We start from the raw sequence: 573,871 nt of genomic DNA, 5'->3' as shown, positions 1-573,871 counted from the left end.
AGATTTTTAGTACCAAGGTTTTTATTTGCAAACCTACTCATAGATTTCATGAATGAGACCCGATGACTGTTACGACTTCAAATGACCTCAAACATCCCACAAAGCATTTGTCAACTGACTTTATAAAATGTTATGTGCTAGATTACCAGGATGCTTCAATCAGAGTTTAATGATTATTATCATCATTGTCATCTATAAAATGTCAGAAAGTTTCACAGATATCTGTAACAGGTGTCACATGTTACCAGCAAACATGACAAATGTCTTGGTCTTGTCCTTGTCTACAAGGTTACTGGACGGTTACAATTATCTTTAAACACCTCGCTGAGGCTTCAGACGTGGTGTTGACACTTCAGAAAAGGCCATTTTTGCAGTATTACTAGGTCATCAAGTAATCATAATAATAGCCTACTGGCAGTTGTCATCAGAATATATTTAATTGTTGACTTCCAAATGTAAATTGATCCTAATGATTGTCCCACTTGACTTAATGTCTTAAGTCCAAACACTGATGGAATAAGACAATGATTTACCCAGCAATATTTCCTAGACACTCCAGTAGCCCATATCGCTCTTTGTCTTTATACTGGAAAACATTGGAGGGACCGTGCAATCTTATAGTGCAAAAACACTCGGAATTATTGTAAATGAAAATGGCTCTGAAATCCTCAAGAACAATTTACTGGCGTGGGTCCTCATAAGGTTTTATTTGATGATTATGATATGTAAACAACTGCTGAATTTGCTGTGTTTAAGTGGTTTACTAATACAACATATTGTTAAAAAGCTATAAAAGCTCCTGTTGGTTTGATTGATGCTGACCATTTCAAGATACAACCACCAGTGCAGATTCAATACACTTCAGTCAGACAAACAATGAACAGTTATAACTCACCTATGAAGCATTATTATAATCCATACATCGATTATGTGCCAACATAAATGGTGCTCATACAGCCCTCATATACTCCTAAAGGTCCAGACGATCTAAATCCAGTGAAATATATAGTCCAAAAACATTATTACATCCATGAATATGCCTAAACTGCCATTGCATCTTTTCAGACGTTCCTATTTCTACACATATTATTCATAATATCTGTTTTCAGGTAAATGAGTGGACAACTTGCTGTGAAAATGGTGGCTGAATTCTGACCTTTTGGTTGACACCCCACTCAAGCTCATAGGAGCGCCCAGGCCTGCCCCATAGCCAACAAAGGCCTGTGTTGAAAGAAAGGGGATGCCTTACTTTCTAAGGTCTCAGAGTCAATCAGCAGCCAGTGACTGGCCTCAAGACTCGTAGGCCTAGTAGTTAATGACACTCCTGATCTTCAGTGGAGTTTTTAACCTGTTATTATCATCATAGGCTGTTATAGATGAACACATGGCTCCTCTGTTGTTTTAAGGGAATAAGAAAACAGCCTTTGTTAGCAATTTAGGTTTTCTAAAAGTGTATTGATTAGGGGTGTCAAGCGATGAAAAAAAAATCAAATTAATTACATGCTACAAAGCTGCAGGATTTTGGACACAATTGTCTCCCTGTCCTCTACCTCCGAAATTGGTCTGCAGGCCAGTGTAATCCATTTTGCAAGGGAGTTAGTTTGTCAGTCACAGGGAGACTTACTCAGTTTGCATCTGAATGCGTAGTCGTGTGTGGCTTGATGAGGCTGGCTGCTAGTGCTGGCATCACAGTCTGTACTAGCTTGGACCTCTGGGTTCGCTGCTAAATGCTTTGCGTTGAGGGGATATTTCAGGCTTGCAGTACTCTGATGGTACAAAAATTCCTTACCCTAGAAATGACAGAGAACAGTGCTCCTATCAACAGTTCTATCTGGGTGTTTTTTAAATGTAAATGTTCCATTCATGACGGCAGCAGTGTCATCTTGTCTGCCTCCATCATGTGACAAAGCCACTGTGGCCTTCCATAACGCACTCAGTCAAAAGGCACCACGGAACGCAATCAATCAATGTAAATTTTATGAACGCGTCATTTTTTCTGTGATCAATTAATTGAAATTAATACATCATTCTGACAGTAAGCTGCAGCAGGTGAGAACAAAAATATATTTCTTATTCTTCAGAATAAACCAAATGAAAAAGATGTGCAGTGTATGTGTAATATTTTCTCATCTAAATCACATTTATCAAGCCACAATTCATTTTATTTGAAAGTCAATGACATTAGCCGAAACTTTGACCCTGTTGTCACATTCATCACAGACGTCAGGGACTCCAGCGATATACTTTGCAGCTGGAGGATAAGGTGGCAGCCTGCATCAAGGTCGAGACACCCAAGGAGGATCCTTTTGAGGTTTTATGGGGAAGGAGCACTCTTAAATGTTTCCTAACCTGGTAACGACTGCGCAGGATGTTTTCGCTATCCCGGCATCGAGCCAGGATTCGTAATTTAAGAACAGAGAATCCAGCTTAATGTGAGTGACCATAGCCTGTAAGTGTGGGCAGGGTGTGGGCAGGTGCAGCTTTGACTTAGACGTAATGATGGGTAACAGGTCAGTTCTAGTATGCAGCTTTTCGGGTATAGGCAGCGGTGGGTTTTCAAAAATGGACTTGTGGACCTCCATACCAACTGCAGCTGAGGATAATGGGTCATTACAAATCTCTATATTTACACCATCTTCCAAACTGACAGGAAAATATGATTTCTTAAAGGTAATCTTAACTGATGGTTTGCACTGTATTGTTATTGTATGTTGAGGGACATTGAGGAGATCATTAAAAGCAAACTTTCAAATGCTAATTGACAGTGGGGGAGATATTCCCAGAAACAGCAGTTCCTCCCAATTTGCAGCTATGTTAGGATCTGCTGGCACCAGCAGCTGCCAAATATAGATGCTGGCAGCAATCATCCCAAACAAAACTATCAATATATCTGTAACTATATAGTCTATTGTAAATATATAAGTAAAAGTCACATTTTTTAAAGGAACAGTGTGTAAAACTTAGGGGGATTTAGTGGCATCTGGTGGTGAGGATTGAGAGTGCAACCAGCATAAACTCATCACCTGTAAATATATAATTATATATATATATATAATATATATATAATGTCAAAAGTCAAGTAGAAGTAGAAAAAAGCAGAAAAGTAGAAAAGATGTGTGTATAATGTGCATGAAAATGTATGTATGCATGTGTGTATATTCATGTGAGCCAGTCCACAACAATAGCGACATGTCACTGTGAGTGAAACTAATAAACATGAATACATGCACAAAAATCCACGGAGAAAAGAAATGACAAAACAGCCGTTAAATGGTATTTTAACACCCTTTTATGGAGGAACAGTTTCTTTGCCAGGTAGGAAAAGCCATTCCATAATTTGGCACCCCTAAATCTTATCGAAAATTGACCTCTGCAAGTGAGGACATTTGGATGATGAAGATCTGAGGACTGACAAGTTGGGTAAGAATGAACCTGTGAATTTTCTATTAAATACGTCTTGAAGTGCCCAGGAATATTCCCTTCACTTGAATGCATCTTATGAATAAAAACACAAATCTGAGAAATATGTATGTCATAAGTGAGAATCTGAATAGAACACTTATTGTATTATACTCAATTTCAGCCAATATATCCTGCGAAACTTTAAGACATTAAAACACCTGAAAATATAAAGTGGTATATAAAATGGTCTCACAGTGGGGTTGTTGCAGATCGACTTAGAGTGGTTGTTGTAAAAATAGTAGTGAAGCCTGGTAGGGAGCTGTGTGGGCTGCAGCTCAGTTGACCTGCTGCAGTTTTCTGTCATCATCAGCAGGCTGACCTAAAGATCCTGTTACAGGTGAAGGGGTCTCCTGCTGCTGAGTGACCCAACAGAAAACTGACCCATGAACAGCAGCAGTAACCGCTCTCCTGCTTTAGTATGTATCAAGAAAATTCAGTAAGTCACATTAGCATGTGTTCACACCTATAGTTCACTTGTCCAGAACAAAAAGATAAACGATCCACTCTTGCCTTGTGGCTCCAGTCTGTTCAGGGTTTACCAATAAACCAAGATAGACTGACACATAGACTGACAGGTAGCTCAGTCACTGGACAGTTTCAGGGATGTCATCTTGCATCATCAGTCCCACATGGACACATCATAGAAAATCCAAACAGTTTATTGTGCTGAGTCATGCTGCCTCTCTCTGAGCCGTGTGGCTTTATTTATCATCGCTGTTGGTGGTGAAGAAATAGTTGTTTACAAGCATTATTTGACATCAGCTATGTCATAATAATGATGACAAAACACTTTATTTAGAGGAACATTGGAGAGTCAGGAGGGTGTGATAATGTTTATTTTGGTTTGCTTGTTTGTTCTTTTTAAATCTAACTTTTTTTAGGAAACAAGTAAACAACTAAGAAATAAAAAAAAATGAATGAAAAAAATGCAATAATAAAGATGAGTGTGTGAAGGGGTGACCATGTAATAAAAAGAATACGAGAAACTGGAAGATTGTAAAATCAAATGGAAGATATAATATGAATGGCAAATATGCCAAATCAAAAAAGATAAATCCTAGATGTGGATGGTCGCGGCTGATGTGTATTAGTGTTAACATTCAACCCTAGTTGAGCACAGGTGCATGTATACACACCGGTGACATGTGATATGATCAACACATCCAAACCCACTGCTTTATATATTAACCCACACACTAACAGTCTCTTAGCACATCATCTCAGGTTAATGTGTGTCAGCTCATCAGGATTCACTGCTGTCCTGTTTCATGCAAAGACGCAAAGTACAAATTTATTTTGTTCAGGTGAAGACATGAAAGAGTTAAAAACAGCAGAAATGGAATTGATCATGTTGAAAAAGTAGTTTGCTGTTATTAAGTTATCACTAAATGAAAATAAAACAACATTCGTGGTGTTACGTGGTAGTAGGGCTAATTGTGAGATAAAAGTGAATTTAAATGGCACTCTAATTGAAAGAATATATAAAACAAAATTCTTAGGAGTGATTATAGATCATTAACTATGTTGGAAGCCACACATAGAACATATTAAACTGAAACTATCTAAAAATCTGTTGCTGTTGTTTATAAAAACAAGGGAGTTGTTGAACAAGAAATGTTTCAATGTCAAATTTGGGGAAATGCAAATAAAATAAATAGACACTAATGATGAATATAAAGGGCCCTTAAAATAAACATAAAGCTGGTTATCGTGAATCCACAAATCAACTTTTTACAGCATCCTGCATCTTAAAGTTTAGTTGACATTGTGTGTTTATTTATCAAACATGTAAAGTGAAAACCAATGTAAAATACAGATGTGTTTCAGTTTGGGAGTCAAATTTTGGAATGGACTTAGCGCTAAGTTGAAATTGTGTTGCCCTCTGTTGAGCTTCAAAAAAGTATTAAAATGTAAAATGAATAAACTGTAAGATAATTGAGGATTATAAATTATTTATTAATTTATGTTTTTCTTTTCTTTAGTATTGTTGATGGTCTGGGTTATCCTTTGGTTGATATAGGATAGGCAAAAATAAGCCTTGGGCTTCAGCCTGTTCCTATTTTGGTTTTGACGGTGGAAAAAAATGTGTGAAATATTCTTTGTTTCTCCAGATGTATGTAACTGAAATAAAAATTACTCAATCATTCATTCATGCATCCACTCAGCAGAAGCAACACACATACATCAGCTTCACAGGTTGACACATCCCAGCTACTTCTGTCTATATGACACATTTACACTGTAAAATCCAAAGAGTTGATCTTACTTTTGAAAAATTTTAGGTAAGCGAAAGGTAAGTAACTGTAAATATTAGTCTTAAGTTATGTACCTTATAAATAATTTTACCTAAATGTATTTACTTAATTTTTTGAAGTTGCTGCAACTTAAAAATGAGTGAATTAACTTTTCTAGTTCTAAATGTTGGTAACTTAGATAAACAAAGTTAGTCTGACTTAAGTGCACAGTTGTGTTAATTCAGTAGAATTTAGAAAACTAATCCTGTCATGACACAAAATAAATATTTTACATACATATTTACCTAAGACAGTCAATTTCAGAAATTCCAATGAGTAACCACAAATAGTCTGTGAAGTCAGACTAACTTAGTTTACCTATTTGCTAACACTTAGAAATATAAAGTTACTTTCACTTGTCACTTTTAGATTGCAACAACCTAAACTTCAAAATTAAATATATCCAACTAAATTTAATGTAAACGTAATGATTAGATATAAAGTAAACATGACTCAAGACTAATAGCTAATTTACTCACCTTCTCCAAGGCAATCATTTACATAGATTTTTTTTAAAATAATACTTAAAAAGACAACTTTTCAGATTTTTCGGGACATTCCATTGTGTTGCAGGTCATACAGGTCATCACTCCATATTAAAGCATTGACGACAACTCAAAGACTTGTATGTACAGGTGTCACACTGGGCCTTACACCTTAAAGGAGCTATAGGTGCAGGCCACATTTGTAGTTTCTGACTTTGGTTGGATCTTTCTTACTGGAATGCACCTTGAGAGTCATGGTTGGCCTCTCCTTCTTATGTTGACAGGTTTGAACCTTTGACCTTTTATCTAAGAGCCATTTAAGTAGTAAGACAGTTGTTTATCTTTTGCTCTGATGATTTCACCAGGCGAGTTTCATGTCGATCCAAACCTGTTTGTGCTCCAACTTTCTGTCATCTAAAACTATCTGTGAGAACGAGACCTAGACCGCAAGAGCCCTGGATGCCCTCTATACCAGGAACTGCTACATAATCCTTACACTGATTGGCCGGTTGCCAGGGGGAGTACTGTTTGGAGGTGGAGCTTCTACTTGGATTCTTGTCAATGTCACTGCTGTGTTTCAGCATGCAGAATGACTCTGGATAGCAATGGTTTCTGATTGGCTAAGGCAGACTTACAGCCGCTCTGTTCCTTCTTGTTGTGGCACCTGTTGAATAAAGATTGATTTCACTTCAGTGTTTTCTTCCAATTCAAGTCGCTTCTCTGCATTTCCAGGCTGCCTGCTGCTCTCCTCGTGTTTGCCGTGCCTCACCCGACACTAAATTTAGCGCTGCAGCTCTGGATCTTTCAACGTATGATATAAAAATAGCGAGGAGGGAAGTCTGCTCACCACTCAGCAGATATACAAGTCAGACTGCGTGTAAGCTAATAAAAGTTAACTGCAGAAACTGATTGAATACAGAGGGAGACAGACAGACAGAGGTAGACAGATATACAAGCAGAGAGACAGTAGCTACTTTAAAGATTACAGACCGACAGGCCCAGAGATACAGACAGACAGACAGACAGTGGATACATGCTGTAGTTCACCTTGATGTAAACTGTTATTGGTCACAGCAGGGGATGTAAACAGACAGACAGACTGTAAGAGAGAGACAGAAAATCATCAGGTAAGTCAGAATCGGTTTACTAATTTCTCCGAATTTATTTATTCAGAATATTTTTATTAAATGATTAATGTTTGGGTTTAAATGTTATATTTCAAAACAGCGCTGGAACATGTTGGAAGGAATATTTTTTCAGGTTTGGAAGATGTTAGCAATCTTTGTGCTAAGCTAATGCTAGGCTAAACTCTGAATGGATTGCTATAACGTAAAAGCTGGGGGTCATGTGACAGATGAGGGCAGCCCTGGAAAAAGCTTAAAGGGAACTCAACTGATTTTAAGCATCAAAGTGTGTTTACAGGTGCTGGGAAAGTCTACTGCTATGTGATAAAGTAGTATAAAGCCTTCAGTGTCTCCAGAGGAACCTGTGTGAAATCTGATAAATGTCCTCAAGTGATGTCACTTGGGTCACCATGGGTTGGGGCTGAAGACTACAAGTTTGAGTTAGAGTTAGAAGAAGAGTTAGTTTTACAGACCTCTGCTAACTAGTGTTGTCAAAAATATTGATTCCTCGATACAAATCGATTCTGGATATTTCAAACGCTTTCAACACTCATTTCCCACAGTATCAATACAGCAGTACCAGCTGTGTTGTCTCGCTCTTCTTGTTAATGTTTACTACAGTCATTCGGTTCTCTGCTACTAACCAAGAAAAGTCGTCATTGTCATGTTGTAACTTTGTTTTACTTATATATAAATTAAAATTTGAAATTGTACGCTCTCAATGTCCATTGTTTCATATGGTATTGTAAATGGCTGGACCACTTACCACTTACAGTTTTTTAATTGAGAAAACAAGACATGAGGAAGTGGTAGGGATGGGTATCGTAAGTATCTTACTGATGCTTATCAATCTGGTACTTAAATGGTACTCTTATTGGTTCTTCTGGGGTTTTAGGAGAAAAAAAGTGAACAAAATAAAAACAGAATTAATACTGTTTTATTGTCTATGTATGTTAATGCAGTATATTAACATTCTGCTACAGCATTATTTAGAATTTAATTTCAATTCACATTGATAAGCTGACATTTGGCAAGAGGTGGGGTACAACCTAGACAGGTAACCAGACTATCACAGGGCTGACACACAGAGACAGACAACCATTCACGCTCACATTCACTCCTACGGCCAATTTAGAGTCACAAATTAACACCTGCATGTCTTTGGACTGTGGGAGGAAGCCGGAGTACCTTGAGAAAACCCATGCTTCCACGAGGAGAACATGCAAACTCCACACAAAAGGGCTCCCCCACCCTGGTTCAAACCAGATCCCTCTTGCAGTGAGGTGACATTGCTAACCACTGCACCACTGTATTGAATCTAAGCCAGAAATTTCAATATTGTGACAACACTACCACCCACACACCAAAATCTTCATCCGAACTGTCAATCAAGTTGCATTGTGAGTAATGTAGGCACCATGTTTTGACAAAGAAGGAGAATTTTTGGAATACAAAGACATCGTAAGTTTTGTCATTTAAGCATATTAAATGCTGAAAGCCTACCCCTGTCAAACCAACACATTCTCACCACGACCTTGTCTCATATCGACATTTGGTCATGGACTTTCCATGTTAAGATATGACCTACAAGGTACTCTGGGTGCGTTGGTTGTTGACTTTCTGGGATGCTGTGTCAACTTCAGCCTGTTACATGAATTGTCTGTTTTCAAAATTCACTTCCTTTTTTACAGGAAATGTACAGATTACATGCAGTCTCTTTCAGAATAAATGCACTACATTTCTTTCCTTCAACAACAAACGCACATGGTTATGTTTTGCCAACAAAAGCACATGATTGGGTTCAGGAGAAAGAACAGGGTTTGTTGGACCCATCCACCACCCCTCCTGCCTGCCCCACTCAGACTTCCACCGCCCTAAGTTCCATTGTTGTCCTGCTGCATTTCCCCCTGACGCTATTATGGACAGTTTAATAATAACAGCGATCGGCTGCATATCTTGCTTTTTTTGTCAGTATTTCAGAAATTAAGCTTTTTGGTTGACTATTCCAGAATCTCTGCAGAGAGTGTTTGGTATAGCTTAGCACAGTTAAGGGGAAGCTACTAACCAGCTCCATCAAAAGACCAAAAAAAATCACCATCCAGCAACTCTGATTATATTTAAAAGTATATGTATCTCAAGAAAAGAGATACTTTGATCCATAACTGTAAAAAAAATACTTCAGATGCTGAGGTCACTGTTATTTGATTCTCAGCAGTTTTCATGGGGGACTTCCTTAAACCATCATGTGCAGGGGCCTGAGGCCTGAGCTCATCCCCTAACTCTGAGTCATAGTTATTTGGATAAGTCAGCCTCATTATCAACATAGACACTGCTAAGCACCAGAGTATATCTTCCAGACAGACAGGGATTAAACTCTGCAACCCCTATTTTACACAGTTCTCTGTAACACCTTTGATTCTATGGCTTGTCTATAGTACAGTAGGATAGTTGTTTTTGTATATTTCAGCACATTAACTAGAATTTTCCCCACATCTTTCATCACTTTTTACATAGATTTCCATTGGTTTCACTTCATTTCTATAACTAAATCAACTGACTTAAAACATACTGAAGACAGACAATCCATCATAGTCAGTGTTACATAATCTTTGCCTGGTATTTGAGAGCAGGAAGTGTTTTGTCAAATGAGAAACAACCAAATACACATCGCGTCAGAATAGTGTGTCAGAATATTATTTTTAAAATCATAAAGTTTGGGGCGTCAGTGGCTTAGTGGTAGAGCAGGCGACATGACAGTTCATCATTTTTCAGTCTAGAAGCAGGATGTCCATCTTTACAGACTCAGTGCGGTGGTGTTTCCTTGTTGTTGCTGACCTGTGTTTAATTATAGAGTGACGTCTGTCATGTTGTGTCACAGTTAAACCAGTCAGTCTTCAACAAGACACTGCACTGAGAGCTGGACCAAAACTGGACTATTACATTTATCTACCTCTCTCCCATTTGAGGTATGTCTGAATACAAGAGCATATGAATTCTACAAATGCATGCTTAATATTTAATATGTCGGTATATGTGTTCTTTTTATGCTGACTGGGGAAACTGGATTTGCAGCAAGAGCAGTATCATAAAATGTATTGTTATTAAAATATTTAGACCAAAGCAAATTTACTGTTTTTGTCATTATCTAGCATCTTTAAAAACAATGTCCAGGAATCATACAGATCTAGGTCGTAATTATTATACATACTGGGGGGGACACATCCCCCTGCCAATGTTCAGATATGCTTAACTTTACAAAACACCTTTATTATTACGACTATGGCTGGTTCTTGTATGACAATGTACTGCAGTGCTGCATATGGTTTGTCCAAGTGGTGTTGCTGTACCCCAGCAGAAGCCGTTTTTCGATTGCTGTGGGTAGGCACAATCATAGACATATATGTGGACGCCGCCTTGACTGTGTCAGCTCCTTGCAGCTATACGTCACCGGTCTGCAGCCTGTAAACAAATGATAGTAAACAGGGGAACTATGTTTTTTCTGGATAAAAAGCAGTGCAACATTCATATTTCAGAACCAGCTGCAAAGAGTCATTTGTAGTAGAAAAAAGTTAATTATAACCTGTTTATTTAAGCTATAATTACTGCTGGATGCTCAATAGAGGTGTGTGTCTGTGTTAGGCTTACATGAACTGAATTATTTATGGGATGAAAAAGAATTCATTATCATGAAGAATTGTAAAAACCATACAAGAACACAGCAGTATTTCTATTGAGAGTTTGAGAAGAGTGCACTGCATTATAACACAAAACATTAATAACAATAAATGCAAACATGATGTTTACTGCGATGTAGAGCTGAAATTATTAAATGATTATTCAATCGAGGCTCTGGTAACCTGTGATGGTAATATTTTCATATTTTAGTTGTTTCATAGACTAAACACATTCATAAAAAAAAACCAAAAACAACTGGCGGATTAATGAAAATAATTGTTAGTTGCAGCTCTGCTGTGATGAAGTACTTACAGATACCGGAAGTCTCCATAAGGTGATGCTTATAGTAAAAATGAACAACTGATCATCAAATGTCAAATGTCCGGAGAGCCTTCACCACACCACAAACAGCAACAGAGAGATATATGCTACACTGTAGAAATGCAACACGAGCCAAGAGTGACGTGTTTGTTGCTGTTTCTAATGTTTACTGCTTGTGTGTGTCTCTTAGGCAACAGGATGTTGTCAAAAAAAGGGGAGCAGAGGACCTTCAGCAACGGGCCACTGAGAGACCAATGGGAGAAGAAAGCTCAGAGCATTGCAGACCAGTGCAAGCAGGAGGCTGAATGGAGGGAGAAGAGTTCCTTCAAAATGTGAGGATACATGATGTTTTTTGTTGTTTTTCTATCACAATCCTGAGTTCAACAGTGAATAAAATCATACAGCATCATACAAAATTATTCTTAACATACAGTAAAGATCTTGAAAATAATGTTGAACTGTGCCTACAAACTTATGAAAAACTGGACTTTAATTGGCTGTAAGGTTTTTAGGTTTTTGCTTTACATATCAGTCCTATCAGCAGTTGATATCTAACACATTATTCAGTCACCTCCAACTGGCTCAAACTAACAAGTCCTCCAACCCATACGACCACATAGGTTGTATGCTATTCTAATAAAACTCACAAGAGCACTTCCTAAATCAGTGTACCTACTAGTGGACAACAAAATAACACATATAGACCGTTTCAAACTGGACAACATAAACATTCTAAATGGGTCCCTTTGTATTTCCTGTTTGAATGTATGTTAATGCAGAAGCTGACAGGAAGTAAACAGGGACCAAAGTTGTTGCCCTAGCAACAGAATAGCAATGAAACGGTCCATATGAGTGTTAGCTGTCGCAGTTTTAAACACATGGTTAACGTCAGCCAGTTCTCACTCCCAACTTGACAAATTCCATCGCTTTGACTGTGGATATCAGCATCAGACACCAACACACAGAGAAACCCTTTGCTGCAACATCAATTAATCAATCAATCAATCAATCAATCAATCAATCAATCAATCAATCAATCAATCAATTTTATTTATAAAGCCCAATATCACAAATCACAATTTGCCTCACAGGGCTTTACAGCATACGACATCCCTCTGTCCTTAGGACCCTCACAGCGGATAAGGAAAAACTCCCCCAAAAAAACCCTTTAACTGAGAAAAAAAAAGGTAGAAACCTCAGGAAGAGCAACTGAGGAGGGATCCCTCTTCCAGGACGGACAGACGTGCAATAGATGTTATACAATATGATATACACTGGGCGGTGGCAGTTTGTGATGCCACCTTCTAAACCTTACCACCACCACATCTTTTATTGCCTTCACCTGGAGAAATAAATCTAAAAATAAAGTGTCTTTTGTATGTTTTAAGTTTAATTTGAAAAATACTGTGCACATGTAACGAGCAGAAACTGTACATTTCCTGTGAAACTGAAGTGTATTTTGTAAATGCACAACACATGCAACAAGTGTGCATTTGCCATACCTGAACGGCAACAACAGACACAGGAGGATACCTAGCATGTCATGTTTTGATGTGTAGGTTGGCTGACGAAGTTTCAATATTTGACTTGTTAGGATGAGAATGTGTTGTTAACATTGTGAAACAGCTGTAGTTGCACAAAAACTATATGATTAGGTTTAGGCAACAAAACTCCTTGGTAAGGTTTACAAAAAAGACCATGTTTGTCTTAAACTAAGTAACCAACGTGACATACTGACATGTTTTATGTGACATACATCTCATGACATACCACCACTTACTATGTTATGTTGTTAAAACTAAATGTTGACTTCTGGTTTCACACAGGGCACAAATACCAGTCTCCCGGATGAATGTCCTGTGTTTGTTTGACCCATTCACGCCATGTCCCTCCCGCTCTAGCACTGTTTTTATACTACGTCACCCGAGTTCTTCCTTTGCTCCTGTCATAATTACTACTAGGGTTGCAGAGATATACCAGTTTCAAGGCATACCGTGATATGAAAATTGACGGTTATCATGCCCTGTACATTTGTTTATCTACATCATTGAAAATGCAGCTGGATGGAGAATCTCCCCGTTATTTTAGTTATTCTTAAAAGAGAGACTTTTTAGACAGACTTCCATTTTAAAAAATGGTTTCAAGTTTCAATTATTGTCATAAAACATTTGTTCAACCAAAAATAAGCCTTCTGTTTTTATTCCATTGAGGGACATCCTGACTGATAATAATAATAATAATAATAATAATAATAATAATAATAATAATTCTGTAACACTGCAATATTTTCTGAGACGGTTATCATACTGTGAAAACCCCATACTGTTACAACCCTAATTACTACTAAAGGTCACTGCCTAATAATAAATGTAAATACGCATTTTTTGCTCGTACAAATGACCTGGCCATTTTTTGGAGGAGAATGGTCTCAAACCAACTCATTTATGGAGCTATATGAGTGGAGGCACTACCTGTACAGATGATTTCAGGGTGAAAAAAAACATCCTGAACCAGGTTCATCATCCAAGTTAGCTAACACCACAGACCAGCAAACAACTATCTAGATTTAGACAAAAAATGTTGCTGTCCATAAATGGAAATGCCCTTTTATGTGTGCCATACTTGAATTAACATACACATACAATTATGAAAAAAGGCAAATTTGGTGGTGCTATAAAAGCACATTGCATTGACTAAGGAGGAAACAAACATAGACATTAGCTGTGTACATGATTGCTCTTTGGTTATCTAATTCACTATTCCAGATTTATCATACACACGGGTGGATCTAATACTACGTAGTAATAATGGCTCCAGTCCAATGTCAGCAGCACTTGAGAGCACAACACATAAAATTAGCTGCTGGATCTGTCTGCACCTGCCACAGCTACATTTCTTCAAGTCCACTCATTATGACAGTATATGAGTTGATCTCACTTATTTTTTCTGTTTGTGTTGTGTTTGTGAATCTGCAGAACTGTCTCAAAATGGAATTATCACTGGTCACTTGTTACCCCTGGAGAATTCCATAGGGTCACCACTGAAGCAGTTGAAGCAGAAAAAAGCAAACCGAAAATCAAATTCAAAATCGTCCCCCCTCCTCCCAAACCCAAAGTGGAAGCTGCTCCTCCTCCACCTCCTCCCAGGAAAAAAGATCCAGCCAAACCTCGTAGGCCAAAACGTAAAGTTGAAATTGATGTGTTCAGCCTGTGCTGGAAGGACTCCTGGCAAAGCCTGAAGCCTCCAAAGTACCTTTACCTGAAGGCCAAAGAGGTGAAAACCAGAATCCCAGGATTCACAACCATAGAGCTGACTAACAGTAGGGAGTACAAGTCAGAGGGGTTCGGAGCAGAGGCTGAACAGGCATCTCCTGCTGATAAATGGAGTCACTCCTGGAAACAGGTACTGAGACTGACACAAACTGATGGATTCATTTTTAAAGATACTAAACACCAGATCACTGGTTAGCTGTTGGTCAGTGTGCAAGTCCAGGCAGTGGATTGTGCTGGGAGGTTTGACTGATTTATTGCCTTGGTATTCCTTAGGTTCAGACCTTTACATATATTCAGTATTTCAAGTTTTTGAGTATGTGGTGTTTCGCATATTTTAGGTCAAAAGAGCGCAGGGAACACTAACATAAGGATAAAGATGTGAGGATAAGGGTTGGAGGTAAAGCAGTACACTCCATTATCCTCATGAAGCTGTAGGCTACATGATGCTGACAACTTATGGAATCAATAAGTGATTTATTTCAAACACACAATGAAGAGACTAAAACAGGTTCAAACAGAACAGCTGCATTTCTCAGTTACCTGGAATTTTAACATAGCTTAACATTTTCCAAGGGGACTAGATTATCAAAATTTTCTCTGCAGATTATTCCAAGTCCAGAGAGCAAAGTAGGAGAGGGCTTTTCCACCAGCTCAGTGCAAACCCTTACCTGGTATGAAAACCACAAGGTGGAATGAAGCTGACGTCTGCTGGAGGTCTGTTTCAGCAGATTACAAACATATGAGGGGGATTACCCAGCATGGCCTTGTAACAAAAGTATACAAAAGTGATGGCAGTCATCAAATCATGACGTTTACAATGATGAGTACAGGGACCAGAGTTGGTTATAAATTGTAAAGCACTGTGGTACACAAGATCTCACACCCGGGCCACACTGACTGCAAGACGGCTACCTTGCTGCATTGCTGTGGCTTGCATGTGAGCAGTGTTCACACAGACAGCGTTGCTGCTGTGGTACTGCTGCAGAGCTGCCAGCTGCAATAACTACGGTATTTCCACAATGAATAGATGATACTCCACTAATTTATGGAGCCACTATGAAGCCACTGCACTTCAACAACACTGTCCTGCAAGAATTTCACAATGAAAAGCTGTTTGTTAACAAATGAAGGGTATTTTGTCCACAGAATTAATGTCAAAAGGCTTTCATTTTAAAATGGAAACAGGAAGTGTTGAGCTAAAAATTAATATATACATTTTTTTCATGTGTATGACTTATCTAGTCACTGAAAGTGCAGTGACAGGTGATACGATGTCAATATGATTATCAAAAGACCATTTTCAGTGTCTATTTTTGTTGAAAACCACATATCACAAGAAAAAAAAAATTGCGAGACTGCTTTTTTGTAGATGCTCCGCAGCTGAGCAGCACTGCTCACGTAGGCAGTGTGGCTGCTCTAATCTGTTGACATGGGTGCTGGAAAAAAAAAAAAAAAAGTTTAGAGTAAAGCAACATGTGTGTGCACAACATTACCATAGTTCAAAATACTTAAAAGGTAGCCTGCACTAATTTATTCCTGGCTAACATGTCAGATCAAGCCTTATTCCAAAAATAAAAACATAGCCTTAATATTAGCTTCTTCACAAGATTTTCAATGTGTGTGAAAGCTTGTTATCCAACCAAATACCTAAGTACTTAAATAATGACACTTCTTGGTCCCCATTTAAAGTGTAGAAATTATTTTGCACAGAACACTACAAAAACTGCTGCTAATTTCTCATCCTGTGGATAGCATATTCATATTTTTGGGTTGCCTGTCTGCCTGTCTGTCTGTCTGTCCCATTCATGTGAATATGATATCTCAAGAATGCCTTGAGGGTATTTCCTTAAATTTGACACAAACATCTACTTGGAATCAACAATGAACTGACTAGAATTTGGTGGTTGAAAGTCACTGTGACCTCACAAAATAACATTTAAGCCATGACTCAAGAATTCATATATTAATTCTGACCAAATTTCACGCAAATGTCTAAAATGATAAAATGATGAAGTGATGATATTTTGTATCCAAAAGGTCAAAGGTCAGCTTCTTTGTGATATCATAATGTTCTGCAAAAACACTTTTTGGCCATTACTGAACATCATAACAGACATGGATGTAAACTGCAACTTGATTGGTTGTCGGAGTCATACAACTTTAAAGCAGTAATTCTAGTTTGTCCTTGATCTGTGCCTTTTTATTGACCTTCCAACCTCCAAATTAACTGGTAGATATTTTGTTTTGTTTTTTTAAGTTTTTTTTTTTGTATCTTAGTATTTTAAAGCCTTGCTGTTTTATTGTGTTGTTTTGTGTCAATACTTCTATGCCATCACTGTGGTCTAAAGGAATGACATTTCGATCTTTAATATGTCCTGTACATACGGCAGCATATTTTACAATAAGACTGATGATAAAGTTGGCTGTCAGTTTTAAAATACCCACATTTTTGCAGCTTAGAATTCTGAAAGAAAACCAGTGGCAGCCAAGTAGATTTATGTGTTTGCCCAGAGAGGAATATGAGGGATTTTTGTTGAGTGAAGAAAAGAGCTGTCATTCACCTGTTGTAAATAAATACCCATAATCTCAAGCAGATTCATCCATAACCTCCCCAGATCACAAGAGAAGAGACCACTGTGGGATAGGTGCAAAGTTACCAATAGACATTTTGCAAACTATCTTTTGTCTCCATTGTTCTTGTTTCCAGGTGAAGAGTCCTGCCCTGCTAGACTGCGCCGAGGAGAAACAGTTCCAGTGGGAGATTTCGTTTGAAAGAAAATTGATTTGCAAACCTAAGATAGGAATATATACTCTTCCTGTCTGGGCTGGCACTTGGAAGATCATGAACTTTCCCTTCAGACAGGAGAAAAGGGAGTGGGATTGCATCTGGCCTGATTATGAACAAAGCATCAGCAACAAGTTGGACAAATTACAACAGCTAGAGGAGCAGGTGGGGATCAGCATCATTACAATTATTGTTTTCTTATTGTCTTTTACGTCGCCATAAAGAAGCAAATTGAGACAGGAAATGCTGACTCATGATCACTGAGCAAACATCCATTTTTATGCCTGAGTGCATTTTCAAGTTACCTGTCCGTCCATAGGCCCTCCCGTCCACTCTTCCTGTTCATGTAAACATGATATCTTAAGAATGCTTTGAGGGAATTTCTTCAAAATTGGCACAAATGTCCACTTGGACTCAACAATGAACTGATTAGATTTTGGTGATGGTCAAGATCACTGTGACCTTAATCCGACTGACCTTGTCTGTCTCATTCTCATGAACGCAATATCTCAAGAAAGCCTTAAGGGAGGTTTCCTCAAATTTGGCACAAACTTCCACTTAGACTCAAGGTCACTGCGAGCTCACAAAACATGTTTTTGGCCATAATTCAAAATTCATATTATGACTAAATTGCTTATTGTGACATCATAATGTTCTGCAAAACACTTTTCTGGCCATTACTTCATGTCATAACTCAGGATGACGCTGGTGACGCTAATTTAGGGTGTCCACTTTGAAACTGTACTGATTTTGTAGACCATCTATGTTGTTGGGGGGGAGATGTGTGTGAAGCATCCATGATTTCACAGACATGGATGTAAACTGCCTGCCTGTAACTTGCCTGGTTTGCAGAGGCATAGACCTGCAAGGTGGTAATTCTAGTTATTATTGTTATTAACATGCATGTTGTGATCCCCAAACAGGAGGGGCCCTCAGACTGGGAGGATGCATGGCAACTGCACAGGGCTGAACTTGAACCAGAAGATACCACAGACAACGAGACATCAGCGGCAAGCTCCTCCAGCACTGAAACCACAGCCATGATAAACCACGTGTTCCTGCCTGATTGGACTGACTCCTGGCTGCTCTCTGCAGCACCTCCAGAGGAAGAAGAAGAACGTCACAAGAACTGGAGCTCCTCCTATGAATACAGGCAGCAGATGAGGTGGGTTGTGTGTCCCATGCCTAATGTTAAACATCTTTCAGGTGTGAACCCTTTATATCAATCTGACAGCACTTTAATGTGTCTGAAGCACCGAATCACATTAATGTAGAGGCTGCAGCAGGATAAGATTTAACATGTAGAGAGAGAGAGAAATCTAGGTTATTACACGCCATTTACATCATCAGCTCTGATAAGACAGTTATTTTTTCTCGTAGCCGCTCTGCTGGTGCATATCAAAGTTGTCCAATTCCACACACTGTTTAAGTCCCTGTAGCTTGTTGAAGTTAAATCATAGTGAATGTGGAAGCCATTAACTGCAACTTTTGACTTTTCCCACAACGTCAGTTGAGTTGGAGCTGACAGCTCAGCTGTCAACTGCTGTGCCTCTGCTCCACGAGGGAATTTAAACAAGTGTGATTGGTTGTCACAGTGGAAAGTTAAAGTTGAACTTTTCTCATGTTATGATTGAGCGGCTTTTGAGTTTTGAATTGCAGGTGAGATTTCAGGATTATAATGTGTGGAATAGATGGACCCAAATGCAAGAGACTACAGGCAGCATGAACTGAAATAAATATTTTTTATTCAAGGTTAGAGCAGGGATATAGCAACTCTAAAGATCACATAACCAAACCAAGGATCCAGCAAAGACTGAACTGAAAACCAGGACTTAAATACAAACTAGTCTGACGAAGGGATGAAAAAAAGAACAAAATGGAGTTCTTTGAGATAATATAATTTTTGTTAAATTTTGACAGCTTTGGGGGCATTATTTTATGGGGACAATATCCATTTTTTACTTTGCTATACTGAAAGGCTTAATAAATAGCTTACTGTATATTTAATCTATTTCATGACAGTAACTGTTTAACAAATTAAATGCAAAATGTAAATGAATGTGCCTATATTTGACCAATTTACATCTGTTATCACATGCTGTTCCTGAAATTCACCCTTCTGCTGGGATCAGGAAAGTCCTGATTCTTTTTTTTCTTTTTCTTTTTCTTTTTTTTTTTTTTTTAAATCTGATTGCATCAGATTACTTCTCAACAACAAGGATGCTATATGGTGGTTTTAATTTACAATGAATGGCAGCAGAATGGCAGAATAAGAATTTAGATGCTTCACTTACGTAAAAGAATAAAACATATAAGTTAGAGATACATAAGTATTATCCCAAAAATGTATTAAAAGTATTAAAACCCATACAGAGGGGAACCCTGTCAGTGTTATATTATTACATATTATTGATTTGTTACTTCTTATTCCATATAAGCAGCATTTTAATGTTGTAGCCGCAGATGGAGCAAATACTGACCATTATTATACAGTTTGGTAGGTCATCAACAGGAATGCATCATATTTTCTAAGAGTATCATTGTATGTATATCCCTTACCCTTCTGTTGATGTGTACCTGTTAACTTACTTAGTTATCACTAATAGTGCAAAGAGTTTTGTGAAATCACACACCTTTGTGGGTGTATAGAGGCTACAATTTGCAGTAACAATATGTGTGAAATAAATGTACTGAAGTAAAAAGTACAGTATTTCTTTTTAAAATGAAGTAGAGTAGAAGTATAAAGCAGCGTAAAATGGAAATACTCAAGTGAAGATTGTACTTAAATGCAGAACTTGAGTAAATGTGTTACTTTTCAGCACTGGTAAACATCCAGTTAAAGGATATGGCTGGTGATACTCAATATTTTTATTATTGTCAATAGAAACAATAAAAAGACCAAAACCAACAAGTTCATACCTCTGAAGGTCTCTATTTTGTCTGTGGCACTCAGTGAAGATGAAAATCTTTTAAAATGCCTAAGAAACATACAGTTTTCATTAAACAGCTGGTCACTGTAGTTTCTATGAGACGTTACTTAAACAGTAAATTGTGCATTTGCTGGGGACTATTTTCAGTGACCGATTATATCCACATTTGGTGAAGTAGTGAGTATTTGGGGCAGCAGGATGGCTTATATGGGAATGAGTTAAAATAAACTACAGCGTGCATGTGTTCATGGTAATGAAGGAAAATGTCACCTAGTGCAACAGTGTGACTCACTGACATGTTTTTTTAATAGATTTTTGGACAACAATGGAGCTCTGTGGCACAAACGAAGAAGCTTTATCTACGCTTGGATACACATACAAACACTTTCTAACAAATATTGTTGGTTAACATATGGGATTTGTTGACAATAACATGGAAAATTATAGAAAACTACAAGTGCTAATCCACCCCCCTCATGTGGCTATAGGATCTGGAGGATCAAGATAAAAACTTTAATGTTCTGATGTATTCCGTTCATCAAACTAATCTGATTAAAGTAAAACCTAAACTATCACTCTATCCACAGGTGGTGCATGGCTTCATTGGAGTACAGTCAGCGACACAGTGCCATGCTGACTAGAAGACGTAAAGCCTTAAACCTCCTCCTCACATCGAAGCTGGATGATGAGGTCACAGATAGCACAGAGTGGACGGAGGGCTGGAGGACTCCTAAACGATGGATGGAACCCGAGGAGGACGAACTAAACAAGACACAGGAGGAGGGAGAATTGGAGGAGGAGGATGAAGGAGTCGACAATGAGGAGGACATAGAGATGGATGATGAGGAGGAGGAGGATGAAGGAGTAGATGAGAAAGACGAGAATAAAGATGTCAATGAAATAGAGGAAAAAGAAGTACACAAGGAGAAGGAAGACAAAGAAATCAACAAGGAAGATGAAGAAGATAAGGAGGATGATGAAGGAGTGGATGATGATGATGAGGAGGAGGAGGAGGAGGAGGAGGAGGAGGAGGAGAAAGAGGATGTAGATGAGGAGGAGGAGGAAGAGGAGGAAGAGGAGGATGACAAAAATGTAAACAAAAAGAGAGACAAAGTAGACAGTGAGGTGAAGAATGAAGAAGCAGATGAAGAGGAAGACAGTGTAGACAAAGGGGAGGAGGATGAAGAGGTAGAAGAAGAGGAGGAGGAAGAAGAGGACAAAGATGATGGAGCAGAAGAAGACCAGGGCAAAGAAGCAGACAGCAAAGAGGTGGAGGAGGAGGAGGAGGAGGAGGAGGAGGAAGCGGAGGAGGAGGAAGAAGCAGACGAGGAAGAAACTGACAAAGAAGACACTGAAGTAGAAAAGATGACGATCAAAGCAGAGGAGAATATCAACCGTGAGGAAGTAGACAAGAAAGAGGAGGGCAACAAAGTAGTGAAGAAACGAATCAAACCCAAACTTGATGTCCCGCTCCATCTGCAGTTCCATAAACTGCACGCCTCCTTCTCCTCCTGGAAGCAGTCCTGGATGGTGGCGGTAGCTCACAGAGTAGGAGATGAAGACGATGATGATGAGTATGATAGGGTGGATGTGGAGGAGTGGCTGGCTTGGAAAGAGTCATGGAGGATTTGTCGCTGTAAGAAGCAGGATAAGGTGGTGTGTTTCTCCACTGAGCACCGGAGTCAAAGATACATGGGCCTGATGCATGAAGAAGATGGTATGCCAAAGAGTGAATGGACTCTCAGCTGGAAGATGAACCAGACTACAGCAAAGGATGTAGACACTGACGAAGAAGAGGATGAAGAAGAAGAAGAAGAAGAGGAGGAGGAGGAGGAGGAGGAGGAGGAAGAAGAAGAAGAGGAAGAGGAAAGTTGAAATTTCCTAATAGCTCAAAGATTATGAGTTATGAAGTACATTAAGAGTTTTTAATAAGTTGAAGATCAAGATAGTTAAAAGGGCTGGGTATAACACCTTAATGAACTCATGATACTGAATGTGTTAGAATGTGTCCATAGAACCAAAAGCTGGCATTGACAGTCCTGTTGTCTCACACCCTAAGCACATAGTTCCTGATTTTGATCCAAATTCTGCAACATTAAGATTATATGAAAGCAAGGTTGTTGTACCCTCTTTACCATGTTCTTTCACCTGCATTCAGACTAGAGTTGGGCAAGGTATTTAGACATCTATCACTTGATATCCCTTAGACATATTTAAAGAAGTCAGTCTGTTGGGGGATCCTGGTTTTATAGACACACAGAGATGAGTGTCATCAGCATAATGATGGAAAGAGATGTCATAATTGAATATGAATCGGCCCAGAGGCCTTGAGGTACGCCATAGTGCATAGTGGCAGCAGATGATAAGAAGTTACCAAGAGTGACTCTAAACTGTCTGGCTTCACTACTTATTCAGCAGCAAAATAAATACCGTTACAAAATACATTACTTTACTTTAGTAGCTTGGCTTCATCAAATGTGTCTTTAAACAACCTTAAATCCTCCACACCAACACTTTCATTTTTGTATTTAACATATGTAAGAAATAAAGGGCGAGACATTGTGCTTTAACAAGCAGGAAGCCCTGCACTTTGAAGGGATTTACTGACAATCCACCACCAAGCTCTGTGACTGCACACATTGCAAAAGTACCAACCTCAGCTGCATGGTATTACCTCCTGATAAAGTGGTAGCTAACTGACTGAAATGTTGGCTTGTTTACATCCTGTATGATTGTCTGACTGCTAATGTTTGCTACCCCGTTGGACCTATTTTTAGCTATGTTAAAATCTCAATTACTTGGTTGGGGTGGTGGTTAGGTCAAACAAACACAGGACTTTAACCCAGGAGACTTCTGTTTGTGTCCTGTGTGAAACCAGAAGTCAGTGTGAAGTTGTTTTAAGTTATGTATGTATGTCACGTCACGTTGTCACATCACCTTCAGGACATAATGTGATGACGGCCAGCCACTATTTTTTTCATAAACCTAACCTAACTGGTAGAGGCACTAGTTTGTAAGACACTATATGAACTGTGCTATGGGAATACGTTGAGCCAATAGCCAGAGCCACGAAAATACAATGCAAGTTGTAATAAACTATAGTTTCCCTCTAACAACTTGACAACATTGACAACTTTGGAAAATGTAAACACAGAGCTATTTACTTAGTAAATAGTAGGGATGCATGATATTGATCTTTTTGCCGGTATCCGATACGCTGATATATGACAACTCATTAGGCCGGTAACCTATATCGATATGGATATACTCATTTTATTCCCCATCTAAATTTAGTGATCTCTTCTGTAGTGGAATTTAACATCATATTATGCATGCATACTGTTATCATGATGGCCCACTAGCAGCAGATGGAGACATAAAATACAATATTTTTCGATGTATGTAATATTCCTTCATTGTAAAAATAATTCAAAATAAGAAAAAGCATGTTGGCCGATTCTAATAGCTCATTTTAAAGCCAATATTGGCTGATACTGATGAAGTATCAGAATTATCAACGTGTTGGCCAATTTCATTTTAAAGCCAATATCCGCAGATACCAATGACGTGCCGATATTATCAATAATATAAACCAAGATATCATATCAGCACTATCAATATCCAGCTCTGATGATACCAGAAAGCAGAAAACAGTTAGCATCTTTTAAAGAAATCAAGGTCACGTCAGTTTCTTTGTTAGTTTTGTCAGTTCAGCTTTGTACAAGTCAAACTCCCAACATTTTCCGTACTTATATTCCCATGTTGAAAACACAACCTCCGAAGTTCCACTTGAAGACAGTAATACTTCTAAGACGGTTTGAAGTATAAAATGACAAGCTAAGAAAAAGGATAAGAAAATAACAGCGCACAGAAAACAATATCATTCATGTCTCCATGTGGACTAGTCCATTCTGTCTCTTATGTCATTGTAGCTGATTCCCCTGTCGTCTTTCACATAATCCTATCCTCCATGGCTGCTAAGCTAATGTTTGCACTAAAGAAACACATAGTCTGCTAATGTTCAACATGACTTCAAATGTGAATAAAGGGATTCACAGGGTCAATTCACATGACCAGTGGTGGGAAGTAGTGCTGTCCAAGTGGAGCTGATTCCAATAAAATGTTCCCAAAAACCACTGAGGATGGATTGTTAGACTAATGTTTCTTACAAATAACAGCGAGCATGATAAGGGGTTAAATGCAGCAAATGCTAACATTAGGTAGTGACAGCCCGGGAATATGAAGCACTTTAGAGATGGCAGACATTAAGAAGGAATGTGTCTAAATATATAGAAAGTTTAATGTCATAAAATGTTGTGTTCAGCCATATACTGTAGATGTGAAAGACGATGCAGATATGGGTCTTACCAGTTTGTATAAAGCTGTGTATCTGTACTGCATTGTTGTAAGAAGATAATGTATAAATATTAAACTGCACTTATTAAAGTTGTGAATTTTTCAAACAAAAGTCTGGTAGCCAAATGTTTAAAGGAACAGTTCATATTTTTCCTCCTACCTGTAGTGCTGTCTATCAGGGAACTGCCAATTGTTCCATTGGTCCATTAGTCTGAAGCCCCAATGGTTCGAAAAATGTCCCATTGGACTGAAAGTCCATTTGCACAACAGCCTGTTATCCTTAAAACTATTGTTCCAATAGGCACTCTCCCAAACAGTCAGGAGCACATGGTGATTTATCATGCAGAGTGACATCATTTCACCTCCCTGGTTGGCTAGTGCATGTTCCCTTTGTTGGTTAGGTTGGTTGAATTTAGGCATTAAGAGTTAGACTAGTTAAGGTTAAGATAAATATATCAGGGTAAGCCAATCTGATGACATAATTCTGCGTAATTTTGGAGAAATGGCACTTTCAGAGCAATGGGCATTTGTTTACCTGGATAAAAATGGGACTTTTTTTGGACAATTGAGACCTTGGATTTATGGGCCATCAGAACAATGGCATGGCACCATTTATCAGTCTAGATTGTTTTGGTTTTAGTTGCTGAGTGTTGGAGATATCAGACGTAGAGATGTCTGCCTTCTCTCCAATATAATGGAAGATGGCACTCAGCCTGTGGTGCTCACATCGCCCAAAAAAAGAAAAAGAAAAAAAAAGAATAGAAAATAAAAACATTTAAAACTCAATCATAAACTGCTCACAGCAAGGTCTGTGGATTATCTTGAGTAACCAGGTCATGATTTCTGGAAAGAGACATTGAGTTTTTTCAATGTTTTTCCTTTGCACCACAAGCTGAGTGCAATCTTGTTCCATTGTATTGGATAGAAGATATCTCTACGGTGGACATTGCCAAAATTCTGTACCTCACACCAAAACTATTTAGTCTGAGAGACAGCGCTATAAGAGGGAAAATATGTATTTTTTATTTTGGGTGAACTGTCCCTTTAACAATGCATAAAGTTGTTTTAAAGAAACAGTTCAACATTTTGGATGATAGACTCTTTAACTTTCTGTCTGAGTTTGCAAGATTGATTTCAATCTCATGTCTGTGCATTAAGTATGGAGCTGCAGGCAGGTTGCGGTAAGCCTGGTTAAATGTCCCAAGATAAAAAATACACCTTCTATTTCTTGACAGACAACAGCCAAGTGCAGTGACTGTATGCAGCTTCTTGGAGTCTCCATTACTCATTTGAAAAAGTAATTTTAGGTATTATACCAGGCATGCCAGTACAGAGATCAAATACTGTGCTCACCAGCTCTATCTGGACACCAGCGCTGTAGCTGAATGCTGCACAGAAGTAGAGGGAAGATGGATACACTGTTTTTCCTTAATAAATGGTTCCAGCATGTAACTCCCCCTAAAACCACAAACTGTTTGGTGAGAATTATATAAACAAGATAAAGCATGTTGTGACAAATGTGAGAGGTGGGTAGTTGGTGCTTCATTTTGTGACTGTAACAAACACTGGAGCCCCTATGGCATGCTAGCAGGGCCCCTAATTTCTTCAAACTAAAGCTAAGAGGTTCTAAATTAAGTTATTCTATGCTGAATTATATTTGGAAACAATGGGTAAATAAAATCTAGACTGAAAATCGATGAACTGACCCTTTAACTTTTCCAGTCACACTTTGAGTGTGTTTTATGAAACCGCCACTAGATGGAGACACAGAGTCACTGTGGTTCATCTCAGCCTGCAGCTTTGTGGACATTTTCTCTCCAGTGACTATCATGTGTGACAGTGTAGTTTTGCAGATGCAACACATAAAGTGACATCACACTTTAACTACACAGACATTATTTGTAGCGAGATAAATGCATTGTTGTTTTTAATCACTTTGATGGAAGAGTTTATACAAAAATAGAGTGAAACTGCAGTTACTGTAATATAAAGCTTTTTTTTTTGCTAAACCTTTAATTACATTTAGGTAGAGCATTCAATCTAACAGGAAGATGTAAAAGTTGAATTCAAACTGTAAATTCTTATATTATCTTTCACACACACACACACACACACACACGCAATATAAAATATGTAATAAAAATAAAGTCCCACTACCAGTGCCAGACCTAGCACCTTCCACGCCCTAGACAAGCCCCCCCCTCCCCCAAACTACATTACTATCTGAGCCTATGCATTCATTACAAACAAGACTAAGAGCTACAACAAGAATAAGAGAAACTGACACAAATAACAAACCCTAAAAACAAAAGAATACTGTATGTGCAAATTTGTGAATCTCATCTTTATTTATTTTGAAATCCTCCCTGGATGGCTTTAGATTTTTTCATTTTCTCTAATGCTGTCAACATACACTCCCCTACACCACACTCATCAATACTCTAGCATGTCGTGATTGTGATGGTCACTCACTGATCGACATAAAACAAAAAAAAAATATGGTATTTTTCAATCTGGACCCTATTTTCTGGTGTACTTTGGTCAATTAAAACTTCAGAGATTTTCAATTAGAAGCGCTTGGAGCGACCACAAAAATAAGCCAGAGTGCTCTGAAAACAAAGATTCTGGGTGTAGCGTTTTTTCTATAGGCGGCTGCATTTCGATGCTGGCACTGAGAAAAAAATGATATGTTGACACAGGCCCTTAAAGGATAACTTTGGCACTTTTCAACCTGAACCCGATTTTTCTGTGTACAGTGGTCAAAGAGACTGGTGTGAGCTATAACTTTTGAAATTGATCTATAACTATTTAGCAAGAGGGCAGCAGCAGGTGGCCGCACAACGGGCTATAGAATTCAATGGCTTCATCCGCATTGTTGAACTCTGGTAAATATGTATTGATGATGTTGAAAAATCTTTTAGATAATACTAAACCAAACTACATTTTCTGTAAACTACTTTGAATACTATACTTTCTCCAGATCTCACACATGTTTCCACCATTGTCTTCCTGCAACAACTGACATCTCATGATATTTCAGAATGGGATCTTTGCTTAAAGAAGCGATAACAAACCGACCTCATCAAGTGAAAGGTAAAGAGACACTTCAGACACCTATAATGACAATAAACCTGTCTGTGTAAAAAAGTTTACTGGACATACAGTGACAATGGTCGATTGCCCCATGTGCGTCCACTGTATTTTTTTTCTGAGAGCTGGTGTGTTTTTCCAATTGTTCCCATCCATATGCAGCTGCCTAGAGCAAAAGCACTGCACCCACCTTTTTTTTCGCTCTCCCAGTGCTTCTAGTTGAAAATCTCTGAACTTTTTAGAAAGGCACTGGTGACGTCACTGCAGATTTACTGCTGTAGGGATGCACCGAATATTCGGTAACCGAATATATTCGGCCGAATATTGCAAAAAACACACACATTCGGTATTCGGTGGAATAACTTAAAAGCAAGGCCGAATAATAGTGGCATGTTTTGATAACGCAATCAAACGGCGTGCCATGACGGAAGGATTAAAATGTCGGCAGACAGAAATATTTTTGAGCAAGCAAAATAGGCTTAAATCATTCAGCACGCTGTGCGAGCAGCCTACAGATTTCAACCAGCAGCAGAGACAAAAGGCGAATCCCACCGACTGTGGGTTGAACGGGGGTCACAGACACAGACAGTAACGTTAATGTATTCCTGTCAAATACGGCGGCCATCAGCTTACCCAGCGACGGAGAAGTCGGCTCCAATAATATCCTCTTCTTGCCGTCATGACTGCCCAGAAGTACCTGAACAGCCGAGCCAGCTGAACACAGACCGTACGTGACGTGTCAGAGGAGAAACGAGCCTTTCACATTTCTCTCTTTTAGTCTTTCAGTGGCAGGTAACGGCCCACAAACCTCATCGCACTTTAGGGACTGTTCTTTACTTATGAAGGGACTGTCAGGGGAGGAGGGTGGCTGGTTGATTTTTATTTTATTTATTTATTTTATTTTGATCCCCCCTATGCTAATCACTGATTGATGCTGTTTTTGAAGTATGAATAAGTCAATAAGTAATTTATTCCACTGAAATATCATTGATGTATTATAGAAAAGTGATTTATCTTTTTATAAATGACAAAAGGCACATCTACATCATTTTCACTGTGGTATCGTGATACTACTCAGAACCATGATATTTTCATTGGTATCGTACAGTGGGTCCCAATTTTGGTACCGTGACAACACTAATCTGGAGGGGGTTCATCTGCAAAAACTAATGAAAAACTAAACAATGATATTCGGTATTCAGTACTCAGTATTCGGCCAAGCGTTTAATAATATTCGGCTTCGGCCACAAATTTTCATTTCGGTGCATCCCTATACTGCTGCTTACCTAGTGTTTGATATGTCATTCAGAAACTATCACAACAATGACAGAAAAGCATGGGAGCAAATCGGCAGTACACTGCATGTTGCTGGTGGATATGCCTTGTAAGTTTGTTGTTAACTGTGTATTAGCTCTCTGTAAATGTAGTGTTACTTTAGCTACCAAGCTAACGTTAGTGTCAAGATGTTGTTGTCACATAAACAAAACCGAGCACATCATTACAATCAAAAATCCAGGGAGTGCTTTTTCATGAATTGCTGGGATAAAGTAATCCCCAGCAACTTGCCACCACTTTTCTGCTGAAAAAAAAAATATATATATGTGTCTTAAGAGAAGACGAACTGCATTGCCATGACTACAGGTGGTGGTAGCCTACCCTTACTGCAGCACTACCGTTAGCATTAGATCTTTGGATCTTCTTTCCTTTATGTTTGATTTTTATAATGTCAACCCTCCCCCTGGGTGCTGCGGTGGCCCCTTATGTCCCCTGTAGGTAGATCCAGCACTGCCCCCCTTCACTGTACATTCTCAATCAATTTTTCAGCTGTTAAGTAAGATATGAAGACATTCCCATATCAGACTCTGGGAAATGGCTTTTATTCTAATCTAACTTAAATTTTTTTGAAGGGATCTTTCATTCAAGACTTTAATGTGTATTTCTTTGTATTTCAGCATTATCGGAAATGAAACATATTTTTTTATATATTAGAATTCATCCTTGTTTGGCCATCATATGACACTTCTCTGAAACAATTCGATTTAATTTATTTTTACAGTCAGTTAAAGATTTATATCTGAGATGTTCAGGTGCTGTATCAATGTGACTAATGTGTATTTGCTGTTCAACTACGCTTGTTAGGGTAAAATCTGTGGGCCTTAGAAGATGTTTGTTTACAGTCAGTTTTGGGGTATATGATCTACATCAGGGCCCTGACAACGTGGAAAAAACTGCCAAAAGAGCTGTTTCGATAAAGAAAAACTGATGTGACAGTCAGAGCTTTAGGGGCTGTGACCACCAGCAGGCAGGAGGGAGACTCTCAGCGTGTCTCTTTGCATCATCATATGAAGATAAAGTTGTGCTTTCTTTCATAGATCTGTGTCTTCCTCTTCCCCTCTGTGTCCTGCAGCAGTCTGACAGCTTTCACACGCAGATTTCCTGTTGTGTTCACATCAGGTTTCCCTCCTGCTGCTGACTCTCCTGCTGTGCATTAGCATGAGATCAGACTGCATTGTGATGCTGCACAGATCACAAAATACCCATTTCCACCTCTGATTGTGCCTCTGTGGTCAAAGTGGGGGCAGATTAACCGGAGCTGAATGGAGGGGGAGGGGGTCTCTCGTGGTTTTACACAAGAAAAAACAATGTTAAAGGAGCCAGATTTTTTAAAAGGAATTTTATCTTAAATAATGGAGGGGAAAAGCTCATTTTTGCTTGTTGTTCTATACTCTCCTTCAGATTTTCTGACTTTTTTGTGATAAATGGTGAATAACTTTCTAGAAAAAATAAAACTGTGACAAACAAGTGTAAGAAAGGAAGAAGACAGAGGGGGAGAAATACATGTAGGATACTCATAAAAAGCACATGGAAGTAGTAATCCATTATTCATAAACAGAACAGATTGAAAAAAATCCCCCACAGTGTTATGGATTAAAATATGTCCTCCCCTCTCTCCATTAAAACGGATGTTGCTGGGCAATGCTCATATAATTTTTCTCCAAGATAGAAAACCCACAACCTGGAAAGGATCTGGCCCTTAATAAATGCATGCAAAGACAGAAGTATCTGTATGTGCTGCGGCTTCTGTACTGATATAGGTCTACTTCTCATGTATTATTTTCAGTATGGTGCTTTTTAAAATGTCAACTGACGTGTTAATAATAAAGTTTAATGTCAGCTTAAATTCAATAAAAGCTCATGGGAAATTATTCCAAAATGAAGACCCACAAAATGAAGCATCTTCTTTTCAGCAATTCTCTGTCTGTGCTACAAGGAACAAAATTCTGCTGGAGAAGAATTGAATCCTTCAGTGATTTATTGGTGTGTTAATTTAGTTAAATTAAAATAGGGTTAGGGTTAGAAATGAAGGAATTGGCCTATGAAACACCATGTTTAAGTTTTTAACAGTATTGTAGCTATTGGTTGTAACAGGAGAGGGAAGTAAGGAAGGGTGTGAGGGACATGCAAAGAAATGTCTGTCATGTTATTAGTCATACAGTGTAAAAGATATGTGGCATTTAGTGTAGTGGGAAAATGAAAAATAATAAACTAAAGTTGTTGCTGTCTGCAGTTGAGAAGGAGGAACCACTCCTCAAAGGTGGATCCTCTTTCAGCAGCAGGGTCATTACCATGTGAAGGGGCAAGTGAGGTTACTATACATGTGTATGCAGAGAGAGAGATGGGGGACAGTGAGAGAGGGGGGAGGGAGGTGCAAGGTGAGAAAAACAGGGACAGGAGAAACAGCTGAAGGAAAGTCCATATTTACTCATAAGTCACAGAGCATGAAATGTGACGTCTCTCAAATGAGAACGATACAACAGAGCCTCTTATTCAGTTCCTTCTAAACATTACCCATCAGCCAGCCAAAAAGTTTTTTTATGTTGTTTTTATAAATGTCGCTTCACTTTCAGTCTTGTACTGAGCGGATGAGAAATACTTTTCTGACAGTAAAATCAAACTGAAGACTGGGTCTAGTGTCCATTGAAAACTCTCTCCAGATATGGTCATTCTTGAATTTATTTATTTATTTTAATTTAGTTTATCTTAAAGATAAAATAAAAATAAAATAAAATGAATTTTTTTTTAACTTATCTTATTTTTTTATTTAACCCATTTTTAACCAGGTAAGTCCTGTTGAGAGCAACAATCTCTTTTCAAGGGAGAAGACAGCCAAGACAGCAGTATATAAAGAAGTTACAGCCAAGCAACACCACAGTTAAAACATACAAAATTCACAGTAACATAAATGTTTGTGTGTGTGTTGTTGTTGTTGTTGTTGTTGTTGTTGTTGTGGACTGGCTGAAACTACTTCATTTTTCAGATAATTATTTCTTTTGCCTGGGAAGTAAATGAAATTTTCCAACTATAACGAACGTTCATCTTAAAAAAACAACAAAAAGAAAAAGAAAACAATAAAATTAAATATTCATTCAGTTTCCTTGCTAACAGAAGAAGTTGACACACGTTTATTGGAAAGGGACTATATATTATTAATGACTCTAGCTGTAATTGGCTTGGTAATTAAAACATTATTTAAACTTTCCAGTTTTTAGGTGAGTTTCCGTTATTGTTGATTCCACCTGAACACGTCAGACAGACGGAAACAGAGAGCCATCGGTAGTGGGCGGGGCTTCCGGGGCCCGCTGTATGAGAATCACCTGAGAGCAGAGAGGAGGCTCACCACACACACAGGACACTCACAGTGGTGGAAATGATTCCTGTTTCTCTTTAACTAAGCGGAGTTTGCATTTTTCTAACTGGAACTTTTTTTTTCGTCTGTTAAATGTCGTTGGCGGAATAAAGACGTGAAGTCACTCCGGACTGGAACTTTATTTATGGACACTTTTACTTTCTTCTGACTCAGACGAATCTCTGTTTTTATTGTTTCGGATATCTTACTGATACTTGAACTTATCCAGGACAGAGTTGTGTTTGAGGTCAAACAAACCCGCAACAAAACCAATTGTAGTGTTGTGGATATATTCCAGTCTCCAGTAAAATGAGGTGGACACAGCTGCTCAGGTGAGACCAAATGAAACTTGTGTGAATATTTTACGAACGAACATCTTGTTCGTTTTTAAATGTGAAGTCTTCCTGTTGATTAAGTTTTTTTATGTGGATGTTTGCAGGATTGTGCTGTGTGCAGTGAGCTGTCTCCACTGTGCTGCTGCTCTGCCTGCTGCAGGTCAGTGCAACACATCCATCATATTCACTCCTGTGTTAGTGAGGATTCATTTTATACATGAAAAACAATGAGTTTTTTTTCTGACAATGGAGCCTATTGAAACAGACAGCGAAAATATATGCAAAAACTGATTTTAAAGGATCATACCAGCGTCTCTTACTGTTTTTTCAAATGCAGGCTGCAAGGCTTTTTAGGTTTTTGGACACATTTTTCATCCCATCCCAAATGATGTGGATGGATTGCACAAGCATGGCAACACCCCCACACAAGGGGTGTAAATATAGACCAGGGGTGTCAAATTCATCTTAGCTCATGGCCACATACAACCCAATTTTATCTCAGATCAGCTGGACCAATAAAACCATTGCACAATAACCTGTAAATACCATCAGCTCCAAAGGTTTCCCTTTTTGTGTAAAGAATTACAAATACATCCTGTAGATGTTCATCCTTTTACAAAACAGATGAAGAGCTTGAGATGTCTTAAGGAAAACAAGAGCAATTTCAACAGTAGATCTCAGTATTTCCACATTCAGCCAATCTGCTTGTCACTGTCACTACATGTGCCACTACAATCCATACATTGCTACAGTCTGATACAGATACTTTTGAAGTGAAGCTGTTGATTGACAATATTTTGCACAGTGTTCAATATCTTTAAAGATGGTCACAATAAGTATTCATTGCTATATCAGAGAACTGTATTCTGGTCAGGATGGAAAAGTCCTGAAGCTGAATTTTACATGAAGTAGGCAAAGTATTGTTTAAGATGCTCCTGAACCCTGGCACCTCTTAGTCTAGTCATCTAGTGGGCTGGGGTGGACCCTTTGGCGGGCCTCTTTGGAGTGAAAGAGAGGAAGCAGCAGACATTGATCCATTCCTCACACAATGAGGGTTTTGTAGATAAAATCTGACGGTCACCTTTTTATTTTTCAGGCTGTAAGGGAGAAGATTGCAGCAGAGACCAGACCTCCAGTCCATCCCACTCTTCCTCTTCTTTATCTCCCCCTGAATCTTCTCCTGTGGTGGTGAAATCCCAGCAGCCCTCCCAGGACTTCCTGGACCAGTTTACCCAGGTGAACTCGCCAAACAGCGGGGACCGTAAACACCGTGACGCCAGCGCCGTCCTGCCCTTCATTGGCCTCACAGGCAGTAAGTTCACACTTCACCTCTGTATGCACAAAGCTCCAATATCCAGCAAAGAAAAATGTACCACAGATAGAGACAGTTTGTACTGCAAAAAAAAAATAAAAAGGAACATAGTCATTTGTCTGCTGACATGCCCAAATTCTGTTAAGTACAACAGTACAAACAGTAATCATCTTGTTTTAAGAAAGGTGGGAAGACAGAGTGTGTATGTTGATGTAAGTGAGTTTTCCTAAAAGGAGAATACAATATCTGTTGTAACATTTTTAAATTTGACATGTTTTTGTCAATTAAAAAAAAGGAAAGCAAAAATACATACATGAGTAAAAACAACAAATTAGGGAAAAAAATTACCTTAGAATTCTCTCCTGGCAGAGAAGAAAACACTGGGACATAACTCAGGGACATAAAGCAGTTTTTAAATCAATGGGGAACTTTACTAAAGGACACAAATGAATGCCAGAGGAAAACTGTAAAAATGAATAGATATTTCTACATAATTTTCAGTTCTACTCCTAACTGTTTGGAGTTAAGGGGATATTTGGACTCATGACCCCAGTGTTTGTAAAATTGTAAACCTGGTCTGTGTAAGATATGCGAGAATTAACCTAGAAAATGAAACTCAAATTTAGAAAGATACATCATAAGAAGTTGATCTACTTTGGACCCTAAAACTTAACATAAAGTAGTTCAAATTTAAAAAAAAAAAAAAAAAAAATTAAAAATAAATAAAGAAATTAAGCATACATAACCCAAAACCAGAAAAGTAACAAACAATAAATTAAACAACTGATTTTTTTTTTTTTAAAAAAAGCAAATATGTCTTTTCAAACTAAAGAAAAGTTTGAAATTGAATTAAACTTAATCTGATATAAAGTCTTAGTAATTGTTAACTTGTTTGCAATTTTCAGTCTCTTAGAACAAAAGTCCTAAAGGACAAAGTTGTGACAGATGGACAAATAGGCCGTTGTCAGTTAGTTTTTAGTGTTTTTCTGTTATTTTCAGATGTTTGTTGTGACTCTCAGTGTTTGTCTGCTGATGTGAAGCAGAGGACAGGAATGTGCTGCCAGATGGAGACTCTGGTTTATCTCACAGATACAGATACAGGCAGGGAGAGGCTCAACCTGAGGTACGAGGGCCCTTTAGTGGCCCTCAGCTGGTTTCACAGACACATTCTGAGGCCCTGGTCTACAAGTTAAATATTTAATTTACTCTGTGGCTTTCAAAACAATGTTACAAGATGCTTTTCAAGAGTCAAACCAAAATACAAAAATTAGAATAATAAAAGAAGACACAACAGTAGGTTATACTGGGAGAAGAGGAGGGTAAAAAGTAAAAATAAAATAATAATACAATTTAAAGTTATTACAGAGCTGAGAGACCCTTACATAGCCTTGTGTGACCTTTGACCTCACTATGATTGGTTGATTGTATTCTCCAAAACTCATGTCTGAAATATGGAAGCTTCCATTTGAGTTTGCAAAAGACAGCATGCCGATTTAAAACTGCAGGCTGGAGTTAAAAGAGGCAGAGGATGTTTCATGTTTTAGGTTCTGGTCCAAAAACAGTTTAGTAGTTTGTTTGAAAGAAATAGACATAGACAGTTTGTCGGCGGTTAATCTAACATCTGTCTTTTTTCCCCACAGGTGCTGAGCAGAGTCGTAGCTGCTGTAAGAACGGAGGGACATGTATCCTGGGCAGCTTCTGCGCCTGCCCTCCTTTCTTCACAGGGAGGAGCTGCGAGTACGACCAACGCATCAGGTAACGACAAGAAAACAACAAAGCACTCTAAATCTGGTGTTACTGTATTGTATGCTAGCAACTAGTTATTGTTTCCTTAGTTAAGTTATTCACATTTCTTGTGTGTATCTGTAGGAGCTGTGGTAGGATTCCTCATGGTGAGTGGGTTCAGAAAGGATGCTCCTACTGTCGCTGTGGTTACGGTGTCCTGCACTGCTTCCCCCACGTCTTCCACAAAGACTGCGGTAAGAGACACACACCAGACATGTTACTTCGGCAGTTTCTGCAGTTGCCAAAGTCATGCATCAGGTTCTTAGGTTGATTTTGTTTCTCTTTCATGCAGCCTTTGGTTTAAGTTTGCTTCTATTAAAATAAAACAGCAGAGACTTGAAACTCGAGAACAGATTTTGCCTTTTAAAACTCATCCCTGTGGTGCATTCATGCGTTCACAGACCATCTGAATAAAGACCAAGGGTGTAGACGACGCCCAACAGTCAGACCGTCTGTTTCAAAACTGTGTCGTTCACACTTCTCATCTCAAACAAAATAACGAGCCAGGCATTCAAAGTAAACTCCCACTGAGTGTAAACACACCTCTGAATGACCACATGCCCCGTCTGCTCATTTACAGTTCAGTGCTTTTATTCCAGAATGCAAAACACCCTCACACCCGTCAGCTCCAACACAAACATCCCACATTATCAGCACATTACTTTCACATTAAGCTGTCTGCGCAAATACAAGATTACATATTAGTAAGGACCAGGATTTTGTCAAGTAATGTGATTATAAGTAGGGTCAGTGCATTAGCAATAACAATTGACATATATTTGATCTCTTTTTAAGTTAGATTACTTTATCAGAATGTATTTGCTAGATTGATAGAGTTGTAGTTTTTTTAGGGATGCACGATATATATCCGGCAGATAAATGATCAGCCAATAAAGGGAAATTTATATAATTATGCATTATTGTGATGATGAAATTATAGTCAATAAAAAGAAGCCAGACTGCTTTAATTGACTTATTTTGGCAGCATCTACACACCTGATGCAGTAGGTGGCGGTACACATTTAAAGTTGGCTTGTGAGCTGCCAAAAAAGGCAAAGAAGAAGACAAAAAGCAACTGCAGCATGCACATTACAAAGCAGGTTTTTGGGTTTAACATTAATGACCTTAAAAACCATTAATACTATATACATGTGTGTATCTACTATACACTATGTGAACCATTGAAAAACAACCATAAAAGGTATTAAATACCAGAAAAAAAAGTGATTAAATTGGGAACTTAAATTAATAATGATTATTTTTTTGTCTTTCTCTACTTCCCAGATGACTCAGAGGAGGTGCGCTGGTATCGCTCGTCAGCTGTCAGGACAGTTCGGACCAGCTGCTTCCTGTATCTGATGCTGCTTCTTCCCCTGCTTCTCCTCCTCTGATATAAATATGCATATTTTTAAATGGCTGCTGGGCACAAATGGGAGGATTTATGTGGAACACTGAGCTGTGGACTATGCAAGATTTCTCAAGCTGCTTCTTCAGGACTCTGATCTGTCTCCCAACCCATTAGAGATTTTTAAGCTTTTTTAAAATATTGTATTTTGTCCAAATGCTACTGTAGTGGAGGAGTGAAATATTATTTAAACTGGAAATCAGGGTTGTTCCTTCATGAGTGAAGAGAGATTCTAAAAACAGATTGTGTGGATTTAACCTCTGCAGTTAGACTGTGATTGTTGATGGGGATGTACGGTACTTCTGCTGCACTAAACTGTGCTGTTCCAGCTCCCAACACCTTACGAATGATGACCCTGTGAAATGTTCAGGGATCTTAATGAGGACTGAAGGTTGAATGGACTCGAACATACCACTGGATCAACTTTAACATCTTCAAGAATTCAGTGAAGTTGACTGATCAGTTTCTTCAGACAGGGAAAACCATCAGCTGATGTATCTGAACTAATTCCAGTTTCCCCCAGACATCACTTCAGATTTGAACATTTTAGGATTCAATACTGAATCAAGTGTTTACAACAGATTTATAGCTCAGCAGCTTTACATACATTCATGCCAAGGCTCTTTTAAAACCTCTGAAGTGAGTCAGCAGTTTGACAGTGAAAGAAACTGCGACTGAACCACAAACGAAACAAAGAGTCTTTGATTCTTAAAACTTTTCCTTCCAGTGGAAGGTCGTCTGTATGTCTGTGGTGTCTCGAATAACAAAGTGTATGTGAAGGAAGCTGTACATAAGATTTTTATGAGATTATGTTTTTTTTGTCATGTTAGGCTCTGTAGCTTAATGTGTTTTTTTTCTTTGTAAAGAAGACAGTGTCTTCTGTCTGTTTGCACAAACTGTGAGCTGCATTTTGTCCTTGGAATACAAGCATGTATTGAATATGTGTCTATGAAATTCTGTTGCAAGAGTTTTGGGTTTGTGTTGTGAGATTTGTCTCTGCAAAAACATATTGACATCATTAAAACAAATGTGACAGTGGAAGTGAAACGGAAAGTCAACTTTTTTATATGAACACCCCTCATCCACACCCCACCATGCTTTCATCTGCAAATATGTTTCAAAGTAAATATTAAAAAATAATTTTTATTTTCCCAACAGAATCTTTCTTTCCTTAAACATCTCTGCCTCTCACTCTCTCTGTTATCTGTAGGTATTTTCAGTGTGTCTTATCTCCAGGGTTTATTGATGAGGTTGGTATTGATTATCAGCTGCTCTCTTATCTTAAACAAACACATCAGCTGTTGCTCTGCAGTCTGTCGACCTGCCAGCTGCTACAGCTCGCAGCTCTAAAATTAACTGGCAGAATTAAAGTGAAAATAAATACGCCTTAAATCCTTGGTCTTCAACAGGAGGTCTGTGACCCCCAGGGAGTCCTCAGAGATACTGTGGGGGGGGCCAAACTTAAGTTTTTTTTTCTACCAAAAATGTCTGAAAATAAATATTGTCATAAATTCATATATTTTAGAAAAGATATGTCAGCCTATTAATAAAAAATCACATTTAATTTACAGTACAAAACATAATGATTGGCTAACTGTCACCCATGAATCCTTGTGCAGTCATGTGAGCTAGCCCACGTGAAATCACTGTGCAGCACTAATCCACAACAGCGAGGTGAGCTAGTTAGCTAACATTTACAGACTATTGAAACATTTTTGCCATTTAGTTGTATTATTATTTCAAACGTACAAACATTCTTGTGAACCACAATAGATCATTTTGTAACTTTTCAAACAAGAGAACCTTTTACACTTCAAGGTGGGGACTGTTATTGCCACATCGCTGTTCTGTATAAAAGGTACAAGCATGGAATGGTGGGTGGTTGTCAATCAGTTATTTTAGGAATCAAGTATCCTACTGATAAATCCATTGATTAAGTCAGTAATTGGATACAAAAATACTTTTGCTTTATTAAGCAAAATAGCAAATATATATTAAAAAATATGATACGTTTCTTAAATGAACAACTAATAGGTTTCCTTTTTAGAAAAAAACATGCTAACTACTGAAACTGCAGCAATAATTCGGCTTCAGTTGCTACTTACCTCACTGGATGTTTTGATTTTTGGGGAATTATATGTATGCTGTGAGGGAAGTACTGGAGATGTGTGTGTTTGACTATCTTAATAGCAACATGAATGAAGCTCAGGCTTTTACAAATTGACTGCAGCATTTTATTTTCTCTGGTTATTCAGTTTACTCAAGAAAATAAATACAGTAAATAAAAAAAGCCACAGCCCCAAAGTTAGGCTCATGTGACTGCTAACCTTACTGTTACCTTGTGGCGGGTCCACTCTGTGTACTGGATGCTTTCTGTTGAAAGGCTGAAGTATTGGTGTTGTGCTGCGATGTGGTAAGCTCGTTTGGTTTTACAGTAAATGCACAGTACAGCGTTTCGTTTTGTTTCAGCTTGAATCCCAAGCTTTAGTCACTTCCTGTCATTTTCTCCAGTCCATCTTCTGTTCACCCCTCGCTATTTTCTCTCTTCTCCACTTTTTTACAATCGTCACTATCGAATTACGTCTTCTATTTTGATAATAGGTATATGATTTTGAAATGTCTTCTTCAGGTCTTGTGCATAGCTCTGTCCACAGCATGAGTGCAGTAATACTCATCTGTGTGTGAAATATGACGCACTGTATAAAGTTATATGGATCAAACAAGCTTTGATGCAGATAATTTGCATTGATGATTTTCAGTTTCAGCTCTATCCCAAGGTTCGCGCCCTTCCAAACGGTCATCAGGTAATCCTGGGAGGTATTAAGATGATAAAGGAAAGGAAAGGAACTGCTAACATCTTATACTGCTTTTACGCAGGTTTTTTAAACACCCGCTAAAAATAGGCTTTAGACCCTAACCCTTTCCCATTACAAGTAGACGAGAGCAGTTCTGCAGCAGACAAGTCTGCCTTTCTGTGTGTGGGTGTTTTTGGTGTTCCACGTTCGACATCATGAACAGCTAGAAAACAGATAAAAAGTAGAGAGTAGTGTGGAGGTCTATGACAACTTAATAGTGGTTACTTCTTTTTATGTATCTATTCTCTCTATCAACCTTGGTGCAGACCAATTTGGATTGATGTTTGAGTGCTGCTTGGGTGGAGATGGATGGTATTTTTGAAGGCTCGTCATTGCATCTCACTGGTAAAGGAGCTAAAATTAGCAGGTTCACCTGGGTTTTGTGTTCCCATCAATGCTGACCGGAGCCGGAGATGATAAATACCCGTGTCTACTGCAGAGTCATTTGACCTGGGTGTGAATGCCGATTAAAACCTTTCCCATTGCAGTAAAAAAGCCAGATGTTGTTGGGTGTTAGCAGGTATTTTGTGCAGTGAAAAAGGGGCTTTACAGACTTCTGGAAAATGGCAGTGCCCCAACTAGGCATTGCTTCTTTGTAAGGGGTCAAAACCCCAAATGTCTGGGAACCTCTGGTTTAATCTTCGTGATGTGTTGTTACATTCCACAACTGGGAGTCTGTCTAACTAGCTGTATACTGTGAGCCTGCAGTTTATTTAAGGGTGAAACAAAGCACAGGCTATGTTACTGGGGAAGAGTACAAGGAATGAGGCAGAGAAGAAGAGAAGGAAAAGTCTCTTAGTTTAATCCCACAGTAATCAGGCTGTAATCTCTTCTTTGTTATCCACCTATCCCATTTAACAGCTTGTTTACAGCCAGTGTTCTGATTGGACACTGATTAAGAATAATTGGAAAATGTGATTTTAACCTGCACAGTGCCTGTTTGTTCCTGAATGTTCTGTTTGTCAGTCTCCTCCAGAGAAGGTAAAAGGGATTGGAAGAGATTTGGGGAGCTGCAGGTAAAGCCGGAGGAGTTTCCGAAGTCTGAGCAGAGGAGGAGCAGCAGGAGATCGGAGCAGATTTAAAGGGATTAAAAGGGATTGAATGTGAGGAGAAATGTTAAATGATATTATCCCATTTTCCATGTCCCGTAGTGACATCTTCATCTTCACATGCTTCACTGCTCGACAATCATAACACTAATGAACCCAGAGAGAGAAAGAGGACCGCAGCTCACAAAGGGGAATATGTCGTAGTTCCAGTCTTAAGCAAACAAATAAACTGGGAGAGAGAGAGGTAAAGATAATGGGGAGGAAATGAGTGAGTGTGTGTTTCTTATCACTCCAGGTTCATTAAACTCCACTTGCTGACACACTGCAGGTATCTGACAGTAACCTTCAAACACAAGCCTTAACCCCACCTCTAACCTACACCTAACATTAACCTTAACTCTAAAACCTCACAAAGGCTGTAACAGAGCGCACACACGCTCTCTCGCTCACTCTCTCTCCCTCTCTCTCTCTCACACGCACACACACACACACACACACACACACACACACACACACACACACACACACACAGTTGGTTAGACTTTCTTTCCTTCAGCAGAACAGCTGTGGGCAGCTCTGCACTGACATCTACAGGCCGCACACTGAAACACCAAACTTCTGCAAACATTCCTTATGTATCAAGCCTCTCTAATTCTATTAAATATAATCAAAAAGAAGTGCCATGCATAAATGCATAAATGTTACTGAGTCAAGAATTTGTCTCAGCTCCCACATGATTTAAGAGAGTTCCACAGGTCTCTTTTTTTCTGGGCATTTTAGCCTTTAATTGATAGGACAGCTTAAGCGTGAAGAGGGGAGAGAGAGAGGGAAGAACATGCAGCAAAGGGCCACAGGCTGGAGTCGAACCCGGGCCGCTGTGGCAACAGCCTTGTACATGGGGCGCCTGCTCTCTAACACTAAGCCACCGACGCCCCATTCCATAGGTCTCTTAATACAGTTAAGAGTCACGAGCACACCACATCATTAAAGGGGAAGTTCCGTTTTTTACAACCTGGACCTTATTTCTGGCATTAAATATGGTTGTTTACTCACCCATATAAGTTTGCTGTCATTTGGAGTTCGGAAGATAATTAGATCCGCAAGAGCCGCGTACATCCATATAGTGGGAATGATCGGGGCACCGACAATGAGGCTCTAAATAACACATTATCTGCCCCGAAACTCGTTCATTTCACCAATATGTTTTTATGTATTGCTAGAGTCATCATCATCCAGGTCATTTATACTGACCTACTAACCTCTGACCTGGATGATGTCATCCAGGTGCACCGCACGCGCGCTGCCGCACACCCGCAGCACGACTCTGTTTACAGCTGGAATTTGCTACTGTCAGTTTTTTGAAACATGGCTGAATATTTGTCAGATTTTGAGGTTGACAAATATCTGACAACCTCAATCTTGGGTGATGTCGTATCCAAGTTTATTAGATTCATGTTGCACAGTGTAGCTTGCACTAAACTTGTAAGATTGCTAAAATCTCACAGTCTGTAGGAGGCTTTATGGAGACTTTCTCGCTGGTTTTAGTACAGAAGTTCCACGCAGCAATAAGAAATGCAGATGCTCAGGGTGTCCACCACTTGAGGGTGCCTCTGTGTGTCAGCGTCTGATGCTGATGGGCCACTGACCAATCGTCAGCAGGTGACTAACCCAAACCCAGTGAGACCGGGTTGCCTTTGCCTGGAAGACTAATTTATTTATTCATTCCTGTTTATTTCCTCTTTTTTTAACTACTCCCCCTCACTGTTGCATGCGCACACCCCACACCACAAGAAACACCAAACTTTTGCTTCTCCCACATTGCTGCCATTGTAGGTACTCATTTCTTGTTTCTTCCCGTCACGTTAATCTCATCACGCCACTCAGAGGATTAAATTCTGTCTTGTCTAGTCTCACCCTTTATGTTAGAGAATGTGTGTCAGCTCCACACATGCATCAGGATATGTCAGTGCATGTCACAGCTTAAGGGACAACCAACATAACAACACATAACAACTGGAGTCCATTGCCTCACAGCTCACACTCTGCCTTTTTATTTAGTTATTGTTGTTAATTGTTTCTTTATTGATCTTAAACAAAGTTACTCATATGTAGAGTACACCTACAACAACAACAACACACCTTAAAAGCTGGAGTTCATCTGCTTATAGCTCACAGTCTGCTTTTAATTTATTCCTCTACTCTATATTTATTTGTTTGTTTTCACACACACACACAGATAAAACGTGTTTATTGGTAAACATATATGAGACATATGAGATATGTATGTATATATGTATGTCTATATATGTACTGTACATATATTTTTTAGATTTTGCTCACTAATATAGTTACCTGTTCTGCTCTGTTGACTATTGTAATTTGTGTAATCAGCTGTAAATTTTATTCACTGCCTTTTAACTGTATTTGTGCGTGGCAACACATATGTCACACATACAAAACCAGTGGAACAGTCCTTTAATAACATCCTGTTTTATTAACCCGCACACACAGACATGCTCCTGTCAGCTGTTTTAATCTCTGTCGTGCTGATCAGCTGTTTGAATGGATTGAATAAAAGTCATTGGTGTGTGTGTGTGTGTGTGTGTGACATGATATCAAAGTTTTGTCATGCCTTCCATCTGACTCGCCCGTTGAAGGATTTTGTCAGCAGCCGCAAGAAGTTGCACATTAAAACGCAATTCGCACACACACACACACACACACACACACACACACATAGACACCACTAGAACACACAGTGAAGTAATACAAAAACATTTTTTTCTTTAAACATTCAAACAGCAGTAGTTTTGTGATCACAATAATGAGATAAACAGTACATTTCTATGGTGTGTAGCTAAGTTATGGATTTACAAAAATCAGCATCTTGAAATAAAATGACCTGACACAAAACAAGATATGAGATAACTGCCTCACTTTTTAAAAACATCATCATGTTGCAGTTCATCACGAATCATGTCTTGTTGTGAAGTATGTTATCGAATGTAGTGAAGCAATGCAATAATGGGATAAAATGTCATTTTTTTATGTAGTTATATATCATTTACTAATTGAAAATGTTTTCCTTTTTAATCAATGTGTTCACTGGTGTTCACAAGCTCTAAGTGTGTTTTTAACATTAACGTAACATAACAGTAACCTTAAAGATGTTTTCAGTTCATCTGCAGAAAAGTCAAAATGAGTAGGCTAAATCCAGTTACAGTTACGTAATAATTAGTTGGGTTTTTTTTAAAGTGAAGTAATTTTGACTTTTTATAAATATACTTTTTTAAGTCTTACATTTCACTCATTTGTTTTTTCTTTGTTTTCTGGGAATGGGCTTCCACAGCAGGGCATGAAAGAACATACACACACGTGGACCATATGTGCATCATGTCATTGCTATGACATTAGATTATATTGCTATTAGGGTATATTAGTAGCTCTGGGAACACACTTGGTGTGTGTCACCACTGTGACATTAACAGGCAGCTTAACTCCAGCAGCTGTGGTGTTAATGAGAGGGAGAGCAAGAGAGAGAGAGAGAGAGAGAGAGAGAGAGAGAGAGAGAGCGCTGAGCGATAACACCCACAACTAGAGACCATCTTGCGATAGGATCACTTCAGCCATGATACAGTGATCCAGGACTTAAATGTGAGCCAGGGGCCTAAAGTGGAGGGCAATGGCCCCTACCCTCCTATTTCCGGCCCCCTTGCTCGGACCACACCTGTCTTTGAACTCAGTCTTCATTGTCAGCTGCGCATCTGTAAAGTTGCGTTACTGCATCTTACACAGTTGCCATGCTATTGCATTGAAAAAAATTGTCCAAAAACAGAAATATGACCAACTGGCAAAATACTCAAAACCTCTTCTGTGGTAGTTCCTGCTACAATAGGTGCCAGCGGGACTACATTTTGCCATGATGACACACACACATGCACACACACACAAACACACACACACACACAGACTCACAAAGTGAAAACAACACTAGCCACTGAGACATTGTCGCAGCTGGTAAAAATCGAACCTCAGACCCTTTCACACATGCACTGGAAACCTAAAATAAGGAAGGTGTAAGGAGCTGTCTGTGAAACATCAAAATGAGCTGGATTTAATATTAATTGAACTTACCCTGCCAGCTCACTGGTACCAAGTCTGTGTCATTTTTGATTGAGCCCATGTGTGAATAGAGCGGATAGTTGTCCAGAGAATTCACAGTGAGTGAGTGGGCCTGTGGATGATGTTTCTACCATGTGGCTTGCATGAAAACAGAAGAACACAGGGTCCAAAGGACAGAGGGATGTTGTATGCTGTAAAGCCCTCTGAGGGAAATTGTGATTTGTGATATTGGGCTTTATATATAAAATTGATTGATTGATTGATTGATTGATCTCTGAGCTCATCTTCGAAGCTAGACCAACCACCTGTCAGCTTGATCCCCTTCCCACTACTCTCCTCAAAACCGGTTTGCCATCTGTGTCCCCCATGACACTGCAATAACCAACTCCTCCCTTACCTCTGGAACTGTACCCCCCACTCTCAAATTGGCTGCAATTACACCCACCCTCCTGACCTTAAACAAAATACTGGAGAGGGTGGTTGCTGCCCAACTTCAGCCCTACCTTGGCTCAAACAACCTCCATGAACCCTCCCAATCTTGTTTTGGCCCAACACAGCACTGAAAAAGCCCTGGTTAAAATCACCAACAACCTCCTCCAACCTCGCAGCTGACTCTGGACTGCTCACCATCCTTATCCTCCTTGATCTCAGTGCCGCGTTTCACACCATCTCCCACCCACTACTCCTGGAACATTTGGCTGATACATACATCATCGCAGATGACACACAGGCCTACATCTCCCCTAAGCCCTCCACAGCCCTTCCTCCCATCTCCCTCACCACCTGCCTTGAGGGCATCAGGAGGTGGATGAGCAGGAACTTTTTGAAAATCAATGGCAGCAGAACTGAAGTCCTGCTTATTAGCTCCAGAAACACCAGATCCAAAATCCAAAACACCCAAGTCCCACACATCACCACTGACAACTTCCCTGTTCCCTTCTCCATCCAGGTCAAGAGTCTTGGTGTCATTCTGGACAGCACTTTTATACTAACCCTACATAAAAAAAACATTACCCGCCTGCTTTCTTCCACCCCTACAACATTTCTAGACTCTGCCCATCACTGTCCCACTCCACCATGGAAGTCCTGGTCCATGCACTGATGATTGTAATGCAGTTTTAACTCCATACTTATTGCATGCACATTATTCATGTTGTGTAGTATGTTTCGTTCTGTAAATTGTTGGTTTATTCTTGTGATCAAAACTGATATGAAACTTAATTCTGAGGGTGTTCTGTAGTTTTGTAATAAACAATAAACACAGCAACTGCTATAAAAAAATGATCAAAATTCATTAAGTTCGTGATTTGTTTTTGTGATAAAAAAAATAATCGGAAGCCCAATAAATAATAAATATAGAAACTTGTGATCAACCAATACAGATTTTCAGACTTAAAATAACTACTTTGAGTTGAACCACACCCACTTCCAATTTAAGCCCTGCCTCTTCCGAGTACAGATTCGGATCAAGATAATTTAGTCAGTTGAACAGATACAGATAATAGTGTACTCGCTCATCCCTAGTGTTGTATTTAAAGGCACTGTATGTAAGAATGTGGCCAAAACGGTTACTGCACACTTCAAAATACTGCCGCGAGTCAGCCTCTCTTCTCGCCCGCTCAGCATCCAACACATGGAGTTCCTCATCTGTATGCTCCGGCTCAAACAGGTATGGCTCTGGGTCTGTGTCCGCGACAAGAAACTCTTCAAAATCGCATTCAAAGTCGTCCATTGCAGCTACTGTAGTCCGGAGATATTGCTAGGCTAAATAAACAGCTGAGCTCTGTTTACAGGCTACGCTGTCAGTCAGTGTGCAGGCTGGAGATTGGTGGAGCAGAGAGGGGAGGGGGTGCACGCTAGGTATCGTAAACGAGAACGTGTGTATGAAGTGTGTGTGTTACGCCAGAAGAGTCAGAGTTTGGGATGGAGTCTACCCGTGCTACCTGGAGTGTTACCGGAGTTTTTGGAGTGCTCAAATAAACTGGCCTTTTTCCTGAATGCTCCTCTGGTCTCCTGCTCGTGAGGGATTCATTACAATATCGTAACATGGTTTAGATTTCTAAATAAACATTCACCTTGTTGCTAGATAGACCTACTCCTGAAAAACTCATGTCTGCGCAAGGCTTTTTGTCCCTACGAGGCCACCGTCATTTACCCGACGGGAGGGGTGAGCGAGTGAGCCCTGCAATCTAGAATTTGACCACTGATGTCACTGTTTTCAGCGGTTTTCAACCCATTTTACACAGTGGCCCTTTAAATGCAAATATTCTGGCCGTACTATTGTTGTCGGTGACATCAGTATGTTATATGAACATTATTCCTTAGTCTCTGTGACATATTAGGATGATTTTATGACTATTTGCTTTAGATTTCTTATATATAGCTCCTTTAAAACATGTAGGCATCATGTCTTTGTTGGTTGTTAAAATAGAGTTGCTTTCCTCCAACTTGTGAACTTTAACTTCTTCCTGAACTTTATAGTACGTGTCTGGTATGGCTTTCTTCCGGGCCGCTCATATTGAAGGATCTAACATTTTGACCATCTGACAGAAGGCCTTTTCTCTATGGTGGGAATGAGACCATGTCTTTTGCTATGTCTCTTGCTATTGCATCCATAAAGCCATAAATCCATAGGCTGGTCTACCTTTATAATGCCCAAGACTATCACACACTTACATTCCCACACTGTTGGCTGAGGATACCAAACAAGGTGCCAACTGCTCATCAGTTCAACATCTGCAACTCGATGGCACAGCCAGGGGCTGTGCATTTAAAAGCTTTTTCACCTTGGGGACCAACATCTGTAGATTTTTGTGAGAATGCGGGCCATTTTTAATTTAGGTTTTTACACATGTATGTACACAGATAAGAAGGAAATAGCCCAAAGATTGATTTATATGTAAAAGCTGACCAATGCAAAACAATGTACAAAAACAGAGGTGGCCACTTAGCAGTACCATACAGAATACACTGATGCACAGGATTTCCACAGCCTGTGATAGAACACAAAGAACACAAAAGGTATACAGCAGGTGTATTCCACTAAAATTCAGAGGTCCAGTAAGAGCAAATTTCCTAACGCAAAGGTCCGGAACATCATAATGTCTAACTTGCGATATGATTTAGTGTGAGATGCTGAAGTAGCCCAGTAGTTGTATCAACATCTGCATGTAATCAACATCTGACTATCAAATCAAATAAAGAAAGTGCCATTCAAAAACATTTTGACAACATTAATTGTCACACAACATTGAACTACACAGATATGCATTTAAAATAGAATGGAGAAAATAAATGAAATAGTTTTTGAAAAATTGCGCATCTTAAAATAAAAGACTTAATTTTAGAAAAAATAAAATAAAGTGTAGCAACAGATTGAATTTTCCTTTTTCTTTGTTAACTGTTTAACATCTTGACTTAACACCCTCAACCAATTATACAATAAAAAGATAACAATTGAACAGTTTTACATTTTCCCACTCTCCCCACTTTCCCCACTTTTTGCTGTTCAGTGAGAGAACTGTGTTCGAGCTTGTCCTGCCAGGATTTTAAATTTGGACTGGAATGGTGGTGCCTTGAACGATATTAGTTTTTATTACGTTCATTGTGGAGAAAGCTGCCTCGCAGCTGTATGTGGAGCCAAACATGGTAAAGATGTACAGGGCTACTTTCCTCAGACCTGGGAGAGCTTCCTCTGTTTCTCTCTCCATGTCTCGCTCACTCATCTCTTCCTCCGCGTTTCTCTCTGTCCCTCGATCACTCACCTCTTCCTCCCTGTCTTCTCTCCCTGTCTCCTGCTCACTTGCCTCTCTGTCTTCTCTCCCTGTATCGCTTTCTTTCTTTTTCTATATTTCTATTTTTCTATCATCTTTCTGTTGTCACTTGCCTCTCATCTCTCTCATCTGACTAGTATATACAAAGTCGCAATGTTAGTCGCCTGGAATGCAGAGATTTGATTGGCTGGGTGGCATCATGTGGGATGGCTTAACTCACATGCAATTGGTCTGTCTGTTTCCTGATCAGCTTAACTGGTGCCATAAAAAATAGCATACAAATAGAAGCATCCCATCAAAACTTAAAATCCCTGATTAATTTACTGGTTATAGGTCCGGGTCCATATAGGATGACGCCTGGGTCCAGATTCGGGCCACGGTCTGCCTGTTAGTGACCACAGGTATTCATTATGCAATTTCTTAGGCACTGGTCAGGTGCATTCATAAAGAGCAAATTATCATAATCCAAAAAAGGTTACACAGATGCACATGGTTAGTTTTAGGCAACAAATGCACATGGTTAGTTTTAGGCCTAAGGGTTTGATAGATCATATTGTGAAAAAAATAAAATAGAACAGTGGTCAGCAATTCCCACAAGTACATGTACCTGGGGTTTTTAAGGCTTTTTTGAGAGTTTTAATGTGCTATATGCAAAACACACATGACAACATTCCAAAATAAGTTGTCAGTTACTTAAAAACAGTTTACTCTAAGTATGTAGTGACATAGAAAGGCTTTTACACAGGACAGAGGCCAGATTATTTATTTTCTTAGAGGTGAAAAACTTAAAGGTCCAGTGTGGAAGATTTAGTGGCAACTAGCAGTGATGAATGCACATTGTAACCAGCTGAAACTTCTCCAGGTTAGAATTCCTTAAGTGTTCACTGTTCATGAGGTCTGAATTATCCACAGAGGTCTCTTCCTTTCCAAAACAAACAGATCAGTTGACCAGGTCCTATCTATGGTGGCTGACACATAAGTGTGAATGGCCCTATCTAGAGCCAGTGTTTGGTTTGTCCTATCAAGGCTTCTGTAGAAACATGGCAGTACAACACGGCGATCCCGGTAGACGAGCAACCTCTGCCTATGTAAATATAAAAAGCTCTTTCTGAGGTGACAAAAACCCAACAATTCTTATTTTCAGGTGATTATACACTAAAAAACAATATATCCCCTGAAACCCCATACACTGGACCCTTTAAACAACATAAACATGCCACTGAGCCTTTTACAGTGTGTGTATGTGTGTGTTTGTGTAATGACTCATTAACTCCTGGTGTTCTACTTCGCCATCCACTGTAAGATTTTTTTTTATTTTTTTTTTAATTGAATTAATTTTTTTCTGTCAGCCATGAGTTGAGGGACACTGAGGCACAGCGAGGTATGTAACCAAATAAAATTAAGAGAAATTCTACATGCCACATGGAAAAGGGGTTCCAATCCATCAATTCTATTTGGTTCCCCTGAAAAATATTACAACATGTTTTATATGACAAGAAAACATATGGTCTGATGAGTTTAGAGTTTCAAGTTGTGATGCATTCAGATCCACCAAGTGCATCTGTAGCAATGGTTTATTTACATTCACTGGCATGACCTCTAATTTTGCTTTTTACTATCTAGATTGGGTAATATTGCTCTCCTCCCTTTATCCTATAGCTGTATTCTGAAAGAGCATCGAAGTGTACGCTTAACCTGTGTATGACCTCATACACATTAAAGGAAAAAAATGCCACCTTTTATGTAAATGTCCAATCAGTGTTGATGGTAAACATAGTTGACTGAAGCTGTAAATTCCTTAGTGCAGTTTACAACAACTGAGAGAACGGAGTTCTCTGCTCACATAGCCATGCTGGCAGCCCTACATCACTGTTAATTTTGACAACTAATTTAGATTTAGTCTTAGTCTTGAGACAAAATGCTTATTAGTTTCAGTTTTAGTTTCAGTTTCAGTTCACTCCAGCAGTGTTTGACAGGTTTAAGGGGTGATTTATGAGCACACACTTACTGATAATCATTTGAAAAGCTCAGCATCTCTCTATTTATGCTCTCAAAAACTTTGACACCACAACAAATAACTTATCTCAGACAACTAGGATTTGTACCCAGGTTCATTGGAAACTCTGATTTATCGATCTCACTGTTAAGAAGCAGAGAAATAACTTAATTGAAGCCTGAATTCTGCAACTTGGTAGTCTGGAGATTTAAACTCGTGTCCTCTCACAGAGTCGGTGATTAAAATTAAACTTTCATCTCTGTCAGACAAAATTTCAGACTGTTTACTTACAGCACAGCTACACTCACAGATAACTGAGCCTCCTACCTGCCTGGCAAACAGCATCAACCTGTAAACCTATCTCAAGTCCAGACTGAGTGAGGTCAGGTGGAGATCTGCTGTGAAGTCTGGAAGCCTGCTTGCTCAACTGCTGTTCCGCGGCTACCGAGCGGTGATAACTGCTAATGAGCAGAGCTAACTGCTAACAGCCACTGCTGCAACTAACAAACTCCACAAATCCATTCAACAGCTCCATCATCCACAGACAGACACACACTCACCTGATTATTTACTGCTAAATTATAGCTCACAACTCACACCAACAGCTGACACTGTTCCAGTGTGAGTGTTTTTGCTGGCTGGCGAAACATCTGGCGAGTTTGCCAGCCTGTTGCTTATGCAGCATTTGATGATAATTACAAGCATGGGGGCTCTCAGCTTTCAATGTCTGATAGTCCACCATGAACATTTTCATCACACCACATCTCTTCACACAATAAATTTTCGTCAGTGAAATGAACACTGCACTTGATAATAAATCATAACCTGAGTTAAATGAAATGAAGGAAACTTTTTTTTTTGACCTAGCGAGAAAACCTACAGAGTCATAGGCCACTAATATCAGCCACAGAATAACACAAAATGATAAACAAGGGGGAACAAACAATGCAGGAACCACTCTTGTACCTGTGACAATGGTAAATACAGTAAACAGGTAGTGGGGTGTGCATTTGGCATCAGAAGAGAGCTTAGAGGACATCCACCAACCTTTACAGAATGCCCTCAGAAACTGATTTGCTGGAATTGCTCTGTGATTGAGGCAGCAACATAATACCAGGCTTTTCAGGCTGATCAGGAATGCAATATATTTCTGTTCTATTTAGGGTCCTGACAAACGTCTCCAGCACTAGTGAGGAGTAACATTTTCATGAATAGTAACTGTATCTCACACTTGGCAACTCACAGTGCTCTCTCTCTCTGTTGGTGACAGCATCCAAAAAAAAAAAAAAACTTAAATTGACTGCAGCAGAATGATTCAGTTTCTGTTGGCCTTGGAGGGTACTTTTTGCAAAGGCATCACCAGTTGGTCTTGATCTCAGCATCGCAGGTTCTGGAGGTCCCTCCTGCCAGCGGGCTGCCAGCCATATCCTCTGGCACTGCAGCTGGGCCCTCACAGCCTTGACCTCTCTCCGCTGCATTTTGTCGACCATATACTCTGACCGCAATAAATACGACAGATTAATTGTGGACTGTATTACCTGCAACCCTAGCACACACACACAAACACACACACACGCTGACTGATAAAAATGTCCAGTGGGCCGAAGCTAAAAACCACACAGGGACCTTCAAAATGACCCCTGTATTTATTAGAAAGGCCCTCCCCTCTGGAGACCTAAGTTTTTTTGTCCCTATACCCAGAGGTCCCCAGTACATGACTGTGTAAACAAATTGTCCTCAAAAGTCATAAATACCATGTCCCCATAATGTAATAAATACCAGAACAAACAAACACACACACACACACACACACACATACACTGGAAGTGTAAAGACGACTAAGCTGTGGTTAAGATCCTGGTGCCATTTGGTTAAGCCATGTGACATCTGGGTCTTTATGTACAGTTATGTATGTGTGTATGTGTAATAATACTACTGTGGACAGATGAATAGCAACAGAAAAATCAAAATGTCCTTACACTCTATGACCTGAAGAAATGTTCCACTGGGCAGAAGAATGGTCTTGGTGGTGATTTGTCAAAGCTTAAGGACACATTTTTTTGAAAATATTGTAATATTAGGTCCATCATCTTACCAGCAGCTATTATTTAGAGTTTTATCTGAGAAAATGAATCTAAGACATCATCAGTAAAGGTCACATATTGGTGTGACTCTCTGAGTGAAAGAGTCAGGGCTTTTGTCTGGAGATAATATATATTTGAAACTGAGACTGAACAACTAACAGAAACTTAATTACATTTAAAGGGGTGCCTGGGAGATTCAATATGCCAAGCAAGTAATTTGGGGAATTGAAAAACACATTTAATAAAGGGGGCAAAAACTGTGCAGGGGAAGGCCAGTATCTTGCCTTTTAGTCCTTTGTATGGATCAAACTCCAAAAACATACATACATACATACATACATACATACATACATATACATGCAACTCACTGAGTTGACATCCATTATCTGGTACTGTCAAGTGCCACAACTCCAGTTTTTAATACAGGATTTTTACATAGACTGTATAAATAATGGACGTAGCCACTGTAACATCACCCATTGGTTTGTGGACACCTGTTTTAAGTCTGGCCTTGTGGCTGTTGCCATTTTGGATTTTTGGAGACAGAAGTGACCATATTTAGATGAGAGGGTGAAGCTAATCCTACCCCTATATGCCAGCTTGGTGAGCACAGTTTATTTACAGCTATGGTTAGCTGTGATAATGCTAATGCTGATGTTCACAAGCAAAAACAAGGTTAAAACTATTACAACAAAAATACTTACCAGTCAAACTGCATATTTGACTCCTTTGGGCTCCTTTATACTCCCTTTACATACAAAAATAGATATGTCCTTTTCAAACACTGTAAATGGCACTGCCCACATACCTCCATGTGTCCTTTATGATGTTGTTGTTACAGCCGATAATGGTTCTATAAAGGAAAGAGTCGAAAGTTTCTGAAAACAAACAAAGGCCACGGTGGAGGAGATTGTAATAATGTGCCTTTTAATGGAAGCAGCGTTACATATTAAACACATAGCAACATGTATATGGAGAATTCTTCTCTATATTAATGATTCATTCCTTTGCTCCATTTTTTAAATGTCTCTGTCATATATGTAGGCTATGTAACGTCGAGCATAAATGAGTCCTTAGAGGGTCTTTTAGTACAACCAAATGCTGGACAATGCTTTATTAGCTGACCACAACATCACAGTAAACTTTCATGAATTGAAAACTCATGGAAATAGCGACAGCTATGCCCATCCTCTGAAGCTGGTGTTATGCCATGGTTACATTACCTAACCAATGCTATGGTAGAGAGTTGTGACCGGACTGTAGCCACATGCCACTCAAAGCAGCCACGGGCTTAATTACACATAACTTAAAGCCTTAATAAAATATAAAGAGGTGAGTTACATTAGAATCCAGGTGTCATGAATGGGAAAAATAAGCGACAGAGACCAAAATCATTTTTGTGCCAGGCTGTAAAGATGTTTATTTCTGCTGTAAATGTGGGTATTTTAACATGGGAGTCTGTGGGGATTGACTCACTCTTTGAGCCAGCCTCAAGTGGCCAATAGAGGAACTGCAGTTTTTGTTACTTCTGTGTTGGCTTCATTTTTAAGCCCCTGCTGCCACTTGGCTGTAAATTTAGTTCCTAAGCTTTGGATGACATCACTGTGACAAAATAAGTTAGTTTTTTTGTTGTTGTTTTTTTTTTAATCAGACTTGAGTAGTACTTTCCCTAATGTATTAAGTAATTTTCACCAACATTAACTATAACAGCACATATCAAAACTATTTCTCAAGGGAAAAGTCAGGGATGAATCTGAGGAGGGTCATGTGACAAACAATCATCCTCTTCGATGCTTATTCTGATCCCACTTATCAAACCAATACTATCCCAAAGCTGAAACACAAGAGCAAAAAAAAAGAGAAGAGAAGAAGAAGAAGAAGAAGAAGAAGTAGAAGAGTAATACTTGTTTGTCAGAGAGGGACATACAGAAGATCTTAGGAGAGAAAAGCGGAGAAGAGGAGAGGAAAGAGAAAAGTTAAAGAGACAGAAAATATGGTGTTAAATAAGAAAAGAAAAGAGAAAACATAAAAGGGAAGGAAATGATTGATAGAGAGGAAGAAAACAGAGGCAAGAGGAGGAGAGAAAATAACTTGGGGGACAACAAAGCCAAAAGGTGGAAAGGAGGGGAGGAGTTAAAAGAGGAGATAAAGGAGAAAAGAACAGGGAGAAGGACAGGAACAGACAAAAGACATAACGAGATGTAAAAAAGAAAGAAAGAGGGAAAACAGAAGAGACAAGGGATTACTGATAAGTTAAATAGAGAAGGAAAGAGAGAAAAAGAGAAAGTAGAGAGAAGGAGTCCAGACGAGCTGGGAAACAGCAGTGAGTAATCAGAGCAGACTCAGTTCATCAGTGTTCCTGAGACAATTTGTTGTGGATTATTCTATTTTGAAGAATGGAGGATGTAGCGTTCTTCAGACATGTACACCTCTTTCTGCGGAGAAATCCGTCCATTTGTGACTGCAGTTTGTTTCCTGTTAGGTGATGAACGCAGCTCGGATTCATGACAAACAGAAGCTGAAGTCTTTCTGGGAGCAGAGGATCATTCAGCACAGTGAGCAGATGGACGAGGAGGAGGACCGCAGAAGGAGCAGCGCTCTGGCACGGTCAGCAGCAAAATTATGAAAAGGAGTTTGCAGTCTGACTCAAATGTATAATTTTAAATGCTCAAATCTGAAGTCCTGGTAGGAGGCCAAAAAGTGGTTAGCTTTAAGTGTCAACGGTCACAATCCCAGATGAAGTCAGGTTAAAAATGTAGTTTTTAGACATCTAGGACCCCATTTGTACTTATGCCTTATGGACTGGAGAGCAACAGATAAAAAGGAAGTTAAGTGAAAATATAACTGAGTAGCTTACAAGACAGAGTGAAATTTGAAGTGATTTAAGATATATGCTGGCTATCTCTCTATACTGTATATGTAATCTTTTCTTCTCTTAAGTGTAACTAGTAAATGGTCTGTGGAAGTAGCCCCTACAGATAACGACAGCTGAAGCCCCACTGAAATTAGCTGTGATCCTCCCTCTTTTATCAAAGCAACAGGAAAAATCCACTCCACTTTAACATACGTGAGCAGATAGATGAGCTGCCCCCCCATCATTTGAACCTCTGAGTGATCAGCTAAAGCTGTAGTGTCAGTAAAATTTATATTTCTTTGCACAAAACTTGAGAAAAATTCTACTTTCAGGTGTACTTAAAAGGAAAACAGGTCAGACGTTGGCAACTTTTACTATCAAAAGAGCCATTTTCAGAAATCAACATCCATCAACAGAAAAAAAAGGGAAAAAAAGAACATCTGAACCTTATAATGACAGTTACACAGCCTATTAACTCTAAGTTAGCCTATCAACATTACTAATAGGTCTAAGTGAGCATTCATGAGGTGGCTACTCTGCAGTGGACCATTTATGATTATTTGATACGTTAACTTTACAATTTGGCAGGGAAAGCAAAAAGATCTGTCCATGTTGTATTAAATTCTCTATTTTCCTCTCATACCTTTCTTTTTTTGGATTTGGAATCAATAGCAAGCCGCTAATCTAGCTGGGGAGACTCAAGCCTATAGTCTCCATGGAGAGGTTCAGCAAATTTTTGAACAAAAGTCACTGGGTTGTAGATATAGCTTATTACACACTTTTTAGTTGCCTAAAATGTTAAAACATTTTTTTATTATACTTTTTTATTGCTCACTCAGCTTACAACACATAACTTTTTCATTGTTGTTTTAGCATTTAACATCAATGTCATGTGAACATAGAAACACATGTACATGAGCACACATTTTACAATTTTTAAGAATATCATTGAGCTATAAAAAATGTACTGTAGTGTACTTTGGTTTCTTGAGTGTAAGAATTATGCAAAGGTGCAAAATGTCTTTTACCACAACAACCCAGTACAACCATTGTGAAATACATAAACATTAATCACTGCGTAATGGTTAAAGTGAGTGGTTAAGAAGACATTTAAACACAGTTTTCTTCGGTTTATGGCCTTAAACACATTGTCTCATGGCATGCTGGGAAACTCCACCCATTTAGCCCCAGCACACCACAATATGTTAAGTGCACAATGATAGTGTTGCTTATTGGCCTTAAACTAATATGGCTTAATACATTTTAGTCAAATTAACTCAAAACTCAAAACTTGTTGACTTTTGAAAAAAATATGTCAAGCTCACAAGGGATGAGTTTTTGTGTCAAGTGAACATAAAGTTTTATGTCATTTTGACAATTCGGGACATTTGTGTAAACTTGACATTAAAATTTTGTGTCATGGATGGATTGGCGTTTACAGTGTCAGTGTATAGGCTATACATGTTACAGATGGAGAATGTAGGAATCACTTTAGGCCTACAGCAATGTTAAAGGAAAATTAAATTGTAAACAATATTTTTATTTGTTACCATGTGATTTTTTGTTAAAGCCACAGGGAGTCACTAGAGAGAGGCTAAAGAGCTTCACGTGGCCCTGAAGCAGCCAGTTGCCTGCCCCTGGTGAATAGGCTAAAACTTTAAACTGGTATATATCACCATGAAACTTTCCCAGGTGATTACTCACATCAGGACAATTATTCTTTTTCTATTACAAATTTTCTGAAGTTTTATATTTAAATATGCAATGAGATGTTTTCTAATTAAATGTGTGCTAAATTGAGCACAAATTTAAAATTCTGATATAATGTTATTGGAGTTGATAGTCAAATGTCACAAAGTCACACAAACACACACACACACGCACACACAATGTTTTGATATAAGTATATAAGTTACACAAAAATAGCTGATTTGACAAGTCAATAAACAAAAGAAGCTTTGCAAATAACCAGTTACTTTTGCCATTTTCTTGTAGCTTAGCTTGCTACATTTCACTGGGGATAGCTTCAATGTAGTGAAACTTTATTTTGATAAAGAGTAACTGGTATCTTAGCTCACTACATTTTCCAAGTAGCTTGCTAAACACTGATGGCAAATCACCACAACCACGAGAGGTCCTTGAGCACAGTCATAAAGGTGTGCACAAAATGTTAGGCTGATTGGTCCAGTAGTTTGCAAGATTAGCTGCGGACAGACAGATAGACACAGACTCTCACACACACACACACACACACACACACACACGCACACAACTGAACGCATGATCCCCTCCAGGCTTATGCCTGGCAGCCTTGAAAATATTTTTTTTTCACCATGGTTTTAGGAATAAAATAAATATGAATGATGTATGACCAAACCCCTGCAAAAACCTTCAGATTATAGGTAGAAATAAAGTTTGGTGCATGAAAGTGCTTCTGAAGTGGACATTTCTGGCTCTGAGTATGAGAAAAAAAAATAGTTTTGAGAAAATGGTAAATTTCTAGACAAGAAAAAAGACACTACAGGTAAGTAGGGTGAAAATGTTAACTAACAGATATCACCATTGAACTTCTCCAGTTGAATCCTTATATTTAGACAATTTTTTTTTGTATTAGGTTTTCGTAAATGAGGCATTGTCTACTTAAATATGCACTTTTGCATACATTACCAGAACACAAATCTATACTATAAAATGCACCTAACTTTGTATTTTAACTTATTTTCACTCGTTTGAAAGAAGGTATGTTATGGAAGCGAAATAGTCCAAAAAATCTTACAACTAACTGACCAATATATGAAAAAACTACATTTTCATCTGGGGTGTCTGGTTATGAATGGAAGGCAGTCATGGCTAAAATACACTAATGCTGTTTGCTTGCAAGTTTTGTATGCCCGACCACCCACCTTCCCAGACCTCCATGATTTAGTGTTTGAACAAGTCAAACAATCTAATCTGGTAACTTTACCCACATGTCTAACAGTGAGATCAATAATTTGTTAATAATGCACTTTTTACGTTCAGGGGATTACAGTGTTAGAGTTTAGTAGCAGCTCATGTTCCTCCACTCTGTCTGACAGTATCACATATTCTGTATCATGTTGTTTCAGCTCTTCATTGAAGCTGTGTGATGTTAACAAAGAGTGAAATATTTAAACCCAAACCTTGATGTTTTTATGACTGCATCCTTTGATCAAAGGGAAATATTCTACACGTCTTGTTGATCATTTTAGAAACATTTCAACAAAATTCATCCAGACATATTTGGTGTCTTTGGAAACTTTGCGATCTGTACTGGAATTCAGAACCCACAAAAATTTCTGTAGGTTTGAACAAACACCATGAGTTTATAAGGTTGGATGAACTGCAGGATCAGAGGGGAAAAGAAAAGAGCATCAAAAATATGTCCTCAGCCTTTGTCCCTGTCTCTCCATCATAACTTGATTAAATTGGAAAATGCCGTGGTTATGTTTACAGCTCGTCTGTCTGTCATCACATAGTAGCCTGAGAATGTTGATTAGAGGCAGCTCGACTACATGTTTGAATCCTGGAGATCAGTGTAAATATCTGAGGACAGACTGCAGATTAACCAACACATGACGGAGCGTGCTGACAGATGAACGCTCGCTTATACAGACACAACAATATTAATCCTGTCATAGCAAACACACACACACACACACATACACACACACAATGTTCCCCTTTTTCCATAACACAATTAGCTGTGACAGCAGATCAAGTTTCACTGGATGTCTGCACGATTAATTTAAGCCTAGGAGTGATGGTGTCAGGGTAAATACTGGCCTCTGATGTTCTGACAAAACCTCCACTCATTTCTGCCTAGCAGTCAATGAATCCAGCCTACACAAAGCAAAGTCTAACCTTACTCTCATTTACAGTACATTTTTAAAAACCTGCTTTAAATACCATCCGCACTGATCAGAGTTTTGGACAGGGTGCTGTGTGAGTTCAGTAAGCACTGATTTGGTCATTAGTGAGTTAAAAGACTTCCAGTTTCCCATCAGCAACACTTTGTTGTCAAAATGCCTTTTGGATTTTCCAAAGTTGCGGATTGTATCTAGTACTTTTTTTGTACTACGTATGCCAATGCTGGACACCTCATACACTACACCATAAACTATGTACACTGTGCCATACACTTTGGTTTACACTGCATAAACTATGTCAAATAATATGAACACTAGATGGTACACTATGCCATACACTGTATTGTGCAGTATATCAAACACTATACTGTACACATACCTAAAATATGCCATATATTAAGTACACTACATTGTATGCTACGTCATTAGTACGCTATGCCGCACAATATGTATGCTACATACACTAGACCATACACTATGCTGTGCACTACATCCACTATGTACACTATGTACACTACACATCACACTACACTATATCATACACTGTGACGTGCACCACCCACGCTATGCTCTACACTACGCCATATATTATGTACACTAGACTGTACACCATGCCGTACACTTTGTATACTACGGTGTACACTGCGTAAACTGTCGTATAATATGCACGCTAGACAGTACACTATGCTGTACCGCGGTCCGCGTCGGGTGGTGGGTGGGTGGTCCCTCCTGCCCCGCCTGTCTGGGGCGTGTCTCTGGCTCTCTGGGGGTGCCGGCCATTGCCGCCCTGGGTCCCTGGGCCTGCGTGGTGTCCTGCGGCCTCTGCGGCTCCCTGGTCTTGGGGTCTGGGCGCTCCTGCGGTCTTGGGGTGCCATACCGCCCCCCTTCCCCCGCAGGGCTGGCCCTGGACCCTGGTGATGGTTTTCATAAACACATTGGGAGGGTTCAAATACACGCATGCATGTTTGATACTTCAGCTCCGTGACGCATCGCAAAGAACCGATGGGATCACTCCAAAGGGGCCCACTTGCATCTCAAACCTACCACACCGCGCTGGCAGCTCTTCTCTACAATCGGGCTTTCCCCCTCCACCAAGACTCTCACATTTTTGGTGTTCAGTATAGACTTCTCTTTTGTTTTTGTTTGTCAGTACAGTATAGTAGTAGTAGTATGGTCACCTTGCCAAAGGGCAAGTATCACAACCATGCAGGGTACCCAAACTTTTGCTTCAGGTCTTTTTTCTTTGCCACTGTACATGGTCACAGTCAGTGTCGTCCTTAACAGGATAACATTGAAAATTTCAGCAAACCTCTCAAGTAAAAAGATCCTATACATTTTCAATGTGCTACAATACTATTTGCGTTGCCTGTACAGTAATGCACAGTGAAACTACTTGTGTGAATAGTCAAGAATAGTTAGAGCATTTGGCATCTCAGCAAACCTGTTTTTGAAACTGTTTAGTCAGATTAGGACTTCTTTGCAGTTTCATTCTGTATGTAGAATGTAAGAAATGATTGCTGAGATTTATGGTCTGTCTTCGTCCTTTTTGGCATCTCCAACTACTAGTACCATAACAGCAAAAATAGATGTGCATTGATATCCAGCTGCCTTGACCAGATTTTCACAAACAATGGCTAACTTTATCGCAGTGTTTTACAGTGCTGCTCTGTCTTTTCTCTCTGTGTGCTGTACTGTCCTTTTTTCATGTTGACTTTTGTCATTATAAATTTGTTTTCTGTTGTGTGAGAGAATGGACATGTGGCATGAGAGTGAGCAGAAAGTGTCAGCTGTATCAGTGTCATGGTCAGTGCATGAGAGTTGGCAGCCCTGATTAGTATGGTGTGTGAAAAGCCCCTCATTTAATTGTTCCATGTGTTAGCCACACACCACAAGGATGCTAAATGCAACACAGTGTAATGTCAGACAGTACTGGTACCTTACTCTGTGCTCAGAAAGAGAGAGTGGAGCTGTCTATAGCAGAAAAGTGAGATAATTTAATGTGCTCAATATGTGCACTCAATAGCATGAAAACACAGAAAAATAAAGTTTCAAGCTTGGTGCGCTCCTGTAATGTGTTGCAATCCAGAGAGGCTGCCTTTTCTGTGTTGTTAATGGCAGTAAGTGCCTGTATTTGTGCCGTGTGAACATCTATCTTATTCCTTTTTCTCCCCCTTCTCCCCCTTTCTCCCTCTGTCTCCCCCTGTCACCCTCTCTGTCCAGGCTGAGGGAGCAGTGGTTAGTCAGGTTGGATCAGAGGAATCAGCACCAGAAGAGTTTCTTTGAGGAGAGAATCAGACGAGCTCAGAAAGCTCAGCAGAGCCTCAGGAAGCTTGATTCTCCTTGAATCCAGAAGGTTAAAACTCCACCACTAATCAGCTTGCAGGTGAAGAGCAGCCAACTGGTGGCAGTTTTGCAGAGCTGTGCAATTGCAATATCTAAGTTTGGAGTATTACATTTTTACATAAAAACGATATTTTGAAACTGAAGGAGAGAAACAAAAATGATGACTTTATTCACAATTAAATAAATCCACAAAAAAATCAAACAAATAGTTAAGGCTTTTGTGATGACTAGCAAGTATAGTCATATATTGGTTGTTGAAAAACAACAAGTAGGTAGAATGAATCCCTTCTGTGGTGACATTTGTTCCTGCCTGGTGCCATTGTTTTGTCATTATTGCACTGTGTAATGGGGTTTTTCCACGGGCCCAGGTTGAACAGCTTTAGCTGCGCTGTATCAAGCCATGCCGTAAAAACAAGTTTCCACTACTTCCTCACAGCAGGGCGTAGCTGCACTAAGATGCACTGCTGTGGTCAAAGTAGGGTTGCAACCATACTGTAGTTGTGCCAGTGTGGCTCACCTGCTCATGACTCTTCGGGCATGCCTCGGCTTGACTACCCCCATAATAGAAAAAAACTATATGTTGTTGTAACATGTAATTGAAATAAAAGGAAATAAAATCTACATCTTCATCTTTGCGTTTAAGTGATTTCTTTCCTGCTTGTAAAAATGACATGGAATCATTAAAATCTAAAAACCCTTTGAAGCTGGAAAATGTCACAAATGAGATGTCATCTAACTTAACGAAAAAATTTTGAAACTGAAATTTTGAAGATGCAAAGGTGACAAGTGCAATGTGACACACACAGTCGTTTCATTATATAGTGTCACATCATCATGAAGTAGCACCGAAGGTGAGACCAAGTCATCATTTTGCAAAGTAATTCTTAAGTCTTTGCACTCAATTCCCTACTCAAGTCTCATGTCAAGACAGACAAGTTCTGAATCGAGTTCCAAGTCCTAAACTTTGAGTTACGAATCCTTAACAAGTCACCAAATGTCAGGCCCTCCAGGATGTTGCTACCACAAATTAATGGAAAATTCAATCAATTTCTGTGAATTCTGCGCAACCTTAAAGTTACAATGTGTAATTTACATGGTTGTTTATTAGCAAATATCAACTATTGCCTTCATAAATATATATTTACTAAAGTGTAATGCAATTCACGTACAAATGGAAGCTTTCTCATAGGCTTAGAATGATTTCTCTATATATACACAGGCAGGGCGCGGTATGCTGGAGGCTGCCTTCTTGTGTCGCCATATTTGAATACAGTGGCCGAAAGGGATATACGCGCTTCGCCTTTCGCGTTTACCTAGAACTTGCCGTCACTGGAGACAGAGAAGGTGAAGCTCAATCTGGGGCGCTTCTGCGTGAACCTGCTTTGTACTTTTATGATTCTGTCGCACTTTAAATGGAGGACCACACATATGTTTTGCCCGGTAAGAGGGAAACCATGCCACCAAATAAAAGAAAAAGATCAGATAAGTGAGGACGGGACAAAATGCGAGTGAATATCACTGTTGCTTATTCCAGGTGGAAAGAACTCCTGTGGAAGAACACTCTGGAAACGCATATATTATAATCGTACCAACCTATATTTGCCGCACTGTGCCGTGACTATCACATAAACATGTTTATGCATTACTGTGCTAATGTTTGCTCGTGTTACCAAAACAATTAGAGATAAAACACTCCTAACATAACGTTATATCTCACAGATAACCTATATCTCACTGGTAAGCTATATAACATATTGTAGCGCCCGCCAGGACATGTGGAAAGGATGACGCAGTTATTCGGCAAACCACCATTTATTACTGAACGGTACAGGTTACTGTTGGCCGTAACTACACCAAAACAACCAACAAACAAGAACTTAGCTGTAACTCCAACTATGCACTCCTGCTCTCTCCTCCAGCTCGCTCATACACACACCAGCACGCTCACTCACACAGCTCTCATCCCTGTCAGACTCGCACCCCGCCCCCCTACCTATACTCATTCAATCCCAAACATGCCATTACACCATGGTCTGGGTGAATACTCAATTCTGATTGGCTGCAGGGTGTCCGTTAAAAGGTGTTATAGGACAGCTAAAAAGACGTTCTGGTCAAATTGCGCTGGCTCAACTGCTAGTTTGTAACCATAGCAACGGAGACTCAGAGTAGAGGCAACGGATTACCGGGCATCATGAGTGATTTTATCGTTTCATTTAATTTATTTGGTGAATTTGATAAATTTGATGACTGGGATGCAGAAGAAGAGAGAATCAAAAGAAAAGGGAGAAACGGCACAAGGAGGTGACACCGGAAGAATTAAATAATTTAGAAGATGAGACACCTGGAAACTCGTCAGATCATGACCGTCATGGGACATCGGTGTGAGAGCAGCCTGCAGGCTTACTGGGCTCTGTCAGCGCAGGAGAGACGAGGCTGGAGCAACATCTTGTCATCTCCAAATGTCCCAACAAGCAGTGCTCCATCTGTCAATCTCCGTCCTTCAAATGCCACTGTGATGGACATACCCATATCACTTTCAAATGTCACTATTAATGGTAATGTAGCATTTAATTTTAAATAGGAAACAATCGTTAATTTGTTAATGTGTTTATATGATTTAATCTCAACTACTGTATGCTTATGAATTATTTGTTATTGAACGATTTTGACTACTATTTGGATGTTGATTATTTGAAACAAATGTTCTTGGGCTTTTATGCCTAAATGAACGCCAATGAATCATGAAAGTTTTTTTTTTTTTTGCACATCATTATCAGACCATCAGAGTCTGTAACACACAAGCGGTAAGAAGTGCACTGGCTTTCTGAAATAATCATCTTCTGAATAAAAGCGTTTAGCCATCATCTCACTTCCCTTCACTGATCAGAGTCGCTATGCTCTCTACGCTGTGGCCACAGCGGGTTTCCATCGCAATGCCTGTCAACTACAGAGGTTAAATAGTCCGCTCAGCTGTGGCTTGTGAAAAACTCTTGATTCATTCATTCATCTTCTAACCGCTTCATCCTCTTGAGGGTCACGGGAGGGCTGGAGCCTATCCCAGCTGACATTGGGCGAGAGGCAGGGTACACCCTGGACAGGTCGCCAGACTATCGCAGGGCTGACACATAGAGACAGACAACCATTCACGCTCACATTCACACCTACGGACAATTTAGAGTTATCAATTAACCTAGTCCCCAATCTGCATGTCTTTGGACTATGGGAGGAAGCCGGAGTGCCCGGAGAGAACCCACGCTGACACGGGGAGAACATGCAAACTCCGCACAGAAGGGCTCCCACGCCCGGGATTGAACCGGCAACCCTCTTGCTGTGAGGCGAGAGTGCTAACCACCACACCACCGTGCCGCCCAAACTCTTGATTTTAACTGTAAAAAATAATTGATTTAATATTCATTTCTTTGGTAAGTGACCATGGTATAAGCGGGTTAATGCCCTTCGAGGTGTCCATTATCAGGAATTAATGGACTTCGCAGAAGCTTCACGTCGGATGGTTCACGCCTCCGTGTCGTTCATTAACCATCTTCTGCTTAGTTACACTGCAGCGGTAGATGTCTCTGATTTCTGCTGCATCTCTTCTAGTGTCACTGTCGCTCACTTTAGATGTCAGATGTCTGTCTTGATTTATGTTTTTAATAACTTAAAAGCAGTTCACATACACAGCCTGTTTATCAGCAGACCTGCTAATTGCTCTTCATTCCATCATCTGACTGTAGCTGTTTTTGGCTTACTGTTTGGAGGAAGTCTGGATCCAGCAGATAGTTGTGTGTGATTTTGGAGGAACAGTGTGTGCTGCAGGGATGTGACGGTCTGCTCCTGATGAGAACTGCCCACACACCCAAAGATCTGCTCGGCAACCATCCAAAACTGGAAACACATCCTACCAGCCAGCCACGCTTCACATTTCACACACAAACACAAACAAACACACACACACACACACACACACACACACGTGTTTTCAAACAGGTCTGGAGCAGAAGCTGATTTACTGAGATGGTCTCCAGTGGAATACTGTAATTTTACACAGGTACAATAATTCAGAGTTCAGGAGGCGTTTTAAACAACTCAAAACAACTTTATTTCACACTCTTAATTTGTATCTATTACAGTAAAGTATAATCTGAAAGTGCTACAAATCAAACACTATGAGAATTACTGACAATTTAAAATGAAATAGTAATTTTAAAATGCATAAACAGGGTTCAAGGAGGAAGTGTCATTACAAATTTGGAGGAGTGCTCTTCACAAACAAGAGTGGTTTGTTCATAATAGAACACTATTCACTCATGTGTGACCCTTTGGCTAATAACATGAAACCCTGACTTGAAAGAGATATGTCAGCTGTAATTATGATTTACACAGTAGAAGCAGACAGCTTTACAAACAAACCTCAAAAATCTGGGTTTTCTGTGATGAATTTCATTTATTCAAATTAGTAAATATAGAATTAATCTGTACATAAGTTTTGTGCCAATACATGTATGCCATATGTTGTTTTTGGACACTTGTTGAAACTTCTTTGGATGATAGTGTCATATTATCACACTAGATAATCCACAACACATTGAGTTCTGGCCAATAATTCTAACTATACTCAATGTATCCTCATACAATGGTTTGTAGTGATGCATGGGTCGACCCACAGTCCACGAATCAGTCCATGGAATCTGCAGGTCAACCCGCATAAAATTGCAAGTAGTCTAAAGAGACAAGGCAGAGCTTTGAGTAAGTTATAATAGCTTACAAAAACATTGTGCAATAATCCAACATCCACCTTCTTTTCCCCTGTCTCTGTCTCTGCCACAGCCAGCAGTTTTATCATCAGCTCTGCTGCGCTCAGGCTTTCTGTTATTGGGTTTTTTACCAGGAAAATCTGTTAAAGTCTGACTTATTTCACTCTCTTTAAAAAACATGTTGTATTTTCTTATATTCATTGGAAATGACATAAAATACAGCCAACAGCAAGGGGGTTGTTTTTGGCAATGGTCATTAACAGAAACTTTCAACTCCAGTTTGCAGGTTTGCTGGTCAGGTTCGTGTCATCATTAACACTTCGTTTAAAGGTTAGGCAGAATGGATTGGCTCTTATAACTGGCCGGGTTGATGCAGGTATTAAAAAACTCTGACCTGCCCCAGAATAGTGGGCCATATGGTGTTGTCACATTACATACTTAATGTTAAGTTACATACTTTACGCACAGTTTTGTAGGTTAGATTTAGCCAAGTTCAGTTACGTAGGTTAGTTTTGGGAAAAAAAACATGGTTGGGCATTGTCATGTTGCATACTTAACATAAAGTTGTTTACTTAATGTAAAGTTATGTAAGTTAGGTTTAGGAAAAGAAACATGGTTGGGGGTTTTCGAGCTGTGTACTGCACGTGAAGTTACATGCCTAACATAAAGTTATGTAGGTTATATTCAGGAAAAGAAACATTGTTGAGCATCATCACACTGCGCACTTAATGTAATGTTATGTACTTAATGTTAAGTTACGCACCTAACATGAAGTAATTTAGGTTAGGTTTAGGAAAAGAAAGATTGTAACTGTTACAACATGGCTCATAGGGTGCAACAAAGATGGGAGACCAGATGAGTGTACCTGACGTGCATACCTTAAAATAAGTCAGTGCTTACTGACAAAATAAAATGTTTACTTACGAAAGTTTTCTCTTTATACTTCCCTCTTTACTCCAGTCAGTGCATTAGTCAAGTGACTGCAGCCTTCCTGATTACGTGGGCTATATACGAATAATTGGCACATGTATTTACAAGTAAAGCACATATTCATGCACATTAGTTTTGGTAGGGATATGAACAGTGCATCAGAACAGCCTCTTCATACTTCCCTTTGTTAATGTGCACAGATTTCACACTCTCTACAGATTTATGAGGTAAATGTTGCCACAAAATCCGACATGACAGAATGACAGCATGCTGAGTAAAATCACAGCATGGATGCTGTGACGCACACCACGGATCCCACAGTGCAACACTCAACATAAATAATAGAGCCGGTTATAGCTTGAATAAAATGAATAATAAATCTTATATAGAAATTTTTACTTGCCATTGTGATGTTTCCAAGTTGGCAGCAGCTTCATTTTGATTAAAGTACACTGATGTATGTATTGCATGATTTCTTATTAGGAGAACACAATACAGTACATCTACATCTATTATCTGCCAAAATGTAGCACAGTAAACATCGGTGCATGATGTATGCTGTGAGGGCACACTGAAGATGTGCAGTCTGCAAAAAGACACTGCAGTTCTTTTCACCACCAGAGAGCAGCAACACACAGTGAAACATCAAGCCAGCAACTGGCATAATAACATGCGTAATATTCTTCTCCTTAGTGTTATTATTACATAGCCAAAGGTAAAATGGCCTTTAACCATACTTTAGTGTACTTTTGGTCTGAGTCTGTTTTTCATGGTTTGTGCTTTGCTCCATTGTTTCAATAAAGTGAAACCTTAATGCTACAGCATGCAATATTTTAGACAACACTGTTTAACCCTCTCCTGTTCCAACATGACAGTATCCCTGTGTACACATGAAGAATTTATTCCATGAAGAAATGGTTTTTCCAGCTTGATGTGACCTCAACCCCAACCAACACCTTTGGAATGAACTGGAACACTGACTGTAAGCATTACCTTATCATCCAACATCAGGGTTGGACGATGGCAGTTACAGTGGCAGATTAATGCCCATTCATGTGATTTCTCTTTATTAGTACCCTTCAAGGAAACCAATCATGCTTTCCCATATTTTGTGCCTTAAATATCCTCCATATTTAAATATGGCCAGTTTAAAATAATGAGGTAAATGTAAGTGCTGTTTCAAACATTTTCTCCTACTTTGGCCACAGTATGACATCTTTGAGTGCATTCACAAATCCAATCTGATGCTCTACACTAAAATGAAAGCCCTGTTGTTTGAAGAAACAGAGCGTTCTATTTCTACATTAATTAACAATTACACATTAACTCCGCTTGGTGCTCTGCTTCTCCGTCTCCCCAGACCATAGACTGTATATAAAGATGCACAGCTGGTTGCAGTATAGGTCATAAACTCTAACCCCTGCCATGGTAGTGGATGGGACATGCATGGGCCAAATGAAAATGACGTTACCTTTTATGTACAATGGAGGTCAGTGGAGACTTGTCGTCCATCTTTATATACAGTGTGAATCAGTACAAAATAGTGCTATATTTCCTGGGTGTGCACAAATATGTTCCAAAGCTGGCTATAGTGGGGGATATGGCATGGGAATCATGTGAGGTTCGCTGTAAGATATGTATAGTTCAGTTATGGAATCGGTTACTTGATATGGAGGAAAGTACGCTGATGAAGCAAATATTTATTTGGGATAAACAAACTATTGGTTCCTGGTCTAAAGATGTGTGTACATTATTTTATAGCTCTGGCTTTGTCAACACCTTTTTTAATAACGAAAAGCTTAACATTAATTTGTTTAAAGAATCTGTGTTTGCTAAGGAAAAAGGACAGTGGGCTGAGGATATATGGACTAAACCAAAATTGCGTACTTTTACAAGGATAAAAACTGAATATGGTAGGCCTACAGAGAATGTTGTATATAATTTGTCTAAAAAGCAGAGATCTTTATGTGCCCAGCTGAGATCTGGTATTTTACCTTTGACTGTGGAAACTGGATGGTATGTTAATTTAGAAAAGGCAGATTTGTCCAATGTGTTGTCTAAATGATAAAGAAAACGAGTTTCATTTTGTTTTCTACTGTCCTTTGTATTGTGAACTCTTTGATAAAGCTTATTCCTCTTTGATAAAGCTTATAGTTAGGGCCGGCTCAGGCTTGCCTTGTACCAGCCCCTAGTTAGGCTGACTTAGGCCTAGTCTGCCAGGGGACCTCCTATAATACACCGGGCACCTTCTCTCCTTCTCTCTCTCATGTCCTGTTACTGCCTTTTGCTAACTTGGCCATACTGCATGTCACTAACTTGGCTTCTTCTCCGGAGCCTTTGTGCTCCATTGTCTCGCAGGTTAACTTATATCGCAGCGGTGCCTGGATCGTGTAACATGGTTGTGCTGCTGCCGTGGTCCTGCCAGATGCCTCCTGCTGCTGCTGTTATCATTTGTCATACTTTCACTGTTATTATACACATATGATTATTGTCACACATGTATACTATCAGATATTAATATATACTTTAAACATATTGTACCACAATAACCAGAATTATAATTATAATATTATTATAATATCATTACTTTCATTAATGTTGTTGTAGGTTACTGTCATTACCATCTGTCCTGCATCTCTCTCTGTCTGTCTCTCTCTCTCTTTCTGTCTCATTGTGTCATACGAATTACTGTTAATTTATTATGCTGATCTGTTCTGTACGACATCTATTGCACGTCTGTCCGTCCTGGAAGAGGGATCCCTCCTCAGTTGCTCTTCCTGCGGTTTCTACTGTTTTTTTTTTTTTTTACCCCGTTAAAGGGTTTTTTGGGGGGAGTTTTTCCTTATCTGCTGTGAGGGTCATAAGGACAGAGGGATGTCGTATGCTGTAAAGCCCTGTGAGGCAAATTGTGATTTGTGATGTTGGGCTTTATAAATAAAATTAATTGATTGATTGAAATTGAACTGCATGCAACTACATGTTTTGTATGCAAGACCGGAAGATGTACGTTTTGTAAAAAGTGTATATATATGGCACGACACAGAAATAAAAAATGAATGAATGAATGAATGTAATCTTGGGGTCCTTATGTTGTTAATTTCTCCTCAATTTCGGATCAGATTCCTGCTGAAACATGTGCAATTGTGTTTAGAAGCGTTTATTGGTGATTTTTCACAGCAAAAATGCATTTGGCTATTCTTGGCTATATCTCCATTTCCCAACTGCAGTGATTGAGACTGGGCTTTTTTGGGAGGTGGCTTAAAGAGACAGGCGCTAAACTGAGCGTCTCAGGCAGAGGGTGGATACAGGTGTTCCAGCACAGACAGTATAAGGAAAAGTAAAGTGTTTGTTTGGCCATTAAAGCATGTAAACATGTTTCAGTAGAAACCCAAAATACAAGTATGAAGCTGAAAATGAGCATAATAGGCCCCCTTTAAACTTTAGAAAAACACTTTTATGATGATTATATTGATATTGACATCTCAGGACAGTGTCAGAGGCCTGAGCAATGTTTTTTTTTTTTAACTTAGTTCACATACAGATTTAAAGAATGGTCGGTAAACAGATCGGCTGATGGTCTCTGTGTCCTTCATGCTGCTAAGGACGCACTGTTAACGTTGTAGTGAGGTGTCACTGGCACGAAATGATGTCATTCTCTGTGAAAAGCTGCAGGTTTTAAAGGACTTGGTGAATAGATGGGACTGGACGTGACTTGCTAAATATAAACACTGACCTCGCCTCTGATGCAGAGAACAACCTGAGTCACAGCTGCTCCGGCTGAAAACACAGAGTGGAAAAAAAGAGAGAAATGTTCTGTGGTTAAAAGTAATGATGATGACAGCAGTGACGGTGGTGATGATGTCTTTGTCTGGCTGGCGGCGAGGCCCAAGGGTCTGTTCCACACATGACAAACTCTGAACTCTGGGTTAACCAACTCAGAGTTTTGGGTTCAAGGGCATGTTATCAGAGTTAGTTCGATCAACTCTGAGTATGTTTAGAATTACGATGATTGAAAAAAGTCATCATCATTGGAGCTCTGATAATACAATTCACCATGGCAAGGGGTCAATAAACAATACAATGTTCTGTAATTCACTCAAGTTCAATTTTCTGTTATTTTTGTTTTGTTTAACTTCCTGTTTCATTCTTACAAACACAATTAAATTAGGTACTTATTATGTGTACAACCTCAGGACATTGTCTGTTCTTGTCCTGTAATTATAGATCCAAATGAGCATCCTTGGAAATTACTGAGAAATTCTGTAATTCACTCAAGCTCAATTTTCTGTTATTTTTGTCTTGTTTAACTTCCTGTTTCATTCTTACAAACACAATTAAATTAGGTACTTATTATGTGTACAAACTCAGAACGATGTCTGTTCTTGTCCTGTAATTATAGATCCAAATGAACGTCCTTGGAAATTACTGAGAAATTGCAGGAGCTATTACAGCCACAACCATTAAACAGTCTGTGGATACTCATGATGTCCACAGGACAACTCCTTTATTTTGCTGATCCTGTAGCTTTATATTTATGTCAGAGATGTAGACTCAAGTCACATGACTTGGACCCGAGTCAGACTTGAGTCAAAAGGAAGTCAAAAACACTTGCAATTCGACTTGGACTTGAGCCTTTTGACTTGATAATACTTGATACCTTCCCTCGAGACTAAAGATTAAAAAGTATGTTATTTATAAAGTGTGGCACAAATAAGTTCATTTCCCTTCCCCTAATGCATCACATAACATTATTGCTTTTCATGCCCAAGTCAACACCCCAGATAATCCACCTTGTTTATACCAAGCCAATGGCATCCAGTCATGTTGCAGGAGAGAAGTATGAAGAACTAAGATTACATTACAGAGCGTCAATTGGAAAAAAAATTATACCAAAATGAATTTCATTCATGTACAAAAACTGTGGGTGATCAACAAACAGTGAAATGCAGTATATAACCAAACATGTGGATTGAACATTACAACAACTCTCCAAGAGCACATTGTGACTTGTTTAGGACTGGAGATGGAGAAAATGGGCACCAGCCAGTATCCTGAACCAAACTGTTTTCATAAAATTTTGATACGTTTTCCGACGAAAAGCAAGGCACCCAAATTCGTACATATCCCATGTTTTTTTCTAAAGGCCGCAATGTGACCAATGCGCTAATGGCAGTAAACAAGGAAGCTGTCCCGAGCGCCCTTAGGCAGGTTGGGGTGGTGGATGGTCACAAAAAACTTTCGCCTGTGACTTTAACCCTGGAGTTGCATATTCAGATCCGTGAGAACTTTGAGTCATTTTAAGGTATCTTCAGCGTGTTTCTTTTCCTAAACCTAATCACAGTAACTTTTATTGCCTAAATCTAACCTCTGTAACTTAACGTTAATTACATAACTAACTGTACATTTAAAAAAAAACAAAAAAAAAATGGACTGTCCCCTGGAGATGCATGTTCGGATGCATGAGAACCTTGAGTGAACTTTGAATCATTGTGAGGTATGTCCTCCCCATGTTTCTTGTCACCTAAACCTAACCTCCGTAACTTTATGTTTATTACATAACTGTATGTTAAGGATGTAACCTCATTAGTAGGGCACAAATTCGTAGGATATCATATGAACTGTTGTGCATGCATTCTTTGTAGGATGAACTGTTCTATGAGAATACGTTGCCTGAACACATGGACAAGCAGCATCCATAAAAGGCACTGTGGCAAGGGTGGAAGAATCAGACACCAGCTGGATCCCTACTGCATGGATCTTCTCTGCCAACATAGCATCCTGCGAGCCATTGTAATGGCGTCGGATAATAGACAGGACACCTCTGTGTCTGCATCAGTTTCCAACAGGATATCAGGAACTGTAAAATCCTTTGTTTGTGTGAAACCTGGCTAAATCCTGGAATTCCAGACAGTGCTATTCAACCAGCCTTTTTTTTTAATATGCTGATCTGGCAGAGCAAAGGACTCTAGTGAAAGAAGGGGAGGAGGCGTGTGCTTTATGATGAGTAAGGACTGATGTGACAGTGAGGTGCTGTCCTGTTTGGGAGGAGCGATCATGCGGCCATCTTGTTGAGGTCAAGATTTGTAAAACAAACCATGACCTCAGTGACATGAGACATGGAGCCAATCAGAGTCTGCGGCACATTCCAGGACACCACCATCGACGTCACTGATGACATCAATGAAGTCACTGAGTCTTTGGTGGATCTAATCTGTAAAATAACAGAAGCAACTGCACCTATATGTGAGAAGTTTAAAACCTTCAAAACCTCCCCCACCTCCTACAAGTTACATACATATGAAAGGTTGTCTGAAATAGGGGAGGACAACAGTGAACCCACCCCCAGAATTGAAACCAGCAGCAGCAGTGTGGGTGTTAGTCAGCAGGGGGCAGCAGTGAGCCATCTGTCAGATTCAGAGAACTGCTAAGACGAGAGCGGCTGGTTCTTCCACATTATCTGCTGGAATCTGTATCAGTGCTGAGATTAAAAGGAAACACTCCCCTCCATGATGGCTCTGTTTGCTCTGTGATTTTTAGAACTGAAGCTCCCAGCAGCTTATTATGGAGCCTGTTCACACACTAAAGCTCTCACTCAGCAAAGCTCATTTGGTTAAAGTGCTCAGCAGTGACCCTAAATCCCCTAAATTTCCCCTCCAGCACACCGTTGGTACTTAGAACCTCAACACAGTTCGCGACCGAGCTACAAAGTATCAACAGTCAGACAGTTTCTGGGATCTGTACTCTGTACAACATCCATACAATCCATACAAGACAAGCAGCTGCAAGAATGACAAAGAAAGATACAGAACAACAAACACAACACGGGTAATAACAGAGAGAGAGACAACAACAAACGCAAAGACAAAAAGACAAACCTCATGGAGGAAGACTACAATGACAGAGACAAAGAACAACAAAAAAAACCCAACAAAAACAAAGAGGTAAAACTAAACCACGACACCAAAAACATCAACAGAACCAAACAGAATGAATTTAGTCATTATGTTATCAGCTTCCTGATGGTGTTAAAGAATACATTTGGTGTTATTTCATTGTATATTATTGCCAACAAATCTCATGAGACCAAAACCAGCATTGTGTTAGTCCATCTCTCAATACTTTCTGACCTTCACAAAGCAGCTGGCCACAGCAGTTTTAGCAATCGTAATCAACCCGCAGTAAATGCAAGTGGATTTTTTTTTGGCAGTATTTTCAGCTGCAGATTAATCCACATTTGGTGCTCTAGTATGTTTTTCTGGCAGCAGGACGGTGTACGTGGGAATGAATCAAAATAAACTACAGTGTGTGTGTGTTCATGGTAGTGAAGAAGCATGTCAGCCAGTGCACCAGTGTGACTCCCTGATGTGTTTTTAATTTATTAATTATTAATTAATTTATACAACAATAGAGCTTGATGGCACAGAGGAAGAAGATATATCAGGTTTTGACACAAACAAACTTTGTCCATGCAGGATGCGTTCAGGCACAGTATAGAGTGTAGAGCATCTGCAGTTGGCAGCACTCAGAGCTGTTTTCCTGTGATGAATCATACAAATGGGGATCACAGCCAGAGGTCTTCATAGGTCCAATATGATAGACCTGAACCCTAAGTTCATTTTAGTACTCCTGGTTTCCTTGACTCAAATTCAGTGGGTTTTTTTAATGGGATTTTTTGGTTATATGCCTGAAGGTCGGAGGTTAACACGGGCTTAAGACACTTTCACGTTTTGTTCTACAACAAAAAATATGTCCGTAAATACCCCGCTGTGAATTTTGGAGCCTTTAGGCGTCTTACAAAAAGCGATTGCTTTCAATTGGCTGAATTAGACTACAGATTGTCATTATGCAGAACACATCATTACAGGCTCATTGTGGTGGTGACGTTAAGCCATGTGACCATGGTGTAGTTTGTAGGGCTGTAGACTCCTGGTCGACTGGTCGATTATTTGGTCAATATGCTCTCGTCCGACCAAATTCGGATTTTCAGAACACCCCTTTATTTACACAAAGTTGAACTCGCCCACCCTCATGCTCACGTGACGCAGACCTCCTATCAGTTTCTGTATAGCCTACTGACACCATTTCCCTCAGTGGAAACGAAGCTTGTATTTACTTGTATTTCACAGATAAGAAACAATAAATTGTGAACACAGTAAAGTCTCCACTAAAATAGCATTTTAAGTCTTGTGTGTGATTTATCCTTTAGGGAGTTATACTCTGGGATTTACCCTGGCTTCATATGAGCAGAGGAAATCTCCGCTTGTCGCTAGGCTAATTCATACAATGTAAAATGCCATAGGCTGGCGCTGATAACGTTAGCATTTTGTATTTGTTTGGAAAACGTGTTTAGTGTGACAGTTGTTTTGTTGGTGAATCTTGTGAGTTGTAACAGAGCCAAATTGAGTGCCCTTACCTTTGTTAAATGTTGCTGTTGTCCCTGGTTTTATATGAGAAGAGGGAAAGATTGCCAGTAGCTAGGCTAATTTACACAATGTAAAATGCCATACACTTGTGCTAATAACGTTAGCATGTTGTATTGGTGGGGGAAATGTGTCCAGATAAAGACAAGTGTTTGTCTGTCAGTTCTGTGATTTATAGTGAAGCCAATTTGCGTACTTGTGATTGAAATTGTCTCTATTAAGCCATATTTAATGTGTGTTTTGAATCAACTAAACTTTACACCACCGACTGGTGTTTTGGAGGTGTACCTGCAGAGTGACAGAAATTGTGATAAAAACTGTGGCATTTTTATGTGATTTGTTGCGTAAAATTGCGGCTAGTGACAAAAGGAGAAAAAAATTTGATTTTTTTTTAAACTACTACCTCCAAAAAATAAGTCATGTAATCACTTGCTATAATAATCTTACTGAATATCACAAAAATAGCTGCAAATGTTTTTTTATAGTTCTCTTCTTTAGTTTTATTCAATTAGTTTCAAAACATGGACTCCATTAATGTTGCAAAAAATCCTGAGTGAATATTGTAGCTCTCAAACCAGATAATGTGACTGTAAAACAACATGTAAGCTACATCTTCAGGAAACATAACATTTTTATAAATTCAACACATATTGTACGCATTTAAACGGTGCAAATTCTTATGTCAATACAGTGTTTCTCCATACTGCAATGCCATTAGCGCAATTTGATTACTTGTCCAATGACGTCACATGCGCGACGACTTCTGGTCAGCCGGAAAATGCAGAAAAACACGGAAAAATCACGGAACTTTTGAAAAATTGCAAGCCCCAGCAAATATTGCAGACTTTTGTTGGATTTGCGCTAATTATTGTGATCGCAAGATCGTGATTTTCTGGAGGGACTGAGTATTCAAGTATAGTTAATTCAGATTTACAGGCACAATAAAAAAGAGAGATGGAAAAAAGCGGTGACTCCCTACCTTTGAAAGGGTCCGTGTCATTGGTCCGACAGCCCATTAGTCCAACGGTCTGCGGTGCTGAACGGCTCCCGGTGGGCATATTTCTAGCTTGATGGTGCGCCGCGACCGGCTCTGGGTCAGCTGGGAAAGGCTTGAGGTGGAGCAGGCTCACAGCTTATGTGTTTGTCACTTTCTTTTTCATTTTCACCCACCCACCATGATCTTTTCCTAACCCTAACCAAGTGGTTTTTGTGCCTAAACCTAACTAGACCTTTATCACAGGGCATCATGATGATTTCGGAACAATGGGACTTCGGAACAATGGGTTTAATATGGTCGGAACAATGGGCTGTCGAACCCATGGGCTGTCGGACCAATGGGCAGTTCCCCCTTTGAAATGGTCATTAAGTCTCAATATAAGTCCATTCCTCAAATTTTTATATTCCTTTAGTCCATAAGGGTCCACTGATCAAAAGAATCAAAATGTTTTTTTTTATTAGATTAATGTGAATTATGAATATTGTTGGGCTCATATCGACCTTTCCTCTGCTTCACCTCGAATTGCTGATGCTGCTGCTTATTGTTTTTGTCACCTTACTTTCACTCTTGTATTCTGATCCTAAATCAGCCTAATCATCTCACACACACACACACACACACAAAAGGGTAATGACAGAAAGAATGAGACTAACGGCCGGGGTCCACCAGGCACGTCAGCGGCGCGACATGTCTGCAGCGCGAGTCCCCCTGTTAATCAATTACAGCAGCTCCACCGGCAATGGGAGCGGTGCGACAACCCCCGTCTGTCGCGCGACAACTCTCTATTTTACGTGGCTCTTCTATTTTTGTCACGCTACGCTCCCCTACGCGACCCTCCAGCAGATAAAAACTACATGAAATAGTGTGCTAAATGAGCACAGTGTGTTTTTAAATGAATAAACCATTATCAGAGGTGATATGTGATGATTTTTTTTCATGCATTTACCCATGTTTATCCGTGGCATTGTGTAAATGTCCGTGGCGGACATTGAAAGTGAGTTGATGACAAACAGTACAGTAAACTTGTAGATAACTCAAATATATGTAACTTAGGTGGAAAATGCTTTAACATTTTACTTGGCTCGGTAAACGGTAAACAACCCCGCTGGCTTCTCTACATGTCGCTTCCGTACGCAGTCAGTAGAGCCCAAATGAATACGCCGCGACGCTACGCTGACATGACACTTACATTTGCAGCCGGTGGAGCCCGGCCGTGAGGTTACACATGGCTTACATGAGTTGTCTCTGAAGGGTGGCTGGGCTCAGCCTTAGAGATAGGGTGTGGAGCTCAGAAATCCAGAGGAAGCTCAGAGTAAAGCCTCTGCTCCTCCATGCTGCAGGCAGGCATCTGATCAGGATGCCTCCTGGGCACTTCCCGTTAGGAGTGTTTTGGGCACGTCCAACTGGTAGGAGGCACTGGGGAAGACCCAGAACACACTGGAGCGATTATAGTTGCTATTGCTTTATTTTAAAGTACATTAAAAAAAATGAAAATATGTAATAAAAGTGTCAGTGAATTAAAAAAGAATCAAAAGACATTTAGTCTATTTCGGACACTTGCATTTTTTTTAAGTCAGTACATCAGTTTGTAAATAAATAAATCAAACGACATTGAAGCGACACTTACCTTTCTGGAAATTTTACGCTTTGATGGCACACTAAAATGTAAGTGAATTCCACCAGAGATAAAAACTCAGAATTATACCATTCTCATATGGTTCTAAGAAAACTTGATTGGCCAAGCGTACTGTCTGTCTTCCCCACGTGGAGGCCTCCGACTGATGTAACCGCTCTGCGTTTCCACTTACTACTAGTAACTTTAATGCTACTTTCTAACGTTAGGACTGTATCCTTATTCTAATACTCATCAGTTATCACTGACTCCGGTTGAGTTTTAAAACTCCAGGGTTGCTTTTGACTGTCTTGGTTGTAACATTACACTCGCTCTCCTCTTCCATGTATCTAACGTTACCTTGCCAATGCCTAGGTCTATCACATAATGAGGACGTAATGGAGGAGGGGGGAGTAGGCCGTGCTGTGTGAAATGCAGAAAAGGTAAGAGTAGCTTTAAGTCAGTTTTATTACTGCCAACAGACTTACATAAGTTAGTTTTTTTTTTAAATTAAAATATATAAATCTAACAGCAAATAAATGAAATAATAACAAAGTTAAAGCCAGTCCATGAAGTCCAAAAATGACAATATGACCCAAAACATTGAGTCCATCAGTATAGGGAACACCCACCATACTCAGTTTCCAGGCCAGAATGTTGATCAGCACACTCAATTTCAAATGCCATCTTTGTAGTCTTGTTATGTTGAAAGGCGACCACAATCACATTTTGGCCAAATGTTCCTTATTGGATCAACCAGGGCATAGATGCCTTCGTCATCATCTGTCACACCTGCATTCTGACAGGCCCCAGGCTTGACTATCTGCATCAGTGTTAATTCGAGATCAACAGCTAGAAGACTGGTTAAGACAAAGCACGCCATTACATGCATGTACATTTTTCTGGTGGTGCCAACTGCCAGACAACCTAGTCCTAATAACACATTTGCAGGAAGGAGAGGTAGGGAAACCATCGAAAGCCAAATGCAGAATTTTTTTTCCTGGGAAGCAGAGGTACTGTATGCTGAGGTTTGTCAGAGGGAAGTAGGTCTTAAAATAAATGCCCAAAGCAGTGCCAAGGACAATAGCGACCACTGTTGCAATTGTTTCCCAGTTCTTCCAGATAAATCTCCAACAGGTTTTTGCCCAGTTCGCTATTTTTATGCAGTAAAAATATCATAGGTAGATAATGTTGGTTCTGTAAGAAGATGATATTTTAGATGTGTTGAGTTGAGCTCTCAGCTTCAGTTTGTGGATTTCATCTGGCCTGGGAACGCCTCTGGATCCCCCAGGAGGAGCTGGAAAGCGTTGCTGAGGAGAGGGACATCTGGAGTACTTTGCTCAGCTTGCTGCCCCCGCAAGCCGGCCTTGGATAAGCGGCTGAAAATAGATGGATTGATATTAGAAAATATTTACAGAAAGCCTGAATTGAGCTTCAGATCATTTTTGATCACAAGAGTAAGAGATCAAACAGTTAGTCAAATAAGGGTTTTCTTTTATCACAAGTACAGATACTGACTAGTTTTACTAGGATGATGCTCCAAATACCAGATAATCCTTTCATCTGAGTATTTGGCTTTGTGGTAATAGAATGGGACCTGACCGGGACTAGACTGACCATGATAACATGTGGAACTAAACCTGTATGGGTCCTGGATAGACCTGAGTAGACCTCTTATTGAAGCTTACACTTTCAGACTCTCAGTCTCTCTTTTAGTCTCTCCTCAAGTCATTCATGGGTTGGTGGTTCAAAAAGTGAGAGTAGTTGTGTGAAGAAAGGGAAAAAAGATCTTGAGTGAAGAGTTCAAACTGAGGTATGCCAGCCAATCAGAAGCAAACCAGGATTTTCTGTTGCCATGGTAAAAAGTTACTTTACCAGAAAGACACATAAGGATGACAGCAACAAAGTAAACAAACAGCAGCAAAGTGTTTGTCAGGCTGAACAGAAAACGACAGTAGGACCTGATAGATGTACAGTTGGCCTGTTTTTGGCACAAATGGAAGCTCATACATTCAACTCCTGACAGCAGAGTCATTGATCAGTGTCGTCTGGACCTCTTTCCAGCACCCAGTCAGTCAGAGGATCCTGTCTGACAGAGAGCTGAAACCACATCAACATGTTACCTGCCCTTATCTACATTAAGGGACTGTCCCTAAATGTATGTGCAGTATTACAGATCCATCTTTACAGGTCCAAAGCATGGTAAAGCAACTCAGCAGAAAGACACGACTTGTGGTGAAGACATTCTTTAATAATCTGCAGCTGTGTTCCCGATAAACAGAGAGGATTCTGCTGTCTGTCTGGCAGCTAATTAGCATTTTTCTTTTATCAAGCAGGAAATTAATCTGACGCTCTGTCCAGATATCACATCATCACTGACACACTTTCATTGGATTTCATTCAGCCCTTTTTTTAATGACCGCAACGCTGAAACAGAACAGAGCAGCTGTTCACTTTCTGTTCACACGCCCATTAAAGTCATGAATAAACCTTCAAATTAACTTTCAAATCCCAACTTTACTTCCTGATTGCTAACAGCTGACAGGACTGTGGGCCGGTGTGTGTATAATTTGTCACAGTGACATATAGTCTATACTGTATGCTGGTTTCATGTATATTATTGTGTACCCTCTCGCTGCCTTACTTCAGCATGCTGATTTAAGAAATCTGCCTTCATGAAGGTTTTGTGAAGCTTCAAGGTTTCCAGCAGCCTTTCAGGGTTATTTAAAAAAAAAGATCCTTATGTTTTTGAAATTACACACTGAGAAAATAATTTTCTGCTAAACCACAAAATGCCACTCATGGAAAAGCTTGAATAATGTAGGGAAGACGTTTTTATCCAAAGTGTCTGCATGCCTTTCAGACTGGCTGATGCACTCTGTCTTTTAGTGACATAATTAGATAAGTTCATTTATTTGGTGTTTGGGCTTTAGTTCACTCCAAGTTGCATTGCTTCAGTTTGCTTGTCACATAAATTTGTAGGAAGAACTGCTTGATGAGATTTTCTAAGGATTGTTATATTGCACTACTAATATGTGAAACAAACATCAAAATGTTTTAACAGAGTATTTTTACTGAAATATATTTTAAGTGTATGTGCACTGGAGATCAGTCAAGTTTCCACATCACACCTGTAAGTTTCATGTTAGACGAGTAGTGATGGGCACAAATGCTATAAAAAGTATCTTGTTACAAATTACAAATATTTGCTCATTCATTGTATCAAAATAAAACACAAAATACTGGGATGAGAAAATATATTTAACAAAAATATTAGTAATTTGTAATTCAGAAATACCAAATAACATTCTGTACAAACTTATATTATCACAATTTAGGCATTTGGTTGCCTCAATATGGGTCTAAGCTTAACTTTGAAGTAGCTAATTAAGATATCTCGAAGGTGGGAGGCTGCAAATTTGCAACACACAACATACGACCTAAATAAAAAGAGTTTTCTACTGTGTGTCCCCAACATCTTTCCTAACTGGACGCAATGCAAGCAAACATCAATTTGTTTTAGTTTTACCCAATGAAGATGTCCTACTCTACTTAACGCGGCTAAGAGGCTAAGCGGCATGTTGCTTGCTTGAAAAACCTCTCGCTCTATCTTTGCGAAGCTTTGAGCACCCCCAACTGGGGCTGGGCAATATGGCTTACAAAAAATTCTGATATTTTTAGGCTATATTGCAATACACAATAGATATCTCAGTATTTTTAAATCCCCTCTAAACTACTTAAGACTACTGAAATACAAAGTTATTAAATTAAATAAACTACAGTTACAGTAAAGTTTAGAAATGTGGCTACTGTCATATAATAAAGTTAAATACAGTACTGTTATGATAAAGATAAATAAAATATTGTTATAGTTAAATAAATCAGAGCAGAACCACTGGTGCTTTTATTTTGAAGCACCCAGCTTCCGGGTGTCATGCCAATAGCTTAACAAAGTAACGCAACAATTTATACTCAGTGTTTGTGATATATTCATTTTATATATTGCATGTGGAATATGAGTATATTCTATATACTGCCCACCCCTACCTCCAAAGCTCCTGTAAAATTCAATTCAATTCACCTAAAATGCCTATCCAAGACATACCCAAAGTAAATTGAAAGCTGTTCTTGTTCCATTTTTAGTACATCTACATGCATAGTCTCATTTGAAATGTAATACTCTGAAGCTTTTCCCCAACAGTCAGAGTTACTGTAAGTGCTCCTGTTATTGAGTTCTACAAGTTTCAACACACTGAAGTAAATGGGTTTCTTTAATCTTAACCTGAATGTCTTCTTGAAAAAAAGATGCTGCAGATGACAAAAACTTGGAGGTATTAGCTGAAAAACACAAGGGAACCACAGTATAAAGTCTCACCTCATCCAAATTCAAAGTAGATAACAATATCACAGAAAATAAACATTATGCACATATTTTTCTAAGGTTTTATCCAGGAGCTTTTCTAAAAAAGAGGATAAAACAATGTACTGAACGTGTGAATATGAGTGAAAAACTAATCAACAGACACAAAGATGTCTATTTGGGAGAAGAAACACGTCTAAAAAACCTAAATTGATAAGAAAGACTGTTTTTACCCCTCAAGATAACATAATTTCTGTACATGTATGATACTCTGTAGGGCCTGTAATGAGTTCAGTTCTCCTGATGTGCTTTGTAATGTCATTGACTACAAGACCCATAAGCCACTGGGGCATGTGGGCCAATTAAATAGCTTTAAACCCCATAAATGTCAGTGATGCACATTCCTTCAGCTCAGGCCCTCACTGGTTACCAAGGCCATAGCAACAGCAATGGAAGTCTCCTGTTGGCTCAAGTTAGGTGTCAATGAAAAGGCCATGAGTTTGCCTCCATCTTGGCATACACTGGTCAATTTGTTTACATGTAGAACTTTAGAAATTATGGATAACGTGGAGAAATATGAATGTTTGAAACAATGCACGGCAGTCTGTGAATATCTATGGATGCAATAACATGTCTGGACTAAGTATTTTGCTGGATTTAGATTGTCTGGACCACTGACAGTGTGTGAGGAATACTGTCTTCATTATATGGATTTTTGGATTATGAAAACACTTCATAGGTGAGATATAACTGTTTATTTACTATTTAGTCTGACAGGAGTGTTCATTTAGCCTGCTGAGGTGGTCGTAACTTGAAATGGTCAGTATTAATGGCACTGCGAGGAGAGATGAGGAGCTGATTGTTGTTGTCACACGTAGTATGTCTGGACAATTTTTCACACTCCATCCGCCAGTTATTTTCGCTCGCTGTATGTTAAGAAGTGTCACACTGTAATCCAGTGGAACACTAATGAAATACAGCAGCTCACAATGAGCCTGTTGCTAGACTCGACAGGACATGTCCATCATTCAATTGCATTTAGCTAAAGACTGATATTAGGTTAATTGTTGTCAAGTTTTTTTTATACTGTTTAAACCTGGGGATCAAAAAATGTGTCTTACTTGAGAGTAAAATGACATATCAAAGAATGTTTTTTAAGTATTTTCAAATACACAACACACACTACAAAAAAACATATATTTTCTGTCCAGTGAAATACAAAATACTCAAAGCAATTAAGTTTCAATTTACAAATAAATTTAAACAAAATACATTTAATACAAATACTGCCCATCTCTTGACTCTTGACTAAACTCGTTGTGACTTGCTGCTGATATGTCCAGATGTTAAACTGAGTTTTAGGTGAGCACAGAAAAATGGACTGAAGGTGAAAACAAACTGCGCATTAATCATTCTGCTGAGTGAAGCTGAAACATCACAGTGGTGGAACAACAAGCAAAACACATTTTTGACTTGTTTTGTCATTTAATTGAAAGGGCTTGTTTCAATCATTGAACTGAATCAGTAGCCAATTGGAGCTCCCTTCACAGGTGACTGAAAACTGATGGCTTGTAATTTTCATTAGTATTGACAAACTTTAACATCTTAGACACAGCCCTTTAGATCTCTCTGCTCTGAGAACTCCAACTGGCAGGTAAGAGCTTAAGTTTCTCTGACTATTCCAATTCCTATTATAATAAATTTGAAATCCAATTTCCCTCAGCATTTCGCTGAATCACTGCAGGTCATTTTGGATTAGAGCATCAGCTGTGTGTGTTGTTTCCTCCCGTGCTGCAGTATGTACATGCTGTTTGCTAATCTCTCTAAAATGAGCAGGGAGTGGATCTGACAGCTCTCTGTTTGCTAACTGACAGCCAATTAGCCCAGTTTCCACACGGAAATTAAGCAGACTCTATTCTTGGATTGTGAATCGACATGACATGGTTCACTGTCGCACTGCTTAAAAAGCGCTCTATTTTATTTTAATTGCAGTGCAAAAAGAAGCAGATTTCTAATTAGAGTTTATGTGTGGACTGGGGCAGTTTCTGCTGTAACGTTTCTTAATTATTACTTCACCAGACAAAAGTAACTTACATTAGCCCTACATTAAAACAACACACAGGGCTGTGTTGGTTGGATGTTTTGCTTTAAGTAGGCCTACTGATGAGACAATGAATTTTTCTTTTTTTTTTATTTGCCAAAGACCTCTCTGTTGGCACCCCATGGCATCGCTGGACTGGCCTCAAGGTGCTCCTAATGGGGTCTTTAAAAGTTAGAATATTACCTGCTGTTGATGCTCCTCTGTTGAGCTGGGACAAAGTCATGAGGCATTTTCAGACCAAACAGTTTTGGGACTTCCTGAGAGGCATTGCCCACTGAGGAGCTTCCCCAAGAGCTGCGTACCTTCAAGGATTTTGTATTTGCGCTGCTAATGGAAACACTATAGTCATGTTTGCTGTTGGGTAAGGGTTAGGTGGTACAGCAAGTCACTTTCTCTTTCCCATCGCATATATGCTGACATATGCCCAGTTAAAAAATATTGGCATTGCACATTTCTACAACACGATTACGTTACATTTGCACGTTTGATACGTATTATTCATTCATTCATTCATCTTCTAACCGCTTCATCCTCTTGAGGGTCGCGGGGGGGCTGGAGCCCATCCCAGCTGACATCAGGCGAGAGGCAGGGTACACCCTGGACAGGTCGCCAGACTATCGCAGGGCTGACACATAGAGACAGACAACCATTCACGCTCACATTCACACCTACGGACAATTTAGAGTTACCAATTAACCTAGTCCCCAATCTGCATGTTTTTGGACTGTGGGAGGAAGCCGGAGTGCCTGGAGAGAACCCATGCTGACACGGGGAGAACATGCAAACTCCGCACAGAAGGGCTCCCACGCTCGGGATCGAACCGGCAACCCTCTTGCTGTGAGGCGAGAGTGCTAACCACCACACCGCCCGATACATATTATATTTATCAGTATTTCTAAAGTGACGTAGTGTATGAGTTGACTTTGTCATAGGGAAGTGGGGTGTTTCTTGATGCCATGTCAACTAGGTGAGACGCCTGCCAAACAGCAGACAACTGTTGGAGACCATCAAACAAAAAACAGTCATCACTGTGTTTCCAGCTGATTTTTAGCTTCCAAATGTGGGTGTTTTGTGGTGACCTGTCACTTTCTTTTCTATAGTACCAACAAAAGTAGTTGTTTTTGACAGAGACATTGCTGCTTTTTTAGCTGGGATTGTGCATCCAAAACTGGGAACTTTGAGCCAAAACATGATCTTTTTTTAACCAGTGTTGGGCTTATGTATTACTCATTACTCATTATTCTTTTCAAAAGTAATAATGTTACTTTACTTATCACTTCCAACTACAGACAGGAATTTGTAATTTTTGAACACTACTCATAATATTACATTTCCGTTACACCTCGTAAAATTGGTCATTGTGTATCTCCCAAAAATTCAAATATGTGCCTCTGTGTGAATGTCAGGGTAAGGGCAGGTAAGTGTAGCTAGGCATAGATTGCTTGCAAGTGATTTTTTTTTTTTCCTGGTTGTCCTCTGTTGCCTGTGAGTGGTATTTTACCAAAGATCTGCCTGAAAGACATAGAGTCCCTCATCAGCCAACATTTCATCCACAACATATCCAGCCACAAGCTTCATTAGTTCTTTGCAGCCTGCAGCTGTCCACAAGTCAAATCCAGTTTTAGTTGTTCAGCCAGTGTAGCACTCCAGCCAATGTTCACAGCCAAGGAGGGCTCATCTGTGATCATCGTTTTATTAGTAATTAGTTACACTTCTTGTTACTGGAAAAAGTAATACTATTACTTACACTGACTAACACTGTTTCTACCCATAACCAAGTGGGGTGTTTTTTTTTTTTTGCCTAAACCTAATTTCACGCTAACTACAGCATTGTTGAAAGTAAAAGTTTCAACATATTCACTAAGTAATAATGTACAAGTAACATATCTGTTGTTTGCAAAACCACACAAAGCCAATAGTTTGTCTGCTGATTGTATTGAAATGAAGCCTGGACTTCACTGTCGGTCCATTTGTCTGTGTTTTCTTCCATTTTTTCATTGTTGTTTGTGTTTTTTGTTGTCTGTGGTTTACATAGCAGGTTGTTAAAAATGGTGGTTGCTGGTACTGCATCGGCTTGTGTCTGAACAAGAAATGTACACTTACATCACTCATGGTTTTGGGAAAGTACCTACTCTAAAATACAAGCCAAGAATGTCCCTCAAAACAACTTTGTATGAAGCACGTAAGAAGTCTTGGCAAAGTGAAACCCCAAATAAAGATAGCTAGCCCAAAGTCAAGACCAAGTCCTCAATCTTGTTTTAATTCAAGACCAACATCTCATAGTCTCAAGTCAAGACAGGCAAATCCACAGTCAAGTTCCATGTCAAGACCAACAAATCCCGAAACAAGTCCCAAGTAAAGACCGACAAGTCCCAAGTCAAGTCCCAAGTCAAGATAAGTAAGTCTTGCCTTAGGTCTCAAGTTAAGACAGACCAGTCCCAATTTTTTTTTTAAAAAAAAAAGACCAACAAGTGTCACTGAAGTTCAAAGTCCGAGTCTGAGTCAAGTTCTAAGTACATAGCAACCCACAAGTCCCATCCATAGACTGTATGTAAAGATGGCAAACGTGTCTCCATTTACCCCACTGCACAAAAATATAGTAAAAATATCTTGCGCTGGTGATGTCACTTGGAGCCAGAGGGCTCTAGTTTCGCAGACCGGGCGAGGCGGGTCGCAGCGCACCTGCGCTTCGCCAACTGGGTGTGGCCAGGCGGATTTTGCAAGTTTGCACACCATGCGCCTGGCACAGCTACTCCTCTTTCCCACCTCCGTCCCTCCTACCTGCCCAAGTTGGAAAGAGGGAGGAGAGAAGGCGTGGAGTGGGTTTTACACACATCACACCAATCAAATGAGCCCCTCTCCTCGCCCTTAAATGCGACGCGCAAAGGCGTAATGAGAGTTTACTCAATTCGCCATGGCAGAAGAGAGCAGCAGCGTCAGACAGCTAAACTCCTCCCAGGAGGAACCTAATGTTTTGGTCCGGGGGTCCAAGCTCGCAGTGTCCGAATATATGGAACTGCAAGCAGACCTCCACGGGCTGATGATGCAAAGGTAGCCTGGGAGGAGGTCACCACAATTGTAAATCAATATATATACTATATGTATACTGAATATATACCCCCTATCTGATGCAGGGGCTGTTTGTGGTTGGCTGAGAGGGATGTGAACTCATTAGTTTGCAGCTGTGTTAATCAAATCAGGTTGGGTTTCCATTTCGCATGCCAAATGTGCCAAACAGTGCCAATCCCCTTTGATCTGACATCAGATGTGACGGGACAGTCATACAGAGATACATTTATGTGCTGATTGCAGATAGTTGCATTGAATAGTGGTTTTTGGGTATTTATTGCATTGTTAATGTGTCTGACATTTTGGAAACCTGCCTGTGAGGTTTTGGTGACGTGTGTGCACTGTTCGCCAGTCAGCCAAACTTCAGCCTATACCAGCTGCGCTCCCCCTGCGCTGACAGTAGACCTGGTTTCAGCTGGCGAGCTTTTAGCGCACCTTCAGCGAAGCCTTTCAGCACGAAACTGTCACTGCGCCAAGCTGGATCTGTCGACACCTCCCCCTGCTGTGCCACCACACCCATCTCAGCACACCTAGGTCTGCCAAACTACCAAACTGAGCGTGCCTCGGGTTGCACTGCTCGAAACTAGCTCTGCGCGGAGTTCGCCACCCTGCGCCACCCTGCGCTGTGCCGGGAAACTAGAGCCCAGCGTCTCTGCAGTAGTGATCTCTACAATATCAAGTGTCTGCCCATACACCCGCCTGACCAATTGCAAGCAGCGCCATTGATCATGAGTACACTGATTGGCCCACAGAGCTTTCAATCATGATGTCAGGTCCAGTTTGTATAGTATCAAATAACTAATTAAAACCAAACTTTTGAGCACAGCAGTGTAATAAGCGCTACTTAAAATGACAGAAATCATCTTTGGGGAAAAAAGTTATTTAATGTGTACTTTCAGTTTTTAGTTTGGCCCACATCCTATCTGCTAACATGCAGGGGGCAGGCTTTGTGACCTGTACTGCAGCTAGCCAGCAGGGCGCAATCAAGGTCTTTGGCATCACTTTTTGGGAGCTACCACGTCATCCATCTTTATATACAAATCCCTGACAGGACAGCGTGACAAAAATACTCAGTTTTTGTTTATTTGTGTGGTGTGTTCAGGTGTGCCTGGGACAAACATCCAAAGTGAGAAAGAGTTGGTCCTCTACCCATTAACCAAGTGTGTAGGTGTAGCAAGTCGGGGAGAAGTTAGCTTATTTCATCTTTCTTTTGTTTTTCTAGTTGTTGCGACAAAGACGCCACTCTTTGCATGTTGGTGTGACGGATAAACAATTGTCCTCCAATAAAAAGTCATTTCACAGCTCAATACACTGATCTAACGGGAGGTAATGTGATGTGGGTTTGTGTGTGTCATCACCTTGCAGATCTGATAACAGGTACAGACAGCTTGTAGCTGGAAAAACTTCACACTGTAAACTGCAAGTGAGGTAGCTCTTTATGTTTTACAACAAAGACAAGGGATCTGTGATGAGGTCAGGGATCTAACACATCTGCCATGTGATATATATATATTCACCTCCTGTCATATTACCCATAATTATAGCTTGACTGCACTTCAAAGAAACAGCAGGAAATATTTCAGTGTAGATGAAAAACGAGTCACAGCGAAGATGAATTTCCTGCTCCCGTCTTCATCAAATAAACCTCGAACTTAACGTCAGCAGCAAATAAAACCAGCTCATCCAAATGTTTCACGCTTATAAACCTTCATTCAGCCTTTTTGTCATCAAAATAAAACTAATGAGAGAGGAGGAAAAAGATGCAGGAAGAAAAGAGAGAAGGAAAGAGGAGAGCTGGGTAAAAAGGACAGAGAGGAGATGCAGTCGAGAAATGATGATGAGGAGGAAGCTGATATAATTTGCCTGTCAGAATTCATTAGGGCTAAACTGGTGAAACACACACATACACGCACACACACTCGATGGTTTTAATTCCAGAATCTCATTTCAGATCTGATTAATTACTCTCTCACGCTTGACGAAGGAAATCAGCAGCAAAACTGAAGGGATTAACACACACACACACACACACACACACACACACACACACAGATGGTAAATGAATTATTCATCCAGCTCGCCTGTTTTTGTTTTTGTTTTAAATTGAAAACGCAACACAACGGCAACACAATTATATCAGCAAAACAATGGGACATAAACTCTGTGTGTGTGTGTGTGTGTGTGTGTGTGTGTGTTACACTGGGCTAAGCACATACGTAGATGTTGTCAAATGAAAACAAAAGCAGTACATTTTGGCAACACTGACAAGAAAAACAACTATTTATGAAGTGAAGGTCTTTACCTTCGCTGCCATTTAATGGTTCATATCTGTGTTGCTGCGTCTTCATGAAGTCACTTGCATGAAAATCAGATGTGCTAGACATGCATCTACCACCTGGATTGCCACATCATGTCCATTACAAGGTGTGGAATTGTACAATATGGATGTAATCCCAAGGGACACTAGGCTGAGTTTAACTTTTATTCAGAATAACTATAATAACTGCGTTCAAACTCAATAGGAACTAAAGGTTGATATCATGTCCTGCTATATGCTGGATGTGCACTTCCACACAACTAAAAGCATACTCAGAATGCTACAGTGGTAATGTTCAGAGCTTTCTGTTTTTCTTTCTTTGTTTAAAGAAATGAGATGTTGGTAATTGCTAGCGTGCAGTGTTGGAGTGCAGTCTGAAAAGGTGGATTTTCAGCCTGCGGAGGAGGATGGCAGTGAATCAGTAGGGAGTTCATACCAACACTGTGGGGCCACAACAGAGCAGAGCTTCAACCGTGATCAGCCAACACAGGGTCCTCTGAGAGAAGGGGCGGCCAATTGTCCAGAGGCAAATGAGAACAATGGTTGTGTTGGAGTTTATTTTTTCTCAGTATTTAGGTGTTTTAAAGCTTTTTTTTTTTTTGCTGAGTCAGAGAGAACAGAGAAAGCATACACATACAATAAATGTCCCCAGCTTAACTTGAAGTGGGGACATTGCTGTTCATGGTGAGTGCCTTAACCTCCATCACCAGGGTGCCCCCAGAGTGTAGGGTTTGGATTGGGGGTAGGAGGGGCAGTGCCCTTTGCCACTCTGTGTGATTGCATCAGAATGTTAAACTTGAGTTGCAACAAGGATGCAGTGATTGGGAGCGGTGTGGGAAATCCAGATGCCATTTTGGACTAGCTGCAGAGACACGGTTGCTCCAGTGAAAAAGTGGTTGCAGTAGTGAAGGTGGGGGATGTGCCTGAATGAGCACCAGGGTTGCCTTCCCAGTACAATTTCCTAAAGCCCTGTTTCTACAAGCAGTCTGGTACAGTTCAGTTCAATGCACATTTTTTCTGTTTCTACTGTGAAGCTGTGGATGTCAGGGTACCCAGCACACAGATTCGATGCTAAAAGGTGGCGCTGGGAACACTGCAGTCCACTGATTGGTCAATAGCAGACAGTCACTCTTGCTCAGGGCTGAGTTGTGACTGGTTTAAAGGCTTATGTAAACACTGTTCATACCATGGCAAGTTTTTCTACATTAGTAAAGTATAAAATGAAAGGGTGTTTTGCTACCTCTCATAGCAGCTGTAGTCTGAGAAAAATTGTAGCTTAATTCACTGAGCCTACTGCTGGCGACGTTTAAGGTTTAAATGTTTACCTATATTGTTAGACGATGAATGAGCTGATGATGTGAATCCATCAACACACCTTAAATCTCAATATTACAACTTTGACCACTCCACTAGTTTTTATCGTCTCTCTTGGATGACATACAGATTTAGTTATGGGTGAATCTTCAAGAATTTGAAAATATATACATTTTAACTGGAATACATGAACTGCGTATATTCTAATTCGCACTTGGAGAAAAAAAGTGTCGCCAAACCCCTGTGCTTGCCTAAGAAGGACTTAATGCACAACCAAGCTTTTTTTTTTTTTTTAACTATCCCATCGAGAAGGACTCTCACTGCAGCGTGTTCTATTTTGTTCTGAAAATGTCGGCGTGCTATCCTGTTCTGTGGACGATAAATGAGGGACAGACTTCCCTCTGTGTCACCGGTAATGAGGAAATACAGTGAGAGCTGGATGGAGCAGTGAGTGACAACAATCCCACCCACATTTAAGAGTACTGTTTGCAGTGGAAACGCTAAAGGGACCAAGGGTCTAGGTACCATGTCTGAGGTCCCGTTTATACGACAATAATTTCAACTGAAAATGGTAAACTTTAGTTGCGTTTTGGCCGATTGTTTACACGACAGCAGCGTTTTGGGTGCCTGAAAACACAACAATTTGAAAATGGGTTCCAGAGTGCAACTTTTTGGAAACTGCAGCATCTCCGTCATATAAACTTGCAATATGCAGTTCCTCTGAAAATGGAGACTTTTCGCACATGCGCATTACGGTTACAGACACTAGGCCTGCACGAGAAAGTCGACTGTCACAACGTCAATGCTGAGCTCTGTTTGTGCTGCTCACCCTGTTGATTTGAAGTGAAGTGTAGATCTGTTACTGTAGCAACTCAACCTCGTCATCCATCCAGACAAAGTTATCTGTGCATGCTTTCCCCAGTGTGTCTTCTTTGTTGTGGTTTGTAATCACCGCGTTGTAGAGGAAGGCATTTCAGCACAGGCGCATGGCGTCATGCCGTGGTGTTGCTTTGCAAATTTACACTGCCACCCATTGGCCTGGCGTGCATACTACAGCGTTTCCAGTAGATTTTGCGGCTCCGTGTGAACGGGGATCGTTTCAATAGCGTCGTCATATAAACGCAGAAGTTTTTTAAAACGCAAAGGACAGACTTTTCCGTTTTTAGGGAAACCATTGTCGTATAAACAGGGTCTGAAAGGTCACTTTTGGTTCCAAAGGTACTACAGCGGAAGTGTTTGGTGGAACAGGGGCTTTAGAATTACATCCATATTTGACAAATGCACCAATGCAGAAGTGGTGTGAAGCATCAGACTTTCATGCAGAGGACCAGAGTTCATGTCCTGTCACAGTCCTGTAATTGAATAACCTGTTTTTATTAACTATAATACCGAAATCAGACATAACAGTAGCAAAATGCAGCCTGCAGCAAGCTGCCATGCAGTGTCTTTGGAAAGCTCTGGAAAGCTGCACCTGTTTGATTCTTCAGCAAAGAGCAGCTGAACTAAAAGTTAGGAATAGTTTAACTTGTAGCAGTGAATCGTGGCCAGAAAATACCTGCAGCTAATCAGCGGCTGTGGCTCAGAGGTAGAGTGGGTCGTCCACCAATCGAAAGATCAGCGGTTAGATCCCAGGCTCCTCCAGGCTGCATGTCGAAGTATCCTTGAGCAAGATACTGAACCCCAAACTCTCCCGATGGCTGTTCCATCGGTGTGTGAGTGAATTAAAAACTGAGTAGCAGGTGACACCTTGTATGGTAGCCTCAGCCACCAATGTATGAATGTGTATGTGAATGGGTGAATGTGACTCATAGTGTAAAAAGCGCTTTGAGTGGTCACTAGATGACTAGAAAGGCGCTATACAAATGCAGGTCCATTTACCATTTATCATTAAACAGGAGCCCTGGGACTGCTGTGACATGCTGGCCTATACTACAAAGATTTTTTTTCCTGTCTGAAACACTTGAACACACCTCCCAACTGCAGAAAAATGTAGTTATTGCGAGAAGACAAACTTTGCAGTTGCTTCATATCTTTTCGGTGTAACTACAGTTTTTCCCTTACTTAAAATGCTGTAGTTTCCCAACCCTATCCATGTCACAACCATAGTTTATTTGCGATAACAGAATCTTTCCCTGACCTCAATGAGATCATAGTTGCCATGTATAGACACTGTAAAGGGCACACATTTTTAGATTGTTGATTGTAGATTGATGCAAATAAACTGATGTACAGTATTTGACGTTCTTGTCTGGTGATATGTTGTCCTTCTCAGTTGTACAGGAGGACTCTACAGGAGCAGACTACTGCAGCCATGTTGGCTGAGAAGGTCAAGTTTGTGGTCCAAGATCACACCCAGGTTTCTCCCCTTCTTGGTATCTCAGCAGAGCTGTCAGTGGTCTGTGTCAAGAGCCTTGGTGTCATTCTGGACAGCACTCTTTCATTTGAACCACACATAAAAAATATTACTTGGATGACATTCCGCCACCTCCGCAACATTTCCAGACTCCACCCATCACTGTCCCAGTCCAGCTCTGAAGTCTTGGTCCATTTTAGTACAGCGGATAAGCTCTCAAATTATGAGGAATTGTGCACTTTTTGAAAAAAGCATGAAATTTCTACCATAGTTAGTACATACCATAAGGTTTATTTTCAGATGTGGAGGGAAGTCAGATTTGACCTCTGAGGCCCGGGAGAGGTCAAATTCAAGATGGCCACCAATAATATTCAAATATGCTTAACTTTGGAACCAAACACAATGGAAAAACATTTAAGGTGTCATTTCCAACTAAGTTTAGGGTGCCCATTCAGTTAGTGATACTCTTGAGATCAGTGGAATTCAAGAAAATGCATATAGGTCAAGGTCAAGGTAAAAATTTGCTTACAAAAAACAAAACATTTTCCCCTCTTTTTTAAATTTTTTTAAATGAACCCCAAAAATATTTCAATTACTTTTTACTCTCGTGTATTATTCAGTAATTAGTTATCATTTACTGGGATGTGTGGTTATTTTTTTCCTGCTAAGCACATCATTATCAACAGATGGCCCTCTATAGCATCAGTAGCTAATGCCAGTAGTGATGTAGTCAGTAGGCAACATGATGAGTAGGCTACAGTATGCATAAGTGACGAGACAGAGAGCACTTCTGACATAAATATCCTACCAGGTAAACTGACTGACTATGTACAGACAATGGCCGTGTTTCCCACTTAAGAGCGATCTTAAGACTTAAGAGCACAGTTAAGAACATCTTTGGTAAGAAGGGTTGCTAAGATACGAGTGTTTCCCAGATGCGTTCTTAATGCCCTTCTAAGGATTGCTCTTAAGATCGCTCTTTAAGAAGCTCTTAACAGGAGCTGTCCACTACCACGGTGCTGAAACAATCGATGTTAGGCAAATCGATCACCCACCACTTAATCAGCGCATAAGTCACACACAGCGCTGCTACCTAATGTACTAATTCCCTGCTGTATGTGTGTTCTAATAATTCTAATGAAAAACTAAGACGATAAATATTTGTTAATGACCTATTTTCATGATGAAAACAAGACTACAACTAAATAAGAAGCAGTCTTGGTAAGAGAATCATGAGGAAATGTATTATATTTAAACAAAAAAACACAGACGCCTTGCTGAGGCCGGTGCTGTCTCCCACCACGTCCAGGAAGCTCCCCACTGCGTAAAAACACAGCGCAGCCAGGCACTGCACCTCCGGGCTGAGGGCGAAATTGCACGAGGTTGCCCTCCGGCTGTGTGGAGACACTAGTTGATGAGGCGTTGTATCTCGGTACTTAATTTGGACAGCCCGGTCTGACAGCATGTCGAGTGGGCTAAGTGCTGACACACAAATGCATTTACATATACAGTTTAGCTTCGCACATGGCGACGCTATTGGTTAGCAGTGAAAATATGCTGTAAAGCAGCCATGGTATCTCACACATGTGTGATGTGGCAACGCCTTTATATAGAGTAGCGGGTGGAGCATCCATTGATGTGGTTCCAGCTGAGCTCAATTACACCTGTCAGTTGCCTGATATCTGAATGTCGCAGGTTTGGAGGGTGGGTGTGTTTCTGTTGTGCCCTGATGCATTTTTTGCATGTGGTAAACTATCTCATATGTGCATACAGATGTGGGAGGACAAATTATGATAAATGATAGTTATGATGATTCATTTTATTTGTGTGCCTGATGTGCACAGCACATACAGGACCACACTTGTTATTCCTCATACTTATTTTTCTTATTATTATTATTTTTCTTCTACCAGATTTCGGTGCGTAACTTGTGCCACAGCTTTGAGCGCACATAGGGTCTTCATAAAACATATAGATTCAAGATTCAAAGTGTTTATTGTCATATGCACAGTAAGGACATGCGTTTCCCTGCAGAATGAAATCCATTCTTTTCTGTTATCAATTAATGCTAAACAATATAAATCTGAAGTATAAAATAGATCAAAATACATACGGTACGCACTGTTTCAATATCTACGGAAGGGTATTGCATTCACTTGACAAATAAAAAAAGTCTGTTTTATTGAGTATTTTTTTCTGTTTTTCGGAGTAATTTTTTTAAGAGACCAATAGAACAACAGACGCTTTCATTCCTTTCTTGAGAGCTCGATATAATGGATGCCAACATGACCCGCTTGTTTAGTTTAATCCAGTTTCACTTTGTTTTGGGTTTGAGACACTGGGAGATACTCTTGTCTTTAAGTCATATAGATGGTGTTATCATTAGTTTGTCGACTTTACACAGACACCGGTCACTTGCAGGTGCCAGGTGGGAGCTTCTCATGAGATTTTTAAGTATCTCGTCTCCTCGTTCAGGAAAAAAAAATTACCACGAATAACAGAAAAAACTTACCACCAAAAACAGAACTCCCCCGAAAAACAGAAAAAAATTACCACAAAAAACAGGGAATAAATTACTCCGAAAAACAGAAAATATTACTCAGAAAAACAGGGAAAAAATTACTCAGACAGTAATTAGTCAGAAAGCTTAGTGTAATATTAATTTGCCTGACGCGGCCAACCTGTGAGCATTTGGTCGCTAAGAAGACTGTTAAGAGTGGGTTAGCTCAATCTTGCAACTCCTTCTTAGTGAAAGATCTTCTTAAGCTAAGAGTGATCTGGGAAATGCATTTTTCTTTCACAGGAGGCTTAAGAGCGTTCTTAAGAAGCTCTTAGCGCTAAGAGCCATTTGGGAAACGCCACCAATATAAGTATACCTGAGTAAAGCCTTAACATGCAAATACATTGAATTTGATTGTAGCTGGGAATGAGTCTGCCTAGTTAGTTAGCTATCTAGCTTCTGTGGTAAAAAAAAAAAAAAAAAAAAAAAAGGCGGGCACTGATCAAAATAATTCTGCTAGCTAAACTAGAAGACAGTCTGGAACATACATGAGCTGAAGTCAGTTGAATGATTGAACAGCGCATGTTCTAGAGATTTCAGCTTGGTCATTTGTGTGAAGTAGGACTATAGCTTAATTAATGGTTATAGCAAAGTAACCTAGTTCAATACTGTGCCACTGGTATCAAACAGGCTTGAGAACTAATAGCTGGCATGTAAATATAGACGTGTTATTACTGATTTCAAAGCAAGTTTCAGTATAAGAAGCATAGTAGGCCTACTGTAGGGTGACCATATTTTGATGTCCAAAAAAGAGGACACTCGGCCCGGCCACGACATAGCCTATTTAAATGATACTTGCAGTTTACTCAAAGATGCCTTATGATTTTAATATATTTAAAATTTATATGTATGGATAGAAAATTCAGTTATATTACAAAATAATATCTCTCAAAGACAGAAATTCAGATAGGCCCCAATAGATAGGGGACACATAAACACACTAGAGTGTGGCGGTACCCGATGGGTCGGGCGGGTTTGGTCAAAAATGTAGCTATAAATTGTATTCGGGCTCGGGTCGGATTCGGTCAGCTGTCAGTGAAAATGTAATGTAAAAACATAGACATATATACATCGATGCCGCATCAACAGCCTGACCCTGGGTGGGTCTCGCTTCACCTCCACAGTGCATTCACTTCTATTGAGGAAGGAGCTGTATGCACAAGTAAAATAGAATAACTCACTGAATTTTCAACTGATTTTCACAAGGTTTGGTTTGTTACAAATGGCACACATGTAGTTATGATACAGGATGCTTTCGTACATTAAAAATATGGGATTTCATGCTTTTATACTTTCTGCAGATAGCAACAGCATGTTATTTAGGTCACAACACAGTGCTTTTATTCACCTCAACCCCAGAGTGGATCTATCTATCTATCTATCTATCTATCTATATCTATATCTATATCTATCTATCTATCTATCTATCTATCTATATATATATATATATATACATATAGATAGATATAGATATACATATACATATATATAGATAGATAGATAGATAGATAGATAGATAGATAGATATCACACATATACTGTGCTGCTGCCGGGGTCCTGCCAGATGCCTCCTGCTGCTGCTGCCATCACGTCTGTCCGTCCTGGAAGAGGGATCCCTCCTCAGTTGCTCTTCCTGAGGTTTCTACCATTTTTTCCCCCGTTAAAGGGGTTTTTTGGGGAGTTTTTCCTTATCCGCTGTGAGGGTCCTAAGGACAGAGGGATGTTGTATGCTGTAAAGCCCTGTGAGGCAAATTGTGATTTGTGATATTGGGCTTTATAAATAAAATTGACTGAATTGATTGAGACACACACACACACACACACACACATATATATATATATATATATGCTATACTGTACTGTATAAACACAATATACACAATACAAAACATAGTATAGCATATTAATAAATGTATTAATATATTTTAATAAAGAAAAAGCTTGATTGTTGATTGAGTTTATTTCTCACACCCACTCTCTTTTATACCCACAGCCATCAGACTTAATAATTCTTTGTTAAATAGATGATCTTACAGACTTCTTTGAAATTTTCTTTTCGGGGATTAATAAAGTTCTTCTTATTCTTATTACACTGACTGCTGTGATCCCTCAAAAGTAGTCAAAAATATTTTCAGTATTTACATTTACAATTTTGGTATTGGTATTATAACTATGAAAATGGGACTGTGGTCTAGATAATTTGAAAAAAGATACAGAAGGATGAGCAACAGGGGATATTTGCAGCACAGCTGGTGGAAAAGTGAATATGTGCACAAAGGTGCGCTATACATAATACGCTACACTGTGTTTTGTATTGTGTATATTGTGTTTATACAGTATATTTATACAGTATATAAATACTGTGTGTGTGTATGTATATATATATATATATATATATATATATCTCCACTCTGGGGTTGAGGTGAATAAAATAAATGTGTTGTGACCTAAATAACATGCTGTTGCTATCTGCAGAAAGTATTAAAGCATGAAATCCCGCATTTTTAATGTACAAAAGCATCCTGTATCATAACTACATGTGTGCCATTTGTAACAAACTAAACCTCGTGAAAATCAGTTGAAAATTCAGTGAGTTATTCTATTTTACTTGTGCATACAGCTCCTTCCTCAATAGAAGTGAATGCACTGTGGAGGCGAAGCAAGACCCATCCAAGATGGCGGCCGGCGAGGACGTCGGCTCTGATAGGAAGCGGCAGTCAATGCGGCGTCTATGTATATATGTCTATGGTGTAAAAATACATAAAATCCTATTGTCTGTCCCGTCTCAAACACGGAGGTCTCCCTCTATGCTGAGCACCCACGGCACACGCCCAGCCTGTTAAATAGCCTGTAACCGTAACAACTGTGTGACACAAACTCAGTGCTTTGGTCATTAAATAATGTCAGGCTCGGTTCGGGTTTGGACAGAAATATGCGGCCCATGCCGCACTCTAACACACACACACAAACACACGGAAAACCGGACATTATCATCAGTTTATAAAAAACCCCCGGATGCCCCGGATGGGATGTGAAAAGTGGACATGTCCGGGCAAAAGAAGACGTTTGGTCAGCCTAGCCTACTGAAATATTGTAAGTAAATACATTTTTAATGATCATTATCATTACTGTTATTATGTTGGAAACTTGTAAATAAATCTTTTGCACCCTTTAGCTCACTCTGTCTGCATAATTTGACAATGACTTTGACCTATATGCATTTTCGTGAATTCTGGTGATTTCAAAAGTATCATCAACTGAATGGGCACCCTAAATTTAGTTGGAAATGACACCTTAAATGTTTTTCTACTGTGTTTGGTTCCAAAGTTAAGCATATTTGAATATTATTGGCGGCCATCTTGAATTTGACCTCTCCTGGGCCTCAGAGGTCAAATCTGACTTCCCTCCACATCTGAAAATAAACCTCATGGTACGTACTAACTATGGTAGAAAATGGTTTAAATGGTTTATCTGCTAATCCGCTGTACTATTTGGAGGAGGCACTGACTGTCATCCCAAGTGCTTCACACTGCCCCAGTGCATGCTGGAGGTCACAGTGTGATGAAGCCAACAGAACCACATCATTTACAAAAAGCAGAGATGTAATCCTGAGGTCCCCACATCGGACCCTTTCCTTCCCTTCCTTCCTTTTCATGAATATCACGAACAGGATCAGTGACAAGGGACAACCCTGGCTGAGGCCAACACCCACTGAGCTAAGCCACAAGGCAAAGCTTTTGATTTACCAGTCCATCTATGTCCCAACCCTCACCCATGGTCATGAGCTTTGGGTAGTGACTGAAAGAATGAGATTACAGATACATGCGGCTGAAATGAGTTTCCTCTGTCAGTTGGCTAGACTCAGCCTTAGAGATAGGGTGAGATGTCCGGAGGGAGCTAGGAGTAGTGCCCCTTTTCATCGAAAGGGGTCAGTTGAGGTGGTTCGGGCATCTGATTAGGATGCCTCCAGGACACCTCCCGTTAGAGGTGTTCCAGGCACATCCAATTGGAGGAGGCCAGTGGGTAGACCCAGAATACATTGGAGGGATTTTATATCTCATCTGGCCTGGGAGCGCCTCGCAGTCCCCCAGGGGGAGCTAGAAAGCATCGCTGGGGAGAGGGACATATTGAGTACTTTGCTGAACCTGCTGCCTCTGTGACCCAGCCTCAGATAAGCAGATGAAAATGGATGGATGAAAGAAATTAAAATGCAATTATTTCACAAGTGGGGATCGCCTTTAGTGTGCTTTGGGGACGCTGGCCTTTGGTGGTGTGACAGACAGCTCTACTGCCTGCTGCTGCTCTTCCCTCATTCCATCTCTTGACTTGTTGCTGCAGTGGTTTTAAAGACTTATTAAAGATGGAAGTCTATTTGAACCAGTGAAAAGAGATTTGGCTCTTTAAAGGATGTTCAGGTGTTTGTTTGCGGCGCTGGCTCCACGGTGACACTGACATGTCAATTTTCTGTGTATATCACGGTGGTCTCTCTCCCTGTCAGTCCCTTTAGTTAAACACTCAGTTACAGTCTTGACTTTCACATGTCAGCTGGAGTCTATCTGTAGGACCAATCACAATCCATTACCACGCTGGCTGTCACTAACACACCATGAAAATGAATTCTAACTGGTTTCATGCCTCATTATAAACCTGTGACCTCCAAGAGCAAAACTTTCCTCTGACAAAATCATTTTCTGCTCTGACCTACAAAAAAGGTGCACATTCAATATTATTTAATTTGGATTTCACTGCTTGGTAAATGCTTTACAAGCCCATGAGGACAAAAATGTGAAAACATAAGATGACAAAAATTGCAATTTTATACACCTATCAGCCAAAACATTAAAACGACTGACAGGTGAAGTGAACAACATTGATCATCTTGTTACAACGCAATGTTCTGTTGGGAAATCTTGGCTTCTGACATTCAAGTGGATGCCACCTGACACGTTCCACCTACCCAAACACCAGTGCAGACCAGGCACCCCCCCTCATGGCAATGGCACTCCTCAGTAACAGTGGTCGAGGAGTGAGACAAAGAGCTCAAGGCTTCATCCTGGCCCCCAAATTCCTTGGATTATGATCTGATCAAACATCTGTACCCTACCTCACAACCCATGACACTCAAAAGATCTTCAAGTAACCCCCTGATACCAGGCATGAAAGGACACCCTCTGGAGGTCCTGTGTTCATACCCTGACAGGTCAGAGCCAAGTCCAGTCCAAGGACGACCCACCATGGATTGGGGGTATCTCTGAGGTAACAGCACATTCCTCAGATGTTCGATCAGATTGGGATCTGGGGTATTTGAAGGCCAAGTTATTGCCTTGAGCTCTTTGCACAGTAACAAGATGATCAGTATTATTCACTTCACCCACCAGTGGTTTTAATGTTTTGGCTGATCGGTGTATATCATCAGAGAAATATGAACATGAGGAAAGCTAAGGTAACATATATTTAAAACTAGAATTACCACCTTATAGCTGTATGCCTCTGCAAATCATTCAAGTTGCACTTACAGTTTACATACAAGTCTGAAAAAATGGATGCTTCACACACATCTTCCCCCTGGCAGCACAGAAGATCTATTCAATCGGCACAGTTTTGAGGTGGACACCCAAGATTTGTGTTACCAATTCAGTATCCAACCATATGTCTCCCCTTCTGTCCCTGAGTTGTGACACTGAATAATGGCCGGAAAAGTGTTATGCAGAACATTATGATGTCAGTGAAGTTGAACTTTGACCTTTTGAATAGAAAATCCTATTAGACAAATGTGCGAAATGTTGTCATAATTAGTGTATGAATTCTACAGTTATGACCAAAAATGTGTTTTGTGAGGTCAAAGTGACCTTGACCTTCAACCCCCAAAGTCTTATCAGTTCACTCATGAGTCCAAGTAGTATAAGCTGAGTTTACGTTGAAGAAATTCCCTCAAGGTGTTTTTAAGAGTGGTCACACTGACCTAAACTTTTGACCTATGACTACCTATCCTTGACTTAAATTGGATGTTTGTGCCAAATTTCAAGAAATTCCCTCTTGACATATGGACCTGCACTTGTATAGCGCCTTTCTAGTCTTATGACCACTCAAAGCACTCTTTATACTTTTCATCCATTCACACACACATTCACACACTGGTGGCTGAGGCTACCATTCAAGGTGCCACTTGCTACTCAGTAACCATTCAAACGCTTCTCACTCACTGATGGAACAGCTGGAGCAATTTAGTTCAGTATGTTGTCCAAGGATACTTTGCAGGTCAAACCGCCAATCTTAAGACGACCTGCTCTTCCTCTGAGCCACAGCCACCCATATCATGTTCTTTTTTTTAAAAAAAAAAAAAAAAAGCCACAGCCACCCATATCATGTTCTTTTTTTTCAGTTGAAAATGATATGGGTGGCTGTGGCTCAGAGGAAGAGCAGGTCGTCCACCAATCTTAAGATTGGCGGTTTGACCTGCAAAGTATCCTTGGACAAGATACTGAACTAAAGTATCTTGTCCAAGGATACTTTATTAATCCCCCTGAGGGGAAATTCAATTTTTTCACTCTGTTGTCAATTACACACAGGTCCGAACACACACATGCACAAACTGGACCTATACATGCACTAAGTGGAGAGATGTCAGAGTGGGCTGCCCATGACAGGCACTCTGAGCAGTTGGGGGGTTCGGTGCCTTGCTCAGGGGCACCTTGGCAATGCCCAGGAGGTGAACTGGCACCTCTCCAGCTACCAGTCCACGCTCCATATTTTGGTCCGGACGGGGACTTGAACAGGCGACCCTCCCTGAGAATGAGATGGATGCAACATCACAGCTTGACCTTTGACCACCAAAATCTTATTAGTTCATCACTGACTCAAAGTGGATGCTTGCGTCAAAATTTAAGTTATTCCCTAAAGGCATTTTTGAGATATTGATTTCACAAGAATGAGACAGAGAGATTTCTGACCTATGGCCACCAAAACCTTATCAGTTCATCCTTGAGTCCAAGTGGACATTTGTGCCAAATTTGAAAAATTCTTGAGATTTTGCATTAATAAGAATGGGATGGGAAGACAGATGGACAACCCAAAAACATGCCTTCACCCAGGGCTATCACCGACTCAGAGGCATAACTAATAAGAAATGCAAACATGAGGAAAGCTAAGGTAACAGTAAAATTGACTCTGTGGGAGCTGCTGCATGGTGTCCTGATGATGGATAGAAAAAAAGTTTAGGGCTTCAGATTCATTTTATTTACACAAAAAGAAATGGGAATAAGAAAAGAAACTAAAACTTAGAAGAAAAACAAAACATATAGAGAGAGTGGGTGGAAAAAGAAAGCCTGCAGGGTTCAATAAAAAGAAAAACTGTTTTTCTGAGGGAAAAACCAGATGAAAAAAAAAGAATATGACAGACAGACAGGATGAAGGCAGGAAAGTAGACTGAAAAACAAAATTACAAATTTGGAGGGGACAGTGCCAGCACACAGCAAGCCAAGACTCAGCCGTCTCTCAGGGAGCAGACGACTGGAGATGAAGCTAATGTTCTCACTTTGTTCATGTAGATGTGAGCAGAATGAACTCATTCTGAATTTCAAATTGCAGGTTAAAGAAGAAATAAGAAAAGATTTATTCATCACATACACAGTTGTATATTGAAAAAATGTCTTTGTAAAGGAGCTGAAGTGAAGAAAACAGAGACAAGTATGGATTTAAGAAGAGTCCTGCATTGTCCTTGGAAATGTTATCCCCAAATTCTTATGCACACACTGTGTCTCTGTCCAAGGCCACTTTAACTGTATTCACCTGTGTGTGTTTCTGCAGAAAAGTCCTGCAGCCACAGAATCAATCGATCGACTGCTGTTTTATCCCCAAATGGTTCAAATTCTCTCAATAAAATCTAACATCACAGAGGAGACAGAAGGAAACAGTGGTGCTCTCTATGGTTCAGCTGTGAGAGAATCTCCACTGACAAATACAAATGGATTCATCATGAATAATGAACTGAATGAATCACTCAACAGCCAGCTTGATGACTAAAATGTGATGTGAATGTTTTTACTGTTGTAATGTCGGTGTTCCAGGACATAAGGCTAATTCGGTTGTTGTAAGTCATTGTGATTCAGGTTGAAAAGAATATTCAGTGAGATATAAAGCTGCAAATGATGATGAGTGAGGTCCAAGCCTGAATTGGGGGGGTGGGGCAATGAGACTAAAAGTTAATTTCTTAGTTTGAACAAGTTGAAATGTGCAATGATGGTGATGTGAAAAACAAGACATCTCTGCAACTACAGGTCAGATTGTCATAGAATTTACTGACACTATTCCTGATCCCCAGAGGATTAACTCTTAAGATTTAAATGACCCATCACCTTTGCACTAGTGCTACCCATAGGACAAACTTAAAAATGAATAAACAAACAAAAACAAACTAGAGACTGTCTTATGATACAGTGATACAGTGATCCATGACTTATAGCGAATATGGGCCAGGGAAGTAAAGTGCCTTCCCTACTTTCTACTCTGTACTTCCAGCCCCCTTGTTGGACTACACCAATTTTCGAACTTGGCCTTCATTGTGATCAAAATGTTATCAATTCATCCCCAAGTCCAAGTGGACATTCATTCCAATTTATAAAAGATTAAATTAGAAGATATCTTTTAGGCATTCTTGAAATATGATGTTTACAAGAGTGAGATGGATGCAAAGTCACAGTGACCTTTACCTCTGACCACCAAAATCCTATTAGTTCATCCTTGACAAATTTTAAGATATTCCCTAATGGCATTTTTGAGATATCACATTCACAGGAATGAGACAGGAGAGGTCGAGAGGTTGTGGGCGTGTTTGCGCTGGTATATCATTAGCGCAATATCCTTTGTGAATAGGACGTTAAGACGGAGCAAACTGTGGGTGCAAGTGAAGTGCAATTCAAGGTGCTATCAGCGGCCGCAGTTCATTCTTTGTGAATTCGGCCCTCAGAGTTTTCACTAATCCTGCTTTCTGAAATAGGGCCCAGATGGATGGACAACCCAAAAACAGGCGTAACTCTTATTCTTATTGTCTCAACTCAGGCTTCCCCACTTACTACCCTGTACTTCCAGCCCCCTTGTCAGACTACACCCATCCTTCAACTTGGCCCCCATTGTGGTCTTAACTACACATCTGTAAAGTTTTGTGACTGCATTTTGTGCAGTTTTGATGTTAACTAATTCTGTCCACAGACAGACAAACAGACATGTAATAACACCTGGCAAACTGCTTCTGTGGCAGTTCACACTACATTAGGTGCCACCAGGACTTAATTCTGCCACAATCACACACACACACGCACACACACACACACACACACACACACACACACACAGAGACTCACAAAGTGACAAAGTGAGACCAATTTGAGATGGTATCACTGCTTAAAATGAATGTGGGGCAGGGGCATAAAGTGGAGGTGGGCAATGGCTCCTTCCCTACTTCCTGATGACCAGATGATCAGACCAGACCCTTCTTCTTCTTCTTCTTCTTCTTCTCATGAGATTCTTCACAATTTCTGGGTTATATTTCTGTTGTCTACCCCAAGTGGTGACCGCCAGTATTGTGCATTTTGACGTTGTGTACGCGTACATTCAATCAAGCAGCAAGTATATTACGGCCCTTACTTCCAGCCCCAACCATACTGATCCTCAACTCTGCCTTCATTTTAATCTCAATTACACATCTGTAAAGTTTCGGGACTGCATCTTACATGGTTGTGGCACTATCTTGGAGACAAAATCTGTCCACAGACATATAAACACCTGACAAAATACTGCTCTAATAGGGCCTCAAGGACCTCATTTTACCATGACGACACAGACTGATAAAGAGAAAACAATACCAGCTGTAAACCAAACTCCTTTAATGAGCAGCACTGTTATTAAACAGTGGTTTGCTCCTCTTGTTTTAGTGATATATGCCAAATCTAAGAGGAATGCTTCAAGTGCTGCATTTAGAAAGAGTAAGAGTTAGAGATTTTTTTTTTTTTAATGGACCTAGATGCAGTCTGAACCAACAAGCTTTCAGTGGGAATTGAGGATGAAGTTTTTGCTGTCCTGATGTAAGTAGAGAGTTAGTTCTTCTATTGTAGTCTAGTGGATTTAGTTGGGCGAGAACTTGGTCTCATTCTCAGTGAGGGAGTAAAAAGCCGATTGGCGGTAGCAGAGCATAGAAGGCAGGCTGGGGTGTATGCTTTGACCATTTTGGCTGTAGGATAGGACATATCAGTAACACTCCGAATCAGCATATATAGATTCTTACTGGTATATAATATGATATACCTCCCGCTGGAGGTGTTCCGGGCACGTCCTGCTGGTAGGAGGCCCTGGGGCAGACCCAGAATACGCTGGAGGGATTACATATTTCCTCTGGTCTGGGAATGCCTTGGGGTCCCCCAGGAGGAGCTGGAAAGTGTTGCCAGGGAGAGGGATGTCTGGCATAGGCGTTTCTAGCCCATTTTTGGGGGCGCCGGTTTCGGTTCAACGCAGCAAGTTGCGCACATAATTCATGCAAGGTATTATGGGGGCTAGGAATAAGGTGGATAGGATGTAGAATTGTGGCTATCAGAACAGCCGAGTGGAGCTGGAGTGGAGCAGCGAGCAGGGCACCATTTGAACCTGAGCTGAGAGCACACTTGAACCACTGATAGGAGCACAGATACTTGAACAGCTTGAATTCAGTTGTTACATGAAATCATAAATATAATTTCAGTAAAAATAATAGCTGTCATAGGTGTTTCTAGCCCATTTTTGGGGGTGCTGAAGCACCCCTAAATTGAATCCCAGCACCCCTAAAATTTGAGAGATTTTTATTTATTTATTTATTTTTACGGTATGTCCTTTTTTAACAAGCTAGAAAAGTGTCAAAACCATACAGTACTTGGTTGAAACATAATATTTTAACAACAAAAATACAGCCACCCTCCCACCCCTCCACCCCTTGCCTCAAAAATGGTTTGATCCACCCCATTAATGTTAAAGTGTTAATATTAAATATTAAATATTGTTAATATTAAAGCCAAGGTGCTACTGACTAGCTAACTGACTGGATGCCCATTCACAGTATAACTCAATATTGTATGTGTGTGTGTGTGTGTGTCTATCTAGAATGATGTTGTAAGTTGGATCAATGTATCAGTTTATATCTCTTATTAGATATAAAACGCATTATACAACAGTTAGTTCCGGCCCTGCAATCTGATTGGTCGAGAGACAGTAAAACCGTGATGATATTGGAGTACAACATCACGGTTATTTCACTGTGTATGTATCACTCCGCCTCACAGCTGATTCATCAAATCAAAACTGACGGTGAGTGTCAGTTAGGTCAGCAGTTGCGTTGTAGGCTAATTAATTCATCCACTGTCAAACAGCCAAAAATATGGACTTATTTCCTAAAATAAGTATTATTAATAATATTTATTAATTAATAAATATTTTGAATTGAACTATGAATGGTCATCAGAGGAAGATCAGGGAGAGGAGAAACTGAATCCATCTGAGCACACATCCATGTTTGTCAGTGTTTCATCAGTGGAGCTCAATGACTTGGAGAAAAGCAACATACTGTCAGATCAGAAGGCAGAGTCGGCTGTGTCTGTGAAGTGACAGACCACCATGCAGTCACCAGAGACTTATTTCACCGGCTGCACAATTAATGGAAACGTGCAGATAAATGTGTATAAAGAGTAAGTGCCTGGCGCGCCATGTCTGCGTTACATAGCAACGGTGACAGCGAAGTCCTGAGGGAACTATTTTTGTTGGCGGAAGACAAATAAAATGCTTAAATTATCTATTTTGTCCTCATTTTTCAACATTTCTTAATCAGCCTTGCTTATTTAACTGTTGAACTGTTGTATAAAAGCAATATCACACTCGAGCTCATGATGTTATACTGTGATATCGTCACGGCTGTGGCCTCGTGCCTATGACCGAATCACAGCCGCGACGATATCACAGTACAACATCACAAGCTCGAGTGTGATGTTGCTTAATTGTTTGGTTATTTGCCTTTTGGTTGACAGTACAAAGAGAGAGGGAGGAGCAAAGAGAGGACTTTATTTATTCGTATTCTTATTAGTATTTTTGGTATTTTTGGGAATCACTATAGGGGGCTGGTTTACTCCAGAAACATACATACTGTTTATGTGTATGTTGAGGAGCTGCTGTATCAAAATGAGTTATCCTCCCCCAGAAATTAGGGTTACGATGTTTCTTTTATGATTCCAATCTATTCCTCTTTTGCTGTGGCTCAGCATTTAAATAACCTTTATCAGATTTGATGGTTTAGTCACAGACTTTCCCAAAAAGTGTTGTGCTTTTCTTTCACAAATGTGGGAATGAAATTGAGTTAAAATGTACAAAACAGTGAAATTTATCTTGCCTGGCCGGGCAGCTCTCTGGGTGCTCAGCACCCCTAAACCTCTGGTCCTAGAATCGCCCCTGATGTCTGGGGTGCTTTGCTTGGCCTGCTGCCCCCGCGACCCAGCCCCGGATGGATGGATGGATGGATGATATATAATTCCCACTATCTTAGATACCACAGACGTGTTAGCATTAATCAGTGACGACTGCCTTCATGGAGTTGTTGTACTATGCGTTCAGATAGTAAGTGTTCTGCATATGGATTGGCTGCAATTCTGTCGCCATCGCTAACAGCCATCCTACTAACAACATGTATCATGGAGCTGTTATGCTTATCGCATCATGTACCAGCACAGGGCAGGTTTTCATTTAAAGTACACCCAATGATCAATCTGTTCTTATCCCAACTCATCAAATACCACCACTTTGTCAGTGAACCTGAACATCAAAATATGACATGCTAGATACCCTCCTGTGTGAGTTTTGGACATTCACGAATGGCATCTCAATTTGTTACATGCATTTAGTCTTTTCAAAATACATTTTATTTCCACAGGATATGCACAGTTTCTGTTCAACAGATTTATACAGTCTTTTTCTAAATTAAAACTGCTTCGTAGGTCAAACACTTTTTGGGCTTATTCCCTTAAGTTAATCAAAATAAGTCCCTGGTTAAGGTTCCTACAAACATAACGTAACGTGACATACGTCATGTGATATATGTGACTACTGTAGCATGCTACAAATACTAGCACACCAGATTATTCAAGTAGCTCTATTGAATTTTGGTTTCACACAGGAAACAAACAGCAAGCTCTCAGGTGAAAGTCCAGTGTTTGTTTGACCCATCCATCTCCCCTGCCTGCCCCACAGGGTTTGTAATGATTGCCAATATGGAATGATTATAGCAACTGTAGTGATGTTTTCGCAAGTTTAGCTGATTAACATCATTAACATAGTTTATTGGCTCAGACTGGACAATCGCACTGATTTGCACTTTGACTTTGTTCTTGAAACGTTGTACCCATTGTCCTGTGCCACTGAACCAAGAGTGACATGCCATTAGTGACTTTTCGATCCTGGCATCACTTATGCTGCTAGTAAGGCTCAAAGAATAGCTAAATCATCAGTATGTTGTTTGGCCTGTCCAACTCTTTCATGCTGTGGTTGTAATGAACACTGCAGCCTCTAGGGGACACTAGGTGAACTTTAGACTGTTTCTCCACTATAGTCTCTCGCTGTTGGTTTTTCAGAGGTTGGACTAAGGATCAGAAAGCAAGGAGGTGTCACACACTCTGGAGGAAACATCTGAAAAATAAGCTTACAAGACCTTCAATATTTGATCCTTGTTTTTCCTCAAACTTTCTCAAAAAGTTTTTTTGTGACCTTACCTTTCTGACGTTAGCTACACTTTCATCACCAGTGATGCAAGGAAAGATACTCATATGAACACACACACACACACACACACACACACACACACACACACAGATATTCAGCAACATGGCTTTAAAAAGCAGGATGTTAACGAAATGATTTCATTATTGATCAGGGGACTGCAGCCTGCAGCAGTCAGTCTCATTCTGAAAGTGATGAATCATCCATTTGAGAGAGAGGAGCTGAACACAGTCACGCAAGGACACACGCTGCATAATTACACACACATATACGGACACAGTAGACACGCACACACAAAGAGAAAAAGACAGAAACCTGCACAGAAAAGTAGTAATGAAAGGATTTGTAGATTAGTCTGGGGCTGAAAGTAATGACCATTTCACCAAATTATTTATGTGAGCTAAGAAATTCAGTGATTTTGTTATAGCCCTTCTTTAAAGGTGGGAGTACAGTAGGAATAAATAATGAATGTTTAAAAATGAAGCAGCAAAGGCAGATTTATTATAAATTTTAGTGCAGGTCAAACTACTGAATCCTATATCTCCCATAATGCAAATTGGTAAAACATCTTTACAGTACTAAATTCTGTCTCTGGCTGACATTTTAATGCTCCTGGCCGACACAAATAAATAAATAAAAAACTACAGACCATCTTGCAGTGGGAGCCACAGTGCAACGATGCACAACTTAAAGAGAATGTGGACCAGGGGCATAAAGTGTGTGTGTACGGGGGGATCCTTGCTCTGACCACACTCATTTTCGGACCCAGCCTTTATTGGGATCTGAACTACACATGTGTAATGTGCCATGACTGCTTTATGCACGGTTGCGATGCTGTCGTGTTGACAAAATCAGTCCACAGACAGACGGACAGACACAGAAACACCTGGCAGACACCTGTCTTTGGTATTTCCTGCTTCAATGGGTGTCACCGGAGCCACATTTTGCCATGGTGGCACATGCACAGACTCACAAAACAATACCAGCTGTTGTGATGTTGTTAATAATCAATTAATGTTTATATTCTTTTGATAAATATTGATTATATGCTGCCATCTTTGCATGGTCTTCCTCAGAAAAAAAGGGTTACAACTCCATTGGGACTTTAAATATATTAACCGATCTGAGCACTGAGTTTCTATCACTGATGCAGAATATATAAACTGTTGTGAGGAGTCTCATCCTGCTGATGTGGCAGCAGATCAATATCATTCAATGTTGGATTGTGTTTCATTAAACTTGACAAATCTGCCAAATGAATATTTCCTGAACAGTTTCCTCAGTCAAGTTGTGAGCTCATTCATAAAACAGAGAGAGAGAGAGAGCAGCAATCAGAATTTTACATTGCAGGCCTGGCTCCCAGCATCAAAGAACCACAGTCACACATGAAACATGCATGACACAGCATCACCGAGTTTAACTGTGGAAATGAAAGAACTAAAGCATGCTGCGAGAGAGCTTCTCACCTCGCATCAGTTCACATCTCACACACATTCAGCAGGAATAATATGGGTGAAAAGCTTTTCAACTTCAACCTGAGATTATTACTCGTGGTCAAGAAGTATTTGTATGTAAGTGCTCAGCATGAGAGAGCAGCTGTTCAGCTATTTAATCAGAAGGTCAAAAAGGCTTCAGTCTCTTCAACGTTTGCTTTGAGTTCCATATAAATACCTACAATGCAACTTGATTTCTTTATATGGTCATCTGTGTCAGACACTCTCCTGCAAGTGTTTACAGTATGAAGCCTAGACTGCTACATGGAGCTACGTGCTAAGGTCAAGGAAGCCTAAAGTCTTGGTAGCAGATGTTGCTCATTTCTCCTGATTTAGGATCATATTCCTGCTGGAACATGTCTGGTTGTGTTTAGAAGCTTTTATAGGTGATTTTAAATGGGAGAAAGTGCTACTATACACAAGTGCTATTATACAACGTCATTCCCTGGCTGGCAGTAGACTGCTACATGTAGTTCCATGCTAAGGTCAGAGAAACCTGTATTCTAGGTTCTTGTAATCTTGTAATTTCGCTTTTATCGGTTCATTTTGCCACAAGTCATTCCCTGGCTGCAATGACAGTGCAAAGACAGTACGATGCGGAAGACCTAGAAGACCTGGAAACCTCAATAAGAGCAGACTGAGGGGGCTTAAAGAGATAAGCTATAAAATGGAGCATTTCAGACAGAGGGTGGATACAGCTTTTCCAGTACAGAGAGTAAGAGAAAAAAGGCAGTGTTTTTGGAACATTAAAACTTGTAAACATGTTCTGGCGGAAACCCAGACTTCAAGTATAAAACTGAAAATGAGCATAACAAGTCTCCGTTAGCTGCAGGAAAATAATAATCTGAGTAGAGGGCACTGACTTGACCAATGTATATCATTTGTTGTATCTATAATATCTATAATTAAGGTTTTCATTGTTCTGTTGAGGCCACCCAAAGTATTTGGTAAATATTTGGAAAAGATAGCGATCCTACCATAAAATCTCAATTAATAGCCCAGGCTATTATTTGCTTAAATCACAGAACTACTGTAAACAGTCTTCTATTCAGGACAGGTGTCTGTCTGGGACAGGCCTTTAATTCCTTTATACATTCAAAGAACCTGAAGTGTTTGGCAGCCAGACCAGCAGTTGAGACAGGCTTTCTGTGTCAAAATCTGTAGCTACACCAGTCTAGTAAAAGGGACTAGGCTTTTAACTGAAGTGCTACTGTATTCACCCCACTTACAAAACCATATTGTGTAACAAAGAATCCTGATATGGTAACTTGGTCAGTACCAATACCACATCCCATAGCAATACCATGCTATAACATGGTACTGTACCATCCAGCCCAATATCACAAAAAATTACTCACTTTTTGTGCACCCCACAATTAATGTCCAGTGCCAACATTCAGTGTCACTGCAGGAAACAGCAAACAAACATACCCTTTGTATAGAGATGGAAAGTAAGGGTATGGAGGTTGGAGTGGTTGATGGGAGCATGTCTGACATTTTTAGCCATAACCACAACCTTTTCTGAAACCTGATTGTTTTGGCCACTTGTGGCTCCTTTCGATTTGATACTGTGAACCTGTTAAGACAGCAGCTTATTTAAACATGCAGTTGTTACAGAGCAACATTAGTGTTCATTTGGAGCTGTGGGCTCTAGTTTCCCAGCGCAGCGCAGGTGGTGCAGGGTGGCGAACCCCGCGCAGAGCTAGTTTTGAGCAGCGCAACCCGAGGCACGCTCAGTTTGGTAGTTTGGCAGACCGAGGTGCGCTGAGATGGGTGTGGCGGCGCAGCAGGGGGAGGTGTCGACAGATCCAGCTTGGCGCAGTGACAGTTTCGTGCCAAAAGGCTTCGCCGAAGGTGCGCTAAAAGCTCGCCAGCTGAAACCAGGTCTACTGTCAGCGCAGGGGGAGCGCAGCCGGTGTAAGCCGAAGTTTGGCTGACTGGCGGACAGTGCACACACGTCACCAAAACCTCACAGGCAGGTTTCCAGAATATCAGGCACATTAACAATGCAATAAATAGCCACAAAACCACTATTCAATGCAACTATCTGAAATCAGCACATAAATGTATCTCTGTATGACTGTCCCGTCACATCTGATGTCAGATCAACGGGGATTGGCACCGTTTGGCACCTGTAATGGAAACCCAACCTGATTTGATTAACACAGCTGCAAACTAATCAGTTCACATCCCTCTCAGCCAACCACAAACAGCCACAGCATCAGATAGGGAGTATATATTCAGCATCTGTCATCTTAGAAAAGTCAAAAGAAAAGAAACAGAGTGAGACTGCGAGAGAGAAAGAGAGAGAGCGCGCACACGAGAGAAACGCAACATTGATTTACAATTGTGGTGACCTCCTCCCAGGCTACCTTTGCATCATCAGCCCGTGGAGGTCTGCTCACAGTTCTGTATTTTTGGACACTGCGAGCTTGGACCTCCCGGACCAAAACATCAGTTTCCTCCTGGGAGGAGTTTGGCCGTCTGACGCTGCTGCTCTGTTCTGCCATGGCGAATTGAGTAAACTCTCATTACGCCTTCGTGCGGTGCATTTAAGGGCGAGGAGAGGGGCTCATTTGATTCCATGCCTTCTCTCCTCCCTCTTTCCGACTTGCACCGGTAGGAAGGACGGAGGTGGGATAGAGAAGTAGCTACGCCAGGCGCACTGTGTGCCAAACTTACGAAATCCACCTGGCCACACCCAGTTGGCAAAGCGCAGGTGCGCTGCGCCCCCACCGTGCCCGGTCTGCAAAACTAGAGCCCTGTGTTTGTTATTATAAAAAGGCTAATATGCAATAGTATGAAAAGTTATACTATCACAACATAAAACCAACTGCATATGAATCAGATAAAAAGGAAGAATATTTTCACAATGCAGTACAATTCTCAAATTTTACACCAGATAAACATAGTATCATTCATAGAATGTAACACTTCCTGAACTGGAAAAATGTTTCCTCTGAACATAAATAAACTTCCTACAAAACATACTGGGCAAAACAAATTAGTAGTAAGTAGTGAGCTGCAGATTCGTTTTCTAATGCTGCAATCAAACTGTGTAGGTTTTAAGCACTCATCTCATTAAAAAGTTAAACCATGACATTTCTCCCGTTTAAACTCAGATCTGATGGCAAAAAGCCACTGTATCGACTCTCCACTCAGAGCGCTTCCTGTCTGCTCCCTGCCGCTCTGACCGCCTGCTCATTTTCTGTTCAGAGATGGCACCCTGCAGGGCATCATGGGAAAAGGTTGTGTGTGTGTGTGTGTGTGTGTGTGCGCACACGTGCATGCATGTGTGCATGCGTGTGCTTGCGTGGCTGGGTTTCATGCTGTGATATGAACTGGTGCAAATTGCCTCAGTCATGCCCTGAAGTTAGGGAGTTATTGGAGACACACACACACACACACACACACACTACATGCATTTGTGCGTGCACACACATACACTTCAAAGAACAAATCTCCCAAACACACTCAGAATTTTAGACCCAGTCTTTTTACCTTCACATTGAAACAAATGTTGGGAAGAACTCATCTAGCAAAAAAAAATAAATAAATAAATTTAAAAAATAACCCAGCAGACCGTAAAAAGCAGAAGAAGTCAAAGTACACATTGTATGTCAGGACCAGAGAAAGGAACAGAACATTCATGTCTATCAAACTGGACATCCTCTGGTCTTCAGCACACTCAGTGGACTCATGGTCCCACCAGGAGGTGTGTTTGTAACCCTTGGCCATCAAGAATTATTAATGATCATTAAAAATAATTTATATTATGTCACTTCATGGGGTACCATTTCCAAAAAAACAAAGATGATAACCAATTCATTAATTTAGCCTCATAAAATATACTTAACAATCAATTTGAAACTCTTGTTAACAGGCATGTGCATCAATAGACCCTCAGTGGTGCTCACCTGCCCTTTTGGCCTCTGATTAGATAGGTGCCCTTTTTGCAAGACATTTTTTTCTATTTCTTTTTTCTAATTTTGTCTCCCTTCAACTCTCTTGCAGCTTCAGGTTCACTGACTGCACGGTTGAAACGGAGACAGATGCTGAATTGCCTTCTCACTTCCTTGTGTCATTAAAAGCCAAGAAGTTGGCGCTAACCCTTCTTCGTTCGCCTTTGCTTTGAAAGTTGGCTGGCAAACTTTGTGTCTGGCTGCTGGTGCTCCCATGTTTACTATACACTGTAAATAAAGATAAATGACGTGTCTCCACTTTAACACACACAGCAGCGTAATGAAACTTACCTGAAATGACAGAAACCATCTTTGGGGATTTTTTTTTTCAATGTACTTTGAGTTTTTAGTCTGGCTGTTGTCCCATCCACTAACATGAAGAGGGCGGGCTTACTGACCTACACTGCAGCCAGCAAACCAGGGGGCGATTGAGATGTTTCAGCTTCACCTCTGGGGAGCTGTCAACTCATCCATCTTTATATACAGTCCATGGTGTTAACTAGGAACCTTCAGCCTGGTCCTCTGCCTGAAGAAAGGGGAATTCTGAGTTTCTGCTGCGTAAGTGGACTATGGACTTCAAAGAGTCTTTTCTACTGCTCCGGCAGCAGAGAGGTGAGAAGGAGCGCACAGCAGCTCCAGCTGCCCACCCTACCTTTGCTGGAGGTTGCATGAGAAAAAAGAAAGGAGTGGAACAAGTTTAGCTTTTATTGGCCTGATGACATCACAGGGTCACATGCCGCAGGAACCAATAGTGACTCAAGAATGGCTCCATAGGCAGCATCTCAAACACAGGTGTTAAGAACAGAGAACTTTGGGAAACTGACTTTATTTGACTGTCCTTTGTCTGAAGATCAAAGGCCACAGCTTCCATTTCTAGTGGGGAAATGCATTTAAATGTCCAGTTTAAAGTTGAATTGAAGCCAGATTGTAGAAACTGAATGTAGGAGGAATACTAAAATGTATAATGAGATCTCTCACACATTTCATTTCACTTAATATCACAGGCTAGTAATAGATCCACTTTATAAACATTAAAAGGAGCAAATCTCAAATGTAATTCTGCTCAGTATTTCATCAGTGCTCTCACACCATCACATTCCCCACCCTAAGAGTGCAGACGAGGGCCGGACTGTATGCTGCTGACACTCATGGCCAGCTGTTAAAATGCTGGATGATGCTTGCATGTTGCAGGTGATGGGTCCAGAAAAGTCTGTCTTACCTTTCCCCAACATTAAGCGTAAATAAAATCAGTCCTTTTTACCTCAACCACACCAGTTTGGCTAACTGATAAAATGATCTGTTGTAGAAATCCTTGATAACATCAAATAACACCTACAAAATGCAGAACAAAGTGTCAATAGTTTTCAGTATCTTCTGATATTGTGCATATATCACTAAGTACAGTTTTAGTTTTTATATATTTTTGTGTGTAAAATCTCTGCATTGAACATGACTCTGTTGTAAGACACACAGAACTGCCACACACACTCTGCCTTCTCCACTAGCCTCACCAGGCACATCTTCACCACCAGCACGTATGGATTGTGTAAATTAGCAAAGTATCAAAATAAAGCCAGTGACAACTCTTGTACAGTCAATACACTCATAGAATGTATAAAATAATGGACATAGGCACCGTTTGTGGACTCACAATTTGAAGCCTGGAGTATATCTGTCACCATCTTGAATTTTTTGGAGCCAGAAGTGACTGTATTTATGCATTGTCTGTTTTCAAAATACACTTACGTTTTCATAGGGAATGTACACTTTGCATACCGTCTCTTTCAAAATAAAGGCACTATGTCAGTACAACACCACTACTTAACTTGTTTTCCTTCAACAACAGACGCACATGGTTACGTTTAGCCAACGCACTCAGGAGGGTGGGTTTAGAAAAAAAAGAACAAGGTCTGGCTTTACAATCTCACAGGAAGTGAACACCGGTCTCTCGAGTGAAAGTCAGTGGTTGTTGGACCCATCCGCTACCCCTCCCAGCAGCCCTACTTGGACTTCAGCCGCCTTAACTTTTGTTGTTGTCCCTTTTGTTCCCCCTGATGTCGCTGGGTGCTGTTAAAAAATAACAATGACCAGCCGTTGACGTGAAAGGAAGGCTTTTTTGTCAGTATGTCATGCTGGAAGTCACGGACCAAGTGCCGGTTTTCACTGACTTTGGAGTGAGACTGAGTTGTTTGGTATAACCTACTGCTGAACAAGACACCTTTAGTGATAGCTAAAGCTACGCCTATATTCTGTAAATCTGAGGTTACACCATGGTTACATTACCAAACCAATGTTGTCGCCGTGGAAATGACTTATCAAGGGATGAAACCCACTTGTCTCTTAAAGCAGCCACGCCCTTAATTATGTGTAACTTTACTTCAAATGGCTACGTACTTATATTTCCTCATTTGTATTTACTCAAACATTTATTGATGCAAAGTTCTATAATGAGGCCCCTGGTTTTAAAAGAATAGTGAAAAATTTCATCATGTTCAAAGCTAGAGCCCGCGTGTGGTCAGCCTAGCTTAGCATAGAGACTTGAAGCAGAGGGAAACAGTTAGCCTGGCTGACCAAAGTTTGAAAATATACCTATCACCACCTCTAAATACAGTGTTTCTTGTTTGTTTAATTCTCACACAAACACAAATGTAAAAACCAGTTTGTGATTTGAGGGGGAGTAATGTGCAGGAACTATTTCTTGCTGTTTCCAGCTGCTGCTGCTGTGGAGAACTGTTGCCAAGCAGATGCTGCACAGAAATACTGTGCAAAATAGAACTATATTTCAAAAACTATTAGAATATGCTAACAGATTTCAGATATTTCCCCCCCCTTTTCAAAAATATACTCACTCAGGTTTAAAAAATTCAGAAGGTCCTCCCAAAGGTAGCAATACAAGAGCACACACACATTCTCATACATGATTTCAATTCCACCTCCATGAACCCAAAAGATTCACAAACACCTACACACACTCCACTGACATACACACACTGCATTTCTCTGAAGAGGCTCTTCGCCGCGTGCAGCTGCTTCTCTGCACCTTGTTAACTGCGGCTCGTCTCGTTGGTTGCCTGGAGACGGGGGACTCATGTAAACACAGTCACTCTGTATATGTGGGAGCCGTTAATTAATTTCTGTTTTGATATACAAACTCGTCCAGATTTTTTGACAGGTTCTTCTTGTCATCTTCTTCATCTCCTCCTGTCATCCATTCTGTATCACTTTCTTTTTCCCTCCCTCTCTCCTCCTGTTCTGTTTTTGACTGTCAATACAAGAAACAGGAAGATAAACACAAAAGCTAACCTGCCCTCATATTGCAAATACAAACAAGCATAAGCCAGCTCATGTTTCTTCCTTCATTACTCCTCTGCTTTCTTTTTTTGCATCTTGTTTTTCATCTTTCCATACCTCATTTAAATACACAGGTGTTGCATGGGCTTGAAATACCAAAAGGTGATTTTTTTCCTTCTGTTTAAGTAATGCCAGCCAAATTTCCAATGGCAGAGTAAAATCATAAGAGTTTTGCTGGAGATGTGGCGCGCTACTGTGATTTTATCATTTAATGTAAGGTAGTGTAACTTGAAAATATGAATGTGACATTTCAGTATGGTTCAGGAAATAACATAATTCTCAATAGATGCTGCATTTTTTTGTTTAGCTAGAATTGGTTATTGAGGCTTTATCAAATTTGACTGTCCACAAACCCAAACTTTGTTATTTGTATAAATACTATTAAAACAGGCGACTGATTGTGCTCGGCTGTTTGCTGAAACGTCAACATTTAACATTTGCAGCTTGTCCACTGCATTTGGTGTTTTTACATTGTCTTTAACAATTTACTGAACTTAATGGTGTGTTTCATAAGTGAATGTGGTATGACAAAACTAAGCTTTTGACCGTCACATATGAAAAACAAGTGTAAATGCAACAGATAGAATATGAGGACTCATTTAAGCTAAAATAAAGTGGTGATCTGTTGAACATTAAGAAAGTTGGAATGTACTTTTGTTGTTTTATGTTCAAAATAAATACAATTTGAGTAAAAAAAAAAAAAGTTGGAATGTTTTGTGTAAAAAATATGTCTGTGAGGGACATTCATCACTTCAGTGCTGACCTCAGGGTACAAAGACATCATTATTATGTACAAAACAGTGTTTAGGAAACTCATTTTTTATTTAGGAGTTTTGTTCATGTAATACTGTAAGTGAATTCAAGGTAGTTAGTCTTAAACTGAAGCAGATATTTATTTGTTTGTACTGTAATTTGAAAGGTATCCACCCTGTGAAACCAGAATGAGTGGTGCCAACAGAGAGAAGACCTCATGTATGGAGCGGCGTATTTGGTGCCATTCCTCTGGACTGTGGCGAAGGGAGATTGCATGGACAGCATCCTGAGCTCTCAAATGGGTTGTGATTATAATGCCAGAAAACCACTTCAAGTTTGGCTTCCTCTGATGAAAGGACAGACCACGTTCTACCAGTTTGTTTGTTGTTCTCTGTCCTTCATAATCAGAGATTCAGTTTCTTACCTTTGAATTCATTTCTGCTGTTGTTAGACAACTGATATAAGTAGTAACATTTAAAAAAAACTGAACCACCTACACAGGTGAAGGTCTTTCCTAATTTGACATCGAAATGGTCTTCATTAGGAAACAGCTGAAAATAGTCAAACCAGAGGTGCACCCAGGAGCAAAATGTGACTCCTGTAATAGATGTGTACTGAGTATTCTATAGTATACATATTATATTGTGTGTAATAAAGATTTGACAATTAGATTTTAATTTCAAAGCAGTTGGGTACAGTAATTCATATCGCATGTCCTTATATGTTTTTTCATTTGATCGAGAAGATGTCAGCATGGTACAGCTTATGTACATTAGTTTTATTCACAACTGCAGTTACTGTAACTGAATAAAGTGTTTAATGCCTTTGTAATTTGTGATTATAGTTTTCTGTTACTGTACTGAGTGCATTTTTCAGAAACTACAGAACACTCTTGTCTGGTTTATTTCAGATTTATTGTATGCCACTTAATGAACCTAATAGGACAGTGTCATAATAAATGTCAGAATAAAATACACCAGAAAGAGCAAAATGTAATATCGGTTGTTTTATCTTTCATTGTCAAATGTTCAAGGACAGCAACATTTGTTCTATCATTTATGTTGTTAATTAAAGCTCAAATAGAAATAGTTTTGTAATTAAGAGCAGATATGCACCATAAAAAACATCAAAAACTTTTCCCCAGATTGGCAGCAGCTTTCCACCACAGCTTTTGGGTAGTGGCAGAGAAGAAATGATCTTTGTGTCTTTAACCGAAGAACATTAATATTAACACACACTCAGTTAACACTGAACTGTAACGTTACTCTGTTTAGCTGAGAGAATACTACAGATTAATCAATAGCAATTTTTATTGTGTAACGTTACCTGAGTTAAATAAACTAAATTTCATCCGCTGGCTTTTGAGCCATAGGCGCACCAAGATGCCTAATGTTACAGTTAACACTGCAATACTGCAGTTACGCTAACTACAAACTACACACTTTAACCTACACACGGTAATAACTTGAGCTAACGCTACAATAACGTTACAAGGTTAACGTTACTCCTCTTATATGTAAAATTTGTCAAATATGGACATGTATGCAATTAGCTAACATCACTAAGATTACTTTAACACTTACCTCTAAAGTTTACCTCGAATTATAGAAGCTAACTTTGTAGGCAGTGATTTAGCGGGATGGCGACAGCCAAAATGCCAAACTCGAGGTTTCAAATGGTAGTCCACAAACCACTGGGTTACGTCATGGCGGCTAAGTCCATTATTTTTACAGTCTATGGCACATACACATTGACAGAGCTAACTGTAGCATCACACGGCTAACATGACCCAGCAGTTACTAATGGGTCGAGCCTTTATGGTTTGAGTTTGTTGGGACCGTTTAAGGATTTGGTGTTGGATGTGAGCCACTGCTGCTATGTTAGCTTGTTGTGCGAAGTCACACAGACACTGACCATTCACCAGGAGGACAGTAGCTTCGGAGACGGTCCTTCAACACTTCGTCTAACCTGTTTAATAGGAACAGGAAGTGTGTGGATCTGGTGGGGAGTCTGGAATTAGGCACTTGGTGCTATCATGTTGTCTTCCTCTGAAAGACGGCCAAACTGGCGACAACTTGTTTGGCTCTCCACTCAGCGTGCCTCTCCTACTTCTTTTTCTTCTTCTTCCTATACTTCTTCTTCTTCTCTGTGTTTATTGACAAACCAACTTTAAAGGTGTATATCACCACCTATGATGCTTCCCCTGTTAAGTCAATCAAAGCAGCTTGGCTTTAGTATTACTGGTGCTATTTATTGGCTATAATTTCATTATCAGAATAATACATGACGATAAAAATGTCTCAATATTGGCCGATAATTTATTGCCCCAATAAAAAATAGATTTACCATAGTTTTTTCAATGTATTTTTTCAATGTATTGTCATTTAAAATAAACTACTTGATTACTGTAAGCAAGTTATTGACATAGCATTTGTATGGGAATGTCCCTAGGTTTTTAATCCATATAAGCTGTTGATCACTGTTACCATCATCAGTAGTGTAGTGAAGTTCAATGACATAAACACTGCCAACAACTAAAAGCTGCGCTCTCTCCAGCACCAAACAGAAGACAGCAAACAGGTTAAGATAAGGTACACCTTTATTGATCCCACGATTGAGAAATTCCAGTGTTACAACAGTCAAGGGGCAAGAGTCAGATTAAAGATTTCAAAATTTAAAAACTTAAAAAACTAGGCATACAAAAAAAGTACAAAAAATACAAGAAACAGCAATAAATAATAATAATAATAATAATAATAATAATAATAACTAGAGCACTCGAAGAGTGCAGACCTCCGCCAAGCAGCTCGGATTTCCAGCCATTTTTTTATTTTATCCACTTCGCTTCAACCGATCACCACTAAAAAATTATCATTGTTTCTTGTCCCATTATCAACCTTTACTGAAAATTTCATCAAAATCTGTTCAGAACTTTTCGAGTTATTTTGCAGACAGACAAACGTCAGCAAAAACATAACCTCCTTGGTGAAGGTAATAATGAGCAGTGGATAAAAAGTGAGCAATGGATTATTCATTCATTCATCCATCTTCTAACCGCTTCATCCTCTTGAGGGTCGCGGGGGTGCTGGAGCCTATCCCAGCTGACATCGGGCGAGAGGCAGGTTACACCCTGGACAAGTCGCCAGACTATCGCAGGGCTGACACATAGAGACAAACAACCATTCACGCTCACACCAACAGACAATTTAATTATTATTATTTAATTTAGTTATCAGTTAACCTAGTCCCCAATCTGCATGTCTTTGGACTGTGGGAGGAAGCCGGAGTGCCCGGAGAGAACCTACGCTGATATGGGGAGAACATGCAAACTCCACACAGAAGGGATCGAACCGGCAACCCTCTTGCTGTGAGGCGACAGTGCTAACCGCCACACCACCATCCCTGAGCAATGGATTAAGTTCAAGATTCAGTTATGCTTATTATGGTGTCCCTAAAGTGTCCATGGTGCAGTTTATTGTGAGCAGTGCTGGTTATATAGCCTGACAGCAGCAGGCAGGAAGAACCTGCAATACCATTCCTTCACACCCTTTGTTGAATCAGTCTATCTCTGAAGGAGCTCTCCAGAGATTTTATCTCCTCCTGCAGGGGGTGGGAGTCTTTTTCCACCACCTGCACAGAGTCCAGAGAGCATCCCAGGACAGAGATGGCCTTCTTGATCAGCTTGTCCAGTCTCTTCCTATCTGCAGCCGAGACGCTGCTGCCCCAGCAGACCACTCCGTAGAAGATGGCTAATGCCACCACAGTGTCAAAGAAGGTCTTCAGGAGCGCCCCCTGCACTCCAAAAGACCTGAGCCGCCTCAGCAGGTAGAGTCTGCTTTGGCCTTTCCTATACAGTGCTGTTATGTAATCAGTCCAGTCCAGTTTATTGTTAAGATGAACACCCAGGTACTTATAAGATGTCATCATCTAAATGTCCTTTCCCTGGATGTTCACTGGTGTTGGGGGGAGGAGTCTGCACCTGTGGAAATCCACCACCAGCTTTTTGGTTTTTCCCGCTTTGATCTGAAGATGGTTCCTCAGGCACCAGTCCACAAAGTCCTGGTTCAGTTCTCTGTACTACCTGTCGTCCCCATCTGTGATGAGGCCGACTATGGCAGAGTCGTTGGAGAATTCTGCAAATGACAAAAGGGGATATCATATGAAAAGTCTGCAGTGTGGAGGGTGAAGAGGAACGGTGCCAGCACTGTCCACTGCGGCGCCCCCGTACTGCAGACAACCAAGTCCGATACACAATCCTGGGTCCTGACATACTGGGCTTCTCCAGGTGAGAAAGAGCTCTGTGCAGGAGGAAGATGACGGCGTTGTCCACCGCAATGCCAGGCTGGTAGGCAAACTGCAACAGGTCCATTGAAGGGCCTGCTGCAGGGCAGAGACAAGACAGGACCAGGTGCTCCAGAGTCTTCATGAGGTGCGATGCTAATGTCACTGGTCTGAAGCTGCTGAAGTCACTGGGGTACAGAGTTTTGGTAGCCATGCAGGATGTCTTCCACAACTGTGGTACTCTCCCCAGCCTCAGGCTCAGGTTGAAGATGGTTTCAACTATCCCGCACAGTTGGTCCGCGCAGGACTTCAGGAGCCTGGAGCTGATGCCGTCTGGTCCTGCAGCCCTACTTGTCTTTATCCTCCTCAGCTGATATCTCACCTGACAGGTAGTGAAGGACAAGCTGGAGCAGGGGGGCTGTGTGCTGGGGGTGGAGGCGATGTGGGGGGAGGGGTGGGGGGTGGTGGGGGGTGGGGGAATGAGTGGTGCCTCTTTGGTGTTGGCATCAAATAAATCCAGTGCTTTATTGTCTCTGGTGTGGCAGGAAACATACTGGGTGAAGGTGGGCAGGGTGGTGGATGGACAGGTGTGGTTGAAATCCCCAGAGATCAGAAGGAGGGCCTGAGGGTGCTGTGTTTGCAGCCTACTCATGACAGAGTGGAAAATGTCACAAGCAGACTCAGCCTTTGCAGACGGGGGGACATACACTGCTACCATTATGTCATGAGAAAACTCCCTGGGTAGATAATATGGTCTCATGCCAATAGCCAGCAGCTCAGTGTCCCTGCAGCAATGCTGTTCCTTGATAGTGATGTGGCCAGAGTTACACCATCTATCATTCACAAACACAGCCAGCCCCACTCCTTTCCTCTTACCGCTGTCCACTGTCCTGTCGTGTCTGATGAACTGGAATCCATTCAGCACGGCGATCGTGTCCGGTACTTCTGCGTTCAGCCATGTCTCTGTAAACACCAGCACGCTTCTCTACCGGTACTCCAGCTCGTCCATCTTGTTGGGGAGCCATCTTACGTTCCCTATAACGACAGACAGGAGGACAGGTTTGTACTGTCTCCTCCGGTATCGCCGCTGCACTCCAGCGCGACATCCCCGTCTCCTTCTCCACAGCTCGCAGGGAATATCGTGCCTGTCCTTGGGCCACACCATGGTGTGACAGTAAACCTTGAGAGGACTCCAGGGAGGTGCAAGAATGTGGACTGTGGAAAAGGAGGAGAAAGTGGTGGAGTCTGTGGAGTGAAGAGGGGTCGCTGTTTAATTCCGTGTGTATCAGATCCACCAACTAGCAATTATTTTAGTGAGGAACCTACATTTTTGAATGGTTCACCTCTCTTCCTTCCCCCTAAAATAGTGCAACTAACTAACGGAGGCTGGTAGTGAGGTCATGTGAGAAATCCAGTATGTGTGTGTGGGCTAGCCTCTGACATCAGAATGTATACTAATACTGGTACAGCAACTTTCTCAAACTCTTTTCTCCGTCTCTGCTTTGCGTTTTTCTTTTGCTTAATCAAAACTCCTCCTGTGTGTGACAGACAGAAAGGTTAAAGATAAAATCAGCTCATTTGTTAAATAAATCTGAGCTGTGGCTCTCCATCAGATAACAAGTAATCACTCAAATATTCCATTTAAGAGGGAACGTCACGTCTTCACTGTGACTGACCTGCTCTCTCTCCTTCAGTCAGCAGATGGAAGCTGACATATGTACAACTTTACTGTTCTCTTCTCCACGCTGCAGTGGATGTTTTCGAGGGTACTGATGAGTTTGATAAGATTAATTATCCTCTTTTAAATTTATGAAAAACTCAAAATTCTTACTGTCAGTTAGGAAAACCATACTGCCTTTCTTTTTCCATCTGGGATGCAAACATTTGCAGATCTGTTTCATACTGAAAATCTCCTCCTACAACAGCCACTGAATTCGTATCACAGTCAATCTTGAAACCCTTGGGCACCCGACAACAACAAGCCTCTGGGAACAAAGGCCAAGACTTCCTCCTCTTTGCACCGCTCATTGTGTATCAGTATTGGATTAGTTACTCACTCAAAAAAGTAATTTTTTTTGCTTTAACCCGACCACATGCATGTGTTGGCTAAATGTAAACAAGTGCATTTACTGTTGAAGGAAAAAAAAATTGTTGTGGTTCTGCACCGACGTAGTGTGTTTATGTTGAAAGAGACTATATGCAAACTGTACATTTTCTGTGAAAACAGAAGTGTATTTGAAAACAGACAATGCTTGTGCAATGCACCCAGGCTACCATGGAAAGCCCATGACAAAACATCAATATGTTAAGAGGTCAGAGTTAGACTGTGTTGTACTAAAAGGCCCTTTAAGGAGTCGGATGTTCCGTTTTTCTGTTTTAATGGTTTTCAGCCTGTTATTTTCTACCAACAATTAGCATTAGCGTTAGCATTATTACAGTTAACCATAGTTGCAAATGCACTGTATTAACCAAGCCAGTAGCTGGTCTTTGGCGTTAGGGTTAGCTCAAACAGTCGTCCAAATATGGTGATAAGAGTAATGCATTGCTTTACTCAGACTGATCTAAAAAATGATTTGTAGGTGGTCCGACAAAAAGCAATGCATGAAAATTCCTACATATCTCATCTATTTTGAAAGGCTGCAATCATGTCACCAATGCCCTGATTCCAGCAAACAAGGATGCTGTCCTAAACACTTGTAAGAAGGCAGGCTGAGTTGGTGAATTGGTCACAAAAAAATGAACTTTCTTCCAGGACTTTCCCCTGGAGTTGAGTGTTCAGATCTATATGAACTTTGAGTCATTTGAAATTATACCATGGTCTGGGTGAATACTCGATTCTGATTGGCTGCAGGGTGTCCGTTAAAAAGTGTTGTAGGACACCTATAAAGAAGTTCCGGTCAAATAGCCTGATTGTTCTAAATTATTGCGCTGGCTCAAACGCTAGCTGGTAACCGTGGCAACAGAAACTCAGAACATACATTAACATACATTATTTCATAGTTTATTTATCACAACAGCAAGACAGTAGACAAGACATGAGTGATTTTATAGTTTCCTTTAACCTATTTGGTGAATCTGATAATTTTGAAGACTGGGATGCAGCAGAAGAGAAAGAGAGGAGAGAATATAAGAAGAAGGAGATGCGACACAAGGAGGTGACACTGGAGGAATTGAACAATTTAGAGGATGACAAGGACGAGGTAAACACAAAGAAAACCACGAAATGGGCAGTTAAAACATTAAGAGACTTCCTGGCTCAGAAAAACATGGACATCAACTTTGAGAGCTACACTGCCACTACTCTCAATGACATTTTGCGACTGTTTTATGCGTCTGTCCAGTCGACTAAGGAAGGGGGAGAATACAGTGTTGCCAGTTTGAGTTTGAGAGCCGGCATTAATCGCCACTTAAGAGACGTCAACATCATCAGCACTGTGTTCAAGAGCAGTAATGTGGTTTTTAAGGCAATACTGAAGCGTTACAGAAAGAGTGGGAAAGACACCAGCTTCCACCATCCTCGTATCCCTGAGTCGGACCTTGAGATAATCAGATGTTCATCTGCGCTGTCTCCCGATACGCCCCTCGGCCTCGTCAGAAAGGTGTGGTTTGACATCCAACTGTGTTTGGCTCGGCGTGGCAGGGAGGGGAACCGTGAGCTGACCATGACATCTTTCAGCATCCAGAGAGACGAGGATGGCGTTGAATACGTCAGCCTAGCGCATAATCCTGACACTAAAAATCATAAAGATCCAAACGACCCACACAAGCAAAACCTAAGAGGTTTTATGTTCGCAAGGCCCGGGGATCCCCTGTGCCCAGTAAAAAGTTTCAAGAAGTACATCTCTAAATGTCCCCCAGACGCAAAATCTTTTTATCTGCACCCAAAGCGCTCCATCACCGTGGCATCTGATGTGTGGTACTCCAGGGAGCCGATGGGTGTCCACTACCTGGGAGACATGCTAAAAAAATCAGTGAAGAGGTCTGTATCTAATAATGTAGCCCTATGTATTATGCCTAACCCCTCTTCTGCCCTCATTAATAGCCTGTGTATTGTTTCTTTAAGGTGGGTCTGTCGCGGATTTACACGAACCACAGCCTCCGGAGCACGGCTGTGGGTCGACTCTCAGACGCCGGGCTGGAGACACGCCAGATCATGTCTGTGACGGGGCATCGCTGTGAAAGCAGCCTGCAGGCTTATTGGGCTCCGTCAGTCCAGGAGAGACGAGAATAGAGCAACATTTTGTCGTCCTGCAACGTCCCAACCAGCAGTGGTCAGGGTCCACAAACATTAAATCTCCGTCCTTCAAATGCCACTATGATGGACATGTCAGTATCTCTATCAAATTTCACGATCAACGGCAATGTTGCATTTAATTTTAAATAGTTCATCGCCTGTCTTTCTGTCTTGCTTACCTTACTTAGGCTACTTACTTGCTTGATACAGAGTGAATGGTGGATAATATTTATAAAAACGATTTAGGACAGACTTACTTGCTTGATACACACTTAATGACCAGAGTGAATGGTGGATAATATTTATTGCAATAAAAACGATTTAGGAAACTATCTGTGGACTTTGATTATTTGAATCAAAATTTCACATCATCCTCTGGACACACACAAGCGGTAAGAGGTGCACTTGCCCTCTGAAATGATACTTTGTATCACGTAACATAACGTTAAGCAATCATCTCACTTCCCTCCACTGATTAACAGCTGCGGCCGACCGAGCTGCAGGTTCTGTGGCCAGAGCCGGTTACCTCGGCAACGCGTCACAGCGAAAGATATTAAATAGTCCACTCAGCCGCTTCTTGTGAAAAACTTACGATTTTAAGGGTAAAAAACAACATTAACGTATTAATAATTGATTTAATATTTATTTCTTTCGTAAGTGACCATGGTATGGACTTCATACCATGCATCCATTCATTTCTGATAATGCACACCTCGTCGGGCATTATCCCTTACGTATATCCTCACCATGCTCCTTTTTCTAAACCTAACTACTATAACTTTATTGCCTAAAACTAACCTCCAGAACTTTACATTACTGATGTAACTGTATCATAAGGACATACCATCATTCGTGGGTTTACTTAATTACTTCCTGTAGAAAGTCATTTTTTACATTACTTGTACATTAGGCCTACTTTTGTGTTACTCTGCAACATTGTCTGAGATGCACTGTCATGTAATTGCAAGTTGATAATGTAACATCTTTTAACAAATTATATGCCTACATATTGGCACAAAACAGGGATCAGGAGTATCAAGACAGCACTGGCAGTGAGCTATAACTGCTTCAGAATGAAACTATATTAATATATAGAAGAGGCTGTCCTTCCTAACACTGCATAGAACAATCATTATTTACCTAAAAAAAAAAAAAAAATATATATATATATATATATATATATACATATATATATATACACATGTACACACACATACATACATATATAGGCCTAAATAAAATCATATATCCTGAAACTCTGATCAGTAGTCCAGGCTTTTATTTGCTTCAATCACTGAACTCAAACGGTGTATATTTAGGGTTGGTGTCAATATGGGACAGGCTTTTAACTCTCACAAAACTGTTGCTTAGTAAGATGTGGAAAAAATGGGAAATGTTATCAAATATTTTACTGAAACCAGTATGAATATATGAGAATATATGAAAATATGAGAGAGAGAGAGTTATGATGCTTACGGCACCGGACATATGGTCACAGCACCACTTTATCCTCTTAAAACAATACTCACATCTTGGATTCATTTTTATGAAAACTGTTTTGATTCCATGATTGGTGGACCCTTACAGAATAAAGGAAAGAAATGAGTTATTATTATTATTATTATTATTATTATTGTTTTTTATATCTCTTGTTTACCATGCCAGTAAATCAAACCTTAAATCAGTGATACCTTGGTGCTGATGATTTCAGTAAAATGGACTAAACTGCAGAGAATCCAATCAAGCTAACGATGTTTAGCATCTCCATATTGACAAAAGACTCTCCACTTTTGCACTAGACAGAATTGCTGCTGTCAGCATGTCTGTTTGTTTTTTCTATCTGTCCATTAGGGATGTTATTGAAGAATTTATGTAATGCAAGTTATGACATCAATATTTGATTAGTACTGATATGTGATTACTGAATTAAGAACATTACTGCATTACAGACAAATGTAATGTGATTTGTGGTTATGGAGTCATAACATCATGTCGTGACTTGGCTGACAGACATGACAGACTACGCGTTGATCCATGACCAATCATCACTGGATGTCATTCACAATGTGCTTGATGTCATCGGATTATTTTTGTCCTATTTATTTTTTGTTATTATTATTTCAGTCACAATGGCTGTTCACGTTCCAGCTGAGTAAGGTAAAAAATGCCATCAGATGTCAGGAGCTACATTTGAAGTACCGCATGAAAACTGTGCAGGTCCCTGAATTCTCCACAAGTTAAAGCAAATGTTCCACAATAAAAGTCTTTTTAGAAAATAAAGGGATTGTCTCCACCAGGGGTCGCGTTAACCAAATATTCTCGGTCATTGACCGGATTTTTACAACAATGACTGAAAAATCTGAAGGCCGTCGGTCATTTTGACTGGTTGCAATTACCACCCCTGCCCACTTGGCGGCAGAGTGCACAGTCAGTGGTTTAAGTGGCTGCCGTTTTCACACTGCAGAGAAAAAGTCATTCCTCTGCTTCATGTAGCGTTGTTGACATAACGCCCTGGACACACCGGACGCGGAACCAAAGCACGGTGGTCAGCAGCAGAGGCAGTTTTCAGTCAGCGCCCATGTTAATCTATCTGACTGTCCACACAGGCCGCTGAGCAGAGCGGAGCGCCCGCGGAGGCAGCGCTTCAGTTCGGCCTACAGGCATAACTACATAACACCCTAGACACCCCGGACGCATTAGTGATGCGTTAGTGCCGTCCAGTGTGTCCAGGGTGAAGCCTAATGGCACGGGTGTGTGGATGTCTGTTCATCTTCTCGTTCATGTCCTTATTAATGCACACTTTATAACTTGCTTGTTGGATTTATTAAAAAGGAACGAATGAAACTAAATGTCTTTGAATATCTTTATTATCATTTAAAAGCGAAAATTAAAATGACCGGTAAAAATAGATTATGACCGGATTTTTATGACACTGTTGGTCAAAATGACCGCCAACAAAAAAGTCTAGCACAACGTCTGGTCTCCACCAAACTGATAAGGGTTTTAATTTTAAACAGGTACAGGAAGTGTTGAGATTAAAATGACTGTGTGATACTTTAAATTTAACAGGGCAAATGGGAGCGAATTAAAAATAAAAATGGAAAAACACAGAGGGGATGAGAAATAAAGGCCTGTCTCTAATGTAGTCTGTTTCAAATGAAACTGGTACCCTCAACAGTCCCTGTAAGTAATGGCCAAGCCACTATCTGTAAACTTCATTCTTTTCATTCTTTTTTTATCCATTAATAATAATTGATATTCTTTGCCAGCTTAATGCTTGTGGTAGTATCCACTGGGTTGCTAAAGTGCTTTTGCTATTTGTGGCCAGCAGTTTTGCCTTTTCACTCTTTGCGACTTTCTCACCCTGACTATGGCATTCTGAGACCCAAATTTGTGAAGGAAAGCATGCAGGAAAATGCCATTCAGTTCAACAGTGCAGCTCAATGATGTGAATTTAATAGTTTTTGGACAACAATGGAGCTCTATAAAAGCTTGAATAAAATATACCAGACTTTGAATGCAGTCTAATTTTTTCCATTTTTTCTGTTCCATAGTCTGCTCACATTGTCTCAGTATAATAAGACTTGTTTAAAGCATACCATTAAATTTAGAATAACAGCAGGTATCTGTAAACACCAGCAGCTTAGTCTGAACAAAAGCACTGTTGTTGTAACCTTGTTGTTCCTTCTCAGTTGCTTCTTTTCATTCAGATCATTTGAAGCTCAGGTCTGAACCACTGATGATAAAATGATTATTTAAATGCTTCTGAAAATGTAACAAGATGTTTTCATAGAGTGAGTTTCAGTTTCATAGCATTTTCTGGGTCTAGACACATCCAAAGGTATTGGCTTTTTTTGTCTGGCAGTCAAAACACTTCGGTCCCCAACAACACCTTACAGGGCTATAACACAGAAAATATCAGCTGGTGCACACTGGAAAACCTGGAGCGAGAAATTGTAGAAAATGACTTGATGACTAATCAATTATGAAACTTGTTGATGTCATTGAAGCAGGGGAGGAAAGACAAAATTTACAATGGCGGTTTTAGGGGAGGGCCAGCAGGGGCCAGTGCCCTCGTAACTCGGAGTCCAGTCCCCCCCGTGGCTCCCCTGCCAAAGAGTTGGAGGAGCAACGTGGAACGTGGAACTAAATCGTCTCAACCAGTGGCGGTCGGACCACTTAAAGCGCCGCACCCACCGAAAACATCAGAAGAGAATTGTGTGGCTGTATTTAAGACAACTCTTAACCTGCACGGCAACACACAGCACCATTGAAGTAAGCTCTGAAAACTTTTTCTATCTCATTTGGCTCATGGTAGTTACATGTCACACCATGTTGATGTAGCCATGTGAAATACGATCTGGAGTTTTCATGGGTGTTTTATTGTGAAAATTGACCGGATACGCTCATCTTTTCTGCACCTGGCTTCCTGTTTGACTCATCTAGTCTGTGCAAATTGATGTGCCGTCACGCAGCGTCCATCAGAAATAGACCCAGCGCATGTTTTTAGTGGAGCGGAGCCAGTGGAGCTTACAGCTTACATGGACTTGAATGGCTGCTATTAGCTCCGGCACCCACACCTTGGCTGGATTGCGCACACAATGGATCCAGTGGGTTGCCATAAATGGGCCTGTCTCAGAGGCATTCAACTACCAAAGAGCTTTTGAAATCTTCTTTTTGAAGCCGCGTAAAATTAAATGCTCTGATTCAGGGTGCCATACTTGCAAATCATGAGGGAAGGAGGAAAGCAGTAATTTGTGTCTGTTTGTGTGAAATTCATTCTTACCTTTTGTTTTCTTTTCGTATTGCGTATTTTGTATTGTTTTGCATACTGTGTTTTTGAGTGAGAGAGTTTTAAAAGAATATTTTGTCTGCACATGTTTTAAAATGATAAAATAGCCCTCCATTAGTATGTTAGTCATTTTTCTTTTGATTACTGAAATGTTAAACCACTAATCCTTAGCCGTATTTTAAGTGTAACCCATCACCATAACATACCACTAGTGTTTTTATCAATAAAAACAGAATATTTTTCACAAATACAAAGCACAAATATGTTGAAATCTAGGCATATTCTGTAGTCATAACTTGGCTTTCAGAATTCATCAGATTGATGCCTTTAAATCAAATAGATACAAAATTTTCTCCCGGAGGACCATACCCCTGGACCCCCCTACAGGGTTGGATGTAGTATATATATATATATATATATATATATATATATAAATCTTATTGTTCAGACTTAGATATTTGACCCTACTTGTATGTGCCCCTGTATCAAAAGGACTGGCCCTAGCTTGGCTCCCCCATTGAAACTGGCCTAGAACAGCCACTGAAAATTTAGCCCATTAAACAGAATGAAAACCCTGCCACTAAACACTGTCACTTATTTTTGAAATTAGATTAATGGCCATACATAATTTCATTTCCACAATACCTATCTGGACTATTTACCATCTAAAAGCTGAATGAATTTATTTTCATTGGGCCACCTGGGTAAAACAGAACAAGCTGTAAAAACAACAATGACTTTGTAACCTTACATCACCTGAGACTGAATTTTAACAGCAAATGGGACATAAAAACACAACAATGACCTAAAGGATTTACCTCCACAAGGGATTCTTATTACATCATAAACAGTCATTTGATCCTATAATAACAAGAAAATATTGATGGGTGCATTAATTGTAAGGGCACCCAGTTTTACAATAATGTGCCACAGTGATGTAGCTTATAGCAGATTTATCTTTGCAGCTGGACTCATCCTTGGACATGTTTTTTTTGGCATCGGCCTTTGAATTTAAAACTTTATAATTCTGTGAAGGACCTGGTGTTGTAAGTAACGGATTCACTCCTCTGAGCTCTAACATAGTGCATACTACATGGACATTCACAGACTGAATCGGTGACATATCTGTATTTCAGTACATTTTATGCCCAACAGTTTGTTAATAGACTGAAATGAAAAGGAAAGGGTCAGACCTGGCAAACCTGGAGAGACGGTAGCATGGATGAGAGCAGCCAACAGTTAGAAGGAAAAAGTCCTCAATAGTGAGCTGACAAGAACTGACTGTAAGTGTGGAGCTTTTGTTCAGTGTCTGTGAATGACTGTAAAAAAATAAAATAAAAATAAAACAACGTGCTGACTTGGGTGCCATGCCAGAAGAACTGTGTAGACAGTTCAGCCTGCTAGCATCTAGCTAGCTTCTTTAGCCGCTTTTAATTAGTGTGGACTTTAGTTCGCTACCTGTTAGCTAGCTTAGCATTTGAGTTTATGTCAGTTGCCAGTCAATGGGGTCCATGTCATTGGTCCGACAGCCCATTGGTCCGACATCCCATTAGTCCGACAGTCTGCGGTGCTGAACGGCTCCTGGCGGGTGTATTTCTACCTTGATGGTGCGCTGCGACCGGCTCTGGGTCAGCTGGGAAAGGCTTGAGGCGAAGCAGGCTCACAGCTTATGTGTTTGTCACTTTCTTTTTCATTTTAAACCACACCATGATCTTTTCCTGACCCTAACCAAGTGGTTTTTGTGCCTAAACCTTAACCACAGGGCATCATGATAATTTCGGAACAACGGGACTTCGGAACAATGAGTTTAATATGGTCGGAACAATGGGATGTCGGACCCATGGGCTGTTGGACCAATGGACAGTTCCCGGTAAACGGACCCAGAGAGGTTAGATGTTACATCAAAGGAGGACAACACAGCTGTGTGGGACTCATTCTTGGACACTCATCTTGTTTTTTTTGTTTTTTGGCATTGGCCTTTGAATTTTAAACTTTATATTTCTGTGAGGGACCTGGTTTGGCAGCGACCTCTGAATCCACAGAGTACAGGACGATGCGGTGTCATAAGTAACGGATTCACTCCTCTGAACTCTAACATACACTACATAGACATTCACATACTGTAATGGTGACACACCTGTGGGCCCAACTGTTATATTGTTCAGTACATTTTATGCCCAACAGTTTGTTAATAGACGGAAATGACAAACTTACCTGGGTGCCTGGTTACTTTATGGCAACATTATCCACACTGGGGTATCAGCATTTCGTAATGTATTGTAACATAATGGCTGGGCTCCACCAGGCACGTCAGCGGCGCGACACATCTGCAGCACAAATCCTGTAGCAGCTTGCCCCCCTGTTAATCAATTACAGCAGCTCCACCGGCAACCGGAGCGGCGCGACAACTCTCTATTTTAGGCGGCTCTTCAATTTTTGTCACGCTACACTCCCCTACGCGACCGTCCAGCAGATAAAAACTACATGAAATAGTGTGCTAAACGAGCACAATGTGTTTTTAAATGAATAAACCATTATCAGAGGTGATATGTGATGACTTTTTTTTCATGCATTTACCCATGTTTATCAGTGATCCTACCATTTAAACTATGTATTTTAATACAGTTGAAACTGTTTATTGTATATTGTATTGTAAATAATAACTTAGGTGGAAAATGCTTAAACTTACCCATTTCATGCAGCCTTCATGCAGCCTCTCGGCTCAGCAAACGGTAAACAACCCCGCTGGCTTCTCTACGTGTCGCTTCCCTACGTCGTCAGTGGAGCCCAGATGAATGCTGAACATTACTAAACTTAAACATGTATTTATAATTAGATTAATGGATAAATGAATGTATTACTAATTGTGAAAAGTATAACCCTCAACCTTTTAAAATCTAAACTGTCCCACTCCCAGTCTCCCAGTCCTCTCCACTAACAGTTAATGTTTCATCTTGTCTAAAACTGTTTCCTCTTGTGCTGAACCAGCCATTGCAAATTTGTAGTTTAAAAAAAATAAATAAATAAATAAAAAATTTCTAATCACTTTGTCTGGTGTGCAGTGTCCGTCAGACTGGCAGGCAGCAGATGGAGGCTGACGTCTCCACGTGGAGAAGGGAGATGAGCTGTCAGATAGTTTATCCCACAGCCTCGTCCCCCGCTAACAACTTGCTCACCACAGGCCTCATTCATTCGCTTCGTCAGTCTGCAGACAGCAGCTGGCAGCTCATCAGTCTCCATACAGAAGAGACAGTAGAACTGAACACCAGATGTACAGTAGAACCAATCAGAGAGCAGTAGAACTACTCTCTCTGTGCTATCCTAAAGTTTAGTATGTCCACAAAGAGACCAAAAATGTTCAACACAATTTGAAAACCCATAGCAGGAAACTGTAGTCAAGTGAAAGTAGTGGTACGCTGTAAACAATTACTAAAAAAAAAAGCAAAAAGCATCTAATGAAAATGGGGTCTTGAGTATTAGTAGACCTTGCGGGCAATTGATCACTGACATTTTACGTCCACTAAAAGCGTTTGTTTTTGCCATTGGCAAAAGTGTCTGACAATTTAGGGAAAGGATCCCTACAGAAATTTAACCAGAAACAGCCCTGAAATGGCTATTTTGAAACCCAACAGACTCCATCTAAATAAACAGTAATTTTGTTCATATCATAAACACACTTCATTCAGAGTTGACAGAAACAAAATAAAAATTACAAAAGCCATGTTGGTATTGTCTCTCCACAGTTCCAATAATCATCAACTCTGGTTTGGTTGAAATAAGCCCTTAATTCACCCAGTTAGATGTGAAAATATGCTAGCTCTATACATGCTATAATTACTTCTTGTTTAAATGCATTCAGGCCTGTTTCTGGTTATACAAAAAGGATCTTAGGATCTTACAGACACACACTCACACACACACACACACACACACACACACACACACACACTTTTTTGTATCATATAGAGTTAAATTTTGTTTATTATTATGTATTATGTTTATTTATTTTTTGGTTGATTTCTCCCTACAGTGGCTAACTAAATCCTCAAATCCCACATGGGATCTTTGAAGGACCAGTTCAACATTTTGAGAAACAGTGATTTGCTTTATTTCTGAGAGAGAAATGAGAGTATTGCTGTTATGTTGATATGTTTTCAGTGCAGTCAGTCCCCTGGCAAATTAAGTGGGTCTCCAATAGAACTGTGGGTTTTTTTTGTTTGTTTGTTTTTGGACCAATTGTAGTATTAAACTTGTGTTTCTGTTATATTGTTTAATTATGTTTTTATTTATTTCATGCTAACTGTTAGTCAGTTAACCACCAATACATTTTTTGACTGGTTTCACATGTCAGTCTTTAGGTTAATTTTCTTACGCTTTAGTTTAATGTACTGGATCTGGTGGGAGACAGACAAATGGCTAGCTGTGTTAACATGCCAGCATTTTGTACCTACTGACCACTCTCTGGTCTGCACTGAGTAGCTAGCCTTGGCCGCTCTGCTCTGAGCGTGGGAGCTAGCTAATGGTGGTGCTCGTTCCACAATTACCGCTAGTGACACTGTCCTGAAAGTGGCTCGGTTCTTAGACACAAACCCCTTTTAGCACTGTTAGTAGTGTCAGTACGGCTAGCAGTGCTAACATAGTTACTCATGCTAAAGGGGTTTTGCTGCTCAAAATGAAGCTGCTTACTCACCAGGGCTACCTGAGGGGAGACCAGAGGGTGGCCAGCATGTTTCCACAGAAACATCATTCTGCCACCAGGATGGTGCTACCAGTGGTTATCACAAATGAGCTGCTCCTCTAGCTAGTTCCCACCTGACCCAGCTGGTGTGCAGTGTAGAACGGCCAAGACTAACATAAGCTAACCAGTGGAGACCGGAGGGGGGCAGTGGACACTATGTTTTCACGTTAATACAGCTAGCCAGCTATTCGTCAGCAAAGCCAACAGAAAATAAAATTAAAAGCAAGGCATTTACATCACAAAAAAATTCAATATTTCACAACCTCTAAATGTATAGCACTTTGAAATGCTGTGCTAAAGCTCACTTCAATTGTGTTTTTTTTTCTCCTTTCAATTAACAGGTTAGTTGCTGCTTAATAGGTTATTGAAAGCAAAATTTACCATAACTGACATCCCTTGTGCAGAGCACAGCACGCCACTGTTTCCATGATTTCAACACAGATTCTGCATAATGTAACGTTATGGGAGAATATAGTGTGTCCTCTGGATGCATCAGTAATTTGTTGTCAGTTTGTTGCAACCTTTAGTCCCCCTGGTGTGTTTGTAATTGTAGACTAAAGTTGCACAGAGTGTTGTAAACTTGTTATATGATTGTCTCAACAAATGTGGTAAAAGAAGCATTATGTCAGCAGATGAGGACACGACATCTACAACGTGCTCCCAACTCCCAAAAGCCTGATGAAGACTCAGCTTGTCCAACAGCAGCAAACCTTAAACGAAACTTTCCATCCTGCAAAACAGGCCTGAGGCTGGAGGCATAACCAAGGTTTAGCATTTATTATGGAGAATGCAGCTGAAACACAACTCTCTTCCTCTCTTAACTGGAAGAACTATAATTCCATCTGTATGGGAGGGCCAGACAGGTTGACAGATGATTGAACATTCACACCTGAAATAATCAGGTGATAATCAATGACTCTCAGAACAGACTTACAGCAGTCTGAAGAGTATAACTACCATGTCCTTGGTCTGTGAAGCATATGACCAAAAATAACTAAAATACACAAGGTTGATCACAGATGCCAAACAATGTGGGTGGAAAGTGCACATCCTGCCAGTGGAGACTGGCTACAGAGGATTTGTGGCTGCATCCACAGTGAGATGAAACAGTTGGGAGTCCGAGGCCAGGCGCAAGCCTTAAAAGAACTGTCAGTGGCAGCCACTGGTTATTGATGAGGAAGGGAGAGACCTCAGTTAGGTCTTATGAAAACAATTACAATGGCCAGGCATGGAGTGGAGGCATGGATGTGGCTTAAAGTGTAACTTAGGTATTTTCCAACCTGGACACTATTTCCCCATGTTTTTTTCATGTTTAAGTGACTAATGGGAAACACAATATTTGAAACTGGTCCAGTTTTTAGCGAGAGTGCTGCAGCCAGCAGTGGCAAATAAGGCTGCAATGTAATCCCTGAAGGCAATTGTACACCGCCCATTTCCGTACAATAAAAGTGGCTTTTCCTGCCACTGACTGGTGTCTGACAACAACAGAGGTTGAGGGCAGGGAGTAACTGTTGGTGTGGAACCAGGGAAAGGCTAAACCTATAGGGAAAGTCATTGTATTCAATCACAGACATCTTGGTTACAAACCAAAGGTGATTTTAGTCAAATAGCAGGTGAATGTCATTAAATGACAACTGTGGCCAATGAGCTGTGGTATTGTGCTGTGCTGTATTACAAAAACCTCATGAGAATTTCCCTGAATGTGCAGTTTGTTACATGTAGTTATCTACTCCCCAACACTGGCATTGTGTGATAAAGACACGTGAAAACTTTATATTGTGTTGTGTCTGTTGTACTAGTCATGAGAAGAGCTCAGGAGAACACACACACACACACACACACAGTCGACCAGTAGAGTAGAGAGAGAGAGCTAAGTGGCGTTTAAGTAGAGTGAGCAGGGAAGAGAGATGAAAGAGAGATGGAAGCAAATTATATGAAACCCGGTGTTGCTACAGCAGAACTGGAGAGAGGGGTAAAAAATAAATGGAGGTGGGCATGGCTTGAGGAGGAGGGCGCTGAGAGCAAACCATTTAAGACATGGTGCAGGAAGCTGAACGAGCCAGGTGCAGCATTTTGCATAGCATGTTCGAAAAAGTTGATGTATGGAAGTAGTGGCAAAAAAGTTTTCCGTCTTGCTTGCAGAAGACAAAAACGCGCTGAAGAAGTTGTCTGTGTCAAATCAGCTTGCCAGCTACCTGAACACACATGCTGTTGCCCCAGAGTTCAGACAACGGCTCTCAAAAAAGCTTCTAAAAAACATGTTTTCCATGAACATTGACGAAGCAACAAACGTCAGCATGGACAAGATGTTGAATGTCCTTGTCTGCTGTTATGATGAGGAGCTCGCTAAAGTGACAGAAAGGTACACATAGCCAATGCCACAGCCCTCATGAAACAGCTCAATGATATCATGAAGTCTAATTGTCTCAATTGGTCATCAGTCATCAGCATTCTACTGAATAACTGTGCAGTGATGAGAGGCAAGAAGGGTGGAGTGGAGACACAAGCGAGAACCAAGAATCCTAATCTGCTCGATATAAGTGGAGACATCGTTCATATGGCCAAGGCACTCATGAGCCCCTTCTCCTCAGAGGTGGAAGATTTCTCCAGTGATATTTATTATGACATAGAAAAACAGAAGGAGATATTTGAAGAGTTCCAGTCTCTTCTTCATTAACCCCAGAGAAGCTTGATCAGGCCCATCTCTAACCGCTTTCTACAAATGTTGGAGGTAGGCCAGTGTTTTTTTAACTGATAGTATACTGTGTTGGTGTTATATATGTTGTTTTCATTTATTGTTGTGTTCTAACATCATAACATGGACCATGTAGAAATAATTGGTATCGCATTGTTAACAACAAGCACTAGCATCCCAAACGGGAACGGCAGCGAATCAAGGCTGGAAGGCACGAATCTCTGTGCTCTTCTCAGAGTATGACAAGTTGACAGCCTTGATCGACATGTACAGAGGTATCTTATTAGTAGGCTAAGTCATGTGTCAACTGTAAATGTGAGAGTTGGTTACAATAGGGGCAATTTAACAGTGCTATCCAGGGTTCTTGCAGAATTCTTGAATTAGTGTTCCTTCATTCAACTGCATTACTAATTTTATTATAACATGCTTGCAGGTGTTCTTCCAACCTTTCAAGGCTTCCTGAAAAATCTGCAACATGAAAAACCCATGCTGCACTTGCTGCATGTGGAGATGTTAGCCCTGGTCAGAGAAGTGCTCAGCAAGTTCATGAAGCCGGCAGCCATCCCACTGAGTGTGAAGGAGATACTCAAGGTTTATGTCCAGTGTCGAGATCTGCCACTATCCGACAAAAGGCTGTTTGTTGGCAGGTATTGCTACTCTGCACTGAACAATGCCCATGTGGAGAAGAAGATATGGGTCGACACTGTGTACAGCTCTCTCAGAGAGGGGTACATGAAGGCTGCAGAATTTCTTCTCAAAAACCTTCCTCTGAATAATAGCATCATTACTTCACTCTCCGCTTTGACGCTGTCTTTGATTCAAGCTGAATGTGTCTGTGGGGCTTTCATCACATTAGGTAAGGCTTTGCCTAATGTAGTCAAACCAGAAGAGATTGGTCAAGTAGATGAAGAAGTAAGGGCGTACCAAACAGATGTGGACCTGGTAGCTTGTGCCCAGAATTCGACTTGATGTAGACTGGTGGAGTGGAACTGTATCCATGAAGAATCAAGAGGGAAATGTGAGATTTCCGATTCTGGGTAAGCTGGTCAAAGCACTTCTCAGCATCTTCACTGCCCCCCTTGAGGGATCCTTTAACCTGATGGATGACATCCTTGAAGCAGACAGATGCTCCATGAAAGTGGAGACTTATGAGGGCCTTGCAATTGTCAAATCTACTCTGAAAGCAAGGCAGTGGACAGCCTCGACGATGGAGATAGACCAGCTATTGAGGAGGTCGTGCCTGTTGTCATACCAAACATATCAGATGTGCCTGAATAGGAAGAAAGAGATTGATGCAGCGCAGAAGAAGAAAAAGCTGAGTGAAGCAGCAAGGACTCTGACTTCAGAGAAAGCCAATAGACTAGTGAAGCAGGCCAGAACACTCTGTTTATGCCTGGTAATTTGTTGTCTCTGTTTATCTGTAATTAATGCAGATTGTTGTGCTTTTATTAGATTCCGCTAGAGCACCTAGACCCTCCACTGCCTCTGGTGGCACCCCCCGACCCTCCACTGCATCTGCTGGGACTCTTAGACCCTCCACTGTATCTGCTGGGACCCCCAAACCCTCCACTGCATCTGCTGGGACCCCCAAACCCTCCACTGTATCTACTAGAGCACCCAGACATCTGGTTACAGGTACTGGAAACAGTTCACTTTATGTGAATTATTCTGTGTTGCCTCTGATCTGCAATTAACGTTAATGCAAACTATTGTTTTCTTTTTATCAGACTCTACTGGAGCAACCAGACCCTTCACTGCCTCTACTTGGACCCCCAGACCCTCCACTGCATCTACTGGAGCACCCAGGGGCCCCACAGTCTCTGCTGAAGCACCCAGAGCACCCTTGAAAAGGAGTGCCTTTGAGAACTTGCAGGACTTTGTTTACAAGCCCAAAAGAATGAGATAATAAGTGAAAATGGCATCACCTGTATTTTATATTTTCAAGTTTTCTCTTTGCACTCTAAATTCTTTGCACTATAGTTGTTACGTTACCAAAAATGATTAAATTGGACTGACATGAATTTTTGTGTAGCCTGTTTTTTAAACCTAAAAATCAATATCCCATTGTAATACAACTGGGTGCTGGGTGCAATACAGTAAAGAATCAGCAAAACTTAGGTAAGTGTGGGTCAATTGGTTATATGCACAGCAGCCATCTTTGACAAAATTATAGAGGTAGGACGATTGACAAAGACTGCCGCTGTGACAAAAGATGTCGTGTGGGGGAGCTGATGACGTCAATTGCAATTTTAAGAAAGTGTAAACACACTGGCTCAAACACTCACCATCTATGTCTTGTTGTTAGTGAATCTCATATGAACAGGCTGAGAACCAATATTTACATGATAATAATAAAGTCACTCCAAGAATAACACTTCATTCCTAAATGTTTGATGGTTGATTTTGCATTTAGGTTACAACAGCAGGTTGAGGACTTGAGGAAGAGGAGGGAGGAGGATGAAGACACCTTGCACCAGCAGGAGGAGGAAAGCAGGAAGCCTAAGAGTCTCTCAGTTCACATATGGAAGACGGTGGGAACATGCTGACATTTCATCTCCTGTTCATTTCATTAGAGTTTCTTCCTGTCAGTGTCATTAATGCATAGATGAGCAATTCAGAATGCAGCATGGTGGAAAGCCTCATCATTACCTGTCATTAGTAAAAAGGTTAGATTTTCCTGCTCTGACACACTCAGGTTTGGAGTGTGAACTGTGGAGGGTGTAGTCTAGCACTAAACTAAACAGGCTCTCTTCTATTCATCTGTGTACAACTTATTTTACATTCTGTGACAAAGATTATTTATAACACTGAAATATACTGTGTGTAAAGTTGATAGTGAATGAGGCAACCTTGTAGCAGGAGTGTGTCTGGCTCAAGAGAAGATCTCAGCAGCCAGCAGCCTCCACCTAAACTGCTGTAGATTTCTCATTCTGATTTTATTGCTCATCTTTGTTTTTGTGCAGGAAAAGGAAAATAAGAAGCTGACGGAGAAAAAACAGGATTTGACTGCTCAGGTCTCTGTCATATACCACAGCCAAACGCTCAAGTGTTTAATGGTTGCATACATGCCAAAGTCACTGATAGAATTGTAGAAAACCACAGCCACAACTAAAAAGAAGAGTGTTTAGCAGCTTTGGATCCCACTCTCACTGTGAGCTGTTTCTCTTTCAGCTGGAACAGCTCTCTTAGACAGAGAAACTTCCGGAACAAATACAGAACCTGAGGACAGCTGAGCAGGAATTAAAGGTAAACACTGTTCTCCACTTCAACTAATGTGATGATATACGCTCTTCCAAAGTGCTCACCTGTTCAAATAGCTCGTTCATTCAGTCAAGTTGTAGAATCACAGTTGGTAGTTGACTTGTTGTGTTTTGTAGCACAAACTGGAGCAGCTTCAGCTTCAGCTTCAGCTTCAGGAAGTCATGCGGACTAAAGATGAGGAGATACAGACAGTATTAACACCTTTATGAAATCTTCAAGATATAATTTTGTTAAGTGTCTCCGAGCTCCATTTTCCATCAGAGTTGTTGGTGAGTTGATGAAAATGTCACTTAATCTGAGTGTCTTTGTTTCTGGCAGAAATCCATGACGATGACAGAGATAAAAAATGAGATTGAGGAGCTTTTTAACACCATCGAGGCATGTACAACATACTGTATGATGTGTGTGTGTGTACGTTTACTTACACTGTGCCTTTCTGACGGTACATCTGTCTTCTGCAGGACCTCAGGCAGGATCAGCAAGCGCTTCTAGAGCAGCTCAGCAGGAGACAGGAGGAGCAGATATTGTAAGCACTGCCTTATATTTTTGCTGGTTCTGCTGGTAGGACAGTCGAACTGAAGTTCATAATTGAGCAGCATTTAGTTAAGCCAGTCTGGGTGTAGTGCATTTCAGTGGTTGATATCAATGTTGATCATCTTGTAGCTAAGCTATCTAATGAGCAGATATTTGTCTGGAGTTTTCTCACATCTGTCTGTTGTTTGGTTTGTTAGAGCTGCACAGAGGACATCGAGTGAAGAAAGACAACCACTGGGGTTTTCAGTGACGGTAAATTTAATATCCAAACACCATAATTAAACATATTCACACAACCACAACAGGACAGACACCCAAAACTAATCATAACAGCTTTATTCTACCAGCCATGGCGAGCACTTCCACTAGTTCCACACCTGGGAAGTTACACTTCTTTGCTTACTTGCTTAGCGTTATATGAGAAGTTTGCCTGTTTGATCAACGTGTAGCTGGAGGCAGCAGACAGTTAGCTTAGCTTAGCATAAAGGCTACAAGCAGGGGGGTTCCAGTCTTCATATTCTGTCTGAAGATAACAAAATCCACCTCTAAAGCTCAAAAATTGACTCGTTTGTGGTGCTTCTCAAGGTTTCATCCATTTGTTTCTGTTAAAGGGATTTTCTCTTGAGGGGGGTGCTACTTTAAAATTTGGCATGTTTATTGAGTCTCACTAACTTACCTGTTATGTCAGTGTTAAACCTTTACTAAGCTCAGCTCAGCACAGTGCTCAGGTGAGGTAGAGACTCCAAGAGGAAGCTACAAAAATCACAGACACAGCACAGAACAAATGCAAATATAGTAAAGCAGAGTGAATCTGGGGTTGACTATACTTTTGCTGATGATACTGTTAACAAACAGTAGCTGACCATTTCTGCATAGTATACCTTTAAGGATAATAAATCCTTGATTATGCACTTATTAACAGTTAAATCAGCTGTCACAGCTCCTCCATCTGTAATGTGCACGCCATGTGGCCAAGGATAATAAAATGTGAATGAAAATTACTATAAATACAAGACTGCTCTTTTGAAACTGTGTTTGTTTTACTTTTCATCACTTTGACGTAAATGGCAGCCACATGGGGCCACAAAGAAAGTGTCCTTTAAAACATAGCCTCAAACAGGTCTTTGAGATTTTTTTTTGTTACAATCATTAATACAGTTACAGTATCTTTCAACACTGAGGTAAATTAAATATTGTTAGTTATCTGAAAATGTTATATAAAACATTGCTACTGTATCAACACAAAAAGTGCAGTTGTAACTTAAAAACTGTTTAAAACAAAACTATGTTTTCATAAAACAATTCACTGATGAGAAACAACAGACTGTCTGTAGAGATATCTAGGCTGTTTTCCAATATGGCTGCCTGTAACCATTTGTAGTCACTTTAGAAATAAAGTTCTTATTTCTGTGTAGTGGTAAAACCTTGGAAAAGTATAATGCTGTTCCCTGCTACTTGTTAACAGCACCCATTAATAAAACAGCAGTTGATAACATTTCTATTCATGTTTTTCACCCCTTCTCCCCTGCGTCCTTTACACAGAGCAGCCCTAAACTGCATGTAATTTTGTTTCAATGAATTATCAGAGACGCAACATGGGAGACATAAACTTTATTTCATGTTGGACTGAACTGAAGATGTGCAGAAATGGGAAAGCACTTCCACGTCTGTCTCCACCTTTGGCAAGTATGACTGGTTCTAAACACTTTTTGTAACCAGTGTTTCAATTTGTTTGGAGGATTTTCACCCATTCTTCCTGCAAAAGTCTTCTAGTTCTGTGAGATTCTTGGTCTGTCCTACATGCACTGCTCATTTGAGGTCTATCCACAGATTTTAATGATGTTTAGGTCGGGTGACTGTGAGGGCTATGACAAAACCTTCAGCTTGCACCTCCTCTTGATGTAGTCCATTGTGGATTTTGGAGTATTTGCTGGAATTTAATTGAATCCATTCTTCCCTCTACCTGTGAAACATTCCCTGTGCCACTGGCTGCAACACAAGCTCAAAGCATGATAGATCACAGTAGAACAGTGCACCACCACTCCAGAGTCTGATAAATCTTCCTGCAGGTCTTTTGCAGTCAAGCAGGAGTTTTGTTTTGCCTTTCTAACAATCCTAACAAATTTTCTTGGTCTTCCAGGCCTCAACTTGAGCTCCACAGTTCCTGTTAACTGCCATTTATAATTACATTAAGAACTGAGGAAACAGCTACCTGAAAACACTTTGCTATCTTCTTATAGTCTGCTCCTGCTTTGTGGGCATCAATTATTTTAGTTTTCAGAGTGCTGGGCAGCTGTTTAGAGGAGCCCATGGCTGCTGATTGCTGGGAAATGGTTTCAGGAGTCAAAGTATTTATAAAGCTTTGAAATTTGCATCACCTGGCCTTTCCTAACGATGACTGTGAACAAGCCAGAGCCCTAACAAGCTAATTAAGGTCTGAGACCCTGGTAAAAGTTGTGTGAGAGCTCAAATGTCTTGGGGTGCCCAAACTTGTGCAGGGTGCTGCTTTCCTTTTTTCATTGTACAAAACAAAAATAAAACACAGATTTTTGTTAAAATGTTAAAAAGTGTGTTTCATCTTTAACTTTTGGAGATCAGTTCATCTCCTACTCACTTCACACTATTCATAGTAAACAAAATTTAGTCCATGGGTGCCCTAACTTTTGCATGCCACTGTGACTTAGTCTGGCTGTATTGAGATGTTTTAATAGTGGTTTAATTTCACAACACTGACAAATAATGCCAAGGCTTAGAGCAAACACTACAGTTACCTAGCTGTCAATGAAAGCAGAGGAGGTATGGAGCTTTATCCCTATCTTTCTTCAAGAGAGTGGTCTATCAGTTTGAGAGCACTATTTATTGATTTCACATTCAAAAACCCTGCCCTCGCACTCAAATAGCCTCTGCTTGTGCTTGGATCTAATCTGTTTCTGCTCAAACTGTGTGCTCGCACTCAGATACCATGATACTTACACAGATTTCCTGCTCGAGCTTCGGCTTTTCTCCTTGTGCTCAAAGTGTTTCTGTGCGCTCGCGGAATTTCTGCTCTCAGATTTCTGCCCTGTGCTTGGATTTTTTTGTGTAACAACCCTGTCAAAATCCCCCAACCAATAGAATGCCAGATTTACTGTTGACCAATGAAATGATCCCTGCCTCCTTGTGGGCGCGCTCGCTTTGGTATTAGAGCGTCCCGTCCAGGCGGGCACTCTTTAACCAGGTTCATCCACCTCTTCCACTGTCGGGAGTTATTTTTCAACAGTCACCGGCTCACTATACATTATCCCTATATGTATATATTTATTTATATATCTATCTATATCTATCTATCTATCTATATATGTACATATATATATATGTATATATATATGTATATAGAGATAGATGTATAGATGTATAAATACATATGGCACATATATACATATACATACAGTACAGGCCAAAAGTTTGGACACACCTTCTCATTCATGCCTTCAATTTTGAATAAATCCCCAACAGTGTCACCAGCAAAACACCCCCACACCATCACACCTCCTCCTCCATGCTTCACAGTGGGAACCAGGCATGTGGAATCCATCCGTTCACCTTTTCTGCGTCTCACAAAGACACGGTGGTTGGAACCAAAGATCTCAAATTTGGACTCATCAGACCAAAGCACAGATTTCCACTGGTCTAATGTCCATTCCTTGTGTTTCTTGGCCCAAACAAATCTCTACTGCTTGTTGCCTCTCCTTAGCAGTGGTTTCCTAGCAGCTATTTGACCATGAAGGCCTGATTCGCGCAGTCTCCTCTTAACAGTTGTTCTAGAGATGGGTCTGCTGCTAGAACTCTGTGTGGCATTCATCTGGTCTCTGATCTGAGCTGCTGTTAACTTGCGATTTCTGAGGCTGGTGACTCGGATGAACTTATCCTCAGAAGCAGAGGTGACTCTTGGTCTTCCTTTCCTGGGTCGGTCCTCATGTGTGCCAGTTTCGTTGTAGCGCTTGATGGTTTTTGCGACTCCACTTGGGGACACATTTAAAGTTTTTGCAATTTTCCGGACTGACTGACCTTCATTTCTTAAAGTAATGATGGCCACTCGTTTTTCTTTAGTTAGCTGATTGGTTCTTGCCATAATATGAATTTTAACAGTTGTCCAATAGGGCTGTCGGCTGTGTATTAACCTGACTTCTGCACAACACAACTGATGGTCCCAACCCCATTGATAAAGCAAGGAATTCCACTAATTAACCCTGATAAGGCACACCTGTGAAGTGGAAACCATTTCAGGTGACTACCTCTTGAAGCTCATGGAGAGAATGCCAAGAGTGTGCAAAGCAGTAATCAGAGCAAAGGGTGGCTATTTTGAAGAAACTAGAATATAAAACATGTTTTCAGTTATTTCACCTTTTTTGTTAAGTACATAACTCCACATGTGTTCATTCATAGTTTTGATGCCTTCAGTGAGAATCTACAATGTAAATAGTCATGAAAATAAAGAAAACGCATTGAATGAGAAGGTGTGTCCAAACTTTTGGCCTGTACTGTATATATATATATATATACTATATATGCACCATATGTATCTATACATCTAGATAGATAGATAGATATGGCGTGTGTAAATTAACAGTCCCTTTATTCCAAAAGTGGTAAAGAAAGCAAGGGAAGAACATTTAATAAATCCCTGGAGGGTGGGAGTAGATGAACCCAGTTAAAGAGTACCCGCCCGGATGCTCTAAAACTAAAGCAAGCGCGCCCACAAGGAGGCAGGGATCATTTCATTGGTCAACAGTAAATCTGGCATTCTATTGGTTGGGGGATTTTGACAGGGTTGTTACACAAAAAAATCCAAGCGCAGGGCAGAAATCTGAGAGCAGAAATTCCGCGAGAGCACAGAAACACTTTGAGCGCGAGGAGAAAAGCCGAAGCTCGAGCAGGAAATCTGTGCAAGCAACATGGTATGTGAGTGTGAGCAACATGGTATCTGAGTGCGAGCACACAGTTTGAGCAGAAACAGATTAGATCCAAGCGCAAGCAGAGGCTATTTGAGTGCGAGGGCAGGGTTTTTGAATGTAAAATCAATAAATAATGCTCTCAAACTGATAGACCACTCTCTTGAATAAAGATAGGGATAAAGCTCCATAAGGAGGGAGATGTGACGTTGCTCTGCAGGGCGCTGGATTTGCGTGTTGCTGCCACAAGGGAAGTTGAAAAGTGAGGGGCAGGGTCTTGACTCAAATTCAGATGAGAGGCACACAACACACTTTTAACTAAGAATTGATGCTGTGGGCCAAATTTAAAAACTAAAATATAAAATTATTAAAAGAAATACAAAAAATGTCTTGAAAAAAGGGCGGCACTTATCTAGACAGAGGACAAAAGGGCAGGTGCTTGAGCAACACCTGGGGTCTATCTGTGCATGTGCTTGCATTGACCCCTGTGACCCCCAGCACATGTATGTGATGCATAAATACTAACCAAACAGTGTGTTTGCTTTTGTATCAAAACTTTATTTATCAAACAAAAAGAATGCACCATTGAAATAACATTTCTATAAAAAAGGACCATGGGACTGTTCTACAGTGCATTACAAAACCAGCAATTGTATACAACATTGTGGATAGAAACTTCGCTTTACTTCATCTGAGATACATCATCATCATCATCATCCCATCATCATCATCATCTTTTCACGCCCTCACTCAAATGAACAAAATGTACACTCTTAAATATTGCAGTCACTAAGCTAATTTGGTTATAATGACTCTAGGATTGGACTTTTTTTTAAAGGGCAAAGTCAAACTGTATTTACTCAGAGATGTCCGTCTGCTGGCTCCTCTGTCGAACAATGATGTTCTGGAAATGAAGTAATTGTCTGTGTGAGAGGAGATAAGGGCCGTTTTAATTTGGCCCCTTTCACCCCGATGAGATGAGGTCCAAATCTTTTTTTTTTTTTTACTTTTTTCTACCCCCATTATTTTCTTTTACTCTTTTGTAAGCCGTCGGCCTGAAACTGTCTGTGCTCGAGCTGACAGAGTCGATTTCACACCAGTATCAGACCACTTTCAAAGTCAGCACATCCCTGACCAACTTCACTTGGTCTTTTTTGACCGTGTAATTTGTCCCTTTTTGATCCTCAATGGTTCCCACACACAGGAGTGAAGCTCTCAAAGAAAGAAGTTAATGAAGTCGAGTTTCCCTTTGAAATGTAGGAGCCAAGCCTCCCCAGTTTCCACCTTATCAGGTCTGGTTGGTGTTTCTGAGTTTCACACAGTCACCACAGGACGAGTTCACAGGGACAAGAGCCTTTACAGATAGAGGACGAGGTGTTTGAAGGACCATCCTGACGTGTCTCTGCATGTTGTAGTCCTTTAACTACAATTCACTTTTCACAAACTTGTTGACTAAAAGTAGGCTGTGATGAAAATCTATTTTAAAGAAGAGTCTACAAAAATGAACAGACCCTAGAGACGTGTCTGTTATTATATACAGGTTATAGTTAGAAAGAATAACTGCATAGATGCCATCAATCTACGTATTTTAGACTGAAAATAAACAGAACAGTGGTGGTGACTGTGTGTCCTCAGAGTGACCAACCATTGAAATGTTTCATTAAGAAATGTAAATAATCTTTCTACAATATTTTTTAAACAATACTGAAACCTTTTAAGGCAACAAACGAAAAGAAAAAACAAAACTCCGAACGGCGCTTCAGTCCTCTTTTTCGTTTTTGCTAAACTAAATTTACATTGGCAGAAATATCACATGGTTATAAATAATAGTTTTTAAAGAGCACTCAAAATAAAGTAATAATAATAATAATAATAATAATAATAATAATATATTAAATTTGATTATAAAAAGTTACTACTACTCTAGTGGAACTGTACACTGTAAAAAAGCAGCGTTCTGTAATGTAGTTCTGCTGCAGCGACGCTTTTCTCCACAGTAAAATACACATGTAGAGCCAACAAGAAAAAAACCCTAACATGTGGCTGTTAGAGGCCGGGGTCAGACTGTGGAAGGGAAGCCTTTGTATCGAGACGGAGACAAGAAGTTTGGTTAGAGATTCACTGTTTAAAGTTTAATGAAAAAAAACAACAAAACAAAACAAAAAAAAAAACATCTGTGATGAAAAAAAGTTCCTTCTAGTTCCCTTTTAGTTCCCTGTCATAAAACAACTTTGACAGAATGAAACTGGTTACACACTGTATGATGAAGTTGACTGTTTGGTAATGTTATGTTTTGGGAGGGGATTATTTTCTTTTTTGGAGTATGATCATTCTATCTCTGCTCAGTATTTTGGGATGCTTTAGTCCATTATTTATAAATCACAAACTTGCACGTTATATTTTCCAAATCATCCCATCAGTTTTTAGATGAATTCACTTCCCTTCGAGCAGCCACTGATTTCAGTCATTTCTGTAAAAGTGAACAGAGCTCATCCATCAGTCAACATGTCTGCCAGCCCAGGCTCCAGGCAAAAATGTTGGCATTGTGCGTTTCTGCAAACCATGTATATGTTATATTTGCATGTCATTGGAGGCCTGCCACTGTTTCCCTGCAGCTTCTTAGCCCCAGAACATTAATGTTTTTTTTTTTTTAGCAGTAAGGACAGTGCCACAAAAAGTGGTAGTTATTTATCAAGGCCTCACTGCCTTTCAGCTGTGATTCTGCTCCAAAAAGCTGGTATTTTTCACCAAAACATTATCCTTTCCTAACCATAACCAAGTGGTTCTTCAGCCTAAACCTAACCACACATTAACAACAGCGTTGTTGAAATGTAAAGTTTCAACATATCTGCTGTGCAAATGTTATGTATGCTGCCGACAATGCCAACACTTTCCCTACTGACGGGACTGTATCTACATTATTCTTGTTAAGGTTAGCTTGCTGTTGTGTGGTGATAGAAGGAGTAAGTTCCAACTCATTTTTACTGCACAACAGTTACACAGCCATGTAAAGCTGCAACCAAAATAATTTCATTAATAATTAATCTGTCGCTTATCATATTACTAATTGTTTGGTGTATAAAATGTCCTAAAGCCCAAAATGATGTCTTTGAATTGCTTGCCTCTTTCAACCAAAAGTTGAAAACCCAAAGATATGCAGAAACACAGGAAATGTTTTGCATTTTTGCTCAATTAATCAGTCACCACATTAGTGGCTGATGAATTTTCTGTTGATAAATTATTTGACTTATCTCTTCAGCTCTACTGCAAAGTTGATTTCCACATTAGGAATGAGTGGAAATTAGTGGCTGCATGGAAAGAAAAACTAAAACTCTGGTATGACTTTGAAAATGGTTTGCAGTAACCTAAGTTTTAGGTCAAATTTGATGAATAGACTAAATGTGCAAAAACACTTGAGTCTAAATGAGTCTGACATGTAGTGATGAACTGTCCCTCTGCTGTGGGCTAGTCTTTGTTGCTGGGGGATTGACTTGTGTTCAGTGATTTAAATAGGAACATAGAGGACGAACATGGATGTTACTTCCCTGCCACTGTCTGGCACAGAAATATCATAATCAAAAACAGCGTTCCCTGTAAGATCTGCTACGAAATCTGATCAGTGGCACAGATACAACCTCCTGCATGTCAACACAGACAAGAACAACCGATGGCAGTGGCCAATGTTTTTCTGTTGTGTCACATCAATTTTGTGCAAGCTAAAAAGCAGGGCTCAAAGCTAACAGTGTCCCGTTGTATCAGGAGCAACAGAAAATTTGGATTTTGGATGTACAGAGACTTTCCCGGGATGCCTTTGGGAAGAAAGGATGCAGTAAACTCACTATCAATGTGTTAGAGGGCGCACCCTATTGTTTCCCTGATAATGCTACATTGTGAACAACAAATACAAGGAGAGCTGGAACAAATATCCATATTCCTGCTGTTACGTTTCTGGTGGCTTTTACTGAGCAAACAAAACATGCCTCAGGTCCTAGTCATCGCTCAGCCCAGTCGCCAGATGGAAATGTTGGCATTGTACATTTCTGCAAACTACGAGGCACCTAGGCGAGACACCTGCCAACGTGCACCACTGTTAGACCACCAAAAACCAACAAACAACAAAACTGGTTGTTCTTTCGAGAGTCATCGCTGCCTTTTTTTCTACTGGGGATGGCGCCAGGAAAAGCGGTTGATTTTACCAAGACATTGATGGCTTCTCCAGCAGGAATTGTGCCTCCAAAACTGGGTGTGTGAAGCCAAAATGTGTTGTTTGCCTAAACCTAACCACATAGTTGCTGAAATATAACAAAAGTTTCCTTAAATGTACTACATAATAAAGTCAAATGTAAAGTATCCATGGTTTTCAGAAACACACAATGGCACATTGCAACATTTTTTCTGGCGAGTGGGTTGCATCACCTGTACAAGATTGGTTTACTGTCATTTTTTTGGTTAATTAGCCAAAATCTTTTTCCTGCCACTGCAACAAGTCTTACTTAACTTTATTTGTAGTCTGCCTTATTTGAAGCTCTGCACAAAAATTTCTACAAAAATCCTGAAACAAGCCAAGCAAACTGAGAATAAGTGAACATTTTACTTAACTGACGCACTGTCATCTGATGAAATATACATCCAAGAGGTTGAATCTGAGACTAAATGACTTATGAGGATGGATGTTTTTCACAGTGCGATTTTCTGAGAGAGCTGGTTGCAAATTTTGCATCTCGTTCAAAGATATTTTGATGGAAACGCTGGCCATTTTGTGGATCTGTAATGTTTCAGGTACGGGACGATCCTTGCCATCGCTGCATTTAGCGTGTCTGATGTGTCTGTTTCCTGACAGCTGCTGAAACGCTGCCTCTGTGCCACTGAAGTAAAAGAACCAGTCTTCTCTTAGTTCTCTCTGTTTAAAAGGGACACAGTGCTTTTGGGAAAAACCCTCAGCAGAGCAGAATGTCTCATCTGTTCCCCATGTGTCGGCTGTGCCGGAAGAACAAATTAACACAACATAGAGCACATTTGAACATTTCACAAAGACTTCAAATGAAGTGACTAAATACAGAGAGAGGAAATGGATGCTTCGGTGAAAAGTAAAGGCACGTAGGATGTCTCATTTATCTCGACGGCAACAAAACTTGTAAGGGCAAATGAATCCTGATAAATAAAATGTTGGACACATTGTGGTATCCACAGACTGCTAGCTCGTGTTCATGACAAGTCCAGAACAGAAAGACCATATGTATTTTAACCAGACGCTTGGATGACTGGCAGAATTAAGGTGAACAGTCAGTTAAAATCTCCATCTAGGTGATCAGAATCCTTAAAAGTAATTTTGACAACTGCGGGGAACTGGCATCCAATTTAGTGACCTCACTCAATAAGACTTTTGAACTTTCCATATTACTGATCATTTTCTAAATCTCCCATCAGTTTGAAAATTAATTTCCCGCCTTCAAACCGTTCGTTTCAGTTAATTTCTATGAGAATCAGCTTGCAAAGACTTGAAACTTGAGTGATTTCAACATGCACACTTTCAGTCCAATGCAGATAAAGAGTCACTCTGTTATCAGACATATTGACACACAGATTCACTGTAATCTAACAGAACCTTTCCAAACTCCATAGCACTCAGCTCAGTTACAAGTAACAGAGTGGACTGTATAGAACTGTGGAAAAAAAAACCTTTGCTAGTGCTTTTTAGATTTGAAATTGAACTGCTGATCAACTCTTTTGCTGGAATCCCAAAAGAAGCAAGCCTGGATGCCATGACAGTAATGATACTTTGGCCATTTCCTGCAATATTAGTTATGCAGAAGACTCTAAGATGTCAAAGCATCCTTGAACTGAGCAGTGACACAGACATCCTGTTTATTTTTGTAAGCTGAAAACCATTTCCCTCTGTGGAAATGGAGCTTTTAGCATTTTAAGTCTTGTGTATGATTTATCCTGACTTCATATGAGTAGAGGAATCCTCTGCTAGTCGCTAGGCTAATTTATACAATGTAAAATGCCATAGGCTTGTGCTAATAACATTAGCATGCTGTATTTGTGGGGGAAAATGTGTCCAGCAAAACACAGGTGTTTTGTCTGTGAATGCTGCGAGTTAAAGTGAAGCTGATTTGTGTACTTGTAATTGAAATTAACTCATGTTTAACAACTGTTTTGGGTGTGTTTTGAAAGAACTAAACTTTACAGAACTTCATAGAAACCCCACCAGTGACCAGGTGTAACTGCAGAGTGACGCAGTGTTCGGAACCGGGTGAACTCAGAGTCATTTGAAAGTACATCTTCAACATATGTCTTTTCCTTAACCTAACCACAAAAGCTTTGTTTCCCTAAACCCAACCTCTGTAACTTTACGTTAAATACATAACTTTACGTTAGGAATGTAATGTCATTCATGGGGCGCCAATTTGTAGAATGTCATATCTACTGTTGTGTGTGCATTTTTGTAGGATATCATACAAAGCGCTCCATGAGGATATGTTGAACAAAGACACTTTGAGCTAGGAGACTGCAGTTAATGTCCTGTGTGAAACCAAAGTCATTGCACTTTGTCATTCAGTTTGACATTCATGTTGGCCATTAACCAGTAGTTACTGACTGCTGAGAGCAGTTATCTAAAAGTTTATGTTGAGTTATGTTTTGTGTTCCTGTTAGTTGATCGTTTATCTTATCCATGATGGTCAAAACTTAAGTTCCAGTTCTTCCCCCCTAAAAAGCTCTGATTTGCTTCATTGAGTACCCCACCAGACCTTTTTGAATTGCTTCTTCAGAGATGTGTGTGGTGTGTCAAATTTCTGGAGCCAGGCCAGGTGTGAAGACTCTGCAAGTTTATTTTCATATAAATGAAATAAAAGAATGGCCGCCGGGAGGGAAGGAATCAATTTAAGAACTGATGGATGATTTAGAAAATGAAATATTCAATATAATTTTAATGGGTTAAAATGTGTACCAGGATGACTATTTATTTCTGATGATTATTTTCTCTACTTTCATCTTTCTTTCCCTTTCAACACTGAAAAGAAGAAATCTCTTGCGTCAACAGGCCATTTAATTTAGAATTTAATGTTAAAATCAGATTTTCTTTCTTTAAATCTAATTTCAGTCTCGCCTGGCAGCGTTGGATCATTCCATCTTGTCTGCAGCTCTGCTCTGCTTTCAAAAAGGGGAAAAGTGCGGATTGGAGAGGTATGAAAGCACTCGGCTCGGACTGGATGTATCTTCCAGAACACACTGATGAGTTTGATCCCCACACCGCCCGCTTGCCCGCGTTCCTTCACCTTTCATCCCCTCGCTCGTTCTGTAGAGACGTTACCTTTGCATCCCCTCCATCCGCGGGACTTTTCCCCGCAGCCGTAACAGCCCAGCGAGCGTGAGCTTGAATCATAATATTTGAAACGGCGTTATAATGAATTCCCGGCCTCATTCCTCCGTGCCCTCGCTCGCACATACAAACCACCTCTGAATATCAATTCACCTTCTCTGCCTCCGCTCCCTCTGTCTCCCTCAGGCTTTTTCCTTTCATCACAGAAAGATAAAGGTCTGAAAATTACAATATGGTGACTGGGGTGACACAGTCAAATATGGAGCATACTGATGGCCTGTTCTTTACCCCTCAGCTGATTAAGGAATCATTTGTCATTTTAAGCTGCTGCCTTTCTCCATTTCACTCCCAAAAAATATCCCAACCCAATAATTCTCGTGCTAATTCTCCAAATCTGATTTTTCTTTCCTGCTGTCAATACAAATCTAGTTGTTTTAAAGAACCGAAAGGCAAGTGCTCCCTGTTCTGTCATCCTGACTGACCTCAGAGGTCATCCTGAAACCACAACAATGCAGGTTTAATCCCCTCATTGCAAATATTTTCCTCATTCCTCTCTTTAAAGTATGTAAAACTAAAAATGGCATAAACGAGTCTCTCCATACCAGTTAATAACTGAATCCTGAATAAAATGTAACTCCTTTTGATGCGATCAAAGGCTGTAGGTTATCAATTGTGTTATGGTGGAATCATGGTGGCTCATGACTTTAAAAGTAGCTCTCTGTGGAAATGTGTTTAAAAAAACCTGACTTGAAAAAGCGCAGTTCTGACAGGACAGCGAATGTAAAAATATACTTTGTGGAATATGCATCATTTGTGTGTTTGTTTTTGTTACTTTTTCTTCGTATTTTTGTATAAAAACCGAACGCCCTGAAGTAAACTCAAAGTGAAGCTGGCGGTTTCGCAATTTTCCCACATGGGCGATCAAGGTCGACAGAGGTACATGTGTGTTTATCTCATGAAAAATAAATATGGATTCATCATAAAGCAGGCTAGAAACACAACACACTCACCTGCAGTCAAACACACAAACTGCACAAAATTGAAAAAATAAACAATGGTAGAGATCACTCTCATTATTATCGTCATCGGCTGCCCACTACCATCTCTAATCTCAATTATAATAATAATAACAACAATAATTCCACTAGTAATAACTTGATCTTTGATCCCATTGCTTTTACACCTCCTTCACAATGAATTCTTTCATCACAGTCATGCCAAATGTCAAACTCATTGTTTACAACAAGATGATATTTCTGTGATTTTATAATTGAGATCTTGATCTAGTGACTGCAGTTTAGTTATTTATAAGATAGCTGCTATCTTGTGGTTATGACTTCATTATCTCTTTCGCATAACAACATATTGTTTTGCTTCTTATAATGTTTTACGATTACCTTGCTTCAGTGACTGTGCCTCTTAAATGTCTTTTGTGAATGCATGAACAGGTATCCCAAAAGTCAACAACCAGCCCAGTCATCACAAGAAAATATTGGCATTGTAGATTTTTGCAAACCACAGATATATTTGTTTCATATGTAGCATATCAACGTATTCAAAGTGACCCAGTATATGAGCTGACTTTATCATCTGGAGAAAAAGGGGGAGACAGTGGATGGCATGACAACTAGACCACTGCAGATGTCTGAGGCCAACAAAACCAGTTTTTATTTTTGGCAACCCTTTGTGGCATTCCCACCGGCACCAAATCTGGTTGTTTTTTACCGAAACATCATTGTGTTTCCCAGTGGCAATTGAGCCACTGAACGTGGAGATTTTCACTAACACATTGCGGTGTTTGAGTCAGGGAATGTGGAGGTTTTTTACCGACACATTTCAGCGTTTCCCAGTGGTATTTGAGCTACCAAACATGGGTGTTTTAAGCCGAAATGTGATATTTTCCTAACCATAACAAAGTATTTTTTATGCCTAAACCTAACACCACATTCACCACAGCACTGTTGAGAAATTTAAAGTTTTAATGTATCCGCTACAAAGAATGTACAAATGTAATGTATCAGTGGTTTGCAGAAATTCCAACGTTTTTTTCCTGTTGATTGGATTGCGAGAATACAGTCTTAACTTTTCTCCATTTCACAGACTCTGATTGCTCTTTAGTACTTTAACCAGCAGGGGAATGCATTGAATGTTACATACATACACAGCAACATGACGAATTGTGAATGAGGTGTTAAGACTGAATTTGAACACTTTTCTCAAAAGGACCAATCCCCATCCAAGGCCAACCTTCATTTGTCCAGGATGTGATAGGTCCTAACAATCCAAATCCAGATTTCTTAAAACATGTGTTCCACATGGATCATCTTACTGCTTTTCACTGATGTCCAGTCTGTGGTTGGGATTGAGATAAACTTGAACAAGGAGCAAAAACAAAGAAGGTTACAATAAGTTTCCCAAGATGAGAATTTGGCAACGACACAAGTCTTTGTCGGTAAAGACTGAAGTTTGTCTGGGACAGGGAGAGTAAAGGCTTGGTCAAGAGCAGCAACAGACTGTGGGAGTCTATAGAGATTTCTATACAGTCCTGTAGGAGCAGAGTAAGCTGGATCTGATCCAGGCGTTTCAGACTGATCTGGTAGGTTCTCACACTTGTTTCTTTCTGGCCAAAATCACATTTTTAATCCCCTTTTTAAACCTCAGAATCCAGAGGTGAAGGGCTGCATGGGTTATGGGAGATGATTGGTTCAGTGAAATCATAAGGTTTTCAAGGGAGGAACAAAAAGAGAGAAATTGTGGAAAAATAGGCAAGAAATGCCAGAGATGATCACCTTGCGTCACCACAACAGGCAACCTTGGATTCAGGCAAGAAAAAATATGTTTTGGTGAAACTTTGGTGGCTGAGGATGTGTTTCTATTTGTCACTGTAGGTTCTGGTGGCATTTTCAAACCGTATACACATCCTATAAATGCACAAAGTTGGAATACCCAAACAGAAAACAAAAGACAAAAGGAATACTTCCAACGGTGATCATGAAAAATAAGTGAGGTACAGTCACAGTAACTGAGTTGTGTATAACTCAGCGGAAGAGGACGCTAATAAATACCACAAAGAAGAGAAACAGGAGGGATCTTATAACTTTGTCTTCTTTTTTTGTGATAATCCCATCATCCTGTGTCATTAAGCCGAGGCGCTAGGCATTGGGTTTTTCTAGTTTTGTGTTTGAGGTTGAAGAGTCTAAAAGGGGTTTCAGTTTGAACTCCTAAAGAAGCCCCTCCACTCTTGTCCTGTTCTTGGAGTTGATGCTGTGCTGCTGTTGTGTTTGTCCTCTGTTTGATTCCCCTCTATCCTAACCCGGTCCCAAACAGCAGACACTGGCCGAGACCAGTAGAAACCAAACAAACTCAACCCAGCACAGATGGAGGTCTGATTCCACAGAGGCGTCTTCAAACCCAGATTGACCTGTTGCCGCCCTTATCATACGGACAGCAGGTGACGTCGAGGCTTGAAGAAGGGTTCCACACTAGATCATGGCCGAGGGATGGGCTGGGATGGTGTCAGAGGTTAGAAGGCGGAACCAGTAATGGCGTTGAGCTGCTTCATCAGCCCTTCTAGACTTGCCATCTGCTCCGAAAGGTCATCCTGCTCGTAAACCTGAAAGACAAAAAAAATAGAGCAAGTTACATGACTGTGAGCTTTATAAAAACCTGCCTTTAAGTCTTTGTGGTGACAATTTATAGATCAAGAACTTAGCAGCTGGTTGATAACCATTATATGGCGAGTCTCCCTTATATAATCATATGCACAGTACTTCCTTAACACATGCATTTTCACAAAAACCATACTATTCAAATAGTCTTACTCATGCTCAATAGAATGTACGAGCAGAATTAAATGAGTGTGCCTGCCCAGGTGTGCTACTTGTAGGCTAAAGTGTTTTAAATAGTGATGTTTTTGCGAAAATGGGAAATACTGAGTGTAGGACTGGATAAATGAGACACGGATTATACTGCATGTGTTGTGTGAGAATTTGTTAATGGGTGTTTTGATGATTTCAATTCATGAAGAATCTTCTCTGTCTTTGGATTCTTCATTCACTGTGGAGGAATGCAAGAAAAGCAAAATGAATGTAGCAACTGTTAAACATGGGGGTGGACTGATCATGCTTTGGACTTGTGTTACAGCCAGTGGCAGGAGGAACATTTCATGGGTAGAGGGAAAAATGGATTCCGTTAAATTCCAGGAAATTCTGGAAGCAAACATCACACCATGTGTAAAAAAGCTGAAGATGAAGAGAGGATGGCTTCTACAACAGGACAATGATCCTAAACACACCTCCAAATACACAATGGACTTCCTCAAGAGGTGCGAGCTAAAGTTTTGCCATGGTTCTCACAGTCCCCTGACCTAAACATTATTAAAAATCTGTGGATAGGTCTCAAAAGAGCAGTGCATGCAAGACGAAACAAAAATCTTGCAGACTTAGAAGACTTTTGCAGGAAGAATGGGTGAAAATACTCCAAACAAGAACTGAAAGACTGGTTAAGAAAAAGCATTTAAAAGCCGTGTGTCCTCATTAAATACAGGAATTTAAATTCTGTCGAAACACTGGTTTTATGTAGGGCTGCCCCCTTAACATTCCTGTTTTCAAGGAGCCTCCGATATAAACCTCATGTTGTGAGAAGAAGCATCAGCCTTTTCATTTTGTTGCATCACAGAGCAATGCAAGAGAACTGCATTGGAAGCTGTAAACTCACAAACCCTATCTTGATTTATAATGACTGAACTAGCGTTAATGCAAATAGAGAAAGTGATGCAAAAGGAGCAGCAAGCACACAATCTGCTTGTTGCATCGATTCTCTTAGCTCTGATGCTAGCGGGAACAGCTCAGCTAACAACTGAACAAAACTCTGGTAGCCCTTCTTCTACTGCTGTCCAGTGTGGCTGTCAGTGCTGTCAGTAGACATGCAGGAGAGATGCTCTGCAGTGCTTTAGGGTTGACTAACTTAACTATGATGAGGATGAACACTTCTCATTTCTCAACACATGACGGTGTGCAAATCTGATGTTTTTTATATCAAAGATGATGATCAAAGGTGTTAAAACTTACAGTTAGAAAGTGAGACTTGACATATTCACCCTGAGTATGCAATGCATCTGCCCACAAAAATATTACTTGGAGAATTGTAATTCAGGCACAACCATAGATATGTATAACGATGTTTCTCACTTTCCCTTTTTAATATTCATCCTGGTCTTAACCCAGACATCTACACTACAAAAGGTCAGATCTTAAAAACAAGGGAAAAAAGCAATAAAAAGAGGGAAATCTATCTTAAAGGGGAAGTCTGGTATTTTGCACTTTGAGCCCCATCTCTGGGTTGTTTATGATGAAATAGAGTGGTTAAGACCAAAATTTTGACAATTGCTCCTTTTCGGAGAATTTGGCTTTTCCCTGCCTGGCTTAACAGTGGCCATGTGTATATCTGTCCTAAAACCACCCTAAACATTCGTTTTCAAAGCCATGAAACTCACCGAGTGGTCAGTGGTGTTCGTTGATGTTCTGACGTAAAAATCTGCAAATAGCAAACTGTGGTTTCCATCCGTGTTTTTGCTATTCATCTCGATTGTGGAACTATTTTTTCAGCTGCCTCATACCCGTGTGTAAACTTGTGCTTGATCGATTGTTTGACCCTGAAGCATTATACACTCCAGCCCACTTGATGGCGATAATGCTCCTTTACGTGGGAGTCGCCAACTGGCAGGAAACCATTGCAATGTAATGGGACACAGAAAAGAAGCAGAAGAAGAAGGCAGGCGTTGTGTTCAAAGGCATCGTACTGCGAAGGTTGTTTACAAGCGAGTAATCCATTGTGCAGTTGTTTAAATTTATTATAAAACTTTTTCGTTCGTTCTCGTTCTTCCTTCAGCACTGTTGAGCCAGCACGTTCGCTGAGCTAAAAGACTACAATGACTACAACCTTGTTGTAGTGTTATACCCCTTTCCGTTTCTGGTGGCGGATTACTACCAACGGAAAATGAGGCTTCCTATAGAAATGGATTAGACAAAATGTCAAATATATCATCACGGAAACAGTTTGCTACGATTTTTACGTCAGAACATCAACGAACACCACTGACCCTCGGTGAGTTTCATGGCTTTGAAAACGAATGTTTAGGGTGGTTTTAGGACAGATTTACACATGGCCATAGGCAGCACTGTTAAGCCAGTCAGAGAAAAGCCAAATTCTTCGAAAAGGAGCAATCGTCACAATTTTGGTCTTAACCACTCTATTTCATCTTAAACAACCCAGAGATGGGGTTCAAATTGCAAAATACCGGACTTCTCCTTTAAAATAAGCAGAAGCATCTGCCCAATGAACAGGAAAATGTCCATTCTAAACATATAGCTGTATTTCAAGATGACGGCACAAACATTTACTAAATTTAAGTACATTTTACTTTAAATTGAGAAAATAATAAGTCCTTTGTGGGGGACTTGCTTCTATTTATTTTCAACCATTTTTCATACTTGAGAAAACATGTGATGTGACAACGTGATGAGAATTTTCACGTCATGCTTCTTGCGCAAGTTTGAGTGCTAGAATATTTTGTGTTGACTCGCTTCATATGCGCCAATAACTTGCTTCACATGTTCATGAAATCACGCAAAATCGTGCTACTCGCTTAATTCACGCCTTTTAATTTGAACCGCGTAATTTGCATATTTCATGTCATTCGCGTATGTGGCATCATTCGCACCGCACCCATCGCACCTATCACACCACCTAGTGGGATTTCAGGTCTAATTACATCGTTACATTGATTTTACATGTAATTCACTTGTGCGAATTGTTTTATTCCCGCCTGGTGTGAACACAACATAACATCCCAATCACTCAAATTAGGAAAAAAAAAAAACAATATTCAAACTTTTTTTTCTTCCAGGTTTCAGGAAAATATATTGTCTTGATTGAAGGTATTTCATCATACTTAGATTTGTGTCTATGTGTCTTTTGACCAGTCACTTCATCAGTGCCACGATGCCCACAATTTCTTGTGATAGTGTAGTTTCTGCCATGGCTGGAGGAACTAATCAGTAGCGTCATTATTATCTAATATCCTTCATCTGGAGTTGTTCAGGGACGACATATTAATGATCCATTAGTGGTCAGGCCTTTCTTATTAGTTTCTCATTTGTTCTTGAGTAACTATTCACATTTCTGTTTGCTGTATTCTATTTTTGAATGTGTTTTTCCTGCATTGACTGACTCATTCCTTCATTTGAAATACAGATATCTGCAGACACCTAATCCATCTCAGTGAATGTCATGTCTGTTTTTATTTCTGTCAGAGCTCAGTCATTGTTGCCTGGCAGTGCAGTGCAGACTTTTCAATCTGCATTTATTACTGAATGAAATAAAAGTTGACTTTATGTTGACTGTGATGAATTATCTATCAGCAGCAAGTTTCAAGTCTCTGCAAATTGAACTGAACTGAAAGCAGCAGCTGCCTGAAGGAAGGAAGTCAAAATAAAAAAGTTGGAAAATGATCAAGACTGCAAAGTTCACAGGATTTGTAGCTAATGGGCTGCATCTGGTCTGCATATGTTTCAAAGGACAGGACGCACTGAAAGTGTGAACGGCTGCACTTTAATCCTGCAGAGACTCTGTGATCACTGTGTAATGGCATGTTCACTTCGATGACACAACCTGTCGCCTCTGAGTGGTTAAGTGCCTCCATCTCTGTGTGTGTGACAGTCAAGTGAACATCACTCACATACTGTACACACTCTCAGTGTTTTCTATTGAGCATGGCCTTCATGCAGAAATTGTCTTTGCAGTTGGAAAAAAAATTCAATATTCTCTTCAGTACTCCATGGAAAACCAATAAAGGCTCAGCGGAAATATTTCTCACACTTAAACTGAAAGCTTTGTGTCAGTGCACAAAACTTTCTGCATGTACTTGTTCTGTATTTGCACTGTATACAGTCAGTGTACAAGTCCTTCATTACACTGAGATGATCCTGCAGAAATATCACTGCAGAACTCCACTGAAAGAGTCATGCATTACTGAGTGCAAATGCTGTAAAACTGCTAACGGAGAATTACAGATATACACAACTGAACACATTACACTTCTGGTGGTATTTTTCTTTCCCCATGTTTAATCATCTGTGTGTGCAAATCAAACAACCTGATAACTGTTAATAATTTAATCACAACGGAAGTTAAATAACTCATACAAAGCTGTTTTATTCCTCAAACACTTATAGCTCTGTAGCTTTAACCCATAGGGATTATTTTCATAATTGATTCATCTATTGATTTATTTCTCAATCAATCAATTAATCAATGACACGCCAATACTTAAAAATGCCCATCTCATATTCCTAAAACCAAAGGTGACGCCAAAAATATCTTGTTTTGCCCAACCAAAACTGAAAAACCTAAAACTGTAGGTATTGTAACATAAAATGGAGTCGAGCACAAAATCCTAACATTTTAGGAGCTGAATATTATATTGTATCAATCATACAAATAGTTGCCAAATTCTGGCAACTATTCACATGATGAACTGATGTTAAATGTATATTAGAGAAACTGTGTGAATTAATTTTGATGAGTTTGGTTTGTACTGTGCTGTGTTCGTGTTGTTGACATTAGACAATGCCAATTATTTATCATAATATCTGTAATAATGTATGAGGCCTACAAAGGGACGACCAGTGAACAAATAAAAGCTTTAAACAATGACTCTTTGTTTGATCAGCTATGTTTTTCACACTGTATTTTTGAACACTGGCTTCCCACTGCATACCTTTATTTTGAAATTAAGCACAGTACAGTATGTTTCCCTCTGTAGAGGCCTTGACCTGCTGATCCAGATTTGAAAATATAGATATCAGTCTGTTCCACTTAAAGCTTTTAACATGACCAGAGTCATGTTGGATCAGCTTTAAACCATTTTCTGCCCCAGGACAACTTAACTTCAGTCATTTATTGATTTTTATATATTAACCCCATTTTTAACAGCAGCAGGACCCAATCAGAATCCACCAGCAGCAGTCAGGTTACCAGTTAATAACTAACAGACAGTAAAGTCATAACTCCACAGTCAAAACATATCCATTGAAAGCCTGCTAAATATATCACATATTGCTTTATGACCATGTGTTTAGAAAATCAGCCTCTGTTTTCTTTTTTTTTGGACTCAGACAGACAGAGCAAACTGGTGCCAGAATTGTTTTCTGCATCAATTTATGGTGGAAATGTCAAAATAAAAGTCGTCTGCCACTTTCATGTTTTATCCTGGGGGATGGACTGAAATATTTAAATATCACCCCTAAAATCTACCAGTGTGTCTACAGGTAATAAAAGCACTGTGAGTAAAGTAAGCAGTATATATGTGGTACCATGCAGAGGTAGGGTTTGTGTCAGAATAGAGTGAGTTAGGTGACTCTACATTTTGCTAAGTGCAAGTACAAAATGAAAACACAGTTTTAGGTTCAGATGTAGTTTTAAATTTGTGTAACATCAGAAATGTGGACTCATTTTGGCAACAAGATTAAAAAAAAAAAAAAAGTTGAAAATGTTTGTACCAGTTAAGACCTCACTAATTAAAATGTAAGACTATTTAATGACTTTTTGACTGACTGTATTTATAAAATTGAATTTGAGACATTTTAAAACTTTTAGAACCTGCAGACACCCTGCCTAGTGTATGATCGCACCATCATGGCACACAAATTGGCCTTTTCTACTGTTACTCTTGGCCGTGCTATGTCAAGCCATGCTGCACCAATTTGCGTTTCTGTTATCAGTTAACCATGCTGTGCCACGCTGAGCTGCCACAGGGAGACGGACCTTTTCCGGTGACATCTCACTGACAGCAGCCAACCCTGTTTCACCCTCTTAAACAGGCCTGTGTGTTGCAAGACTCTACTCAGCTCAAGAGACCAGAGAGAAAGGTGTTTTTAAAAGTCTCTGTGTGTTCAGCTTTCAGTACTTTTGTAGCTTCTAACTGCATGCTTGTGGTTTGGAATTTAGTTTCTCTCCTGCACCCTCTTTTTACTGTTTCGTGTTCCTTATCAGCTGTATTAGAAATTGTGCGAAGTTGCTGCTCGAAAACTTGACATTTCCTTATTTTGCTGCTTCACAATAAAAGTTTTTACATAACAAAATAATGGGGGACTTATACTGAGAAGAATCTACAGGAAACTAAATATGTTTATCACTGAATTAGCAGAATTTATTAGCAGCTTTTCTACAATAAAGACAAGTCTAGTAATACTGCAAGGTGGAAGATTAAAAACAGAAAGAGCCTCAGTGAGATGTTATGCCCAGTTCAGACCAAAGATTTGCGATGAGACAAGTTGAAACAGACAACCACTTGCAATGTGCCGTTCTGCAATGTTTTACAAACCTGTTGGTTCACACCAAGCTCATAAGCTCATAGCTCGGCTAATCAGTCAAATCGGACTTCTCGTCTTGTCTGAGTATACATGCAGAAGAGAAAATCGAATTTCTGACCAAGTACATCTGACAGCGCCTCAATAGGTGGTGCTGTGTCCTTGTTAATATAGTGTGTATTGAACTAGTTCCAGTTGACCCGAAGAGAAAGCAAACGATGAATAATAATTCCTCGTCCGTCCAGAAGTGCGTCTTCTGCTTCTTGGTCACCATGGTGTCTGTTTGTTTTTCCGGGAGTTACTGCACTGCTATATACTGAACTATTGCTATGTCATCTCCTTCTTCTTCCAGGTGAAAGCCTGCAAAAGAAAAAGTGGTGCATGCGCAGAACGCTGAGCCCGACTCCAGTTGGACTAAGTGGATACATGCAGCAACAGATTTTCAATTGAATTATCTAGGTGTGCTAGTCGAGCTACGGATAGTCCAATTTAAGTCGGACTAAACTGTTTACATGCATTTAAAAGTCCAGTTTCACTCAGACTAAGCCAATCATTCGATTTTCTCAAGCTGCATGTAAACATACTGAGTGTATTATCTCTGTACAACATCTCTGCACTTCCATTCTGATTTCCAGCTTTTCAGGCTTCTTTTGTGGCTGAATATAATTTGTATCTTATTAAAATATGAATGAGAACAGTGATAGTGAGATACAGTTGTTATTTGTAGTTGTGATGCTGACTGGCTGTAGAAACAGGAGACGCGTTTATATTATAAAACCAGCTACCGACAATTTGGACAGTGGAGTTGTAGGTGCAGCCTGCCAGACCAAACCAAACCAAACCAAACCAAGCCAAACCAAGCCAAACTAGCACATGACTGTCGAAAAGGGGTATAACACTGAACTAGATCTGGTGCAAATTCAACAACAAATGGACAATGCTAGTAGCAATATCAGAACATTAAAATTTCCAAATTTTGAGGGCATATCCTGTCTATGTCCTCCAGCTCTGTCAAATTTAGTGAAAATCCAATATGATATTTCACTTTATAATTCTCTTTGCTTCTACTATACTCTTTTGTCCTCTATGCCAATGTCACTTACTACGCAGTAGTTTATCTCGTGGCTGGTTCATCTTTCTTTTAATATAATTCACAAGTTTTCTCATGACCAATTTTTGTTCTACTTAACATGTAAGTAATTTAGAAAGTCTCTAAAAAGTGTTTTCTTTGTCCATTTCTGTATATTTAGTTTAAAACTCTCCAGGGGGGGATTTTGAACAGGTGATATACATTTCTGACTGTGGAGATTCACAGATATCAGGAAGATTTGTTACTCTTGGTGTACTTGCACAGAGATAGACATAACAGCTTAAGGGAAGGAAGGAGAAGAAAGAGGACTAACAGCACCTGTACGGTTGTCCTTTATCTGTGTAATACAGAGTGTGAGTTAACCGTTTGACCTTCCTCATTCACTCTGAATGAGGCCAGAAAAGCTCATCTAAAAGCCCCGCACTGCCCGGTATTTTCCATCTCCCACGGACAAAAAGGCTTCTGCAAAACTCATAACAGTGTATAAAAATCCAGTGACCTCCTGATCTCATTTATTGACCCGTAACAGCACAGTTTAACTGAGTCAGTAAACGTTTCATCAATGGGATAAAACGCCAGTCAATGCTCCGTGTTTCCGTCTGATATCCTGTTATCTGTCGGCCTGCTGACCTGGATTCATGCTCCTCTATAATCCGCCAGAGACTGATCCCAACACAGCATAGAGAGTAGAGCATATGTGGATTCACACAGACACAGAAAAATGACAAAACCTGCATTTACATGTCTCAAGGATTTCTGTCCACATATTCCAAATGCCTTCTTAAAGTGAACTGCCACTGAAAGCCAAAGTGATACTGCCCGATCTCATTCCCAAGGAGTCAAATATTGCAGCTTGGTCAGTGGTGATCACCATGTGAATCCAAGTACATGGCGCCCTTTAGCATCTGTACGAGACGCACCAGGCTGCAGGCAGTGAGGTAGTATAAAGTGCAAGAAAGTCAGAGTAGGGTGGAAGGGAGAGGTAATGGCCGGCTGAACAAACACAGGACTTTCAACCAAGAGACTGGTGTTTGTGTCCCATGTGGAACATTGAAGTTACATAACACATGTGGTCATCTTAACCCAAACTTAAGCTAAAACTGTAATTTCGTTGCCTAAACCTGGTAGTTTTGATGACAAAACTTATATTTCCTGTGAACAAGGAAGTTTTACTTGAAAAGATCCTATACATGTAATGTGCAGAAATTGACAAGCCATCCCTGAGCTTCCAAAACCGATGCAAAAGGGGTACCTAGAGCTACGTAGTTTAAAGCTCAGCAACACTGAACAAACGTAAATATCCCTAATTATTTATTATTATTTTCACTCTTGCCTGTTGTGTTTTGTTCTGAAAATGTCGGCGTGCAACCCTGTTCTGTAGATGATAACCAAGGTGCAGACTAGTGAGTACTGAGTGACAATAACCCCGCCCACATTTAAGAGTACTGTTTGCAGTGGAAACGCCAAATGGACCTAGGGTCTAGGTACCATGTCTGAAGGGTTACTTTTGGTTACAACAGAACTATACCGAAAGTGTTTGGTGGAAACAGGGCTTTATTGTAATACGTGTGCATTTTCCATGATGATTTTTGTGGTTCAGTGTTTTGTTTTTTTTTTCACACTGTTTGGATGTATTTATTGTTGTTTTTACTGTTTTTATACTGCAGCCACTGAAGTCCAAGGCACATTTCCCTCTGGGACAAGAAAATCTATGCAAACAGCACTTCTGTTACAGCTTGTGATACCCTGTGACTTCCTGTCTAGATAGCTGGCTGCTGTTTTTCTCCTTGCAACCGATTTAAACAGCTGAAGTCTGTACAAGCCCAGATATTCTTTAAGTTTTAATGGTGAAACTTGATTAGTAAATCACTACTTTGAAATGAGCTGGTAGTCACTATAGCACTGCCAAAGGAAATGTGTGTTTCTGCGAACCACAAATACAGTGTGTTACATCTGTACTTTTCATACATATCATGTCAACATTTCTGAAGTGATCCAGTTCAGATTACATGTATGTAAGCTGAGTTTCTCATCAGGAAGAGGAGGGGATGGTGGGTGTTGTACACTTAAAAACACAAGATAACTGTATGGAGTTATTTAATCAGCTATAATTAGCCATGTATGTCATGATCTGCCCTGATTTCCTCTTGGAGTAAGATAAGATAAACTTTATTGTCCCAAGCGGGAAATTTGTTTTGGGCACATAGTGCAACATAGCTGCAGAGCAGATACAACCATCATATACAAAAAAGACACACAGCAGACAACCATGCAGTATGCAAGGCGCAGATTTGAATAACATAACAGTGCAATTAGGACTACTGGATGGAATAAATACAACTTTATCATATCAGGTAAGGCTAAAAGAATACAAGCTCCTTACTCATTTACTGTGTGTTCCAGTACCCATACTACCACACTATATAGTATGCTTGAAAAAGATTTAATATGTCCCAATACATAGTGTGTCAAATGCAGTATGCCAAAAATACTAGGATTTTCTACTACATCTGGTGCAATTTTGCAGTATGCAAGCCAGCATGCTTTTCTGGCTATTCTGACCCTCAATCCTCTGCGCAGCAGACAGTAAGTCACATTGACTGAGCCACAAACAGATGACAGCTTGACAGCTGATTGACAGCTGTCAGAGGTTACAATGACAGATGTCAGCGCATTCAAGTAACTGATGACCTGTTGATGACCTGTAATAATAGGAATATTGATTGTTTAAGTGAACAAAATAATCATTAATACTACAAATAACAGAAGGATATAACTATAAAAACAATAATGACTGCAGATGTAATTTCACTGTCAAAAATATAATATGTTAGAATCTACAATGCATGCAGTTTGGTAAGTGGCTTTTGTTTTATCTCCATGGCAACAGATATAAAAGTGAGAGAGTCAGACTTCAGGGTGTAATGATATGAGAAAGTAATACTTTGTTTAAGACCAGTCTTCAGTCATGTTTAGTGTTTCCTGTTTTGTTACTCACATCGCCTCTCATTTCAGATCTCTTCACTTCCCACTTTGTGTTTTCCTGCCCTGCCCTCATTAGTTTCAATTTATTTGTCTCACTAGTCCTGCAGTCTACTCACCTGTTCTCACTTCCCAAATTAGTGTCTCCCTACTTATACCTGTTCCTTTGTTCTTTGTCAGTTTGTCATCGGTTTGGAGCACTGCTGCCTGTTTTCTGTGCCTGCCTGATGTATGTAGTTAAATGATTTAGGCTAATGTATATATCCTATAAAGGCTGGTTTCAGTTATTGTGGATTTGAAGCCACAAATGACTGTATATCAGCTGTGAGGATGAATGAGTGATGGTTTAAACTTTTAAATGTTTCTCTCTCTCCTCTTTTTAGAATTTTACATTTGTTTCCAATCAGACACTGACTTACTTTGCTGTTGTGAACACAGCTGCTGCTCTAAAAACAGTATTTTGTTATCTAAAAATATAAATAAATGTTATTTCTGTTCTTAATTTATTCTTTATCTTGGACAGAAATAAAACAAAAGAACCGATAAGAGCATTGCTGTGAGCAATGACTTTTCACCTTATTTGTCTCAACTGTGTTTGGGCACAGGATACGGGACCCAAATGTAGACGCACATGGAGCAGGCTGAAGAAAAGGGCATTCCCCCTAAATGGGATATGTTTTGTGGGGTTGAAGTGGGTTGTATGAGGTACGTCAGTGTATTACATACAGTAGATATCAATTGGTATGCCCTCAGTTTCTCACAAGCAGGCTGGAGTTTGACACAGAACCTAAGCAATGTACTGCTGTGGATGGGGGTCTGCAACAAAACCCTTCTGAGTCACCTAACAAAATCATTATCAGTGTTAGTGTACACTATATTGAGAGTGTTCAACTTTGTTTCACTTCATTTTTTCCCCTGGTCATCCATTCCCCACCTGCAGTGGCTCTGCAGGTGGGGAATGGAGGAGCTGCCCCACAGTTTGAGAACCACTGGATTAAAGCATCAGGATGCTTTCAAAGTGCCACCTCAATGAGTACATAATAACTAGTGTGTCCATTGACCTTCCCCACTGTCAGAGACTCTGCTCTCTCACACACTGAAGCTCTGAGTGGAAGAATGCAGAGTTGGAGGAGGCTGGTGGTGTTTAGGGTTAAAGGTCAGCCGATGCATTTTGTATGTGTGTGAACTTCTGACCTGCTGTTCAGATCAGACTGAGGACAGGAGCGAGCGCACGCACACACCCACATACACAAAGGGCACTCAAAAACAAATACAGAGCATAAAACAGGTGTTTTAAACCTTAAGTTAAAATATAAGTCTTGTGATATTCTATATTTTTCTTATTGTCATCAAATCGCATTAAAATACCAAAAGCTATGCAAATGCTGTGTTTGTATGCAAAGCCTGATACGCTAAATGTTGTTCCTCTGCCCCAGTAACAAGACATAAATTATAGCTGCTGTACAGCAGCGGGTCAGGGCTGGGCATTTTGAGGAGCAAGAAGGAGAACAATGGCTAATTATGATCCAGTTGAGCTATCTGTACTGGGTAACCTCTATGGATAAACAAACTATGTGTAAAGCCGAATAGCTCAGCTAAACATAACTATGGAGAAGTGTTCAGAAAGAGAGGATGAAAAAGAGGAAAATGAAGAAGAGGAGGAAGACAAATAACATATTATTGAGGATCCATCAGTAGAACTTTCTGGGCCAAAATATCATTAATCCTTTGATTATCTTTGAAATCTTATATCTAACCCTCACAGCACAATGTCTGAGGAGGCAAAAGCACCTTTAAACTGCACCACCTGGGACCTGAGCTTACAGCCTTCAGGCACCAATGGCAAGCTGTTATCAAGTTGAGCTACCTCACCAGTGTAGAATTTAGATGTGACTTCACACTATGATACAGCCAACCACCAGGCTGCAACATCACAGCTGTACATGTATTTACAGGCTGATTTCATATCAGTTTCAAAAATTCAGTTATCAGGACAAAAGTCTGAGACTTTGCATACTTCATCTACACAACATAGAAAGCACCTGGCATGTCTTTTTACAAAGACTGAGTGATGTATAAGTGAAAAATTATGCTTAAAGATGTTTTTTCCCCCCATGAACAGAACACATGAACACATCCCACAGGCTACAGGCTACATGATGGCAGAATTCAAAATGCTGTCAAAAATTCAGATTTTTGAGATTCAGTTCTGAAAACATTCACATTTCTTCTACCCTGACAACAAAATATTGTCTTTTCGTGAACACTGGAGCTTTATATAGTGAGAATTTGCAATAGCTATTTATTCAGATTCAGATTCAGATTCAGAATACTTTATTAATCCCCGGGGGGAAATTGTTTTTGCTCCAATGCTCCATGCAAAGTAGAAATAGAAATACAGCATGAATGGAAACAAGAGATAAAGATGAAGATATAAATAAGATACTAAAATAGACAATGAAATAAATAAAATATTAAAGTAGAAAAGTAGACATTAAAATAAAATAAAATAAAATAAAATAAAATAAAATAAAATATTAAAGTAGACATTAAAATAAAATAAATAATAAAATAGTAAAGTAGACAATCTGAAATATATACAATATACAATGAAATGGTTGTAGCGTTATAAATGAAATAAGAATGAGTAATTATATTGTGTGTTTTGTTTTATAAATAGCCAAATGAGTCCGATCATCAGAGGGAGGAGACAGTGATACATTTTTTATCTTGATATACTGGGGGCTCAATTTTTGATCATTCAAAAATCTGTGTAATCTATTTGTGTAGGACAGACTGAGAATTGCTGTGTAGCAAATTCTGTGCCAATTTATCAAAAAATGTGGGAGGAGACTGGTTCAATTAGTTTTACAGTTTTACACACTGAAATTTACAAAAGTTTTTTAACAATTGGGCCTACAGTTTAATGAAGGCTGCAAAGCTGTAGGCCATACAGGTTATTTGTTATGAATTTTCAAAGTTGTGAACTTAGTCACTGTAGCGCCACCATCAGGAATACTGGTTCGCAATTCCCATTGAGGAAGTTTGGCATGGGACTGGACCTATGTGCCAAGTTTGGTTTATTTTCATGGAAAGTCAGATTTCCTTGGCAGGAGAAGGAGAGGGAGAGCTGCCTGTCCCCTGATGGAATAAAAAAATCCTAAAAAACAACTAGTAATATTCCTCATATTTTTATCTTATTGCCAACAAATCCCAAGTGTAAACCTCAACCAAGTATTTGTGTGTATTAAAGATTAATATATTTCTTCTTCTTCTTCTTCTGTGACACAGAAGTACATTGTTGTCCAAAAACTATCAAAACACATCAGTGAGCCACACTGTTGCACTACCTAACATGTTCCTTCATTATCTTTAACACATACTGTAAATTAAACTTGACTCAATCCAAAATACACCATCCTGCTGCTACCAGATTAATCTGTTGCTAAAAACAGTCCCGAACAAATGCACAACTTTCTCTTGTTTAAGTAGGAGTAAGCCAGAACCATGAAACTCATTATGCACATGGTCTGGGATGATCCCACTTTTCCTTCCAAAGGACAAACTGATGTTTCATATTTCTGAAAGTTTTACTGGCAAGACTCATTTTTGAGGTATGAAGGTATTTTTTTTTAATCTACAGTATTTTCCTCATCTCAACATCTCAAACTTTATTGTTTATGAATTGAAATCCATCTAGTTTTGATGACCACTTCTGTGCCTGGTCTGTACTGGTGTTTAAGTGGGTGGAGCATGTCAGGTGGCATCCACATGAATGTCAGAGCCCAAGATCTCCCAACAGGACACTGCATTGTAACAAGATGACCTGTGCTGTTCACTTCACCTGTCAGTGGTTTTAATGTTTTGGGTGATCGGTATATGTTAATACTGCCACATTGGCAGAAAATCAACATATTTTTCAACTATTTTTTTTGGTTTGTAATAGTAGCCCATAGCGATGTTAGGGTTTTCTTACATCTGCACCCACCCAATCCATTATGAGAGCCAATCTCTTCCTGACATCAAAACATGTATCAACCAGCTGAACCCAACCCCTGAACTGCCAAATGTATGCATTACAGTAGAACAATTGTCAGGACTGAGAAAAGGAGAGAGACAAAGGCTGAGCAGCAGGAGACAGAGAGGGAAAGAGGAAGTGGAAAATGGACTACTGAACACAGTGTTTCTCTAAGTTATTTATAACTTACAAGGAACGCTGCTTTGTCACTTATTGACCTGCCTGCCTGGAAACTGTCATAAATGTAACATTATATTAACATACATTCACTTAACATTTAATTTATGACACCTCAAACTGCACCAATAAGAAACGAGACAGAACCATGCAGGTCTGCACTTGCAGATCCGTTTCTCAAACTGATGTTTTTATAGTTCTTTAATTATAAGGTCAATAACTGAGTTTTAATTAAACTGGAATTGAATGTTCAATGGATATCAAATTGCTTTAACTTTAATGAGATTCTTGGGAGTTAATTGTGGTCCTTGGTATTTATATGAAGGCAGGTCAGCTGTTAATATGGGCAGGGGGACAACATTTTCCAAAGAGTGGCAGGGATCAAATCACTGTGCATATCACTACATAAAATGTTATACTTCATGCAATTATAATCCAATTTATCATATAAAAAAAAGAATCATTACAGAAAAGTAAACACAAACATTGACTGAAGAAATTACTTCAGGTATTAAATCATAAGATCAAATCAAACAGAAAAGAATGCTACTTTAATCACATGCTGGTCAAATTGTGTGCAGAACAATTGGCCTTAGGCCGGGGTAATCTGCACCCTTTGACCCTCCTGGCCTGTGTAAAGGTATTACATGTACATGTACTCTTACAATGGCCCCTGCATGTGGGTGCAGATGTAACATTTTCCTTCTCGTGTTTTAATCAATATTGCGACTCTAACATTGCTTGTAAAAACAACTGATGACTGTTAATAAGAATGCAGATACAAGTTACCTACATAATTGCCCTTACCCTTAGGCTCCCCTAACATTTGCTAAAAACTACAGTGGTCACCTGTTTTAGGAAATTACTGAGATAAAATGTTTGTTAGCCATTTTTAAAGATTCACATCTTCAGTAGGAACCCTTTGGCTCGAGTGCCACAGGCAGGGCAGGGAAATCTGAAATCTTATCCAAATCACCCTCTGCTGCTGCCCTTCTTTAAAATATGTCACTGTTGTAACAACATAATATTAAAAGCAGCATCGTGTTATACTTTTTTTTTTCACTCACACTGTGTTTCACAGTCTATTAACTAGCTGTGTGTGTGTGTGTGTGTGTGTGTGTGTGTATGTGTGTGTGTGTGTCTGTGTGTGATAGATAGGCCAGAGGGCTGATGGGAAAAGACTAGATCAATTACAAAGATAGAACAGCAGATGAAGAGAAAGACCTGTTGACCTTTACCCCCCCCCAACCATCTTTCATCTCATTTTCTCCACTCCTCCTGATCAGTTTCATTGCTCCTCTCCTGATTTTCTTTGTCTCGCTGCCTCTCATCTTCTGTATCTCTCTCGCTTCCCCCTTTTTCGCCTCTCCTCTACCCTCTCATCTTCATATCTTCTTTTCTCTCTCCTCTTCCGCTTCCTCATCTGTTCTTTCTGGAGCATCCCTCTCTTCCAGGCTGCCCTCTCCTCCTGTCCTTCCACTCTTCTCATCTCATCTCTTTCCTGCTCTTTTCCTCCATCCTTCTTCCTCTTGAAGCATCCCTCTCTCTCTTCCTGTTGCTACGGCGACACCTCTTGCTCCTCTATCTTTTTCCCCTTCTTCCTCACTCATAGCTCTCCACTCCTTGTTTTGCCCCCCACACACCTCCTCCTCTCCTCCTTGTATCTTCTTTTTCTCTCCTCCTCCATTTTCTCCTCTCCTTCTTCATTTGTCCTCTTCTCTGCTCTCCTTGTTTTATCTCCTTTTCACTCCTCTCTTGCTCTCTCCTCTTCTTGTTGCCGTGGCGACGCCTCCTCCTGTCCTATTGTCATTGAGTCACATATGAATATTTAACAAGTCCCAACGTCCGGCATCCCTCCACATCATTTTCTGTCGTTTATCTCTCTGCTTGTCATCCTGTGGCTCCCCCTCCTTCCTCTCCTTTGCTTCTCTCTTCCCAATCTTGTTTTCTTTTTCATATTTCCAGTCTGCATCTTTCCTTTCTCACCATTTCCTGTGTTTTTTTTTTGTTTTCCCCTCCTATCTTTTTCTTATCCTGCCTTGTATTTGTCTCTTCTCCTCCTGTATCCCTCTTTCTTGTCCTCTAATTCCATTTCTCCTCCTCCTCTTATTTCCCTGTCCTCATCAGTTCTCCTCTTTCTGCTGTTCTTCTTCTTAACCTTTCCTCTTCTTCCCTCTTGTCTCTTCCTCCTCACTTCCCTTCCATCTAATCTTTCTGCTGTCTTCTATACCCATCCTCTTATCATCCGTGTTCCTTTCCCATCACCTTTTCTTCCTTCCTTCCTTCCCTCCTTCATTGTCCTTTACTCCCCTCCCCTCTTCTCTCTTCCTCCTTAATACTCTTACCCTGTCTTCCTTTTCTTCCCCCTCTCTTCCTCTCCACAGTCTCAGTCACTAATGAACTCGATTTTATTCTCCAGCTAAAAGGCCACCAGCACACTGAAAGGAAGGAAACAGGTGTAGTGACAAAGCTGAGCAGGTGTGTGAGGGTGGGTTTGTGTGTTTATATCTTCTTCCTCCCAACTCTCTGTACTCTCAGACTGTCTCTTCTATCCTCCACCTGCTTTCCCCCCTCTTCTTGTTTTGTATTTTCTGGGCCTGTTTACCATCTTTCCTCTTTACTGGATATTTACAGACAGTTTTACTATGAATCCTGGTACTGCATCTGACACCTGCTACACTACAGAGCTATAAATGACAGCATCCAACTCCTCAGCTGAGTCCTTCATTTCAGTTTGAAGGAGGGATCGATAAATCGACTAGGTCAATATACTCCAGGTTTAGAACAGAAATACCAAAAATATGTTTGATGTCATTTAGAAACAGTTTCTCCATAACAGTTTGTTCATTAGAGAGCACTGACAAATACATTCTTCAAATGTAATGTCCTACACTAGGGCTGCATGATATTGGAAAAAACTGACATGGCGATTTTTTTTTTTTTTTTTTTTGCAATATATATTGCAATGTTAAAAAATACAAGAATTTTCACCAGATGACTTAAAGTAAGAAAATTTAAAAAAAATAGTGGCAGGGCTTTTACTCACCACAACTGCAGAGGCTACCAGCTTCATTTGAAACAGACTACATTATAAACGGGCCGATATTTATTAATCCCTTTGTCTCTTTATATTTTTACTTTATATCCGCTCCCGTTGCCTTGATAAAGTTAATGCATCGCGCCGTCATTTCCAACTCAATACCTCTTGAATTTGTTTCAAATTAAAAGCCCCATATAACCTTGGCTGAGAGAATCCCTCCATTTTCTAAACAGGCTTTTATTGTGAAACATTTGTAGGAACTTGTTATGGAGGATTCAGTGACTTGCTTGTTTGTATACGGTACTTTATGCGTAGCTCCTGCCACCTGCTGGGGCTTTTTAGGTGATTACACGCCGTGAAAGACGACCGGGGATAATTGGTGAGTACCATTGTGTAGTGTGTCATGTCTGTCGGCCAAGTCACGGCACGATTTTAGGGCTCCACAATCGTATAATGTGACGTAGTGATTTTCATAATGGGCAGAAAAGTTGTGTAGTGTATAACAGGCATAAATCCTCCTTTCCTGTTTCTCCCTCTTGCATGTCGCTCATTTTCAGTGTGTGACTGCAGTGTGTGCATGAGAGGGGGAGGGGCTGCTGCTCAGAGAGGCGAGCGGAGCGGAGCAAAGAGCTTTCTTCAGAGCTGCTTTTCTGAAACAAAACAAAAGTTTACACGCTCTAAAAGAGAAAACATCGCATGTCCTGTGATGTGACTATCGCACATGTGCATATCATGATGGCAATGTTCAAATGATATATCGTGCAGCCCTATTCTACACTCTGCATATCTTGATAATAATTCTTGATCAGATGTGTGAAAGGGTAAAAGTATCCACTATTCCAAAGGCTCAAAACAAGAATGGATAACAACAGCAAAGAAAAGGTTGTTTGGCATTGGCAGAGAAGATTTGGCAAATTTTTCATGTGCACAACCCACATACTCAGCTCTGCTGCTCATCCCACAAATGCATGTCCCTTACAAATGTGGCACCATTTAAAGGGGGAATAAACAGGTTTTCCACTGGTATAAGATTTATTGCCAAGAAGCATTGTTACAACAAAGAAATAATCTACCAAACACAAATTTCCTTACTTTTTGTGCTTAGTTTATATCCAACAAACCCATTTCAAATGGCCGTGTGCTACAGCCGTCAGTGCACTCACTCACTTTTTTTGCTACCACACCACTCATCTGAAAGCTATGCCATCATTTTCTGCTGCTGCTGTTGCTGTTCATACAGCATATCAAAAGCCCCACCGCCATCAGCATCCACCCGCAGACTCTGACTCAACATCCCCCTAGGGGCAAAGTTATTATCATCACCTCCTACTTCCTGCTGTGCTGAGCTTGGTGTTTCCTCTTGGGAAAAGACGAGGTCAGAGCCTGGACAGCAAATATCAACACCATACATCTTTATCCATTCAGTGTGGACTGGCTCACTGAATTATTACTGCTCCAGCAGCTGCTAGTACTATACTACTATTAATACAACTGAAAATTCTATTTCTTTTACTGCAGTTATGGCTACTGCTATTGCCTTTTAATTGGTGAATTAATTAGTATGTAAAATATTCAGGTTTGCAGTAGTTAATCCTCCAGAGAGTCTAAAATGGAAAATAAAAGTCATGTTTGTGGATCACAGATATGAAAAATTTCAGGGAAAAATATGTATATAAAAACTAAAAAATGCCAGGAAAGACCTTTAACACAAAGCAGCTGTGTATCCATCTTTGCTCTAATGGCTCCTGAACATTGATTTGAGTTCCTCCAAATTCACAGCAATGACCCCATTTTTAGGGGCCATGTGAAGTTTGTACACACTCTGCATATTACTGAGGAAGCCCTGATGGATTTTAAGACAGTTTCTGTGGAACATTTTAACATTTATATGAGTAGAGAACCTTGAGAGCATCTGGTCTGTTGTTAATACAACACAAGCTCAAAGACAACTGATAAAACCAATTAGTTCTAACAGCTGTTTCTGTTTTGTGTTTTCCATGGCAACAGCTACAGTAAAAGGAAAACAATCTTTAACAAACATGATGTGCTCTGAATCATTTTGATGCTTCTACAAATGTATCACACAGTAAATACACAAGAACACACAAGGAAGAAAATTGAAATCAGTGAATTTTAACCTGTGATCCTAAAAATAATGTTAGATTTTAATTTATGTAAAAGAAATATTAGGCATCCTTTAAACAAGCTTTGGCAAGTTATATTTTGCTTGCTTCAATTTTGGAAACCTCTACAAACTGAAATAAACATTACATGTAAAACCGAATTCAACAGTGTAATGTCTGACTTGGTCCTTGTGATGTACCTGTGGTGTAAAACTAAATCAACAACAATTCCAACAACAACATGCTCTCCATGCAGACTTACACTGGCAGCTGAATCCTCTGCGGGTTTTGTTCCTCCCTCTTCTGGTAAGTCTGGCGCTGTGGGGACTGAGACAGGCAGCAGAGGGGATCGAGCCTTACCAGCCTGACCCAGAGAGGCCGTCTTTACCTGGGGCTTCGGAAGGCTTGCACCTAGGTAAGAAAAAATAAGAGTATTGATGATTTTAGACACAAAACTTGTAAGTGTAATCAATGATTTTAGAAACAGAATGTGTGAACATAATCAATCATCTTTCTTTTGGTCTTTTTTTTTTTTTTTAAATTAAAACCCTTGATTTCAAATTCCCAATTGTTACAATTGAGCGTCACCTGCCCAAAAACTGGGACTATTTATTCCTGGGTCATTTGGTCACTGTCCGTATATATTTAGATCATATTTACAATATTTAAGACTTGTTTCTAGAAAACTTCTATTTCAGTTGAAGTCCATGTGAACACTGACTGCTATATAACACATACTACTGAACTATTGAACAGGAAACATATCTGAGGCATGAGCCTCCATCCATCCATCCTGTTCCAATTCACATTGTTCATTTAGAATCCATTCATCTATTCTATCATCCATTCAACTAATCAATTTATACATGGAATGATACATTTGTCAAAATGTCCATAACTCCATTCATGCTTTCACTAAATAACTAGAACAAAAATAAAAACAAAGGATAACATGGCCAAATATCCACAAGAAAACAAATTGACGAAACACAGCGGAGAACAAACAACCAAGCAACAGAACAAACAAATGAATGAACAAGGAAATAAATCAATAAATACATTCGGCTGCTTTCTGTCCGAGTAACAAATACAATTCAGGAAGTGAAATTCAAAGATGCCTCTTTACAAAGCGAGACAGAGAGTGGAAGAGAAACAATAACTACAAGGAAAAATAGGAGACAAAAGAGGGATGTCTAGTTTTTTTTTTCTCTCTGATTCCCTGTTCAGCCTTGTGATGTCTGAACACATCCTTAGGCTTTTGCTACCCACAATCCCCTCCCTCTTTTCCTGCACTGTCCTTCATCACTTCCTGATCAATATATATCCATTCTACTCCCCGCGAAACGAAACACCTGGAACAGTCTCGAAAGCAGCCTATCACACCAGAGAACATGCATGAAACAGTAGGATTTAAACTGCCTTTTACTTCAAAAGTCTTCACAGCAACCTGTCAAAGAAAGGACAACTTCACCAACAGAACAGCATCCATTGTCCTTAAGCCCAACATAAAAGATAACATAAAACACTTGTCATAAAAAAGTCTTCGAAACATAACGGCAAAATATGGTGTTTTTCATTTCTTTTGGGAAACTTAAAAGTGTTTTCTGATCTGCCATCTCTTTGGTTTAAGGTCTGAATAAGTTTAAGAACAAGAACTACTAAAGTTAGAAAAAGATGGTGGTCATGGTGAAAATATTACAATGTTGACTGTTGGTAGGAAACAGGAAACAAACAGTGATGTCAAAACTAGAATTATTGCCTAGCGGTGGTATGCCTCTGCAGGCCAGTCAAGTTATAGTTTTCATTGATGTCTGTCCAAACTCATGTGTATCCATGACAGTAGACAGTGCTTCACATATGGATGTTGCTGCAAAGAAACTACAAATTCTTAAACATGGATGCTTTGTATATATCTTAAAGCAGACAGCACAAAAGATCTATACAATCAGTTTCAAGGTAGACACCAACAATTAGAGTCACCAACTCAGTATCTGAGCAAAGTTTCCCCCTTCTGGTCCTGACTTATGACGTCGAATAATAACCAGAAATGTGTTTTTGAAGAACATCATAATGTCACAGTAAAGCTTTTTGGATATCAAATTTCATCACTTTATCATTTTATTTTATTAAACACTGGTGTGAATTTTTGTCATAATTAGTGTATGAATTCTTGAGTTATGGCGGAAAAAAAAGCAACACAAAAAAAACCAAAACGTTTTTGGTGAGGTCACAGTAACCTTGACATTTGACCCTCAACTACCAAATAGTAATTCATTGTTGAGTGAAAGTTTGTGCCAAATGTGAGAAAATTCCCTAAAGGCCTTGTTGAGATATCACATTTGCAAGATTGGGACAGACGAAAGGTCACAGTAACCTTGATCTTTGACCTTTAACCACCAAATCCGAATCAGTTCATCCTTGAGTCTAAGTGGATGTTTCTGCCAAATTTGAGGAAATTCCCTGATGGCATTCTTGAGATATTATGTTTACAAGAGTGAGACAGGCAAGGTCACAGAGACCTTGACCTTTAGCCACCAAAATCTAATCCGTTCATCATTGAGTCCAAAGTGAGCGTTTGTACCAAATTTGAAGAAATTCCCTCTCAATAGTGTGTTCACAAGAATGGGATGGATGGACAACCTGAAAACATAATGCATCCGGCCATGGCTGTTGCCGCTGCAAAGATGCAATGAGACAGATGACAGATCCATTCAGCAAGACAACATCTTTAAGAGATTCTGTGGCACTCTAACATCATGCTACTTCTTCCTCCACTCCTGACTCAGGCAAGTTCTAATTCACATGGCTACTTGTAGTCTTTGTCTGGTAGATTGTTTAGGCATTTGAACAACTGATGCTGTCATTGTGCTCATTGGGACAGCCACGCCTCTCTGCATGTTAAAGTCTATATTGGAATTAAGTCCTAACCTTCCAAACCTTTATAGACAGGACTGTGAATCTGAATCCGAAAATTATGCTTGTGAGGTGGATTTTTGTCTGCAACTACTGATTAGTTAGGACAAAACAAATAATGCCCCATCCTAACTGGCAAACAAGAAGACAATGTCAGATGTGATGTTGACAAGTCCCGTTGGAAAATTTACTTGACACCAATATGGAACTGGTTCCATTCCAGGTCGTGCACCTCATTTAAACTGTTGGGAGCATTTCGACCCCCAAAAAACAAACAAACAAACAAACAAACAAACAAACAAAAAAACAACAACACACACACACACACACAAAAACCCCCAGAACATCGGTTCGGAACTGCAAAACTTGTATTCCTGCTGATACCAAGAAATGGACTACAAGTGCAAACCATAATGACATCATCACATCAGTGGGTGTGTCATATTCTACAGATTGGAAAAAGAAGATAGAGTTCTGCATGTAATAGTCTCTACATCTTTTTATTATTAATAGTTGGTCCATGCTTGTTTTTTTTTTTTGATAAAAACAAATATCTTTGAAAAATAACAGCTCACAAGTAATCACTGCAATCTGCCACCTTTCTACTACTGTTTACTTCCATTGTGCACTGTGCAACACCTTCTGTTGGTGACGCATCCTTGATTACAATGGTTCTACTCAAAACTGGTGGAAACGTGGCCTGGTTCGCTGGATACCACCAAGAATCCTGAACGGAACCGGCTCAAGAAACAGAAATAATTTGGTGGAAAAGGGGTATTTGGAGGTTTCTGGGTTCCTAGAAAAGTTCCTGCAGTTGGAAAAGACCAACTTTCTTTCCCCCCTTCAGTCCACTGGTAAATCCTTCCTTCAGAAAGTGAATTTGATTCCATAAGACTATAAATCAAGAGTCCTTCTTCCTAAAGCCCAAAGAAAAAAGGAGCATCTTCACTTAAGAGCATAGAGAGAGTGAAATTAGATTTCTATTTTTTACCTATAAACACTGGGCAGAGACAGTTTGCCTCTTGGGCCCCTGCTGAGAATAAAGATTTATTTCAAACTGTAGAATCATATTCTGCTTTGCCGTAAACAGCATGAAACACCTTAGGATTCCAACTGAGAACAATAAAGACAAACTCTAAAAACTTTCATTACAGCAATTCTTCTCCTACAAAGAAAAAGTCCTCATCTGCTGTGCTTTACCTGTTTTAGCTTTTGGGGTTACTTCCGCAGTATGTGGCCCACTGAATATGTGCAGTGGTGTTTCTTCCACTGCCGCCCCCCCTCCTCAAGTTCCCACTGGGCTCATAGGCTTTACATTCCGATGACACTACAGATTTTTAAATAGTTTTTCTCGGCTCTAGGAAAGTTTTACAAGTATAAGAAACTGCAATTGGCTATCGGTAAAAATTGGAAGCAAGGCTGAGCTGTGCTCCTGGGAGCCCAGTGTTAGCCTATTGTCCCTTTGAGGAGGGCCTTGTCACTAGCTTTTTAACTAAGCCCCTAGGAAGTGTGCCAAGCTTTGAAGCTGATTTTACATAGTTTACATAGTGACTGATAGACTTACATTCTGAAACAGATGTCCAGATAATATTTTTTGAGCATCACACTCCTTGTGAGATGATTCATTTCACAATCAGAATTTGATCCATACAGTCTGAACACATTTCAAAAGTTCAGAGGCACTGAATAATTAAATCATTTCATATTGTACCTGCCCTATGGGCCCCATGATAGGGAACATCTGGGTAATTTTATACCCAGGTAGTCGAACCTTTTTTGGGTTCATGTACTACTGAGCAAATTTCATAAAGAATAAACAAGGCCCCACCTCCCTGCTGTATTCAACTCAGTTCAGATTGACTGGAGGATTATATCTTAACGATCATTAACCTACACCTTGTTGTGATCTGCTCATGAGTGAACGAAGAATATGCAGGACCATGCTGGTTTGTTTTGTTTTTTCATTTTTCTCTCCAAACATTCTGGAGAGGAACATCATGACCTTAAGGGGGGCACTCGACTGGCTTCAGACTTTGAGTTTGTATCTTTCAGTCCAAGTGCTTTACTATCACAGTGATACTGACCTTGTGCGACTGAGTGTCTGTAAATGTGGTGTAGAAATTCCTGCCAGCTTCATTTCAAAATGAAGCAGAACCAAATGTGTTGGTACGACTTCTCAGTACGCTGCTGTCAGACTGAATCCAAACTGAGCTGAATCCCAGAAAAAAACATTTTGTGGAAAAACACAATGAGCTGCAGCAGTACAGAGCTGAAGCAAAGGTTACACATCCACAGTGGAGAAAGCCATAAAAGAGAGTTTCACGGTGCCTGGCTCACCCTCGGGGGGTTTGTCAGAGAGGGATGGGGGGGCTGTGGGGGGAGCGTCTGCTCAGAGAGGTGGATATATTTACCAGACAAGCAGGAGAGGAGGTGTGAAACGCCTGCCGGGGGTCACATCAGCAGTGTCTGTCTCTGTTTCTGGGTCGAAGGCAAATATGGAGAGATTTACAACGATAGGAGGTGAGGATGGAGGGGGCGGGGTTATTGATCCTGAGGAGGGATTGAAGTAAATACAGTTTAAGATGAAAAGTGTCTTTGAGGAGACATCGTGTCTCTGAGGGAGAGAGCCGACATCTCCTCAGCTTCACACGGGAGTTTGGTGTTTCTTTGTGTGCCTGTTTTATCTCCTTTTCATAGCCTGTCTGTCTGCTTGATGTCTACTTGTCTGTGCACCAGGAAGACAGGAGCGCAGACAGGCTGAATGGTTGAACTTCTGGAAAGTAGCTCTCGTTATTGTACTAAATTGTGTCTTCATCTCATTATTTGTGCAAAAACTGTGAGACATACAAAAGTTTACAGATTAAAAGTGTTTTACAGCTAATCAACATGCTGTCCTTGTTTGTTTAATGTTAATGTATGGAGGCCAATTTCTACCAGGATAAACTGGTGAAAAGTTTGGGATGATAAATATAAAATACACTAAAAATTGTGAGATAAATCAAAAATTTGACCTTTAGTGTCAAGATAATGACAATAATAATATCTGTGATATAATATAAAGGAAAATAGGAGATATTAGTATTTGAATTTTTGAATGCTTAGAAATTAAACACCACTATATCAATTGATAAAAAGACCAGTGTTATGTATTATATGTTGTGTTCTTACATTATCCCAAACGTTTCCAACGATGTTAAAACCCAGAGAAATCTGTCATTTTAATCCCAGACACAGCCTGTGTCATTTGGTCCTTGTTGCCTGACAGTGGCATCATATCCTCTTTGTGCATGCATCACGGTTGTAGTTTTCTGCAAGAGGCTGTCATAAATTGACTTTTTATTCAGTTTTAAGCCATATATTTTATTGTACACTACAAATCTTGGTTGTAAGATGTTTTAACAGAATGAAGGTCAGCAGAGGTCTGGATCTTAAATTTTCAGAGAAACAAGTTGGACAATTGTTAGTGGCAGCTAAGCTCCAGCCTCTGATATATCAAACAGCATTTGAAAAACACTGATTCTTAACTATTTTTCCCAATGTTTTTACTGGTTAAAATCACTTGGTCTGTTTGTTAAAGAGACATCTCTGGATAATTCAGCTCCAGGTAAAAATCGTAAAAAAAACAAAAAAACAAAAAAAAAAAAAACAGTGAGCACTGAATTCTTACTGGGAGAAAATGACTGCAACGACAGCATTGCTCCATCTTTTATTATTGTTTTGATTGAGACAACCCTAGCGGCACATAATTACACTCTATACATTTAGAAGTAAAATTTTTGACTGGCTCACAATTTTGCAGTAGTATGGTGTATTTCTGTTATATATCTTTGAAATAGAATAAAAATTATTTATTGTAACTAACTCCCTGTCAAACCTTTGACTTATTATGACAAATATTTGATTCAGTATCTGTGTATGTGATGTAGTATCTTATAATTTTGATTCCCTACCTCATTAAGTTTTCTCACTATCTAATAATTTTATTTTACTATTTGTCATTGCCGTTCAGTTTTTCCTTTTTTAAAAATCTTGCTGATAGAAATGTGCCTCCGTAGAAGTAGGACAAGAGCTACACTGAACTTTGTGATGTGAAAGTTGTAACAACAATACTTAAAGTCTGCAAACCGTAAAGTTTGAGTGCACATTCTGACCACTTCAAAATCTCTTTAACATTTTTGAGATTCTGTCTGATCAAACTGCAGATTGAGGACAAACTCTCTCCTTCTCCACCCCTCCACCACAGCTCCGTCTTTACTTCACAACCAAAGTTTCAAAGTCTTTGAAAAATCTTTTTCTCCTTTATCTCCCATCTCACCTTCTTGACATGAGGTGGGTATTAACAGGTCGTGTGATATGAGATCAGAGCTTTTTTTTTACCTAGATTTACCTGCTGCTCGGCTCAACATCTGCAGCACAATAACTTAATAATTACACGACTGAGTTATCTGATAATGCTGTTTTATGCTTACAGGTCATGTTGGTACTCATGTTTTATTTATTTTTGTGAGAGTTAATATATATTTGGCTATATATTCACAGTATGGGAATGGATCCTAATGATTTTGCTGACCTTCCCTGTAGTGCCACCCTCATGTCTAACTACCCTAAGGCTTTTGTATACTGTGGGGTAATGGACATTGCAGCCTCTAGAAAATTAAGCCAAGTGTATGTCACTTTAGAATGACTATAAAAATCTCCGACTCTGTTCTCCATGGCTGTCCAAATGTTAGAGATAACCATTTTTAATCCATAACCATTTTATCCTTAAGCTTTTCATTGGCAATAACGTGTGCCCTCCGAGGCGAGATGAAGGCGTACACTTGAAAACATCCATCACAGCTGGCCCAGCGTCTACCTCCAGCTGTGGCTGAAATGTCTTTTCTCAGTATCAGACATTGAGTCAGACAATCCCATTACAGCTTCCAGCATTAAGCCACACATTCAGGCCAATTTAGGTGAGTAACTGCCCACCATCATACTTTACTCTGCAGATGGGCTTTGGAGGCTCCATTTAAAAAGCGAAGAAGGTCTCAGTTTAAAAATTGATATAAAATGAGGGAGCAGGGGGTGGAAGCTTGTGCCTGTGGTTGGCGAAGGAGAAAAAAACCTTGTTGCTTAGGCTTGGAACAGAAGTTGTTGACAATATTTATTTCTAATTTCATTTTATTGCAGCAACATAACTGTGGTTTAATCTTGTTGTAGAGTTTTTGGCTCATGTTTGGATTACTATGGGATGTCACCACTCTCTCCTGTAAAATATGTTTATATTCTACATAATAGCCTAGAATATTTTCACCAGCAATGTATTTTTCCGATCCAGGAATTGTGATGCACCAGTATTACATAGTTGAATATACAACCTTAACACTTTGAGACTGGGGACAGGGGTTTAAGTCCTACATCCCAACTGGTTAGTTTTAGGCCAGGGATGTGCCTGTATCACATTTTCACGGCATGACAATTGTAGCCAAGATATTAAAAGGATAGTCAGATTTTTTTCAAGCGGGGTTATATGGGGTACTTATCCATATCCAGTATACTGTATACAGTAGAAGGCAGTCTATTGTCATACAGGGGAAATTCCACAGAGATTGGACGTGTTTTAATGCCAAAGAGCATTTTCAGCCGATTTACATAAACTTCTTTGTCATACGATTACTGTCTATATTAGTTACCGAATCCAACCATATAATAACTGTCTTCTTGCCTAAAACATAGCACCGTTCTGAACTATGTAACCAACTACCAGCAAGTGTTAGCTTGGCTTGATAAAATTTCCACACAGCAGGGTTAGTTATAACGTGGTGTTACAACAAAGCTGCCTATAGTGCTTATATTCAGTTTGAACTTAAAAGTAATGAATTACTAAGTAAAGTAATTTTTGTGTTACTTTTAAATATCTGCCTTCCTAGAGGAAAATATTCATGCTCACAATAGTCTTTTCTTTGTCTCATCAGAAATAAATCACTTTCTTATTTGGAGATGACTAAATTCTAGGGCCGTAACGGTACATGTATTTGTGTCGAACCGTTCGGTACGCGACTTTCGGTTCGGCACGAAAACGAACCGTGACTGCGAACCGTGACTTCTGTACCGAGGTACGTACTGAACCGTGATTTTTGTGTACCATTACACCCCTACTAAATTCTGATCTGTTTCTCCTAAACCCCCTTAGGAGAAATAAGGAGCAAAAGAACACATTAGCAGGAGTTCTTCTGCAGTGCTCAGAGGCTTCTCAGAGGCTTCTCAACTCTGACAGCAGATAAAATACACAGAGTTGAGACAAACTTCTGAAATTGTGCAGGCTCCTTCATAAGCCAATGAAGTTTTCTTTTGGATTGTACTATTATCTCAAGAGCTGATTATTTCAGACAAATAATGATGACTACATTTAAGGAGGACAAAGAGCATTTTCCGATCTTAAATTAGGATCAGGTTGAGACAAGAGGTAGGCTATATCTCAGGAGCTGCATTTAAGAAGTGTGAACAAAAGGTCAAAATCTCACACTGATGTTATACTGAGCACAGCTTTTTCTAAGAGAAGCAGGTTGGACAAAGAAGAGATCTTATTTTAAATTTTTTCTTTCTTCTGAGTCAATTCTATTAAGGCACACATAAATATATTGTTTTAGTGTTGCTGTGGGACAATGTGGGACAAGACATTATTGTGCCGATAACAGGAAATTATTAGGTCATTCTGATAAGTCCAATATCATGACGAATAGCCCCGATAACATATATAATTTTGTCAGCGCGGCAGTGCCCCGCTCCCACCATGAGACCTGAATGGCCTGCAGTGAATGCTGCGTTCAAGTGACGTCAGCATAATCAGAAAAACTCTTTCTGACTGGGAAGATTCAAGAATACCCCCTCATGTCGGAAAACAACTCGTTAACTCGGTCATAATTTCACACAGACGCGCAAAAGTAGTGGAATTACAGTATTAATCCCAACACTAGTCAAACCACAGATCTCCACTTTGTCATGCAGAAAATAGGCAACACAAGATGAGACAACCCTGATGATATCATTAAGGGTAATATTTTAGACACTGAAAAGTTCCCATTAGAGCAACAGAAGACATGCTTTTCTTGCGGGGAGTGACGAGGTGATGTCAAATATTCATAGTGTACATACTTTACATACACATCATTAATAATAATCAATAAATACTGGCACACCTCTAACTCAGGCGACTAAAAGACTTGGTCAAATATTTTTCCCTGAACACTCACTGAGTGTTTTGATTTACCTCAACAAAATGATAAAAACATTCATTTTAGCTTTAGCGGTTAGTTCAGTATTGGAGGAAAATTAACAAAATATATTGATAGTAATCATTTTTACTAATATGTCCAATAAACAAAAAGTACAACTGGGAAGCTTCTGGAACAGGACCCAGAAGATCTGGTTTTCTTTTTTTTTTTTTTTAAAAAAAAAAAGACTCTTTCAACACCTGATCCAACATCAGAAACCAGTGTCAGGTAAACCTCTCTCCTGTGCAGCTCTCTATCCATCTCACAAACTGGAGTATCAACCTTTCGTCTGCTCAGGTCCCTCTCGCTCTCTCTCTCTCTCTCTCTCTCTCTCTCTCTCCCTCTCCCTCTCCCTCTCTCTCCTTCTCACCACCACAATCCAATTAAACCATGAAAACATCTCATTCTTTTCACCAAGGGAGTCATTCAGGCCCGGATAAACACACAAACAAGGCCAACAATGAACATCAAACGCCATCGCTCACAAGTCGTTTTTTTCCCTCTTGATAGAGAGACAGAGGGGAGGAGGGGTATCGGTGGAGGTAGCACTGCTACTGCTCTGTGTTGGGGAAGGGGGGGCGGTGGAGGAGGGTCACAGAGAGGGGGCAGGGGGAGGTCTCTAAGAGTAGAGTCGAGCGTCGCCTCAGGCTCGCTATTTCTGAGCGAAAGGTTTCCAGGAGCTGAAAATCAATGTTAATCTGAGGCCACCTGGGCGTGTAAACAGAATCATAATGGAACTATATACACCCACACACACACACCGAGGTGATACACACCTCCAGAAAGCAGCAACACACAACAAATACACCTCCACATACACATACTGTCCAGGGATCATGTGTACTGTAGGCGAGCATTTTGTTTTCTGTTCACACTGCTGCAGGCGATCAGACAGAGAATGACAGGATGAGCCACAGAGGGAGAGGAAAGAGAGATAAAAAAGATCTAAAACGCAGACACTAAGAGAAGAATAAAGGGAAAAGAAAGACAAAAGTGAAGTAAAGAAGACAGAGAGGTAATGAGGGAATTTTTCTTGTAAGAACTGTGATCCCCTTCTGGATCCTCATGGTGGAACAACACCTGACTAACACACTTGATGTCAGGATGTATGGAAGTACAGATGACAAAAGAACTGAGTACGTGTGAAACTGATGTGAGCTCTGTTCAGTTTTCAAGTCAGCATTTGGGAGAACGGACAAATTTGGAAAAACAGAATGAGTTTTAGCTCTTTTTTTGTCTGTTTGTTTTTGCCTCCAGTTGTTTTGACAGGTTCTTGTAAATGGTAAGTGGACTTCCATGTGCATAGGGCCTTTCTAGTCTTCTCAACCACTTAAAATGCTATTACTGTACATGTCACATTCAGCCATACACTGGTACCTTGTACTATCGTAGAAGGTAACACCTGATCCTCAGTTAACCAGTCAGACGCACCCTGACACCTCTGGCAATCATCGATAACAATTTGGGGTTCATTATTTTGCCCAAGGGTACTTAGACATTCTAGACTGGAGAAGCTGGGGATCGAGCTGGCCTGACAACCTGCTATACAACCTAATCGCTCACCAACCAAGCTTCAACAAGACACTCTCCTATCTTAAGTTAAAGGAGCATGGTGAAAGGACAGAAGAAACATAGTGGAAAGCTGTTCAAGTGTAACGAAACAGACTCAAACCCAATACATCCGATGACCCTACTACCACTTAGCTCTTACCCCTTAGTATTGTGCATACACGTCTAGGGGTAGGGTGTCACGATTCTTGTGGGAATAAATGGGTAGAGGGAAGTTTTAGGCATACATGCAAGCAGCAACCTTTGGGGCTGAAAAATGAAGCCAATACGGAAGTGTCAAAAACTGCTGCTCTTTGAATGGCCACTTGAGGTTGACTCCAGAAGCGAGTCAACTCCCATAGACCCCCATGTTAAAATCACCAAAATTACGGGAGAAATAGACATGTTTACAGCCTGGTACAAAAAATGGTTTTGGCCTCCATAGCTAATTTCAACATGCATGACAACTGCATGGGGGTGAATATTCATATACCTTCACTGTTACATTTTATTAAGGCTTAAAGTTACGCAAATTAAAGGGTTGGCTGCTTTGAGAGACTGGCTGTCTGCTGATATATCCTTGGCTTCTGAGTCAGATCCTCCCCACGCTCCTCCACAGCTACAACCTCTCGCCAGAATCTGGTCACCTCTGGCTCCAAAAAACAGATTGTGACAACCAAACTGCCGAACTCGAGGTTTAAGATGGGATTACACAAACCAATAGGTGATGTCACGGTAGCCACGCCCTTTACGGTTCCATCTGGGGGTAGGGTGTCTCAACTCTTGTTGGGATAGAGGGCTAGGGCGATGTGTGAGGGCTACATGGCCCTCCACATGGAGGTTTTTCCAAAGCACACTCCAAACCCAGTGTCATGAGAAATCATTGGCAAGATGGCTGCACAAGCAAAAAAAGAAACCAAGAAATTTTTTTTCTTTGTTAATAACGATTTTAAAATGACCATCCCATTATTTTAATTTCATGTTATTTCACTGTAATATAGTCCTTTGCACATGGGAGTTGTTTTCCTTGTAGGCTTTTTTTTCCAGGACAGCTCTTTCTGAGAGAAAACTATTCATTTTAACCCAAACTAAGGCTTATTTCCTCACCTTAACCAAGACATACCTTTCTGGTAGAAAGCCCTCAATAACATTTCTCTCAACTGCTGGTCCTTTTCTTTGTAACGAGCGCAAGAAAAAAAGAAAATGCTAGTAGTATGCTGATGTCTCAAAAGCTTACTAGCTAGCTAGCTAAGGTTACAATGCTATTGCTGACTTGTATAAGAATCCCACTTATTTCCATGTTGCATTCCCCCCCATGGCATATGATGCCTTTAAACATTAAACAAACAAAACTGTTGCACTTATTATTGCTACTCTGATATTAGTGCAGACTGGCAAGGTAGGAGCCTGGGTTGCTAACATTAGCCTACAGAGCACCACTAGTGGCCTAGCAATAAAGCAGTGTTCTTTTTGATATGATGACCTGTTGATGCTGTTTGATCGATTGTGTGAAAAGGCAATTGGCACTATAATACCTTTATTGCCATAGTCACATCTGTCTATGTAAACAAATAGGCTAATGATGTATCAGGTTATTGAAGGGTTGTCCTATCTAATAGGGGACCTAGACTAGAAGGCCTGACTAGAAAACAAAACTATTTACATTCAAAGATTTGACTCTGAGTAAAAAGCGTGGATATTTGGAATCTAGGGTCTGACTTGTCACTCCCCACAGGGGAACAACAAGCCGATAACTTAACCTTTCATCTCCATTATTGCAGCAATTTTTCTGTTGCTGTTTTTGTCAATATTAGCTCTGTAGCTAGCTGGCTAAGTAGGAAGATGGCATTCCTGTTCTTAATACTGCTTACAAAGCTCTGACTGGTCAGCTGCTTTTCCAAATGGTGTGTAGATGTGGGCGGTGGTTCAGAGGTTTGTAATCAGGGCTCAGCTATTTGATCAGAGGTATCGGAAACTTTGACATTTTGAGATGTAATGTGGGGGCTGGAGGGAAAGTCAGGGGATCAGCAATGTTCATCTTCTGGGCAGAAAGGATATCTGTACCAAATCAATCGACCTGATATTTGTCAACATATTTCAGGCCAAAGTGCTGAGTCTGAGACTGCAGTCGCTAGAGCCCGCTAGCATGGCTAAAATATATATACCAAACAGCCAGGCTAAGTCTGATTTTCATGAGGGAGAGGGATGTAGGGATGTTGAAAGAGAGAGAGAGGAAGGGAAGGGAGAGAGAGAGAGATTGATAGAGAGAGAGAGAGAGAGAGAGAGAGAGACATAGGGGGACACAGACAGACAAGTAACATAAAGAGAGAGAGAACACAGAGGGAGGTCAGTCCAGATCAGATCTAACCCTCTGGCTAATGTCAAGGCCAGTTATAGTATATCATTCTACAAACACACATACACACTCACTCACGCACACTCACACATGCACACCATGTAGCAGCCTTAGGCTAAGACACTTAGGTTCCCTGAATAAAATATTAAACAAAGTGAGGCGCTCAGCGCAGAGAGTCCAGCTCAAACAAAGAGTCACTGGAATCTGTCAAAACAATCATCAAAAAGCTGGAGCTTCAGGAACAGCTACCGAGCAGAGCCAGATGCTGAATTAAGAAAAAAAAGTTTCTGTCATCAGGTGTGATAAACCACACTTATTGTTTAGGCTCAGCGGAGGAACCCAGGCCGTTAGTATTTCATGGAAAAATAATGAAAAATAAGAAAATGCTCTGGTCCAAGATGATGATACGTTTTCCACTGGGAGGGAAGTCTCACTGAAAATTTGTAAATAGTAAAGTACACTATGGGTTTATAAAATACTTCACAAATAATAAAACCTAAGTGTATTATATTAATACCTTAATGTACAAAGACAAAGAGAGTATGAGCATTCTTCTGAGTCATTGTAATCTTTAGTGTCCCATGACTTAAGTTCACAGTGTCTCAACAAACTTATGCATATTAAGATAACAGATTGTGCATCAGTCCAAAGAAAATAATGTTTTAACAGTGTATTCAGTGAAATAATGAAGTCATTAAAAGCAAATGCATTCATTTCTTAGTTACCAACTAGTGGACAATAGGAACTTAAGCTGAATCATGCATGTCGTGTCCTGTCACATCAAGTTGAGTCATCATCAAGTTTTGTTAAGTTCAAGTCATGTGTGTCATATTATGTAGTGTGACCTCTGTTAATGTCACATTATATCAGGGATACTTAACTTGCTTTGCTCAGGGGCCACTTGTGTCCCAGTGGACACTTTTGACTTGCTATACCTGCCATCTTCTCTGCTCACTCAGTAGTTTTCCACTCACCCCGCCTCTCCACCACACCTACCCGCCAGCCTTTCACCTGTCCACCATCTCCGGCTAATGCTGGTCCACCACACCCACCTCATTAAGCCAACACCGATCACCTGTGACTCATTACTTCCTGTCACTATAAAGACCCCAGCTTTACTGACTGCAGTTGCCAGTTTGTTGTTTGCCATTCCTATTATCCCCGGACTACTGCAGTTGCCGACCTCACCTGCCTCTGACTAAACTGTGCACACACTGCACTGATATGTTTAACTTCATACTCTGCTCCGCTCACTGCAGCCTCACTGTCACCGTCACACGTACAGACTCTCCCTCCGTCTTCCTCCCTCCTTCCAAACCACACACTTTTGGCAAAAGGTTTTGGTGCCCTACCCAACCTACCTGGCTTTATTTGGCCTGGAGGTCAAGGTGAGTATCACTGTATTATATCATGATACATCATTTTATGTTAAGAAACGTCACGTCACTATTCAGAAATGGATTTATGAAGAATCTGGGTGTGTCTTCATCTTTGTGAAACAATCAGCTGTACTCACTGGACTGCGGCATCATGGAGGTGTACACTTTGGGGTCGATGGTCCCCATAGGCGGTGGCAGCAGTGGGTTGGTGAAGCTTCGTAGAGGGTGGGTGGGCCGCACGCACGCTGTCGGGATGGTCCGTCCACTCCCAGCCTGGGCCTCCTCAGCGGCGGCAGCAGCAGGGGCTCCTGGGATCGGGCCAACACCGGGAACATGCTCCCCAGGTGGGGCAGAGGAACCGGGAAGGAGCGGAGGGGCCTGCTGGGGCGGAGGCTGCTGCTGGAGGAGAGGGTTGGTGGAGGCATCTGAAGGCATCGCTGAGGAGGAGGGAGAAGGAGATGAAGGGAGTTAGGATGTGTGTAAAGGGGTGAGAAGAATTGTTGGGAGGATGAAAAGAGATAGAGATGTTAGGGATGAGAGAAAGGAAAGAATGGGGATAGAGAAAGTCAAGAATGAAATACAAAACATCCAATTATTGTAAAGAGTGAACATTCATTTGAAGAAAACACTGAATACATAAAAACAAACAAACAGCAGATCTTCAAACGTGCAAATATTTTGTCTCAATATCCTAAAGCACTTCAGTTTTTTTATACAGAACATATGCCTCGACGTAGGCAGTAATATGCTGAGAAAACATGGCAATATTGTGTAAATTACTGTTTCTGCAGGAGGACAGCAGGACAGAGTGTGTTTCTGTCAGGAATGTAAATGTAAATATATTCTGCATAGACCTTCTGCTATATGTTTCATGGGTTTATTCCCCATTAGATATGTACATCGAGGACAATACATACATGCGGTGGTCACATGTGTTTACAGTCCTTGTTTCTTGCAGTTTTCTTCCATGAAAACAAACGAAAGGACATATTTTATCATTTAAATACTGAAAGACTCTTTGAAAGTGTATAATTTAATAATTTAATTCCAGACATCAATCTTTTCTTCCTACGTGAAGAAACCCTGAGTTCTGCCAGGTTTGCAGTTTTGTTCTTTTACTTTATTGAGTGTGAAGTTTTGCGCTGGTGTTTCTATGCCTTTACGTTGGCTGGATGACTTCACACTGACAGAAATCCTGTTTTATCTTGTCAGAAAAACATGTGAGAGATAGAGGAGGAGGAGGAAGAAGGAGAAGAGCTTCCTGCTGAAGAAAGGTCCCGACTGCGTGCAGAAACACGCCTCAGATGTGACATGAGAGATGAAACTCCTCATGTAGCTACAGCCAGCCTGATCAGAGCGTACACGGGAGAGAGAAGACAGCTAGTAATTACATGTAGAGTCGTGTTCATCAACCAGCTGGGACGAGAGGAACAAACAAGAAGAAAAGCTGAGAGAGAAAGAGGGCATGAGAGCATCTTGGAGCCTAAAGAAAAGGAACAAGAAACAATAACTCAGAATCTCAGTCATTTTGCTGCCAATCACTGTGGGTGAGACCTAGAATGTCTGGCTGCAAAATGACGAGCTCTTGAGGAATTAAAATTTTTGTGTTTTGTTTTTCCACAGAAGAATACAGTTCTTTTTTGTTATCTCAAGTCATCGGGAAGGTGTGAACAATCATTAAGGGAACAAGACAAGAAAACTGACTCAGATTTTGTTGCTAAAAGGACCAGTATGCCAGATTAATAAATATAAACACATGCTGTTTGCAACTGCCTTTCAGAATGACACATTATAGACTCGTCTGATGTGATAACACTATCATCACAACATCTTTTGTCATGGCCCTTTTACAAAAATAAATCAATTTTCTGATCTTACGAAGCTATGGCTGATATTTGGTTTCAGCAAAAAAAACAAACAAACAAACAAACAAAAAAAACCCCCTTAGTGTTAAAGGGACAGTTAACCCAAAATCAGAGTTACATATATTTCCTCTTCCATGCAGTGCTAATGTCAGTCTAGAATGTTGGTGTGAGTTGCCTATTGTGGGAGATATCAGTAAAAATGTCTCCCTTCTTTTGACACAAAGGAGCAAGATGACGCTCGGCTTATGGTGCTCAAAGCGCAGGAAAAAAAAAAACCTCAACAGCAGTGTCTCTTTGCAGAAATCATGACTGGATTACTGAAGATTATCAACAGACTTTGTAATGAGCAGTTTTATGTAAGGATGTATTCAGGATAATACCAGAATAATTTTTAATATGATATGAAAAATTCATATTGTCATTCTTGCAATATTTCAACTTGTGGACATATTGATGCCATACTGGTATGGATGGCAACAACAAGCATGGCTGAAAGTGAAATTATTACAGACTCCATGTTGGTTCCAAAGAGAGGAGCAGCTTCAGTAGTGTGGAATAAACTGTGGCATCCTGAATGTTTTATGAACAACCCTGGACTTCTCAGACTCTTTTAGCTACTTAACGCTCAGAGGGAACTCATTCAGCGGCTCCTCTGACAGCAGCAAAGTGTCTGTCCCTCTCCTCTCTCGTCGTACCCACGTTGTAGTGGTGTTGTCAAGTGATATTTTTATGAGCCTTTGGTAATGTTAACCTACATGACGCTAGCAGCTCGACAAAAAACTACATATATGTGAATGTGCAGCCTGTCATAGGATTTTGCTAAAAAAGAAGGAAATCACCTGTTGATTTTTATATATATATCCCAGGGGACATTTTTACGTACTTGGGAACTGTCTAAATGTGTAATTTGTGGTAGATTTTATTTTGTTGAATACAGAATATGAATTTCACTCTCAAGCCTCTTTTACACTGCCAGATTTTCCGCGAATGTTGGGCCGATTTGCCAACCAGCTGCAAGCATTTATACACAGCCGGATTGGCGAGTTGATCCGAGGTGCCCAATTTTCCGCCTCGTAGGGTAGTCATATTGGCGGAACCCTTTTAGTTTAAACAGACCGAGGCGACCTTCCGCAACGGGAGGGGCTGTTGAAGACTTGTGGGAGGAGCTGTTGATGACGCTGCACGTGCGACCCACTGGTGGTGGATAAACAGGAAACAGCTGATAGCAGGAATTAGCGAGCAGCTAGTATCAAGAGGGAAACGCAAACCTGACTGACACTGTAAAGATGAGCAACTGGGGAGACAAGGAATTGCGTGCCCTCCTTGCCCTCACAAACTAAGAGGCCATTAACCGTCAGATGACAGGGACGGTAAAGAACGGGCTAATTTACGAGAGAATCGCCGTCTGACTACCGCTACCTGACCTGCCAAGCCTTCCCTCCCACATCACTGTTTACGTCACACGCTGAGCTACACATTTTGTTACTTGCTCACGCTCCCCACTGCCCCGACAAAGGTGCATTCTGTATAAACAAAAGTAGGTAGGCAGCAATTTTCCGCCCTCTGCGATTTTGTTTTTACACTGCCAATGCTGAAAAAAGACTGATTGGGCTTTCCTGCAAATTTGCACAATTCCTTACTGTTGTCGTTCACAAATTAAAGAAATGACAGATCATTTTTGTTTAGTTTTTACTGAATATTTGGAAGGAAAATGTTAGGTTTAAAATATTTTTATCACTAATTTGTCATATAGTCAAGAATACTGTTACTGCAAAAATACCCTGAACTACCATGATATTATTTTAAGGCCATATTGCCCACCCCCTTGTGGAAAAAAAGGGCACAATGCTGGTGATAAATGGGGAAGTTATCATCATTACTCCCCACTCCCTGCTATACCAAGCTTGGTGTGTCCTTCTGGGGAGTGATAAGGTCAGTGCTTAAATGTCAAATATCAGTGCTGTACATTTACTTCCTTCATACTGTTCATATCTGTAAAAAACATGGATGCTTCACCAGTGGTGTAGTGGTAGTTGAAGAGGTGGGTGTTCTAGGTAGATTTACCAAGAGGGAGGTGGGTATACTTACCTATATTTTCCAAAAGCTTTTGGCAGATAATCAACCAGAAAAAGAAGTGGATATACCCTTCACTACACCACTGTGCTTCACACACATCTTCCCCCCAACAGCTCAGAAGATCAGTACAGTTTCAAGATGGACACCCAAAATTATTGTCACCAAATCAGTGTCTGACCAAATCTCTCCCCATCTGTTTCTGAGATATTGTGTTGAATAATGGCCAGAAAAGTGTTTTGGCAAAACATTATGATGTCATAGACAAGGTGACCTTTGACCTTTTGGATATAAAATGTCATCACTTTATAACTTTATTCTATTATAATTTTTTGTGAAATTTTGTCAGATGAGTAAATAAATTCATGACTTATGGTCAAAAACATCTTTGAGAGGTCAAAGTGACCTTGATTTTTTACCGAAGGCTACCAAATTCTAATGTGTTCATTCTTGAGTCCAAGTGGACGTTTGACCCAAATTTGAGCAAATTCCTTCAAGGTGTTCCTGAGATTTTGAGTTCACGAGAATGGGATGAATGCAAGATCACAGTGACCCTGACCTTAGACCACTGAATTCTAATCAGTTCATTGATGAGTCCAAGTGAGGTTTGTGCCGAATTTGAAGAAATTCCCTCAAGGCGTTCTTTAAATATTGTGGCCTCCAGCCATGGCTCTTGCCGGTATGGAAGCATAAAAATGTCCACAAAAATGGTGATGAGAAGGATGCAATCATGCATGTTGCTGTAAGTCAACAACTCCTAAATCGATATACTTTTTTGAGCTTTGTGACAAAACCATGCTCCTAGCAACAACTACCACAGCTTCTGTGTCAGCTGGTAATGCTAGTAACTAGCAGGGCAAGACAAAACAAAAGAAATCAATCTAATTTTCAGGATTACATTCTCCTCGATGTATAACCACATACCAGAAGGTGTAACAAACACAGAAGATGTGACTGCAGGAGGATGTGTCCTCCTCTTTTTCCATCAGCCTTGGTTTGTTCTACATTCACTCCTCCACCTTCCATTATCTCCTCTCCATCACACACCATACTTGACAATAAAACTCATCTCAATCCCTGCAGTGACAGACGGCTGCAAATACACTGTTAAATAACACTCGGTTGTTTTTCTTTTCTCTTGCTCTGACTGTTTGTAAATGAAGAGAAAATCTGAGAACAACAGTCTGCTGGTGACTCACACTGGCTGAATGGAAAGCATAACAAGTGTGTTTAGACATACAACACAACAACACAACAGCTGAGATATTTTTATGTATGTGCAGAGAAATAACAAATCCACCGCTTAGAGGTTTTGAAGTAGAGAAGAGCAGTGATTTATTTGATCATCTTTTTACTTGCAGTGTCTGCAGATGAAGTCAAGCTCTGAACAATGGACTGCAGATATTTTGCTTCCTGGTTTTATAACAGAATGGAGAAGTGTTTTACTTTTCACCTAAATGGGTGAAGCAAGGGTCTTGGGACAGAGGGCGTTGTATGCTGCACAGATTGTAAATTCCTTTGAGGCAAATTTGTGAATTGTGATCATGGGTTATATGATTAAAACTGACCTGACATTGTGTCACTGCATCCTAAGTAAAACATACAAATACCAATTTAGCACTCCAATATTTGCCCTGTTAAATTTCTCTTTAAAGTACTCTGTGAAATGTTTGAGCACTACAGTCTTTTAAATAGCATGTCCATGTTTTGTTTGTATCTTGTGCTCTACTGTCCCACACACAAGATAGCTGGTGATGCGTTATGCCTCCCTGCAGACTGCAGAAGGACTGGGATCCCAACAAAGGGCTGCAAGACAAATACAACCAGTCACACAATGATATCTGGGTTAGGAAATAAATTCTAATCTTCAGATTACTAAAGGCTATTATAATCTAACAATAGGGGGAAACACCCTTTGAAATAAAACCTCCATTTACACCAACTCACTTTATAATTTATGTCTAGCATGGATTGGGAAACAATTGGATATTAAAAAGTAAAATGGATCCAAGAAGCAACCAAAACAACCCCAAGAATCCAGTATGCAGAGTCCAAGTCCTGTTCTACACGAGTGGCCTAAGTTGTTGTGAGCAGGCCCCTAGGCAGTGCACTGGGCCATCTGACAGAGCCAAACCATGTAACTACAACTTTTGGGTCCGTCGCGTGATGCCGTTGATCCTTAATATACTTCTTTCTCATATACTTACATTTTGAAAGAGATGTGAATAAGTGGATACATTTTTTGGTGTGTCCAAACACCCTCAAAATGACTTGTTCTACAATCAGAATTTGATCCAATCACTCTAATAACACTTCAAAAGTCACAATTAAATAATGTTTTTTTCCATTCAAGTTAGCAGAGTGCTAGAGCGGAAGAAGCCAGCTTGGTTCCTAGTGTGTCTGCTCTGTGGGCCCAATTATGCAGAAGATCCAGGTTTTTTACACCTGGGGAGTCAAACCCTGAGCAAATTTCATTGAAATGAACGGGGCCCCGCCACCAAAATGCTGTATCGAGTTCTCTTTATATATCTGTGGTTGTGAGCATTTATATGTGTGCTGGGGTGTGTCTACATTGTTCTGCATTTACACCTCCACCTCCAGTGGTTTCTGTTCCACTGTGTTGAGTTTCTGTAACGTGCAGTGAGATTTGACTGATTCAACTAACACACATAAAACACGGCTTAATAGAGACAATATTGAACTTACCTACAAAATTTGACTCCGATACAACTCACAATGTTCACAGACAAATCAACTGTTTTTTTAACTAGATATGTAATCCAACATATACATCAAGCTACGGTTATCAGCATAAACCTAGGGCATCATATTTAATAAATTAGCCTAGCGGCTAGCAGACTTTTTCTCTACTCATATGAAGCCAGGATAAATCACACACACAACACAAAATAATATTTTGTGGGAGCTTTATTGTCTTCACAATGTATTATTTCCTATCTTTGAAATTAAAATAAATGAAAACTTTCTTTGAACTTTCCACTGAGGGGAATGATTTTCAGTTTTTGTAGTGCAGATGGCCTGACATCACTTCAGACTGAACAAATTTGAGCAGGTGAGGAGAAGCAAATGTTTCCAAAACTGGTTAACTAAATAACAGGAACCAGCAAAACCCCTCCTAATATGTGTGTATAAGAAGGCTTGTAAGTGACATATGTAACATATTTGTGAACTGATACTGCTTGTTTGTCAGGCACTATAAATTGTCGTATTGTGTCAATTCTGCGTCTTTCTCGCAAGTAAACCCTTAAACGTCCAATCTTGTGTGTTTTGAGTCTCTTTATTCCACAACATTTTCAAAAATATAGGTCTGCTGAGGTCTGGGGAGGTGCACATCAGGCTACAGTGTAGGTTACTCATCTGAGCAGATCCTATGGTATAGATAGGCGTAGGTGTAGGCGTAGATTCAACGCAGAAGTGCGCTCAAGTTGTCTGTGGAAGTAGACTTTTGAGAGTCTGTCCCTTGTAATAATGCACTGAAGTGACACTGAAATTAGCAGTCTTTCTCTCTGTCTCATTAAAGGGACAGGAAAAAGCCACTCCAGCAATTTGAGCACAAATGGTCAGTGTGAACAAGCTTTTGATGCATTTATCTGATCTCTGTGGGCGAGAGAACAGTGATGTGTAAGCATATGAGTAAGAGCCTTAGGGTGCAATATGTTGTAAGTATTGCGTTGCATTACAGGGTCCACTGACAAAAAAACAGCAAGATGATGAAACAAATTTACTATTTGAGTTTTGAATAGTATATTTACTTTGTTTTAATGTCATTATTTAAGAAAACTATATAGAATATATACAGTATACAGTGACAGGATATACCATGCTGAGTTATAGCTGTATTTTATATTCAGAATTATTCGTCCATGTGTGGAGACTTGATCCAAATTTCTAAGAAATGTACCAGAATTCATTCAGCAAGCACAGATTGGCATCTTACTGTGTCGTGTCATTAGTCAGAAGCTGAATGAGTGTGTCTTTCAGAGATGCTCTCTGGGACTCATACAGTAGTTGACTCCTTATGGACACAATCTTGCACCTTTCTCTTTTCAATCAGTGAAGCTCAGTGTCTCAGTGTTTGTATGACTTTAAAGTTTATGCCATCTCCCACATTAACTACCTCTGTATCACTTGCTCATTACATCTGCCTCTCTGTTGTTTGCAGGCCCACACCACCCCACCCTCCCCTCAGCTCACTGTGAGTGTGTTTTTTTTTTTGTTTTTTTTTTGCCATCAGCTCTCCCACTGTGTCAGCTAATTCAATGACACTGAAGCTTCTCCTCGGCTCTCTGCTGTTGTTAAATCACTGATACAAGCCAACCAGGAATTAGCCAATTACTGAATTACTGAATTACTGCTCCCCACCATGTCGTTTAGCATTTAGCTCTGCTGCAAAATGGGCTTAAATAGGACAGGGACGGGGAGCAGTGGAGAGACAGCTGGAAAGATTAAGATGCTGCTGTGTAAGCCCTGTTGCATTTATTAAAGGTTAAAATTGTATTATTGTTATGTACACTGTTATGTGTATTATTAACAATTGCAATGGCCATAATAATGGTATCAATTGTTAAATGAATGATACATTAATAATAATATTAATAATAATAATAATAATTATTATAATTATAATAATAACAGTAACTGTGGCAATAATAGTGTATCAGTAGTAGTAGTAGTAGTAGTAGTACCTATTGTTCCTACAGTCTCTAGTAGTAGTTATCGTATTATTGGCTATGTAACAGAACATATTCTAAGTCCTGCCTGTAGTTATTGTTGCTATGCCTGCCAAGGTTTCTGTTCTTGAACAACATATAAACAATTAGCAATGATACGAGAGGCATTTTTACAACCTGTTCTAGTTAGCAGGTCGTCAAATAAGACCCTCTGTCACACCTCTCAGCGTCTGATAGCGGTGCACAGGGCATCCTTTGATGTATCTATGTGACGTGCAGCTGCAACACGTAGTAACATGTAGTACATGTTGTGAAATGGTTGGATGGATTTCGGCAACTTGGTTAGATTAAAAAAAAAAAAAAAAAAAAAAAAAAGTTTTGGGGTGAAATAAGCATGGATGGATTAATGAATGGGCCTACTGGGCACAGGCCCAGGGCCCAAAATTGTCAGGGGAGGGCCCCCATGGCCTTCACTCGCAAAGTGTCACTTAAATTAACATGTACTGACCAGGAAGAGACTCAGAATGACCACAAAGAGACAAAAAAGACCACAAAGAGATGAAAAGGAACAGCAAAGAGACACAAAATAAATACAGAGAAACACTTAAGTATTATTACCGTAGAGACACAAAACCACAAAAATGCATGATGACTACAAAGACACACAAAAGAACAAAAAAGAGGTAAACTAAAGTGTGTTTGTCTTGCTCCTGTGTTGGCTCATTGTCTTATAATCCACCCATGAAAATAAGATTTTGTCAACGCAAAAATGTTGCAACTGTGCAAGATGGGGTCACAAAACGTTATAGGTGTTTGAAGATAGGTGTGGTCTAAACAAGGGTTCTGGAAGTAGGGGTGTAGGAAAGAGAGAAGGGGCCACTGGCTCCCCACTTCATGCCCATGACCCAAAAACCTCTGGTCAACTCTGTATCAGTTCGAAGTTGGGTGCAGTCAGAGCAAGGGTGCCAAGTAGGTGTGTAGGAAGTAGGAAAAATAGTGGGCTATTGGTCCCCACTTTACGTCCCTGGCCGACACTTGCTCTAAATCATGGATCTTGGATGGAGTGATCCCATAGGAAGATGGTCTCTAGTTTTTTATGGGTTTTCAGTGACTAGTCTGTTTCTCAGTTTTCTCTGTAGTTTAACTTTAAATTTCTGAAACCTGTGTCAGATTAAAATAAATTATTAAAATTTACTTGTATTCATTTCAATAATTTGCTCTGAAATAATGAAAAGTGGTCAGAACCACAGATGTACGTATCTGTGTCTGTATAATAGAAGTTGTAGTAGATTGAGTAGTAGTTTAGTAATATTGGCAGTATTTGGCGTGTGTCTCTGTCTCTACAGTAGTACCAGTAGTATTCTCAGAAGTATTAGTAGTAGTAGTACAGTACCTGGTGTGTATCCTCTGTCCACTGTCAGACTTGGGAAAGGCATCGGCCTCAGGCTGAACTTGTTGTGAGTGAAGCCGCAGGAAGGTGAAGGCAGGATACCAGGATACTGAGAAGAGTCGAGAGCTGGCACCGGGATGGCACTAACCACCGCTGAAACAGACAGACAAAACAGCCAGTAAACCAGGCTGCAGTGTACTACAGACACCACTGAAACAGACAGATAAAATAGTCAGTAAACTAGGCAGTGACAGCACTCAGTATATGCCATACATATCAAAAATGTTTCCCCTTATAAAAAATAATCTAATTTTAATGCAAAAAGGGTATATGTGTAATGTAGGTGTCTTTTTCTTTGCCATACTAGCCATAATCTTAACACTAATGACCAAACTGCTGTCAGAACACCTCTGCTAATCAAATCCATGCTTGATGGAGTCACATTGAAGGGCTGACTGTAACAACATAATATAAGGAGCTAGAATGTCCCAGTTGGGCTAGTGGGAGGGGTGGTGGACAGGTCCAATAAACTCTGGTCTTTCACCCAGGTGCCAGGTGTTTGGTTCCCGTATGAATGTAGAGCCAGCCCAGCCCAGCCCAGCTTTTGTTGCCTGAACCTAATCATGTGCTTTTGTTGACATCCCAGCATTGGTAGCAGCATACCCTGAACATCAACAGCACAGGAGCGCCTAAGATGGAGACATAAAAGGCTGCTAACAAAACGGTGATATGTGTGTCATATAGCTACCATGAACTTCAGTACACAGTGAAGCTTTCAATTCTAATGCAATGCTAGAGAGTTAAATGAATAATAATGCAACATATTTTAATTGTTACACTTTGTAAGATAAATCTGAATCTGTAACATAACCAGTAATATGTCTCTGTCAGGTATGTAGTACAGCATTTTCCTCTGAGCACAAGTAGAAGTACATAGTAATACATTTGAGTGCTTTGGGGGCTGTTTGTACATTATTTCAGGGCACGAGTTAGAAAAGCAACATGATTCAATATTTTTCATATCTAAACATCTTAATAAATCTATAGCTGTTTGGTCCCAGGACCCCAGGAAACATGGTGCTGAGTGTCGTTTGGATGAGCAGGTTTTGAGAAAGCTGCAAGCAGCAATACCACATGCCAGACAATCGACCTGTTCTGAACAGGCATGTTTTGAACAGACACTCTATTAGTCAAAATGTAAAAGTCACGTAAAAAAAAAAAAAAAAAAAAAAAAAAAAAATCAATATTTGCATAAATCAGTCCTGCTCAGTGATTTGCAACATTACCCACAATGACAGAGAATTACTGGGAGGGATACCTTGTGTAAGCAGAGCAGAGACAAAACATCATCTCAGAGTATAACAGTTATATCACCAAACCCTAAGAGTCCCAACCACAGGGAGTAAACCAGTGAATAGAGCAGAACTAGCAGTCAGAACGCAGCCAGCCAGAGCAGAGAGCTGCTGGAAACAGAGAGGAGGAAAAACAGCGAGGAAAGCAGTCAGACCTGACACAGTTCATATTGTGACCTTGAGAGGAAACTGCAGGGAGTCAGACTCAGCCAGACTGATTGCACTGCCTCAGGTAGACACACACACACACAAACGGGGTGCGTCTTATCTTCTAAACAGGCTTGAAGAGACCGTGTGTGTGTGTGTGTGTGTGTGTGTGTGTGTGTGTGTGTGCATCTCCCTCATGCATCCCATGTTTGTGTCTCTTTCCCTCTCTTTGCTGTTTCAAACACACATTGTGTTTTACAGTGTAAATGTATGTTTATGAGATGCTTATGGAGCAGTAAACATTTTGCAAACAGTCTATTACCTGTTGCAGCTTTAAACACATTTCCATTCTCATACTGAAATTAACTCTGACGAGCCTACTGTAATGAAATGATTAATATAATCAAGAGAATGAAATTTAAACTAAATTATAAGGAAACATTACTGAGTAACAGCAGGAGAGTGGAAGATAATATTGACTAAATATGTTCATATATATATATATATATATATATACACATACATGTATATATGCTTATTTACTTTCTTGCCAAGATGCCAAGAGTTAGATGAGATTATTACCACCCATGTCTGTAAATTATTATGAAGCTAAAGCAAGCAGTTGGTTATAGCTTAGCCCAGCATAAAACAAACAACAGTGACAGGTGAGCAGAACCAGTTAAACTTGGCTTTGTCGACGTGAACCAGTGAGCTTTAGACTGTCAAACTGTCTAATGATAAGTCTATTAAGTATAATAGGCTGCTGGAAAAACAGTGACTGGATCACTACAAAACACCCAAGTTTGTAGCCTTAAAATCTGCCAGAAAAAAAAAAACATCTATGTTTGGTGCCTAAAATGGTTGCCAAAAAGTGCAGTTTGGTGCCTATAATGTAGCTGGAAATACAGTGACAGGTCACTATACAACACCCAAGTTTGGTGCCGAAAAAGTCGTTAGAAATACAGTGAGGGGTCACTACAAAAAACCCAAGTTTGGTGCCTAAAAAGCCGTTAGAAAAACAGTGATGGGTTGCTTAAAAATGCTGTTTGGTGCCAATAAAGCAGCTGGATAAACAGCGACAAGTCACTACAAAACAACCAGGTTTGGTGGCTAAAAAGCTGCTGGAAAAACATTGATGGGTGGCCAAAAAACGGCCTTTGGTGCCACTCTACTGTCACTGTAAGTCTAATTACTATTTAAAAGTTCTATCTTATTTGTTTAATCCATACAAAACCCAATTATCAAAATGACAGTTTATGGTTTTAGGTGTAGTTTCTTGGCTGGGCTAGTAACTTACCTGAGTCTTGCCAGCACAGTGATGTTGCCATGGCTTGTGAAATTTGTACTGACTGAAGTTTAAGTATGTGTTCTTCACGCTTGGGTAAAAGGACATGACTGAGTCCACTTGACGCAGCTATGGGACATTCTGGGGCTCCGTCCAATCCCAAATTGTTTTTTTTTTCTCCAGTCCTGCTTCAATCCACCAACATCAGAGGACTATTATCTTTATTACAATTATTGTTTTGAAAGTTGTCTTTTCCTACTTTAATCTCTGTAAAGATAGAGCTCAAAAGGTTAAATAATTAAAACTGAATGCCTCTGTAATTGTGAGAAAAAGATAAGCAAGTCTCCAACAGAGCACATTCTGGTATATTTAGTACTAAAGTTGATTCCATCATTTTATCACCACTTCTCCGGCCTTAAGATTTTCCCATACACTAGCGTAGCGTACTTGTCCTTGGCATTGGTTTGTAGAATTAATATTTCTACTGTGCAGTATTGTTTCACAACAGGTCAAAATCATTCCATTTTAACTTATTTGCCTTCACTTCTTTCACGATGAATGGCCATGCTCACTAATGGGTTTATACATTTTAAATCCCCCATGACAACAATAAGCATGACCTGTTCAGCTTTATTCTGCATTCAAAGCCATATTTGAACTTTGGTCCAGAACAGTGCCACCACAGGGCACTACCAAAATATGTGGGATAATGATTTAATTTCCTTGTTACATGATCTACATAAAAGAGTGTTTAAGACAATGTGTTTGTAGCAACCGTTATTACTTTGCCATGTTTCCAATGTGCTTTTGAAGCATTTCACAAGCAGTGCCTCAAGCCGCCTGATTATATATTACTTTGTATTGTACTGAAAGGAAACTTCTGAAATAGCATAACAATCACCACCTTTGGCAGGGATAAACAGCTCTTTCCTCTCCATAAATGGCTGCCTACTTTGTTATGTTCAGGGATACTCAGCAGTTTAAGTGACTGGCGTTTGGTTTTATACAAATACTTATCATGTAAAGGTGTATTCACAAATGTGCAGCTGGTCATGGCAATTGTAACCCTGAGTGAGGCGATCCCTGAGGCATGTCATCTCATCACAAAGGGTCCAGTTCTAAGTAAAGGTCGACAACCAGACGTCTTGAAGGCAGCAAGGCAGTGAGCATCATCATTCAATAGCCAGCTGTCAACCAAGTTGCCATAAAAAAAAATGTTAGCATTTTCTGTCTCTGCATTTGTACGTTATTATATAGTGGATACATTGAAATGTTACATATCAACAACACTGTGGTTAACATGTAGTTAGGTTTAGGTACAAAACCCACTTGGTTATGGTTATGTAAAGTTCATGTTTTGGCTTAAAATGTCCAGTTTTGTCAGCATAATTCCCACTGGAAAAGCAGTGACATCTTGGTAAAAAATAACCACTTTTAATGGCACTATCCAGGCAGGAAATGTAGCAATGTCTTAGAAGAAAAGAACCCCTTTTCATGGAACTATCCCTGGTGGAAACACAGTGACTGGTCGCTACAAAACACATATGTTTGGTGCCTAAAAAGCCTTTGCAAAAACAGCAACAGCTTGTCACAGAACAGCTATGTTTGGTGCACATACTGATGGGTTGCTACAAAACACCCATGTTTGGTGCCTAAAAAGCTGCTGGAAAAACAGTAATGAGTCGCTATAAAACAGTTTACCACAAAGTTTATCCCTAAAAAGCCATTGGGAAAACAGTGACAGGTTGCTAAAAAAATGCTGTTGTTTGCCTATTAGGCAGCTGAAAAAAACAGTGATGGGTTTGAAGCCTAAAAAAATCTGCTGGAGACACAGTGATGGGTTGCTACAAAACACCCATGTTTAGTGCCTAAAACGCTTTAGGAAAAACATTGATAAGTTGCTTAAAAAAAAATGAGTTTATTGCCTAAAAAGCTGCTGAAAAACAGCAATGACTTACAAAATCAAAACTGGTTTTGCGGTTTGTAGGTCTAGAACAGTGGTCTGGAGTGATATGCAGCTCGGCAGGCATCTTACCTGAGTGACTTGACACCCACCATCCCCTCCACCTACAGATAACAAACACAGCTCATATACTACGTCACTTTAGAAACGTTGATATGATTTGTATGACAGGTGCAAATGTACAATGCCACCATTTTCTTCTGGTGACTGGGCTGCAGCTGTACAGGGCACATTATGAAATGTTATCAACAAAAACTATAAAATAAATAATTACTATAAATGTTCTTTTCTCAGTTTCGGTTACAATGTGGTCTGAATGTTTGTAATACTCTTTATATTACCCATATGTCTATAAAGCTTTTTCAGCTGAATTCTAAGACTGACAGAGAGGACAGAGGGGGAGGGTAGAGTTTTCTTCTGCCTCCTGCTTCCTCTTGTTACTAAACCCTGATCAATACCAGTATTGACTGGTAAGTATTGATAATTTAGAAGCAGCAAGGCTGTGATCAGCAGCTTCAGGATGTATATGTGTGTGTGTGTGTGTGTGTGTGTGTGTGTGTGTGTGTGTGTGTGTGTGTGTGTGTGTGTGTGTGTTGGTGTGTATGTGTGTGTTTTACTGTATGTGTGCTGTGATCATTTAAAGAGAAGCTGGGTTTGATTACAGGAGCGAGCCTACCAGAGATGAGCAAGTCTGATCAATAGCGTTATTGACTGAGAATATTGATGATTTTGGTGCAGTGAGCTACAGGTTAATGGAGGTGTGTGTATGTGTGTGTGTGTATGTATGTGTGTGTGCATATGAATGAGGGAGAGAGAGAGAGAGAGAGAGAGAGAGAGAGAGAGATGCCAAAGAGGAGGAGACAGAAATACAGGGAAAGATAAAGAAATGTAGGTTTCTGAATGTGGGAGACACAAAGATAAAATCTATGTGAGAAAAAAAGAAAAATAGACAAAAGAGAAAGTGACAGATAAAAGGGAAGATAAAGAGCAAGAGGGAAATGAAGCTGGGATAAATAGAAAAACTAGAAAACAAGAAAAAAAAACATGATTAAAGAAAAAAGACAAGAAAAAAAGAAGGATTAGAATCAGGCGACATAAAAACTCAGGAAAGATAAAGACGCCAAAAAAAGCCCACAAAGACCAAGACTGGAAATGGCGACGGAGAGAAAAAGCAGAGAAACTGAGATAAAAGAGAGAAAAATGAATAAACGCTTGATCAAAAGAGAAAGAACACAGAAATGGTTTTAAAGAAAAACACAAGTAGACGGAGATGAAAAAATGGAACAAAGTGACAGAAACAGAGACAGAGGGAGAAGGAAACCAGACAGCAGACACAAAGAGATAAAGACAGAAGGTAGATAAAGAGATCAGTAGGTCTGTCGTCTGCAGAGCAGAGACGTGGCAGCAGAGGGAAAACGTGAAGAAGCCCTGAGCTGCTCAAGTAGAACCAAAGAAAGACAGAAGCAAAGATAGAAACAGTGCAGACCCTGCGGGCATTTTAAAATTAACACACCATCAACTGATCCCACTTTATCTGCAAGAGGTTGCAGTTTCGTTCAATCCTTGCAATATTAACACCATGAAAAAAGTCAAGCGAACGCTCATCCGCAAAATTTGGGAGAAATATATTTATTGAGTGCATAAAAAGTTCTAGATCTTTAACTTAAATCTGTGAAAAATGGAAGCAATTACAAAAGTGTTTACATTTTTGCTCAGTATATATATGTATATATATATATATATATATATATATATATATACACATATTTATATAGGTCTGGCACTGGGTTGGAACCGCTGAAGAGTACCTTCAGAGCTCTCAAATTCCAATGTAGCAAAGTGGAGAAAAAAAGCAACAAAGCCACGGCTCAGCTGGAAGAATAAATGCAGGAGGACAGGACTACGAATGAAAAAGTCTTCCTGACTGAACTTTGACAAAAAGATCAAATAAAATACAAGTATTGAGGTGTAAAACATGACAGAAAGTGAAACAGATAGAAAGAGAGGAAAAATAGATCAGAGTAAAGGACAGGTCTGCGTGTTGGCAGAAGAAGCCTCAAGGCTTTTCCTGTTTTACTGTGACCCACATATCACACACACACACACACACACACACACACACACACATTTATGTAAACACACAGGAGGGCTTGTCACATGCTGGAAAAAAATTATCAGTCACCTGCTGACTCACACTCCCAGAAAAGAACACCCAGCATTGTAACCTGATTGTTACTGTTGAGTGCAGCAGCTTCAGTTTGTTACAAATGCAGTAAACAACAACAACATGATGGAAGAAGAATAAAAAGGAGGACACAAATCCTTACAGACCCGACTGAGAGCAGAGTAATTACAATATGAAACTTTCAGCTCAGAGTGACATACACACATACACGCACACACACACACACACACACACACACACACACACACACACATTCCACAGAGAGAGAGAATGCAGTAATTAGATGATGCGCTTCTACTAGGAACTGGTTCATGGATGTGATGTGGTGTCACTGCTGTTCTCAGAAACCTGCACTATTTCACAGACAGGTGGCTCTATTTACAGACAGCTACAACCACAATGAACTCCACACTCAGTGGAGTAAAGAGCCATCCACACCAAGAACGATCGCTGTAAATATAATAATCCACAATGATGACCGATAGTGATCTGTAAACAGTGTCTGCTCCAGCTGTGATAAAGCTCAGAGAGCGTATTATCATTCTTTCACTCTGAAAGTAGTCTTGTGTAGCCAGACCTATCTCCACAGCACTGTGTCAGCGCTTGGTAATGCATGGAATCACCATATTGCTACAGGGTAAAAACGCTCTGGCATTGCTAAGCCCAGGATACAGCGATGGTGCTCTTGCAAAATAGTCTTGGGGGGTGACACACACAGTGACAGGGCAAACTGTCAGCATCACTCGATTTCCCTTACTTAACAGTTATCAATGAGTTTTATAACAGAGTCAAGCGGTTTCGGTACAGGTGTGAGTTTGTTGTGACTGTTTCTCAGCTCAGTGTTGGGTGTTAGCGCTGCTATTGTGTTAGCTCGTGCCAATCAGGCAGATTCTCCCCGGGAGGAGAGCAACTCTGTTGATGGCGGCAACAGAAAGTTTGCTGATCCGTCAGGGAGTTGGGACGGACCTTCTGAATGACGTAGCAAATAAACTCTGACTGGTCGTGTCAGAAAACAGAACAAAACAGCCCAGCTCCGTCCTGCAAGACGTTCACAAGTTGTTTTATTTGTTGTTTATCTTTACAACAATTCACTGAATTCACTGTGGACAGCCCTTACAATAATTCAGTAATTCTACAAACATTCTCTTATCAGACCAAAATAATCCTGTTTATTCATATCCAGATGATTTAGTTATTTAAACACAGTCTGAGGATTGATTTGTGAATACTGGATTAAGTTATTTTGAGAAACATTGTGCTCTTATTTTGAAATTAAGGCAACTTGAGTATGTACTTGAAACCATGATCGGCATTCATACAATATACCTTTTTTACTGCAGATGTTTGACATGTCATAGTAGGAAAAGCACAGGTGTATATTAAAACATCAATGATAGCTGCATTCCATGTAGTTGAGGTCCTCGTATCGTGCATGTGGGCTCACTGGTATAGCTTATTAGCACACTTAATGGAACTAAAAAATATATAAATGTCATCAGTTTCATCTGTGCTTCCTACAATGACAAGTCAAAATGGATTCTGTGAAAAAAGGTCTATTGACTGATTGCTGATAATGTGATTGCACTTACATGAGTTACTGTATTGGGTAGCCTCCCATCATGCACTGGGGCAGCAGATTCATGGACACAAGCCTCACCTTATGTGTGTTCCTGCATTACTGTTACTGGCGTTATTTTGTTCTGCATTATACTGCACAATGTTTCCAGTTTCCACACTGCAACTGTTGTATGATTAGTAATTACTTATTACTTATCATTAGTTCACTACACTAGAATACAATCTGTACTTATAATGTAAGTACTGTTCATAAATTCATAATGTCATAGTTAAATGTCATGTATTCTGTGTCCAATAGTTTGAAAGTCAGAAAGCATTAATTGTCTTTCTTTTAAAAAGTTCTTTCTTTTGTGTTTTCTATCATAAATCGGTATATAATGGCTGGGTAATTACTCACTAAGTAATCATTCACCTTCTCCAAAATCACCATCCCTTTAAATAAGGAGTCATTTGTGTCTGAAAATTAGTTCATGAAAAGTGGTTCCACCTTAAAACTGTTGGCCATGACCCAGCAAACTGTTAATAACTGTTAATTAACTTTTGCAGCTTTGCTCTGACAACAGCTGCAGCTACATTTTAATCCAGCTTTCATAACTGAATGAAACCGAAAGGCTTCAAAGTTAAAATTCTATTGATCAGCAGCCAAGTGTTTTTCACATCCTATTAGGTGATTGTAGAACATTAAATTTGATGGATCAGTACTTGAAACAGTGACTGTGTACTCAAAGTAAAAATACAAAGTAGAGTCAGCTGACTGGAGGTAAACAGATAATAAAGTGTTAACTTCTGTCTGAATTAAAGTGGAGATAAAACATTGATCGATGTGATTGCGGTTTGTTAGATTTTTACAATAGGCAGGATACGACACTGCAATCAAACCTGATATTCACCTACATTTAATAGAAAATCAGAAATATGTTCACTTCACCTTTTTTGCATGCAGTGCTAAGATGTCTTTCAACAAGCCAGTTGGTGACATTACAGGAATGGTTGTGCTGAGTACAACACTGTACTTTAGACTTGATACAGTGGAGTTTGAGACTTTTGGTGAGACGCAAATAACCAGGGACAATGTCAAAAACCAACTGCTAATGCTTTTTTTACCAGTACCAAATGTAATGGCTGTTCCCATGGAGTTGGACGACAGTGGTTAAAGTGAAAGGATGCCTGAATTTGAAACCCAGTATATTGGGTGGTGCATGACTGACATTAAATTTAATGTCTGGTTGCTGCAGCTGAAAAAAACACAGAAAACACTTCTCCATCCCAAATATGTGCTCTCCCTCTCCATCAAGCTGTCAGACAACATCAACAATGTGAGATGCTTATAACATTACATTGTTATTATGTATCAGCAAACATGGCTGGCCTAACCCAGCAGTCACGTTCACAAGCCACTTCATTTCATGAGCAACAGCATTCCCATCTAGAAGCTGAATCAAATGTATGTATTTTCTGCATCACAAAGCATCAGTTAACGGTCTGACTCACTGAACTCAGAAGAACAGTTTGGGTTGTGCACCACTTAAATTTGTCCCATTTTTCTGTGTTGGGTTAGATAGCTGGTGGTGCCGGTTCGGTTTTGCGTTCTTGTGCCCATTCTCTTCTCAGTGTACATAATAGACTGTTATCCTTGACATTAAGGCACCACCAAGATCTTGCTAGTTCTTCTATAAGCCCTCTCCTTAGCAACAGAATCTGTTTATAATGCCTGGTTGGTTGATGACGTTAGCTACTCCTTATATCATAAACAAAAAGTTTTACTGTTTACTTCTCAAGACCGATGTAATGGCTCACCTCCTGATATCATATATCCATACAAGTAATCTCAAACTCCAATTCTTCATCCAAACAGCAAGTAAAGTTGACCGACGCTGGCAGTGCAACGTTTGCCTCACCTGTCGGGCTCTACTGCTGAAAAGTAGACCCCCTGCCGAAAAGTGACTTCCAGTAGTTCTGTGTAAGGCCACTAGGAAGAACCCTCGGCTTTGAAGCCAATTTTTGCATAGGGCCAAACTGTTAAATTACAACTTCCAGGCCATCACGTGATGCCATGGGGACCAAAAGACTTCTTTTCATAGACTTAAAATTGAGGAGTTGACAGTAAATCTGCAGCTACATATTTTTGGCTTCACCGCCCCTGCAAAATAACTTGTTTCGCTGTTGGGATTTGATCCAGTAATGATCTGATAACATCTGGAAAGTCTTGAAGAGCTGCATGATTATATCATTTTATCCCCATTCAAGTTAGCAGACAGCTTGGGGCGTCGATAGCGTGGTGGATAGTGCCAGCGCCCCATGTATAGAGGCGATGCCTCGCTGTAGCGGTTGCAGGTTAGGCTCCGGCTTGCAACCCTTTGCTGCATGTCAACCCCCACTCTCTCTCTCTCTCACCCCATTTCACTCTGTCCTGTTCATTAAAGGCAAAAAGCCCACAAAAATAATCTTTAAAAAAAAAAAAAAAAAAAAAAAAAGTTAGCAGACGGCTAAACCAGAATTTAGCCACTTGGCTGTCAAAAGTCTTTAGTGTGCTTGGTCTTTGGTCCTCACATTGCGAAAGATCTAGGTAATTTTATACCCTGGAAGTCAAACTTCCTTGAGCAGCTTTCATAGGAAGGCTGTATCCAGTTCTCTTTTTACATCCTTGTTCCATGCACTGCTTGTCATCATCAAAGGACAAAGATGTTTTACAGCACCAAATATACCAAGCCTACCTCAACAACTCTTACTGCCGAAGAAGCGAGGAAGAAGACACAAGAAATTCATGTGATGTCACCAACTAGTTTGCTGGAAGATGTCTGCTCCCTACTGGTGAATATCTTGCCCAAGGTAAAAATCAAAAAAATCACAGTCATATTGTTCAGTGTTTCATCTCCACTTGAAAACCTTACATGTGACTGAACATCATCAGAGTCACTGCTGGAGAACAGAAGCTCCACATTTTCATTTATCTGGACTTCCACACACATTTACGAATCCATTCACACACAGTAAATTGACACTTGACAAGGGTTCAGAGCAAAACTTCTGCTCTCTCCCCCTCTCTTTCTTTCCTCTGCTTATCCTCCTCTCCTCATTCACTCTCCCTCAGATCTTCCCTCTCTTCCCTCCGTCCTCTGGGTCGGCCTGAAGGAACATACAGGCTAATTATCTGTGTGGGAAAATGTGTGTGAGTGTGTAATTTTCAGTGTGTGCGTTCTTTCTTCCCTGAACTTCCATGACCCTAAGACACCCCACTGCCGCAGACATGTCATGTGAAATTTCCATGCACCAACAGGAAGAAACGTGATCCATGATATAAAGCCTAACATATAATATATTCAGTTGATGTTGGGTTTGGTCCATTCTGGAATCTGTGCAGCTTTTTCACATGTTCAAGTAACCACTCACAGTCTGCACTAAATTTGTTTAAAGTGCATTGCTTCTGTCATAATTTTTTTCATTCAATTTCAATTTCAGGCATCACACTCACAATATGAAACAACACCCAATGCCTGTATATAAGAGCAGCAGGTTTGTGTTAAGCACCACCTTAAAATATATCACTATGGAAGATATATTTCATTATATGCTGGCTGCATGGCTCCAGAGACAGCAGTGTTGGTGGGTCAGTCCATCACTTTGGTCCAGACTATATTTTGACTTTGGTGATCCCTGTCCTTTCACTTTTGAGCCACCATGAGGTTGACATTTCTCATTTTAACCTGAGTGTCTAAGTAACTATTGAATTAATTATGATTAACTTTGGTTTCCTCTGCCAGGTCTTACAGAAATACCTGAAATGACTGTGATCTCTTATCAAAGCATTACATGGTGGTGGCCAGAAGTGTGTTAAATTATGTGTCAGCACCATGAAGACAGTGCTAATGGACAGACAATTACTAGCCTTTGCCATTGTGGACAAATGAATCCTCTGTTTCAACAGCGTCATGTAATAGTGGTTAAGTTACCAAAAAAACCCCCCCAAAAAAACAGGCCTTTCACCCAGGAGACCACTGTTTGTGTCCCGTATGAAACCAAAAGCCAGCATTGCTTTTATCATGTGAAATGACATGCTTACATGATGTTATGTAGTGTACTTACATCACGTTCAGATGTCCTGTAACAGCCGTATCAAAACCATGATCTTTTTTGAAACCTAACCATTTTTTTTTTCTAAACCTAACCGAGTAGTTTTGGAGCCTAAACATACCTAAACTGCAACCCATTCACTATGTTGACAACATGTTTAAAACGGCCACCGTTTCAACATGTCATTTTAAAACATTACATGCTGGGGCGTCAGTGGCTTAGTGGATAGAGCAGGCGCCCCATGTACAAGGCTGTTGCCGCAGCGGCCTGGGTTCGACTCCAGCCTGTGGCGCTTTGCTGCATGTCACTCCCTCTCTCTCTCCCCCCCCTTCACGCTTGTCTGTCCTATCACAATAAAGGCTAAAAATGCCTCCTCAAAATATCTTTAAAAAAAAAAAAATTACATGCCACCACCACATAATGAGGTGTTAAGAAGTTGTGGTCATTTCACATATTTCCGTGAGATCAGGTTGAATACCTGCAAATTCAATGATGTGGCCATCAGCCTCAGCTGTACTTCTGTTCAGTGCTGATTAGCGAATATTAGCATGCCAACACACAAAACTATAATGGTGAACATGGAAACATGACACCTGTCAAAACACACAGTTCTGAGGAGGCAGATGGGGGTGATGGAGGGGTCAAAAAAAAAAAAAAAAAAAGAAGACGCCTGGAACTTTCCCCTGGAGTCACGTTTGGATACATGTGAACTTTGAGGGAACTTTGAATCATTTTAAGGTACGTCCTCACCATGTTTCTTTTCCTAAAGTTAACCACAGTAACTTTTATTGCCGAAACCTAACCACTGTAACTTTACATTAATTACCTGACTGTACCTTAGGAACCTAGCGTCATTTGTAGGCTATAAAACAAACTGTTGTGCATGCATTTTCATAGGAGATCATAACAACCATTATATGAGAATATGTTGCATGCAGACATTGGACTCTTACGTCACATAGGCGTTAAAGGCGCTGTATGTAAGAATGTGGCCAAAACAGTTACTGCACTCAAAATACTGCCGTGAGTCGTGTCCGCCCCCCCTCCCCTACAGATTCGAGGATGCTGGACAGCGGCACACTGGAGACTGATTTGTTTGCTCACGGGCAGCTGCCGTGGCAGGGCCGTGTCGCCGCGTCCTTGATCTTCGGTTTTCCAGCGGACCATTCCAGCAAGTCCGGCTTCTCTGCTGCTAACGCTGCTGCCGGGATACAGCTGAGGAGGAGCTGGCTAATGTTATGTAATGGGACACTGCTAATGCTGCTTGCCGTGCTGCTGTAACTCAGTCGTAACTGTAACTGATGCTAAGAATCTACTGACTGTGTGACTGGTAGATGGCCAAAACACAAATTCAGCACAAATTCAAAATATAAACATGATTTGCGCACCGTAATTTTTTTTAAAATGCGAATATTCTGGCTGTACTATTGTTGTTGGTGAGATCAGTATGTTATATGAACATTATTCCTTAGTCTCTGTGACATATTAGGAGGATTTTTTGACTATTTGCTTTAGATTTCTTACATATAGCTCCTTTAAATTTTGGTTCATATAAAAAAAATCAGGTTGATGATATTTTAAATGCCTAACAGCTCCAGTGTCACATTGTGTGGACTTCAACATTATGACATGTTAGGTTTTGTTCTCCTTTACAACTAAATTATCAAATGTATGATGGTATTCTAAGTCAAGATGACATAAGACATTTGGAAGACACTGAAACCACCTAACCTGAAACCACCTAAATATCAACATCTGTCTGGCATTAGATGTGGTACTAACATTGAATTTTGGTCATCTGACATCACAACCTCAATTCAACCAAGTACCTTGTAATGACCCTCACAAAGCAGTAAGCATGGCTGTAGACTCTTTGTAACTGCCAGAAAGCCAGAAAATGCAAACACACACAGCGTTGTGTTACTTACGTGTGTTGCTCGGCTGTGAGTCCATAGGTATCATCATTTTGCCTCGTGTCCCCCTCCTGGCAGCCATTGAACGTTCCAGAGTAGAGATACTGCTGGACGCCTCGTCACCGTCTGCCCCTGGAATATCAAATCATTCAAATATGAAAACAGGGGTTCAAACTTTTTTCCTCTCTTCTTTAAGCTGTAAAAAGTGAATTTAAAATGAGCTTGGCTCACTGTTTTCCAGTGAGAGAAATAATTTATATATTTTGTTACTTAATATGCTCATGATGAATTAGGCTTCATTATACAGCTAATGTAATTAAGACCCATAATAGATATAAATGAATCTGTTTGCACCATAAAAATGAAGAAGACATATTTAGTATGCAGATTATAAATTAAATTTCTAATTTAAGTGTTCAACATATTGGAGTTGCAGATTTTGATGTTGCCAGGCAACATACCAATGAACCGTAACATGAAATCTGCACCTAATTTAAGTAATAAATAAAGCAAAATACACTTTATAGCATAAAATAAAACAGTTTTTAGATAAAAAAGTCAGTAATGTAAATAACAACTAAGTGGAAAATTAATGAATGAATAAGTATCCATTCTGTACCTGAGTGGCTGCTCTTGCTGCCCATCTGGCTCTCTGATTGGCTGTGTGCAACCTGGGGAAGGTCCTGGCAGGACTGGATGGGCGAATCGCGTCCAGTCGGAGCGACGCTGGGAGCTTTCTCCATGTTCTTCATCTCCATCTCCTCGTGATGGATCCAAAGGTCAGGAGGTCGCAAATCCTTCTGGCTGCCCTTCCTCTTACTGGCGCTGTGGCTAGCTCTCTTCCTGCACAGAGGACGAGATAGGTGAACAAGCCAGCGGGCAGACAGGACAAAAGGTTTATATGTGAAGAAGAACACACTGAGGGACTGATGTAAGTGGACAACACAGTGAACCAGGGGTCGACTGCTATTAGAATCATGCCACTAGGCAATCCTCCAAACCCCAGCAGACACACACCTGTTCATCTGTGCCAGAACAGTGCTGTACATTCACCATAAAACATTTGCCTTTCTCACATATGCTGCGACTTACACAGAAAAGAAGACAAAAATCTGATGAAAAAAGGACAGTTTATGGTGGAGGGAGAAATGAGGAGGACAAGAAATTGTACAGCTGATCTGTTACTCTGTGATTAAAATGTATTAGACTAGATGAACAGGATTATAAAATATTGCTAAACTGCATTTACCGAAACCTGACAGACTGCATTAAAGGTCCAGTGTGTAGGATTTAAGGGGACAATTGGAAATGAAAATAATAATCACTGTTTGCCTTACCTGAGAACGAGACGTTTGTATCTACATAGGGTTGCAGCGATATAGCAGTTTCAATATAAACCGTGATGTAAAAGTTGACTGTTATCATACCGTGTACATTTGTTTATCTATGATATTGAGTAAAAAAAGGGCAACTGGACAGAGAATGTGTCCTTTTTTTTTAGTTATTTTCTAAGGGGAGACTTAGCACTGATTTTAACACATGATTCCATTAACAAAATGGTTTCTAGTTTCAATAACAGTAATAAAACGTTTGTTCAACCAACAGTAGCCCTTCCATTTTCATCCCCTCAAGGGTCATTCTGACTGATAATAATATAATTTGTGTAATACTGTGATATTGTGAAACCGTAATATTTTCAGAGACGGTAATCATACCACGGAAATCTCACACCATTGCAACCTTAATATCAACATAGGGAGTAAGTCCTAGTTTTCACATTGGCCACCGCAGTTAGTAGCTGCTCTGCGACAATACGTGTTTTCGAGAAAAAGAGACCTCTGCGGATAATCCAGCTCTGAGTAAAAACCTCCTGAATGTCTCAGTCATAAGTTATCAGAGAAAATAGGTGAGCACACATTAGCTGGTGCTAGCCGCCAGTTTCTGGCATGCTAAACACGGCGGAGAAAACACTGATTTCTAATGTGAAACTGCTTTACACGTTAATTTACTTTTTTTTTTAATTTTGCCAGTTTTAATCACCAGGTCAGTTTGTGTTGGAGAGGAAGAGATTTCTGCAGATTATTCGGCTCCACCTGAAAACCTCCTGAACAATGAAAACTGAAGGATTTCTAATTGGGAGAAGTTTCAGGCACTTGCAATATGTAATCCTCACCTCTGGATGCCACTAAATCCCCCTAAATCTTACACACTGTTCCTTTAAAATTAATTTTAACTGATCTGGATTACAAAATAACAATAAACTGAGTTCTATCAATTGACACCAGCGAAAATTGTTGACAAATAAGAACAACTGCAACATCATGACAGGATTATAAAATAATTTTGACTTAAACATTTAATTGGAAAATTTACTTAAAAATCTAAAATAAAACAAAATTGAAACTTTACAGTTATGAAATGCTATAATCTAAGAAGTCATTAACAGAACATAAAATTATATATTTTGAAATTTGAAGTGGATTAGAAAATAAACAGCTTGACAACTACCTGAAAATTACAGTCATTAAGATTTTCATGAAATCAAACATTTTTTTCTGCAATTGCCAATACATGTATCTACACTGTAATTACCTGTCTATAAAGTAGTTTTCTATCATTAGTAAATGATAGTTTCATATTTCTGAAAAAGGAGCTGCTCAGTGAGTGTTGGTTATAAACGGCCCCTGCTGTTACCACTGTGTAACCACAGGTATTGCAAAATCAACTGGGACTGAAATCTTAAAGATTATCAATTAATTTTCAAATTTAAAAATATTAATGATGAAAACATTATGAGCTGGAACAGTAAATAAAAAAAAAAACAACAACTTCACAAACCAGTTTTAAAATTATACTGAAAACTGATGTGGATTGCAAAACAACACTGACTGAACCCGATGACCTGAATTATTAAGAGGGACAATGAATCTAGTGTGATAAAGGCCTTAGAAACCCATTCGCAAGTTTGGGCATGGTAGTCACAGATCATTCTAAATTTGGAACCAATGTTCAGAGACTCACAACACAACACAAAATAATCAGAACAGATCATTAACAATCTGCCTCGCTCCTCTGACAGCCGTTTACTGACATCACACAGATGAATAAAATGTCTTACTTCCTCTGCTGGGCGGAGGAGCGCCGGGTGCAAATGAGCGCCACAATGACGACCACGACCACGGTGACAGCTCCCACCGAAACCACGATGATGACCAGGAGGTTACTATTCTTTTGAGGCGTGGCGCTGCCATGAGGTGGACGCATCTGACCAATGGGAGACTCTGAAATGCACATAAAAGAGAAGTGGGGGCATGTAAGTACAGGATACTTTATAATACTTTTTAAAACATGTTACAAAAATCAATCAATCATTTAATCTTTATTAGTCACATGGAATTATACAAGGTACAACCTCACTGAAATGTGATCCCACCAGCTCCTTTAATGTGTGCACTGTAATTTAGTCCTTGTTTACGGCTCTTACATGGCTGGCTGCTGCTTTATAACTGTCTATGTTTCCGAATGGCTCTGGTAATCCATGGTAAATATTTTCCTTCACACAATAGTCGCTGTATTTTGAAAGCTGATCTTTCCATGAGATTTTGACACAAGATTATGTTCATTATTTTCTATTAATTTTAACTGCTACTTTCATTTTGAAATGTTGCGTTGAGGAGCAGCACAGAAAATGTAGATGAAACATAAATATAGGCTAATTAATATATGTTATCTCCATGAGCCTGTTAATCCACCTTATTGAATCTTAAATTTGAAAATCTTGTAAAATAAAGACACAGAGCTACAAATTAAAAGCCTACAGAATTAAACCCCAAGTGGTTTCATTGGACTGAAAACACAAAGCTCCTGCTGCTGTACCAATCAATACACCGTGTGTGTGTGTGTGTGTGTGTGTGTGTGCGTGTATGTGTATGTGTGTGTGTGTGACAGGTGTAAAGGGAGAAAGGGGAATTGATGACACGCTCTGTCATTCATTAACCCGACCTTGGAGCAGAGAGAGAGTGAAAATAGGAAACACAGGAGGAGCATGAAGTCTGGATGGAGCGCAGAGGAAAGTGTGTTACAGAGAGAAAGAGAGAGTGGAAGAACAGAAAGAGATGATGGAGGGATTAAGAGAAAGTAAAGGGGCATAAAGGTGGGTGAAAGATAGGAAAGCGGTAGGAGATGGAGGAAAGACAGATGAAGAAAAATACGTGTGAGAGAGGCTCTTTACCTCTTTCACCTTCTCTCCCTCTCTCTCTCCATTCGGTCGTCTTTCTCAATGAAAACCACAATCCATCACAGCTTACAGCTGCAGCACAGGGACCACAATATCACTTTCTTTTCTTTTCTTTCCTTTCCTTTCTTAAGTTAGATTTCATCATCTTTTTCTTCCTTTTTTAAAAACAAGTCTTTGATGTAATTTCAAACAGAAACCTGACCCTTTGCTGACGTTTGTCTCTAAGGTGGTTTTAGAGTAAAGGTCATGAAGGTCTTTGAAATCAAAAGGGTTCTACCTGTGGGGAGCAGGAACGTGATGACAGTCTGTCTAGTAGCTGTTGAGTTTTCAATCTTTGAACAAGAGGGTTGAACGGATGGACAGACATACTAATCACTCTGCTCAGGCCCAGAATTTAGATAGACAGCAATAATAGACAGCATCCTATTATAATTATCACGTCATTGGCTAAACATATTTCACACCTTGTTAACGAATGTTGTAAATCATTATAAGAGCCCAACAGTGGACGTGGTAAGCAAATACAACACAGTACTGAGCTGTTACAACTGCAAACCTCCACATACACATTAGTGTTGCTAGGTGCCTGATACACTGAAATCCAAAAGAACAGAGTAAACTCACTATTAACATGTCTAGGGGATGCATCCTATTTTTTCCCAGATAATATCAAACAAAGCTGTGTTCATTTGAGAAAGGAAAAAAAAAAAAAATTCCAGATAAACATAAGCCTGGTAGAAGATCAGCTCTGCACTCAGGAATTCAGGTAAAAAGGCTATGATATGGTGCTTGTTGAGGTTGCTGAGCCACCCCAGATGCAACCTGCCGCCACCCTCTTGAAAGCTGGCACAACAAAGGCATAAAAGTAGCACCCAGCGCCATGTGGTTAAGGACACAGCGTGTGTATGCGCCTTACTCAGTTTGCATCTCAACGCCTGGTTAAGTGTGGCTTGATAAGGCTGGCGGCTGGCACTAGCATCAGAGGCTGTGCTAGCTCGGACCTCCAGGTTAGCTGCTAAATGCTTTGTGCTGACGTGAGGCTTGGAGTACTCTGATGGTTCGAAAAATCCTTACTACATAAACTGCAGAGAACGGTGCTCCTATCAACAGTTCTATCTGGGTGTTTTTTAAAGGTAAACGTTCCGTTCACAAGGCCAAGCAGCGCCGTTTCGTCTGCCTCCATCATATGACAAAGCCACTGTGGCCTTCAATAATGCACGGGGTCAAAGGGCACTTTATGTGATTAATCAATCAAAATTAACATGTTATTTTGACAGCCCTAATACAAACACTTCAAGGAAACCTAACCTGTTTAGCTGGTTTGTTTACATGTGGGACCGTAGACTCCGGTGACGTCATTAGGAGCCAGTCTGTACAGTAGCGATCTCTGCGGTATCAATTTTCCCGCCCATACACCTGTCTGACCAATCGTGAGCAGCACCACTGAATGCGAGCCCACCGACTGGCCCACATAGCTGTCAGTCGTGTTGTAAAACCCCCCTTTTTATAGCATTAAATGACAAATTAACACCAAACTTATCAGAAAAATGAGCACTTGAGCACACAGCAGTGTGATAAGAACCACCTTAAATAACAAAAAATATTTTTGGGAAAAATGTATTTGATGTTTTCTTGAGTTTTTAGTTTGGCTCATGTCCTATCCACTAATATGGAGAGGGCGGGGGTTATGACCTATACTGCAGCCAGCCACCAGGGGACGATTAAGATGTTTCTGCTTAATTTTTGGGAAGCTGTCATGTTGTCCATCTTTATGTACAGTGTGTGTGCAGGACAGAGAACTTATGGATAACGTGGAGAAATATTAATGCTTGAAACGATACAACAACAGTTTTTGGATATCTACAGATGCAATAATGTGTTTTGACTAAACATTTTTTGCTGGATTTAGATAATTTGGACCACTGGCAGTGTGTGAGAAATGAAATGATAGCTATGTAAGCAGTTTGTAAGAGTTTCTGTCTGGATACTATGCATCTGGGGATTACAATAAAGCTTTGTAGTTGAATAATAACTGTTTATTTTTTGTCTGATATAACAGGGACATTGTTATTGTTATTTACAATACCTGCACTTTTTCAACTATAAGCTACCCCTGAGAACACTGAGGCCATGTCCTCAGTGTTCTTGAATTTGTGGATTTTAATTCCGCAGCTAAGAACTTACACATGCAACACAGAGTGGGGTCGATTGGGACAGGGGGACAGTTGGAACAGTATTTCTTTAGTTAGAAAGCAACTCTGCCTATGCCATTTACAATGCTAATACTCAGCCACACCCTCTTCACCTTCAACCGCAAAGTGGAGACCTTCTGACTAGTCCTCACATTTAGTTACAGAAATCTACAGCGTGTGAGTACGTCTTTGGCTCTTTTTTTTCCCGGCCTATCAGTTCCTGCTAGTGTTAGCTGTTCTTTGTTTTTAGCTAGCACACAGGTCCAAAATTTGTCTGCTCTATCTGAAAAAATTAGGAGTTACTCGGGGGCAGTTGGGACAGTTTTTTTTTCACAGCTCCTATCTTATTACAAATCAACAAAAGGTAAACAAAAACAAGACAAAGACTTTTTCTAATTAAATAAGACCCCTTGTAAAGTCACTGAGTGAACGTGAGATGTATAAAGAAATTACAATTTCTAAGCTTAATTAGTAGGCCATGTTAAAAAAAGTGTGCATAAATATCATGTAGACCTAACCCCAACAAAACACAGTCCAGCTATTTATTTCGTTAAACCTTCAAGTTGTTGGTGTTGATTTTTTTCCTCCAAAATGAAACAAACTCAAAAGCCTTCATAGATCACATGCTACATGTAGCCTATAGTGACAGCATTTTGCTGATAGGTAAGATTCAGAAGACTGCTAAATTTAATATCTCAGTAATTCATAAAAATATTCAGAATGTTTTTTTTTTCTTTTCCTCAAAGATGTGTGGATAAGTGACATTGTAAATATAAGGTGTTCTAATTTTAATGATTTTTTTTTCCTTTCTTTTTTTTTAAGCCCAGAATAAGGTGTCTCAACCATGCTGGGGAGGTGGGATTTTGGGAAAATGTGCTCCTTGTATATTTCATAAAAAAGTGCCTTTCACATTTGGGTTGGGCTCAAAGAAAAACCCTTATAAATTGTCAGCAGACACTGTTCAAGTCGTATGTGAGTAATGGAAGGTGATTTTGCATCGAAACAAAAGTGTGCCAATTAAACCACCCTCCCCTATTTTAAAGCTGCTTCCAGTGTTTTTGGAATCATTATGTTTTTAATAAACATAAAATAACAGACACTTAATAAAGGGTTTAGTACTGCTACACTAGAATTTTATTCCTGACAGCATGGAGATAGCTTAACAGTTTCTCTGCTGGCTGCTTGACACTAATTGTATTAATTTGACAGAATTTGAGTCAGAATTTAGCTAGTAAAGGTTATAAGCAATCCTCTGCTAAGCAGCTTTTCGGCTCTTCACATACAATTCTTAAATGACCTAAAAAGATAAAAGTAGTCAAGAAAAATCCAACCTTTGACATTACAATTGAATACAGCACATGACCTCTTGGCAAAAATAATTCCTAGAAATGTGTACAATGTGAGTCTATCATCAAAGCACGAATTATTTCACATAATAAATCAGAATTTTACTGACTGTAAAACAGGAAATGTCACAGTTGAAGTAGACTGCTATAAGTGACAGGAACAGCAGCTGACAGAGAGGAAGTCAAAGCCGAGCCGCGAGCTACATGTATGTTACTGATGATAACAGGGGCACTAACAACCTCTGCTGAGATGCCCTTGAGCATGGCATTGAATGCCCAGCGGCTCAGGGACACTGTGTAGAATAAATCAGAAGCTCTCAGCTGCTCAGTCAGTTTAAAGCTTCAACAACATCAACAAATCAACACAAGGGCGACAGGAAGTGTAGAAATCCTTACAAAGCCCAGAAATCCAGTTGGAAAACAAAGCTGAACGGTTACAAAGTAACACAAACAAAGCACCAATCCTGGGTGAATCACACTAATTTCATTTTATACGTTTATCTTTTGTGTAGATGGGGACATGAAGTCCTGTTGCACTGCAGGGACAAATCAGAGACGTGGTTGACTGCTGAGAGAATAAACAAAACTTGAAAAATGAACAAACCCACCTCCTCTGTAGAGAAACCAGAGGCAGGAAATAAACATAATTGGTTTAATGTGAACAACACACACAGCTTCACATCCGACACAACAATGGTCATATTTTGATTACATCATGTTCTATTTGTAATATTTATTTATTTATTATTTTCCCACTTGTCTTCGTGGACAAGCCTTTCTAAGTATAAATATCCCTTAAATGAACCCTGTTCAAAGGAAAACAAACGTTCTCCAACAGAATCAGAGTTCCCCTTCCCCTCTCCACAAAAATGATGGGATATAAAAATCATATCCACTGGCTGACTTATGCATTATGGTTTTAAGTGAGCAAGCGATAACATTCAGGGCTTGAAAACAGTTGTGCCACTTGACAGGCCACTCGAGGCTGGCTCCAAAAGCAAGTGAATCTCTATAGACCCCTTTTTTTCCTAGGATGGTGAAGTAGTCATTGCCTTTTTTGGCTGGACTGGTTAGATTTAGGTATGAGGAATGAGACTGGTTAGAGTTAGTGTAAGAATGTCAGGGTAAGTCAATCGGAGGCAGAAGCCCTTTTTAGATAGGAACTGTGCAAATTTGTAGGAAAGCCCAATCAGTCTTTTTTTCAGCATTGGCAGGATAAAAACAAAATCGGGGAGTGCAGCAAAATGCTGCCTGCCTAATTTTGTTTATACAGAATGCGCCTTTTTCGGGGCAATGGGGGATGTGAGCAAGTAACAAAACATGTTGCTCAGCGTGTGACATAAACAGTGGCGTGGGAGGGAAGCCACAGCTCGTCAGTCCTTCGGCGATTCTCTTGTAAATTGACCCATTCTTCATCGTCCCTGTCATCTGACGGTTAATGACCTCTTAGTTTGCAAGGACAAGGAGGGCGCGCAATTTCTTTCTCCCCAGTTGCTCATCTTTACAGTGTCCATCAGGTTTGTGTTTCCCTCTTGCTACTAGCTGCTCACTAAATCGTGCTATCAGCTGTTTCCTGTTTATCCACTGCCAGTGGGTCGCAAGTGCAGTGTCATCAACAGCTCCTCCCACAAGTCTTCAACAGCCCCTCCTGTTGCGGAAGGCTGCCTCAGTCTGTTTAAACTAAAAAGGTTCCGCCAATATGACTACCCTCCGAGGCGGAAAATTGGGCACCTGGGATCAACTCGCCAATCCGGCTCTGTGTGTCTAAATGCTCGCAGCTTACCAGCAAAATGGCCCAACATTCGCAGAAAATCTGGCAGTGTAAAAGGGGCTAGAGTAAGGCAGAGTAGGGTGGGTCTTGCCTGCACCATCCTAGGAAAAAAAACTTGTGATCCCCAGATTAAAAAGCCAAACTTTATAGCAGAAGTAAAAATGTTTACAGCCGGGGCGTTGGTGGCTTAGTGGTAGAGCAGGCGCCCCATGTACAAGGCTGTTGCCGCAGCGGCCTGGGTTCGAATCCAGCCTGTGGCCCTTTGCTGCATGTCACCCTCCCTTCTCTCTCTCCCCCTTTCACGCTTACCTGTCCTGTCCATTAAAGGCAAAATGCCCAAAAAAATATTTAAAAAAAAAAAAGTTTACAGCCTAGTACAAAAGAAACGGTTTAGGTTTCCAATAGCTAATTTTAACATAAAAACTCAAGTAATGGTCAAAGTTGACACAGTGAAATTTAAGGTGTGTTGATAGATTCACGCCTTACCCCCTATGTATTGACTAACATAACAAGCTAACGTTCCACCTAAGAAGTTGTCGGCCGTTGGCCCAGTGAATTAAATCCTTTTTTTTTTTTTTCAACTACAGCTGCTGCAAGGGGCAGCAAAACATCATTTCATTTATAGTTACAGTTACAACTAATAAAACTTTCCACGGTATGAACAGTGTTTACATAAGCGTCAAACCAGCCACAACTCAGCCTTGAGCAGAGTGACAGCCTGCTATTGACCAATCACTGCAGTGTTCACAGCTCCACCTTTTAGCACCAGATGTGTGTGCTAGGTACCCCAACAGAAGGGGTACCAAAAATGGGAACGGTGCATTATGGTTCCATTCATACCATCCACAACTTTTCACAGTGGAAAGAGAAAAAAAGCGTACTGAACTGAACTGTATTGTCATGCTCGGTGAAAACAGGGCTGAGGTAACCTTTCAGACATGGTATCTAGATCCTAGGTCCATTTATCATGTTTTTATACTGCCAAGGCTGAACGAAGACTGATTGGGCTTTCCTGCAAATTTGCACAATTCCTATTTTATAAGGCACCAACATGATTTCAGAGATGCTTGTCAACTGGCTATTACAGAGTCATGGCTTACTGATCGAGACTCTGACACAGAACTGTCCTTGCCCGGGTTACGTGCTCCAGTCCGCCTCGATCGTGATGCAAGGGTAACAGGCAAATCTCAGGGAGGAGGGTGTGCCTCTACATAAACCAGCCATGGTGCAAAAATGTTATCGTCAGAGAAAGCTTCTGCACCAAAGATGTTGAACTGTTGGCTGTGTCTCTTCGCCCCCACCTACTTGTGTCGGGAATTCCCTCAACAATTTGTGATAGTTGATCTGAGTCCATATATAGAGTGACCCAGAGACTACAATCCAAGTCCCCTGAAGCACCCATCTTTGTCCTTGGGGATTTTAATCATTGCTCCCTGTCACATGTGCTCAAAATTTTTTATCATTATGTTTCATGCCCAACCAGGCACAACAAAATTCTGGATATGTGCTATGGTTCTGTGAAAGGTACATACAAGTCCCTGCCTCTCCCCCTGCTGGGCGGGGCTGATCATAACTGTGCACAGCTCATCCCAGTGTACTGCACTGTTCTGAGGGAAGCACGCCAAGTTATGGACTGATGATGCTGTCATGCGGCTACAAGGATGTTTTGAGTGCACAGATTTGGACTTACTTAAAGAGACTTCTGTACACATTGATGAGCTGACTGACATTGTCAGCAGCCAAGTGTCCTTCTGTGAAGAAAACTGGATTCCTAAAAAGACTTTTTAAATCTTTCCCAACAACAAGCCATGGGTTTCAAAATCACTAAAAATCTTATTGGGCAAATTGGGGCAACCTCTCAAAGCTGAATTCTGTGATTAGAGAGATTAAATGTGAAATCAGGAGAGCGAAACTGTTTTATAGAGACAAGTCAGAGAGAGATCTTAGAGACAAGAACTTGGGTTCTGCCCTGGATGGCCTAAAGACCATCACTGGGTCAAGTAAGGGGAACAACTCAAGGGTTCATCTCAATGGTGCTATATCAGATAAACACTTGGCTCAGGTTCTCAATACATTTTACACACAGTTTGATACCCGTGATTTTAGCAATGAAATTTTAACAGTGAAAAGTGCACTACAGTGTACTGGCTCTCCTCCTTTTAACAAACAGTCCGTCAAGTCCTTTAAACAGACCAAAGTCAGGAAGAGCCCCAGACCCGACAATATTTGTGGCTGTTTGCTTCATTCACGTGCAGAACAATTAGGTCCCATCTTCTTTGACATCTTTCAGATGTCAGTCAATCAGCAGAGGGTGCTAAGGAGCTGGAAAGATAGCACAGTTATCCCAGTGGCGAAAACCAAACACCCAAAAGCACTGAATGACTTTAGGCCTGTTGCCTTGACCTCATTAGTAATGAAATCCTTTGAAAGGCTAATGAAGGATGCACTTCTCCCTCACTTACAGTCCATGCTCGACCCACTTCAGTTTGCCTATAGGGCTAGTCGGGGGGTGGAGGATGCTACTGCCACCCTTTTAAATCTTGTTTTTAAACATCTTGAAGGCAGCAAAACTTTTGCCAGACTGCTATTTGTGGACTTCTCATCAGCTTTTAATACTATTCAACCCCATATTCTAATTGACAAGCTTGTCAACCAGTTTAGTTTGGATTTTAATGTTGCTGGTTGGATTCTTGATTTTTGAAATGATAGAACACAGAGAGTTAAGGTAAATGGGCACTTGTCAGATGTTTATAGTTCCCAAGTACCAAAGTGCATCCTTTCACCACTCCTTCATATTCTGTACACTGATGACTGCCAGAGTCAGTATGACAACAGGTTTATTTTAAAATTTGCTGATGACTCTGTTATTGTAAGTCTAATGCATGACAGTGAAAAAAACATGGCCCTGTCGTCAATGATTTTGTTGACTGTCTTTCTTGCAACTAAATGTTGATAAAACAAAGGAGTTGTGTGGTAGAGTCTGTGGAGAGGTACAAGTACCTGGGGACTTTAATTGACAAAAAGTTGAGTTTTAATGATAACACTGACATGATGTGCAAGAAGGGTCAACAATATTTGTTTTGCTTGCGCAAACTGTCACTTTTTCATGTGGGCAGGACCCTCATGACCATTTTTTTATAAATCCTGTATTGAGTCTGTTTGGACGTTCTCCTTGACGTGCTGGTACAGGAACCGTACCATTAAGTCTAAAAAGTCACTTAGGAGAATTGTGGACATGAGTAGCAAGATGCTTGGGGTAAAGCAGGCCACACTCTCTGATCTGTATGCCACACAGGTGGGGAGGAAGGCTAAAACCATTCTGTCAGATGCCAGCCACCCCCTGTTCACTGAGTTTCAGACTTTGCCCTCTGGCTCCAGGTTTAGGTTCCTGCCCGTTAAGAGGAACAGGTATGAGTTTTCTTTTATCCCCACAGCCATCTCTATCTTAAACTCTGGTCTTGGGAGGCGTTAACTAGCCCTTACCTGGCAGAGTCTTTCAGTTCTTACTGTGACCAGTCAGCATGTGGTGTTTTAGCTCTTTTTATTTTGTACATCTATTGTATTGTTATTTATTGTCCTGCTATTGACATTAGGCAGTGTCTCCCAGTGTGGATGTCCACTGTATCACTGTACTCTGATATGTGTTGTTGTGTTGTGTTTGTATCTGTTATGCTGCAAAACAAATTGCCCCTTAGGGACATAAATAAAGTTGAGTTGAGGGCTTTAGAATATATGTAATTCACATAATCTGGTTGAAATTAATATATATTTTAAACACTTGAAGATCCACTCATTATTAAAAGTCTGGGTTATCCAAGAGAGACAATAAAAACAAATGGAATGGTCAAAGTTTTCATATTGAAATTTAAGGTATGTTTATGCATTCACATCATTAACTCATGAATTGTTTAACATAAAAGTAAATGTTCCACCTTAAAAGTTGCCAACGGTTGGTCCAGTGAATTAAGTAATTTTTTTTTGTCAGACTACAGCTGCTGTGAGAGGCAGCAAAACATCCTTTCATTTTATAGTTACAGTTTACTAATATATGTAAAACCTGCCTCGGTATGAACAGTGATTAGATAAGCCTCAAAACCAGCCCTAGCTCAGCCATGAGCAGAGTGACTGTTTCTAAGTAACAAACAATGTCAATCATTTTTGTGAAGCTTTTCTTGTGAAGTCAGTCATCCTACAAAGAGAACAGTGGCTGTTGAACCATTCTGCTAAGTGAAGTTTCAGGGGAACATGAAGGTTCAGATGTTAATTTCTTCCATTAAAAACCCTTTTGAACACCCAATCTTTCCCTCAAAGCTGAGATATTTTCAACTTTCTAACTCTTTAACTTTAATTTCTCATGGGGTGTGGAGCTCTGAGCCCAGACAACTGCCAATATCACGTTATCAGAGAAAACAAGGAGCATTAAGACATTTTAGTGAATGTGTATGCCAGATTGTGCTCAGTCCCCCAGCCTGTTCAGACACTGAGTGGATCAGAACAACAGACCAGATCAGACCACCTGAGTACCAAATGCAGACTGTAAACATAGAGACCTACAGAACTGTCTCCTGGCTCAAAGAGTCTAGGCTGAATATTCTCTGTAGGTTGTTTTTCAAGTGAGAGGAAGCTCTGCGATATAAAGGATGACACCGCGTTAAAGATGAAATACGGTGGAGGTGATGAACGAGGCTCTGCCCTCGCTGACCCGCCATAAAGCCAGAGGAGGGCGGAGGTCAGAGAGGACGGATTTATGATCCCCTCCGGTTGCAGCAGTGACAACATGAACGAAATGTTAGAGAGACCATTTTCAAATACACACACACACACACACACATACACGCAGGCTGCTCAACAGTCCTCCAATGAGACACTGAATCACTGCCTGCTACAGACCCTGACCTCTGACCCCTCTGCAGAGGAAGGGTAACTGAACAATTTTTCTTGTAGCTGAACTAAGAGAAGACACTTATAGTTATAATCATGACTTGTACCACTAGCAACAGCTTTTGCGTTAGCAGTACTTTCAGCGTTATTACCAGCAGCTGTACTCGTATTAGCCTAGTGTGTAGTTATGTATTTTAATAAGAATTTGTGTAAGCAGGGTTTTACCATTTCTTTGAACCTCCAAACCAGAACCCTTACATGTATCACACATTCATGCATGAGCACATGCATTTGCATTATAAGACTTGTAATGTTTTAGTTTGATATTCTCAGTTGTGAAAACTAGAAGCTCATGTTTTCCTCCGTGATTGTCCTGCTCTAATATTATTATCAATAATATTGTTGTTGTTTTTGGCATCATATTAAAAACTACAAGTGAAGATTGATATGCCACCACCCTCGTTTAATCCTGTTCCTCCATAAAGATTATTTTCCCCAGTTTGTAAAAAAGCTGATTGATGGTGAGATAGTGAATCTAATTAATTTTTCCTGCCGGTGGCGATACGACAACAAACAGGAAGCAAGCCGGACTGTAAATCAGCACGCTGCAGCCCCTCGTCAGCACGCAGTGAGTCATTAAACTAAGTTTAGACATGACTGAGCTGAGTGATCAAAGAAAACAACTGAGTCGCTGTGATAATCTAATGATGGTGCAGAATATCACACACACACACACACACACACATACATAATTAGCTCAGCTCCCAGGAGATTTGGTCTCATTGCACTAAATAGAGTCCAAGAATGAACCCTGATGTAATTCCACTTTCTGACAGTCGGATTCGGTCAAGTAGCAGAGAAATGTGTTTTTGTGTGTGTATTACCATTAATGCTGCTCCTGTCAATTAGATTGGTGTCAGACGGCCAGTAGGCATGGTCTCCTCCTCGACCTGCGATACAAGAAATAAACAGGAACATCAGGAAAAACAGAACTAGGAAACGGTGGAGATGAAGAAGAAAAAGCTGAGAGTCATTCCGGAGATGGAATAGAGGGATTGGACAGAGAGAGTGGTTCCTGGTTAGGAAATAAATTACTCTGTTAAGACAGTGCGCTCACACACAGACACACACACTTCATAAGTGTGCTGTGTGTCTTTCTCTCGCTGAGGTATCAACCACCTGCATGGATTCAAACACTTCATGGGTAGTCGTTGCCGCAGAAAGGACTTGCAGGCTTGTAGTATTATTCCAGCAGGAGCACTTTTTTGGTTTCTGGATCTCTGGGTAAATAATGAAGCTGCCATGAATATTCAGCTATTTACTTTACTTAGTAAGTTACTTACTTAGAAAGTCTTAAGGACGAGGACCTCACAAAGACTTGTTCAAATGTGTTTTTGAGCTGCATTATGCTGAATCACAGTCCAGTGTTTGTTTGTTTTTAAATCTGAGATATTTGCCTTGTTTCTCCTACAGGGCCAAACTAAGCTAACCAAGGCAAAATCACTGCACTGGTTTCAGACCAGACTGAATTGCTATCCACATCTCTGATTTGTTCAGTAATTTAAACAGATCCGGTGCTCTGTCCATTGTTGGTTCTCCTCGTCTGATAAACAGCAGACCAATCACAGCATAGTAGGCAGTACTAAGAATGAGGACGTCATCTCACCTAAATAGCCAACTTGTCACACCAATGAAAAATAGCAGCAGTAAAATGGTGACAATCATGGAATTAAAACCAGTGTATTATTAGCAAAATTAGAATTTCCACCCCACAGTTGTACGCCTCTGCACACCAGTCAAGTTTCTCTTACAGTTTACATCCATGTCTGTAAAAACATGGATGCTTCACACCCATTGTCCCCCTGACAGCACACAAGATCTACACAATCAGCACAGTGTCAAGGTGTACATCAAAGATGAGTATCACCAATTCAGTATTTGACTTAATATTTCCCCTTCTGCTCCTGAGATATGACATTGCATAATGGGAGAAACAAGAGGACAAACATGAACTTCCTGTACAAGATCTGCAGTTGGACCCTCTTGACATAGTCGGCATTTAGCCTGGTTTTAGATCTCTGAATGACCAACCACATCTCTGATTTGTTCATTTTAAAAAGTAATGTAAGTAATGCCCACTGATGGCCGTTTAGAGAGCTGCTTACAGCGGTTTAGAGACACAATTGAGTTTAGTAGTCTGGATTAAGAATAGGGACACTATCCTTCTTGCCCATTAGATACCTAGAATACGTTCGCGAAAAATAGCCAAAAAAAATGAAGATGAAATGAATGAAAATGAGACCAAAGCTGCTGTGCAAGTTGTTGTAAATCACCTCACAGAGATCTTAAAACTCTTAAATCCCTTGTTCAGTAGCTGTCTCATCTGTGCAACCATTATATTTGCTATAAATCACTGTGTCTAATTGATTAATATTCATCTCAAAGAGTAATTTTGAAAATTGTAGTTTTGGCAGGTATTTCTTCCCCCCCCCCTAGTTCACCAGCCAGCAGTTGAGCCAGTATCTGAGTTTGGAACACTGGAGGAGCAAATTTAGGGAGTAAATCAGAAACAAATCATTATAGAGACAGCCAGAGAACAGAGATTGGAAACTGATAAGAGAAATTTCCAAAACCATCCACACTGTCGCACCCATGACACAACTCACTCTAAAGACTTCCACATCTCAAAGTAACCTAAAGCCAGACACGATACATAATTCTCACACATTTTAAAGCTAAAAGCTGGTTTCTTCCTCCCACCACCCAGCAGCAGCAGCAGCTGCTGTGTTGAGTTTCGGTGCTGTAAAATACGAGGCAAATTTGATGTTTTCCTGCAGTTTGAAGCTACAGAAATGCGTTTGATTAAAACTGCATTTTAAATCTTCCTTTTTTGGAAAATACATGCAAACACACACATTAATTATCTTTCTTGTCAGCCAGTCTTTGTGTGTGCATTTAACAGTGTGTATATCTGTGTGTGTGTGTGTGTGTGTGTGTGTGTGTGTGTGTGTGTGTGTGTGTTTACAGTATAAGGTTCACAGCAACAAGGCTGAACATCAATCTTCCCTTCTCCCCTGACAACACTTCTGATTTATATGGAGAGGGACCACAGTGTGTACATGTGCACATACCACACAGACACACAGACAAAGACACACACACACACGCACACAGACACACACATCTGTCAGTGACAAACAGCACCATTTAACACTCTGACACCAGAGCTGAGACTCTCTGGTTCAGTGTCCCCATCACTTCACTGCGCTGAGATCAGCTGCACTGAAAATTCCCAGAATGCATTTGTGGAACGGTGCAGTGATCACCTCGGACAAAGGTGGCATGCCATATCCAATCTGTATATTATTGTGAACTATATATACATACATACACACATACATACAGTATATGTATATATATATATATATATATATATACAGTACAGGCCAAAAGTTTGGACACACCTTCTCATTCAATGCGTTTTCTTTATTTTCATGACTATTTACATTGCAGATTCTCACTGAAGGCATCAAAACTATGAATGAACACATGTGGAGAAATAACTGAAAACATGTTTTATATTCTAGTTTCTTCAAAATAGCCACCCTTTGCTCTGATTACTGCTTTGCACACTCTTGGCATTCTCTCCATGAGCTTCAAGAGGTAGTCACCTGAAATGGTTTCCACTTCACAGGTGTGCCTTATCAGGGTTAATTAGTGGAATTTCTTGCTTTATCAATGGGGTTGGGACCATCAGTTGTGTTGTGCAGAAGTCAGGTTAATACACAGCCGACAGCCCTATTGGACAACTGTTAAAATTCATATTATGGCAAGAACCAATCAGCTAACTAAAGAAAAATGAGTGGCCATCATTACTTTAAGAAATGAAGGTCAGTCAGTCCGGAAAATTGCAAAAACTTTAAATGTGTCCCCAAGTGGAGTCGCAAAAACCATCAAGCGCTACAACGAAACTGGCACACATGAGGACCGACCCAGGAAAGGAAAACCAAGAGTCACCTCTGCTTCTGAGGATAAGTTCATCCGAGTCACCAGCCTCAGAAATCGCAAGTTAACAGCAGCTCAGATCAGAGACCAGATGAATGCCACACAGAGTTCTAGCAGCAGACCCATCTCTAGAACAACTGTTAAGAGGAGACTGCGCGAATCAGGCCTTCATGGTCAAATAGCTGCTAGGAAACCACTGCTAAGGAGAGGCAACAAGCAGAAGAGATTTGTTTGGGCCAAGAAACACAAGGAATGGACATTAGACCAGTGGAAATCTGTGCTTTGGTCTGATGAGTCCAAATTTGAGATCTTTGGTTCCAACCACCGTGTCTTTGTGAGACGCAGAAAAGGTGAACGGATGGATTCCACATGCCTGGTTCCCACTGTGAAGCATGGAGGAGGAGGTGTGATGGTGTGGGGGTGTTTTGCTGGTGACACTGTTGGGGATTTAGTCAAAATTGAAGGCACACTGAACCAGCATGGCTACCACAGCATCCTGCAGCGACATGCCATCCCATCCGGTTTGCGTTTAGTTGGACGATCATTTATTTTTCAACAGGACAATGACCCCAAACACACCTCCAGGCTGTGTAAGGGCTATTTGACCAAGAAGGAGAGTGATGGAGTGCTGCGGCAGATGACCTGGCCTCCACAGTCACCGGACCTGAACCCGATCGAGATGGTTTGGGGTGAGCTGGACCGCAGAGTGAAGGCAAAGGGGCCAACAAGTGCTAAACACCTCTGGGAACTCCTTCAAGACTGTTGGAAAACCATTTCAGGTGACTACCTCTTGAAGCTCATGGAGAGAATGCCAAGAGTGTGCAAAGCAGTAATCAGAGCAAAGGGTGGCTATTTTGAAGAAACTAGAATATAAAACATGTTTTCAGTTATTTCACCTTTTTTGTTAAGTACATAACTCCACATGTGTTCATTCATAGTTTTGATGCCTTCAGTGAGAATCTACAATGTAAATAGTCATGAAAATAAAGAAAACGCATTGAATGAGAAGGTGTGTCCAAACTTTTGGCCTGTACTGTATATGTATGAAATCTTCAGTGATGCAGAATCCTGATCATAGAACCTGTTGAGAGCTCTATCCGGATTTCCAGCAGGAAGTTTGAGCACATTCGCTGCCGAGGTTGTCCCTTCTGTTTCTGAATTTCATGGACAAAATATCTCTGTCCAGTAATGATGTCGTTCTGTTGGCTTTAGTCCAGTATGCACTGCTTAAAGTCAGCTCTGAAGCAGCTAGGATGAGAGTCAGCACTTTTCAGTCGAAGTTTGTTGAACGCTGATGAGAGATAGTAAATCACCCCCTTCTGGTGGTCAAAAGTGTCCAACTCAATGACTGTGTATAAAGATGGACAGGATGCTTCCACTTCTTCCCATGTGCCATCTTGTGCTGGTGACATCATTTGGAGCTTCAGCCTGTGCTGTGTTCTTGTCTTGCCACCAATCATGATGTCAAACTCCCTTTATATAGCATCAAATAACTAACTAAAACCTGATGGAAAAACACTTAAAAATACATTTTTTTTTTTTTACATTTGGGGAGATGTCATTTTGTCCATCTTTATTATGCAGCCTATGGTCCAACTGCAGATCTTATGCAAGAAGTTGTATCACATTCTCTGTGGGCTTTGACAGAGTTGTCTCTTGTCAAAAGTTCTATGTCTTATTTTCTTGGACAAAATCTCTAAAGAAAGCAAGAAGAGAAAGTCCAGTTTGGTGACCTCAGGAGTGCATCTCTGTTCTCTAGACCTGTTACTTACATGGTGGTTTAAGGTCGGTCAGCTGTTTAACAACTTTAGTCCTGATTGAAAAATCTTGACAAATGTCAGACGTACTGATATCTTACATACATTTATAGTCCCCAGAAGACGTATCTTGGTGATCCCCTGGCTTCTCCTTAAGGACCATCCAGCCTGGTCTTACACACAGGGTGTCAACACAGTGGCAGATGGACAAAAAAATTAATTTCAACCCCTGCCACTGGCCCCTTCTTACTACCAGTCCCTTTTGCATTAAGATACAATGCAAAAGGCTGCCCCTGGTGTTATTATAGGAACACCTGGGATTCTGCCCAACTGGCAAAATATGATTCGGGATGAGATCAGGTTGTGCCAACATATTGGCATTTGTGGTTTTCAGTGAAATGACTGTTGCAAGGATTATGATTAAATTTAGTTCAGCCATTCATGTCGCCCTGAGGATGCACTGTAATAACTTTGATGGTTTTTTAACTTTTCATCAAATGCCATCTCTCCCCGTCTTCTCCTCTAGTGTCCCCACGTGCTTCACTTTGTGGTTTGGAGTGAATGTCTCAGACACTATTGGATGGATTGTCATGAAACGTCATAGAGACATCCATGTCCTTCTCAGGATGAATTGCTATAACTTTGTGATCCTGACTTTTCATTAGTGCCATTATTGGACCAAAGTTTCTGCTTGGTTAATAACTTTTTATGACCAAATATTTGAAAAACTAATGATATTCTCATTAGTCTTAGCTGTACTTTGTGTTAAGTGTTAAATTAGCAAATATTAGCATGCACAAAGGCTAAACTATAATGGCAATCATAGTAAATATTACACCTGCTTAGCATTAGCATGTTAGCATTGCCATTGTGCAGGAGTTGCCACCAGGGATGTGGTTAGCATGCTGAAATAAGCATTTAGCTCAAAGCACTACTGTGCAGCCTAATAGGGCTGCTAGCATGGCTGTGGAATCTTAATCTTGTTTGCTGATGATGTGTTGCTGTTGGTTTCCAACACTGCACTGGATCAGATTGCTGGTGTGTGCTATGGGCAAAGCATTAGTCAACATCACATGATGATGATTTCTGTGCATGTCATCATAACAGTATACCAACAGAATCTGTTTCAGAATGATACTAACACTCATTCCGCTTAAAACTCAAAGGCTTTAAAGAAAAATACAATTAAACATTAAAAAATACAAAGTTCTTCATCATGTTCTCTGAGCTGCTGTGAGATTTTAAAGTTAAGTGACACAATTTAAAAAAGTTCTGAGCGTTCATTAGCATCAGGTCCCCCTCTGCTTGCCGTTTGCAGCGGCTGATGAAGAGAACCAGCGAACAGAGCGTTAATTATGTCTGACTTAATTTGATGAACTTAAATATGGTAAACAGCTCTTTTCCATCGCCTCTCATAAGTCTGAATTAATAATTACAAACGCCTCTTCTTCCTCTCCCGCTCACTCTCCTTTTATTTCTCTCTCAGAGGAAGTTTTTCTTGCCATGTGAATAACAAACGACTTTCCTTCAGCTTGATGAGTCAGGGTTGTTTGCATAAAATGAAAAATAAAATGGAAAAATTGCTTCTGTTTCCCTCTTTCTTCTTCTCTTGTTAAATTAATTTTGAGCCTGAGATTTCAGCAAATCATACTCTGCTGATCCCTCTTTTTATCTGTCTGCCCTTTATTCTCCTTTACCTTCCTTTTCAACATCCTTTCTTCCATTTAACCTCCTTTCTCCTCTTTGTCTCTACCCTTTTCATCTCATTGTCCTCTTCAACCTTCTATTCTTTTACCCAGGGCTTGACGCTAACTTTTTTCCCAAGGAGCACATGTGCTCCTAAGTTGAAAAAGTAAGGAGCGCACAAAGAACTTTAGGGGCACAATGTAAATTGAGTTTTCCGTAATAAACGTGATGCAAATAGACATTTACAAGCAAAATTATTTAATGAATTTGTATACAAAATGTACAGAAAGGTAAAATCATCAAGTTTTGAAAAAGTATTGCAATTTAATTTTGTCTTTAGTGTTATCTTATATATATTATCTTTGCAATATGATTATCTTATATAATGTTATTACTATCCTAAAACATTCTGCAGGTCCTCTGAAACTCTGCAGGACTTAAGCCTCTTTCACACAGAGCTTTCGCGGCGCCCACCGCAGGGTAGGGCGCAGAGGACAGGATTTGGGGGAGTACAGGCTCGTTCAGGAGCTACAGCTCCATGGTGACCGCTTCCGGGTCTACTTCAGGCTCTTCTCTGCTATTGGACGCGCGGCGCTGAGGTGTCATCACAGCGCGTTGCGGTGAAATTAAAAAAAATTCAATTCGAGCGCAGGCTGGCGGCGCGCGCCGCTCAGCTCTGTGGCAAGTGGTGCGCTCTTGTGCCACGGTAGCACATACACAATGAATGGGTTCGTCGGCGGAGGTCTGTGTTTTGTGCGCTCTATGTGAAAAGGGCTTTATTTCCACCCTGCCCAGCAGTGGTACCGTGGCAAACGGTCCCTAACTGCGGGGAGAACGGAGCAGGCTTCCGCGTACGTAGGTCCGCCGCTTCCTCCACACTTTGACTTATTTCCACCCTGCCCAGCAGTGGTACCATGGTGAACGGTCCCTAAAGACCTCTACACATGATCAGCTGTAAAACCGCTTTGCGCTGGCTGTCCCATTGTTTGTCTATGGAGAGGGCAGCAACGCCTGACAAAGCAGCACCGTTACCCTTGGCGTCGCGCACGATATTCATTGTGCCGACCATAACCGTGTCACACGGGGAAGAGGGAAGGCGGCTGGAGTTCCTCCAACATTTGCGGTTAGATTATCATATTTTTTTATTGACAAAAATATAGGCTGCTTCGGCTGATTTTTTAATACGCACGTGTGCCTCTAAATATTTTTTACAGTTCGCACACACCTATTTTTAGTCGCAAATGCGAGTGAAACGCTTGCACCGTCAAGCCCTGCTTTTACCTAAATGTTTTTTTCAGTTAACAGTAGTTGAGAAATAAGAATAAAATGGGAAAATACTCAGTAAGGTTGGCTCCCATCCAATCAATGAAAATCAGTGTAATTGCTTGCACAGTTATTCATTTTCTATACATTGTTTTGGCCATGCAATACTTTTGCAGAATTTGAGCTAATCACTTTGTTTCAACAGTCATATGTCCACAGTCTGTATGTCTGTAACAGTAATTTAAATTTTCAGCTTGTTGCTGGGAAAAAATGGATGGAAATTTGCATGAAATGCCAAAAAACCAAACATGATTAACACAGAATCTCACAATCAAATGCAAGATAACTAGCAACTACCTACTTGACCTGTTTGCTCATAACTTTTGAATCACATCCATTTCAGCCCACCAATTGTTTTTGCATCGTCTCCTATATGCATGACATGATTTTGCCAAGTGAGACATGCTCCTGGATCAAAATCCCACATTGCTTTCCTGGACCAACATTTTGATCAACCAATCACAGCCGTCTAACATCATCAAGGCGCTGCTCCAGGGTTAGTGAGTTAGCTTGCTAATTTGGGAGGCTATGCTAACAAATAAACTTACCGATAGACTAGAATATTAGCGAGTTAGCTTGCTAATTTGGGAGGCTATGCTAACAAATAAACTTACCGATAGACTAGAATATTAGCGAGTTAGCTTGCTAATTTGGGAGGCTATGCTAACAAATAAACTTACCGATAGACTAGAATATTAGTGAGTTAGCTTGCTAACTAGGTAGGCTATGCTGACAAGAAAGCTTACCAGTAACAGCTGCAAAGACCTCCTTTTTCAAAGCCCATTCAAAACATTTTTTTTTGTTGCAGAGCAAGTGTTGATCCAGGACCATCACTGCCATTCTGATCCGGGATAATTTGTGCAGGATTAAGATGATAATGATGGTTCTGGATCGACAAACAGTTTTCTTTAGGTTGAACCAGGAACATCATTTCCATGTTGATCCTGCTGGATAACTTGTTTATGTTGATCTTGGATCATAATTCACATATCACAATAAAAATATAACTTTACAAATCTTTGGGAGCAATCAGCAGGGGAACACTGCAGTTGCACTTTAAATCAATGCAACATGTTGCTATAATTTACCAGTAAATTTGTGATACAATTCAAGAATGTACTGTTTATGCTGAGCAAAATCATCAGTCTTGTCAATATTTACTCTGTGAGCAGTAACAGCTAGCAATCACACATCACATATTTTCTTCAGGAAACTTACAATATTTAGTTGTCTCTGTGAGTGAGGAACAAAACACACTCATGATTTGAAGGTGTCAGGAAAATTGAAATAAAAAGATACAGGGATAACAGGAAGCTGAAACATGTTGTGAAGATGATTTGAATATTGGAGATAATTATTTAAACATAACTAGAGATTCAGATGAATGTTGAATGATGAATTATTGGAGATGATTTGAACATCAGACAGGATTTGAAGATACTCTGATCAATGATAACTCGAATTAGAAGTGATGTGATAATAGAGACGTGAACTGAGAAGATGATTTAAAGAGGGATTTTAAAATCAAGAATTCAAAGCCATTTAGAATAAAAAGTATTATAACACAATCTGTTGCGAAAAGAAAAACACGTTGAAGTTGATTTAAAGATTAAAGAGGATTTAATGATGACTGAAAAATCAGAAGCAGAGATGACTGGAGGGGAGAGAAATCACGACAGATTACTGTAAAAATCCAAGCACGCACACACACTAGTAGCGGAAAAAGCCTACCTTGATCATTGGCCATCTTGTCTGGATGTTCCACTGCAACAGCAAGGGAGAGAGAGTCAGCAAACTTATAAAATATAAAACAAAGAAATACATTTACAGATAAAGCAGGTCTTGATCTTCAGTCACACACATACACACTGACAGACCTTTGGCAGTCCTGAAGTGGACGGGCTCAGACAGTGGGCCGACCCCTTTGGCGTTCTTGGCCTGGATCCTGAAGTAATAAACCGTGTCGAGGTTCAGATCCACAACCTGATGGGTCAGCCGGTCACCTGTAATCGCCTCCATCACCCAATCATCTATTGGCATGTTCTTATCCAGCGTATAGTACAGGATGTAACCTAACAGATGATGAATTATAAAAATCAATATTTATATCCATAGTGCAGAACAGTTAAAATTAGTATGCTCTTATTCAGTTTGTAAGGAAAATGTTAAATGTTGTAGTGAAAAACATTCATATAACTCAAGATATCATGTAGATTTAATACCAATATTTCTACTGTAATTTAAGACCCAAAAAACCCTTAACACTTATATTTGTTTCAGTACAGGATTTGAACAGACAGATTTTCAGATTTAAGGTGTGACATATTAAATTGAAGATCCTTTTTTAACAGAATTAGGCAAAGGAATATGAATAAGAAGAATGTGTATAAGATCTAAAAATATCTGAGCTGTTTTTGTGTGTGTGTGTGTGTGTGTGTGTGTGTGTGTGTGTCTGTGTGTGTCTGTGTGTGTGTTTGGTGCTTTGGTGTGCTGTTATCCCTGCAGGGAGCGTTTGATTCGTCCTCCAGGACGCTGCAGGAGCAGCAGAGCTCGTTAAAACAGACGGGTTTACAGCCGGGTCGATCGCCCAGAGGAGGAGAGAGAGAACAATGGAAGAAAGTATGTGTCAGTGTGTGTGTGTTTGGTTTGGATAAATAGGCTGACAACTGAAATCTTGTAACAGTGTTCTTATATTGTAAAACAATCATTTTTGGTCTACTTTCAGACATTTTACAGACTAAATGACCAATCTGTTATTGGGAAAATAATCAGCAGGTTAGTTGAAAATCAAAAATCAATAACCTCTGATGAACAGTGTGTGTGCAATCTGTAATTGAACAGTGAGTGTGCACCGTGGATAAGTGGAGTGGTATAGTTCTTGTGGTTAGCGTGTGTGCAAGCCCTCACCTGTGATTCGTCCGTTAGCCTCCATTGGTGGTTGCCAACTGATTAAGATGGCGCGGGGTCGTCCCTCACGACTGATAACTGTCAAATCTTTAGGAGCGGAGCTAGGAGCTGTTGATTATAGATGAACAGAAAATAGAGGAGAAAAATAAGGAAGTCAGCAGTGACAGGATGAGATAATGGTGTGGTCAGCTTCAGTTTCTGTATATCAGTTGATGACAGTATTCCGAAGTAAGTAAACCAGCAGATGATTTACTGAAATTTAGCAAAAGTAAATTCATTAGATGTTTAACCAGGATTACCAGCACTGTTAAATGTTTATTACAATTTAACTAATGTACTTAAACTAACAGTTTTATATTTTGAGAAATGCTGTAATTTGCTTTCTTGCAGAGACTGGATGACAAGACCGATATATAAATCGTGGCTCCGCTAAGTTCAAGCTTTCGGTCAGAGGACCTTCATCAGGGTGATGAAGGTCCTCTGACCGAAAGCTTGGTTAATTAAAGATACTTGCATTGATCCAAGTGTGCAGATCCTATTTTCACACAGAATGAAACAAATAAAAAAGATGTGCAGTATATGTGTAATATTTTGACATCTAAATCACTTTTATCAAGCATTTTATTTTGAAAGTCAGTGACACAAGTTGAACAATTGACCCCATTGTCACATTCATCACCGACATGAAGGACTCCAGCGATGAAACTTTGCAGCCTGAGGGTGAGGTGGCAGCCTACATCAAATTCAGGACACCCAGTGAGGGTCCCGTCGAGGTTTTATGGTGGTGGAAGGAACATGCTAAAATGTTTCCTAACCTGGCAGTGGTTGCGCGGAATGTTTTCGCCCTCTCGGCATCGAGCGCAGCCAGTGACAAAGACATCTCCTTCGCTGAATTTGAAATTTAAGAACGTCTAACCCAGCTTAATGTGTCTGTTAAATCATGAGTGCAGGTCAGGTCGCCAAACTTTTCATAATGGGTGTGGCTTTGACTTAGACATAATAACAGGTAACAGGTGGGGTCTTTTACTGAGCTTTATGGGTGGGGATGGGTGGGTTAGGGTGAAGAGATGTTTTCATATAGTTTTGCTGCTGTTAAACGTGGTCCCAGTTTACTTCCATATAAGAAGAATGTTTGCTTTCTTGGATTCATTGTTCATTGTGGAGGCATGCAAGAAAACAAAGTTTTCATCATGAATTCAACGTAACCCGGTGATTGATTGATATACAAATAATCATTTTGTGGGTTAAGTATTCCTAATACAAGTACATCTCAAATTTTAAGCTAATAGTAACAATAACTGAATTTCGTAGGCTAATGGACTTTGATAAAATTATGCCTGTCATATCAGATTTGGCTGTTTCAACGCAAGTATTCGCCTTTTGGCTCCTTTTTTTCCAGTTTGAGAATTTGAACAGGGTTCAGTGGGATGTTCATTATAACAATGACATTCATGTAATATGGTAAAAAGCTAACCGTGCTAAGGATAGGTCGGAAATGTGCAACATTTTATGCTAACACTAGATGTCAAACAAAAGCTAGATAGGCTTCTGTATCGTATTAAGTTGCTATGAGCTTTCAGGGAGCAGCCCTAAAGTTCATACTGTATGTTAGGGCTGGGCGATATAACTGTGTACGATATACTGATATATTTTCAAGCAAGATATAGATTTAGACATCGTTTATATTGATATAGGATCAACTCTGAGAGACACAGAGCTGCTACTCTGTTTAATCTGTCTGTTCCTTAGTCTACAGTGGCATATCGGTCAATATGTTGCATGTACTACGCTCAATCAGTCTGTGAGATGAATAAAATGACTGCAGTAGCACCCGTGCAATCCATTGCTGCTCTACACGTGTGGAAGACAGAGCTGCTTGATTGTGTCAGGTAGTTTGTGTGTGAGGTGGATTGTAGCAAATCACTGAGACAGTGTCTGGATGCAGGTGACATTTGTTAAAAAATGCGGTGACAACAGACATTTCATATACAAGACATATATAACATGGACATAGTGTCTCTCGCTCCTTTCTGCCCTCTGCCTCTCTGTTGATGCTCTGTGCAAAAATATGATTAATAGCCTAGATAAATAAAAATACATAAATCATTTTCCAGCACGAGATTCATTTGAAAGGCCAAGGAAAACAACTTTTTACCTCACCCACGAAGATTTTAATTGTTTGAGACAACATGGATTTAGGCCTACTTGATACCTTTATAGTCATGTTATAGTTTTGTGGCCTGTGCTGCAAACCTTTGAACCTCTGTAGCTCTATTGCTCTGTGCAAAAACTTTAAGTACAGCCCTGCATTTTATTTTATATATTTTTTCTTATTTACATGATGTGCAGCTGTATATTTTCAAACAAAGAACAAAATCTTGTCTTTGCGTTTTATTTTGAGTTTGTTTGTTTATATGAAAGGACTTGTGACATCTCAAAAGTAGCTTTTACTTGCATAAGCACAACTGAACTTAAGATGTACAGCAGATCTCAACCCGACGTTCCTGGCAATAATCTAATGGTAGCTCAGTTGATCTGTGGGTGTTCTTGTACTCCAGTAATCTGCTCGGGTTGGACATGAGAAAACTGTGCAGAAGGTAATTTCTATTGCTTTCCTAACTGCCCTGTTGTTCTGTTCCTGTTGTGAAAATGTCGGGGACTCTGTCTCACAACCAGCACTCACACTTTTCTCTCCCCAATTGTCACCATAAAGTTGTAGATGTGATTATAGACAAGTTTTTAAGTTTCACACCAGGACAGGCCTCAAAGCTCCCATCTCAGAGTTGGCTAATGAAACCGCTTGTTAAATCTGACATGACGCGCTGGAGGAAATCATGAGCTCCAGCTGAGCCTGTTAGTGATGGTGGCAACCTGTACTTCTCATAAATACAGAGGGAGGCCATGGAAAAAATACATGTGCACATACCTGCTGAGAAAAGTAGATGGTTCGAGCACTCAAAAGTAAAATAATTACACCTATCTTCAGTTTATAATCAATGCTCCTCAACGGTTGACTACTCAGCCTGATCTGCATCACCAAAACAATAATTTTAACTGAAAAACACTAGATTCAAGATATCAACCACTTCCAGCGAGCATACACCTCATAGAATAACTGTTAACAATCAATTAACGGTCCTGAACACAGAGTTGTTCAAGTATTCTGACTGATTGGACAGGTTGGAGGAGCTATCTTGAGAATTTCATAAAGGCCCTCACTAGCAGCGTCCCTGTCAACATGCCCTCATTCCTAGGTCGTCATATACTGACATTCTGTCACATCCTTTGTTGTCTCATAGTGACGGACAAGGCATCCTTTAGCATCTATTCTCTATAGTCCTTTCTACACACAGAGCTACAGAGCTGCTATGAAGTCCCTCCTTAATGTTGCCTTCGCATTTTTACACAAAACCAAACACTGGCAGCATCATGCAGTTCCAGTTTGTGATTTTAGACAGTATGCCAGCATCACAGAAGCAAAAGAGTTGTGACGGGTATGATGTAACACACCAGTGTCTGTCAGGCCTCTATTGTGACATATAACATACACATCAGCAGCGCTTTCTAAACAATGACAATCATTTACTGCCCTGTTATATGCTGGTTGATCTCGTCCTCCGCTTAGAAGGTAAGGAGCACCCAGACCTCATTGTTTTCCCAATTTTGGCCGCTGTGCTCCCTCTTTGAGTTTACTGCTAACTGCTGTTAGCAGTTAAATTAAGCTAAGCTAAGCTTTTTTTAATCTCCCGCAAGTGGGTGGCATGCATAACACACTGACAAATCATCAGACCCATTTCGCCCATGGGCCCATCCTTTTGACTGTCCTGTTTACACAGACGTCATTTTAGCGCTGTTATTACGTCTGATGGCAGCTTAAAGGCAAGACAACTCTGCCCCCCCCAGTCTGTGATTGTACCTATTACACAGAAAAGCAAGGTGGAATAACAGTGTTTAATTCCCGCCTTGAAGAGGCAGTGTAAAAGGGCTACGTATGTGAGGCACAGCTGAAATACAATGTAACAAGTGGTTAATGTTGTTAAAAGGTCACGTTTAGGTTTAAACAACAAAAGTTCTTGGTTAGGTTTAGAAAACAGCAAATGTTTTTGCTTATAATAAGTACATTTGTTACAGAACAATAACGTAAGGTAACATAAATACGCCATTTGACTGACGTAAATGTGCGACAATCGTATGTAAATTAAGCAACTTTGCGTTGAAAAAACATTGACTTTGGGTTTCACACGGGACACAAACTGTGGTCTCTTGTGTGTTGTTCAGTTTAACTCATCCACATCTCTGCTCTCATCTCAACACTATGGTCACTCATAATACTACATCAGTTATTCTCAGCATCATATTTTGCCGAGGATGGGTTTCCACTGGAGATAGTTGAAACCCTGGGGCGTCTCATAAAGAGGCAAAAAAGTGCCTTTGGTGTCAATTTCACATGTTGAGGGCCTGGAAATGAGAACAGGTTGTCCTGAAGCATTCAGTCACACAACCACTTGCTACCTTCCTTAAGTACCGGGCATCACAGGACAGGCTGTTTTAGTGTGCTGTTTATACATTTACCAATGAAAAATTGTGCAACAAAATTTGTACATATCCAATGTGAAATCTGAGTGAACTTTGAGTCAATTTAAAGTGCATCCTCACCACATTTCTTTTCTTCAACCTCACCGCAATAACTTGACTAACCTAACCTCTGTAACTTTACACTAACTGCGCATCTTTATGCTAAGTACCTAATGTCATTTGTGGGGTGGTAGTCTGTGGGATATCATACCAACCACTGTATGAGGATACGTTGCACAGGAAGGACTTTTTTTTCTTCCTAATTTGAATGTAACTTAAATAACTTTATTAAATAAATTACATTAAATGATTATATACTTATTATAAAATGTATCTTTTTTTATCATTATTATTTGCAGCACCATGTGCATATCAGGTGAAGGCTGGGAGGGACTGTGTTTAGGTTTAAGCCTCTGGGAGGCATGGAAGTTGCATTACCCTCTGTCCATTGTATTTCCACATTTCTTGCTGTGCACTAAGTGAAAATCTTGTCCTGATAGTGATAGTAGTGCTAGACGGCAAGTCAGTGGGATCACCAAAATTATTCAGATTCATCCTCTGGGGAGCAGGGAAATCCATAGCAAATTTGATTTCAATTGGTCCAGTAGATGTTCAGAGATTTGCAGAGACCAGGGTGTGTGGGCCGATATCACCACTTCTAAGACTCTGCCTCTGGCAGCAGGTAAAAACCAACATATAATATAGTGTCCCTCAGCTGGTCTCTTTTGGACTCAGTGTGTGATTATTTAAAGCAGAGGTATTATGTACTAAAGGCAGCTTTTTCTGTGTTTTGCTGTGAAAATGTGGTCAGTGTTTGTGTGTCCAGAGCTAGTGGTGGATCACTGCAGGGACTGAGTGGGCTCAGTCCGTCTGCTTGCTCTGAATGTCAATGTATTCCAGCAGGCCCCGGGGAGCCGGCTGGGGTAATGCCGTTCACGCTTAATTGGGTGACAAATCCGACAAACATGATTGTAAACATCCTGAAAGGGATACCTTGACATTTTGATTTCAGTCTGTGGTTGGGTTGCATTGTTGCAGACAGTTGTTGTGTTAATGTGGGGGAGAGTGGAGTTTCTCCATTATACCTCACTGAACCAGAATATGATTTCTGTGCATTGTCAAACCCCTTATTAAAAGTAAGCGCTGTTCAGGGAGGAAAAGAATATAAAAAAGTTCCACCCCCATGTTGTTTTGGTGAACCCATGTTTTCTAAACCTGCCCTCATTTAGTATATAGTTGTTTTTCCCAGAACGACTTTAAACAAATTCTCCAGAGAAAAACTGAACTGTCTATGTTAAACCGAGTGTTTTACATGTCAGTGAAGAAGAGGAGGGGATGAAGGAAAATGTTATTACAGCTGAAAAATGATCACCCACTAACTAGAACTCTAAAACTTGGTAGTGTGAATGTTCATTCCTGACCTCAAGAAGAGTAGTGTGACAGCAAAAAACTTAATTCAAGTTTCATTTGATATAGCATGGGGATAGTATGGAACGGTTCTGTTGGTATCATCCACAACATTTTACAATGGAAATGTAAAAATAATCGTTCTAATATGTACTGAACTTAACTAAACTGAACTGAACTGGACTGCTTGGTGGAAAGGTGTTATTAAGTGTTATCCAAAGCAGTCTGTTCTCCTAAATTGTTCGTATGTTTTCCTATGAAAAGTAATGCACCCAAATTCGTACATATTCCATGTAGTCATGAGCCAGTTACACATGTATTTTGGAAGGGTACGATTACATGAGTTACACACAGACGGAAGCAAATGAAGCAGTCACATGGTACCTCTTCACCATGTTTTTTCTCCGAAACCTCACCGCAGTAACTTTATTACTAAAGCTAACTTCCATAAAGTTACATTAATAATGTAACTTTATGTTAAGGACATAATGTCATTAGCTGGGCGCTACTTCGTAGAATATCATACAAACCATTGTGTGTGCATTTTTGTAGGATTTCATACAAACAGCATGTTGTGGATATGTTGTCTAGAGTGGTGTATGACATCATATATGAGAGCTGTGGGGAACACTACACAGGTCATGCAGTCAGACCGTATTCCAAAGATTTGATTTGTGGTGCACGGACACAAGTAAAATTAAATAAAAAAATAATAAACCCCTCCAATGTTAAAAAAAATACTTTTAATAAAAAATACTCATAATAGTAACAGTAATAAAACAAAGATCCCAGCCTATAACACTGCATATTTCATTTAAGCAGTCCCCCCTCCATGCTGTGCTCAGGTTAAGGCTAGGGGATATTTTATGCCAGTGCAGTCCTCACATGGACAAAACTAGAAACACGAGTGTGTGTGAGGCCTACCTGCTTCATATGTTGTGGCGTGTGCCGTCATACTCCAGGTGCTGGACTTGCGACCTTTGGTTACCATGACAGCAAACTCATACATGGTGTTTGGTTTGAGGCCGGTGACAGTGTGGCTGAGCGCTGTGGTGTCTGCAGACTGGACACATGATAAAGTTGTAAAAATAGATTAAAACTGTAGGAAAAGGTGATGTTGTTTGTCAAGACAGAGGAATACAGCTGCTGTTACAATTTATTATGTATAGCAGACACACAAGGCAGATATTTTTGCCTTTAAAGAAGACAAATTCAAGACATAATGACACGAATATTGCAACAGAATTTCATAAAACTTTGAGAGTGTGTCTGTCCTCCATCTTATTTCCCGACTGTTGTGGAGACAGACACAGTCAGTCTGTCCTTGTGTTTGTACTTTAAAGATTATTTCCAAGAATTCAACATCAGTGAATATTACCAAACCCCAGCTGCTGCCTAAACTCAAGTGTGTTTTCATTTTAAGACCAGACTTCTGTTTGTCCTTGTGACACCAAGAAAATGTCTTATTTTTTTTTTAGAATCTGATGAAAAGAAAAAATCCTAGTTTCCCCCCAGCTGCAGTTTATTAAGGTGAGCAGACTGTCTGCCCTTGTATAGATTTCCTATTGCCAGTGTTTTTTGAAGCAGAGTTCAGATTATTGTTTAATTTTTTTTTCCTGAAATCCAGAGAAGAAAAGAAGTCAATTGAAGTCTTGTTTTCAATACAACCAAAATAATTCCAGATTATGTTTTTATTACTGTACTGCTCAATGATCTCAGCTGTTTCTGTCAGCTGGGAATAATTTCTTCAGAGATTTATTGATCAATAAAAGATTCTGAAAAAGACAAAAGCAAACAAACACATAGTGCAGTTTTCCTCAAGTCTGTTTTATGCTCAGATCACTGTTACTCCCTTGATGCTCCATGAGTACTGTTTACAGTAGCTGTGCTCCATTCAGTCTTGCTGGTGAGCTTGTTGTTAGATAGCTGAAGGGAGGGAACACCTGCTTGAATTGAGTGCAGGCAGCACTGGAGATGGCAGGTATGACACTTTTTCCCCTATCAGTTGATAAACATTGGCTGTGGTAACGCTCATTGTTTAGAAGGAGCATTAATGAGGTGAGCTTAAAACATAAGTACGGGGGCATTTTAAATGTCTGCAACAACGTCTGCATTTCATGACAGACTTAGTTATTTTCTTGCAGGTCACAGGTGTTGTTACGTCCTGAGTGAAGTTCCAAGTCAGGACCAGCAAGTTGCAAGTCAAGTCCAAAGACAGGCAAATTCCAAATTAATTACCAAGTCTGGTAAGTCCCATATCAAGTCCAAGTCTTACACTGTGTATAACATCCTAAATTAAGTACAAGCAAAGAGCCGAAACGTGGTGGTCTAACCATAAGGTTGTTCTGCGTACTACAAGTGTTGCTGGAGTTTTACCTCTACAGACTTTTTGCCTCCTTGATGCACCCTGGAAAAAGGTGTAGTAGTGCTGGAAATCCCTGCTTTGATTCCAAAATCCTAAATACAGTAAATCCCAAGTCAAGACAGGTAAGTCCCAAGCCAAGACAAGTAAGTACCAAATCCAGTCCTAATTTAAACCAGATAATTCCAAAGTCAAGTCTGTAGTCATACAAGGTGAGTCCCAAATGAAGTCCCAGTTTAAGACAGATAATTTCCAAGCCAAGGCCCAAGTCAAGACAGGTAAGTCCTAATTTAAGACAGGTAACTCAAGTCAAGTCAAGGTCAAGACTGGTAGGTCATAAGTCAAGACCCAAATCAAGACAGGTAAGTCCAAAGTTAAGCTACAAGTCATGTCAACTTCCAAGTCAAAGCAGGTACATCTACAATCAGGTCCAAGTCTCATAAGAAGCATCATTTTTAAGATCTGGGCTTGGAGTAACTAGTCCCTCCAAGTCAATAGCCCAAGTGAAGTCACAAGGCATAGAGTTGGGTCTTTTTTTTTTTTTTTCAATTCTCAAGTCAATTCTAAAGTCCTTACATTCATGACTCGAGTCTAACTCATGTCAAAGTCCTATTCACACCTGTTGCTGAGATAATATTAAACTAAGAAGTGTTGTTGACGAGCTTCACATTAACATCATGAATTAAGTCTTACCTTGTACTTGCCACTGGTGGAGTAGCTGGTCTTCCATTTGACGGAGTAGTACCGGACCTCAGACGCCTTCTGGTTCTTGGTCATGGAGTTGTCGGCCCAGGAGACGCGGACTGAGTCCGAGGACAGAGCCACGGCTTGGACCCCTACCGGGGGGATCATGGGAGTGCTGGTGTCTGGCATGGGAGTGGGGTATTTATCAAAGAGGTGGAAGAGGTCATCCTCAGATGGGTCAATGGGGTCTGAGGGGGGTTGTTAACGGTAACCAGAGTGTTTGGGGATAATAATGAAATCATACAGTAATGAATGCATGATAATGAAGATTTATATATGCAGACACGAGTTCCACAAGCATTCAGATTAATATAGGTTTGTTACGTGTTTATATACACACAAGTGTGAACAAAATGTAACATAATAAATACACAGATGGCATGCATGTTTGGAAGTGACATGCAGGAGGCAGCCATGTTTGTTGAGAGGAGGGAAGGAGGAAAGGAGGAGTGAATGGATGAGGAAGTGAAAAAAAGAAGAGAGAAAAGGAGAGAAAAGACAAAGAGTAAGAAGACAGTGGGAGATAAAAAGCGTCTTTTACTTTAAAAAGGAAGTGGAACCTCAAATCCACAGAGGGGCGGGGCTTAAAGGACAAAACACAAAACCCAGACATTTCAGAGTTTTTAGCACTTGTTAATTGCTACGCTGAGGAGAGTGTTATCATAACTGATAGAACTGATGGCTTGAGCTATGCAAATAAAACTTTTGATGTAATAAACCATATTGTTAAAAAAAAAAAAAAAAAAAAAAGAGTCCTTACAAATCAACACATTCTCACTCCTTGTCACATATCGATCTTTGGTCATGAACTTTCCATGTCAAGATATGACGTGCAAAGTACACTGGGTCTGTTGGTTGTGGATGTTCTTGGACGTAGTGTTAACTTCAACCTGTTACATGTGCTGTCTGTTTTCAAAATGCATTTCCATTTTAACAGGAAATAGTTTGCAAACAGGCTCTTTCAAAATAAATGCACTATGATGGTTCAACACCACAAATTAACGTTTTTTTCTTTAAACAACAAAAGCATGTGGTTATGTTTTGCCTACACACACAACGGTTGGGTTTAGGCAACAAAAGCCTGTGGTTGAGTTTTGGAAAAAAGAACAGGGTTCAACTTTACAATCACATGGGAAGTGAACACCGGCCTTCCAGGTGAAAGTCGGTGGTTGCTGGACCCATCCACCTGCCTGTCCCCACACTACTCGCACTGCTGCCGTCTTAACTTTTGCTGTTGTCCTGCCGTGTGTCCCCCTGAAGCTGCCAGTTTCCGTTAAGCAATAACGACAACCTGCCAGGTATTATGTGTGTGTCTCACGCCAAAAGTCACTGATCAAGCACCGATTTTCGATGACTTTGTGGTAAGATCGGATTGAACGTCAGCGTATATGCAAATTTATCACGTGTAATACATGCCACATGTGAAATCAACCACTACATATTCTACATTTCAGACTTAAATATATCATGTGCCTATATATCATGGATTATCATAGGGTGGTGAAGTGGTGCTTCACGTTTTAAACTTACAGGAGGTTTTTATAAAAGAGCTTGTGAAAAAAATAACAAAATCACCAAAATTTGAAATACATGCTTTCCCACTGACACAGTGTTGTTTTTCCAGCCATCATATCAGTTCCCACACTGCTGGCTCTTATATATTTGAACAAATGAAACCCATCTGTGGATCTGTGCCCCCAGCCAATCAGAGAGCAGATGCTGCCTTCACATGCTTTCAGAAATACTTTGGATGTGAGCATGTTTTGGGAACCTTTTGTGAATCAAATTGGCAAGTACTTAAACATGTAATTGAACTGCTCAACTGTGAACAAAAATGAAAACAGAATTATGACATTTTAAAATCAATTATGGCTTCTGACATGCAGCACCTTAACATCTCATAGGATTTATCAGTGTGACCTCTGAATCAGGAGGTTAAGACTGGAGGAGCACCTGAAGGCAGCAGAACATGAAACAGATGCTAACTGAAAGCCGGAAAGAGAAGAGATAAAGATATAAACACACATCAGGTGTGAAAGCTGTTTTCTGGTTCACTGCAAAGTCACTGTCATGAATTTCAACTGAATCGTTATTTTTAGTTTAATGCAGTAGAAAAGCCTGCAGGGCAGTTGAAGATGATGATTTTTAGTGCAGGAAGACCTCTGTGAAGTTTGTTACCGATTGTTTTCTTGTTTGTACCAAAATGTTACCCACTGAGTTTGCATAAGGGAAAAAAATAAAACATCTGAAACTTAAAATGAACAATAGAATGTATAAATATTAAATAGAAATGATACCAATAAGCCTAAGAAAGACACAAACTTTTTTTATTTTAATGTTGCTCTAGTTTCAGGAATGAGACCAGAGGAAGCTGATCTATGTCTGTCCCTCTGCAACTGTTTTTTTCTATTCTAACATCTATTTTTATCTCAGTGTCTTTTCACACACACACACACACACACACACACACACACACACACACACACACACACACACACACACAGATTTTAGAAGTGTAACTGGAACAAATCATTTCTAACTCTGCAGTTGAACAGACTGCTCAGCTTCCTCTGGCTCCACATCATCAGCCCTCAAATCCTTCACACTGTCTGGACTGTTAACCGGCAAAAGTAGCCACAGGTGCGAATGGTATATCTCCATGTGGGTTAACATCAGCCCTAAACTGACCCACTGACAAGTAGTGCCTCTGGTTTATCTATAGTAACCAACAGATACCCATCAGTGGCCTAGTATTCCCCATAAAGGCCCCACTTGTGCTCATCAATGGCTGTTTCCCCAACAGCCCGGGCACCAAAAGAAAATGTTAGCATTATATATTCTGCAAACCACATTTGCACATTTTGCACATACCATATCAATGTGGATAGTGGCAGGAATACTGGGTATTTTACACCAAAGCATGATCTTTCTGTACCTATACCTTATCACACATAAACCACAGCATTGTTTAAATATTGAGTTTCAAAGTCTCTCCTATATAATAATGTACAAATGTAATGTATCCTGGTTTGCATGTACAATACCAACATTTCTGGTGTTTGGGTTGTTCCCTAGACAACCATGGTTTAGGAGGCGGAACTGAGAATGGGGACATCATCTTCTGCATAACTAGCTACCTAGCCAAGTTCATAGCTGGTGACATCACTAAAGAATGAAACACACAGTCAGAAGACCACACAAAACTATGGTGAAATGGCGAAAATTACCAACCCAATAGTCCATTGTAAATGTCCATTACAGTTTGCATACCAACTTTCTGCTTCATCTTCATTAATGTGTACAGACAGGGGCAGTATATGAGCATTTTTATGAGGGTCAGGAAACAATACAATCTCTTTCTTTGCTCTTAATGAATTTGAACAAGAATGATAATGATAAAGAATTTTGACAAGTTTCTGGGCAAATTTTTGTTTCTCACTTTGCATGAGAGATTCTGCTGCACTGATTCCCAATGTGCAATTTAAATTTTTGTTTTTGTATTGAATACAGCGAGCCTTGTATGCACTGCTTTGCAGCTAAATCTTGGTTAATTAGCCAATTTCATTCAATCTCCACTTCCCCATGTCATTAAGGTTACAGTGACAGCTAGCTAGCAGACAATGGATCCCCTGCTCTGAACATTCCGGCCAGAAACAAAATATATGTGTTGTTGGTTCCTCTGTGCTGCTCTGCATTAATATGATAGACGTTATTTTTTTTTTTTTATAAAATAGATGTTTCTAATTATTTTGAGATTTTACAATGCAATGTCAGAAAAAAAACAACAATTCAAAAACACCTACTTTCCATGTCCTACCATTTTAAAAGCTTTTAAAAGATTGATTTAAGACACTGTAATACCAATTAGGGCTTAATTTTACATTATTGAATTTAATGCCCTATAATACTAGGATGTGCTGGAACCCTGAAAAAAAATGCAAAAAAACAAACAAACAAAAAATCAACACAAATATTTTCAAATATTTGTATACTGAGGTAGATTTTCAAGACCAAATGTTATTAGACTGATGAACTTTTTTGGGAAGTTGTTAATATATACGTAGAATACTGACATTTATTCAAGTTGGGTTGTACTTATTTGTAAAATTATTTGACATTTTTCAAAATTGTTGGTACTTTGAATTGGAAAATGCATTTATGAACACCATAAATGACTCATGAATCATCATGTGCATTTCTTATTTTTTTGTGGATCTTTCAGGCTTCATCATTGACATTTCAGAAGTGGTTGAATCAACTATTAGCTTGTTTCGACTGTCTGATCATCTAACTGTGTGTGTCACTACCCATCAGACTTCTTTGTGATGATGTCACCATGCACCCAAATCTCAGATATTTGTCTTGATGAGTACAGTGTTATCATTATTAATAGAAATGATGGACAAAACCAGAACATTAGACCTGGATTCACATCCTTAGATCCACCCAAGGAAAAACTGACAACCACTGCAGTTGGTGTGATTTGATTTGCTGTTGAAAAATGGAGCTCTAATATTTCTTTCACACTGATTGTATAATTTAAACCACTTGAATGTTGAACATGTTGTGGTGTTGACTTTCAGCGTGAGTTCATGTGAAGGCAACATCAGTCCTGGGAGATGAAGGAGGCTCGTCCTGTTGTGTCTGCAGTCTAAACGAGACCACTGAGAGAATCAACACTGACATCTAATGTGCTGCTGTTGAAGAGAGATGTACAGCTGCAGGCCAATATAGAGAGAGAGTGAGAGAGATTGATGAAAGAGGTGTTTGGAGCTGCGGGGCGAGCTGCAGCAGGCAGTGTCGTGGTTAAACTGGTCGTCCAGCATCACAATAAAGCTCCAGTCAGGACAGAATACTGATGAGGACGGAGAACACGCCCCCTCCTTCTCCACCAGACTCCTCCTTCTACTCTCTCCTCCTATCTGGTATTTCCTTACTCTCTACATCCCTCGTTCCTCCTTGCTCACTAGTCTTCCTCCCTTCCATATTTTGTTGCACTCCTTCTTTCCTTTCCTCTCTTCCCTTTTTCCTCCTTCCTGTCTTTCTTCTCCCACCTAACTACCTCAATCCCTTCCCCCTTTCCTCAGCTATCCTCTCACCTCTCCATCTTTCCTTTATTCTTCTCCACATTACTTTTCCTTCAGTTGCTCCTCCCCCACTCTTTCTCTCTGCCTCACTTCCTCCCTTCTTTCCTCCTGCATCCTTTCATATAGCTCTTATCCCTCCTCCCATCTCCGTCGTTGTCTCTCTCTGCGGTCCTCCAGTTCTTGATTAAATGGCGGTGTGGTGGTTGGTTGAGGATCAGTTCTGTCTCTGCAGTGTGTGGGCGGCGAGGCGAGGATGAGGCAGTATATTAACGAGGATCCCACCGTTAACGAGCCGTTTTTTAAAGCTCTCGTAAAAAACTCTCCTGCAGCCTGCCACATAAAGTGACGGAGAGTTCAGCCTGTCCCGGCATGACAAGACAGAGAGTGTGTGTGTATCTATGTGTGTGTCTCTGTTGATGACCTTGTCAGAACAGTAATGGGTTTAGTTTCTCTCAGCCCTCGGGGTCTCAGCTTATCAACTCCTGACTGTCACACTACAACTCCATGTAAGACTATATGTCTCTAAGGAACTCCAGATGCTTCTGTGTATGTTTACATAGAGCTCCACATGTTTACATGGTTCTATAGAACTCCATGTATTTCTGAATTTCTACAGAACTCCAGATGTGCATCAAAACTTTGCTGACCAATGAATGTGTCTGTGTATATCTATAGAATTCCAGATGTGATAGTATATTTCTACAGAACAGTAGTACACAGATGTGTGTACGTATCTCTAAAAAATACCAAATGTGTCTTCCTATTTATATAGTACTGCCGACATCTCTTTGTAAGAAATCAAGATTACAAGTACATTGTTTATTTATGTCTGTGTATTCCTATTGAATTCCAAAAATGACTACATATACCTACAGAATTCCAGATGTGTCTACATATCTCCATTTAATTCCAGATGACTACATATCTTTATAAATCTCAAGATGTGTCTGCAAATCACTATAGAAGTTCAGATGTGTCTATATATTTTGATAGAACATGTCTATTGAACTACAGATATGTCAATAATTTCTAAAGAACTCCAGACGTTTTAAGCTATTTCCACAGAACTCCAGGTGTGTTTACATACCTCTGCAGAACTCCACATGTATCTAAACGTCTTTACAACACTTCCTATGTGTTAAAGTATCTCTATAGAATCTCAGATGTGTTAACATATTCTTTTAGAACTCTAAAAGTCTCTGTCTATCTCTGTACAACTCCAGATGTGTCTATGCATACCTGTAGAATTACAGCTGTGTTAATACTCCAGATGTGTCTATCCCTGCAGAATACCAGATGTGTTACAGATACAGATCTCCAGATGTGTCTACAAATCGCTATAGAGATTTGGATAGTATGATAGACCTCCAGATGTGTCTAGATATCTCTTTAGAACTCCTGATGTGCTAACATTTTCTAAAGAACTCCAGGTGTGTTAACATATTTCTACAGAACTCCAGATGTCTCTGTGTATCTCTGTACAACTCCCGGTAGGTTTATTTATCGCTTCATAACTCCAGGTGTCTACATATCTTGATTGAACCCCGGAAATGTCTGCATACAGCGATATAGCTCCAGATGTCTACACATCTCCAAAGAACTCCAGATGCGTCTACATATTCCTATAGAATAGCAGATGTCTTAACACTTAACACAGATGTGTCTACATGTCTCTATAAAACTCCAGATGTGTCTATGTATATGTATGTAGAATTACAAATATTTCTACAGATCTCCCAGTGTGTCTAAATATCTCTGTAGAATCCAGATATGTCTAGATATTTTGACAGAACCCCAGATGGTTTTAGATGTCTTTATAGAACTCCAATTGTGTCTGTACATCTTTATAGAACTCCAGATATGTCCACCTGTCCCTTTGGTAGAATTCAAATGTGTATGCATATCCCTACAGGACCCTGATATGTCTATATATCCCTCTAAAACTCCAGCTGTGTTTACCCATGCCTATAGAACTTCAGATATGTCTATAGTGTTCTAGCAGTGTTACAGCAGTGCGTCTCAGTGACTGGGCCGTGACCTGGGCTGGGTCAGTGCAGTGTTGGCTACCAGGCGACAAAGATGTTATCTGATAACAACCAATCATCCATCCAGCCCCAGTGCAGATTTATAGCCTGTAGAACACTGAGCTAACCAGGAGATCAGCGTACTTTTTTGAAAGTGGAATTAAATGAATTAACTTATTTGAAATGACTTCATCAAAGAACAATGTAAGAAAGCCATATCAGACTCAAAGCAGATTATTTTTATACATCTCTGGACATGTCTGGAGGGAATCTTTTAAAGTAGACTCAGTCTAGTCAGCAGCAGAACTTTAATCCATCTGATACTGTTTAGTCTGATCCCTTTGCTGCTCAGTGTAAACATGGAACCTAACAAACTGCTACAGCAAAAGACCAAAGCTATTTCTTTATAAATCTCGACATGTATATGCGTTTTTAATGTGTCTTTATAAACATCTCTTAAAACTCTATTATGACTGTAGGAGATTCATAAACCTGTGTGACTATAGATGCCTGTGTCTCAGTGTATTTTACTTTCTACATCCCACGCCTCTCTCTGTGTCTCCTCCTCTCTAGTCTCATGCACTCTTTCTCTCCTTGTTCATCTCTTTTGTCTCCGTGCCATCATTCGTTCCTCTTTTTCTGTTTCCCTCCTCTGTCCATGAGCCATCATTAAAGTCCATCAAATCTTTCTGTCTCTCTCTGCCCCCCTCCTGCTGTTTCTCTCTGACTGGGATCTATATCAAACCTTCATCTCCCCTCTCTTGCTCTTCTTCTCCATTGCTTCTTCCTTCCTCCTTTAAAGAAATCTCAATCAAAGACAACAAGTGCAAGTTAAAAATACTCTTTTTTTTCCTTTTTTTTTTTAATTTCTGAGAGGAAGAAAATAGAAGCACCATAAAAACATGCTGTGATGAAGGTTAAGAAACTGAGGTGAGTGAAGTGGTCTGTGCTGCTGGTTTTTCCGGTGACTATCATCACATCAAACCTCAGAAATGTGGCATTTATATGAGAGTAATAAAGGATTTATGTCAGCCACAGGCTGCTGGGTGAGCAGAGGAGGGCCGGCTGTTTAATTCATAAGATGAAACTTGGCTGAGAGTTGGATGCATTTCATTTATCTCACTTCTACAGCCCATCTTCTGCAGGAGAAGCTAATGAGTCTCTCACTCACAGACACACAAATACATACAGTAATGAGTGCAAGCCATCACGCGCACTATATATAAACAGATACATACACACCTACAGTTCATACGTGTTACACACACACAGAGACGGCTGTGACTGATGTGTGAACATTTTCCTCAGGATGAATATTTCAGGAGTCAGTGCTGTTGGATTCAGACTGAGGCCTTACTGCCAGACTGTCACTTTTCCTCCAAATCCTTGTGAATCACAACCACATGTACAAACTTTCTAAAGTCCTCATCAATATCAACTCAAACACAGCTAGAAGAGATTGCATAGATTGAGTCCCCAAAACCAAGACATCTATATTTAGGAAACCAGCTACCACGACTGCTAATACTGCTGTTACTGCTGCTGTTCCTGCAACTGTTTCTTAAAGTGAAGATGAAATGGTATTTTAAGATTTTCTAGCTCCAGAATTGTGATGAATTTCCAAGTGAAACAGGATAGGCAGGTGGGACATAAGTTAGGAGGAATCTGATTTGATCACTTCAAAGTGGGAGTCATAACTGTGAGGCCCCGACGATGTAATGCAGATGAGACAGTAGCATCTGGGAGAGAGAGACGAAATCCATCGTATGCTCCGTGTAACGTTAGTTGCTGAAGCAGTCCACTGTAAAATGCCTTGGGCATAATCTGGAGCTGCCACAGATAACACTTTCCTTGAGTGAATAAATTCTAGCCCGCAGCCTATAATCACAGTATGCCCAATGTGGGCATGCTGTTGCTAGCTAGCTAATTTAATCATAGCTCTGTGCGTCTAAAAGTTGCAGACTGAGTGAAGGGTGGATGTCATGATATTATTGGTTGAAACTGGTTGTCACTAGTTTGTGTAAGAACATGTGATTATTTGTTTAACAAGGAGAACACATGATTTTGACATAAAAATACAAAGAAATACCTTTTTTGGCATATATGTTAAATAGGTGCACAATATGGCAGAAGATGTGGTCTAAAGCCCTGTTTCCACCAAACACTTTCAGTATGGTACCCTTGGAACCAAAAGTAACCCTTCGGACATGGTACCTACTGTAGACCCTAGGTCTGTTTGCAAACCACGAGCAGTACTCTTAAATGTGGGCAGGGCTGTTGTCATTCACTGCTCCATCCAGCTTATTGTATTTCTTATTGGCTTAAAAGGGTTGCCACTAGTCTACTACTATAGCAGCTAGAGCCTCTACAGTTACTGCAAGGACAGCTGCTATTGCTACTGTTGTCGTGTCACTGGCATTAAATCGCACATCGCACATTATGCTATAGCTACTGCTAAATGCTAATTGTAACTGCACCAGGCTATCTTGTGAAGCTGTAGTAGAAGAAGTTCTGTTGAGCACCATATTTACATACACTGATGCCCCTACCATTCATGTGGGCATTGCATATTGCATCTTGTGGATGTGTAGCATTCATCTCTGAGGGTGTGTACAACCAACACTCCAATTGGACGCAGGACACACGAGGCAGCCACCAAAGGCATGCAAACACTTACTTCAAAGCTAGTACACTGCATCTCCAGTTAAATTCCCTTAGGAGTGTTCTGATCCCATCCTGTGTCCAAGTGCACCACGCTCGCTGCACTGGACTGGGTGCACTTGACACACAGTAGTAGAGCCCGCAGTGTCCTCTTGCTGCACAGAGCAGCAACTTACCCTCAACTTGTGGAGGTAAAGAGATAAAAAGAAATGCTCTGTGCTGAAATAGTACTAACAGCTGCTGATCCTGAGGACAGACAGGATGGACATCTGAAACATGATGCATCATTTATAACATGTTGAATAAAACATTGCGTAGTAATGGTAATCAGCTCACACTTTCTTCCTGTATCTTTGAGAAATTTTCTTTTCAGCTTTCACCAGCAGCTGAGCTTGTTGCAGGATTAAATAACATCAATCATGTTGTTTATCCTGCTGTTTCATTACTTCCACACAAGTTTCAGATTTGTTGGCTGTATATTCCAAACATTAACTTGCATGTAAGCTGTTAGGTCTAACAGTCAATGTGTGAGAGCTGGTAGCCCTGGGTAACACAGCCGATACCGCTACTGCTACTTTGCCCACCATATGCTAAGTACAACTACTACTGTTACTACTGCTAGTGGGCACACTGCTTCTAATACTTCTTTCACTTTAACTGCTACTATTGCTGCTTCTACGATTTTTAAAACTGCTTCTGATGGTGCCAATGCTAGGACTGTTTTTACTGCTGCTACTGTTCTTCTACTACTATTAATGCTACTGCTATGCCTAATACTAATACTGCTACTACAAGTACAATGTGATTGTATTGATACTGCTGATATTAGTACTATGTTACATTACTGTCACTGTTAATGAAAGTACTGTGGTCACATCCCCATCACACTCACAGCAGTCACAACACACTCTTGTCTTTCAGTTCGATATAATAAAGCTGACATAACCATCATGTTCTACACTGATACGTAGCATGTTGTTATATCAGCTACACACATATCCTATTGCATGTGAACACATCACCAGTGTACTGTAAACATGAGATTACTGTGATTATCAGTGTGTGATTGTACCTGTCAGAGATCGAGTGACAGCGCTCTCATACAGAGGGACTCCCTCTCCTGCGTTATTGAACGCCTTCAGGGAAATCACGTAGTGCGAGCTCGGCTCTGAGAGAGACAGAGAAAGACAGACAGACAGAGAGAGAGAGAGAGAGATGGGGAGACAGAGAGAAAGATGAAGAGTTATTTTAAAACACATTCGGAAAAGAAACAAAACAAAAACATAATACGCTGTCATAATAAGTTGCAATTTTTGAGATCATTTGCTTTTTAGTTATCTATTTCTTTCCAACTTTTCTTTGTCAGGAATTCAATTCAATTCCATAGAACTTGATTTATGCTGAAGGTTATTCTTGTGCCAGAGAATGCTTCACAATTACAATAATGCAAATTAACATTGCAGTGGGTTCCCTGGGTCTGGGACTCAGACTGGGCCCAGTATTTAAGAAAGTATTAAGTATCAGTCAAAATATTAAAACTATACAAGATATGTGTTTAAGGAGTAACAAGCAAAAATCAGTGCCTCATGGAGTAACAATAGAAATAAGATAAGTACAATTGTTACTAAAAATGAACTAAAATTGTGGAAAAATGCATATTGCCCCTGATAATCAACGTTTTATTGTATGTAACAATGATAAGCAGTATTGCGCATGATTTTGAGAAAATTATATTGCAAGACACTGACAAGTGATCGTGATATTGAAAAGTAATACTGCACATGATGTTGTGGAAATACTGCAATAGAAATTGAAAAGTGGTAATGTACCTAATGTACCTTTACGTAATGTAGGTAATTACTGTTGTCGGTGTCCTTTGTTTCAGCTCACCTCCCTACAGATGGGGGACCATTTATAAAGCTATATACAGCATTAGTCTCACACAAGGAGAGGAGATGCATTGCATCAGATTTGGCTCTGGGCTAATTTCCATTTGTAGACTCTGGGCAGGTAGACACAAACACTAATTCAAGTTTAAAACCAATGCCCTCTCATTCCAAGTCGTCAAATACCAATGCTTTCTTGGGTCTTCCGTGTGTGATGTCTCTGTGACTTTTAGCCTCTGTATGTGATGCACACCTGTCCCCTGGGTGGAACTAGTAACAGGTGGTTAAAGTAATCAAATGGTGTCACATGAACCCCGAAACATATCGTTATCATGTCAAAACGACAAAAGCTCTTAGGTGCCCACTCAACTACCATGACACTACTGAGAGAAGTGTTTGTGGAGAGAAAGAACATGAAAAAATAAGAAAACAACAACAAATCCATATTGATTTCGGCAGGAGGAGAGCTAGTTTTCATTACCTCTCAGCAGCTGGGGGCCGCAACGAACAGCTCACGGAGGTTGCATTGATTTACATTGTAAAGTGTTCAAGCTCTTACTCAGTAAAAAAGAGTATTGAGTGAAAATAAATTATAAAGTTCTCATGATGTGTTCAATGTAATCTCGTCAAATGTAGTTTTTGGTGAGAAACTTAAATAAATCCAGCTGAAAATTTGTTAATATTAACACAGGATAATAGACATCAGAGAGGGAATTATGATGTATCTTATATAGTAAAAAGGCTTTTTGCTTATTTTTTTAAAGATGTGAAAGAAGGTTATGTTAAAAGTAGTTTCATACATGTGTATTATTAATTTTGTGCTCATTCAAAGGGAGTGTAATGAATGACTTTAGAACTGTTCATTTATTTTTTCATAATGTAGATTTCTGTGTTTCCTGTCACAAAGAAAGAAGAAAGAATAAATAACAAAAAACAAAAGAAACACCAAGCTTTGGGTCATTGTTGGTATCAGTAACCGCCCAGAATTTCAAAATCGGTGCAGCCCTAGTTCAATTAGAAAATGTATTTGTACTTTTATTATTATTTTACAATATAATATACTATTCTAAGTTCATTTGTATTTTTTTTTTTTTACTGATTATTGTTTTATATGATTATTATAACACATGTACAACATGTTACTGAAAGCAAATTAGCACATATTTTTTATCAGATTTTTTATTGTTAGCTGGGCTGTTGATTTGTATTTTGGTCCTGCTGAGCTGGTGGGGCGCGCCAGAGGGAGGCTCACCTAGGGCACCAAATGTGCTAGGACCGCCACTGCTAAAGGTAATCATAAATATAAAAAACATACAGAATATACAAATATTAATCATTACATCCAACACTATGCAATCTGCCTTTGCAGATTGTGCAAGAGCTTCTTTTGGGGCAATACATATTCATTTAAATGTTATGTCAATAAAGTAAGTGGAGAAAACTGAAACAAAGGTAAAGGGTTAGCCCAGGGTTAATTTCTCATATCAGTTACAAAATGATAACATGTATTGGCTTGTTAACACTGGAATCATAATTTTACCCAGAAAAAGACAATCTGATTGGATATGTATAAACAGTAATACAGGGTTCCTACACATTTGGAATTTCAAAATTCCATTCTTTTCCATACCTTAATTTCCAGACTTCTCAGCGTCCCCCCCCGAGAATATGCGACATCCGAGTAAATATATCAGTGTATCATATTTCACATCATGTTTAATTATTCTTAATAAGCGATTGTAGCCAAGTACAATAATGGCATGCAAATAAAAACTCAGGTAAGTTCAATGTCTGGGCTGAGGCAAAAAGGTTGGGACTCTGGGTGCAAGCGATGCCATAATGAGACGTCAGTGTTTTTTCCTTTCATGTGGCTCAGAATCGCCTTCTCACTCCATGTTGGCGATGTCACACAAAGCTTGCATCTAGCTCTGTGTGTAAATTGGGAATCCTTGGCCAACCAGTATTTATATACGGTATTGTCAAGCCATCCATCCAAAAACTTTCATCTACCCATTGTGAACCATGTGAAACTCGTTTTCTTGTCGAAGGTGCAGTGTTGGAGTGAAACTTGATACCTGGAGGGCTGGAGGAGGGTCATGGGGCAGCGGACTGGACATACCACTTGTCAATCAGGTAAAAGAGGCGGTATGTTTTCTGAGACGTTTGCTCTCACACAAACTGTGCTTGGCCCGGCATAAAACACGATCCGGATTGATTAAATTATTTTTGGAAATACCTAATTTTCTATTTTAGAAAACAGTATTTTAGAACAGTGGTAATAGTCTGGAAACATAAATATTTTTCTATACTTTATTTTTCATTTTCCATACTTTTTAATACCTGGAAATTGATCAAATTTATTTCCATACTTTTCCATACTTTCCATACTTGTGTAGGAACCCTGGTAATAAGTAAATCTGGTAGATGACTGTGGTTCAGGTTAAAGAATCTACTTTTATCTGCTTTGGCAGTGAAACAGCGAAAGTGGTTTCCTCCAGGTTTAAATGACATGATTTTGCTTCCTGAGTCCTGACCTGACATGTACCTGAAGACACGGTGACTGCAGTTATATGAAGTGATTGTCATGCAGCTGCTGGTGCTGCTGCCGCTCGTCGCTCTTGATGTGATGATGCCGCATGTTCCCTCCATGTAGCGTCAAACCCTTGCATCAGTTAAACAAACACGCCTGCTCTGCTCCCCAGACGCCTCACCGCATGAATTAATGATCACTATGAATTATAAATGTCGTGTACATATGTGCACTCGCTCCCATGTGTGCATGCAACACGACGGCTGGATTTTATTTTTTCATTACTCCTCCATTATAGGACCTGAGGCGGGAATTTTCATCCCGCGTATAAAAACTCACCCAATTTGTTATTGTCTTCTTTGGCATGCAGATTGCTTGTTGTGGTCGCTGGGGAGGATGTTTTCTCTTATTCTTCCTTTCACAATTAGATTTCCACCTCAAGCAGCTTTCTTATTAAATTCTTTTAAATTATTGATTGTAATTAAATGGGGATTTCATCATCATAATGAATAAGTGGAACAGGGAGGCACTGTGTCAATATTGGCACTTTGTTGTCGGCAGGAGCGGCTGGAATTATGAGGGGTGGGAAATATTAAATATTTGGTGTTGATAAGTACATAGGAAATGTAAATTCATGAAATGATGCATTATTTTGGTGAGAAAAAGCTTTTGGCTCTTATGGAAAATATATATCAGTGATTTATCTTCTGCTCATTACTCCCAGACCTCCACCTCTCCCTTTCTCTGCAGGTGTCTCTGGCTCTGGGGTCTGCCACTGTGACATAAGAGGTGTCTGACACTACTGTCCTGTTTGCCCTTTAGCAGGGCACTGAGCACATACAGCACATTTTAAATTCACAGTGAGGTGGCCACCTGCTGAAGGACAGTCTACTGAAGTAAGTCAGATCAGGTCACATAACTTCTGCTCTCACATGCTGTTTAACTTTAAATTTGCTGCAGTTCCTTAAACTGAGAACTGGGCATGGCCCATATCGGCTTCTTTGAGACCAACATGACTGAGTATGATGATGTTGTTCTTAATTTAGTCCCGACCCTCAAACACTGACTGGCCAATCAAAACATAGCATCGGCCAGCTCTGACAAGGGTCCGACAACCACACAGCTGTGCTGCATAGACTCTGATGCAGTCCTTTCAGATTGTCTTCATTTTCAGGCTGAGTTTGTGGATTTTGAGCTGAATGTGGTGCCTGGGGTACATGTAATAATGAAACTAGTTACCTAGAGAGGTCGGAAGGTGCTACAACATCATATTTCTTCTCCATTCCAAAACCAAAATCAAACCCTTAAAGGTGTAGGGTCAGCTAGCTCGCTAAGAGCAAACCATATACCATCAGCACCAGTGTTGGGGGTAACATGTTACAAAAGGAACATGTTACAGTAATCTATTACATTTTAGCAGTAACATGGTAATTTAATGCATTACCAACAGGATTTCGGGTAATATGATTATGATTATTATTAATATGATGATCCACAACAACTTCTGCCAGTGCACCACCAAAAAAAAATATCCTCTGAAGGTTATTGAGTCTTGTCATGTCTTCATACGCTACATTATAGAAAGGTGCTGATGATCGGCACATCTGGGTCATGGTGTACTATGTGTTATCATGTTCATATGTCTCCATTAATATACCTGCAACGTGTACAATGTATTCCGTCCTGCTATTGCATCCTAAGGCTGCTTGAAAGCAGCAGGGATAAGGAGCTGGCCTCCACTTTGCTTTAGACTAGTCCGGTTGATCAGCATATCTGGGTGATGTTACTATATGTAACCACTGTATGTGAATGCATGGATGGGTCAGACCTACACAGCACTGGATTTGAAATGAACTGTCATAAACCTGAACTTCTGTGCTTTGATTACCTGCTGTGAAACAGCATGACCCTCATCCATTTAAAATCAACATTAATTCTTCTGAGGTCATTTTGGTCAAAGTAATGCCAGAGTAGCATATTACTCTGCACAGAGAGTAATATTCTGAAGTAACCTATTACTTTCAAATGAAGGCAACTAATAATATGTTTTATATGAGATTTTGAGAGTAACTTGCCCAGCACTGATCTGCACACACTGCAATGACATACAGCTAGTTGAATATCAGCAAAGTTTCCCTTAATATTAATTATCTCCTGTCTCGATGACCAGTGATGTGGTGGTTCACTTTTATACCGTCATCTGTCTATAGTTCGGCTTTGGCTTCTAACTATCTTTTAAACCTGCTTTTGCTGCTCAGTCAGTTTGACATTCTGGATATATCCTTCCAACACATATTGTAGACCCCTCTGTCTGCTTCTCTCTGAAATCGCTTTTTCGTTTCCCAAAAATTTAATAATATTTCTTCTACGTAGAGAGTGAAGTTAGTTACAGTGTGGGCTCCATGTTAGCTTTGACAGCTTGACAGACTATTACAAAGGGGTGGGGCTTAGCGAAGAGTCAGTTTGGTCATATTAGCAACCTGGGGCAGTTAATTTTCCACATTTACAGAAATACATTATTTGCAGTATTTTCAGACTTATTAAAGCTACAGTTGGTAACTTTTATAAAGATAACTTTTGCTATATTTGCTGATACTGTATCCACACAGCAGTACATGGAACAAATAGTCTGTAAAAAAACATCAGGCTCCTCTGCCTCCTTGTAGTGCATCTAATGGCATTTGCTGGAATCTACAGTAGCTGTTGGAAAACAACCAATCAGAATCTGTAAAGCAGCTGTCAATCATGTCAATCACTGCTCATTAACTGCGGTCAAACTGTTAAACTAGACAATGCTGATCAAATGAAAATGAGAAATGGGAATGTTTGCTCTGGCCAGTGGGTGGCGCTTTGTTTTTTGGCAGTATCCCAAATGGTGACTAGGTCACAAACTTTCTCATTTTATAGTTAACTAAGATTTTATAGTTACTAAAATATGTTTCTGAAAACATCTGTGGTGAGAAATATACAATGTGGTAAAAGAATCTTGATCAGCGTTGCCTAGTTTGACAGTTCACGACCACAGTTCACGAGCAGTGATTGGCATGACTGACAGCAGCCTTAGTACACATGCCCCGTCTTTAACTGCCTGGAAAACAAGAGGTCCGGAGCTGGGGGCTACTTTTGTGCATCTTTTGTGCCAGCTTTCAAGAGCCTGGGGGCAGGTTGTGTCTGAGGTCTTTTTCAATATATATCATTTTTAGTATGCATGTAGACCAGCGACATTCCCATGCTGGCACACAGCAAATGCTTCCTCACAACAAGAAGGGAGGGGGAGGAAGAGCGGAGAGGTAGAGCGCAGGTAGAAAGAGAAAGTAACATGGCGGCGAAGCGGCTGAGACACAGTTCAGAAGTGGATCCTACCACATAGGTTACTATGTACGGTGTGTGGTGACTGGCAAGTGTTACTCTGTGTACACGGTGTGTGGAGAGTGTTACTCTGTGTACATGGAAGTACCGCCGGCTTATTAGTTGTAATAACGCATTATCTACTGGGAGGCGACAGAAGTTACGCAGTATAGCTTTAAGCTCTTAAGGCAAATGCAACATATCAACCACACTCTGTCTCTAATTGCTCTCCTGAGAATTTAGCATCTACTCGTAACACATAAAAAGGTTAAATACGATTACCTTGTTTCTGCACAGTCAGAAGTGTCTGGAGAGTTAATTCAATGATTTCTATCCATCAGACACGCCTCCTGGTGTAACCTAGTTAGCTAGCTAGCGGTACAGTTAACATTACTACAACAGATGACCTCTTCATGGTCATGTTTTTAAACTAATTTCACATTTAAATGTTTTTGTAACATCTTCATGAAATTTTTCTGTTTGAACTGCAGCTAGGTTAGCAGTTTCCCTCGATACAGTGCTGAGATGACGATTTTTTTTTTTGTTAGCCTGACCTGGATTTTTCCATTGGATTACTGCAGAAAAAAAGCTCTGCGGCAAACAAAGGTTTATGATACTTACACATTTTGTTCAGCAAGATGATCTTCACAAATGAACACCACTTTTATCATTATTGAAGTGTAAATACTTAAATATAAACCAACTAAACCATGGTCACACGACTTTAATGTCACCACCACAATGAGGCTGTAAAGCTGTGCTCGGTGTGGTGGCGCTCTGTAGTCTCATTTAGCCACTTGTTAGCAACTACCTTTTTCAAGACACATAGAAATCTTTAAAATTCACAGTGGGGTATTTACTGACGTATTTTATGTTGTAGGACAAAACATGAAAGTCTTTTAAGCAAGTTCACACACACCTTATTTCAGGCATCTAACCCATTAAAAAAAACCCACTGACTTCAAGAAAAAGGAACCAGAGGTACAACAATGCTCACTCATTTGCATGTTTTAGGGCTCATTCCTGCTTGCCTGTGCCCAGACCTCAAAATTCACCTACTCCAAAGGATGACTGATCTGTCTGGTATCGTGACATGAAACAGCAGTTTCTTGGTTGAAATAAAACAACAATCAATGAGCTCCACAGATGCACTACAAATAGCCAATCAGTGTCACTGGAGGAACGAATGCCTTTGTCAGGCTGTTGTCAAGTGGTGTGCCACATCCAATGAGGAGTAATAACAACAATGGCGTGTGCAATAGATTTGATAGATGCTGCTATCTTCTAAACTTGGTTTTGCTCCACTTTAAAAACTCAGCTAAACAGGCATGTGGTGACACATCAGTATGGACTTATAATGACGTTAGACTGAGGTGGATACATTTGTCTCTAGTGATTGGTTTGGGAAATCTAATCCCCCTTCCCCTACAGATATCAGTTAGAGTGGAAGCAATGTCAGACTGAAGATGGAAACAGAGCGTAATGAGTTGACAATTCTGTCCAATAATAGTCAACATTCCTGCAGCACTGCATAGCTTAGCACACCATCACCATTATCACCTCCCTCCCCTCCTCACCAAGGTTTTCGATGGAGTAGTATCTCTGCTTGCTGTCCACTCGGACCGTCTCGGCATAGGGACTCCCCACTCCGTAGCCGATGATGTAGCCTCGAACTAGGATGTTTGGGCTGAGCGGCGGAGTCCAGGACATGATGATGCTGTTGGGCAGTGGCCTGACGTGCAGAGAGCTGGGCTGGTCGGGCACCTGACTCTCTGCAAGAACACAAACAATGTAATGTCACACCAAAAGAAGAAGACAACATAAAGGGGGTGGACCTCAGTACATCTATAGTCCTGGCTGCGACCCTGACCTCCACCAGCGACAGCTCTAAAGCTCACCCTGTTAGCAGCAGCAGTAGCAGGTACTCGAAGCAGCCTTGGCTAACAGATGCTAACACTGTTTGCTGTGTATTAAGCCCTAATGAGCCCTGACACTTTGTGTTATCTTTCAGCATCAGGTTGGATCAGATTAGCATGCTCTCAGTCCTCGGGGGAGACGCTTCATATCACTTTATTGAGTGATAATCCATTGAAATCAGATTTCCGTCTCCCTCTGTCCCGGCCTGGAAACACAGTTAGCATGGATGTTTTTATTTATTTATATATTTTTCTTTTATCTCAGCTGCTTCCTGCTGACCAGGACACCCTCCTCCTGAGATTCAGCCTGAGGTCAACTTTTCTAATTATCCTGCTAGAAATTATTAGGTGACCAAACCCAAGAGCTGCCAGCCGGTCTGCCTCTCTCTCTCTGCCTCTCTTTCTTTCTTTCTTTCTTTCTTTCGTCACTTTCTTTGTTGTAGAAAACCATCTTCTTTGGTAAAATTGACTGTGTGATAATCACTGCCATGGCTCCCTGTCCTCTATGCTTAAGAATATGTCATTTACAATACTGACATTCTGACCTGATGGTGGCAGTGGGAGTTTTCATACAACTTCTCAATAAAACCTTATAAGTCATGTTTTTCTTTCATTTCTTTCTTTCCTCGTAAACAATATTAACCATTAATGTTAGGTAACAATTTAAACCCCTCTCTTTAGCATTCATGATCATTTCACAAACATTAAAAAAAGGAAGATTTCTACCACATTACAATGGACTTGTTTGCAGCTGTAAAACATTTTAACAATTATAACCTCCCAAATGAAGACATTTTATATTATTACAATTGTGTTTTACTATGTTATTCATGCAGCAGCCGCCCGAGCTGGTCAACAATGTCATTATGTTGTGCTGTTGGGCGACCAAAATTAAACCACTGATGCCTACGTCAATTAGACGTTGAACACTTGCAACAGGTGATGGTGATATTTTGTTGGTTTTAAGTTGTGTTGTTGAATAACAAAATCTAGCACCTTAACATCTCATGTTAATGCTATCTTGATGTAGAATAATGACATTTTGTTGTGACGTATGGACAGCAAAACTGAGCATCTGCAAAACATGTTAACCTCCAAACAACGTGAAGTTCTAAAGTCATTAGACATTTAAAATATCCACAACCTGATATTTATTCCAACCAAAATTTAACTACCGTTCTACACAGCAGTCAAATTTCTCCTCCAATATCATTGAAAACTGGTGCTTTGTCAGTGACTTCCGGTGTTAGACACTGACAAAAAAAAAGCCATCCTTTCATGTCAGCATGTTGCAGTTGTTGTGTAATGGCGCCCTGTAGCATCAGGGGGAGATGCAGCGGGACAACAACGAAACAACCACCAACTTTCACCTGGGAAGCAGGTGTAAGGCCGAAGCCTGTTCTTTTTTCCTCAACACAACCACATGCTTTTGTTGCCTAAACCTAACCATGTGTGTGTATAGGCAAAACCTGACCATGTGCGTTTATTGTTTAAGGAAAAACAAAAAAACAAAAAATTAATTCACAGTGTTCACAGGAATGCCTCTGTTGCAAGGAATGGGACCGGTTGCAGCCTTATTTTCAAGGTCTGGATGTGACCGAGGACGAGACACCTCCACCTGGAGCAGCATCCAGCTGGGTTTTATGTAGTGCTCGCGAGATTTCAGGCACGGTATGAGATCGCTGCTTGTTCTTGCGATATTTTGGCTGAGCTTTGGAAAGCAGAGCTAAATGGTAAACAACAAACATGGCACCACACCGGTAAGGTAAGACAACATGTTTACATGTCATTTTCTATATGTTCTCTGACATTTATCCTAACGATATGAGGCGGTCTTTGTGGAGAAAAAGCTTGTTTAGTGGACTAACTTTGCACTTGAAGTATGCCCGTTCACTTACGTTTTAACAGGTCTGACGCTACGGCTGTATCTAGGCTAACGGCTAACTATTATTGTTATGTCACTAGTCACTTGAAACAAATTTAGGACGATAGGAGACAGGTTGAAATAAACCGAAATTTCCCTTTAATGGGGAGTTTAAGTAAAGTTACTTCTTTTACTTGTTTTTATAATATCTCTTATTAGTTGTCTTCTTTATGATACACAGAAATTTCATGTAAAAGCAAGACATTCATTCATTCATTCATTCATCTTCTAACCGCTTCATCCTCTTGAGGGTCGCGGGGGGGCTGGAGCCTATCCCAGCTGACATCGGGTGAGAGGCAGGGTACACCCTGGACAGGTTGCCAGACTATCGCAGGGCTGACACATAGAGACAGACAACCATTCATGCTCACATTCACACCTACGGACAATTTAGAGTCACCAATTAACCTAATCCCCAATCTGCATGTCTTTGGACTGTGGGAGGAAGCCGGAGTGCCCGGAGAGAACCCACGCTGACACGGGGAGAACATGCAAACTCCGCACAGAAGGGCTCCCACGCCCGGGATCGAACCGGCAACCCTCTTGCTGTGAGGCGAGAGTGCTAACCACCACACCACCGTGCCGCCCAAAAGCAAGACAGTATCTTGTAAAATACCTTTCATCTCTTTTCCTTTCCTCTCTCCTCCACCTCCCCCTTCTCCTGTAGACCTTCTCTTCCTTCCTGCCCCCTTCCTCCTCACTCCTCTCCTCTCCTGAGGCGAATCCTCCCTCCATCTATGCATCTCTGCCTTTCAGTGGTTAAATATTTATGCATGTGTAGGGACAGTGGAGGTATTTACATGCTAGTGTACAGATCACTGCTATCACTCTCCCTCTGTCTCTCTGTTCTTACCATCCAAGTCATTCTCTGGCGTCTCAGCAGTGTACCAGTCGCTGGCCGGACCTGTTCCATTGGCCGTCATAGCTGCTACCTGGAAACTGTACTGACTGCCCTTCTCTAGACCTGGACAGAGAGAGAGAGAGGGGCAGAGACAGGGAGGGAGGGAGAGAGAGAGAGAGAGAGAGAGAGAGAGAGAGAGAGAGAGAGAGAGAGAGAGAGAGAGAGAGAGAGCATATTATTGTAGTTGACATTTAGCTACATTAATCGTTTGTTTGTACACGAACTACACAGGTGTCCACTGATATACATGTCAATCAATCAATTTTACTTATAATGCCCAATATCACAAATTGCAATTTGCCTCACAGGGCTTTACAGCATACACATATGCATAATTATGTGTACTAAGCCTCAGTTGTGACACCAGCGCTCTAGAATATACACGGTAGAGTGAGTTACTTCAGGTGCCCTGGGTTTCTGCAGTAAGCTCAGACACTGTATGACTGACTGTCGGAGCTCTTTAGGGCTTAAATGGAAATGACGCTCTCCTGGCAGTAGCCTTTTATCAGTACAAAAGATGAACAACACTGTTAGAAAATATCTGGCACTGCAGGGGAGAGCTACAACTACAGTGCTTACAATTCTGTCATGCCTTGCCAGGTGAACTGGTCCTAAAGATTAAGCATGGTAGAAACCCGACGAAACATTCAGCAGTTAAAATCAGTTCACTTCCAGATTCAGGATCCCTTTGGGATGAATTCAGTATGATTATGATGATTGGTTTTGTCTCTAGCTGTAATGACAAAGCGATCTGAATTTGCTAAAGCTTTGATTTGCTCCTGTGAATTCTTTAAAATCAATACATTTGATGAACAGCTCATAATGACTTGCTCAAAACAAAGTTTAGGACTTGTTCTTGACTTCAGACGAAAGTTGGGGCTTACTGGCCTTGGGGCAGGCCACACTGCCTTTGTGAGCAGCACCTTTGCATTGCAGAACCTCTTAGGTTTCTATTTTTTTGGTGCCCTTGTGAACAAGTTAGAGCAGCCACGCTGCCCACGTTAGCAGCGCTGCTCATCTATGGAACATCTACATATTTGGAGTCTCGCCTTATTTTATGTTTCCCATTTATTCTAACTCAAAACTTCCTGTTTCTATTTCAGACTAAAAGCTCCCTGACAGAGTTTCTATGAACAGAATCTCTTTATTTGTTAACACAAGGCTTTTTATTGTTGAATTGAGTTGTTGACTACGCAGTGGCTTGCATGCCTCCATAAATGAGTGGAGTACTTTCTTTTAATTGTGGAAATACAGTAGTTAAAACAGCAGGCAGGCCTGTTTTAGATGGACACAGTTGTCATTTTTACAGCCAGTGCCCGTGTTATGGCGGAAGTAAATGGACAGCAGAAAGCAGCAGAAAGCAACCGTGTCACTGAATACAAAAACCTGATTTAAAGTAAGAATGGTGCAGTATTTTCATGCCTACTATACAGCACATTATTCAGCCAGGTTCACAAAGCGTTTTAACTGTGCTTGTCAGGGCACCCTTTAGCATATTAATGTGATGCACAGCTGAAACACATTATAACACATGGGTAATGTTGTAAAACAATCGCTGTTAGGTTAAGACACCAAAACTACTTGGTTAGGTTTAGAAAATGTGTTAAAACAAGTATGTTAGCTACAAGTCAGGTCAGTTAGTGCATCCTTTACGTAAATGGAGTGACATCTGCGAGCTAGTTCAGGCAGTCTACTTGAGCTGCACTGATTCATATACACATTTCACAGCTCACTCTCCAAATGTCATCTACAAATCACATCCTCCCAATCTGGTGGTCTATTAAGCTACAAAAATTCCCCAGCTCTCCCTCTGCCTCGCCACTACTGCCCTGCATTAGTACTGCTGCTTGCTCTTTCAGCCCCACCTCCACCCCAACATCCACCTGCAGGCTCCAGCTAGGGGGGGAAATATTTTAATAATCACTGTCTAATACCTCATATAAACATATCGGCGGGGAGTGATGAAGTCTAGACACCAAACTCTATGTTCTGCTGTTGAAAAAACCTTTTCAAACCTGAGTTGTCTGACTCAAGCTACATAATGTTTTGTGAAAACATCAGTGACATTTGGTTTTGGTTGGTAGTATCTACTCACCGAGAGTCCTCACATCCCTTGTGGAGATCAGCGGGGGGAGTGGCTAGCACACCTAATGGCAGACGGCGCCCCAGACTAACGTCCAAGAACACAAAATTGAATCCACAAAGTATCTCCATACTGCCCATCAGTTGTGATCCAAGTATGCTGCAGCCCCAACATAAAAAGTTGTTTCGAAAAATGTCATATGAACTCTATGTTTTTAGCCTCACTGTAGCCTGTAGCTCTGACTGCTTCTCTGTGCTCCGTGCTCATGCGTGCGCGCTTGTGTGAGACCAGTGAAAGCATGAGCTTTGCTCACCAGTGTTTACATCACGTGACACATGCACTGCAGGGGGAGACAGCAGTAACCACAGTAGCTAAAAGATAATTTGCACTACGATCTTTTAGCAAAGGACAGCCTAACATGTCTGAAGACTTTGAAACTGAGGAGGAACAGCATTTCTTTGTTGAGCCGTATTTGTTTGAGCCCGAGTATACCGACGGAACTCGGGCTACTGGACGAAGCAGCTGCTGCAGCTCATGAGACTAACTCTCAGCCAGCCGCAGAATACCGGAGTCGAGCACTGGAAACCTGGTGGTGTAGTTGTTTCAAATGCAAAGCAATGCCAACGGATGAGGAAAGTCTTTGCTGCTCAGACTGGGAATTGGCGATGCCTGCACTTGAGAATCTGGACATCAGTACTGACGAGACTGCTGCTCTTCAGAGACCGTGCATCACCGATCACCCTGAGCGCACACACATGAGCGCAGAGCACAGAGAAGCAGTCAGAGCTACAGGCTACAGTGAGGCTAAAATAATAAGTTCAAATAACGTTTTTCGAAACAACTTTTTATGTCGGGGCTTCAGGACACTTGGATCACTACGGATGAGCAGTATGGAGATACTTTGTGGATTCAATTTTGTGTTCTTGGACGTTAGTCTGGGGCGCTGTCAGCCATTTGGTGTGCTAGCCGCTCCCCCCGCTGATCTCCGCAAGGGATGTGAGGACTCTAAAACTTCACCAGGGCCTCCATCGGCATATGGGTGAGTAGATAATGGCTGAATTTTCATTTTTGGGTGCACTATCCCTTTAAGAGCCCAGTGCATCTTATGAGCGCCTTGATGTTGATATCAGATGTCAAGAAGTGTGTCAAAGCCATAGCATTTGACAACTTGAGAATGAGAATGGGCTAAAAACAAACCTATCATAAATGATGGCTCCTTGTGACTTACTTTGGGCGATAACATGCTGTTTAACTAGCCCTCAACTTTGTCCATATTGGCCACTCATTGACTTGGACTTAACACTGTGTCTTAACTGGATGCAAGCATCACACGATCACGCTGCATCACCTTTTATCAGATGCTATCTGTACATGCTGGATCTGGAGGAGGTATCTTGTAGGTAAATCCTCATTTAAACCTCGTGAATCAGCCGTACCTCATCCATTGAGGTGTTCGCAAGCAACAAAATCAAAATAGAAAAGGGGTGTCTGGCAGAAGTTCAGCTCAAACTGGTGCGCCTCTTGTAGCCTTGATTTATCCATTATTCTCAAAGTGTAAGTTTTTCTTTGTCAGTTTTATTGAATCAGTTTTTGTTTTCTAGGTAGTGGTGGAAATGTAGAGCCTACAGAAGCCAGCTTTTAACAGAAATGTTTGCAGTTTGAAGCCACAAACCTTCAGCTCTTGTGTTTGTTTAAAATGACAAGCCTGAGAGCAAACAGACACATTTAATTTCTTCTAACTGGAGATGTTATTAGCTTTGTCACTTCTGAGTCTACTGTGAATTACAGTGTTAATAAAGGTTTAATGTGATGTCTTTAAATCTCCTGAGTGAAGCTGCAGTTTTTTCATGTTATTTATTGAAATTCAGCTTCTTATTCTCAGACAGTAAAACGGTGTGATAACTGCTGACAGCCGGGCTAGCAGTGGGCAGATCAGATTGAACACACACACAAACACACCTGCCACTGGGGTATGAATTCCTGTGTGGACAGACATATGAAGATAACTATCAGTGGAAAATAATGAAAAGGAAGATCAGTTTCATTCAAATCCTGCAAACCTCAAATTGAAATAATAGCTGGTGGCAGTCTGAATGCAGACACACTCTATCTCTCTCTCTCTCTCTCACACACACACACACATGCAAATGTTAACTCATACAAATGCAGATTTTCTTTCACAGAAGAAAAAAACCCACTACAAATACATGCAAAAAAACCAAATCTGATACAAGCTGACAAAAGTCCACTGCATAACCCACCCGTACACAAACATGCCCACGCACGCACGCACGCACGCACGCACGCACGCACTGAAGTAAATTGTGGTAAAATTTAGGCTGATTTTTAGAATCTGGGTCCTTTATTGCAGTTTGGTCCAGCCAATTAAACCATTAAATAATACGTTTGGTAATATTCTACTAATACCAGACAAATATTATCAGTATTGTTAACAAATCCCACCTGTGAACAGGTACCAGAAGTTGTTGGGTTCGATTGCCTCTTGGTCTCCCCGGCGACCGGTCTTCCTGTATTTGATCTTGTAGGCAGAGATGAGGCCATTCTGGGTGCTGCGCGGAGGTGGCTGCCATGACACCTTGATGCTCTGAAAGACAACAAAGACAGGGAAAACAATAAGTAAACAAATCAAGTTGCCAAAAGTCCTCTGAATGAGGACAAGGACCGATTATGAGACAATGTGCCATTGGGCAGAAGTAAAGCACGCATTATAGACATGTTGAGAGAGAGATGAGGCGAATTACAGTCTGATTGCCAATATCATGACTATATTTAATATGAAACTCATAACACAAAACAACAAAAAGGCATCTCTTTTTCTCTCTGTTGAAATCTCAATTTAACTCTGGTACGTCAAAGAGCAAGACAACTAGGCTCTATGTTTTCATAATGGTAAGATGCAAGAAGGGACTGTAAATCTGATCAGAAAACAGCAGAGAGTTGTGTCTGGTGTCTGATGTGTTTCTATATTTGTGCGGATGAGTCTGGTGCTGAGTCGGTGTGTGTTTACTTTGAACTGTTTTAGTAAAACACTTGTAGTTTGAATTTCACTGCATGTTTCCATGTGTGGGTATACTGTATGTTCCATATATTTCTATGCGTGGTGTGTGTGTGTGTGTGTGTGTGTGTGTGTGTGTGTTTGTTTGGGTGTGCGTTGCATGAATTTTAATTGCTTTATTTGCATGTTAACAACCCACCTCTGACACACACACAAACACACGCACACACACAGCAGATGTTTGCTCGGCCCCCAGTGTGCTCTGTTCTGTGAGGCAGCTGCCATCAACCATTCTGCTGATTTACTCAGTATGACCCGGTACGTGTGTGCCTGTTTGTATTTGTGAGTGTGTACATGTTTCCATGTGTGGGTATACTGTATGTTCCATATATTTCTATGCGTGGTGTGTGTGTGTGTGTGTGTGTGTGTGTGTGTGTGTGTGTGTGTGTGTGTGTGTGTGTTAGGTGGGCTGAACATTAATGGAGATTAATGAATTAGAAAGGTAGAAAAAAAGGTTCGATCCACCTCTCTCTCTTTTTGTCTCTGTTGTATTCACCTCTCTCTACCTCTACGTCTTTATAACCTCATCATGTATCTTTCATAATTTCTCCTGCTAGGTATGTAAAGTTTTTTTGTTTTTGTTATTGTTTCTTACTCTCCCCCTTAGACCAGTCCTACAACTACTGATAATAGAAACTAAAACTTCACTTAAATTTAATCATCAATAATGAGGTTGGAGCAACTTTAGAAATTTGGGGGGCCTGCAACAAAATCAGGTAGTGTATTTGATAAAATAAACTTGGTTTAATTGAAATTCATGTTTTGCTCCAAATTATGTTGCAACAGTCAGAACTGAAAGTCATTTGTTGCCCACTGTCCCAAGAGAATGTTTACCTCCTGTGAACATCCTGAAATGACTGATCATCAGAACATGATTATGAAAAATCATGTCAGTTAATGTTTTCAGTGTCATTCATGTGTGTTGGGAGTTAGCAGCAACTTAGCTAGACAGCCTGGCCTCCTCATAACATTGCATCTTGACCCTCTTGCTCATATATCCATCACAGTCTAAAGCAAAATTTGGAAAGCAGCAGATCTTATCATTATCATCTAATGTTACATTGGGGGTACAACTTGCCGAGCTGGCAAGTGAAGTCGTCAAAAAGCGGCGCTTGGTCAGTGACGTCCAGGGGTCGTCAGGGGGAAATGATTCGGGACAGCATTGAAAGTTAAGGTGGCGAAAGTCTGAGTAGGGCGAGTGGGAGGGGTGGTGGATGGGTCCAACAACCACCGACTTTCACGGGAGGCCGGTGTTATTGTAAGGCCGGTGTGATTGTAAAGCCAAACCCTGTCCTTTTTTCCTAAACTCAGCCACGTGTTTTTGTTGTCTACACCCAACCACGTTCGTATGTAGGTAAAATGTCACCACATGCAAATGTTCTTGAAGGAAAAACATCAGCCATCACGAGCAATTTGGGGTTCAGTATCTTGCCCACGGATATTTAAGCACGCAGACTGCATGAGCAGGGGATCAAAACGCCTATCTTTCGCTAAGTGGACAAGCTGCTCTTTCTCCTGAGCCACAGCTGCCCCCAATATTGGGACATACAAAATCTTTTTGTAGCAGACTAAACAGTAATGTATTACCTGTATTGGAACACACCAAAGGATGTGACGATGGTTTCAAACAGGTGTCAAATTTGTCAAAAAATCAGCTTTGCAACTGATGTTGGAAATGCATTTAACACATTTATTAGGCCTGAATGATACAGATAGCATTATCTTGTGAGAAACAGTGAATGTAAATAATTACTGTTTCCATAAAATCTCTAATTAATTCAGAAGTTCACCAGTCCTGATATACAGTAATGTTTTTGAAAAATGTAAGAACCAACTGAATTTACTAATTAAAAAAAAATTTTTTTTTTTTTCTTTTTTGTTTTGTTTACCATTCATCACCATGAACATACACATTGTAGTTTATCTTGACTAAATCCCACATTCACTGCCCTGCTGCCAGAAATATATATGCAAATGTGTATCAATCCACTGCTGCAAATAGTCCCAACAAATGCATTATTTCCTAGAACATTCGCTAAAAACTGCAGTGCCCTGCTGCTTTCACTGAGCCAGTGTCTACAGACAGGGTAGAGAAGTCAGAAACTACTGAGAGACAGACTAACGAGACAGCTTGATAAAAGATACCTGACAGCCAATCAGAAATCAGTATTTCTGTTGTCATGGTACAATTTACACTAACAGTGCAAATTGAAGTGGAATGTCATTATAAACAAAACACGCACAGCTCAGAACAGGCGGCCACTTACACATGTACAGATTGTATCACACACATACACACATATGTTGTTGGTGTCATATTAACACGCGCAGACGCACACACACACGCACACGCATGCACACACGCACACGCACACGCACACACACACACACACACACACACACACACACACACACAGAGTGATGGTGTGTGTATCCCTCCATCAGCTGTGGTGTAAGTCATCGGGCCAACGAGCAGTTTAAATATTCAGCCAGTGTTACTGTGACAACGGCCACAGAGGAATTCATTAACATTTAGCTGCACCTGTTCCCTCTGCTGCTCCTCATCCTGCTAATTGATTACAGCAGAACTGATTACTGAGAGGGAGGAGGCAGAGAAGAGGCAGAGGAGAGGCCCAGGGATGGAGGGAGAGAAAAAGAAAGGGACAAATTGAATAAATGTGTGTCGGCCAAATTCCTCCATATACTCTCTGTCTCTCTCTCTGGTCGGGCGTCACAACGTGCTTCATTAACTAATTAGCCACTTTGACAGGACACAGTTGGATGTGAGGTCTCCATGGAAACGATACAGAAGTTAAATTCATGTTGGAACAACTCCCACAGAGACACAAAGAGGCAAACCATCCATGAAGGAGGACAACTCCACCACCACACAGAGTCTCTACTGGAAGGGAAATACTCCTCCTCAACTATAACTACAACAAGTACTACAACCTTCCTTGGATTTTTTTTATTACACTGCTAGTAGTATTTATAATAACACTGTAAATAAATATATCACCAAAACATCCACTGCTATAACAGCGATTCTGTGTGCTACTGCCATTACTGCTGCAGCTATTACTGCACTCTATTACTGCTAGTACTCTTTGTATTATTATCTATATTACTTCTGCTATTATCACTGCTGTTACTACTTCTACTGCTGATGCTGCTTCTGCTATTAGTGCTGCTACTTCTTTTATAGCTCCTGCTACTATTATTCCTGCTGCCACTACCTCCATTACTGCAGCTGCCGCTACTGCTATTACTGTTGCCAGTGCCTTGCACAGACATTTTGCTGGGCAGGTGCTCTAGTGGAAAATAAGGGCATCCCTTCTTAAAAAAAAAAAAAGAAAAAGTGTGCACACAAAGGGCATCCTGCAGGTTTATATCTGCCAGCACCAAAGGATTTCTTGAGGCCTAAGTACATAGTACATAGTGCACATCTTAGTGGTCAATAAAGTAAACAACCATTTACAATCAATGAAACTTTACACAAAACTGAAAAATGCTCACTTAATAAAATAATAACCCAAGCAAGTCAATAACCAGAGACGCAACGTGGGAGACATAAACTTTATTTCAAGTTGAATCTTGGTTTTAAAAGATGCACGTAAGTGGGAAAGTTGTTCAACAACTGCCTCCACTCACATCGGGCAGTTGGTGAACCCAAATCAGCGAGAGAGTTGGAGGGAAACGGTGTTGCTTTACACCAGACTAGCTTACTGTTAATGGTGGCTTATTGCCAAAATGGCTGTATTGATATGTTTTAATTGTGGTTTAATTTCACAACAGTGCCAAACAATGCTGAAGCAGAGAACAAACTCTACTGTTACCAGGTTGTCCATGAAGGCAGACGAGGGAGACGTGACGCTGCTCTGCAGGGTGCTCAGGTAGTTTGTGGCTGCTACAAAGGCAGTTGAAGAGGGAGGGGCAGGGGCTTGACTCAAATGCAGTTGTCGGGCATACAACACACTTTTGACTATGAATTGATGCCATGGGCCAAATTTAAAAACTAAAATATGAGATAATTAAAAGAAATACACAAAAACATGTCTTGCACAAAGGGCACTTATCTCAACGGAGGGCAAAAGGGCAGGTGCTTGAGCACCACCTGGGGTCTATCTGTGTATGTGCCTGACTGTTGCTACTGCCTTTATTACTGCTGGTGCTACTGATATTGCTGGTGCTGCTATAACCTCTGTTACTGCTTCTACTACTGATATTACTGCTGCTATATTCCTATTGCTGCTGCTGCTACTATGCCAATCACTGCTTCTGCTCTCACAGCTGCTATTACTATTACTGCTACAATGTCATTTTTGTTGTGCAGGTACAAATACTACCTGCAGCTACCACTGGTGCTACTGCCATTACAACTGCTGTGAAAACTACCAGTGCTGCTGCTGTATTTCGCCCATAACTGGTCAATCCCTTATTTTGCCTCAAAAAATACATATATACTGGATTTATTCAGTTCAAAGGGTAACCCATTCTCCTCCATCCTTCAGATTTCTACTACTGTCAGTGTAGAAATCGATGTGTTTGTACTGAGTTTGCCTGGAAAGCAACCACCTCACTGGCTGACATCAGTTGTAGGGTTTCATCTCTTTCACAACTCTTGCTGAGCTAAATGGGCTCCATGGATCAATTAGGCTGGTTTCAGATGTACTTTCTTTCGTTGCGTAAATTAGAGGTGAAGTGGCTTCCGGCTGTACTGTAACACAGAGTCATTTCTCCGCTTTTTTTCCCGTCTGACTGAAGCAGAAAATAGAGTAGAATTCCCTCCTGCAGCTGCTTTGTATTCAGATGTAGTTGACATGGTAAAGCAGCGGGGCAAGTGAAGCCGCGGCCTCGTTCATTGCTTTCAAACAGGCCGAGGGCATCCGTCTGTTTAGATATCCCCTCAGAGGACACGAAGAAAATGCAGGGAGGTCTGCAGAAAGCTGATGAAGATAACACTGATAATAATGAGGACTGATAATAACCCAAACAACAGTGATAATCACAAGAAGCAGAGACGTCTGTGGGAAACTTAATGAAGATAATGAACGACAACAATACCTCTATTGTTTCTTAATTGATAATAAAAACTAAATATCTGATACTACTACTGTTGACAACACACTGTACAAAATAAAAGCCAAGTTATATTCCTTGGTATAGCAAATAAGGAATAGGCATTCAAGTGATAAGTAAAAATCTTAGTCAACATACCAAGCTTTTCTCTTGCCTCAACAAGTAAGGGAATCCTAATTACTCACAATTAGACAAACTCAAAGACAAAGAAAGAAATGGTAACTAAAATTCACTTAGATCTTTGCCTTGAAGCTTTAAGGCTTTCTCGCTTTTTTCATATTTCAGTGTTTCTACTTCTAATGTAAAGACTTCTGTATTTATGTAAGAGACCAACATGTTGCAGTCCATTAGTGTAAAGGATGCTGCAGGGGTAACAACCACTCGATACAAGACAAAGGGTGGTTTGCCTTTGATTTGCAATTTTGAAATTAAAAACTTGTAAAAATTGTTTGAACCTTTGAGGAGTTCTCAATTAAATAATTCTTGATGATTATAAATGAGACCCTGAGAAGTTGTCCCATTACAGGGTTAAATAGTCAAGACTTGGATCTTTTAAAATATATTTTCCAGGCCTAACAGAGGAGTAAAAATCAAAAGTTTGTTGTCATTGTATCAGTGTGTCTTGCAGAAACAAAGGGACAGGGGAGACACTGTTGTCCAGAAACCACTAATCCAGGAATTCCTAAAAATTGACTTTAAACTTTTGCCTCTCTCATAAACCCCCTGCTTGTTCTCTCTCTCTGCACAGAGGAGGACTTCTTCAGAAGCTCCTGTGCTGCTGATGCATGACAGACAACAGCACTGGTGCATTTCATTTAGAAGTACAGTCAGTATTATTGTATTTCCAGCTGACTCTGTGCACTGCTGAACAGTTTGTCCGATCAATGGATGAAAAAACGCTTTGAAGAAAAACAAAACTTTAAACTGAATCTGGAATTAATTCAGTAGGTTTCTCTTCTGTTTCTGTATGCCGAGCTGCAGTGTGAGAGCTGCATACAGAGCACCTCATCCACCCTGTGACCTCCACACACACACACACACACACACACACACACACACACACACACACGCACACAGGGCCAGGTGAGTAAACACTCCCTGAATTCAATCTGTGATTGTTTGTTCATGTCCTTTGGGTGAGAGCTGCAATCACACTGACAGTGTGTGTGTGTGTGTGTGTGTGTGTGTGTGTGTGTGTGTTAATGTCCTCTGGGTAAAAGGAGCAATCACACGGAGGGCAGACTGTCTCTATTTGCTCTGCAATACAACATGCAACACCATGCTGCAGCATGCAGTGTGTGTGTGAGAGAGAGAGAAAGAGAGAGGGAGAGCAAGAGCAGCTATAAGGCTTTAGATCATTATATTAACAGTATACATGGAGGTATATTTGAGTAGTTCTCTGAGCATACAAAATATTTTTGAAAATATTTTTGAATTTTTAGAGATGGCTGCTGAGAATTACTGTAAATTTACAGCCTGTGATCCAGTTACAGTATAGTACAGTATATTAGTGCCATAACACCAACATTTAAACATAGTGACTTACACATCGATCAACCGGTCTTTACCCTACCAGAGGGACTAACAGAGTTCTTTTTATTGTGCAACCTGGTCTCACTCCAAAGTCGTCTCATACCGGTGCTTGGTCAGTGACTTATGGTGTCAGACACTGACCAAAAAAAAAGCCATTCTTTCACGTTGACATGATATACAGCTGGTTGCCGTTATTGTGGAATGCCACCTGGTGGGAGCAGCTGAGCAACAATGTAAGTGAATTCTGTTTTTCTTCTGTACAATGCTTTGTGTCTGAGGAAAAAAAAAAACAATAAATAATCTGTTAAAAATAAAATAAGGTGCAGATTTTTCAAAACTCTTCATCTTTGTATCCATGTGAACATCTAAAATGGAACATTTTGGAAACAGTGACGTCATCTTCTTAATTCTCACATGCCGTTTATTGTTTGTGTAATGAACTTTCTCCAGAAACATACACAACGGCGTACAACCAGTTTGTTTACATTTTGTCAGCACTGCTCAGTCTAATTACCACTTAACATTTAATCTGTTTTGCAGCACCACTTCACGGACCAACAGAGGCGTCTGCTGCACCCAGTGTTATTTAGTCAGTGTCTGTCATTTGAAGTCCACCAGAAACGTTGGATCAAGTCCGGCTGAACCAGCAGATGATGGACCAATTTCGAGAGTAGAATGAGGAATGGAAGGAAAGCATTGTCTCACTTGTTTCTTTGAGTGAGCTCCTTCATCCTTAAGTTAAAGGGGAATCAATGTTGATGAGATCTCCGCTAAGTGTTTTGAAAAAGGTAATGATAGCCTGTACACTTTAATACTTAAGTTTCACATCAATCTGTCTATTTAGACAGGGCCTGAAAACAAATCAACAATCAACATTGACACAAACAGGGGTCCACTGGGTCCAACTCCTGTGTTTGTTTGACCTGTGCACCTGCTCACCCACCTCCCTTACAGACTTTTTTGCTCTGTATACGTCACGCGACATCCTCTTTCATGGATGGTGGGGTAGCCTGAAGCATTTGGCTCACAATCACATGGGTTATACACCAATTAAAGCACTTTACTTTACGTAGGTATGAGTGCTAATACTAAATGAAAAAAAAAAAAAAAAAAAGCTGACAATGTTATCTATTGTTTTCTTTAAGTTTTGGTCTGTTTTGTGTTCACACTGACTTACTGTAAACAATCTGTCAACATGAAATTTTTTTCAGCTAGGGCTGCAAGTAACAGTTGTTTTCATCGTTGATAAATCTGGTTATGATTTTAGAAATCTGATTTATTTTTGATAACATGATTACTGAACTGTAACATATCAGGTATCTTGAAAAATACCCATCACGAGTTTGCCGAGCCTATATATATATATATATATATATATATATACACACATTAAACATTTTTTTTCATATCAATTTATAAATAAACCATTTTAGCTCTATACACAATGCTTTTCTTTCAGATGTATCAGGGACATCCCCAATACACACTGATGTGCATAAGTGTTACTATGGTTACCAAATGATCTTGCATAAATGTATAGATCACTCAAGGGTGTAATTTCCACTGGGAATTGGGGAACAAGCCCCCCTTTCTCAATCCTGTAAATGGCATTTTAAAATAGGCGCATATATAATAAAACAATTTTCATGGAATTCATTTTTTTTTCTTTTTTGGTGGACAACCATTTTTATGCACATTTTAAAGCAGGATCTGTCTCTCATGAGGTGTTATTTGCAATTTTCATACATGCAGAAAATAGCTTTCTTCCTTTGGGTGAAACTCCATATACAGTGAGCATCATTGGAGATGTAGTTGTTGAATGCTAACAAAACAGTCATTGTTTAGTCTTGTAAAAATGAAGTGTCAGCAGTAGATACATATGAATACTGACAGGAAACCTCAGGAACATTTCAAAATCTTCCATAAGCTTTGACGAGATCAAACCCGTGACTTCCTGGTCACATGACCCTCCCTGGTTATCTGTCTCCTACTCTGTCTCAGTAAGTGATGTGCTGCTGATGAGGTGGGCGGCGCTTCTTGTGAAGTTGGAGTGATGTTTGATTGAGAGAAGAAGTCGGTGTGAGGGTGAAACAGAGCTGATGAATAACAACAAACTGATGATTATGTTTCTGTTTTTATTTCTGAGGGTGTAATCATCCCGTTACCACGGCGACTCCTTGCAAAACCTCAGACCAAGGGAATCTGAGCTGATTAATGGTAATTATCTGCTGTTCACTGACATCATCACAGGTGCATGACAGAAAGAGACAGAGGCAGAGTGAACAGCTGGTAATTCAAGCTGTAAGAATAATGTGATGACTGAATGAATAAATTAATGGATGAACAAGTGATTTCACAAAGTGTGCAGATCTGAAGCGAATGAGAAAACTACCTGACTGATTAACTGAATGAAAGTCATACCTCAGTACATTTCTACAAACACACAATAGAACTGTATGTGTGTTTGTCAGAGTTCAAACAGGTTGAAACTTTTCAAATTGAAATTTTCTTCTTGTCTCTGACACAATATACATCACGTCCAGCAGTTCTTCATGGGTCAGAAACTTTCCTGAAATAGCAGCCAAACTGCAGCTTTAATCAAACTGTGTTATATCACAAAGTCAAAAATAAAATTCTTATATATTACAGTAAATAGTAGCAAATACTGCCGCGCTGTCAGTGGACCTAAACATCTAAATGTGACTTGCTAGTTGCCCTCCTGCTTCAGTTTTAAACATTCAGGGACAGCTTGTCAATTTACACTTGTTACGTGCATTGTGTCCTTTCAAAATACACCTCAGTTTTCACAGGAAATATACAGTTTCTGCTTGTTACATGCATATGGTCTTTTACAAAATAAACTTACAACTGAGGCTGCACCTAACAATTATTTTTTATTAATTAATCTAACAATTCTTTTTCAATTCGTCGACTGATCTTATGACTGCTATATCAATTACTCTAAAGAATATTTTTATATTGCTCGATCAATGTAACACTTAAATAACGCAAAATAAATAACATAAACTGTTTTCATTAATATTTAAATAATTTAAGCAGTCAGAAGCAGTCAGAGCTACAGGCTACAGTGAGGCTAAAAACAGAGTTCAAACAAACAACTTTTTATGTCGGGGCTGCAGCACACTTGGATCATTATGGATAAGCATGTTGGAGATATTTTGTGGTTTCAATTTTGTGTTCTTGGACGTTAGTCTGGGGCGCTGTATGCCATTAGGTGTGCTGGCCGTTCCCCCCGCCGATCTCCGCAAGGGATGTGAGGACTCTAAAACTTCACCAGAGTCTCCATCGGCATATGGGTGAGTAGATAATGGCTGAATTTTCATTTTTGGGTGCACTATCCCTTTAAAATGGTTATGAAATGGAGTTATTGCATCACTGGAGTCATATGCAGTTAAGATAATTACTTGCAAATATATTTTTGCATTAGTGTGGGGCGAGAAAAACAACTGAAACAATTTACAGACTGTGACAGAAGTCAAAGACTAACAATGGTCTGTAATGTTAAAATATAAAATATGAAAAAGAAAAAAGAAAAAGAAAGAAACTATAAAATGTCACAGACTGTAACAACAGTATGGGGTGTTAATTTAATTTTTTGTCGCTCATGCATGCATCAAAAAATAAATAAAAGAAAGGTTAGTGATAACTAATAGAAACATGTTCCCTGTGTTGATAATCCTAAAATATCATGCGTGGGTGGGGACAAACAGTTCACAGGATAGTGCATTCTGCTGCTGTCTTGACAAAGCACTGCGGGATGCTTTCTCTTGAGTGTCTGTGCGCTGCAGTTGCACTTCTGAGAGAAGTCTTTTTCACTTTGTCGGTGAGGTTTTTAAGCTGCAGCTCGTTCTCTGGTGGAATCCATGCTTTCATGCAGCCTACTTTATTGCAACAAGCCGACACATGTTTTGCAAATCATTGTACTTTTGTAATAGATGACATCAATTATGTCAATGAATCGCCTCACCCCTACCTGCAACGTACCTAAAACACCTTGTTTTTATGTGTATTTCCTTATGTTTAACACGTAGTTAGGTTTAGAAAAAAAAACATTATGGTTTTACGTAAAATAAATGCAGTTACTAGTAACTTAATAAAGCATCACATGACATACAGCAAGTGACAAAGGTCACCTCTGTGGCATGCTGCACATATTAGCACACCATGTTATTAAAATAACTCCACTGACTTTTGGTCTCACACAGGAAACAAACAGCAGTCTCACAGGTGAAAGTCTAGTGTTTGTTTGATCTATTCACTACATTGATAAAGATTCTCAGTCATCCAAGTCATGGTAATCTTAAGTGCTATCGTAGGCAAAACTCAAGCAAGTCCAGTTGCCTATGATGTAGCACTTAAGATCCATCTACCACATGCCTTTATGTGTAGTTATCTAACAGCAAAATCATTGACAAAGCGGTGGTATTTGATGAGTTGGGAATGAGAACAAGCTTGGCCTGCTGTAAAAATACACTAATTAAAGTGCACTGTTACTCCAGATATAGGCTTTAAATCATAGTCTGTATATAAAGATTAACAACATGACATCTTCCTAAAAGTGAAACCAAAACATCTCTATCGCCCCCTGGTGGCTGACAATTAGTGCATGGGACATGGTCCAAACTAAAGACTCAAAGTAAAGATCAAATAAATATTATTTTTCTGTAATTTAAGTTTTTATCACTCTAATGTCTCTTCCAGTGTTCGTTTTTCTGATAAGCTATTTGATGCTATACGAAGGGGTTTTGATGTCATGATTGACAGCTGTGTGTGCCAGTCAGTATGCTTGTGTTTAATGGCTCTGCTTGGGATTGGTCAGACTGGTGTTTGGATGGGAACTCCCACAGAGATCACTACAGCACAGACTCTGAGTCCACATGACATCACCAGCACAAGATGGCAGCAGTTGTATCGGAGATATTTTGGCATTAGTAATACATACAGTCAGTGGTTTAAATGCAGTTTTGAATTCCATCTGAAACATGTTTGTCAGCTGCTGAAAGACAAAGACTGAGGCAGAGACAGGGCAGTCAAGAGACTAGGAGGTGTCATATAAACCATAATTACTATGGTTGATATGTACATGCAGTGCACTGTAATTTAAATACATACATGGGTTCTCACTCTCACATACCAATGTTTACGTTTTCCTCAACATGTTCACTTTGCTGTAACATACATGTAGTTTTACTTTAGCATATACATGATCTTCTCTAACATATCTTTAACACATTTCCACGTCTGTACATTTTAACTTTTACATATACTCACTGTACTCATATACTGTCACTCACATATTTTGGAGTATTATATATTTATCTTCACTGTCTCATCTTTTCTGGTATGTTTCGCCTCTCAGATTAACTTTTTTTGCACACAGCACTGGTGCCACAAAAGTTTTTAGCATAGGGCACAAACTGTAGCACAAGTATAAAGGGATCAAGTAATTCCAAAGCAGTTTGAGACTTAAGAAAGTCACTGCTGGGGGAAGTTTAAAAAGTCATTTCATATGACCTTTCAAGTGAATACATGTCAAGAGATACAAACAAACCAGAGCGGTTTTGTTTTTCCTCCCCCGTTAGTGCAGAATTATGATGAGTTTAGCCAGACCTTTGTCCAACACTGACACAGCAAGAGGTAGGTGTGGCCAACGAAAAGTAACATTTAGACATTTGGTGGAAATCATTGCTAACTTTAGCAACTTGGTCTAGCATCCAGTTTCTGAGTGGACATCAAGATGAGCCCTCTTAATGTAGAATGTTCTAAAGGGATAGACAGCTCAGTCTCTAACTACATAATCAACACTATGTCTGTAGTCACATCACCAAAGTTAACAGAGCATCTCCCAGTAACACTGGCTGTCAGATGTCAGTCGCGGTTGCCATGGAAAAAGCCCTCCCACAGACCCGAAGCTTTGACATGGATTTCAAAAATACATCTAAAATCTGTTTGGAAAAAATGGAAAAAAGATGCACAATAGCTGCACTGCTGTGGAGAAGCATTTCTCTACAATGACCGTATTAGGGGTCCTACAGTAAACAAAGAAGCTGTAGATTATTTTGCTCATGAGAGGCTGTATAGAGAATCTGGATTTCGGTCAATCTCAAGATTTGTTGAGGACTCAACAAGTAGGGAGGCAGTCAACACATTTGAGCCCTTGTGCTGATGCTGTCTGCTAATAAAATCAGAGAACAGTTATGTCCTGTTGCCTTCATCTGTCCTGGACCTCGACACAGTATTTCAGAATTCTTCACAATCACTTGTATACCTGTATTTGTTATTGACAATTGAAATACATGTATATGTGTGGGAAATACATGAATATGAGAGGGGAAAAAATGTGTACTCAAGGGGAGAATAAATCTTTGTGAAAGTGAAAAGAGGATGAATTAGGGCTTCCACAGCCTCTCAGACAGATATTAACTAAGTGTTTTCATAATGGACTCTGTCAAACCGTTTTAATATCCTAAGAAGTCAAATGAACACTTCACACTGAGCTCAGCTGGGCCCTTCACAGCTGGTATTTTTAATTAATGTTGAAATGAGTCTCCAGGTTCTCCAGAGTAACACATCTGACTCCTGCAGTGACACACCAGGAGGTTTAATCATTCCAACGGGACCCCTTCCAATAGCTATTCTTAGAGCAGCCGAGGAGTTAAAAGTTTGCGGTGTTCCCAGCATCCACTCCAGATCCTGATTCTGATCCTGATCCTGACTCTGACAGCCACAGAGACAGTGACACTAGCTGGACTCTGTGAGACTTCAGATTGACATACTGTAAACTCTGACTGTATGAGTTCAACCAAGCATTCAGCAACACACAGACACACTCTCACACACACACACACATACACACATACAAACACCCACCCACCCACCCACCCACCCACACACACACACACACACACACACACACACACACACACAGTAACGCTCCACTGACTGAAGGAAAGTTGAGGAAAAGTCAGATTTGTCTGAAAAGTTGGTTTGACAGCAGAAGCTTGACGGGAGCAGAAAGATTCACACTTTACTCCTTCAGCAACAAGCTGCAGAGAAACTGAGGCTGGACCCACCCACATAGACACACACACACACACACACACACACACACACACACACACACGCACACACATGACTTGACTGTGTGTGTGGCAGTTAAACAGCTAGCAGAATGCAGCAGGAGTTCAGCAGAGTTAAGAGTTCACATACAGTTTTTATTGATTATTCCATTGAATGAATAATATCTGTTGTTGACTTCTGATTCTTTAATATATTTGACGTTATCAGGCAAAATGACCACAAATACTTTCACTACATGTCTGCTGCTACGAGGGTATATCTAAATGCATTCAATTATTCATTGTCTGTAACCGCTGGCCGCTGTGCTGGAGCCTATCCCAGCTGACACTGAGCAAGATGCATGGCATACACCCTGGAAAGATCCGCAGACCATCACAGAGCTGACACATAGAGACATACAACCATTCACACCGACAGGAAATTTAGAGTCACCACCTAACCTAACCTGCATCTCTTCGGACTGAGACTAACCACAATTATATTACTAATTTGTCATATCATCAAGAATATAATTATCGCAAAAATAACCTGAAATGTTGAAATATTATTTTACGGACATATACAGTGCAGTGCCGCTGTTTTGAGCTAAATGCCCTGTCTCTATTTAGTATTAAGTATACAGTATTTAATTTGATTAATCTAGTGGCACATGTTACATTTAAAGGTAACATTTAGTAATCTGTAGTGGAATACATTTTAAGAGTAACCCTCCAAAGACATTTTACCATTGCTGTCTCATTGAACTTCCAGTCAACAATATTTCAACATACAGCATATATACAATTTTGTGACCTTACACAGTTTAATCAACTAACCACAGGTAGGCTATTCAAAGCAGTGAAGCCTGCAAGCTAGTTCAGGCAAGTCATCTTGAGTCTGCTGCTATATATATGGGCTATTTTCACTGCAACTAATACATCCATGGTATGCATGTTATTGCTGGTCACTCCTCACTCCCTGCTATGTTGAGCTTGGTGTTTCCTTTTGGTGATTGACAGATGGATGCAGTTCATACATTCATACAAAATTCCTTTGTGTAAATTGGCTGGCAGAAATTAAATGTTGGCTAATGCTACAGAAACCCCTGGATGACCCAGGACCTGGAGATGGAGATCATCTTTTTTTATATGGTAAACATCCTTTTTTTTTAAAATCTTCCTCTCTAGTTTAATCTATGCTTTCTTTGAAAATCAAATGCCTAATGCTGGACTCAGTAGTCCGTTAAGTTCGCTCTTTTATGTTCCAAAATGCAGGTCTTACTTTTTGTTAGTGTTGGTGAGGTTCAGCACATGGTGGTTTGGCAAACTGTCATTTTTGTGCTGGATTTTAGTTTTAACCATTAGTAAGGTGGTTGTTACATGTCTGGTCTCCAGCTGTAGGTAGCTCAGTGGGGGCCCCCCCACTGAGCATAGGCCCTGGGGTGATCACAGTCTCTGCCTCCGCAGTTGCTCTGCTTACACTTCACAATCAGAGTGCTGAGTGTTGCTGTTAACCATGCACATGCTTTGAAGATAAGAAAGTTATTCTAGTGTGGGCTAAGGAAGGTTTGGCCCCAATCCTTATGTCTCACACAAAAAGTGCAGGCAAATCTGTGATTTTAAAACAGTCAAGTATATTTTTCTCCCAAGCATTAGTAGTACTGTTAGAACTAGGGAATAGTAACATTTATTTTGGTTCCACAGTGGTGAAACCACCATCAAACAGAAGAAACTTGACACATCTACAGAAAACTCATTTGTTAATTCACTCTTTCTCTATCTCTTATTGTGTCTAAATGTAGTACTTGAGCAGCAGTGTAGCATATTTAAAGAAGGTGAAGAACTTGTATGATTCTTGCACTTTTTGGGTTGTACCCATATGATTAAATGCACTTAGTGTAAATCAGAAAAAAAAAGTTGGATAAAAGCGCAAGGTAAATAAATGTAATGTAACATTTCTTTCTTTGTCATTATTTGGGTCTGAACTAGACTGGTTTTTAATCATACCTCAAAGAACAAGATTTTAGCATTAATCTTGGGAATTTTAGCTCTAAAACAAATTTTATCTCATGTGGCGTTCCTCAGGTATCGATTTCAGGCCCATTATAGTTTAATTTTTACTTGTTGCCTCTGGGCATGCTTATCAAGAAACACAATTTGTGTCACCATAATTATGCTGATGACACACAACTATATAATCCCCTGTCCCCAATGATCTGAGCACAACTGACACACTCTCAGAATGTATCAAGTATATTAATGAGTGGAAGTCTATTTTTTTTTTTTTTAATTGAACAGTGACAAGACAGAAATCCTAATTATTTGGTCAAAGACCCATCCTCATCCACAAGGAGGTCCAAGGTCAGAGGTCAGGGTGTGGAGGGGACTGGGTTTGATGAAAAGCACTTCATTAGGGGTTTAAACATTATAACCACCTGGTGCTTTAGAATTTTTGGTATGCAGATTTAATTTATCTTGGCAACATTTTGTAAATTTTTCCTAAGTTTCAACGTTAAGGATAAAAACATCTTTTCAGGAAGAGTAAATTAAAGACACAATAATTACACAAGTAAGAAGCATTAGTAAACAATTCAAATGTTTGGTTAAGAATATTTCTCATTTTAAAGATTGTATCATGAGGCTTTAAACTGTCAAGTAGCTCTGACATCACTGATCGATCAGCCCTGACCTGAAAGCTGATCAGCAGAGAAATATCAATCACATGCAGGAAAATAAGCGGACAGAAACTAAATGAGGTCAGCCCTCCAAAGACAGCCTGAACCTCCTCTTTATGGACATAAATTATGAGCCGTTCACATTGACTCTGGAAACATTCATCATTTTTTCTGCTACCGCTTTCAGAGCAGGATGCAAAAAAAAAAAAAAAAAAAAAACTGATGACAAAAAGAAAACTTCATGCCAATGTCTTAAAGTTTTTGCAGAGCAGGCTGCTGGCATTGGCAGTGTAGGGAAATGCTTGTGGTGCCAGAAAAAACATGAAGTGTAAATTGTGGAGGCCAAAGTGTGGCCCATGTTGTCAAGATAATCCTCAGTAATTTTCATGGTAACTCAGTAGAAGCACACACTGAGACCTCTCCAGAAAATCAAAATGATAGGCCGATACATTTGTATATATCGCATAGTTATTCCATTCACCCAGGTTGAGAGAATGTGTCTGAGAGAGAAAATCTGTTTTTAAAAGTCTCTGTGTCCAGCTTTTCTGACTGAATCTCTGTCGTCTGAAGTTTAGTTTTATGCTTATGTTCCCATTCATAGTTTCAGATTTAAGTTTTACTGCATTTTACCATTCACTGACTGTAATCAGCCACATTTTTGCTGGATTGAAGCGGGAGGAGACAGTTTCATTTTGGCTTAAATGGGCAAAAATCACACGATAATCTTTAAGCATATCGTAATTAAAGTGGACTGAGAGAAGACTAGACGTCTGCACCTCTACCTGGCTCAGTTCTTAGGCTTTAGAAAACCTTACCTGTGACGGGAGACTTTGGCCAATCACAGGTCATTTCAGAGAGAGGGCATTCCTATTGGCTATTGTACAAATGTAATTGTGTGTGGATGTCCCTTTGGTGAAAGCAAAATTCAATGGCAGGAACTTTGCAGAAGAATTGCTATTCAAGCATGAGCACTGGCTGCCTGCACTGCAAAGTAAGCCAAAAAGGAACACTACCTTATCAAAAGAGTCTAAAAGAGAGTCAAACATTAAATGGAATAAAACACATGTCAATATTGACAAAGTGTTTTAGAATCCTTTTAGCCATCACCATCTTGTTTTTTTGTTTTTTTTTGGAGCCAGATGTTGCTATATTTGTGTTAGGAGCAGGGGTGGATCTGACTGCTGAGGCTGAGGACACTATTGGCAAACAGCCTGCCATTTAAAGTGGCCCACCCTTAAATATGAGCAACTTTAAGCCTTGATCAAATGTAAGCGGGTGAGTTATATAAAAAATCATCCCTGTACAGTTGTAATGAATGGGAAAATTAGCTATTGAGACTGAAACTGTTTATTGTACCAGGCTGCAAACATGTTTTCTGCTGTAAAGTTGTGTGGGGATTGACTCACTTTTGGAGCCAACCTCAAGCGGTCATTCAAAGGACTGCAGTTTTTGGCACTTTTATGTTGGCTTCATTTTTCAGCCTTAGAGGTTGGTGCTTGGGCATGTTTATATAGATAGCTAGAGCTTCTAATTACAGTAAGTCATTTTGAATTACTTTGCAGGCACTGACCTTCAGTCAGCGGCTGTAGCGAGTCAAATTCAGCTAGCATGAACCCCAGTGTCTGGGTGTGATCCTGGTCCACCCCAACTCCCTACCAGATCAGAAAACTTTCTGTTGCTGCTATTAAACAGGTTAGACCTGGAGCTGCAGCTGGACACCACCCCACTGTTGCAGCTAGTGATGGGGATCAGTGCTGGCTGAACTCAAGATTGTAAAGCCTGAAGGTGACTGAAGGTGTCCAAGGCTGCTGCTCTCTGTTCTCCAAGCTAAGCAGTCCACAGCAGTTGAAGGGACCGTGGGGTGGCTGGCTTGCTAATTTTTCTCTCATTTGTTGTCTGATAAACAGAGAGCGGTGCAAGGAGGGGTTAAAGAATGTGCACACTCTACAATGAATAAGAAAAAACAATGTATGGGTAACACTTGGTTACTGTATGAAGGGCGTGTCCATAGTCGTCTAATGGCAGAGGCTTATGATAGAGATGGGAGGGAGAGGAGGGTGTTTTTTTTTTTTTCTTAATTCTTCCATGTTTTGGTCTTTTCCAGGAAACTCCCTACCACACATTTTAGTTACTGCTGATGTGAACCCAGTTGTTCCACACATTAAGTTTCCCATTGATAAACCAGGAGAAGATATGGGCATATTTGGAGTTAATCTGTCAGTGGATCAGGTGACGGGCTCTGCTTTGGTTTGTGCAAATTAGCACAGCTCCAATACACCATCAAGGTGAACTTCTTTTACCTAGCCAAGCTGTGATGTGGACAACCCGCTGCTTATGACTCAGCTCAGGGTGAAAAAGACTATAAGGATGTCTGATTTGTACCCATAATCACTCACAGGTGTTTGTTGAATGTATATCTGTAACCATCAGCTGCAGGATCGTATCTGCAGTCTATAGCTTTGCAGATGCACAGTGCATAATTTATACCTTCAGTAATTATTTAAATCTTCTGACACGACAGCAGAATCAAACAGTAATTGATTTTCTGGGGTCCTGAACACAGTCGAGCTGTTCCACACAGATGTGAAGTTAAGACAGTGAGATCATTTGCAGTAGAGCAGCAGACTTTTTTTTACTAAGCAAATCTCCAACCCCCATTTCCTCTGGATCATCAAAATAAATTCTGTGGTGTCAGCAGGATTGTTACAGGGAGCTCTCAGTTTATGTAAAGGCCAGATTGCTACTCACACTACTGTGCAAATGTAAATGTACTCTGATATGACCTGAATGCAGTCAACAGACAACAATAATAGAAACATGTATTTAGAATTTAACTCTGATTGTTTTTAATATAACTTGTAAAATGGAAATTCAACACAATCTGTCTCTGAGAGCATACTTGGGATGCTGTTCACTAACTTTGTGATGCAGTATATTAATATTTGAAGTTTAGTAACTTAACAATGTGGTTATGGACATATGCTGTAACTCTAGCTCACTAATCTGTGGGCTCCTGATCAGTGTCCTTCAGCTTCGCCTCTTCTGTGTGCTTACTTAATAGTAAGCTGCTCTTTAACAGTTTGAGAGAGTGAAAGAGGCTGATATGATTGGCTCTTTGGTTTTTATTGTATCTCAACCAAACTCCACTCTACGTTAAATTGCTGTGTCCTTTGTTCCTCAACGTATTCTCATATTCTGTTCTCTTAAATTAGTAACTAAAAATGTTTTTACTAATTTGTCATATCATCAAGAATATCATCATCCCAAAAATACCGTAAAATATTGTGATATTTTTTTAGGGCTATATCGCCCACCACTAGTGGCAGGTCAGGCTCCATTTGTTTGGGAGATTTGAAAAGCTATAGGCCTGTACACCTCAATGGTTGACTTTTTATTTTGCTCTATTTTTTATGGGACTGAATTAAAGTTTGTGATTGTATATTGAAAAACATTGGCTATCAAAGTGTGTGAGCATTTGTAACTATTTTGGCACTCTATTGACTGAGTGACTGTGCATGTTCAGAAGTTGGATGGAGTTGACAGTATACTGTGACTGCCCAGCCTGATCTCATTTTGATTCACTGCTGTGATAATGTGCTTATACAAACTGGCAAGGCAGGTGTAAACAAGACATTCCAAAATGTCCTGAAGGTCTTCAGCATCATCACATTCTCTTTATACCACAAACACTGTTATAGTGTTAAAATTACTGCCAAAAAGTTTTCTGCTTGCTCCTTTTGGATGCTTGCATGAAAGGCTTCTCCATCTCAAAGTCCCTGGCTGAATTTCAGCCCTAGTACATCCTTGCCTTGAAGAGGAAATAGAGTCAAGTGAACTCTTCTGTCTTATTTCTTAATGAGCCTTTAAGCACCTGACTTAGAAACATTCTAAGAAATAGAAGCTGTTGGACAAAAATGTTGTGTCAGTGGGCATGGAGGTCACTACTTTCTTACTATGGACAATATCTGCTTTTTTTGCAAACTGGAGTTTTGACCATTAAAAGAATATGTCGTATGGTCCTCTACAGTATTTTCATCCCATAAATCATGAGCAGCTTGGACAAATAGACACACACACACACACACACACACACACACACACACACAAACACATTTGTACACCACATAAATCAGTAAAATGAGGCCAGATCACCGGAGAGCAACTGTTGACTGATGGCAGTGTCACAGTTTAAATGTGTGTCAGAATGCGTCAAGTGGAGAAACCTGGGAAATGTGCTGTGAATGTGAAATGGTTTCTGTAGGCAACAGATGGAATAACCAGCTCAGATTGTCTAAGTGTAACTATGCAAACTGTTAAACCGTCTGTCATGAAATGTGATGCAGAATATGTTGAAATATGGCAGCGTCCATTGGACAAAGTTTCTTTTTTTTTTCTTTCTGTTAAAATCACCGTGAATGTAACAGTTTGTTGAGCTGACGTTGTTGGTGCATTGTGCAGATGCGGACAGGGAGAAGAGGGAATAAAAGTATAGAAATATAAACTCACCCTGGATAGGACGACCTCTAAAGTGATGTTTTGGGGAGGAGCGCTGGGTACTGCACAGACAAACACAGAAACAGTGTTAATACAGTTTATCAGGTTATTCATTAGTCAAAAATAAAACCGGCTGCTCACACACACAACTCTGACACACTGCATATGCTGAGAATGCAGTGCAGTGCACACTGCACTTGTTTACACATATTATGTATGTTACCTCACTTACACATTCTCTTCTGTTGCTTTAGAAAATAAAGTATTTTTTATCTATATATCATATCTATCTGAAAACTCTAACTTCTTAAGGCTTCTAAAAGTCCTTGAGAAGAAATAATGTGAGGGAAAAACTGATCACAAGTCATGTTCACAGTGAGGTCACAAGCCAAACAGCTGTGAGTCTGTCTGTGTTAGAGAGACATGAACACATTTAATGACTTGGTTCCTAGAAAGTAATCACTCACCAATGACAAAGACCAACTTCTGGGTCCTGTTCCAGAAAACCTTTTTCAAAATCCCATTGACCTTTGTAATAATGCTAGTTACCCGCATAGCCACGGTTGTGCCAGGGTGTGCCTGTGCCATCCAGTGAGGCATCTGGCACACCCCAAAATCAGATGAAGAATACATTTTTATTACAATTATGTATTATTTTAAATTTAGCCCACTTCCCTGCCAGTTCCCTTCTGTCTGTGGGTTGCTATAAGGGGGTGAAAAGGAATTGACGGCAAAAATTCTGTTTATCAATCTGCAAACCAGGCAGGTTATTTATCTCCTGTGCAGCAGCCTGTCAAACTGCCTTCACCAGGCTGACTGACAGCAGACATTTACACACACACACACACCAGTGGCCCCTTCACATTACAAATGGTGATGTCCATGGGTCTGAAACGACTGCTGAGCTATATCACATGTATCTCAGCCAATCATTTTCTTGTTATTGCTATTTTTCTGATACAAATAAAAAATGTGGTGTGGTGGTTAGCACTTAACAGCAAGAGAGTTGCCGGTTCGATAAAAACAGCCCTTCTGTGTGGAGATAGTAGTTCTCCATCCAGACCAACTGGGTTCTCTCCTGCATTCAGCATCCCACAGTCCACAGAGACATGCAGATTGGGGAGCAGCCTGTCAAACTCTAAATTGTCACCAGGCTGACTGACAGCAGACATTTACTGAGCCAAAGATAGTCTGGCGACCTGTCCAGGGTGTACCCTGCCTCTCGCCCGATGAGCTGGGATAGTCCAGCCCACCCGCGATTCAAGAGGATTTATTGATTTATTGATTATATTTTCCAGGCCCCCTGTGGGGAGTGAAGGGAATTTGCAGCTCACAGACACTGCAAGCCAATTGCAGGTTACCATGGAGACGATCGAAACATTTCGCCAAAGCATAAATCAAAAACTTCAGCCTGCTTTTTAATTTCTGTCGAGAGACACAAGCTGTGGAGCACCTCACCATAAATCAGGTTTTATATCTGCAGAGGTGCACATCAGTCTAGATTATTATGTGTTACAGAGATAATAAGATAAAGCACACCCATAGTTTTTTTCTGGCTATGCTAGTAATGCAAATAAATAAAAATACAGCTTTGGAGTATAAGCTCACTCGACAGCAAGTGGCCCATTACTCTGTCTCTGTATCACTTAGAATGTTTCTGACACTTTCACAAGAAACTTCAGGGAGTTGTCTTTCTGGCAAGACAAGTTTTTGCTACAAAATGGGGGTGGAGCGCAAGAGGTTTAATCCAGGAGTCTCAGTAAGGATGATAACTTAAAAAAAAAAAAAAAAATCTAATGTCATCAATCTATATTTCTGTTTATAGCTGCATTTAAAGCTACAGTTGGCAACTTTATTGACATACATTTTTTTGTCAAACGTTCTGAAAATTTCAGGATATATTGACAGTAGTGAGGCAGATGGACAATCTGTGAAATAAATCATGTCCCTCCTCTTCCATGTTGTACTTCTAATGGCGATTACTAGAATCTACCATAGCACACCAAAAACAGCCAAACAGAGCCGAGGATTCTGCCAGTCATGTCAGTCACTGCTTGTAAACTGTGGTCAAACTGAAACTCGGCAGCGCTGATCAAATATGAATCAAGATTGTGTTACTGTGTTAGATTTTAGTGTACTGTTTAGCTGTAAAATTAGAAAGTTTGTGGCCTGGCCGCCATGATGAAAACAGTCTACAGAAGTACCAGCCCCGGCCCATCAGTCTATGCAAACTTTCTAATTTTACAGCAACACAGTATACTAAAATATGTTTCTGAAAAATTCTGAGAGAACATAGAAGCAACACAGTGACAGAGTCTTGATTCAGATTTGAGCAGCACTGCCTAGTTTGACAAGATTGACAGCTACTTTAGACATTCCTCAGCTCTTACAGCACTGTGAGGCAACAGAGTAGGCAAAGGAACATGATTTTTTCCACATTTAGTGCTGATTGAATATAGAGGCAGTTTCAGCAGATATGAAAAAAAAAACAAAAAAAAAACCAAATAAATTACAATTATATTATAACAAATACGACTTCCCACACGCCTGAGACCATGTTATAGCTTGATAGATGGGGCAAGTCCACAGGGGTTATGGTCAGGGGACATGTTTGTAATAACAGCCAGAACAGTGAGCGGTGTGCACATTGATAGAGAGCAGAGAGTACAGCTATTAGAGCAGACATTAGGAGAAAGTGTTGAATATTATGGGTAAGGACAAAAGTTAAGATACTGTAAGTACCCACTCTGCCATGCAGACACATTTTCAAATTCTAATGGAACACGCTGTACTGGATGCCAACTTGTTAGAGATGGGCAGTAAGCTCCAGGAACACGCTTTGTTTTTCAGAAATACAGATGAAAGAAACATTAAATGAGAAATTGCATTGAGTTACACAAGCTAAAGTGGAACAGAGGCCAAACTGGACTTGATGTCAGGACCTCGGCTCTCTATACAACATACTGTAGATCAGAGGAATTAAAACAATCTGATATTTTGGGATAAACTGAATCGCACTTTAAGATGAATATCAATTTCATATCCTAAATATGTTGGTGTATTTTTGTTTGTTTGTTTGTTTGTTTTTTCTTTTTTCATTGGGGCAAGGCAAACAGTTTCCCTCTATTTCAGGTCAAGGCTCAACACATCCAAAATGAGTTTGTTTCTCTCAGTGTCAGAACACTGCTGTCAATCAATCATCTTGATGACATCAGCACAGACAGGAAGCAGACGGATCGAAGCTGAGACAGCGCTCATCCTCAGAGATCTGACTGTGTCACAACAGGAAAACAAGATTGCCACCAGAAGCATGACAGGTGTCATTACACACACACACACACACACACAGACACACAGACACACAGACACACACACACACTTCATTTCTCTGATTCATCAGGACATCAGACCGATTCTGAAGTCAGTCCTGGAAATTGATCCAAAACAAAGACAAAGACGAAGAAGGGGAAGAAGACAATGGAGAAATAAAGAAAGCTGGCAATTAAGAAGAGGGCAAAGAAGAGCAGAAAAATGAATAGAAGGATGGAGAAGACAAACGAGAACTGAAGATAAAGATAACAATGGCGGTGATTGGAGAGAAAAATAAAGGACAAGGCCAAAGTGAAGAACCGAAAGCTCAGGATGAATAAAAAGAGTACCAAGCAAAAACAAAGATGAAGAAGATAATAAAGCTGCCGGAAGATGCAGGGAATAGAAACAAAGGAAAACAAGCAAAGGAAAACTAAGGAAACAAAAAAAGAAAGAAAACTAGAACATGAAAACAAAGATGAAAAATGAAAAACAAGACAATGATGATGGCAAAGACAAAGATAAACAGGTTCAAAAGAAGAAGGAGGAAGAAGAGGATGGACAGGGTGATGATGAAGAGGCAGCAGACATGTGGTCCTCTCCCTTGTATCAGAGATGGAGTGTGGCATTGTTCAAATTGAGAATCAAAGTGTTTTGGTTTGAATGAACTCTGCGTCTGTCCAACCAGACGCCTGATTAACTGTCAGCAGCTTATCTGTTGATTCAGCTGCTCACTGACTGAGTGTGTATGAGTGTGTGTGTGTGTGTGTGTGTGTGTGTCAGTTGTATTGTGGATTCAATTAGCCCACAAGTCATTGTTATCATTGAGACACAGCCGGAAGATTCACAATACAGCCACTCTGTATATGTGTGTGTGTGTGTGTGTGTGTGTGTGTGTGTGTGTGTGTGTGTGTATTATTATAGATCATTTTATGGTGTGATTGCAGCTGGACAGATGCCTCCATTCTCTCTCACTGTCTCTGTATAGGAGTTTACTAATGACAACAGATGTGTCTAAGCAGCAGTCAGCAGCTGAATGTTGAGGTCTGAGCTGAAGCTCCATTCAGAAGAGATACTGACAGCTCTCGTGCAGTAATACAGAGAATAACAGAGACAACAACTAGTTTTGTTTTTTTTAAACCACCAATCGAAATTTAAAAGCACATCAAACGTGACTGATTCTGGCTAAAATTATATTAGATGTCCACTTGACTAATACCCTCTATACACTGTTGCATTTCTTTTTTTTTTTTAAAGATATTTTTTAGGGCATTTTTGCCTTTAATTGATAGGACAGTCAAGTGTGAAAGGGGGAGGGGGGGGGTGACATGCAGCAAAGGGCCACGGGCTAGAGTCGAACCTGGGCCGCTGCGGCAACGGCCTTGTACATGGGGCGCCTGCTCTACCACTAAGCCACCGACGCCTGTCGTGCTGCATTTCTATTGGTTGATTAGTAGACGTAGATCGTAGCAGCTGTCACACTGTGAGAGAGTCATCCTAAATTTCTGACACCCTCAGAATTTTATCTCAGGTTATCTTTGGTCGCAAGACGTTGACAACAGCCGTCCTTGAACCTGTTTCACAGTGCGACGTAAGACCACCATTTTAGAGCCACGACCAAAGATATCGCGAAATTCCTCCCACGATGGCCATCTTTCGTCTGGGACAGCCCAACATCGCACAGTGTATACCGGCCATAAGGCCCACAGTGTTGCCTCCTAGTTCAAGCATTTGACTGTAGGACTAGTTGAGTGTATATATGCATATATAAAGCTCAAATGATGGAAAGCATGTAGAACTATGAAATACAAAATGAAATATGAGATTTATAATTGTTTGTTTGTTTGATGAATCAATGTGAGGAGGGTTACAGCCTCCTCAACACTCTTTACATTTTGTTTTCTGTTTTCATCTTCAGGGGAAGCTTGAGTGATAAATAAGTCACATGCTTCATGTGCATCACGTTTTTTTTTTTTACTAAGTCTGTATACACAGCACGTTTTCAAATTTATTTAGTCATTTATGTATTTAATTTTATTTCAAGCTTTACCGCTCAGGTTGTTTGATGCTTAAATTGAAAATTTGTTCTGTCCATGTGAGAATGTGTGTGTTCGGGAAAAGAGGGATAAAGTGTGTGTTGCTGTTTCTTGGCCCTTCTTTCTATATTGCTTATTCCTTCATATCTCTCTCTCTCCCTCTCTCTCTCTCTCTCTCACTCACACTCACACACACACATACACACACGGTGTCAGGTAATAGGCAACACCTGGTCCAGCAGTTCTCTGGTCTCAGCTGAATGGCTGCAGATGGACCAGTTCAAACCAGCCATATTGCAGACAGCAGACACACTTTCAGTACACTTTAATTTTCCTCAACATTGCATATTTTGAAATATTAATGCATTAATCTGCATTTTATACCTTTAATTTAAGGGGTTTTATTTTGAAATGCTGCAAAATGATGCTTAATATTTTACAACCTGAACCTCAACAACATACAAGAACTAAAGATGCTAATGCCACTTTAAATATTACAACACTTAAATAATATGCTTCAATTATGTATTGATCTCTTTAGCAGAAATCAGTTTGTCCAAACAGGGATTATATTCATTATTCAGCGAAAATGTTCTCATTTAAACAACCAAGGACTTCCAGGACAAACTCTTTAGAATTTCCCTTCATGATTGAATCCCATCCACTTGTCAGGTTCAGTTCACTATTTTACAAATTTAAAGGTCCACAAACATGGCAATCTTTACTCAGGGTCATAGCTACAGTAACACTGAGCTCATGCTATCAGTATTTTGAGCATTATGTTTTTTTCTGTTATTATGTGTAATATTTCAGTTTTTGTGGAAATTACATTTTGAAATGGAGACCTTAGCTCCAGTATTTATCCCATTGTGTAAATGGCCTTATACAACATGACAAAACCAACAAACTACCTCTGTGTTTGGTGTTTTAGGGAACGTGTATAAAGACAAGAACAAACTCCAAATCTAAATTTCTAAAATCCTGGCTACCTGTATTCGTTCCTCCCCATTCTCATTTTGCGGTTGCCAAATACCGTCACTTGGTCAGTGATTTCCACATCAGACATCGATGAAAAATAGGCATCCATTTGCAGCGGTATGATACACCGTCAGGCACCTTCAGTTAATAATGCCACCGGACGGCATTAATTTGAAACACTGCGGGAGGGAGGGGCGGCGGTGGATAGGTTCAACAACACCAGGCTTTCACCCAGGAGGCCAGGGTTGTCTTCTCATGTGAATGTAGAGCCAAACCATGTTTTTTTTTTTTCCTCAACCTAACCGTGTGTGTGTGTGTGTGTGTGTGTGTGTGTGTGTGTGTGTCTTGTACAGTGAAATAACATAAATATCCTGTGTTTTACCAAGGTGGGGGTACATTTTGAAAAAGACTGTATGCATCTAAGGAGCAGAAAATGTTGATTTCCTGTGAGAAGTGAAGTGTATTTTGAAAAGAAATAACACATGTAACACGTGTACATTGACACAGCTTCCCAGAACTTCAACGGCAGACATACCCAGGATATCTAGCACATAATATGTAGACATGAAAGTCCATTGATCAAGTGGCGAAACGTAAGGTGGGGATGAGAATGTGTTGGATTCCTAATACAAATGGTTGTTGGAGGGTAGTGAAGGTCCTTCACTATCTTAAGTGGAAACCAAAGGGCAATTAACAATGGAGATAAAGGGCCCTATTTAGATGGTCTAAAGCGGTTGGCGGAGCGCGCATAATCCATGTCGCAAGTGTCATTGCTATTTAGATGCAGGCGCAGTTGTTATTTTCACGCCCTGCGTCCCCGTCATCTAACTAGCAAATGAACTTGCGCTTCTCTGGGTGTGTTGGTCTAAAAATGAGGAGTGGTCAGGCGCAGTCATGGCACGTTGCTAGCTAGATGACATAAAAAGCAAATGCGCCAGTGACCAACAAAAACCTGGTCTAAAGTCAACGGCGCAGTATTTCGCTGTTAAACAAGTTGGTAATATGCGTCTCTAGGCGGGTGCACAACACGCGTGCACTCTGCTCAGACACACACGGAGCAGCCACATATATGCAAAAGGTAACAAAAGATGTGAAAACGTTTGATAAACTTTATTTTGACATAAACGCAACAATAACCAGCTTCTGTAAACTAAAAACGTAAACTTATAGCCCTACAAGTACAAATGTATATTTAAAAAAAAAGCTTTTAGAACGTAAAACTGAAAATCATCTTGTCAGGAGGAGGAGGAGGATGCACAGCGGCTGCACAGCCCGCCACACAGCCAGGGGCACCCGGGGGAAGCTCCGCAGCCCGCGCGCAGCCAGACCAGACGGCCCGGGTGCAGCTACGGGACCATCCCTTCCTGGACCTTCGGGCGGGGGGGTTCAGGATGCTGGAGAGGGAGCTGGGCTCTCTAACCTCCCGGGTTAAAATAAAATTGAATTACAATTTCTTGACAGCGTTTCTCCTGTGCGCGCGCGCTCTCTCTTTCTCTCTCGCAGTCTCACTCTGTTTCTTTTCTTTTGACTTCTCTAAGATGACAGATGCTGAATATATACCCCCTATCTGATGCTGTGGCTGTTTGTGGTTGGCTGCGAGGGATGTGAACTCATTAGTTTGCAGCTGTGTTAATCAAATCAGGTTGGGTTTCCATTACGCGTGCCAAACGTGCCAAACGGTGCCAATCCCCTTTGATCTGACATCAGATGTGACGGGACAGTCGATATAGAGATACATTTATCGTCTCCTCAGCTGTAAAAGGCTCACTCTTTCCAGTTGTTAGGTCCGCCATCTAACTAGCTCTCCGCTGTGCGCTCCAATTGTGCCTCTCATAAAGGGAATGAGAGGTGACACTCTGATTGGCTTATGGAATGATACGCCCAAAACACACCCATGACTAATTCACAGAGTAAGTCCAACCCTTTTAGACTCTCCGCCATGGCGCGCAGTCTGAAAACACGCTGTCTAACTAGCAAGTGACTGGGACACGCCCATGTGCCACACGCTGTCCGCTTTAGACCATCTAAATAGGGCCCAAAGTATTGTGATTCAATTTGCCCTCAGTTCAAAGGTCATCATCACTGTCTTCCAGGAATTTTAAGATTCAGTCTGAGACACTCAGGTCAAGGAATCAACCTTTAATGGCGAATGGTTACAATGTCCCCTTTGAGGGAGCTCCCAAACAATCAATTCTACTGTGAGAAATGATTCTCCCTTTATAAACATACATCATCACAGTGTAGTAAACAGTGATGCATTCAGTTAATGATGTACTGTACATAAGTTACCACACTGGATTAATAAAGAGTTGTTAAGGTAAAGCTCACCGTCTGATTGGGTGGTGACGCTGATGGTTTCTGGCGCAGTGCCTGGTCCGTAGCGGTTGATTGCCAAAACTCGAACTGTGTACTCTGTGAATTTATTGAGTCCCTCCATCTTGTAGTTGAGTCCGCTCACCTCCACACTCTGAACACAAACACAGAGGAGTAATTACACTTTGAATGTTTTCTCTTGGTTTTGTGTTTTAATTAGACTGAGGCCTCGTCCACACGCATCTATATTTGAAAACGTGAGATTAAGGTCCCTGAAAACCTACCTTTTGTAAAACTCACGGACAGGGAAAACTAAGTTTTTGGCTTGAAACCTCAGAGTGCGTGCTTCTATCTCCTTTGTGAGGCAGCACAAATGAGGCAACATTTCACGCAATGGCGGATGTAACAGAACTTTCTACATGTTTACACATAAATGTGGAGTAACTGTTTCACTATACTGAGGAACAAAGGCTTAAAAATGCCCCACAGAGGTCACTGCTATGTGTACTCTTCCAGCAATGGCTTGTTTTCAGGCTTCTGATTCCTCTTCTTCTTTGTGTGACATAGGGTTAGGGTTATATCGCTGCCTGTAGGATTTGCATGCTCTTGACAATGCTTCAAATGTGTTTTTGCACTTTCATTTGGATGAAGATTTTTTTCATAACAGTGCTTATACCAGTGTTATAACAGGGAATTTTTTTAGAACCCCTTTTTTTTCAGAAATACACAGCTCTGTGTGCACTAGGGCTGAGTTATCAGAAAAGGTCTGTAATTTGTGACATAAATTGCATTCAGAGGTTTATCAAACTCCACAAAATGCCTGGTGTTTTGACAGGGAGTATTGCGGCAGTGATGGTGCTGACCTGTTCCTTGCCCGACGGGCTCTCGGTCCACAGCAGTCTGTAGCCCAGGATGGGGCCGTTTGGTTGGCTGGGAGGCTCCCAGCTCACCTGGACGGAGGTGGGAGACAGAGCCTCAGCTTGGAGAGACTCCACCCTGCTGGGAACCTGGACTGTAGAGACATACAAAGACAACATACTGCTCACACACAACTACTGATACTACTATTGCTGTTATTACTCCTGCTACTATTACACCTTTCACTGCTACATCTATCATTACTACAATGACCGACTGACTGGCCCATTTTCTCCTGCAGTAATGGAGAGAAGGGTCCAGTGGTGCATCTAATCCATGACCTCATCACCCTTCAGCTCCTTATGATCATCCCACAACCCTGCTGTGCCATGTGTTGGTCTCACCACATGTCTCTTATCTCCCTTCTTAATCTCTCTCTCTCTCTCTAGAGTTAACACATAGCTCCATGGCCATGTAGTGTATGGATGCATCACCCAGCCTACTCTTCCTTTTACTGCCTCTGATTGGCTTACTCTGACATTCTTACACTAACCTATATCACTCCTCTTGCCTAACCCTAACCAACCTAACAGAGGCAATGAATATTACATACATTCAGATACATTCAGTCTGGTAACATTTGGGAAGTCTAGAAGAGCCATACAGTTCAGTCATTTTATCGGTATTCAAGTTACCAGAGTGCTAAACTGGCAGGAGCTCTATGGACTATACAGTGCAGAAGCAGTGCCAATCATCCTGGTAATTTTATATGAACTTCTTTGGAACTGAACTTTGTGGCTTCATACATCACTGAGCAGCTTCCATAAAAATAAATAAGGCCAAGCCTCCAACACTTTTTCCAGTTGTCTTTATACATCCATGGATTGGGTGTGTCAAACTGAAGTTCACAGTGGCTAGCTAACGTTAGCTGAGCGTGCTAAACTAAAGACCTTAGGGGCTGAGTTAGCTGAAAAGCTAGCAGAGATTAGTTGACGGAGGGCAATAAGGTGTGGTGGGGATGGCTGTCAGATATACGTGCAACTAGAGCTTTTTGAATTGTCATTGGAGGGCTGATGAATGATTACAAACCAATTTTATTTAGCTTTTGTTTATTCTGTCATAAAACAATACTGGCCTGAATATATGCCAATATGTTTTATGGATATTACATTTGAAAAAGTGGGGTTTGTATTTTTTTAAGCACTAGACATTTACATCCTCTCAAGAGATATTCTCTTTGAATGAAGCGTGTCCCTGCATTGAGCCTGCTACACTGAAGTAGCACTCTGGTGATTTTGTATCGGACTTCCATAAAGTTAGGGGACACACAAGAATCACAGTTAAAGAAACCAGAAGTACTGCTCTGCCATTGTGTCTGCCTCCACGCACTCGTCAAATTTATCTCACAGTTTATACTATTTGTCTGTGAAAACATGGAGGCTTCACACACAGAAGATCTATACAATTAGCACAGTTTCAAGATGGACGCTCCCCTTGAGTAATGGCCTGAAAAAGTGTTTTTCATAATCATCCTATTAGAAATTTGTGTGAAGTTTTGTCATAATTAGCTTAAGGATTCTTGAGTTATGGCCAAAAACATGTATTGTGAGGTCACAGTGACCTTGGCCTTTAACCTCTGACCATCAAATTCTAACCAGTTTATTCTTCAGTCCAAGGGGGCATTTGTATCAACTTAAAATAAATTCCCTCAAGTTTGTTTTTGAGATATTGTGTTCACAAGAATGAGACAGATTCGAGGTCACACTGACCTTGACCTTTGACCACCAAAATCCAATCAGTTTGTTGCTGAGTCTAAGTGAATGTTTGTGCCAAATCTGAAGAAATTCCCTCACAGTTTTCTTGAGATATCGTATTTACAAGAATGGTACATATGTATGAATGTACACACGTATGAACAGATGGATGAACCGAAAACTAATTTCTCCAGCCACGGCTATTGCTGTCACAGAGGCATATACATTAATTGTCAAACCTGAAGCAGCAGAGGCAAACATATCCCGTTTTTTCAGTCTCTAGTATGGGTCAAGATCCAAAAATGCTGGATCCAACAAGATGATGTCATCAGAGGAATTTTTTCAACATTATATAACTGCTTTCATGAGCTCAGTGATAGAAGTGAATTTCCCTTTAAGACAGTGCTCCATTCACATCTGTTGATAGTGTTCGTCAGCCCAAAAATGTTAAATTAGCCCATTTTAACCCACAGGAGCTTCTGGTGACTTCTGTCAAGAATTGTTTATCTGTGTGTGTGTGTGTGTGTGTGTGTGTGTGTGTGTGTGTGTGTGTGTGTGTGTGTCCTACGGTCAGGCTTGGTGGTGATCCTCAAGGGGGCGGAGCTCTCTCCTGGGCCCACGTCGTTGTAAGCAATGACTCTGAAACTGTAGCTCTCCTCTGGTTTCAGATTGGACACAGTCAACTCCAGAGACTCTGGCTCCGACACATTCACTGACCGCTCCCTGACACAGGGAAACACAACATCACACACCTTAATTACAAATCTAACATACATATAACAATGAACGTTTTTCAGTTTTAACAGATACATTTTTTTAGATATATATTTTTATCACTCATCTTCTTACACACATTTTACTCATTTCTATTATTCATCTAATTTTATGAATTTTTTTAGCTTATTATGAAAATGAAATAGCGCTGCATTTAAAACAGAATCCAGCTCTTTTTTGGTAACCACACAGATAATCTGAGCTGTAATCTGATGTAATCTGTGTAATCCTGCAGTGACTGCAGCTAATCCTCAGATTACAGCACCTCTGCAGCCTCTCAATTCTCAACCAATCACCAAATCAGTGAAGAGACAGCTGCAAAGATTAGCATGTTTCCACTGCAGCAGCCAATACACACACAGCTGCTTTCTCTGCTCAGTTCACGGCAAAGAGAGCTGACAGTGAACATATCTTTGGAATGATTTTCAGACTAAATACTGGAGGCACTTTTTATCCTTCTATAAAAAAAAATATAGTAAACGTTACACATTTTTGTAGAATTTTGTTCCACTTCAATCAGAATTGATAATAACATTGTATGAGTTCTGGAATTGATCTCACTGCAGTTTTTTTTTTTTTTTTTTTATCTTGATTTAACCTACTGAGAAGCAAAAAAGAACATCAGACACAAACAAGATTTGCTTTCCAGATTGTAACTGAGGCTTCGTTTAGAAAGAGAGGACGAGGAAAACTGTACAAATAATTTAAAAACTGTGTCAAAAAAAAAAATTTGTTCCCACTAGATAAATAACTACTGTCAGTGAAAGAGAACAGTTTAATATGAGCAACAAGCAATGATGAATTATTGATAATACCTGCTGACAAGACAGTCCGACACTGATGTCTGCTCTACTCATTTCAAAAAAGTTTGAAAAGTGTAACACAATGATTCTTAAAGAAACACTTCAACATTTTGGGAAAGATGTTCATCTGCTTGCCAGTAGTAAGATGAGAAAATCAACCTCAAGGCAGTGTGTTTAGCAGCTACAAAGCTGGAATCAGAACATGGTTAGCCAAGCCTGGCAAAAAGATTGGAGCAACATTTTTACATTTCTGTTTGGGTACAGATCAAACTAACGAGTTACAACATGATAATTGTTGATTGTTGATGTTGTTTATAGGTGGATGGAGAGATGCCGCTCCCTCTCATGTCCATTGGATAAAGCACATTATGCTGTAATTAAAACTTGAGAGAATTTGTTACTAAAAAAAGTCAGTAAATGGCAGTGTGGGGTCATTTTGTGCAATTTATTTGAGAAACCCAAGATTAGAGTTAATGCTCCTTTTTAAAAAGAAAAAAAAAAACTATTTGGTTTTATCATTTTTATTTCAATTATTATTCTATGTGTTTGAATTGTATATGTTTTTGTATGCAGGGTTACAGTGTGCGCATGTGTGTCTTATGTCAGCTGGATCCCTGGGGTTGGGTTAACAGGAAAAATTTAACTTTTGAAGGACTATAATTTGTACTGTTCTACATTGATAACTAAAACTTGAAAAGAAAACCAATATGCATATGTCCTTAACTACTGAGCTATTCTTTAAATATAAAACCATCTATGAGACCACTTTATAGAAACACTAAATCTTCTTCTGTGTTCCATGTGTCCTGCACAGAGCTATTTTTGGCAATGGTAAGTCTAGCTTAGCACAAGACAACAAAGAGAGCTGTCTGATTTACATGTATACTTCCAGCTAACAAGCGAGTCAGCAATCCGTCGAGGAGGCAGCTGGTTTTTGTTGCCCTTTGAGTTGGGACTGAGCTCAAATCTGGCAACCCCATAATGGACAGTAATATATTTATGGATCTTTAATGGGTTTTGTGCCCCTTGATATTTACCAGTATCAATAAACCACCTTTGAATTTATAACTTTTAATGACCTTAAGTTTTCAAAAAAGGTGTAACCGAAGGGTTTAAACTAGAATTACAGCCAGGGGTTGTATGCCACCGCAAACCAGTCAAGCTGCACTTGGTTTACATCCGTGTCACTCACAGCTGACAATGCTTCAAATATTGATGTTGCTGCAAAGAGGCGACATTTTCTAAAACATGGATGCATCACACACATCTTTAACCCAGCAGCACAGAAGATCTATACATTCAGCATGGTTTCAAGGTGGATAACCAAGATTAGCTTCACCACTTCAGTGTCTGAATAAATATTTACCCTAGTGTTCCTGAGAACTTTATGATGTCACAATGAAGTTGGCCTTTGACATTCTGGATATAAAATGTGATCGCTTATTCATTTTATCCTATTAGAAATCTGTGTACAATTGTGTTATAATTAGCATATTTATTCTTAAGTTATAGCCAAAAAACATGTTTTGTGAGGTCACAGTGACCTTTGACCAAATGTAATCACTTTAAAGTTGAGGCCAAGTAGAATTTTGTGCCAAATTTGAAGAAAAACCCTCAATATGTTCTTGAGATATCCCAATGGCAAGAATGGGACATACAAACAGATGGACGGACATAACACACAGACATAACAATTTACACATAACATTCTTATTCACATAAACAATAACATGGAATATTTTAAGCTATTAAATCATTTTCAAGAGACTTTTATCCTACTTAAGTACTTAATTTATTTGTTGTATTATATTACAATTATTTACTGATTACCCCAAACTTAGTGTGCAGCTTTTACCAAGTAAAGGAGCTTTTAATGGGTTTTATCCTTTAAAATCATATTAATCTATACACTAATCCCAGTAAAGAAAACCCATTTACCCTTTAAAACTAACCCCTCCATTGATGATGATCAAAAGAAATTGACCATTTTTGATTAACAGGCCCCTGAAGTGAATTTGGAGAGAAGGTTTTGCCAAAACCCATTACACCGTTGGACTGTAAGACACCAGACTATTAAGGATTCAATTATATCCTCTGCTGTGTAGTAACAACATTACTTATATGACAGGTTTTATTCATCAACACATTCATCACATATTCATCCATTCTTATCTCTCCTAGTACTAGCAGTTGGTGACTGTTCTATTGTTGGTGACCACATGTGAAGCAGTGGGCAATAGAAGATTTATATCACAATCAAGTATCAATCAAGTATTGGGCTACCAGGTTTGAGTTCTCTCCTCACTCTTGCCTAACAAAACACAGCCAGCTCTTGAGTTTTCTTAACAGCTGAAAGATTGGATGGCTTTTCCGTTTTGGAGTTTTTTCTTTACCCTTTAAAACAACACTAGATACATGTAAAATACCCAATATAACATACCTCACTACAGTATATTATAATAAATTGTTCAACCTCTCAAATCCTGTTGAAGTAATATGGAAAATAGACAGCTTGGAAAGAGAAAGTTTGTGAAGTTTCAGGGAAATTTTGTTAAGAGGTTATCACAATCCACTGCAGACTGTGAATGTCCACTGCAAATGTCATGCCAGTCCGAGTCAAGATATCTGTCTGGACCAAAGTGTTGGACAGACAAACTGACAGAGCAGCAAATCATCCAATATCATCATCATCAGCAGCAGCAACAGAGAGACACAAAGGTTAAAGAAAATACAAGGGGTGAGTGGAGTTCTCAGGGTATGTGAATCCATATTTTCCTCTGAGCTGCTGAGTAAAAAGGCAGAGAGGCCGAGCTGGATGTCGAGTTAACCAGCAGGTCCATGTCTGTCACACAGTGTGAATTCTCTTTGCCCTTCTAAGGCCACAGTCTGAGGTCATTCAGTCTGCTCCAAAACAAATAATCCACAGACAGAGGGAGACGATTCTCTCTCTCTGCTTCCATTTTCTGCTCCTAAATTCTCTGGTGTTTTTTTCTGATATTTTCTCTGTTTGAGAAGAGGATGAGCAAAACCCCTCTCAGCTCGTTCAGTTTTTACCTTTCTCTTTACCCTTCTGTCCTTACAATACAGTTTTTAGCAGCAGCATCAACAAATTGATCCTCAAGCACTACTGAGTGCACTTGACCATGACATTAACAAAAGGCTTTAAGCTATAAAACAAATGAGGCTAATATTGAGGCTACAGCTATCTGAATGACTCAGCAGCAACAAGGAGTCCATGAGGACAGCCAAGTGGCCAGAATAAAACATTGATATTGTTCATTTCTGCAAACCACTAATATGTGACATTTATATGTTTGATATCATATCAACATTTCTAAAGTGGCTTAGTTCAGATTATATGTATATGAGCCTGACAATAAGTTTCTTGTCAGGAGGAGTTTGGGGTGGTGGTTGGCATGACAGCTAGGCAAGTCAGCTGCCGAGCTGCAGACGGTAGAAGACGACTGTTCGAGACCAGTGACATTTCCAGCCATGTTTGTGGCGACAAAAGGGGGTATTTTAAGACAAATAATTTTCTTTCCCTAACCATAACTAAGTATTTTTGTGCTTAAACCTAACTACACATTAACTATAGTGTTGTCATAATCTTAAAATATTATCATAAAATATAAAATTCAAATGCAAAAAAAACCAAACTTTAAATTTACTTAATATGACATACAAATTTATTGCATGTTTGTAGGAATGTACGATGCCAACATTTATTCCGACAATTGGGTTGTTGAGGAAGTGAGATTTGAGTCAAAAACTCAAATGATCCTCATCCCAAATATCAATACCAAAACAACAGGAACGACATGAATATATATATCCTCGGATCGGGTATCGGCACCGATCACGTTATTTTTACAAAATCGGAATCGGTAATAAAAGATCGGAGGAATCACAACAACAACAATGGCCAGGTTTTTCATCTGTGTTGTTCATTGTTGCCTCTGCTTTCCAATGTATAAAGTGTGGCGCTCCTGTATATTTTATAAATATATTTTACAATACACAGTATAATACAGTCAGCTGATGGCTTGCTCACCTCCAGAGGTACCTCCAGACACACCCACTGGTGCTATCAGCCAGTGGGATGGCTCGATCAGCTGAGCCCAGGTAGACTGGCTCCTACATTATGCCACTCCTGGCAGTATGGCCATCCTACAGGATCCTATGGAGCCTCCACGCCCAAAACAACGTTGGAGCGTTACGGCATTCATCCACGGTCCCATGAGTTGGCAAAAGCAACTGGGGGTTATGTTCCGTTTCATTATTCCTTATTTGGAACCTTTGAGCCGGGTTGATTAATTGTTTTGAAACTGAACTGAGTCAGAACAAACAGTCGATTTTCTTTACCTCCTTGTTTGCGGGAAAACCTGGGGAGGAGTTTTCTTTTGTTTTGCGAACTGTGTGGATTGAACTGAATTGAACTGTGATATGTTATTTGGAAATCTTGGAGTGGAGTTTTTTGGTTGAACTGGATTGAACTGACTGAACGGAACGGAACGGATGGTGCTGCCATCATTAGTCATTAGTCATACTTCTTCTGTTATTATACACATATGATTATTGTCACACATGTATACTGCCAGGTATTAATACATACTTTCAACATATTGTACCGCAGTAACCAGAACTATAACTATAATATTATTACTTCCATTAATGTTGTTGTAAGATACTGTCATTACCTGCATCTCTCTCTCTCGCTCTCTCTCTCTCTCTCTCTCTCTCTCCCTGTGTCATATGGATTACTGTTAATTTATCATGTTGATCTGTTCTGTACGACATCTATTGCACGTCTGTCCGTCCTGGAAGAGGGATCCCTCCTCAGTTGCTCTTCCTGAGGTTTCTACCGTTTTTTTCCCCCCGTTAAAGGGGTTTTTTTGGGGAGTTTTTCCTTATCCGCTGCGAGGGTCTTAAGGACAGAGGGATGTCGTATGCTGTAAAGCCCTGTGAGGCAAATTGTGATTTGTGATATTGGGCTTTATAAATAAAATTGATTGATTGAAATTGATTGATTTCTTTTCTTTGGTGAAAAAAATATATACTTTCTTGAAACTGATTACAGCTGAATTTGTATTTTTGAAAATTGAGTATAATTCTTTTGTTCTACAGAAACCAGGTAAAAACAATTTAATTTTGGTGTTAAGGGATCTGTTTATGGGTTTTATGGTTTCTTTGTGGGGTTTGAATGAGTAAAAGAAAAATATTTGTTTCATGTGTCAAACCGCTACAAAAGACATAGGCCTATTTTGTTTGTTGAAGACAAGAAGAAGATATTGAATTTGTTTACATTTTGTGCTGCTGAACCACCGATAAGCATTTTAGATACTATTTAAATAAAAAACAAACCTTATGGGACAACTTGGATGCATTCTTTTTTTTCCCTTCTTAATGCAAAGTATCGTATGAGACTCGGTGTCGGACTCGGTTTCAAAATAAAGGACTTGGTATTGGATCGGATGCAAAAATAATGTGATCGGGACATCCCTAATACACACGCACACACACACACACACACACACACACACATATATATATATGTATATATCCTTGAACACATCTTGAAAATGCAAAGCTGATTTTGAGCCACTTTGATATCAGCTGTGTCAATGTATCTACAAAACCCTGGATTATGTTCAGTGACAAAATGTTTAGCCATTCAAGTGCTAGATGGTCGATCCACCATTTTGGTCCGGGCTGAAATGCCATTGAAGGACATTCATGTTCCCCTCAGAATGAAGAGTAATAACTTTTAACCTTTAACTTTTCCTTGAAGATCACCATCTGGACAAATCTTAAATACATTCAAGGCTTTGACTACATTTTTGTCCAGAACTTATTTTCATCTAATAAGCTAAAAAGATGAAGAATATGGTAAACGTTATACCTGCTTAAAATTGGGGACTGCCCATTGTTCCAGTGACTCATATTTCCAAAACCCCAATAGTCCAGAAAAATATCCCAGTAGACCGAAAGTCCATTTGTCAGTTAGCTCCACAAACAAACGCACATTGCTCCAAAGGGCTGTGTCCCGAAGTACATGGCTAATTATCAAGCAAAATGAAATCACTGGACTCTGACCGGCTTGTGCTTGTTGGCTTTGTTGGCCTGGAAGGGTTAGGTTAGGCATGGAAAATGAGATCGGTTAGGGTTAGGATAAAAATATGAGGGTAAGCCAATCAGAGGCAGAGTTGGGTGGGTCATGTCTTCACATTAGTAGGAAGATCTGATGATGTCATTTTGCATAATAATTAGCCATGTGACTCTGTTTGGAGGAGGCTTAGGGTTAGCACCTTCAGTGCAACGCACATTTGTTTGGTCAGACAATGACCTTTTAGTCAAATGGGACATCTTTTGGAGGATTTGGACATTCAGAATTATGAGCTGTTGGAACAATGGTATGGCACATTAAGTCATCATGTTAGCACTGTAATTGTGAGCATGTTAGCATCACAGACTGTAAAAATAATGGACACAGCTACCATGCCATCACCCATTGGTTTGTGGACTCTGTTTTGAAGCCCAGAGTTCAGCATTTTAGTTATCTCCATCTTATTTTTTTTTTTTTTTTTTTAGCCAGAAATGATATCTAGGTGAGTGGCTGGAGCTGTGGAGGAGCCAGGGCTGGATGTGACTGAGAGCACTATCAGCAATCAGCCTGTTACTCAAAGTGGCCCACCCTTAATTATGGTTAACTTGAAGCCTGAATAAAATGTAAATGTGAATTATATAAAAAAATCATCCCCTGTACAGCTGTTATAAAGGGGGAAATTAACTACAAAGACCAAAATTGTTTTTAACATGTGAATTTCTGTTGTAACTTTTGGCATTTCAACATGAGCATGGTTAGCATGCTGACATTAGTATTTAGCTCAAAGCAATGCTGTCACAGAGCTGCTAGCATGGCTGTAGACTCTTAGTCTTGTTTTACATCCAGGGCCAATGTTTTTAAATGTCTTGTTTTTATATAATTTATGAATGGCAACTACAGTATGGTTAAGGTTAGGGAAAGATTGTGGTTACAAAAAAAGTTAGTTGTTACAGGATGCTACTTGCCCATCCAACATCTCAACCTCAACACACTTTACTTTTTACAGGCATACAGGACACACTACTTCCTGCACTGGCACTGGCTGTAAATTGCAAGGTGTAAATCTGTCAAATACTGGCGTAATTCTGGGGGTACTGCTCTCCAGTAGATAACAAAGAGACCAGCTCAGACCCAGCATCAGAGGGCTCTGGAGTCTTGGTCTGCTGAGATGAATTTTGTCTTCTGTCATAAAATCTGGAGACTGCGGCTGAGGCAAACCAACAGCTGGTCCAGTTTTCATCATCAAATATGTTTAAACTATTCTACTGTCAGGCTGAAGCCAACATGTACACATGTGCAGCACCTGTGTACCTTTGTGGAGTGACAACATTTATTTAGGGGAACATGTGTTGTAATTTTACTGCTAACTGGGTCCAGAGTGCCAAAATCTAGTGTGGTTCATATGAACTTTATCAAAAAGGCTGCTGTACAACGTAAACAATAAGGTCATCTGCCATTGCTGTTCCTGTATATGGCAATGTAGCTGTTGCCGTGTGTGACATTGCTTTTTGTAATTGGCTGACCCTGTTTTATCACAGGGGAAGATCAGAGAAAATCAACCTTAAAGTGAAAAAAAATACAAGCCAACCTTGCATATGTTCTGCTCCATCCATCAAATGCTTTTAAATGCAAAACTCTAAATTGTTTCAAATTGCATGAGGTGGATTTTTTTTGGTTTTCCACAAAAACAGGCCTAGACTAGGTAAAGTACCACTGACATGTAAAATGGTGGCATCTATGAGTATGCTAACATACTGTGAAAATAATAATAAGCAGTATGACATGCCTAGCTACGACATGTAGGGACTCTGCCTAAAGCCTCTAAATAGGGAGTCAAAACTCATCTTTTTGTCCATCTAATTCTTTCTGCTTCCCTTCTTTTTCCATTTTTCTCTCTTGATCTCTCTCGCTATTTCTCTATTTTATTTTCAATATATTTCCTGGAAGTCATTACAACTGACAAAAAAAATTCATCCTCACTCTCCCTGCCTGCCATCTCCTTTCCCCTGTAATCTTTCATTGTTTTCCCTCTAAGTCTCTCTCCCTACCTCCCTCCTCTCTCGTTTTCTGCAAGTTATTAGTGCTGAAAAATCTCTGTATTTTTCTCTAAGTCATTAGAACTGACAAAACCTCTGCCTCTGTTCCTTCTGTAAGTCATTAGGACTGACAGAATCTCTCTGTCGAATCGTTTCATGATGAAACTTCAGTGGCTCTTTTGTCCAGCGTACCGTTCACAGCCCTAAAATACTGCAGGCCGGTTAGTCCCTGAGGTAACAAAGCTTAAAAGCCTGGGTGTGGAAGCCTTCAGCTGGAGCCCTGACTGTCAGAGGTTACCATTTAACATCAGCAGGGGACTCACCAATATGTCACCCAGAGCTTTTTCTACTAAATGTTCAGAGCTGCTGTGTGCAGCAGAGCTGTGATCAAAGGAAAGAAGTGTTGTCTTGAACATGCTGTTAGTATGTCCTTTGCGCCTTTAAAAGTCAACAACATGGAGCTTCCTGTTATAAGGTATTGTGGTTCACAAACCTTCGAGTCTATCCTATGCTGATGGTAAGACTCTATGGATGGCCTGGTCCAGACAGAAATATCTCAGTAACCATTGTTTAGATTGTCATGACATTTTTTTTCCAGACATTCATGGTCCCCAGATGATAGATCATAAAGCCTTTGGTGCTCCGCTGACTTTTCCTTAAGATCCACCATAAGGCTCAAATTTGTGGTTTCCAGTGAAATGTCAGCACAAGTGAATATAGATTTGGTATACAAATTCATGTCCTCAGGATGCAGCCCATCACAGAGGAAATGTTGGCATTGTATGTTTCTATGAACCATGTTACATTGGTATGTTTCATATATATCATATCAACATTTCTGAAGTGACATAGTTTGTGAGCTGACTTTGTCATCTGGAGGTGAAGGGGATGGTGGATGGCTTGTCACCTAGCTGAGATGCTAGCCAAGCCGGAGACCAGTGTATGAGACCAATAAATAACAAAACCGGATGTGATTTGGTGGTTCACTGCTGTTTTTTCAGTGGCTTTTTTTTTGTAGCAACACTGTTTTGTTTTTGGGTTTTTTTAAATCGAGACTTTTTTTTTTCCCCAGCAGGGACTGCACTCCCAAAACTGGGTATTTCAAGCCAAAAGAAATCTTTACCCTAAACATAACTAGTGTTTTTTTGTGCCTTAACCTAACCACACAATAACCACAGTGTTCTTGAAATGGAAAGTTTCAATGCATCTGCTACACAATCTCAGTGCCCACTGACTATCAGTCTGACAACGATAAAGGAGCAAGGGCCAGTATTTCTGCCTCTGTAGGCAGGGGATATCTAATATACATCCCCAGTTTACCTGCCGTTTAAACATGATTGGTCAATACTAGTTAGCCAACAAATGAGAATACCAATACAGAAATCTTCCGTGGTCTATAGATGCTGCATACATGCGCATATTCTGTTTATAGAGCTACATAATAATGTGTAAATGTAACATTTCCATTTATAGAAATGTACAATGCCAACATTTTTTTGGGCGAGTAAGTTGTAGGATGAATGATGATAACTTTGGTGGTCCTCTGGCTTTTGATCTAGTACAATCATAAGGTCAAAACTTAAATTTGCCTAACACTTTGGCCTATATCCTAATACCTGTACAACAAATTTATCATTTTTATAGAAAAATGCAAACATTCAAAAAAAAAAAGTCTGAAAAAGTAAAATGGCTGTGGGCTGTCCCAACCTCTAGGTTGGACATCACTGCCTTAAAGTTAGAATCCATGTCTGACCAAACAGAGACATAACAAAAAAAATATTCACATCTTACCTCTCGACTCCGTCCTGGGAATAATAAATACCATAGGTCTGCACGGCTCCTCCAGTCTCCTCTGGGGGGCGCCAGCTGAGTCGGACAAAACGGCTGGACACTAGGACAGGGACCAGGTCGCGGGGGGCAGAGGGGAGGGCAACGCCTGGGCTGGGGGACACTGGTGGGGGATCAGAGGAGGAGGAGTAAGTCAAGGGGGTGCCAGAAGGAGCAGGAGGAGGGCGAGGAGAAGGAGCAGGTGTGTGGGCGGGCCTATACTGAGTGGGTGTGGCCTCTGTTAACAGTTCATCCAAGGGAGAAGGAAGGAGGGAGGAAGGGAGGAGAAGCAGGGACAAGGATGGGGGAGGTGGAGGGGAGGTGCAGGAGGCAGCGCAAAGAAAAAACAAAAGGAGCAGATGACAAATGAGATGAGCAGATAAGGAACGGAAAAAGACGTGGAAGAGACAAGAAGGAAGAAAAGGAGGAAGAAGAGCGGTAAAGAAGATCACAGGCAAGAAGAAAAAAGCGGCAGAGCATCTGAAGACTCTAGTCATCAATCAATAGATATCAATTATCTGAACATAAAGACTACTTCCTCCTCTCACATTAAATCAAAGCTTAGAATAATGTGACCATCTGATTAATGACTGACAGCTCAGCCTTGCTGGATTAATTTAAACATTCAAGTAGATGTGCTTAAAAATTAGGATATTGTTCCTTAGAGAGATTGATGGATGGGGTTTTGGAATAAGTACTTTATAGTGGAGTTATATAAACTCACATAACACGTGTTCTATTCACCATCCTGAGGTAGAACATGAGCGACTAATGAATACATTACAGGACAAACATGAGAGACACATAGGCTACAAATCCTGAGTCTTTGAACCAATGTTATGCTGTAGTCTGTATTTGGATTTGAGTAATGACATCTGATAAGGGGTACTTACAAGACTAGATGGTAAAGTGCTGTAGCTAGCAAGCTAATTGCTAACACACTAGTTAGCCGGAAATGTGCTAGTACTCATCAGGCTTAGTCACAGCTCTCTAAGCTTCAGTCGATTTTCTCTATCCCTCACCTTTTACTACTCCAAGACATTGTGTTCTCAGGGTTATAGATAATTTCTAGAATTTCTAGGACCCAGATACTTTGAGTTTTCGATCAGTGCATGGTAATCAATGTCCAAATCAGTATTTGAATGCTCCATCTTTCTATAGCATTATCCAAAAAATCTAACTTTTAAACTTACTGATTGGTCTAGTTTTGTGACTTCAGCTGTTTGACCACCTGTGACGGGCTTACAGATACACTAGCAAAATCTGAAAAAAAAATGCCTGGAATAGTTTCAGATTTACAAAGATGACCCCCTCAAAAAGTCAAGTGCCAGATATATCAAAGTAAACTGGCATATCACAAATCTATAACCAGCTAGGCAAATCACCTGAAAACTGTAAGTAACAGCTTAACCGTTTTGCAAAGAATTCTTTTTTTCATGCTATAATGGCTAATTTTAATGCAACCTACATACTAACAAAGTAGCTAATTTCAATGCTACAAAAAAAAAAAGATGTTTCCAAAAATGTCTTCTTATTGCAAACTCCCAACCACCTTGAAGTTCTGATTAACTTCATATTTCTTAATGAAGCTTTGATGCCTCAGGATAGGTATTCAGGACAGCCCTAATAATTTCATTCAATTAAGATTATTCAAGTGGGATGAAAAGTTCTCTGAGCTGGCAAGCTTGCTTACTATTAGTTGAAATAATATATCCATGATTCGCAAAGAAAGCTCTCAGTTAGCAAAGTCATGAGCCTGGTCACCACTGGAATAATAAGGTCTAACAGCTTATTTCAAAGACCTATTTTTATCATCAGTAACATTCAAACCCTTCCTCTTTATTGGAGCAGTTTATACCCCAATACAGGAGATTAAATAAAGGTAAATGGTGCGACACAGCTAACAAGCTATGGTAGCTCCCTTTATTGTGGACAGGTCGGCACTGTCAGCACAGTCCCTGGTAAATCGGTGTATGTGTTGATTTTGCTGCAAATTTTTACCATTTTAGATGTGTGGTGTGACCAGGCCTTTACTGTAAACAGGTAATCAGAATCAGTGGAGAAGTTTGCTGTCACTAGTGTTAGCTTGGCTGCCCCTGTCACTGACCATGCTCTTGCACACTGCATATGCCCCTCAAGGGTCTCCCGATGGGCTCCACTTATTTTTCCTTTCCAGAGGGATAACCTTTCGACTCTTTGGGTGGATCTTTTTCACAGGAATGTGACCATAATGTGCAAATTCCATTTTAACCTGTATTAACATGTGTTGTTCCTTTTCAGGTTCCTCTCATTAACTGTTTGTATTTATAACTTCAAAAAGCAACTCACTATAATTCATATATAACCCACGTCATCATGAGCCAGGAGGCTGTGATCACGCGACTTATGCACTGCAGGCTGTCATTCATCATATGACGGAATCAAAATAGAGAGTCAGGTGAAATCCCTAAAGTGAGTGCTAAACTGGTCAAACAGACACAGGACTTTGATGCAGTTGACTGCTATTTTTGTCCCAGGTGAAACCAGAAATTATTTTTTAAATTATATATGTGCATAAGGTCATGTCATCACGCAATGTCATGCCTTCACATTACGTCAAGTTACCACGGACCATGATTCGTTTCCTTAACCTATCCTAACTGCTTGGTTGCTAATTCATAACATATATAAACTGTGCGCATAACTTTTCATAAAATATCATACTAATTGTTGCATGTGGATGTGTTGTCCTGATCTATAGGATATCAAGATCATCATGATGGGGTCACTGACACATCTTTAAACACATACACATACAATGTTTCATTTGTCTTAACTACATATCACATCTCCAAATTATACAAAATGTACACTAGCAGCTGCAGGTCAGAGTATCACAGAACAAGAATGTAGTGTTGTGTTTTGATCGGGGTGAACATGTTTTCCTGAATATGTTGATGTAGTATTTAAACACTGATGTAACAAAACAAGAATGAAAATGAAAACAAAAAAAATGACAATCTCCGACTGTTATGTGCTGGTTGATTAAAACTTACACCAGTTTTATGCCTGTTTATGTTGTATCAAAGTTTTGTTGTTGATCACCTTCTATAGTCAGGATCACGTGAAACTTGTTGATTTCAATCTTATTCTCAATTCAACCTTTTGATTTTGCTTCAATTCCAATATTTGAAAAAAAAATCAGGAACATTAATGATTTTAACAAAGAACAACTTATAACTTAAACTAATCACTTAACTAATATCTTGTATTCAAAAGGTTTAAAGGCATCAAGTTTGCTTCAAAGACTTCTTGTTTTTGAACTGCCTACCATGACAAGAAAAGGTCTTATAATCAATGTTCAAATTAACTATTGATAAAACATTGCTGTGATGCTCTACAGCTGCTGAATGGCATAAATACTCTCGCTTCTAGTGGTTTATTTTTTTGCCACAAGTTTTTTTTACTGAACAGTTCCTTGCTTCCTTCTTTTGCTCCTGCCTGTCTTCTTTGCTTCATTGAACCTCTTTCAGAACTGTTTTGATAGATGCAATTGACGGTGCATACAATCAATAAGAGCAGAGTTTTGAAGAGCCTCATGAGACCAGTTAAACAGTCAGAAAATTATGGGCCTTTCTTAATAGTGAGTGTGCCAAGTTTGAACTTGTGTTATTTGTATTTCTAACTTGGAGAGAGTCCAACCTTGCAAGAATGCAAAATTTGTATCTGGGACAACAACATTCATTATTAAACTACCAACAAACCTGAACAACTGAAACAGGGTTCCCAGTGTGTCTTCCAGCAGCATGCAGCTAAATCTGTACACCTGTTTCTGTCACTGTTAGGTGTGTTTAAGGCTAAAGACTAAACTTAATATCTTAAGTTTAAATTTATTTCCTTTATTAATCCCCCTGATGGGAAATTCAATGTTTTCACTCTTGCTTGTCAATTACACACATGCACAGGAACAGGACCTATACATGCACAAATTGGAGGGATGACAGTGTGAGGGGGCTGCCCTTGGTGAGGCGCCCCAAGCGGTCGGGGGGTTCGGTGCCTTCCTCAGGGGCACCTCAGCAGTGCCCAGGAGGTGAACTGGCACCTCTCCAGCCACCAGTCCACGCTCCATATTTTGGTCCGGACGGGGACTCAAACAGGCGACCCTCCGGTTCCCAACCCAAGTCCCTATGGACTGAGCTACTGCCGCCTCTTCTTACACACACTGCCTCATGTCATTGCCATGTATTTGTTTTCACTGAAATGTGGTAAGATCTAGAAATATAAGCAGCCAAAAGTACACAGATGTAGCTCAGTGTTTCCCCTATATGCAACTAGCCACTGCTGAAATATGACCACCGCTGCTGTTTCATTTTTTATTTATTTACATGACGGCATGTCATTTCTGTATCTACGTAGTCGTGCATTTACAATTTTCCTCTGCTCTCTGTATCGCGCATGGCACAGTTTCGCCGCGATGCACGCATACACGCACACACACACACACACACACAGGTGAGCACACTAGAGCGTGGCTCTTGATTTGTTATCCGACCAACCTCATCAAGATAAGCAATAGGTGGCACTAATTATCCAGTCAGTTGCAGTTATACCACTGCAGAACAACAGAGTGGAACAAAGGAAAGCAATGGCTGTATAATAATGGAGAACATACTGGGCCATGGAAATACAGAGTTTTGACCATACATTATCATTTATTTGCTGAATCAGTTTCTTTTGCACTTACTTGTCACTTATCAGTCATTTATCAACAGTCCCATTCTCCCCCCACGTAAAAACTTCAATAATATCCTCAAAAAAGGTGTCCAGCAAAAAAACAAAAAACAAAACAAAACAAAACAAACAAACAAAAAAAAAACTCCAGGCAGTTGAACTGTTCTTGGCTGAACAAGGATTCTGGATTGTGACAGTAGCACTTGGTTGTGATTGACTACAGTTCAGAAGTCCACAAGAACACAAGTGCTGAAAAGAACAACTTGAAAATGGCCTGGAGTTCCCTGAGAGAGTGTGTGTGTGATCAGCAGTGTTACAGCAGTACTTGCTTTTAAGTTGCCACCAATTATACTGCTGTAGAGAGCAGTCCTCGAGGCAGAACACAGCAATAATAAATGTACCACACACACATACAGGAAAATACCACAGCTCATAAGTTTTCTTACGTTTTAGTGTGGAGTCAATGATGGGAGGGGATTATGGGAACATATCATCTTTCAAGAAAACATAACGAGTCCCAACTGAAAACTGATTATCTAAAACCCAAGTGACGCCATCAACTGTCCTCACAACTCTCCTCTGCTCTGCTCTCCTCTCCTCTCCTCTCCCCTCCATCATAAGCTGAGAGAAATCCAATCTATCCCCGGGGTCAAAGGTCATAACTCTCCATTGAGTCTTTAAATGCTTTTGTCTGTCTGTACATGTCAATAAAGCTTAACTGAACACACACACACACACACACACACACACATTTCACACTTTATGATGTGATGTGATGAAAAGAAAGATAAAGAGGAGAAAGAGAGCGAGGAAGACAAAGAGGAGGAGATGGTGGCAAAAAGAAAGAGGAGTATGACATGGAGGAAGAAAAGACAAGGCTGATAAAACCAATATGGTGGGGAAAAAGGAGAAACAGGAAGAGATGGTGGAAGAAAAAGAACAGAAAGGTGAGGAAGTGGAGGAAGACACTCCTAGATGGAAATAGAGGAGTGTTAACACACCTCCTCTCGTCTCTGTGAGATGAGATTTTAGGGTGTGAAGGGCGGATTCGTTCCTGCTCGGTGACCCGGCCCAAGAACCGAGCCGGCGCTGAGCAGTAAAGCGTCATTCTCTGCCGAAAATAGACGGGTAGGCTAAATAATAGAGTCAGACACCACAGAAGAAGAGCTGGAAAACAATCTGAATAAGTGCTGAAAATAACACTGCAGCCCGCCAGACGACCGATGATACCTGCGTGCGTGCACACACGCGCGCACACACACAAAGCCTCCCTGTTTTTTCCATCATCCACCAAGCTGTTCTGCATTTATATTGTTTCTGCTGCCTGAATGATCTTTAGGGGAGTTTGGTTTCAGCTCTGAGGTTTCTACAAGAAATGGGTTTTTTTGTCTGTGTGTGTTATTAAAAAAAAAAAAAACTACATGAGAGAATTATAACTTTTACATAAATGGACAAAACACAGTGTATTACATTTCTACTGACGTTCAAAATATATACACAACATTATCTCTCGATTTGGGCACAAATACACACAGATGTATGTGCTTAAACACTTACTGTTTTATAAATCAATGTGCATCTGCCTCCTGACAAAACATTTATACACACACACTTTATTTAAAAGTTTGGAATCGGCTCGTTTATTGATGTTTGTTTTCTTTCCTTCAATAATGGCTACTTCAACAGAGATAAAACAGTATAATTCAGACAGCAAGTGTATTATTTACTTTTGAAATACTGTAGTTGTAGCCCCAAAGAATAATGAAGTGAATCAAACTTCCATTTAGTCATTAGAACTTGGATTTTGTTATTGTTTTCTCATCCAATAGGGCACAAGTTAGGGGTGGGCAATACCACAAAATTTGATTTTAATCCAATACCAAGTAGTACAGGGCCAGAGTCATTGATACTCATACTCATTCATCTTCTAACCGCTTCATCCTCTTGAGGGTCGCGGGGGGGCTGGAGCCTATCCCAGCTGGCATCGGGCGAGAGGCAGGGTACACCCTGGACAGGTCGCCAGACTATCGCAGGGCTGACACATAGAGACAAACAACCATTCACGCTCACATTCACACCTACGGACAATTTAGAGTCACCAATTAACCTATCTGCATGTTTTTGGACTGTGGGAGGAAGCCGGAGTGCCCGGAGAGAACCCACGCTGACACGGGGAGAACATGCAAACTCCGCACAGAAGGGCTCCCACGCCCGGGATCGAACCGGCAACCCTCTTGCTGTGAGGCGACAGTGCTAACCACCAGACCACCGTGCCGCCCCCAATACAAATTAATGAGGTGAAAAATCAACCTGCTTAGGTAACAGTAAGTGATGACCAATTACAGTTTGAAAATGTAACATTAACCAATGCAGAAAATCCGATTTGACTATAATGTTAATTTGACTAGGCTACTATATTCCTTGTCTGAGCCTCCCTGAACAGACTCTGCCAGTAAACTTTGGCTCTGTATCAGAGGTCTGGATGTTGAGGTGTGTCCTCCTCCTCCCCTCCTTTTCATTTGCAGCTCCAAGTTCTTTCTCATGTTTTTTTTTTTTTAATCTTTCATTAAGCCATCACTGCTATTGTCGAACAAAACCAGTCAGGCTCAGACATACTATCTGTAGAATGTCTGCGAACAGCTACTGTCATGTAAATGCACACATGGTTCTATTCCTAGTACAATCAAGCTTCCACATAAGCCCACAGTAGTAAACATAGTCGGAGTAAACATCGGATGGAACTAAAACTAAGAAGACACTGCTAGATCGCAAGTAAATTGACTGAGTGCAGACAACACAAAAGCAGTGGAGAAGCAAAGAGTGCATACACTAGATGTGTTCATGACAACGTTGTTTGCACAGACAGTTTTACTTTTGAAACAAAACTAGGTAGGACGTAGAAGAGAGAAACAAATCCCTTTTTAGGTATTGATCCTATTGACACTAGCATCGATCTTCAAAATGAAAATGTAGTATCGAGAGCATTGTTATTTTAAGATTGAGTCGCACACCCCTAGCAGAAGTGTCTCTTGATCATTGTTGTTCCTTCTCTAAGTCCCGCCCCTCTAACGTGGACTGGCCTATCATAGTGTATCATTGACCAGCTCTGACAAGGGTTCGACAGCTACACAGTTGTGCCTCATGGATGCTAATGCAATCCTTTCAGATTTTCCTCATTTTGTGGATTTCAAGCTAACTGATACTCGTTACCTGGAGAGGTTGGAAGGCGATAGATGTTTCTTTCCTGTTCCAAAACCAAAATCGAACCCTGGAAAGTGTAGGGTTAGCTACCTAGCTACTGAGAGTATAGCTTATTGAATGTATACATATAATGCTTTTGCTTTTTAATGATTAGAACAATAAATAAAGACCTACCCTGCTGTACAGGAACCAATGAAGGGAAGCAGGGAAACTCTGCCAAAATGCAACCAGCTGCATGTAATCGCAGTGTGTGCAGATGAACAGTGTTTCGTTTTACCTGGAGCTCCTTGCCTGTCCGCTGGTGGAGGTCCAGCTGCAGGCAGCACAGGGGAAAACCAAACATCGTTGGTTGAATATCAGCAAAGTTTCCCTTTATATTCTTTGTCTCCTATCTCAGTTGGCAGTGATGTGGTGGTTCATTTTTATGCTCTGATCTGTATGGGTTAGGGTTAGGGTTAGTATTAGTATAGTAGTAAGATATGTATATATCTTTAAAAGACATATTTTATATCCTTCTGTCTGCTTCTCTCTGAAATCACTTTTTTGTTTTTCTAAAAAAAAATTATATTTCCTTAGAGAGTGCAGTTAGTAACAGTGTAGGCTCCATGCTTACTCTGATAGCTAGACAGACCATCACAATGGGTAGGGGCTTAGTGAAGGGCCAACTGAACCACAACAGTGGGCTCTAAATACTGAGTTATCCTTTGGGCCTTCTGCAGTCTACTCAGTGGTTAGACTGAGTAGGTTAAAACTGTGATTTGTCAGTCCATGGTTTGTTCAGCTGATATTCCCTGATACAGCCTCAAACAGCGCTACTCCAAGACTAACCTTCTATTTCTATTGTGAAGTTTGAAGAAGAGCTCTGCTAAAGCAACACATTGCCTATCAACTGCAGCTTGTTATAGGCATTGATGTGCACTTGACACTGAAACAGGAACCTATTCCTACTCAAATCTGCACACATTTTGATGCTCAGCTTCCAGTTTCTTTCACCAATGATTGCTGATTTGTTCTAGTATTAAACTGTTGGCCAGAAAGATCTCTGTCTCTCTCTCTGTCCTTTCAGCTGTCAGTGTGGTTGAATCATTGTACGGCATTTTGTTCTCCATCTACAAAACAAAACCTTCATACAAAATAACATTTCTTTGTAAAGAGGACTTTCTACAACCTGAAAGCGTAAAAGACCAGTCACAAATATATAGCAATCCCCTCAGCCAAGTTTGGACCTATTAAGCTTTTGTAGCAGGCAATTCCAAGCCTGTAAATGCCAGGAGCTACTGCAGCTGCTAACTGCTTAATGTTGACACCTAGTGCCTTGGTTGACTGCTATGTTGCTGACAACTGCTGCTACTGACTGGTACTGCTGCTGCTTGCTTCTACAACAGTTTCCTATGACTACTGGCATTGATTTCTGCTACTACTGCTGCTAACTGCTGCTACTTTTGTTGCTTGACATTATGCTGTGCTCACACTACAAGTAACAGTGTGGCCAGCTACATTTTTGACAAGTTTCCATTGAAGTGTTGCTCAAGCGCTTGTTACATTGTCACAGGCTTGTGTGGATCCATTACTTGTCACAAAGCACATTTACCGAATGTAATCTGAAGTTTGTATCTTGTCAAAAAATAAGGTGTTTTTGCTGCTGCTCTCCCTGCTGTAGGCTTTCAATGTAGGCGCATGGAACGGCAGAGAGGTTTGCTCTCTCTACCTTAGGCTTTCCATGTAGGTGCATGGAAGGGCAGAGAGGCCCCAGAATAGAGCCATACCGTCAAATATAATACTGCAAATGGCAATAATGTTTCCTTTGACTAAAGTGGCTCTGACTGAAATGTTGTTGCATGCTGCTGCTACTGCTAACTGATAGCAGGTAGTATTCTAAAGATAGATAGCGGGGTATGTAAGAAAAAAAAAACAAAAAAAAAAAAACGAGTTAAACTTTGCCCACACTGTAGGGGCTTAAAACACCAATACATACTAGTACTAATACAATATAAATACATTAAGGGGGGGCTTCTGATATGTAGAAGATCTACAGACTGAATCTCATTCTCTCCTTATCATTTTGCCTATAAATATTCTCCATATCCTTCTCTCCCTCACCCTCTCTCTCTTTCTTAACCTCTATTTATGCAAAAGAAGACTGCTGAGCTTGGTCGCTCACTTCAGCTTCACTCTGCTTCACATTCATACTGCCTCTCCCTATCTCTCTTTCCCTCTCTCTCTCTGTGCACTCAATTTCAGGGCTCATTTCAGCCAGCTGCCGTTAAAAACGTCTGTACTACACACGCACACACTTCTATCTGCCCTCTAGTTTTAAATTCCTCTAAAATGGATATTTATTCCTGTAAATCTCCACCACAGTGGGTGAGTGAGTAAAATGTCTAATATGTTGAGTGAGTGAGTGTGTGTGTGTGTGTGTGTGTGTGTGTGTGTGTGTGTGTGTGTGTGTGTGTGCTGTTTGACCTAACTGACCTGAAGACAGAAACTGACTTTAATGGATGAAAGTTGAAAAGAGGCACATAGGCACACAGCAAAAAGAAGCGGATACTAAAGGTCAAATAGAATACACAATACTATAATCTGACAGCATCCTCCTTTGCCACTTATTCATCTAACCGCTTCATCCTCTTGAGGGGTCGAAGGGGGGCTGGAGCCTATCCCAGCTACATCGGGTGAGAGGCAGGGTACACCCTGGACAGGTCGCCAGACTATCGCAGGGCTGACACATAGAGACAGACAACCATTCACGCTCACATTCACTCCTACGGACAATTTAGAGTTACCAATTAACCTAGTCCCCAATCTGCATGTCTTTGGACTGTGGGAGGAAGCCGGAGTGCCTGGAGAGAACCCACGCTGACACGGGGAGAACATGCACACTCCGCACAGGAGGGCTCCCACACCCGGGATCAAACCGGGTGTGGGAGCCCTCCTGTGCGGAGTGTTAAATTAAAAAAGGCCAAAAGTAACAATGACTGTATCTATTGACAAATACTGTGTGTGTATCCAAAGTCTGATATTTCTTATTCCTGGAGCTCGATGGAGCCATAGCGCTCCGTTGTTGTCTAAATTATATTAAAGACACATCAGTGACTCACACTGTTGCACTGGCTGACATGTTCCTTTATTACCATGAACACAAACACACTGTAGTTTATTTTGACTTAATCCCACAGTGCTGCTGCCACAAACACTCATTAGAACACAAAATGTGGATCAATCTGCCGCTTAAAATAGTCCCCAACAAATGCACCAGGTTTTTCTGTTTAAGTAGCAGTTGCTAAAAACTACAGTGCCCCTCTGTTTTGATAAATTATGTAGCCTTTTTGAAAAATAAGGCAATATGTTTGTGAGACTGATGACTTAAGATTTTTATCTTCAATAGAAACTAATGGGCTTGGGACTGAGGTCCACAGACAGGGTAAGGAAGTCAATGTGCTGAGAGACAAAATACCACATTGTTGATTTTATAGCGGTGTCACTATTACATTTGAAGGGATTAATGACTGTAACAAAAAATATCTTAGTTAACACAGTGCAATGATAATAATCCAACTTTTGTGAAATGTCGCCATTATCACTGTGAAGAATCAAACTTTCCCCACCTCTTGTCTGGCCGCATTTTCCCCCCACACGGCGCCTTTTTTTTTTTTTGTTGGTGTCTGACGTCGGAAGTCACTGACCAAGCAACTTTATTCGATGACTTCGGAGTGAAGCCGGATTGGTTTTAGTCTAACAATTGCAGGACATGGACGAGAAGATGCACTTTTGATTTTTTTCAGATGTCTGCCACCAATTTTGATGATCTGGTCAACTGGACCCGGCCCTATGCTGCTCACGCTGGGACACACGAAACTCCAGTAGATGCGTCAGAGAGGCTTGTCATATCTACCCAATCACAGAGCATAACAAAATATAACAGTGTCTGCGACATAACTAAATTCTTCTGGTGTGCGACACTCATCAAGCGTCAAGCACCCTACAATAAACCAGGCAACCAGTTTGTCTTGTATCAGACTAACTAACAAGTTAGTTGCAATACTATTATTACTATATTATTATTATTACTATACTATACTATTATTATTACTATTTCAATACATGACCAAGAAGCAAGATTCTACATATAAATCAGACAGCTTTGGAGCTGTTGGAGTTTTGATTCTTTTCTTTTTTTTCTTTTTTCCCTGCTTAGGCTAAACACATCCTGAATCCATCTCTGTAATGGGCGCACATTGACAAAACTGATATCCATCTTCTCTGACTCAGAGAAAGTCAGAAACAAAAAGATTAACCTAAATGTCGGACTGTTCTTTTACTACCCCAGAGGCACTGCCAGGCGTGTGTGTGTGTTTTCTAATTTGTTGTGAAAGCTCTGTGTGTGCCTGTAGTTTTAAAGCTGCTCATGACAGTGTGTGTCTGTGTTTGCAGTAATTCACTGTGAAAGCAGTGACTGTGTGGGGAGAGGAGAGTATGTGTGTATACATTAATTTACCCTGAAAGCTGTGTGTGCTGTGGGTGTTGTGCGCTACCAGTTACACACTGTGAAAGCTGTGTGTGTGTGTGTGTGTGTGTGTGTGTGTGTGTAATTTTCAGTAAAAGCTCTGTGGTACAGTGCAGTAATTCCAGGGGTTTATGTCGTGTAATGTAGCGTTCCCTGTGTCTGGAGCTCTGATGTTTTCACTGTGAAAGCAGAAAACACAGGTCACACACTGAACTTTGAGACCATCATCAGTGCCAAAAAAAACCCTAACACACCCTGAGGTGACCTTAGAGAGCTGACCTAACTGCCTGATTGGTCTGTAATAATCAGTAGTTCTCAGTAATAATCCAAGCTGCTACGACAAACTACTTCAACTCTAATACACCCCAGACTGTTGTTAACACACTACTGTTTCCTTTACATCACAGCTATGCTGATATTTACAACACGACACATAAAGATTTCAGTGCACAGTGCAGAGGATAGATGTAGTGTTGGAATGTCAAAAATAGAAACCAGAAAAAAAGGAAAATAGTCTTCTTAAAAATTACAACTATACACTACTAATTTGCAACAGCAAATATACTAATATATATAACAAATCTGGAGAACATTCACTAACGATACATTTCATTTACCTAAACTATTGCTGCTTGTGACAACTAAAGCATGATGAGTATTTTTATATCTAAGGCAACTTGAAACAACTTCCTAGACTGGAAAAAAACACATCAGTTAACATAACCCAGGCAGCAATTATGTTTAATCCAAAATGTACCATTTTGAAATAGCAGGGCTTAACAACAAGGATTGACCAATTGCAACTCACTTGCCTGATGAAAAAGAAGTAAACACATTGTTTTTTTCCAGGGCTGATGATGGAAGTGGCAATGGAGTAAGCCATCTCCCTTTCTTCTCATCTCACTGAGAGTTGCACATGCCCAGTATCAATTGGGCACTCGCGAGAAAATGGCAGTAAGCAAGTATTTCAGTTATCCTAGAAACATGAAATCAGTTGGATGGTGTTAGAAGTTGTTGCTGAAACTCCATCTATACATTGCACAGTTTGGCGCAAACCACAATTTTTTTGCCTTTCAAACTGGTCACTGTGTCAGGTTAGATGATCAGTTAACTTCAAGACTTAGCTGCAGTTTGCTCTAAGGGTAGCTTCAGGGGTCATTAAAATCAGAGAATGTCACGATTGAATGTAACCAGTCATAGTTCAGATTTGCTGCTGTGGACTTAAGAGTGAATAACTGTAGAACTCACATGGAGGATTTTTGCTGCCTGGTGTCCCAGAGTGGAACAACTGTGTGAAACCAGATTTATCCAGCTTTATCTCACTTTCTCTCATGTTTTTGCCTCAGACTCTATCTCAGCTTTCCACCAGATGTGAAGCCTTCTCGTCTTATCTCACTCTACATTTTAATACCTCATGTTTGGAATGGTTTTACAACAAAATTATGGACTGACAGCACAAGATAAAAATGAAACATAGCAGGGAGTTTGAGTTCTTGGTTGCTTTGATCAAACTTTTACAGAAATGTTAAATTTGTCCGGTGACAGAGAAACTATTTTATATTCAGTGTTGGATTTAGAGAAAAACGGAATGCATCATGTGTAGATTCGTCACAAAGGTGTGCATCAAACCAGACTTAAAGATGCAGACTTAATGACTAAGGGGGAGCTACTGGCAGAAAGGGAATACAATATTCATTCAGGTTTAATAAGTGTATAGTCACCTGAAACCAAGAATCACTTTGTTTTGTTACCTTAGAATGAGCCCTTCATATCCATATAGGAAGCAGGTTTCTACAGTTGCCCAGACCAGACAAACCAAATACTGACTCAAGAGAAGGCCTTTCAAGTTTCTATGTTACCTGAAGGCCACTGTAGGTTCTTAACATGCTTGGAAAGGAAGGCGTTTGCCAAGGGGTAATCAGTTGGTTGCAACCTGCAACCTCACTGCTAAGATACCAACAAATCCTACATACTGCACCTTTAAAAATGTATTTTAAAAGGTAACTTTAGTATTTTTCAGCTTTCAATTGGACCCTATTTTCCCATGTTTTTGTGTCCAAGTGACTAATGAGAACAACAGTTTTTGAAATTGGCACAAAACAGGCTGCAGAGTAACTACTAGGGGCATTGGTCACTGTCAATGTCCGTCCACTTAATGTGCTTGTTTTTGCGTATGACAGGGTCAGTTTCTTCTTCTAAGGGCTTTATGCTCAATGTTAGATATGGAGATGGAGACTGAGACAGACAGCCTTCCATTTGTACTCTGCGTTAGTTTCATCCCGAATTATGAATGTTTTCTGAAAGCTTACAGATATGGATGAAACAAAGCAGTACCACCGGAGATTGTGGGGGCAGTGTAGCATAGTTCAAGCAAGCTATGACCACAGGAGACAAGGAGGACAATTAAATATTTGCAGAACAGAATGAATTAATAATAAAATGCCCCTTCCACATGTTGTGATATATTTATTGACCTAACAGACCACTGACTCCCTTAAAAGGTACAATGTTACGACCTCCTTCACCATCACCTTGTTTATTGTGTGAAACTTTTGACTATGTCCTCTAGTGCCATCTACTGGCTGCATTTACGCCAACATATTCAATTCAATCACAATTTATTCACAAAAACATAAAAAATACAAGTAAAATTCATAAGAAATAATGGAGATGTGGAATTGTACACTATACATCAACAGAGTATAAATGAGTCTTAATTTTCTGACAACATTATGGTTGAACATAAAGGATCTTACTCTTTTACAAAAAGGTCCACCTCTATGGGCATCCTTTCCATAAACAGCCGCAAAATCGCCATTGCTAAACACACCAGACTACATCTAAATGAACATTAATTTAAGCGTGAATAGAGTCAGCATGTTTTCATATCTGGGTGAAATAAGGGTTTATTTCAACCAAACCCAAGCTGGTGATTCCTGGAATAGAGGACATTGTGAAATGTGTTTTATGATGACAAATTACTGTTTACTTACATGGAGTCTGGCAATAGCATCAGCATCGTTTTTGATCAAACAAAAAGGATATTACTCTTTAACAAAAGGTCAACCTCTGTTGGGGTCCTTGCCATAATGGTGTCAGACACTTTTAATGACAATCTGAGCCTGTCAGTGGCAAAAACAAGCACTCTTGGTTGACGTAAATTGATGGCGCCGTATGCCCCTAGTGGTTACACCGCAGCCTGTTTTGTGGTGGCTGGGTGCAGCACTCTAGCTCAGAACTGGAGCCCTTTCAAAAATTGTTGTTCCCAGTCATTTGACACAAAAACATGGGAAATGGGGTCCAGGTTGAAAAAGACCAAAGTTACCCTTTAACACACATGAAAAAGCTGCTAAGGAGCATCCCGTGCCCTTAACATCTACTGTTGGGAGTGCTGTTTCATGGTGAAAGCACACTGGACTGTGAGTGCTGGACTGGACAAAACTGGGGGCTGATATACCAAAACTGTATCTCTGGGCAACAAATGTATTTTTCTATTTGCAATGTCACTAAATGAATGCATCTATTTCTGTGCCTGTGCCCCACTATAACTAAGCATGTAAATGAGCATGAGCTGCAGTCATCCAGGAATTATCAAGTGCCCTGTACAAATGAGCATGAATTGCAGCTTTCAGGGAATAATCCACTTGCTTGTATAAATGAGCACAAGCTGGAGGTGTCCAGAAATTATCCACTTCCCTGTATAAATGAGAAAAAGCTACAGTCATCCAGGAATTACCACCTGCTCTGTCTAAACGAGCACAAGATGGAGCCATTCAGGAATTATTTACTGAGCTGCAGACATCCAGGGATCACCCACTGCCCTGTACTAATGAGCCAAGCTGCAGGTGTCCAGGAATTATCCACTGCCCTGTTTAAATGAGCAAGGGCTGTGATGGAAAAACCTTTAGAGCTACTGAACTATGTCAGGTTTGAAGACAGGGAATCTTATGACCATGCCTTTTGTTTTTTCTGATGCACAGAAAATTTCGCAAACCATGATCCTAAAACATTAGAGCAACGTACAGATGTTTTTGGGAGATTTCATGTACCTTACACCCCAAACACACAGATAACTGTTGTGATGTGTGTTTTTGGTGTTTTAAAGGAAAACAACATGAAAAATATAATTTGTATGCTTAAACTGCTTTCTTTGACTAGAAAGATTCATTAAATAGGTGACACACACGCACTAGAGTGCACACACACACACACACACACACACACACACACACACACACACAAACACACACACACACACTTCCTCTTTTTTCCTCCTGAGTGATGATGAAGGGGCTGATGGGAAGGTGTTTCATCACAAAAGGGATCAATGTTGGAAGTGACAACACACACTCATATAAACACACACCGGCACACACACACACACGCGCGCACACACACACACACACACACACACACACACACACAACAGGGTGACACATTTAGGTGTAGGCGGTGAGGTACAAACCTCCAACCTCTAACCAATCGATAGATGAGGATACGCGCGCACAGACACACAGGCGCACAGACACACACACACACACACACACACACACACACAAACTATATAGATGACCTTCCACTTTCTCCAATCGATTGAGCCAACGTCGCACAAACATCGGTGCTATGAGAAGAGAAAAGATAAATATTTTCCTCTCATCTTCCATCTCTCCCTGTCTTCTTTGTCGGTCTTTATGCAGAGTGAGCGAATTTAATGGTAGAGAGAGGAAGAATGGTCTAATGAGAGATGAGAATTGTGACATGGAAAAATGATTGTGAGAAAATGTGGGGGTGGAAAAACCAACGTTAAGCAGTGAACCAAGTGTCTAAAATACATAAAGCTAAAGAAGTATTTCATTGCTGAAAAGATGGTCTTTTCATAAAACTACAAAACCCAAAACCAGTGAAGTTGGCACGTTATGTAAATCGTAGATAAAAACAGAATACAATGATTTGCAAATCCTTTTCAACTCATATTCAACTGAATACACTGCAAAGACAAGATGTTTAATGTTCAAACTGAGAAACTTTTTTTTTTTTTTTTTGCAAATAATCATTAACTTAGAATTTAAAGGCAGCAAAACATTGCAAAAAAGTTGCCACAGGGGCCTTTTTACCACTATGTTACATCGCCTTTCCTTTTAACGACACTCAGTAAACGTTTGGGAACTGAGGAGACCAATTTTTGAAGCTTTTCAGGTGGAACTCTTTCCCATTCTTGCTTGATGTACAGCTTAAGTTGTTGAACAGTCCGGGGTCTCCGTTGTCGTATTTTACGCTTCATAATGCGCCACACATTTTCAATGGGAGACAGGTCTGGACTACAGGCAGGCCAGTCTAGTACCTGCACTCTTTTACTATGGAGCCATGCTGTCGTAACATGTGCAGAATGTGGCTTGGCATTGTCTTGCTGAAATAAGCAGGGGCGTCCATGAAAAAGACGTTGCTTGGATGGCAACATATGTTGCTCCAAAACCTGTATGTACCTTTCAGCATTAATGGTGCCTTCACGTATGTGTAAGTTGCCCATGCCTTGGGCACTAATACACCCCCATACCATCACAGATGCTGGCTTTTGAACTTTGCGCCTATAACAGTCTGGATGGTTCTTTTCCTCTTTGGTCCGGAGGACACGACGTCCACAGTTTCCAAAAACAATTTGAAATGTGGACTCGTCAGACCACAAAACACTTTTCCACTTTGCATCAGTCCATCTTAGATGAGCTCGGGCCCAGCCGGGCGGCGTTTCTGGGTGCTGTTGATAAATGGCTTTTGCTTTGCATTGTAGAGTTTTAACTTGCACTTGCAGATGTAGCGACGAACTATAGTTACTGACAGTGGTTTTCTGAAGTGTTCCTGAGCCCATGTGGTGATGTCCTTTACACACTGATGTCGGTTTTTGATGCAGTACCGCCTGAGGGATCGAAGGTCACGGGCATTCAATGTTGGTTTTCGGCCTTGTCGCTTACGTGCAGTGATTTCTCCAGATTCTCTGAACCTTTTGACGATATTACGGACCGTAGATGATGAAATCCCTAAATTTCTTGCAATAGCTCGTTGAGGAATGTTGTTCTTAAACTGTTCGACAATCAGCTCACGCATTTGTTCACTAAGTGGTGACCCTCGCCCCATCCTTGTTTGTGAATGACTGAGCATTTCAGGGAAGCTGCTTTTATACCCAATCATGGCACCCACCTGTTCCCAATTAGCCCGTTCACCTGTGGGATGTTCCAAATAAGTGTTTGATGAGCATTCCTCAACTTTCTCAGTCTTTTTTGCCACTTGTGCCAGCTTTTTTGAAACATGTTGCAGGCATCAAATTCCAAATGAGCTAATATTTGCAAAAAATTACAAAGTTTACCTGTTCGAACATTAAGTAACTTGTCTTTGCAGTGTATTCAATTGAATATAGGTTGAAAAGGATTTGCAAATCATTGTATTCTGTTTTTATTTACGATTTACACAACGTGCCAACTTCACTGGTTTTGGGTTTTGTAGTTTGTCTATGTGGCTGAATATATTTGATCTGCGCTGATTAGTTTTATTGTTAAATCATTAAGTTTTTTCAGCCTGCGCCTGCACACCACAATATGGCCCCCGCTTCCTGTTCACAAATTGTCATACTAAAGCCAAACAGTGCACTAAAATATGTTTCTGAAAACATTTTCACTGAGAAATAGGTAATACGGTAACAGAAAACTGGTTTATATTTGGTCAGCACTACTTAGTTTTACAGTTTGATCTCTCTCTCTCTCTCTCTCTCTCTCTCTGTCTTGCTCTCTTTTTTTAAGACCTCTGATTTTAGAATATAAAAAACAATATGGTGCCCACTTCCCGTTCACAAACTCAGCGAAACAGTACAGCAGGGAGTTTAAGGGGGGTGGGGTGGCTCTCTTGATCCTCGTCTATAATCTTTCAGTACTCCTCAAAGTCAAGGTAGGATCCTTAAATGGCTGAATTTCAAGGAGGCTAAGTCATCGAATCCCACCAAAAGTCCGTTCCAATGTCAAGGATCTTTCGAATTCTACAGTGGACCGAGAATTATTTTAACATTCACTCCACCTTGATGCTGTTCAGAATGACAAACACATTTGATTTCTGATGTGGTCAGACAACATGTCATAAGAACCAGTTCTGAGAGGGAAAAATGTTGTTAAAGTATTGCAGTAGAAGTAGTGTTTGGTTCCTCTGACTGATATTATTATATATGGCATCATTAGATTATTAATACTGAAGCATCAGTGTTAGAGCAGCATGTTACTGTTGTAGCAGGTGTGCAGTTAAGTTGGTCGTATTCGCTCTTTTTGTTGAGATGGTTTTAGAACAAACCCGGCACACTGGCTTGTCCAAATTACTGGGCTCCCCTCTGTCATTTGGTTTAAATCCAAAACACTCCCACCCAGGGAACCAACTAATGAACCAACTCACCTGGCTGCCAAACGATGCACGGAAGTGAACGCTCTTGTCGTCCAGTCTCTTTGGTGGAGAGAGATGAGGAAAACAAACACACATGAATATGGCAATTAATCCCTTTTAATTGACCGTACAATTAACCGACTCGCATATCGTGACAGGCCTAATTATGATTCCCAGTCCCGCCCGCTCCCGTTGACTTTTTCCCCATCCCGTCCCAATCACGTGAAGAATAGTGAAACTGATTCCCATCCTGTGGGAGTCCCACGGGAATCACGTGACCCGTGGGACTCCCGAAAAAATGTCAGCCTCTAATGTGTGTATCCTCAGTGAGCATGAAGTACCTGCAATTCTTTAGGCACAATTTGCTGTAATTGAAGGCAGAGCCTCTTCAATGAAGCACACCTGGGCACTTGCTAGCCTGTTCCAATGTGTTCACTGACTGCTTGGAGGGAGTTTTGCCTAGCCTTTGTAAGACCCGACTTGGAAGGACCCATCTGACCAAGGAAATATCCTTTGAGAAGCACCACCTGTGTCCGTGGTTGTGGAAGTGCACTATGTAGTTCAAACAACAGCCCAAGAGCCAGCAAAAAGTTTGCAAGCAAATGAGCAGGGAGATCTGGGTGCTGGCAAGGTGGAGGGAAGTTCACCACATTTCATTTACAAGCACTACCCACATTGCTATGCAGGCTGTTCTCACCCGTTTTTCATATGTTTTCCTACGAAAAGCAAGGCATCCAAATTCGTACATATCCCACTAATACTGAAAGGGTGCAACCATGTGTACAATGTGCTGACAGCAGAAAACAAGGAGGCAGTCAAGAGCATAAATAAGGAGGTAGGCTGGGGTGGTGGATGGGTCACGCGATTCCCCGGACATCACATATTTGGATCTGTGTGAACTTTGAGTCATTTTAAGGTACGTCCTCACCAGGGGTGGACTGGGACACAAATTCAGCCCGGGACACCCAGGCACACCGGCCCACACACTGACCCACACGTTTCTACCTAAAATCCTCTATATGCTTGTACTGACTGGGGTTAGTCTGTCCCTCAGCTTCACTGTGCTTGGGACTGGGAGCACCACCTAACATTAATTGCGTACATCCCCAGGAAAAAAGCAAGCGCATATTTTCTTTTAGTACAGGTTTAAATTATAATGACTTAATGCAATACCTAGTTGGCTACTTGGCCTCTTGAGCCGGACACCTAGAGGAAATACGCAATTTGCCAAAGCCAACCTTGCACATTACACACTCACGAACGTTAGCTAACGTTAATGCACCTGCTATGGTACTGTCGGCTCCAGCTCCCTCCGTCATTAGCAACACCAGCAGTCTCAGCCCATCGACCAACGATGTGGCCAAACAGGTCGGTTATTTTGGAGCACTTTGCTGCCTCTTCTTGTAAAGTCATTAAAGATTTAAGTTTTGTTATTCAAGTTTTTTTCGCGCCACCCTTTCTTTTTTTACCAGCTTTATCCGTGTTTTCTGGCTAACGGTCAAACTAGCCTGGTCTACCATGAGTAATGACTGATGACTGCGGCTGAGCCAATCAGATTTCAGGAAAAATGAGGGCCTCTTTCGTATTGGAAAAGCCCGCTCTTATCTGCTCCTTCAAGTATCAAAACATAAGATTGACACCTACGTTTCCTCTGAACATCTCATAGCAAACAAACAACATGGGAGTGACGCGCATTGCAGTACTGACAGCTAGCAACTAGCTTGACATTCACTAGTCTTTTTTTTTTTTTCCTTTCTTTGACCACCGGGCCAGCCCCACCGGCCCACACCAGCCCACTTGGTGACCGGCCCATCGGGATTCGTCCCGAACGTCCCGAAGCCCAATCCGCCATTAGTGCTCACCATGTTCCTTTACCTAGACCTAACCTCCAGAACTTGACCTTAACTATGTAATTGTACATTAAGGTTGTAACATCAGTCGTGGGGCGCATATTCGTAAGATATCATCAAACTGTTGTGCATGCATTTTTCGTAGGATATCGTAGGAGACCATTCTATGAGAGTAAGTTGTGTTACCATACAAAGCTGGTTAAAAATCCACAAATTATCCCTGTAATTCACAATAACGTCCTTTACCTTGACTTTACAGGGTCTTCCTTTCCTGATATGCTATTAATGTTAAAGTGTTGAGATTCAATGACAGGAGCGTAACCAAAAGAAGTACGTAGAAGCAAATACAATCACTTAATGTTAACAGTATGTGTGTTAAAAAGAGAACAGCAGTGATGTTATGCTATGCTTAACTTTTGCTGAAGCCATGTGTTGTTTTATTGTTAGGACATGCTCCTACACAGTGTTTTGGAAAACACCACATCTAGAGGGATGACACTGACACAAGAACTGAGGCTAACAATACCCAGTCAGCAGCATTTAAGTGGCAATGTATGCTCCTTAGGGACTGATGATAACATGATCCAGTATAACACTTTGTGTTTACTCTTGATTGTATGATCTTATTTTTTTCTGATTCTGATGAATTTTTGCCACAGTTTTATCAGAAACAATATCAGAAAAATATAAAATTCTATTCCTCACTGGATCAAATCCGATTGGTTTTGAAACAGGGTGTATTGTGACAAATGTATGCGTATTGGATTTACTCTATTCTATATATTTCCATATACACTTAGTTTGAATCTCAAAGGCTGGTGCGGCTCCCTGTCTGCCTCTCTGTCTCTCTCCATATCAAACAGGTGTTATTGAGCTGAATTTCATTAAATCTGTCCTCTCTAGGTGCCTTGAAGCTGTTCCTGGGCGTCGCTGGGTCGCCGCTCGCTGCGGATTGAAATGACACTCAACAGACAGATCGCTGCGGTGTCTTGATTTGTTTTGTTGTTTGTTGGAGGCGAGGGAGAGACTCAGACCAGCACCTGTCTGTCACTAAAAACCTGTCTGTCAGGTGGAAGAGGGACATGAAGAGGAGGAGAAAGACATGGAGGACAAGGGGGAAGAGAATGAAGAGGTGACAGACAGAGGGAGGTGGTTGAGGAGGAGGAGCGGAGCAAGGAATGCAGAGGATGAAGACAAAGTGAGGAAGAAAATAGAGACAGGAGACTAACAGGTGGATAATAAGAGGGAAGAGGAGAAAGTGAGGGAGTGGAAAGAAAGTTTTGAAGAGCATTCTGGGTATTTTGAAGAAAATGTCATCCAGACACTGATTATTTTATTACATAATCGTTTGTAAATACACTGTGGAGTAAAACCGATATTCACAAATGATTTTATTTTTAAGGGCGTGTCCATTTTTTTTGTGGGTTTATCGAATAGAGATGCTCACTCAGCCGTAAGCAAAACGCAGTCACCTAGGTTAGAGTACTGATAATAATAATTATCTGTGAAAGAGTTTGCTTGGATTTTTTTAAGTGAGTTTGTATGAGGTACTTACCGATAGTCAGTGTGATATTTTCACCATTTTACCTTGCCCTCAGACAGCATTTTCTGACGGGGAAGTAAAGCCATTATATTGCTTTTAAAGCCACCAGACTCCAACCTTGCAGAGAGCAATGAGTTACTGGTCTTCGGTTGCCTGTATCTGTTAGTCAGTTTGTGTTAACACACAATTCTCAAAGAAGCCTTGGCTAAGTCATGAAAAAGCACATTACTGGGGTTTAGGGGGTTTATATGTGGCAGTGTCATAATGCAGAAACCTACATCAAGTCATGTAGGAAGAATTTTTAGAGGGGCTTGGGAAAATAGCATTTTGATGGTAAAACATATGCAAGACTCTGCTCATAAAGTAATATACCCTGTCAGAACTTGTAATATGTGTGACAATCTGTAAAGCAGTGGTTCCCAACTGGTCCAGCCATGGGGTCCAGATTTCTCCTGTGTCATTAGTTCAAGGTCCACACAGTTTAGTATATTCAGCATCATACTTGCATTTGGCCATGTCATCACTCTCTTTTGCTGTCTCTGTCAAGTGGCTGTCAGTTAGTCGCTCACTATGAAGCGGGAAACAGCACTTTAAAATAAAATCTTTGTGCCGGAAATTCACTGTACTTCAAAATACATTGTGTTTTTTGTAAACTTGACAAATTGCGAGTCACTTGTGGTCCGTTCAGAATGGACCCACGACCCACTTTTGGACTGTGACCCACCAGTTGGGAACCACTGCTTTGAGTAAAACGTGAATGAGCAGGCAACAGACATTTCTTTTATATTTAATGGGATTCAACTTAAACTATAAGGCATCACAGAGTAGCAAAATCACTGAACAAAACATAACAATAAAGAAAATGTTTTTTTTTTTCTAAGACTATTTTATTTTATTTATTTATTTATTTTTGGCTTTTTGCTTTTATTTGATAGAACAGCTAAAGCGTGAAAGGGGGACAGAGAAGGGATGACATGCAGCAAATGGCCATGGATCTGAATCAAAGCCTCGGCCGCTAAGTCAAGGACAGAGCCTCTGTAAATGGAGCTCCCAATCTACCAGGTGAGCTACTGGGTGCCCCACAATAAAGAACATACTGAGATGGTCTGGGTTTAAAAGTTTGTATATCCTCAGTTCCTAATAGTGGGTATTGCCTCCTTTAGCATCAGTGAGAGCTTGCAGTCTTGCAGTGTGATAGATGTGGACAAGGCCATTTATCTCCTCAGGTAGTAAAGCTGCCCATTCTTCTTGCCAAAAAGCCTCCAGGTGCCATAAATTCTTGGGTATTCTTCATGAACTGCAAGTCTGAGATGTTGCCACAGTGGCTTCGTATTAATGAGGTCAGGAGACTGTGATGGCCACTCCAGAACCTTCACTTTTTTGCTGCTGTAGCCGTTATAAGTTTGATTTCACCTTGTATTTTGGATCATTGTCATGTTGGAAGGTCCAAGTGTGTCCCATGCACACCTTTCAGTGTTATGAATGCAAATTGTCCTACAGTATTCTCTAATCACATGCTGCACTCACTCTGGAATTGATTTTGACTAAAGTCCCTGTGCCACTGTAGGTCACAGCTGCCCAAACCATCAGAGATCCACATCCATGCTTTACAGTGGGGACAGTATGCTTTTCATTATAGGCCTTGTTGACTCCTCTTCAAAAAATAACATTTGTAGTTGTAAACAGAAAGTTCAGTTTTGGTTTCATCAGTCCAGTTTACTTTGTTTCGGAAGTTTAACAGACTTACCAGGGGTATGTAAAATTATGAGCGCAACTGTACTACCAAAATTTAGATTTTCAGATTTGAATACATAAGGAACACTACTGGGAAGCTACAGAGTGATATGAAAACTTAAAAATATCGAGATATATATTGTATATGAAGACATAGCCTAAACATACTGTGATGTAATTTTCAGGACATATTGCCCAGCCCTACATTAATGGGTTTTTCATTTTAAGTCTCGACTTCTTTCATGCAAGTGAACATTAATTCCAAATTGGATAAACACATGTATAATACACATGTATATTGAACTGCACTTTCTAACTGCTGCGCTCTGTCTTGAAATGCTGCTACTGCTCCATTGATGCTATCTTATTCTACTGTAGTTAGTTATATTTTTAGATGTGATTTTAGTACTGATTTTAATCAGCAGTGATTTAATTAGTATTTATTGAGTTTTATTTATTATTATTATTACAGACCTGAGTCCTGTGTTTTGTTTGTTCATGTCTCATGAGTAGAATGACAATAAAGTATTTCTGATTTCTGATTTGATGTATGTTCTGCTCCAGTCAGTATGGGGTAGCTGTAGGAAGTGGTATGTAGAGAATTAGTGCTGCACGATTTGATAAAAATGTGTGATTGCGATGTGAGTGGACACTGTCGCGATTGTGATTACAATATAATACATATCATGAGTCTTCCTGCTTGATTCAGAGTTTCCCCTACATTATATTAGGGGGGGGCACTGACCTGACCTGTCATAGTTATTGTTATGGATAGTGTAAATAACCATCAACAGACTGCACACAGTCAAAACAGCTGCTCACACAGCAGCGCAGCCTGGCACGGTACCTACAGTGGAGCGAGCCTGTGTTGCGTTCAGGCGTTGTCACGTAAATGACAAATCCCAGCACGCCATAGCACAACCCAGCAGCATGTCAAGTGGGCCGGAACCGAGCAAAATTGCTCAATTTTTAATTTGTTATTATATAGTTTGTTATGAACTGATGATTTCCCTGTGACACTTAATGTTTGCTTAACTGTGCTTGGATGTTGTTTTATGAGGCTCTGGCGGCTTTCAGTTGTCTCATTGGCTTTTACGTTACACTGCTCGGCTTTCTCTTGCTTGCATTCTTACTATTTTTCTCTGTGCTGTCTCAAGTGCTGATACAGATTGGTCGTGTTGCCGCGGGACGTGGCGACTTTAACTTTTAAACTTTTACACAGCATGTCTTTCTGTTCAACATCGCCGTACATGTATCGCCATATAATAGTCGCCATATAATAGACGTAGAACAGAAGTTTTTTTCGCCACCAACTCAGCCTGTTCATGGTCGTGCTCATGCTCTTCTTCAGCATCTATGTTGGTCACTGCTGCACGCCGGGCGGTCAGCTGACCATCACACTTCAGGATAGCTTGTGGGCGTGATGTCAACAAACTCCACACACTACAGGAGAGGCAGTCCCGTTCACAGGCACATTTATTTACATTAAATTGCAAATCGCAGCCTTTTATGCGGTTATGTAATTGCATAGCCTGACATCGCGATAGCGATTAAATTAATTGTGCAGCACTAAAGAGAATTATCACCCACTCAAGTGTTTTAGTATCTTAAACTCTACTCTTTTCATTCAGTCTTACCACCCTCATCTGCTTCATTTACAACCTTGACAGCCAACTGTGTTCAGCAAAAAAACCCTGAAAACCCATGTTACACAGCCTACTTCAAAGTCAGCGACTACCTAGTGGACATAGAGGGGCATTTAGCAGCTAAAGAGCTAGATGTTTTCCTCAGGAGATTGTGAAGGCCACAAACAGAGCTAAAAGTTACATTCATGAGGTTGACAATACAACATCAACTTTATAACATGTCAGTGTTGTGTTTACTCCTATGAAGCATCCATTATTTAAAAAAACAACAACATTATAACATAGTTGTAACCATAAATAATAACGTCTTTGGTAGGTTTTAACACATTCAGCAATTTACAATCTAAATATACTGTGTACAATATATGGAGAGAGTTGTTGGCAAATATATTAAACACATAATACAGTTAAGGTAGGAGAGTGTGTTATTAAGTATCTACTTATCGTTTACATACTGCTTATAAATTCTAATACTGGTGAACTGATGGAGGTCAGAGCTCCAGAATCAGTTTAAAGCTGACAGTGAACACTGCGCTCCGAGGCGAACTTCCTATTAGAGGAGTCATTTTTTCAATACAAGCATTGAGCATGAATGCAGCAACATTGCAGACTTATTGATCAGTGTGGACGCTCAACTGTATTCACACACAATGGAAGAGAAAAACAAACAAATACTTAGCTTTCAGAGTGGGCAAACCAAACAAATGATTATTAATGGCTTTTCATTATGTTTGATTTCTCACCTGCATTCTGACGCACTGTTATCTCTTTATGTTTTATGATTAATGGATTACAAAATATCCAATGGATCACTCAGTGAATGTGTAAAAGAGAAAGAGATGCTGTAAAGAGCGAAAAGTGAGGTGAGTGATGTTATTATATGTTTATTGTGTGTTTTGTTCAAATAAAACTGGCCAAATGGACACTATACAACAAACAAACACACACACACACACACACACACACACACACACACTGTTCCTTATTTCACTTTCAGGCAAACACTTTATATGTATCTCTACCTGTCTCTCTCTCTCTCTCTCTCTCTCACACACACACACACACACACATCTGGTCCTCGCAGGATAGAGGATGGGAGAGGAGAGGAGGCTACCATCACCATGGCAACAGACAGAGACTCCCACACCCCCACCCTTCTACACACACACTCCTGTTGTAGAGTGGGGGTAAAGTGTGTAAAGTGTGTGTGTGTGTGTGTGTGTGTGTGTGTGTGTGTGTGTGCGTGTGTGCGTGCAGAGAGAGCGGAGGTGACGGAGTAAAAGCATTTCTCTGTGTGTGAGAGATAAGGTGTGTGTGTGTGTGTGTGTGTGATGGGTTTGCTAAGGTCAGACGCTCACTGTGGAATACAAATCTGTCATGGCTGACACACTTCCTCCTCTCTCTCTTACTCGCCCTGCCCTTCGCTTGACCCTCCCGTCGCTTACTCTCTCTTTTCTTCTTCTCTCTCCCTCTCCCTCCATCCATATCCTCCCTCTATCTTTTCTACAGAACTGTGCTGGGTGATTTCATTTTATCTCTTACACTCTCTCTTTTTTATTATTCTCTTTTCTTCCTCTTTCCCCTCTCTCTCTCTCTCTCTCTCTCTCTGTCTCCATCCATCCTAATCCTCCCTCTACCTCTTCTCTTCCAGCAGCCTGAAAATGATCTGGGATGACTATCTCTCTTTTTCTTCCCTCTTTCTCTCCGCAGATGACACTTCACTTTTATTAGAGGTGTTCAAACAGAAGAAGAGAGCGTGAAGAGAAAGGAAAGATTTAAAAAAGGGAAATGCTTCATTTGACAGAAGAACAGAAAAGAAAATGAGAAAAAAAGGACTTTTTAATCACATTACATTCTTTTGCTTTATGTCTCATCATACATTGTTTTCTTCAACTGCTTTTCTTCATTATATATATATATATATATATTTATATTTTTTTTTGTTTGTTTTTACAGTGTACTATATAGCAGTAAGTCTGACACTGTGGCCTCCTCCTCAGTTGGCTGTTTAATGTTGCCATGGAGCCAGTGAGTTAGCTCGGGGCTACAACTTGGGCCTCTGTTTTCTCAGTCTATATTTGTACATTTTGGCAAACTGGCACCAGTTAAAGTATTCTGAAGTCACTATAAGCAGTTTCTGTCTGCAGTGTATCTGTGAACATACAAACAACTATCACTGGATTACTTAAAGAACAATGTGATAATTCATGTGGAGTTAAAAGGAGCATCCAAGAAAGCTTTTCCAAGAAAGCTGTAATTACATCCTCAGCAAGTGTGCTAACTTCACACTTAAATCAAAATGTGTATCATCGTCATGTATTTGTGTCTGTGTTAAGATGTGACTGTGTGTCACAGCCCCCAAATGACAACTGACTTCCTGTTATTTTTCTGTCTCATCTTGGGTTGTAGCGATACACCGGTTTTGACGATTATCATACCATTTGCTTATCTACAATATTGGAAAAAAGTAAGTGGATGAATAATCTCAACTATAATTTAGATATCAAAAAAGAAAAAAAGTGAGTGCTGCACTGGGTCAAAACTGTCAAAACAACACTCAGGTGATCTTCAAAGACAGGGAATGAAATAGATGCAATAAAAACAGAAGGACTGTTCTGATTGTAAACTGAAAGTTTCAAAAAGTGTTCAAAAATGCAGTCCACGCTGAAAAGTCCGAGGCACTCCGGCATAATATTAAAAATCCTTTATTAAGCACAGGGATATCAACGCGTTTCAACTCAACGAGTCTTCATCAGGATATGAGCTAGTCAAATTACAAACAGGTGTTTAAATCACATAAGGAATGTGTGAAAAGCTCATGTGACTGGATCATGTGACAAATCAATCAGCCTATGCTGAGAGCAGGAAAAAATATATATATATTTTTTTTATAAATGACAATTGCATGACTGTGTGTGAATCACAGCAATCATCAGAATAATGAACACAAATACAAAATTATTACAATTTTGTATTTGTGTTCATGATTCTAACCCTAACCCTAACCCACCCCCTGGTGGCGTCATTGGCGGGCAGGGGATCCGTTGTGTGATAGCGGAGTGGAGAGTCAGCAGCTGGATTTTGCACCCACGGTCAGTAGTATTGTAGGTGTATAGGCAAACAAACAAACAACAACCACAATGACCATAATTCATTGTATTATTACATTTGTGGGAAGTAATTACAATAAAGATTTTCACTTCCCCACAAATGTAATAAATCCCTGCAAACGTAATAGTTATTACATTTGTGGGAAATCACGTGTTACGTTTGTAGTAGGCAGCGGCTATTACGTTTGTGGAAAATTTATTACATTTGTGGATTTATTACATTAAATGCTGCAGACTTTTATTACGTTTGTGGTTTATTACCTTTGTGGACATTATTACATTGGCGGGCGTTACAATGGTTTCAAGTTTTAATTATAGTAATAAAATGTTTGTTCAACCAAAGATAACTCTTTTGTTTTCATTCTTTAAGGGTTATTCTGAAGGATAATTATAATAGTACTGTGATAACGTGAAACCCAGATATTTTCTGAGACGGTTATGGTAGTGTGAAAAGCTTATACTGTGGCAACCCGAGTCTAGTCATATAAGTATATCTAAAACAGCAGTGTGGCTTTAAAAGGGGTCACTTGTGTCAATCAAGCACATTAAAGCAGGTGCACAAAATATGGTTTTAACACATCTGGAGCTTCAGATAGATCAGAATTGACCTGCATGCCTAGTCCTGGTGCACTCTCCTCTCAAGGCTAAGATGATCATAAAATCCATCTTACAATTGGTCTAAAATTTAAGACGTGTCCCAAAACCATCGTAACTGAAGACTTACGGATGATGGCAGATTAAAAAGTACCCCCTGTCCTCTGTAGGATGCTAAGATCGTCTCAAGAAGCTGCTTCTGGAACCAAAGACTGCATGTCTTATTTTAAGGCCCAATCCCAATACACCCCTTAACCCTACCACTTGCCCCTACCCCTCCGTTTTGCACGTTCACGCATAGGGGTAGGGATGTCCCGATTCTCATTGAGGCAGAGGGGAAGAGCAGAGTGCTAGGGCTATATGGCCCTCCAAACGGAGTTTTTTCAGAGGCACATTTCAAAGTGAGTGCTATGAGAAATCTCCTTTGCAAATCACCGGCAAGATGGCAGGGAAGGCTTCACAGGCAATGAAAGAAAACCATAAATGTAAGTATTTTCTTCGTAACTAGAGATTTAAAGACTATGATAACCATCGGAAATGTCATTTCAATGTATTATATACATTTGTTCTAACAAACATAACAAAAAAAAAATCGCTAGTTGTGAGGTTTCCCCGGCAACATACTCGTTGCGTCTTTATGACGTCACTGATGACTAATGATGACGTTTCCGGGTATGAAGGGTTGTCCCATTTCATAGGGGAATATTTCAACCCCTACCCCTTGTAACTTTGTTGCAAGGGGTAGGGGGCACTCAAAAAAGAGGGGTAGGGGCGAAAATGAGAAATGGGACTGGGCCTTTAACTCTGAGCAAGGAAGGGACAGAAACTTTAACCTTAGTGAGGAGGTGTGGGTGACCCCATTGTGTGATGTATTCTTTTAACAAATGTGATTGGTTGTCACAGACACGTCTTTATGTGTGCCTGCCAGGTGTGGACACCCAGTGGAAATGAAATGAACTGCTGACTGTGAAAGTGTTGTCATTGTTACTGTGATCACTTTGCTGATGGAAGGTTGAGAGTTTTAAGGTTAAATGACTGATGTTTTAAATTGGAAAATAATAATAATAATAATAATAATAATAATAATAGTAATAAAAAAAATAACAGACATACAAATTATTGGAACAATCCTGTCAGTTCCTGTGGCTATCATCCTTCTCTCCATCTTCTTAACTAATATATTCACCTCTTCATCTCTTATCCACTTCACAAAAGATGACATGCATATTTGTGAAACTTATGGGAACCACCACTACTACATACATCAAAGTTTACCCTCTTCAACTGACTTTTTACCCTGGGACATGAGAAGGGTTCTCCTTTTTTATTAATTTTCCTGAATCATATATCATATTTTGTGCAAGTCATGTGATTCATATCAATCAAATTATTGTTAGGTTCTTTAAATTAAATCTAGCAAGCTGAAAGCTGTGGATTGTTTATTACATGGTGTCTTGTACTCTTCATTCAGACAGGAGACAAGGGAATGCTGAATCGTGGCTGAAGGTGGAGGAGAGGCTGGAGTTAAGTCTTTTAGCATTCTCCTGGGGAACATGCGTTCTAAAACAACCAAATTGCACTTTTAAAAAGTGATAATGGATAGGGCATTGTGGCTCCTCCACAACCCAGAAAAAATGCTGTAAAAAAAACAAACAAACAAACAAAAAAAAAAAAAAACAGGTCTGTACAGGATGACCATCTACTGGAAAAATCTACCATCTTTTAGATGTAAGGTTATTCAGACTAATACATGCTTTGTTTATACTTGAAGTATGATGGGATCATTATGGGAAGTGGAGTGTTGTTTATTGTCTGCTAGGTAGTCTCAGACATTTGATTGCATATGATGCGGCACAGGTATTTTATTTTACTTTGTTACTTGCGCAGTACATGCATTTCTTTATATAACTATCTATACTGTATGCACAAGTATGTAATAGTAACTTCTGGCAGCAACACAGCAACATGAGCTGCTCTATTTTAACCATGTTCAGCTGGAAAAATGGCATGCAGGCTGAAATCAAACCATGCTGCTCTGTTGGGAGAGGAAATTTTTTAAGCTATTACCGGGGTCGGCAACCTTTGCTATCAAAAGAGCCATTTTTGGCCAAAAAAGAAAAAGAAAAAACTTGTCTAGAGCCACAAACCATATTTGAGCCTCATAATAAAGGTAACACAGCTTTTGATTATTTGGTACTTTAACTTTGCAGCAATACTGATGAAAACAAACAAATATTTCCACGCACTATTAAATTCTCTATTTTCCCCTAAGACCTTTCTCCTTTCGGATTTGGACTCCACAGTCTACTGTGGCCATCGCTAGTGATGTTTTTAGGGTAACAGGCACCAGGCCACAGACATATGATGTACATTTTATTTGACAAATTGTTAAAACTTTTTTTTTTTTTTTTTTAAATTGGTATATAGGCTATGCATTTTTAGAATTGAAGAATTAAATAATTACTTCAGGCCTACAACAATAAATGAAAATTATGATGTTAAAGAAAATGAACAGTTATTAATTTCCATATAATTTTCTGTCAAAGCTACAGGGAGTCACTGGAGAGGTTGCCTACCCCTGAGCAATGAGAAGGGGAAATCTTTGCTAGCCACTATGCTAATTTATGCAATGTAAACATGCTTAAGCTCACAATGGTTCACTAACAAAAACAAATTGTTTTGTCTATGAACCTTGACAATTACCAAATTTAGGATGTTGCTCTAAATCCATGTTTTATGGCTGTTGGAAGAAGTTTGCCTTCAAATTTCAGGAAAAGATGATGATTTGGGTTAAAATGAAAGATTTCTTCCAGAAAGGGCATCCTGTCACAAAGCCCTGAAGGTTAACTTGTGTTGATTCATTTATGTTAGTGTAGTAAATTTAAAGTCAAATTTACTGCACTTAAATGGTTACAATTATTTACATTTTTTTGTGTGTTGTTTTGATCTTCTATGGCCAAAAGCTTAAAAAAGGGTTTGCAGCCTCTTCTGTACCTGCCTGTATTAAATAGGCATATGATACCGTCATATATAAATCGTAATCGAAATCGTGTTGTGGCAGCAAATATCATACCATTGTCCAAAGAATTGTTGGAATAACATATTGTAGTATAATTACTTATTTACACCCCTACTAGTAGCCATTTCATCAAATAGCGTCAAATAGCGTTATCACAAGACACTACTGAAATCTTCTGACCTGTTTTTTGTTTTGTTTTGTTTTTTGTAACAGACCATCAATCAAAGAAAAAGCAAAGGACAGTGCTCTTGGTAGCAAAGATGGAAACATCATGAATCATATCATGATTATAGGTTTGGCATGTTGCAATTTACTGTACACAGCAATTCAAACTACCACCACTATGGAAAACACAATAACCACTTTCATTTTCAATTTCAAAATCACCCCACATAATCTGTGTTTTGCAAATGCACAAGTCCAATAGAGGTCCAACTATAAAATCATCATGACCAGATCAGCAATCATGACCTGTGGAATGGTAAAACCAAATGACAGGTCCATGCCAAAAAGACAGAGAGATAAACAAAATGAAAACAGGACGAGTGAGACCGGCGCACCAAATGGTCAAAACACAGCAGAGCGGTTTTCTATCAAGACTGACAACAGGAGGAGAAAACACTGATGTCCAACAAAAACACCTCCATATTCACAGCAGAAGGATAGCAGGCTGACGAGCTGCTGCAAATGAGGCTGAGTTACTCAAAGGGGGAGGAAGAAAGGAAGGAAACCAGAAAGAAAATACAAATAAGGACAAAAAGAAGGAGGGCCGGGAATAATTAAAGAAAAAAAAGGAACCAATTAGAATAAGAAGAGAGGGAACGATTAAAGTCCTGAACGCAACTAGGACATATGGAACACAAAAAGAAGCAACCAAGAGAACGAACAACAAACAACGTTAACAAGAAAGGAAGTCATGCATGAAACACAGACAAGGAAACAATGAAAGAGTGAACAAAGGAAATAGATAGATCTTCAAAGAACCTTTAAATACACACAAACAGTGTGTGTGTGTGTGTGTGTGTGTGTGTGTGTGTGTACTGACCTTCAAGCATTCATAACATCTTATACATTTGCAATTCAGACCTTTACAGATACACACGCACACACACAAAAACACACAAACTCTTAATGTTTGAAGCTGAACTGAAGTAAATATTAAAGGTGCTTATATCATTTTTCCCACATTTCTGCCCTGAATATATCATCCTGCCTCATTTTCTGACTGACGAAAGAAAAGAGATAAAAGGAGCAGAAGGACGGAACGGAGGGATGAGAGATATAAAACAGTGTGACGGAGAAATACACCTCAGCTGTCCGACATGAGATTCTGAGAGAGAAAAGGAGGAGGATGAAGGGATAGATGGAAACTAATGGAGGGGAAAAGAAAGCTGGATACATGAAAGAGACGGGGGGTTCAGGAGAAGGACAGGGTGAGAGCACAGACAGACATCAGATCAGCCGTCTGTGGTTTCAATCCTGGTCCAGCTCTCAGATCAGATCCAGACCAGGATTTAAGTGAAACCGCACTGCAGCGGGGGCAAGAGAGGACTGAGGAGACTGTAAAACAGAGAGAGAGAGAGAAATGGGGGGTAATGTCTTTCACTCATGTATGAACATTAACATACAAACCATGAAGCTCTGTCTAACTCACCGCCACTCTCAGCCCAGACAACACACATCGATTTATTGAAAACTAGTTGAAAATTCTAAACTAAAAGGGAAGAAAAGAAATAAAGGTGTGCAGTAGACAATTAGAGATAATAACATACATGTTCTGTTTGAGAGGGAGGTTATTTTGCTCTTTAAACTGACTTCAGCTGGTGCAGCTGCGTCCACCTGGCATATCTGCTATTTTTGGGTGACCTGGCTGTTTGTGAGTGGGAAGCCAGTGAGGGATTGCAACAAGGAGGAAAACAGAAAGACTAAAAAAAATCTATATAAGATGTCAAGACCGAGTGTGTGAGCATCACCACCTGCACGTGGTCTGCATTAATGAAACCACTCAGCTCCACTCTGTGTGTGTGTGCATGCTGGCACTTTACCTTAGTGAAAGATGTATTTTGTAAAAGCACGTTGGAGAGATTTTAAGTACGTAAGTGAGAGAACAAAACCATTGAGTGTGTGTGTGTGTGTGTGTGTGTGTGTGTGTGTGTGTGTGTGTGTGTATGAGAGAGTCACTTCAAGAATCAAGAGGCCTGGCATCTTCAAGGGTAACAAGGTGGTATGCTGACAATCACACACACACCCACACACACACCCGCCGCGATTTCTCGTGGGAATGTCTGATTGGCCGCTGTGAGCCTGCTGGGATGCTCGGTTCCCGTGGCGATAGTAACCAAGCGATAACACCAACCATCTGACCCTCTTAATGTCTTTGTGTGTGTGTGTGTGTGTGTGTGTGTGTGTGTGTGTGTGTGTTGCCATCTGTGCTGCTGGCTCAGGGGAAAAGCAACACACTGAACAGTGATTAAAGCAGAAACAAAGAAAGAAAGAAAGAAAGAAAGAAAGAAAGAAAGAAAGAAAGAAAGAAAAAGGAAGCAAGACCAGGTTACATGAGGATAGATTAATGTGACAGCAGTTAGTCAGTTGGCTACTTCTATTAACTATTCATTTGCTTAGTTGGCTGTTAAAAAAGATGTCAGTCAGTTAGTGAGTATGTTAGTTTGGGGGTTAATCAGTCAGTCACACAATTAGTTAGCTAACAAATGTGTATGTCAGTTAAAGCTGGGGTAGGAAGAAATCTGGAAAAGGCACAAGAAAAAAAAAAGGCGTTTGAAAACACACCCTCCTTATCCTAAGCCTCTCCCACCAGCTGACCACAGCATATGAACATGCTTTTTCTTTGTTTATTAGACCACAATTGAGACAAGAGTTTGCTAGCTAGCCACCCCACAGTCCCTCCGCTTCCTTCCCCGCCATTATGGACTGCTTACCTAGGAAGAGAGTGAGCAGCAGCGGGCTGGTGCTGGGACTAACACATGTAACAGCAGCAACAGAACGTTTGCTGAGTCAGGGCTGTTTGCTTCCCTGGAACTGAGGTTTGCCCTGGCTGGATTTGGGTTGCTGCTGCTGCCACCTAAGGGTGTGACTCTGGAGCTGCTGCCCACTCTCTTCCTGGTGAAGTGGTCTGTAGCAGTTGGGAGGGTGGTGGAGCCAGACCCCAGAAATGCTGCTCAGCCTTGTGGCCAATTTTTCCCAGTGGCTACAGCTAAAAATTCCTCTGTGGCCCGAAAGCCTTTTCCCCAACATCTGTAAAACTGTTGAGAGGACACCTTTTACTTAAAACTACTTCAATTATGAATCTTTCTATTATGATTTTTTGATCCATGGAAGTTTTAAATTGGTAAAACGTTCCTTGATTTAAAAATCTGTGATGTCATCACAACGTAAAGTCAATGAGACAAGTGGGAACACCCAGACAGGACTCGCAGGGAAACACTACAAAGCATATTCAGTTGGCCGCATTACAGGGAGGTACCCGGAAGCTAGAAACAATTTCTGCTCTTTGCACCAAGTGAGCGACTCCATCGGAATGAACAGGCGCCATCTTTGCATCCTGCATCTAGGTATTGTTATAGATCTATGGGCAGAGGACAAATTGTGGTTCAAAACTCTAGTTAATGTTAATGTTGCTACATAAGCATGAGCATGAAGCCAAAGCTATGAACCTTTGGCTTCAGTTAGCAAAAGGCTAAACTATTAGCAACATTTTCTCTCCATCTCTGAAACACTTCACCAATAATGACATATTTCTGTTTACGCCTGTGGCATAAGGGTTGTGACAATGGGAGGGGCCTATTACAAAAAGGCGCATACCCTCCAAATGGATTCACAGACTTGAACTAAACTTTGTGGAAGTACTAGTCATGTACCAAAGGACAGCCAATTAACTGTTCATGCCAACTGGCTAAAGTAATACGTTGATGTATGTATGTGGTCACAGCTATAGCGAATTCACTCTTCTCCAAGCAGCAACCTCCAGGACAGAGAAATGAAGCCAACACAAAAGTGCCAAAAACTGCAGTCTTTTGAACAGCCGCTTGAGGCTGGCTCCAGGAGCAAATCAACTCCCATAGACACCCATATTAAAATGCCCGACTTTACATCAGAAATGAACATGTTTACAACCTGGTACAATAAATGGTTTTGGTCTCAGTAGCTAATTTACCCATTCTTGATAACAGTTCAGGGTGTGAATTTTCATATAACTCACCTGTTTAAATTTTATTAAGACTTGAAGTTGCTCATATTTAAGGGCTCTTTCAGACTCTTTTTCTGATAAGTCCGTGTTCCATTTTTGGGTTGCACTGCAGTGTGGGCAGTTGTTGCCAATGCTGGAATAACACCTTTCTCCTCTATTGAATCAGACTTTCGCCAAAGGGAAGTGCCTCCACATCTGCATTTGGAGAACAGCCAACAGGAACACCCTCTCTCTGAAATGACCTGTGATTGGCCGAAGTCTCCCGTTATGGGCAAGATTTTCTAAAGCCTTAAAACAAAGCTGAGAGAAGGTGCAGAAGTCTAGTCTTCTCTCAGACCACTTGAATTACAATAAGTTCAAAGTTTACTGTGGGATTTTTGCCCAATAACACCAAAATGAAACTGCCTACCCCAGCTTTACCCCTAGCTGTCTAGTGCATTAGTTGGGTGGTAAAATAGCTACTTTTTAGTCAGTCACACAGTGGGTTAGATAGTCACTGTTTTTTGACTGGGTATATAACAGTTTGACATTTTAACAGAGACACTGTTTTCACTTACTGAATCATTCATTGTGGGCGACTCGTCTTTCATGATACTATTTCTAAAAAAAAAATTGTGCTGATGTTTCACAGTAAAAAAGGGGGGGCATCCTCTACTGCTGGTAGGCTTTTAATGTGAAGAAGGTACTGATTTTGCAGGGACAGCAGCATCAGGCATTTCATTATTGAATATGGATATTACTGAATATGAATGATCCCAGTTTCACATAAACAGGATCCTACAGACTCCAGGATCACAACCACAATAATATACAGTGATATACAGTGTGAATATAACTGTACTCAAAGTCCCTTGTTCTTTTTTATTCTCTCTCTCTCACACATTAACACACACACACACACACACACACACACACACACACACACACACACACACACACAGCACACGCAGCTGCTGGTCCATTTAAATGCAGAGTGACTCCATCGTGCTGACTCAGATGTTCTGCAGACTGGCTCTTCATATCTGTGTGTGTGTGTGTGTGTGTGTGTGTGTGTGTGTGTGTGCATCAGATGGTAGTAACTGCTGTCAGACCACATGACTAACTGAATTTTAGCCCCGATACAAACAACAACACAACACAACAAACAATGACTTCGCCAAAACCAGGCAACTCCTGCTGTTCTCTCAGCTGTGACTCAGTCTGACTGAAACATAAACTGAACATGCAAACAGAGAGCATCCTCCTCACTGAATCATCGCATAGCATTGGTGGATTCATCGACCCTTTTGTGATATAATTAAAATATGGAAGCACATGAGGCAGAACTGTGAGTGGTAGACATTCAACTAAAGATGTTGCAAGCTCTCTTCATATTCTACTTTGTCACTTCAAGTTGCTCAGACAAGTATCAGTTATGATTTTGGAGATTATGAATGCCAATATTCATATTTACAACTTCTTTAACTTAAATGTATGATTCCTGTAATAAGTCATTATTGCTACCCTAACAAATAATTATAACTTCTCAAACTTTAATTGTTATTATGACTTAAGTCAGGCTGTTTTCACTCACTGTTTGTACTTATACCTAAAAAATGTAAGGCATTAAAATTTGTAAATAACCCACGTAATTCTGAGCCAGAAGTCTGTCATCATATCACCTATACATTGCAGGCAGTCCTCCCTCATGCATCGGGCGAGGAATGAGGTCATATCACGTGATGAGTGACAAAGACTGCATCAGGATAGGTCAAACAAGCACAGGACTTAACCCTATGGGCCCGAACGATGCATAGTGTGTCCAAATTCACACCTGTTCTTCTCTATGGATTTTCTCTGCAACCGTTTGTCATAGCGAGAAGCCACACGTATCACGTGAAACAGCGGAATCATAGCTTTCCGACAAGGCCAAGCACTTGTCAGGAGTCCAGTGTTTTCACAGTGAAAAAAAAAGATAAAATTACACTAAAATGATGTATAACAGAGCTTTCATACAGCTTTGCACACACATTACTATTGGATGGATTACTCACAAATGCAGGCTGAGCTTTCCAGTGATACCACACACATCATTGTGCTGTCATCCCATCACGCTATAAATACAGATCAAGTGTCTACAAAATAAAAACCTGACGAATTTCTTTACAATCCATTATACAGATCTTGTTGTCAGTCACTTCATATAGTGAGGAATATCGTATCTTACCACGTCTTAGGCTTGCGTGTGTTTCTCCCTGTCTATCCACATTTGTGGTCCGGCTTTCAAGATGCAAATATCTCCATATTGTCCAGTCGACACTCCATCAAACTTTGTATGACAACACAAGCGCACTTCACCTTTGCGCACCCAGACAACTGAGGCCTAATTATGCATGCCTGACAGGGCCGTAGTCACCATATACATTGAAGGGGACACGTGCCCCCCAACCAATGCCCAAAATGTCTCCCCAATATATAACTGAAACTGAAAAACAAATATTATCTTGGAGGACATCATTGCACTTGGTTGCTATTTTTCTATTATCTTAGATGTAAATATTACATGTTTCTTTCAGATAAAACACATTTTTGACTTGTGAATGAGTCAGTGGAATTTCTTGCAAAAATGAAAAAATACTGGCAATCATGTCCGCCTGGCACAAACCACATGTTTTGGACAACTGTGAAGTGACAGAATGTCCCACCATCATGGTTCTTATACTGCCAGATTCCAGAGAGTCTCCCCTCTTCATATATGGCAGAATATGTCTTTTTCCAACTTGCTATGGTGAGATACATGTCAGAATGTAAGAATTTAGTCACACAGATTTGTTTTTTTCATTGATATAAAAATTAATATAAAATACAGGCACATAGAAGGACATGTGGTGATGGTAAATCTGGTTAGCCCAGATTGTCCTGAAGGAAAAAAAAAAAGATATAGCATGTGTATGTAGGCTTTATAATGACTGTGATATGAGCTTAAAAGTAAAGGCAGTAAAAAATACCCCAAAAAGGCTTAAGGCCCATAGGGTTAAACCCAAGAGACTGGTGTTTGTGTCCTATGTGAAACATCAGCGGTGACTCTCACTAAATCTAACCTAACCATTGGGGACGCAGCTATGTAAGATATCACACATACCTTTGTTGAGGTTATCTTGCTTTAGTAACTTGCAATGACATTAACTTGTAGTAATGACTTCATGTAAAAATAATAACTTTATTCAGGTTGTTCTCATAAACTCTGTACATATCCCACGTAATGATGAGCCAGTAATATGTGCATAACCCACACATTTTGGAAGACTGCCATCACCTGACCAATGCGCTGATGGGAGTAAACAAGCAAGCAATCCTGTGGCAGGCTGCTTGGTGGTGGATGTGTCACAAAACACCGAACGTTCCCTTAGGAGACGAATGTTCAGAACCATGTGAACACTGAGTGAACCTTGAGTTAATGTAGATCTTCACCATGTTTCTTTTCCTAAACCTAACCACAATAACTTTACTTGCCTAAACCTAACCTCTGTAATTTTATATTGATTACATCATTAGTGGGGCGCTAATTCCTACAATTTCATACAAATTGTTATGTGTGCATTTTTGTAAGATATGATATGAACCATTCTATGAGGATACGTTGCTTTGTTAACACCTAATCATGAACTCCATAACTCAAAATTATGACTTCAAGGGTCCATATAATTACAACTTCAATATCTTGTAATTGTGACTTCAGTAACTTGTAGTGACATATGCTAGCTTGTACTCATAACTTAATTAATGCTCAATTATGACTTCAATAATATTACTGTGACCCCCATAACTAATAATTATGTTCTGTAATCTAAAGAAACCCCAAACAAATACACTTTAATATCTTTAATAGCACGTATTACACTCCACATGGACTCCATGCACATAACACACCAGGATACCTCCCCTAAGTGCCAGAAATGTCAAACCTATGACAGTGATTCATGTTATATGCTTTTGAATAGCTTTTATTTGGAGGAAATACATTGTTCGAATAACCTAAGACATTCTAAAAACTGAAATTTCATCTGACTCTAGGGTCTAGATCTTGGGACACATACAAGGACTTAATGTGAACAATAATAAGAAACAATTATCTATTACTACAGCTGTGATAAAGTATATTCTAAAAAAGTCGAAATGTGAACTTCATCCTTCAACCTAAATAGATCTTGTACAGAGTGAGCAGGAAACCAGCAACAAATGGAAAAATATAGGCCTCTTTTCTGGCCCTATTACATTCATTACAGCCCCTTGGCTAGTGATTGAGTATGGAAACTTGTTCTCCTGTACTCCTTTTCTTTATTTAACATTGCAATACACACAGATCAGCCAAAACATTAAAACCACTGGCAGTTGACGTGAATAACATTGATTCAACACTGATCATTTTGTCACAATGCAATGTTCTGCTGAGAAACTTCCATGTCATGCTCCAACCATACAGGCACCGTTGCAGACCCGTCCCATCCCTAGCCCACCCCTACCCCCGGTAGAACAATGCACCATGACACACCATAAAAACTGTTTAGGAATGGTTCAAGGAACATGACAAAGAGCTCAAGATGTCCACATGACCTCCAAATTCCTCAGATCCCAATGTGATCAAGCATCTGTAGGATGTGCAGGTACCCCACCTCACCACCAACTGGACTCAAGGGATCCGCCGCCAACACCCTGGTGCCAGACACCACAGGACACCCCTCAGAAGTATTGTGTCTCTACGCTTCAACAGGTCAAAGCCAAATCCCATCCAAGGAGACCCCACAGTGGATGAGGGATACCTCTGGCATACCGGTACATCCCACAAATGCTCAAACAAATTGGGATATGGGGAATCTGGAGGACAAGTGGACACCCTGAGCTCTTTGTCACGTTCCTTGGGTCATTCCTAAGCAGTTTATATGTTGTGTTTTGGTACACTGTCCAGGTGGGAGAACCACGGCCATCAGGGAGTGCCGTTGCCAAGAGAGAGGAGGACTTGGTTTGTGACAGTGTTTGGGTGGGTGAAGCGTGCCAGGTGGCGTCCACATAAATGCCAGGACCAAAGGTTTCCCAGCAGAACATCGCATTATAACGAAATGATAAATGTTGTTCACTTCACCTGCCAATGGTTTTAATGCTTTGACTGATCTGTGTAGACTTAATTACACAGAAATTAACATAGCCTACATAAGGAGCTCACACCTTACTTGATTGGATTTTTTTTTCTCTATGTTTTCTATTGTGAACGAGGTTGAATTTTCTACCATAGCAGGTCTGTGAGTGGGGGGTGGTAGTTTTTTTTGTTTTTTTTTTGTCTTTCTCATGTGTATTTGTTTATGGAAATAATGGCTATTTTGCTTCAATAAAAAACATCTTTAAAGAAAATTATCCTCCATTATGAGATCTGTAATCTTATAATTTCTCGAATCATTAGATGATAAATCATGATTATGAGATACATATGTCACGATTAAACACAGCCCACCAGGCATCAAGATTTGTTTTTCAATTTGAGCTAATGCACTACTAATTCATGCTTCTTTTCATCCAAAGAAATGACTGTAATTAATTTATTTGTGCAATGAAATGAGTAATGTGTGCTATTAGATTTATTTATTTGTTTCCAGTATTGACAGCTACTGGGCTATTCATCATTAGAGGAAATGTGCCAAATATATGTCCTTTGCTAAATGCAATTTCTTTCAGTAGGTTTCAGCTTTAAAATAACAAGCTAGATTGCTCTCATAACTGTTTGATTGCTCATGTACATTGCAATTTATTCATTATAATCCAATAGCAACATTTCACAGCCACCTCCGATGTGTCGACTGACATGAGCTTTTGTCAATGAAAAGGTTCCAGTCCCTTATCTCTGCTATGATTAAACTGCTACACTTTATTATTATAGTGGCATATTTAATATTGTAAACTGTCTTTTACTGTCAGAACAAAGAACTATCTGAACCTGCAGCACGTAGCAGGTAATTCATCATTTGCATGGAGTTATGGATATTCAGTTAGCAGCAGCCACGGTGGCTGAATGTTTCTATCTGTATGGTGATGAGCCGAAGATTGTAAAAACTAACACTGAGGCTGATTCCAGGCTGTCAGACACTAATCTGCTCTTCGTCACGCAGAATCAAACTGAACTGACTTTAGACTTCAGATTAACCCAGATTTTGTGTATAATCTGAATTTCAAACTATTATGTAAACAGGAATTATTCATTTACAACACTCACTACTGCAACACAATGCGACAAAAAGACTGAAAGAAAACAATGACCACAGAAAATTGCAAATCAAGTGATGTCACAGCAAATACAGTGAGGTCAGAGGGGAGATCATGTCATGACAGGAATGAAGACAACGGGTGATGGTAGCAGGTTGTTTTTATCAATAAGAAGCCAGAGGGACATCACGTGTCGTGTGTGTGTGTGTGTGTGTGTGTGTGTGTGTGTGTGTGTGTGTGTGTGTTCCTACCTGGCTCTCGGAGCAGCAGCTGAGCCATCGCCTGCGAGCTGCCAGCTGAGTTTTCAGCTACACACTGATAAAATCCTTCATCCGACTTCACCAAACCCAAAATCTGCAGGTTACTGCCATCCTGTATAACACACGCAAACACACACACACACACACACACACACACACACACACACACACACACACACACACACACAGAATATGTCAATAAAAGCTTTCACAGATACAACAAAGTCTGGTTTAGACAGGTTAGACTTTGTTAACATAAAATGTTAACAAAACCATCGCAAAGAAGTTTAAGACTGTGAGGGAATGTGTGTGTGTGTGTGTGTGTGTGTGTGTGTGTGTGTGTGTGTGCTTTATCTCATTAGAGTATTAGATTATGGGATAACAGATTATGATATCCAGATTATCAGATTATGTCATGATATCAGATTAAGAGACATGTCATACTCACCACTCTGCTACTCTCACTTTCTCTTCTTAACACAAAAACTGTTTTCACTCAGTATTTAATTCACTAAATTCCACTTGATTTCTGCTTTTCCATCTCTTGTTAAAGGACTGTCAATTAAATAAATACTGTCTGTAGGTGTTTCACATTTAAAGTCTCTGCCTGTGGACCTAATTGATGGCTTGTCCTCTGTAATTAGTACACTGTACCACATTTTCGCATTGCATTGCTAAGAAACAACTATTAGACTGGCCTTTAATTGAGTTTTATTAACTGTCTATTTATTAACGTACGTTATTCTATTTAACTTTCTGGTATACTGTAAAACTTCAGTTAAAAGCCTAGTCCCAGTTAAAGCTCCAGTTCCTTTCACTAGCCTGGTGCAGCTACACATTTTTACAAATAAACAGCTGTCTCAATTAGACACCTGGTCTGGTTGCCAAGCAGTTCTTTTTATAGAAGTTCTTTGGATGTATAAAACAAGTTGTTGTTTCCCCACTTGACCTAACATAGTTTAGCTGCTTCAAACGCACATAAAAATGTAAATGTTTAAACTTTTGTCAACATGGAGATGATACACATTTTTAGCTCAGTTAGATTCTCCATAATTCAATCGTTCAGTTCATTTTACTGAAACTACAGTATGAGCACCAAGGAAGACAGAAATTCAATGAGATTTACCAACATGGTAAACAAGAGGGACGCAAAAAATTGGTGACTCCTGAGCTCGGAAGTGGTCACGTAGTCCTCAGTTACCCAGGAAGGTATTCATATTCCTTCATATTCTATCAAGAGAATCAGAAGGTTTTTCAGAAGAATTCATTCAAGTTGTGAGTATTGCTATAACAGGATAAAGTGGTGTTGTGTTGCTTTGCCAGCTGCTGTAACCCTTGGATGTTGTAAAACGAGTGTCATAACTCTTTCTTTCTCCGATGCGCTGTCTCTGGGAGCTAGATCAAATGTATGATTCATAACTGAAATGTTATTTGAATCCTAATGTTTAAGCAAGTAATATTCATACTAGTTTAAATAAACAATTTGATTGGATTTCCCAATCTTTGCTCGGCAACAGGAAATTAAAAGTCTATCCCAAACATAGGCTTGTTGAGTTCAGTTATATAAACAAATAATAGCCTGGGCTATTAATTGAAGTGTTATGCTATGTTGTTATTTAAGAAATTAGAGTTTTTCTTCTATTCCTAATCTGGCTGGCCACTGGTGTTTCCTCACTGGAAATTGATGACAAATCCTTAGTTCCTGTTTTTAAATATATTGAATGCTGTTATTATTGAGTGTTATTATTGAGTCAGTTAGAGGCCTACAGCTGCAGTGTGCGCGCACACACACACACACACACACACACACACACACACACATATATATATATATATATATATATATATATATATATATATATATATATATTCCAACTGTAGATATGGTTATTTTTTTTACTGTCACAGTGTGTCTCCACATGTACACTCAAGGAGGATTTTCCACATACATTTAAGTTACTTTCCATAATTCTGATGCAAATATAGAGAATATCAATATGTCTATGGTTTCTGAGTTCAGTTCGACTCACCACTATCTGGAAGTAGTCGCTAGGGATGACTTCCTCCCCGTTCTTCATCCAGCGGACAGTTGGCGGTGGGTTTCCTGTCACAGCACACTCCAGCTCAATGTCTGTGGACTCGTAGGCGTACGTGTTGGTCGGGTAGTTCAGGAACTGAGGAGGCACTGCAGAAAGACACACACACAAAAAAAAACACAACACATGAGCAACAGAGGAACACTTGAACACCTCGTCTCTTCCTCTCCGCTGGAGTGTCAGAGTGAAACACTGAATCAGTCCCAATGTCGTTGCTGTGACTATTGCTGTTCTGCTGTCATTCAGTGCCTTTTATAAGTTTTCCTCCAGGACTGTGCCTCACATTAGACTTTCCACAACAACCCCAGTTGACTACACACTAATTAATACAAGTCCTCAGCATATTACTGAACATAGTGAATATGTTTAATCTCATTACCCTCAACAGATCATTACATGTGTATCTCCTCTGACATCTTCTGATGGTGTTTTGCTAATTTTGCACACAGATAGTGTACATTCAGATCTTAGTTGATAGGTTAACTAGTGAAACACAGTAGTGACAGATTATAGTCTTTATTTTAAAGCACATTAGGCCAGGGCATGGAGGCTCAGCATTTCTGTGCACTTCTGTAACAAAACAATGACTCTTGCTGATGTGACAGAAATAATTTAAACACTGAAAAAGGGGTATTTGATCGTTTGATCTTCGGTAAGTTCTAAACAGGAATAAAGTGTATACAGTAGTGTTTTTATGTGAGAATAATGGTGGAGCAACAACAACTACTTACAACAGATGCAAAACCAGAAATGTAAACAATTCTACAATTTTTACACAATGCACTATTTCACATTTCCCACACAGTTTAACAAGGGTGATAATCCTCTCAATTTGGGTGCTATGTTTGCTCTGCTGAGTCCAATTTTAGCGTGTTGTCCTGCTGCTTTCATGTTTGGTAATCCTCTCAGACAGATGCTTGAGATCCTAAAAGCCAGTTCTTGACCAGGTACCCCCCTCCCAATAACACACACAGCAGGACAGTGAGAACTACTCCACGTTAAATCTGTATTTTTCTTATCAGCAGTTTGGTTTATAAAAACATCCTGTATGTATTACTTGTATTTTTAATCAATATTTCAAGCTGTTCTTTTTTTTGTCTTTTATTGTTTTCATAGTTTGATCTTATTTAAGCAGGTTTTGTGTCATTTTATATTGAAGCATTTTTATGATTTCAACATTGTAAACTTACTTAACGGCATATTACAAAGTTTAATCGATGTTTCAGCATGTGTATGTTTGACACTCTGACCTTGTTTTAAGCAGGTTTTAAGAATGTCTGGGATGCCAGACTTCATACTAATTTAGATTATATTTAGAATTAAAGTAATTAATCCTGTGCTCTGAATTTGCTAAACTTACTGTCATTCAGTGACTCCAGTTTCTGCTGGTCACTTCATTTCCTGCATGCTGGCTATTTTTATGCACCAATTTGTGTTTTAATTTAAACAAGTTCAAAGTCTTGGCTACTCTCAACATGAAGGTGATGGGAAACAGCTGCATCAGTTATACTAGAGATTAAAACATCAGATTATAGACATGGGCAAAATGTTTGCTCTGCAAAATAAACTTTAAGGTCCATTTGTAAGAAGCAAGACAGGGAGGTTATATGTAGGAATCCTGAAGTTAAACCTCTCAAAAACTGTTCATTGCGTACAAGTTAAGACCTTATCACCACTTTGAGTTTAATCTAAACTAAGCACAAAAGGTAAAGAAATTTGTGTTTGGCAGATTATTTCTTTGTTGTAACAATGCTTCTTGGACATAAACCTTATACCGCTGGAAAGCCAGTATATTTCCCTTTTAAATGGTGCCACATTTGTAAGGAACATGTATTTGTGGGATGAGCGGCAGAGCTGAGTATGTGGGTTGCGCCCATGAAAAATTTGTCATATCTTCTCAGCATATCAACAGACTTTGACTCTTGTTTGGTGTAGCTTGGTGGGAACAATTGGACTTGAGCCATGTATGCAGCTCTGCAGCTCTTACTAGTGTGTCATGTTTGATGTCACATTCAGGCGAAAAAAACAGGTTAGTAAACAGTAGAAAGCAGCATGGAGGCCAGTGGAAAATGTTACAGTGGCTACTTCATTTTTATATCTCTTATTTATTCAGTCTCCCTTTCAATACTAGGTACTGATGATTTTGGGTCGTTGTCTGAGCACTGCTTAGACGGAGACAGACATTATGCTGAGGTGGCACGTCTTTCGATCTTGCGGGTAAAGGGGCTAAAATTAGTGCATTTACCCGGGTGTTGTATTTCAATCATTGCCAATCTAATAAATACCCATGACTGCTACAGAGACATCTGACCTAGGTATGAATGATGGCTGTGCGCTTTCCTACATACAAAAGCCAGATGTAAGCAGGTGTTTGTGGTTTTTCTGTGAAGTGGGAAAGGAGCTTTAAAACAGTTCATTTGAACTTGAAAAACCTTTGAAAACCTAAAAAAAACCTGTCAAATGAACGGTTCTGACTGAAACAGCAGTCTGGATTGAGTCTAATCAGTGACAGCAGTTTGAGCCATTGAGATGTGAGGTGATGGGAGCAGCAGACAGACTCAAACATGTTCGGATGCAAGCTCATGTGACTGCTGGTAAACTGTCTACAGGCTCACTACGATGTCAACAGGAAGGCAGGCGGGTGAGGCAGGAGAGGTGGCTGTCATGTTTCAGCTCTGTTGTCACTGAACGCTGTCTTTGAAAAAGCGGCAGCAGCTTGTGGCTGTGAGAGCAGAGATGTGAGGCAGAAGCCATTTTGAGCCTCAACAGAGATGCGGACGAAGCCTGAAGGGCCTCATGAAGCACCAAGCGCCACAGCGACGCTGTCAGTGCTCCAAGACAACAAATATTCTCCCTGTCAGCAAACACACACCCAGGAACGGCCTGTAACTGTCAACACGCATCCTTGTGATGTCAAAACTTCCTGAGCACTGTTAAATATCAGCACACACACAATATGGTACAAAAATATGTGGACACCATAATATTTCTTCAATATGTGATTGTTTAAGCAATATAGACAGAAAAACTGACGGGAGGACAAGCGACAGGTTGGGAGGAGGATAGGAAAGAAAGAAAGAAAGAAAGAAAAACTGAAGACAGGAGGAGAGTAATCAACAAAAAAGGAGAAAGGGAAGAAAGAATTAAATAAAAAAGGAAAAAAGGAGGTGAGAACTTAGGAGGAATGAAAAAAGGGAAAGGAAGAAAAGAAGGAAGAAAGGAAAAAAGGGAAAAGGCGAGAAATAAGGCGAAAATAGGGACATACTAGCACAAGAGCAAGAAATAAAGGAAAGAAAGAAAAAACTAAAGAAAGAAAGGAAAATGGAAGACAGGAGAATAGTAATTAATAAAAGAAGTAAAAAGGAGAAAGGAAAGAAAGGATGGAAAAAAATAGAAAAAAGGAGGAGAGAGAGGGGAAAGGAAGGAAGGAAAAAATGGGAAAAGGCAAGAAATAAGACAAAAATGGAGACATACTAGTACAAGAGATAGAAATAATAAAGTATGAGAATGAACAAATGAAAGAGAACAAAAGAAAGAATGGAAAGAGATAGAAAAACAAGGACAAAAGACTGACTGAAAGAAAGAAAGAAAGAAAGAAAGAAAGAAAGAAAGAAAGGAGCATGTAAATGTTTAAAAAAAGAGAATCAGAAGTGGGAAAAGAAGTAGAGGGGAGAAGATGAGAAGAAAGGAGAAAGAAAAAAAGGCAGAAAGATGAAAGAGTAACAGAGTAAGCAACAAAGAAAGAAAGAAAGAAAGAGAAAAGCTTGAAGTGGAAGGGGAGGGAGAGAAGAACAGGTGTTGAAAACAGAGAAAATAGGATGAGAGATGGATGAACCAAGGAAACCAAATTGAAAGAGAAAAAGAAAGCCAGAAAGTTATAGAGAAGGTGGGTTGTGTATGTGTGTCTCCCATCGATACATCATTATCTGGAGGTGTAACTTTATCACTGCAGTAATGCTCTAATTAAGAGCTAACGATTTCCTTTAAACTCTGAGCAGCTGCAGCTTCACCACACCAACAACTGCACAGTGATACACAAACAACACAGGCTACTACACATGTCCAGGAATTAGTCTGAGACATTAAACACCAGCGAGCTGAGTAGAGATTTGAACCATCATGGTGCTTTACAGCTGAGTGTTGTAATTGGAGCTGAAGTAGGCTATGTTCAGCTGCAATTTCTCTAATGTCCAATAGCTGTTGCTCAAAAAATACTCTGTAGGCATTGAAGTGAATGAGTACACCTCCAACTTCTCTCTACAAATACAAAGTCAAAACTCTTTTTACACCACAAGTTTGGTGGTGTCTGAAACATAAAATGTAAAGACAATTGACATAGCTACCTTGACATCACTTATTAGCTTGTGGACTCCCATTGTGAGGCCTCAAGTTCAGCATTTAAGGCCAATGCCATGGTGTCTTTTAGAGTCAGAAATGACCATATTTGGGGACAAATATTGAGGTCATATCAGCAGACACCTGTCACTCAAAGTGGACCGCCCTTAATTATGCATAACGTTAAGCCTTAAAAACATGCAAATGGGTGAGTTATAGAAAAATTCATCCCCAGTACAGTTGTCGTGAGGGGGATAATTTGCTAAAGAGACCAACTGATTTTTTTAACCAGGCTGTAAACATGTTTATTTCTGCTATTAAGTTGGACATTTTAACATGGGGCTCTATGGGGACTGGTTGGCTTCATTTTTCAGCCCCTGAAGTTGCCGCTTGGTCCATATTCCATACTACATACTTGTTTTACAGCATGTTCTATTTTGCTAATTGTCATAGTATACTGTTTGTTTGTTTTTTTCCAAAGAAAAAAGGGTTGCAGTGATATACTGGTTTCAAGGTATACCGTGTTGTAAAAGTCATACTGCGTACATTTGCTGATCTACAATTTTGAAAGCAAAATGCAACTGGACAGATATTTTCCCCTTTATTTTAGTTATTTTCAAAGGAGTGAACTTTTATACAAACTTCTATTAACAATGTGATTTTAAGTCTCAATTATAGTAATAAAATATTTGTTAAACCAACAACATTCTATTTTGATTTCTTTAAGGGTCATTCTGATTGATAATAATACATATTCTGTGATACTGTGACCCCACAATATTTTCTGAGATGGTTATCGATCGTATCGTGAAAATTCGATTGATGCAATACGTGAGCCATTATATGTCAGTGAAACTTCAGCTTTGGAATGTCACTACTGATTAAACTTAAAAAAAAAAAAAAGTCTCTTCCTAGATTCTAAAGGTTTGGTGTTTTTCTCATCAACAAAGTCAATCAGAGCTTCTGTGGGAAAGGCTAAAGATGGTAACATTATACCATGTTGGCAACACAGTCGCTTTAGTTCTACCAAAACCCCCAAGACCAGTGCTGGGCTTTAAAGCCAATTTGACTTGGTGGCCAAACTGTGTAACTACAACTTCCAGATCCATCAAATAATGCCATTGGGCCCAACGAGACTTTCCTATAGCCTTACATTGTGAAAGAGACATCTGTAAATCAATGGGGAATTTTTTTAGTATTACAACCAATGCAAAATGATTTGTTTCACTATCAGAATTTGATCCAGTTGGTGCGAACACATTTTAAAGATGTAGAGGATCTTCACGATTAAATCACTTCATCCCCATTCATATTAGCAGAGAGCTAAACTGGAATATCAAACGGTTTGGCTGGCTGATGTCTCTGGTGCACTCACTCTTTAGGCCCAACAAAGCAGAAGATCGAGGTAGCTTTATACTTCGAAAGTTCGTTTTTTTTCTCCATCTGCCACTGACCAACTTTTATAGTCATTAAAAAGGTCCAGGATTCTACCTGAAGACAGAATGATTTCATGGTTTAGGACTGTAATGATAGCTACCACATTAGCTAACTTAGCTTTGTTTATTTCCACATACTGTACATCAGACAATCATTTCTATGGCGTCATATGGTAGTAAGAAATTAGTGTTAACTGAAAACTACATCAAGGATATAGATAATAAACCAAGCAAACGGATAAATAAACTGTAAGGGTAAAATGGTTTTCGTTTGTTGGTTTTTCTAATTGGTGGAAACAGTCATCCATGAGCACAACGCCGGACCTGTTTGAATCGCTAAACAAAGCTGAGTTATGGGTGGCCATTCAGAGCTCTGGAACTACAGGCTTTATTCTAGTGGCCTTTCTTTAAAGTGACCCCTAAATCATTAAAACACTTTTTTCTACCATTTGACCCCCTGGGTACATTGCAGTTATGGAAGGGATAATACCGTGGAGCTAATTAAAATAAATTTCATAAGATTTCTGATTCTGAAGGGTGATCATTTGTTTATTGTTTACTTGTGGCCTTATTTAGTCATACACAAGGTGATAATCTGTTTTCATAATGCATATTACTTCTAATCCATCTCATATATTAAACAATCTCCCCTGTTGCCATGGAACACAACAGTTTTACTCTACGTGACAAAGTCAGAAAGCCCTTCCTGTCTGAAAAGTTTTCTCAAAGTTAGAGAAAAGTAAAAGGAAAACAAAAAACTGTTTCTCCCTCTTCAACAATCTCCCTCATCACTATGGAAGACGACTGCTCTGCGACCAATTACTCAGCAGCCTTTGTTGTGTTTGGGGAATTCCCTGAGCATCCACTGATTGTTTGGATGTTTTTTCCTGCAGAGCTGCGAGTTTAACACTGATTACCTGGTCATCTGAAGAGACGTGTTAACAAAAGTGTGTTTTCAGGCAGCTCTTTGTGATATGGACAACAACAGGCAGGATGCCGGGTTAATACAATCCTACTTTCTGCTGGGGACAGCTGAGAGCAGCCATTCGTATGGTAATGAGACGCGTCAACAACCAGCTGACCTCAGCCAGACACAAGAAGTCTGACTCTACATCTGGATTTACACCTGGGGCCCAGCTGTTCAGAAGTAATCGGATCAGATTTTGGAGTTTGTCAGATTGGATCAAATCTTCGAAATGGGATTCTGAAATCAGACTACATCACATGACACAGACTCAATCAGCTGTTGCTGCCGCTTAACACAGTACTGAAGGACCGAGCTCTCCTTCTGCTCTCTGCCTGGTTAGCACGAGCTAATACAGCACTGAGTGACCTCATCACTACTCGTCATATTATGCTCTTGGGCAGAAGCCCCACAGCAGCAAACATCCAACACCAAGCCCTTAACACCAACACAGAAACAGTTTGACTCCTTCGTTAAACCTGTTACTAAACTAGTCATGTCACTGTGTGTGGAATATGTCCCAGGCACAGAGCTCCTGTCCCGCAGCAGGAGTCTCATGATAAACAGATAGAGAGACCCATTTTAAAGAGTCAAATTTGCAGGAATTTGCAGTGATTGGTCAAAGTTGCAGTGCCATGCAGAATTAACCGGGATTGGCTGAATTTGCATTACTTGTTGTGATTGCAACATCACGACATCCTGGAGAGACTGAAAATAACTTTCTAACAATTGCACCCTCCATGCTGTTTTCTGTCTCTTCAAATACAAACACTTACAGTGACCCCACGCTGGCTCCGCTACCTGTTGTTCTTCACAGAGCCAGTAGCCTACACTGTGATATGTTGTACCATTTAAAATACTGGTTACCCAGATTTGGTCATTTTGAAAAGTTTTTTCATCTGGATCAGGGTGATTCAATGGATTAGCAGATCCTAGATAGAAAAACATGGGTCTTCCAAATCTGGATCATCCTGATCCAGATTAAATTTTTTGAAGAGTTGGGCCTTGGATAATCATTATTGTTATAAATTAATACAATCTGATAAAAGACAGTTTAAAAATAATTGAGCAAGCGTGCACTGTAGGGATGTCACTCTCTCTCTCTCTCTCGCTCTCTCTCACACACACACACACACACACACACACACGGTATCAGTGATGCTGCCTCTCTATAGCAGCACCATAATAACTTCCACTCAGCATTCAAATGGAAATCAGCTCCATCGTTCAGTTCAATGAACATCTGCTGTGTGTGTGTGATGATAGAACCCAGTGAAGGACATTCACACTCACACATAGACAGCTACAGCTTTTTATACACACTCTGTCTCAGTTAAACTCTCTTGGTGTGAACAGAAACTCGTTAGCAGCCTCTTTATATCTGCACTTAACCACCAATTATCTGTCATTAAGTGCATCCATGGAAACTCACTACACGCACACACACACACACCTTATCATTCACTCTGTGAACACAGAGTCTGAAATAGTTAACGGGTTGTAAAGCCCCAGTCATTCAAGGGTAAAGAGCTAACATTGCTGTTAATGGAGCTTCACAAGGCTGAGCTCAAATACACCACATCTGTGTAGTGGTTAGCTGCTAAAACACACTTTGCAAAACATTTTGTTGCTGGCATTTAATGCATATTATGTGTGTATACCATGCAATTTAGCAATTACATAAAACTTGTTCCACATATTTGCGTTGCCTTTTAGGTGCTTTAAAGCTACTTCAAGGGGAACCCCACTGATTTAGTATTGAACTTCCATAAAGCTGTAGAACAAATAAAGGTCAAAAGCGAAACAAAGGAAGCTGAGATATACCAATTTTTAATCTCTATTAAGGGGCAAGCCTACATTTCCCATACACATAAAAAGCATAATTTCACTTGATCCTCTTTGCCTGTTAAGTACCTATGACTTTCAAACCAGGAAATCCCAGTTTGCAATGCAGGCTTTCCATTAAAAATATATAGTTTCAAGCTGAAGGTGAGATAACCCCGATGACATGTCAAAAACATCATCCTACTATTAAATGGAGAAACCTCTGTCCCTCCGTCCGTCCGTCTGCCTGTCATCATCCGTTTTATATTCGCGTTTTTGTCCATGATCCATTCATACTGTGAACACCATTAGCAGCGCATGCGCAGAGACCACTTAGAAAACACCTGCGCTGGGACTACAGATTGGCTGGGAAGCCTTTATCTCCAACACTTGTGGATCGAAACCACTTGGAAAACGCCTGCGCTCAGACCACAGTTCATGGCTGGGACATGCAGTTTCAAGCACCAACACACACCAAGACTAAGGTAATTATTTTACTGAACGTACGCGCGTCTGTGTCTGTGTGTGTGAGCCAGCCGTTACGTATTTTCACTTTACTGATATTAGCCTACAAACATTACAAACTAAACATTGCGCTGTGCACTTTGCACTGTTTCTTTCATTCTTCCTCCGTGTTGCGTGTATATGTGTGTACCTGTGTGCCCGCGCACGGCCCCGCGCATGGCCCACGCACGTGCGTGCCGTCAGCCAAAACGATGCTCCAAGTATTTTGCCATCATGGCCCCGTGCACGCACGTGCCTCCGTGCTGTCAGCCAAAACTTTGCTCCATCTAAATACAGTGTGCATTGTTTGTCTTACATTAATATTTATTGCACAGTTCATTTACAGTGCTCTGATTTTGCATCTCCTCTAATACACTGTTTTTGATTTCTTATTCCTCTATACATAGCACATCCTCGGGTATGGACTAGTCAGAGTTAATTACTAAGACCTCCAGAGCTACAGAGGACATTATAACTGTTTTCACAGGCTGGGTAGTGCTTCTCGTGATGGGTAAATGGACTTTTATGTGTAAAATGAGAGGAGGTCCTCTTTAATATATTGTGTTAATGTAGTACAACATTACAGGAGCATGTTTACCACTGTGTTACATCACCTTCTCTTTTAACAGCACTCGGTAAGCCATTGAGAACTGAAGACACTAATTGTTGAAGTTCTGAGAGTGAAATTTTTTCACATTCTTGCCTGACACACGACTTAAGTTGCTCAACAGTCCGTGGTCTCCATTGCCATATTTTGTGTTTCATAATGGGCCACATGTTCTCATGTTCAGTGGGAGACAGGTCAGGACAGCAGGCAGGTCAGTCTCGTACCTGCACTCTTTTACTACAAAGCCATGCTCTTGTAAGACATGCAGAATGTGTCTCCTTGTCTTGCTGGAATAAGCAGGGACTTCCCTGAAAAAGACGTCGTCTGCATGGCAGCATATGTGGCTCCAAAACCTGTACCTACCTTTCAGCATTCATGGTGCCTCCATGGATGTTAAAGTTACACATGATGCCATGCCGTAAAACTGACACTGAAAACAATTTTCTATTAAACTGAGTTACTGCTGCTTCGTGTTTCAGCAAGGAATCAAACTTTTCACACTGAGAGTGGCTGATCTTTCTCTCTGTGCTCTTTTTACATTTATTTCCAACAAAACCACCGGGCAAGCACAAAGCAACTGTTTGGTGAACAATTTGCAAATCAGGATCTGGAGGTAGGCAGGGACAGATCTGTGAGAGGAGGACTAGTTTAGAGAGCAATAAGGGGAAAACAGATGGTGTCCCTAAGACAGATAAATTATTAGTATGTTGTTTGTTCTGTCCTTTCAACTCCCTCCCCTTCTGGTGGAGCACTATGGGACCTGATTTTGGAAAAAATATGTCCAGTAGTTGATGGTGAGTTTAAATTAATTCATTTATTCATTATCTGTAACCACTTATCCTATTCAGGGTCGCTGGGGAGCTTGAACCTATCCCAGCGGTCATTGGGCTAAAGGTGTGGGTACACCCAGAACAGGTCGCCAGACTATCATAGGGCTGACATGGAGAAAAACAACCACACGTGCTCACATTCACACCTAGAGGCACTTTAGAGTCCCCAGATAACCTGACCTCCATGTTTTTGGAGAAAGCCCATACTGACACAGGGAGAACATGCGAGGTCCACACAGATGGACCCCAGGGCCCCAGCCAGCCAGTGGATTTAGAATTATCTTGCTGTGAGGGGACAGTGCCAACCACTGTACCACCATGCCCCCCACTTGATTTTTTTTTTCTTTAAACATGCACACGCTCACTCACACACTGAGGGAACAGCCATAAGGAGCAATCTGGGGCTCAGTATCTTGCTCAGGGATACTTTGACATGCTGACTGGAGGACCCAGGGATCAAACCGTCGATCCTCTGATTAATAGATGACCGAATGACTACTTCCTGAGCCAGAACTTCCCCAACAGTTTGAATTGTGCCATTAATAACATATATCATGTTGGGTTTTTTTTTTTTTTTTCAATTTCCATCCATCCATTTTCTGTAACCACTTAACCTCTTAAGAGTTGCTTGAGCGTCTGGAACTGATCCTTGCTGACAGTGGGTGAGAGGCAGAGTATACTCTGGACAGGTCACAAGAGAAAGAGAAACTTTGATCCATGCTTACAAACATGTTGGAGATGGGAAATAGGTGATGCAGATGGTGAGGTGAAGGTCTGGACACTGTTGAATATTTCTTGGCGCACACAATTTTTGGCTTTTGTTTGTACGTATATATTTTTGGTATGGACCCTACGCCTTGTTTTATAAATGAGACCCCAGGAGTTTCTGGATAAAACACATCAGGTAAGATAATGTTACATTTGTGTGTCAAATATAGCTAAGTTAGCTAGCTAGCTAGCTGGTGTTGGTGGCATATACTGTGTGAGAAGAGAATGTAGTTTATAGAGTGGTTTCACACAAATGGTGCTACAACAAATCAGCCTGTTCTTATTCCCAGGTCCTCAAATAATGACATTTTGTCACATCCCCAGGCATGTGATACTGACACAAAAGGCACTCCTCAGTGTCTTTATGAGATGCACTGGAGACGCACAGGACTTACTCCAATGCAAACTAATTAGTGGCAACACTTGGAGCTGAGAGCATGTGACATATTCTAAAAAAAAAAACAAGAAAGTTTGTGTAGGGCTGGAGGAAGGGGAGGTTGGTGGGTCAAAGACCAAAAGTCAATGATATTTTAACAAAACATTACGTAACTTAGGTACCTACGTCCCAAGTAAAAACCAAAAGTCACTGTTGTTTTAACATAACGTTATGTAATTCATGAAAGTAAGTTGCGTACTGACATCAGTCAGGTGACATATTTATGATTGTTATGTAATAAAATTACTTATTTCAACCCAAAACATGATTTTTTTCTAAATCTGACCAAGTAGTTTTGTCACCTAAACCTAACCGTTTCACAACATTATATACTAGTTACAGTGTGTTTCAACTGTGTCACATACAGATGCAAAAGGGTGCCCTGTGTGTTGCTACCAGATGCTGAAGAGATTGACCAAAGCCCTGTTTCCACCAAACACTTTCACTATGGTACCTTTGGGACCAAAAGTAACCCTTCAGACATGGTACCTAGACCCTAGGTCCGATTAGTGTTTTCACTGCAAACAGTACTCTTAAATGTTGGCTGGGTTGTTGTCACTCACTGCTCTGTCCAGCACTCACTGGGTTTCCTCATCACTCATACCTCATTTATTGTCCTCAGAATGAGGTTCCACACCGACATTTTCAGACCAAAATACAACAGTCTCTCTCAACAGATTATTTTAAAAAAGCTGGTTTGTGGATTTAGTTCTTCTCAGGCAAGCACAGGGGTTTAGTGTTGCCGGAGCCCATAGGAACGACGCTCTGCAACACTTTTTTTTCTCAAATTGAGGATTAGAATATTTACAGTTCACATAATCCATCTGAAATTAATATATACTTCTAAACGCTCAAAGATCCCCTCATTACTAGAAGTGTATGTCATCCAAGAGAAACAAAGCTGTCATATTCAAATTTATGGTGTGCTGATGGATTCACACTGTCAACTCTGCAATGAGTAACATCAGTAAACGGTCCACCTTAAAAGTTGCCGGCAGTCAGCCCAGTAAATTAAGTTGTTTTGTTTTTTTGTTTTTGTTTTTCTCGGTCTACAGCTGCTGTGAGAGGCAGCAAAACATAACTTCATTTTATAGTTTACATAATTTACCCTTATATAAGACTTGCCACAGTATGAACAGTGGTCTCAAAACCAGTCACAACTCAGCCCTGAGCATGAGTGACCATCTGCTATTGACCAATCAACAGACTGCAGTATTTCTAGTTCTGCTTTGCCTCTAACAGTGTTCAGTAACACATTATTCGGTTGACTTGAAGCTGTTCAAACTCACATTAACCCAGTTAGCCCCCAGTGCCACGCCCTAGAGCACTGCAGCAGGACATAGCAGGCCTGATGGTGAACCTAAAAAACAAGACCTTTACGATTATTCATTATAAGATCTAACATAGATATTTGTGAGTCGGTAAGAGTTCTCTCTTTAAGCCCTGCTCCTCTGATCCTCCTCTGACCCACACTGACAAACAAACAAGTCAAATTTCATTTCTGAGCAGAATTGAGGTGAAATGATTTTCCATCACAAAGAGAGCAGAGAGATGAGTGATTAGAATAGCACTGAAGGTCAACACACCAAGGAACAACCAAAGGAAAAAAAAAAACCATTCCCATTGAATGCTGAAGTAGTGGACCGGCCTTTATTTACTTTCAACTACAGAGAGAACTTTTAGTATGGAGCCTGTTTTCTGATCTGCTCCTGTGGAAGTTTGGTGTTGATACTGTTTGCTCCACCATGTTCACCTGCTGTCTTCATAACTTCACACATTTCCGCAACACTAATTGCCTTCGGTACACTCTGCCCCTATGAGTTTTCTTTTTAACACAAATACAGTTTTCATTCACTAATTATGTCTAATAGCTTTTATCTGCTAATTTCTCAGTTGTTGTTGAGCTGCTGTCAATAAAACTCAACACTTCTGACCCTGACGTTTTAGTGCAGCACCTCAAACAGCGCACTCCCTGCCTTTACAGGTGGGCTTTAAATGTGAAATACCCAGAAGAAGTTGACAGAAGCTTACAATGATGAAAACAAATAGAATTACTAGTCTGCAGTTGTATGCCTCTGCGCACTGGTCAAGTTCCTCTTTCAGTTCACATCCATGTCGATGAAAACATGGATGCTTCATACACATCTTCCCTGGCAGCACAGAAGATCTATACAGTCAGCACAGTTTCAAGATAGACACCCAGATAAGTGTCACCAATTCAGCATCAGACCAAATGTCTCCCCTTCTGTTCCTCACTAATGACATTGAATAATGGCCAGTAGTGTTTTATGTAAACTATTATGATGCCACAGTAAAGTTGACCTTTGATCTTTTGGATATAAAATGTCATTACTTCATCATTATATCCCATTAGACATTTGTGTGAAGTTTTGTCATGATTAGTATAAAAAGTCTTCAGTTATGGCCAAAAATGTTTTGGAAGGTCACACTTACCTTGACTTTTGACCACCAACCACCAAATTCCAATTAGTTTAATCTTCAGTCAAGTGAAACTTTGTGCCAAATTTGAAGAAATACCCCCAATGTGTTCTTGAAATATCGCATTCACAAGAATGACACAGATGCAAGGTCACAGTGACCTTGACCTTTGGCCACCAAAATCGAATGAGTCCATTGTTGAGTCCAAGTGAACGTTTATGCCAAATCTCAAGAAATTCCCTCAGGGTGCTCTTGAGATACCATGTTCACAAGAATGAGACAAAGTCACACTGACCTTGACCTTTGACCCATGACCACCAGAATCTAATCAGTTCATCATTGAGTCCAAGGGAATGTTTGTGCCATCTTGAAGGAATTCCCTCAAGGCATTCTTGAGATATCGCATTTATGAGAACAAGATAGATGGACGGACAGATGGACTGACAAACGGGCAACCCGAAACATAATGCCTCCAGCTATGGCTAACACTGGCATGGAGGCATAAAAGTGATTGGAAATAACCAATGGATTGTGTTAAAAATTTCACCTGAAAGTAGCACAGTGGAGAGTATAACATGGCTGTATTGTTGTACTAACTGGTTTAGTGCTGTAGAAACAAACATTACAGTAAACTGAATCTACTATATATACTATACAGTTACAGTATTGTATAGTATTGTAAGTGTAGCCCCTGGGGAGATTTAATATGTTCTAAATAGCTTTAATAGATAGTTTGCAGTGTAGTGATGAACATGGAGCAGGAGCTACAGTAATAGTGGGTGACTGAGCAAGGCAGATGAGTAAGAGGCAGCAACAAATGGAGCTCTGAGAACAGTGACTGAGAAAGAAGATGTGAACTGCAGTAAATTGAAATTACACAGTGGAAATTGCCGTTGGTAAAATGGTATTCCTGTAGAAACTAGAGCATGTTAAGACTGAGGACCAGTGGCAAGTGTACGTGTGTGTGTGTGTGTGTGTGTGTGTGTGTGTGTGTGTGTGTGTCTGTGTCTGTGTCTTTGTCTGTGTGAGTGAGTGAGTGTGTGTGTAGTGTAATAAATATTAATACAGTAGCTGATATATTGTTAGTCTTTCCAGCTAACTGCCTTAGCTGGACACAAGGGACACTTTAAACTAACCAGACCAGTTTTCTTAAATGGGTACTGGTACCCCTTGGGGTACTATGGAGTACTTTAGGGCGTGCATGAGACTTTTAAATAATGTTAATTAAAAAAAAAAAAAACATGCATAATTCCTAAAAATACTTAAACTACAATAAGCTAATTTAACAATGTGATTAGTGCCTTCGTCATCCAGGAACTGCCTACACACTCTGGTCACATGAGGCCGGGCACTGTCCTGCACCAGGAGGAACCCAGGGGCCACTGCACCAGTGTTAGGTCTGACAGTTGTTCTGAGGATTTCATCCCAGTACCTAACTGCAGTCATGGTACCATTGGATATGACATGGAGGTCTGTGGGACCCTCCAAGGATATGCTTTCCCATACCATCACAGACCCACCGCCAAACCGGTCATGCTGGATGATGTTACAGAGCAAAACATTAACCACGGAGACTCTTTCACGCCTGTCGCACATGCGTAGTATGAACCTGCTCTCATATGTGAAGAGAACGGGGCGCCAATAGCGGACCTGTCAATTCTGGTGTTCTCTGGCGGAAGCCAATCGAGCTGCACAGTGCTGGGCTGTGAGCACAGGTCCCACTGGAAGATGTCAGGCCCTCATACCACCCTCATGGAGTCTGTTTCTGACAGTTTGGTCAGAAACATGCACACCAGTGGCCTGCTGGAGGTCATTTTGTAGGGCTCTGGCAGTGTTCCTCCTGTTCCTCCTCACACAAAGGAGCAGATACTGGTCCTGCTGCTGGGTTGATGCCCTTCTATAGCCCCGTCCAGCTCTCCTCATGTAACGACAGGTCTCCTTGTATGTCCTCCATGCTCTGGAGAATGTGCTGGGAGACACAACAAACCTTCTTACGACCGCACATATGTGCCATCCTGAAAGAGCTGGACTACCTGTGCAACCTGACTGGGCTGCAGGTGCCGCCTCATGCTACCAGTACTGACAAGGACACTAGCAGAAAACAAAACTAGAGAAGAATCAGTCAGGAAGGTTAAGGAGAGAGAAACTCTCTGTGGCCACCACATGCAAAAACCATTCCCTTTTTGGGGGTTGTCTTGCTTTTGCCTCTCCATTGCACCTGTTGTCACTTTCATCTGTACCAAAGCAGGTGAAACTGATTCACAGGCACTGCTTTACTGTGACGATTAAGTGTTCCCTTAATTTTGGGGCGTCGGTGGCTTAGTGGATAGAGCAGGTGCCCTGTGTACAAGGCTGTTGCCGCAGCAGCCCGGGTTTGAGTCCAGCCTGTGGCCCTTTGCTGCATGTCATCCCCCCTTCTCTCTCTCTCTCTCTCTCTCTCTCTCTCTCTCTCCCCCCCCCTTCACGCTTACCTGTCCTATCCATTAAAGGCAAAAATATCTTCCTTATTTCTTTCCTTAATTTTCTAGATCAGTGTATTTAACATAACCTTCATTAGCAATGGGCCTTTTTTTAATTTGGGCTACCATTTCAGACTCTGTTGTTTTACTTCCACCACTGTTACTGTTATATCTTTGCAGTCTGAACACAGAAATGAAGGACATCTGCGTTTTGGGGGTTTCTTCCTCAGAAGCAGCTCACAGCAGGAGGACAGTCTTCCAGCTGGTTGCAACGGCAGCATTTTAATGGGCAGCGGCAGTCATCGTTGCAGGATGACACAGAGGATACATATAACGTCTAATTAGCTCGTGGCCCTCGCTGTCCAACAGCCCTGGCCCAAATCCTGTCAGATTAGTACTGTTGTGTTCCCACTGAGAGACGCAGCCAGGCTGAGACACCAGAGGCTGACCTCACCTGTCCGTCCCAGCTGGAGCTGTCTGTTTGGAGGAACAGGTGAAGCCAGCGTAAAGGTAATCACTGCAGACAAACAGGCAGGAAGGGGGATGCTGACAAACTGAGGCATCATAGAGAGGAAGACACCAACACAGACTGAGAGAGAGCAGTGCATGGTCAAAGGTCAAACAAGCTGCTGAGTGTAGATATAAACTGCAGTCTGATGGTTAGAAGGAGGTAAGGAAAAAGGGGAGGAAGGAAGGAAACAGAAATCACTGCACTGTAAAGTAAGTTATAGAACAACAGATTGCACTTAAACTGTAGAATCATCAAAATACTCTCCAATTCTAAAATCACCCCCAGCCAGCAGAGTACTATTTTACATAATATCAATTCCCAACAAAAGAAGACACAGATGGCAGGATTAAGGACATCAAACTCAAATGAAAAAGAGGGCGATCTGACTGGCGACAAGGAACAGGAATCTCCCAAGCTTCCTCCCAAACATCCAAACAATCTGCTGCACCGAGAGAGATGACAACAGATGGTGGAAATGAACAGATGTCTATAACTGATCACCTTGTGCTTTTCCCTTTATGAGACGTGCATTCTTTCCAGGACAAGCTGAGGAAGACATTTCTTCACAAGGTCATACGTGGAGAGCGATATTTGATGATGACTTTAAGCTCAAATGGAGCATGATGGGTAGTACACACGGAGCGGGCTGCTCCTGTCAGGGTCAGGTCATGCTTAAAAAGTCACGTTAAGTCCCTTTTTCCCTTCATGACTTGATTGAGTTCAAATCCTGGATTACAAAGCTTAAGAGACAAAGGACGGGTCAAGATGATTTGATTCGTCTACGGGGCAGACTCAGCAGGCACATTAAAAACCTGCGATCAGGCAGAAATGAGCAGCAGCAGCAGTGGTGCACTGGACAGACTGAGACAGATTAAACTGTCTGAACATACGTGACCAAAGAGCCGGCAACGCTTTAATCTGTAACATCTGGACAATTCATAATGAGATGCTGATTAACTGAGGGAGGTGCGGATAGAATACTGAGAAAGAAAGACGGATTCAGAGACAAAAGAAGATTAAGAAATGAAGCCTACTGTAATGTTTTAACTGCCGTATAAAATCTTTAGCAGAATTACATCATGTCACCTGGATGTCATGGGATTTATGGTGGAATATATTTTGGGAAGTGTGCAAAGCTACTGTCTGCATTTGTATCCAGGGGAATCAGTCAACCAGTAAAGATACATTTGTCCCTCTAAATAACTGTGACCAGTGTTTTATTACTAAAAAAAAAGTAATACATTACTCATTACTATTTTATAAAGTAATTTTATTACTTTACTTATTACTCCCTACGAACTGTAATTCATTACTCTACTCGTTATACTACTTTTCCATTACACCCCACAAAATTGGTCATTGCATTTCTCCTCAAAATTCAGACTTATCATGTGTGCCTCTGTGTGAATCTCAGGGTAATCACCAGTAAGTGTTGGTAGAATGAAATAGCTTGCAAATGTTGTTTTTTGTTTCTTTGTTTCTTTGTTCATTTAACCTGAAGGTCTTCTGATACCTGTGACAAGAATTTTTCCATGGCTCTGTCTGAAAGACAGAGAGTCACTCAAGATTTTATCCACCACATATCCAGCCACAAGCTTCATTAGTTCTTTGTAGCCTGCAGCTATCCATGATTATAATCCAGTTTGGTGGTTTAAGCTTGTAGCGCTTCAGTCAACCTCCGTAGCCAAAGATGGTTCACTGTTAGTGGGATGTATTTCCTGGAGCTCCAACTTATTGTGCTGTCTGTTGTAGCATCAAAGCTGTTTCAAACCAGAGGTTTGAGGAGTTTTTTTTAAAGTGAACAAGTTTTAGTGCCACTTTAGTCTTCTGACTAAATAAAAGTAATGGGAGTATTTCCAGCTGCTAAAGGTAGCATTTCCATCTTCCAAACTAGCTTGCTGCCTTCACAACGCGACAGTTACGAAAATAAACCACTGGTTTGATTGTTGTATTTCAAGTCAGTAGTGACGTAATAACCAAAGTAACATTGTAATGAGTTATTTGGTTTTGGGGTAAATGTAATATTATTACTGAAACTGTATTAGTAATTAGTTACATTACTTGTTACCATAAAAAGTAATATTATTATACTACTTTACTAATTTGGTCCCCTCAAAATTCTGTGTTGACCCTAAAACCAAGGCACAATATAACCGGGGCTTGAAATTAAAGCCAATGTGGGAACACCAAAAACTGCAGTTTATCTAATGGCCACTTGATGGCCATGGCTCCAGTGGCTCCAAAAGTGAGTCAGTCCCCAAAGACCCCCATTTTAAAATGCCCAACTTTCGGGTAGAAATAAACATGTTTCCAGGGTGATGCAAAAAATAAGTTTTGGTCTCTATAGTTAATTTTAACATTTATGACACTGTAAAGGGGATGGATTTTTATATCACTCGTCTGTTAGAATTTAATTAAGGCTTAAAGCAATAAATGATTAAGGTTGTGGCCACTCTGAGTGACAGGTAACCCCAAATTCACACAGATGTATAGATGTAGCCATAGCTGTCGCTGTTTCAGTGTGTTTTCAGTTCATGACAGTTAACTGCAAGATTTTGGTTGAGTCAAAAGTCTTGTTTATTTGGTTGTACTAAAAGACCCTGTGAGGAGTCATTATTGCAGTTAACCATAGACCATAATGCACCATTCTTACCACAGGGTTCCCACACATTTTCACAAAATTTCAAAAAGTTTTCCATGATCTTTCGATGACCCATGATAAAATGTCATGACCATTTAAAATGCATAACATGAACAGAACTGAACAGTATACTTTACTCCAAATGTTAATTATTGTATTAAAACTGAAGAGCAACATTTTCCAAACTAATAGCTGGTTTATGTCTGCTACATTATGTAGAAGGTTATCACAGAGAAGTGCTGAAACAATACATTTCATTACACACAACAAAATTCCACATTTTTTTTTACTAATTCTATGACTTTACCAGGCCTAGAAAATGGACCCTATAACTAAGCTAGCAGCTAGCATTAGGGTTAGCTCCACCCTCTCGTCCGAATATGGTCACTTCTAGCTCCAGAAATCCGTGATGGCCAAAATGCCAGCTCTAAGCTTTAAAACAGAAACCCGAAAACCGATTGGTGATGTCAAAGTGGCTACTTCCATTATATCTGTGTCCAAAACAGAGTGGATATGTAGTATTCACTGAACACCTGTATGCAAAAACAGCAGTTGTGTTTGGCTTGCACAAGCTCACGTTTGGGGTCTGTTCTGATGATCTGGGTTTCTCTGTCTCAGTCAGTTTCCTATTGAAAACTGGGTTTGTTGCTGGTTTGCAATTTCTTTGATGAAAACTGGCTAAGCTACTGACAAAAATATCAAAAGCTCTGTTAAATATTCTTAATGCATTTTGATTATTTTTTTTTTCCAATTTTGCATTATTTGCCTATATTTGATGGCTGACGGTATAATAAGATAGGAGATACATTTGGGGGAAGGTGGTGTGCAAAGGGGACTTTGTGGTTCTATGTTTCACATCTTACCCTCTAGCCCACGAGGACATGTACTTTAAACACAGTCCCTAATGTAACTTCAGCTTGTCAGTTTTGTGTCAACACCCTCTAGAGGGTTGGAAGATATAATTGTGATTCTGTTGCACTTAAGGCTCACTCACCTTGAGAAACCAAACACTCCTGAGATTAAATAACCCAGTATTTTAGCAGACAAATTGGCCACAGATTTTTAACCTGAAGCTGGCTTGAATTCATGGATCAGTGATTTTCTTAGTGGTAGAATCCAGCAGGTCAGAGTAGGCACATTGCTCTCTAAGGAAACAAATACCTGTATAAGCATCCCCCAGGCATGTGTTTATCATCTCTATTGTTTATTTTACACACCAACTCTTGCACAAGCATTTCCCTTACAGGCACTTTATTATGCCTGTGGATAATACTGCCTTGTTGGAGAGGAGAAGCATGGGCAAGTTCTTGACTTCTTTCTAAAATGGTCAAACCTACTCTAAACACCTCTGAAACAAAGGAAATGTCCACCAGTTTTAGAAGGCTGCAATCATTCGTTCCTACTTTAAAAACACGGATCCAATACAGTCTGTTACAGATTACATGTACTTGGCAATGTGCTCAACCATAAGCTTTCATGGGACCCCTGGACTGACCTTATAAACGCTGAGATACAGCAAAAAAAGAGACTTTCTAAAGAAATTGCTATCTTTTAATATCCACATCAAAATGTTCCAAGTGCTATACTGTGCTTTTATTGAAAGTATTTTATCCGTCTGCATCATCTGCTGCTTTGGCAATGCTACTGTGGTACAGAAAAGACTGTAACAATGGCCAGAAAACTATTAAGGATTACTTTACCAAGTATGGAATGCAGAGAGAGAACAATGAAAAAGGCAAACAACATTATGGCTGACCAGAGGGACCCGCTTGCCTTCTCGTTGGTACTGTTGCCATTTGGGCAACGATATTGGCCCCCTCCATTCAGTACCAATAGATCCAAGTGTTAATTTGTTCCACAAGCAATAAGGATTTTAAACACGTTACACATCAACTCCTATACACTGTGGCCACACAGCCAGTTCTCCCTCTGAGGGCATCATCTACCAACGCTTCGTCACTCTCCTTTGCGTTTGATATTGATGCCAAAGACACACTTTAGCATCTTCATAAGACACACTAGGCTTTCAGCTAACTCCAATGTAAACCCATCCATGGCAATACTTGACGCTGAGAGCTACTGACGTGGTTTAAAGCACAAGAAAGTCCACGGAGGGTGGTAAGGAGAGAGGGGAGGTGGATGAGTCAAACCCAGGAGGAGGAGTTTTACCCAGGAGACTGCAGTTCATGTCCAATGTGAAACCAAAAGTCAGTCTTGCTTTTACAACAATGTATCTCAGCTGTGTGTCACATAGAGACACTAAAGGGTGTCCTGTCACTATGAGACATCCAGGGGTGTGACAATGCATATGCAACATCAGTCAAGCTAGTTAGCAAGCAAGCAAGTTATTTTACCAAGCACAAAAACTCGACTGCCATGCCTCTTTTGATTGCATGTTGTTTAAAATCACGCACTGGAGTGTCATGATACCGCAGCTGTTTGGTTCTGTGTAAATATGCAAAGGTGGCATAAAGAACTATAAAGCGGCTCTATGGCTTGATCTCTGGGTAAATATTTGTTTTCTTTTTGGTGAATCTATACCTTAAACAGTCATGCCACTTTAGCTACTAACAGTTACAGTTTATACTGGATGTACAAAATATTATCACTGCATTACTGTTGATATTATGGAAACATTCCAAATATGATAGTCATAAGCTGAGATACATATATATACACATATATACATACACACACACACACACACACACACACATATATATATATATATATTAGTGCTGCACAATTAATCTAATCGCAATCGCGATGTCAGGCAGTGCGATTACATAACCGTACAAAAGGCTGCGATTTGCGATTTAATGTAAATAAATGTTAACATGTGCGCCTGTGAACGGGACTGCCTCTCCTGTAGTGTGTGGAATTTGTTGACATTATGCCCACAAGCTATCCTGGCGTGCGCAGCACGTATGGTCAGGTGACCAGCAGTGACCAACATAGATGATGAAGAAGAACATGAGCACGACCATGAACAGCCTGAGTTGGTGGCGAAAAAAACACAACATCTATTATATGGCGATGCTTTGGATTCAGGTACGGCGACGTTGAACAGAAAGACGTACTGTGTAAAAGTCCCGCGGCATCACAACCAATATATATCAACACTTGAGACAGCACAGAGAAAAGTAGGAGGAATGCATGTGAGAGAAAGCGACAACGCAAAGAGACAACTGAAAGCCACCAGAGCCTCATGAAACAACATCCAAGCACAGTTATGCAAACATTTGTAAGTGTCACGGGGAAATGATGGACTCCATAACAAACAATATAATAACAATTGAAAAATTGAGCAATTTTGCTCGGTTTCGGCCCACTTGACACGCTGCTGTGTTGTGCAATGGCCTATGCACGTGCTGGAATTTGTCATTTACGTGTCAACGCTTGAACGCAACACAGGCACTCTGCTGTGTGTACAGTGTCAGCAGATACAGAGCAGCATGTTTGACTGTGCACAGTCTGTTGATGGTTATTAACACACTGTACAATAACTATGCCAGGTCAGTGCCCCCCTAATATAATGTAGGGGAAACACTATAAATATAAATATATATATATATATATATATATATATATATATATAGGCTGTTCACTAGAAATTATATAAAAAAGACATAATTCAAATTTTAACAGCATTTAGTTAGATGCTATATATATATATATATATATATATATATAATTTCTAGTTTACATTTTGTCTTTCGGTATCACATCTGCCTCTCCTTCGTTTCCTGAGTCATCCAACTCGCTGCTGAATAACAGAGGGACACAGTGAAATGTGAAACATATATGTCAGTGTGTAATCAAGGCCAAAGTGATATCAAACAGATCCAGCTGTGACTCAGTTTGCCCCTGCAGGCACCAAAATGTTTCATTTAATCTAATCAAATGAAATGTCTATTTATAAATCACTTTTTCATCATCAACCTACTTAAGGAGGAAACTATGGAGGCATGGAAGGGTGAAGAGAGGAATAGGAAAGGGAGGAAAGAAGAACAAAGAAAGACAGAATTTAGGAAGCTAAAGTTAACATCTGTGTGTTAAGTGAAACCATGTTAATCAGGTAGCTTTGGAGTTCTTGAAAGGAGGGTTTAGACTTTATTGGAGTATCTGTGCTAAGTTAAGCTACACAAATCCTGGATCTTTCTCTCTACTAAACGCACAAGATGAATCTGATGAAACATAATTTAACCTGGTGGAATTTTTACTGTGAGGTGACTGAGCTTACTTTAAGCCTATACTTTATATTAAGACTTTTATATAACCCTTACATTGCTTACTTACAGCCTTAAGTGATATTTATTCCTCTGTTCCATCCAACTCCCCATGATACTTCAAATAAAATTGAAGTTATTTTTATGTTAAAAACAGTTTGCAGGATGCCATGTTTAATTCAGTATGGAGCCATAGAAAACCAACTCCAAAATATCTGAAAGTGATGAGCAGTTTTGGTAGTTAACTCATTCTGATTGGCTGAAGACATCCTGGTCTTGGCTGGACTGGTGGACATATTGACAGACTTAAATCCTCCCTCTGTATTAGTGAAGGCTTCACTCTCTCTACAGGAGTTCTGTGACCCTGCCCCCTCTCTCTCTTTCATGTCTTTCAATCGGCGGCTCAGTGTTTTTGGGCGAGCAGCAGCAGGCCGGCCGGTGGCTCAGCGGGGGAGTTTGGCAGCTCGTTAAATGTTTTCTAAAACACCCACAGTAATTCACAGAGCCTGTAATTAATCAGGAGAGGAACCCCGCAGGCCACAACCACCAGTGTGTGTGTGTTACTGTGTGTGTCGTCTTTCCAAGAGAGGGACTGTGATTCCACAGCGAAGTGAGACAGTCACCGCAGACCAACAGAAACTAAACCAATCTATGTTTTACTGCTGCGAATTAGAGTGTGTGTTTAGAGTTTAAGTAGTGTGTGTCTGATCGACTGCTGTGAAATTGTAGCTGCATTAGCAAAGTTTCAATTAACACCAAACCACTTTGACTTTAAATACAAGCATGTAAAGCTTCAGGTCAGAAGTGGCTGCACCGCAGAATGGACTCACTTGTGTCAGGTTGCAGTTTTGCAACAGTGTGAGTGTGTGTGTGTGTGTGTGTGTGTGTGTGTGTGTTTTCCTGAGTACATCAGTTTGGAGTAACTGGATAACACCATGCACACAGAATAGCCTGGTTTAAGTTAACCTGATAATGACATCATCACCTAACAGCCCTTTTCACCAAATATAAGCAGCTTTATATCTGGTACACTTGATACTCTGGAAGAAACACAAAAACTTTAAAATTAGGGGAAATTTATTGTGACAACACTAGTATAAGAATATTATTAATGTGCCATAACAACACTAACTAATAGCACTGTAAAAACACTATAATAGTGTAGTGACACTATGATGCACTTGGGACAAAACCCTCATAACAATACTGTACCATTACCATTAAAGCACTCTGAAAATACTGTAACAACACCATAATGTCCTAATGACACTGCATAACCCTTGTAACAACACTGGAATGCCTTTACAATACTGTATAACCCTTGTAACAAGACTGTAACACCCTAACAACACTGTATACCCTGTTAACACTGTAATACTCTAACAACACTGTATCATCCCTGTAACAACACTGTAATACCCTAACAACACTTTACAACCCTTTTTTAACAACACTCTAATACCCTAACAACATTGTATAACCCTTGTGACTGAACTGTATTGCCCTAATGACACTGTATAACACTTGTAACTAAACTGCAATACACTAACAACACTGTGCAACCCTTGTAACAACACTGTGATACCCTAACAACACTGTATAACCATTGTTACAACAATGTAATACCCTAACAACATTGTGTAACCCTTATCACAACACTGGAATTCCCTAAGAACACCGTATGACTGTATGACCCTTGAAACGACACTGTGATACACCAATAATGCTGGCCCTTATAACAAAGCTGTAACAACACTATCATGCTGTTAGCAGTTGGTGAGGTAGTGAAGTTGAATCAGATGTTGTATGGGGTCAGCCATGTGACTCTTTGGTTACAGGATAGCCTGTTTGATTTCTTTCCAATTAGCATCCAGCGCTACCACCAGCAGCTAGCGCTGACAGCAGCACATTGAGTATGACTGATAGCTGCAGTGCTGGCTATGTTTCTCAGAGATTTCATTAAGCTGCTAACAGGAACTGGCTAATGAGCCAGGCTGCACTCATTATTATGGGAAACAACACACACATTCGTTATCTTAATCATCTAATCATGGTCACTGCCCTGTGGAGTCAGAACACACACATCTCCATACATCACCACACTGCGGATATTCATCAGCATCTAACTGCCTCAAAGTGGAAAAACTAAGTGTAATGGAGCATATTAGCACAACATATTTCTTCTTTATTAGTTTAATGTAAATGCAAGACAGAGGCTTGAGGAGAAGTGAGCTCGTCACGTGTCAGACAATAGTCAACTTTTCCATCAAAATGCATTTTCTTTCCTACTTTATTTTCAGGGCTTTTATGGGTTTTCATATCTAATACTGAAGCATCAAACAGTGTTGAATTCTTTTTGCATGTCCTCAGTGGACTTTTGGCCTCAGTGCATGCAAAATGAGAAACATTTGTGAGGATATAAACAGTGGGATTTGATACCAAAACTCCTCAATTGTATAATTATAATATATATATATATATATATATATATTATAATTATACAATATTTATGGCACAGAAGACATATGACAAAAACATGTAAGTTAAACAAGGTCTCTTGCTGCCAAAGGGAGGTTTAAATCTGTGTATAAAACAACAAATCTGGATTAATATTAAACACCAACCTTTCTAGCAATAATGATGTTTTAAATGAGTCTAGAAAATTAATTAAACTTCTAACCTACATATCTTGTGAGTCACAAGAACTTAATTACTTAAGAGAAATCAAAAAAGGGCAAAGTGGGAGCAATTCGAAAAAATTAGCAAATTATTATTATTATTTTTGTATAAATGAGAAACTGGGAGCAGCAGTGGTGAGTACGACATGAGTTGTACTGAAACTTTTAGTTTCCTTTGAGTGTGTTTATCTATGTTTTGTTATCCCTACACAAAAGTCCATAAATTTGTGTGTAAATGTGGTATGTAAGTAAACTGTTCACCTTATCAAATATATTTAATTTGCAGATGAGTCAGAGCAAGATAAAAGACAGACAGGTAAAGGGATGAATAAATAAATAAAGTGCATTCAGATAGCTGCAGGTTCGCCGAGATAAGAAAAATCTCAGTCTAAATCCTCGCCTGCTTCCACTCTGAAATGTATTATCGAAGACCATTTTGTGAAAAAATGACGGAAAAACAGATTAAAATACATGAAGTGTAGAACATCTACAGCATTAGCCTCCATAAGTTTATCATCAATGCTGGAGTTACTCAGAAGGGTCATACTGATCACATCAGCTTCACATCCACTTTACATTTGGGATTTCTTTCAATTGATTTCCTCATTTCTCCTTTCTTTCCCTCCTACCTTTCTGCCTTGGTTTCTTTGTCCTTCCAGCCATTTTATCCTGTTTCCTTTCTCTTCTGTAACCACTGGCACATGGTGATGATTTGCACCACCTACTCACTGACTGGCGGTGGATTTTAGGAAAACGGTTGGTGTGTTAGGAGCTGCTGGAGGCTATCCAAGACACCATACTGGCTCTGGATAGAGTTTGAGTTCAATCTGTGGTAACATATTTAATGCTTGAGGTCTTGAGAGTTCATCCGCCCAGCTCAGCATGCCTGAAAAGGAAACAAGCTGGGCAGACATCTTGTAAAGGGTGGACTAACGGCACAACACCTGCACCCATTGTGTTTAATGAAAGCCTGCACGTTGGCTTGATACTTATCAACTTGTTGGGACAATCTGCTGTCCTATTTCTCTGAGTCATCATGCATCAACTCTCCAAAAAAAGCAATTTTTAATGTTCACTCTGCAGATCGACACATCCTGTCCACCACTCAGTGTGTTCTACAGGTGACAAATAATGTGCGGCTAGATGACACAGATGTGTCTTGCATTTAAAGATTCTCTACACAATATTCAAAGAGTCCCTTTTTTTGCATATTCTTACATTGCTGGCTGCTGCTTTATAATTGTCCATGTTTCTGGATGGTTCTGGTTATTGATGGTTTGTGGTTGTGGATGTGTCGACACGTCCTGACCCCAACGAGTCTGCCGTACTGCAGCCGCCTCTGAATGGATGCAGTGATCTACAGCAGGAACGGCACAGCACCTCACATTCCCCCCATCACTCCAGTCCTTCTTCACCATAACATACACGCCTCTTCTCTGCTCTGTCAGATCAGTATATAGAAAAAGAGCTTCCTGGTTGAATGGTGCTGTCCAGGATTTAGCCAAGTTTTATTGAGGCGCAGGATATCAAAATTCTGATTTTCCGTTGGAAACTAGTGTGGCATGGAGGTCATCCAGTTTGTTTTCAGCGCCTGTACAATAGCTAGCAGAATGCTAGTTCAGCTGGTGCTCATCATCTCCATCTTTTCTCGATGTTTACTGATTTTTACATTTGAAAACCTCAACCTGGCCAGCAAGTCAACATGATGCAAAGTTTATAGACTAGTAAATTGATTGCCTCATCCCAATGAGTGATCCACAGCCATACACCACCAAACAGTCCAAAGCCAAACACAAAAAGCACTACTAACACTTGCAAAATATACATAAGATCAGAAAGATTCAGCAAGACTGACAGAAAGGCGACTTATTTTTAGTCATTAGTTCAAGGTCCACACAGTTTAAAAAAGTTAAGCATCATACTTGTGTTTGGCCATGTCATCGAGCTAGTTAGCTGTCTTTGATAAGCTAACTCTGTAGCAAGAAACAGCACTTCAAAATAAAATTCTGTGGCAGAAATTCACTGTACCTAAAAATAAGTGTGTTTTGTACAAACTTGACATAACTGTGAGTCACTTGCGGTCCATCCACTGTTCTAACTCGCTAAGTATGACCCATAGTCAAAATCCTAAATATCCCAAGTGAGACTGAAATCAATAAAAGGGGATGGTATTGTAGAGAGATGGGTGCAGATTATCCAACATTTATATTTTATTTCAGCCTTCCCTTTTGATATTCATTGTGAAATGTTTGTTTCAAGAAACAAAATGCCCATGGATCCACAGATAAGTCTTTACCAACAGTCATTAACAAGGAAAAAGTGAATGCGGCACTACTCATCAAAGTGAAATGAAACATGATGACTGCAGCTGTTTACAGTTTTGAAAGTGAATAATATTAGTTTATTAGTGCATAGTTATTAGTCCATTTCTATTTCTAATGTGTGCATGGTGTGGCTGATGAAATTCTTCTTATTATTATTGTATTCGCAAACTAATGCCTGGTTCACACTACATTACATTTCTGTCTGTTCTGACAGTCACTTTGTCACATTAGGCAATTGTGGAGTCATAAAATCGTGCCGTGACTTGGCCAACAGACATGACACACTACAAAATGGTCCATACCAATCATCCCCGGTCGTCTTTTACGCCGTGTGTGATGTCATAGAGTTATTCTTGTCCTATTTTTATTACTTTATCTATTATTTCAGTCACTGTGGCTGTTCATGTTCCAGCCAAAATGTTGTAGTAACGTAAAAAGCTGGCAGGAGCTATGCATAAAGTACCGTATACAAACAAGCAAGTCACTGAATCCTCCACAACAAGTTCCTGAAAATGTTTCACAATAAAAGCCTTTTTAGAAAATGAAGGGATTCTCTCAACTGAAGTTATAATGGGCTTTTCATTTTATACAGGTATAGGAAGTGCTGAGTTTGAAATGACGGCGCAATGCATTAACTTTATCAAAGCAAACTGGAGCGGATAATAGGTAAAAATATAAAAATACAGAAAGAATAATAAATAATGTCCCCTTTATGATGTAGTCTGTTTCAAATGAAGCTGGAAGTCTCTGCAGTTGTGATGAGTTAAAGCCCCGCCAATGCTTTTTAATTTTCTTACTTTATGTCCGTCTCCATTATGAAAAAATAACATTGTTTGCTAGTCTGATGCTAATGGCAGTACTCACTGGGTTGATAAAGTGCTTCTGCTGTTTAATGCCATAATTTTTCCTTTTTTTATTCTGTTGTGGTAACATCCTCACAGGAAATACCTAAAAGGCTGGGGTGTTGATTGCCGTGCAGTTGTCTACGGCAGCAGATCGCTCTGTGTTTCAATTGGTTCTATTGGCTGTGCCGGGAGCCGTCCTGAACGACAAATAAAAAGTCAAACATGCTAGACTATCTGTTAGAACATTAAGAGGCGTCTTAGACATGGCATCAGTTGTTGTCTACTATAACACACTACACAAGATGAAACGATGGATTATCGCATACAACACTCTTTTAAGTCAAGGGGAGGTTCCAAAGGAAAAAGTATAAGTATAGCATGGACGAGGGCCTTTAATTTGCCGCCTGAATAATTTTCATACACTCCCTAGGATTGTTTTAGGTTGCGGTCCTTGTCACAAACATCCTGTGAGTTTGAGAAGCTCCATAAGATCTTATGATCATACTGTATGAGCAGTGACATGTTTCCGTAGCACTAATTTAACATGTCAGGATACAGCAATTAAACATCAGATCCCAGATGTGACATACTGGAGACACAGACTCCTCCTGTTTATTGTAAACATCATGTGATGTTTGCAGGCAGAGACTGTTGAGAGCAGAGTGTAAACAGAATATGAATGTGATGTGAACACAGGGACAGACTCAGAGGGGATGCTGAGACAAAGACATGAAAGGAGATGAGAGGCCCAGCTGGAAGGAGACAGAAAATACCCGAAGGTTAATTTGCAGATTTTCTCCTGAGAGTCGAACAAACAACAGCTGCTTCTGTTTGATTTCAACTCTCTATTCGCAGAAAAAATACTGTCTTCTGTGTCATTAAAGGTAAAAAAAAATAAATAAATCCAAGCAAATCAGATGTAGTCATGTCATGGTGCAGTGATGTCAAAATCCTGTACATCACTTTGGGAGCAACAGCTAAGAATTCCTTTGTCACCTAGTGCAGACAACATAATAACTAGCAAGATAATAAACAACATGTGAGTTAACAGCCCTTCCTTTACCACATGACAGTAGGATCAAGTCTATTCATCAATTTAAAAGACCAAACAGATGTTAACTCAAATTGTCTCTCTAAACAAATCCCTTTCTATCAATCCAGTCCATCATTTTGTCGCCATCATCGTTAGATTTGCCATTAAATTGACATTACAAGGACCAAGAACCATTGATGTGTAACTTAGAGAACTGAACACACTTCAGAGAAAGTTAATCATCAAGAAAAGTTTTCTTGCTGAGGTGCCAACACAGATAATTCCTGCAAAAGAATACTAGTCTGAGTCTCAGACCAAATCATGAATTAGTCTGGAACCTCTCACTCATTTTCAATTTGTAAAAGGGTGTTATAAATGGCCGATGGTCAAAATGCCTCTGGACACACAAAACATGATGTAGCATTTAGCATTTAATATGTAGCATTGTCTGCTATAAGACTACAGCAGGCAGAGATGACCTGTGATGGTGTATTAACAATATGTCTGGTACCGTTTCTACCATCAGTATGTGGAGTATGTCAACAGAAGGTTTTAAATCAGCTGCAACAATCTTGGTTGTTTTTCCCAAATGCCTTATGTTGCCAAGTGGCAGCCTCCAGGGCTGGAAAATGGAGCCAATGCAGAAAGTGCCCAAAACTGCAGTTCCTTGAATGGGCACTGGAGGCTGGCTCTAAAGAGTGAGTCATCCTTATGGTCCTCCATGTTAAAATGCCCAACTTTACAGAGGAAATAAACATGTTTACAGCCTAGTACAAAAACTGTTTTCTATATAGCTAATCTTTGTGGTTTGGATTAAGTTTCTCTTTCTCTCACTTTAGATATCTGCTTTATTATACTGTTTCATGTTTGCTCCTCCAAAACTCAACATTTCCTTATTTTTCTGCTTCACAATAAAAGTTTTATTGTGAAGAATATATAGGAAATGAAATGTGTTTATCACTGAATTAGAAGAGCTTTATTAGCAGCTTTTCTTCAATAAAGGCAAGTCTAATACTGCGGGGAGGAAGAGTCCAGGCAGAAACAGCCACAGTGAGATGTTGATGAAGAGCTGCAGACAACAGGCTCTTACTGAACCTCTGCAAACAGCTCACTGCCAACAGGTAAACTTTTCTTACCTGCCCTGCTGTGGAAAAAACACACGCAGCAAGAATAACAGGGGACTAAAGATGTGGATCATCCCACTGCTTTTAAAGAATCATCACTCAAGACAAGCGATCATGAGTTAAAGACACACCTTCAAATCAGCCCTTTTGTAATGAAAATGCAAAACTCTGCGGTGCTGGGCTGATGGCCCAAACCAAACCAAGCCAAGCAAAGGCAGCCCATGACTGTCAAAAAGGGGTATAACTGTAGTGTAACCTCCGAGTCACAGAGTATAGGCACAGCTGTAATGTGAGCTTTCGCTACTTTGGTGTGTTTTCAGTTCATGAAAGTTTACATTAAGTGTAATGTTTCTCCTAAAACTCTTGCTCAGCATTTAGTTGTACTAAGATATCCTCTAAGGAGTCAGATATTCAGTTTTTCCAGTTAGTACATTTTATCTTAAATGCATATTTTTTTTTAAAAAATGGCATTAGCATTCAAATTGCCCCAACTAACGATAGCTGTAAACGCACCATTCTAACCACAGGGTTCCCACACATTTTCATGGACACAATTTCAAAACTTTTCCATGATCTTTTAAGGACCCATAGTAAAATTTAATGAGCATTTACAATGTATAACATGAACAGAACTGTTGGTATACTTCACTCCAAAAGTTAATTATTGTAGGAAAACTAAACAGCAACCATTTCCAATATAATAGCTGGTTTATGTTTGTTACATTATGTGAAAGGTTATCATAGGAGTACTGTAACAATAAATTTCATTACATAACAACATTCTCATTCTCTTTTCTAAAACGTTCAATGGTTTTTACTAATTCCATGACTTTTCCAGGTTTTCCATGACAATGGGAACACTGTAACTAAGCTCAAAGCTAGCATTATGGTTTGCTCTGCCCTCTTGTCCAAATATGGTCACTTCTAGTTCCAAAAATCCAGGATGGCCACGGCCAAAATGCCAAAACAGAAGACCACAGGCCAATGGGTAAAGTCACAGTGGCTACGTCCATTATTATTAAACTATGGTCCCAACGCAAGGGTACGCAATTCAAAAATGATATCATGATGTATTTTGTGCAAAGCACGAAGGATCCATAAGTTGTCTGTCATGCATCAAACCCTGTATCAGATAAACGGTTGTGATTGGCCTGGCCCAGGCCTGGTTCGCTGGAAATCTGACTGAACGGGAGAGGAACCAGACGCATCTGCTAAGAAGCTCCTAAAGGCTTTTTTAACACTCCTAAAAAGCCTTCAAACTAATGAATCTGTTACTCCAACTGGACTTCTTGGATCGTATTTCATGTCTCACTGGTATGCGAAACTAAGTGACGCCACCTTGTGGTGTTTCAGAGTAAGGCTGTCTTCGATTCGAATGCCTTCTCTGGCTGAGCCGGTTGGCTTTCTGCTCATCACACCTGAATACGTGATCAGCACTGGTGTGAATCCAGCAGCAGCTGGGGAGCAGTCAGACAATAAATACAAACATATTCTATTCATGAAAACCTCCTGAAGCACACAGACGGCTGTGATTTTATATTTCATGACTGCATTTGATTCTGGATGTGATTCTGGATGAGAGTGTCTGCAGACGGGGCAGCTTCTGTCAGTGGAGGGATACATGCATTTTTTTATTTTTTATTTTCCCTTTTATTATTTTTATTGTTTTGGGGATGTCAGGCTGTTAACAGTTTCCAGTCAGGATTTATTTTATTTCCTCCCTCGGGAGCTTCGAGAAATGACACAGCTTCATTCTTTTATTTTCCGCACAATACCGAGTACAGAAGATGTGTGTGCGCTGTTATACTTCCATCCATGTGAGGACCTGTGTGAGTGTGGAGAGCAAGGACATTTATTCCTTTTTGAGGGTTAAGATGATTTTAGGATTCATGTTAGAATTAGGTTTGGGTGGGGGTGTCCCAGCTCCCTCGGGTTTTATGAATCAACCATGTAACTGCAACATTCCCAATTTGAGTCTAGCTGGGGGCTTCTGTTGCATGACGTCTCCTTTCTCTTCTCATTTCCTGCCACCTCTCTACTGTCGCTATCAAAATAAAGGCAAAAAAAGACCAAGAAAATACATGTGTCGGCTCACCCAGTACACTCAGCTCTGTGTGTGCAGTGATGTTATGGTTCTTGTTGGTGGCTGTACAGCTGTAACTGCCAGAGTCGTCGTCAGTGACACTCCTGATGATCAGATTACTGCCCACCAGCAGAGAGTACTTCTTATTCCTGCAGAGGAAGAAGGAGTGATGTTTCTTTTATTAGTTAATAACCTCGATAAAAATAAAAATACATGTTTTCTCAAAAACAGCTTTCATGCTTAAAGGATAAGTTGTACTACATTTTCCTCATTGTCAACAAATCCAGTGAAAAGACCAAAACCAACAATGTGTTAGTAAGTCTCTCAGTACTTTTATGCTCCCCTACCCTATCTAAGCCCATTGCTTTCTACTGAAGAATTAAATCTTAAAACGGTTCACACATACTGTAGTTTCATGTTTGAAAAGGCTCAGTAATCTCTCAGAACAGTTGGTCCCTGTAGTTTTAGCAATGTTTACTCAAACAAGAAGAAATAGTACATTTGTTGGGGACTATTTTCAGCGGTGGATTAATCCACATTTGGTGCTCTAGTGAGTATTCGTGGCAGCAGGATGGTGTATGTGGGAATGAGTCAAAATAAACTACAGCATGTGTGTTCATGGAAAATGTCAGCCAGTGCAACAGTGTGGCTCACTGATGGCGCTTGACGCCCAACACTTGATAGATTCATTCACTGTTTTTTTTAATGGTATTTATTGACAATAAGATAAATGGGCTGCAATGGTCAAAAGTATACACTGGGTAGATATTCATCATGGGGGTTATCATGTGGGTTAAGCATCTTCGGCTAATATGTGACATGAACAGACAGATAGGTAGGACAGACCAGCTCTGGATAAGTTCCTCTCCTCTTCTCCACTGGATGCTCGGTGTTGGGTATCCCGAAGCAGCACATTCCAGCACGGCGTCAGTTCCCAGCAGGACCGATGCTCTGGATGGACGCTGGAGGAACTGCAGGTTCCTGCTCACCCCAGGCTCTGAGGGAGACAGAGAGAAAGAGAGAAGGAAGTGAGATACTAAAACATGGTCCATATTTAGAGACACACTACATGGCCAAATGTATGTGGACACCAAAACATTGGAGTGGGTATGTCATAGTTGATCAGGTGATTATAAAACAAAATATAAAACTGTATTAAGTTTAAGACACAGTTTTAGTGTATTTTTGATGCGAGTCAACCTGGTGTGGACAGTTAATGTGGTCGCTCTCCATGGTACTGAAAGGAGAGCTGATTCTGAAGACAGAGATGGACAGCTAATCAATATGCTTAAATGCACATCAGAATACAAGTTACTGGCACCCTTTTCTACCGACATGGAACCGGTTAAGTTCCAGTCCCTGCACCTAAGTTTTGAACTGTCCACAGCATTCCAACCAAAAATAAACTGGTTCAAAAACCGACGCTGCTACTAGACAGTAAATACAAACATATTCTATTCATGAAAACCTCCTGAAGCACACAGACGGCTGTGATTTTATATTTCATGACTGCATTTGATTCTGGATGTGATTCTGGATGAGAGTGTCTTCAGACGGGGCAGCTTCTGTCAGTGGAGGGATACATACATTTTTTTTCCCCTCCTTTTATTATTTTTATTGTTTTGGGGATGTCAGGCTGTGCTGCTACTATCCCGGCACTACTGCAGCATAACAAAGTCTCACAAAGTCTCTCATTATTATTTATGTGAAAATGTTGTCAAGCACCATTCGGAGCAGCATCTCCAATTTCGTCGTATCTGGTATGCGATGACAATAAAGACTTCTATTCTTATTTTACAGTTCATATTACTAATTATTTGTTGTGCATATACTAATACCAGTACAGTTAACATTTTGAATTATGTAAGAATCCTGTTTTAATATGTTATGTATCAATATATACATTGACTGTTCTTCACAAAGGCTTCTTGTCCTTTTCCTTAAAAAGACAAATGTACAGCTTTAATTTGAAGGAGTACATTGGCTTTAAGGAACAAGGAACAAGCCTTCTCAAGTTTAGGGGTACCCACAGAATCCCAGCCCACCCTTCCCAACAAGCTATGCTGACACTGTTGATACCAATGGATGCCTAAGGAGCCATACACATGCCGCGCGTTTAACTGCCTGGAAGCAATTGTATCTGTGTGGCCATGGCCCCTCTGGCCCCCCCTTGACAGAACCACTGATGACTATGGCCGCTCGAGGGCATTGTAACTTCAACATCATCATTTATTCTTTTGGGTAATATGCTGAAACAAAATATTGCCATAATGTTTCTTGGGAGGACAGTCTCCTATAGAGCCACATAGCTAACACAGATGTCCTGAATCTCATGGAGAGAGGAAGCCATTTACACCACAATATGTCCAAGTTTGTGAAATGTAGTCAAAACAACAAGGAGGAACATAGTACCAAAACTTCCAAAGGTTCTTCTTAAAAGTACATGGTGAATGCATGGCCAAGACATGGCAGTACTCGTCTGATGGACAAACCAGTAGATGTTTGAATGCCAAAACTCAAATATCATAATTGACTTCTGAAAAAGTTGACACAGGTCGAGGCTTTCGTTTCTTTATTGAGCTCTATTTAACCAGGGCAGGTCCCACTGAGATTAAAATGATCATGTTTTATGTTTTCAGAGTCACATCTTATATCAACTCTCATGTAAGAAAAATTGAGGCCTGAAGACACACACACACCTGCACACACACTGTGGGTCAGGTTGTGTTTGCCCTCAGGTTGGCCTGAGGGCTGGTTGGTTCTCAAAGAAGGATGAGATGATTTCCTTCAGGAGACAGGGAGTTACATCAACACGCCCCACGGCACTTACACACACACACACACACACACACACACACACACACCTTCAACCTGAAATAATCCGTTAATCCTGTATTCAACCTCAACCATAAATGAGCGTTTATCATTTCACCTCATTTCCTCAGCCGGAAATGAATCTGATTGAGCCGAGAGTAATTTAAGAAAATAAAAGCATTAATGTATGACTTTCAAATAAAAGGACATTTCATTGAACTTGATAAATGTTTCATCATTTACAGGTCACACAGGGATCTTTTTATGTTATTCTACATTTCACTGCATATATAATATTTTTAATACAATAATTCATGAGTATTATATAACATTATGTAACATTTAGTACATTTATTACAATTTAATTGCTATATAAATACAAATAATTCTTTTTTTTTCTTTTGTTTATTTTAATTAATTTATTGATTATTTTCAAAGGAGTTATTTTATATTACTTAAATTTAATAATGTCTTTGTTGTATTCTATTTTGTTGTAGTTTTTGTATTCTACATAATTTCATTTAATAATCGGCATGATCTTGTAGTCCATTTTATATTTCATATTGTAGATCATTTGCATCATATATTAATTTTAAGGGTTTACATATCTCAGTTAGCGTTGTCTGCAAACTATGTTTTTTATAATTTATATGTTACACCAGATTCTAAATTCTACAACTACTAAATTCAAATAATCAATATTAAATGATTTTCATAACTATGATTTATTCAGTGAGTGTTTTCTGCAGCAGGGACAGATCTGTCTGATTCAAATTCAGCATCTTTCTCTCTCTCTCTCTCTCTCTCTCTCTCTCTCTCTCTCTCTCACACACACACACACAAACACACACATACACACATAATAAGATGTAAAGCTGTACGACCTCTGGATTTAGGAACAAAAAAGAAAACAAAAGAAACATAAAGTGAAAACAAGATAATCAGCAGAAATGCGAGCAGTGAACATGAGGAGACAAAAGAAGAAGAAACTGGAGAAGCGTCCACACAGCAGATTTTTTTTCAGTTGGTCAAAGGGAAGAGTAAAGAGCGAGGGATCACAGAGATAATCACTGAACGACAGCGTGACTCCTTTAATGTTTTCACAGACACGCTGCCAAAAGAGGCTGTCAGCAAATCAGATGTCACACAAGACGCCACATGCATCACAATGAGGAGGAGGAGCTGGGACACACTCTCTGATACCAACACACACACACACAACACCAATGCAGACAAAGACACACAACACTTAAATTGATTTGTGCCATATTTTTTCGCGATTCAAACATTGTGCACAAAAGGTGAAATAAAGGTGAACTGTACCTCATCCTTATCTGTCCTCACAGTCTTTTCCCATTTCAGTGTATTTTTCAGGTGCAACTCAATGCTCCTAAAGATAGCTATAACTACCTGCAACTTTAGTTACAGTTTGTTACAGTCAGTAGTCTATGTTATGGCCATCAGTGTTAAGTATTTCACTTATTCTTGAGAAATCATGTTTTTTCTGTCGGTTTGTCTGATGGATGGCTCTAAATACTACAACACCCATGAGCCTCAGCTGCTGTAGGTACAGCAACTGACATGGAATGCATAAGGCCCGGGACAGAGGGCTCTGCAGCGGGTGATTAAACCAGCCCAGAACATCATTGGTACCCATCTACAGTACCAGGCATCGCTATGTCGGTGAGGTGAGGTGCCTGCACAGAGCCCAAACAATACTTAAAGACAATACCAACCCAGACACAGCCTGTTCACACTGCTGCCATCTGGCAAGTCATACAGAAGTACTCCCTGCCGTACCACCAGACTACAAAGCAGCTTCTCTCCTCAGGCAGTGAGACTCCTCAACTCATCCTCTTGTATTCCACCATAAACATTTTTTTTTTTCTTGTGGAGCATAAGGGGACTACAACTTGCAATTTGCGCACAACCCAGTGTTGTAGAATGACAGTAAATGAACCTTGAAAATGAAGCCAATCAGATGATGATGAATTGATATAAACTGCTAATGTTTTCCACAGACAGTGTTTCCTTACTGAGCTGAAGTGGAGGGACAGTAACACAGTTTCAAAAAAATCTACTGACTTATTTTCTTAACTCTTACATTGGAATCATGTTTGAAAGGCATTCCTTAACAGCCACTATTGATAGCACAAACCATTGCAGAACCGAAAACTGTGTCAGCGTACATACAAGTGATGTGCGGTTCGGGTCGGGCAGTTCAGGTGAGCTTGTTGGAAAACACTGCAGGTTTCAGGCAGGTGGGTCATAAAGTGAAAAAACAGTGCCCTGAGTAACTTATTATAACGTACAGAAACATATGCAATAATCCAACTTTCACCTTCTTTTTACCTCTCACTGTACAACAAGCACTTTCATCATCAAAGCTGCTGTGCTCAGGCTTTCCGTTCTTTGGATTTTAACCAGGAAAATCTGTTGTAGTCTGACATATTTTAAATCTCTCCTGTCATAATGTCAAATAAAATTATTTCCCTTTGCAAGTATGTAGGTCTTACATTGTGTCCTAACAGCAGAAAGCATCTCTGTCCACACTGAATCCATTAAATATGCACTTCTGCAACATCATGTAAACAAATCAAGTGGGATATCAGCTGTGCACTTGAGATAAAACTGGGGTGGGTACTTTCTGTCTTTCTGTGGTCTGTACTTTTTAAAAGAGAAAACACACATTTTGTATTGTGATTTTTACTGGAAATGACATAAAATATAGTCAACAGTAAGTAGGTTGTTATCAGAAGTGGTCAGTACTAGAAACTTTCAGCTCTGGTTTGTACATTCACAGTTTGGGTTTGAGTCAACAATTAATGCATATGGTTACGGGTCAGGCTGGGCAGGTTGGGCACGTGCATCACTACAGTGTACATATGGGCATTCAAAGTTTGTTTTAAGCCAGATGTTAAAGATGGTGAAGTCTGTAGCATCCCAACTTGTTTTAACACTTTATACTGATTAAAGAAAAAATATAACATGTTAATCAGTGACCTCTGGAGGTGCTGGTAGGAGGATTTTGTTACTTTGGACACAGCCAGGCTCACTGCTTGCCCTGATTCAGTCTTTATGCTAAGCTAAGCTAATTAGCTGCTAGCTCCAGCTTCATATTTAAGTTCAGGTACAAGTACAGGCAGACACAAGAGTGGTTAAAGGAGTTCTATGTGAAGTTCAGAGCATATGAGTTGTCTGCATATGGTTCTAAACATGGAATTGGCTGAGCGGTAGCTAGCAGCTATTGGTGCTAACCTAACACACAGTGCTAAACGACAGCAGCAGCAAAGCGGTGGTGACAAGCAAACATTAGCTTATCACAACAAACCAAAGAGTAACTCGAATTACAACACACAAAAGGAGCTTGATTTTATTCTCCGCTCAGGACGTCATTACTCCTCTATATTTTATGGCAAACAGTGAATGCTGCAATATTAATGCAGACTCTAGAGTAGTGGTGGACTACTGAGCAGTGACACCTGTAAAAATATGACCTTCATGGATGAGTCTCCTGTGTCCTCACCACAATATTCAGCATCAGAAGTTTGCAAATGAACATCTAAACAAGCTTGATGCTTTTTGGAAACAAGTTCTGCGGACTGATTAAGTTAAAACAGAACTTTTTGGATGCACAAGCTGCCATGGCCCTCACAGTCCCCCAACCTAAACATCAAAAAAAAAATCTAGAAGCCTTCTGCAGGAAGAATGCGCAGATGTCCCTCAAATAAGAAATGAAAGACTCTTAGCTGGCATCAAAAAGTGTTCAGAAGCTGTAATACTTGTCAAACAGGGTGCTACTAAGTATTGACCAGGCAGGGTGCCCAAACTTTTGCTTAAGGCCTTTTTCCTGTTTTTATTTTTAAACTGGAAAAGATTTACATTTAAAAAATTAATCTTGCTTAAAATGTTGAAGAAACGTGTCATGTGTAACTTACTGTCTTTTGGATATCAGGTCATCTTTTACTTGCTTAGCTATTCACAGTAAACAAAATTTTGACAAGGCATGCCAAAACTGTATTTGGCTTTCAAAGAAACTGACATTTTCTGCACAGTTGCTCATCTTTTGTTCTGATGATTCACCAATAAAGAGTTCCATGTCCATCTAAACCTTGAAGAGCTCCAAAAGGCAGAAATGAACCAATCCCAACTCTTCAGTTACCCCTGTGTGGAACTGGCCCACATGTTCTCTGAACACTGCAAGTGGTTATATTTCTCCCACCTGTCAGCTGATGGTTACACCTGCTGTTACTACACGAGTACACCGGGGTTTTATGTCTCATCTCTTTACACACTAATCTGATTGGTTTATCCAGCCTGACTCCCAGCTACTGCAAGAGAGCAGAAAGTAGGACAATGATGCATTATCTGAAGATGGCACATGGGAATCAGATGGTTCCATCTGATAATCTCTGAACTTTGACCTCTCAGTCCCTCTGATGGTTCCATCTGATAAAAACTTTAGAAAGTCACAGTTAATAAAATCTTCATGGAGTCAGAATCATTAAAAGTTAATCCCTCTGATCCATTAAAACTTCATACAGATCAAAGTGAATGAACTAAAGCTGGAAACACAGGAAACTCTGTGGCTTAGACATTTGAGAAATGTTTGAAGGATCCTCTGAAGCCTGAGAAAGAAGCAAAACTACAGTGTTTAGAGAAATCCCCCTGTTCTTTGTTCTTCTCTTGTTCTTCCCCAGAGTCAGACAGACACTAGTTTTAGAGACAGGTCCAGGAAATATTGAGCCTAAACTAGAGGCAGGTGGACACTGCTGTTAATATTACCTTCTGTGGTTGTTTATTATGTTTTATATATAATAAATACTTAATTTAATCTAAATCTAAAATTCTAGATTTAAATGTACAGTTTCATTGATTTGTACAGTACAGGCCAAAAGTTTGGACACACCCTCTCATTCAATGCGTTTTCTTTATTTTCATGACTATTTATATTGTAGATTCTCACTGAAGGCATCAAAACTATGAATGAACACATGTGGAGTTATGTACTTAACAAAAAAAGGTGAAATAACTGAAAACATGTTTTATATTCTAGTTTCTTCAAAATAGCCACCCTTTGCTCTGATTACTGCTTTGCACACTCTTGGCATTCTCTCCATGAGCTTCAAGAGGTAGTCACCTGAAATGGTTTCCACTTCACAGGTGTGCCTTATCAGGGTTAATTAGTGGAATTTCTTGCTTTATCAATGGGGTTGGGACCATCAGTTGTGTTGTGCAGAAGTCAGGTTAATACACAGCCGACAGCCCTATTGGACAACTGTTAAAATTCATATTATGGCAAGAACCAATCAGCTAACTAAAGAAAAACCAGTGGCCATCATTACTTTAAGAAATGAAGGTCAGTCAGTCCGGAAAATTGCAAAAACTTTAAATGTGTCCCCAAGTGGAGTCGCAAAAACCATCAAGCGCTACAACGAAACTGGCACACATGAGGACCGACCCAGGAAAGGAAGACCAAGAGTCACCTCTGCTTCTGAGGATAAGTTCATCCGAGTCACCAGCCTCAGAAATCGCAAGTTAACAGCAGCTCAGATCAGAGACCAGATGAATGCCACACAGAGTTCTAGCAGCAGACCCATCTCTAGAACAACTGTTAAGAGGAGACTGCGCGAATCAGGCCTTCATGGTCAAATAGCTGCTAGGAAACCACTGCTAAGGAGAGGCAACAAGCAGAAGAGATTTGTTTGGGCCAAGAAACACAAGGAATGGACATTAGACCAGTGGAAATCTGTGCTTTGGTCTGATGAGTCCAAATTTGAGATCTTTGGTTCCAACCGCCGTGTCTTTGTGAGACGCAGAAAAGGTGACGGATGGATTCCACATGCCTGGTTCCCACTGTGAAGCATGGAGGAGGAGGTGTGATGGTGTGGGGGTGTTTTGCTGGTGACACTGTTGGGGATTTATTCAAAATTGAAGGCACACTGAACCAGCATGGCTACCACAGCATCCTGCAGCGACATGCCATCCCATCCGGTTTGCCTTTAGTTGGACGACCATTTATTTTTCAACAGGACAATGACCCCAAACACACCTCCAGGCTGTGTAAGGGCTATTTGACCAAGAAGGAGAGTGATGGAGTGCTGCGGCAGATGACCTGGCCTCCACAGTCACCGGACCTGAACCCAATGGAGATGGTTTGGGGTGAGCTGGACCGCAGAGTGAAGGCAAAGGGGCTAACAAGTGCTAAACACCTCTGGGAACTCCTTCAAGACTGTTGGAAAACCATTTCAGGTGACTACCTCTTGAAGCTCATGGAGAGAATGCCAAGAGTGTGCAAAGCAGTAATCAGAGCAAAGGGTGGCTATTTTGAAGAAACTAGAATATAAAACATGTTTTCAGTTATTTCACCTTTTTTTGTTAAGTACATAACTCCACATGTGTTCATTCATAGTTTTGATGCCTTCAGTAAGAATCTACAATGTAAATAGTCATGAAAATAAAGAAAACGCATTGAATGAGAAGGTGTGTCCAAACTTTTGGCCTGTACTGTATATTGTCTTTGATTAGTCGCTGGTGGGTAGAGTACTGAAAATCTATACTATAAAGTATATAAAGTATAATCACTTAGATTAAAAAAACCTCAAGTAAAAGTATAAATTACCTTTTGAGAAACCTACTCAAGTTAAAGTAAAAACAAAAGTACCTGGTTATTTAATCATTTAAAGTACACATTACTTTCCAACATTTTCTATTTTTAGATTTTGGTATAAAAATTGCAGCTAGATGTTGCCAGGAATGGCAGGGTTTCCCCCGGAAAAGCTACTGATCCAGGTAGCGAATATCTTTTTGAGGGGGTCTGCAACCCAGTGCGGCTTGGCACAGCCCGGCGGACAAGTGTCTTTTTTGTCAGGGGCAAGAGACAGACTTTGTTTTGTTTTGATTTTGATGTTAACAATGCATTTAAGTCATATCAAAATATGTTTTTATTTGTAGTAAGTAGCATTTGGCCCTTTTTACATATTCTTTGCATAGGATCCCCAAAAAGCTGGAAAAATCCCCTGCTTGCTGGTGGGTCTACTGGACAAGATGCAGCTGTCACAGGGATAGGAGCAGCATGTTGCTACGGACAAAATGCAATGGATAGTTGTAATTTTCAAGTCGTTGCTTTTTAATGTAGCGAGTTACATTTTCGTATCTGTTCATTGTAACGTCAAGAGGTTGTTTTTCTTAACTCTCGACGCTAGTGTAGACAAAAAAAAGTACAAAAACAAAACAAACAAAAAAACCTGAAAATACACTTTTTGGGGGGCTTTTCTGTCATCAGAATCTGCAGCACAGGTGCTCCTCGCATGCCCTTACCCCTTAATACATTTGTATAAATGGCAAATGTAGTGAAGTAAAAAGTAGATTACTAGCTCAAAAATCTACTAAATTAAAAAGTAGAAGTCCTTACAAAAAAAATCATTTTTACTCATGTGTTACGGCCTTCCCCATGATCAGTTATTGTTCTGATCATTTTTCTTAAAACATTCAATTTAATCCATTTTTTTTTTCAGTGTGTTTATCTGTTGTATGTGTAATGTACCTATTGTTTTATTTGGATATTCTTCATTACTAAATCTTTTTTTAATAATCCATTTTAATTATAACTTTTTCATTTTCTTAATCTCATTTATTTACTCAGTTATACATTTCCCTTTATTTGCTATTCTGTTTTGTTATTTATCATTTTATTTACATTATAGTTTCATTTTTTTGTATTTATGTATTTTTTTATGTTTTATGTTTTTACTGATATGTATTACTGATATATTTTTTATACTGCAGTATGTAATAGCCAGGTGTGTTTTAAGGTAATCAGTTACTTTTGTCCCCTCTGAGCTTTCCTCCTACACTTTGTCTTCTAATTGTCCCTGGCCTTAAATTATTATCAGCTGTGTGTGAGGGCAGATGGGTTGGTGGGGGGCAGCTATGTGTGAGTGGAGTTTGTAATGCAAAGCACATGTGATTATCCTTCTGAAGGTCGGCGTTTCAGCTCCACAGAGGCCCTGCTGGGATGGAGCGCAGGAACACTTCATGAGCTCAAGTCAAAGTGGTGTTTAACCAGAGAGAGAGAGCTAACCTGAGCTGCTATCTGAATGATGAAGTGGACAGCGTATGGACTTGTATAATTGGACGGCGTGGAGTGTATGAAGCATCGGCGCGGCTGACAGACTCCCTGCAGACTGATGAGAAGCCGCTTCCTCTCAGACACATTATTAAAATCACATCTTACACTCAGTTTATTCATTACATCACATTTCATTTTAAAATGAGACATCTAGCACTGGGTGGAAATGAACAAAAATTACTACCTGACAAAATGATGACTGCAGGAAAAGTAGAAGTCACCATTAAGTAAAACTGCTGCTGCAGTACTTCACCATAACAAGAGTGGAAATCTAAATCAGCTTGATAACATACATAATATGAAATTCCAAGAAAGGGCTCTAAAACTGGGAGGCCACAACTCTCCACTGAATCCAAATAAATGAATCTATTTTAGGCTCAGTTGCTCCTTAAGGCAGCCAGACTCTAATAAATTGACTGGACATGTGTGGTACCCAGTGGCAGGGGGTGAGGAAGTATTCAGATCTAAGATAACTAAGATAAGGTAAGATATGCCTTACACTACTAATACCACACTTAAAAAACACTTTGTTACAATCGTAAGTCCTGCACTGAAAATGTTACAAAAGAGACCCATCATAGACCATTTTTTGTCTTTTTGTGGGGGACGGGGATCTTTATGGGGTGACAGTAGTTCAACAGTATATGCCACATGGAGTAGTATACATTATCTGAAAGCTAGAAACCTGAAGATTAATTTGGGTTGCCGCTCAGCACTGTGTGTTAAATTTGTCAGTCAGAAATCTGTAATTTACACTGTGTTTTGTTCAGGCGCCGATTCAAACTCTGAAACTTTGATATTGTTTGTTACACAGATTTGCGAGTTAAATTTAAGCATGTTTTACCACTTGAGAATTGATAAAAATGGTGAAAAATGCCTACAAAATACCTCATTAAGAAACAGAGACCTTGAGGAACACCATAAAAACTATGCTGTAATTTGGTGTCAAAACATTTTTAACATCTGGAGATTTCTGTAGGAACTGTGTTTTTTTCAGCGATTGGATGGTGAGCACTTCTGTTCTAGAAACTACCCAGGGTGCTTTGACACCTGCCTTCTGGTGCAGTTTGTTTGTGTTGATAACATGTTCCGACATCAATCCAAATCAATTGCAGTCGCATTAAGCATTGTTTGGGTTAAACAGGAATGAGTATGTTACAGTCATGGAGGATTATTAATGTGCGCCACCTCCTGTACTGCCTCTTTGAGGCATTGGATGTGCCATTCTGTGCATTGAAAATGGCAATGTCAGTTTTTGCCTTGCCAAAATTTAGCCTTACCTTGGACCCCTTTCCAACAAGCTAGCATTACATAGATTCATTAGGGCTTCTAGTTTTATATGATACCAGTGCCTTCACTCTAGCTTCAAAACTCAGCCCGCAACAGCCACTGAGAGACACTAATGTCAGCCAAGATCACTGGCAGTTGCATGGCTCTCTTCGGGTTATATATAAGTACATATGTATCACAGGGAAAAATATTTACAGAATTAAACGTAAAAGCACTTACTTCAGAAAAATGTCCCCAGTAACTGTTTACTATTACATATGATATCTTCGGATTATCATTATTCATGCATTAATATTAAAGCAGGATTTTACAGTTGTAGTTGGTTGAGATGGAGCTAATTTTTTTATCTATTAATAATGATTATTTTAATTATTATTAATCAGCTGATTATTTCCTTCATTAATCAACTTATTGCTTGGTAATAAGTTTCATTAATAATTAATTTAATTAATTTGTAAAGAAACTAACAACTAAAACTGTTATATATGTAGTAAAATAAGAGGAATAACATTTCTCTTACAGATGTACTGTAAAAGAAGTAGAAAGCGGCATGACAAGACTCAAGTAAAATACAAGTGCCTCAAATTTGTATTCATGTATACTAGCTGAGTTATTGTGCTTACAGTCCACCACTGCCTAACTGATCAGTAAACCAAGCAGCCATGTGTTTTCAGTGTATCACTCTTCGTTCAGTTACCTGGGAGCACTCGGAGCTCGGCATCCGTTCCCGTCCTGGTGCTGCCGGGGTTGTCAGCCAGACAGCGGTACGTGGCTGAGTCTGGCGGCTGGACGCGACTGACCTGCAGCGAGCCGGATGGCAGTACCGCTAGGCGTGAATCGGGGTCAAACATCAGCGGCAGGTCCTCCCGGTTCTTCTGCCAGCGGATGACAGGCGTCGGGTCACCCGATACCTCACAGCGCAACAGGGCGGTATCGCCGAGGTATGAGGAGACGGACTCGGTGGGGACGACCACCTTCAGTGGACCTGGAGGGAATCGAGAGAGGAAGGGGTTATTAACAGAACTAGAATTATTGTTGTAGGTTGTATGCCTTTGCCAAGTAGCCAGGTTGCAGTTTAAATCCACATCTGTCTAAACTCATATGTAGCAATGACAGCTGACAACGCCTTAAATATGGGTAATGCTGCAAAGACGTTACAAATTCTAAAACACGGATGCTTCACACACATCTTCAACCCGGAAGCACGGAGAATCTATAAAAGCACAGTTTCAAGGTGGACACAAAAAACTAAAGTCAACAATTCAGTATCGGAGCAAATGTCTCCCCATGTGCTCCTGAGATATGACATTGAGTAATGGCCAGAAAAGTGTTTTTGCAGAACATTATGATGTCACAGTGAAGTTGGCCTTTGATCTTTTTTCATTTTATTCTATCAGACATGTGTATGAAATTTTGTCGTAATTAGCGTATGAATTCTTGAGTACTGGCCAAAAACACATTTTGTGAGGTCACAATGACCTTTGATCACCAAATGCTAATCAGTTAATTCTTGAATCAAGTGGACTTTTGTGCCAAAAATGTGGAAACTCTTTCAAGGCCTTCTTGTGATACTGTATTCACAACATGAGAAAGGCGCAAGGTCACAGTGACCTTGACCTTAGACCACCAATATCTAATTAGTTCATCCTTGAGTTCAAGTGAATGTTTGTGCCAAATTTGAGGAAATTCCCTCATGGATATCTTGAGATATTGACTTCACAAGAATAAGATGGGCAGACAACATGAAAACATAATGCCTCAGGTGATGGCTGTTGCCGGTAAGAGGCTCAAACATGGAGTGGATAGAATTCACTCCACCTAAATATACTTTTTATTGATATTCTCTATACAGAGGCATTTTTCATTTTCATTGTTTTGGTTGTAACAGGGGAAAACAAAGGGAACACTGTACACCCCAAACAGGAAACAGCAACAATATGAAGTTCAATTCAACCCAACACAACTAAACTAAACTCTGTCCAGATCAGATCAGAACAGAACTGTCTTGGCCTGTGACAGTGTCACTACCACTACTTCTATGATTACTACAATACTGCTGCTGCCACAACAATCACTGCTTAATGAGCTACTTGTGCACCTACATCTATTAAGACTACTACTGATATTGCTGGCATTAGTACTAAAAGTACTTCAGAGTCAGAAACAAAAGACAGCAGCAGCGGGGGTGAAGAAGAAGAGGTGAGCTGACAGTAAAGTTTTTTTAGGTCGACAAGAGGAAAAGAATTATATAGACAAAAATGGAACAGGAGTGAAGTGAGTCACAGCAGGTGAAGATGTGAGAGAGAAAGACAGAGTTAGACTCTGAACAGCAGGAGGACCGATGAAAGTCAGAAAGAAAGACAGTGAGAGAGAGAGACAGGGACAGTGTGGAGAGGCAGTGTCCAGCCCGCTGTGTTTAGGACACATGCCGTTTCCTGCCAGGCCAAATTCACTTCAACAACAAGCAGCCTGTAGCCACATAAACACAAGACCCTGCTGATGCCAGCCTCACTCTGCTCTCACACTGAAAGGCCTGTTTATTCTATCATCTGAGGCTCATGCCTGGTTGTATTTTAATTTTAACATGGCTGCCGGGCCTCTGGGCAGATTAAACAGACTCTGCAGGAATGTCAGGAATTCATAAAGAGAAGCTTATTTTCTTCTCTGTGTTGATGTTGTCTTGAGATTTTACAGTTAAATTTAAACTGGCTTTAAGGCATTTAGGCATTTATAGGGTCATATAAAATCTATCTAAAATCTATTGTAATTTTGTCCAGATTCCATGTTTTCTGTTTTAATTTTTCTGAAGTATGTGTTTTACAATTTAAGCACATTTTGTCATCAGAAAGTTACGTAGTTAACATATTCTGCACTTCTTGTGAATAAATCCAATGTTATCATACTTCCATATATGTATTTATGTACTGTATTAACATCTTATTTTGAAAAGCAGACATAGTCATATGCATATCCTGGGCCGTTTCAATGAATATAGGCTTGGCATGGTGCACTCCAACTAGGTCCTCAGGACCTGCTCAGCCTTGCAGCCAATTTTTCTCTGTGGCCACTCGCAGCAATGCAGGAAAAAAATCTCTTTCAGCCCAAAAAGCATTTTTTCCATAGGCCACCATTACAAAAGAGATGTAAGTAAAACTGTTGACAGGACACCTCGAACTGCAAACAGGTCAATTATAATTCTCTCTATTATGAATTTTTGATCCATGGAGGTTTTATATTTGTACAACCTTCCTCAAGCTGAGGAATTTGAAGTCTATAAACTGAGCAGAAACTTGCGGGTGGAGCCAGCGGGAGAGACACTACTGCGAGTTGCATACGCCTATCAGTCCTTGTCTAAGGGGTCACTGCTCCTTCAAAGGAGACAAAATCAATACTGTGAAAACTGTACTTCTGTACAGCTAAGACAACAAGACCTCAGGAAGTTACTCCTCCTGGCAGGTGGAAAGAAGTATTTTCAGCATGTAGATTATGATTACATCATTTTACTGATCCCTAGAGGGTAAACTATTTTGGTCATCCACATACAGTCACAAAATAAGAAAAGAGGAACAAGGCAGACAGGTCGCATACAGCATGAGAGATATACTGTAACAGTAGTAACAGTAACACCTAATTTATGGTTGGGCACTTGACACTTTTGAAGAGTGTTGCTCAACAGAAAAGACATTCATTCATCTTCTAACCGCTTCATCCTCTTGAGGGTCGCGGGGGGGCTGGAGCCTATCCCAGCTGACATCAGGCGAGAGGCAGGGTACACCCTGGACAGGTCGCCAGACTATCGCAGGGCTGACACATAGAGACAAACAACCATTCACGCTCACATTCACACCTACGGACAATTTAGAGTTATCAATTAACCTAGTCCCCAATCTGCATGTCTTTGGACTGTGGGAGGAAGCCGGAGTGCCCGGAGAGAACCCACGCTGACACGGGGAGAACATGCAAACTCCGCACAGAAGGGCTCCCACGCCCGGGATCGAACCGGCAACCCTCTTGCTGTGAGGCGAGAGTGCACCACACCACCGTGCCGCCCACAGAAAAGACATTTTTGACAAAAAGGTGTTGTGCTTACATTTTGCATGCCTGGAGAATTTTGTTATGTTGCAGACATTGTCATAAAAAATGTTTCAGAAAACATACTTAAGCTTGCTGTTTAAGCGTAATACAAGGTTGTTTCTCGCCAGCCAGCCACCATATTTGTTTCCTGTGTCAAAATGGACGAGCTTGCATTACATCACCCACTAGTGGAGGCATTTATTGGTCCTGTGTGGCACAGTACATTCTGGTAATTGTAGGTTTTCTACCTCTTGGGCAAAAGCGAATGCCACAGTCCTCTTCCTCTCTTTTCTCTTGTCATGTGGCACCAAAAGTGTTTGTGTCTTACTACTGCATGGACAGCCTAGTTTAATGAGAAGACTATCTTTCCCACAGTGAAATAATGTGCTTCTGTAACTGAAGTTAGACTGATGTTGATTTTTTCACATTACTCTCAGAAAGACAGAGAATGAGACAACTTTTCCCCCCTAAACTAAATAGATTTCTTTTAAATGATCCTGAGAACTCACCTAATGCTTAATGGATTATGAATAGACATGTCACTGCAGGTCCTTTTGTTGAAAAGCAAGAAGATGCAATCTACTTGCTATCTTTGTAAATATCAAAATGAAACAAAGTGGTATTTCACTCCCCAACAAACCATTTTGGCCAGCTGTACAGACACTGGCTTGTAATGCACATTGCTTGCAATTTAATGTGGATATAGCAGCTTAAGTCTTGCCAACAGCATTGATTCTACTCTTGATTTAATGAGAGACAACTGGGCATAGTGTCTGGCCATTACCTCTTTGTTCTGGACATGTCATGCTCTTATTAAACAGCACCAGTAGAGAGATGACAGGAAACCAGGGCAAGAGAGATGCTATAAATGTGCTCAGCCAGAGTCAGTTCGTAGACGTTGTGGTTCATGGTTGTCATCTCATCACCTATAAGCCACTGCATGCTCTGGATCAAACCCTGGATGTGTAAGACTGTAATTCACTTTCTCAAATGCACACATTTTGTTTCTTTAATTTCTAGAAAAGGGTTTCATAAGACATTTCTGTGTCTTTTAACATCTTTAAAATGATATTTTGGAGAAACTACACTGCGGTTTGCTGTGTTAAAAAGTTTTGAGTAAGTTTCCAAATCCCAAGAGTCCTAAATTTCTGCCAGTATGTGTCTTCATGAGGACTTTTCATCCAAGGTTGAGACAGAAAAGGAAATGCAGTCTGGTGTCTGACTTTCCTTGCAGTTTATGCTTTTGTTATTTTGTTTTCCTGCTGGTTTAAATCAGTTCCTGTTTCCTCCATTTCACCTCGACACACAAACAGCAAACACAAACTTTAACTCTGACACAAACACTAACTTTCTCTTTCTGTTCTGTAACATTAAAAAAAAGCCCCAGTTTGGCTCTTGAATTGTGGGATAAGCTGCCGCTGCTTGCAGGTTTGCGCTTCTTCGCGGTGGTGAGGACTTGAGCCGCTGTGACATCACAGAGATCAGAGGCGACGGGAACGCTGATGTGAATTTAGATCGTGTGTCTTATATAAGTTCTGTTGCTGTCTGTTCCTGTGTGGTTCACACTGCTGCCTGCAGCTGCACACACACACACAATCTTGTTTTTGTCACTTATAAGGACCCTGTAATGATAAAGGTTTTATTCCTGGATGCTTAATCTGACCCTTAACTATGATTGCCTCAGGTCTAGTTGTACAACCCTGAAACAAATGTATTAATGTTCATGCCAACTAATAACAAATAACTAGTTTACACTGTGGGTGCTGAGAGTCCTCATAATGTGGTGAAATGTTTTTTGTCCCCATGTGGGTACAGAAAACAGAAGACAGTCTCATCTCTGCATCACATCTTTCAAAGTGGCTAAATGACTTCTGATTTAATGCTGCTTTATCACTTTTATGTCATTGCTATTTTAAATTCCATCATACAAGTATAGCATAGCACTATATAAACTGTCCATCCTGTCAGAATTTACCCTCGAGGAACTGTGAGCCACCATCTTGGGTGAACACACAGCGCAGTCCCCAGAGGAAAATGTCGGCAAATTTGTGCGTATTATATGCATCATATCAACATTTCCAGGGTAGCGTAGTATATAAACTGACATTGTCATTGGTGGGTAGAGGGGATGGTGGATGGTGTGACACCTACGTGAGATGCCTGCCAAGCTGCAGACCCCTGCAGACCATTGTTTGAGACCAACAAACAACAAATTAAGTTTTGTTCTAGTGAGTATTTGCTGTGTTTCCCATGGCTTTGTTTTTTTTCCAGGTATAGTGCCACAAAAAGACACCGCTGCATTTGCTGCCAGGATTGTGCCTCTAATACCGAGTATTTTAAGCCAAAACATAATCGTTTCTAACAAAAACCAAGTGGTTTATGTGCCTAAACCTAACCACATGTTTACCATGACAGTGTTGAAATGGAAATAAAATAAAAATTTCAATGTATCCGTTATATAATAGCATACAAATGCAACATAACTGTGGCTTGTGGACAAGTGTAATGTCAACATTTCTTTCATTTTTTTTGTTTGTTTTGTGTTTTTTTTAGCCCAACTAGTCAGAAGAGATTGACATACATGTACCACTGACCTTTTTCATCAAAAGTGGTCAGTGGTTACTAGCTACAACAAGCATAACATGTTCCGTATTGATGAAAGAAATATGTTAATTTTAGAGTTATTTCTGAACAGTTACTTAAAACAAACTAAGATGTGATTAGTCCACTGTTTCTCTAGTCAAAAACAACCATCAAAGGGCAGAACAACAGACCTATTTAAATCACTGAAGAAATCTAAGAGGTAAATGTCCAACTTGTGGTATTGCTGCATCATGCTGTTCTCATAAACTGTATATTTTCCTAAAAAAAAGTTATGCACCCCAATTGGTGCATATCCCACCTAATTATGACCCAGTAATTAGTGCATAGCCCATTTACTTTAAAATGCCACAATTACATGACCAATGCGCTGACGAAAGTGAACAAGGGAGTGGTCTTGGGCAGTCTTGTAAGGAGGCAGGTTGGGGCAGTGGATGGGTCACAAAATCACGGATTTTATCTTGAGACTTTCCCCAGGAGATGCGTGTTCATGATTGTGTAAACTTTGAGTGAGCGCTGAGTAATTTTAAGGTTCATCCTCACCATGTTTCTCTTCCTAAGCCTAACCACAGTAATGTTACTTGCCTAAACCTAATCGCCGTAACTTTATGTTAATTACGTAACTTTATGTTAAGGATGTTACATCATTCATTAGGCACTAATTCGTATGGTATCATATGACTTGTGTGTGCATTTTCGTAGGCTTTCATAGGAATCATTCTATGAGGATACATTGATTGCTGAACTGTATTCTGCTCTGTGTCTTGCTGCATACAGTATTTTTCATGTGCTCAGAAGACTTTCAGTCAAAACATTTTCAGAGAGTGAAAGGTTTTCTCCTGCAGACATGGCTGTAACATTCTGTGAATTCTCTGCACATGTTATGACAGAGCCAGGTCTTACAGTGAGTTTGTTGTGATAGGTACAAAAATATGCAGCTTGATTAAAAAAAAAAAAAAAATTGTAGACTGTAATTATGAACAGTTAATTGTTTTACAGACAGCTGTACTGTACAAAGAAAGAAACAGAAAAAAACTGTGAGTACATAAAAAGGACCAATAACCTTTTTTAAGAAAAGGAAAGACAGGTTTTTTTACAGGTTTGAATTCATCATTATGTTACAGAGCAAAACGTCCTCATCTTACCAAATCCTACTTTTTTTTTTTTTTTTTTTTAGTATTATTGGAGTCATCTGCCATATTCCATCTACTTACCCTAAGCCTAGAAAATTCCAGAAACAAGCAAAACTGACCTGGACGCAGAATCATCTTTCCTGATTGGGTGATGTTTTTCTATGATCTAAAGGCTAAAGATGAGACTAAATAACAACTGATGAGTCACAAAATGTTGTTCATAATGTACATATAAACGGATCTGTAGGATTTTTTGTTATGTATTGAATCAGAATGACATCATGTGTCTTTTTTTTTTTACCTATCAGAGAACACGTTGCCTGAATTTACTTGAACAGACTGAACAGCCTTGTGAATCAAAAGTGGAGCAGAGAGTTTGAAGTGATCCTCAGTCAGAGAAAAAATTCTGATCACAGAGAATGAAAAACTAAACCAGCATGAGGGGAAGTTAGAGAGGAATAGAAATGGGTCAAACCATGAGGATGTGAGGAGGAAGGAATGAAGAGGAGGACTTAGGAAAGAAATAGCAGTAAGAACAAAGAGGTGAGAAGAAAAAAAAAAGGAAGAAACTTTGACCCTGATCTCAACATGCCTTCACTCCAACTTCCTGTCTCCAGATTCAAACCAGCTACCTCTATTTTCAACCAAAAACTTATTACTTTGATTTCTTTGATTTCCATGAGGACAGTGGCTGTTGTCTCCCTGCTGTTTTCATCCTCATTAGACAAACGGACCAAAACAACTCGGATGGATAATAACATGCAAATCACAGCAAACAGGCGGGGGCAGCAGAGGGATCTGGGGACGCTCCTACACTGAATCGTCGCCTTGGGAACGATTATTATCTGCTTTTGTGGTTCAAACCCCACTCCTCCTCACTGCTGTTAATTGGGATTTGTCCGGATCCTCAGAGAGTCAACGGCTAATTGGGGACGGACAGACTGAAGGCCGTTCTGTCTCTCCCTCCACTTCTGTGAACTTTAGCTAAGAATTTAAAGATAATAGTTTGTGTTTGGAGTGGTTGGGAAATAACACTGTGAGGTTGAGACACCGTAGCTTGAGATGAGCAGCTAAAATACAATATAACAGAAATTGTTGCTGTTAGGCAGAAACCTTGTATGTCAAAAACTGTCAGATATTAAAAAGAAAGTGTTTTGAAATAATTGAGCACTGCACAGTCAAAGTAAGTATTGTTGTGCCCTACATATGGTCAGATACTTGTATATGACATCATGTTACTGATATCTTATCAAAATCAAGCTCAAATGGAGCTACAAGGTTTTTGACCATCAAATGTGATTCGTGGTTTGTCCGCTTTTGGTTAGAACAGCTGCATCTCAGTTAATAAGTGCTTTGCAATAGGCAAAGGTGGGAGTAAGTCACACATGTATGAGTTAAAAGTAAGTTTAAAGTTACTGTGGTGAAAATCAAACAAGTCAAGTTCCTGCAACAAGTCACGTTGTTGCTCAGGTCAAGCAAGTCACAAGTCATATGAAATTCCAATGATCTGGTTAAACAAGCTTCCCAGCTAACATTTGACCAGCCAATAAGCTAATACATTAGCTGAAAAGACACAACCACGTACCTGTCTTTGTGGGTTTTGTAGTGATGTATGAAGTTAGATGTTGTGGTGGTCATGTCAATGATTCTTGAGCTACAGACCTTGCATACTGCTGTTCTCTTCTTACTACTACCATTGACAACATAATCCTTGAATCCAAATTATATTATTATTGGACTGGTCCCCTCTATGTCCTAGCAGGTTGCATACATTTCACTAGTAATCACCCAATCATGATTCAAAAACAAATGTAAATTCTCAATATCTAGAAAAATACAAATATTTAATAAAAAAAAATCAAGTCTGTTAAAGTCATCTGTCTCAAGTCTAGTTCAAGCCAAGCCATGAATACTGAGTGAAAGTCAAGTTAAGTCAATTTGCAACTTGAGCCAAGTCATGTGACTTGAGTCCCCCACCCCCAGCAATAGGTTATCATCAATGCGCTCAGTTTTTTCTGTCGTATGATACATTTGGCATAAATCTCTCTCTTTGTTTATCAGACTACAAATGAGACAAGTATTACCTAGCAAGCTAGGAGCTATTCACTGGTGGTAGGGTGGGTGGAGAGCAGGGGAAAGCAGGTGGATACTTCAATGACAAACTATAGGTAGCAGCTGAAGCATCTTGAATTCAACCAGTGCAGACCCCAGTTCTGGGGGTCACTGTGGGTGGATGGCAGGTATTAAGATTGGCCCTCATAGAGTGTTTCTTCAGTAAAGAAAATGCTGTACTTATTCAAACAACCAGTTCTTTATTTAGAAGTCAGACAAAATCGCCTTGTAACTGTTTGTCTTAAGCTCTGCTGTGTGCGACACTTCATTCAATGATGGGAGGGAGCTTCATTCAATGATGGGAGGGAGCTAGAAGAAATAATTACTCTTATACTTGTTAGTGCAACAGAGTAAGCAGCTAAATGGGTCTTTTTCACAGCAGGTATTGGGACTTGTAGGACATGCAGAAAGCCTTTCCAGTGTTACAGTGAGCCGGCATGCACAAAGGACAGACAGACACGTTGGCCATCAATATCACATCACTTTTAGCTAGCATGGACTGTGAAGGATTCTCAGGACACTTTCACCATAGAAGGATCATACAAGGTAGAATACCTATTTATAGGTTGGAAGATCAGACCTATATAATTTGAAAGATCATGATGTGCCGAAGGCTCCGTAACGCAAGGCTGCGGCTGGCCTCATTGGTTCCAAGTCCACAGAGGTCCATGCAAGAATAGTAGATGTCAAGGAATGGTACAAAGCAAGCCAATGTTCTGGCTCTCCTTAGCGTAAGTAATGATATAATTATCAGTCACTTACAGCCATTTTTAATTCAACTACCTCTGTAGCTCAGCAGATAGGCAATCTGTGGGTTGGTGGTTCAATCCTTATGTCCTCCTGTCTTCACGTTCAAATGTCCTTGAGCAAGACACTGAACCCCAAATTTCTCCCAGTGGTTATGCCAGCACCTTGGGTGGTAGTCTGCTGCCATTGTTGTGTGTGAATGACTTAATAAAAAGGAAAAATGCAAAGCGCTATACAAATGCAGGCCATTTACCAAATATTTGGGTATTACCTACCCTGTCAACTGTTATTATATCCTCCAGGGGGGGAAAGCAGGTCAGCCAGTATGCTGTTTCAGTTGAGGAAGAGCCACCAAATTTCAGCTTTACATGATATCATAACAATATGTGTACTGTTGAAAAAATTAGTAAGATCACCTGTATTAATATAATCAGCCAACAAGAATCTATGTGATTTGTACAGCACAAATAAGGTTACTTTGTGTTTAGTTTTAACACTGTTTTAATTGTTGTTTTTGGTTTTATGGTCCATGCATGAAACATATGTGTCAGTGTTGTATTATACATAAATGAAACAATGTTAACATTTCAATTTTTTTTTAATCAGTATACTCTGCTAGTCCCTCCCCCTTTCTCTCTCTCATCTTTGTATGTCTTTGTACTCATTGTTCAGCCTGTGTATTATTTCTATTTCTTTTTCCTTTTTTCTCTCATCCTAGTAGTAGTCTCTCTCTATTCCTCTTTATTCTCTGTGCTCATTCATCAGTAGTCGCTCGCTCACTCCGCTGTCCCTCTGCATTTCTTTATTTATACTCCCTCTGTTTTTTCTCTCCTCAGTCTTGCATGCTCTCTCTCTCTTTCTCTATCTATCTATCTGAGTGTTCAGTGTTTCTAATTAATTCCCAGTTTAGTCATATCTGAACACACACACACACACACACACGCATACGGTCAGACTGCTAATTGAATTTTTAAGCCTCCGCTACTCATTAGCATTTTGCCTTGTAATGTGTTGTGTGCCCCCTGTGTGTCTTGTGTGTGTGTGTGTGTGTGTGTGTGTGTGTGTGTGTGTGTGTGTGTGTGTGTGTTTGCCCACAGACGTGTGTTTATTGTTTAACACATTTAATTCAGCTCAGGATTGGATAGGAGTGCAAAATTAACACTGACCAACTAACCAATAGAGAGGTAGCTGATCCCAGTTATTGTTATCTTCGTAGCTATGTTGACTGTAAGGGAGCCTGAAAGGACAATTCCAGGACTGACTGAGGATTCCAGGACTGACTGAGGATTCCAATTCCGATGACTTGCAGATTTTATTGATTTGGTCATTTTTCCTTGATATTTGCGCTTCGACCGTAAGAAAATAAGCAGATTACGTAGTTAAATGGTTTGTTTTTGCGTCTTTTTTTAGTTGTGATTGTTGTTATTATTTCCTGCTTTGTTGTGCTCTAGCCTACAGATAAAGTTAATACCGTTCAGTGGCCAGTTATGAATGACATTGATCAAAGATTTGTGGCTGTTTTAGCTCTTGCAACTCCACCCCCCTTTTGTAGCAAAAATGCCTAAAATGACATACCCAAATTAAAATGACTGTAGCTTTCGAACTGCTCTGACTACATGCATGCATGAGGTCTTGCCAGAAAGAAAACTCCCTGAAGTTTCTTGTGAAAGTGTCAGAAACACCCTAGGTGATACAGAGACAGAGTAATGGGCCACTGAAGTCAGTCAAAAATTGAAGATTTTGGTCCGCCTACAATAAAAAATGTTTTTCAGGATGAATAACTGTCTGTGGCTTCATCTGTGGAGGTAAATGACAGTATGGGGCTGTAGAAACACTATCAATGAACATGTGTTTTAAATTTGAAGAAGAAAGCACAAAGTATGAACAGCTCCAAAAGATAAGTCGGTCACTCGGCTTCAAAACAGTACTGTCAGTGATCAAACAACACTCAGCCAGCTTCTAACATTGTACCGTATTGAAATCAGGCATGACTGTGATAGCCGATGTTGTTTTTGACACAGAAACACCATAAAACATCACCAGAATTAGGCCACATGAAAGGTGAAAGTTATGATCCCACTTTCTAGACGGTGTATCTAAGCCAAAAATAGTGGTAGGAGTGAATCGCGTGTAATCCTGTAACTTTTCCCCGTCAAAAAACGGCATGACATGACTTGTCACCACTCATCGCAATTTGGGACTATGTGTGTTTAGGCTGCTCTTGTGCGAAATACATAAGAAATAAAAGAAAAACGATGTTATTTTATCAAGAGTCTCCTGAATCCAGCAATACCAAATATCACATGGTTTGATGACGTAGTGCATCTGCGAGATACCATTTAACAGAGGAGGAGGGGAGCGAGGACATCGGCGTCCTGGCGGAGTTCGAGAGGTTGAAAATTACATTCATCCTCATACTTATTAGGGATGGGCAGCACAAGCAATAACACTATTCGAAAATCGTGGCAACTATTCGACAATTTTTCGAATAATCGCCCCCCCCCCCCGAGTGCACTATTGTAGTTTTGTTTTGTTTTTCTGTTTGTTTTTTATGCCTTTCCCACCCAGCATATCTGTCTGCTCTGACGTCAGTCAGCTTTCTATTCCCCATAGAGATAGGTAGGATAGGAAGTTTCTGTAATATTATGTTGCTGTTCTGCACTGTTATTTAGCGCAGGTGATGCTTATTCTTTATGGTTTGTCTTGTATGTCACAACCAAGCATCCTCATTTAAGAGCACCTCCATGCACAAATTTGTGGAAATACATTCAACTTTCACAGTTAGCTTTTGGGATTGTGCAAGAATATTTTCTCACTTGATATTTTTTTTCTAAAACATGATCCCAATATAAAGAAATAATGCAAACTATAATACTCTCACTATGATAAACTGTCAGACAACAGTATGAAGAATAGTGTACGGGAACTTTTTTTGTTTTGTTTCTGTCTCAGTCTTTGCTTTGACTTTGTCCCTCATGAGGACTCAGTCTTGACATGATCTTTAATCTGCTACAACTCTGACCTCTAACCCTTACAGGCTCGGCCTCTGTCTCACTTTAAGTGCTCCCGGCTACAGGTCTGGTTTAAAGTTCAGGTTATGGGAAGCCCCGGGATCTGAGAGGTTAAGCAGCAGGAAACGGTTAGATTATAGTGACAGTGGTAAACCCCAAAAGCACACACCTCACCTCACACACACATGCACGCACGCACACACACACGCACACACACACACACACACACACACACACACACTCTGCTGACACAGTGTGTACATCAGCTGGTCGTCTCCTTAGCTCACTCAGCTCTTTGTGTTTGAGTGTTTTGGTCTCTGGAGTGACTCTCATCCTCCCAGTCGGTTAGAGCGATTAAAAAGGCAGGAGACCAGCAGCTGCAGCTCACAAGGAGGTGAGTGTGTGTGTGTGTGTGTGTGTGTGTGTGTGTTCGTGCGTGTGTGTGTGTGTGTGGTATCCAGAACCTCATTATCAGAGTCTCAGAAGTAATCAGCATGTTGGTTAGGCCTATAATTTGTCTTTCCATCAGCCAACTTAACGAAAGTGAGTGAGTCTAAAAGACAAACTGTCTGACCTCACATTTAAAAGTCCATTCCTGCAGCTTTTCTGTCTGAATAAAGCTGGCATTAGTCAGAGGCCTGGTCTGGAATTTTATTAATTTTAAAGAGAGAGGAAAAAATGCTTAACATTTAATAAACATATCCAAAACAAAATTAATATCATTTTGTGTTAGCAATGTTCTTGATACGTCTGTTGATAGGTGACAGTAGAGCAAGTCACCTAAACCAAATTATCGGGCATCAAATGATGTGAGCAAAACCTAAATTTGTCGCAATCTGTAGATAATTGATGGTGTAAATGATCTGATGTTTGATAAGTCTCAGATTTTTCTTCAACGCCATATCTATTTTTCCACCTACCAATGAAATATGAATTTGAAATCCCTCAAACTTGCTATACTCTCATACAGTATACTATCCCACACCGTAGGTAGTGCTCACTGTTGGTGATGGTGATGCACTTAAGCCTCTGTGCCTCTCTGTCTATTAATGTCTTCCATAATGGTATTGATCTTAAGCCACACTCCACTTAGTAAATTACATTACAGGTGAATTACTTTGGTTCTATTAAATAAATATGAACAGTAAAATAAATGGAGGAAGCTGAGCAATATCAAGTGTGTGTGTGTGATCTGCCAGAGTAAAAGCCAAGGACAGGTCAAGGTGTCATGAAAACATTAGAATGAGAAAATCTCCTCTCGTTCCCTTCCCTTCTCTCATTTTATGTCTTCCTTTCTTCTACTCTTATTGGTTAATATCCAGCATGTGGCCCTTGATTTAAGTTCATTTTGTCTAACAAATCATATTTTATCATCACAGTGCCAAGTGGAAGAAACCCAGGTTTGTTTAAATCCAGAAAAGAAGAGGGCCTAACTTTGAGCCCTGCAGGACACCAAAGTTATGTGAGCAGGTGGAGTTTATCACTATTTTAAAAGCAAGTTTGGAAAAAAAGGAGATTCTGAATCAATCAAAGGCTAAGCCTTAGATACTGGCTATTGTGGCTTCAACAGTTTGTGTATTCGTACTTATCCCTCATTGTACGGTGCACACAGCCACACTCATAATACACAGGAATGTATGTAATATGGAACTGAAGTTCAAAAGTGTGAGTTTTGCCTGGAAAATTTTAGCTTGACAGATGACGACAGAAGACTAGGACAGTGTGTCGGCATTGCTCGCTGTTGTAGAGTCTGTGGATGGAAACAGATCCAACATGCTAATGCACATTCAATACAGTCATCACCTAGATGTGCCAATCACCAGGATGGTAAATGACTTGGTGTTTCGAATGTTTAAATACACCAAGGTGGAACTTTGTGTAATTAATCTATGTATTTTGGTATTTTCAACTTCATACCATAAAAGATGCTTTTCAGATTTTTAGTCTTTTGTGACTTGTTGCCTTTTGGGAAAGTATTTGTTCAGTTGTTCAATGTAATACATTAGTGTTTAAAATGTTCCTTATTTTTATGATGAAAATTGTTTACCAACATTGTCAGTGGGCAAAGAAACCAAACCTAGCTTTTGTGTACTGTTACACCCATACCGGCTACATTGTGCAGACTGTTCAATAAAATCAAGTATTCGCAGTAAAGTTGTGCTGACATCTGGTAAAACTATGAATCATTAGCTATTCTATACAGAGATCCCACTATAGAGCTGCCACAAAGTCCCATTTTTATGCCACCTTTGCATTTTTACACAGAACCAAATGATGACAGCATCATGGAATCGCAAAATCAAAAGAGGTGTGACGGGCATGACTATAAAAGCATAAAACATACATATCGGCAGCACGTTAGAATCAATAACAATGGCATTAATATGCCAATAACAATAATTTACACTCTTTGTTATATGGCGGCTGATCCCACCCTCTGCTCGAAGGGTAAAAAGCTCCTGAATCTTATTGTTTTCCCAATTTGCACATATTAAAATCTTCCACAGTGGGTCACACACATAACACATAGTCAAAACGTCATACCCATCCTGCCCATGGTCCTGTCGTGCCCCCTGTCCTGATTATACAGACACCAATTCCGCACTGTCACTACCTTCTGTGGTGGGTTAAAGGGGAGACAACTTTGTCCCCCCATTTCGCAATCATGCCCACCTTGAACAGGCACTGTAAAAGGGGATGATGAGTAGTAGCCTGTATGTGCTGTTAGCAAAACAGAATTTGTGTATTAGAATAGAGCCATCACTTACCCGCCACAGTGACCCTGGCAGTCCGGCTAACGATACTCCCCAGTCCGTCCAGTGTAGCGAGGCACTGGTATTCACCCTCATCAGGTCGATGGTGCCGCGAGTGCACAACATTCTGCACCAGCAACGAGCCATTAGCCAGCTGCTGCCGCCGCTCGTCCACCACCGTGCTCAGCAGCACATCGTCCTTACGCCATATGATGGTGGGAGGTCCCACCACTGCATCAGACTGCGCCTGGCAGTCGAGCTGCAATACGCCACCTCGGACCGTAACCGTGTCCTGAGGCTCCACAGTGAAAGTGAAGTCCACAAAACCTCCGAGACTAGGTGATGAGGAGGAGGAGGAAGTTGAGGAGGCATCTGAGGCTGTAGGAAGAGAGAAGATGAGGAGTTAGATGAAGGTGAAAAAACATAAAATCACCAATAGGACAGTTATTAATGCAAACTCAATCTCCAGAATACATGTTGGCATTGTACGTTTCTGCGAACCAAGGATACATTATATCTGTGCATTTTTGCATAGCGGATACACTGATGCTAAAATGCCGTGATTCATGCTTGTTTATGGTTGCGAAGAGATTATGTTTTGGCTCAAAACACCCACTTTTATTGGCAGAATCCCTGCAGGAAACGCAGCAGTGTCTCGGTTCAAACAACAGTTTTTCATGGCACTATTCCTGGTGGAAACACAGTGACGAGTTTCTAAAGAATACCCACATCTGGGGGCTGAAAAGCAACTGGAAATGCTGCCATGACCTGCTAAAAATAACCAGTATTGTTGTTTGCTGGTCTCGAAAAGTGGTCTGCAGCTTGGCAGGTGTCTCATCTAGGTAACACATCCACCATCCTCTCCACCTTCCAGTGATTTTCCAATTCAGCTCACATTCTATGTAACTTTAGAAACATTGGTGTGATACTTAAATGCACAAATGTAACATATCCATGGTTTACAGAAATGTACAATGCCAATATATTCTTCTGGTGACTAGGCCGCTCCATCACATAAACTGACAACAGAGCTGCAAGCAAATACAGGTGAGGCTCATAAAAGAGATAGGATAAAACAGGGTGTCCAGTGGGGGATGTGACATATTCAATAAAAGATACAATAAATCAAAACAAAATAAAAAATGAGCAACTCTGGAGGTTAAGCAGCATCTCATAATACCAGATCAAAATTGTTCATCACAACTGGGTAAAGCAGGCATCTGCTGCGGGGCCCAAGCCTGCGGGGGGCTCAGGGTCCACATGATACGTCTGTTTCTTTGTTAGCTGATGTAAGTTGCGTGAGAGCAGACATCACATCCTGCTGTAGGCTTCATGTGAAAATAACAGCTGCTATAATAATGTTCTCATAATAACAACAGATGAAAGGACAATGTGTAATGTGAAAGGCAAAACATGAAAAGCCTTAAAGGGGACCTATTATGTTCATTTTCAGGTTCATACTTGTATTTACAGCTTCTACTAGAACACGTTTACACACTTTAATGGTGGAAAACAATTTATTTTCTTCACAGTAGAAGAAACTTTGACCATAAAACAAAAAATAAGGAAAAGCATAATAGGTCACTTTTAGAATCACAGTGTGCTCTACCTGTTCAGCATCAAAGAAAAGACGTAGCCAGCAACTAGCCAATATACTGGAGTATGCCACCAAGTTACAGCAGCTTTAGGCAACAAATACACTGGCCAAACATGCTGCTCTGCATCATCACCCTTGAATAAGTATCAGTGGGTAAAAATAATCCTTAAGTATCATTACAAACTGTTTTATGTGCTCATCTCAACATGAATGAGATAATTTCACAACACTGAGAAAATCAAACAGTTTTTCAGGGGGTCAACATAACCATCACCGCCTGGCTCCAGCTGTTGAACCACAAGTGGAATCAAACCCATAATGCTTTTCACTGCACACTTTCAGCGTCAAAGCTTTTTTGTAGTAGGCGAAGAAGGACTTGTGTTTATTTTCTCATGCTTTTATCTATTTATTCATTTATTCCTGTTTTGGCAGATGTTTTCATTCATATTTGTAATTAGTTTTGTCAGATGTGTCTCTTCACAGCAGTAAACATGAGTGAGTTTAACCTCCGACCCACAGCGCTTTGCTCTGCGGGATAACTCATCATCTCCACCAATGCCACATCAACCTGTTGTATTCTTTGTTTTTATGTTTTTATATTTGGTTTAATCTCGTGAAAGGCTCCGACGGTGGCAGCTTCTCCTCTCGCCTTTGATGCCGACGCTGCTAAAAAGCCTTTCATCCTGATCAGAGAGGGAGTTTGTTCGGTCAAAGCCGCCGTTCAGCGTCTGTGTGTTTCCTGGAAAGTCTGAACAGAGGCTGAGAACGTTCTGAAATCATGTCATTACGTGACAAAGTTGGCTTTGAAGCTCAGCAGATGTTCTTTTTTTCTTTTTGATTTTACTGAAGCTCCTTTTAAACCCTCACAGCTTCGGTTTCTCCTGCAGGAAAACTCTGATCAGACAAACATAAGGTATGAAAAACTAAATACTCTCTAGATTTCTTCCCGACTGGGATAAAGAAACCAATGGAGAACAAAAGTCATTTATCAAAGATAAACTGGGTTTTTGCTGTCAGCATAGATATGTTTCTTTTCCTACTCAAATAATAGGACAAAACACATTGACTGAATAAGGAACCATTGGATCCACACAGCCCTGTAGGTCAGAGATTAGATATCCTGAGGTTAACACTCAAAGTCCTCTCAACAACTCCCTCTGCTCTAAAATTCTCTACTTATTTATAATTATTTGGATTTTTCAAATTTTGGCTATTTATGTAAGTGCTCGGTAATACATTTTGCAAGTTTCCTCTGGAATTCAGCAAGTGCTTCTAATCTCTACACAACTTATTAAACCAAAATTAAACAAAGTCATTTGTAACTTTGTATCTATAATTTGTGCCAGATTAAAAAAAAAAAAATCCAGGAAACTCCCTAAAAAATTATCAAGAAATTACAGACTAATAACTCAAAAAAAAGAAGATACAATAAAATAGTTATAAATCAGGGAAGAAATTGCTTGACTTTAAAAACAGTTAATCATATTAACACTGGTGAAAGTAATTACTTAAAAAAATCTGTCTCAATACGCCACCTTAAGGTTTACATGAGCAAAACCTGTTCATCTTAAAGTGCTTGTGCAGACAAGAAGGATAGTCGAGGGGCAAATCGATTTTATAGACTGAGCTGAAGTGAGAGGAATCTCCTCTCCTCAAAAAAAAAAAAAAAAATCAGGCACTCAGGTCTCATTGTAGTAGCTTTGTGTCTATGTATAGTCATTCTGAGTTTCGTTGCTTTGCTGAAGCCTTTGCTTTTGCTCAAGAGGTAGAAAACCTACAACTACCATTATGCACTGCACCGAACCAGACCAATAAACACTCCTGCTGGTGGGTGACATAATGTAAGCTTGGCCGCTTTGAAACAGGAAAACATATGGCAGCCAGTAAATGATCTCGAAATACAGTTGTACAGTAAGCTAAAATATGTTTCTGAAAATACTGAAGGCAAAAACTAGGCAACGCAGTAACAAAATCTTGGTTTGTATTTGATTAGCACTGCTGAGCTGATCTCAGTTTGTTTTTTTGCGCCAGCTCTCTTTTAATCCACTATAATTCATACTGTTTGTGTCCGTAGTGGCAGGCATATGAAAATCCGTAATACAATCTGTCCACTGGATGATGCGTTTTGCGATTTGAGTTGAGAGATGATAACCTGGAGGGGAGTTTACCACAGTTCATTTACACATACTACCCACACAGTTATGATACAAAGCTGGTTGAAAATCAGCACAGTATCCATTTACAGCACCCAATATCCACTTAGAGTATCTCTTAATCACATTATAATGCAAAATTACAAAATGAATATAATGTGTTACAATTGTGAAAGTTATAATACATTATGATCTTTGTAAAAAAAATGTCAGTCAGTGACCAGCAATTATGAAGTATTGATACTTGACTTTTAAGTCATCATAAAATGCTTTATAAAGGTGTTATAATTGTTGCATTATGAATATGTATGCATTGGTATAACAAATTATAATGCAATAAAAGGATGTCTGTAATGCAGTATGGACATAGGCATCCTAGAAAGCATCCATTTTCTTTGAACGTAAGAGATGGATATTGAGATAATACATGTATTACAGTAATGTTAGAAGGCAGAACATGTCTCTGCATGTTTAACCTTGTGCTGCTGCTGCAGCCTTTATGTTAATTTGAATGCATTTAGTTCAGACTCGTGTCATTTTGAAGTGTTACAGGTCTGACCTGTAACACTGTAAGAGTACTGTCATGACTTTTACATAAAAGTGTGCCTTGTTTGCCCCACATGAACCTCCCACTTCTTGGTTGCTTTTATAAATTTACTGAAGGTCACGTCCTAGCAGAAACTGAGCACATATTACATGTAATACACTGTTTAAAAATACAGCAATGGAAATAAAAAGAAGAGGAAGAATTACAGACTGATATAACAAAGCGTTAGCATTTATCTCCCAACCCGAGGGAATCCTTCCATTTATTTCTGGGTTTTTTTGTTTTTTTTTTTATTTGACCTTATTTCTTTATTTTTTGGCCAATAGACTACATGCTAATAGAACTTATCTAAAACAAAGTTCCCAGAGAAACTACAGGGCAGGACATGACCTGAGTGTCCTCAGCTGTAGCTAAAGCAGTTAAGCAAAGTGAGAACAGGAGTCAGAATCTGTGAAATCTTAACAATACCGTAAATTGGGGACACCTTCCCATCCTCCCTTAGATTTCTTTCATTATTTACAGCTTTCTTTTGTTCCTTCATTCCTTATGTTCCACCTTTCCTTCCCTACCCTCCATTCCATTTCTTTCTGTCCATCCTTCTCCCCCTTCCTTCTCTTCTTCCTCTCTGTTCTTCTTTTCTTCCTTCTCTCTTTCTTTCCCTTCACGGTTTCCTTCTTATTGATTCCCCTTCAGCAGTCCTCTCCTTCTATCTCTCTATCAGTAAATCACCATCTTGACAGCTCTATCTGTACTCACTCCCATCAGTTTCACTCTCTCTCACACACACACACACACACACACACACACGCAGTCAGTCAGTCAGTTCATCAGTGTGTCCTTGTCCTTGTTGTCCTGCAGTTTGATGCTATCACTCTCTGTCTGCTCTCCCTCTGTCTCTTCTCTCTCTTAACTGCCACCTTCCTTATTGTTTCTTCGTATTTCCTCTTTAATGTGGACCTTGTCCAAACTTTTATATTTATAAATGCAAAGGTTTTATTTTACTGGTCCATTATTTTATTAATAACGTCCTGATAATGTCTAGGTGAATTCCCTGAAGAGGACAATGTATTTTTGTACCGATTGTGGGTGAAAACACATAGCTCAATTAGTAAACTTCTAAATAATTAATTTAACCCAGAAGGTCTTTTAGTCAAAGCACAGCAGTGTTATCTGAAATGTGACATATGTCTGCAGATGAGCATGCAATTCAACATATGAAGGACACTTCCAATAATACATGAATCATAAAGCAATATGTACTTGGGTCTAAATTTAGCTTTTAAGGTAAATCCTATTTTTCCTGTTATTTATGTTGTATTTAAAATGCATTACTACATTATTCTTCACAGGAAACTTCCTAAGAAATAAATAGGAAATTAAAGATCCATGAAATAAAGCTGTCTACTACTACTACTGTCTCTCTGACACAACAAGCAGCTTTATCGTCAGCGCTGCTGCTTGGCTCAGGCTTTCCGAAATTCAGCTTTTGATCAGAAAAACCTGTTTGATAAAGGCCTATTTCAATCTCCCCAGTTGTAATGTCCAGTAAAAATATTTCCCTCTGAAAATATGTAGGCCTAACACCGTGTCCAAGCAAGTGCCTCTGCCCTCTGTCCTCACTGAGTCCATTAAATATACACTTCTGTGACGTCATGTAAAGCAACCACTCTCGAGATCATACAAGTGGTAACCAATTTAAAATGGGTGAGTGGGCCTACGCTGTAATAAGCGATGATCATTACCAGAAATTCAGCTCTGGTTTGTGGATTGTGTTTGGGTCATTGATTAATGCACATGTTTACGGGTCAGGCGGATGGATTGGTTCTGATAACGGGCCAGGTAGGTGCATGTTTTAAAAACCCTGACCCACACATCCCTACCTTCCACCAAACTACACCTGCCAACCATATCACCACACAGAGGGAAGTGTGCATCTACTCATGGAGGAGAGGCTCAAGCTTGTGACAGCATGAACTAATAGCGTTGTCCTCTGCTGGGTTGTAATGTAAGCTAGATCAGCGGAGCCAGGTGAGCTAGCACTGGATGCATGTTTTCATCTATGGGGTGATCAGGTTGGCAGGTGTAGCTAGGTAGACAAAAAATAGTTAAAAAATAGTGCCGAGCTGTACCAATCACATCAGTGTATCTGATATAGGCGGGCCAGAGGCGAGCTAAACAGATGACGACAGCGTTGCGACAACGAAGTCCAGAATCAGTCAGTAAACACTGCAAGATGGCTACGGATGAACACCAGTTGTTTGAAACGGCCTTGGCCGCTACAATGAACAAGTTAGACTTGGCTTTTTCTCTAAAAGAGGAACAGAAGACGGCGCTCGAATCTTTCCTTTGCAAGAAGGACGTTTTTTCTGTTTTGCCGACCGGATACAGGAAGAGTATAATCTACCAGTTAGCTCTGCTGGTAGCGCTCTGGATACGTCACCCCGTGAATTGTTCTGATTGGTCGTAGTGTTATCCAATTGCATGCAGTGATATTTTCAAATGCATGCTTGGTGCCGCCCCTCGAGTTGGGCCATTTGCATTACTCATAGTCAGACCCTAAATCTTTCTAGATTTGGGTCTGGATTTCTAGGCTAACTGTGGTTAGCATTAGAAAAGAAACATGGTGAGGATGTACCTTAAAATGACTCAAAAGTTTACCAAAAGCTTAAACGATTCTGAACATGCATCTCCGTGGGAGAGTCCAACCTGCCTCCTTACAAGACTGCTCGGGACTGCTTTTTACTCCAGTAATCCAGTACTCAGTGCATTGGTCAAGTGATGACAGCCTTGCCAACAATACATGTACTGTGAGTCAGTGGAAATTTAGCAGGATCCTACAAGACCTGATTAGACCAAACTGCGACCTGGTGTGAGGGCTTGGTTATCAGGAACAGAGTGGACTGTTCAGCAGATACTCTGCCAGTCAGAAATTTGCTGCAACCTCCAGTAAGTCAACCCCACACAGGCTGAGAAACTCCAGGAGTGATTTTTATAATAGAGGTAGAGCGGTAGAAGGATATAGAGCCATCCACGAGTTTAAGTGATAAGATGAGAGTCGGTGACAGCGAGATGGACAACAGCCAAGACCATCTGAGCACGCACACACACACACACACACACACACTGACTGTGGTTGACACAATGGGCAAGTGTCTGAAAAGCAGACTGCATTAAGACTCTGGACAGCATCCAAATACTGCATGTGTGTTTAAACTCTGCCGGCTGCTGCCTGCCAGCAGAGGATCATCTTGACTGAATAGAAGAAACAGGAAGGAACAGAAACTATGAGGGAATGAAAGAGGGAAGAGAGGAGTGACATATCAACCAAAAAACTAAAAGCCCCTATCTGTCACAGAGTAGCTCGGTTCTCATTCCCAGGGCATCAAATACAGCAGCTTGGTCAGCGGCTGTTTCAGATGCACAAGCCATCCTTTGGAGTCTGTAGAAGGCGCACTTGGGTTTTGACTAACTCCAATGCAAACCCATCCATGGCAATGACATAGTATAAAGGTGAGAAAAAAAAGTCAGAGTCAGGAGGGAGAGAAGGAAATGGTCATAGACGGCACCTTATTGGCACTACATTGAGAATAGCTGGTTAACCTATAGGGAGCCTGATCAGTTTCTAATGTGAGGCTGACTTTGCTCACTAACCCTCTTCACTTTAATGAGCAGGTGAGAGGCAAGACAGGGGGACATGGCTTGGGTCTTGAGGAGTTGTTGCATTTATTCACTCATACATAACCTAAACTGTGCACACAATGCAGTGCTTTGTTTAACTTTATAGTTGCTCTGGTTGCTGCAGCCTTACTGTCACATCACCATCACACTCCCTCTCACTCTAAGCCACACACTTGCTTCGCATACAATCTTGCACAAATCTGTGCTATAATTTAGTCCAGAAAATACTGTTTTTACAGGAACTGGTTTTGGTAACCAACCCTTTCAGTGGTGTGATCTAGCTGTAAGGCTATTAAATCAAAAGCTAGAACAAAAAAAAACACACTTTTCAGCAAAATTTAGTCTAGTTTTAAGTAACAACTTTCACCTGTAAATCACCAAAACTATACTGTGCTGTTATCAACTGCTCCAACAAACAACTGTGAAAAGCAAAAATAATGATAATGATGGCCCTCCGCAGCACTTTCACATCCAGACTGTGGGAGGATGGTAGGACAAAAGAGGTTTGTTAAGAGCCTGTAACAATTTCCAACCAATTTTGGGCGAGGGCTTTGAGCCTAAATACTCTCAACATTAACACAAAATCACGAGATAACAAGGTGAAAAAAGCTGTCTTGTCGATATGATGACGTACACAGTGAGACTATAAATCTGTCAGTTGTCTGTACCTGTAATGTCAAGGCACCTGTGCATCAATATCCTTAGATTCGTTAGGCCACAGGTTATGTTAAAAGTCCATGTGCAGAACTGCTTCATGGCAACGTTTCAGTTTGGTAAGATTTTAGCATCAATATGGTGAGGAACCTTGAATTGTTAGTAGGGCTGGGTATCGATTCAGATTTTCCAGATCAATTCGATTCAATTTTCAAGGACTCAGTTCGGTTCGATTCACGATCCGATCCGATTCCATTTAATTCAGTTTAATATCGATTCAGTCAAGTATATTTCAATTATGATACAAAATTTGCTTGGATATGAAGATATTTTCTGAGAACTAACTAAGTATATTTAACAAGGAACCCTCTGACCTGGTGCATTACTATTAAAAATACTGTTTACATTAAGAATTGACCCCAAAGCAGTACATTAGTCATCATGTACTTTTATTTAACATTGCCTGACACATACAAAATAAATATTTTAAATTAAATCTAATCACAAGGCAGACAATTTAAATAATGTGGCTACAAAAAATGTAAACAAAGGACATCCACAAGTTTGCTGCCTGTAACCGTCTTATAAAGCTTTTTCCACAATACACTACAGTGGTTGTGATGCACACGTTGACTGTATCAGAAGAGAAACAATGTAGGCGAACCCTGCAGCAAAGCGAACCCTCTTCCTCAGAGAGGATCTTTGCCCCCCAGTTTGTTCCTGGCAGCAGAGCAGAGTGAACCGTCTTTCTTCTCAGAGGATCTTTGTCCCATGAGAGCAGGCAGTATAAACATCTTTCGCTGGCGATTTGACAGTCACTAGAAGCACATTATGACCCTCTGTAAAAGTTTCTGTGTGGTACCTGTGTTGTACATGAGCTAACGTTAGCGGCTAAGGAAGGAATGAGAGGCTGTCGGTATGTGTGTGCGTGTGTGTGTGTGTGTGTGTGAGTGAGTGTCTGAGGAGCGTCAGTACGTTAGCTTGTTAGCCTTAATGTTAGCCTTGCTGTTTGTCATGTTAATGTTATCGTCGGCAGCCCTGAACAGCTTGTGAAGCTTTAGCATAGTTAGTTAACACATTTGTTATCAGCCCATGTGTTTACTGCTACAGAAAATTAATAAATCTTATTTACACAACGTCGCCTCTCTGCCATCTTTTATCACACTTGCTAACACTAAGTTAACTTTACCAGCAGATCTGCATGAGGCACAAACTGAGGCAACAGTTAACGTTAGCAATGTGTTGATGCTTAGTGGTATTTCTTAATCTTTTCTGTGAAACTGACGTGCATTTAATAAACATGCGTACATTATTAGCGTTATATTTTTAGGGGAAAATGCGAGTGAGAAAAATGCACCGTAGACCCATGCCTTCAGTAGACGTGCTCCCACCATTGTTTGCTGCTCTGTCTTCATTCAGTGTCCGGCTGTCTCGCGAGATCTCTCGCCATGACCACAGCTGCTAAATGCTGATCTCGCGAGATTATCTGGGTTGATAGTACTGCTGCTGCAGTCTGCTACCAGCTGTACAACACGTCCACAGAGGAAAATAAACAGTTATAGTAAAAGATCATTTTTTTATTTAATGAATCGATATTGTGCCATTTAAAGGAAAATCGATTCGAATCGATTAAATCGATTTTTTCAACTCAGCTCTAATTGTTAGATCTGTCATTCAGTGCAGCAACCAAAAACACACACTAGGCTTGTGCCCGTTTGAAAATTTTCCAACCAGTTTGATTTAAAGCCAAATATCTAACCAAACCGATATATCGAATTATATACCGAATTTTACCACTGGGGGTCGCATTTGAGCTATTTTTGCCAATAAAAGCCCATTATAGGTGTAATGTACTTCCAATCCACTACGTGGTGATAATGCTGTATATACCGCCAATACACACAAGGTTACACAAGAAGAAGAAGCAGAAGGACACTACCAGAGATATTGGATAAAGGAGATACCCCCCCCCCCCCCACCGTGTTGCACAGAGGCTCTGTGGATGTCTGTGTATGCGGATTGAGAAGCAGGTGGAATGAAAATACATTCTTCCTATTATTGCAGCCTATTGCTGCACAAGCATTTTTTTATTTATTACTAGCGGTAAATAACTGTTTGTAAGCTAACTGTGATTTTACTGCCTGTAGATCAAGATCACAAGATCTCGCAAGAACTTGTTTTCTGAGTCAGACAGGCTGACGTCACTGAATAAGGAAGTGAGCTGAGTGGGGTATCTCGCTTTATCCAATTTCTCTGACGCTATTTCTCTCGCAGCAGCAGCAGACGGCTGAGCGGAGTTGCGGAGTCCACAGTCCGCGGAGCCTCTGAGACAAACTAAACAAAACACTTGTAGGCTCCTCCACTTCATTTAAAAACATACATAAACCTTATTAAGTTGTCATAATGCAAGATAAGTTGAATATGGTCCCTTGACACACCGCTGATGTGAAAAGCCCCCCCCCATTCGTTTTATCCGGTTGATGAATTAAACTGGGTGGAGCTCTTAAACCGGACCGAACTGGTTAAACCGGAAATCGGCACAAGCCTAACACACACTCCTGTCTAATTATTTCAGCCTTAACTATACCTGTAATACCAGGTATACCAGAAAATGTACCATACTGTTTTATACAAATTTATAATAACATATACTGTGATGTAAGATTTTATTATAACCCATTCTTATTTACTACACACTTAAGCTCCTCATGCTAGATTTCACTATGGGTTTGTTGAATAGATTTCTTTTGCGGTTCAAAATTCTAAGATCTAGAGCTTTACCAAATGAACAACAACACTATCTACATTCTCAGAGGCGACCACACAGTTGAATCAGTGTCTCCTTCACAGAATACACCTGTAGAAGTGTCCCTGCTCTTCTGTCCACTCCCCTCTGAGTTCAGCATGAAAACCAAAACCACATCCCTGCTGTCAGCCAGCAGCAGGCCAATTATACAACACACACACACACACACACACACACACACACACACACAGTTTGTAAAGGTCCCATCTGCAGTGAGCTCTGACACCAGCTGGACATCAACAGTGTGTGTGTGTGTGTGTGTGTGTGTGTGTGTGTGCATGTTTAGCATTAAGCCTTCATTAACAAGTCTCACCTGTCGTCCACCCTCTGAGTCTCTCTGAACTATAACTCCAATAATCCCTTTGACTATCTCACAGCTGAGCTCAGACACACGTACACACACAAACCAATCAGTAGTGGCTGATGTATCCATCCATCCATCATGGACACAGACGCTGTGGTAGTAATTGCTCACAACAGTTAACAGGGCTCCAGACTTACTTTTTCACCAGCTGCACAGCTGCTCCCTACTGAAAATTTTAGCACCAGCACAGAATTTAGGAGCCACCACTTAAATCTACATGCAACACAACAAATTCTAATTTTCCTTGCATCTCAACTGCATTACTGATCAATGCTTTGGTATAGGGATGCACGATAACTTTTCTTTTAAACCGATACCGATAACCGATAACTTTCAGCTCCTAAAGGCCAATACCGATAACTGATAACCGATAACACACACACACATATACATCATATATATATACCTAAGATCATGACATCAATACTATGAACAAAACCAAAACAGTTTTGACTCTTTAAATGAAGAGATATTTATTTTTTCCAATGACAAACTATTGGCAAGCATCTCAAACATTTTCAAAAAGATATCAAACAAAAAAAACTATTTGATATCTCAAATGTACATCAATTCAAATAAGGTGCATTACTTACTGATATAAAAATAAAGGCCCCTTGAACTGATGGAAATACATGCATCGGGATTACAAACTGAAAAAGTTCATTCCAGAAGTTCAAAAAAATAAATATATATAGAAAATGATTGCACTGAACAAGTTAGACTTGTCTATGTAAACAAACTGAAAAAGTGCATTCCATAGTAACAAAAAAATAAGTTTAAAGAATTTTGGCTTATGGTTCCATTCAAATGAATACCTTTTCACTAAGGTAAATGGGGTTCAGTTGTTCTTTTATCTCATATTAGAAGACACAGAGACAGAGAGAGAGAGAGAGAGAGAGAGACAGAGACAGAGACAGAGACACAGAGTCTGTGTGTGTTTGAGAATTGGGACCCACGGTACGATACCAGTGACAGTATCACAGCTCTGAGTAGTATCACTATACCACAGCGAAAATGAGGCAGATGTGCCTTTTGTCATTTATAACAAGATAAATCACTGTTCTATAATACATCAAGGATATTTCAATGGAATAAATTACTTTTTGACTCATTCATACTTCAAAAACAGCATCAATGAGTGATTAACATAGGGGGGATCAAAATAAAATAAATAAATGAAATAAAAATCAACCAGCCACCCTCCTCCCCTGACAAGTAAAGAACAGTCCCTTCATAAGTAACGAACAGTCCCTAAAGTTTCTCCTCTGATACGCCACATGCCACCATGGCTCAGCTGTTCAGGTACTTTTGGGCAGTCATACCAACAAGTTATTCACCTGGAGCCGGACTTCTTCGCCGGTAAGCCGTTATAATGCACCGGAATATGTATTCCTGTCCGTGTCTGTGACCCCCGTTCAACCCACAACCGGCGGGATTCGCCGTTACTGTTTATCGCCACACTGCCGACATTTTACTCTGTCCGTCACCGCACACTGTTTGATTGCGTTATCAAAACATGGCGCTATTATTCGGCCTTGATTTTCATTTATTCCACCGAATACCGAATGTGTGTTTTTTTGCAATATTCGGCCGAATATATTCGGTGCATCCCTAAATAGGAGCCTTCCACCACTCCCCACTCCCCTCACCACTGCTCTCCTCACTACACTGGCTGCTGCGCTGTGCAAGTGCACAGATGTCTCAGAGTGGTGGTGCATTTGCAAAAATGTTTTGAAGGAGCAGCAGCGGCGCCGCGCCGCTGTTAAATGAATGTAGCGGAAACACTGATATGTACTGTGGAGTTTTAGTGCCGCGGTCTACCGTTGGTACCAGTATACCGTGCAAAGTGTGAGAGAGAGTGTGCGCATCTGTGTGTGTGTGTGTATGTGTGTGTGTGTGTGTGTGTGTGTGTGTGTGTGTGTGAAATTATGACCGAGTTAACGAGTTGTTTTCCGACATGAGGGGGTATTCTTGAATCTTCCCAGTCAGAAAGAGTTTTTCTGATTATGCCGACGTCACTTAAACGCAGCATTCACTGCAGGCCATTCAGGTCTCGTAGTGGGAGCGGGGTACTGCCGTGCTGACAAAATTATATATGTTACCGGGGCTATTCGTCATGATATCAGACTTATCGGAATGATGTAATAATTCCTGTTATCGGCCCGATAGATATCGTGCACCCCTACTTTGGTAATAAATGGACAATTTACAGAAATAACACTGTGCTGTTATATTTTAAGGAAAAAGTCACCAAGTCTTAGCTACTTAGCTCTCGAGAGTTCACAACCCAAAATCAAAGAATAAAGAGATTTCTTAGCAATTTAGAGGTATTTTTTAATAAATAAGAAACACAGGCAACATGTTTTATACTTTCTGTGAACATAATCCAATTCATCTTATTTTCAGATATGTATTTTGTATATACTCCATGTTAACACTGCTGCTTAAGTTGGAGACAGACATGGGCAGAGCAAACCAAAGTGTCAGGGAGAAGAGCAAACGTACATGCATTTGTAAATACAATCTGATGCTCTACACTGAGATGAGTGGGCTGTTGTTTGAAGAAACAGAGTGTGCTATTTCTATATGAATTGAGGAATAGTTAAGTAAAAATGGATCGCACTTTGCTACTCCATCTCCTTAGACAGGTGCCCGAAGTACGCTCTGCCTCTCTGATAGTGTGGTGCTCTGAATAACAATTCCAGTTTGTGCCAAAGTGCACTGGTGTTCCAAAAGACTATTCACAAACACACCTGTAGTAACAACACACTCGCTTCCTTCTGGTGTTTCATATGATATACAATGATGATTTTAAAAAACAAAACAGGGGGCATATTTGCATGTCGCAATGGTACTTCTAACTTTAAAAATTAGTCACACTGCCTCTAAAACTGTTGCAATGTGCAACTAAATGGTTCCAGTCTAGATCCCCGAGTTAACAACTGTCAATCACACACATTTTTGTGTTACTATTTTTTTGTCTCTGGAATAGAGACATGATGTCCCCACTCTTGATGCGGTCTATAGCTCTGTCTGGTTATTGTTCTTCTAGCAAGGGAAATGAGCACAATAGCAGACCTATCAGAATCTCTGAACAAATCAGACTAGCTATGTCACATTAGGCCTATCAGTAGACTTAACAAATGTTGTCTGATGACCCTAAAATATGTTTTTGGCTCTAAGAAGAAGATAAGAGGCAATACATAAATAATGTGGCGGTTTAACTGTCATATAAGTTTAACAGCAGTTTCAACTGAATTTTGTTGCATCACACCTCTGTTACACAACCTCCTGCCACACACTCTCAGGAAAAATCACATTTGGTTAATCTGAATGAACTTCTCAAAAACAAACACACACACACACACACACACACACACACACACACACACACACACACTTCACACACTCTGATATTAACACCAATTGGTCTTAATTAACCAAGTCTCATTCAGCGTGCTGTGTTTCCTGCTAATTACTTGGAGTGTGTGTGTGTGTGTGTGTGTGTGTGTGTGTGTGTGTGTGTGTGTGTCACCACCATCAATCGCAGCCCGTTTGTTCTTTGTGTGTAAATTAAATTAAGGACAGCAGATGTTTGAATGCTTTGAAACAATAATAAAGATCTTTCACATTTCTTATTTCTACAGCTCCATGTGGGGAATACTTGACAGAACTCATGAGTGCTGAGGTAAAATACATACTGAGGGTGAAAAAAGATCAACAAAAAATATATATAACATTTAGCTTACACATTTGTAGAACTGTATAAATTATGTAGAAATTTCAAGCAGTATCTTTGTACATATTATTTTTTCTATACATTTATTTGATTGTTTTTTTATATATATTATTAGTCTAATTTCTACAATTTCTAATTTCTATGACATGTCTGGTTCACCGTAGATCTTTATTGTTATAAGAGATCGTGAGAAGCAAAAGAAGAAAGTAATAAAAAGAGGTGTGAGGGAAAATAAGATAAACAGAGAGCAATGTGATCAAAAAATGACAAAGACAGGAAAGGCTTAAAGACTGACTGAAAGGAAAAGAAAGGGATTTGTTTCAAACACACACACACACACACACACACACACACACACACACACACACACAAAAACACACTGAGATGTTTGTGTGTTTTCCATTTGGTCCTTGTCAAAATGCTTCGGGAGACAACAGTGACACTCCATCCCCTGAGACAAATATGATCATATTCACTGTGCGAGTGTGTGTGTGTGTTTGTGTGTGTGTGTGTATGTGTATGTGTCTATCTGTGTGTGGGGGATGGGGTGGGGTGGGGCTGGGGGTGTTTGCAGGTTAAAACCCCAATAAGCGTTCAGTCTGCACATTGTTAACGGAGACCTTTACTGCTGTCAGACACAATTACCAACCGGTCAACAGCAGGCCAATTATACAGACATACGCACACATACACACACACACACACACACACACACACACACACATAATCAGTGAATGACAATAACAAGGTAGCTTACTGTCGAACAGCCGAGGAGGGAGTAGCTGTCAAAACACACACTTGCACACGCACAAAAATTCGTGAGTGACAATTTTAAAGTAGCTTTGTGTCAAAGCGAGAAGGGAATAGCTGTCATACATGTCACTGAAACACACACACACACACCCACACACACACACACAGACACACACACACACACACACACACACTCACACACTGAGTAGTGATACCTCAGGTCCACATTGTGTCCATTCCCACTGCACTGTCACTTTAAATATTAACCATCGGGTTAATTATTAATGCATTTTTGAATTCATGATACCCTGAAACAATGTTACCAAAAATGGGGTCTCACTTTTTGTAGGATATTAAATTAATGGTGATGATGTTCCTTTCCCATTCATTAGAGTTAAACTAATCATTTAAGGTTCAGCGGCCAACTTCACTATGCAAAGGTAACGGACATAAAACTGTCTCACTATTCTCAGGAGTTACAGCAGAGTTCAAGCTAAGAGTTATCCTCTGTTAATTATTTGGACATAGTTAATGCTTGCTGGTTAGCCAGTTTGAATACAGTTAAAGCTGACCAGCAAGTACCTGCCTTTTTTATTTAATTAAGTTTAACCCACTACTTATGCTAGCATATGCCTCTGCTAATAAGATTGGACCAATGTAAAAATTTTCAAAGCAGTTTGATAGCACAGCAAACACTGGACTGTATCCGTATACCAGACTTTACCAGGTGTTGCACTTAACTCAGCAGCTGCATCCGAGCGGAAAAATGACACTGTGTCTTGACAGCAAACAAACGTCACACTTATACGGTGCATCATGTAACATCGGAGCTCTCTGTTCACACTGAATGCGTTAAAAATGCACTTTTGTTATGTTATGTAAGCGAACATGTGCGCTAAACATCACACTTAAGATATAACGACTCAAAAGATGGGTGTGTAGCCTACTTGCTATCTCCCAAAGTACGTTACGTAACTTTTTTAAACCAAAAAAAAAACATTTTATACTGTGATATTTACTGGAGGTGACTTATTGTCCAGCATACTGCAAGTAGCCTAGCTTGTTATTAGCGATGGTCATTTAGCTTACCATAAACTTTAAGCTCCCTGGCAACCTTCCTCCAGCCAGCTGCCACCTTATTTAGGTTCTTGTAGTGATAGAAGGTATCATGTAGGTGATTCCCTTATTTCAACTTCATGAATTAGCCGTACACCAGCCCTTCCAGCAAAAATGAAAATTGACCCAGTTCTATCAGCTAATGCTCTGTACAGTTACAATTAAATGGCTAGCTTCAACATTTGATACCCATCAACACAATTAAAGATAACTGAGAACCTCAGCTACCACTGCTAACAGTCTGAATAGAGTTAAGCTACCTATCCTCAGAAACAACATAAATTGGCTATTCTTTTGTGTTACTAATTGTAGCATCTCTTTAAGTAAAATAAGACACAAACAGCATAGTTTCAAAATTCTAATGTGGGATATATTAGCAGAAATAAATTATTATTTTCACAACTATGTTTTCAGTCATGTATAATCACCTAAAACTAAGAATTGTTGTATTTTCATTACCTTAGAATGAGCCTTTTATATCTAAGTTTTATGTACAAAGTGGGTCATCTTCCTCTGTGTCCACCATGTTGTTTCTACAGTAGCCCAGAATGGACAAACCAAACAAAAGCTCTAGATATGGCTATCTGTGTTTTGAGGTTGGCCACCGTGGATCTCCTATACAGTTGGCAACCACAAGAAATTTGTAAGTTGCAATCCGCAACCTCAACACTAGATGTCATGAAATCCTACACACCAGACCTTTAAAGCAAACCTTCCACTTTAAGTCTTCCTACGTGTTCTTTCTGTGAATAACATGTCTGAAAAATTATTTAAATAACACCTGTGTAAAGTTACCAATGATACTTTCTGCATTACCATGACAAGGCTGATAATCATCCATAATCAATACAAGCTGGCCGATTAGATGGGGTGTAATGTGATCATAGGCAGAGTAACAGTATTCAGAGAGAGATTTGGTGTGCTCACAGTGAAATAATGTCAGGGATAAAATCTGCAGTGTGAAGTGAAAATGGTGTCAGAGCAATTCTATTGGTCTTTGATCACAGATTCACTTCCTGAAAACCCTGAGAGTCAAGAAATAAAACACAGCAGCTAAAAGCTGCAGGATGAAAGGAAAGATCAGGATGAAAAGAAATATCAGTGAGGGAGGGAGGAGGGGTGATGATGTTCTGAGCTTTTATTTAAAAGCCACTAATTCCCTCTATCTGCATCTTCACTTTTTCTTAAATCCTCTCTCCTTTTCTCTATCATCTTCCTTTTCCTGGTTTTTGTTTACTTAAGAATGTTGCTAAAAATCTGGATATGATCTCTCTCTCTCTCTCTCTCTCTCTCTCTCTCTTTCCCCTTCTCTCTATCTGTCTATCTCTCTATCTATATAGATATATAAATATATTTACACTAAGTAAAAATGAAATTTGGAAAATTATTATATTAATAATGTTAAGTATGCGCCAGTGATATCATCAGCTCAACCCACCAGTATGCTTCTGTAAAAAGGATTTTCTTCCATAGTTGAGTTTCCGTAGCAGATGTTTGTTTGAGCAAACTGAGCAGGAGGAAACAGAAATTGGGTCCATGTTGTTGAGAAAATGTCTTTCAGCTGGAAGCCATTTCCAGAGGTGGAAGGTCAGCAGTGTGCAGCTAAGTCTGACGATCCACCAATCTGCCTCCAACTGAACGCTGCCAAAAACCTCAAGAGTCTGGTGAAAAGGTCAGTGTTGCATGACTACAGGGCCTAGAACTAGAATAACTAGAAATCCAAGAGCCACAACAACATACCTAGATGAGAACATTGACATAGCTGAGGGTTAGAACAATAAAAGCCCTTGATCTACAACAATTGGGGATTTAGAGCCAGGCTGACTAAAAGGCAACGTGCTTTAACTAGAAGGCTTAAAATGAGGACCAATACAAAGTCTAGAGTTACAAATAAAAGGTCTAGAGGCTAGAACAAATACAAGGCCTAGTGCTGGACCAACAACAAGAAGTAGGACTAGAACAAATAAAGATTTAGATCTAGAACAACTAAGGGGCACAGAGCTAAAAGTCTAGCTGTCCACAGCAACAACAAGGCCAAGAGCTACAACAACTACAAACCTCGATGAGAACACTGATGTAGCTGAGGGCCAGGACAATAAAAGTTATTAATCTACAGCAACTATAGGATCGAGGGCCAGGCTGACTAGAGGGCTTAGAATGCAGACCACTACAAGGTCTAGAGTTAGAAATAAAAGGTGTGGAGCTTGAACAAAGACAAGGCCTAGAGCTGGACCAACAACAAGAGCCTGTTCTAGAACAGCTAAAGGGCACAAAGCTTAAAGTCTAACAGTCTACAGCACCAACAAGGCTGGAGGCTAGAATAACTAAAAGGCCTCCAGCTGTAACAACTACAGGGGCCAGAGTTACAACCAGGAGGCCTGGAACAAGAACAAATTCATGTATCTTATATCTTGTTCTACTTCCTTTTTGTGTTACATAAAGTACTGTGAAATGCCTTGTGGTTCAAAAAAGAAATGTATATAAACTGCCTTACAAGGTTTCAAGTCAGAACTAAAAGGCCAGGAGCTAGAACAATAGCTCACCCAAGGGCTCGAACAGTCTAGACCTAGATGACTGGAGGGCCTAAAAGGTAGAATGACTAGAAGCCCCAAAGCTAGAAGCTAAAGGTCTAGAGTTACAGCACTAAAAAAGTAATAGGGTTAAAACAAGAATAAAGGCCTAGAGCTAGAACTACAGTGATGAAAGCCATATAATTTAGAGTCAGAGCTCAAAGGCAACCAGCACTATAGCTAAAACAACTTAGAGTCCTTAAACAACTTCAGTGTACAGAGCTAAAAGTAGCGATCGAAAACAAAACAATAAAACAGAAAGTTGAACAACCTAAAAGGAGCAGATCTAGACTACAAGAGCTAGAACTAGAATAACTGTAAGATCTAGAACTATAACAACCAAAAGGCCTAGCACTAAGACTACAAAGTAAGAATAACTATGCGATCTAGAGTTATAACTAAAAGACAACCAGCACTATTAGCTAGAACTTAAGAGGCCTTGAACAACTACCGTATACAGAGCTAAATTTAGCCATCTGAAACAAAACAAGAAAGAATGTTAAACAGACTAAAAGGACTAGATCTAGACTATAAGCGCTATAATTAGAATGAGTAGAACATTCAAAGCTAGTAACAAGCCCTATACTTACAGTACAATAACAACAAAGTCTAGGGTTAGAACTAAAATGTCCGGGGCTAGAACAAGTAGACGGCCTGAAGCTAGAAGACATACAAAGCCCAAAGTGCTATATCAGCTAAAAGAGCTCTCCAGTATTTGTTCCTCATTTCTAAAGGTTTTTCACATCAAAGGAAAATTGGTAATTGTCTCAATGGCTCAACATCAAGAGAGACAGAGTGCAATATTTCACAAAATATGAATAAACAACTGCAGAAAACACTATGACTCCAGTCAAAACCACACATAAAACATTTCCTGTTGCCATGAACTTATTCCCTGACAGTTTATATTGTACGTTTCCATGACTAAATTCTTTTGTTTTCACTGTATGCTGTTTGAACATATATTTCTATCTGTTTAAGTGGCTTACAATGCGTATTAGAAACCAGCTTCAAACCAGTAATTGTTGATTTAATGATTGTTGCATCATTTCCCCACTTAATATTTTTGCTGTTGTAAAACTGTCTTAACATTATTAAATATTTCAATCTATATTCTTTTCTTATCCTCTGATCGCAGAAGAACCTGAGGATGGCAATGTCAGCCAGTCAGTTGGCTGGTCCAACACTTTGGTCCAAAGTGAGATATCTCAATAACTGTCAACTGTAGACATGTTTTATTTAATAAGGTGATTTATTATAGGCTGAGATTCTTGTATTTCTCTGGTCCATTATACCTCCCACTCTCCTTCATTTGTCCTATCACTCCTGCCTCTTGTCCTCATCATCCTGAACCTCATCTTTCCTTGTGTCCTTGCTATCTTCTCCCTTCCCATCAACCTTTTGATTTATTTCCTTCCCTTATCATCCTTCTCATCATTTAATTTTTCATCCTCCCAGCTTTTCTACCTCTGTGTCATTCTGTTTGCTCCTCCTTTTCCTCGACTTCCATCCTTCCCTCCTTCATTCCTTGCTCTAATCGGTCCTTTCCTCCTTCCTTCTATCTTTCTGTCTCTCCCTCCTCTTTTCTTCTAGTCCCCTCTCACCTATGTGCAGCTATAACCCTGATTACCTCACAGTGTCGGCCTTCAGCATCACAAGGCCAACAAGGATCAATAAAATTGATTGGGATTCTCAGTCTCCGTCTAACCAGCATTGTGTGTGTGTGTGTGTGTGTGTGTGTGTGTGTGTGTGTGTGTGTCTGAATTTACATATGTGTAAGTGCTTAAAGTGTTTGCTTGCATATTGATTTCACCTAGTTCACTGTTTGCATGCATTGACCTGTTTGGATTTAATGAGAATAAATGTAAAATGTTGAGATTTGACCTTATTTACACAAACACACACACGCGCGCGCACACACACACACACACACACATACAGTGAAAAATGTAAATTAGTGCTTGTTATCTGCCTCTCTTGCATACATGATTTATGTAAATTTATCTCTCACACCAGACTGTGGTTTATGTCCTACATCCTAGGTTTAGGCTGCTAAATGATGATGAAAAGGTGGTCATTTTTTTTATTCATTGAAAAAGTCAACATAGCCACACATGCTTCAAGTACGGTGATGCCAATGCATTTAGCGATACATTTCCCATGTATTTGTATGGTATAGTGCACATCATTACACTACATTATGAACAAGGCATCAGACATGTCTGTAAAATTCTAAAAATATTTGGCTGAGACTCCCTTTTTGAAGGGTGCATGCCAAAATATGCATGGTGTTATATGGTATTTCCTACTTTTCCTGCTGTTAATACAGCCCAGTCGCCAGGAAGCACATTTGTACATTTCATACGTATCATATCAAGGTTTCTAAAGTGACATAGTCATGAGGTGGCTTTTTCATCTGTAGGTGTTGAGGATGTCGGATGGTGTGTCACTTAGGCCAGATGCCCGCCAAGCTGCAGATCACGGCTGGAGACCAAGGAACAAAACTGGTTGTTTTTTAGTGACTCATTGCTGTTTCTTTAGCGGGAATAGTGCCAGGAAAAGTGATCATCTTTAGGAATCACTGCTTTCCAGCCGGGATTGTGACACCCAAACTGTATGTTTTTAAGCCAAAACATGATCTTTCTCTAACCATGACCAAGAGGTTTTTTGTGCCTAATCCTGACCACATTTTAAAAATAATGTTGTTAACATGTTAAGGAACATAGACTTTCAACATATCTGCTTCATAGTAATGTAGAAATTTAACATATCTGTTGTTTGCAGAAAGGGACTAAATATGTTGTAATGATGCTACAATTCATACAGTTTTCCTTTTAAAAACTACTTTTTAAGGCTTTTGCCTTTATCACAGAACAGCTAGACAGTGACAGGAAATGAGGTTGAGAGAATGGGGATTACAAACAGCAGAGGGCCACGGGTTAGAATCAAACTCAGGTCGCTGCTATGGAGAAGGCCTAGATGGAGATTAGGAAAAAAAAGGATACTTTCGTATTTTCTTCAGCAAAATAATCTTTTTGAAGCTTAAATGCAATCACTGTAAGTAAACGGCTAGTTTTAGGCTTTAAATAAACCACATCACAGTCACATGACTTAATGTCCCTACCACAGTGGGTGTAAAGCTGTGTCAGTGTAATGACGTTCTGTAGTCTCATTTGGTCATCTATTAGCAAACGCCTTTTGAAGACACATAGAAGCTTCAAAGCTTACAAGTGTGGTGCCTACTGGTGATTTTATGTCATAGAACAAAACATGGAAGTCTTTTAAGCTTGTGTTAAACTCAGACCTGATTTCAGTCAGGACTACTTTAGTCACAGAAAACTTTATTTGCAATTGCAGTATTATAATTGGTGATATGGCTCTGTTCTGGGGCCTTTCTGCCTTTCCTAGGGCCTACATGGAAAGCCTAAGGTGAAGAGAGCACACCTCTCTGCCCTTCCATGCACCTACATGGAAAGCCTTAACAATGAGAGAACCCAACTCTCTGCCCTTCTACATGCAGATGAGGAAAGCCTAAGGCAGAGAGAGCAAACTTCCCCGCCCTTCCATGCGCCTACATGGAAAGCAGCAGCAAAGACCCCCTGGGAACAGAGTCCTGCACTGGGTCGGGTACCCGCAAAAACAGCTGATTTGCGGGTGGTTTTTAAAAAAACATTTTTTCCCGGGTTCGGATCTGGGTGGAAAAAATAACATGCGGGTCGGATCGCGGGTTTTAGATAAACACATCAGTCATTAGTTCAGTAAACTACAGATAACTATCTTGGTCATTATTTACTCTCTGAGGATCGCCTCCGCTATTTCGCAACGGTCATTGGTTCAGCTGTTTACACGCGTTTCACCATCTAATAACACAATTTGTGATTGGACAACAGAATCAACATGGCTGCCACCGTCTAACAAGCGCCGCTTCCAAAAATAATTATTTAGGTATTTGAGAAATAAGTGGATAAAACATACAACTATCACTTTATAATGTTTCTGAAGTGTTTCCCTGATGGATTACTTCTCTCCTCGATGGATTCTAAAAACACGTGATGGTTCGTAACTGCCGAACGTCGCTCTGAACAGAGAGTAAGTCTGTTATTACACATGTAAAGTTCCTTTACATAGATTAAAAGTTTAAAAGCATTAAACGTAACAAATGAGTGCTTTTACACTTGTATGGGAGAAGAACACAGAGGGTTGATGACGGAGCTGAAGTCAGGTTTTTATTGTGAGAGCTGCTTCATTCAGGTCGTTGTTTACTTACTGGCACCTTAACTGTGGCGATATGCTGTTCAATATTCAGCCAATACGACCCAAAATGATTACTTTAAATCTGGGTTACAGGTCAGGCTGCGGGTCGTGTTTCAACGGGTCGGACCAGGTTGCAGTACTAATTGGCCTGATGCGCGGGTTTGCGGTGCGGGTGCGGGTTTGTACGTTGCCAGGTTGGGTCAGGGCGGATCTTGAAAACTGGACCCGTGCAGGACTCTGCCTGGGAACACAACAGAGCCAGCATCAATGACAAACAGAAAGGACATTGACAAGTCAGACACAACATGAAAAGGAGGAGCTGGGGTGGAGGTGGGTTGCAAAGCTGCTTGCAGTGGAAGCAGCAACAGTGGGCAGGCCAGAGCAGTTTCAATAGGATGCCCTGAATGAGATTTGTCAAATGGTTGCATAAGGAATCATGTGATCTAACAGCTGACTCCCTTCCATCAATCAGCTGATCCATCAGTTGATTGGGCTGCTTGAGATCAGCTGAGCTGGGATGTGAGCTGAGATTGACATTGTGCCCTGCCTGAACTGACGCTATGCTCAATTTCAGGCATCTAACCAAAAACACATCCAAAAATCCACTGACTTCAAAACGAGGGAACCAGTAGTGGTAAAATGCAAACTCATTTCCAGGTTTTAGGACTCATTCCTGCACCACTCTGTTTCAAAAGAAATCAGATATCAGGGCAGCAATTCAGAGGTCTGAAACCAAGCTTTGTTTTCAGTACAGTACGTAATACGTACTGTACTAAAAACAAAGCTTGGCATCAACATCACTAGCTACACCGACAAACACATGGACACAATTCACATCAAATATCCAACAACAATCGTCACAAGGCATTGGATGGTTGAGAGCTTAAAGAGTTAAGGATCTGTTACACGGTAGGGAAAACAAATAAAGACTGTGTGTGTTCAAGCATCTGCATGTAAAGTGTGTGTTCCTACTGATGTATGGGTTTGTGTTCCTGTGCCCGTGCGGCTAATGATGTGAGGCCTGAGGTCAGCAGAAAGCTCCGTTGTAGAAATGAACTGCAGGCTTGTGTCCTTCACCAACAACTGTGTTGGATTTAAATTCGACAGATCGTCACAAGGTTTTTATATCTGCCGAGGAGCAGTCAGTAAATCATATCAGTGCTCTTTGTGTTGGAGACTGCTGTTAGGATAAAAGAAAACCTGCCTGTTCTGAAGGTGTTTGCTGCTCTTTGTGTTAGAATAAAGAAAAGGTGAAAGCTCAGCTCAGTCTGAACGATGAGGTGTGTGCGTCTTTTTTTTTTTACTTCTTTTTTTTCAGGCTTCAGATGGAGGAAAGAAAATCACCCTCTGGGTCTGTCATCTTTTGTACATTTAAATACACTGACAGTGAACTTTATTCTGTGGTTACAGAGGTTGGATGCATGTTTGACTTAGACAGTGTTAAACCACAAACCAGCCACACAACTGGGAATTCTCAGTGTTTTTCTTTACCTGTGAAGGCAACCAGGCCTTTATTTCTACTGTCTCCTGTTTTATAACTATATTTCCTCATCTAACCTCCCTGTTTTCTGGGCCTTGTAGTCATTTTAGTTAAAAATGTAGTTGTTTAAGCTGTAGGCCTTGTTGTTGCTCTAGACTGCTATACTTGTAGTCCTATGCCCTCACTCCAGACCTTTTATTTCCAACTCTAGACCTTGTAAAGCAAAATAACATTTGAAAGTCTACGAAGAAATAAAGTCATGAAATAAATGGATATATGGAAAACAATCAAATGAATGTCATGTCTATGTATGCATAAAATCACTGAGATGACAATGAAGTGGGAAGGGGGATTCAGATCTGAAAACATGATCAAACTAAAACTGACATAGGGCCCTGACACACCAAGCCAACACTCGGCTGATGGTCAATGTCGGGCCGTTGATGAACATCTGACGCTCAAATTTTGGAGGTGTGTCCTGCATTGTTGGCCATTGTTGATCCTTGTCAGCTTTTTTTCAGCCAATTCAGCATGTCAAAACGGCATAGGAGACAGCTGAGCCTGAAGGTGAGAGGAATCCCTCTAATTTGCAGTTCAACACAGTGCACAAGACAAGACACAGAAGTGACGAAGTAAACTTATGACTTAAGTCAAGAAGGTGGGAGAGCTAAACAAACTTAACAGTTTGTAATGGTTTGTGTTTGTCAGAGCATGTGAGCAGAGCGGAGGGCAGAGCGGGGAGCGGGAGGATTTTGTGTTGAGCGAGGAGCGGCTATTTTTTTTAAAACGTGGAGCGGAGCCTTATCTCTCGCTCCAATTTCGCTCCGGTCGCTCATGCCCCACCCAGAATGCATCTTTGCACCTGCGCACACCCACACTATTTTCTTTCAAAACTATGGAGTTTACTGTGTACTTCAGAAAAGAAACTGAGAAGAGAAGCAGCGGTACCTTGGAGAACGGTCCCTAACAGCGGGGCGAGGCGAGAGGGCTTCCCCGGAGAATCTACCAAGCTCATGTTTTATTTGTGAATAGAAGATTACAGGTTAGGGTAGTACGACGCTTTTTTTTTTAGCGCAGTGGTGAGCGAGTGGAGCGGGATAAAATTTATGATGGAGTGGACCGGAGCAGAGTGAAGAATGCGCAGAAGCAAGCGGAGTGGAGGAGTGGCGCAAAGTGACAGGTCTGCGAGCGAAGAGTGGAAATTTTCACCCGGTCCGCTCCGCTCACATGCCCTGGTGTTTGTACAGTTCACTTGTAAACCATAAATAGGCTTTGTTCTTAAAACACTGGATATTGTTGCTGTTCTATCTGGCTGATGAATAAGGACTAAGGCTGTCTGCTGGTGTGGAGAGTAATCTCTTTTCAGGCTGGTGCATAATATATGTGCTGGGTGGCTGTCTAATGTAGTCTTTGTTGTGTGTTCAGGTGCAACTTTTTGGCCCAGACACAGGCGATGTGGGGCAAGAAACAGTCGACCTTCGTGACTACTGGTATAGTTCTTTATGTCAGTTTGGTGTGTCTGGGCCTTTAGATCAGTATACACCAAATCTTGAAATCTCATGAAGTCTTAGTTGCGGTCAGAAAAAGTGACCTCTATGTTAGGCCCTGGAGGGCATTACAATATACAGTATATTTGCAGGAGGTGCTGCTTGAAAGCAACCTAAATGTTGACATAGTATAAGTGAATGGAAAAGATCAGTTAATAAAAGCATTTGTGTTCAAAGAGAAACTCAGAGCAGAAGGGTGGTGAGAATGACTGCTGCTGTTAGAATGTACATTACAGTAAATTAACCATGCGAGCCAGTACAGTAAAGCTAATTCTAAACTGAATGACACAGACATCCAACCATGTGAAATTCACCATTTCATATCAACCATCAGGGGGCGCCACAGTGGCCTCACTATGTTGTCTTTTTCCTCCTCCTCAACTCACATCCCTCTTTCTTCCATTCTCTGCCACTTCCCTGAATCAATTCTTCCTTCCACCATCTTTCAGTCTCTGTCTCAGGGGAAACCTCTGCTGTCATCCTGCTGATCTGAAAGTATAAACGCTGAGACCCCTCTGATACTGTCTGTCTGCGTGTGTGTGTGTGTGTGTGTGTGTGACAGGATGGGGGTTGTGCAGACAGATGAGGATTTCTTTCGACTGACACCTTATCACACTTTCTGTCAAATCTTGACAAATACTGTCAGACTGTGCGAATGTGTGTGTGTGTGTGTGTGTATTATATTTAAAGCTTGCAACTCAAACTACTGGCCTGGGGACCAGATCCAATACATGAGCAATATATATTTCTTATTTGGGAGAAATCTTATACTTTTTTAAAAAATGTTTGAAAATCAGAGCATGGATATTGACCTTTTTAATTTTACATTCACAAGCTGTGTTTAACTGCATACAATGTCAGAGACCTGGAGCACAGATTGATTATTTAAACAACTGAATATTTATCTGTGAAGTCAAGACAGATCCAACTGTTTTTTGGATGAGCTTTTTAATATTTTCAGCAGTGTCTTTTCCAGGCAGGGAGGGCCTCGCCTGAGGCTGCACATCAGTCACATCTTTTAAATCACTTCTCAAAACATATCTTTTATTAATGCAATCACATCACTCATGTTATTGCTGTTTATTTTTATATTATTTTTGCACATTTTATTCCTATCTCATTTTGTATTGTCCGATTTTATTTAATTTGTTTTTGTTCCCGGTTCAAACACGTAAGACACTTTGTCACTTTGTTTTAAAAAGTGCTGTATATATAAAGGTTATTGTTATTATCATTATTATTATTATCATTATTAGAGAATTGAGCTGCATTATGAGAAATCTAGTGTTTTATATATTTGAACATTTGCTCCGCTTTACCGTATACACCGCAGTAGACCAGCAACTCTTGTGTTGTGCTAAGTTAAATTACTGTTAAATTACTGTTTCTGTCATTGGAGTCTGGTGGCTTTGAGATAACGACCTCAGTTCCTTGTTAGAAAAGGCTGTTTGACAGCAAGATAAAGCAGTGGAAATATTTTAAATACAGGAAACACTATAAAGTTCATTTGGGTGTAAAAAAGAAAACAAACTTTTTTTTGCTCCAAAAAGATTTTGAGTGTTCCCCTTCAAATGTGCTAGTGGCACCTATTCACATCACATTTACATTGCATTGTACATTTTCTTTTTGTGCAAATAATTCTTTTTTTCCCATTTGTTGGGACTTTTCAAACAAATAATGCTTTTAAAAAGCGATGAGGACAGAACTGGCCATTTCAGAAAGTGATGTCCAAAGCACACCTATATGTAGCTATATGTAGTATTGTGGTAGCATTAGGTTTTTACTGTGTTTTTAGATATATTTCTTTGGCTCTTTTGCCTTAGTAGAGAGTTGACACTGAAAAGTCGGACAGGAAACGGAGGAGAGAGAGAGAGAGTGGGTAAAACATGCAACACATTTAGCTCCCACAGCGCTTCAGGTTGTTACTATTTCAATGAATCAACATTTTTTGAATGTGTGTCATTTCATCAGGTCTCCATAAGTGCTCCATCACGTTATTCTTTTGTGTAACTTTGTGTATATTGAGAACACGAGCTCCAGACTGTCTGTGTGATTCAGCACAATCAGCTGATGTGTTTTTAATGTTTATCGTTTATTTATCAGATTGTTTATTTGACTGTAAACGAGGGCTTTTGTTGCTTATGACAGACGCTGAGGACTCATCAACGCTCAGACACATCTGCTGCTGCGAGGACACTGCAACGCCTTCACCACACACAGCACGCCTCTCTGTGTACGTGTATGTGTGTGTGTGTGTGTGTGTGTGTGTGTGTGTGTGTGTGTGGTGTGTGTGACATCCGTGACCAATCAAGACAGAAGCCACAGGCTTTCCAACTGCCGTCCCTCGAGACGGAGCAGCGGCCAGCCAATATGTCACACACAGACACACTCTTACACATGCACACACGTACACGCGAGTGCACATGCATGCATGCACACACACACACACACACACACACACACACACACACACACACACCATGCAAGCCTGACAGATTGGTAGTTTATGGGTGTTAACAGACAGAGGGAGCCTCTTTCTTCACCATCATCAGTCATCGCCGTCAGACCCTCCTCCTCCTTACACACACAATAGCCCTGCATGTGTATGTGTGTGTGTGTGTGTGTGTGTGTGTGGTTGTTGTTTATTAAAGCAAGAAACAAACAGGGAGTCACTGGCGGCTGCAGGTCAACACTGTGACCCCTCAAACAAAGCTTGAGTGTGCACGTGTGTGTGTATGTGTGTAAAAAGGAAATTAAAGGGGTGCAATCCAAGGTCAAAGGTCAACAGTGTGTTGACCTGGGGCGAAGAAAGGGGTCACCATCCAGACAGACAAGAGGTAACACAGTGTCTGGGGGTAAGGCTTTGCTAACGAGGAACTGAACATGTTAAATCAGACCTCAGAGGATGATCTGGTCTGATTCACTGTGTTCAAAGCTCCGCCCACTAGAATAACTAATGAAAATGACAATCCAGCCATGGGACGTAACCTTATTCAGCAGTATGTTGTGTGTTGCACTCTATATGAATAGATAAGGATGGTGGATTTTAAAAATAACACTATTACTTTTTAGCAGCCTATAACAAACATCATTTCCCAGAAGATCTGCCACAGATTGCTGCAGGTGAAAGGCCAGCAGCCTGACACACTGAGGCCAGTCAAGTAGTTGTGGTAATGACCAGAGCCACCTTAGAGTTAGAAAGTTGGGGAGACGACATCAGAGGGTTGCGTTGGCGGATACTAAGGGCTCCATTTCGGTGGCAGCACAATAGCCTGCATAACAGAGTGGCATCTTTAATGACCTCGAAATTCTCTTTGCCTGTCAGTGTGGTGGCTCTTGTCACAGGACTAAGGGGGTTAGGATACCCCTCAGACTGTGCCCACTCGACCAAAATTGGATTGCTAAACAACATTGTTACTCCACTAATGTCTCTTTTTCCTCTTTCTGGGTTCACTTTAGTTGCTAAAACCTAAAGTTTTACTAGATGTAACCAGTGTTGGGCAGTAACGTCGCTACAAGTTGATTAATTGATTGTAGCACAGTAGCATCCACAAAATTTAGTAAGATATTTTTCCCAGGAAAAGCTCTGAAGTGCAGTGGACATTTTTTCTGTGGAGCTCTGGATAAAAGTAAGGACAATTAACCTGAGGATAAGTAATGTGACTGACGCCAGCGCCACACTGAGGCATGTAGATGAGGGAAGCACGTCCGCATGACATGGCATACTTATCCTTCAGTTTATGCTGCTTGCTGCTTCGCCATTGGCTTTTCTTGGCAAGACCCGCCTTACTAATACACACAACAAGGGCCAACAAAAGAGCTAGGAAGACAGAGAACAGTACTGAGAAGAACACGGACATCAGTAGCCTGCTGGAGGACATTTTGTAGGGCTCTAGCAGTGCTCCTCCTGTTCCTCCTCACACAGAGGAGCAGATACCAGTCCTGCAGCTGGGTCGATGCCCTTCTACAGCCCTGTCCAGCTTTCCTCATCTAACGGAGTGCCATCCTGAAAGAGCTGCACTACCTGTGCAACCTGACTGGGCTGCGACTACTGCCTCATGCTACCAGTTATGACAAGGACACTAGCAGAACACAAAACTAGAGAAGAATCAGTCAGGAAGGATAAGGGGAGAGCAACTGTCTGTGGCCACCACGTGTAAAACCACTCCCTTTTTGGAGGTTGTCTTGCTTTTGCCTCTGCATTGCACCTGTTGTCACTTTTATCTGTACCAAAGACGGGGAAACTGATTCACAATCACTTGTGCTTCCTAAATAGAAAGATTGATATCCCTGAGGTTTAACAGACTTGGTGTTATACTGTTACCATTGTGTCCTTAATGTTTTTGAGCAGTGTGTATATTAAAATAAAAAGAGACTTGTACTTTGATTCATTTATTAACCAGGTCTTTTTACTTTTACTTGAATCATTTTTATGGGAGTAACTGTACTTTTACTTGAATATAGATTTTCAGTACTCTACTCACCACCGATAAAGGTCTACCACTCTCTGTCAGCTTAACCTCTGCAAATGAACAGAGCGAAACGGAAAACTGTATTTAATGTGGATTGTGATGTTTGGCCGTTACCCAATCTGCTTAATAAGGTCAGTATCAGCGCTGACAGATGGGTGCATCCCAAGTTGTTGGCATTTTGCTGGAAATTGGACGTAGCACTGAGAACAGACATTTAAGAACTGCGTCTGTCTTTTGAGCTCAGACACAGAAGTGATCGCTCAGCTGCCAAACTAATTATGTCAATAACAACAAACTAAAGTCTTGCTGTAAATGCAGAAATAACAGATGCTTAAAATGTAATTAAACAGAATGAATTAAGCACTCACAAAGCAGTAGAGCTATTTAAATTTGTATAAAAAATAAAGGTTTAAAGTGATTATTGAGGGAACATCAGTGAAGCAGTCTGCATAGTTCTAAACATTCCTGCAGTTTCTGTCCACAGCTGCTTCCCGTTGCGTAAAAACATACACCAACAGCTTTGAAAGATATAATGACGAGTCATTTTTACTGTTAGCAGTAAGAGACTTGCATCAAACTTGAAATTTGTTTGTGGAGACTCATGGCTTGACATGTGTTTAACCTTTTGTCAATTCCACAAGACGTCAGTGCTGTCAGATCTTACCTCTGACATCCATCATGTATGCTATACAATAGAAATTAAATCACTGGGAGGTTGGCCCATTACAGGGTTTAATAGTCAAGACTTTGATCTTTTAAAATAAGTTAAGGTTTTGTCCTGACTCTCAAGAATGAGTGAGATATAATTCATCTTACATAGAATATGCATAGTAAATCCCAGGAACATGTTTCATTTGTGAGGACTTTGCCATGAATCTTGGTAACTATAGTGCCTAAAAAGGTGGCAGCAGCAGGCTCATCTCATTAATTCAGCCACCGCTGGCTGTAGTTGAATAATATCTACAACCAGAACCACCATGAATTTGTTCTAACTGCTCATTAAAATCTGCCTGACCACCCTGATTTAACCATCAAGTGGCTGCAAAGAGCTCAGAACTCAACCCGCAGCAAGACATGAAATTATTCTTTCGCAGTACAACAAACACACACACAGAAACATAGAGAGAGAGAGAGAGAGAGAGAGAGAGAGAGAGAGAGAGAAATAAACACACACATGCACACAAATAATCAACAAACTCCACAAACACCCAGAGGCCTGTGTTTATATTTAGTGTACATGTTTATTCACCGGTGTGTGTGTGTGTGTGTGTGTGTGTGTGTAGGGGGTTGGTGGCTGTCAGTCAAAGTCAGTGGAGCATGAAGATGGAGGAGGGGCATTTGCCGTGAGCAAAGGGGAGTTTGAGAGATTCCCTCCTGCCTTCTTTCCTCTCCTCATCTCCTTCGTTCACTCCCACCCTGCCTGTGTCCTTCTTTCCTTTCTTACATCTTTTCTTTCCTTCCCTTTTCTCACCTCCTATCCTTCCACCTTTCCATCCCTCTGCCATTCCTTTCTTCACTATTTTTTTCTTCCCTTTTCTTTTAATTTTTCTCTTCCATCTTTCTACTCATCACTTTACAAATTAAAATAGAATAGAATAACTAATAATAACTGAACATTTTGCTGATAAGCTTTAAACTTTCATCTATTAATTATGCACATTTTATTTTTCTACTCTTAATGTATTTATTTATTTCTTTACATTCTATCTTTTTACATTTCACTGACCTTTTGGGGGAGTTTTCCTCAGTATATAAATTAAACAATAATAAAGAAAGACCTCAAACTGAAATAAAGACATTATATAATAAACAAAGGAAATGATACTGTTAAATTAAAGTATGGAGTTGTCAGAGAAATCAAGACTTGTACCCTGTATGTTACTGTGTGCCCTGCAGCTGAATGCACCAATCAGACACTCTGTTTGGCCCAGTTTTAATACATTTAGTCCAGTTAACTCGGACCAGTTTACTTTGCTCCATCTGCACTTCTGCTTCTTCCTCTTTTTCCCCCCAGCAGACTGAATATTAATACACACACACTCACACACACAAACCCTGCGGCATACGTTCAGGGGTCAACACGCCAACGCCAGCCACAGTCCTGCAGGGGATTATGGGTAGGCTGAGCAGTAGCTGTCAGCAATGTGAAGGCCTCGCTATCTAACAATCTCACACTGTAGCTGAATCTCTCTGGAGTTTTATATAAGTGAGATCGTCCTTCAAGCTCTTCCTGTCCCTGGTGTGTGTGTGTGTGCATGTCTGTGTGTATCAGCAGCAGAGAGTGAACACACCGCAAACATGTTAAAACAAAAGAAGCAATCACATTTAACAAAACATGGAATACTTCTAATAAATGCATCCGCACAATGTTCATTGATAGCTCATTTAATTTTTTTTTTTTAATTTCCCCCTACAACTATGTGAGTTAAATAAGGCACCATAGATGTGATGTTTATTATGGCTCAATTTGACACTCAACTCACAGCTCTTGGTTAAGTTGAGGGAAAGTCAGTGGTCTTGGTTCAATATATATAAAAAAAAAAGACTAATTCCTCTTACAGTTTACACCCATGCCCCCCCCCATGTCCCCCCCCCCCCCCACCACCGCGCTTTGGAAAGCAGAGCTAAATGGTAAATGGCACCACACCAGTAAGGTAAGACAACACGTTTACATGTCGTTTTCTATATGTTCTCTGACATTGATCCTAACGATATGAGGCGGTCTTTGTGGAAAAACGCTTGTTTAGTGGACTAACTTTGCACTTGAAGTTATGCCCGTTCACTTACGTTTTAACAGATCTGACGCTACTATGCGCCCCGGCTGTATCTAGGCTAACGGCTAACATGCTAACTATTATTTTTATGTCACTAGTCACTTGAAACAAATTTAGGACGATAGGAGACAGGTTGAAATAAACCGAAATTTCCCTTTAAGGTTAGGGGAGCTTCATCGACACGGTTGCAATAATAAACACAAGTTTAAGGTTGTAGAGTGATCATCATCCCAAAAACAAAGAAACCAACACTGACTATAGGTTGGAGTCAGAAAACAAACAGCAGTCTTCTGTGTTTGAGCCTGATGTTTTTGTTAACCCATACATCCAAGCAATCTTCCAGAGTTAGTCAGTCTTCAAAGTGTTTTGTTAACCCTGTTTTGATGAAAGCGAGTCTAAAGCAACTCACAACACCTTGAATCAGACTTCATCGGAAAAATCTGTCAAGCTGCCAAAAAACCAGAGTCACAGGATGACAAGATTAGCAGGTCTAAAACACTGTAACTGATAAACATAATTAATATTAACCTGCACCAGAAATTATATGAGGATAAGATACACAAATGTAAGACTTATGTTGTGCTTTAATGGAAATATTTTATGTTTCATTTTTGCAGGAGCAAAGAGGCTTCGAGAATGAGGAATACTGTATCGTCTCCTGGGACTAATAGCATCTCAGGGAAAGTTTCCTAACAGGAGTAGCTTGATAAAGTAATTCTTATCTTCATCCAGATATTGGAAATGGATGGTCATCTAATATTCAGGCCAATAGGATATATAAAGATATATTAGAGAGCAGCCAGACAGGTACAACAATCAGGATAAAGCAGCAGAGTGTGGAGCCTCAACGTGGTTATAAATGATGACAAAGTGAAGAAGAGGCAACAGTATATTCACTGTTCAGTAAAGCAAGAGCACAGCAGCCCTGAAGAAGACATTCAACACACTATGGTCCATATATCTACGTGGTCTTAAAAATCCATTTAGAACCACTTGACATATCCACACCACATCAGCAGGATCCTCATTCATACTGTTAACCACATAGTGAACAAGAGACAAGATCATGATAGACTTGATTTGACTTTATATTGTTTTCCAACACCCACTGCTGCCAGCTATCAGCTGACAACCACCTTGCTGTGATTGACATGAACTGTGTGAACCAGGGTAAATTTTGACAACTCTTATAGATTTAGTCTTGGTCTTGAGACAAAAATGCTTATTCGTTTTACTGAAATTTTAGTCATTTTTTTCCTTCACAGTTTTAGTTGACAAAAATTCAAAACATTTTATTAGACAAAAATTCATGTAATTTTAGTCAACTTTTAGTCGTTATGATTTCTATATGTTTTTCAAACTAATACAGTTAAGCTAATTCATGTATCAGGAATAAGAATCATGGTGACAGGTTGTTCAAAAATTTCATTTAGACAATTATTTTCTACATATGCAAATAATTTCTGCACACTTACAAACTGTAATTTCTCCAGCAGTTTTTGACAAGTTTAAGGGGTGATTTATGAGCACACACTTATTGATCATCATTTGAAAAGCTCAGCATCTCTCCATTTATGCTCTCACAAACTTTGACACGACACATAACTAATCTGAGACAATTAGGATTTGTACCCTGGTTCATTGTAAACTCTGATTTATCGATCTCACTGTTAAGAAGCAGAAAAATAACTGAATTAAAGTCTGAATTCTTTCTTAATCTGCAACATGTTGAATCTGGAGATTTAAACTTGTGTCCTCTCACAAAGTTGGGATTAAAACTAAACTTTCATCTCTGTCAGAGAAGACTGATCTGAGTTCAGACTGCTTACTTACAGCACAGCTAAACTCACAGATAACTGAACCTCTTACCTGCCTGGCAAGGAACAGTCAGACCATAAACCCTCTTGAGTCCCGACTGAGTGGAGTCCTGTGGGAATCAACTGTGAAGTCTAGCGGCTGGTGGCTGCTTGCTCAACTGCCGTTCAGCAGCTAACTGCTTAACAGCGACCGCTACAACTAACAAGTTCCACCATCCACAAACAGACACATGGCTGCTTATGTACTGCTGAATTACAGCTCACAACTCACACCAACAGCTAACGCTGCTTGAGTATGAGTTTTTTAGCTGGCTAGTAAAAAACTTCTTGGCGCAGACTTTTTACTGGAGTTTGTCATCTTGTCGTTCACATGGCATTTGAAGATAATTTCAAGAACAGCCACTTTCGGCTTTCAATCACCAATTATCTATCACAAACATTTTCATCACGTCTTGTCAACGAAAATGAAACACAAATTTCGTCTTAGCTTTTATTATCAAGATCTATCTTGAGCTCGTTATTGTCTTTTTTTTGTCATGGGAAAAAGGTCACTGATGAAAAATTTTCATCATAGTTTTCATCAACAAAATTAACAATGTGTACGAGGACCAACAGGATGTGTAATGAGTTAATTTTAATGTCTGAAGTGGGTTGGCAGGATGTTAAAGGGAAACACCGCCTTGGGGCACTGGTGGCTTAGTGGGTAGAGCAGGCGCCCCATGTACAAGGCTGTTGCCGCAGCGGCCCGGGCTCGAGACCAGCCCATGGCCCTTTGCTGCATGTCACTCCTCCTCTCTCTCCCCCTTTCACACTCATCTGTCCTGTCAATTAAAGGCTAAAATGCCACAAAAATTATAAAAAAAAAAAAAGGGAAACACCGCCTCAATTAAGAAATCCAAGATGTTGTGTCCGTGGCCTGGGAAAGTTCGTGTTTCCTAATTGGTTGTCTATGGAGCAGCACCTAACTTTGTACCCTGCAACATCATGAACTTAAGTTAGCACCCTAGTTTTTGGATTTGGGACAGAGCTGTTTACTAATATTTTTTGGACCGTCTTATACCATAGGAATAACATGTATGAATTTTGAAAATTAGCGTAGTTCCCCTTTAAAGGCTTGCGGAGACTGCAGTGATTAAAATGTACTAACAATGTATCAGTGTAAGTACTGGTAATAACACTCCTGATGTGATAACGATGAAGGAATGTGACCTTTGGAACAAGGACTCTGTGTTCTATTAAAATGGAAATAATGAGTATTAAATGACAGTAAATTAGCGACAGAGTCTGTCAAGAGCAGAAGGAGAAAAAACATGCTGTGACCTAATCAGCTGGGTTCAGCCAACCAGAGTAAAAGGTAAAATGGTCTGAGTGGGACTGACATATGGCCTATGTAGCAGAGATGTGTCTATGAATACGTTTATAGCACATCTATGGAATGGCACCAAAGTTCATATGTATCGACCTAGTGTTTTAAATGCAGTGCCATGTAGGCTAGAGCCCTTTGTAAGTGGTTCTGTGTTCAGCCATCTGTCCTCCCTCTAAGTTTTCATCAGGCCAGGCTGTTTATCATCAAGAAATAGTTCCAGCGCATAACCTGTCCTTAAATCAATAGTTACTTTCAAGTTTGTGTTCAAAAGTCACAACAGGTTAATAGATGATTATTAGAGGCTTTGGTAGCTGTATTTTTAGCCATTCTTGCGGAATAGTTATTTTGATGGCAATATCAGTTGGTCAGTCAGTTATTCTGTCCACCACTTGTTCCACCAAAACATCTTAACATCTATTGGGTGACTATAAAATTTAGTACATTCAAGGGATGCAACGGTTCTCGGTAAAATATTGAACCGTTCGGTCCGCCCTGCACGGATCAATACACCCTTATGGACCGGGGGTTTTTGGTTTTGCAATCAATTTTGCATTGATGCTTTATAGGCCACTGTGTGTGTGTGTGTGTGTGTGTGTGTGTGTGTATGCGTGAGATGGATTACATTAACTACAGCGTTCATTTGACATAGAAGTCAGTGTGTCATCACATTTGTTCCGTGTCTGTGTGCTCATGCTGTCTTACACAGTGAATAAAGCGGTCCATGGATGTATAAAGAGAATGGCCGAGTCAGCCTGCTGCACAAAACCCCTCCCCGCGAGTTAATGTCCAATCACTGTTGTGGCTCCGCCCACTCACCCCCTCACACTGTTGTAACAGGAGGCGGGGAAAGTGACGCTCGCCTCACACAGAAAAGAAGTGGAAAAAACAAACACAGAGAGCCATGGCAAGTGCAAGCGGAGGCGTTGAGACACAGAAGTTTGAAGACGCAATGGCTTCACACAAAGCTCCGGTGTCGGATCATTTCAGTTTCGCTGTTGAATAAAGCGACGAGGGAGTGCAAACAGTTAACAGAAATTTCACTGTCTGCAGTGGTGCATAAAGGCAAAAATGTTTGACTTCCTGTGTGATAATTCACTCAAACCCTCTGCATCATTGGGCCCATAGAACAAGCTCACTGGAGACTTCAACTAGCTGAGCCAGTTACTTCAGATTTAGCCCTCCACTAACTTGAATGGGGAGACAATTACTTAATCTGACGTCAGTCGTTTTTTTGTGTTGTTTGTTTGTTTTGTATTTGTCATGGTACCGTGATGCACAGCAATGTCGCTGTCATAGATGTCCAAGTTAATGATAGACAAGAGCAGGGATTAATGGCACAGTAACATTAGTGACATTCTTCCTCTCAGCCTTCATGTATTCATCATACTGCATTTTTTGGTGATTGTGGTGCTTTTTTTCAGGAGGTTTAACAAGTTAGTTGTGTTACTTTGCGGCAAAGACACATATTACTGTATATACACTTCTTGCTTGTGATTTGTTTTCTTCTAAATCTGAAATACTTCAAAACATTGAATGATGACGAATTTTTGTTTCACCCGTCTGCAGTCGCAACATTCAGTTTTTCACAGGCTGCCACTGCAGGGTACATGAGTAGTGACATGACAGCTCTTCAAAAGTGGAGGCTGGCTGATTATTTAGCAAGCACTTGATCTGATATGCAGTTGAGTTTTCTATGTGTGGAGCATACATTTTAAAAGTCAACATCACAGTCGATAATATTCATTCAAATGTGAAAAGCCAAAATCGTGATTAATATTCATTTAACTGTGCAGCCCTACCCATGTCATCACATTGACGGACCTGGATGTTGTAGTTACACGGTTTAGCCACTGTGTCACATTGGCTTCAAAGTCTGGTGCACATCCTAGAGGCCTTATCTAGAATCAGTGTGTGAGCGTTGTCATTGTGAGCATGATAGCACAGGGGGCACTGGCGGTTATTGGTCAAACCTCAACAAAAAAAATCTATACCGTCACAGCCCTAACTACTACTACTTTTTTGGTGTTCACCAAGGAAAATTAAAAAAATATAATAATAATAACATTTCTGAGCATACTAATTTAAGGGCCCCCTACTGAGGCAGCTTGTTGATATTTAAAATCCCAACTGGCTTCTAGTTGAAAACTCCTCACAGGGTGGTCTTTCCTGCCTTACTGAACAGATACTGTACAATTTGTTTACTTCAGTCCTTTGAGCGTAAAACTAAACATGCGTCACTCAGAGGTTTGGACCAGTCAGGACTGATTTCCTGCTCTGAGATGCTCCAGTAATACAGACACAGCTATTTCTGTTTGCATGTATTTACACACAAGTGTGTGTGTGTGTGTGTGTGTGTGTGTGTGTGTGTGTGTGTGTGTGTGTGTGTGAGATGGATTACATTAACTACAGCGTTCATTTGACATAAAAGTCAGTGTGTCATCACATTTGTTCCGTGTCTGTGTGTGCTCATGCTGTCTTACACAGTGAATAAAGCAGTGTGTGTATGTGTATGTGTGTATGTGTGTTTGAGCTGTATGTAGGTCAGAAGCTGCCAGGAAAGCTGTGTTTTCTGTTCCTGCGAAGCAAAGCCGTCTGGTTGCTGTGTGTCCAGGTCGCACTCGTTTGTCGGCCCACCAAGAAACAGGCTCATTAAGCTAATTAGTCAGATTAATACAGAGGTGACCTGCACGGCAGAGGGGCCCCGGGGCCAAACAGATGGAACTGCAACACCACCAACCTGTCAGTGCTGAGCTCACAGTCACTGAGTCAACAGTTCAACACTGAAAGGGAGAGTTCAGCCTCAACATGTAGACTATGAGCTGAGATAAACAGTAAAACTCAAATGATGTAACATGACAGATTACCACAACACAACAGTGATGACACTGAGAGTGAAACACTGCTTTTTGGTTAAGGCAAAATACTCCATGCAGAGAGTGGCAAAATGTCAGACTGAATAATGAGGGGAGACAGGAGTACAGCAAGCTGTAACACCTTGGAAGTCCCCTGTTGCCTGGATCTTCACTGTCTTAGTGGCAAATGCAGCTGCTTTCATGCATTGTTTGTACATATAAAAGTGATGCATTACAATTCCTATATAACCCGGCATGTAATCATGAGCCAGTAATTTGTACACAACCCGCCTAACTGGGAATGCTGCAATCACGTTTGCAGCGTGCAATCACGTTTCCTTCTTTACTCACGCTGGAGTAAAGAAGGAAACAGTATAAAGAGTGAAAGTCTGCATAAGGAGGCAGTTGGGTGGTGGACGGGTCAAACAAACACAGAACTTTCTCCGGTGTTTGTTGTTGTGATCAGTGTTTGTGTCCCATGTGAAACCAAGTGAACTTTTAGGGTATGTCTACTTGTCACTATGTTTTTTTTCCTAAACCTAATCCATGTAACTGTGCTTGCCTATATGTAACCTACAAAAGGACACATTAGGTATGTAACTTTATGTTAAGTACATAACATGATGATGCCCAACCATGTTTCTTTACCTAAACTTATCCTACATAACTTTACTGCCCTAAGTCTAATTTCTGAAACTTTACTTTAAGTGGAAACCTGTATGTTAAGTATGTAATGTAACAACCTACATAAGTTTATGCTAAATACGCAATTTTACTTTAAGTACTTAACCCTTTGTAAGATGCTACATCGCTGGACATCACATAACTTTACATTAAGTACATAACATGATGATGCCTAACCATATTTATTTTCCTAAACTTATCCTACATAACTTTACTTTCCTAAACCTTATCTTAAAAACATTCAGTAGATAACTTTATGTTAAGTAATGTAAAAACCTGCACAACTTTATGCTAAGTACGCAACTTTATGTTAAATACGTTAAATACGTAACCTTGTAGGGCTCTAAATCATTAGACATAAGTAAATACACAATGAAGCCCAACCATGTTTCTTTTCCAAACCTATCCTACATAACTTTAAGAAACTTTACTTTCAGTAGATAACTTTACATTAAGTATGTAGCATAAAAACCTACATAACTTTACACTAAATACGAAACTTTACGTTAAGTATGTAACCTTTTGTAACCTCATATGAACCACTGTATTTGCATTTTTGTAAGATATATGAACCGCTGCATGAGGATTCATTAAGTGAAGCCACAACATGATCCCTCACTGGCTTCCAAACATCAATATGAAAAACTATTTGCTTGAATGAACGACTAACACTTTTAAGTGTTTTAACCTTCAAGCTGTTTGGTGTGGTACAAATGAACTCGAGTATATTTGCCCACCATCAAACTCTGGTATGTTCCATCCAACCTGACCCTGACCACCAAGCTCATTCTCTTCCTCAGGTTGTCAAATAATGACACTTAGTCACGCCCCTCTGCCTGTGATATCAACGCAAAAGTAGGGCTGAGCAATATGGACAAAAATTCATATCTCAGTATTTTCAGGCTGAATGGCAATACACGATATGTATCTCACTATCTTCAACAAAATAGGCTACATGTTCAGCTGTCAAAGCCAGATTTGAGATGTCACAAACACGTTTATAAAAACAGACTGTGATCGAAATAAAATGCAAAGATAGGATTTTTTTCCCTTGTTTGAAAATATACAGCTGCACACTTGTAGATGAAAAATCATATACAATAAATGGCACGGCTGTACATTAACTTTCTGCACATAGCGCAGGAGCCTCAGAGGTTTAAATGTTTGTGGCACAGGCCACAAAACTATAACATAAGTATAAAAGTATCAAGTAGGCCTAAATCCATTGGAGTTTGAAGAATTAAAAATCTAGGTGGGTGAGGTAAAAAGTTGTTTTCCATGGCCTTTCAAATGAGTCCAGTGCTGGAAAATGATTTATATATTTTCATTTATTTCAGCCATTATTCTTAGTTATGAAAAGAACATCAACAGAGAGGCCAAGGGAGAGAAGGAACGAGAGACACCTTGTCCGAGTTATACAAGTCTTGTATATGAAATGTCTGTGTTGTCGCTGCATTGTTTTAAACACATCTGTCGCTTGCATCCAGGCGCTGTCTTAATGAACACAGTTGACTACAACTACCAAGGAGAACTATCCACCTCATGCACAAACAGCAAAGAAACACTCACCTGACACAATCAAACAGCTCTGTCTTCTACACACGCAGCGCAGCGATGGATTGCACGGGTGCTACTGTAGTCATTCCATTCATCTCACAGACTGATTTAGCGTAGCATGTGCAACATATAGACCGATATGCCACTACAAACTAATAAGAAGACAGATTAAACAGAGTAGCAGCTCTGTGTCTCTCTCTTAGTGTTGCTGGAGAACTTGTGAGTGAGTGAGTGAGTGAGTGAGTGAGTGAGTGAGTGAGTGAGTGAGAGCTGTGCGGAGACTGTGAGGGAGGAGAGATGCACACCCGCATGGGTTTTGGAAGAACAGCATTATGTTTTAATTAAACTTGACCCCATATCAATAGAAACAGTCCATATCTTGCTTGAAAATATATCAATATATCGCACACAGTCATTATATCACCCAGTCTGCTTCCAACCTGATTCCAGTGCGGTTTGTTTGTGGTGTGATAATACGTATATGATTTAACAGAAAAGCTAAACTACCGTTAAATCCATCTGCTGATCATCAGCTGTTAAGAAAGTGATTTTCTAAGTAATCAGCAAAAGCAGCATAAACATTTATGCAAGATAATCACTGCACGTCGCTCCCTCAGTATCTGTCATTTCGCTGCTATCACTATCGAATAAAGGCATAAAATGAATACATTTATTTTTAATGTGATTTGATTGAAAGATGCTTACGGTGAAATATAAATACACTAACAGCTATAAGCAGACAGAGTATGAAACACTGATGCATTTTTAAACTGAGCTGTATATCTGTCAACCCCAGGATACTGCAAACTGGGTCACATTGAAAGGTAAATGGTAAATGTAAATTGTAAACATGTTCCCAGTATCTATGCATTTAGAAGACAAACATCAGAGATTCACCAGCTCCGAGTCTGAAAAGCACATCAAACTACCCCAACGCAACTACAGCACAGGTACTCCCATCTCTGAGGCCAGGAAACATACGCACACACACAGTATTCACTTCTAACAATATATGTTGGAACAACATGACAAGGACACCGTGATTCAGAGGAGGAGACAAACATGTAAACATCTCTGATGTTGATGTTTGTTCTCTGTTACGAAGAGGAGGAGGCTTACTGTACATTCTACACTGAATTGTGGGTAATTACCATTCTCACGTCAAAGCCATTTCTTGCTGATGCAAGACCTCAAGGTCATTTCTGTATTATCCTGATACTTCATGGCCCTGTCCTCAAATTATTCATTACCCACAATATTCAATGTAATAGTCACCTGTAAATCAAAGTATAGATTAAATGATTGTTTTTACCCTGAAACATATGCAGAGGGGGCATGTGCTGAAAGTGTTTTTTTTTCTTTCCATAGCTATGAGTAGAGTCTTTCTCTGAGGCTGCATGCAGTGACAGCAACTTAGAGGGTAGGGCAACCCTAAACCAAAAAATGAGGCCTAAAAACTATTGAGGCTTCTCATAAAGCTAATTGCTGTGAGGGTACAATAGTAACTGATGAGTGTAGCAACATTTTTATCATCTAAAACTGAAAATGTAACAGCAAAGAGTGCAAAGCCCCCAAGGATCAGAGCCTAGGTTTAAGCAATATGAACAGTCCAGAGTCCTCTGGGCAGCACAAACAAGCTGAAAACATATACACTGACATATTATCACCTTCATTAGTTGATATGGTGAATTTGTCAGCTAACTTTTGCAAATCTTCACTTTCAGAAGGTTCAGAGCAACGTTAGTATTTGCACCTGACAAATGTAAGTCCAATATTCATTCTCTTTTAGCTCAGTTTTTGGTCTCTACCAACTCCTGAGGGAAATATCTCTCTCTACATTTGGATTTTGGGGCATTTTCACCAAAACAGCTGCCGACTGCTGGAAATGATACTGATGAGGAAGAAGACTTAACCTTGAAGTTGTGAGCTGTAAAACAAACTAAGAAGCGCAAACTGCGAACTTGAATGATAATTAGCATATACGTGAGGAAGTCACTATAAGTGACACCTTCAATATTACACACGGTTATGTGATCAGTTTAAGAATTTCAAACAGTTAAGATCACTTAGTCGGCATTTTAAAATCATCACATGTAATCTGTGTGAATTCATATCAGTAATACTGATGACAGAACCTCAGTGTCCAAAATAGTAGCTACCGGGGCTGCACAATATTGGGGAAAAAATTTTTTTTAAAAATTCACACTGTGATTTTTTTGTCTTTGATAATCGTATAGCTATACTGCATGATGTGCTGGTCAAACACAGGAGCACATTCAATTACAGACTCATTCCCCCAAGATGTGTTGTAACATATCATATTAAAGGCGCATGTTGCTTACCCTAAAATAAGGACAGTCCTTTGTGTTGCTCCCCTCCTGTTCCTCATTTTCAGGTTGTGGTTGACTGCTGACGGGGTGTGCTTGGGTTGTTCATCAGACACACTTCTCACGTAGATTAATGCTAATAATGTTAACATTGCCATTCCAGTCGTGCGGCTCCAACCTGTAGTTTGGAGACGTCTGGTGTCATTAGGCTAGCCCAGTTAGCTTTAGCCCTGCTAGTAACTAGCTTGTACAGTGAAGACCAGTCGGGAGACGTCCTGATAACTCTGCATTAAACAGGTGCGTTCTTTCCTCTGTGAAGCAAACACAGCCAACCACTGAACCTGGGTTTATCTACACACTTTCTGCTGACTGCTGTAGCATCGGAAAAGCATGCGCTGTACTGTTGCAGCATCAGCCCGGTTACGGTACCTTGCTAACACACGCAAGAGTCTCATGCTGCGTTCAAGTGCTCCCTGGATTATCCACCTTCCGAGCTAAGAAGTCGTTCTTCCAACTTTGGTGAGTTCATAAGCTTTAGATTTAATATGAAAAAAAAAATGGACACTATAAAGAAGATGTGTTGTATTTTAATGTTCAGAGCGTTCAAACAACACATTGATAACAGTTTGAAACTTAATATTACGAAGCATAGCTACCACAAAATATGTTGTTATTGATACATTTCCCATTTTCTTAGGGACTGATACTTATGAGGGGGTAGGCATATTAAATGTTTTTCTAAGCACTGTGAATGGACCTGTGTTTTTTAATTTCAGCTTAGGGGAGGGGCATACAAAAACATGACGCATTATTTTCTTTGAAAAGTGCCAAAATTTATCATAGCCAGGAACTGTAAAAACAGTAATTATGATTGGATTTTCAAATTTGGATGGTCCTTGGACACAAAATATGTGACAACCGCTTCTGTCAGAAAAAAAAGTAAAAGAGTGATATTTTTTTCTCAAAATCCCTCTATTCTATGTCTTACTTAAAATTTGGCCAAAATAAACAGTTTGCAAGAACTAACCAGCATGCACGGCAAGAGTAAAAAATGGAGGCGTTTTTCAACTCCAGGATTTCATCTTCAGCTTTTACCCTTTGATGTTTGAAGTTAAGTTTTAAAAATCTGATAACTAATTCATGGTGGAGGGATGGTCATGCATTTCCTGCAAGTCACTCAGGGAGGCTCAAGGAAAAATATTTGCAGCTTCAGGGAGGGTCAAAACAAACAAAAAAAAAGTCACACCCCAGCAAACCCCCCTCCTCTGATAAATAAAGTGCAGTTCCTTACTTTCCATGCTTGCCTCTAGACTATCTGCCAGCTGGAGAGCATCTCTCATGTGGAGCAGTTTGGATTTTGTCAAAACAAATGTACAAAATCAGCTGGTTAAACATGGCAACAATCACTGTCTCCTCCACGCATACTTCTTTGTTATTGGTTGCAGCTGCATCTTCGCTATTCAAAGTTCACCAAAGCTAAACTCCATGCAATGTGAAGATGCACATTTGCTTTGCCACAGGAAGTGAATTTTTATTTGCCCCTTCACTCGCATTGAAAAGCAACAGCAAACTGGTAGCATGATGTGTGTGGGTTCTACAATGCAACTACTGCGTACCCACATGGTAATGGTGATGCTGAAACACCATATTGCGCAGCCCTAGTAGCTACAGCCTTGTAATTCTCACATCCCCAGAAAAAATTATGCCTTTAGCATAACCAGACTTTCAGCACCACCTACTTCACAACATGAGCATGCTTTTGCCACTTTCTGGTCTGACTGGGCTCTTACATCTATTCCGGTGCATCTGGTTTTCATCTGCACACAACTCATAACACTTTCTCTGTGCAGTGCAGATGCTGTGCTGCAGTGTTGCAGTGAAAGTGCAAATTAAAACCCAGACCAGGTCTTAAACAGCAGGTTCAGACTCCACTGCCCCCTGTGAGCTTGTCTCAGAATAATAACGCCAATAAAAATCACTGTCACATCGCTGATCAGACACAAGCCTCCTCCAAGAACAGCTCTGAACCACTTCCTCCTGGTCCACTTGTCAACTTTGATTTTGCTTAAGTATGTTTTTCAAATCCCTTGTGGGTTTTCCCAGTTTCTGCAGCACACGTTCTTCTCTTCTCAAGTTTTTCTGTTTTGTAGTTTTTGATAAACTACAGAGGAAAAGCTCACGGCAGCAGGAAGTTAATCAGCTCTCAGTTTGACTCTACTTGTCTTTGCATCCAATAACACGTCAGGATGGAGCTGTCCGGTTGTTAATGATCTGACTGACTGAGGAGGAGCATGGTCGGCTGCTTTCAGCATTAATATCCACTGTTTGACGTGCAGTTGGCCTTCAGACTGACACGCTGATGCCTCCTGACATCAGTCGTCATCGGCGATTTGTCTTTCTGACAATCGCCCTCGCTTCCTGCCTGTGACACAGATCCAGTACTTTTATTATTTTTCCTGGGATAATTTTTTAAAATCAGATCGTGACCAAAGTGACCAACACTGTCCAACCTTGAGGCGCACCACCAACAAGGCAAAACACATCAGTGTGGAACAAATACACTTGCAATTATTCTTGTTTAGGTGTGATATATTTTAGTTTATCTGACTGTAAGGTTAAACTCTTCATCGCCACACACCAGCTGAGATTAATAAACCCAAGTTTTTATGTATGAAACAGTTTTGATGTCTCTAACTGTCTTAACAAGTTTATTGTAGTTTCTATTTGAGACATAAATAAAAACAGGAATATGTGGCTAATACTAAAACAAAGCTGTAAGCACTGACATTAAGTAACAGATGGTTGTTTCGATAGCTGCTGCTGGAGAGATTATTGTTTAAATCAGCTGAATGTGAGAAGATGACAACACATGTAATCTAGAATAAAGCACGGACTCTCTTTATGTATGTTTGTCCCTTGCATATATCAAGAATCGTTCATCTGATCCCTTTCACACTTGGTGGGTATATTGCTGTAGACCCAAGGATGTGCATTGTTGAATTTGGTACCAGTGACACATTCAGAAAACTTTGAATAAATTGGCAAACGGCGTTGCGTCGCTGTGTGCCACAGTGGGGACAGAGCTTCAGGGCTCTGTGGACAGTCAAGTGTGTCTTCTCCTCTTCTTTGCTTGCTACTGTATGAACAGTAGTACAAAAGATGAGAAAAGGGGGACCAGAAAGACCTGGTGCCGGTTGCACAAAGCACTTTAAGTTTGCTCCTTAAAGGGATAGTGCACCCAAAAATGAAAATTCAGCCATTATCTACTCACCCATATGCCGAGGGAGGCATATGGGTGAGTAGATTTACTATTTTTTTTACTAATTCTATTACTACTATTATTTTGAAATATTACATAAGGCCACAACAACATAACTACACAGCAAAGCCTACTAAATAATAAAGAGGCCTTCATTTCTGGGTTCCTATTGTGAAGCATTCAAGCTCTAATAAAAAATAAAAATAAAAAAAAAATAAAAATTATTGGGTGAAGGTAAATTATAACATTCTCATGATGTGTTCAATGTAATCTTGTAAAATGTAGCTCTTGGTGAGAAAGTTTAATAAGTACAGCTGTTTGAAGAAGAAATGTGTGGATATTTTCAACGCATAAAATAGATACAGAGAAGGAATTATGATGTATCATATATAGTAAAAAGGCTTTTTGCTTATTTTTTTAAGTTGTTTTTCATGTGAAAGAAGGTTATGTTAAAGGTTGTTTCATAAATGTGTATTATTGAATTTGTGCTCATTCAAAGGTAGTGTAATAAAGGACTGAATGACTTTAAAACAGTTCATTTATTTTTTTTGTAGTGTAGATTTCTGTGTTTCCTGCACAAAAGAAGAATAAATAACAACAAAAAACAAAAGAAACACAAACATAAAAACATCAGTACTGGCTAAAAATTGTTATTTTTAACACTGGTATCAGTATAGCCCAGAATTTCAAAATCAGTGCTCATTTAGGGCACCAAATGTACTAAACCGCTACTGGCCTCGAGTGTTCTCTTGTCATTCGGAGTGAATGTGCACTTTTATCTAACTGCTCTGAAAGTGTTTGATGGTACGGAGCATTCATTGCTTTTTTTAAAAAAACAAATTAACCAAGTGGCCAACCGAACTGACAGCTGTCATTCCCCCACTGCGGGAGCCGTACTGGTCTTTGGAGTTAAGTATACTATACAGTTCTGTTTATGTTATACATTGTGAACAGTCATGGATGTTTTATTACGAGTCCTTGAAAAGCCATGGAAAAGTTTTGAAATTTTGGATATGAAAATGGTTGAAAACCCTGAGAGATGTTACATTTTGGCAAACTCAAACATTTAAAGCCTCAACAGTGTAACTTTGAGAATAAAAGCTTTCGTTCTCAGACCCAAGACAGCACAGTGGTGAGTGTTTAGTTGTTTGTATGAGCTTTTCTCAAGAAACCTGCGAGCTAATCACAGTAACTCACTGCTGCCTGCTTGCACATGGTAAGAGAGGAGAGGAAGGGAGAGACACTGTGCTGCTGATGCAAAGGAGCAGCTGACTGAGTTTACTCTGAGTAACAAGTGGCTAAAAGGCTCTGAAAAGTTGCAAGGTCTAGTGAGAAAGTCAGCAAGTTGCCAGCGCCGTGTGTGGGTGTGTGTATGTCTCTTATCCCATGTTTGCCACACAAGATTCAGTGGTTGTATGAGCTTTGAATTCATGTTCAGTGGTGGAAGAAATATTCAGACCCTTTACATGAATAAAAGTATGAATACCACGCTGTGAAAATACTCAACTGCAAGTTAAAGTCCTGCCTTACTACAGTACAGTACAGTACAATACAGTACAGTATCATCAGCAAAATATACATTAAGTACTAAAAGTAAAAGTACTCAATGTACAGCAAAATGATCCCTGTCAGTGTTGTACTATTTTTCCTTTGTACCAGTATTACTGCTGCATTAGTGTGTATGTTACATTTTACTGCTCTAAATGTTTAAGGCTGTGCTAATTTTAACTCCTTTATATCATGTTTGGTAGTAGTAGAGACTTTCTTCAACACATGGAGGCTAGCTAAAGCTGTCAGACAAATGTAGTTTGGTAAAAAGTACAGTATTTCCCTCTAAGATGTAGTGGGGTAGAAGTATAAAGTTGTATAAAATGGAAATACTCAAATACAAATACCTCGAATGTGTACTTATGTACAGTTCTTGAGGCAGCTCTGTTGGTGGGCCTGAGGGGGCATCTTGTTTTTAACAGGCATCGCTTGAGAACTAATAACGTCATTTCAGGGTTTCCCACACATTCATTTATTTTGAGCAGCCCACATTGATTAAAACATCTGCCGCCGCTAATGGATTTTGTATTTTTGGAGCTGGACCATTCATGAGAAGCGCTACTGGAATATACATTTGGTTATTTATAGCCACACACTTCGGAGCACAGAGTGCACTTGGGGCAGAGCTTGAGCAGCAGAACATCAGGTGCATTGAAAGTGAAACTTAACCATTCATTCTGCTAGGTCTAAAAGTTTGCATTCACTCGCAGCAGCTGCTCTTCTCATCCATCAATCTGATCTGATCGGTTCTGTACGTATTGACAGATCAATTATCCACTCCATGCGTCAGAAACTGCTGCTGTCAAAAAAAAGAGCTTGTGGAGAGCTCTGCATGTGCTGCATTCACAGACCCACAAAAACCTCCAAATATAGAGAGGGGACATAGAATAATACAAAGGAGCACACAGGCAACACTCAGATCACAAACCAGCTACAGCTACTTCCATCCATACACTCTCATTCTGTGGGAAACACTGCATTTACACTGTGAATGTACCGGAGACCATGAAACTGCTAGCATGCAGCTTACAACAAAGACTAAGGGCTGCAACCATTAGATCTTTGGATAATTTCACTTTTAAAAAGCAGAGAAGAAGAAGATGTGGACTGACAGGATGCTGGAGCAGTGAGATGTTAAATCAGGACAGAACTTGCTGCTTCAGGGAGAAACAAACTATCAGACACACAGTCGGGCTTCCTGTCGCTCCTCAGTCTTGTTCAATAAGTACACAGATGTCTGTCTGTCCATCAGTGTCAGCTTCTATCTAAGTCATCCAAAAATGACAGTCAGTAACTTTATAATGCATCTTTGAACTCTCTGCAAGTCTTTTCTTTTCTGCCCTGTCACTAAAGTGTTTTCATTGCCAGTTTTAGATATTTTAGACTGCTGTCAGTCCACTCTTTATTACTTTTACATTAGTCCATTGCAAGTTAATCAGTTTCACAACATCTGGCACTTTTTAAGCGTAAACAGCCACCCCACCACCAGGCTGACTCACGGGTCTTTATGGTATCGATCAGCGCCTCCTGCTGACCTGCAGCATGATACAAAAAGACAAGCAAAACATGGCACCAATATTCCAATGGTGTGGAGAACCTGTTAGCTACAAGGCTGAGATATTATGCTACTTGAAGTGTTTTCTATTGTTACACTCTTCCCTGAATGTGTGTGAAAGGAATGTCAGCCATGTTTACTGGTTTGAAAAAAAGTTTGACTTTGCCCAGAATTCATGGCAAATTGGTCCTTCTTAAAATAGATAGACAGCTTTGTGCAGTGGATTAGCTGACTATTAATTAGAAGAGGTAGGAATCACCAGAGGCCCCACGATACAATATTATTATGATACTTAAGCCATGATACAATATTATTGCAATTGAAAATATGTTGCAATATATATTGCAATAAAATATAATGTGATAATTTGTGATTTATTACCTTTTTTCAACTGAAACTTTGTTTGTCTGTTCTCTCTTCAATCCATTTTCATCACGCAAAATGTATCTAGTGGACTGAAAAAGCAATTGATTTTATTATGTAGGCTGTATTTTTTATATTAAGAATTTTTTTAATTAAAAAAACAATACTTGGCACTATGTACACAAAAATATCAAATAATCGCTAATCTATTTTTTCTGGCGAACTTTATTAGTTAGGTCTTTTTAATAACAATAAAAATAATTTTTAACAATAAAAATCATTTTTGAGGGGGGCACTTGCTTGCCAAGGGTGCAGAATGTTCTAGGTCCAGCACTGTCTTTGTGAAAACCGGCCTTCAACTTTTAAGTTGTTATTACTCAAAGTGTTGTTGATATGGTCACAGATTTGACATGACCATGAATTTCAGATGCAATTTTGTCTGCCACAGTGACCACACCATTTTGCCCCTTAACAGGAATGCTACTGCATCAGTGCTGATTATCTTGCATTTCACCTGTGCAAAGCCTCAGCGCAGTCCTTTTGTAAATTAGGACAATACACAGGATCTCAGCAGTAAGCGCCAAAACAAGGAGGCAAATTCTGAGCAAATATCAGCCCTGAACCCACGCTGAATCTGTGTTCGCTCCTCCATAATCCATTACAAGAAAAATGCATTCAATAAGAGGCAAAAGATGTAGCCACATGCTCGGCTTAGTGTTAAGATCCTATTATTTTAGTAAATAGCAATACTACAATATAAAAATACTCCACTGAAACTTAAAGTCATGTATTCATTTTGGGGAAATATTTTTTGTTTACTTTGAGAGTGAGATGAGAAATTTAGTCTGTGTTTTGTTTTTTTTTTTATTGTCAACAAATCCCATGTGCAGACCCAACCAACAGTGAATGGATCTCACTGTATTGTGTATTGTGTATCTACAGCCTGTTTTCTCTTCTTCCTCTATGCTATAGAGCTCCATTGTTGCCAAAAAAAATAAAAAAAATGTATCAGTGAGACACACTGTTGCTCTAGGTGACTTGTTCCTTCATTATTATGAAAACACACACTGTAGTTTATTTTGATTCAATCCCACATACACCATCCTGCTGCGACAAATACTCACTAGAACACCAAATGTGAATTAATTCGCCACTGAACATAGTCTCCAATAAATGCAATATTTCCTTCTGTTTGAGTACAGTTGCTAATAACTACAGTGACCAGCTGTTAGGCAGCCCACGGACAAGCTGTCAGATTGTGAATATTATGATATGTAAATATAATACATCATGTAAACAACTGATGTGTTTAAGTGGTTACCTTGGAAATATCATTTCACAGCTCAGAGTTTTGTGATTTGATCAATGCAAACCATTTCAAGATACAGTCACCACAGCAGGTGCAATCAACACCTCTGTCAGACCACCAACAAACTTAACTGATGAAGCCTTACTGTGATCCATCGATCGATAATATTCAGACAAAAACAGTCCTGATACATCTGCAAAGGTCCAGACAATCCAAATCCAATGAAATATTTAGCCCAAATAGCTATAGAATGAGAAAGTATGTGACCCTTCTGCCAGGTTGAGTAAAACCAAAGTTAAGCACTGCCCACCAGAGCAAACTTTCTCATCTTACAGCTCAGTACACTAAAATATGTTTGAGTTCAACATTGAGACAAGAAACAGGCAATGCAGTTACAGAAGCCTGACTTATATTTTACTCGTTGCTGCTTAGTTTGACAGTTTGACCACAGTTTACTAGCAGTAATTGACATGACTGACAGCTGTGTTAGAGACTTCTTGGCTCTAATTGGTTGTTTTCCTTCAGGCGAGGTGGATTCTTGCAAAAGTCATTTCAATCAGGACAGACAGGTGATTGAAATAATACTAGGGCGGTAACCGATTCAGAATTATGTCAGTCAAATCAGATTTGACTGTTAAATACGAATATTTGACAATTGTTTTTTTTGTTTGTTTTCGTTTGTTTCTATGTAAATATCAAACAAAAGCCAGAGACTGTGTTGTAATAAGTGGCTGTGAGCTGTAAATTCACCACTTCTAAGCAAAAGAGAGACGATAATATTATCTATGAGCCTTACGGTGCAGAGTGTCTCCTCCTCCCGGCTGCTGCAATGTGTCTGCAGCTGTCTGTACCAAAGAGTAGCATGAAAGTTGAGAGTGCTCACTCCTCAGCAAATACCAAATACCAGCAAATACCAGCGCTTGGGCAGTGACTTCTAGTGTCAGACACTATCGAAAAAAGCCATCCTTTCACGGAAGTATGATATGAACTCGATTGCTGTTATTGTGCAACGGTGCCCAGCAGCATCAGGGGAAACACAGCTGGGCACTGTTGCAAAAAAAAGTCAGAGATGGGTGGGTGGAAGGGGTGCTGGATGGGTCCAGTAACCATCAACTTTCACCCGGGAGGCCAGTGTTCGCTTCCTATATGATTATAAAGCTCAACCCTGTTTTTTTTTTTTTTTTCTCAACCCAACCACATGCTTTTGTTGGCCAAATGTAACCATGTGTGTTTGTTGCTGAAGGACAAAAATATCAGTTGGCGGTGTTGTACCAATGCAGTATGTTTATTTTGAAAGAGACTGTATGCAAACTGTACATTTCCTGTAAAATTGGAAGTGTATTTTGAAAACAAACAATGCATGTAAAAAGCTGAAGTTGACATGGCATCCCAGAATGTCAACAACCAACTTATCAACCTTGGACATCATGGCCTCTAGTTTCCCGGCGCAGCGCAGGGTGGCGCAGGGTGGCGATCCCCGCACGGAGCTAGTTTTGAGCAGCACAACCCGAGGCGCACTCAGTTTGGTAGTTTGGCAGACCGAGGTGCGCTGAGATGGGTGTGGCGGCGCAGCAGGGCCAGCTGAAACCAGGTCTACTGTCAGCGCAGGCGGAGCGCAGCTGGTGTAAGCCGAAGTTTGGCTGACCGGCGGACAGTGCGCACACTTCACCAAAACCTCACAGGCAGGTTTCCGGAATATCAGGCACATTAACGATGCAATAAATAGCCACAAAAAACACTATTCAATGCAACTATCTGCAATCAGCACATAAATGTATCTCTATATCGACTGTCCCGTCACATCTGATGTCAGATCAAAGGGGATTGGCACCGTTTGGCACGTTTGGCACGCGTAATGGAAACCCAACCTGATTTGATTAACACAGCTGCAAACTAATGAGTTCACATCCCTCTCAGCCAACCACAAACAGCCACAGCATCAGATAGGGAGTATATATTCAGCATCTGTCATCTTAGAAAAGTCAAAAGAAAAGAAACAGAGTGAGACTGCGAGAGAGAAAGAGAGAGTGTGCGCGCACGAGAGAAACGCTGTCAACAAATTGTAAGTTACATTCGGTGTCTTAAGGGTTTACATCCTTCATGTGATTGCCTATACAAATGTTAAAATGTTCTTGCTAAACGTGATCTACAAAGATTGAGTACATTATTGCGAGGAGGAGGAGGAGGACTTACGCAGAGAGAGGCCGAACTGCATGTGCCGAATCAGCAGGAAGAACATCAGGGCACACATGAGAGGAGAGACCACCTGGCTGCACAGCTCTGTCCTTAAATGTAAGTATTTCCCTGTACATTGCACTGGGCAACGGTTCTCAGTGTATCCGGGCAACATTGATTTACAATTGTGGTGACCTCCTCCCAGGCTAGCTTTGCATCATCAGCCCGTGGAGGTCTGCTCACAGTTCCGTATATTCGGACACTGCGAGCTTGGACCTCCCGTACCAAAACATCAGTTTCCTCCTGGGAGAAGTTTGGCCGTCTGACGCTGCTGCTCTCTTCTGCCATGGCGAATTGAGTAAACTCTCATTACGCCTTCGCACGGCGCATTTAAGGGTGAGGAGAGGGGCTCATTTGATTGGTGTGATGTGTGTAAAACCCACTCCACGCCTTCTCTCCTCCCTCTTTCCGACTTGCGCAGGTAGGAGGGACGGAGGTGGGAAAGAGGAGTAGCTGCGCCAGCGTGCACGGTGTGCCAAACTTGCAAAATCCGCCTGGCCACACCCAGCGGTGCACCTCCACTGAAACTAGAGGCCCATATGTCGGCACGGAAAGTCCATGACCAAACGTCGATATGGATGAGGTCAGAGTGACACTGTTTTGGCTCTGTGTAGCAGCAAGATAAATCTCCCACAGAGTCCAGACACTGGTGATGTCTGGTGACTCTGCTGAGACTGATGGGCCGATGAAGCTGATGAATCTATGAAGACTAGCTGGTAATGGGGGGATGGAGAGTGCACACAACTGCACCATCAATGCACTAAAGGCAGGACAAGAATCAGATCTAAAAAGACAGCAAGATGATAGGCTGACAATGAAGGTGTGTGGCTGTGCTATTGGTTAAATGTGATCAGTTGGCAGAAAAGCTGATACCTCAATTGACAGCCCCTGACAATGATAGCACGCCATTGTGAGTGAGCATGCATGCAGAGTGAGTGGCTTATGGAATGAGAAATAAATCAGACTTAAGCATGTACAAGTATAGTCCTTCTGACTGAACGTTCACTAGAGCTTCATTAGAAGCACAATGGGGACATACAGGAGTGTGGGTTTTTTTTTTTATCTTTTTCTTTATCCTGTACTTCTGTCAGGGTATTGTGACAGTTTCTGCAAGTATGACTTTAATTAAAGTTACCAACTGTAGCTATAACTCTTACAGTAAAAATGATGGCCAATGAGTCACTGTCGAATATTTACATTTTTCAAGATAAATGAAAAATATATATACTTACTGGCTATTTGTGTTCTCTGCAATAAGGAAGACATACTAAACCATAAACCTAAAACTAATGTACATACTGGACCATGAATTCTGTGCAACATTACACATCTGCAATATTATACCGTAACATCTCTTCCTCAGTGTTGGGGCATTGGTAGCGTAGTGGATAGTGCCGGCGCCCCATGTACAGAGGCGATGCCTCGCTGCAGCGGTCGCAGGCTGGACTCTGGCTTGCAACCCTTTGCTGCATGTCAACCCCCACTCTCTCTCTCTCTCTCTCTCTCTCTCTCTCTCTCCATTTCAATCTGTCCTGTCCATTACAGGCAAAAAGCCCAAAAAAAATCTTTAAAAAAATCTCTTCCTCAATGTGACTACAGCTGATCACATCATATTGTGTTCCAATAAGGGCCGTCTAAACTCTGCTGCTGAATGATCAATTTACTACAATAAACAGTTAATAAATCACATTATCATTAAGTTTCCACACCGATCTGTTTTATTTTTCACTTTGGATTCCTTCAGTGTAAACACACACAGAGGCTGATCCATGGTCAGTGTAGCAGCCATTAATTTCACACAGACTGGTTTCTGAGAGAGAGAGAGAGAGAGAGAGAGAGAGAGAACAAAGCAGATAAAAACTGAAAAAGGAAAAAAACAGAGAGAGAGGCTCTCGGCTCATCCTCTGTTTCACTCTCGACCCACCCACCTCTCTCTCCTTCTCCCCTTCTTACTGCCTCTGTCTCTCATCCCCTCTCTCCAGTGCAGTCTCAGTGATGTATGGCTGCCATCACTGAAAATAATGACTCGTCTGCCTGTAATCTTTTATTTCACTGCAAGGCCAAGGGAAAGACGAGAAGGAGGAGAGGAAGAGAAGAACCGGAGGAAAGTGTGTAAGTGGAAGAGGAGGAAGATAGTGTCTTCTACTGTGTCTGTGCGATGAGGAGGAGGAAGAGGGATGGGGAAGAAGAAGGAAGAGAAGGAGGGAGGAGTATGGGGAGCATTTGATAATAAGAAGAAAGAGGCAGAGGAGAGAGGGGGAAGAAGAGTGTAGTGTATGTCGTGGATGATGAGGTAGAAGATAACTTGTCATCTATCTGGAAGAGAAGCAGAGGGAGGAAGATAAGGAGAAAAGTGGAGAAGAACTAGGAAGTGGAGAGGATGGCCGAGTATCAGTTCAGTGTGTCTGTGTATTAAATGTTTGATTAATAAAAGCTGCTGTAGTTTAAATACTGAACAAGCTGATCTTAGAGCAGGTTGAACACTGGCTAAACCGGTATCAGGTTGGCTGAATGTAAGGACTGTTGAGTCCATTATTGTTGTCATATTAAAGGTCCAATGTGAAGGATTTAGGGGGATATCTTGGCAAAAATGGAATATAATATAACACAGTGGTATGCAAAAGTTTGGGCACCCCTGGTCAAAATTTCATTTACTGTGAATAGTTAACATTTTCCTCACCAATGTATTATTTTTTATATTCAACAATATAACAATATATACAATACATACAACAATATATACAAAGGCTAAAAAAAACCCAAACATTTTGGACAAAAAGCTGAGAAAATGCATACCTGCATTTTTGTCAAAGGCAGCCATTTTCAAGTACAAAATCAATTTTACATTTACATTTTTTTTTCTCATTCTAACGTCAGTTTGAATTGCATAAATAAAAATAATAATAAAATCATAACATTCTCTTTGAGGTATAGCGGAACACGTTGCCACGTTCAGTGATTGTTAAGTATTTTGTTGTCCCTCTCCTCTGTGGTCATCTTGTCAGTGTGTCACTGTCACTATAACGGAGATCCTGTTTCATCCCCCGCAAACTCGTTTGCTTCTTAGTCAAAATGGGATTCAGAATGTTGATCAAAACAGGAATTGTCACAGTCTGAGTCCATCAACATCTCCACAGCTTGCGCGACTGTAAACTTTTTCATTGCAGCGGTTGCGACATCTCGTTTGTTTTTGGACACAGCAGTGCTGTTCTATTTCATAAGATGTGTAACAGCGCCCCCTATCTTATGACAGATTGGCGGACAATCTCGTCAATGGCAGGTAAAGTGTTAGGTGAGTGGAAGATGAACTAATCTCCAAATGATCAAACATGTTTTTTAACATTTTTTAGCCACATCAGTGTATTACTTTGGTTTTGTGCTATTTTACAGTTAAAAAAAGGAAAGGAGCACCATGCAAAAGTTTTTCTACCCCAAGACATTTGAGTTCTCAGACAACTTTTGCCAAGGTCTCAGACCGTAATTAGCTTGTTAGGGCTCTGGCTTGTTCACAGTCATCATTAGGAAAGGCCAGGTGATGCAAATTTCAAAGCTTTATATACTCTGATTCCTGAAACGTTGTCCCAACAGTCAGCAGCCATGGGCTCCTCTAAACAGCTGCCTAGCACTCTGAAAATTAAAATTACTGATGCCCACAAAGCAGGAGAAGACTATAAGAAGATGGCAAAGTGTTTTCAGGTAGCGGTTCCCTCAGTTGGTTATGTAATTAAGAAATGGCAGTTAACAGGAACTGTGGAGGTCAAGCTGAAAGGAGCAATAAGCGAAATTCATCATTTCTAGATTGAAGGGATTAAAAAATTGCTATGTGAAGAACTAGAGGTGTAATTTCATCTGGAGTATAGCATGACCTCACACACCCTCTCTCTGTGTTGATCTCCAGCCCCTTTTTTACAAGCCGGTCCGGCTGCGCGTTTATGTATGTTGATGTGAACTAACCATGCCATGCTAACGTTCCAACTCTTCGCTCAGTTGGAGTTGGAGTGTTAGCGTGGCAGCCGACTAGTGCTAACACTAACAGGAAAGCAGGGAAATAGCTAAACACAGCTCAGCTTTCAAGCCGCAACAAAAAAAAGGGAGATGCGCACGCACTGATCAAAATTTAACAAAAGTATTTATTAAATAAAGGCTAACCGGTGCTTCCTCCTCATGCTCCACTTCACTCAGCTGCTAACACAGCCAGTTAGCCTCTGCTAGCTTCCCAGCTAGGGTTGGAGAGCAGAGGTAAAGGGAGGTGTGGCTCATGACACACTTTGTTTTGGTCTACAGGCAGTGCACAACAGCAAACCTAGCGGTGAAAGGATTTCACTTTTTGCACCTTTGAAGTCTGGAAGACCAAAAAAACTTTCTGAAAGAGCTGCTCATAGAATTGTTAAAAAGGCAAACTGAAACTCCTGTTTGACTGCAAAAGACCTGCAGAAAGATTTATCAGACTCTGGAGTGGTGGTGCACTGTTCTACTGTGCAGTGACACCTGCACAAATATGACCTTCATTAAGATTAAAGATGAAAGTTCCACTGATTGTCACACACCTGAGTGTGTGAAATTTGTTCTCTGCATTTGACCCATCCCCTGAGGGAGTGGTGAGCAGCAGCGGTGCCGCGCTCAGGAATCATGTGGTGATCTAACCCCCCAATTCCAATCCCTGATGCTGAGTGCCAAGCAGGGAGGCAATGGGTCCCATTTTTATAGTCTTTTGTATGACCTGGCCAGGGATCGAACCCACGACCTCCCAGTCTCAGGGCGGACACTCTACAACTAGGCCACTGAGCTGGAGAGCGCCATGGAAGAATCATCAGACGAAAACCTTTCCTGCAGCCTTATCACAAAATTCAGCATCAGAAGTTTGCAAAGGAACATCTCAACAAGTCTGATGCTTTTTGGAAACAAGTCCTGTGGACTGATGGAGTTAAAATAGAACTTTTTGGGCACAGTGAGCAAAGGTTTGTTCATGTTTTGGCCTTGTGTTGCAGCCAGTTGCAGGAGGAGCATTTCACAGGTAGAGGTTCCTTCAACCTGTGAAATGCTCCTCCTAACTGGACTCAGTTAAATTCCTGCAAATTGTGGAAGCAAACATCACACCATCTGTGAAAAAGCTGCAGAGAAAGAGGATGGCTTCCAAAACAGGACAATGATCCCAAACAAACCTCGAAATGCACAATGGAGTACCTCAGGAGGGGCAAGCTGAAGGTTTTGCCATGGCCCTCGCAGTCCCCTGACCTTAACCAAAAGTCTCGCAGAGCTAGAAGCCTTTTGCAGGAAGAATTGATGAAAATCCTCCAAACAAGAACTGAAAGACTCTCAGCTGATTGCAAACAGCATTTAGAAACCGTGATACTTGCTACTAAGCACTGACCATGCAGGGTGCCCAAACTTGAAGCAAACAAGCTTGAAATTAAAAGGTAATCATGCTTAAAATATTGAAGAAATGTGTCATCTTTAACTTCATGCCTTTTGGAAATCAGTTCATCTTACTCAACTACTCACTCACATGACCAGAGGTGTCCAAACTTTTGCATGCAACTGTAAGTATGTTTTCTTTAGTACATAATCACCTGAAAATCAAAACTGTGTTTTTGTTACCTTAGAATGTGCTGTTTATGTGTACATCGGTAACTAGTCCTCATCAGTGCAGATCGCCATGTTGCACATCCATGTTTCTGCAGTGGCCTAGAATGGACAAACCCAACACTGGCCCTAGATAACGCCATTTGTGTTTTTGTGCTTTTTATTTATGCAACTGTAGTTAGCGACGAATAGCATTGGAAAAACACTGACTTTTGACTAACAATGAACTACTTTATTCGGTGGTTTTACCATTTTAAGAATTCAGTTCCCTGTAGAAACCTCCTGAACGTCTGGATCCTAAATCAACAGAGAAAAAAGCTAAGCACACATTAGTGGGTACTAGGCTGGTGGTCCCTCTCTGACATGCTAAACAGCTTTGGAGAAACACAAATTTGTAATGTGAAACTGTAAGTATCTACATATCAGTATGAGTGAGTAAGGATATATTTAATTTAAGTGTTCTTACTTATTTCATGCTATTTTTCTTATACAGTACAGGCCAAAAGTTTGGACACACCTTCTCATTCAATGCGTTTTCTTTATTTTCATGACTATTTACATTGTAGATTCTCACTGAAGGCATCAAAACTATGAATGAACACATGTGGAGTTATGTACTTAACGAAAAAAGGTGAAATAACTGAAAACATGTTTTATATTCTAGTTTCTTCAAAATAGCCACCCTTTGCTCTGATTACTGCTTTGCACACTCTTGGCATTCTCTCCATGAGCTTCAAGAGGTAGTCACCTGAAATGGTTTTCCAACAGTCTTGAAGGAGTTCCCAGAGGTGTTTAGCACTTGTTGGCCCCTTTGCCTTCACTCTGCGGTCCAGCTCACCCCAAACCATCTCCATTGGGTTCAGGTCCGGTGACTGTGGAGGCCAGGTCATCTGCCGCAGCACTCCATCACTCTCCTTCTTGGTCAAATAGCCCTTACACAGCCTGGAGGTGTGTTTGGGGTCATTGTCCTGTTGAAAAATAAATGATCGTCCAACTAAACGCAAACCGGATGGGATGGCATGTCGCTGCAGGATGCTGTGGTAGCCATGCTGGTTCAGTGTGCCTTCAATTTTGAATAAATCCCCAACAGTGTCACCAGCAAAACACCCCCACACCATCACACCTCCTCCTCCATGCTTCACAGTGGGAACCAGGCATGTGGAATCCATCCGTTCACCTTTTCTGCGTCTCACAAAGACACGGCGGTTGGAACCAAAGATCTCAAATTTGGACTCATCAGACCAAAGCACAGATTTCCACTGGTCTAATGTCCATTCTTGTGTTTCTTGGCCCAAACAAATCTCTTCTGCTTGTTGCCTCTCCTTAGCAGTGGTTTCCTAGCAGCTATTTGACCATGAAGGCCTGATTCGCGCAGTCTCCTCTTAACAGTTGTTCTAGAGATGGGTTTTGCTGCTAGAACTCTGTGTGGCATTCATCTGGTCTCTGATCTGAGCTGCTGTTAACTTGCGATTTCTGAGGCTGGTGACTCGGATGAACTTATCCTCAGAAGCAGAGGTGACTCTTGGTCTTCCTTTCCTGGGTCGGTCCTCATGTGTGCGGATTTGGTTGTAGTAGCAGTGGTTTTGCGACTCCACTTGGGGACACATTTAAAGTTTTTGCAATTTTCCGGACTGACTGACCTTCATTTCTTAAAGTAATGATGGCCACTCGTTTTTCTTTAGTTAGCTGATTGGTTCTTGCCATAATATGAATTTTAACAGTTGTCCAATAGGGCTGTCGGCTGTGTATTAACCTGACTTCTGTACAACACAACTGATGGTCCCAACCCCATTGGTAAAGCAAGAAATTCCACTAATTAACCCTGATAAGGCACACCTGTGAAGTGGAAACCATTTCAGGTGACTACCTCTTGAAGCTCATGGAGAGAATGCCAAGAGTGTGCAAAGCAGTAATCAGAGCAAAGGGTGGCTATTTTGAAGAAACTAGAATATAAAACATGTTTTCAGTTATTTCACCTTTTTTTGTTAAGTACATAACTCCACATGTGTTCATTCATAGTTTTGATGCCTTCAGTAAGAATCTACAATGTAAATAGTCATGAAAATAAAGAAAACACATTGAATGAGAAGGTGTGTCCAAACTTTTGGGCTGTACTGTATATTTGAAAAATGTTGACAAAGCCGTGTCAAATACTTTCTAAAAAAGTTCTGCATTATTATTTATCCTAAAGGATTGTGAATGTGACCTCTGAGCTGTGTTTGATTAGTGAGACACTGAGCAATCGCTCATTGTCATATTCCTGTCTTCTCCTTCCAAACTGAGCTCGGCCAAGTTTAAAGCTGCTAGTTGCTGGGCTCGTTAACATCAGCTCCTTCGTTAAGGATCTCTCCACTCGTTAAGTCTCTCCTTCCTAACGAGCCATCTTCTGACCTTGGAGTTTTGATTTTTGGCACATTGGCCTAACGAGCGCGCTCAGAGCGTCCTGTCAGCATATGGAGGGGCCGGTCGGCATTCTGGATGAGGACTGAGACTCCACAGGAAGAGCTGGACGCGCTCCAGAAGAAGACATCCCGCCAAAAAAAAAAAAAAAAAAGAATATGAAGAGTTTTTTGGAATGGTCTTCCTCCATTGTTTTTTTTCTTCTTTTCTTACTTCATCACATTTAATCTTACCAGCAGTTACCTGATTTTGGTGCATATTATTACCTTATTTCATTCAAACTCTCTTGATTAATGACTTAAGTATCTTATTTCTTACTTTTTATATTATTGTATTTCTTGCTTTTACATGGAGACTGAATCTCTGACACAGAAACACATCAACATCCCACTGTGAGAAGCCTCTGAGCTTCAATCAACAACAATAGAGTTTCAGTCTGCCACAAGACAAACTGTCAGTCCCTCCTTCAGTGTTGACAGGCTGAGTGGAGTCTGTCCATACACCGTATGGTGAGCGAGGACTCACACACACTTGAGGCTGTGTGTGTTGGCAGTAGTTGTGATGTTGTGGGTGATTTGGTCAGATCTGGCAGAAGTCATGCCAACAAGGCTCAGAGCCTGCAGAGCACGGACAGGAACTAATGACCTTCACACACACATTACACACTGACCATATGTTAGTGTGTGTGTGTTTGTGAGAGAGAGAGAGAGAGAGAGAGAGAGAGAGAGAGATTAGTGAGTGTGTGTCTGTTTTATCTGTAGTGATTTTTTTTTTATCACCATTAATACACAACTTCACCAGTACCACATGCTTCTTTTACAAGTCTGTTCGTCCTGTTTGTTTGTTCTACAAATGGAGGAAAAACATTGAAAGAAAACGAACAATGGAAAAATGCTCACAGTGAAATGACACAGTGAAAAACAGTCTTTTTTTATCTTAAGTGTTCTCCAATTTTCCAAAGCAACACATAGTCCCTCCCAGCCCATCGAATACTGATGTCAGTGGCTTGTAAAATATGAACCACTCAGGACCCTCCTGCGTGAGTTTTGGCTGTTTAGGGACAACGTGAAAAACAATTAACACTTGTTACATGCATCGTTTCTCTTCAAAATAAACTCCTGTTTTAACAGGAAATGTAGTTTCTGCTCATTAAACAAATAGAATTTAAAAAAAAAAAAAAAAAATTAGAACGTACATAAAAAATGCTTTAAAGTTTACTTCCTGAGGTTTTGGCATCAAAGGCACATTGTAAGGTTGAGAAAATAACGTCATGAATTGGCTTACAGTAAGTTTGCTGGTTACTTACATAATATAATGTCACATGACTCCTGAGTGAAAGTCCGGAGTTTGTTTGACCCACCCACCTCCCCTCCTGCCCACCCAAGCAGACATTATCACTCTCTATAGACCCTTTTAGGGCCGATGTCACAATGACGTTATTGTATTAGCTGCAGACAAAACACGACTCACCACCACAGGGCTGTAGGCTGCATAGGAGTCTTTAAATGTCATCTTGTTATGTTATTGAGACCCAGAATAGAAGGAAAAAACTTGCTAATGTCTGTAGAGAATACTACGATAGTTACACAGCCCCTCTACAAATGCCGCCACCTGGGATGCCTCATACTGCTGCTAAAGGGTTCCTCTGTGTGTTGGTGTCTAATGCTGACGGACCACTTACCAAGCATTGGTATTTGACAAGCTGGTAATGACGCTGGGATGTCCAAAGATATCAAATACCGTCTATCTGGGAGAAACATGTCTAATATAAATTATTTCATTTGACATAATGGATCAGATTATACTGTTTGGTGTTCTTTCATGTTGGTTCAACTCTTTCATCACTTCAGAAGCCATTGTGGGTATGGTGCATTTAACTGTAGAGTATATACTGCACTATGAACTGCTGAGCAAACAAAATAAATGAGCACCTGTTCAGCTAAGATAGATACAAGAATACCTCCGACTGCATTGTCTCCATTCAATTGCACGATGACAGCATTCAAAGCTTTCAGTGGCGCGAACCAGCATGCTAACAGTCACTGTTGTAACATCAGATCTGTTTTATTGGTGGAATGCTATTTGCAGGCGTCTTTGCAGCAGCAGTTACATTTCCAGATCAGAAGGCTAACTTAAATGACAACATTTATCAGACTGGTAACAGTTCCAAAGAGGGTGGGGGTTTTTTTTGCAACAACTTTTTAAGACCATTAAAAAAAACAACAATAAATCAATGACAGGCATTAAAACACATCCCTTGAGCTGCACTCTGTTTGAACTGGCAAGTCAACTTATTAACAAACTTAGAAACAGTGTGTGTGTGTGTGTGTGTGTGCGCGCGCGCGCGCATGTGTGTGTGTATTTATGTGCTTCTCTCACCCTCCTTCTGATCAATACATCTTGTCAGCCAGTGGTTGATGGATTATTGATTGTAATCAACCTGTCCTCTGTGTGTGCAGACAGCCTCTAATTCCTCTGTCAATCTGCCTGACCGCTCATGACACACACACACACACACTCAGTACTTACTCCAAAAGATGTGTGTTTATATATGTATATACTTATACATAGGCATGTTTAGCCATATATCAATAGACCTCTATACCTATATAAAAACAAAACTGTACATACTGTTAATACATTTTTAAATAAATAAAGAAACCTCAGTGTTCTCTGAATAGAATCAGCTGTTGACCCAGAAATGTCTCCCTGAAAAATTTCATTTCCTTAAAGTCTTTGAAACATTTGTCACATCTTCCTAAAACATCGGGAAACAGCCTAAAATCATCCTTAAATTTGCTTCACCACTCCTGTAAATATCTTTTATTTTAGAAGTCTGAAAGTTTTCCTGAAATTCCTTGAAAAAAATCCTAATCTGAAACATTCTCAAATTTCCCCCCAAAACACCCCATGATCTCCCTAAAACATTTCTCAAATCTTCCTGCAACATCACTGAAACAGCCTCAAATCTCTTTTGATCTCCCTTGAAATGCCTGAAAATATCATTGGTAAACTATCTGGATATTTCCCTTAAAACTTCCAAAATATCATGAAATCTCTCATCATCAAATCTCTGGGAAATATAACTGAAATCCTCCTGAAATGTTCTCAGATTTCTTGGAAACAGTCCTAACAACAACCCTGAAATATCTTAAAATTACTACTAAATCCTGAAACATTCCTGAGAGATCCCTAAACCAGACTCAGATATTCCTTAAAACTCCTGGAAATGTCCCACACACCCTAAATCTCCTTGGAACATCATTCAAAACTAATTGATGTTTCCTTAAAACTCCCTGAGAATGTCTATACCTGAAACCACCTGAAATCTCCCTGACACAGCCCAAACTCTGCCTTAAACCCCTGAAATCTATCTGAAACAACCCTGTAATCTCCCTCAAACATCCCAAAATCGCTCCGAAACACCCTAAAATTTCCCTGACGCAGCAAAAAAATCTATCTTTAATGTACAAAATCTCCAAAAAACAAACTGAAAACTCCTTGACACAGCCAAAAATCTCCCTTAAACATCCAAAATCTCCAAGAAACAATGGTGAAATACCCCTTAAAGAGCCTGAAATCTCCCTTCAATGTTCAAAATCTCTCAGAAACAACCCTGAAATTTCCCTGGCAGAGCCCAAAATCTCTCTTTCACATCTGAAATCTCCCTGAAATATCCTAAAACCTGCCTGACACAGCCTGAAATCTCCCTGACAACACACAGCCCAGAATCTTTCTTTAAAATCCCAAATATCACATCTTAAACATCCTAAATCTCCTTGAAACAGCCTGAAATTTCCCTGACAGATCTTCAAATGATATTTCAGGGACATTTGAACCTATGATATATTTAAATCTGCCTTAGATCAGTCCCATCTGCTGTGATGAGCTAGACAAACTATTAGCCATGATTGGTGAACTGGAAAAGACACAAGCACCATCAGCTTCTCCCAGAGCTGAACCTCCAACATGGCCGCCAGAGGAGGAGGGGGGAAGGGGGTTGTTGCTGATGGGGGTTCCTCCACCTCTGAGCCCTTTAATAGACAGGCTGGTTTAATTCTCAGTCTCTCTAGAATCCATTAAAGTCAATCTGTGATATCCATTACCATCTCATCAACACCCTGCATTTACATAAACACGCATAATTAAGCAGAGCAGCAGAGAGGAATCAGAAGCTCTGATTACAGACGCGCTGTTTGTTTATTTATTTATTTATATACAACTTTATCCAATCAGAATGCACTTTACACTCAGAGGTTTGAGCTGCCGAGAGACATCTTGCACAACTACACACACACACACACACACACACACACCTATCTCAATTTCATCTCTCTCTCTCTCTCTCTCTCTCTCTCTCTCTCTCTCTCTCTCTCTCTCCCTCTCTCCCCCTCTCTCTCTCTCTCTCTCTGGATATTCAATCTTCATTTGTTGCTGCCATTGATGTGTGGAGAGAGAGAGAATGAGCTGCAGAACCAGTGTGTGTATGTGCATCTTCGTCTGTGTGTGTGTGTGTTGATGCGTTTGCGTGTGTACTGAATATCAATGCTCCCGCTGGTTGACTGATCTTTTCCATTTAACAGCTTCACACTTGGATCTTCAGTACCCCACAAACTCAACAGACAGACAAACTCCAGGCCCAAATATAATTTCACCTGCAAGAAAATTTCAACGCAACCGGACTCAGCCCGCTAGTGAGAGATACACTGCTATCATGTCACCTCGCCTGCTACCTTTGCTGCCAGCTGCTATTAGCTGCTGTTAGCAAGCTTGTTGTTGGTGGTAGGAAATCAAATTGTAAAAAAGCAGCCCAGTATCCCAGAAATCTTCTTCATATTTGACACTTAAACATGGCCATTTTGAGCCAATGTCCCCAGCGCTCAGAGGTACGACACATAAAATCTCACCAGCTGAAATCATTAAATCAAACTGCCAAAAGAATAGTTTTAAAATCAAGACTCAATAGAAGCTGGTAATGAATGCAGTTTTTTCAACTAGAGCCTCAAGTAACAATTACTTTCTTTACCCAGAAATTTGACAATTACTTTTTTGTGTAATCAGTTGATCATTTGGTCTATCAATTGTCAGAAAACAGTGAAACTTAAGACAGCTATGAGGAATGGTAAATGGAGTTGCACTTGTTTAGAGCCTTTCTGGTCCTCTGACCACTCAAAGCACTTTTACACTATGTCACATTCACACACAGGTAGCTGAGGTTACCATACAGGGTGCTAACTGCTCATCAAGTAAAAATGTCACACTCACTCATAACAATTTGGGGTTCAGTATCTTGCCCAAGGATACCTTGACATTTGGACTGGAGAAGCCGGGGATCAAACTGTCGATCTGCTGATTCGTGGGCGGTCCACAAGTTACATAAAACTGTACATCGTCAGCATAGCAATGATGAAAGACTAGTGCAGCACATAGAGAATAACAGAGGTCCTTGGTTTGAGCTTTGAAGAACCACAGTACACCTTCTCAGCACCCATCAGACAGACAAAGTTAGCAGCACTATGTTTCAAAACAGCTGAAAAAAGTGAATATTGGACTTGCATTCATTAAGTGATCACAAGCACTTTATGTAATAATGTTAGTCTGGGTATGCTGGATGTATAAAAGTATGGATGTATGGATGGATAGATAGATAGATAGATAGATAGATAGATAGATAGATAGATAGATACTTCAGCTTGTCCTTGAAATGAACAGACAAAAAGTCACACTGCAAAAATAAGAAAATACTCTCCTCCCCCTCCTTCTTTTATCTTCCTCTGCTGAATTAATTTACATTCCAGGACGTTCTTTCTTGTCACATCGAGTCTGATTGATACGTTAAATCGCACTGTCTCTGTGTATGCACCTGCGTGTGTGTGTGTTTGTGTGTGTGTGTGTGTGTGGAGTTTGCTTGTGTCACACCAGGAGACGTCCTGACTTTCATGTCATACATTAGCATTAGCGTCGACAGCAGAACCAGCATTAGCATCTGCACAAATATTAGCATCTCCTCTGTGACTTCAGCTCAGTGCCCTTCAGATGAGTCCTCCGTCAGTCACATCTGCACATTTCTTTAAACTCACTGTGAGGCTAGAGGCACGTTTAATGCAAAATAATATATCAAAAATATTTTCTTGCTCATTATTAGGTGTAAGATTCTATATATATATATATATATATATATATATATATATATATATATATTTTTTTTTTTTTTTTTTTTTTACCTGCAAAACTAATGATAATCCCACCAGTCTCAGCTGTAAATTCTGCTTAGTGGCAATTAGCAAATGTCAGCATGGTATAAAGTTAAAGGAAGATGGTAAACATGTTAAACATTGTTCCTGTATCAGCATGTTAGAATTGTTACCGTAAGTATATTAGCATGCCAGTGTTAGCATTTAGCCCATAGCACTGCCGTGTCGAAGTAGATGAGACTGAGGGCAATTGTAAAGATGTTTCTACGGCCCAAAATTCTAAAGCCCCATTAGTCTGAAAAATGTCCCACTAAATGGAAAGCCAATTGGAACAACAGCCTGTCAACAAGCACTCATTGCTCCAAAGTCCCATTTCTCCAGAAATACACACTCCCCACAGGTAGTTTCAGCTTCTCAGCAGTGTTTGAGCCACCAATCTCTGGCCTTTTTTTACAAACCATTCCTGGCATTTCCCAGTGCTGTTTGAGCCAATGATCCCAGGTGTTTTTACCCAGCCTTCCCAGCATTGCCCAACGCTGTTTGACCCAAGGATTTTGGGTGTTTTTACCGACCCTTTGTGGTGTTTATCAGCGACGTTTAAGCCCCCAAACTTGGCACTGATTCGTCACAGCTTTTCTTGCAACTTTTATGCCAACTTTTGTGCTTTTCTTGCAACTTTTGTTTTTTTACAAAGACATTGCTGTGTTTCCAGCTGGGATTGTGCCACTAAAAGCAGCAGTTTTAAGCCAAAACATGATTTTTCTAACCATAACAAAGTGGTTTATATGCCTAAACCTAACCACACGTTCACCACAGCATTGTTGATAAATGTAATGAATCTGCGGTTTACAGAAACGCACATTCCATACATTTTTATGCCATTTGGGTTGTCTAACTGCAGGGAGAGTATAATTTTGGAGACAGGACTAAGGAGCAATGGCCGCTTGTTTTTGGGATGGCACGCTGTCACAGTCATGGGCTTTCGGTTCTAATGGGACATTTTTTAGACTAACAGGGCTTCAGAATTTCGGGTAGGGAATACAGTGGACCGTTCCCATTGTAACATCTCAAACTGCAGAAATAATAAACAAGACAGAATCATGAAACTCATTATTCACACGGTCATTTTTTGAGTAATGACATTAAAACCAAATATTGTTACAACTGACCCGGGTTTCCCCTACAGCTTTACAGACCTGGCATGACTCTGGAGTCATGGTCTAATTAAAACATGATTGTTTGATAATTTGTAGATATATATTATGAGCCTGAAAAAGCTACTTCTATGTGTTTATATGAGCTGGGTGAGTAGGCCATTAATGCTATGGTATTTTTTTCTTTATGTGTGGTAACTCCATGCTATATATTTTTTGTTGTTGTTGTTGTCTCTGTATTTTGAAGGATGGCTAATAAAAAATCAAAGTAAAAGCAGACGAAAAGTGTCTCTCTGTATCTGTATTTATGACTCTCTTCACCTTTTCCCTCTGATGGTTGTCATAGTTGTGATATTAGAATTATTTGTATGGATAGTAAACAAAGCACTGTGATTTGTTATTCACTGCTGGTTTGTCCTTGCTCAAGCTTTTAGTGTTTTATTGAGTGGAAACGGTACAAACATTGTTTCTACTGTTCCTTTGGGGAGAAATAAAACCTTTCAGCTGGCAAAGGAGAAACTTTATGTTTTCTGTTAGGCTTCTTTTCACATTTACACTTCTGGGGCTTTTTTCTACCAGCAGCTTTAACTACCCCGATTCTATCTTTGCAGCTCTGCTCAAGGTAAATCTGGATAAATGACCGTCAGCCTGCATACCTTTAAGTCCTGGGGCCATCCCAGGTGATGAATTAAACACAACTCTGTGTTTGAATTCTAATTGGAGCTGTTGGACTCGCAGTCTCAGAGGTTAAATTAAGTCTGTTTGTGTGTTATTCTAAAATTCTGATTATTTCAGTTTTGCCTGCAACAAAGCTCAACAAGAAGGATGAAACAACTTCTTAATAAAGTGAGGAACACTGAGGCTGATGTTTGAATAGAGGTCATACTGATTTGAGTAAATATAACACTTTAAACTATGAAGGGCAAAATCCACAGTCCTAATTTTGTGTATAAAAGCATTTTAAAGTTCAACCCAAATATGAGGCAGCTGAGTTAGACAAATCTTTGAGCTAGGCTCAGCTAAACACGTCTGTTCCTCTGTTGGTGCTTCTCTGAAGCTCAGCTGCTTCATTAACTGCTGCCCTTGTACAACATGTAGCTCGGCGCTGGCTTTCAAACACAGGCCATAAAACACGCATCAGGAAGCGCACATCATCTGCCTCATAAAACACTCTGACTGTGTCGGTGCTCTCTGACTGTCCTCCAAACTGCACAGACATTTAGACTGAACAATACAACCATGGCAGGGATTAACTCTGAGTATGTACCCAGCAGCTTTAACACAGTTTGCACGATGCATCTGTGAACAGTATATACTGTAGCAACTGAAGGTAAACTGGTTCTTGCTTTATCTTTATTCTTTTGTGATGGAGAACCGTGACTTTACAGAGGAGTAGCTCTTTCTGCAAATGAATAAACATAAAGCAACAGTTTTTACTGTGAACCACTGTAGTGCGACCCAGATTACCTCCAGTTGGAATTTCAGATTTTGCCAGTAAACAAGCACAGTGATTCTTCTCTATTCATTACTTAGAGGCAAATATCAGTTTGCAGTTGCTTCTTAGTTAAATAATAGTTCTGTCATGTTCAATATGCATCTATCTCCACATGGACATTAATAATCCTTTCTTTGACGTGGCTGGAACAGATCTAGCAAAAGCTTGCATTAGCAAAAACAATATAATCCAAACATGTATGATTCAGAAGGTTGTATTTGAGCCAAACTAACAATGAGGCAGCCTCCTTTCTTAAATAACTGCAGTCATCTGACTCCTATATTCGAATGCTTGGAGGCCTTGCTTACAAATAGGGCTCGGTATTGTTCCCAAAACTGCCATACCAGTACCAACACCAGTCCCCTTAAAGGATTATCCATATCAATAAACTACTTCATTTGATACCCAGGTGTGTATAGCCTTACTGTACTTTCAAAATTTTTTGGTGGCATCTTGGCACATTCACCTGCTGACTCCGTCGAATGCACCACCCTTGACTTCCCGGAGATATGTGTTTGTGTGTGTTTCCATCTGTCCATGGCTTATCTCATGAACTACTGGACCAATCAGCCTCACACTAATGTACACATGTGTAATTGTGTTGAAGGACCTCTCATGGTTGTGGTGATTCACAGTTGTTGAAAAAACAGTTTTAATGTTTGTTTTCATTGACTGCCACTGACTCCACTTAACCAGTGACTGCCAAAAGTTTTCTGGAAATCAGCTCGGCTAAAAGCCTCTTTGTAGGAAAATTCGATCTGATCTGTGCAATGTGCCATGGCTTTGTCAAAAACAGACGAGGTATGTATTTTTATTAGCTTCTGAAATGCAAAGCAGCACATCTTCTGAAATTACAAGAACTGTCTTGAGTGGCCACGATCAGCTTGGGCAGCTGCCTGGCAGAGATCTGCAGTTTACCGAGTGCAGTATTATAGTCATTTTATATAATTATTTCTAACAGTCAGATGTGCAGTATGTTCAAACTAATTTAGTTGTTTTGAAGTAAAATTTTGGCTCAGGTGATTGAGGTTAGGTGTGGGTTTTACTAATGTTAATGGATAGATTCCGATTCCCTTTCTTCATACTTGTACAACACACACACATACATATGAAAGAGTAATTGCTTGTTGTAATCATTCCTCCTGTGAAGAGAGTCCTTTCTATAGCTCAGATCAGAGTTCATTAAAAGCCTTTTGTTGGAGGGAAAGTGAAAGGATTAAGAGAACAAAAGAGAGGCTGAACACCTGATGCACACACACACACACACACACACACACACACACAGCTTCAAAAAGTGCCCCTCCATATGAAGCAGCCTATTGTGTGTGTGTGTGTGTGTGTGTGTGTGTGTGTGTGTGTGTGTGTGTGTGTGTTTGCGTGCGTGCGTGCGTGTGCACTGATTCAGTGTCGGACAGATACAACTGAGTTCAGTATTAAAGTCAATAGTTCTCTCTGCTGAAATGCAAACTGCTTTATGATGATTCGTAAGGCCCTGTCACACCAAGCCGATGGTCGGCTATCAGTCAAAGTCGGCCCATTGGAGAACATCTGCCACCTTCGTTGTGCAGTGTGTGCGGCACCGTTGCCCCTTGCTAGTGCCTATCAGCTTTTTTGGCCGATTCAGCATGTTAAATGGGCACCCGTGCAGCAAAGCCCATCAGTGAATGAAATCACTCTGATTGGCACTTCAGCTCAGCGCATTAAACAAGAAACAGAAATGAGCAAAGTAATTAAAGAGCTTAAGTCAAGAGGGAGTGAGACCCAAACAAACTTATTACATAACATCAGGTTATTTTTCTTTGGCCATTGAGCAGAAACCTTTTAGTGATGGTTTGTGTCATTGTTGTGTTATTGTTCAGTGGCGCGCAGTAAATATGCTCTCCTCTTTCAAGATTGGATTTTGTTGTTAATGTGCTAACTGGCTAACTAGCATTAAGACAATCTTCAGGTTTCCCTTTTTGAAAGATGATTACATACAGCCACTGTCTGCTGGTATGAAGAGTTACTTCCACTCATGCAGGTGCAGAGCGTACATGCTGGTTGACTGTCAGCTGTAGTCTCTGCGGTGTGTTCATGTGCAACTGTTTTGGTTGAGACATGGCGACGTCAGGCTATATAGCAGGGCACCTTCATCGCCACTAGTTCTCTGAAATCAGTTTGGTGTGTCTGGCCCTTTAGTTTGAGAGATCTCCGGTAAGTGTCTTCTTTCTCCCTGTAGGTTATGTGTACAAGTGGAACCTATGGTCAAATACAGAAAGTGCAATAAAATAAATACAAAAAAAAGTGTCGTTTTTTCGATGTACTACTCTGCCTTTCTCCGTTTTGCTCTGACTATCTACAGGATCAACTATTAAACCAACAGAATGAATGAAACAAACAAGCTGCTGTAGCCTCAGGCTTCTGTCACACACACACACACACACACACACACACACACACGACTAATGTGTAGTTCTAGTACGGTCTAGTCTTTTTGTTACATGTTGTTTCACCGCTCCTCTGTCCCCTCGAGGGTTTCTCTCCTGAAGAAAAACTACTTACTGAAGCAACATTCCTTCTGACTTTACTCGATTTTTTAAAATTATTATTATCAACTGGAAGAAAAAAAGAAAACACCAAATGTTATTTTCTTCAAAGATTGAGTTTCACAGTAAAATTGATGAACACCAACAGCTTGTGGGTCACACAAACTTGAACTGCCTTAAATTAATAATGTGTTATTCTTCGACATTATGTATAATAAGTATTGTCTCTCAGTGCAGTTGGTGCAGATGGTCAGAGAACCTCCGGAGAGTTCAGGGGGTCGACACACTCAATGTGCACAGAAACCGGCTGCCCTGTTGGGCTTTGTGAGTCCAGAGGGCCCCCTGCTGCCCCTGGAACTCCACCAACACAAACACACTAAACAAACACATGTGCCAACAAGCCGTCCTCTTATCATTAGCCGACTCTTTCGAAGCCAGATAAAATTTTGGGACAGAGCTATAATTTGATCCTTAGTATAGCATACTATAGCACAGTGCAGTACAGTACAGTATGGTGTATATAATATGGTATTTATATTTTATAGCATCATATATACATATATATATATATATATATATAAGTAGCTTATTATGGCACATACTTACATTTAGTGAAGGCAGCGACCTCTAGTGGCCATAATTAGTAATACTGACAGGAGCAAAGGAGGAAGTCAGGTGACTTTAGACCGATAAAGTCTGTTTAGGGAGGAGGTAAGGATTAATGGATTGGTCAAACAGACAAAGGACACTCACCCAGAAGGCTGCTGTTTGTGTCCTGTGTGAAACCAAAAGTCAGCGTTGAGATGTCGTATGTGCGTAACATAGTATAGTATAGTATAGTATAGTATAAAGATTTTGGAGGACTTCTGAGGATTCAAGGGACGAGCTTGCTCAGCATGCCCAGGGACCTACTGCCCTGCTGGGCTTTGTCAGCCTAGAGGCTCCCTTGCTTGTCACCAACACGCACCATAACTAGCCTCTCTGTTGGTTATTGCTACATCCCACTGTGGGCTAAAAATAGTCGTTCCTGAAGCAATTTACTGAAGCTGAAGTCCACCTTTTCTTTTTTTTTTTCTTTTTTTTAATTGGACACAAGAAAGTAATATTGTCTAGTAGAGCATATTATTTATTACAGCATGGTACAACACTATGTGCAGACGGCCAGAGAACCTCCAGAGGGTTCTGGGGGTTGGTCTGTTCAGCAGGCCCATGAACCGCTGTCCCTGGAGCTCCTCCTCCAAACACACACACACACACACACACACACACTGGCTGTGACTCATAATAATGCAACTCATGCACAGAAATTAATCCCACACACACAGTGAAGTCAGCAGCTTACACACACACACACACACACACACACACACACACACACGCACACACACACACTGTATTTCATAAGCTTTCTTATTTAAATTCACTAATTAAATTATAATTTACATGAGATTAAAGTCTTATGGAGATTCAACACGGTTTAAGGACATTTTTAGAGAGCTGCCACCCCGCCCCTATTGTTCCAACACACACACACACACACACACACACACACACGTGCACACACGCATGCATACACATGAGTCTCGTAAGCATCTAAATCCCCCATACACACACACACACACACACACACACAGGCAAACAAAGTCAAGTCAACGGTTAATCCTTCATACACACGCACACACACACAAGCAATACAAATCACATACACAGTGACAGCAGTGGTGTTGGAGGGAGTGTCAGCGTTTATACAAGACTGAACAGATGTCGATTGTCCAGCTGCCTCCTCATGCTGTGTGTGTGTGTGTGTGTGTGTGTAATTGTGTGAATGTGTCCATGTAATTGTACTTCTATCTTTGGGAGGATCACTTTGAGGGCAATATGTCCAGTCCTCACCTTGTAAAATGGCTGTTTGAGGGTTAAAGGCTGGTTTTAGGGTAAAGGTCAGAGTTAGGTTAAGGTGGCAGGAATGTATAATGATTTTCAGGGCCCTTGCAAGAATGGAAGTGCAGGTGTGCATGTACAAACCAGTCTAAATAATGTTCATATTCAGCCCTGTCACACACTAAGAATAAAAAGAGGTAAAGAAACATTTAAGGCATTAAAAATTCATGAGTTTCTGTTCAGGTTCTGTGGGTTTAATTCAGACAGGAATGTTTTTCTTTGTAGAAGATAAAGATGGTGTGTGTGAAGTATAACAGAGAGTCTGGTTAACAGACAGTTTGCTCTATTGTTTTCAGATATAATGAAGCAGAACTGCAACTTATTAAAAGTTGAATTAAACCACAGGAACAGAGAGCCTGCTGCAGGCTGTTGCTCCTCAGTGTGCACTGATGTTATTTTACAACAGAGAAAAAATAAAAGACTTCATTTTGCCTAACACACTAATGAGCTTTATCCTCTCAAAAATAACTTTTAAATCAGTTTTGATATTTACATAAATGTTCAAATTACACCACTTCTGGAGCCGATAAAAGTGATTAAATCAGAGCCGGGGGTCTGGTTTGCTGTGATTTGGTGCTATGGTGCCTTTTTAGTGTCCTTTGATGATCTGAATGGAGAGTTTTAGTGTCTCACGAAAATCTAAATGCTCTTTCGTTTGGGTTTCATGGGCCTGCACACCCGCACAACTGTTTCAATTACTCAGGGCTGGTTAAGGCCTCTGCTTAGGTGGAAGACTGGCATGGTTATTTATTATTACACATGAAGTCAAACTTCAGTAGTGCTGGTATGCCACTGGATACATGGCAGTATGGGGAAACCTGTTAAAATGGAGTGCAGGCAGCAGCAGGTATGATGGTATATCTTTATATCAGCAGATAATGAAAGAACATCAGGTTGGTGGAGATACTGTGGTGACCAATCATTTCATTATTTTCATTTTTTAAGTGATAACAGAGACATTACTGGACCTTTCCTATTTTGATCTAGCCACAACAAGCCATGTACAGCATGAGTATATTAGTGTGTTTTGTTAACAATGCTGTTGGTATATACGGTATTTAAAACCAAAAAACTGAGTATGTATCTGTTCTTTAGAACAATACATAGAATTGTTTATGATCTGACGCCTCTATTGGCAGCATGGCATAGTTTTTCTTGCTTTCCGAAACTATAACATGATATTGTTCATAGAAATCTCTGTTTGTGATGTGGCAGTACTATAGGTAAGGTTACAATAATAAACCTCCTCCCCAACACAGGCTTTGTCACTCCTTAAAAACATCACACCATCACATCACACTTCCTTCTTTGCTTGTGTGATAATTCCTATTGCCAGAATAAATATCACCATTGTATGTTGCTGAAAACCACAGATATGTTGCATTTGTACCTTTCATAAGTTGCAGATATTTTTCAACTCCATTATTCTTGCCATTTCAATTTTCAATTTTATGATGTGAGAATACTGTGATTAATGTATGGTTAGGTTGAAGCACAAAATCCACTTGGTAATGGAAAGACAAAGACCCTATTTTTGCTTTAAAATATCTGGGTTGGTGTCCACAATATCTGGAAATGTCCCAACCTCTTGTTAAAATTACCCACTTTTTTCTCTAGGAACATGGCTAGAAATGTCCCAACCTCTCATTAAAAATACACATTTTTGTTGCTACGAAGAAGGCTGGAAATATCCCAAACTCTCATAAAATATAACTGGTTTTATTGCTACAAACACAGCTGGAAATGCCACGACCTCTCATTAAAAAATACAATTTGTTTTTGCCACAACCATGACTAGAAATGTCCTAACCTTCCTTTATTATTACTCAGATATTTGTCATGACATATACGGCTGACATGTCCCAGCCTTTCATTAAAAATACGCAGTTTTGTTGCTACAAAGACAGATAGAAATGTCCCAACCTCTGATTAAAAATACCCATTTCTGTTGCTTCAAACAAGGCTTATGTTCCAAACTCTTGTTCACCCTTTTTTGTTCGTACAAACATGCCTGAAATGTCCCAACCTCTAGTTAAAAATACACAGTTTTGTCACCACAAACAAGGTTGGAAATGTCCCCAACTCTCGTAAAAGATATCTGGTTTTAATGGTCTCAAACAGTGGTCTGCTGCTGTCTACTGCTTGGCAGCTCACATAAATGCAATATGAACTATGTCATTTTAGAAATATTGATATGATACATATGAAATGTACAAATATAACATATCTGTTTGGGGATATCTAGAATGTCAACATTGTCTTCTGGTAACTGGATTATTCCTACAGAGCTAGAGGGAGTTTGGTTTTCTTCTTGGGAGGTCTGTCTTGAAAGTACCCATCAGCCCTTTTCACACAAGGCATTTAAAAAACAATGACGATATAGGATACTTATTTTAGATTAAAGACATCCTGTAGGCTACAAAATCAACTGTATTAATGTCTAAGTAGCAGAATGAGCCAATAGATCCAAACAAGAGCAAATTTAAGTTCAACAGAAGGTACTCTGACTGTGTATCAAACTGATTAATCAAAACTCACAAACTCACACTGATTAATCAAAACTACAAAACTCAGAAAATTAAACAAACATTACACAGTTTGGATTTACAGTTTAAAAAAAATCTCTTGTGTTAGCAAAGGAAAATATTCTGTTTTTCACATCAGGCATGTGTATTTGTGTGACACACACACACACACACACACACACACACACACACACACACACACACACACAGATGAAAGAATGGAATCAACAGATCATCATCATGAAATTAAACACACACACACACACACACACACGCATGCAGTCAGCCAGTCAAACACAGTGCATTATTCAAGCAACTTTAATATCACGATTGTTGGATCATCATTTGAACAGAAATTTAGTTTCCAGAAAAAAATAATATCAGTACAACTTTTAGTAAATCAAATGTATTGCCTTATCAGTTCTTACAGCATAATCTTTATCTTCTCTAAAATCAGCACTTTTGCCCAAAAACTAAAGTTTCCCCTGAGGCGATTGCTGGTTGAAATAAACCTGAGAGAAAAGAAACTGAAGAGACAGAAGAAGAAGAATCAAACACTGTTCTATTCATTAATACATCTAACTGCTGAGCTGTGATGTGAATGTGAACCACTCTTGGTTTTAATCTCTCTGTGTTAGTACAGAAGGAATATTTTGTAATTCTGACGTACCAGCTTGATTTTTTTTAACATTACAAAATATAACAAGTCTGATTCTATTATCCTGCGATCTCACCAAAAAAAAAAGGTTTTCAAAGTTCAAACTGTTATCTTCAACATCTTAAGGTTTTGTTGTGATGAATGGGAAGTTGTTTTATTAAGATTACTGAAATCATCACCACATTAGATTGCTTTTGATTGATGACGTAAAAAGAAGCTTCAGAGCACAAGAAGTTGACCTAAATTCAAATGTACCTGACATTTGGGTACGTTTGAATTTATTGAACCTTTATTTACACAGGATGGTTCAATGAGACTTGGCTATTTTGCTCTGTATATACACAATAGGACAGGGCAATACAAATGATATAAACACTGATCGATGGAAATTTTGTGCTAATTAGATAAAGTGAGCTCTCCCTATGAAGAAACATTTTGTGCTGGAACAGAAAGTGACAACAACCTTACACATAACCCATTTTTTTTTACATGTTGAAACTTTGTTTCTTTATGTTGTTTTTACAAGTTTCAGTTTCATCTTGTGACAAAGCTGTACTTAATGTGCTAAGGTGTCGGAAAAAAAAAAAAACCTTACAGGTTTAAGAAAACATTGTGGTTTGGCTTAAAACACCTGCTTTTGTCCCTACAAGCATAACTGGAAATGTCTCAAACTCTCATTTAAAAAAAACTGCTTTTGTTGCTACAAACACGGCTAGAAATGTTCCCACCTCTCGTTAATGATATCTACTTCTGTCACAGCAAACACAACTGGAAATGTCTCAAACTCTCATTAAAAAATACCTGGTTTTGTCACAACAAAAAGGTATAAATGTCCCCAACTATCATTGAAAGATACATGCTTTTGTTGCTGCAGACATGGCTGAAAATGCACAAACCCTTGTTAAAAATATCCGCTTTTCTCAATAAATTAATTGCTAAAATATTCTGAACTATCATTAAAAAAATACACACTTTTGTTGCTACAAACACAGCTGGAAATGTCCAAAACTCTGGTTTATAATATTATGATACCCAATTTTATTGCAATTTTTTGCTGTTAAATTGTGGTGGTTAACATGTCCTTAGGTTTAGGAACAAAAACAGCATGTGGCTTAAAATACCAACTTTGTTGCCATAAACACAGTTGGAAATGTCCTGAGCTCTCCACATTTGGTAGTGGTCTGCTGCTCTCTTGCCAAGGTTTCTCACCATCCACCATCCCTACCTTTTCAAGATCAGAGACTCAGCGTATGTACATGTAATCTAAACTATGTCACCTGAGAAATGTTAATATTATGTGTATGAAACGTACACATGTAACATATCTGTAGTTTGCAGACACATACAACTTTTCATTCTAGAGACTGGGCTACAAAAATACAATCTCTGTTTGAAGTTCAAACAATTTCTTGGCGACTTTTCAGGTTCTGAATCTACCTGTAGGGAATCCTAGACTCAACAAGTGACTTTTTCTATATTGTGCTATACATTGGTATCAACTGATATCATCAAAAAATCATCTTGATAACAGTTTTTGACATATCCCCATTCCAAATACAAAACATACAAGCAGCGTTACAAACAAAATGAAAAAATTTGAGTAAGAAAAACATTTAGCATACAATACTTAAAACACAATACAATAAAACAAATAAATAAGTCACTCACAGTAAATTAATCAGAAACTGTTTTGAAAAAAATGTTGATCGCAGCTTCTTAAATGTGAGAAATTGCTGATAATTTGGCCTTCTAATGATAACAAACTGAATATCATTTGATTTTAGAGTGGAATGAACCGTTTCTACTTTTTCCTTTCTGTTAATTTAGTTTGCAGAATAATTAATGATATAAATTATCATTATTTGCTGCAATAAACGTGATAAAAGGATGAAAGGCAGTGGAGGCATCAAACCAACTGAATACATTTGAATACAAAGATCAATCATATCTAACTATTGCAGGAACAGCTGCGCCGTAGTGGGTCGATTATTAATGTAAAAATTGTTTTAAATCCTGCTGCAATTCATTTCCTGAGTGGAACTAAACAAGCCTCTTTAACAAGCTGTGTTTTCCACAAAGAGAAACATCCTGACATCTACTAGAGCAGCGAGTTTCCCGCAACTGCACAAGAGATGTGAGGCGTCCTGATTTCCAAGAAACACCTTATAAATGCAAGTACAGAGAACAGGTTCCTTCTGACTGACAGAGAGCCAGCCCCCACTCATGCATTCAGATGATTCAACAAAACTAAAAGTCAAGCTTCTAAGTTTTACATTTCCATTTTATTCAAACGTCCGCATTTAGATATGTAGAAATAAATTCACTACCTCCTCTGTCAGACAGTATATTAGTCCATGGAGCAGTCTTTGTTTTAAGAAGAGCCCATCTGCTGCTAAATGTGTGTGTGTGTGTGTGTGTGTGTGTGTGTGTGTGTGTGTGTGTGAGTCAAAAAGCCAACAATGACCTCCTTTTCTTCTTCAATCCCACTACATCTGCCACGACCCCTGACTGTGTGTGACTAACACTAAGTGTCTCTGAGTGTGTGTGTGTGTCAGACAGATGGGGCAATGAGTGTTGATTGTCATGGAGATGAGGGCAGACCCTTTCACCACAGACACACACACACACACACACACACACACACGCCTTTATTTCAGCCTGTCTGTATTCCTATCTGATTTCATCTCTACTCTGTCAACGCAGTAAACTATGAATTTTATTCAGAAAGGATTTTCGTGCTAAAAACTAGCTTATATGATTCTCTCTCTGTGGCCCCTCATCAACTGTGACTACGTAGCTGAGACTTTGAGGTATATTTTGTTCATTAACTCCCCAGCTGGCAGAAAAATGTACGCTTACCTGTATAATGACGAGAGAACGGGCTGAGGTTTCAAGTGTCTTTGCTGTGTTGTGTCGAACAACATTAGCTAATGTTAGTGTGGTACAGGCTGTTCTCATAAACTGTTCGTACATTTTCCTACAAAAAGTAATGCACCCAAAGTCGTACACAACCCATGTACTTTGAAAGGCTGCAATTACATGACCAATGCGGGACGGGAGTAAACAAGGAAGCAATCTCAACAGTTTTGTAGGGAGAAAGGTTGGGGTGGTGGACAGGTCACAAAAATGCGAACTTTCCCTTTACCCCGGAGGCATGAGTTTAAGGTACATCATCACCACGCTTCTCTTCCTAAGGCCCAGGAGAGGAGAGGCCAGAGATTCACACTGGTAAGGCTTTGGACCTCAGTGATCTGCCACGTCAGCATACCTGGAGCCGGGGGGGGGGGGACTCTGGTGGAGACAGGTTCTCAACCTCATTCTGTCTGGAAAGACATTAGTGGATGTAAATGTTCCCACTTAGAAATTAAATATAAAACCTATTCTTTGTTGTATCTGTAATGCACTACTTGTGTTGCGGAGTCATTAATGTCTGTTTTAGTTAAACATACTGAACCTACGGTCTGCATATGTGTGTGCAATCTGCAGTGTTAAATAAATCATTACAGACATCCCATTAACAATAATGTAGAGATAACGTACATGTAGTGACTCATATGTAAAAGTATCTGCAAATGAGGGCGAAGACAGTAAAAGCTGAAACACATGCCTCTATAATTAATGGGATGTTTTTAATAAATGATGCTGATCTGCAGAGTTCACTGATGTACAAAAACATTGATTGTTTAAGCAGATTCACTCTCTATTCCAGTACTGATACTACCAATTATCTGTCCTGATTAAATGTGCAACACCCTACCTGCATTGTGGAGCATTCGGTCATTTGATGTGTATCAGCTGATGCCCATTGAACACACCAAAAATGACAGACAGACCAAGGATATACACAGTTGCATAGGCTGTGTCCAACTTCTATTTCAAGGTCTCTTTTTTCATTTTTCACATATCTATTTCTGTCACTTTTTGTGTACAAGCGAGTGCAAGTGTGTGTCATTATATTCATTTGTAGGATTCATTTTGTTGAGACTACAAAGACACAGAGTTCTTGGCAAGAGAACAAAGAGGCAGTACAATGCAGCCTGGAGGAAGCTATAGTCATGTTTCCATCCAAATGTTTAAAAAAAAAAATAAAAAATTAATGAGATACAATTAAAGAGTGCCAGTCAAAGCTCAGAAAGTATGGTGTTTGACTTAGTTGCACAAATTAGTTTGAGGAACGTTAGTCTCCTCACTCCACACATATCTGGTGTTTTCAGTCTCTCCTCAGAGAAAAAAAATCATGACTTACATAAATGTCACTAAGTCTGTTTCCATTGCACTTTGTTGCATTTTGTATTTAATAATACACAAACGTTTCAACCTCAGCCAAGTTTTTCCTTTTTTTTCTTTTTTTTTTTGCAATAATGCACTTTTGGAATTTCTGGCATATCCACTCAGGTTTCCTCAAATCGACATGCAGGTAAACTGAAACACACTTCATGACAGCAAGCTTTTGACTCTGACTTGACCATTCAGAGCAGGGAGAAACAGACTACTGTATGACCACTACTGTAGGTCAGACAACAGCAGAATTGCTTTGCTCTGGTGGACCCATCATTTTTCCTGTGAAGACACCAATTTTTACATCTTACCACTGAGCTCAAAATCCTTTCAGTTTCAGCTTTGACCTGTAAATGATTACTTTTCTATGAGAAAGCAAGGAAATGACAGCTCCCTGGGACATATCCTTAAAGGCTTGGATAGAAAGCAAATTTTGTGTTTCAGAGATTCGTATCAAAATCAATCACAGTCAACCATCCAATCGCCAGAAAAAATGTCGGCATTGTACATTTCAACAAACCACAGATAAGTCACATTTGTACGTTATTATGTAGTGGCTATGTTGAAAGTTTATGTTTACTGTCATCATACAAATGTTCAGTCAGGACCACTTAAAGGGACACTGTGTCGCATTTTCAGTTGTTTATTGGCAAAAATCGATGTCTTCATTCATAAATATGTCATCATTGGTGTATTATTACCTCCACCGATAATCTGACTTGTTGTTGTAAAAGAAGAATTTCGGATATGTTTGTACATTGGGAGGGTAAGTCGTCTGGGGGGTTCCATAACGTTTTGCCATCTTCAGAATACATCTGCCAGCAAGGGACAGATAGCACTACCGGGGAATAGCCCCGCCTTCGGTGTTTTCGTTGAGAGCCAGGCCAGCACTGCGTGACTGAGAAGCCGAAGGAGAGGAGCAAGAGGGGCTTCGCTACAACCCGAAAAATTAGAAAGCCTGCATTACTGCAGCATAACAAAGTCCCACTCTTTGAGCATAACGCAGGACCATGCAGCATCATGGGAGATGGAATCCTTTTCGCCAAGAAAGCGCAAAAGGGAATCAAAAAGGCAACGTGACCGGCAAATTCAAAAAACAAGGGTCAACATCGGGGTAGCCTTTCCCAGGTGGAGAGAGCTGCTGAAGGAGAAAGGTAATGCAATCACAGGCAGCGGCACAGTGATGCTAGGAGAGGGATGAGGTGTGTGAGGTTGAGCCACTTGTCAGTTGTCAAAAGACAAGACGTGATTGGTTTGTTTCAATTAACACCCGCCCCAACAGTCCTACGTTGTAAATACAGAGCAGCAGCAGAAGCCCCCCTGAGAACAGAAAAGAGCCAGCATCAGTGACAAACAGAAATGACACTGAAGAGTTAGACACGGCATGAAGAGGAGGAGCTGGGGTGGAGGTGGGTTACAAAGTCTCTTGCAGAAGAAGCAGCAACAGTAGGCAGGCCAAAGCAGTTTAAATAGGGCGCCCTGAATGAGATTTGCCAGTTGGTTGCATAGAAATGAATCATGTGATCTATCATCTGACTCCCTTCCATCAATCAGCTGATCCATCAGTTGATTGGCCTACTTGAGATAAGTTGATGTAGCTGGGATGTGAGCTGAGTCTGAACTCACACTATGCTCAATTTTGGTTAACATGTGGTTAGGTTTAGGCAAAAAAACACTTGGTTATTGTTAGGATAAGATCATGTTTTGGCTTAAAATACCTGGTTCTGGGGGCACAATCCGAGCTAAAAATACAGCAATGTCTATGTAAAAAAAACAAAAAGAACAAAAAAAAAAAACTGCTTTTGGTCTATGAATCCCAGCTGAAAATGCAGCGATGTCTCTCTAAAAAACACCTGCTTTTTGAGGCAATATCCCCAGTGGGAACACAGCGACAGGTCCCTAATGCAACAACTGTTTTTGTTTAATTGTCTCAAACTGTGGTCTGCAGCTTGGCAGATGTCTTGCCTTGGTGTCACGCCATCCACCATCCTATCCATCTCCTGATGACAAAGTCAGCTTATCTACTACATTACTTTGGAAACATTGATGTAACAGCTATGTGCAAAGGTCACATGTTTGTGGTTTGCAGAAACACACAATGCATACAAACATACAATTTTCCACTGATGACCGGGCTAAAGTCAATTTTTTTTTTTTTTTTTTTTTTTTTCCGGGTCCCCCAATATGTCCACTGACATAACTAAATCTGTTTGTCTACACTCTGCTAAGATTTCTACGGATGAAACATAAATAGTACATATAAGGTAGGCCTATATACCTTATGGGGACATCCATTATGCTAATGAAATCTCCCAAAGCAAATCTCACAAACACACACACATACTCAGGTAAAGCCAAAAACGACAATTCACATCATGTTTGAGCAGCTCAGAGGATCTGCTGAATTCAAGACTTCGTTTTTAGGGTAGGAAAATGATCTTACATGAGGCTCAACTGAACTTTCCTGCTACCTGGGACACATAAACCCATGCCTCATTCTGCCATGTGTAGAAAATCTCATCTGTACTTGTGAAGATATCGCGCTCTGGACCAAAGAGTTTAACCAACATTCACTGACTCGTTGACAAATGATTGACACATCCTTAATAATTCATACTTGAAAGCAGAAATCAGCTCTGGCAGTGCCTCTGTCACCTGCTGCGAATGTCTCTCAAACAGAAACATGAAAAGAGCTGCTGGGTAAAACAGAGCCTGGACTCCAGCCAATCAGCTGTCAGAGTGGGAGGATGATGCCTCAGATGGCGAGTCTGCATGGAAAACCTCGTTAGACCGTCCAATCTGTCAGAAGGAAAACTGTGGACTGAGGGATGAGTGTGTGTGAGTCAGAGAGGCATGCTCACAGCACCTTAATAATGAAAATAGTGAAAGAGTTGAATTTGAATGTAATTTAATACCAGTAAATACAAGATTCAATAATGTAAATAGAGGAATATTGAGAGGTTTGATTCCTTGGGTTTCCTGGCAGCCACCTGTGCATATATAACAAGACGTACACTGACTTAAACCTGTGTAATTTAGTTTTTTAATGTGATTTCACTGTTTGATGAGTAGATTTTCATTGAAAACACGAGGAGTTTCCTCACTTCACTGGCAGCTTTCTGTATCTTACCTGGGGGGAAAGAAAAAAAAAACTTAATAAATGTGATTTGAAGTCTGGGTGGAAAATTAAATGACTTGTAAAGATGAAGGTAGTTTGTTGAATATGAATGAGGGTCGCAGAGGGAGGCGTTCAGCTCGCTATAGGAGCTGCAATTAAAACCAATCCAGACGTTTAAAACGTCTGATTCAGAGCCAAAACTTGAGGAGGAGGAGGACGAGAGACCCTGCCAGCTGCTGTCAGACCACAACAACACAATACGTTTCAAATACACAACTATATCCACATCAGAGGGACCAGACTAAGTCTTGATAGCGTCCCCTAAAGGCTGCAGTGCTTATTACAACGGAAAATATAAAAGCCGTCAACAGAACAAGCAAGATATTGGATTGTGTGGCACCAGCTATTTGAAAATCAATGAATAAGTTTGTGTGTAAATTGCCTTGCCTTGGCTACATTATGCTTGAAAAGAACCAGACAAAAATACAGCCTGGTAAAAAACAAAAAACAAAACAGCCATATAAATTCAAACAAAACAAACAATGTGAATATCATTAGTTTTATACACATTTGGCCATAAACCAAAGAAATGTACAAAGTCCAAATTTGACTTCATGGTGGCGCTAGGTGAAAGTCAATAAGATACATCCTCTGGGAATCATGAATGAGAACCAAAGCAGTGAACCGCCTAACAATACCAGCCCTACAGCCACACTGCTAGCTTAGCTAAAATGTTGAGTGGGTCAGGATGCTCCACAGAACTTTTCAGGAGCTCTAACATGCACTGCAAATTATTTCCAGGAAGTTACAATATGTAATGGTAATATTTCACAATAAATGACATTATTATCACCTCACAGGCTTTTACTGTGATATTTAACCAAATTCATAATTTTACTGTGAGATTCATGCAGGTAATTCTAGTGGGAGTGTACTGCTAAATCACAGTAACCAGATGAACATAAACTGTGAAGTTACAGTTTAATATGGTAATTTTACAAGAACATACTGTTATATAACAGGGATGCAATGGGCTTTATCTTTGAGGTTACAGTTACATATAGTAATTTAACATTAGCATACTACTAATCACAGTAATATGCAAGCAAAACTACTGTGTGATCACATTATACAGCTGTATGTATGTCTGCTTTCCATCAATAACACCTGCAGATATAAATGAACTGTGTGGTTATAGCATAAACTATAAAGCTCATTGATATGGGGTGTTGACCCTCCAGGTCAGGTCAGTGTGCAAAACTGACGGGCCTCCCCAAACAGCATGTTGTGTTCAGTAAGATATCAATTATTCCAAAAATGAGGGTTTTTTTTTTACAACTTCCATCAATCAAATTTGCCAACTGCACACATATAATCAATATTTTGCTGACAATGAAGGACGCAAATGTGCTAGCGGCAGTAAGTATTAATAACATCATTATGTTTTATACCTGTACAGAGATATTTATGGCACACACTGTATATATTTGTTCATATTTTTCTCTTGTACATATTTTTTTCTATTATATTTTTATTGATATGTATTTTATTGGGTTTTTTTTTTTATTGCTATTGTTGTTTCTTGTTGCACTGACTGGAGTGGCACCTTAATTTCGTTACACACACAATGACAATAAAGGCTATTATATTCTAGGCTATTCTATTCTATTATTTGATCACATCCTAGCTATTAAATCATCGTAAATACAATTGTGTGACTGAAATAGTGTTGATTCGTCATAAAAACTAATTATAAAGAAAAAACAGTGAGTGCTGCACTGGGTCAAGACATTGTGTAGGTGATTGTAAAAAAACAGGTGCTCTTCAAGGATAGGGCAAATGTTACATAAGGATGAATAAAAACTATGAAGTTTCAGGGCAAACTAAATAAGTATATATATAAAAAAGTCTTCATCAGGGCAAACTACCCTGATATATACCCCAATGAAGACTCTTAAGTCGAAATACATTGGTCTATCCATGAACCAATAAAAGATTTTCAACTAGAGTGCCTCAGATGCATGTTTGGGACAAAGTGTGTATGGTGTATGACTAAACCATCTTCTTAAACCACAGCAGTCACAGTAGTGATATCATCAGTGATAATAATTAATCATTCTGTGATGTCAGCAGCATGTCACCCTGCAGCTAAGCTGTCGCCTGTGTTGCTGATGCAGTTTGACGTTGCTGCTGTAGGCAGCGAATTAACATCATGACTGAATGTTACAAGCAGGGAACCTACTGATGTGGCTGCAGGACTCTGTGACTGTGTGTGTGAGACTGTTGCTGGTTAAGCCGATGTGACATTTCTCAGAAGTTTGTTTCTGTTGAAACCAATTGAGATGTGAACGTTTTCCAGGTCAGTGAAGATGTTCTGGTTTTAAGCACAACGACCAGTTCTCTGAAGGTCATGACCTCTCTGACACTGCCCAGGTCATGATGAAGACTGACAGGGTCGTGCTGACTGACACGATGATGTCACTAACCTTTATGTCTCCGGGGAAGGATGAACAAGGAGACAAACAGCTTGGTTCACAGCCTTTTTTTTCTTTTTTTTTTGTTTATAGATTATTTTTTGGGGCTTTTTGCCTTTAATGTACAGGACAGTGAAATGGGGACTCAGAGAGAGTGGGGGGATGACATGCAGCAAAGGGTTGCAAGCCAGAGTGGAACTCATGACCGCTGCAGCGAGGCATCGCCTCTATACAGTACATGGGGCGCTGGCACCATCCACTAAGCTGCCCCTTGGTTCAAAGTTTAAGTAAAAGACCATAGTACTATATTTATCATGTTGAAAAACATCAACTTTAAACTTTCTGTTTCTGCTATCATTTTCCAAGTCATTCATGAGTCTTCAGATTGATGTCCTTCCTTCCTTGCTGCCATTGCTTTCAGTTCATTTCTATGAAAATCACCCTGCAGACATGAAGACATGAAACTTGCTCCAGAGACATATCATTCACAGTCAGCATCACATCATATGGTTACATTATGAAGTAGATCATGTTTATTACTGCAGAATTAGAACTAAAATACATTTTATTCTACTTTATTCAGGCAGAAAACAGACTATATGCTGACTGCTGTTAACTGCTGACCGCCTCACGGTTGTATGCCTCCATGAACAAATCAAGTTGCAGTTACAATTTACATACACGTCTGTGAAGACTTTGAAGCTTCACACACATCTTACCCCTGGCAGCACAGGAAAATCTATACAATCAGCACAACGTGGGCACCCAAGATGAGTGTGACCAATGCAGTATCTGACCAAATATCTCTCCTTCTGTTCCAGAGACATGACAGTAAGAATAACAGTAAGTTCTGATAATTTTATTCTGTTACAGACTTGTGTGAAATTTTTATCATAATTATCATGTATCATTCCTGAATTAAAGCCAGAAATACCTCCTTCGCAAGAATGAGACAGACACAAGGTCACAGTGACCTTTGACCACAAAATTCTTGACTCATGGTGGACTTTTGCGCCAAATTTGAAAGAAACTTCCCTCAATGTGTTCTTGAGATATTGCATTTGAAAGAGACAGACAAGGCCACAATGACCTTTTACCTATGACCACCAAAATCAAATTAGTTCATTATTGAGTTCAAGTGGACATTTATACCAGATTTGAGGAAATTCCCTCAAGGCCTTTTTGAGACATCACGAGAATGAGAAGGATAGAAGGCCACAGTGACCTTCGACCACCAAATTCTAATCAGTTCATCCTTGACTGAAAGTGGACATTTGTGCAAAATTTGAGGGAATTCCTTCAAGGTGTTCTTGATATACCGCCTTCACACAGATGCGACAGATGATGTCACAGTGCCCTTGACGATGACCTTTAACCATCAAATTCTAATCAGTTCATCTTTGACTCAAAGTGGATGTTTGAGCGAAATTAAAAAAAAAAAAAAAGACTTCCCTCAGTGCGTTCTTGAGATATTGTGTTTGAAAGAGACAGAAAAGGTCACAATGACCTTTTACCTATTACCACCAAAATCGAATCACTTTGTTATTGACGTGACGTTGAAGTTTGTGCCAAATCTGTAGAAAACCCCTTAAGGCCTTTTTGAAATGTTGCAGTCACGAGAATGGGTGGGACAATCCATACAGATGGACAGAAAACCCCAAAACATAATGCCTCTGGCTATGGCTATCACCAGAGTGGAGTTTGATGATTATTTATCTCTGCTTTGGTACGTCACTGCAATGAAACAAAAACGTTTGGTATCACTTTATAATACAGCATATGATTTACAGGGTACTTTCCTTGTATGAATCAGGTCTTGATGAAGACTAACTGAAGACTGACAGTGTAATTGTGTTGTATTAACTATGTACAAATGAGATCCTTACAGGTTCTTGCTGACAATTAAATGTAGGTACAGGGGAAGAAAACAAGACCATGGGGAACAACAGAGTAACAATTTAAGAGGAAAGGAGACATTTAGGTGTCTCTAGGAACTGGTAAGTATTTTATTGGTACCCAACTCATACAGCATAATTACACTGTAAATAATGGACTGGATTGTGAAGTGTTAAGTTTTGTTCCATTAATGTCTCTCTCCCTAGCTGCTTTGCCATTTGCACATACTCCATCTCTTCACGTTGGCAGTCAGGAAGTCAAATTAACGCTTCATATAACTTTGTTTGTAACAATAAATGTCCGCCCCTCGTCCTAATATTGACACTAGAGTCCCCCAGTGCTTGTTTACTGTGTGAATGAAGCTGTGGATGAGTAGTAGCAGCCAGTGAAACACAGCTGCAAACCCACTTATAAAACAGTGTGGTTTGTAAACTGTGGGACATTTGGTGTGGAAGCACTGCAGTCTTAAACTTTAAGTAACAAGACCAGGCTGAAACCTAGTATATGGATGTGGTCAATGTGCTAAATTGTGGCCAAATTCCTGAATATAAAATGTTTATCTACAGTATTATTTGTTTTCACAATGTAGCTCTTTTAGCTATATGTAGCTATTTTCAACAATATTACTTGGGTCTTATGGAGCTGCAGCAGTTATTCACAGACAAACTGAAACCTACACTGTACATTTACCACCACTTGACAACTTTACAGCTAATATCTCTTCTGCTCCGATTGTCAACACCTGTCTGCTCCGAGAGCATCCGCTGTCGCTCTCGCTTGCTTGGCCCACGCTACACCATTCTTTCAACAAATGCATCAAACTGTGTCAACACCTTACAAATATAGGATTGAAACACCACATTTGAAACAAATACATGGGAAAATATACATGTATACAGAAAACTAAAATTGCCACCTTGTAGTTGTATGCCTTCACCAACTAGTCAAGTTACAGTTTGCATCCATGTCTATTCAGACTCATAGGTAGCTATGACAGTAGACAGTGCTTTAAATATGGATGTTGCTGCAAAGAAGCAAATCCCTAACACGGATGCTTTACACATCTTAAACCTGGCAATCAGCACAGTTTTAAGATTAGCGTCATGAATTCAGTATCTAACCAAACGTCTCCTCTTCTGTTCCTAAATAATGGCATTGTGTAATGTCCAGGAAAATGATTTTACAGGACATTATGATGTCTGAGGTTGACTCTTGACCTTTCGGATATATTTGCATATGCAATGAGAAAGTTGATGAGATGATTGATCATTGAGGAAGATATTTTACCAATGGAAACAATGTTGCGTCTCTTCTTTTTGAAAGTGTAATAGCCAATGAGGAAACTCCATCCCACTGGCACAGGGTGTAAACGTCATCACTCAGTCACCCAGTGACTCAGTGACAGGCTTGCAGTTTTATCTGGCTGGCCCCTGCTTTGTTGCAGTCCAGCCAAAAACCTTGTATCTCCCTATTTAGTGGAAAAATTCTCCATCTTCAGAAACACAGAAACAAAGACTCTACATTATGGAGATAAAAGGTTTTCATTTGGCAACAGTTCTGTGTGTAAGACTGCATTTTTAGTGTGTGTGTGTGTGTGAGTGTGTGTGTGTGTGTGTATGTGAGTGAGTGTGTGCTGCATGCAGGACGCATCACTAATCTTTATAAGTGGCTATAAATCCAGCTGGCTGTGTTGCGGTGTTGGGTGGCGTGCTGCTGCTGGGGGTGAGGGGGTGTAATGGAGGAGGGGGCATGTTCGGCAAACGTTCAGGGTTCACTGGTTACTGGAGTCCTCCCTCACACGCATGACGCCATGCCTCACTGTATGAATATTTATGAGGAGGAAATTGCTGCAGTTGAGGCGATTCATCTCATCTGGTGAGAGCTGCGGCGCTGCACAGGAAGTGATCGTGCCTCACGCCGCCCTGGATGTTTCTGGATTCCAGCCAAACATGGCCGACTCTGTTTGTCATCACTCAACCGCAGCGGCTTGATCTTCCTGTTTGTTTAGGGCAGAATAGGACTCCATGGAGAATAAAAATTATATTATTCTTCCGTCGCAGCAGCCCTGCACTGTGATCCTGCAGCACACCTGCACCTCTGTGGCCACACCCCTGCCCTCTCACCCTGAGATACAGGCTCACACCACAGCAATTATGATATATGATGGCTCCTGCTGGGATTTGCCTTACATATTAAAGCATTAATAAGGTCGAACATTGCTTCTTTAAGTGCACAGAGGCATTGTTATGTTGAACCAGTAAAAAGTCAAATACAAACTGTTGCTATACAGTTGGAAGCCCACTATCACTTACTGCAATATTGTTGTAGAATACAGATTTCCCTTCACAGAAACTAAAGAACCTCAGATCAACCAATCTATACATAGAGTACTTGTTTTAGTACTACCCTGTACCAGTGAGTACTAGAGGTGGGAATCACCAGAGACTTCATGATACAATATTATCACAGTACTTAATTTACGATACAATATTATTGTGATTTTAAATGTGTTGCGATATTCTGAGTATTGCCATAAAATACATTATTAATTAATTATCATTTTGAAACTGTCAATAATGTCCCCGACAGAAAACTTTGTCAACCTCTTTTTTTAACTAATAAAATAAAGTTTTCAGTTGGTTCAACCACCACCACCAGCTCAATCATTTTATTTGCAGCTAAATGTATAGTGGACTGAAAACAACTGATTTTATTATTCAAGTAGGCTAACCTATGTTTAATTTATATTTGTAATATTATTAATTCATACAATTAAAAAATTATACTTGGCATTGTGTGACCATACAATATTGGCACACAAAAAAAAATTGTGATACTTTCCTTATTAATTTTTTCTCCCACCCCTAGTGAATACTGGGCCAAATCAAGCACTGGTGTGCTAAAGTGTTTTCAGAGAATTTTCATAAAGACTTCTATCCACACAAAAATATCTACACAACAGGAAATCAGAATAATCTTCCTCTTTTGAGAAAGAAAACAACAAACTATTCATCACAACTAGGGCTGAACAGTGCTTGATACCTTTTAAGGTCCTGACAGAAATAACCCAGTAGCAAGTAGTATCAAAACGTCTCAAGTCAAACAATACCTGCATTCAATCTTTTCAGTCTTTTTGCTCCTGGGGTCTGTTGCTGCCGCCTTCAAAGCTGCTCTCCTCCCAGCAAATGGTCAGTTCAACACATTCTCACTCCCAACCCGTCTAATACCGTTGCTTGGTCAGAGGCCCATCACATCAAAATGTGATGCTCTACGTATCCCTCCAGTGTCAGTTTTGGGCGCAAAGTGCTGACGGGTTAATTTACACTTGTTACATGAATTGTGTCCTTTTCAAAATAAACTTAGAATGTGAGTAAAAAAACTTTATAGATTTACTTTTTTAGGTTTATACAGCAAAAGCATAGGGTTAGGTTTTTAACAAGTATCACTGGACATAGACCACATCATATATGTCATGTGACATACGTCCCTAGCATAGTATGCTAATTAGTTAGTTCAACGTTAGCACAAGCTAACACAGCAGTAGCTGCCAACAACCAACACCAAGCCGTTACACTGTCTCGCAAACTCACACCAATACAGAAACAGCTACACTACTATTAATAACTGTTAGGTTTAAGTAGCCGTGTGATGTTAACAGTTAGTCCTATCACTGTGTTTGTGTGTGTGTGTGTGTGTGTGTGTGTGTGTGTGTGTGTGTGTGTGTGTGTGTGTGCAGACTCTCTGTCCACAGCAGAAGGCACAACTCATATGGTCTGTGGTGTGGTAAAATCAAGCACAGTGTGTTGATAGATTTAGCAGTAAAGTGTGCTGAGATGCCACTAAAATGTATGGCTATACTAAACACCGATTCATTCACATAATGGGTATCGAATGTGCTTCTCTTTTGGTGTTAGTAGTTTTACTGGTGTTGTATATTTTTAAAAGATACTCAGCCCTAAACACAACACCTGATGGGACACCAGATTTATCTGCTGGATACATTCACAAAAGTTTAGTTTTTGTTTGTAAGAGCATTATTTACAGATTGAGTTAATGTGATTGAGTCTGTGGCTCCAAGCTGCAGCATTAAAGTCCTGGAGGTGTTCATTGTGTTTGTGTGTGTGTGTGTGTGTGTGTGTGTGTGTGTGTGTGTGTGTGTGTGTGTGTGCATGTGTGCGTGTGTTTGGGTTCAGTATTTGCGTACATTTTTCATCCCGAGGCCACAAAACTGCACGCCTCTGCATAAAAACCTTTTTCATTTGTTCTCCTCTTTTTAATCAGCTACAAATTTCTCTGCAGACAAAAAGTAACAACACTCACAACAAGAGGCAGCAAAGCAGAAAATAAAAATAAAATTAAAAAAAACAGCAAGCAAGAATAAAATAAGTAAAAACCAATTAATGTAAAAGCCTGAAGGAGTATTAATGAGGAGGATTTAAAGGTGAGGGAGATGTAGTGTTCCTCAGGCAGGTAATGCAGGTTCCAAACATGAATAATGTATGAATGTCAGAGTAGAGCAGCTGAAGTTAAATATAGACAGCAGAGAGCACAAGACGTAAATGAAACGCTAATGTTCAGAGCCGAGACAAATTATCTTTCTGTAAATTACTCACAGACCTGTCTTTTTGTTTTTTTGGGGGGGTTTTTTCATCCAGCCATCTGAATAATGCACAGACAGAAGAACATCCAGAGACTTAATTAATATACACCGAGGCTTGCAGGCTAAAAATGCAACAAATCCAGGTTGGAAAAACATAACTCAGGTTGAGATTTAAAAACACTAATTTATCACGGCTGAAAGAGGGAACTTATTTATTTTGAATCAAAGCTGCTCAGATGAATCACAGCTTCTTTCTTTATGTCAGATTTTTTTGTGTCTCTCTTTTGGAGTCAAGTTTTTTTTACTACTGCTGCTTCTTATTCTATTGGTTAATGTCAAGTGGAAACCAGTGTTTGAGGTGCATTAGTGCCCCCCTTTCCTGGTGTGTGGGAGGCTTAATTATATTGAACATTTGACGCATTTCAATCGAGGAAAATTATATCAAGATAATTATCATTAGCATTTTATAGCCCAGCCCTAGCAGAGTCCATCATAGGAACTCAGGAATATTATGAATATTTTGAAGGTAGGAGCCTACTTTTATTTAGGGGTTCCTGCTCCGAAAGCAGGACATTTCTTCAGGCTTCTTAATCCTCTTTATAGCCATATTGATCAGTTAATCAGTTTGCAATGGCTTACATGAGTACTTGTATGTGAAAACTTTTAGCAGAGACAGATATCATTCTCAGCTGTTGTTGAAGACCAACTCACCACCCAGAAACATGACTCAGAATGCTTTTATTGCTCTCTGGATGTGCGAACAGGCAATGGTCTGCTAACAAGTCAACTAGTGTATATAAAAATATACAGTATATGTATAAGCTCTAAGCTGGATACTGATTTTAGTGATGGGAGAGAATAGTATAACTGTGGAGATTATGTGTATATGACCCGTAGGCTACACACCTCCTCAAAACCTTAAATAGACTTTGGGTCTACAGTGGCCATATGCATTACCACCACTGTACTGTAGATCAGCAAACAATTGTTCAGCAAAACTGTTGAATATCTATGAAGCGTTCGAGTAGTTTTTCAAGCAAAACTTGTTCAAGTTCAAATAGGAAAAATGTATTCCTTTTTTGGGATTTATGTCAATGCAAATTGACATAAAGACACCATTTTAGGCTGTGGGAAAACCATAATGGATACTTTTTCTAAAAGTTTTATAGACCGAAAAATGATTCGGAAAATGCTAAGCACCATAACTGATATTGAAAATCATTGTTAGTTGCAGCCCTATATTTTTTTTTTATCTCTCTGTCACAAAGTGGATCAAAGAACATAAACGCGATGACTGCTGCAACTAAGCAAGTGCAGCAATAGCTTGGGTTTACGTAGGCAGCTTCATTTACACGGTCCCAAATCACAGCTTTTTCTTAAAGGGTTTTGCAATCTGTACAACATAAAACACTCCAGACAGAGAGTTCAAACACACCTACATCTGCCAACAGAACAATCGCATTTGTATTTGCCTTCAAATACCCACAACTGGTCAAAATATGCACTGAACTCAGAGTCTGAGAAATGACTCAAACCTGAAATATGACAGTAAACACGGTACATAAATAATAACTCTGTCTATGGGCAACACCAGGGTTTGAGTTAGTTTCAGGAAACTGTGTGTTTTGTTGATAAAGAGGTATATGTGAGTAATTTTTTTTGTTGTCATACTTGTTCTTTTTCATTCCCACTCAGCTGTGCTTTGCTTCAGGTCGACCAGTGACTGATAAATGAAGCTCTGCTGTACTAACACATAGGAAACCTCCATGTGTTTCTTTTTGAATTATTATCTCAGATTTGTAAATGACTTTCTGTCCACCGCAGGAGTGAAAAACCAAATTAAACTGAGCTGAGCAGCAGCTAACACGCCATTTTCACTCATTCACCCTATTAATCCACCGCTCCTGGCTGCGATTACACACACACAGTCTTTTTCATTTGGCCGAGTGATCAACCTCCCAGACCTCAGCGACATGCACTTCATCTGTCACAGGAACACAGTGAGAGTTCAGAGCAGCAGCTTAACACATAGTATGAAAGAAAACCCAATGAGGTCAAAATAAAACTAAAATAAAACTGAAAGTCCCACGTCAGTTCAACAAGTCCCAAGGCAAGATCAATGAGCCCCAAGTCACGTCCCAAGTCAAGATTAACAACCAAAGTCAAAGTAGGGAAATCCCAAGTAACACCACCAAGTCTCAAGACAACCTAGACCAACACCTCAAACAAAGCCCAAAGACCAACAACCCAGGTCAAAGCAGGGAAGTCATATGTCAAAATCAACAAGTTCCAAGTTAAGTCCCAAGTCAAGACCAACAAGTTTCAAGTTAAGTCCAAAGTCAAAACACAGAAGTCCCAAATCAAGACAACAAGTCTCAAGATAAGATAGGGCAGGCCCATGTTAGGTCCCAAGTCAAGACCAACATGTTAAAAATAAAGTCTCAAGTCAATACCAGCAAGTATTGAGTCAAGTCAAGAGCCAGCACAAATAAGTCCCAAGTCAAAACCATAAACTTCCCAATTCAAGTCCCATGTCAAGACCAAAAAGTTTCAAATGAACTCCCAGTCAAGACTAACAACCCAGGTCAAGGCAAATAGTCTCAAATCAAAACCAACAAGTTCTAAGTCAAATTCCCAGACCCAAGTCAAGCCCCATGTCAAGATCAGCAAGTTCATAGTATAATTAGACAGGACAGGACAAACAAATCTCAGATAAAGACCAACAGGTTAAGACAAGTCCAAATCCTGAAGTTTCTAGACCTTTTAAGGTCTAAAGAAAGACTATACTGCATGTGAGGTTTGGGTAATTTGATTAATAGCTATCTTTTGGGGGGGATGTGCACCAGTAAAGTGTCACAACTGTAGATGAGTCTTTTATTACCGGCTGGTATTAACGCCTGTGTTATCTTGTAGATAGCTGGGTCATCGCAGTTGCAATTACTGAGCATTCAACCAGCCCTGCTCAATCTGCTTGTCAGTCTTTGCGTGTATATCACCCTATATATAACACTTCCCTGCATTAGTCAATGAGTTAATGCAAAGACTATGATGTTAGTCTTCTGTTGAGTTTTCTTTGTTTCTGCGTGCATGTAACCTTCAGTACAAACCTGAAAAGAGAAACCGTCTCAGTCCATTGTGTTGCACTAAAGTACAACTAAGGCAGGCCCTGCTTTAATGGCTAGTGTTGGTCCTGTCTTGTAGAAGCCCCATGTCCCATAAAATTCAATTTTATGATCCTAATTATTTTGATTTTTGATTGTGCTCACATGATGCAATTCTTGAACAATACTGTATGTATTCAAAGTATTATAATCAACTGCACATTCCTGGTTGAGCTCAACTTAATGAGAACTTGATAACTACAAAACACAGAGGAGTCAAATCATGACTTGATAACAGATTAAATACACAGGTTTTTTCTCCTTCATACACAGTTGATAGATAGGTGGATGGGTGGGTGGATGGAGGTGTAAATTGACATCTCCTTGGTGTTAAAAGCCTGCTGTGTCTCTAATGGATCGTCTCTGACTTTATTATTCAGCTCTGCTTATTAATGAAAAGGTTTTACTGCTTTGAGCTTTTAGCTTTAATGTGATTCTTGATTAAATTTAGCTCCTCTTGCTTCCATTGTTTGTTCTTTTTGCAGCGTTTGGGGTTTCTTTGTTGCAGTCGGCTGAAAACCTTGAAGAGGGTTGAAGACTCTTAATCAAGCAGAGGCAGAAATAACATCTGGGCTTTTTTTAATGAATGCACCTACATCTCTCCATCTCCTTAAAGCAAAGCAGAGACAAATAACCAACACATGCATCATTTCAGTGTGTTACTGTGGTGGGTTGAAATTATCTGTTACCCATCTTCCCATCTGTTTTGTCTGTCTGTCCTCTGAGGGGACTCCCTAAAAAGATGGTATTTCACCTGGGGGCGGTGCCTTGCATCCTACATCATGCAAAGTGAGTCTGATTTAAATTCCTGTTGGCTCGCATTGAGTCAGCTTGTCACTTTTTGGATAGGCTTGTGAAACCTTAAGTTGTTTAATCTTTCCAAAAATATTTTAAAAAGATAATAAAAATATGAAACATCTAAAGAATCTTTTTTTCTGTATTACCACCTCATGGTTGTATGCCTCCACAAATGTGTCAAAGTGCACTCACAGTTTACATCCATGTCTGCGAAAACATGGATGTTTCACACACATCTTCCCCCCAGCAGCACAGAAGATCTATACAATCAGCGCATTTTCAAGGTGGACACCCAAGATTAGTGTCACCAATTCAGCATCTGACCAAATGTCTCTCCTTCTGTTTCCAAATGACGGTGTTAAATAATGGCTAGAAAAGTGTTTTTGCAAAACATCATGATGTAACAGTGAGGATGACCTTTGACCTTTTAGATTAAAAAAATTTAATCACTTCAACTTTTTATCCTATTAAACATTCCTGTAAAATCTTGTCATAATGAGAGTATGATTTCCTGAGTTATGGCCAAAAACATTTAAGATCATGTGACCTTTGACATTCAACCACCAACTTCTAATCAGTTCATTTTTGACATCAAGTTGATGTTTGTGCTAAATTTAAGGACATTCCCTTAAAGGTGTTCTAGAGATACCATGTTCAAGAAAATGAGATAGATGCAGTGTCACGCTGACCTTGAACTTTGACTTTAAAAAATCCAATCAGTTCATCCTTGAGCCAAAGTGGATGTTTGTTCCAAATTTGAAAAAAATCCCTTAGGATGTTCACAAGAGGAAGAAAGACGGGGTCACAGTGACCATGACCTTTGACAACCAAAAAGTAATCAGTTCATTAAGTCCAAGTGGACATTTGCGCCAAATTCCCTCGAAGCATTTTTGAGATATTGCGATACGAGACTGGGACAGATGGAAAGAAACCCAAAAACAGCTAAAAATGTATGTTATCCAAATTTTAACCACTGGATTGTTATTTCACAAATATGTGAATATTTATTTTAAGTTATCTGTTTAACAAAATGGTTATTATTTTCTGATTACACTCTTTTCACTCCTTCATTTCGGAACATCATTTGACAGAGCTCAGAGACAGTCATCCTTCATGTCCTGCTCTGGAACATAACTGATCACACTGATTGATTCTGTTGGTGGACTGATAGAAGGAAGATGGTCATATACAGCTGAACACAATCAGTCTTCAGTCTCATAATCAATACACTGGTATCAACAGAAAGATTAGGAATTATTTCCAGCAGTAGACAGCTGTCTGTGATCATCAGACTCTTCATCACCTGATCAATAACTTATCACTAACAGAAGGGCGGGATATCTGCTGTTTTGGACTTATTGATCAGTAGGGAGCTTTCATTTTTTCCATTTAAAGCAGACATGGGTCAATAACACACAGGAGTAAAGAATTCTGCAGGATGAGCGTGAGGCTGATACAAGAGCACAAAGTTGCTGGTTTAAATGGAAAAGAGATGCTACCACTAAGGGGTCCATCAGCAAGGCATCGAACCCCAGGAAGCTGCCCATGTAACAGTGTGAGATGGAATGAAACAATAAAATGTGAGGCAAGAAAACAAGATGAGACAATACAGATAAAGAGGTGACGAGGTGAAAATAAAATCACATAACAGGATAAGGATAAAATGAGAAAAGAAAAGATGACTTGAGACAAAATGAGATTGGACAGAGGTTAAATGGACTATGAGAGATGAGATGAAACAAGACAAAACAAAATGAGATAAGACATGATAATATGGGGCAAAAATTAGATCAGACAGTTTAAGATGGTAAATGACAAGTAAAACAGAAGTTTAGAAGGACCCGGCAAAAGAGAAAAATAAGACAATATTGACAAAGTGTGCATTGATAAAATGAGACACAAGTTTACATAAGACAATATGAGATTGAGCAGAGATTAAATGGATTAGATAATAAGCACTTAGCGCGATAAAATAAATTAAAGTAAGTCACAATATGATCAGATAAAACAAATTAAAACTAGGCAGGACAGGACAAAAGAGGATAGGATGGACTTGACAAGACAAGATAGGAAAGGAAAATATGATATTACATATGTTAAAACTGGGTAAAATAAGATAAAATGAGATTTGAACAGAATAAGATGCAATATAATAAAGGCAATATGAGATTTACGAGACAATAGAGTCAGAATGAGAAGACAAGATTAGAAAACAAGATGAGACAGACAGACAAGACATGACAGGTATAACCAGTGGTGTAGTGGAGGGCATACACAGATAAAGGTATACGCAGGTATATACCCACCTCTTTTTTCAGCCTTTTACTGTATACCCACCTATCAGGCAAAAAGCAACTGGAATGTATATGAGATAATACCCACCTCCTCCTCTGCAACCTACCATCTAGTAGGGATGGAGGAAAAAATTGATACGCCAGAGTATCACAATATTTATATGTGGCAAAACTGTATCATCACACAGTGGCAAGTATCATTTTTTATTATATAAATTATTAATATTACAAATACAAATTAAACTTTTGGCTGCCTATTAGAATAATATAATCAACTGCTTTTTCAGTCCACTACATACATTATGTTGCTGCCAAAAAATGCCATAAGTGAGATTAGCAGACTGAAAACAGATGTTGACAAACTTTTGATTTTTAATTTTCGATTTAAAGTTAAAGAAACCATACGGTTAATTGAAGTATAAACCTATTGTCAAAACATGACAACGTTAACCAAACAGCTGAACACTTCACAAATCTGAGGCAGATCAAAACAATTGTAATTAAAGTGTTACCAAGAAACAGAACAATAAATAGGCAAACAAAAATCTTAATTCTTGTCAGGAGCATGTCAAACTCTTGCATTAAAAATAACTTTATGAGCATGTTGAACATTATTGTGACATTTAAACATTACCATGCAAATTAATGGCTGGCCTTGTCTTCTGATTCTTCTTCTGGCATGGCAGGTGGCAACTGGCATTTAAGGTAAATTACCGCCACCCTCTATGGGAGTTTGGGTGGTTTAGTTATATAACATATAACATTCATAACAATCATAACATTTATTTCATCTCTATTGAGGAAAATTATATGAAGATAATTATTATTGTTATTATTTAATTGTCCAGCCCTAGATGAGATGGACACAATATGTTGAGTTGGACCAAGTAATAATAAGATGACCACCAGCAAGATGGGATTAGAAAAAAAGAGATTTGATGTAATGATAAAATGAAAAACAAAAATTTAATATGAGATACAACAAACTGAGATGAAACAAGATAAAATGAGACACAACATAAAATATGTGATAAATAAATCAGAAAAGAAACACTGAGATGAGGTATCACTAAATGAACAGACAAGAAATACGGGGAGACAAGATGAGATAACATTCCACAAGGGAATTCAAGACAAGTCAAACCAGTATGAGATGGCTTAGCGGATGAGATTAAAGTTTGGAAAAATGAATGAAATCCAAAGAAAAAATCAAAAGGTATTAGATATATACACAGTAGGACATACACATTATGATGCCAAAGATCCATTCAATAGATGAATATGAAATACTGAGGAGACAATGCAGTGATAAATGTCACAAATGTAGCACAAGCTTTCATGTAATATTATGACCAAACAGTCAGCAACACACAAGAAGTGAGCAGATGTACACACAGACAGTGTGAGTATTAACTTTGAAGCGATAGACAGTAAAAAAACAAATCCTTCCACTGGTAAATCTGCTCAGTCTTAATGCTAACACAGCTCTGATTCCTACTGCATTGGTCAAATGACCACACCCGATAAAGACGCACACACACACACACACACACACACACACACACACACACACACACACACACATTTACATGGAATGACAAACTGAGACAGAAGATGAACGGGAGTGATGGAAGCACTCAGGGACAAAAACAACAGATAAACAGGGAGAGGATTGTGAGCATTGCTTTGTGGAGCAGGAAGAAAAACACTCTTAAACACTTCTCTTATTAGAGCTGCTGGTTCTTTAAAGGTAGAGCGGGACTTCTATACACCTGAGGCCCCCGAAACCATGAAACCTGCCATCAACAACAATAACAGTAATGTGCCATAACTGTATGAGCAGCGACCTGAGGATAACATTGTTTTTTATGGCTTTAAAGCTAGTCTTTAGCCATGCTAGTGGCAATGTCAGTCTATCGGTCAGTCAGTCCACTACATTTCTAAACTGAAATAACAACTGTTTGATGGATTGACATGACATTTTGTACAACCTTAATGGTCCCCAGAGGACGAATGCCAGTGACTTTGGTAATCCCATGACATTTCATCTAGCAGGTCAAAGTCTCTACTTATTGTGCAAAATATCTCAACAGAGATCGACAGATTGGTCCAAACTTTTGTACAGACTGTCATGGTTCCCAGACGATGTATCCTAACAACTCTTATGATCATGGGATGTGGTATGGAGAATGCACATTTTATATGTGTCCTTATCTAGCGTGATTTGGTGAAACCAAAGGAATGTGGACAACAAAGTTCTTGTATTTGTATTCGTATCACCTGACTGCACTTCTTGCACCACCATGAAGTTGGCATTTGTGATATTTAGGGATGCACCAATTGTGAAATTCTGGGCCAATGTTTAAAATAACAATTTGGCTGATAGCCAATCAGATTTGTTGTTCACAATGTAGTATTATCAGGGAAAAAATGAGGTGTGTTCCCTGACATTAACAGTGAGTTTACCCTCATTCTAAAGGCGTCCAAGGAAGAACTCTGCTCGTCCCAAACATGTTTTCTACAAGACATGGTCAGTCTTGAGTCCTGCTTGTTAGTTTATGATATCCAATATCTGCAAAACTAATGTCATTCCCATCAGCCTCAGCTATACTTTGTGTTTGGTGCTAATTTGCAAATGTTAGCATGCTAACACACTAAACTAAGGTGGTGAACCTGATAAACATTATACCTGCTATGAGCATGTTAGCATGCTTACGTAAGCATTTCGTTACAAGCAGCACTGTGTCTAAGTACAGCCATAAGCACAGTTCAGACCAAAGATTTGTGAAGAGACGAGTGTTTTAACATTGCAGAGAAAAGTTGCTACGGTGTGAACTGGCCATCTGTCAAATAAGTCAAAGAAGGATACACAGAGGTTGCTGGTTTCTTAAGAATGTGTGATAGTTTTAAACGTGAAGACCACGCTGCAAGAACTCTCAGGTCCAGCAGCCTCGTGTTGAGTTTAATGATGAATCATGGAGGTTAAAGCTCACTGGGAATAATCTAATAACATAATCTAATAATAATAAGCCACAACGAAAAACAAAGATGATGTATTCACCTCTGTTTCACTTCCTCAAACCCTCTATCTATCTTCATTTGGGCGGAGGCTAAAACATCCTGACAGGAGAGGGAACCACAGAGAGATTTAAACGATGTTTCACAATAAACTGTGTTTCTGAGCATCTCTCTGCATGTGAGGATACTTTCCTCCCAACATCTTTTCTTTCCAAGTGGTAAGACTCATTCATTTCAATAAGGAAATGAATCTTTTTCACTGGCAGTTGTGAAATGATTCTGACTTGTCTGTCTTCATGCATGAGTTGAACCTTACTTAACCTGCAAAATCATAAGCTTCTCCCAGCAAAGTCTAGTCAAGGAAATAATGGCTGTTATTATCCATGTTTTTATAAATGCAGGTGAAATAATATAGGCAGCACAAAAGAAGGGACGCAGATAGGTTGCAAAGAGTGCAAGGTTGATGTGTAACAGGCCCTTGCAAAACCTGAACCCAACATGCATCAATTACTGTGCTGCAATTTCTCGTTACTTATCAGCCAACATCTCCGCTGATGCCAATACATTTGCAATAAGCTAATACAAGCATCTGGTTGCCCTAACTGACACACACGTGAGACCCTACCAGAACTGATAAGACTTAATATAATTTGGATGCAGCCTGACGTGCGTCTAGGGTCTTGGTTACGAGAGACTGAGTGGAAATGTGAAGACCTCCAGCTGAGGTCATTTACACAGGGGGACAGAGGGGACAAGTCACCTGTACTTTTATCAGAAGGCAGTCTTTGACTGCATTATATTAAAAGGAAAAAAAGAGAGAAACTGCACACACCAGGACTTCTTTTATATCGATGCAAGTAGTAACAGTTTCTACTGTATTGTAAGAGAAGATACATTTTGAAATCTTGAGCTCCAAAGGGTTTAATGGAGGTGACATTTTATTAATGATGTTTCAAAAGTATAACAGAGATGAAAGGAGCAAAAGTTTGCTCACTTCGTTACATATTAACATAAAAACATGTTTTGTTTTATTGCACCACCTTTATTGCTTTCGTGCAAAGTTTCTTAATCAATGTGATGGCCTGAACTGTGCCAACATACCATCATATATTACCTTAGTAAAAGTGTGTGTGAGCATTCTGCCTATGAAAACTTTGTATTTAAAAGCCTCTCAGCTCTAGTCTTGTAATAACTCCCACACCACTACTACACCATCTCCAGTGGTACATATTACGCGCTGGCTACACTCCTTCGTTTGTTGTTCACGTTCTGCAATTTTCGCTGGTTAAATGCATTGTGTCTTGTCCAAATTCACTTCAGTTTTCACAGGAAATGTACAGTTTCTGCTTGTTAGATGCATACTGTCTTTTTCAAAATGACCTTACAATGTCACTAAAAGAAACTCATATTTATGGTTATTTCCTTGTGCAACGAAAGCGTGCGGTTAGGTTTAAGCAACAAAAGCAAGAATGGTTTGGTGCTACATTCATATGGGAAGCAAACACTGTGCTCCCAGGTGAAAGTCCAGAGTTTGTTGGACCCCTCCACCACCTCTCCCCCTCTCCCTGTAGGGACTTTCCAGCTCCTTATAATTCATTGTTACCGGCATTGTTTCCAACTGATGCCATCCAGCAGAGTATCATACTATCCTGACAGGTGCTGTCCAGCTGTGTTATTAACTGACGCTGCCCCTCTGTCAATCATACTGCCACAATACCGGTGGCATATCATACCATTGCAAGAAGTTCTATCCTGCCGCGTGACAAACTGACGTCGACTGTTGTGAAAGGCGGCTTTTGGCGTCTGCATCCAGCGCCAAAATTACAGACCAAGCAGTGGTATTTGACAACTTTGGTTGGGGTAGTGGTGAATGGGTCACAAAACACAGGACTTTTCTCTGGGACTTTCTCAAGGAGACCAGTGTTCAAACCCATGTGACCTTTGAGTGAACTTTGACTGATTTTTTAAATATGTCGTCAACATTTTTCCTTATCTAAACCTAACCACAGTAACTTTATTTGCCAAAGTCTTAACAGCACAACTTTTCATTAAGTATGTAACTTAATGTTAAGTACATAACGCCATTTGTAAAGCTCCAATTCATAGGATATCATACAAATCGTTGTGTGAGGATATGTTAAACCACTCTCCCCCTTCTGTTTCCTGTCCCATCTGTTCTTTGCCACAGTAATTGCCAGTTAGGAAGCTATCTCTGTCACTGACAGGACAATAAGTTCACACAGTTTATTCACACAACATATCTGTACCATCAGCTCCTGTCTCATAACTATCTGTAAGCCATGTGTCTTTTGTAGAGCAGTTCATACTCTGACGGAGGAGGGTAAAACAAAAGTAGATGGTGAAACACAGCTAATAAGCTATGATAGCTTAATCTTGGTCAGTGGTATGAATTTGCATGCCAACGCTCACCACCACAGTTAAACTCAGTGCAATTGGAATAAATCAATTCCCCTGCAAAAATTTGCCATTTAAATGTTGGTGAGACCAGGTGATCATGTGCCCGGGTGAACCAACAGCCTGCAGGTTTTCATCCCAACCAAAGACTCTGCCCACTGATTAACCCTCCCTCAGGTAAAGTAGAGGAACTCATCTGTGAAATAACTTGCAGACTGCTGGCTCTCCAGTTTAAACAGACAAAGCACCTGAACACACCTGCGAAAGTGAACAGGACCTGCTGCTGTAAAGGTATTCTGTCTGCTGTTCAGTAAAATTTCTGAATCGGTGTGTATGAAGGTTTCATGAATGAGTTGGGAGGAGTAGAGAGAGAGAGAGAGAGAGAGAGGATAGACAGAGAGAGAGGGGGAGAGAGTGTGTGTGTATTGTAGCATCCATACAGATAAATGCTCGGTCTGAGTAAAATATTCAGCAGAGGATTTTACAGCTGAGCTGCTGAAGGAATATAAACCACACACATACACACTGAGGGGGGACTGCTCAGCTGATCCAGCAGCTACAGTGTGTGTGTGTGTGTGTGTGTGTGTGTGTGTGTGCGCGCGTGCGCGTGCGCGCGTGCACACTCTCCTATCACCAATTAGCTTAATTGAAGTGTTTGGACATAATTTATTGACAGCAGGAGACTCACAGAGAGAGAGAGAGAGACAGAAAGAGAGAGGGTGAGTCAGTCCTGCAGCTCTCCGATCAGTTTATTTAGTAACCAAAATCATAAAGCAAACCCAACAAACAGACTCTTAAACAATGCTTCAGGACATTCAAAGTGGATTGAACCATCTATCCATTTAAGAGCTGGTTCATCAGTGGAAGAGATATTATATTTACGACACAATATTTTACAGATCTGATATCTACTCATTGTACATTTATAATATCAACACATTAATAATATTAATATTATACATATGCAGGGAACTGGGTCTCGCATGGATAATTATTTCTGTCACACAGTGTACTTACACTGTGGACAGCGATATGATCTGATGCTGTAAATTGCAAAATGGAGGCAAAACAATGATGGGTAAAGAAGACAGGCCGAAGAAAACGACAGAAAGTGTCCACAGTAGGGGATCATTTCAAGCTGAAACAAAACAGTGTGTCTATCGTACAGTCTAGCACTAGTCCCCAGAGTCCACCAAACACAAGGTAATGTTAGCATTTAACATAAATCATAGGGGTTTGCACTGGATGAATTCAATGCTTCCATTGCTTACTGAAGGCCCACCTCCTGTGCTTGAAGTCATATTTTTTGTCCGGAATTGTCGCACATTTATAAATTATTACAATCTCACCTTGTGTCAATCACAATTGCACACTGACTCTAAAACTTTCAGTCGTTATTGAAGTTTTTGGAACAGGTGCAAAACCTACAGGACACATACAATTAACGGGGTGCACAGTTTCATTTCGCAACTCGGACAGGCTACTTTCAACAGGTTAGATAGTAATATACAGGTGGACGATGATGAGAAGGAAGAGGATGAAATAGAAGATGAGAACAGCACACAGAAAGATAAAGAGCGACAGTGTGGAGATAGAGAGAGGGAGGACAGTTCAGCCCCTTCAGGTTGCTGCGATGCCAAACTTGAGACACAAGCAGAAAGCGGTCACAAATTTTCGCAATGAATAGAAGAAAATGCATCAGATTTGTGCAGGTTTTCTGTGCGTAATGAGCATTTTAGGATTACAGATTTTTTTGTCGTTTTTTTAAAATGCATATGAAAATACAGAGTTGGTGTGCAAAGGTCTTAAGATGGGATACTATTGCTATGATCTCACGCACACACACACACACACACACACACACACACACACACACACACACAGGGCTGGGTGAACCCTTCTGTGCAAAGTTTGCATGTTCTCCCCGTGTCAGCAGGTTTTTTTTCTAGGTTCTCCAGCTTCCTCCCACAGTCCAAAGACATGCACGTCAGGTTAATTGGTGACTCTAAATTGGCTGTAGGTGTGAATGCAAGTGTGAATGGTTGTCTGTCTCTATGTGTCAGCCCTGTGATAGTCTGGTGGCCTGTCCAGGGTGTACACCGCCTCTTGCCCAGTGTCAGCTGAGATAGGCTCCAGCCCCCCCAAGACTCCTTACAGGATAAGCGGTTACGGAAAATGAATGAATAAATGATTATATACGATTTGTTCTTTATAAGGACCATTTTAATTTGATGGCATTTATTACTAAATACTGTGTGTATCAACACAAAGAGACCACCAACAGACCAGATACTTGTAAGATAAATTATTAGCAGCTGCAGCCCACTCAACCCAGTAAAAACCAGTTAAATCCCAACACAACCAAATTACAACCAGTAGATAGAGTTAAAGAGTATGGTCCTGTTTTATTTCATTGTAGTAGTTCTTTTATATGATTTTGCTCTTAGCACTTTCTGTTCTTGTGTTTGTGTGATTTGGCTGGAGGGTAACACAGCAATTTGACTTTGGAATTAATATGGTACTCTATGTATATCTCGGAAATCAGCAGCCTCAATCTGATCAGTCCTAGTCCTTTTAAGAGAGCCTGCAGGTAAAACAGCCGCAAAACCCATTAACATTCACTAATACCTGCTCAAACCAGCAGCCAGCACATCATCAAATACAGTATAAACCTAAACAAACTTGATAAAAACCCAGCAATGCCTTGTAAAAGCCAATCAGACGCACCAAATATTATTCTGGGAGCAACTTATGGCAGAAAAAAATCCTGAAAGACTTTCTAATACCAACTCAAAGCAGCAAATGATTAGACACACTGAAATCTGTTGAAGCCCAGTAAAATCCATTTAAACAAGTCAAATCTGAGTGTAAAAAAAAAGAGTCAAACCCAGCAGCCTAAACCTGATCGGTTCCTCTAAACCCTTTCATTCTGGCAGAAACTGAGGGTAAAACAGCTGCAAAACCCTGGACGATTCACTAAAACCTGCTCAGAGCTGCAGTCTAACACATAGGGTTCACAGAAATAAGGCAAACCCTGGCACAGACACGGTCAGACCCAACAGCCTAAACCTGAACAGCACCATTAAAATTAATCATTCTGGGCGAAACTGAAAGTGAAGCAGAAGCAAAAAATTGTAAAATTCACTTAAAACCTGCTGAAACCAGCTGCTTAACACATGATCAGACTGCCCAAGCCTGTAAAATCCATTTAAACCCAGTAAAACCAACATGATCAGACTAGCAGAAATCAGGTGAAACCCAGAAAAGCCCCATGAAACACATAGAGACCAAATCAGACCCGTTCAGCCCAGTCAGACCTGCAGCCTGAACCTGATCAGCCCCAGTGAATTCGTTATTTTGGGTGAAGTGGAAGGTAAAACCCAGTAACATTGACTAAAACCGGTTCAAAGCTGCAGCCTAACACATGATCAGAGCCTCTAAAACCTGCTGAAGCCCAGTGAAATCCATTTAAACCCAGTGAAACCCTGCAGCCTCCAGCCTGATCACACACGACAGAGCCCGGTAAAACCCAGCTCAGACCCGAACCCTCCCGGGTTACAGCATGGGTTTAATCTGCAGCCAACAGGGAGACGCAACAAATGTGTCAATTTTCGTTTGGTCTGCGGCAACCGGCGCAACCAGCAACGACACACGCACGTGCGCGCGCGCGCACGCACACGCACACACACACACACACACACACACACACACACACACACTGCGGGATGGGGGCAGAAATCACGCATATATTTATTATTTTTTTTCCACTCACCGTGCGCTGTGGTGAGAGCAGCCAGCAGCCAGCAGAGCAGCAGCAGGTAGAATCTTCCTGTCCTCCTCCTCCTCCGCACCAGCACCTCCCAAACATCACCAATACATCCATGCTCCATGCTGCCCTGCTCCAGTCCCGATGAGCCCGAGGAACCACAGGAACAGACACCCGCAAACCCTGATGCTGTTTGATTTTTTCTTTTGGGAAAATCCTCCTCAGAATCCAACTGTCAATTAAGACTCAAAATAATAAGAAAAAAAGCCCACGGGATGGTGAGTCAGGAGGATGATGAGGAGGAGAGAGAGGGGGTAAAACAACCTCTCCTCTCCCCAAAATAACCCTCCCCGATCGGGCTTGGATCCCAAAAAGAAAAAAAAAGAAAAGAAAAATCCCAAATTGACACGCACGCGGTTAGTTTCCTTCTTTTCGGGATGAGAAATAAGTTCCAGTAACTATGAAGGCAGAGTCTCCATCACTCCTGCCGGTGCGGCTGATTCCCATTCACACAGATGCAAGGAGGGTTAAAATCCACGCTGCCTTCCCGGAGGTCTGCTCCGTCTGCCGGGGAGGACGGATGGAGAGGGTTGGAAGAGGAGGAAGAGGAGTGTGGGGGGAGCGAGTCGAACCCTCTCTCTCTCTCTTTCTCTCTCTCTCTCTTCTCTCTATAGGTCTCTACAGCTGGAGAGAGAGAGAGAGAGAGAGGGGGGAGGTAGAGAGGCATAGGCAGAGCACAGAGCTATTGATCTACAGAGGCTGGAGGTAAAGCCCGGAGCTGGAGCCGAGCGGGGTGGAAGAGAAGCTGGAGCCCGACAGCTGCGGAAAGAGATTAGCTGAACTCTCCTGCCCTCTCTGGTCACAGCGGGAACTTTAACACTTCAATTACAGCTGGGAGAAAAATCATCAGTTCATCAGTGTACTCTCTGATAAGCATATGCAGAATTTTGGGTTGGGTTTTTTTTATAATTTGATTTGTATGGAAGCCCATTTCCGCCAAGAACAAAATAAAAGAAAATGATGAAATGTAAAAATGAAAATAGTCATTGTAAATCAGTGTTATGGGATGATAGGACTAAATGAAGATTGTGTCATTCATGAGAAAGATTAAAACTGCTATTCGTTCTCAGGGACAAATAACTCTAAAGTAGTCACCGGTGTTTATCAGCTCCAGCTCCAATTAGCAGTGATGGAAACATGAAACCTGGATGCGTTCATTTTTGCCCCATTTGTCTCCATCCAAGCAGTTCTCTTACATCATTCCAAATCAGGCTATTCTCATAAACTATTTTCCTACAAAAAGTAATGCACCCAAATGTGTACATATCCCATGTAATCACGAGCCAGTAATTTGTGCATAACTCACACATTTTGAAAGGCTGGGATCATACAACTAACGCAATGATGGCAGTAATCAAAGAAAGGCAGTCCCGAGTGGTCTGTAAGAAGGGAAGTTGGGGTGGTCAGTGGGTCACAAAACGCAGGACCTCCCCGACGACTTTCCCCAGGAGATGGGTGTTTGGTACTGTTTGAACTTTGAGTGAACTTTGAGTCATTTTAAGGTACGTCCTCACCATGTTTCTTATCCTAAACCTTGCCACAGTAACTTTTATTGCTTAACCTAATCTCCATAACTTTATAACAATTGGAGCCTATCCCAGCTGACTGAGAGGCAGGGAACACCCTGGACAGGCAGCCAGCCTACGGCCAATTTAGAGTCTCCAATCAACCTGCATGTCTTTGGACTGTGGGAGGAAGCCAGAGTACCTGGAGAAAACCCACACTGACACAGGGAATACATGTGAACTCTGCACAGGAGGGCTCCCCCAGCCCGGGGTTCAAACCCCCCACCCTGGTTTGATATTATTTGTCATGAAAACATTATTAAAAGAAATAACCAAACACTGCAGTAATGTAATTATGTAAATACTATTAGCCTAGACAAATAGACACAGGTGGAGCGTCTGGGTCTCTTCCATGACCTGTTACGCCCAAAATGAAAACAGACCCCATAAGCGCTGCCATGCACTCCTCAATCTGGATCAGTTATAAGCTTTAATATGAACATTACAATACCTTCATGATTATTACATACATGGACGTATAAATTAAATATTCCAACCTCAGCTTACGATAGATTGTGCACTGTCTGACTTTTTCTGACTTCCTCTGATGCCACTTTTCAGGCTGCCAAATAGAGCCAGTTGGTGAAATTGGACCTGGGGTACCAGTGTTTCTATCGCTTGCTCAGGGAAGTTTTTCGTCTTGGTCTTATTACACCTCTTCATGTCATTTACTCTCAAGGTGAGCCCACTAAATCCAGAATATATTGGGGAGGGGCTTTCAGCTGCCATATTCATCATCACCTGAACATTCCTACACTGTAACTGGAGAGATACAAACATCTGATAAATAACACGTGAACCCTATCCTTAGATGATGTCTGCACTCTGATCAGCCCTGGTTTGTACATTAGATTGATAAATAAGGGTCACTGCCTTATAATTTTGACTCTGACAAATATCAAATTATTACCTCATTGATAACATTTTGAGTTTAATCTCATTTTGATTCACCGTGAGCAGATTTATTGAATCATATCTAACTTTTCATTCATTTGTTTCTTTTCCTGGCAGAAGATAAGTTGAATTCCTGCAGACTGTCAGCTGTCAGAGTTTATTAGAGGTTCAAAGTTTCAGATGAGAGTCCATGACTGGGTATTCAACTTCGATTAAACATCACCTGGCAAAATTTTATTTCCACAGCTAAATGATTCAGATTCAGTAAAGCATCCTAAGACCCAAGTTCCATACTAACAACACAAGATAAAAACTGTACCATCTCCATGACAACATAAGCAAACTCAGGTTGTGAGGTGCTGTGAGCTGTTATATGGCTATAGTCTTAGTTTATTATGCAGGTATACAGACTTCATAAAAACAGATAAAAGCAGTGAAATATATGGGACAGAGGAGGCCAGAAATTCATTGGGATATATAAAGTAAACCTACCCACAAATTAAGGATAAAAAACTAATATAAAAAATGTGAATTGGCAAATAAAAAGAAATTAAAAGACAAACATGCATAAAATATCAGAAAAAAGCAGGGCAAAATACCACTCAGCTAAGAATAATCATAACAGCCCATTGTCATTTAGTAGGCATCAAATACCATATCACATGTCACACCCTGTGACATGTGATATCGATGCCAAAGGCATCCTTTAATGTCTCTATGAGACTCAGTGGGCTTTCAACTAACTGCAATGTAAATCCATCTGTGAAAATATGTGATGTTGAGAGCAACTGAGGTAGTATAAAGAGCAAGAAAGTCCATGTAGGGTGGAAGAAAGGGGAGGAGGACGTGTCAGATAAAACCACACTTTCATCCAGGAGACCGCAGTTTGTGTCCCGCGTGAAACCAAGTCAGTGTAGTTTTAATTATACATTAAGCTTTTCACGTACAATCATCGCACACTGACGCCACTATCACTAACATCAGTGTGTTACATAACAAATGTGCTTATTTTAACCCAAAACATTATGTTTTTTCTAAATCTAACAAGGTAGTTTCATTGCCTAATCCTAGCCGCAACTGTTTTCAGCTCTGCACGTCATGCCCCTCTGCACGTCGCCATGAGACACTGAGGGGCATGACAGTTTGTTGCTATTTGACGACCTGGGAAATGATTTGTATAACAAGATTTAAGTTTCCACCAAGCAGTCCGGTTCATTTCACTTCAATTTGAAACACAATAAAATGGTTATTTTCCTGCTTTCATTGTGTAAAGTTGTGTATGGTACCAATAAAACCGTCCCTAAACTTCATTACCCCTCTGCTGGGGCATCTATCACACGTATCCAATACTAAAAGGTGGAGCTAGAAACACTACAGTCTGGGGCATCGGTAACGTAATGGATAGTGCCGGCACCCCATGTACAGAGGCATTGCCTCGCTGCAGAGTTTGAATCTGGTTGCGGCCCTTTGCTGCATGTCAGTCCCCACTCTCTCTCTCTCTCTCTGTCATTAAAGGCAAAAAGCCCACAAAAATAATCTTTAAAAAAAAAAGAAGAAAGAAACACTACAGTCTGTTGAATAGTCAATTGTGAACTGTCAGTCTTGCTCAAGGGTGAATTGTGGCTGTTTTTTTAAGATGATGTAACCACTTTTCATACCGTTTTAAGTTTTACATACATTAATAAACTATAAGTGTAAAGAAAGTGAAAAGTGTAAAGTGAAAGAATGTTTTGCTGCCTCTATCAGGGGCTGTAGACTGAGAAAAAATAATTTAATTCACTGTGCTCACTGATGGCAGCTAACGGCAACTTTTAAAGTGGAATGTTTATTTGTATTTTGACTTAGTGCATGAATTAATGTTGACGACTGCATGTATTTTTGTTGTCTCTGACATACGCTTCAGTGATGATTGGATCTTAAGGTGTTAAGGTAGTTGTTTAGATCCTTTTTACATGTGCTGACATGGAAACAAGAAGATATAAACATTGTGTTCTGTTTATGACCACACACACACACACACACACACACACACACACACACACACACAGTATCTAAGTTATCACTCTATAGTTTTGGATACTGTATAACCGTACATAGTTCTGTGTTTTCCCTGATGTTCATGAACGTGACATACACTTAAGGGTTGAGAAGCCTGTCAGTCATTGTCATTCCCATGACGATGGGTTGTTTGGCAAAGAGGTGGGTGGAAACTGGGGATGTTCTGAGGGCGAGAGTGTGTAACCTGGTGAGTGAGAGAGCTGAGCTAAAAGTTGGTCAGCTACTGACTATGACAGAATTTCATTTGCTTGTTTTGATGTTGGCTATGGCCCACAGTAGCCTCATTGTTCTCGAATAAAGTATCGAGAAACCAGCTGATGGTAGTGGTTTATGTACCGAGGGATGTTACAATATTTAAATATACCAACAATCCCCTGCTATGCTAATTTCACTTACCAGGTGGTGTTATGGTAGCGTCTGGCTCCTTCTCCAGGGTATTTAGAACAGCCTCAGCTTCATCCTCATCTGGCTGTTTTTGTGTTTTTTTCTCCAACCAAAACACTGAAAAAGTGTTGTCTGGTGTTATTTTCGCTTCATCATCACTTGCTGATTTTCACATTTGTGCCGAGAATGCCCGCGAAAGAAATTTGTTGCTGTTGGATCATCACAGGTGAGGGAAGCCTCAGAGGTCCAAAAGTCATGTGAACACAGACTGGGTTAATTTAATGAATTAATCAACGTGTGAAAGCTGTCACAAAATGATGTTGTTTATCCTCGAGCATTAAGTGGGTATACGCAAATCATTGACCTTTTCTAGTGGGTATACGGTGTATACCTGCATATCACATAGACTACACCACTAGATCTAGGGTCTAGGCATATGTCCGCAGAAGTTACTTTTGTTCTAAAGGTACTATACTGAAAGATTTTGGTGAAAACGCAGCTTAAAGGTCTTGTTTCACAGCACCAAAGGATAACTGCATGTGGCATACTGACACACCACTTTATCAATATTCATAACTTGGATTATTTTTTATTTACATCTGAAGAACTTATAAAAAAAAAATGAACTGCTTGGCAACCAGATCTATCATGGACTGTCTCAATTAGATGCCTGGTCTGGTTTGTCAAAGTGTGTCACCACACCGGGCTGGTAAAAGGGACTGGGTGTTTATGGGACTAGGCTTTTAATTGGGGTTTTACGGTATAATGTTTACCATGGTCAGCATTGTAGTTTATCAGTCGTTTATCCAACAGTTGTTGAGACATTTCAATCTGGACCAAACTGTTGACCTGACAGAGCAACATTGCCTTCCCATACTGAAAATGTGACCAAAAAATAGATAAAATACAATACAAAAGGTTCAGTTGGACATCTTGAATGAAATGTAATCAAAATGTATTTCTAAGTTTTCATCGTCATGTCCATGTCCCATTTTCACAGAAAGTATGTTAACATGTCCAGTCAGTCCCACATTATAAGAATGAATTTTCTTCAAATACATCATAGCATACCATGGCAAGCTAACCATGAGTTTAACTGACTACAAACACACTACACCTCAGAAACTTTCTGAAAAGGGTAACACACTACAACCATTTGTGACTGTGCACACTACTCACACAAACACATGTGGCTACACACAACTATACACACACATCCACAGACAGACATGATACAGAGACACAAACCTCAGGTGGGAACACAAGGGATCATCAGTGTGTGTTTCTGCTCTCAGTGTGAGTCTGATCAGCTGATAAACAAACCTCTCTCTCTCTCTCTCTCTCTCTCTCTGTCACACACACACACACACACACACACACACACACACAGAATTACCTAATTACTGATTATCAGACTGTGAACTCACAGCAGACTAAACACTGCAGCTCTGTCTGTGTGCATGTGCATGGATGTGTATGTATGTGCATGTGTGTCCGTGTGTGTGTGTGTGTGTGTGTATGAGAGAGAGAGACACTGTCTAACAAAGCCTTCTTTATTTCACATTGAAAACCCTCCAATAGGAGCCAATTAGAACACAATACAGCTGATAGCATGTATTTATCAGGCTGCTGCCTTGCTCCCCCTTCTCTTCTGGTGGCCATGATGGAGGTCTCCATCTTCAGTGACAAGCTGACTGCGTTAACCGCACAAAAGATTACCTTCATCCAGGTGAGACAATGTCTAGAGGGCAACTAATGTGAGTGTGATTGAAAATGATTGTCTGCTCATATGTAATGCTCCTTCAGTTCAAAACTGTTGTTGCCAGTGGTACCTGTACCCCCATGAGTGAGTTGTCCACACCTATAGACAGAGCATACACAGTCTCCAAATTTTAGTGGACGCACAGGACATTAACAACATTTCCATTTGATGGAATGGAATTTTCCCTGTCTTTTGTCATTTCTCCTTCTTTTCCTTACACAGCTGTACCTTCTGTGTGTGTGTGTGTGTGTGTGTGTGTGTGTGTGTGTGTGTGTGTGTGTGTTCATCATAAAGATCAGCAGCTCAGATCTACTAACACAGCAGTGGGAGACAATGAAACCTCAGAATGTGTGTGTGTTCATCTATGAACGGATATTAATGTCAGACGGGAAATTAAAAGCCAGGCTTGTGAAGACTGTGTGTGTGCAACCAGAGTGTTTAGTGCAGGGGTCTCTGGTGACTGCCTGAGAGATATGAATACACACACACACACACACACACACACACACACACACACACACACACTGTCTTAGATTTGTAGTTAGGGATGCAGCTCAATGCTGCTGGTCTGGACAAGAAAAGACAGACACTAGGGGTGTCCACATGTTCACAAATTTCTTCAATAAACAACTGGCCATCAGAAAACCATCTGCAGCAGTGGTTCCTAACTGCTCAGGCGGGTTAGGAAAAGTGGGTTGTGCTGTGTTGAGTTTGTAAAAACACACACTTAATTTTGAAGTTCTCATTCTCCTTTTAGTTTCCTCTTTTTCTTGTGATGTGATCTTCTTTCGCAGCATCTCATGGTCTTTTTCAGTGGATGGAGTTTGCTCAGTTTGCTTCTCCCCAGAAGAGGACAGAGAAGCAAGGGTGTCATTTGTTATTTTTCCATCAAAGTTCTGGCTTGGCATGACTGGCTTTGACTAGACACGTCAGCCCAGCAGCCCAGCAGGGATTTGTGTCTCCATTACAACAGGGCTACCTGTTTGAAGATGATAGGCTTACCTTGAATTGATGATGCAGTGGGCCAATCCACAACTAAAGGTGGGACCTTAAGCCATAAACCAGCCTGTTATTTTGCCACGAGTGTGTATTTATCAGCAGGGCAGATAAATACATTTACCTGTTGGAGGTGAGCTGTTTGCAGAAGTGCAGTAAGAGCCTGTTTTCTGCAGCTCTTCATCAAGCATCTCACTGTGGCTGTTTCTGCTTGTGCTTGTGCTCCCTGCTGTATTAGCAGACTTATTTTATTGAAGAATAGCTGCCAACAAAGTTCTGCCAATTCTGTGATCAACACAATTTAATTTTTTTCAGAATAAAAGTCCCCCCTTATTTTGTAATGTAAAAACTTAAATTGTAACTGTTGTTTATTAAATAGCGATGATGTGAAGGTGATGAAGGAGAATCCGCTGACACCGTCTTACTTGTATACAGAAAAGGTTTATTACAAGAAGTACAGCATCATATCAAGCGCCTAGGATGCCTGTGAGAGAGTTCGAAGCCAATATGAACTACTCTGAAAAACAGCTCCAAATACCCTGCTTATATAGACTTGGTTGTGTTTGTGAAATGTGAGACAAAGTTAAACAGACGACAGAGATATATTCTAGTTGGACTTCACCAAACCTTGACCTTGGCCATAAATACCTTCTTGACCCTGACCATATAAACTTTAGACCCTGGGCCCCTAACTGGTCATCTGTTCCAAAGCTTCAGAGTAGACCTTAATACACTACATAACGCAGCAAAATGAAGACATGTCAAGTTTTTATCAGCAGTAACTTAGCGAGACTTCTGTATGGCTGTAAGCAAACATGAAACAGTAAAATAAAGCAGATAACTAAAACTACAACCAGGAAAAAGGAGAGAAACAAAACTTCAAACCACAGAGATTCAGTTATGAAGCTGCACTGCAAGTACTAATAGCTGAACACAGAGACTTTTAAAAAAGTTTTTCTTTCTGGTTTCATGCATGAACATCAGTTGAGTATCGCAACACATGCTCATTTCAGGGGGTGAAGGGGGGTCATCGGGGCTTGGCTGGAGTTGGCAAGTCCTCACTCCAACCCGCCTGGTGGCAGACAGGCGCGCTTTTGGCCCGACTCCAAAGATAGTCCATCTCAGGCGTGGCCCTGTACAGCTTGACATGTTTAAACTGACAAAGAAAAAGCAAATCGGTGCTGCATGGTTTGACTCAGCATCATGGCCAAAAGTGCCACTGGAAAACCAATAAGTGAGTAAGAATCCCACCCCAAGGTAGGACCGGAGCAGACACTGCTAACTCGTCTTGAGCTGTAAGACATTACAGTGATGTGATTTTTTATTATTATTTTTTGTTCAGTAATGAATGTAGTGTAAGGCCAAAATCAGACAAAAGATTTGCAATGAGACAAAACTGTTTTAAAACGTTGCAGATAAAAGTTGCAGTGGTGTGAACTGGCCAATCTGAGAATGACTCAAGCCCCATGGTGGTGTCACCTTCAACTCAGCTGGTCAAATCACCAGCGGCTGGTTTTAAAACGTAAGGCTGGTCACCTGTTTCTACAGGAACATTGTGAACGCAAACAGGGCTAGCATAAAGCTAGCTGTTGATGGTCAGTAATTACAGTGCTTCAAAACCATAAGCACGTTCCCTATTTCTCCATGTGATAGGTGCGGTAGATACAGCTGTTGGGATTCACTGGACTACAGATGATTTGTCATTTGTTAAAATCTAAACTGGACATGTGAGGGCTTCTTCTCTTGCCATTTGAAATGGTAAGAAACCTCATGTTCTTTGTTCTTCAGACAAAGACAGCTTTTTGGCCCTTTTCTCCACAGGATGCCCCATTCTGTGACCTAAATTAGAGACCAGTCTTCAAGCCTGATTGGACAGTACTTTTCATGTGTTTCATGTGACTCTGTGATGTCACCAGGTAAACTTTAGGAGACATTCTGCTCTCTCACACAGTCCCTCTCTTCCTCCTGGGCCCTTGACCAGCCCAAACATCCTTCCTCCTGAGCTGCCAGCAGAGACCCTGAACCATTGTTCTTTTTCTCCTGGACCACAACTTGCCCTCGCTCACAACAGGAGAAAAACCTGAAACCAGAGAAGTTGGTGTGCCAAACACAAGGGTTGCAACTAACTTTCCAGCGACAAGGAGAACCACGTTGAGTTAGCACCCCAACATCTAACTCTGAAAGGACCCTGAGCGACCGGCTTCCAGATCTACACCTTTGGGACGAGGACACAACAAAGACTGCACCTGGAACCACAGCTTTTTCCAGCCTTCCCCTGCCGTCTAACAAAAGCAGCACAAGTACAGTATAGCAAGGATTGGTAATGTAACAACTGGGCATAGCATTATTACAGTTGTACAGCCTAAGCAAGACTATTTACCTTTGCCAGTTGTGACTTAATGCTGTTTATTGAGTCACTGTTAAGATTGCAGTTCGGTTATTGGTTAGTTGGCTTTGCCAAAGCTAAGTGATGTTAGTTTGCTAATGCTTCTTACAGACAGAGTCTTGCATGCAACGAAACATCCTCCGCGCTAATCCAGACCCTTAGCAACACATATCACATTCACATAGACTCAATAACAAGTTGGGTTTCAACAGAGCTTAGTTTAGTGAAATTTTTGAAACTGATATCATTAACTGGCTATCATTTTTCCCTTTTATGGGAATGGTGCCCCACAAGGTGATTTAATGTAAATTAAGTCAAGTTATGCAACATAATTAATAATTATTATCAATTATTATGAATTGTTTTTAATATTATTAATTATTTCCAATAGCCAATTTGAAGCTTTATTTGGAGATCTATTACGAGGTCAGGCACTTGGTGAGGCATAGTCCCAACAAATGGTGCTGCTGTGTAAAACATAGTATTGTTATAGATTTCCAACAAATAGTATCCCTGCTTTTTATAATACTTTAGATATACAACACAGCCAATAGATGGCACTAGTGGGCAGTAAAAAGTTTCACACAACAACAAATAAAGGGTTGGTGGAGGAGGTTGTAATACCTTTTAACATAGGCAGCATTGTAGACGGCAGTGGTACATTTTTTTTATGTCTTTGTCATCTTCCACGGTTGTGTCTCGCTTGAACTACACTACACTGCCCCCATGATCTGCTCCATTTCATCTGTAGCATAAATGAGCCCCTCTGCAGCTCACTGTCTACAAACACCTGTTATCTCATGACAAAAATTATTTACTTCATACCCAACTTAGCAAACTCCACCTGCTGAGAAAAGTGGTGGGTGTCATATCAAGCTTCACATTTCAGAAGAGGTGGACCCAAATGCAAGACACTAGGCACGCAGATGTAGAAACAAAACTGGTACAGCATCAAAACCATCAGGCAACAAAAAACTGTGGATGCATGCAGGGGTAAATCCTGGAATACAGGAGAACACAAAACTAACTAGAATGGAACACAGGCAGGAAGACAAACACAGGAATTGAGCCATGATCAAAGATGAACTGACAAAGAACAAAAAAAAAAAAAGGGCAGGTATAAATAGGGAACGACTATTTGGGGGAACAAGAACAGGTCAGCAGGAGATGAAGTGGGTGCAATGCAAATGGCAGACAGGTGAAACTAATCAGGGTGTGGCAGACAGTCCAAACTGGTAGAATAACACACAAGGGCTAAAAATGAAGTAATCTGAAATGAGAGGAGTTGAGTAACAAAATAAAACAGCAAACACTAAGAATGACTGAATAAAACAAAGGAAAAACAAGACCTCAGGAGCAGAGGCAGGCCAGGCTAGAACAGTGGGATGTGGTTGAAAGCTACAAAGTTAGTAAGTAGTATAGTTAGTAGTTTGGTTTCTTTGACAAACTATTTTTACGTTTGTTTAATGCCTGGTTCACACTACACGACATTTCTGTCCATTCCAACAGTAAATATGTCACATTACACGATTGTGGAGTCATAAAATTGTGCCATGACTTGACTGACAGACATGACAGACGACACGATGGTCTACACCAATTATCCCTGGTTGTCATTCACAACGTGTGTGATGTCATCGGGTTATTCTTGTCCTATTTTTATTACTTTTACTATTATTTCAGTCACTGTGTCTGTTCATGTGCCAGCTGACATGTTGTTATAGTAATGTAAAAAAGGGCCACCAGATGGCAGGAGCTACATTTGAAGTACTGTATGCAAACATGCAAGTCATTGAATCCTCCACAAGAAGTTCCTGCAAATGTTTCACAATAAATGCCTATTTAGAAAATGAAGGGATTCTCTCAACCAAAGTTATAATGGGCTTTTAATCTGAAACATATAACTATATATATATATATATATGTATATATATATATACATATATATACATATATATATACAGTATATATGTATATGAAGTGTTGAGTTTGAAATGACGGCGCAATGCATTAACTTTATGAAGGCAAACAGGAGCAGATTAGAAATAAAAATATCAAAATACAGAGGGAATAATAAATAATGGCTGTTTATAATGTAGTCTGTTTCAAATGAAGCTGGTAGCCTCTGCAGTTGTGGTATGTTAAAGCCACCATTTTTTAATTTTCCTACTTCATGTCCGTCTACATTATAAAGAAATAACATTCTTTGCTAGCTTGATGCTAATGGCAGCACTCACCAGGTTGCTAAAGTGCTTCTGTTGCTTCACACCATAATTTTCCCCTTTCACTCTATGTGGTAACACCCCGAAATATCAAAAACAACTGGGGTGTTGTTGCCATACTATTGGTCAAAGTGATGGCTGTGATGGGACAAAACGTGAATGATAAAAAGAAAATCAAACATGCTAGACTTTCCGTTGGAACATTGTGAGGCGTCCCAGACGTGGCGTTGGTTGTTGTCTACTATGACACACCACACGAGATGAAGCGATGGATTATCGTGTACGACACTCTTTGTCGCTGACAATCCATGCCGACACCGTACATCACTGCGCTGGGCTATAATCGGGCTGATATCGTGTAGTGTGAACTAGGCATAAGAGATTATAATGACAATAATAATAAATATTTGCTCCACTTTACCTTACACTTTAATCAATTAGCACTGGGGTAAACCAGCAACTCAGTGCTCTGCGAAGTAAAATGACTGTTTTTGTCAGTGGAGTCTGGTGGCTATGATAGAACAGCTTCAGTTCCCTGTCTGGCTGTCTGAAGGCAAGGTAAAGTGGTGAAAATATTCTAATTATGGCATACGCTTAAACTGATATTGATTTTTTGGTGGGTCTTTTTCCAGGTGGCTTGAAAGTCACTTACTGTTACTGTTTTCTCAGCACCATTGGATGTTATGTACATGACGCCAGGATTTTCTGCCAGGAAGTTAATGTAACTCAACATTGTGATTCAGTCTATATAAACACAAATATAACACATATATCTGTTCACATACATGTGAATGATGTTTTGTCAGACAATAATAATAACGCTTAAGCTTGAAATTGAGTTTGACAGGGAAAAAAGTAAACTCAATGAAACTAAAGATGACAGACTAATTAGATGTAGATTATTCTAATCAAAAAGAAAAGTGTCACTTATTGCATCTTATTACTGTTTGACTAACAAGGTCAGTATAAATTACTCCCAAAGGTCAAAGCCTTAATGTTTACAGTTCTGCAAGGACATTTTGACCCCACAAAACAGCAAATGAACACAGACATTTAACATTTTAATGCACTCAGCCAAAAATGGCACATCATCCAGTAATAACCATCCCCATTATTATTTAGACTTGAGAAAGAAAATGAGACAAAATCTCATTAAACAGTAAATCAGTAGCTTAGTTTGCCTCATCAACTGAAAAACAGTCATTATCTCAGATTTGTTTACATGTTTAATTGCCGCTTGTCACACAACCATGTAAATACACTGATAAAAACGTCCCTATTTATTAGTAAAAGTCAAGGTATTTTCATTTCATAACACAGTAGTCTCTAGGTTACGTATGTGCTGTTAATTAAGTGCATTAACAATATACTATGACAAAGCTGCAGCACAAACAGTTACCTCGAAACTGTTGAACAAGTCTTTTATTCTACTCAATCATTCAGTTTGTCAAAGTAAAAGTCTTGAAAAATGAACTAAATGCAGATGGCCAGTGGTTCATACAGGTAAAAAAAAAAACATCTATTCATCCATCCATTTTTTGCAGGTTGGGGCCAGACACAATGGCAGTAGGCTAACCAAGGTAGTCCAAATGTCCCTCTTCCCAGCAGCATTTTTCAGCTCCCCCTGGGGTGTCCAGAGGCCTTTTCAGACCAATTGAGATATATGATCTCTGCAGCATGTGCTGGATCTACCCTGATGTCTCTAACCAGTTTAATGTGCCTGGGAAACAACCAAAGAAGAAACACAAGCAAGTCCAGTTGCCTACGATATTAGCACTTAGGATTACCATGACCTGGATGGCTGAGAATCTTCACCGACAACCAAAAGAAGGTGCCCAGAAAGCATCCTCATTATATCCCTGAACCACCTCAACTTTGAGATCCCTCCAAATGTCTGAGCTCCTTACCTTGTCTCCAAAGGTGAGTCCAGCCACCCTACAGAGGAGACTGTTTATGGCCACTTTTATCTGTGATCTCTTTCTTTTGATGATTAGCCAAAGCTCATGACAACAGGTGAGGGCTGGAACGTATATCAACTGGAGAATTTAAAGCTTTGCCTTCTGGCTCAGCACCCTCTTTACCACAATGGTCCAGTAAAGTGCCTGCATTACTGCAGACACTGTATCAGTCAATCTAAATAAATCTCATGCTACATTTACCCTCATTTGTGAGCAAGAACCTGAGATACTTGAACTCTTATTCTTGGGACAGCAACCTTCAGCTAACCTAGAGTGAGCAATCCACCATTTTCTGGCAGAGAACACTGACCTTAGATTGGAGGTGCTGAATCTCATCTCAAACCACCCCAGTGTATGCTGAAGGTCATATTCCAGTGACACAAACATAACCACATAATCTGCAAAGAGCAGAAAAGCAGTTCTGAGGTCCTCAAAATTATAAAACAGAATCAGTGACAATCCTGGCACAGCCCAATGCCCACTTAATAATGTGTTTGACTTTCTGCAGAAAATACAGACACAACTCCCATTCTGGATATGTAAGGACTGGTGGACTTGTAGAAATGACACCGGTGCCATGGCACTCTCACAGTACCTCCTACAAACTCAAGTCAAGTCAAGTAAAGTCAAGTCAAGAGAACTTTATTTTCCCGTTAGGGAATTCCATTTGTGGTTGCACTTACATACACACGTATCCCTGGTTGTTGAGACAGTGGCTTGTATCAGGTGCGATGAGGCTGCCCTTCTCAACAGCCTGCTCTTCAAATATCGCTGCAAGAGTGGTCTGAGGCTGTCCTATGATCTTGGTGCACAGCCTGACTGTTTTCATGAGGGCAGCTCTGTTTAACTCAGTCAAGGAGCCATATCAGGCCAAGATACTGAAAGTGAGAGTGGACAGACTGAAGCAGTTGTAAAATGCTTGTAATGCTGACCTGTTGACCTGCAGCCATCACAGCTTAGGAAGGAAGTAGAGATGTTGCTGACATTTCCTGAAGATGCGACTCCCCTTGAAACACAGTTGTAAGCCCTCTCCAAATCTATAAAAGACATGTAGAATTCCAGCAACACTACAAGGGTAATGAGCTGAACCATTGTTCCATAACCAGGATGGACTCCACATTGTTCCTCCTGGAACCGAGGTTTGACAATTGGTTGAATTGGCTTCTTAACTACCTGAGATCTTTCTATAAGGGATATGGGTTCTTCTCCCAAGTCTTCAAACTCTGCCCGTTCCAGAGAAAATCTGTTGGTTGGGTTCAGGAGTTTCTCAAAGTGCTCAGCAGTGGTCTCATACCCTGCTGAACACTGCCTAAGCCAAGCCCTGCTTTCTATTTCTGACCCCTGATGGTGTACCAAAACTTCCTTAAGCCTGAAAGTCCCCCAACTGGGGAACTCTGAGAGCGACTTTGCAAGCACAGTGTGAAACAATGCACTAATCAAGAAGAATATAGTAATGTTGCACATCAAATTAAACAGAACCTGGGCTACGTGGCTGTTAAAAACATTTTTACACGCCCCAAACACAGCTCAAACAACAACTAAATAAACAACAACAAATCCAACTCCATACAGCACTGATATCCCAACCCACTTGGTATATTTCAGGCTCTAACTCGACCACACGTTATTCAAAACACACGCCATTCATCTCAAATGAAAGCAGAGACTCGGCTGTTTCCACACATATGTGCCAAAGTAAGCTAAACCAAACCATCAGAGAGATAGAGGCCAAAGAACAACAACAGAAATCTTTTCACCAAAATATATTTGTAATATTTCTCTTACCTTGTTGTTTTTGCTGTGGAAAGCTCATTCTGCTCTTAAATCACGCTTCATTCCTGTTTACTGATATGTTGTCCATCATTCAAATGAATCCAGGCAGAGAGAGCTTGCCTGAATTTTCTGTACCAAATCCTCTCTGATATTCTTCTGCTTCACTTTATCAGAATCAACCTTTGCAGAGTTAATGTTCACATATTGTACTATGATGTGATAGAGATTTAGAGCTGCAGCTGCATCAATCCAAAGGGATACTCATCCTGAAAATGCTTTTTTTTTTTTTGTAGGCGAACCTCAAAATGTTTCATTTGTGCTGTGTGCCATCTTCATATACTCTTCACATATAACCCATATACTGATATTTACCGGTCCAACCAAGGCCTCCTTCTTCAGCTTGTCAACCTCCTCTTTGTTCTGAGATTGCCATCTTGATGAGCACCAACAACCTTTTGACCACAACTCAGAGCAGTTGCCTCCACAATGGAGGCTTCGAACGTGGTCCCAGACAAATTCTCCCAAAGATGAAAGTTAAAAACCCCTCACAGACAGGGGGCTCAGCCAGTTGTTTCATGTTCACCCTGGTTCACATTTAGGTTTACCAGATCTGTCTGACAGTCTCCCTGCCATCTGATCTAACTCACCACCAGGTGATTAGATGACAGCTCTGCTCCACTCTTCACCCAAGAGTCAAGACATCTGGCCACAGATATGAAGTTGTGACTACAAAGTTGATCACTGAGCTTTGGCTCAAGGTGATCTGTGCACTTCTTAATAACCCTATGCTCCAACATGGTGTTTGTAATGGCCAATCCCCAACTAGCACAGGAGGGCTTGGGAGTATCCCTACACTTGGTCAACACCTCTCACCCTGGGCACTTACAGAGAAGGGGAGAGTCAAGCCCACTGAGCCCCTACAGCCCCTAGACAAGGTGTGGTTCTTTCATGCCATGCGACATTCCACATCTCGTGTGAAATTCCACATCCCTATAACCCAGTCTGCAATACCAGGAGAAAATGCCTGTGGTTCCATGGGAGGGAAATTAAACTAAGAAAAAAAAAAGTGCTGTGATAAGATATACCAGGTAAAAGCAAGGCTTAAAAGATGAAATTCCAGAGTTTTTATTTTTATACCGAGAGCATCTTCACCATGGGTTTTTAGAGGATTTGGTACATTAAGAATTAGCTTGGAATTCCTTGTAACAGCTCATAAGCAATTAAAAGCACAGTGAGTTAACACTGGGCTTGTAAAACTGGACCCATGCAGGACTGTACCCTAATCACAGTTCAGGATGTGCAGTTCACTGTCAGTTTGTAATTATCTGTGTGAACACAGTGTAAAATAGTCCATGCTGCTAATGCTCTTCATTTTACACAAACTTATCACCACAGTCTGACAAACACAAAGAGCTGCAAATGTAATGAGTTCTTTAATGGGGGATAATTAATTGGATCAGCTTCATTCTAATGCAGCACAAGCTGCACAAAATTACAGTGTTAACACACAAGAAGTTATTTTAATTAAGTTTCTATATCATCCATACAGAGTCAGGACAAAAGTAAAAACAAAAAATGGTTTGTTCTCTGATCTTCTCTCCTCTAACTTTCTGAGGTATTTATTAAGTTATAATTTTAAAAGCAGGTCACTTAACTTACATTTCAGACAGTGCACTAATTATTTTAGTCAGTTTAGTGCTTAGGACAACTCTTAAATGCTTCACACATCATCGGATGTGAATTACTGTTGAGAGTGCTAACTCATTTGCATTAACAAGCTGTCGCATTTGAAAATTAAACCTAGAAGGCAAACATGGAGGTTGGGATAAGATACAGAAGCCCATTGCATTCACCAGGGAGGAAAAAAAATAGAGGTTGTATTTAATGATGCAGCTGCAGCTCTAAATCTCTATCACATCATAGTACAATATGTGAACATTAACTCTGCAAAGATTGATTCTGATAAAGTGAAGCAGAAGAATATCAGAGAGGTTTTAGTACAGAAAATTCAGGCAAGCTCTCTCTGCCTGGATTCATTTGAATGATAGACAACATGTCGGTAAATGGGAATGAAGCGTGATTTAACAGCAGAATGAGCTTTCCACGGCAAAAACAACAAGGTAAGAGAAATATTACAAATATATTTTGGTGAAAAGATTTCTGTTGTTGTTCTTTGGCCTCTATCTCTCTGATGGTTTGGTTTAGCTTGCTTTGGCACATATGTGTGGAAACAGCCGAGTCTCTGCTTTCATTTGAGATGAACAGCGTGTGCTTTGAATAATGTGTGGTCAAGTTAGAGCCCGAAATATACCAAGTGGGTCGGGATAAGTGCTGTTGGAGTTAGTTGTTGTTGTTGTTTATTTAGTTGATGTTAAAACTGAGTTTGGGGGCACGTAAAAAGTTTTTTTACAGCCTTGTAGCTGAGGTTCTGCTGTTAAATTTGATGGGCAACATCAGTATATTCTTCTGATCAGTGTATTGATACACACCAGGCCTTTATTAGCAGCTCTAGAGGTCCCCAATTGGGGGACTTTAGGGCTCAACAGGCTCAAACAAAGGCCAAATTGACATCAGATAGAGTCATCAGTGTGCCACTACAAAAATATTTCCTAAAGATTATTGTGTCATCTGGGTGGTGAACTGTGCGTTAGTGTGTTCAGTGTGTTTACATTCACATAATTACAACTTCTGCTTTTGTGCTAAAGGCTGCTTGAAAGCAGTGGGAATAGAGTTGGGCTCCAGTTTGTTTGTTCCTTGTCCCAGAGATCGGCACATCTAGGGGTTGCCGTCAAATATGCCTTAATGTGTTGGATGGTTGTCCATTAAAATCTCCTCCAAAGGCAGAGCAACCCTGACCATCCTCTTCTTAAGGCTAATTTATACTCCCTTTATGTACAAAAACATCCATTTCAAATGCTGTAAATGTCAATGCTTTCATACTTACATACGTCCTTTATGTTAGCATAGACACAGCAAATAGATGGCACTAGAGGACAGAGTCAGTCAAGTGTCACAAAACAACAAACCACGGTGGAGGAGGCTGTAATATTGTACCTTAAAACAGGCAGCATTGTAGATGGTAGAGGTCTGTATGTATATACATCTTGACATGTGGACTGAGAATTATTTTCACTATTTTCACTGTATGGTACTGCTCCATTTCATCAATATCTGTAAGCTTTAAGAAAATGTGCACCAATACAGAAGAAATGAACGCAGAGTATGGACAGAAGGCTCTAACTGTCTTTGTATTTGTATGTAACCTTGAGCATAAATCAGCCCTTTTACACAACTGTCTCTCCAGTGCTGTTGGAGCTCATAATGTATTACATTTTGAAAGTAACTTACCCATCACAGGTCATAAATATGAGACCCACATCTTAGCAAACCATTGATAATAACCGGCAAGTTCCATGTGTCAGAGCGTGTCAGGAAACTCCAAAACTCTGTTACTACCCAGTAGTTCTATTTCACAGTGTTATTTCAAAGCTCTCTTTCCTCTTTCCACTGTCAGTTGATTTGGACATCCAGATTCATACAAGTATCAAAAAACTATTAACTATTAACTTTGCTTTTGCTGTCCTCAAATATACTATTGGTGCATTATTTTAGAACTGGAAACAACCATAGGTCATAGGTGTCCAGTTGGTCTACGCCAGAGAAATTTGTAATATCTTGCAGTACTAAGGCTTTTTTGTAATCAATGCTTAAATCTCAGATGTTGGAGCATCCTTGAACACACAATAAGAGAGACTTTTCAAAACAGTTTCTGCTCTCAGGGGCTTAATCACATAATGATAGAGAAACTTAACGAAAACATTAAGTTGTCTAAACACTGACTGGGATAAATTATCTTTTTGTAGCAAGTTTCAAGTCTCTGCAGGTTTTTATAGAAATGTTAAAAGTGAAAGCAATGGCTGCCTGGAAGGAAGGAATTCAATCTTAAAAGTGATGGATGATTTAGGAAATGATCAGCAGGAACCTGAAGTATACAGAGTTTATAGTTGATGTGTCCAAACATGTAAAATCCTTCTAAAAGTTAAAACCAGTTCCAGGTACCAATTATCGGTGTTGGCCAGACTGTAGGATAAAGTTGGCCTGTTTGAGGCCAGATTCAATACTCAGGGGTGTTATCAGTTTATTAGCAGCGGTGGTGTGCCAGCGACTCCCCTGATAAGGTTGTAATGTAGCCGCAGTCCAAACAGCAGCTAAATGGACTGAACAAGCTGCTGTTTGTGTCTGTCGGCTGGAAGTCGGATCGTATCTGCAAAACAAAGAGCAGCAGAGAGACGGCAAACAGAGAGAGAGGAGAGGACGGAGACTTGAATCAATGCTGCTCAGCCAAGGATGGAGGGAGGGAACAGAGAGGTAGTCAGTGGGAATGTGATAGGTAGAGGAATGTAGAGAGGAAATGGAGGAACAAAGTAAAGCTTTCAATGATTGCTGATAATATGAGCTCATCACATGAAAGGCAGATGGAAGGGATTTAGAGTAATGAAAAACATCTTACAATTTACCAAAACAGAGTGGTGAGTCATTTTAAGTCAAAACGACCCAGGTAACCAAAGTTGGATTTCGTCCTCGCTCACAGACCATTAGTGGCAGCACTGATCCAGAAGCTTTATTGTGACATCACTGATGTAGAGACGTATAATGATGTAAGATATCTTTCATCCACTGGAGGCAGCACTGAGCACACTGCTGAGACTGAATTAGACAACCAATGTGTAGCAAAATCACAGACTGTATAAAATAATGGATGTACCCTCCATGACATCACCATTTGATTTGTGGACTCCTTTTCTGAAACCATTAGCTTTGCACTTTGGCCGTCACCATCTTGGATTTTTGGAGCAAGATGTGGATGAGAAGGTGGAGATAACCCTAACACTTTGTGCTTGGTAATCATGGTTCATTTACTGCTATATAATGCTAATGCTAAAAACAAAACAAAATACACTCTAGAAAATCTGAATATTTATTCCTTCAGAGGATCTTTTAGTACAACCAATCACTGAACAAGACTTTTTAGGCAACCAAAATGTAACAATTAACTTTAATGAACTGAAAACACATTGAAATACCAACAGCTATGGCTATGCCTATACTCTGTGAATCTGGAGTTATGCCATGCTCATATTTAGGGTGACCAGACGTCCCAGAAAAATTCGGGACATGCCCAAAATCCAAGCAGTTGTCCCGAATCCTGCCCTAATTGTCCTGAAAATTACACTAGAGCAGAGTCTGGATGAGTTATTGCCTGATAAAATATTTCAAACTGATCATGATGGTTGAGTCGTCCTGGATAGTCCGGGGGACTTCTGAATGCAGCAGTTCCTACGTGAATTATGGGTGTTGTAGTTTTTAAATTGTGTACAGCAATGGCGCAAATTGATAATCAAATAATTTTCTAATTTTCATTTAGTCATTGTTGACAACATGGAGTCTGGTGTCACAGGACCTGATGAAAATGTAGCTAAAAAGCGTAAACTTCTCTGCAGGTACTGAGTGGGGAGGGAAATAACCGTGGCTTACTGCAACCTTATGAGATACAAACAAAGCGTTTTGCAAAGTTTGTCGAAAAGAATTTGGCATTTTGCACAGAGGGGAGTCTGACGTCAGGCTGCATGCTAGCAGCAAACAACACATCAGTAACAACACAACTGTACCCAACACGGTCTCATCCTTCTTTCAGCAGGGGGGAGGACTCCATGTACAATAAAATAGCTGCTGCTGAACTGACCTCCGTGTTCCAGTGTGTGACCCACCAGCAGTCATACAGATCGCTTGAGTGTGCTATAAAGTTAACACCAAAACTATACACTGATTCAACTCAGGGCCAGCTGAAGGCATAGGCGATATAGGCGCCACACTGTCACAAATAAAATAAAAAATAAATAAATAAATAAAAATTTGCCAGTGGGCGCCCATCCTACTTCTTTCCAGAGGTAACAAATGAACAAATACAGAAAAAAAGATAGAAAGAGAGAAAGCAAGCAAGCAAGAAAGAAAGAAATACACTTTGCACCCTTGTTCCTCAAAATTTTTCATCTGCCCCTGCCCTGCACCTGTACTGTGCGTGCTGAGAGTGGGGGATGGGTCACCGTTTGATGCGCATCTGTGACAGCCCAAATCCGTGTCAAAATCTGGTCAAGATAGGCAGATATACATTTTACATGCATTTCATGATAATGAAAAGGTCCAAGCCTTCAGGTGTGCAAGGGAGGAAACAAATAAAAGAGGAGGAGGAAAAGAAAGTCCGATATAGAGGCATGTCGTCTTATGTTATCTTTAAACAGCCATTCTGTGTGTAACTTTGTTAGAGTTTCATTTGTTGCAGCTAGCTAGCTAAGTAGCAATAAAGCTAATGCTACATAATAATGCTACGATAGCTGTTGGACTCAGATAACTTTACAGATTGAAGGATATGAGACTGAATGGCAAGCCAATAGCTAGCTAGTCTGAGTGGGCGGAAGTTTGCTGCAGAGATCAGCCTCTCATTGGGCGGAACGAGCCACCCGCTGAAGTCCCGCCCTACCACCTCCGGTTGTGTAGCAGTTTTCAACCATTTTCAACACGTCCTTTACTAACTTTTGCGGTGTTTGATTTTGCTGGGATGTAGCCATTTTTCTGCCATGGTTCGCGTCCTGTAGGGGATATTTTTGTGGGCGTGTTGCACCAAAACCTGTTTCCCCCCGGCAATATTTTTGCAAGCATACCGTTGCTGTGGCACCGCCCAGAATGACTGTGATTGGTTGAAAGAAGTACAAGCAGCTGGGGCGTTTTTTTCTCCAATCTCAAAGTGAGAGTCAGCCCAGCCAGACCTTTCTTTTATTGAAAAAGGTCTGGTGAGCGAGACTAATAGCTAGCTACCTATCTGGATAACTGCTCCTTCTTGTGCTGAAATTGCGCTGACAAATATCAGTGATAATGGCTAACACTAACTTACCCACAAAAACATATTTCTGCACTGGCTTGCACCAGAGATGTGAGCACCACTTGGCATTGTAGCACATTGTAGTAAGATTGATATTGAACTATATCAATAAATTAGGTCTACACTGGATTACTTGGTTGCAAATTGGCAGCAATTAGGCTAAAGAAAAAATGGTGCTGTGGGGCAGAAAAAACGCTGTTTTACTACTATTAGTGAATTCAACGACATTTTATGATTTACACCTAACGTTACCCCAGCAGCATGCGTTTAACTGTTTAGTTGTTACTCAGAGTTATGTTGTAACTTATCTCGGTGGTGCAAGCTTTTATTTCAATAATACATAAATCACAACTTAGTTATAACTATAACTATTGACTCCCTGACGAAGGCTTGTATGCCGAACACGTCAGAGTTTTTAAAGGTTTAAGATGACCAAGCCACAACGATAAAGGCTTTTTAATTTTTCAAAAAGAGAGTGCCTTGGAGTTTCCTGAGTTTTGCTTAGTTACAACTAATTTTGAACTGAACTTACACACAGCACACCAAATCCCAATCTCGCCTTCAACTATAGCTAAACACATCAGCTGTGGTCGCACAAAATCAGAAGCACTTGTCACAAACATGGCACCCCTCACATCTGACTTCACCTGGAGCCTTAAGTCAGAAGACGTGTATTTTCTGTTACAACTGATGCCTCTAATAAAGGCAATGTGAAAACATTCCCCCTCTCTGTAAGATTCTGGACCCCCAAGCAAGGCATGCAAAAAAGGGTTCTGGATTTCTTTGAACAGGCAGCTGAGGACTCAGATGCTGTCACACACACCTTACTGCAGAAATTAAAGGAACACAAACTCAGCATCCATAACGTCTCGGCCTTCTTGGCTGACAATGTGGCTGTGAATTACGGCAGAAAACACTCCGTTTACCAAAGTCTGAAACAACACAACAGCAAGATCCTGCCTGCAAACTGCCTAGCTCACATAATCCACAATGCAGTAAAACGTGCCAGCAATGCACTGAAAACAGATGTGGAGACTATAGTGATTAAAACATTCAATCATTTCAGCTGTTCTGCCAAGAGAGTGGCCACCCTCAAAGAAATGTTTGAATTTGTTGACATGGAGTACCTTACGTTGTTACGCCACATCCCGAAACATTAGTTGAGCCTGCAATTAACATACTTGTCAATACCTGGCCAGTTGTGCGCAGCTATTTCTTGTCGCTGGGACACGAGGAATGCCCCGGTGTCATCTGGGATGCGCTTGGTAACGAGCATGGTGACGGAGAAGAATGCAGCGAGCTGCAGGCCAGTCTCTTCTTGGAAAACACTCTGAAGATTTTTTCTGATACTGTGCTGAGCCTTGAGAGTGACAGTCTCATCTCAGTTGAAGTGAAAACACTGATGAACAGCCTCCGAACCAAACTCCAGCAGTGCAAAAAAGATGTTTTCTTTGAAAACTTTGAGAAATGGTTCAACTACTCTGAAACTGGGCACCTGTTCAACATCCAGTGTTTCAACCTCAAGGAAAAACAAGAAATCAGCTACTGGCAAGTGGCCGCAGCTGTATCCGGCCTTCAGATGAAAGAGGTTCTCGACATGGATGAGCTCTACAACGAGAGCTGTGTCCTGAAAGAGGTTTGCCTCACCTGGAGACACACAGTCACCCTGTAGGTGAGCTTTGGGCCCAAGCGCTAAAGAGCAGGTCTGCGTTCCGCCTGTACACCAAACTGCTGTTCTCCGTCTTGAGCATCCTCGTGAGCAACGCTTACTTGGAGCGGGTGTTTTCCATCATGAAAGGTGCGTGGATTGTAGGAGAAACTGATGCTCATTTAACCTGGTCCGCTGCAAAATCAAAGTGAAGATGAATTTACAGATGATCTGTGCAGACTTCCACAAATTAATCCTTGGAAAGACAAGAGTGCTGGCAGCAGTGAAATCCTCCGCCAAATATGCCAGGGTCGGGTCTCCACAATCCAGTCTTCCTAGGAGGTAGCTGAAGTGAATTTAAACTTTTGTTGCTGTTATCCAACACACAAAGCACTAAATACACCCTTTTTGTCCCATTTTTTGTTTTATAGAGTAGATGAAAAGAGCGTAAGTTGCAGCCGCGAAGACAGGGAAAGCGCAGACAGCCACGAGAAGGAGTGATTTGCACGTTGCAGTGCAGCCTCTTCTTCTAACTGTTCAAAACTGTTCTACAAACTGATACGCCTGTAACGAATGTACCAGGTGTTAGGGAAAATTACGGAACTGATCACAGATGTATTCCTTTAATTTGTAGCTTTGCTTTTAATGAAGCTGACATGTCATGACAGTCAAGCAATCCGCTTCCACGGATAGTTCGGTTCGTTCGGAGTGGTGTGAACAATTATTCGAACTCCGCTTGAAAACTGGGGATCTCGGTTCACTTGTGTGAACCCTGGTGCGGTTTGCTTACACCGGGAGATGGAAATGGACTATCCAGCGAACCAAAGAGAGGAAGTGAACCAAAGAGGAAGTGACATAGAGCACAGTGCATTTTGGGTAGAAAAAAACCAAAGTCAACAGCAGGAACCGGGAAAAGCAGAGGTAAAAAAGAGCTCATACTGGGTAGCTTCTTGTGATAAAACAAAGTTAAAACAGAAACCCCAAGACTGCACAAATTTGGTGTTGCTCCATTGTTTTTGTGGTGACCAAGCTGGCTGAAGGGGATGGATTTCCTCTACCTCATGCTTTTTTTCTTCCTGGTCAGTGGTCATTTCGGGCAATGCTGCCCCCAAATAAGCAGCTGTTGTAAGGCAGGCCGGGCAGTTTGATCCGCTTTACAAAGTGCAGCGTGAAAGTGAACCAAACCAAATGAAGGTGTAAATTTTTTGGCACTCCCCACCCAATGGAACCGAGTCCCCCGGACTATCCTGGTATGAATGCGTCCTGAACAACTGAAAGAAGCTAAGGCTCTGTTAACATGTACACAGATATTTCTGAAAAACAGATATTTTCACCCTCCTTCATTTGACAGAATAACTCTGTCCACACTTGAACGCAAAAATGACCCAAAGGCTTGCCGGCGTTAGCCGCTTTCAGCAGTCACAAAGGCAGGATAGTGTACTTTTCAAAGCACCCACTGAAAATGTC

The 573,871-nt window shown here is 40.2% G+C and overlaps 4 protein-coding genes and 1 long non-coding RNA gene across 5 annotated transcripts; 4 read left to right on the top strand and 1 right to left on the bottom strand.

Annotated features, from left to right (window-relative positions):
* Positions 1 to 7,099: 7,099 nt before the first annotated feature.
* Positions 7,100 to 26,401, top strand: LOC125905752 (DNA ligase 1-like). Its single transcript, XM_049603941.1, has 6 exons — positions 7,100 to 7,368; positions 11,552 to 11,693; positions 14,337 to 14,763; positions 17,341 to 17,583; positions 18,342 to 18,583; positions 20,936 to 26,401. Exons 2-6 carry the CDS (start codon positions 11,560 to 11,562, stop codon positions 22,221 to 22,223), a joined length of 2,334 nt encoding a protein of 777 aa, XP_049459898.1. The 5' UTR covers positions 7,100 to 7,368; positions 11,552 to 11,559; the 3' UTR covers positions 22,224 to 26,401.
* A 5,839-nt stretch (positions 26,402 to 32,240) lies between these two features.
* Positions 32,241 to 38,389, top strand: tdgf1 (teratocarcinoma-derived growth factor 1). Its single transcript, XM_049603954.1, has 6 exons — positions 32,241 to 32,813; positions 32,921 to 32,976; positions 33,913 to 34,128; positions 35,769 to 35,883; positions 35,998 to 36,107; positions 37,198 to 38,389. The coding sequence occupies exons 1-6, from the start codon at positions 32,791 to 32,793 to the stop codon at positions 37,302 to 37,304; spliced, it is 627 nt and encodes a 208-aa protein (XP_049459911.1). The 5' UTR covers positions 32,241 to 32,790; the 3' UTR covers positions 37,305 to 38,389.
* A 17,044-nt stretch (positions 38,390 to 55,433) lies between these two features.
* LOC125905770 (protein FAM240B-like) lies at positions 55,434 to 62,910 on the top strand. Its single transcript, XM_049603960.1, has 3 exons — positions 55,434 to 55,520; positions 55,680 to 55,804; positions 62,159 to 62,910. Exons 2-3 carry the CDS (start codon positions 55,683 to 55,685, stop codon positions 62,280 to 62,282), a joined length of 246 nt encoding a protein of 81 aa, XP_049459917.1. The 5' UTR covers positions 55,434 to 55,520; positions 55,680 to 55,682; the 3' UTR covers positions 62,283 to 62,910.
* An 81,221-nt stretch (positions 62,911 to 144,131) lies between these two features.
* On the top strand, positions 144,132 to 144,606 carry LOC125905771 (uncharacterized). The gene is made up of 3 exons (XR_007451700.1): positions 144,132 to 144,160; positions 144,318 to 144,392; positions 144,524 to 144,606. It is a non-coding gene; the product is annotated as an uncharacterized LOC125905771 (long non-coding RNA).
* Positions 144,607 to 150,457: 5,851 nt separating this feature from the next.
* Positions 150,458 to 548,441, bottom strand: dcc (DCC netrin 1 receptor). Its single transcript, XM_049603936.1, has 29 exons — positions 547,768 to 548,441; positions 436,108 to 436,470; positions 420,359 to 420,646; positions 408,273 to 408,423; positions 407,439 to 407,575; positions 373,291 to 373,445; positions 371,252 to 371,372; positions 327,206 to 327,365; positions 316,267 to 316,421; positions 313,950 to 314,098; positions 313,102 to 313,240; positions 304,463 to 304,512; positions 282,978 to 283,119; positions 278,384 to 278,494; positions 275,268 to 275,462; positions 266,999 to 267,094; positions 256,104 to 256,342; positions 253,973 to 254,111; positions 247,067 to 247,174; positions 246,037 to 246,231; positions 245,891 to 245,923; positions 236,273 to 236,338; positions 224,080 to 224,242; positions 221,581 to 221,804; positions 220,977 to 221,093; positions 206,471 to 206,620; positions 196,586 to 196,885; positions 181,259 to 181,407; positions 150,458 to 160,809 (listed from the first exon to the last, which is right to left on the bottom strand). Exons 1-29 carry the CDS (start codon positions 547,883 to 547,885, stop codon positions 160,720 to 160,722), a joined length of 4,503 nt encoding a protein of 1,500 aa, XP_049459893.1. The 5' UTR covers positions 547,886 to 548,441; the 3' UTR covers positions 150,458 to 160,719.
* Between the last annotated feature and the right edge of the window lie 25,430 nt (positions 548,442 to 573,871).

The sequence above is a fragment of the Epinephelus fuscoguttatus genome, linkage group LG18, assembly GCF_011397635.1.
Source record: "Epinephelus fuscoguttatus linkage group LG18, E.fuscoguttatus.final_Chr_v1".
NCBI classification, from domain to species: Eukaryota; Metazoa; Chordata; class Actinopteri; order Perciformes; family Serranidae; genus Epinephelus; species Epinephelus fuscoguttatus.
The sequence above is the reverse complement of the archived record's forward strand: the minus strand, read 5'-3'. Positions and strand labels throughout refer to the sequence as shown.

What these genes read in the sequence shown, in the direction of transcription:
- tdgf1 (XM_049603954.1), top strand. Translation starts at nt 32,791, where the DNA reads ATGAGGTGGACACAGCTGCTCAG. An exon ending in AGGTGGACACAGCTGCTCAG is followed by an intron (nt 32,814 to 32,920) that starts GTGAGACCAAAT and finishes GGATGTTTGCAG; the next exon opens with GATTGTGCTGTGTGCAGTGA. An exon ending in CTTCATTGGCCTCACAGGCA is followed by an intron (nt 34,129 to 35,768) that starts GTAAGTTCACAC and finishes TTTTCCCCACAG; the next exon opens with GTGCTGAGCAGAGTCGTAGC.
- LOC125905752 (XM_049603941.1), top strand. Translation starts at nt 11,560, where the DNA reads ATGTTGTCAAAAAAAGGGGAGCAGAGGACCTTCAGCAACGGGCCACTG. An exon ending in GAGAAGAGTTCCTTCAAAAT is followed by an intron (nt 11,694 to 14,336) that starts GTGAGGATACAT and finishes GTGAATCTGCAG; the next exon opens with AACTGTCTCAAAATGGAATT. An exon ending in GGAGTCACTCCTGGAAACAG is followed by an intron (nt 14,764 to 17,340) that starts GTACTGAGACTG and finishes TCTTGTTTCCAG; the next exon opens with GTGAAGAGTCCTGCCCTGCT.
- dcc (XM_049603936.1), bottom strand. Translation starts at nt 547,885, where the DNA reads ATGGAGCATGGATGTATTGGTGATGTTTGGGAGGTGCTGGTGCGGAGG. An exon ending in CGAGCTCCGAGTGCTCCCAG is followed by an intron (nt 408,424 to 420,358) that starts GTAACTGAACGA and finishes TGTCTCCCTCAG; the next exon opens with AGCCTGGGGTGAGCAGGAAC. An exon ending in CTCACAGCCGAGCAACACAC is followed by an intron (nt 206,621 to 220,976) that starts GTAAGTAACACA and finishes TGTCTGTTTCAG; the next exon opens with CGGTGGTTAGTGCCATCCCG.
- LOC125905770 (XM_049603960.1), top strand. Translation starts at nt 55,683, where the DNA reads ATGAACGCAGCTCGGATTCATGACAAACAGAAGCTGAAGTCTTTCTGG. An exon ending in AGGAGCAGCGCTCTGGCACG is followed by an intron (nt 55,805 to 62,158) that starts GTCAGCAGCAAA and finishes CTCTCTGTCCAG; the next exon opens with GCTGAGGGAGCAGTGGTTAG.